At 35.5% G+C, this 476,353-nt stretch overlaps 2 protein-coding genes and 1 long non-coding RNA gene across 9 annotated transcripts; 2 read left to right on the top strand and 1 right to left on the bottom strand.

Annotated features, from left to right (window-relative positions):
* Positions 1 to 34,117: 34,117 nt before the first annotated feature.
* trc (Serine/threonine-protein kinase tricornered) lies at positions 34,118 to 308,519 on the top strand. 7 transcript variants are annotated; one of them, XM_090394419.1, is made up of 13 exons: positions 34,118 to 34,555; positions 42,478 to 42,598; positions 199,617 to 199,765; positions 216,215 to 216,266; positions 226,689 to 226,895; positions 227,024 to 227,147; positions 244,561 to 244,715; positions 253,923 to 254,025; positions 262,903 to 262,964; positions 264,255 to 264,372; positions 284,759 to 284,981; positions 302,738 to 302,826; positions 304,704 to 308,519. In XM_090394419.1, exons 3-13 carry the CDS (start codon positions 199,638 to 199,640, stop codon positions 304,820 to 304,822), a joined length of 1,380 nt encoding a protein of 459 aa, XP_090250545.1. In that variant the 5' UTR covers positions 34,118 to 34,555; positions 42,478 to 42,598; positions 199,617 to 199,637; the 3' UTR covers positions 304,823 to 308,519. The 7 variants fall into 7 exon arrangements, with proteins under 7 accessions (XP_090250545.1, XP_090250544.1, XP_090250547.1 ...); XM_090394418.1 differs by lacking the exon at positions 42,478 to 42,598; XM_090394421.1 differs by lacking the exons at positions 34,118 to 34,555; positions 42,478 to 42,598 and adding an exon at positions 56,854 to 56,885.
* Positions 308,520 to 324,778: 16,259 nt separating this feature from the next.
* On the bottom strand, positions 324,779 to 340,060 carry LOC150105932 (uncharacterized). Its single transcript, XM_090394424.1, has 4 exons — positions 339,881 to 340,060; positions 333,523 to 333,654; positions 332,935 to 333,188; positions 324,779 to 325,099 (listed from the first exon to the last, which is right to left on the bottom strand). Exons 1-3 carry the CDS (start codon positions 339,973 to 339,975, stop codon positions 332,936 to 332,938), a joined length of 480 nt encoding a protein of 159 aa, XP_090250550.1. The 5' UTR covers positions 339,976 to 340,060; the 3' UTR covers positions 324,779 to 325,099; position 332,935.
* Positions 325,472 to 455,942, top strand: LOC150105933 (uncharacterized). The gene is made up of 3 exons (XR_016548462.1): positions 325,472 to 325,634; positions 393,337 to 393,682; positions 453,090 to 455,942. It is a non-coding gene; the product is annotated as an uncharacterized LOC150105933 (long non-coding RNA).
* Positions 455,943 to 476,353: the final 20,411 nt, after the last annotated feature.

Consider the following 476,353-nt stretch of genomic DNA (forward strand, 5'->3'; position numbering starts at 1 on the left):
TCATTGTGGGAGGTCCACTGTTATTCACACAGTTCATCATACTGTGCCTTAAATATATTCACTATCTCTGCACACACCACACTCTCGGGCAAAGCATTCCAATAACTCACCACTCTCCATGCAAAAAACCTGCTCCTCACTCCCTTGCTCACACCCTCCTTATACAGCTTCCAGGAATGACCTCTTGTTCTCCTGCTATCCTCACCCATTGTGTGCAAAACCTCCCTGACATTAATCTGGTAATAACCTCTTAACAGCTTATATGTCTCAATCATATCCCCCCTCCTCCTTCTATCCACCAATTTCTGCAAATTGCATTTTGTAAATCTGTCTTCATATTCTACATTCCAGAGACCAGAAACCACCTTAGTCAATCGCTTCTGAACTTTTTCCAACGCAATTTCATCTTTTTGAAGACCAGGCGACCAGATCTGTGCACAGTAATCCATATGTGGCATGATCAAAGCCTTATACAAAGGGACCATAACATCCTTACTTCGACAAGTCAATGTCCTCTGCATCATTCCCATTATCCGCTGTGTTGTCTTCACTATTTTAGTAACATGTCCTCGAAATTTTAGGTCCTTGTCTACAATCACTCCCAGATCTATCATTTCCTCTACATCTTCCAAGATATTTACAATTGTGTACTTTACATCCCATCTCTGCTTCCCAAATTTCAAAACCTTACATTTTGAAACATTGAATTGACATCCCCACTTATTTACCCATTCAGCCAGTGTATTCAAGTTCTCTTGCAAAGCTACAGCATCCATACTACTCCTGATAGCTCTCCCCAACTTTGCATCGTCTGCAAACAACTGCACACCACCATTCAGACCTCTCTAGATATCATTTACATACAAATTAAACAGCAATGGACCCAAAACAGACCCTTGAGGTACACCACTAGGTACATAACTTTCCTCTTCTGGGATAGCGCTCCTACACAGATAACTCGCTGATACCTATCAGACAATCAATCTCCAATCCAGCGAACCAATCTACTGTCCATCCCCATCCGTTCCAATTTAATTACCAGCTTGTCATGTGGCAATTTATCAAACACCTTTGCAAAATCTAAATATACCACTGTATATGCAATACCCTTATCCAACGCATTTGTCACTTTATTATAAAAAGTAAGCAGGTTGCTAAAGCACGATCTTCCTTTAGTAAATCCATGCTGGCCGCCAAAGAGTATTTTTCTGTTGTCAACCCAATTCTGAATCTTATTCCTAACTAACTTCTCTAATACCTTGACCACAACTCCAGACACACAGACTGGTCTATAATTCAAAGCCTTACTCTTATCACCTCCCTTATGAATTGGAACAATTTTACCCTCTTTCCACTCTTTTGGAACTTGACCCAGTGAGAGACTCATGTTGAAAAGATATACAAAAGCTGTTGTTAACTCTCTGGCACATTCCATCAAGACACCTGGTGAAATAGCATCAAGTCCACAGCCTTATTTACATCAAGTCTATTCAATTCCTCATATACCTCCTGTTCACTTACTAACAGTTCCTCCTCTTCCTCCTCCTTTCCCACTGCTTTCAAGTTCTGCATGATGCCACATTCACAAGAATGAAATACCTTTAGAAATTGCTCACTAAATATCTCAACTATGTCCTCTGCAGCGGTTATCATTTTTCCGTTTTCACCAATCAATCCCATCCTACCATAATCATTCTTGCTTCTACTGGCGACATATCGAAAAAACTCCTTAGGATATTTTTTTGGCCGCTTTAGCTAACTGCTGCTCATACTGCATTTTTGTTACCCTTATCAAGCTAGTGACCTTCCTCGCCTGCTCTTTGTACTTCTCATAAAACTGGTTGTTATAAATACTCATTTTGTGTTTCTTCCATAATACCTTCTTCTTCCAGATTGCATACCTTATCTCTTGATTCATACATTTTACACCCACTCTATTTACCCTCTTGACCCTTGGAATACACTCTGATATTGCCTCTCCCAAATAATTCTTGAGTATGACCCAAGCAGCATTGATATCCTTTCCATCCAGTTCCTCTTTCCAATTTATTATCACAAGCTGGTTCCTGAGCTTTTCGTAATTACCAGTCTTATAATTCCACATATACCCCTTTCTAATAGACGTCCTCGAATGACTGGTCACCCTGCACGTGATCACCTCGTGGTAACTCTCACCAACTGGTGGAAGATTTGACACCTCATTTACAATAACATCATCTGATGAGATGATCAAATCCAGTACTCTTGTTCCTCGTGTACCCTCCGTTACGTGCTGCATAAGGTAATTATCTTTCAAAAACTCCAAAAATTCATTTTCTTTACCCCCAGATGCAGTCTCTTGCTTCCAGTCTATATTACCATAATTAAAGTCTCCAATAATGATAACTCGTTTCTTGCTAGCTAGACCAATTTGCCTATACATTTCCTTCTCATTATCCTCCATATTACCAGGTCTATAGCAACACCCAACTAAATATTTCATCCTGTTTAGTTCTACCTCACACCATACCGCCTCAAAACCGTGACCACTATTTGCACCTTGCAATTCCACCTTAGATGGGCACAACTCATCTGCTACCATTAACAGTACTCCTCCTCCCTTTCTTCCCTGTCTATCTTCGCGAAAAATATCATATCGGTTCATCTCTATTCCTGTCAGGATGTCATCGTCATCTAACCACTGAAGCATATCGACGCAAGGCCCAATATGATCATGCTGTCTGAGATATGGGTCAAAGAAAAGATAAGTATGTTTTACTCTTTCTAGGTACCTCACATTCTTTAACTGGAGAGCATGTAACAAATCGGGTGGAGTTTTAATTTTAATTTTAATTTAAATAAGGAAAATAATACTTCATTTATTTTAATATACAGATCACATGATTACACAATAGATGAATTTGTTGAAGGGCTAGCAAGGGTAATGAAAGTATCAAAACTTAAACAGTTTATTACCTAGGAGGTGTAAACACAGACTTGTTTAAAAATGCTAGAGAAACGAACGAATATCTAAACATGTGTGATCTCGGTTTCAGACAATATGTCTTCCAACCAACTAGAGAAGTGGGAGTGAACGTTCGTGTATCGATCATGTCTTCAAAGAAGCACAACGAAGTCAGATTATGCGAGTACCATATAACAAATCATTTCCAAATAATAGTCAAATTTAAACCCATAAAAGAGAAGTCCGAAATCAATCAACGCAACGATATTCCTACAGGTAGGAAGTAGCAAAGCAATTGATTGCACAAATTATTCCTCACCAGCAAATGAACGTTAACGAGCTCTATAGGAAGCTGACTTCCAAGATAACTACAGGAAAAAATGTGCACATCAGAGAGAAAAATAGAAAAAAAAAAAACATGGATAACTAAATATTTAATTAATTTAATAAACAAAAAAGAAATGCTATATAGGAAAGATAAAAAGAATATCAGAAATGCAGAGATTGAAAGAAAATATAGATCATTTAACAAATTTGTGACGAACGAAATCAAAAAGGCAAAGGAAGTATTCTTCCATACTGAATTCACGAAATGCGGCAACGATCTGCGAAAGCAATGGATATGCTTGGATTCCTGGGTAAGCAGAGTAAACAAAAAATATTCCCGGGTTACACTAATCTGAACACTACAATAAACGAAATGAACACATTCTTTATAAATACCGGTGCCTATGTGGCTGAAGATTCTCAAATGAATAGCTCTCAAACCTTGATAGCAGACTGTGAAGGAGGTGTGATCTTCATCTTAAAGAGTGTAAGACGAGTGTAGTTTCGTGGCAACACTTTCATGCAAACACATTTCGTATCATATGACACACATTTGTAATTTCCTCTGGGAGTCTCGTATAAAACGAAATAAGAAAACTTATTCATTTATCTATCTTCCTGTCAGAAATCTCTTAACATTCACTACAACAAACGATAAGCAGACTAAACACCAAGAAGGCTGTAAGATATGATGGAATAACTGTAAAAATGATACAAATTTTTACTAAACACGACCCATGATTTCTCTTTCATATCATAAACAAATTCTCAACTGGTGAATTCATAACAGACTTTTTTTTTTATTATTTTAAGGAACAGCTATAGTCATTTATATTAAAAAAATGCAATTTCAACAAATACACAAACTACAGGTCAACCTCTATTGTACTAATTCTCTCGAAAATCCTTAACTCGCAATGAATATGAAGATATTAATTATTTTTAATCAATAAACTTCTTCAATAAAACCATTACGAATTCCCTGAAAAACGTAACACTGAACATGCTTGCCTAAAATTTTCGAGCTCATAATATAAGAGCATTAACAACAGTCAAAAAACAGCAGCTTTTAATAGATTTACAGAGGACATTTAACTTTATCTATCATGCTATACAAGTAATAAAATAAAAATAAAAAATAAAAACTGCACGCCGTTGGAATTAGAAGGAAGTGTCACCTATAGTTTCAAACTTATTTAGATAACTAATGATAATAGTGGTGGCCCGTACATAAGCACTGCGACACTGCAGCACCCCCCAAGGAAAAAATGAAAAAATTAAATTTTGTTTGTGTTTATAAATAATAACAATGCTTACAACATTATATAAATGCAATACAACATACTAAACGTTACAGCTTATGTTTCGACATTGATTGAATAGTTAATAGTTGGAATTGTTCGACTAACGCTTTAGATTACGAAACAAATATACTACGATCTACGCAGTGTCGGAATTATCACATTCAACCAATTGCAGCCAGACTCGCCGATATTCGTTTGCACTTCTCGTTGCACGTAACTAGTGAATCCGACACTGCTCTTTGGGCAGTATATCGTATGCTTGCGCAAGTTATTTCTGTGAGATACGAAAGGGTGAACTATTTTTTGCAAATTTTATTTTATTTTGTTAAAATAACATATAAATATTTATTTATTATAGATACGAGGCGGAATTATGACGAGTGTCACTGTTGAAAATATGAAAAGAATTATATTTTTTCAATTATGGTTACACGAAACAAATACACTGCGATCTAACGCAGTGCGAGATTGATCTCGCCAATTACAGGTAGACTCGCCGATATTCGTTTACGCTTGACACTGCTCTTTTGGACAATGTATCGTATGCTTGCGCGCGTTATTTCTGTGAGATACGAAACTTTTATTATTGGTGTTTGTTCGTAGTGAGGGTGAAATATTTTTAATAAAGCAATTTTATAACATGTAAATTTATTTATTTAGGAAAAAAATAATTTTTTAAAAATTTTATCACCTATCACCTAACGCCTACTCCCTATACGGGAACAACATAGGCGTTAGGTGATTTTTTTTTTTTTTTAATTTTATTTTGTATATGCAGCACCCCCACTTAAAATTTTCACCGGCCGCCACTGGATGACAAACAGTTCAGATAAACGGCACCTTGAGCGAATACCAGCTCATCAAAACTGAAGTTCCTGAAGGGTCGATTCTAGGACATTTTATTTCTGATCTATATAAACGACTTCTGTACGATGGAATTGAAAAGGAACCTAATCAGCTTTGCTGATTACACGTCAATACTTTTCTCATCAAGCAACATGACAAACTTTAAAGCTTAACATGGAATCTAATTTATTAAGCCTGCATACATGGTTCAATGAAAACAAAATCAAAAGGAGCATTCAGAAAACTAAATTTATCCTATTTAAACTAAAGGATAAAGAAGCAATCCCGCGAGTTGAAGATCATGCCACTTCTTGCGAGCCCAGAAGTGACTGTAGTTGTGAAACCATCCAAAGGGTCAACACCTACTATCTGGGCATATACGTGGATCATAATCTAAAATGAAAAATCCGTATCCAACAGTTACAAACAAACTAAGGTACATATTGTAGATTGCATAACATTAAACGCATAGTATCGCCTAAATGTTTACAGACTATATTATGCACTGATATATTAAAAAATTCGGTATGGAATTTGTAGCTGGGGGAAGCATACTATGCGTTTAATGTTATGCAATCTACAATATGTACCTTAGTTTGTTTGTAACTGTTTGTTAGTGTTAACAACACTAACCTTATCCTCCAGGCAGATATACCTTTAAGCATACTCATCTTCTTACGTCGAAATAAATATTGGATTAGCCTCATTGACTAGCACCATACTATCAGGGAGGATGGTCTACTTTTTAAGGTATACCTCAAACGAAAAAAATTATCCTGCAGAGCTATTTAATTTGTGGTGCACATAATAAACCAAGGGGGTGGGGATCATTCCGTTAGGTTTCTTCATTCTAAAATTGGATTAATACTGGAAGTGACAATAATTTATTCATAGGAACATTTATGTTGAAATATGGATTTAGAGCCACGAGAAAAATAAGAAGAAAAATTTTAACCACACACAATTCAAATCAAGTAATACTATATAATTATTTAAAACAAATCTTGCTTCTGCTCGTTCTGAAATCCCTACAAACTCATGATCGTGATACCTCTTACAAGAGTTTTCAAGGACAATCATCGAAGCAAAAAGTTGATTACATCAGGCAGTACCTAAATGTTTCCTAGAATTCAAAGAACAAATAGGATGAGAGTGAAATGAATGTGCAGCCTTATTAAGCAAGAGATCCATAAGAAGAAGTTGCGGAAAGAATAAATCGATAATGATCGAAGATGTAGAAAGGAATGTGTGAGATGTTTCTAACTAGAAAAACAGCATGTTTGGAAATGTAGTATCTGTCTAGTCGTACTTCGTAGTCGTACTTAGTTGCTGTAATTGCTATAGGAACATTTACAGGAACCTTCATCTGAATGTTGATGGTGAAAAACGCCAATGAGTTCATTTTCGTTTGCCAGTGTTAGAAGTTTGCTTATTAATGAGCTACGATGTTCAACACATTGATGTCTGTCTTTTTCTTGGTCAAGAGTGCAGTTAAAGTCTGCAGCTATTATGATATGTTTTTAGTCAATACTGGAAATATGGTTTTGAATGAAATCCAAGAGCATATCGTGGTGTCTGCAACCACTTTCGGTTTGTAGGGAGATAGATGATGGACGCCTAAGCTAACCCCTGCTGTGTGTTTTTTGTTGGTTGCAGAGTGATGTAGGTCATAAGGCCACTCCGTCCGTTATCTAGATAAATTGGATGAGGAATTGATATTTGTTTCATGCAGAAATATAAGATCTATATGATATTTCTGTACCTAGTGAAGGACTATTCTATTGCGTAAAGCAGAGGCACATCCTCTTGCATTGAGAGAAAAAAGTTAACGATATTATGTTTATGAAAAGATCAATTTTAAGCTGAATGTAATATTGTTTCTGGTATTATGTTTGCAGCACATTAAATAGGTAGTAGATATGCCTACACCTGTTAACCTGTGCCCTTCACTTTTTTACGTTTCAGTTTCGAGTGTAGATCCTGAAGTTGAGATATAAGTTCTGGGAGTTTTGTGGTGTATTCAAAAGCTATTGTTAATTTTTAAGGAGCGCCTCACACATTTTATATGAAGGATGACACCTGCTTCATGGTCAGAGAACTCTCAGTGTGTGGGGAAGTTCCCCCCTCAGTTTCTTTCTCTTCTAAGTCGTCATGTGCGAGTATAGATTCCTCAACGTCTGGGAACACTTTTCCCTCCATGACTGGCTGCAGGCGATGAAAGACCGTTCTGAGTAATTTCTTCTATCGAAAGCTGGGGTGGTAATTCTGGTTGTTGTGCCCGAGGATTGCTTATAATTTGTTCATGCTGGTCATCTCTCTTAGGAGAATCAATGTTTGCATGCTGTTTGTTAAGTGTTGCATGCTGTGAAAATTTGTTGTTAGAGCTTTGGATCTCATTACTTGGCAGGCGTTCAAGAGCGACTTGAACCTTGTCTTGTAGAGTTTGGGATGTTTTTGACTGAAATTCGTGATGTGGAGAGGATTTTGGGTTCATTTTTATCTGTACTTCGATTTTCTTCATGTACGAAGTTGTTCTCTTCCAGCTTGATATTCTGGGCTGGGATATCTGTTGACGAATCGTTGGAACTATAGGGGCAATATTTCCTAATGTGATCCTTCTCATGACAGAAGAAGCACTGTGATGAGAAAGATAAGCAGAAAGTGTAGGTGATTCTATTTAAGTCCGTGTTGATTAACTTTGGCAGGTTGTGTAATTCGTCGTTGTTTGGAAAGTGTATCAATGCCTGTCTTCGAAAGTTTTTGATATGGATGAATTTGGGTTTTTCGTGGCTGCTGACAATGTACGTATTTTTACTGTGATTGAACCATATCTTGATAACATGGATCTGAAAAGTTGATGAGGAATTTCAGAGGAGAACGTTTGATACCGTTACTTATGTTGGGGCCAGTGCTATTGAGGATTATTCGAAGTGATAGACGTCGATGTCAACGTCATTTTGCAATTTTGGTAATCACATGAGATTTTTTTTCTAGTTGAGTGTTTTCTGTGGTGGTGAAAATAATAGTTCCATTTTCTCGGGAAATAACGTTGGCGACAGTGGTAGTTATTTTTGCGTTAATTGGTCTATTGTTGGCTGATGCAGCATTTGTGTGTGAGGTCAGTGTTTTGGGGGGATGGATATTTCCATTAGGTACTATATTAGCATAAGATTTAGAGTTGACTGACCTGTTTTCCATGTCTATAGCTTCTGTGAACGTTATTCTTCCTTTCTGGTATGAAGTGATAAGAGGTCTTTGTTTTGATTATTTGAAAAGAAATATATTGTCTTAGAAAAAAAATCAAATGATATTATGTTATATAAACATACTAATGTAACTTTTATTTTGTAAAAATAAATGTATGTATATATTATGTATTTATTTCATGTATTTATAATTTATAATTATGATAAATTTTATTATAATACATAATAATAATAATATATTTTTCTTATTATTATTATTAAATATAAAAATCAGCTAAATAAGCTAACGCCTTTTTTATTCCTGTATAGGGAGTATGCCAGGCCATTTTAGCCCTATCTAGCTTTTGGAGACTGAGTGGGCAGTTCAATCTCCACTGGTACCCAATCAGAAATAGCTGGCCCAAGGCTATCACTCGTTAAGCGGCATGCAGTGAAGAGAGAGTGAGAGAGAGAGAGAGAGAGAGAGAGAGAGAGAGAGAGAGAGAGAGAGAGAGACGGCTCAAAGTGCCACCATCTTCTGGTGGTGGCACTTTGAGCCGTCCCTAACCCGAACACAATATATTTAATGTCTGAAATAATGCGGGTTCTACGGTCGATTTTCTTGAGTTTCCGAAGAAGAAACCTGTTTGCCCGAGCCAGAGATCGATTAACTCGGGAACCGGTCGAAAAAAGGCTTAATAATATATAATATATAATATATATTATATATTATAATATATATTATGTATATTATATAATATATATAATTCTACTTCTTCTTTCAGTGTCATCTCCTATCGGAGGTTAGCGACCACCTTGGCAAATTTTTGAATGATCCTCAGCCACTCTGAACAGACCCTCAGAGTTCATGCCAGTCCACTGTCTGTCTGCCAACATTTTCTTCATCTTCCTTGTCCTCTTTTTCCATTTATCTTCCCCTATTAATCAATTGAAGTAGCTTATACTTAAGTATCTTATATTATAACTGAAGTATCTTATATTGCAGACCTGGTCGGCCGTGTGGTTAGCGTATCTGCTCTCCAGCCACAAGGCTGCGGGTTCGAATCCCGCCGTGGGCCTGAATGTTTGTGATTGTCATGAAAATGCTAGTGGTGGTACATGGTGCTGGTGTATATGATGATGGTTGTAGCAGTTTGTTGAGATAAAGAGTTGTAGGGCAGGTTTCCTCCCTTGATGAGCATTTGGAATCGCTGGAAGTGTCGTGTAATAATAATATTAATAGTTTTCATTACGAAGTAAATACCATGATATACAGTTTTTCTGCTTTTTATGGTATCTAAAAGTTCACACGATTTCCCCATTTCTTCCAGTACTTCTTGATTGGACGTTTACTGTCCATTGGATTTTTAACATTCGTCTGTATAACCACATCTCAAAGGCTTGAATTTTTTTTTTTAATCGATGTTGTTTTCAAGGTCCAAGTTTCTGCACTGTACAGCGATACAGACCATACATAGCATTTAACCAATGATAATCTAAGCTCTAAATTGCAGTTACACAGTGTTGATTTCATCAGGTGAAAATTTTTTTCTTGCCATTTCAATTCTAACTTTTACTTCCATTTCTGAATTGCATTCTTCATTTAACCAGCATCCGATGTACTTACATTTTGTCATCCCATTTAAAGAAAGTGCTGAATTAAGACTTGGTTTCTTAATTTCTTATGACCATGAATTTAGTTTTGGTGATATTTATTCTTAACTCCCCCCCCCCTTTTTTTTTTCTTTGTTCACTAGTTCAAGATTTTGAAGATCGTGAATATTGTTATCTAGGAGAGTTGTGTCATCAGCATATCGGATGTTCTTGATGACTTCACCATTTACATTAATCCCTTCGTCTCTTCCTGTTAAGATTTTTTTTAAATATGGCTTCTAAGTATATGTTAAAAAGAAGAGGTGACAGCACACATCCTTGACTTACTCCTCGTTTGATGCTAATGCACCCTGTAATAATGTCATCAATTTGAACAGATGTCTTTTGGTTTCAATATAAGTTTTCCATGATCCTGATGTCTTTACCATCTAATCCAATTCTTTTTAATAATTGAATCATTTTAGTATGTTGGAATTTGTCAAATCCTTTCTCGAAGTCGATCGATGAAGGAAATGAATACTTCCTTGTTTTGGTCACTACATTTTTGAAATAAGATTTGAGAATAGAAAAGAGCCTCTCTCGTTCTCAAACCGCTTCTAAAGCCGACTTAGGTGTCACTGATGGTATCTTCACATTTTCTGTATATTCTTTTCTTTTAATATCACTCCCTCCAATTCTGCACAACGTTTACGTCTTTCGTACTGTGTTCAAAGGCAAGGTGAAAGTTTTGAATGAGAACCACCCTCAGTGTTTGAGTCACATCGCGTTGGATGTCTTCAATGTCGTTGAAGCATCCCACTTCCAAGGTACACTTCATCTTTAGGAAGAGAAAAAAATTCGCGTGAGCCAAATCTGGAGAATAGGAGGGATGTTCGATTACGCAGATAGATTTCGAAGCAAAAAACTGCTTCACAGGCAGTGCACAGTGAGTGGGTGCTTTGTCGTGCAACAGAAACCAATTGTTGTGGAATAGTTCTTTCCTGACACGTCGCATGCGGGCGACGTGTTAGGAAACCTGACTTTCTTCTGCCAAGGAGAAGACTTTCCACGCCATTCCATGCTCTGGTGTTTCATTTCGGATAAAACTGAAAACACTAACTTTCATCATCGGTGACCATTCTTTGCATGACATCACGATCTTGATCAACTGCATGGATAAAATTTTGACCACACGCAATCCGGTGCTCTCTCTCTGTTCGTGTGTCAACGTGTGCGGCACAAACCTGGAACAAATATTCATCTTGCGCAAATCTCTTTCTAAGATTAATCTAGCCGTTTCCTTACCGACACCAAGCTGTGCAGCGAGTAGTCTAATGGTTATTCGCTTGTCGTGGGCAACAATTTCTCAATGGAAATTGTTGCCCACGACAAGGTGGTTCATCCTCCAGAGACCCCCCCTCCTCCCTCTTCAAGAGTTAAAAACTAGCGGAACCTCTGCACGGCTCAGACTGTTGATTAGATATCTGTGGAAGACTTTAGGTAGTGAACGATTTGTCGTCCACGATACTACCAAAAAAGAAAAAAAAAATAGTTCAGCCTGTTGGTCTGTAGATCAGGTCTCCAGATTATTTAACCTTATCCCACTGCGATACTAATACTAATATTAACTATTTTTTTAATAAATAAGTTTATAGCCTTTGTCGAATGCAATTTCACATTTTAAACACCAAAAAGAAGGTTTCCCTTTGTATTCACACGATCAGCACGTGAAAAGACGTTTTGCCAAATTTAATAACTTTATGTTCATCCCTTTATCGTGTAACTTGTGTTACTGTGTAAGACACCGAACCTGCTCTTCTTTACCTCTTTTATTCCGTCCACCTCTGTACTATGGAGCAGACTTTCTCATTGTGTCAAATAACTAAAATATGCAGTTCTTCAAAAGAAAAGAGAAAAAAAAATCAATAAACTTCTATCTCCCCATTTGCACTCCACACACGCCATCGATATGCTTATAGGTCTCCGGACAGCTCGTATATGGGATCAAAGCTTCGATAATTGTTTATGTCGCCAAAAGGAGATGTTTCGAAAAGCATGAACTATAAAAAGTGCAAATATTTCACCAACCTATCGAAGTTTAATGTGTGATGCCTCCTTCCCGCAAATAATTACTCTGTGCACCGACTTTAGACTGCGATGAGCTGAAACGATTTTCAATTACTTCAGTGTTATTAAAAATATATTAAAATATATATTATATATTAAAAATATATATATATATTTTTTTTTATTAGAGAGAGCCTGTGTAGCTCAGCGGATGTGGCGTTTGCACACCGCCGCGCTTGGCCGCACGAAGGAAGACTTCGTTTCGAGTCTAGTCGGCGACTAGAGGAAATTTTTCTAAGCCTTTTTTCGACCGGTTCCCGAGTTAGTCGATCTCTGGCACGGGCAAGCAGGTTTTTCCTCCCGGAAACTCGGGTTTTTCGTCCTGTAAACTCAAGAAAATCGACCGTAGAACCCACATTATTTCAGACATTATAAATATATTGTGATAGGGTTAGGGACCACGAGATGGCGGCACATTTGAGCCGTCTCTCTTCACTGCGTACCGCTTAATTAGTGATAGCTTTGGGCCATCTGTCTCTGATTGGGTACCAGTGGAGATTGAACTGCCCACTCAGTCTCCAAAAGTTAGATAGGGCTAAATGGCCCCGCCTACTCCTGTATACGGGAATAAAAAGGCGTTAGCTGATTTTTTTTATGATTTTTTGATATATATATTATTAAAAAGACAATAAAATCCTTAAATAATAACAAGTTTTTTCTTTATTTATAATTATTTATTTAATTTGTCTAGTTAGTATTATACAACTTACAATGTTATCTTTCGTGCTTTTAAATCTGCAAATTGATCTATAATATTATCATAATTTAACATATTAACTATATAATTTAAATTAAAGTTATCTTCAGAATTTATAATTATATTTAGTCGTCGGCAAAGAGGAGAGTGTTTAAGTTTACTGTGGGAGAAAGTTTAATTCCTTGATGTAAATTTTTATTCCATTTTATTATTATTTCATTTAAGTAGATATTAAAAAGAGTTGTTGAGAGAGGACATCCCTGTCGGACCCCTTGGTTTATCTCTCTCGTATATGATAGCTCGTGATTTAATCTTATTTGTATTTGATTATTTTCATATATACTTGTGATAGCCTTTAGGATATTATTTGGTATTTGTCTTTCTTTTAATATGCTAAATAATAAGTTTCTTTTAACTTTGTCAAATGCTTTTCCAAAGTCAATAAATGCAATATGTGTTTCTAAATTGTATTTTCTATTTTATATTGTATTTCTTTTATATAATATATTATTAAAAATTAAAGTTTGCTTTAATAAAAATTGTAGGTGAATTTTTTCCACAAGTCGGTGGCGGCTTATAATTAGTGATAGTCACGGACCAGCAATCTCTGATTGGCTATCGCTGGAGACTGAACTGTCCACTCCGTCTCCAAAATCTCCAAAAGCTAGATATGGTTAAAAGGCCTCGCCTACTCCCTATAAAGGAATAAAAAAGCGTTAGCTTAGCTTATAAGAATTGTTTTCCCAATATTCTCCGGCCTGTTAGCAATGAGGAAAATGTTGATATTTATAATTAATGAGTTAAAATATCATTTATGGAAAGTTAGCCTAGATTTAAAAACAAACAATATGATAGACGTATGCCTTACAACATTGCATTATGAAAATTTGATTGTTCGGTACGAGATTTATATTTAGAAAGAGCATTCTAGGAAATCCCAACTTTTTGGGGAGATGATGCAAATCATCCATGTTGTGCAATGTTCATCATGGGAAGATAATTTCTATCTATTTGAATTAATTGACATCCATTCTCCTTAGCCCAGTCTGCCAATCTATCCAAATCATCCTGCAAAATTTTGACATCATGTGCATTCACTATTGCTCTACCCAACTTTGCATCATCAGCAAACAAATGAACAGTTCCTCTCAGATCCTTTCCTATATCGTTAATGAACAAATTAAATAGTAGTGGTCCAAGAATAGAACCCTGCAGCACACCACTAGTCACAGGTCGTCTTTTGGACTCTACCCCTGAATAAACTACTCTCTGATATCTCTCCATCAACCACCCTCCTATTCATCTCACCAACGCTATATCCATCTCCATATGCTGCAGTTTAGTGATTAGAATTCCATGTAGTATCCCTGTCAAAGGCCTTAGCAAGGTCCATCACTATCATGTATACCCATTTCCCTTACCAAGTTCAGCCGTCACTGTGTTATAAAACGTAAGCAAGTTAGTGAGGCATGATCTACCCTTCACAAAACCATGCTGTCCCCCATACAGTATCCCACTTTCATCTATCCATTGTATATATATATATCTATATATATATATATATATAATTTTAACTATGTGACACCTTCAAGGAGTCCAAAGATTCATTGAAGGAGGGCACCTACTCATAGGCTGACCATATTTCCTTGAGACAAACACGGGACATTTGGATAGCAAAAATGCGACTGTGGTTATGTAATATTCTGTATTCATGAAAAAGTAAGACGATAAAATAAAAGTTTTATTACATAAACATATTGAGTTTACCATTATTATTCACTGACAGAACCAATACATAAATTTAGGTAGATGTAAAAGGGGACTGTATTTCACCACGATCGTACCATGAATATTTCTCCAATGAAGTGCTCTTACGCAGCAAGTTTCGGTCTTTCAACACTTTATCATAAAACTTTTCACACTACATGACACAATTTTGTCTTACAACTAACACAGCCCTCATTGTCTCACTCATCAACGCCTTAATATAGATTTCTCCTTTGACCACATACTGTTCATAACAGAAAAATATTCTCTCAACAGGTGCTGTACTTCCTGGAAGACAAAGAATAAACTCTACAATATTACAAAAATCTTGAAAGTCTATGCGTTTTTCGCTCATTTCAGAAAAAATCTCTAATTTTGTTCCATCACTACACAGCTTGTCCAGTTAAATAAACTTGAATTCTTTTTGGATATCGTCATTAAAAACTGCAGTTTCGCCTCTTTGACATTGCAAGGATAGACTTAAAGCTTTAAAAAATAATACTTAAAATTTTTAAAATATGAAATTTAAACCACTGGCATTGAATAACAAAGCCACCAGTTAGCATACAGGCAAAACAAAAACTAACGCTACAGCAGAACAGACGCCGCATCTGAGATACGCAAGTGTTGCCAACGTATTTTTTTTTTTATTTTCTTTGATAAATCACTGCAGATATCGATATTTAGTATCGAACAATGCGATTCCATGGTTATACAAATTACTGGTATCCATGATATTCATATAAGATTATAGGTTATGAATAATAATTTATGATTGACTAATATTAAAGTATATTTATAGTTTTTATTACAAACGGGACAAAATTGACACTTTTTAAAACGATGGGACGGCTGCGAAATAGGAAACAAAAAAAAAAAGAAAAGAAACGGTGCTGTCCCGTTCAAAACTGTACGTACGGTCAGCATACCTACTCTACAACTCTCCATCTCCACCGCTCAACCCACTAACTACAGCGAACCACATCATCTACACCAACGCCATCTACTGCCCACCACCACTAGTAGTTTCACAGACACGGTCGACCAAGATAATTTCTCGCCCCGGGAAATTATCTTGGTTCTTTTTTTTATATAGTTATTTTTTTTATATACTTAAGTACTTTCTAGTTGTAACTATAAGTATTTTTTCAAATTATTAATAATTTCATAACTTCATTATTTCAGCTTATTATTTTTATTCACTCAGATGCTGTTGGCACACTCTCCCTCGATGAGTCTTTGGACTCCCTGGAGGTGTCAAATAATAATAATATACTACATAAAAAAAATAAAAAATAAAAATGATTACAAACAAAAAATATTGATTTTTACACTGTAATTTTAATTTAATCAATTATAATTTAGATATTTTTTTATTGATTTTAAATCTGCGAAAGCTTTTATTATTTCACTAATGTCTATTTTCTGAGCAACAGCATTTTCAATAGATAACAAGGCTAAAGAATTTAATTTCCCACTCTCTATTGTCGATCGCAAATATGTTTTGATAAGTTTTAATTTGCTAAAACTTCTTTCAGCTGTTGCTACCGTTATAGGAATTGTCAGCAAAATTCTCAATGTGACCCACGTATTTGGAACTATATTCCGTAAATTGCTTGCTTTTAAAAATTGTAAAGTTTCTGACGTCGACTTGATGTTTTCCGGAAGTAAACTGTTCAGAAATATAATTTCTTCAAAGAGTTCGTTCTCGTCAGTCACTACAATTTTCATCATTAAGAATTGAATGCAACATACAATGCTTTCTTAATTCGTTTAAATCGTTATTTTAGTTAAATTAAATAGAAAACCCCAATTTTGTTCATAAGTTTTTATTTGCTCAAGTCTTTCTTCAAGAGATGTTAATATTGTGTCTAAAATGATACTGAATATCTTTGTTTTCTCATCAACAGCAACGATGGTGTCTTCAGTTTAGTAATTAAATAATTTCTTTTTACGAGCTATTCTTTTTTCTGCAAATATTGGCTTCGTTCCTAAAAGTTCACCTTCAGTCAAGGCATTTTTCAAATCCTTGTGTACGGTATTGACTACTGTACTCTTTACATGATTTTAATAAATTTATAACAGTTTTTGAATCCATATTTTTTTATTGCATAGATTTGCTTACTATGTTTATCCGATGAAGCATGTCATATCATGTCACTAACATAACTAAAAAAGAATAGTCTCAAAGTTTTTCTATTAGTTATTATAATTACGGCTATTATAGCCTGGTTTTGTTTAGGTATAGTTTCTGGAAAATTCCCATGCTACTCCTCTTAAACACTATTATTATAATTACGGCTATTATAGCCTGTTTTTGTTTAGGAGTGTCCCTTATTTTAAATACAATGGCTATTATTACTCAAAAAAGGGGGTATATATATTTTAGGACATTATGGGTGAGTATAGAAGGCAATTATAGTAGAATAAAAGAGGTGGAAAAATTTTGTACATACCTTGTTTGAATACTAGGATGTTTTCCAATTTCATGATCCTGCTGAAGGTGTTCTACTAGTGTTAAAGATTCAGATTTGGTGGCTACATCGGTTGAATTTTCACTAAGTATTATCAGTGCATCATGAATATCGACAAATCTGGTACCTAACTGACTTTATGCAATCAATGTAACTCTTCCAACGAGAGTCACATACTGCTTTAATTGTGAAATTTGGTACATTGTCAGATAAAATTTTCCATCTAGCTACTGAAGCCGAAAATAATGTATAAAGGAGTTGAATAACACCAAAAAAATTAAACCGATTGTGGGCAAGACATTGCTGCATCTCCTATAACTAAATTTAAAGAATGGAAACCAAAAGGTTTGTAAAATGTTCGTGGATTTTCTTGCCGTAAGCGAGCTTGAACACCTTTATTTTTTCCTCACATATTGGACCCATTGTAATAGCCCTGTCCTCTAATGTCACTAATATTCAATACATTTTTCCAATGCTCTTGTTCTTTAACAATGACTGCTTGCATTTCTTCATCTATTGTTTTAAAATTTTGAAATCTCGCACTTGTTTCAACCCACTTGGAATAATTTTTTCATGTTCAGATGAATTTTCGTGACTCTTTAAATAATCATTTATATGTTTCCGCTTAGAATGATCGACTGATCCTAAGGCTGAAGTCACTTTATGGGAATAAAATTGTTTGCAGCAAATACAAAATATTTTATTGGCACTCAATGAATAAATAAGCCACTTTCGTAAATATTTTTCACCGTTTGTAGTTATTTTATAATACATTGATATTGAAAAACATCGATTTTCTGAATCTCTAGAATAAAACGAAATCAGTGTTGTCACCTCTGGTACATTCTAATAAATTCGAAGATAAAATATGATCGCGAAATGCAGAATGTAACGGGAAAGGCCATGTAGCAGAATCATTATACCGAAAAGTACTTTCAGAAACAAGAATAATATTCTGCGAGTTTTCTTCGATATTTGTCCTTTTTGAATTTGAAATTTTTACGAATTACTATTTTCATTTGTATGATCTTTTTCATTTATATTTATATCACCAGAGCTTAATTTTCTAGAATTTTCATTGTGTGGTGTATCTTCTTCTTCTATTGAAAAGTTAATTGAAGTAGAACCAGATGAATTTGTTGGTCTTAGAAAGTTAGATAAATATTTTGTACTTTTAGAAACATATTTTTCTCTTTCTGATTTCCATTTACGGTTTTCTGCTCCAGATAATTTTTTATAAGATATTTTGAAGGGTCAAAAATCCCAAATTTCTACAATAAAAAAATTGAATTAATAATAACATAATAAAAAGGATTAAATAATAAAATGTAAAACTTACCACCAATATTAATATAAATTTCAGCAATAAATATAAAACAGAAAGCAAATACGTATAAATTTCACAATATATATATCACATCAAAATAGAAAGAAGTTCTAGTATGACTAATCAACGCCCTGACAATTAGAAAAGTGGTCATTTAATGCATTAAATGCAAAATGAGCAGTTTTACTTTTATATACACATGAATCATTATACATATTATACATAATAAAAAGTTTGTGTTCAGCTGATGTCTTTGAATTTAACCACAATACTTCGGTAATGTCTTTGTTCATGCTAATATTCGGATTTAACACAGATACTTCGATAACGTTCGTGTCACATCTTATTCGACTTTGTATTTTGGCGTTACAAAATGCATTCAACAGTCAATATTAAATAATGTAACATTATAGTGTATAATATGAAGGTTAAGTTATGTTTATTTAAATGATGTATATGCATGATCGATGGAAATTTTTGGATTTCAGGGCTATCGTAGGATAAAAATTATTTTGCTACCAGAAATGTTTCGCATAATGTTAAAAAAAATTCTACGAATTTTTGTGTTACGTATTACTTTACATGGATAACAGATAAGAACCATTGGCCTTTGACAAAAAAGAAGATAATTAGTTTAGTTAGATAACTGTAATGGAGTTTGTATTTAATTGTTTTTATTTATATTTGTTCATGTTTATTACAAGCAGAGAATAGTTAAATTGTTAATAGTTTTTATTTCTTTTCTTTTTCCTTATTTATAATTTTGTGGAATAATGTACAGTGTTTGATTTTTACATTTTATTCTATTTTTGCTTTTTTATTGCAAATACATTCGCAACAGGTTATACTGGTACATATCGTCGTCGTCGTCCGGTAGCATCCTCTGCTAGCAAGAGGGTTGCTGCAGATGAGCAGCTCTTCTCCATTTCTCTCTCTGTCGCTTCCATCATTCTTAAACCAGTCCATTCCACGATGTCATTAAACCACTCTCTAGTTGGTCTTCCACGTCTTCTCTTCCCCTCAACTTTCCCTTGTAATATAGTTCTTGTCAGGTGTCCCGAAGAACCTCTCAGAAGATGTCCTGCAAATCTGGTCTTTCTTTGCATAATATTCTTTAGCAGTATTCTTTCCATCCCAACTCGTCTTCTTAAAACTTCTTGATTTGATATTCTTTCTGTATAGCTAATCTTTTCCATCTTTCTATAACACCACATTTCCAATGCATTAATTCTTTCCATATCTCTCTTTCTGAGTGTCCATGACTCACTTCCATAACTTTCAATACTACAAACTGTTGCTTTAACTATTCCAATTCTAACGCCTATTTTAGTGTTCTTGTTTATTAAAATTCTCTTCATTTCCATAAATGTCGATTTAGCTTTGCCTATTCTATTTCTAATGTCCAACTCTGAAGTTCATTTCTCCGAGATCCAGCTACCTAAATATTGAAATCTTTCCACTTCTTCTAAAATCTTTCCTCCATATCTTATTTTTACATTATCTCCTATTTTTCTATCCATTATCATTATCATGGTCTTTTTTGTGTTAATTCTTAGTCCATACTCTTTACAAGAGTTTTCAATTCTTTGAATAATTTGTTGTAACCCATTTGCACTTTCTGCCATCACCACTACATCATCCGCATATCTTAAGTTATTAATGATTCTTCCGTTTATTTTTATCCCTTCTTCTACATCCTCAAGTGCCTCTTTAAACATTTGTTCACTATAAAAATTAAACAATAATGGTGATAACTTGCATCCTTGTCTGACTCCTCTCTTCACCAAGAATTCTCCTGTTTCCTCTCCAATTACACATACTGACGCTATTTGTGAATATATAATCTCTTTAAAATTTCCAAGTCATAAGAGTCAATCTCAGTATTTTCTAGAATGTCAAAAAGCCTTTCACTGTATCAAATGCCTTTTCAAAATCTAGAAATCTCCAAAACAACTTTCCACCATGGTTTAGTGTTTTCTCCCCAATAACTCTTAGACAAGTTATGGTCTCTCTAGTTCCTCTGTTGGTTCTGAATCCAAACTGTTCCTCATTCATATCTTTTTCTACTTTATTCCTAATTCTCTCTAAAATTATTTGCACCAGAATCTTTGCTGTGTGAGTTATAAGACTTATCGTTCTAAAATTGTTACAGTCTAAAACTCCCGTCTTTTTTGGAATGGGGATAAAAATTGATCTTCTAAACTCCTCTGGTAATTCTTGTCCTTTATAAATTCCGTTAATAATTTGCCATAACACTTCCATACCTTTTTCACCTACATTCCTTATAAGTTCTATCTGTATACCATCTATTCCAGGTGATTTTCCTTCTTTCATCTTTTGAATTGCTAGATTCAATTCCTCCCTCATGATGCACAGTCTCTGCCCACTATGTTCTTTCCTTTGATTTTCTCCTCTTTCCTTGTCTTCATAAAGTTTACTTACATATTCTTCCCATCTCTGTAATATCTTCTCTTTTTCTATCGGAATTTCACCTCTTTCATTCTTGATTGCTCCAGTCCTTAGCATCTTTCTCCTTCCTGTCATCATATTAATGTTTTTATAAACACCTTTTATGTCCTTTCTTTCTTTCTGCCTTGCTGTTGTATCTTTACTTATTTCATCTAACCACTCTTCCTTTTTCCTTCTTATCTCTCTTTGTATCTCCCTACTCAAGTCTTTATACTGTTTTTTGTCTCCTCTGGTTTACTATTAACTAACTTTCTTCATTGTGTTATTTTCCTCAAAATATTTTCCGTCATCCATGGTTTCTTTCTTTTCTCTCTTTCCTGGTACATATATGAAGATAAAAAGTATATAGAGAGCATTCTTAAATATGTGACTGTTTCACACTCGCTAAACAGACATTTCTATCAGTAGAAGATAATGAATTATTTTATGTTCTTTCAATATTTGCATCTTCTCGGAGCGAAAGAAAGTATAGCAATGCTTCCATTGCCATGTAATTATTTTTGGAAGGAGCGCAGGCTCTAAGGCCCTAGTGTCGGCGCCCCATACGTTTGGCACCCCTGGAGGGTGCTCGGTCAGCTTCTCCCTTAATCCAGCACTGTTCACAGACAATCTCAAACATCCATGCCAACGGCGGGATTCCAACCCACAACCTTTTGGCTGGAGAGAGGCTCCAAGGGATAAGATCTTATAGCTTCGTGAAAAAAAAAATGTAAATATAAATATATAGGTATTATTTTTGGAAAATTTTCAATGTTACTTCTTTAAATAAATATTAAATTTTATGGCTATTTTCCCTATTTTTGTTTAGGAGTATCGCTTTTATGACAATGGCTTTTTACTTAATTTTTAGGACATTACTGATGTTTTAAAGATAGATACGTAAAGAATATAAGGAATAATTTTGGACATACCTTTGTAGGAGCTTCCTGGTTGTCTTCTTATTGAGTGGCATCTGGCGCATGGCGATATTACTGAAGTATGACTGAAAGGAAGAGGGGGGGTGGAAATGTGGAAATAGGGAAATAGGGAAGAATTACCCTATCTCCACTCCCCCCCCTTAATTTCAGTCATACTTCAGTAATATTGCCATACCCCGAATGCCGCTCAAGAAGAAGACAACCAGGAACATCCTCCAAAGGTTCCAAAATTATTCCTTATATTCTTCATGTATCTGTCTTTATAACATCAGCAATGCCCTAAAAATTGAGTAAAAAGCCAATGATATCATAAAAGGGGTACTCCTAAACAAAAATAGGCAAAATAGCCATAAGAATTCAATGATTTTGTTCATGTAGGTTTGTTGTTCAGGATTCTATTGTTTACAAGGCTGCTGTAATTGTTGGACAGGTGAAAAGATGAGTGGGTGTCAGTTCAGTATTAGAGCAGTTATTGCAGTTTCTATATGTTCTAACACCATCTGTATTGATCGTCTTTCCTCTAAGATGTCCTGTTCGGAGTCTTGCTATGGTGGTGGAGATCTTTCTATCAACATTCATTTCGGGAATTTGGTGTTGCATTCCCGATTTTGATGGAATTAGTTTAGATTTTTCAAGTGCGTTAGCATCAGCAAGAGTTATCATATTAAATTCTTGTTTGAGTTTTCTGGCTTCTTTTGCTAATTTATCAACTGTTTCATTGTAATCAATGTCTACATAATCCATTGAAATGCAACCTTTTCCCAAACACTTTAGCTGGTGTAAGAGTTTATGGGTATTTTGGGTGAGCTTGGTATTGCCATTTTTGAATCTCTCCATATCTTATTTTGCGTCACTGCAAATTACAATTCCCTCTCATTGTTGAGATTATTAAATAAGCTTCGAGTGCTTTATTTATTTACTGCATAGAGTTCACTGGTAAAACTGGAAGCAATTCTCCCAAATTCAACTTTTATTGAATTTTATTCGGCTTTCTGGAGTAGGAGAGCACCAGCACCCCTATTAATCATATTGGTGTCTGACGATCCATCGGTATAGCAAATAACTTGTTTGGAGGAGAGTTAATAGTATTTAGACCTTTTTCTTTGAGCATTTCTTTTGATTATTTTTTTGTACAGGGTTCGGTAAGGTTTAGATTTATGGAGGAATTTGAAGGTAAGGGTCTGAAAAATAGAGGTTCTTTGCTTGTGTGGACATTTAGATAATCAAGGCCTATTTCCTTCCTGATAGTGTCATCATATTTCAAAGTTGATGATCTGTGAAGTCTACATTTTTGATTCCAATGTTCATAAGTTTTTAGGGAGATATGATCACTTTGGTAGCTTCTGATGTTATTAATGAATTTTATGGTGGCAAATTTCGTCTGTCCTCCAGAAAGTCAAGCTCATATTCCTGTTGGGCTCTGATGTTAGTGGATGAGACTGCGCCAATGATAATCTTGGATACTTTTGCTTTCAAGATATCATTTTTCCTTTACCGATGAGGCAGAAGATGACCAGATATGTGGTGCATATTCCATTATTGGTCTTATTAGTGTAGTGTAAGTAGCTCTGATAATTTTTGGCATTGCATCTTAATTTGTTCTGCAAAGCCTTTTTAATATACAGTAGGCTCCCCCCCCTCCACCATATCCGCGTGGTTTGGCTTCATCGTCTTCCGTGGATACCTAAAACCGCAGAGAGCAGCGAACCATTAGTGAGACCCAGATTTTTCCGCATGTATAGCAAAATTGAAGCAGGAAATTATTAGTAAATTGACTTGGTCTCATGCACTAGGATTGTTGGGTTATTTAGTGAATATATTATACAGTTAATATATAATGTATACACTAAATTGTATAATTAATAAATAATAATAAAAAGAATTTTTTTTAATTAAATGAGCTAATTTCTAGACTACCACTTCACTAGTACTATCCACGGATGCTGTCTACCGCATTTGGGCACATATTCCATTGCTCCTCGATAATAATATCACATATTTATTTCAAATTATCATGAAACAATTTTTTTCGTCTTTAGAATCTACGAGGAGCAATGGAATGTGTGCTCAAATTCGGTAGAAGCACCCCTGAGTAGTACGGGTGAAGTGGCAAACCAAAACAAATGCCTCATTCAATAAAACTTCGTCTTTAGACAAATAAAACTTAACCCACATAATAATTATGTAGTACGAAATGAGAAAATATGCTAATAAAAATGTAATTGTTAATAAAATCTTAACATTTTTATTTTTAATAGGAGGAATCAACTGAGATCAGAACACCTCGTTGTGTTCAACTACATATTTATTCATCTTCCGAATCTTTGGCAGTTGGCTGCTTGCTTGCCTACTGAGCGAATGATGTGGACGGCTGAGGATCATCATAGTAGAAGCTTTGTCGACTTTTTTTTTTTAATTGTTATTGGAAGCTGCCGTTTTTGTCTTTTCAATTCAGTAAACAGGTTCTGCAAAAGTTCCAAAGCTTCTGTTATTGTGCGAGTAATTTTTATGCTGCGCTCCATCATTGAATCATAATCCATTATCTGCTCCTTTAATGTTTGAGCCGTTTGAAATATCGTGGCAAATTTTTCAAGTGTCTACGCTGGTGGTTCTTGTTCACTTTCATACTCATCGTCATCTTCTTATTTTATTTGTAGACGATTTGGCAAGATCTTTCAACTCCACTTAGTGAGCACCTCACGATGTCCATCTCTGTAATCATTCAATTCTTCTTCTGTCATATCGTCAACCAGTTAATTATCGTTGTTAACTGTGAGTTAATATCAGGGGCATCTTGGGAATTATGAACGGCATCACTCCACAAATTTTTCCAGCATGCAGTTACCGTTTCTGGTTTCAATTCGTCCATTGCTCCCTCGATGAATACAATTGCATCTGCAATTGTGAATGATTTCCAGCAATCCATGACTCCAACATCAGCAGAATTCTCAACCATTGCACGAATCATATCGAAAACCTTCCAAGCATATGAGACTTTGTTTGTAGCATCTAATGATCGAGTGTCTGATCATTAGATGCTACAGCATTGAGGTCATATTAGGTGGGAAGAAAACCACTTGAACATTTTCATCTTCGATGACTAGTGATTCAGGGTGCCCTGGAGCGTTGTCTATTATCAATAAAACTTTAAATGGTTATCCTTCTCTCTTCAAGTATTTTTTCACCTCCGGAATAAAACATCGATGGAACCATTCCGTAAATAACACGGCCGTGACCCACGCTTTCGGATTTGATTGCCCCAAAACAGGCAGACAACTTCTGTTTTTGTTTTTAAGGGCACGTGGATTCTGTGCTCGGTAGACAATTCCAGGTTTAATTATATGACTAGCTGCGTTGCCACAAAGTACCAGCGTGTATCTTTCCTTAAATGCTCTACAGCTTGGTGCTTGCTTCACAGTTTTATGGATGTAGGTCAGTTGGAGCATTTTCTTTCAAACGAGGCCGGTTTCATCACAATTAGAAACTTGTTTAGGATGATAATCTCTCTCTGCAATAATTTTTTAAAAAGTCTGCTGGGGAACAATGCAGCAGCTTTCTCATCAGCCGATACAGATTCTCACGTAATTTTTATGTTTTTTAGAACCACGCTACCGTCCAAGACGTCTATAGACGTCACGTTATCATAGATGCGAAGTGCATATTCAAATTGTAAGTATCTGATCCATAATGGCCGGTAAGGTGATCAAACATAGTTTTGAATCTATGCAACTAGCCCTTGCTTGCTGTAAATGACTTTTCGTCCTCGTCTGTTTCGTCTTGCAGCCGCATGTCTTCATATAGGATCAAAGCTTTTTGTCGTAACGTGTTACCCTCGATAGGAATCCTCTTTCTTGTCATGTTCCACCCACAAATTCAAAGCTTTCTCTACCTTGAGTAACGCCTTATCACGCACTGTGCCCATAACTTTTGCAGATTTGGGCGCAATGGAAAGACTGGCAAGAATTTTTTCTTTGCTCTTCAACACTTCACGTATCGAAGATTCGTTTTTATTATAGATCTTGGCAACGGTTGCAACTGACTTTTTTCCTACTTCAATCATATTGATAATCTTTGATTTTTCACTAATACTGAGCACTTCACGTCTTCTCTTCGGTTTTTAAAGCCATTTTTAAAAATTTCACGATTTATTTGCTTGAATTTAAACGCAATTTTTAATTGCAATGACAAATAATTGACTACTTTCTTCGACAATTCGAGTAAAACTAAACATAAACAAACACGCACGTTTAAGTCCACGCGCCTTGCAAAACAATCGTGTTTCGACAAGTTTTCAGCCTGCGCATATGCATGTTTCAACTGGCTCGGTGCTCGACCTTTTCGCGCGCTTTTTTCGAACCGCGGATACAGGAGGCCTACTGTATTTAGTTTTTTGAGCCTTGTTGGATTTGTCAAAGGTGTGTTGAGCAAAACGTAATTCCTCATCAAGCGTAATACCAAGGTATTTTGGATTTGCGACTTTTTCAATTAGCCTGATGTATCATGACTTTAGATTGTAGGAATGTATATTTTTCCTGTACTAAAAGTACTTAGTTTTGTTTTATCTGAGTTGATTTCGAGTTTAAGTTCATCTGGCCATTTTTCTAATCCTCTCAGGGATTTGTTTAAAATCCCTTCCGAATCTTTAATTTTGTCACTAGTGTGCCAAATGGCTATTTCGTCTGCATAGCAAGCTACTTTGTGACTTCTGTAAGGTAAGGATGAATGTTATTGACGTATAAAAGGAATAGTAAGGGGCTGTGTACTGAGCCCTGGGGAACACCAGCCCAGGTTCTTCGCTCTCTGGATATTGCTGCATTGATTCTAACCTTGATCTTTCTTCCTCTCATGAAGTCAGCGATTCCGCTTAAAGCTTTACGTCTAATTCCGATATCATGTATTATTTGTATTAATTTTTGGATCAAAACACGATCGAATGCAGCGGTCATGTCAAGAAATACGGCAGTTGTCCTTTTTGTTGGTTTTTACTGAAATGAGTCTATTATTGTTTGGCAGAAGTAGAATAATTAATCTATCGTCGAATGATGGGTTCTATAGGTAGATTGGGGGAAGTTAATTTTCTTATTTTTTTATGAGCCAGTGCATGAGTCTAGAGTGTATGATTCTTTCAGTGATTTATGATTTTACAGAGTATACTAGAATTCAATAGGTCTATAGCTTTGACATTCTGCGGTTTTTAGAATTTAGAATGGGTACAATAATTGATTTTTTTTTCTATTCTTTTAGTAGTTTTCCTGTTCACTAAGAAGTATTGAATATGTCTAGAAATTGTTCTTTGGCGTTTTTGCCAAGGTGTTTGACTATATAACCAAAGATAAGATCATTACCAGGGGATTTATCAGGTGTAGTTTTCTCTATTGATGAATATAGTTCATTTAGCATAAGTTCTTCAGAGAAGATATCATTAAATTGGTATGTTCTTGCTTGTTTTAGTATCTTACTTGTGACTTTCTTGTGGGTTTCGTCTTCTCCCTTGTATTGAAGTTTGAAGTTGTTTGAATAATTTTCAACCAGTGTGTTTGCCATTTCTTAATCTGCTATAGCTTTTTTTCTCAACATTTATAATGAAGTTAGTTTTCTGTTGGTTCTCTTGTTTAGTGTTATTGTCTAGGATTCTAATAATGTTTCAGTGTTGGTTATCTTTTCTTGGATGCAGGTTACTGAAAATTATGACCATTTCTCTTGCTTGCACTTCCAAATTTCTTGCTATATTTTGCTTGTTAAAATCAGCTCAAAAATAAGCTAATACCTTTTTGATCCCGTATATAAGGAGTAGGCTAGGCCGTTTAGCCCAATCTAACTTTTGGAGGCTGAGCGGGCAGTTCAATCTACACTGTTAGCCAATCAGAGATAGCTGGCCCAGGACTATCACTAATTAATCGGTACACAGTGAAGAAGGCGGCTAGCAAGTGCTGCCATCTCATGGTGCCTAACCCATATTTTTAATGTCTGAAAATAGTGTTGGTTCGACGGCCGATTTTCTTGAGTTTACAAGACGAAAAACCAGAGTTTCCCGGGAGAAAAAAACCCGCTAGCCCGTTCCAGAGATCGACTAACTCTGGAACCGATCGAGAAAAGGCTTAGAAAAAGTTCCTCTAGTTGGTGACTAGATTCGAACGCCTTTCACCGTGCGGTCAAGCGCCGTAGAGTGCAAATGCCACCTCTACTGAGCTACACAGGCTTGCTTGTTATATTTATTAATTCTATTAATTTCGTTCAATTCATCAGTTTTATTAATTCTAAATTGTTCATTGATATTATCTCTTTCTATGATTATTGAATCGATATTATGATCTTTCAGTATGGCATCCAAGAATTTTTTCATTTGCCTCTTGGGATTGTTGCTTTGGCAGCTTTATTGATGTGTGAAGTGCGGATTTTGTAATGTTCTATCAAGGTTTCCAGAGACAGTTTCATCTTGACAAAGGTCCTCCAAGATGTAGGAAAACCTTGTCCAGTCGGCTTTTCCTAAAATTTCATGTCCTCCTGATTTTCCGTTCTTGATCGATCTTGAAGTTTAATGTCGTTATTACGGGTCTGTAGTCACTGATGGCGTTTCCCAAAATTTTCCTTCATGCTCTGGATGCAATGCTATAATTAATAGTTGTGATGTCGATAGCTGATTCGGTTCCCTAGTTTTAGAGAGATAAGTACTCTGTTCGTTGTTAATTGTTGTGAGCTCAATTATAGACCCTTATGGTCTAAGTCGCGGTAGCCCTATGTTGGACTTTTTGCATTTAGGTTACTCACTAAGTATGACGGTTGTATCAGTTGGAGCTTCACTTAGCTTTGTGAAGCTTTCAATTACAAACCTTTGGTAAAGGTTTGTAATTGAAATAAAATGGTTTAGTAGGGTAGGTGTATTTCAACAGCTTGAGCTTCCATTGAACTGCTGTTATTTGAAAATTGATTTAGAGTCATTTCTTTGAATTTGATTTTTTGAGTCTTCACAAGGATAGCAAGTCCTCTGCCAGTTCTTCCCTCTCTATCTTTCCTAAGAATTGTGTATCCTTTGATGCTGAATTTCAGATTTTTGTTTAGTTTTGTTTCTTGTAGGCAAGCAATATGGATATTGTTTTCGTTAAGTATGTATTTAAATTCATCCATCTTTCTATATATATTTATATATATTTGCACCGCTTTGTAAAAAAATTGGTAAACGTACACAGTTTACCAATTTTATACTGTCGGCTGGGGACATTTCTTGAGTTACTAAAGGACTGTCGATGCGCAATAATAGCCTCTTGCAGTCAAGTCCCCTCCTTCCAACGGTACAGTATAGTCAGTTTCCATAAACGGGGCTCTGGTGAAACTGGCCAGCATTGTCACCGCAAAAGCATATCTTCTCTAGAGGCTAGACCTCTAGGTGGTAGATGTCTTTCTTCAACCGATGAAATACCACAACCTTGCTTATTAAAGACTGAAATGGCTGCAGCCATGTTTGGTGGCTAGAGCAAAGGTTAGTGTGGTCTCTGTCCTCCCCCTCCCTTCCCACATGCAATGAGAATAATACCCTCAATGACATATCCATCTCACTGTAGGGTGCCGAACCTTCCACCATTCTAGGGTATAGCTGCAAAACGGTTCCGCTGGCCAGCCGCTGGTTAGTACACGGGACCGAAACAGTAACGAATCTGGAGTCTTCCCGATCAGCTGACATCAAATCCTGAAACCAGATATTTTGCCAGTTAGTGACTGGAGGGAGACCAAATACTGTTGCTGAAGGGAAGAACCGTCCAGGCCGCGTATGAACAGGAGACCAAGTCCCCCCCCCCCTCTGTGTGTACGACATGTTTGCAAATCTGTCACCTCTAACCACATGCCTCACTTCATTGTTATCTCTTCCTCACCAAACACAATGAACCACAACCAAAAGAAATGCGATTTTACTTTGCATGTCAAAAATTCTTTCACAAAAAATAATTTAAAAATCTCATAAAAAACAAAAAACATCCAACAAAAATCATAAAAAGTAACAGAAATTCAATCAAACAACCCATCAACACTAATGTTTATCAAAACAAGTTTCCACATCCACTTCACCAACATCCGCGGCCTAAACAGAAATATAAGCGACGTGTCCCACCACCTACAGTCATCTAAATCAGAACTTTTCAGAACACCAACTGGGAACCTCAACAGTCATTGTCAATATCAATAATGAACGCTGTGGATTCATTAAACTCTTATGGAATTTACAGTTTCAGAATTATCATGAAGTTTAAATGACTTTGGGTGGTAGATTACCAGAAAGCTGACAACTTTCAGCATCCACACAAGATTGTATTTGGGGGAGGAAGGGAGGACCTGTTAACATGTTTGTCCCCCATAGAAAAGATTCGTGTTTCGTTTCTTTTTCCCTCCCTTAAACTTCAAATATGCAGCATGAACGATACCTTTCAAGAACCTGCCAGAGAAATTGTAGAGATTCAATACTTCCCCCTCCATTTTTGAGCGTACAGTAATCAAGTAGTTTGCAGGCTGGCTGCCAAATAGTGTTCAGAACCAAACCACATGGTACGGTGCATTAGCAAGATTTTCAGAGCAGCTGGCGCACAATTTCACTGCAATCTACACAACTAGCTCGTGCCTACACGAAGACTCTGCAATTATTTTCCTATACGTCGTTTTGACTTTTTGTAGTATTTTTGGTGTGTATTGAGAGGGGCGGCAAACTCAGGGATCACCCCGGGCGGCAAAAGCTCTAGCTACACTATTGCGCTAATCTCCGTATTTCATCCAAAATTCATCTCCAGTAGAACTCCTTTCATGCAACCATTCATATTCTCCTGATGGTTGCAGTAATAATGTACACATTATTATTGCTATAACCAATTCAAGTGGGATGATGCACAATATGTTTTACTCATCCTTACCATGGTCAGACTACTGATTTCGTTCTCCAAATGCTTCTACTTCTTGTGATAATGTTAGAAATTAACCCTCTTGGAAAGAAGGCCAACAGAGATAAGTCGCCACCGTTTCCAGCGGCAGCCTTGCGTTCTAGTCACTCGAAAAAACTGTTGGGGCTCAACTTTTTTCTCTGGGCTTCCACCTTTCTTTCTTTCTTTCTCTCTCTCTCTCTCTCTCTCACTCACACACACACACACACACACACACACACACACACACACACACACACACACACACACACACACACACACACACACACACACACACACACACACACACACACACACACACACACACACACACACACACACACACACACACACACACACACACACAAAATGGTCATATCACATCACCTAAAGATAAAAATGACATCATTCTTCTCATTCAACTTCTGAATAAATGATTAACAAATTACAAGACATCTCGTCCTTTCCTGGAGCATGCCTCCTGTGGTATTTTGTGAGAAAGACATCGAACAAATATTGCAGAATCCGGATATGAAAAACGCTTATAGTCCTGATAGTTCCACCAACTGTGCTCAGATGTGTACTTCTGAACTAACGTCTGTTCTTTATCATATACAATACTATATTACAATATATATTACAATACTATATTAAACTCAGCTGGCATATAGCATACAAGCGATCCCATATACAGAGAATTCTAACAAAATATCCTATGTCTACGATCAAATAAAAAAAAAAAAAAAATCGGCTAACGCCTACGTCGTTCCCATATAGGGAGTAGGCGAGACCGTTTACCCTATCTAACTTTTGGAGACTGAGTGGGCAGTTCAATCTCCACTGGTAGCCAATCAGAGAGATAGCTGTCCCAGGGCTATCACTGATTCATCGGTACGCAGTGAAGAAGGCGGCAGGCTAGTGCCGCCATCTCCTGGTTCTAACCCTAACAGAATATTTTTAATATCTGAAAATAGTGTGGGTTCTACGGTCGATTTTCTTGAGTTTACGGGACGAAAAACCCGAGTTTCCGGGAGAAAAAACCCGCTAGCCCGTGCCAGAGATTGACTAACTCGGGAACCGGCCGAAAAAAAGCTTAGAAAAATTTCCTCTAGTCAGTGACTAGATTTAAACGACCAAATCCTTTCTTCGTGCGGTCAAGCACTGTAGAGTGCAAACGCCACTTCTACTGAGCTACACAGGCTATCTAGCATAAAATTATTGAGCTACTATTCTGTCATCACTTGACTTGCTTAATGTAATGGAGAAAGAAATCAACAACTATGTTCTTCAGCACCTGGCTGGAGAAAGATCAAGAAATCAATAACTACCAGTATGGATTTGGCTAATCAAGATTCGCAGCAGATCTTGTCGCATACACTTGCTATACAGACATTTGTAGAACCTGTGCTATCGCACTTGCTATTTCAAAGGCACTGGGATTTGGCTTCGAAAACTTCTTAGCAATTTGCCATCTTATGGTCTATACCTCCTACCTCCCTTTGTAACTGGTTGTCAATTTTCTCAGGTTCTTCAAGAAGTGTAATGCAGTGTGAAAGAGGGCAGCTATTATTTCAGCTGCCCTCTTTCACACATACATAAACAGTTGCTCTTACTAACCTCAAGTTGTATTCTTAGTTTTGCTGATAATGACATTCGCCACTCGTCCCGCAATCTTTGCAGTAATGAAATATCCCAGTCTTTAACATTATCTGCAATATGTTCAAAACATTCATCTCTACATTACTCTTCAGTGCGCTGATAACGTTCTAGTAAACCGCCGTTGTTTCAAAATTCACCCGTCTTTTTTTTTTTCTCTCGCAAAAATGATCATCGTTCTCTTCTTAGCTTTGATAATATTTAAATTATCAGTCAAGACCAGATCGCTCTTCTTGGAGCGATTCTTAGTCCTAGCACCTCACAGCATAATTTCTCATCTTTCCAGTTATGTACTCTGTAAAGTCCCAAATCCATGTACACTTGGAGAGTACTACTACTTTTACACTTGGGATGGTGCATCTAAAACCTCTAAAAATTCTTAATGCCGCTTAGAAAATAGCACTTAAGTTGATTGCTGACTGGCTATCACATTGCCATCAGCCATCGTCTCATCTGTTATCGTTTTCCGCATTTTGGCTCCCCTACAGATATTTTCATGGATACTTCTCAGCAGAAGTAGCATACACTATACTCCTTAATTCTGCTAAACTAAAACCTACAGGAACATAACCATCAGCTGCCCAGCATCCTTTTACTGTTAAACTGCTGACTTAGCAAACCTGTTACTCCTGACTTTGATATCATTTACTTCACTTTTATAGACTAGCGTTCTCCATGAAGTGTTCACAAGGGCTACAACCCCCATCTCTTCCAAAAGTGTCAACAGATGACTTTGAACCTGATCCCAGCCTTTATATACGGATTTATTTGCTATAGGAAATATGGAATCAAGTATGTGGGAGTGATATAAAAATGTGTACTCGGGCATGGGTGTTTGTGGTTTTCTTTAGGTGGAGATAAATTTCATCGCTCGGCTTGAGACGACATTCCCGCTTATTGGGGGCCTGATGTGACTTCAAAACTATTTGTGTTTGTCTCTCGAGCAGGATTTCAGTAAAAATAATAAAAGATAAATTATATACAATTATTAAAAAGAAGAAAAATATCCTTAGCTCATCCACTGTACAAATGTACTATAGGTCGGGAGCTTAACAAACAAGAATCCTTTGTTATTGCAATAAGAAAATTGCAATTAAGATGACTTCATTACTAGTAAGGGATTTGGACAATACCTTCTTTGACCAGGTCTAAGTGGACATATCATATTTATTTAAATGGAAAATGAAGGAGAGGAAATCCCAGGAAGTCATTTTGGGGATATATTTCCGATATTAATAATTAATCCAATTGCACAGCTCCCGCGAATATTTAGCTATTGGCACGAAATATAGTTATAAAATAAAATTAAAGTGACATTATTGTTTTATTTCATTAGGTAACTTTTTTGTTTGTATACCACAATTGTTATTATTTTTCTCGTTTTCTTCTTCACACGTTCTTACACATAATGCAGTTGAATGTGAATTGATGAACATTGGCTCTTTTTCACCATAGTAACAGTTCCAAAACACTGCGCCTGCGTGAAAATTTAGTTCAACATATTTTTGCAGTCTTGTTCACTAGAGGGCCATTCGCTGGATTTTAAACCCAAAAATGTAAAATTGTGTATATACGTTGAAAGGGATAACAATATAGACTTGCTTTTCGTGTGTATTCTCAATTCTTAGTATTCACTTTATGAATTTATTAAGCAACGAACTTATTTTATATCTTTACAGTGCCATTAGGCTTACAAATGTTATATCTCTTCCTTTTGCATGGCGCGATGCCAGGGCTTCATTCATTGCGTCTGTGCTGTAGCTAAGTAACGATTAAAAAAACAAGAAAAAAAACATCCACGTTTGTTAAATCTGCATGATTCTCGTAGTCATATCAGATATCGATCAAAGGACCTGGATATATTAACGGTATAGACTTGCAATACTGAGGTATTTCAGACCACTGCTATATTTTTGATGAAGTAAGGACGTGATATTTAACTCATAGATAAAAGACATCATATTTATTTAGTTTGACAAAAGGTATAAAACTGTGGTGTTCGAAGTACTTTTCATTATACAGGTAAGTTATAACGGTACTATATATACAATAATTAAGAAATTACACTGACTATGTAATTGTTTTGCATTAAGCTGCATTTAATTTATATTTCAAATCAGTGTTAATTCCTAAATTTATATACCATGCATAATTACAGTTTGTATTTTGCGCGCTATTAAAAAATTATTATTTTGGTATTGTATACTAAAAAAGCCCAAAGCATACCCTCAGTCCTTACAGTATATAGAAATCCTTTTCCTCTGCCTCTGAGTAGTGATTTAGCTTCAGCCCTTAGAACAAGTTTATGGTGTTTGTAGTATTTAAAAGAACGTCAATAATTTTGATATATCATGCTTTCGAAGTATGTCATACATACGAAGCTTTGTTTACCTCTTTAAAATGCTTTGAAGTGTTATTTCATCAGGTTTACACTGCTATTGGACATTTCTTATTTAACCAATATTATACGTAACTATATATTTCCTTTGTTAATAGAGTGTAGAACAGTTTGTGCAGGTTTTTATTTTAAACACTTATTAACAAGTGAATGATTGAATAGGTAGTCGCAGTTCAGATTAGAAAAAAATGAATATTAGTTTGCTGAAATATTTAAAGCACGTGGAAGCGTTTTTCGTGAACTGAATTCTGGATTATGATATTTTATATACGTAAAACAACGTTGTTGTTAATAACAATAACATGATCATTCTAAAGTATTGCTCGGAATTGTTGATAAAATTAAGAAAGCTTTATTAGAAATGGCACATTTTGGAAACGATAATTCACTTTCGTATTAAAGAATTACTAGTTTTAAAAAGCAATAAAAAAAAAAGGTCAAGGTAGTTTGGTTAACAGCTGTTTGGTTAAGGACAAGTTTCGGTTTTCTCCCCCCTCCAATTCTCTCTGATTAGTTGCGTAAAAGGAAATTTACTTGAATACAGTATTTCTAAAACGATATGGGTGCTTACGTGAGTAAATTATAATGGGCACTTAGAAGAACTTATGAGTCAGATATTTTTTTTCAAGTATTCATCAGTAACTGCGTGGCTTAGATCTTAGAAATGCCTAGTTTCAGTTAAGTAACCAAGAAGATATCACTAAAGAATGTTACGTGATTATTCTGGAAAGTTGTGTGTGAGATATATTAAATAAAATACGGAGAAAGGAAACTGAGTAACTGCTACTTAAAACTTAATATAGCGAGTGTTAAGGTAGTTTATTTTACTAACCATGAAACTTGACAAAATGAAATAAAAAAAAATTCAGCAAAGAATTTCGAATTTTTTGTTGTCAAACGTCAACGTAATCACTTAAATAATATAAGAAATAACTTGTTATAAATGAAATAGATTTTAAAATTTTATATTATGTGTATAGTAATTTAAAATGACTCTTTCTGTTTTAGTTTAATGAAAAGTAGGTTTATTTTTGTAATTATTTGAAATTAAAGAAATCATGTTAAAGTTTTCATGTTAAAACAAAGTAGTTAAAGTAATACTGTATATGCTTAGTTAAAGTGCTGAAGACAACAAAATGAAGGAATACTCATCATCGACAACAATTTCTTGATATGCATCCGGGATGTTTGGGCTCCTATGACAGTACTACATGATTAAATTTACATTATTATTTACAATATTAATTTACATTATTATCCACAATTTCCCTCCAAATTAGTCTATTACTTGTCACCACTCCAATATTGTTAAATCTAATATTTCGTGCTTCTAAGGAACTTCTGACTGAATCAATCCACCTGGACTTTGGTCTATCCCTAGTCTCTTTCCTACCATCTTGGCATCAAACACCTGTTTCACTTACCTTTCCTCATCCATCCTAATCATAGAAAGCAATATCTTTCTAACATTGTTAGCATTCAATAATTTGTACACAGAACTAATCTAAGTACACATTCTTGAATGCTAACAATGTCAAGTTCCTTTCTAATATCTTCATTTTTCATATGATTCTGCCACTGATGCCAACTGTTTACTCTCCTAATTTTTCTCAGTTATGTGGTCTGTAGGCTTTGATGAAGTGCTTTATTTCTAACCCAACTCTCAGATCCATAACTTAAAACTGGTTTAAATACTGCCTTGTATATCAAATAGATCTAGGAGAATTATTGTATAGGGTAATAAGTGGTGGGAGAATGAGGGATCATTATTGGAAGCTCCATGAGGTTACGTGAATAAGAAATGAAGATATGCATTGTAGTCTGTAGAAAGTTTTTAGCTTCCTAAACTGAATCTTGTAACTCAGTGAGGGCCAGGAAAATATTTCCTCCTCTTTTTGTATTGAATTAATGTTGATTGACTTGACAGTATATAAGTTGAAACAAAAGAGGAGGAAATATCACTTGACTGCATACAAAACTGAATGAGTTGAAACAAGATATTGAAAGCAATTAGAAATTTCTTTGATATATCCTGCAAGGGAAAAGTAATATTTTAAGAAAGAATGAGCAGCACAGATTGAACCTCTTAAACTCTTTAGAGTAATACAGTTGTTTCTTTAGTTTTTAATTTGTTTCAGTGGTTTCACCAAGTTGAGGTATAGTATTGAACTTGGCTAAGGTTATGTAAACCATCAGTCATTAAAGAAAACGTTAAGTGTTCTTCAAAGGAACTAATTAATTCCATTTGCTCCTACTGATATAATTATTATTATACAGGTATTTACATGGAGTCAGATGACTCATTGTGGGAGATGTATTAATTACACACTTGCCATTATTCATACAATACTTGTCATATCTCTCCTTAAACTCATTCACTGTTGAAGCACTCAAAACCATCTCTGGCAGTCCATTCCACTCTCCAAGCAAAACATCTTGTCCTAACACCCTTTCTAACCCCACTCTTACACAATTTCCATGGGTGACCCCTTATTCTCTCCCTTCCTATCATGTACTGAAAAAAAAATTTTTTTTCAGTATCAAACCTATAAAAATCCCTTTAATAACTTATGTTCTTCTATCATGTCTCCTCTATTTCACCTATCAGCCAATTTTTGAAGCCCATAGTCTGGCAATTTATTCTCATAAAGAGCATTTCATAGACTTGCCATGATCTTTGTCACTTGCCTCTGGATCCTCTCCACCACTTCTCATCCGACAGAATCCAGGTGATGAGATCTACATACAATAGTCGAGATATGGCCTTATACAGAGGAACAATAACTTATCTATCCCTGTTTGTTAGTGTGTTCTTTAACAATCATGTAATCCCTTGTGTGGTTTTGGTTACCTTTGCAACATGTCCTCTAAACTTCAACGCTCTGTCCACAATTCCTTCCCCCTCCACATACTCTCCAAAAGTCCCTAAACTCATCAGTTTCCTGCAGTTCAGTTCCATCAGTATAGTACAGTACACAGCTTGTGATTTCTTTCCAGAGTGAATCACTTTATACTTGACCACATTAAACTGGCAGTCATTTACCTCTGTCCATACTGATAGTCTATTTAAATCTTCCTGCAGGATCTCTGCATCATATTCATTTACCATTGCTCTTTCGGTTTAGCATCATCAGCAAACAACTGAATAATTCCTGTCATATCCTTTCCTATATCATTGATGTAGAAATTAATCAATGGAAGACTAAGGACTAAGCCCTGTGATACACCACTAGCTGCCTGCCTTCTCCTGGACTCAGCTCCTCCCTAAATAAACCACTCTTTAATGTCTACATGTTAGCTACCCTCTAATCCAAATCACCAGATCTATTTATTCCCATTTGCTCCAATTTATGTAACAGCATACTGTATGGAGTCTTGTTAAATGCCTTTACAAAGTCTAGCAATATTGCTGATTAGCAATTTCTCTTATCAAATTCCATTATTATAAAAAGTAAGCAAATTGCTAAGGCAAGACCTACTCTTCACAAAACCATGTTGTCCCTTATAAAGTATGATATTCCTATCCACCCAGTCCTGAATTGTCTTTCACCAATTTTTCTAATACCTTAACCACCACTCCTAAGATGCTGATTGGTCTATAATTTGCTACTTCTGTCTTGTTGCCTCTTTTATGCAGTGGGACTACTTTAGGCTTAAATTAAGGTCAGAGGAGCTGATAATTCTCTTGTGCATTCTTGTAATACACAGACTGATATGCTATCTAATCTCGTGACCTTGTTTGCATTGAGGTTCAACAATATTCTAAGCACCTCCATTTCCTCGACCTTTATTCTCCCACCAACAGTGTTAATATCTGGCATTGCAGAACCATCAATTAGATGGTACACCCTTGCAAAATGCTCACTCAGTAATACAGCTATATGGTTTGCTGAACACTTATCTTTTGCCTTTCAGCTATGTGTTAATGCTTTACAATCATGTTAATGATTTCTCATTTCTTAAGAGTACCCCATGACTGACAGGAGAGTGGGCAGAACAAAGCACTTGCTAACTTGTTTTGTTCTTTATGTCATTTCGGTTTGTGTTTTCACTGATGTGATGAGATATTAGTGTCTACATTTTTATTTAATGTAGACCACAAAATGAGTGGTCTACATTAAATTTCAGTATAATAAATGAACAGAATAGAGATAGTTTCCACTCCTGTTCCACCTGTTCTGCAAAGTAGCAATAATTGCAGGATTATTCTGACTGAAGAAGGATCCTTGCAAATTCATTTTCTGGTCAGTAGTAAATACTGCTAGTAATACAACACAGGAAAAGAATTTGTGCATTAGCAATATTTATCATTTTAATATTGCTAAGTTAAATCAGACTTTTTTACAGTTTTATTTCCAGTAAGATCACAAAATTTCAGATAGACTGGCTGTTCTCGGTCAAGTTAATATTAATGAGGGACAGATGTCTTAGGCAACATGTAATAGAGGGAACAAGAGGTTCAAGAGTTTTGGATTTGGTTATAGCATCAGAGGAGTTGAAAATAACTGAGTTGACATCTCTCCCACCAGTTGGAAAGAGTGACCATATGGTTTTGACTTGGAAAATGAATAAACATGCAGGAGTATCAAAGAGACGGGAACGTATGTGGAATTATAAGGCAGGTGATTATAATAGTCTAAGACGTCAACTTGGAGAAGTTTCATGGAAGGAGGAATTGGAAGGCCAGGATATCATTAGTGTGTGGGAAATTATGAAAGAATATTTGTTAGCAGCAATGGTAAGTTGTATACCACTAGTGAAGAAGAGGACACAATTTGGAGTAAAGTGGATGACAAACAATATTAAACAGCAATTGCATGCGAAAAAGAGGCTGTGGAAGAGATATAAGGAGACAGGTGAAGACAAGATGCATGAAGAGTATAAGACACAGCCCAGAAGAGTGACTAGCATGGTAAGGAAGATGAAACTGGAATATAAAAAGATATTAGCCCTAAGATCCAAAGAAAATCCTAGGGAAGTTTTTAGATATGTGGCCAGTAGGAGGAGAAATGACTGGAAGAATGATATTGTGGTATAAAAATGGGAATAGAGTGACTGATGCAGAGGACATAGTAGAATTGTTCAATGAAGACTTTATTGGAGTATATCATCCTAGAGGAGGCAGTTTTAATGCTAGAGGGATAGGGCAGGTTCGAGGTTTATAGTTACAGGAGGAGAGTGTGTTTCAAATACTGAGTACCCTGGATGTCAGTAAAGCTGTGGGACTGGATGGTATTTCACCACAAGTTTTGAGAGAATGTGCTAGGAAACTGACAGTGCCTTTGACCTGGCTTTTCAATGAAAGTCTGGCTGTGGGAAAGGTGCCCATGGAATGGAAGGAAGGTAAGATAGTGCCATTGCATAAGGGCGGTAGCAGACTGGAAGTGTCTAATTATAGGCCAGTTTGTGTGTGTCATCAGTAGTTAAGATGTTTTAGAAAGTAGTGAAGCATTGGACCGTATACAGCATTGGACAGATGAGGGTAATGTTATCTGTGAGAGTCAACATGGATTTGTGAAGGGGGGGGGTTACAAGAGCATTAGATGAAGGAAAGGCATATATTGCCATTTTCTTAGACTTAGCAAAGGCATTTGACAAGGTGCGACATGATAAGCTGATATTTAAGTTGCAGCACATGGGTCTGGATGTCAGATTGGTAAACTGGATTCAGGATCGGCTGTCCGATAGTTATTAGAGAGTTGTGTATGGTGGGGCAGTTTCAAGGAAGCAGAGGGTTACAAGTGGGGTCCCACAGGGCTGAGTACTGGGACTTATATTGTTTAACCTTTATATCAATGACATTGTCAGTGGATTGCAAGGTGATATTCAGTTATTTGCAGATGATGCGAAGCTGGGAAGGATTATTAGTAATAGTGCAGATGCGGCAGCCCTGCAAGAGGATTTGAATAAGCTAGATAGATGGGCAAATGAATGGGGGGTGTCGGTTTAATGCAGCAAAATGTAAGGTCTTGAGGTTTGGGAAACATCGATGGGACACTGCATACCATATGGGAGGAGTTATACTGGAAGAAGTAGGGGAGACAACAGATCTGGGGTTGATGATTGATAGAAACCTGAAATTTAGGGGACATATTGCAAAGGTGGTGAAGGCAACACAGAGGATTGCTGCAATAATGAGGACACTGACCTGCAGAAATAAAACAGTTATCATTCTGTTGTATAACCCTGATCAGACCACATATTGACTATTGTTCCTCAGATTTGGTCCCCAGGATTTGAAGGGGATAAATTAACGGTGGAAAGGATACAAAGGCAGATAACGAAGATGGTTTCAGGACTGTACAATGATAGTTATGAGGATCGGTTGAGAGAATGTGGACTGCAGAGTTTGGTGGATATAAGAAGGAGAGGTGATATGATTGAGACTTTTAAACTGTTGAGAGGTGGTTACAGGGTTGACACTGGGGAGTTCTTTCGCTTGGTTGAACAGCGGGAAGGAGTGATGACAAGAGGCCATCCCTGGAAGTTACGAAAAGAAACTGTGAGCAAGAGGTTAAGGAGTGGTTTCTTTGCATGGAGGGTGGTTGAACCATGGAATGCATTGCCTGATGGAGTGGTGAGAGCGAAAACGGTCAATGAGTTCAAGGAGTGGTATGATAGACTTAGGGGAGACCTCCCCTCGATGAGTCTTGATAGACTGTGTTTTTTTAGGAAGAACCTCCCATGATGAGTCTTTTGACTCCATTGAGCCCTGAATAGTAATAATAATAATAATAGTAGCAGGGTTTTTTCTCCTGGAAACTCGGGTTTTTCATCCCTCATACAGACAAATCAGCCATTCAGAACACACGCAATTTACAGACAAAAAATACTAGTTGTGGTGGTGGGCAGTAGATGGTGTTGATGGAGATGATTGGTAGAGGTTCGGTGTAGTGGTGGAGACAGTTGTATAGTAGGTGCCCTCCCATGATGAGTCTTCGGACTCCTTGGAGGTATCACGAATAATAATAATAAAATTGTTTTTGTTGGAACTGAACTAAAATTGAATTTTTAAGCATTAACTAGAGATTAAGAATAATGTGGATTTATATAAAAATTTCCCCTCAATGGAATCCCGGGATAAGTAGAAAATCATTTGGAATTTCTCCTTATGTCTGACAAAAATCAATTGAAAGCCTATTCACAATCTAATGAAAGGTGAATAAGCTGACTCTTTGAGCAAAATTCTTGCCTGTAAATAGGGTCTAACATGAGCATCTATCAGATGTAATTTTGCCTGTTTGGAAAACTAAGATGTTTATTATTCCTCCTTTAAACATTCCTAATTTTTATTATGATGATTCTTTTAACATTCACTAGAGGCAGTATTTGTGCATTTGTTAATAAGTTAAACACAAGTCAGATCATTAAGAGTTCCCATTGAAGTTTCTTTTTATGTGACATTTAATATTACCATTAAAAATACCATACACTCAGGCCTAGAAATAATTCATTACTAAGAAACTTAAAATCAGAAAATATAATAATAATGTAATATTATAATGTTGACTTGGCTCTTTAATCTGTCACATACTTTTATCTGTAGGTTTCTTGTTTATTGGCAGGTTATATATTATTATTCAATACCTATTTCCCTGTGAATAAAACAAAAGGCAAAAGAATAAAAATAATGAGAGGAATTCTTATATGGACTTTTTAAATTGAAGGTAAGTAAGTTAGCCAGTCTTATTGAGAGGTAGCAGGATTTTTCTCCAGGGAAACTTAGATTTTTCATTCCAGATACAGGCAAATTGACCTTGAGAGCACAAACAATTCACAGAACAATATTAAAAGCTTTTTCACTTGGTAATATTTTTAATTAAAGATGTAAAAAAATCATATTCTTAGTTTAATCCTTTATTCCAGTGTAAGCAAACAATGTTTACGTGTGAAGTATCTTCACGACTGGCTACTTTTATGTAGAGGCTAAGGAGTTTGCATCAGTTGCCTGGTGCAAACTCATTAGCTGAATTTATTGAGCTGTTACACGACAATTTTTTTAAGCAATATATAACAGAAGAAACTTGAGGTCAAAGAATATTAGACTTGTTTATGGTGTTGGGTTGGAGGGAGGTTTAGTTAAAAATGTGACATCTGCTTCCATTGGTGACTGTGATCATGCTGTACTGATTTCTGAAGCAGCTAAGTATATGGATATTTTATTCAGAATAGGATATGCTGAACTACAAAGCAGGAAGTTATGTCCAACTAAAGAGAATATGTTCAATCCCATGGTAACAGTTGCTAGATGAAAGAATATTGGTATTTCATGGAAAGTATTAAAAAAAAAACTACACCAGTGGTGCAATGTTGAATGTGTCAACAAGAGTTTGAAGAATAAATAGAGTAGAAGTGAAATGTATGTGCATTCTTATTAAGCAAAAAGTTTCATAAAAAAAAAGAGGATGTGTGAAGGAATTCCATGTGCATAAGGATGATATCAGTTATGAAAATTATAAGATACAGGCCAGAAGAGTTACAACTGTTGTAAGAAAAGCTAAGTGTGAATATTATTATTATTATTATGTGACACCTCCAAGGAGTCCAAGGACTTATTGCGAGAGGGCACGCCACTCTGTCTCACTATCTGCTACTTAATTCTCCTGCTATACACAACTACCATCAATGCCATCTTCTGCCCATCACCACCACTAACAGTATTTATTGTCTGTAAATTGCTTGTGTTCTGATGACTGATTTGCCTGTACATGGGAAGAAAAAATCTGCTACCTCTGTATGAGATTGGCTAACTCGCCATCAATTGAAAAAATAAAAATATAAAGATTCTTCTTGTTACGACGAGAATCGAACTCGAGCCTTTACCAGTTGAAGAGCGCAACATATCATCATTCATCCAATTGTGCTACAGCTCTGCAAGCTGAAGACAACACAAAAGAATTCTGTGATATTGTTGCAAGTAAAAGAAAGAATGAATGTCAAAAAATAACTACTACCTTATTTTGTTTCTAGCAGAATGTAGTAGTACTGCATGAAGGAAACTCAGGTGTATAAGAAGGAGGTACTAGAATTGTTTCATAAACTGAATATCAGCACAGATGATAAAAGAATATTCAGCTGAACTCGCTGCATAATTTGAGTCAGTACAGGGAAGATTTTGACAGAAGTGGAAGGAATGTATGAAAATCCTATTGTGCAAAGGTTGTGTAAAGACTGATGTATTTAACCAACCACCTGTTATCATCGCTAGAGTGGTGGTGAAGATTTTGGAACATTTGATAAGAGCTTGCATTTAGAAATGGGTTGACAAAGAATCTATGCTTTCAAATGAATGCATAGTTTTATCAAGTTTGAGTAACTTGCTTACATTTTATAATAATGTTGCAGTTGAGTTAAATAAGGGGAATTGATACACTGTGGCAATTTTTGATTTTGCTAAGGCTTTAAGGCTATTACATAATTTGGAGAGTATTATTGTTACACCCTCCATGGAGTCAGCAGACTCATTGTGGGAGGTTCATTCAACTGATAGCATATTTATCATACTGAATCTTAAAATCCTTAATACTCCCTGCATTAACAACATGTTCTGGTAATACATTCCATTCACCCACAATTCTGCATGTAAAATTGTACTCCTCACTCCCCTTTTCACCACAGTCTTATGTAACTTCTAGGGATGGCCTCTGGTTCTTCTCCTCTCAGTAACTTAAATATTGTCCATCTTCATCATGCCTATGAATTTAGGCCACTCTGGGCCTAAATCAAGGATTTAGGCCTAGAGTGGCCTGTTCTGGTTCATCATCCTGGGTTTCTTTTTCCCAATGGTTTGTAATTTGTCTTAAATATTGTCCTATCCACCAAACTCTGCAATCCACATTCCTTCAACTTTTCTCCATAACAACATTCCAGAACCCTGATATTTTTTTAGTCACTTGTCTGTGGACCCTCTCTAATGTTTCCTCATCACAATGAAAAGCAGGCCACTATACCTGAGCATAGTAGTCCAAGTGTGGTATGTCAAGTGCTTTATAATGGCAGAAACATCTCCTTATCCCTACATATTAGTGTACTTCTTATCATAATGGCACTACGATGTACAGTCTTTTGATCCACTTCCTGCTGTATCATGCCATTAATATAGTACACAGCCTTATATTTTTGAACTCCAAAATGCAGCACCTTGCACTTATTAATATTAAAACTATAACCCCACTCTTTTTGTCCAAGCCAAAAGTCTATTCAAATCTACTTGAAGTGAATTAACATCAACAGTGCTACTTATACTTCTCCCCAACTTTGCATCATCAGTGGATAGATTAATAAGTGCAAGGTGTTGCATTTTGGAATGCAGAAATGTAAGGCTATGTAACATATTGATGGTGCAATGCTGCAGGAAGTGGATGAATTCAAGATCTGGGAATGATGGTTGACAGTAGACTGAAGTTTAGAAGGCATGTTGTAAGTGTTGAAAATACGTCATTTACAAACAAGTTAAACAGTAGGGCTCAAGAACAGAACTCTGAGGCATGCTACTGGACCCTACTATTTTGAGACACTGCTCTATCATACACTGGTATCATTCAGAGCTAATCTCCAATTCATCTAACTAATATACTATCCATTCCCCTACTATCCTCTGCAGCTTGTACATCAACTTTAAGTAAACGGAAGTCATTTTGCCTCATTACATGGCTTTGTTATGACTTCACCTGAGTTAGTGTATGCAAACCTGGTCTCACTGTTTCCATGATGATGCAAAGGAGAGTTAAGGATGTTATTGGGATTGTGGAGAGAACTTGTAGGCTGCAGACACTAGTAGATAGGAGAAAGAGAGGTGATATGGTAATCTATCAAATGCTCTTGCCAAGTTCAAGATTTTCACTGTATATGATTCTCTCTTATCTAACACATTCTTTACCTTATCATAAAATGCAAATATATTGCTAAAACAAGACCTGCCTTTTACAAATCCATCCTGACCATTTTAAAGAGTACTATGTCCATCAACCCAATCTTGTTTTGATTCCTAACCAATTTCTCCAACACATTGAATTATAACCTATTAGCTTGTATAAGATGCTACCTGACTGACATATTAAATCACATCCCCAATTAATATTGGGGATGTGAGTGTGCAAAATTTAAGATGACCAATGGTGTACACCAGGGATCACTCCTTGGTCCATTGTTGTTCAGTCTTTACTTTGATGACATTGTGAATGATTTGACAGGAAACATTACAGCTATTTACTGATGATGCAAAGATAGGCTGCAGTTTAGTATTAGTAAATGTAAATTTATGCACTTTGGTGTATTTAGATATCCACTGGCATATATTGGTGGGATTATGCTAGATGAAACTGATCAAGCTAGGAATCTTGGAGTTTTAGTACATAGAAAGATGAAGTTGAGGAGGCCATATAGCAAAGATTGCATATACATCTTGCAGGATAATGCTAAAACAAACATTGACATTTAAGGAAAAGGAAGCCATTTTTGGTTCATTACAAGGCCTTCACCTGGATTATTGTATGTGAACCTCATCTCACTATTTCCAAAATGATGCATATACAATGGAGAAGATGGTCCACAAATTCTCTCCACAAATCCCAATATCTTTAACTCGCAAAGGCGAGTTAAAGATATTGGGATTTGTGGAGAGAATTTGTGGACTGCAGACATTAGTAAACAGGAGAAAGAAGGAGTGATATAATCGATGTACAAACTTTTGAAAGGGGTCATACAAGAAATCAGTAGATGGAATGTTTCATTTTATGGAGGGTGGGAGAGGAGCATCCATGACAGTTGAAAATTAATGCAGTCAGGAATGGGTGAGAGCTAGATTTTTCCCTTATATAGCAGTGTGTAATTGGAATGGCTTGTCTTTGGTGGAGAATGTAGCCAGTGTGGAATTCCTTCCCACTGGCTGCATTGTATATGATTCTCTCTTATTTAGCACATTCATTACCCTCTCATAAAATGCAAGTAAATTGCTAAAACAAGACCTGCCCTTTACAAATCCATGCTGACCATCATAAAGAGTACTATGTCCATCAACCCAATTCCTAACTAAATTCACTGTCAATCACATATCACCACATGACAACTGGTGTGGTTATATATGGCCTCCCTCAGTGAGAGTCCCTGATTCCAATGAGGTGTATGGTAAGAATAATAATATATATTATTATGATTACCAAAGATCATAAATGATATGCATTACCAGCAATGCATTTCATTTACCTGTCACTTTCCATGTAAAATAAAAAATGTGATTCCCTTTCCCTTAATTGCGATAGTATATTAATTATAAATGAACTCTCATTATCACCTTTAGGGATGGCCTCTCATCCTTTTTTCCTTCCACTTTAGGAATCCTCCCCAGTATTAATCCAGTATCTCTTCATCCAAGTTAATTACATATAACATCATATTTCCTTCACCTATGTACCAAGCTCTGTAAATCCTGTAATTTTTCTTATTTTTTTTATTTACTTTTCTCTGACCCTTTCCAGCAACTTCTATCTTCTCATCACTTCAGATATACCAAATAACTAGATTTATGTATAGTAGACCAAGTACACACACACTCTTGATCATGTGTAGTCTGATCAAGGAGATTTAGTCTGATTTAGGAATAAACCTAGCTGTAAACAACAAACAAGGAAATCTTTCAAGCTGCTTTAGGCACAGGTACTGAAATTCGTCTCCCACCTAAAGACATTCATAAATAATGCCCACTGTGGGATTCATACCCATAGTATTGGTTGTAAAATGGCTACACTATCTGTTTAGCCAATGACTGGAAGAATTACTCATCAGTATAGCATGCTGTGGCAAAGCATTATTATTATTATTATTATTATTATCATCATTATGTGACACCTCCAGGGAGTCCAAAGACTCATCGAGGGTGAGTGTGCCAACAGCATCGAACAATTGGCCCCTTCCAACTACTAACCGTGCTCAAACTTGCTTATCAAGCCATTAGTAGCAAGGCTCTACCAATCGACCAACCTTTGCTGGTTACCTGTCACTTTCCATGTAAAATGAAAAATGTGATTCCCTTTCCCTTAATTGCCATAGTATATTTAACTATAAATTAAACTCTCATTATCACCTTTAGAGATGGCCTCTCATCTTCCTCCATTTTTCTTTCCACTTTAGGAATCCTCCCCAGTATTAATCCAGTATCTCTTCATCCAAACTGCTTTAATTAAAATTAAAAGGACTTAAGTGCAACATTTAGCATTAATGAGCTTGCATTTAAATTTAATGAAAAATATATCTAAATGCAAGAGAGGCCTCATTAATGCTGAATATTGAGGTCAAAAACTTGTGATATAGGGGTCAATACGTTTTTATAAAAAATAAATAAATCGACATTTGGATGTAGCAGAAACTGAACTTTTTTATAATGCACAGGAAATTAAAAAAAAAAAAATTCCAGTGTCAATAAGTTTATCTTTTATTTATACTTTATAATAAATAAGCTGCTTTTGGGGGAAAAAATTCACAATGAATCTTCAATTCTTTAGAGGCTCAGAAATAATATATATCAGTAATCATCAATCTGCAAACTCATTCAATCAATGCAGTATAAATAATATCATTGTTACATTAACATCCATGGAGTAAGCAGACTCATAGCAGGAGGCCTACTTAACTAGCAACATGTTTACATATTTGACCTTAATATTTTATGCTCCCTACATTCACAATGCATTCTGCCAATGAGTTCCACTCACCCACCACTTTCCATCTAAAAAAATATGCTCCTCACACACCCTTCTTTCTCACATCTTTATGTAACATCCAGGGATTACCTCTCATTCTTCCCAACTCACTCTTTTTATAAGATATTTTGTATATTAATACAAAATATCTTATAAAATAAGTTATTTTGTCATATCACTTCTTTCCTCCTATCCACCAAACTCTGCAGTCTATATTCCCTCAGCTAATCTGCATAACCAACATTCCAAAGTCTAATATTACTCAGGTCATTTGTTTCTGGATCCTCTCTAATACTGCCATATCACAATGAAAACTGGGTGACCAAATTTGTGTGGTCTGACCAATGCCTTATAAGTGCACCACCACTTCCTAATCCATACTTGTCCAGGTACATCTTATCACAGCAACAACATGATGTGCACTCTTTGCAACACTTTCAATGTGACCTCAAAACTTTAGTCCGCTGTTAACCATCATTCCAAGATCCTGAATCTCATCCACCTACTGAAGTATAGTGCCACCAATATAGTACACACTCTTATATCTCTGCCTTCCAAAGTGTAGCACCTTGCATTTATTAATATTAAAACTACAACCCCATTCCTTTCTTCATGCTAAATGTCAAAATCTTCCTGTTGAGAATTGACATCCACAATACTCCTGATAATTCTACCTGACATTGCATAATCAGCAAACATTTGAAGATTCCCAGACAATCCACATGAAATATCATTAACAAATGAGTGAAACAGCAGGGCCCAAGAACAGAACCCTCAGGCACACTACTGGTTACTTTTCTCTACTGAGACACTGCTCCATCATGCACAACTTGCTGCTATTATTCAAAAGCTAGTCTTCAATCCGTCTATTGAAAAGTAGCTTTTGATAACAGATAACCAATCTGTTATCTGTTTCTCTCTCCTGCAGTTTATACATCAACATTTTTAATGTGACTTTCTATCAAATGCCTTTACAAAGTCTAAGACTACTGTATATGAATCTCCCTTATCCAATACATTGTCATCTTGTCATAAGATGCAAGTAGATTGCTAAAACAAAACCTGTTGTTTACAAACTCACATTGCCATCATAGATTCCTGTATCCATCAACCCAGTCCTGTATTCTATTTCTAACCGGTTTCTCCAATACCATGACTACAACTGGAGATACAGTGACTTGTCTATAATTGGAAACTTCTATCCTAGAACCATGCTTATTGAGTGTCATGCAAAACTTTCATTAACCCTTTAACTGCTGATTTTATATTCTACTGACATTATCCCATGTGCTCAATTAATTTTGCAAAAAATTTATAAATAAAATCAATTAAAATTCTTACTGAATTAAGAAGTCCGTACAGCATCATACATTCTTGATATACACTTGTTCACTCACAAAAATGGCAATAATAGTGTTTTATAAAATTTGCATAATCAAGGGGTATCCACTTGATTAAGCAAATTACGCACATTAATTTATGTAGAATCACCAGAATCTTCTTCATCTTAAGTACACAATTCTCGCCATCTACCAGCCTCCACCACAACTAGTATTTTTTGTCTGTAAATTGCATGTGTTCTGAAGGGCCGATTTGTCTGTATGCAGGATGAAAAACCCAAGTTTCCAGGAGGAAAAACCCTGCTACCTCCATATGAGATCGGCTAACTCACCTTCGATTCAAAAAGTCTATATATATATATATATATATCGAGTTAACTCGACCGTAGCAGTTAAATATATATATATTTAATCCTTTAATAATATATATTTAACTTTATATATTATATTTAATAAATATATATTATTATGTTTATAATAATATATTACTCCCTATATGGGAACAAATAGGCGTTAGCTGATTTTTTTTAAATTTTTTTAATAATATATTAAATATATATTTAACTCTCTCTCTCTCTCTCTCTCTCTCTCTCTCTCTCTCTATATATATATATATATATATATATATATATATATATATATATATATATATATATACATATATATATATATATATACAGGGTGTTCGGGATAAATTTGACAGTTTCGTAAGGAAAAAGAAAATCTTCTTTGTATCTATTAAATTTAATGAATTGACAAAAAAACATTACAGGCAGAGTTAATTACAATACTATCAACAAGATTTACTCAAAATAACCACCATTAGCATTGATCACAGCTTCAATTCTGCTTCGGAACCTCGAACAAGCTGATGCTACAGTCTCCCTGGGAAGGGCCGCAAAAACTGTTTTAATTTTATCCATTAACTGGGCTTTTGTATTACTGGAAGTGCGATTGGTGTCTTTTTCAACTGCGCCCCATACAAAATAATCCATGGGGTTAAGGTCTGGGGAGTTTGGAGGCCAAACATTTGGACTGGTGAAGTCGTAGAAATTTTCAGACAACCATTTTTGACTTTTCCCAGAGGTGTGGCAAGGGGCCGAATCCTGCTGCCATACATACGGCCTACCATTGGCTACCCTTGTTATCCAGGGCTTGACTACAGTTAGCAACTCCACGAACAAAGCCCGAATTCCAATGCCAGGGTTCTTCAACACCTGTTCCTGCAGATTTGCGAGGAATTCTGCTGTACGAACGCAATCAGATCGTCTGCTAGGGATCTTTCTTCTTGCTACATCCTCGTAGTCACCATTGCAAGTCTCTAGTTCATGCCTGATTGTTTTTACTGTATTCAGGGAGCATTGGGCAGCAGTCGTAATATCCTTATTTTGATGGCGGGCACGAATCATCATGATACAAGTTATTCTCTTCCATGATTCAGGTGGGTTCCAGCTATCCATCCTTTCTGACATCTTGTATATGAATGAAGACGGGTCCAAACTTTTAAATGAAGAGAAGTGTGTGTTAATACATGTAACTTACGGAAAAATATAATTAATTATAAATATGTCAAATTTATCCCGAACACCCTGTATATATATATATGTATATATATATATATGTGTATATATATATATATGTATATATATATATATATTGAGTTAACTCGACCGTAGCAGTTAAAGGGTTAAATAACCAGTCAGGATCATAACTATTTTGCACATTCCTTAAAAATACATAATATGTCATCCATTCCCCACAGCTTATTAATATCTAGTAACATTTGATAGATCTGATTCTTTCACCTCTAATTCCTCTATTTGTCTCCCTTCTGCATGTTGTACAGCATCACTTACACCAGTGATGTTGTACAACATGCGATATACACTCATAATGTGCCAGAAAAATCAATATGTTGGCCTGGTTTGCCGAGTGGTTAGCATATCTGCTCTTCATCGGCGGGATTCGAACCCACAGCCTTTTGGCTGTGAGTTCAAATTGGATGTAAAGTTATTTAAAGCAACTCGAATTGGATGTAAAGTTATTTAAAGCAACTCGAATTGGATGTAAAGTTATTTAAAGCAACGGATGTAATAAAGTTATTTAATGACTTTGTAACTGTCTGTGAAAAGGCTGGTGGTGGTGGGCAGTGGATTGCGTTGGTGTAGATGTTGCAGTTCGCTATAGTTGGTGGATTGAGGGTGTAGACAGGAAGTTGTATTACGGGTGCCTTCCTACAATGGGTCTTTGGACCCCTAGGAGGTGTCATATAATAATAATAACAAAGTCATTAAATAACTTTATTACATCCTTTGCTGTGGTTATTTTGTTATCATCACTATTCACCAGTGTCGCCCTTCCATAATTATACTTTTCTTGCTTGCCACATTTCAGAAGAATTCTCTTGGGTTATCTTTGAGTTAATAAGCCAGTATCCTCTCTTATTATACTTTTTTTTTTATCATGCTTGTCACGTTTTGACTGTTTATATTTTGTATGCATCTGTTCACTATAAGCTGTCTTCTACTTTCTTCATAACATCTTCTTTTGTCACACTTCTTGCTTGATTTCAGTATTTTCATCCATCTCCACCTGCTCTGTTTATTTGCATAAATACTTGGTATACAGTTATATGTTGCATGTATGAGGTACTTCTAATCAATTCTCCTTTCTATTAATGTTTTCCACATAGCTCATCAACCCATGGTATTGATGCTAGTCAACTTAAGAGCTTCTCATAATCACTGACTTTATATTTTCTCTCTCTCTCTCTCAACTTAAGAGCTTCTCATAATCACTGACTTTATATTTTTTCTCTCTCTCTCTCTCACACACACACACACAAAAATAAATTTCTTGACAACTTTTTCCTGTTTGGCCACCTAAACTAGTACTTAATGATCACTGTCACAATGGCATACCCTTTGCCTGACACTTTAGCTACTTTGTCATTCATTATCATTGCTCTCCTTCTCAACTCATATTTGGGCAACATGCTAACCACTTTTCTAATGACACCATTATCCATCACTTCCTGTGGTAACTTCTTCAGATCTTTTTCCACATTCCTTGTTTTACCATCCAAGTCATTTGTGCCCACTGCTTCCACTAAATCTGCCTGTTCTTTCCATCCATGCCAAGCATCAGAAATTTGTTTTAGTGTACTACCTGGAAAACATATCATGCATCCTATTATTCACTAAACTTCTAATGAATGAATCCTCATACAGTGCCATCCTATCATCCTGTTATCCTTTCTATTTCCTATGAACTTTCTTCTCATTAATATCAGTGAGCCACTTCTTTAAATGTTCAGTTTCCTTCTCCATACATTTAACTTCACTCTTCATTTTCATCAACTCCTGCCTAAGCTCTTCCACTTCATTTCCATTACTGTTGCCAGTACTTCTATTTTTTGATCACTTCTGGCAATGCTGTTCTAATTTTTGGAATGCTCCAGTCTATTTCCTTCTTCTCATTTAACCTAACAGTCCATAAATGTTGAAAGTAATATCTCTCTAATATCTCTAATCTTTTGGCTACTTGCATATGGAAATATGACTTTTGCATTACTTCAACCTTAGTATCACTTCTGAGTCTGGCTCCCACTGATGAGGCCCCAGTAAAGATCGAAACCAGTCCTGGTAGTAACCCTTCGCATAATGCATAGCATTATACATATCTGTAAGGATATGTGCATTGCATTATGGGATAAGGCAAGTGATGTGAAGTCATTAGCCTCTATATATGAGTTGCCCTGTCACAAAGTTATTTAATGCACAAACTTTGTTTGCTTACACTTGGATAAAGGATGCAACCAAGAATATAATTTCTTGGCATCTTTAATTTATAGTCCATAAATCTTTTACATTTTTTGAGCTGAGGCATATATGGTGTGCCATGCATAAAATACAGGGGAGAAAAAAAACTTGATCTCCAAGTTGAATGAAATGTAATGAATTATTTATATTCTTAATATAACATGTAAAATTTTATTTATTTTTGCATAAAATTTCACTTATTCTTGAATTTAATCTGTATATAATGATTTACAATGAAATTTTAAGAAATGAAAGGCAGTAGGAATACTTTGTTACATGTGCAGCATATAAAAGCAAGGCACATATTAGTAGGATTAGAGGTGAAAGAATCAGCACTTTATCAAGTGTTGCTTGGGTTTAGATGTTAATAAAGCTGAGAGAATGGATGATATATCATCACATATTTAAGGAATGTGCCAAAGAGTTATGCCCTTTAGTTGGTTATTTAATGAGACATGCATCACTAAATCACTTAAGGAATTGACAACGTAGATACGAATATAAATTAAATTACGCTTTATTAAATATTTCCGATATTTCGTCAACGTCACGTTGCCATCTTCAAAAGGAACTTACAAAAAAAGCACGTGTACGTAGGCACTACAACATAGTTGCTGTGTTGTAGGCACTACAACACGGTAACTGAGAAAGAAGTGATGAAGCTATTGTTCTCCTAAAAGTCCTGATGGTGCCCCCTAGTGGGCTAAGTAGGTGTTCTTGGCCATTGGGCTGAAGGTCTGCTGATGTAAGCCTCCCAAATTTGGAGCAGTCTCATACAACCAAATTTGTTTAGTTTTGGAGAGTTTCTTAGGGCTGAGGCTGATTCCATAAATAGTCTTTCGAATTTGTATTTGCTACGGTGTATTACTGTAGCTTTCTTCCACCGTATTCTGTGGCGTGTATCCAGAGCATGGGCTGCAAGACTAGAATGGCTGTACTTGTGAAAACGGATGTAGTCCTTGTGTTCCGAACTTTCTCCATGTATTATTTAATAGAGTAAGTGGTAGATGAATTATCATTGGCTACTGGAGGCTTTCTGATGTTTTACCATCAAGTTCAGTTCCATGTACTGTCTAGTTGCAAAATTTCTCTACTGCTACATCCTGGAATGTAGGAGGTTTAGGATCTCTAGTGTTTTGGTTTGTCATTAAGGTTGGTACCATACTATATGTAATAAAAGGGGGAGGGGAACCAAAACCTTGCTCAGTGGCAAGTGGTGTGGTAACAACCATTTTGGTTGTTACCACATTATAAGAAAGGGGAGGAGGGAGAAGGAACAGGAAACTCTGAAGTGGCTGTTGCCATGTGTGGAGGTTTCAGGCCTCCAGTAAACTTTACTGGTATTCTACTGGGTAATGAAAGTCATCTAGGGAAGATATTACCTTTTTGGTAGTAAAGTGAGTCAAAAAGTAAGTATTAGAAAGTATTGGTTGAAAATAAACCATGCACTATGATGGTAGCATTATACATTGTGTCAATTAGCATGTCACCAAGTTGAACAAGTATCCTCTTTTTATCAGGGAAGCAAGTCAATAGTAAAAACTTAGTTACTTTCATGAACAACCTTAAAAGAATTTAAGATGACACTATCTGTAAGAGAAATAAAGATACACTAACAAAAAAGAGATGAATCTAGCTGAAAATTACAGCATTACTGTTTTGGTATGTGGGACTGATAGTTCAGTGGCGTAGTAGCTAGGAGGGGGTGGTCTGTCCTGTGCAGCACTTTGAACCTTACCCTATATGTCGTTTTGACTTTTTGTAGTATTTTTGGTTTGTATTGAGAGGGGCAGCAAACTCAGGGACCACCCCGGGCTGTGAAAGCTATAGCAACAACGCTGTGATAGTCGCACTGAAAATTATAATTGATATAATTCCAAGATAATTGAAACAGGTTAGAATATCTTCTAAATAATAACCACAAGATGATTTATTCAGGTCATCAAAAACAAGGAAAGAAAATGTAATTACAATATTGCACTTTAGTGGGAAGATTAGCTTATTAAGTGGGAAACAAATTCAAGTGAAGTGATGATGTAGACAATTTTCAAATAGATTTTTGAGCCTCCATGGAATCAGAAGACTCATCACAGAAGGCAAAACTCTCACAGATAACTATATGCTTCATACAGTTTTAAACATTAAAACTTGCTTTAAACATTCTGTATTGGTGCATTCACCACTCATTCTGGTAATGTATTCTACACATTCACCACATGCCATTTGAAAAATCATCTTTTTCATTTACGACTCAAAGTTTTTTGGGATGACCTCTTATTCTTCCACCGCCATCTGTCACCTTATATACTCTCTTCCCTATACTGATCTGATAGGCTTCTCTCACTAACTTATATGTCTCAATCATATCACCTTTCTCCTCCTCTATTTCCTTTATTCTCTCCTCATACTCAACATTTCATAATCCAGTGACAGTCACTATCCTCTGGAATTTCTGTCATTTTCTTGCCACCTAGATATCCAAGCAGATCTCTATACAGAAATTCAGATGTGGCCTAATTAGTACTTATACACTGAATATTCAGTGTATAAGTACTAAGCTATTCAGTGAAAAATCAATTCAAGGTATTTCATCTTCATCATTAATATCATGAGAAGCTTAAGTGTACAGGAAATGGAAGAGGATGTACTTCTTGTGAGCGAGCAAGTGGTGTATGAGAAATTAACTAAACTTGATGTCAATAAGGCAATAGGACTTGATAAAATATGAACATGTGTCTTGAGTGTTCCAGGGAATTAATAAAAGCCTTGGCATGCTTTAACAAGTCTTGAAACAGCATAAGGCCCTAAGGAGTCGAAAAGAGAGTAAAATTGCTCCACTTAACAAAGGTAGTTATAAGGCTGTAGTTTAAATTATTGGCCAATCTGTGTATCTGGAGTTGGTTAAGATGTTGAGGAGGTTGTTGAGGATTATTATATATATTATATGTATTCACAAGAATAAATAATAATAATTTTATTATTGTAAATATTTCAGCCAGAAATTAATGGATAATCATCAGTCCATCAGTATAATCACAAGGTGAAGTTAGAACAAAGAACATTAAATCCTATTTACAGAGCTGAGTGGCATGTCAGGTGGTTACAAAATAGAATGAAATTGTAATTAAAGCTACAATTAAAACAGTTAACTTTGCAATGCAATAAAATAAACATTAGATAAATAAAATGATTGAATGACATATCGTTATATATATTAAAAAAAAAAAAAAGGAGAGGAAGAGAAGCATGCTATTGCTTTCCATTTATGAGAATGGGACTCTCCCAAAACTTGGCAGTGGATAGATGGTTATTCCAATTTAAGTTGGGGTGGTGTAGAAGTGCTTCAGCACTCTCTCATAAATAACTGTTCAAACCTAACTCAGTGCTGATGTGAAAGTATTGGACCACAAGATATGGTAATTATCTGCTCTGTGCAAGGCCAGATTTTTCAGGTTTATTGTTGTTGATATAAGACTGGTGTTCTTGTAGTCATATTTCAACAGAATGTCCTGTTTGTCCAAAGTATGAGCAGAGGCAATCACGTTGAATCTGGTAAACATCAGGAATGGAGAGAGGGAATTATTTATTTTTCATAGATAGTAACCAGGAGGGGATTTTGTTGATAGGGAAAAATGTAGGACTTAAACTGCATCTTTTCAATTGCCTTGGAAATGCCTACATTGTCTGGAATATGGACTCATTGTAAATTCAGGGTTCTTAAGGATAGTGTTTGTAAGTGTCCAGAATGCATTAAACATCTTTGAGGTGAAGCCATTCTGTAGTATGATGCATTGGATGGTGCCCAGTTCTTGTTGGAGATCCTCAGAACTGGAGCAGATAACATTTGCTCCATTCAGCAAAGATTTGATGATGTCTATATTTTGGGGGGATGAATGATGGGCTGAATCTTGTAAGTTTTATTTATTTATTTATTTTATTTTGAACCCATACAAGAGAGGTTGGTTGATCAACCTATAGTACATTAGTACCATGTATGAGTAGCAGATTAGGAAAGGAGAAACTTGTTTATGCATTTAATTTAAAAGCCTCTATATTGTATTCCTTGAGAAAACCTAAGGGAGAGAGACTGTTCCACCATAGTAGCAGGGATGAAGTAGGACTTGTTCTATGGGTTTCAGGTTATACTGTGAAGGAATGTTGTTGGGTGCCAGTTGCATGTGTTCCAACAGATTGAGTACAGAGTGGAGGAATTATTGATGTTATTTCATATGAACATTTTCCATGGAAATGTTTATAGAACCTGTATATTGCAGAAACCAAACACCTGTGTAAAAGTGGATAGAATGAGTTAATAAGGCCATAGTAGGATAGTCTTGAAAAATTAATAGTTATGAGTAACCAGTGTACAAGCCTATCTACAAGAATTATTGGTATCATTGAAATTTTTTTGACAGGAGGATGTCGTAATGGAATAGAAGTGTATGGTATAGAAGCATAATTGGATTTCTAGAATGCTTGAGGGATAAATAAATATATTGTGGTGGAGAGAACATGAGGATCAAGAGTTTTGTTTTTGCCACAGCATCAGAGAATCTGATCATGACTGAGATGTCATGCTTAATCCCTCAGCTTGTGAGAGAATCATGTAGTCCTGACTTGGGAGGATTGAATAATCATACAGAAATATCAAGGAGGAAGGAATTTATGTGAAATTATAAGATAGGTGATTATAATAGACTTAAAAACTAGCTTGGGAAGCACAATGGATGACAGAATTAAAATTTGTCAGATTGATACTGGGGAAGTTTTCGCATGATAGAACAAGGACAGGAAGCCATTCCAAAGATGTGAAAGGAAATAGAGAGTAAGGAGTGAGTTTTTTTTTTTTTTTTTAAATACAGAGTGGCAGGAACATGAAATGTGTTATCTGGGATGGTGATGAGAGTACAGACAGTTGAATGAGTTTAAAGAGTGGTATGATAGGCTTTGTGTTGGCTAAGGCATGCCTCCCACAGTGAGCTTTATGACTCCATGAGGATCTGGAATAATAATAATAATAATCTCATCTCTTTTGAATATGGCCTGTAATGGCCAAGTAATCTGGCTTCTTAGAAACCTGATACTGCTTATGACAGGGCAGTTAATCCTGCCTTGATCTTCTCACAATGACTGTATATTGCATGTGTTCTTTTTGTTCTTTTTGGCCAGCTATCCAAATTCTTGATATTTCTATCCAAGGATTTGGATAGCTCATCTACAGCCCACATAACATCTAGAAAAGAACTTCAACAGTTTTCAAACCATAAATAATCTATAAATTGGAACAGAAACCAGAAAGAATAGAAATTGAACTGAACCAGTGGTCTTTGAATAATAAACAGAATTTAATTACATGACTATAGGAAACTAAACCCTAACTAGTAGCCACTGACGTAGTTATACAATGTACAATATATTTATGTATGTAATTATTATTATTTTACCTTACTAGAGTCCTGCTAGGGTTGCTGGTTGACCAGGCAGTTATGCTCTAGCTCACTAGTGTATTTTAATGTAGCTGGTGTTATTGTGTTTGTGTGTAAGAACATTGAGTGATAAAGTGCTCTAATACAATAGTTTGTCTCCATAATTACAGTTGGCAGTGGAAACAGTAGTGTGAGAGAGGAAGAGAGAACAGGAATACAAGAGGAACAGGGAAACAGTGGGAGCTTGGGTGGACAGGGAGACTTGTCATAGAGGGAGTGAATGTTGAAAGTGGTAGTGAATGTATGAAGATGGAATATATTGCAGTGTGGGTGGAGAAGTGGAGACTGAGCAGGTATATGTGGTAAGCAGTGATAAAGGTGATTTGGCAGGTGTAGTGGGGAAATCATAATCAACATATAGCTTGGATAGGACTGGCTATAGACCTAAAAATGAATTGTTGTGTTTGTTTACAAATGCCAGAAGTATCACAAATAAAGGGGGATGAAATGGTTTCAGTGATGGAGTTTATTCGCCCCCAAATCATTGGAATAAGTGAAACATGATTGAATGAAGATGATATCGTAATGGGAATAGAAATGGAAGGGCACAGTATTTTTCGTGAGGATAGAAAGGGCAGGAAGGGAGGGGAGTGTTGCTGATGATAGTAGGGAAATTAAGTCCACATAAGGTAGACAAAAAAAAAAAAATTTTCACATTTGACATCCGTAGATGCTGTATAGTCACTGCCATACCTCACATGGTTTTGGCAATGATGTCTTCTGCTAGAATAAGTGGTAGGGTCGCAGATTCCCTTTCCACACAAAGTTTGTAGGACAATCACAAACATCCATGCCCACGGTGGGATTCAAACCCACAGCCTCTTTGCTGGAGAGCGGACATGCTAACCACTCGGCCAACCAGGCCAGCAATGAAAGGGGGAAATAGTGGCAATGGTTATGAGGCAGTGTGGTTTAACGTGGAGGTTGAGAGGAAGACATATTTAGTTGGATGTTGCTATAGGATTGGGAATGTGGAAGGTGGTGATGAAGAAATGTATAAACAACTTGGATTAGTGAACAAAGGAAGGGTAATTATTATGGGTGATTTTAATTATGGTGGTATAGATTGGAATGAAGAGATAGCATTTGAGAATAAGAAAAATGAATTTCTCGAGTTCTTGAGAGAGAGAGAGATAACTATCTCAGGCAGCACGAGGATCAAGAGTTCTAGATCTCATTGTTTCATCAGAGGATGTAATTGTTAGAGGGGTTTCACATTTTCCTCCAGTTGGTGAAAGTGATCATGAAGTAATCACCTGTGTTGTGCTAGTCATATGCAGACTTTTGCGAGGAAAGGATATATGTGGAATTATAAGGCTGGTGATTATGACCAGCTTAAGAGACAACTTTGAGCTATACATTGGAACAAGGAGTTGAGCAGTAAGGAAATAAATGCTGCATGGGAACTTACAAAAAAACACATAACAGCATCAATGTATGAATGTATCCCAAAGGCCAAAAGCTGAATAAGGTAGGTGTAAAATGGATGAATGTGGAGCTTAAGCATGAAATCTGGAAAAAGAAAGTACTTTGGAGGAAGTACAAGATGAATAATGGTAATCAGTCACATGAAGAATATAAAGAACAAGCCAGGAGAGTGACTCAATTAGTAAGGAAAACAAAAGTAGAGTATGAGCAGAAATTGCAAAGTAAGCTAAGAAAAACCCTAGAGAGTTTTTTAGATATGTGGCAAGTAGAAGGAAGAATGATCATGGAAAGCTATGAAAGTGGTAGAATGGTAACTGCTGCAGAAGACATTGTTGAAGTATTCAGTGATCAATTTATAAAGGTGTTTCATCCTGATCAGGGCGAAATCATGAGGAACTTAAGTGTAGATAACATAGGAGAGAGGATAGCTTAATTGTGAGTGAGTAGGAGGTATTTGAAGAAATAAATAACTTTGATGTTAATAAGGCGATAGGATTTGATGACATATCACCACACATCTTAAGGGAATATTCCAGGGATTTGGCAGTAGCATTGGCATACCTGTTTAATAAGAGTTTTGCAACAGCACAGGTTCCAAGGGAGTGGAAGGAGGGTAAAATTGTTCCACTGCATATAAGGCTGTAGCTTCAAATTATAGGCTGGTCTGTATATCTGGAGTTGTGGTGAAGGTCCTGGAGAGATTGGTGAGAAGTAGGATACAGAAATGGGTTGATAATAGCAGTATTCTCTATGGTTATCAGCATGGGTTTGTTAAGAGGAGATCATGTTTCACTAACTTACTTGTGTACTATAAGGTGACAAATACCTTGGACAAGGGAGATGCATATACAGTGGTGTACTTGGATTTTGCAAAGGCTTTTGATAGACTGCCACATGACAAGCTCTTAAATAAATCGAAACAGATGGGATTGGATAACAGACTTCTGTGTTGGATCAGTGACTGGTTGTCGGATAGGCATCAGAGAGTTGTATATGGGGGTGCACTATCTCGAAAGAGAAAGGTCACCAGTAGTGTGCCACAAAGGTCAGTTTTGGGGCCGTTGTTGTTCATTGTTGGGACCATTTTTCATAGAATGGGAGAGGGGAGTAGAACAAGAGACCATTGCTGGAAACTGTATAAGGAGGGAGTGAGAAGCAGGTTCTTTGCATGGAGGGTGGTTGCTGAGTGGAATGCATTGCCTGAGTGTGTTGTGGATGTGGACACATAAATCAGTTTAAGATGCGGTTGGATGAGCATGGTATGCAATAGTGAGTACCTCCCACGATGAGTCTCTGACTCCATGGAGGTTCAAATGTTGTTAATAATAATTCTTGCAACGAATAGACTTAAACTGGCACATTTACCTTAACTTCACCAACTTCCTTGTTTTTAAAAGTTGTCTCTCAGTTGTAACCTCAGATGTATATAATAGTAGAAAAAAAAAAAGAAAAGAAAAAACCAATAAACACTAAATCTGTATGGTGTAAATAGAACTTTATACAAAGCATTACAATGCTCACTTAGACATCTATTGCAAATTGAGAATCAAATTGAAAGTTGTAGAGGTAGGTAGTTTGATTATAAAACCAGGTGTTAATGTAAAACAAACATATATTTGCATTATTTGGATATTAAGGAACATAGTATTGAAAATAAATTCCATACAAGTCTTCAAGTGTCTTTATCCAGATTAAACAATTACTGTGACAATTTTTTTTGTGAAAATAGACAAGGAAACTGAAAACATTAACTGCATTCTCAGTTGTTAGTCCTGTGAAACAAAGTACACATTTTAGCTCTTTAGAATGAAGTTTTAGTGTTGAGCAGAAACGAAAGCAGTTTCTGATCGACAAATTTAATCTTAATTTAATTCTCTCTCTCTAGTACAGCAGTAGCTTGATTCAGACAAAAAAAAAAAAAAAAAAAAGCTTAACGGAAGTGCATTATTCCAGCTACATTTCTAGGAGTCGGATTTGCTTTAAATAGTAGCAGATAATTCATAATCGGTTATTTCTTATCTCAGAAACTACCACAGCAATCCATTTCTTTTGAAAGTCAGTTAAGTACTATAACTACTAACCCATAAAAAGAACTTGGCATTTTTCCAGGACTTGTGCATAATATTTCTCCCTGCTGTGATCTTTATTGCTTAATAAAGACTTAATCAACTTATTCACAGTTTGAATGCTCTTTTAGAAAACCAGTTAGTGTTCATGTAAAGAGATAAGTGATGCATTTTCGAGATAAGATTTGATAAAAACTTTACAGTAAGATTAAGGAAGATGACAGGCTAGTCTTACAAACGAAGTTATTGGTTAATTTAAAAAAAAACAAAAAAAAAAACATTATACTGGAAAGATTTTCTATATTTGCAAATAAAATTCCAACTCCAAGACCGGCAACTCACAAAAACATTAATTTTAAATACAGTGTTTGGATATAACTTTTAATTGGAAAGAATGTTTTTGTTAAGTTGCGAGATGAAAAACTCTTGTCTGTAGGAGACAAAAACCATTCCATCTCCTTTTGAGACCGACTAATTCACCTTCAGTGGAAATGTACCGGTCAAGGTTTTTTAGGTCCTAGACTGAATTCGAATCCAGAGCTTTATTGGACAATTGGAGCCAAGTGATTTTGAGATTATACATATCGACGATGAGATTGCATGTGTGATATTGTTGGTACTCTCCTTCCATGTGTATGTAAAAATATCAAAAAGTGATAGAACAGACCTTTCTTGAGGTTTATGAAACCCGTATGATTCATAAGGACCTCATTAGTTTTTAAAGAATATGCTAATTATATACTCTTCTAGCTAAATTAATAACGATTTCCTGTACACATATTAATGCAGCTTTTCGCCTCACAGAAACAAACATAAAATTTTTCTTTCATTAGCTTTAATACATCAGGAAGATATACTTAATTTTATAATAATACATTAAAAAAAAAAACTGTTTTAATTCTGAGGATGCAAGTCAAAGCTATACAACAAAGAGTGTGCAGTGTGTTGTGTTAACTTATCGGTAGACGCCGATGTAGCAGTGAATTAAAACGGTTGCCTAGGAGCGCTAGGTAATGAGGATTGATTTCCGGTCATGAGGATGATTGCTGGGGGGAAAAAAGTGGGGGGGGGGATAAAGGGGAAATCATCTCTCTGCATCCCACGTATCGTAAGATGTTAATACATATCAAAGAACCTTTTTTTGGGGGGGGGATTAAGAGGTAACAAAATTTCCAAGGGCGAGGGGGTCTGATTTGCTCTTACTCATTTGAACAGCAGATATAAGTGGATGTTGAATGCATGACATCGATGTTTACTAGGCTGACCATATTTCCTTGAGACAAAAACGGGACGGGGGTTAAGTAATAGTCTGTATTCATAAAAATGTAAGACGATAAAAAAAAATTATTACATAAAAATATTGAGCTTACCGTTATTCTTCAGTGACAGAACCCATATAAAAATTTAGGTAGACGTAGAGGGGGGGGGGACTGTATTTCAGGTAAAGAAATAAACTATAATTTTGTCTTGACCACTGGAATTTGGCAAAAAGTTTGTCTTTTTTATTTGATGCATCTAAACTGACTGTAATGTTTTTTTGTTTTATTCAAATCCTCTATTACTTTGCCCAATATGTTTGGTGATAAAACGTTGCTAATTACTGCTTCTGATTTGGCACGCGCAGAAGAAATTTTGGTACATAAATTTTATTTATCAATGTCGACAAGCAGTCATTTGCTCGGAAACTTTGTCCCTGACGCACAGTATGATAAGCAACAAGAGCTTCACATGCTGCAATTTTATCGTTTACACTATCACCATAAAAGAGCTGATGTTTTTAACTAAAACCAGTCTTTTCAGCATCCTTATATTTCTAGCTACGTAATGTTGGTTGATGTCGCTTCTGTCTCCATGAGCAACGGAAAAATGGATAATACAGTGTTGTTGAAAGTTTATTTTTCACTTGGTTAGACTATAATAAATTTGGTTTAATCCTTTATCCAAGTGGGAGCAAACAAAGTTTGCGCCTGAAAATATCTTCAGGACTGGAGTAAGGTAGTACAAACACCGGGCAACTCGTAGCAAAGGTGGACCAAGCTTACCCGAGTCCTGAAGATATTTTCAGGCGCAAACTTTGTTTGCTCACACTTGGATAAAGGATTAAACCAAATTTAATACAGTGTTGGCATACCACATTTGTTCAATCGCTACACAGCTTGTCCAGTTTAATAAATTCGAATTCTTTCTGGAGATCATCATTAAAACCGCAGTTCGCCTCTTTGACATTGCAAGGATAGACTTAAAGCTTTAAAAAGTAATACTTAAAACTTTAAAAAATATGAAATTTAAACCACCGTCATTAAATAACAAAGCCGCCGGTTAGCATACAAGCAAAACAAAAACTAACGCTACAGCAGAGCAGAGGCCGCGTCTGAGACGAGTAAGGGTTGCCGACAGGTATTTCTTATTTTCTCTGAATAAATCGCTGCAGATATCGATATTTAGTATCGAACAATGCGACTCCTTGGTTATACAAATTACTGGTTTCCATGATATTGATATATGATTATAGGTTATGAATAATAATTTATGATTGACCAATATTAAGTTTTTATTAAAAACGGGGACCAAACTGACATTTTTATTAAAACGACGGGACCGGTACGTATGGTCAGCCTAATGTTTACATAAAGTGCATTAATTTTAAAATAGTGTTCCTGATCAACCAGTCGTTACCTTTAGAGCATCACAAAATTTTCTTGGCCGAAATTTATGGCTAGTGAAAATTAGCACTTATGTCCTCGCGAATTAACGAGTGCTTCAATAGTTTTTTTACAAACTCTTCGAGCAACAGTTTATTTTGCAAACTCGTTTTCGAAATTTTTGTAGTTCCTCTGAAGCTTCATATAACATTTTTGTCGTTGCAAATAAGTTTAGATCGACGGACTGAACAATATTCAACACTAACTTGTTTCCACAGTATGAAAGATAAATTTATGAGGTTTTTTTTTTTTTTTTTTTTTTTGAGTCATATGGGTTTTCTCCACGCCTTCACCATAGGATTTTAGACGATTGGAGTCTCCCTGCAATTTCGAGGCACCCCGGATTGCGGAGCTATGAGCACACTCCTGATGTTATCTGTTTACGCGAAAGGTATAGGTGGAACAACATTATCAGATATCGACTATCAGATAACTGTTCCACATCGTAAGCACATTTCGAGAATGTAAGTGTAACTGATTCAGGGATGGACGGTGTGTCTAAGTCCACTAGAATCACTAAAATTTCTCTAATATATACTCTGAGAAATATTAGCTTTATTCATTAATTGTTAAATACAACCAGTTCTATTTACTTCTCTCGTTTTTAGATCAGTTTCCCATACATCTCTATTCTTCATAACCTGATCAAGACTGCTACAGTGATTCTAACAGCTAGTTACATATTGTACTGTACCACCGTACCATATCGACGGTACCTCACTCTAACATCATCATGAGTTTCGGCTCACGCAGTGTGTTGTCTTTTGAATTCATCTTTTTTATACGTGCAGTGTTAAACTATACAGTATTACATACTGAATGAGAATAATTTTTAAAACGTAATTTAAATTAAACCATAATTTAATGATAAAATGGTTAGTATTATGCTTAAATATACTGGTAACCCTAATATAACGCGGTCTACAAATTGTAGTAACCCTTTATCTTTTCATATATTTTTCACTGCGTGACTTAAAAATCAAATTTTATCTTCGTTAAATTTGCGTCTGCCCGTATCGCTCATGTAGTTATAAGTAGCGAATTCATATTAGGGGAAATACTCTTTAGCACGCTTGTTCGTCAATTGTTTACCGTATAAAGGGTTACTACAATTTTTATAGTAATGGCCACATAGAGGGTTTTTGCAACATCGTTGAAAAAAATCAGTGAATTAATTGATGGGGAAATGATTTAAATTAGGAGGAACTGGTACAGTTAATAGATGACGTTGAACCAAATGGCGTGGGAAGTTCTGCCGAAGATTCTGATTATGATGAATCCGTTAAAGAATTCAGTTTAAAGAAATTAGCAGAAGGATTGGACTTGGCAAGAAAGTTAGGAAGTTATTTTACGGATAATGATCCCCCCCAATGAAGCCTCCGGAAAATTCACGAGACAATTGGATGTTTGTTTAGCTCCATGTTATGAACTTAAGAAAATATTGCAGCATAGTGGTAAGTAAGATCTTATTACTGACTTCTTGAGAACTACAAATGACGTCCAAGAGATTTCAAGGTAACAACGTCCGGCCACTCGTAAATAAAGAACAACTAAGAAATGTTCGTTTTGAAGACAGTGATTACGATTAAATTATGCACTTTATTTTATTTTGCCTAAAACATTTATGCATTATGTGCAAAAAGTTTACGTATAATTTGTATTTTTATAAGTTTATACTATGTATTTTGTTTCATAGTTTATATATTTTCTTAACTTACATGAATTACCTGAATTAAATAAAAATATTTTTTGTTGGATGTCATTGTTGTTTATATAATTGAAAAAAAAAAAACGATTTCGGAAAATAACCCTACTTTTTCTGTGTGATCTGAGTCTCGCATAACGCGATTTATATAACGTGGCATTTCTGTGGAACCAACATCCGCGTTATACGAGGATTACCTGTATATTCTTAGAAACTCGCGTTTCTATGAAGAATAGTCCCCTCCATTTCCGTATGAGACCGGCTAACTAATTTTCACTCGAAATGAGCTGATAAATGGTTCTTCTCGTACTAGACGGAATTCGAACCCGGGTGTTTCGAACCAAATGGCTTCGTTGAAATCAAATTGGATGCACAGGTTAGAACCTTTTTTTTAGGTTTTTTTCTTCTTTTTTTTTTTTTTTTCATTTGAGGGTGAGTTAGCCGATCTCGTACGGTGTTTAATACCCCCCCCCCCCACACACACACAACCAATTTTCCAACGTGATTTATATCCTTAGTTGCTTCGATCATAATTTTGTTACAGGGGCTAAAAAAATAGCCCCTGTAACAAAAATAATAAAATAAAACATATAGAGAGATATCGTGTGTTACATTGTGGCTGTTAGTTCTCCAGTGCATCCATCCATCTTCAAGGCCCACCTTTCCTAGTTGGGTTGTGGGGGAAGCAGCAGCAAGAGGGACTTCATGGTCACGATCCTCCGCTACCAAGCTCAGGTATTCTGGTAGGACTCCTAGACATGTCTACCCAGGGTTTGGGATATAATCTATCCAGCTAGTTCTTGGCCTTCCGCATGGCTGCCCACCCTCTGGCTTGGCAAAGAGGGCCTGCTTGGGGGGGGGGGGCGCTCTTATGGAATTTTGACCAGATGCCCATACCACCGTAACCGTGATCTCTCAACGAAGAAGCAGCAGTTGAGTATTGAGAGTTTCCCGGATTGCAGAGCTTCTGACTCTATCGAGTCTTGTCAGCTCCGCAACCCCTCGAAGGAACCTCATTTCAGTCGCTTGGATTCGTGTCCTCATTCTTTCGGTCATTACCCAGCTCTCATGACCATAGGTGAGGATGGCGACATAAACTGTATTGAAGACAGCCATCTTTGCCTTCTGGCTTCAATACCGTTTTGCTGTGTATTGCGTAAATAACTGTGTAAATAACGGTCGTTTTTTACACAGTAAAAAAGTTTATGTACTGTGTAAATAACGGTCGTTTTGCTGTGTATTGCGCTTGCTAAGCCGATTCGAGTATCTAGCTCTACGTTCCACTTTCCATCACTCGTGAATATGGCCCAAGGTATTTAAACTTCTCCACCTGCCTCATTGGGGCTCCACGTACATTTAGAGTGCACTGGGATGGTTGTCTTGAGACCACAAATGTTTCAGTTTTGGCCACACTGATCTTCATTCCGGCGTCTGCACAAACAGCTACAAACCTATCCAGGGTCCGCCAGAGGTCATCTGTGGAAGAGCTAAGCAGAACTAGGTCATCTGTAAAAAGCAGACGTCCAATGCCACACTTCCAATTCTGACACACTCACTGCTTTGCCTGTGCCTATCAATCTAGTCCATAAATATTATGAAAAGGAGGGATGACAGAACACACCCCTTCGCAGAGACTGGAAGGTTCAGACTTTGTGCTGTTTACCCTGATACAAAACTCTGGGCATTCAGACAGGGACTTGATGGCAGCTAATAGTTGGCCATCCACTCCATACTCTTGTACTATTTTCAAAAGCTTATCCCGCGAAATCTAGGGATAAACTTTTAACCTGGGGAAACCTACACATGTTTTGTGGACTTCTTCAAGTCCACAAAACATGTATAGACATCCTTGGCATATTCCCAAGATTTCTCAAAGACTTACCTTAAAGTGAAGATTTGATCAATTGTGCTTCTACCAGCGCGAAAGTCACATTTGTTCTTCTTGGAACTTTGACTCAACTATGCTCCTGCACCTTCTTTCCAAGCACCTAGCATATACTTTCCCTGGCAGGCTGAGCATAGGGATGCCACGATAGTTGCTGCAATCTCTCTGGTCTCCCTTCTTGAAGACTGGTATTATTCTAGTGCATAAGATATTTATTTTCTCCAGTCAATTAGAAAAGATTCAAATTCGATTTTCGTCATCCTTTGAGTAATCTTTCATTGAGTTTTTTCATTTAGTGAGCTAACCGATCTCATATACAGAGGTCGGTTATCCCCCCCCCCCTCTTCGAAAATTCGGAATAACCGAAAATTTGGTTATAGCAGGGTTATTCCCTGAAACTTTGGGGCAAAACAGGCATATTTGCCTGTTTATATTGGCCACAGAATATACACATGCAACGTATAGAACAAAAAATACTATGTAAGTGATGGTAGATTATTGACTAGATTGTCTGGTGCTTAGGTTGATCGTTCAAGGTTGGGTATAGCGACCCGTCGTTGGGGGGGGGGGGGTCATGTAATAATAATACAAGAATCTGCTCGACGTTACCACTAGATTTTCTTTAAAAGTGGGATATTTTGTGATTAAAGTGTTACTGAACGTCGATACTAACACTGTTATTATGATTTAGTTCTGCACAATTCTGAAACCCTATCTCTGGTCATATACTGAAAAGAGACCAATACCCAGTGTTTTATTTACATGTAGTCAACTGCCTAGATGCCAAATATATTTTCATTTCAACACTAATAAATAATTGAAATAATTCCTCTAACGGCCTTTATTTCCTAAAAGGAGTAGATAGAGCTTCTTTAGCCTTAACTTATTTCTCGAAGAGACGTTGGTAGCCACTCTCTATTCTTCGGAATCTTCATTGATTGAGCTCAGATATTAATGAAGTAAAGTTTTTTCTGAGAAGGGGGCTGCAACAGATAATGTAGTCGTCATGCGGCCCTAAATCGTAGCACTCTTATTGGTTGTAATAATAGTGTGAGTTCTGCGGCCGATTTTAGATGCAGGGTTAACTCGAATTTCTCCCTAATTATCCTTGCCAAAGATTGACTAATTCTGGGACGGATTGAAGAGATGCATAGAAAAGTTTCTCTAGTTGGCAACTAAAGTAGAATCAAACCTATATATAGCGTTTTTTTTCTTCTGGCAGCCTAGCGCTATGGAAGTAAATCCCATTTCCAGAGGACTACACAGCAACCTGTTTCAACACTATTATAAATTTTAATTAATAATATTGTAATTATTTAAAATTAATATTGTAACTTAAACTGCTTTAAATTTATAATATTGAATTATTATAGCTCAATGAACTTTATTAAATGTTACATCTAAATAACCGTTATTATTTTCCTTGCATTTCTTCAAGAAATGCATCAACAAACTCCATCTTTTTCACTGATCAGTTACTCATAAGGCATTGTCGTGTTATAGGTTTTACTTTTACATTGTATAGAGTTGATGTAAAAGTGCTACATATTTTGATGTATTGCATATTACCGCTAGTCTACTAGCGCGACCGTTGTGTAGACGTAACGTTATCGTTACACTGATTACATATGTAATGTACGAGTATTTTAGATATTATTTTCCCGGTATTTCCGTGGAGTTATTCATCGTGGGAGACCTACGTTAAATTGTTCAGAATACAATACTTATCGTACGCCATTTCCTAAAACTCATTCACCAACAAAGCACCTACAACTACTTCTGGCAACCCATTCGCCACCTTCCAAGCGAATCGAGTCTTAATATCCTTGCTAATCACTTTCTTATACAGTTTCCCTTGTTCTTTCCCTTCCTGCAATGTACTAATAAAGTGTACAGTGTCAGTGATAAGAAATCCCTTTTAATAACTTGTTTCTATCATGTTCTCTCTTTTTCTTGTATCAACTAGTTTTTGATGCCTATAGACCTGGCCTCACAGGGAACATTCTATAGAATCTTGGTCACGCTTTACTTATAAATGTTCAACTATAAATATTTAGTTCATGCTAATTCATAAATACTGAAGTTTACATGTTTTTTTAATTAAAAAAAAAAAGATCAGATGGAAACCAAAATTGAACCACATGGATATATTCTACTGTTCCATAAATGCGAAATGTTATTAAATTCTAGTCAATTCAGAACGAAGTTAATTTATATATATTTCGAAATGTTATTATTTTTTTCCCTTTTCTTCCGTACAAATGGTTCGATTGGAGCAAAAATGAGATAGCACAACAAATTTTCAATAAAACTTTTCTAGGTAGCCGAAGAAAGCGAATCTGAATAGGTGCTTACGTTTTCAGGAAAACTCACTGAAGAATTATCTTCATTCTAGAGAAAATGCAATCAGCTTGAAAGCTGTTAACCTCTAATTTGTTGTTCAATGTAAGTAATCTTTAATTCAGGGATGCTCGTTATGTCCCAAGCAAAGATAACAGTAAGACTCCCAGCGACTATAATTTTAAATTGGAAAACTAGCATTGCGGTTTTCCAATTTAAAATTATAGTCGCTAAAATTATAGATTGCGGTTGCCGACTAGAGGAACTTTTTTTTTTTTTTGGCCCAGCCAATTTCAAGTTTGTCGATTTTTAATGCAGGCACGTAGGGAATTTTTTCCCTCAGCAAAATTGACCTTACAGTCTGCACTATTTGAGTCAACAAAATCATTTAGGGACAAGAACTTGATTGATCGGGTCTCTTGCTGTATTTTCGCCACCTGCGAGTGTACAAATAGTCTTCTGCCACGAACATCGGTGGACGACCAGGCTATCTACCAATTTCCAAACATTAGAGATAAGAGTTCTGCTTCCTGTTGAGAAATGAAAAACCGCTAAAGGATTTATTTAATTTTAAACTGCAGCAATGTCGTCTAGATTTCAGTATTATCAATTACTTTTGAAATAGATAATATGAAGAAGAAAAAATAGCTGGTCCGCTGTGAGGTTGAATGCCACTGTGTCATGAATGCTTATCAAAATCTCACTCAGGTTTATGAATTGGTGGTAGAAACTTTCCAGCGCCAGGTAGACCACCATTTTGCTTATTGAAGCAGCTTTAAAATGTACCATATTCGGTCTCTACAGTAAGATTTCTTGATTATTTAACATTTCTCTTTCAAGATACTAATGTGCTACATATTTAAAAACTTTTTGAGTGGTTAGATTCTTTTGTTTTATTTATACAATACTCCTGTTTTTGTTTAAACGCAATACTATATTTCTATTAAAAAATCATGTGCTCTTCTATCTATTCACTAACACTAATCCATCATCGGCGCTTACACGACTTTTAAATGTTTCAATGATCTCTTTTATTGTACGATAAGTACTGTATTCTAAGCAATTTAACGTGGGTCTCCCGCGGAGATGCCGGAGAAATAATATCTAAAATACTCGTACATTACATATGTACGATGGTTCAGTGACTTACTCATAGATAATATTAGTATTTATCTCGACAAATACACTCGTCCACTTTCCGTGTGAGTAGCTACAGAATGACCGAAGTAGGATATTTTTAATTTACTAAAAATTTACTTTAAGAAAATACCAAAGAATATGCATAATATGTAGGGTCATTATATTACGTGATATTAATGTCAAAAATCACATTTTATATATATATATATATAAACTATGTTAAATTAAGTGGATAAAACTCCCTTATTGTTTTTCAGCCAGTATGCCAAACTCTAAGATCGAAAACTACGATCTAAGCGTTTCATGCCGACGAACTATCGGCGAATCCAAGCGAGTTGCCTTGGTGTGGTACTTGATAGTACCACACTAAGGCAACTCGATGCAAAGGTGGAGCAAGCTCCCTCACTATTCTTGATATTTTCTCATAATGTTTTACTGTTCTTCATATTCTTATTATTTATTGGCATCTTGGAATCGTTCTCATGAAGAAAATGTTCTCTAAACAATGACACACAGCGCTATGGAACTCTTATTGTCTGGTATATTTAATTATTGGAACATACAATGCTTGTAAAGAAGTCAATGGACACCGTAGTGTGAGGAACAAAGAGCCATGGCGCCCAATTAAGATGTAGGAATTCCTTTCATTGCGATGACTGTAGCAATCCTGCGGGGCATACTTTCCACAAGCGTTCGATAGTGATCAATAGGAATTTTGGATCATTCTTCCTGTAGGTATGTAATGAGGTCCTGGACTGTTGTGAGGCGGACATCCCTTGACCTTACCCGACGCTCCAGTTCATCCCACAATAGTGTTAAATAGGGTTGAGATCAGGGCTCTGTGGCGACCATTCAAGTGTGGTGATGTTCATGTCCACAAACCACGCAGTTACAGTAGCAGCATCCCTATGACACGGTGCATTGTCTTGCTGAAAGAGAAAGTGGTCATTTCTGTAGAAACGCCACAAAGTAGGAAGTGTCACATTGTCCAGAATGGTCAGATACCTCTCGGAGTTCATTGTTCGTGTCACCACAAACAGAGGTCCGATGCCAAACCAGGAAAACAGGACCATACCGTCACCTACAAATTTCGTAGCTGGGACTACGTACTCTGACAAGACATTCACCGGGCATCCGCCAACCCTTCCTTCTGCTTGTTAGAGGGTGTAGAGTGATTCGTCGCTCCATAACGGCTTTCCAAGCTTCCACGTACCACTGAAGATGATGCTGTATGTTGGTTCGCATAATGTGGGGCTTACATATTGCAGTTCTACCATGGAAACCCGTTTTGTGAGCCTTGGTTCTGAATGTCTTTGTGCAGATTAGCGTTCCTGTCCATGCCTAAAATTTCGCATCCAACGTGTCGGCCGACGAGTGTGGAGAGTCGTCCACTACGAGTAGTACTTGCAGTTGATTCCCTGCGCGTCCATCGCAGTATGGTATCACTGATTATTGACCTGGGATGACCCAATTTGACAACAATTTGCCGAACAGATAGGCCTGCAACATGGCATCCTATCACAACGCCTCTTTCAAATTCCGTCAGTTCCCTTCTCGTAGTCATTTCACTTGGACACAGTTGCACTGACTTTGAGCATCATATTCCTCCAATTTGTACTGGCTACAAACACGGAACTCATTACATGTCACGATGCACCTTGCCCATGGGGGTGTCCGTTGACCTCTTTCCAAGCAGTGTATATTACTGAATCATATGATTAAAAATATGGGGAGTTCGCCCTGGCAAATTTCGTGAGTAAAATAAGTCATGAATCTGGTGTTTCCGTAGTATTCACTGAGATTTTCTAAATAGGCGTTTTCTGACTGAAAGTAAATTATATTTTTTGTGTGATTGTGGCTGGTGAGATATTAAAAAAAAAAAAGAAAACAGGCTTTTGAATAAATTGAAATGGCAGTGGATGACCGTCTCTCTCAAACTCTCCGTTAGCAGTTTCATTTTACCACCTTGGGCGAGTAAATACTGATGAGTAAATACAGCAAATTATTCTTTAGGGAAGATCTGCTAACCTTGTCAATGAATATTAATTAGCAGAATTTTCTCTCTCTCTCTCTCTCTCTCTCTCACACACACACACACACACTAAATATGCTAAAGAGATCCTTGTGATATATATCACAAAGATCTCTAGCATCTTTTGCTTCTCTAAGAGTGTTCTTTGGAATATCCTTTCCTTCTTATGTATTTCCTTATACAGGTCTTTTAACAAAGTCCCCCATAGCCTTGAAAACGTTGCTTGTTCCATAATGCTAAATTTCGTTAACAAAACGGTGTGAATGTTTTTCCTAAATAATAAATAAATAAATAAATCCTGTACTTTTTTCATTCCCTAAAATGAATAGGCAAAACACTTTTAGTCGTAATTCTTTTGAAATCGGTTCGCAGCTGGTCTCTACTTCTAACCATAATCGAGGTTATGCACATTCCCACGGTGTGCTGGATAAGAGGGTAATCTGCTTTTCTTGACTGGTATTTGTGTGCCTTTTCTGCAGTGAGTTTTACCCAGTTGCAGGTTTAGTTCACCATAATGCAAGGACGTCTTTTCCAAACAAGATTCCCTGGGTTCGAATAATTTCGTTATGACTCGAAGAAACTTTATTTTATCGAGCTTTTTTAGGTGTGCACGAAAGCGGTAGATTTTTTTCTCTCTCTTAACTCCGTTTTTTTTCTTCTTTCTATAAATGTAGCCAAAAAGATAAACCGAATACACTCAGTTAGCCTCATAGCTGCAGTTGCTCCGGCTGCAATCAACTCGGCCTTCAACAGCAGTTGAATAATTGGAATTTACTGAAAAAAGCTTAAACAGGGTGACTAAATTGAACTGATAATGTCTTCTACAGATCAGCATGATGGGTTACTACGACATTATGCAGGCTTCTCACATTATCATACATTAAAAGAAACGATAAACAATATATTCATTATTGTTTTGTGATAAAATAACATTCATCCTGAAACATAAATTTTAAAAGTGACTGAGAGCTTAAGAGTACAACTCCATGAGCGCTCATGCTAAAGTTTAAAACTTTGTTTCAGGATGTATACATTATCCTTTTTGGGTCCAAAGAAGTATTTTAGTCTCTTTTCGTGTGTATTTTATTCACTGACCGTGGAAGAATAAGATGTATAGGTGTAGTACAGTATTTAATTAGATTGTACCAGTTTTAATTTTTGTGTTTATAATTACCGGTTTATTTTGTTAATGAAATTACATTGTGAGAAAAGTACAGTTATTTCTTTTTTAAATAATTCGTGTGTGGTGTGTATACGTTTAAGGTTATTCAACCAAATGAATGTATTGCTTTGATTAAAAATTTATTTCTTGAAAATGATAACTGTAATTTAATTTGAATGCATTCGTGATATGAAAAACTTACTTGTTTCGCGATGAAAAATACGTTTTTTCGCACATTTCAATTGTGCCAGATTTACTGTTTTCAAGCAAAGCGCCGTATTATGGAACTTTTTTCTTGCTTCATGACTGAAACGAAAACCGGAAGTGTTACGCATAGTGCGTAACACTTCCGGTTTTCGTGTGGATATCGCGTTGAAAAGAACACTAATATGGCCGTGAGAGAAATGAGGGGATTTTTGGAACTCGAAAGCGGATATTTATGAAGTCTTTCATATAAAAAGATAAACGTTTAAGAGTCATCAGTTGCTGTGTTACAACTATAATGACAGTACAACTGTTGGAGATGGGGGAGAGGAGAAGATACGACTTGTTGAGTTTTTAATTACTACGTAAAAACGAAGGGTTTTCATGTATAAAAAAAAACAAAGTTCTGAAACAAATCTTAAAGGAGATAAAAGGACGGAAGAAGGTGAAATGATTGGTTTGCGTTATGACTTTTAGAGAAAACCGTCATAATAAATGTGACTTATGAAAGGAAACAATATAATACACTCATATATTCATCATGTAAACACAACTAGTTGTTTCGTCGTAACTTCTTCGAGTGTAGAAAAATAAGCTGTAAGAGAAAACAGTACATAAATATCAACAAATGCGATGTGATACAGAGTTCTGGTCATTAAAACAGCTCCGCATGTGCCCATTATTGTTCACCTGTGTCCTCTCGCTTGCGGAGTAATTCAATCATTACTGTATAGTAGTCAGATTAAAACTCAGATTTATGTTACCTCACAAAGGAATTGCAAAACTAATAGGAACAACATATTAATTCATTTGGAATAACTGATTAGCACTGAGCTCCATTCATCTCCTGGATTCTCAAATTCATAAGGAGAATTCTCTTCTTCCGCATTAGGTTTTAGTCCTTTTGAGACAGTGTTCAGTACATTCCATGTTCCATATCATTTTCTGTTATTCCTTCTGAGTCAGTCGGATTTATCTAAGTATTCAAAATTCATCACTTGTAATTTTTGTTTATTTCTGAATCACCTGATTGGTTGCCTGCTAATACAAGTGTTTTGGATTTTTCTATTGATATTTCCATATTATATTTTTGTCAAATCTGTTAAAAATACTTCTCTTTGTAAATTAACTTCGGTGTCTGCTAATATTACTACGTCATCTGCATTGTAATCGGATTTACTACACCGATTCCACAGATTAAGGAACAAAGAGGAATTGCAATAATCTGCGGTGTGGAGGGACTTTTGAAAGTCAGGTATATATATGTCATTACATATGAGTCTGGTTATCGCATACAAATGATAGCGCTGTCAGTAGTGGTATATGCAAATGAGCCACACCATAAAAGTGGGCGTTTAGTTATGATATATATATATATAAAATGAACAGCGTATGTGATTTATGCTCAAAGTGGACATAACAGAATTTTTCGATATGGCTGCAAGACATCATTTAACCGATGAATTCAGGTGGCGTGCCATCGTAAGACTAGAGGCCGGCCAGTCAGATGGGTGCATGTGAGTCTTACTGCGATTCACAGACTGTGGAACCATTTCCAGCTGTCACAAACAGCATTCCGGAGATACAGTGAAAGAAGGCCACGGCTACATACTATACAGCAGTGGCGCACCCAGAGGGGGGGGGGGACAAGGGGCCTTCCCCCCCAAAGAAAAAGGAAAAAAAAACACTAGAAAATTTTCCAAAAATCTTTTCCTAATTAAAATTATTTTATTTTATTTATGCCGTGTCGTGTCTTCTATTTCTATAGTACTTATGAATTAGCGATCATTGCAGATGCTCGGTCATAGGTCGTATGCGATGCGTAGTGTGTATTCTCAAATCGTCTACTCAACTCGCCCCCACCCTAAGATTAAATCTTGAGTGCGCTACTGCTATACAGTGCAGGAAAGCCACAGACTACAACTGCAGTAGGTAACCGATTATCTGGCCGCCAAAACAGGGGTGCTTCTTCTAATCAGCTACGATGTGACTTCGCGTCAGCTACAGGAACATTAGTATCTGCTTCCGCTGTGTGCAGATGGCTTCACGAAGATGGTCTGTATGCTAGGCGACCGGCAATCTGCGTGTTCGTATTCCCACGCCACAGGAGAGAACGTTGAAAATGGGCCAGGTTCCACGTCAACTGGGCCCCCCAAAATCAATGGGAGTCAGTATAGTTTTCAGACGAGTCCTGATTTTCTCTACAAAGCGATATCAGGTGTGCTCTGATCTGGCGAGAACCAGGAACACCTTATCGTCCCTCTGATATCCGTAAGGCATCTCGTGTGGACGCATCGACTTGAATGTGCTTAATGAAACCAATGAATGCTGCAGCTTGTAGACGACGAGGCTCTGGAACCCTATGTTCGTTCGTATGCGAGTGCGATAGGGCAGACATTTATTCTACAAGATGATAAAACTCGTCCTCATCGAGCGAAACTCGTGGACAAATATCTTCGAGAAGAGACTATCGTACGTATAGCTGGCCAGCCAGGTTTCCTGACCTTAATCCTATGGAGCATGTCTGGGATGCTCTAAGTAGACGTGTTGCTGCTCTCAACTTCCTCTTCAAAACACCTTGAGGGACTTAGGGGAATTTGCAGGAGCAATGAGTGTTATTGCAACTGAGTTCCTGGATACCATTATAAACATTATGGAATATCTTTGAGCGCTGTACAAGTATTGTACAGCGCTCAAAGTGAGGGGTGACCACATTCCTTATTGAGGCACTTGGACAATCTCATTTTGACCTCTTGTTTTTGACCATTATCTTCGTGTACCCATTTGTTACTGAATTAAACTATTTATTTATACTTTTTTTTATGAGTGTTCTTTCTTTCACATCTCACATCATACTGCTTTTCACCGAATTGCATAAAAATTCATCATACAGGTTTTGAGTTATCGTGATTTTTCTTTGTTCCTTAATTTATGGAAACCAGTGTATATTGTTATCAGTTTTATTCCATTTAAATTGCCTTTTAGTTCTGTTATTTCACACATTAAAATATCGAACAGTACAATATTTTATGAATTTCTCATGCCTTCGTTTCAGTTTCTTTTGTTTCCTTATTTAATATCTTATTACACATTTTATTATCCGTATAAATATCTTTGATAAGCTCTACTGTGTATTTATTTTTGCTTTTCACTATTAAGTGTAAATATCTTTAAAATGTTATGATATTGAATGCTTTATGCAATCTTGTGACAATAAAGTAATATTGAAAATGTTGTAATTTCATTCATTTACAACCAACCGGAACTTATTCTGGACGCTCCTCGTAAGTTCACACAAGGGAAACTTATAGAAAAAGAACACACTATAGGTTGTTAATTTTTGGGGAAATGATTCTAAAAAAGGTTACTCCGAAGAATAGCATAAAGGATTTATGAAGACAGTCAATAACAATGACATTTCTGTCCCTTGTGTGCGTTTATACTTTCCATTGTTTTCTATCTAGCCTTCTTTGGGTCCATGAAATTTATTTTTCTAGTAGGGTATTCGTTAATTTTAAAGAATCTGAACAGATGTAGCCTAGTTGCTTGCTGGTCATGTTTTAATGGGTTTTTTGACAGGCGATGATAGAAGGGCATTTTCTCCCATAAAACAGGCAAACCCACTGGTGATCACTCACAAGTATATTTATTTATTTGTATGTGTGTGCGTGCGTGCACACACGAAAGCAGCAGGAAAAAGACTCAGAGTTCCAGGTTGATAGATGCAGTTAAGTTTCTTACAAGACCGACATATAAGGTTCAAGAGTATGGGAATGTTGATAACAAATCAATTTGGAGGAAGAGTATTCACTGGAAGACAGTGAATGCGTGATTAAATTTATATTATTGCTACCATGGTATCCTGTATGCCCTACCTCTTGAAGGTATATTACGAATTTGACGATGTAACGTCGCGAAACAGATGAGATCGTGGAAACATTAATAAAAAAAATATCATTCTTATTCTTCTGTGACAGCTACATTGTAGTCTGTAACATTAGGAAATAGGTGGTTCCAAATAGTCGAGAGATTACAATGTTTGAAATGATACACGCGTCTAGTGGAGGAATGATGGTTTCCGTTTCACGTCCGGTTCAGAAACTAACTGTATTAGTGAAAATGAATCATTAAGATAGGAATTATCATTTAGCAGTTGTCTCCTAGTTCATATAAGCTTTATTACCAAGAAGTGAAAATTAAAAAAAAAATTATTTACAAAACTATTAAATGTATTTAGTAAGTCTGGTTACTTAATTTACCAATTTAACTTAATTGTTAAATTGTTAACCTAATTTAACTTAATTTAACAGTGAATTACGATAGGTAGCGTGAATCTTTCGCCAAACAGGCTATCTATAAAAAATTCCCCAGTGTTTCTCTCACTTGTCACATATTATTTTTCTCTTGACATGTAAACTCTGTTTTCTCGTGATTCGGCAACATCATTTTGCATTAAAATTTCTGCATTATCTGCAGAAGAAAGATATTTGAACTAGAGAAGAATTCGTTCACATTGCACCTTAGGTATGGAACAACAGATTGCGACATGATATGTTTATTAACTGTGAAATGAAACTGTTATCGAACAGCCTCTTCTTGGTTTATTTCTCCCATCTCAATAAATTCTAGTGCTCGTATCAGTGTTATAATAAAATATCGATTTCATTATTTACGACAACGGATAGCCAAGTTCCTTCTAAGCTGCTTTTTCAGGCACCACGTCAAGTTTTCTACCATTAATATTATAGCCCCCTCTCTATGTCCTTGACGATTGGGACATCTTGCTAACGAACACAGCTTGAGTGGGGGAGAAGTAAACGCACTAATTTTGTTTCGTATGTGTGAAATCAACATTCCATTTTCCTCCTTCCTTCCAGAAGTGGATTCGGCATTAAGCATCATCATCATGCATATCAAGGATTTAGGCCTAGCGTGGCCTGGTCGGGCCTTAGAAGTCATCGTTGAATCGTTTAAGAGGACGTCCTGGTTTTCTTTTTGCTAAGGGCTTGTACTTTAAGGCTTGTTTTAGTAATCTTTCTATTTTCATTCTTTGAACATGTTCCATCCATTTATGTTTATATTTTTTAATTTTTTCTATTTGGCATTAAGCATACCCAATAAAATCTACTAGTGCAGTAATCTGCCGTTTATCCAACCACAGTGAGAAGGCAATATGCAGGTCTGATAATTGAAGTACAATTAAATGCTCTACCATAAGTCGGTTGAGGTACGTGGTTGGTTAATTGAAGGAATTGGATATCCTTAGATATTATTGAGTCTGTACGTAAACTTAAATGTATCTGGTCTGTTTTATGCTCTAATTTTTAAGCGAGTCAATAAATAATTATAATTTTAAACGTCTTACCCCCCCTCCCCGCGTTTTTGCAGTTTTTAGTTAGTTAGTTACTAGAGAGGTCTTTGCTTTCTTCTTCTTCAAAAAAAAAAAATCACTTTACTTTGCCGATACTTTTTCAATGTATTGGATTTAATTTCAAGTGAGTCAGTAAATAAATAAATAACATTTAAATTTAAATGTCTTAACTTTTTCTCTAGCATTTTTGAAATTTCCGATTAGTAGAGAACTTTTTGCTCCCTTCTTCAAAAAATCGTGCCACGTTGCCAATAAATTTTCGATGTATTCGATCCAATTTCTAGGAATTTTTCCACCTTAGGCAAGCATAAGTCTGTACGTAAACTTAAATGTATTAGTTTACGTACAGACTTACTTACGTAAAACAGACCAGAAGTACAGAGTTACTTCTGGTCTGTTTTACGTTCTAATTTTTAAGCGAGTCAATAAATAATTATAATTTTAAACGTCTTACTCCCCCCCCCCCCTCCCCGCGTTTTTGCAGTTTTTAGTTAGTTAGTTACTAGAGAGGTCTTTGCTTTCTTCTTCTTCTTCAAAAAAAATCACTTTACTTTGCCGATACTTTTTCAGTGTATTGGATTTAATTTCAAGTGAGTCAGTAAATAAATAAATAAATAACAATTAAATTTAAATGTCTTAACTTTTTTCCCTAGCATTTTTGAAGTTTCCGGTTACTAGAGAACTTTTTGCTCCCTTCTGCAAAAAATCGTTTCACGTTGCCAATAAATTTTCGATGTAGGCGATCCAATTTCTAGGAATTTTTCCACCTTAGGCAAGCATATTCTTTTATTATGGTGGATGCACATACTATGGAATGCTACGATTGATATTTACGTATATGTAGAATAAGTACAACACGATCTAAATACTAATTTTTGATAGCGTGCAAGCAAAGGGCAGATAAGCCTTGTTACTGTTTTTTTTTTTTTTCCCAGTAGATTAATTTTTCGAATTTATGCCATTCCCTGTTCATAAAAGAACGGATACACTTGTAAAGATGAAACAAGAGTTAGATAAGCTGAGAACCTTGCTCTGAAGATTTTTATGGATCATGAAAATCATTCACTGTATAGATTTTTTATTTCTCCTGAACAGCCCTAATAAACTTCGAGCGAGATTTTCAATCCCTGGCGGGATTCTAATCATTTGTTAGTGCCCTTTCTGTAAATAAATAACTTTATTCTAATTGAACATTCGTTGTAACAGTGACGAGATTATAGTTTGACACGTGAGGTATAATTGAAATCGTTCATACTGATTTAATATATTGTTTCTACAGTAATAAAAAATCAGCTAATGCCTTTTATTCCCTTAAAGGGAGTAGGCGAAGACGTTTTAGCCCTAACTTTTGTAGACTGAGTGGGAAGTTCAATCTCCACTGGTAGCCAATCAGCGATAGCTAGCCAAGGCTATCACTAAGTTAAGCAATCCACAGTGAAGAGATGGCGGCTTAACAAGTGCCGCCATCTCGTGGTCCTTAACCCTAACACAATATTTTTTTTAATGTCTGAAATAGTGTGGATCCTACGGTCGATTTTCTTCAGTTTTACGGGACGAAAATTCCGCTTAACAGAAATCGACTAACTCGGGAAGCGGTCGAAAAAAGGCTTACAAAAAGTTTCTCTAGTCGGCGACTAGAATCGAACTGATGACTTTTTCTTCGGGTGGCTTAGTGCTGCGGAGTGCATACACCACTTCCCCTGAGCAATTAAATAAAAGGACTCTAGAAACATGAGACTATGTTCTTTTATTTAATTGTCCAATTTTGTATGGCGTTACCATACATTTGTTCTATTATGCTGTTTTCCAAATGGCGACAAGCATTGAAGATGCTAATTATATACCCCCATGAGTTTCGTTTTTGTGGGTGGAGGAATTATATGGTCATTAAGAACTCTGCCGGTTGTAAACTCACATTCGTATTGTGCTTTGAAAAAGGAATGAACGCTGAAAATAGTAGTGTTTACTTAGATACCCAATTCTTTAGCTTTTCACTGAGCAGGTGTTATTATTTAATAAAATTATTAGAAAACTGTTTAATATTAAAATAGTAAAAAGCATTAAAATTCTTAATTGTAATCAAAAACTGTTATCCACGCAATATGTTTCTAATCGGAATAACATTTCATATCAGCTCATCACAGATTAAAATACTTGTTTTAAAAAACACTTGATTGTTTAAACAGCTTTAAAAAACTGATGAAAAAGGAATGAAGACTGAGAACATCATTATTACTAGGTAGGAATGTATAGAGATGCATACATTTTCTTTGCCTAGGGGCATCAGATACTCTCGGACCGGTCCTGATTAGATTAAATTAGTTTCAGCTGAAAAGACTTTATAAAGGTTCTTTGCGTTCTAGACAGGATTCGAACCCAGCGTCTTTTCATCCACCAGGCACCGTCTTTACCAACCGACCATGGAAGCTGTAGAATAGTACAAATTGTTTATTATTTCTATTAATAATTTTATAATATATTTGTACTATAATATATATGTGAAAGCACTCAGAAACGCGAGGAAAAACATTTGTTTTTAACAAATTAATAAATAACGAAGTTAGTAACAGCTAAAAGGAAGGCAAAGCAGAAGTGGGATGAGTCAAGAGAGGAAGAGGACAGAGAGGTGTACAGAGAGAGAAAGCAAGAAGCCAAGGGAGTTGTGGCACAGGCGAAGGCCATGGCATATCAAGATCTGTATGATCAATTAGAAACAAAGGAAGAACAGAGAAAAATTTACCAACTAGCGAAATGTAGAAATAAAGCAGCAAAAGGACATCTTACATGTGAGGCAGATCAAAGACGCTGAAGGAAGAGTATTATGGAGGGATGTGGACATAAGAAACAGATGGAGAATATACTTTGAGGGAAATGCAAGGACTCACAGAGAAGATGGACAGCCTTCTGAGGGGATGGTGCAGAACATCAGTAGAGTGGAAGTGACGGAGGCCATGAAGAGGATGAGGAATGGAAAATCGGTGGGTCCCGACAGGATTCCAGTGGGAGGCATGGAAGGCACTGGGGGAAGAGGGAATTGACCTGCTGTGGGACCTGTTCATGAAAGTTTGCCAACAGGAAAATATACCTGAGGAATGGAGGGAGAGTACTCTTGTCCCCATCTGCAAGGGTAAAGGGGATGCACAAAACTAAAAATTACAGAGGAATAAAGTTGATGTCCCACACAATGAAAATCATAGAAAGGGTTCTTGATGGAAGATTGAGGAAGGAGGTGGTGATTGCAAAGGAACAATTTGGCTTCATGCCTTGTAGATCAACAACAGATGCTATCTTTGGGTTATGGCAGATGATGGAAAAGTTTCGAGAGAAACAACGGGAGCTACATCTGGCATTTATGGATCTGGAGAAAGCATACGATAGAGTGCCAAGGCAAGAAGTCTGGAGGTGTCTGAGGGAGAAGAAGGTTCCGGAGAAATATGTGAGGTTGGTGCGGGAGATGTATAGAAATGTGAAGACAAGTGTTCGGACCTGTCTGGGACACAGAAAGTTTTCAAGTAACAGTTGGCTTGCATCAAGGGTCAGTATTAAATCCGTTTAATACTGACCCTTGCATCTGCTCTCACCTCCTTCCGTCCTGGAGGAGGTGAGAGAAGATGTGCCTTGGACAATGTTGTATGCAGATGATATCTTGCTGTGTGCAGATTCAAGAGAAGAAGCGTTAACTAAACTGGAAAGATGGAGAAAAGTACCGGAAGAGAGAGGTGTGAGACTGAGCACAAGTAAGACAAAGTATGTGTTGCACAGTGGGCGGCGGCCAGGAGACAGATCTGGAGCTGGAAGGAAATGTCATCAGGAAAGTGAGGGACTTTCAAGATGAAGGAGCTGAGAAGGAAGTGGGATGCGGGTTGGAGGAACTGGAGGGAGATGGCTGGAGTGTTATGCGATAAGAGGGTGCCGATCAATCTGAAAGGCAAAATCTATAGGAGAGTAGTGAGGCCAGCTATGACGTATGCTACAGAAACTGTTGCCTTGAGGAAAAATAACATCAGTAGGATGGAAGTAGCAGAGATGAGAATGCTTAGGTGGATGTGTGGTGTGAGAAATGACTATGTGAGGGAAACAGTGAAAGTTACGAACTTAGGAGCGAAGATACAGGAGGCAAGGTTGAGATGGTTTGGTCATGTGATGAGGAGGGAGGACGAATATGTGGGAAGAAGAGTCATGCAGATGGATGTGCAAGGAAAGAGGAAGCGTGGGCGGCCAAAGAAGAGATGGAGGGAGCTGGTAGAAGAGGACTTGAGGAGGAAGAACTTGGATGTGGTGACAGCCCAAGACAGGAGGATGTGGAGGAGACTCATTATCAACAGTGACCCCACTTAAGTGGGAGAAGCTGCAGAAGAGGAAGAATAAATAACGAAGTTGCGGATCAAAAATTTATTATCTGTTGCATCCGTTTCTCAATTGATAACGACGCCATGGTTGGAAAGACCCGGTTTTAAACTCAGATAGGACTCGAAGAATTTGTATATAAGGGATTTTCAGTAGAAGGTAAGTCACTTGGTTTTCATATGGAGATAGGACTTTTGTTCCCTGCAACTCAAGTTTTTCATCCCACAAAATAGCCAAACCCACCAGAAGAATAACTCGATTAACATAGTACACTGTATGCTTCCATGGCATTAGTTGCTTCGGTAGTAATTCCAACAACCCAACTCTGACCTTTTGCATCAAGAATTTATTTATTTTTTTCTGGATAAAAGACGTCAAATATGTTGCATATTGTTGTCTCACATAATACTACTTATTATATCGTTGGTCATAAACGATGCTCTTCAAGATTAAAGTAGAAATGGGCAGGGAGATCCGAAGATGCCGAGGTCACACAGCTGTTTCATTTCGTTTTGTCGAAATTTAATAAACACATCGCGAATCAAGTCGCTGTAATGGATAGTAAAAAGAAAGTCGCAAATTATAAATTTCATTTATAATTTGTGATTTTCTTCCTGGATGTATTATTTATCTTGGTATACTAGCGAGCTCTTGATGAATATTCCGAAAGCTCCAATTTTTGCTCAGGTTACTTTTTAACCCTTACAGTACCATTATAGTCACTTAGTATATATCACGTAGTTTCTTATGATTTAATTATGAAATTTAATTTCAAATAAATCATCGTTAACTTTTATCATACCTCGTAGCAACTTCTATGACTACATTGTCAGAGGAAACCTTTACAGGTTTGAATCTAGTCACCGCTAGAGAAACTTCTTTTCCTGCCAGTTCCCGAGAGATGAAGCGGGTAGAGTTTTTACCCTTTTCTGAAACTTGGAGTTTTTATCCCATTAACTTAAAATTGGACTGTTGAACTTCACGTAGTATTAACAGTTTAGGGCAGGAATGCAAAATAGCTGCAGTTGCATGTCGTATTTCCGTCACTCGTGAAGTCCACAAATCGTTTAGACTTCGCGCTCCATTCAGGGAATGAAAAGCATAATAAAGAATTTATTTTATTTATATAATTATTAAGAGGTAAAGTCATGAACATCTGCATGGCCTTTAGAAAAAAAAAACGTTTGGAGATACTTTATAATTAATGTCATATTTAAAGAAGTTTTTGCTTTCTTACCAATAAAAAATTGTTTTTCATGAATACAGTTATTCATGGAAAACAAACTCAGGTTCAAGTATATTTGAATGAGAATAACTCTTTTACAAGGAGAAAATTTTACAATTGCCTGCGCTGCCGCAAGTGCGTTTAAACAGTTTTTTTCTTTAAATTATTAATTTGATTTATTTCGGTTTTTACTTTAGTTTGTTATTTATTCTTCCTCTCTAAGTTTCATATCACTTTCATTAAACCTTTCAAAAGTGAAGGATAAGTCCTTTGGTAATTTTCTGCCAACATTAATGATGACAATTTTTTCAATCAAATTTTTATATTGCAATACTGTATTTATAGAGAGTGTATGAGTTTAATTAAAAGTAGTGTTTAATGCCGCTGTTGTACCGGTAATAACAGTATCCAATATGTTAAGTAGCGTAAAATGACTCCGCTTTTCTTGATGTCTCAACAATTATAGATGCAGTATTTATTATTAGACATTGCATGTTGCAATGCGTATAATTGCATCTTTCGAAATAAAGCCGTATCTGCAGGTCAGTACTAAATTATTTTTATGAAGCCTAGAGTGAGACACTAGGTATTCTTTTAGAGATCATTATAATGAAATCAGGATATAAATTGTAGATAAGAACCTTAGCCAATAAAAGGAACTCAGATAATTTAGAAACTAATTGTAAAGGAAAATATTGGAACACACTGTGCATACTATCTAAAAACTCCATGTTTTTAGCTAGTTACCTAAAAACACGTATCTAAGGATAATGGGTACAGGAACACTGAATAATTGAAATAAAAAAAATGTCGCCTACTCCTAGGAATTCCAGTTCTAATTATTTTTACGCTAACAGTCAGGCAGTGTGCATTGCGACGCAATATGAATCAGTGATCATGCGAGGTGGCTTTACTGCATGTTGTTGGTAGTGGTGAGGTAATATAATATATGGAGTATTTTGTTGGCACAGATCAAGTTCTCTGATACCTGTGGAGTGATGTTTCAGTGCCTTACTCGAGCATTATTTCCAGTCGGGCGTGTGTGCCTTGTAATTGCTGTGTGTTAAACGAGTTTCTAATCCCTCACAGTTTATCCATTCGGTAACGGTTACTTCCAGCTGTATAATGTGCCATGCCACAAGCAATACATCGTTTGGAGGTTCCGCTTCACAGGGGATTCGTTTGGGAGTTACCATATTGAATTGGCTTGTTCCTTCTGAATCTTATTCCAATTGATGATGGAACGAACTGTTGCGAAGCGGTCGCTTCGCATCCGGATATGTCGTACCCGGATCCCTGTATAACAATTTTGGCACTTGAGGATCGTAGTTTGTCAGATGATTCGAGACTGAAGAGAAGTGAAATTGTGCCGACTCCGAGGCAACCTCCTTCGGAGTCGGCACGTCTCTTCAACAGTTCCTCTGTTGATTTTTTTGTTTGAGAAATGGGTTATTTGTGTATTTATTGTTAAATATTTCGCGATGTTTTGTACAACATGGCTCCTACACGCACAATCAAAAAACCTAGTGAAGAATCACAGAAAAAGAGGCGAGCAGTTGATCTTGAAACGAAGTTGCAAGTTATAAGGCAACTTGACGCTGGTAAGCCCATCAATGTGATCGCACATGACTTCGGATGGTCTCATTCTACAGTGACGACCATTTTGAAAAACAAGGATAAAATCATAGCGGCTGTAAAGGGATCTGCTTCCATTAAATCGACGATAGTGACGAAGCAACGAAAAGGTCCTATCGGTGATATGTAAAAGCTACTTGCATCATAGACATAGATAGAGGAGACCTGAACCAAAAGCGCATACCCCTTAGCATTATGACCATAACCACTAAGGCTCTTCAACATGTTGAAGGAGAAAGCGGAACCCGATTATGGCTACGAATTCAACGCTTCTTCCGGTTGGTTCATGAGATTCAAGCAACGTTATGCGCTGCATAATGTGAACATATATGGGAGAATCTGCAAGTGCTGAGAAGGCTTCCAAGGAGTTTGTGGAAAAATTGGATAAAATTATTACGGAGGAAAATTATTTGCCACAGCAATTATTTAATATGGATGAGACGTCCTTGTTTCGAAAAAAAAAAAAAAAAATGCCAGAGCGGACATTTATCCACAAAAAGTTAAAATGTATGCCTGGTTTCAAGGCTCTAAAAGCCCGTATTACGATTCTGTTAAGGGTAATGTTAAGGGATCTGCTTCCATTAAATCGACGATAGTGACGAAGCAACGAAAAGGTCCTATCGGTGATATGTAAAAGCTACTTGCATCATAGACATAGATAGAGGAGACCTGAACCAAAAGCGCATACCCCTTAGCATTATGACCATAACCACTAAGGCTCTTCAACATGTTGAAGGAGAAAGCGGAACCCGATTATGGCTACGAATTCAACGCTTCTTCCGGTTGGTTCATGAGATTCAAGCAACGTTATGCGCTGCATAATGTGAACATATATGGGAGAATCTGCAAGTGCTGAGAAGGCTTCCAAGGAGTTTGTGGAAAAATTGGATAAAATTATTACGGAGGAAAATTATTTGCCACAGCAATTATTTAATATGGATGAGACGTCCTTGTTTCGAAAAAAAAAAAAATGCCAGAGCGGACATTTATCCACAAAAAGTTAAAATGTATGCCTGGTTTCAAGGCTCTAAAAGCCCGTATTACGATTCTGTTAAGGGTAATGTGGCTGGATATAAACTGAAACCATTTGTAATATGGTACAATGAGAATCCACGAATCTTCAAAAACATTAGGAGGTACACTCCCAGTTCATTATCGGATCAATAAGAAGTCGTGGATGACTCAAAAATTGTTTGAGGATGCCTTAATGAACTGTTATTATGCGAGTGAAATAAAAAAAACTATTGTGTGAAAGAAAATGTAGAATTTAAAATTTTATTAATTCTAGATAATGCTCCAGGTCATCCGTCTTATATCGGTGATCTTCACCAAGGTCATTTCTCCTTCCAAACACTACTTCATTGATCCAACCGATGGATCAGGGAGTTCTTGCAGTGTTTAAGGCTTATTATCTGCGGAGAACTTTTTCACAAGCCATTTCTGCTACTGAAGGAAATGACCACTCAGGCAATTCTGGAAAACATTCAATATTTATCATGCTACTAAAAATATTGCTGTTGCTTGGGACGAAGTGACCTCGCAATGTATGAGTGGCATATGGAAAAATACATTAAAAAGGTTTGTGCGTGATTTCGAAAGTTTGTAATAGTGGGCCTAGCAAACAATCTGAATCTCGAAGTGAATGATGACGACATAATTCAACTTATAGAAATTTCCCCTGAAGAGTTGACCAATGAAGAATTGGTCGAGCTGGAGGAACAACTGTTGTAGAAGAGGAAAAACGAGAAAAGGAAGAGAGAAAAGAGAAACAGGAAGATGTAGTTAAACAATTTATAGTGAAGGATCTTGTAGACATATTTTTTGCAGTTATCGATGTTCTCAAAATGGCTGAAGACATGGACCCCAATGTTGAACGCTACTTAATAATAGAAACGAAAGTACATGGTGCATTTGCTTGCTATGAACAAATTTATGATGAAAGAAGAAGAGGAGTAAGCAAAGTACATTGGATATTTTCATGAAAAAAAAAAGTTTACACCATAAGAGCCACATCCTGATCGTTCACACAGGGAAGGTAATGAAGATATGACTGTGGAGGAAGATTTGGGTGATTATTTTCCTGTTTTACATTGGCAGTAACACACAGTACAGTTTTATAATAAGGTTTAATAATTAAAATGACAGTATACTTATTATAGTGAAGTCCCTAACTCTGTTGATTTAATGTGTCAACTTACGTCTTGCCGGACGTAAGTCGAGGGATGACTCTATTTTGATTTTGAAAACTGTTAACTAAATGTTATGAAAATTCAAAAAGTCTTGATTCTGGCACCATCCACTCACATTTTATTAAGTAATTGGCATGGGGCATCGTGTTTCAAATGCGTTTTAAATGAATACATACTTGATATATATATCATATTAATTTTAAAAATACTTCCAGAAATTCATTCCATTTATGAAGAACACGATATTCTTGTTTGTTTCTTAGAGTTGATCGTGTTTTCATTATGAAAATGCTTTTTGGAAAGTCCATTGATTAATATATTTCTATTTACAACCAAATTTTCCTTTTATCAGGAAAACAAACACAGCTCCTTATTGCCTGTGCACATTTTCTTATGTTCAGTACGTTAATATACTTCAAGAGCGAATACTTATCGTGGACGAATTAAATAAAATGCTTACGAAACGCAAAAATATGTTGTACTAGAGTCGAGCATTTTTGGGTTAACTGACCAAGCTGATAGTAACATAAATGGCTTATGGTTGGTCGCTGTCATTGACGCAAGAAAAGGTCTAGTGCAGTGGTGGCGCTTTTTATGTGCGCGTGCCAAAAGTTTACAAATCAAGTTGCTGACTTGCGGTCAGTTTTAATAGGGGAAAAATTAATAGAAAATTAGTTAATTTATAATATTATATATATAATATTTGATAAGTAATTATTTATAATTTATAAATAATATTTTATTTATAATAATATTTATTTATATATAAATTTATAATATTATTCAGTGTAAAACTGATTATTGTATTATTAAATTGATTTTAATGATGTTGGTTTGAAAAAAAAAAAAAACGGTAGTGAGAAAAATATTTATGCATTTTAACTCACTGTAGAAGTCAGCTGAGCAGGGGAAGCAGCAGACAGGATGTCACCTTGTTGGCGAAATGCTTACCGTATTTACTCTATTATAACTTATCCTCGCGTGTAACTCGAACCCCTGATTTTGCTTTACGAAAACAGACATTAAAAAGTTTTACATATACCTCGCACACGAAAAATTTTTAAACATGTTCACGTCGCGACGATAGTAGGATAGTAACTCGCTCCCTGCGGTTAACAACACGCCTTCCCCAACTGCCATTATACTGCAGATGCAAGAAAAACAAGTAGTTTTATTGTATCCCTGAATAAGGTACAGAGGCTTTTGCAGTCTGTGTAATATATTTCTCAACAAATAGTGCAGTTAGAGACAGCAGGAATAAAAACGGTGCTAACTAATGAATCACATGTCCCCTCTTACAGAAATATGGTATATAGACTCAAGCAAAACCATATGTTGCACCAAAACACACTATCTAACTAAAAACCATTGTCCAATTTTTCAATTACATGAAATAAGTGTTTATTTTATTGCATTTGAAGTTCTCGATGTCGTTATGACCATTGCTTCCCAACCTTTTTCACGTCACGGCGCACCTCACAAGCATAAATAATTTCACAACACACTATGAAGGAACATTTTTCTATTAACATGATTAATTTCTTCTATTTCATACAAGAATTCAATTAATAAGATCTTTCTTTCAAATATTTTTGCATTATAATACATAAACATTCCAGCTAGACATTCGTTTCAAGTCTTCTTATGCAGTCATAAGTACGAAATAAACGAACCAAATGGAATGAAAATACCTAATCCATACATCCTCAGTGATTGATATTTGACATAGTTTTTATATCGCATCTATGAACTAAATTGTCAGATTTGACTGAGTGAAACTGTGATTAAATTTTTAGAACACTTATTTTATAAAATTATGATGTGAAAATACAAAAGTAAAATTAATTATACACAAAAGAATTACTGACTATGTATAAATATGCTAATAATAATAAATGAATGACAAAATAAACAATTTAAATATTAATATAAATATCTACAATATTCTTTTGTCACAGTTAATACATATATTTTCTTCTTATTTCAGTGAGATACTTGGTCTTGTTTCTGTGAACACAATTTTTTTATATCTGGGTCTATGGGCGAAAGAGCTACACGTAATTCATGATGAAGACTCTTCAATGATGATCTCTTTTTAAATTCTTGATAGTGAGCATAGAAGAGAAACTTTGTTCACACATGTATGTTGTAGCAAATGGTAAAAGAAGGTTTATAGCTTTTTCGCCGATGGATGAAAACTCCTTTTTTGCAGCTAAAATGAATGTTATAGATCGACGGTAATAACAGGGAAAAGCGTCTTTGTCAGCAAATAATAACAATTCGACTTATGTTCCACAAACTATCACATTTGTTAAAACACAAATTCAGAAAAAGACGCAATACGACATTCCCGCTAAGGTGTTTTACACAGACCACTTAGCAACACTGAACATCCACTTGAACGCAGTTCTTACAAAATGATACGCTCCTGAAACACTCGACTGGTACTCGCACAACACAACAGACGAGTTGGAACTGAAGCAGAGTAATGATCTTCTGAGTCGTAGATGCAAAATGTGAGGGAGCGAGTAATGGGAGGAATGGCGCCTATGACATTCTGGGAGGTCGCCTTCACACGTCCGTAGCTAGAAAAGAGCAATAAAGTGAAAAGGGAACCACTCGGCAGCCTAGCCCTCCGGTACCATCGCCCCATAATCAGGACTTTGCAGTTAAATTTTTCGTGGCACACTTCCAGTCCTTTCGCGGCACGTCAGTTGGGAAGCACTGGTTATGACAGATCACAAAGGATAACTACAAATAAAATTCTACCACGAATTGAAATATGCGATATAATGTGTGTGTGAGTTCGCCTGCCAGCTCAAACGCAAACAAGCAGCAATAAAATTCAACCAAGGGTTGAATTGAAACTTTGTGTGAGTTGAGTCCACCGGTAATGAAAAGTTTCTTCGAAATGAACGACACCCCATCGTGAATGTGTTAAAACTAAGAAATACATAGTGAATGTTGTTATTACAGTTTCAGATGTTATGGAATTCGGTTGAAGAGAATTAGCATTTCAACTCAACAATTGTCGGTTGCCTTTGTCTTTGGGTCGCGTGATCTTTTGTTAATACCGCACCAATCATATGCACGTCTTCATAGCTGCTCTCTCGTGTAAAGCAAAATTTAACTTGTACGTATTGTAATAATTACCCCTGCGGAGGTCGCGGTCGAAAAAATTGCAGCGTAGGTCGCGTGTATCTGAGAGATACATTCATTACTAGTATGTGCTAAAATGCGATATAATACATGATGGGTTATTTATTTCCAGTTACAATCTAGAAATTATTGAACAAAGAAAAATAATAACTAAACCAATACTATACTGACATTGGAGTTCGTGGTATCTCTCAGATACAATTTACTATCAAATTTCACTTTCGCATTCGACTCTACCATTCTCATCATCGGATTCGAGTAACAAATTCGTTAAATTCCTTCAACATCTGATGGATTATCCAATCGATATATTTTTCCAACCATTTTCAACGGTAAATAATAATAAACAACTAAACCAATACTATACTGACATCAGAAGTCGCTGTAACTCTCGGATACAATTTACTATGAAATTTCACACGCCTTTACATAATACGTGTTAAACCAAAAACAAATTCGTTGAATCTCTTCAACATGTGATGGATTATCCAATCGATATATATTTTCCAACCATTTTCAACGGTAAATAATAATAATAATAATAAACAACTAAACCAATACTATACTGACATCGGAAGTCTCGGTATCTCCCAGATACAATTTACTATGAAATATCACACACCTTTACATAACATGTGTTAAACCAAAACTGACCGCATAAACAGTGTGGAATATCATTCGTAATATATGCATACGCAACTCCTCATGACCTCCAAGCTACACACTGGATATGTGTAAGAATATTTATATTAAACAATTTGTTTGTATCTGTCAGATCAGCCGCTACTTCCGAAGGGTTAAAAAAAAAAAATTGAATAATTTATAAGCGTATAAAAGGATATCATCTGTAAATCGTTGACGTGCCAGCAAAATTCTCGAACATGCTACCTCTGGGTGGCACGTCCCGAGAATTTTGCTAGCACGTCATATTTAAAAATTATATATATATATAATTTTAAAAAAAATCTTTAAAAGAGGGAATTCACTAGACCCTAGTGAATTCCCTCTTTTAAAGTTCTTAATAGATTTTGATAAATAAATATAAAGGACTCGTTAAAATACTAGTGTTTCTTTGTTATGCTACGTAAATATTCTTTTGTTCTTAAAATTGCTATCCGCACGTTTTGGATGTAAATGAGACTCGAGGGTATTATATTTGGAAGTAGTGCGGCATATTTCGTTCTTGACGTTTTGCCAACTTCTGCAATTCCACCCGGCTGGCGCACGAACAAAAATTATTATTGCCTTGGATGCGTGAAAGTATATCATCACATATGAAATGGAACTTTTATTGTATGTAGAAAGAACTACGGGATTCAAATTCAATTCAGATAGGACAGTTTGATTTATTATTTTATATAGGTTGAAATTCATGTCCACCTGTCCTCCCTTATTTCGCTCCTCGTAATGCCCAGCTCAGCAAATTCTCAATTGTATCTGCAAACCCCTTAAATACTGATCTTATCGTTTTCTAACTGGGGGAAATTTTAGTCTAATCCATCCTCTTTGTAATCTTAATCTTGAGTCATTTCTTACAATATATATATATATATATATATATATATATATAAATAAATAAATTTAAAAAAAAAGGACTTTTCTGCTCATCTTACATTTTACAAATGCCAAATTTGTTATGGTAGATAATGCTCTCTTGTGTCTGGGGGAGATTCTTGTAACTTCCTTAAGAATTCTATGCTCCACTGTAGAATAATACTGATTAACGATCCCTCTTTAGCGCCTTCATGGTGCAGTCGCGAGGAGAGAGCAACATTTGTCCTTCACTTGAAGAGAGGGACCTGGGTTCGAACCGATCGAGGACTCAAGGCATCTCCAAGGTTATTTCAGCTGAAGATGAGTTAGCTGGTTTCATACGAAGATTAGTATAGTTTTTATTCTGCAAAATAGGCAATCTGGATGGAGAATATGCGCAGTTAACAGACAGTGCAATTGGCCTCAGTCTAATTGCTTCGGTCACAGTATGAACCAAACCAAATCAGTATCCCTTGCTCACTTATTGATATATGGACACTTATTATGTGCTTCATCAATAGATACTTCCATAAATATTCATCCGAACTTCTATGTATACTTTTGATACTTGCTTCAAAATCCCTGAAAATTCCAGCAGTCAATCAGTAAACATCAGTTTACAGTTAAATTTCGGAGACGGTAATTCGATGACTAACTGTAAACTGATGTTTACAGTTAGTCTTCGAATTACCGTCTCCGAAATTTAACTGTAAATGGATTTTATTCTAAATTTCATATTAATAGTACAAAATTTTGGAAAATCATAATCTAAGGGCAACATCTGTTCCATCTTATAAAACGCATAAAGTTAATCACTTGTGTAATGTATCATCATCATTATATTCAGCTGTTACAGAGAAGCGCAACACAACTGCTGCATGCAGGAAAAGCCTTGCATTATGCAAAATTAATTTGGATTTGGAACAAGCTAAACAGCAACTGAATAGCACGATTTAATCCTTGAACATAACCTATCTGCTCGAAATCATTACTTTAAATCTAATAATCCGTTCAAAACATGTATGCAATTATTTCTGCGGATTTTCCTCGAATCTTTGTAGAGAAAAAATACTCAATATTAGATTCTTGTATTTGTTTGGATTGGTTTAATATCTTATTGATAAATGTAATAATGGTCTGTGGTTTTTAATGCCCACGACGTGCCAAGTGTCTTGGCCTTCATGACCACAGATTAATAAAAGCAGGATATTAAATATTTTTGGCTATAAGTAATGCAGTGTTTATGCATTGCTTATTTATGTGAATTACTTTGAGTCGAAATTAGAGATTTCAGTGTAGAAGGATTAGTACCAACGTTGCCAACTAAAGCAATAACTATGAGCGACAAAATCTCGCAGAATTTATCTCAGCCATAAAAATACCGTTTGTTTAATACATATTTTCTTGCATTTAGGGGCGCCGAATATACCCTTATATTTATTGGTCCTGAGAAGGATAGATTCCTCTCCAGCTGAGAATTTCATACTGTACATCCGTTAAATCTATGCATATTTTTAACCTTTACGTTTTCGAATTATTCAAATAGTAAAGTCTGCTTAAACATAACTCTATAACTCAAATAGTAAAGTCTGCTTAAATATAACTGCTTAAACATAAAGTCTGCTTAAACCTGCACTCTATTTCCAACTTATATCACAATCCTAGATAAGTTTTTCCATTTAAGGTTTTCTATTTCCATGTAAACTTAGTTTAATTTGCTCAGTTCCAGCCACCTAAGAATTAATTGCATGGAGAAGTTCGTTTTATCTATTATATTTCTCAAGTTAAAAATTATATATTTTTTATATGCCTGGTCTGTAACGAGAACCAGTAGTTCGAAACAGCTATCAGGCAGTGAAAGCTGATCACTGCACTAATAAAAGGCGACTATATTGGCTCTCGCGCAAAGTTCGTCTGTTAAGTATTACAAACCAAGGCAATTCCCATGCCGAAGGTTTATTCTCATAAACCCTCTGGTAAAATTCGTAAGTCGGAAACACTATATTAATCATAAGGATATGATAACAGTTAATATATTTTGCATACATAATATAAATTTTTACTACGTCTGTTGTTTCCGAAGGCTACAATAAAAATGTCCCTATAACTATGCGATGCGATAGACATCATCTGGGGAGATCAATGGATGCGAAGTAATATGGTCAGGGCATGACACCAAGCACGAAGCAGGAGTTGGCTTTCTTCTTAACAAAAGAGCTCGAGAGGCACTGTTAGGCTACAAACCGTCAATGAACGAATCATAGTAGCAAGATTTCAGGCAAAACCATTTAACATATCAATAGTTCAGATATATGCACCCACATCTGACAGCACAGATGAGGATATTGACTTATTTTACAAAGATCTGACAGAGACAATAGAAACAATACCAAAGCAAGATGTGCTGATTATTGAAGAAGATTGGAATGCCAAAGTTGGAATGACAGTTGGGAAAGAGTCATGGGAAAATATGGTTTCGGAGAAAGAAATGAACGAAGTGAAAAGAATTTGCTATTGACCACGAGATGATGATCTGTAACACAAGATTCCAACAAAAGGAATGTAGAAAATGGGCGTGGCGATCAAATGATGGGAAAACCAAGAACATGATTGATATCATTACGGTTAAAAGAAGATGGATAACACCAGTACAGCAGTGTCGAACTTTTCAAGGAGCGGATATAGACTAGGACCATAGTTTAGTGATTGCAAACATCAAGTTGAAATTAAAAAAGAAATATAAATCCCAACATCAGAATAAAAGAGATACAGCAAGAATAAGTGAAGCAGAAATAGGAAGAAGGTACAGAACAGTGTTAGAAGAGAAACTTAAAAGTGTGGAGAAAGAAAAATACTCGAATCTAAAAGTGAAAAGAGTAATGAAGGCAATAGAAGATGCAGTTAAAGAAACAGTATCAGAAGAAGAGACGATCAAGAAGAAATGGATTACACAAGAAACACTGAAGTTAGTACAGGAGAAAAGAATGTTGAAGATAAGAAGGAATACACCAGAACAAATAGAGGAGCAATATAGAGGAAAGTGTAATGAGGTGAAAAAAAAAACAGTCAGAATGGATAAGATGAAATGGTTAGAAGCCCAATGCAACAATATAGAACAGTACTATGGAGAGGATAAAACAAGGGAGGTATACAAAATGATCAGAACCATTAATAGAAAGTGGCGACCAAAACAGACCACAATTAAAGATGAAAAAGGCGAAGTATTGATGAATAAAGAAAAAATTGTACAGCAGTGGGCAAGATACTGTAGTGAGTTATATGAAGAAAAACTAGATTTAGATGGCGTTGGGAAACTGACTGAAGAATTGAAGCAGATATCACCACCAGGTAATGAGCATGCTATGGATATTTTAAGAGGAGAGGTAGAAAAAGCAATAGGACGGCTAAAACACAACAAGAGTCCTGGTAACGATAACATCACTGGAGAAATTATTAAATATGGTGGTGAAAGTATGGTTACAGAAATGCATCAACTATGTAATATAGTATGGAAAGAAGGGAAATTGCCAGAGGAGTGGTGCAATCAATATGAGTGACATTATACAAGAAAGGAAATAAGCTAGAATGTAAAAATTGTAGAACAATTGCCTTGATAAAGTGATGATGATATTGACAGAAAGATTGAGAACACAATTGGAAGCATACCTTGCAGACGAGCAAGCAGGATTTAGGAAGGATAGAACTACAATTCAGCAGATTTTGACAATGAGGTTAATAGCAGAGAAAGCTTGCAGAAAAAACAAAAACATATATACGTGCTTTGTTGATTTTCAGAAAGTATTTGACAGTATTGACCAGAAAGTGACATTAGCAGTTTTGGAATCCTATGGAATTGATAAAAAACTAATAGCTATATTAAAAGATGTTTATCAGAATGCAGTTGCAGCAGTTAGAATAGGTGATGATTTGGGGAAATGGTTTAGAACAAGCAGAGGTACTAGACAGGGGGACCCAACAATATCACCAAGTATTTTCATCGCACATTTAGAAAGAGCAATGGACAAACTGCAGGAAGATGCAAAATGAATATCTGTACACGGAATGAGAATTAACAATCTGAGATTTGCAGATGACATTGTTAATATTGAAGAAGACGAAAGAGAACAACAAAAAAAACACTGAAACTGTTAAATGAGGAAGGGAAGAGATTTGGACTTATGAACTTGTAAAAAAGAAAAGACAATGGTATTTGGCGAGAAGAAAATGAAACAAAAGATACAAGTGGATGGAATTGATGTGGATGAATATATGAAATCGGTGATATTGCTATTCCATGGGTGTTAAAAAGATATTACAAAAGACCGCATTAATCCAGACAAGGTAGTAATAAACAAATCCTCCCATATTCTCACAGATGACGAAAAAGATATTCTTAGCAAAGGCCTTAATTTCATTCCTTCACCAAGGTTTATTCCAAAAGAATCTCTTCTTACTAAAATGAAAAAAGCTACTTCACTTCTGCCTACTCATTCAGCTAAACTTCTTCGTATGGAAACTATTTTTTATCATTAACAATGCAAAACCTCCACAAGATAACATTTCTTCAGCTGAAAGACAAGCTATTAGAAATCTACAAAAGAACAGAAATATAACAATTTTACCAGCGGATAAAGGTAATGCCACAGTTATCCTCGATTCTGAAGAATATCATAATAAGATGCTTCCACCACTTGAAAGTGACACATATTCCATATTACAGGATGATCCAACTCGGGAACAACAAAACCGTACTAACAACTTACTACAAAATACTAGTGAACTTCCTCGTGATGTACGTCTCTCTCTACGCTCCCTTCATCCAATTATACCACGCATCTATAGAGTTCCAAAAATACATAAGGAAAACACTCCTCTTCGCCCTATTGTCGAGGGTATTGGCTCTCCAACCTACAAACTATCAAAATACCTTGTGAAATATCTCACGTCTTTTTCTAATAAGTCTTCATCGTTCATCAACGACACCTTAGATTTTGTATCTGGTATTAAAGATTTTTCCATCAACGATGATGATATTATAGGCCAGTTTAGATATTATTTCATTATTCACAAATGTACCAACTGAAGAAGTATTAATATTATTAGAGGATAAATTATCCAAAAAAATGTTTAGTTTATTAAAGCATTGCGTTCAATCTGGCTACTTCCGATATCAAGATACAATCTATAAACAGAACCAGGACTTGGCGATGAGGAACCCTTTACCCCCCCCCCCCATTCTGACGAATTTTTTCCTAGAGGACTTTGAAAAGAGCTATATCTTCCTCATTATTTAAACCTAAAGTTTGGAAACGTTATGTAGATGACGTTTTTATTATATGGAGTCATGGTGAAAACTCTCTCACGAATTTTCATCATCTAAATAACCAGCATCCAGATATAAAATTCACGGCAGAACTAGAACATAATAACTCCCTTTCCTGGATATAAAACTCTCACGCTGTTCTGGAAAATTTAGAATCTCTATGTACAGAAAACCAACGTATACTAATAGATGTCTTTCTCATCATTTTCCACCACAGAAACTCGGAACTATTTCCACTTTAGGACACAGAGCTCGCTCTATTTTAAACGATCCAGATGAGCTTCAAAAAGAAATTAATCACCTCTCACATATTTTTGAACAAAATGGATATCATAAAAGAACAACTAAGAAATTTCTTATAGATCCTCCTAGGCACCACAATACAGAAACTACCAATTTTAAAGGTAACATCTCAATCCCATGCATCAGTTCGGTCTCCCAAAAAGTAGCAAAAGTCCTTCAAAAGTACAACATCAGGACGTTATTCACAACTCTTCCAAAAATCAGATCTCTTATAAGCCATCCTAACCTAAGCATCATAATCTAAAATATCCTGGCGTATATAAACTATGGTGTGACTGTAGTGTTCCTTATTACGGTCAAACTAATAAATCTGTTGAACTTCGCATGGAGGAGCATAAAAGAGACATCTCCTATAAAAGATCAAATGCTAGTGCCTTATCCAGCCATGTTCTCTTCTCTAACAAATCCTCATGATAATTTTCAAGGTCACTCAGTTTCCTGGATAGATCTGAAAACATTTTCCGTTGCAAGGATGAATTTGAAAGAAAGATAGTGGAATACAGGGAGATCGTCCTTAATCCTGAACATTTGAACAGTAATTTGAGCTATAACATCCCTGAGAGCCATACTGCTGTTGTTCAATACTGGCGTTCTCGAGAGTCTACTACCACGCATACAATTAACAATAGCACGTAAATAGAACAACTGGAACTTTAATACAACGTTTTTTATTTTTAATTAATACAATTAACCTGTGCTTCTCAGTTTTCTTAATATCTTCAGTCTTTTATTATTGTTTCTTCTACCTGATGAAGGCCATAATAAGCCGAAACTAGTAGTATTATTAAAGTTTTCTAACTTATTCTCGGTTTGTTAGTCCTTAAATATTTTTTAAATATATGTGTGTGTATATAGAAAGTTTTTTACCTTGGGTATAATATATGTTAAAGATACCAAGCTATTTTAAACCTGGTTTTTACTTCATTTCCCAAGTAAGCAAACAGACAAATAAGTCAAGTTTGCGCTTGCACGTAATGCAAGTCTAAGCGACCCGTAAAGTAGTACAAGTCTAGGCAACTCGTGGTAAAGTTGGAATAAGCTCTGATCACTATTCTTAATATTTACCCTTAATGCAAAGCCCATCTCCTTGAGGAGATGTATGATGCTATGCATTAAAGGCAAGGGGCCACTACCCAGACCGGTTTCGACCTTTATTGAGGTCTCATTAGTGGGAGCAAGGCTTAGAAATACCAAGGTTAAGTAATACAGAGTTTATAAGTATTTTACCAAAACAAGTTACCAAAAGGTGCTTTGACCTTATTAAATAAAAATCTCAGGATGAGAGATAGATGTAGAAAGTTTTTAACCTTGGGTATAATATATACCAGGTTTAAAATAGCTTGGTATCTTTAACATATATTATATCCAAGGTAAAAAACTTTCTACATCTATCTCTCATCCTGAGATTTTTATTTAATAAGGTCAAAGCACCTTATTAAATAAAGTTTTGGTAACATACTTATAAGCTCTGTATTACTTGAACTTGGTATTTCTTAGCCTGGCTCTCACTGATGAGACCTCAACAAAGTTCGAAGCCGGTCTGGGTAGTGGCCCCTTGCCTTTAATGTATAGCATCATACATCTCAAGGAGATGGGCTTTGCATTAAGGGTAAATATTAAGAATAGTGATCAGAGCTTATTCCAACTTTACCACGAGTTGCCTAGACTTGTACTACTTTACGGGTCACTTAGACTTGTATTACGTGCAAGTCAAGTTTGCAAATAAGTCAAGTCTGTTTGCTTACTTGGGAAATGGAATAAAAACCAGGTTTTAAATAGCTTGGTATCTTTAACATATATATATATATATATATATATATATATATGATGCAACGGATTTACTCGGCTATATGACATAATTTGAAGAAATTTAATGGCTAAAAGCCGAGAAATAACAAAATAAAGAAATTATTTATTACGCACAACTAGTTTCGTCTTCTTAGACTTCGTCGGGGATGTGGTTGAAAGGGTGTGTGTGTGTGTGTGTGTGTGTATTACAGAGAGAGAGAGAGGGGAGAACAGCAGCTATAAAGTAAGTTGCAAACGGATTGTTGAAGGTGTTCTGGATGTTAGTATTGTTAAACATGTTCACGCCGGCATGTTCTCTTGTACACCAAGTTGGAATAGCTGAGTCACAATCAGAGAGTTATAGCCGAGGTTAGTATTAAGGTGTGATCGGAATTAACAGAAATTGTCCTCAGTGCGGTCTATCTTTGGCTCTACCAATCGACCAACCTTTGCTCGCAAAGGTTGGTCGATTGGTAGAGCCTCTGCTACTAATTCTTCACGCAAAAAGTTAAGCAAGTTTGAGCGCTGTTATTAGTTGGAAGGAGTTCAATCGTTCGATGCTGTTGGCACACTCTCCCTCGATGAGTCTTTGGACTCCATGGAGGTGTCACATAATAATAATAATAATAATAATAATAATAATAATAATAATAATAATAATCTTAATACTAACCTGAGCTATAACCTCTGTCACCAATCAGCTAGCCAACTTTGCCGTACGCGACATCATGCCCACGTGAACGTGCTCAACCATATGTACTATGGCATCCAGAACACCTTCAAATGTTAGCAATCCGTTTGAAATTTAATTTATGGCAGTTGTTCCCTTGTAGTGTGTGTGTGTGTGTGTGTGGGTGTGTGTGTGGGTGGGTGTATATATATATATATATATATATATATATATATTTTTTTTTTTTTTTTTCATGTTATGTATCCGATGAAGTTTTTTGAGAAGACGAAACTAGTTATGCGTTCAAATAATAGTTTTTCTATTTTGTTATCCTTCTGCCGTTGGTCATTAAATTTCTCCAAAAAATATTATTATTAAGAGAAACCTTCAGGGAGTCAGTGACTCATCGAGGGAGGCCACATACTACACGCACCAGCTATCATACTTATTCTTGAATTAATTCACGCTGCTTGCACATACACACAGCATCCAATGACAATCCATATCAATCACTCTATGAGCGAAAATTATAGTCCTCACCCTCCTTCTTAGCTACTTTCATTCTCGTCTTCCAAGGATACCCTCTTGTCCTTTCCCCACCCTCCATAAAATGAAGTATTCCATCAATTGAAATCCTATATTTTGACTATAACAGTTGTTGATATTGATGGCCTAATAACTTGCTAACATGGACATCGTTGCTAAACAGTTGAACATAGTCGCTACTACTGAAACGAGAAAGGAGATCTCTCACGAACTTAGCCTAGCCAATGCTTAACGTTCGTCTCTCACATGCTAATAACCATGAACTCTGCCAAGATTTTGCCATAATCGTATCTCGACATGAATCATTTTTTATGAATGCATGCATGTGGATCGTAAATTTCTCATTTAATTGAATTTATTGCATTGATATGCATTAATGTAATAACTAGAATCATTGCATAATACATCAGCAGTTGTATAATTAAAGAGGATAATTATACAACCAAAAAAGCATTAGCGAGGTCGGTCACTGATTTCAGGCGATTCGACCTGGCTAGCAGTCAATGGGGGTTGAGATCATGGTTTTGTGCAGGTTAGTCTAAGTTGTTCAACACCCATCTAATGAAATCATTCCTGCACAGGTCTCGCATTGTGGACTAGGAATTGTGTTGATACAGGAAAGGGTCTTCACAAATCTGTGCTTCCAACTTTATGGTAACAGTTCTTGTTACCTCTTGTTCTTAATGCCTCCTCCACACCAAACTTCACAATGGTCACAACACATACTTTCAAGTAGCTTTCTCCTGGTGTTCCCCCAGACCCGTTCGTCGGACTGCCAGATGCTGAAGCGTGATTCATTCATTCATCGCAGAGAATGCGTTTTCACTGCTCCAGCTTTCATCGGATGTGCTGCGTTCCCTTGCTAATGTTAGGCTTGTGTGCGGCTGCGCAGCCATGGAATCCCATCTTCTTCTTCGGTTTCCTACGAACAGTTGTTGGCGTTACTTACAGAGATACTGTATTTCGAAACTCGGTAGAGAGTGTTTCAGCCGAAGATACGCGATTTTTTTGCCCTTCAGCACGCTGCGGTCCGGCTCTGTGATTTTATGCGACCTAGCAGATCGCGATTGTGCCGTTGTTGCTGTTAGGCGTGTTCCACTTCGGGCAGAAATTTTCTGAACTGAGCTGTTGCAAAGGCGATATCCTGCGATAGCGCTATATCGAAAGTCGCTTTTTTTAAATTAATCGAAGTTCAGTCGTTATGGTTCAAATTCAAATGGAAATCGGTACATCAAACGTAGACCCAGTGTAGTTTATCACCAATAATTTATTTATTTTTTTAAAGATGCAGTCAGATTTCTAACTTCCCAGATGACTATGTTTATTTCGAATAAAGGGTGGACTGTTTTCTGCAAGAAACACTCAGATCCGATGAGTATGTTAACATCCTTAAAAAAAAAAAAGTAAATTATTATTATTACATTATTATTGAATGACTGGACCATATCATCAACTATAAAAGCCGTAAGCATTTTTTTTTAAACTAACACTTCCAGTAATTAGTAACTAGAAGTACATGTTATTTTTACATTTTCACCAGCAGTTCATTCTCTTCCCCCAACCTAGGTAAAGGATACCCTCAGATCAAAACAGCCAAGTGTTGCCATGGTCTCCTTGTAACAGTCTGGATGTTAATCCTGCTGAACATTGGTAGTGATGAGATAATAGATTTGATGAGTAGACAGCAGGAAAGAAGACACCGAGAAACTGAACTCAGTATAGACATTGTATGCAATTTGATTCCCAGCATGTCACAGGTGTGCTGCAGTAATAAAGGCAAAATTATATACTCAAGCAATAACACTGTGATTGTACAGAATTATATTCTTATTCCTATATGCTACTGTATTCAGGGCTTTCGGATCCCAGTATAGCAACCGTTTTTTCGGTCATGTGCACGTGCTTCGAAACTGGTTCTTGGCCCAAGTAATTAGTGCTATCCCCGTGCCCTTTCCCCTAACTGTAATGTTTAATATTTAGTGCGGCTACTGTTATTACGAAAGAGTGATCCATTTGACTACTTAAAATTAATCACAGACGATGCAACTCCTATAGTTTGAAACTGGACATTGAAAAGATGTTAACCAGCAGTTGCATGTATAATTTACAGGCCTAAACAACGTAAAGGTATGATGGTGACTGTTCAGCAGAACAGTGTCCATGAAAATATGTGTGAAAAATGAGTGGATTGAATCTGCAAGAGGGGAGGATATATTATCTGATAATTGAATCGCATTCTTCTGGATCGCATCAAGCATTTTTAGGAAATCTTTTGATGAACTGCCCCAAATATGAGAATGTCCTTTTAAGGTTGGGAGAACGATGGCGATTCGAGATTTATATATAATGTTAGTAGTTCTACAGGCAAGCAGAAGTGGTGGTTGAGTGGAAAAGGACACCATGTATTTCAGAAGAGGTGTGAAAGTCGTGGCTAGAAGAGAGATCTGATTTTGCGCAGATGTCTGAGTATTATTATCGAAAATAAGGGAAAGAGTGAAGCAAAATATTTCTTGGGAGAGAGAGAGAAAAGATCTTTAGCTGTATAAGCTCTGTCAAATGAAGCAGGCCAATGTTGAGTGTACTGTCATCAGCAAAACCACTATTAGGATTTGAGGTTGAGAGATCATTTTTGTCAAAGAGGAATCGCGAGAGTGAAAGTACTGAGTACTGAAGTATTGTGACATTGAAGAAATCGGGAGAGAGAAACTATTAACCATGACATATAGCCAGTGATTTGAGAGGAAATTGACCATTAAATTGCGAATGGTGTAAACATGACCAAAAGATGGTAAGTAAGTAGGCTTCTGTGTGTTTTTCGTCTGTCTCTAACAGTGGGTAATTCTAGGAGATCCGGTTGTGGAGCAAGAGCGGTGCAATTACTGTTGCTAGTTACGGATTAGCTTCCAAGTACGAGCAAGTTATTATTAATAACTATAGAATAATACGTATGCCACAGTAAATAAGTTTTTTTAAACTACTGGGTAGAAATTAAAATTACTTAAATTAAAATATAGCAAATACATTATTTAATACAGTTGAGGATAACAATTTCCCAAATTTTTGGAACAGTGAGACAGTCATTCCGATTAAGATTGAGTCTATGAAGTAAGGCTTCAGCACTTTCTTTATATAAACGTTCATCTACAAATCAATCCAGACAAGAAGCAGCCCACAGGACTCCTATACCATAGATTAAAGTCATCTCTGAACGTGTGGTAAAAATTTATGAGAAAATATCAACTTATTGCTACCTACAAACCCATCAATCAAATTCACAACTTGCCTTCTCCAAAAGATATACTGTCACCAGTGATGCTACCTGGTGTATATGAAGTACCATGTTCGTGCAACTTGTCTTACTATGGACAAACAGGAAGAGCTATAAATAAACATATCTCTGAACATCAAGACCACACCGCCTTATCAAACCTCACAAATCTGGCCTTGCGCAACATGGAATCGAAAATGTAGTAGCATGGCAAAACGCCAAGCTACTACAGATAAAGAAAACGCTGAAGCCTTACTTCATAGACCTTATCTTAATCGGAATGACTGTCTCACTATTCCAAAAGTTTGGGAAATTGTTATCCTCAGTTGTATTAAATAATGTATCTGCTATATTTTAATTTAAGTAATTTTAATTTCAGCCCAGTAGTTTTTAACACATGAACACGCGAAAGTACACGTAGAAGGATTCCAATTTAAACTTGCGCACTACATGTTTTTTGAATTGAATTCCTATTGTTCGTTAATTGTACTGATGATGTCTTATGATACATAAGACGAAATATTTACTTAATAAGAACGTTATTTACTGTGGCATACGTGTTATTCTATAGTTATGGATACCCCACAAGTTTCACTATATTTACATTATATATATATATTATATATAAAGTTATTATTAATTATCATTGTCAGTATTTTTGAGTAAAATGGGATAATAGTTTGATGGCTTTTATTTTATCCCCTACTTTTTTGGAATGGGATGAATAAAAGTTTGCTTCCATGTTGTAGGATAGAGGAAGATGAATATGAAATCGTACAGACGGTTCAGAATATATGTTAATTCTGAAGCCCAAGTATTATCAGACTCAGATAGTATGTTGTATTCAAGCTCGAAATTCTTCGGATGTATTTCTGGCAAAAGATTAGAACAGGCATACTGTTCTACTTTTATCCTTTTTTGTTTTATACTTTTGCTGGTATAAGTGGGAAGTGATTTATTTGTTCATCTGTGCAGGGGTTAGCTTTATCTTTGGTGACATTGCGATGGTACCATATGGATGTAAGTTATGTGGAAGCGTGAAAGGGCAGAAGTTGCCTGCAATGTTATTGACTAGAGAGTAGAAGGAAAGTATTTTTCAATAGGCTCTTTCAAGTTTTGTTAGTCATTGTAGGCTGAGGATAAAACTAGAGTTTTTGTCTCAAAGCCATTGCGGTATGCTTGAGTTGCTTGGACTGCCTTAAAACTATTTAAATAACTAAGAACAATATTGAAGAACTAAGGCTTGGAACGGAGAATGATGGATGGATTATTAAATCTAACGCACCTTAATTGAAACAGGAGAACAGAAATGACTGATAGGAATGAAACATATAAATCACTCAGGTCATCTTATTTGGTATCGTTATTGTACATAAGGAAACGAAACTGTAAGAAAGGCGTTCCATGGAAAAGGAACTTGAACTACCAAGAGGATTGCTGACATCCACATTATACTGTAATTGGAAGGTCTAATTAATAAAAGGGCAATAATATTAGAAGGCTAGTCAGAATAATCTGGTGGACAATATACTTTAGTTTCTTACGTATAGCAATACCTCAAGATTTCTTGTGGCTTGATCACCAGAACTGGAAAAGTGAAGCCAGTTAAAGTCGTGAACAGTGAAGGCCACAAAAATGACGATTCCATTGTTTGAGTAGAAAATCAAAACTTCAGAGATATATTTGAAGAAGCTGGAGTGATTATCAGATTTTGGAAAATGATAAAGACAGTAAATGAATGCAGTAGGATAACAGAAGTTTGTTGGAAGAGATCAAACACAGGGAATTCTAATTTAACATTCTAGAATTGACATGCTCTGACAGAATATCAGTCTTAGAATTCTCTCTGTCTTCAGATTCATGAATGCACAAGTACACGAAATAGCTGAAATGGACATAAGTTGTTCTCTCTTGGCCATTTGAGATTCAGTTGCAATTAATAGATTTATTAATTAATTGATTAGTCAGGCCACAGCAGAAATGTTTTCAATGTTCGTGAAACATTTCCCTCAGAATGATTCTTATAACTTAGATAACAGATCGAAGTCTAGAGGACTCATGCCAGGACTGTGCTGTGATGAGAAAAACACCTGACATTCATACTTTTCCATGAGATCAGTTTTGATGTATAAATGTTGATCATTGCATAATGTTCAACCCGAATCTTTCCTTCTGTTTTGAAGTCTTATTTTGCTGAACAAGAATACCAGGAACAGTAAACGAATGCATGACAATTTTACTCAGTGCAGCTTACTAATGTGAAGGTGGAAACCATTACATCATACCACTGCACACGCATTTGCGGTGTGTGCAGAACTTTTAAAAATGATCCTCGTGATAAAAGAGCAAAAGGTATGTGAATATTGAATTGTAAAAAAGGCAGGAGCAAATTAAAAAGTTGTTTTACTTATTGTCTCAGGTTGGCGATATATATCTGGTTGATTAGACTTATCGCATTTCCAGTTGAAGTGCTCCTGTGGATAACGGAGGCAAAAATGACGTCAGCAAAACATTTCCAGTGAAACTGGCATCCCTTGTATCAACAGGGGCTAATGCCTTGTGTACGGATTCACAACTCTGCCAAAATAATGATCACATGTTATTGAAAAAGATTATGTTCGCATTCGCAATTGACAATGCTTGCTCAGTAGTTTTGACTCTCCAGTGCATTGACTACAGGACCTCTTACACTTAATACCGTGAACATTGCTAGTCAAAAGCATTGATCATGAGAGAGAGAGATATGATAATATCGACACCACTCAATAGAAAAACTTATTTTTCACAAACGGAAGCACAATTCTCAGACTATGGTCGTATGTGGACGTTGAAATATATGCATACCACTACTGGGTTTTTCGCTTGATACCTATAAATCAATTTTAAAAAAGAAAATGGAGGCGTTTCAGTCAGTTTATATATTTCTCTTGGTAGCAGAGTGAAGGTATTATCCAACATTTATTTTGTCCTGCGATAGATGGGGATTCACATGTTATCTTATGTGAATTTCATCTGTCAAAGGCCAACTACAGTATCTGCAGCGTGAAGACGAGGGCTAGGTCACATGATCCGAAAATCCTTTTATATATATATATATATATATGTATATGTAGAAAGTATTTTTACCTTGGGTATATAAATATGTTAAAGATACCAAGCAATTTTAAACCTGGTTTTACTCCATTTCCCAAGTAAGCAAACAGACTAAAAGTCAAGTTTGCGCCTGCAATTGATGCAAGTCTAACTGATCCCACAGGTAGTGCAGGACCAGGGCAACTCGTGGCAAAGGTGGAACAAGCTCCGATCACTAATCTTAATATTTACCCTTAATGCCAAAACACATCTCCAAGAAGGGGATGTATGATGTTTTGTATTAAAGGCAAGGGACCACTACCCAGACCGGTTTCGACCTTTATTGAGGTCTCGTCAGTGGGAGCTAGGCTTAGAAATACCAAGATTTAGTAATACAGAGCTTGTAAGTATTTCGCCAAAACAAGTTACCATAAGGTGTTTTAACCTTATTAAATAAAAATCTCTGGAGGAGATATAAATGTAGAAAGTATTTTTACCTTGGGTATATAAATATGTTAAAGATACCAAGCAATTTTAAACCTGGTTTTACTCCATTTCCCAAGTAAGCAAACAGACTAAAAGTCAAGTTTGCGCCTGCAATTGATGCAAGTCTAACTGATCCCACAGGTAGTGCAGGACCAGGGCAACTCGTGGCAAAGGTGGAACAAGCTCCGATCACTAATCTTAATATTTACCCTTAATGCCAAAACACATCTCCAAGAAGGGGATGTATGATGTTTTGTATTAAAGGCAAGGGACCACTACCCAGACCGGTTTCGACCTTTATTGAGGTCTCGTCAGTGGGAGCTAGGTTCTGTGGGATCAGTTAGACTTGCATCAATTGCAGGCGCAAACTTGACTTTTAGTCTGTTTGCTTACTTGGGAAATGGAGTAAAACCAGGTTTAAAATTGCTTGGTATCTTTAACATATTTATATACCCAAGGTAAAAATACTTTCTACATTTATATCTCCTACAGAGATTTTTATTTAATAAGGTTAAAACACCTTATGGTAACTTGTTTTGGCGAAATACTTACAAGCTCTGTATTACTAAATCTTGGTATTTCTAAGCCTAGCTCCCACTGACGAGACCTCAATAAAGGTCGAAACCGGTCTGGGTAGTGGTCCCTTGCCTTTAATACAAAACATCATACATCCCCTTCTTGGAGATGTGTTTTGGCATTAAGGGTAAATATTAAGATTAGTGATCGGAGCTTGTTCCACCTTTGCCACGAGTTGCCCTGGTCCTGCACTACCTGTGGGATCAGTTAGACTTGCATCAATTGCAGGCGCAAACTTGACTTTTAGTCTGTTTGCTTACTTGGGAAATGGAGTAAAACCAGGTATGTTTCATAGAATAGTGACTTCTCTCGATAACTCCCGGAACTTCACGGAGGTGTCGTGTGATAATAAGAATAATGTTCTTTATGATGAAACTGAATTTGTAAATTATATTTCTTAAAAAGGGGAAAAACTAACTAGAAAAAAAATTTTTTTTTCTTTTCACGTAGTCATTTTACCCATCCGAGAAGCCATTTTGAATGCCGAATGAATCGTTTATATATATATTCGGCATTCAAAATGGCTTTTCGGATGGGCATTATATCTTCATTGGTTACATGTAGAACAAACATAACATGTAGAACAAACTTGTAGAACATGTTACATGTAGAACAAACATAACAACCACAATTAACCTACTGCATTTGCATATTTTTTTTTACTGTCGCCGTCAGACATCCATTAGTACTGCTTATTCTGGTTTTTCCACTTATTCATATCCACTAAATTTGTCTTTTCTTTTTGCTGATCTTAGGAAAATATTTTTATATCCTTGAGGATTTTTGAACTAGAGGACGAACAGTTCTCTTTAAATCTTCAAATAAATAAAAAAGTTGCTTAGCCTGTTAACAAAAGACAAGGAACTATTTATATTTTAATTGTGACGTCACCACCACCACTGGGAAGTTTTCTATAGAACCTGTTTGACCATTCAGCTTGCACAAATGAACATGCTTACTCTTTTTAGCTTCTTATCAAACCATCGCCAACCGAAGGCCATTTGACAATCATATAATTATCGATTTATACTTTGAACGGTGAAATATTTTACCTTCTTTTGACTAGTTTTAGATGGCGCTGTGCGGCAATTAATATTATCAGAACCACTAATTGCTTTTGCCTCGACATGGTGTGCAGATACTTAATTTAGTACAGTAATAGAATAGACACTGAGACGGTTGTAATTATTAATACCTCTTTATGTTGGTCAAATGAATAGGTTATTAAAAGTGGCTTGAGAAAAATGACGCGTTTTGATCGATTACGCAAGAGATGGTTATGCTCAGATTTCGAAGTGGATATAGGGTTTCTTGAAGAAATAATCAAAGGTGGAAATTTTACGAAAGTATCCTGGTTGTGTTTTTATATTCTATTTTTTTTATGTTAAAATAGGGAAAGGAATATGTTTACAAAAAAAGGAAGTTAGGGAAGTAAAATTATATAATTTCTACATGCGTATGTATACTGATCTTATTACACCCGACTCTCCTCTTCACTGAAGCCTTAAAGGAATGAGTTCGGTTGTTAAAAGTTAGATTATCTCGATTATTTTGTAACTTTTAAAGTTAAAAAAAAAGTAATCGAGAAGTTCAGAATGCTAACTTTTGCAGATCTTGGTATCTACTAAAACATAAATTCACATCTTTTACCCAAGAACCCATACGTTTACCTTTAGTGCTATTAGCCTTTGATGAAGAGCTGCACTGACGTGACAATTGTTTGTAACGGTTGATTCTCATGCATGAAACTTATTTTTTCGGTGAACTCCCGATCAGTTTGTAAATCATGCTTAACAGATTATTTTCATGGCCAAATGGAAGATTTTTGGTGGCTTCCATTTGGCTATGAAAATAATTAAATAAATGATTGTACATATGTACTGTCCTTTCTTTTCCATGTTGGTGAAAACCGTCGTTTTGAAACTTCAAAATATTTCAAAAGTAATCGAGAGTTTGCGCGTGAAAGTAAAGTTTGCGCGCACAAAAATGCAAACCGTTTGCATTAGTTTCCATGGTATTACATTATCCAAAAGATACTAACTCATGCCATGCGCCTCAAGAGAAAAAAAAAGTTTCAAGCATGAGCCGATGTGAGATTCTGGATTTTTTTGTTTTTTTTTTTTCATATTTTTGTTGAGAAGCGAGAGTTTGAAACAGCTTTTCAGGCCAGTGAAATCGGTAATCAAGAGCACCAATAAAAGATGAATATGTGGCTCTTACAAAGTCGATTTTCTGAGTAGTTCAGTGTCATGGCAAAATTTGAACTACTCACTTTTAAACACTTTTGAAACGTTAAGGCTCAAACATATATATTTTTAGCCCTTCTTGTTGACGAAAAATGATGAACTAATATTTATATTTCTTTTAATAATTTTGATCTATCGTAATCAAGCCTCTTAAACAATTTTTTTCATTATGCATGAATTTAAATCAGTATTTCCTCCCATTCATTTCTGGAGAGATGACGTTATGTTAATAACATAACATTTTTTCATTTGTCCATTACACAGCATAATGAAACAGATGTGTCATTCAGTTCATCAGTTGTATAAATGCATTATAATTAGGTATTCCCATAATTGGAAAAGTATTAAGCTTCTCTTAAATTACAATAAACAAGAAAAGTAAAGTTTGCGCGTGAAGTACGACAGCTTTACGCGCAAACCTTGTGCGTAAAGCTGTCGTACTCTACAACTCTACAACTATAAGTGGCATCTTACTCGTAAGAAAAATAGGTGCATGATTTAAGGTATCGCGTATAGTTGTCGAGAGTTTTTCATTTTGTTTTCGCTTGGTTATCAAGTAAATTATATAGACAAAAATTATGTTATTGTTTTAATCACTTAGCAAAAACTTCAGTTTTTAGTCAGCGTGTTTGTTACACTGTCCACAAAATTCTTCCAGGGTAGATGTGTATACTAATTCTTCCAGGCAGTATCTCTTTACCTTGCCCTCTTTCTCACACTCTACTTGCTGCTGTTACTAACGGATGAATAGGTCTTCACTTTTTGTTTAGTGAGGATATAATCATCATCGCGAATTGACGATTGTACACTTCTTCCAAGTCACTGTTCCGGAACACAGAGTTACTTGGTAGACCAGATTCTCACGTTCTCTGTTTTACATAAATTCGAAGTAACAACAACAAAAGCTGCCTATGTTATACTCAAAAAACCATAAAAGTTGTATTGTTACTAAACGAAGGCTTTTTTTTTTTTTTTTTTTTACCAAATGTAGCGAATCAAATAATTAGCATAAGAAAAATATCAACAGTGGTAGTAATTTGTAAAACTTTTTAATACTCATTACTGTTGTTATAACAACATAGTTTAAAAATATTTATATATTTAAGTTTTATAGTTCTTAGCAGCTGCATAATTATGTATGATAATGGTTATTTTTAATTAAATAATTATTACCTACACAATGTTGCATTTGCGATAATTGCATATCATAGTGATTTTCAACCTTTTTCATAACACGGCACACCTAGACTAATTATTAAAATTCTGCGGCACACTAAAAATATATTCTTTTAATTTTTTTGATGATCTGGCAAAAATAGGCATAATTTTGATTGATTTACACACACAAGAAGATTGAAGACCAGATACTAATAAATAAATGCTCAAATTACGACATTATTTCTTTCAATTAATTTGTTTTCATAAATCTCGCGGCACACCGGTTGAAAATCGCTGGCATATCACAATAATGCTCTGAAACGTTTAGGAAATTTACAACAAATTACAGCAAAGTATCTGTGCTTTGCTAATACTGTGTTGTGACTGGCGTATCGTTGCTTTTGTTTTATGCATATAAGGAGGTTTTTTAATATTAAAAAAAATAAAAATTAGTTTGTTTTTTAAATATTCGCTTATAACACATTTTTTTAAAAAAAATGTTATAAGGGAAGAACCGTTATCAGGGTTTTTCAGTCAGAGATGAGTTAGCCAGTGTAATACGGCGGTGAAGGTTTATTCCTCCCAGACTCCGTGAACACACACATTTACAGACAGAATATTATTGGGCAACGAAGGCAACTGGAAACTACCTTGTTCTATAACAATTCCCTAGTAAAGTAGAATTGCTTCCCCAGCATCCAGTAGGGGTTGAGGATCAACACACAAGGAGCGTAGAAAGATGTATTGTACCAACAGAACTATTCGTAAATATGTCTGCTACAACAGTTAAGCAAGCTAGTCTCTTATTGGATAATACGTATAATGATGGCTTATGAAAAAAATAATCTTTTCGGATCTGCATCTGTGGAAAGATCAGCTTATACGCTTTACGATTAAAAAATCCGACTAAGCTTACAGAGCCGATAAGAAAGAAGCTTCTTTGCTATCTGTCTGAACCCCCCCCACACACACACACACGTGTGTGTGTGTATGTGTGTATATATTTATGTGAGTGTGTGTGTGTGTTTTCTTTTACTAATTAAGAAAATATCTCCCTCTACATTCAGAAGAACTCATAGTCGTTCTCGAAAATATTAAGATAATTTATTGTCTACTCTTCAAACAAGCCCTCGGAATCTTTTAGTTATTTATTTCGTTTTTTAAATACTTTTTACTTTTTAAAAAATTTCTTATCTTCCTATATTTAACAGACCGGCATTTCTAACTGAATTGACTCTTTCTATTATTTTGTCATCCACCACATTTTTGGCAGTTATTTTCCTTCAAATACTTTCCTAGATACCCTGCTTTTCTCCATTCTTTTCATATAATCAAAACAGTTCGTTCTTGACCCTGTTATTCTGTTTGCACTCTCAACACTTATCCATTTCTTATACTGTACTGCATTGTTTACTTTTATCTTTATTATTTCTGGATTTTATTTTTTGTTCCTTTGTAATAATCTGCATTAGAAAATACATGCGTTACAATTGGAATGAAATAACATTACACACACACACACGCATATGCTTTCGCACTTAAAAGGAACGAAGTAATCTTATCCAAATGGATTATTTATGGTCCCCTATATGCAGAAATATACCCACCTTAGATGGGTTCAGCTACGAATATGTAAATTTCATGTTATATAAAGATGGTATTTTATATACCTGTGAAAATAGACAAAAACAAGGAAAGCAGCACTGCACCCTGAATGAGAAACCTAAAGAACAATAAAACATATTTGGAAAGATGGCAAATTAAATGTGTAAATAAATAATATAATACGAATAAAATACGAGGGAAACCAGTTGAGTAACGTTATGTGGAATAAGAGAGAAATGAGCTACTTAAAATCATTAAAGTAGCTGTATACAAGACAGTGTTCAAGCCAATTTTAATTTATGGATCTGAGGTTTGAAATAAAACGGTTGATCAAAGATTGGAAAGATTAAGGAAAATTAAGAGCGTGAACAGATACGTGGTATCGATGACATAATTGTATTAAAAAGGAAGATATTAGAAATGAACTTGGCATTTGTTAGTATTCAAGAATTTATGAACAGAGCTAATCTCAGGTAGTATGGTCGCTTAAATAGAATGGGAGAGGAAAGATTAGCAAAGCATTTTAAAAGACCAAAATATAAGTTCTGACAAGTCGAAGGGCCTCTAGGAAAACCAAAAAAGATGAACTAATGCAGTTAAGATCTTCCCGGATTAAGAACTGACAAAATCGAACACATATGAAACGATAGAGCTGTTGGAAACGAATTAGAATTATATTTGAGGCATTTCAGGAACAATGTAAGGTAGCTGATGGCTTTGAAATGTATATGACACTTGGAAAAGTTTACTGTTGAAAGTTACAGGCATGCAACTTTCAACAGTAAACGAAAATCATGATATTTGTCCAAGAATATTGAGTTACTTACCATGAAATGTTACGGGAAAAGTAATTCTTCTCCCCACATGTACTTTCACCGAGTCTTTCAAAAACTTTTACAGAGTTTCCCCCTATGTTTCTGTTCTTAGTACTTCGCATTATGGAAGTTTTGTCACTGATATTCACTCATGTAATATTTGATTGTAGTTACATTAATTAGCTGAAACATATGCAATAAAGCAGATGAAAGCGGTGTGCAAAAGTAGCTTATTAATACATTTAGAACAAAGGTCCCAAAAGGACTGCGAAGCTCTTTTGGTTACTATTGTGTTTTGGTTGAATTCACAAAACAATAAAATCTATTATATATGAAATCATTCAACGGTGATACTGTTTCTACTTTTTTTGTACCATGTTCTATACAGCTTGATAATCAGTTATCTATCCATCTGTTCGTTGCACATCAACAGATGCCGTACAGTTTATTCCACGATGGATATGAGTATCATAAATCAAGGTAAGATAATATTAATTTCTAATTATTTTAATATGCTATATTTACTGTAAATTCATCATAAATGTTATTCTTCCTCCCATATTTAAAATCAGGGTATGAATAATATTCAAATCTTCCCTTCGAATGCATTTGCTAATGGCAATTTTCGTTTTAAGGCATGTCTCTATCGCCGAGCATCTGAGTAACAGAGACATACCCTAAAACGAAAATTGCCATTAGCAAATGCATTCGAAGAGAAGATTTGAATATTATTCATACCCTGATTTTAAATATGGGAGGAAGAATAACATTTCTGATGAATTTACAGTAAATATAGCATATTAAAATAATTAGAAATGAATATTATCTTACCTTTATTTATGATACTTGTATCCATCCTGGAATAAACTGTCTTCTGGTTAAGGATTACCGGCGTTTCATGTAGCTCTGTTATTTCACTTTCGCCTGAAAAACCCTAGAAAGATTGTTCGCGTCATCATGGGATTTGAATCCATTGTTTTCCAGCCGAAGGGGGGAAAACGGGGAAGAGGACATCCTCGTGACTGAGATGCGGAGGCTCACCTTATTCAGTATACGCTATTACTACATCGAAATTATCTCATTGAGTAAACTTTATATATATATATATATATATATATATATATATATATATATATATATATTTCTCCCGTTCTTTTGATGTAAAGTAATGAAGTTGATTTCCCAAATTTAATTAACATAATAATCAATGTACGCGATAGCGTAATTCATTGTTTATTAAAGATTTCTTGTTGATGGGGATGGTGGAATGGCAGACTGATAGTATTGGAGTGACTCTCCGAAGTAAAGAATGCGAGGAAAGAAGGGTTATAGTTGACGATTATGAAGTTCAGAGTCATAAGATGTTTGTTGAAGAGCATATGTTATTTTTTTGTTTGATTGGATTTACGGCCATAGTGAACGAATTGCATGCATTCTCCAGCCAAGTTTTCAGAAGGAAAAAATCCTGATCCTGCAACCTTAATATGAGACCGGTTAACTCACTTTCAATTATAAACCCTTCATCGTTCAAAAAATCGTCAATCGTTTTCTAGACAGGATTCGACTCAGGTCTTTTCATTTAAGGATAAATGTTGCATTGTTTTCGCGACTACTCTCTACAGAAGCCATGTCCTGGGAAAGAGAGAGTGAAAATGGGGAGAAGAGATAGGTGTGGGAAACCTTGTAGATGGAGAAGAGTTCAATTACTACGGAATGGAAGTTTATCCGATAATAACCTACCGGGTTCTTTCGCAGTTACGTATCTTGAGACTGGAGAAATAATCCTCGTTTCTGGTCGTATCACATCTCCTTGTCTTTAGTCTTAAGCATTTGGATGCGATATTATATGGGTTTGTCTGTTTAAAAAAATAAATCTTTGTGAGAGTTACTGTTATTTTTGATCAGTTTGAAGAGCGTTTGAATTTCATCTCCGAAATGTTTCAGATGGAAGAAGAAATGGAAGCAAGCACCAGAGGTTTATGGAGTTTGGTTAAGATTCAGTCTAAAATTGCTTAAATTACTATTATTTAAATTAACGGTTAAATATATCACTGACGGAAATTTTCATAAGTGACAAGGATGGATAAGCGAGTAATGTTCTGATGCGAACATTATTACTCTAAGCATCCGTAAGTTGAAAAATGTCAAAATCCCTGATTTTCAGCAAAGCGCAGGTTGCAATAAAAATAATGTTGGTCGCATTTAGAAAAACGCAGTTCCAGTACACGATGGAGAATTGCATAACATAATTATGAACTTTCTAACATTTATTTACGTGTATATATAAAAATTTATTCGTATATATAAAAATGAGAGGATTTCCCTGCAAAATTAAAAACAAAGACTACCCATCGCATTGTATACGTTTAGTCATTAAATACAATTTTGAACCGTTTCTTACTGAAATATTTCGAAAAACGGCAAAACATAATGCTATATTGTGAATGAGGCAGTTATTAAAGTTGTTATGATTCTCTGCAAAAGAAAGTAGAAACTCGTATGTTGTTCTTCAGTTATTCTTGAAAAAACCCTATGAGTTTTCATTTTTTTTCTAGCACTTTAAAAAAAGAAATATTTCTCACAATCTGTATCGAATATATAAAATACATCTACTTTCATAAGTTCAAAGTTTTAGGACAACTGGGCACCCGAATTTCTTGCCTAATCAAGTTAAAATCCAGCGTCTTCAAATATCTGAGAGAGAGAGAGAAACTTTTTTTTTTACATAATACAGCTTTGCATAAAAATAGCAGATCGAATGTGTGTATCTTAAGAATTCAGTATAAGTTTAGAAATCTATTAATATGCTGCTATCGCATATTATGCTATCGCCTAACAAAAGAAACATGAAACAGTAGATTCTTCTTGAAATTTAGAAGTTAGAAAAGAAGATGAGCACTGAATAGTAATTGTCGTTATAGCTTCATACTAAAAGATATATATATATATATATATATATATATATATTTTTTTTTTTTTTTTTTTTTTTCCCATCATACTCCATTACATACGAGATCTTTTTCCTTTCCTCTCCTTTTTTATAAAATAAGTTCGGTGACTTTTGTCTATAAATAACGTTTAAGTGGCACAAATTTGCAACCGCTAAACATACGAAAGTTATAATGGTCAGTAAGTTTTTCTTTAACCAACTGAAACGAATTTAATGACTTCGTATCACATAATGAAGTGAAATAGAGTGATAAGTTTCGTTGTCTTCCGGAATAGGTAATACTTGTAGAAACAAATTATGAAGAGTGGAACAGTGTTCCTTTCTTTTGTATGTTCAAAACTTTGGTAATTATTTTGAAAAAAAGGTTCAATCATGTGTAGCCGCTGTTAGAAGTTTGTATCATTGTGAGTACTGCAGTTGGCAAGCGGAAGTAGGCCAACCGGCGTCACTAAGAACAAGTAAGGTGAGCTGACCTAATTCTACCATATATTTCACCGTTGAAGAGATGATAGCACATCCTTGATTTTAAAACTGGTCCCAGTTTCATCGTATTGGTGACCGCTTGTTATCAAAAAGCACTTAAGTATAAGCGGATAAGCATTGTGTGCTTGTTATGTAGTGGCGTTTGATACCCATTTATTTGTATTGCGTATCTAAAGAGCTTGGTACACATTGCGCTGTACTTTAGAAGAGGTGATTCAGTTGATAATAAACGACTTTTTTGTTATTACAATATGCATGTACATGTGTGCATTTGGTTTCCTTAACGTTATTGTTAATCGCCCAATACTCGGCGAAGTATGTATGTGTGTGTGTCTATCTGTGCGCGCATTTGACTTCGCTGTGTACATGTATTTGTTGAGACGCTGCCAGTGTACGCGGCGAGGTCTCCTCTCTTTTCTCTGTGTTTGTGACCTGTGCGGAAAGTAGACCTGGACATGTAATGTGATCTATGGAAATTGATATGTATTAATGCTATGCTACCATTCTGGATAAAAGTAGGTGGTTTCATTTTGCTTTGTGGGATTATTGAGAATATTGTTGTTTTCTCATCTCATATTCATATTATCAGTATAAAATAAATATATTAGAGCTTATTCTTTGTTATATATGATTTGCAACATGATTAATCAAATGTTGTATCATAAATTGAGCAGCAAACGATTCATAGCGGTTACCTTGTTGTCATGGTCGCTTTAACACAGAAAAATCGCATACAATATTTTGAGCACTCCAGTCCGACATAATTCACAAACCTACTCTTTTTTTTTTTTTTTTGTCATATGCATTAAACACGTTATTGCATTATTTATAAACATTATTTTGAGTATATCTTGTTTTCATTAAAAGAAAAATTTTAGTTTCTAGTTGCGTAGCATCTTGTTTTTAATAAAATGCGGTTGTGATCGGTCTTTAGGATAAATATTCTCAAGTATACCAATAACCTCATTTATTATTACTGTTATTACTTATTTACTTAACAATCAGTATACTAGCGACATCTTTGCGTATTCTGCATGCTATACAGATAGCTTTAAATAAGGGGAAACATGTTCTTAGAAATAACTTCTTGATCAAATTAGAGGTTACGTTCAGAGAGAGAGAATTCGTAATATATATGGATAGAGACCAGAAAAATTTTGATTTCATTATTAAAAAAAAAACACGAAAACATTAGTAATATACTATAATCAAATATGTTAAAACGTGGCGCGATTAGGGAAAAGTAGGGGAGAAAATAGAAAAAGTCTTCATATGATTTCAGTGGGAGTAATGTCATTCCACATTCAAGGTCTTAAATCATCTTACTGCCTCAATAATATTTATGATTTAGGGAACTGGATAGTTCAATGTTTTATGTTCACTGAGGATAATTCTTTCATTTTATTTGATTATCAACACATCTTTACTTTCCAGATTTTAAAGATAGCTCGAATATTCTGAAAACATTTCAGAAGCGAAATATCCCACTCATAAAAGTTTACAGACGTCATATAATACACTATGACAAATAAGGATTTGATAAACCGGGGATTCTGATTATCTCCTTCAACAAGCAAAAACAGTAATAATATAGTAATAATCAAATACGTTAAAATCGAGAGTAAGAGAACGATAGCCAGGAAACAAATGTTATTATATGCCTTATAATATGTCCAATCCGAATACATTTTTAAACAATCAGGCTATCTTCAAAGAGCTTTACATGCATCCATACATCACACTGAAATTCTAGCCTAATTACGAATTTATAATTTGCTCTTAAAATTGTTTTGTGTGCGTTTTTCCACTTTTATGTTTATTTCTAGCATAAGCTGCGATAAGATACAAGTGGATAATAATCACCTCGAACATAGCAGCAACCGACGCCCTATCCTTGAAGATTTAAGTAGTTAAGAACAAAACAACGCCTTGAATGTAATCGTGCTATGACATATTCAGTATGGCTATCAACAGTAGACCTCAAAAGCGCATTCACCATTGAAAGAAACTCGAATCACAACAGGTTTAATTAGAGGTAATACTCTAAATTTAATGTTGTTGGCTAGGTTCATTTTAAATGAAATTATCGTCACATAGATAATTTGAAGCAGTATGTTGCTGTTACATTTAATAAGAAACATTTTGTATGTCTTTTTTTTTTCATCACACACACACACACACACACGCACACGCACACACACACACACACACACACACACACACACACACACACACACACACACACACACACACACACACACACACACACACACACACACACACACACACACAAAGAGTTACGGTATACTTTTCAATGAACATAATTTGACATTGTATACTTCCAAGCTAATGTAATTTCTGTAATACACGATGTCGAATTATTAATGTGTTTATATTTCATTTCCCGATACATGCACAGAATTGATTAACGAGATTTATTTATGAATCAAAACTTCATTTTTGTGAATATGAACTCATGGGATCGTTATATGATATACTAATTTTTGACATCTCAGAGATTCGCATCTACTCATGCTCCTCTGAAATCTGAACATTGTCCGGGTTTATATGTGTTTTGTTTCTGTGACCTCGTGATCTTCATTTCAGAAATTGCCAGCGGGGATTGTCGAATATATTTATCTAGGTTAGTAGCGTAGTTTAACAACTGACAAAGAACTTGACACAAAGCTAAAGTCTAAATGGGGATACATTAATTGACGACTTAGGGTTCTCATATTTATCTAAGTTGTAAAGAAAAAAGTTACAAGTTATTTTAACTCGAGAGACGTAATAAACATTAGCAAAGTTAGTCTAGAGTCACACATACTGGAAGTGGGAGAAGATCGTCAAGTTTTGTCCCTGGACTACTCACTAATTTAATTACTACAAAATGTCAAGGACAGAAAGAGCATATCATCGATAGCTACAGATCAGCAGTAACTCAACTATAGGGGTCATGAAACTTAAGACCTGCTCCCCAGGTCTTAAATAACATGCAGTTATCTCATTTGTATTAAAATACACTCTTGAAGTGAATATTAGGATAACTTTGTATTTCAGAGAAACCTAAATTGTCCACAGTAGTGTGCCGGTCCCCTGATTACACTTTTCATTCTTCTAGATACTCTCCATCTGTTTGTGATGAATCGGGTATTTGAGCTATTCTTCCTTCAGCCTTACCATCATTCCATGTACTGTTGAATGCACTAAGCTGGCCCATACCAGACATTCTAGTTAGTCCCAGTATTCTCTTGGTTGAGACGGGGACTGTATAGAAAAGTCAAAGTTATCTCAGCAGTTCCCCCCAAGCATCTGAAATATGACGTGCTGCACTGTTGTGTTGAAATAAACCTCTTCCGTAAGTGTTGCATATCTGTTGGAATTCATCCGTCTAGGCACTACAACAACAACAACAACAACAAAAAAAAAACTTCGACTCCACATTAGGAAAAAGAGCTTCAGTCGTTATATCTTTGCCACCAAACTGTTATAGCTGTGAATGGTGTACTGAGTCATACAACATTCCCAATACGCATGCACACGTACTTCATCGGAATGATGTACTAGACCTTCTCAGTCATCAACCTCATTGGAAAAGGGTATTTGTTGGTTTGGTCTCGCCATATGGTCTTAGAACTATCTACGGAAAAAGTCATAATTTTCTTTACACCAATGTCTGTACTGCTGATTGCCATAATTCATACTTGATTTACATGCAACTACCCTTCAGTAAAAATCTAAATTTTTGCAGCTCGTTAACAGTGGTTTTCTAACCTGTACTCCCTTATAATTTGAACTGAGTTGATCATTTCTTCATTCAGCTCCGAGATTTCTGTACTGCACTTCCTATGCATTTCCTGTTGAGGTGGTATCCTCACATTTCTGTCAGTCGATAATATTTGCCTGCTACTTTTTGACGTTAAGTCTTTTACCAGTGTTAAATTGACAGACCACTGATATGGCATCCTGTGATAAACATTCCATTCAAATTCGTCGAATGGCAGTTCATCGAAGCAACAGTTCACCGATAATTTTCTGTGCATTCCTTTTTCATAATTTACTGCAACTTATTTTCTGTCGAAATATTATTTTATCGTTTTTGTTATAATTATCTAACATGATCTCAGACGCACCCAGCCAAAGCAGATTATCATTTAGGCTTTTAATAATGATTTTGTTCTATTTTAGATTATTATTCTGTAATGCAGTGGCTTACCCAGAGGAGGCCTCCCCCCCCCCACCCCAAAGAAAAAGGAAGAAACACTAGAAAATTTTCTAAAAATCTTTTCCTAATTAAAATTCATTTTTTAAAAAAAAAATATATGTTGTGTCGTGTCTTCTATTTCTATACTACTTATGAATTAGCGATCATCGCTTCCTGGCGATTAGCCTAGTCGCTGTGCGCTTCGCAACCATATGACTGGGGAAGGAATTTGAGGATCTTCCTCAGCCATAGCCAAGGTAGCCGGCCTTGGGTGCGAGCAGTAGGGTTTTTTCCGCCAGTTTATCTGGCGGAAAAAACCCTACTGCTCCTATGCTGGCGTTTTTCATCTCGCAAGCAGGCAAACCAACCCCGTAAACACACATACACACACACGGATCTACAGCCATAAATACTTACCCCCCCCCCTCCCCATGAAGGGACCCAACTCGCCCTAATAGGGACGGGGGAGAAAAAGGGAGGAAACTCCATACGAATAAATAAATAAATAAAGCGATCATCGCAGATGCTCAGTCATAGGTCGTATGTGATTCGTAGTGTGTATTCTCAAATCGTCTACTCCCTTCTTCAACCTGTGGTCCACGAAATTTCCTGGTGGTCCGCCAAAAATTTCTTTGGATTTAATAAATAAAATACTATCTACATTGGTTTATATTTCTGTCTTAGCCGTCAGCTCGGTCCGCGAAATATTTTTCCTATTTTCTCCACTCCGCAGGTGTAAAAAGGTTGAAAAACGCTGGTCTACTCAACTCTCCCCCCCCCCCCCAAGATCGATTCATTGTGATGGCCATATTTTCATAGCCATCAATCACAATGGATCAAAATTAGTGTTTGAACTACTCGATAGAAAATATTTTTTTTTTTTTTTTTTTTTTACAGATTACCCTAGATTTTTTTTTTCTTACGAGTTATTAATGGTTATTAATCATAAAGCCTGAAATTTAGTAATTTTTGATTTGATTTTACAAACTACATTATTTTTTCTTATCATGTAACGTAGATAATTGTAATACTTTTTTCCTCCCTTCTTACAATTGGTTTTTAGATCCTAGTCTTATAGTAGTTCAGAAGGGTTTCAGCTTTAGCTGAAAAAATACAGTAGTTGAAATCTACATATTTTGGTGCTTATTTGCACTGAAACGTGCCCTCAAATTTGAATTACAGTACTTGACTCCTATGCTGATAGATTAAGGATTCTGTTGTCCCGATGCTTGAAATTAGTACCAACTCTAGTGAATTTGAGTGTTTACGAATTACTATGAAAAATTAAAAACAAAAGTGTAAAACCCTTTCAGTTATAAAATTACAAAGCAAAAAGTGTTCATTTATAAAAACATTGTAATTGAACACATGTGTTCTAATGTATAATGAATCATACCCATTCGTTAATTATACAATAATATCTTGCAAAGGCGGTTTCACTATAATGCGGTTTGTGATTAGTGTAAAATGTATATAGTACATTTATTGTAATTTCGTCAGATAGGCAATTTCTGTATATTGATCACATTTTACATTAATAGTAATTTTTTTTAAAATTTGAACTTATTGTGAATGTTTAAGAATTACTGTGAAAAAAAACACCGTAAAACAATATAATTGAACACTTATTTGTTCTATTATATATTAAATATCCATTCATCATACAGTAATACGTTTGTAATCGGTGTCAAATGGGTTACAGTACATTTATTATAATTTCGTCAGATGAGCAATTATATTGATTACACTTTATATAAATATTTATTCATTTCATTGGAGTAGCAGTGTATTACAAAATTAAGGCGGAATGTGCTTCCGAACAAAATTTCTTGAAATTTTTGTAATACTCGGAATATCTAGCCACATTACAGTATTGCAATATCTAGTCACAGTACAGTATTGCAACAGCAAAGACGTGTCCATTTTACTAACTTTTTATATGCAACTTATTAACGTAAATGTTTGGAACGCATTACACTACAACTCGATATATTAAAACTCCACTCACTGCGGTTTTAGTTAGTGAGATTAATGCGTTCCGAATATATTAAATACTATTTGAGGTATTGCTGTATATGCATGTATCGTAACAAATTACTGTGTGAAAAAAAAAAATAAAAAACTCCCATAACAATGTAATTGAACACACGTTCTATTATATATTAAGTACCATTCATTAATGATACACTAATACCTCGTATAACGCGGTTTCAAACGGCGCGTTACAAACTACATATCTTTACGTCTATACTTTTTTGGTTTGTTAAATGCTTGATTAATTTCTGGATAATTCAGTGAAGTTGTGTTCAGCTTCCCGATCAAGGCCGTTTAAGTGGGAGAATTTTCGATGAAAGAAGCTTAATGACAAAAAAAAAAAAAAAGGAATTAGTTAACAAGCGAAGCTTGCAGAAACCGTTGTAGTATAAATAATAGAAACACGTAGAAACAATAGAAGGTGGCACGAGTCTTCAGCTTTCCAACATTGCTTGGAAATGATTAGCTGAAAAGTTTAATCTGGCGTGTGAAGAGTGATAGGCTAAACCTGATCTTTCTTCTCTATTATGACGTCTCCGAAATATTCTTTCTTTCATATCTCAAAACTTAAGTTTGACATATGTAAGAAAAGCTGCAGGAGCAAGAAATTCTCTAGATCTCAGGATGTTTGTAGAAGGGAGTTATTGTTTTTTGGGAGAGCAGAGGAGGCTATTTATGGTAAGAAAAAGTTTGTATGCCACTCTGGTGTCATAAGATTTGAGGAGATTAGCGATTTTTCATGAGAACCTGCCGATGTAATAAGGGATTGAAATTGAGTCTCTATTGTACAACTAGGATTTGGTTTCAGAGGGAGGATTGGAGAATAGTATATTTTTGCAGTCATCTAGAATATCCGTTAAGAGTGAGTTGGTGAAGTTGCAGTTCTTCAGTTATCTTTTCATCATTTTTTAGGCTAAAGATAGCATGTTTTTTTACAACATGAATGATTCCTTTCCATTTATTTTTCGGTAAATTTTCCATGATTTGCAAATTTTTATGAATTGTAGTTGGATAATAGCCTTCTGGTGAATTGTTTTATACCAACTGCTCTTTGGATCAATTGCTTTTTCGGTTAATTGTTTGATGACTCGTGTTTTCGGTAAATTGCCTTTTGGTGAATTATCGTTGGATGATTAACTTCATGTTCCATTGACAGCATGCAAACATAAGTTGCGTCTCTCTCTCTCTCTCTCTCTCTCTCTCTCTCTCTGTGTGTGTGTGTGTGTGTGTGTGTGTGTGTGTGTGTGTGTGTGTGTGTGTGTGTGTGTGTGTGTGTGTGTGTGTGTGTGTGTGTGTGTGTGCGTGCGTTTACATTATCGCAGAATAGACCCCATGTGATTATATATACATATCAGTAATTTAATTCTAAAACTGAGAATGCTTCAGTACGTATTTTAAACTTAGTGTATTTTGGTTTATAAGCTTTTCGTAAATATATTTCTTCTCACTACGGAAGGACAAGGGCATCGTTTGATGGGAAGGATCTGGGGTCGTCCCCATCTAGGAAACAAGAACCCTTATATAAATGCTTATCAACTGCGGTGAGCGAGATTGTGTAAATGGCCGAGTTTCTTCCTGTCTCCTGCAAAAGACAGAAACGAAAATAGTAGTAATGAAATACATCGAAGCAACAGAGGTTATTATGCCAGTATATTATGTTTGATGTTCCTCTATCCGGTTTATTGATTTTGAGAGATAAAGAATCTGGGTTTCCTCGAGAATACACGTAGCCCTCGACCTCAGCTGCGTCTTTAAGTCTGACACATCCTAGAAAAATTTTTAAAACTTTACAAAATGGAATTCTTGAATTCATAAGAGTGGGATGGATTCGAATTCCAGGATAAATTCTTTTTTTTCCTGTGGCTTTTGGTAAATAATGAGACTAACTTATTGCCCATTAAATATAAAAAAAAAATTGAATTCGGAATTTATTCTGTGGACACTCGATCTAACTTTATTGAGTATGCCGTTTATTGATTTTGTTTTCTAAATTTTCCGCACACAGTAATTCTTCATACGGAAGTTTGCCTAAAAATTCTATTATATCATCATTATATCATTTTACTTATATTATCAAAAGATGCAAATAAAATAAACAAAGGTCTACAAGTAAAAATTCTCGTATCAGTTTTAAGTACTGTACTTCGAGAATCATAGTAATGCTTATCTTAAAGATGTTTTTAACTTTTTATTGCTTGCATAACAGTATATGTTCGATATACTTGTATATATTGTAAGATAAGTAAACGTTCATGGTGGTTCCTTGTTTTCTTAAAAGTTATTTAAGAAGTTCGGGCAGTTTTACGTTTTAAATCTTTTCCTGGGAAACTTCAGAACTACAAATGCTAATCTCCCAAAATGCTAAATTTTTGTTTATGTAGCTTGCACTTCATAATTTAGAAAGACATTTCTTTACAGACAGAGAAATTTAAAGATAACAAATTTCACTCGCGTGGCTTAAATAGATTTAGGAGATAGAAAATTGCAATTTTCTTAAATGCTCAGTTGTGCGGTACACTTTTTTAACTTAATGTTGCAATGTTGACCATTCTTTATATTGAAAATGTGGTAGACCATCCGCTTTATATTATCCATGCGCATAACATGCGTTATGTGAATATGTAAATGACTAATGAAAGGTTATTTAACAACTGTTTTGAAAAGTTGTTTGTGCCACACATAGACAAAGAAGATTATCGATGGCCACTGAGCATGCAAAGTAATTTGGACCGTGTTTGTTCCATGGAACGCACAACCAGTACCAGTTAACGCCTAACAACTGAGCACTGAGATAATTCTTCGAATGGAAATTACCCTTATTTGGTCAAGTGTATCCTAGTGTTGCGGCCTCGGTTTGCATTTAGTTTTTTTCTGTCTCCAGGAAATAATGTTTTTCGCTTGTGGAGGTTGGAGGTCAGTGGTCGATAGTACGTTTCGACATCATCGAACCGAACCAAACATTGTGTGTGTGTGTGTGTGTGTGTGTGTGTGTGTGTGTGTGTGTGTGTGTGTGTGTGTGTGTGTGTGTGTGTGTGTGTGTGTGTGAGAGAGAGAGAGAGAGAGAGAGAGAGCAGAGAATCATAGCAAGGATATCTTTGTTCTCATGAAACAGACGGAAACCCCCCCCCCTTCAAACTTTATTGTTCTTGTAAGGACTGGGTTTAGATGCGATAAAATTAGCCGAAGCCAGGAACGTTGTTAGCGTATAAATAAAATAAAAAATAAATAAACATTTTTTGTATGGTTCAGATACAGTTTATTTTAACATTTAAAATTTGAAAAAAAAAAGTCTTTACGGTAAGAAATCAAATGTCAACACAATATAATTTTTAATAATTAAAATATAATAATAACAAACCACAAAAAACAATGCAAACGGCTTGCAAAAACTTTGGCTCAATATATGTATTAGCGATGGACGAACAATTTTTTGTTCACAAGAGTGTGTGAGTGTGTGTGTTATAATTATTGCTATTAAACTAATTTAAATATTTATGAAAACAAATAAAATGCTAGAAGAGAATACAGTAAACCCTCGATTTAACGTTCTTCGGAATTGAAGGACAAAATTTCGGTCCGTATGTCATATGTGAAAATTAACACGCTGTTAATTTTAAAATGCTTTTAATCAAGATTTGCTTATAATTAATTTAACAGGGTTTTTTTTGTTATTAATTTCCTGTAATTTTTAACAAAATTTGGCGAATAGTCCATCATATGTTGGAAAAACACTGTAGTAATTTAGCCGACATAAATGAGTCCATTTTGTACATTTTTCGTAGGAAAAAAAATAAATGAAAATTGTGCCACATTTTCTGGGAGGTGCAGATTTCAATCCTGCATTTATAATGATTTTTCAGAATATGGGAGATCGTTCTTGACAACTCCATTTCATAAGATTGCAAGTGTACAAAAAAAAAAAAAAAAAAAAAAAAAAAATCCAGGAAAGCGAAGTTATTAAGTTGGTACTCAACTGGGTTTGTCTGGTAGAACTGTAGTAGCGTAAAAAATAGTTCAGAATGTCAATACAACATTCAGCGCTCATTTTCTTCTAGGACACGAATTCTAGTCAAAAACGCCATTCCGACAGTCTACTTTCCAATCATGGCGAATTCTACTAAATCCAAGGTGAGATGGTTTAGTAGAAGGAGTAGAAATTTTGTGAGAGGACACAACAGTCCTCTCGCAACCCCCCTTTGATTGGAAAGACCTACGTTCGAATCCCGTACAAGGATGCAAAGAACCATTATAAGGGTTTTTCAACTTAAGTTAGCTGGGTTCATACAGAGGCAGAAGGATTTTTCATCCCGCAAACCAGATTTGGATGTGTGCGCCAGTGTGGTCGAAGAAAAACAAAACAGCACTTCTTACATGGCTTAAGAAAAAAAAAAAAAAAAAACCTTCAGCTTCATACATAGAATACACTGAGGCCTACACCGTTTTTAAACTATTATTATGGGAGTTAAGCCTAACTTTGAAAGGGATAAATGCAGAAAACTCGCTGCCATTGGCAGCTCTTGTAATTCCTTGCAAAAGCTTTTGATTGAATCTTCTGGCTCTTTCCGTTCTCTCTCTCTCTCTCTCTCTCTCTCTTACACACACATAATGTGTGTGTGTGTGTGTGTGTGTGTGTGTGTGTGTGTGTGTGTGTGTGTGTGTGTGTGTGTGTGTGTGTGTGTGTGTGTGTGTGTGTGCATTGCATGCTTCCTGTAACCTTCCAGCAGAAAGACATCAAAAGAGAAAAATCTTGAACAACTTGGATACCAAAAAAGGCTTCTGGTCTTGATAGTATCCGACAAATTATGCTCCTGAGCTAACACCAGTTCTTTATCATCTATATACAGCTTTACATCTATGTTGTCGACTGATTGTCCTTATCTTTCTAAAGTAATGGAGTAATTAACATTCAACTTCTTCGACACATGGAGAACTGTCAATCAGTGACCATCAGTATGGATTTTGGCAGTCAAGATCCACAGTAGATCTCTTCACCTATGGACCCGTATCATAGGACGGTTTGAAGTAACCTATATTGTTCCACTTTACATTTCCAAAGTATTTGATGGGTTTTGGCATCGAGGATTTTTTTAATCAATTTGCCCTTTTATAGTCTGCCTTTTTCCCTTTGTAATTGGATTGCCAATTTTCTCTCTGGTCGTTCATTGCGTTTAATGACAAAGGATGCTCTTTAGATATTCCGATTAATGCAGGTGTTCATCAGTGTCGTGTTGTTTCATCCGCCCTCTTCCTGATATAGATAAACTATTTCTCACACACCTCAGATCCTGTTCACAGTTTTGCTGATGGTGGCACTCTCTACTCATCATCCTGCTCATACAACAAATTCTGCATTGCCTAAGAATCTCAAGCTTCAACATCATCTGCAATAAGTGTCCTAAACACTTCTTTCTACACCATTCTTCACTGGGACGATAATAACCTAATCACCTTGAATGCTTCCAAAACAGTTTCTTTGTTGTCACAAAGATTACCTTAGTTCTTCTCCCTTTAGGCTTAACAGCAAAGACCAGATCTCTCCTTTCGGGCTGACTGTTACTCTAGTCTTTCCTGATATAATCATCACATCACTTCTATAGCATCCTCATCTTTAAAAAAAAATAATAAAAAACTCTTCAACTATTTACTCTGGATAAATCATAAACTCGCACAACCTTGGAATACTTGTCACATTTGGGGTGGTAAAACTTCTATAATAATGCTTGATGCGGTTCAGAAGAGAGAAGTTTGATTGACGACTTCTCTCTCTCCCTCACGGACTCTCTCCATGCACTGTCTCAGGCTGTCACTTTCCGCATTGTGTCTCTGCTATAAGTATTTTCCATAGGCGCTGTTCAGCAGAACCGGCATCATCGTGACCCTCTACCTAAACCTAGAGTAGCACGATAAACAGCTGTCCAACATTCTTTTGCAGTTGGAACTGCTGATTCAGTGAATCTCCTATTCATCTTTCATTCCATCTACCCCAATTCTGTGGAACAATTTTCCTATAAATGATTCTCCAAAGGCTAAAACTTCCAACTCTTCCAAAAGAATATCAACAATCTACTTTGTGACACCAGCCCACATACGGCATTTTTATGTATAGGCCTTTCTTGTATAGGACTGATGTATTAAAAGCGTAGCATAAGTTTACTGTCATAGCTTTACTTTTGCTTCGGCCATTATTCCTAACAACAACAGCCCCTTGACAAAAACTGAGACAGTGGTGTTGAGTGCGTAATAATCTGACCCAAACATCTGATGACCGAATTTCTGGGAGAGAATTCATGCAACAGGAGTAAAAATAATTCTTTTTATCTTTTTGACTGTTTCTTAGGTTTCTTTACTTTATCACATTTTTGACCCTTGAATGACATTGGCCGATGTTATTGTAGCGCATTGATAAGACCTTGTCGATGACTTATATGATCCAATTTTCACTACTTAACTAAGGATGCATCGCTTGCCTTTGGTTTGAGTTGTACGCAGTGCTCAAGAAAAATGTCATGAACTTCGTGATATCACGGTTCCTTTTAATAGATAGAACATTTTATCGTATGAAATCTGGGATAGCAAGTGGATTCAACCATTCCTAGTTACGACGGAGTTACTAGATATGGTTTTCCATTCTTGACAGGATTTCTTCATATAAGGCTTAAAATAAAAGAATAGTTACAAGAGAAGCAAGAAATCAAACCCACGCCTCTCCTTTCTCGTTTGTTTCGATAGAATACTGCGACGTTACACTTTAGTGATCACCGAAATTCATTGAATACATTACCTTCTGTTCTGGTCCTGCATTCTACTTACAGTTGTATGGCTTTTCAGAGATAGGGAATGGTTTATTCTGATTAAATCGTTCGGGTTAAGGAAAACACGTTTGTGGGAAGATGCGGAAAGAAAAAAAATGAAGCATTCATGCCCTGGTGGAGAAAAACTTTTCCTTCAGTCTGGTATCACAGTCGAGCTGTGATGCTAGACTGAAGGAAACCTGACTTTTTTTCTTTTCTTTTCTTTTTTTTTTTTTGCCATAGAAAGTAAAGTTCTGTGGAATTATGATCTGTCTTTTTTTTATTATTATTATTAAGGTCGATGAACTTCACTGGTCAGTGAAATCTCTGCTTCTTTTCATCTATTGCAAATAGCCTGCAGCAGCTTGAGAGATTAATAACAATCAGTTATTGTTGGCTTCCCTTTGTGTATGTCTTTTTTTGCCATGTTGAGGGGATGGGTGAAGAATTTGGCAAAAGTACTGGTTACGTTTATGTCTGCAGTAATTCAGCAGCGTAATACTCTGCATACTGTCACGAAAGGGAAAGCTGTACTTCATGATTATCATATATGCAGTTACAAGCTTCAGTCATGTAACTATATTAGGGTAATATTTTCCAAACTGGGACACGCAATCCCTAAGGTGAAGTCTTCACGAAAAAAGTGTTAATCTCTCTCTCTAAATGTCATTTAAATTAAGCAGATATTTATTTAAAATTTACATTTGCCATGTAATATAAAAGTGAAAATTGAAATCTGAAACTAATTCACAAACTATAAATACATAAATTTATTGCGAGCTTTAAACATCCTGGTTCGCAGTCAGATTTCACTGCACAACGCAGTGCGCGTACTTCCATGAATTGGGAAACATAAAAGTCGAACGTAGACAAGTAAAAATGAAGATCAAAAGGACGCCAGTTTGATTTTTTTTAGACATTCAGAAGTATGTGTTAAGAAGAATGAGTTGCCAGTTTTGAGTTTAATTTTACTGACAATTACCATTCTAATTATGCGCACTAATATTAACGTTGTGTATGAAACAATAATGATACGTGATATTGCGGTTTGTATATTTTTCGAAATACGTATGGTGTTAAATTTTGAATATATTAATCTTCTTTGTATATCTTAATACTTATACGAAAAAAATGTATATTGCATAGAAAACTCATTTATTTTTATTTTTTTCCACGAAAGTTTGTAAACCTATCGTACATTAGTACTGTGAAGGGGCGAAAGGTTAGATTATCCGGAAACTCTCACACAACGATGAAATCTCCTAACGTAATGACATGCACAAAATCCATGCCAGTAGCGTGATTAAAATCCCACGATGCATTGGGTGAGAGCGATTGTGCACTTGAGTCGGTTTAGTTTACGCTTATAAGTAAACATAATTGTTGTGTTTGGTTATGTCAGTAAACATAACATTGATAACTAATAAATATATTAAAATGGATTCGTCATCAAGGGAATGTTGATGTCTCTGTTGGGAACTACTGTTGTAGAATGAAGTAATCACATAAGTAGATATTTGAACAGTGGTACTTAACGCATGACAAAGGTCCATTGCCCTGTGGTATCATTTATAGTATCTTGATACTTCCAAATTTTAAAAATGCGCACTTTATTGGACCTGAATTAAGGTGGTGTAAAAGTCATAGTTTAATCCCGAGTAATTTTCTTTCATTTAATTTGATCATATTAAATAATTGTTTCCGGACACCAGTGGCGGCCGGTGAAAATTTTAAATGGGGGTGCTGCATATACAAAATAAATTTTAAAAAAATATTTTTTTTTCCTAATCAGCAACCAATTTATTAATAAATGAATTTACATATTAAAAAATTGCTTTATTAAAAATATTTCACCCTCACCACGAACAAACATCAATAATAAAAGTTTCGTATCTCACAGAAATAACGCGCGCAAGCATAAATTTATTTGTGAGCAACACTGCCCAAACGAGCAGTGTCGGAATCACTTGTAACAAGCGTAAACGAATATCGGCGAGTCTAGATAATTCTCACCTTGTGTTAGATCGCAGTGCATTTGTTTCGGATAATTGAAAAAATAGAATTCTTTTCATATTTTCAACAGTGACACTCGTCATAATTCAGCCTTGTATCTATAATAAATAAATAATTATAAGTTATTTTAACAAAATAAAATAAGATTTACAAAAAACAGTTGACCCTCACCACGAACACGCACCAATAATAAAAGTTTCATATCTCACAGAAATAACGCGTGCAAGCATACGATACACTGCCCATACGAGCAGTGTCGGAACGTGCAATGAGAAGCGCAAACGAACATCTGCGAGCCTAGCTGCAATTGGCCGAATGTGATAATTCCGACACTACGTTAGATCGTAGTGTATTTTGTTTCGTAATCTAAAGCGTTAATCGAACAATTCCAATTATTAACTATTGAATCAATGTCAAAACATAAGCTGTAACCTTTAACATGTTGTATTGCATTTGTATAATGTTGTAAGCATTGCTATTATTTATAAACACAAACAAAATTTAATTTTTTCATTTTTTCCTTGGGGGTGCTGCAGTATCGCAGTGCTTATGTACGAGCCGCCACTGCCAGACCCACAAACAGAATGCTACCATTCACTGTAATCATATAGTTGTACGATTTGGATGACTAGCAGTGCTGACAGGTACTTGTACAATGCCAAGCACCATTACCCTGTTCAGTATCATGTACCGTGAATGAAGCTTTCAGAATAGTAGCGTTTAGTATCCAATTTGTCAGTATTTTCAATCTCTGTGACACTTGAACACAAGAAGGAAATGAAGAAACCCTTAGTCACCGGTGCTTGAGAGATTTTTTCCTCCCGTGCACTTGCAGTAATTCTTAAAATAGGAACGCGGTACATAGTGGGAATAGTCGCCATCTTAAATGCCCCCCCCCTCCCCCACTTAACCACCAAATAAGATAAGCGGTCTCAAGAATGCATTTCTCAAATAAAGGATATCGAAATTGCATTGATCAGAATAAATTATAGTTGTATACAACCTGTATTTTTTGTATGTTTTTCTGTATTTTCAATGCGAACTTAAAATAAAGATTCAGTGTATAATAGTCCAATGAACTTAGTATGCACTTTCTAACAGTTGTAAATTAGCGTTTATTATTGTTTTTTTATATATATCTTCATTAACATGAGTAGGCAAGAAACTCCCCACTCAAAACACATGGATCACTTACTTGTCAGGAAAGTTGGATTTTCCCGTGCTGTACCTTAAACATTTATAAAAATAAAATATGTCAGTATCTCTCAGATTTGGATTTGAGAATATTTCTATATTTATCAAAGCTTAATTATAGAAAAGCATATTACAGTAGCGAATAAATTAATCCGAACACTCACATTAAAAAAAAAAAAAAAAAAAAAAGTTTAATTTCGCAAGAAAATAAGTGTAAAAATTAAACTCCAACTTTACCTAATAATTTATATGTGCTCTTCTGTTCCTAACAAGTTCATTAATTGTGGATTATATTAAGTTATCCTTTGTATCACAATTTAATTTACCAAGTATCTTTTTCACTATGGCCCACAAATTTTCTATTGGGCTATTGTCATGAGAGTTACCTGCTTCAGTACATCTGAAGCAATCGGATGTTGTGATTTTCGAGGAACTCTCACTTTTTTTTTGAAGTGTGGCATGGAGCGAGATCCTGTTGGAAGATGAGTTCTTTGTCTTTCTGGATCTGTGGGACCACTCTTTTTCAATATTTTTACGTATTGGTCACTTTTCATCATACCATCAGCAGGCACAAGTGATCCTGAACCGTCATGTGTAAAATAACCCCAGAACATCTTTTTAGCTGGGTGTTTAGGAGCTTGTTGCAGGTGGGTGGAAGGTCTTCTCAGCCGCTGATTTACGAACATAGGGTACATAGGGAACACTCTCCTTGGACGAAGAAATGGCTATGATCTGAGAATATGACCTTCCATTTCTCAACAGTTCAATCTTTGTACACTTTTGCTCACTGGAGCTTCTTATTCTGCATTGTCTTCGTCAGCAGTTATTTCCTTTTGTGTTTGTGGGCAGTCCTCACTGCTTCCAACAATCTTCGACGGACTGATGTCAGAAACATTAATCCCACAAGCTGTCAAGTCTCTATTTAAGTCTACAGTAGACAATATTGGATTCATTTTTCTTTTCCTAACTAGTAAATAATCTTGAGTAAGTATAGTTTTCCAAAGAAAACTACCTGTCTTCCTAAATCTCTTTAAAATCGCATTAGCACCACCAAAACCAACACCACACTAATTTTTAATTTGCCCTTGAGTCATGGATGTGTTCTGAGGAACAGTACATATTTTTAAAGGCTTTCTTGGAGATGTATCCATTTTATAGGTACACAAAATGAATAAAACACTAGGAATCTCAACTTGTTTACACTACTAAAAACGCACAACACTATTAATAAGCATCGTAAAGGCAGTAAAAGCACACAGCACTCAACAAAAATAGTAAAACGAAACAAAAACTATTATGAACTGGAACCAAAACCAAAATCTTGACGAAAATTCGACTTGTTCGCTGCTCTAACTGTGCGAAATCAGATTTATTGCCACTTTCAGATATTGCTTTTATATTGTTCATGTATGCAAGGCATCTTCGAAAAAGATATCCATATTACGTTTCAGAAATTTAAGTTATAGGCTACAAATTACATATTTGGTTTAAACCAAATATATAATTTGTTTAAAACAAATATGTAATTTGCAGCATAGCCAAGTGAGAAAACTTCCATCAACTATCTCTAATCCAGAGAATTTTAATAATAAGGTGTTGATACCTTTTGGCAATTGGTGTGATATGACTTTTGCATTACTTCCACCTTAGTATCACCACCTCTGGGTCTATCTCCCACTGACGAGACCTTAATAAAGGTCAAAACCGGTCTGGGTAGTGATTTTTTCCATAATGCATAGCATTATACATACCCATAAGGATATGTGCTTTGCATTATGGGATACTAAGGCAAGTAATGTGAAGTCTTACCACCTTTACCACGATTTTCCTCAGTCCTGAAAATATTTCAGGCGCAAACTTTATTTGCTTACACTTGGATAAAGGATTAAACCAAATATGTAATTTGTAGCATAGCCAAGTGGAAAAACTTCCATCAACTATCTCCAATTCAGAGAATTTTAATAATAAGGTGTTGACACCTTTTGGCAACTGGTATATGGTGATATGACTTTTGCATTACTTCCATCTTAGTATCACCGCCTCTGGGTCTGGCTTCCACTTACGAAACCCCTAAGGGTCGAAACCGGTTGGAAGCTTGGGTGATGGATGGCAATGCTGTAGCCCATGAAGTTAACTGAGGCACGACTGTTGCTATTACCCCTCAGATGAAATATGAGCATTCTGCTCGCTGGTGTGGTAAGCCTGCCACTGGGTAGAGTCAAACGCTGAGAGTTCTTAGTGACAGGGTTAGCCTGTTACTGAGGGGAACAACGCTGAGTTTTTGATCCTTTGGGCCACTCATTCACTCATTGTTGGGATAATCTGTAGGATCTCACGAGTTTTTGGAGAGGTAACCCAGCACCACTTAAACAGGGAAACCGGTGTGGGTAGTGATCCTTTCCATAATGCATACATACCCATAAGGATATGTGCTTTGCATTATGGGATACTAAGACAGTGATCATAACTTATACCATCTTTACCACGAGTTGCCCCAGTCCTGAAAATATTTCAGGCGCAAACTTTGTTTGCTTACACTCAGATAAAGGATTAAACCAAATATGTAATTTGTAGCATAGCCAAGTGAAAAAACTTCCGTCAACTAAGTCATCGGGTGTCAGATGATATCATACTGCTGTGGTTAGCTAATAAAGCGAACTGTATTTTGTTTTGTTGCGGTTTTTGTGATTTGAGAGGTATGGAACAACGTGCAAATTAAATTTTGTATTCAAATTGAAACAAATTGACGTGAAACATGGTTTAGTAACGTATACCAATGTTTGAGTAGTTTCTTCGATTAAAGAGGAAGAAATTCTATCGAAAGTGAACAATCCTATGAATTAAGAACCTCAAGAAGAAGTTATTAATACTGGAAGAAATTCTCAAAATTATACTCAGCAGCAGAAAATTAAAAACATGATACTGTTAAAAAAAAAAAATCCTCCCTTTTCAAAATTCCTGAATGTGCTGCTTCTAACAGTGACTTATTTGCTTAGATGCAAAAGGCTACTTAAAATTTAAATCAATTGCAGTTTATTTTCTTATTATTTAGAGTTCCAGAAAAGTTCTTTGCAACAGTTTTCAATTCAGCACATTATGTATGCCTCTATTTCTTAAAGTTTTAATTCTTTTAATTATTTATTAAGTTATATAAAATGCCAGTTTTAGTATAAAAATATGTCAAAATCATCTGCAGATAATCCTCTCGTATTTTACAGGAGAATTTTTTTTTTTTTTTTTTTTACACACACAAAAAAGCTTTTTATTCTGCTGTATTTTGTTACAGTGCAGTTTGTACGCGTCGTTGGAAAATTAATCCCGTCTCTTCAGAATCTTTTAATATTATCATGATTTTATTTTGATATGAATCATGACGCCTATGCTTATTTTAAGTATCCTTTTTATTATTGTTATTACTGGTTTGGATAATATCAAAACACGCTGGGTGCATTGTCCTTTGGTTAACACCACTCACAGTGGTACTCGGCTCATAGCAACAGCTTTCTCTCTAACAGCGTGACGAAACGAAAAGAAGTGTGTAAAGAGGAAAAAATGTTTCTGTGGTTTCAAACGCATTTTCTACTGATAGTAAAATTCGTTCATACTCCACCCCTTCTCCACCCCATTGCTCTGATTTTTAACCCTCCAGAAGCAGGAAGTGAAAACTCGCATGCGGACGCAGGCGTCGCCTGTCGTGCAGGTTTCGTTTAGTCTCGGTTGATGAATGGCTGCGATAGAACGGTGCGAGAAGCGAATCAGCTGATTGACCAGGGAAACGTGGAACACGCACGGCCTCATGGCTGGTTTGCTGCATGGCGAGTTCGCCTTTGTTGTAGTTTGCTGTGGGTGAGCTAAAAGGCTTGGCTTTGTTGCCGTAATGAAAGCTCGCCGCATACACCTGTGTTTCCTTGGATATTGTTAACTGCACGCCAGATTTGACGAATTAATCATTACTTAACATTCATCTTTTGGTTTGTATCATTTGGAGGTCAACAAGCCCTCATTACTACTGTCGATTGCTATCTCTCTTTACCACTGATGACAGTTGAATGTTCTTGCAATACGTCACGGCTGTCTTGTTTGTTTGTTCATTCGTTTCAGGATTCGTTATAAGGTTGAATGATGAGTGTACCAGAGACAAAGGTCTAACATCATTATAAGGTATCAAAGTCCCGAGTTCTTCAGTTGCTTAAAACTTCATGCTATCTTATAAAGTTTCTTTCATTTATCAAGTTTTCGAAATGTGAGTATAGGCAACTCCTGCTTAACTCGCTTAAGCAGTTCTAATGATAAGCGGTTAATCTAATAGCTGGTTAACCCAGAGGTACATTGTCCACTTGGAGAAAAGTATAGATAAATTAAAAATCACCAAAAATACAACAGAGTGAAAAATTGTCGCTGATAGTGAAGCTTAACAGTGATTCATTTTTTTTATAATAGTTATTTCCATTGTTGAGAGTTCTAAAACTAATATTAATTAAAAGATATATTTCGGTGATTACACCACATTTTTTTATTATTCAGTTATATAAAACACTGAAATAATAGTTCCCGACAAGTTTCGTAAATCGTAGGATTTACATCTTCAGGGGGTAAATAGTATAACTTAAAGTTTAAACAAGAGAATTAATAAATACAAATCATAACCGTCTGGCTATTCATAAAACTCAAATAACAGAATGCTGATATATAACGTTATTGACGTTGAACAATAATGGACGATGTCACGTGTTCTTGTTCTCGTTCATACAGTCCGAGCTCAGATTGAGGTAGATTTTTTATTAGAGCTGACCACACTTGATGGAGAATTAAATCTTGATTTTTATTGCATTGGGTTGGGTTTTTTAGCATATTAGCAGCTTCTTTAAATTTTCTTATATAACTGTTGTTTTCTATGTATGACATCGTCGTTTTTTGCCAGAGTACATCGTGTCTAGTGGAAGTGGTATGGAAAGCAAGACCCGTTTTTTGTTCTCTTTTGTATTGTACGTCTTTTTGGTGTTCAGCCATGCGTATTTCTCCATATCTTCCTGTCTGTCCTACGTAGCAAATACCGCAAGAGCAATGGATTTTGTAGACTCCTGGTTTTTTAAGAGGATGATGAGGTGGTTTTGGTGGATGTAGGAATCTTGAGATTTTTTCCATAGGAAGGAAGGCTACTTTTATGTTGTGTTTGTTCATTAATTTGGCTAGCTTATCTGTAACATTTTTGATATAAGGAAGCGAGATTGCGTTTTTGTAATCCTGTTTTATTGTGTTGTTAGCTGGAGGCATTTTAAGGATTCTCTTGATGGTTTTTGTTTCATATCCATTCTGTTGGAGGATTTGTGTTAAGTATTTTAGTTCTTCATTACACCTTTCTTGTGTGCTGGAGATATTGTATGCTCTGTCTCGAAGAGTCTACGCCTGCTAATATTAATTAGTTTTTAATACTACTAATAATAGCTCTAAAATTCTCGACTAGTGTTATGACTTTTCTTGTACACTATTTTGGGAGAATTTTGTCACGTTAAAGGTCAACATACATTTACTATATCAAATGGAATCCGTATACAGTATCAGGTTACCAGAATGGAATTAAGAGTTGAAAATAATTTAAGTGGACGCGTGATGGAGTTGTCACGTTTAAGAACCCAATAATTCCATCTCGTTTCTATTGTTAAATCATTTTCGACCGTTGATTTCATTCCGATTAATTTTGATACAGTAAATGCTTCTTGTTCTTTAGCTAGCAAATCCCCCTGAAGAAGTTTACAAAAAAAAAACCCATAGAAGTTTTAAAGTCATTGTTAGTCTATCGAATCTAATTCGTTACCTATTTGAAAAACAGTATAGCGGATCACTATTATAGCTACTATGTTTGTATCTGTTTCTAGATACATTTTCAGAAATGTGCATAAACTTAGGTTTTCTTTTCTTTCCTTTTTTTTTTTTTTTTCATTTTTCATTATCATGTACTTGTGTAACTCATCTTTGGCTTCTACAGAATTGAATGAATTTGATATTTAGGATCTCTGCTAAATTTGTTGAATTATTTTTAATAATAAAAGTAGGCAAAACGATTCGAAGCGATATAAAATATATATCTTCTAATCAATCGGTTAATACACACACGTATCAACGACGATAAGCTATATGCAGAATATGAACTAAAAATGAGCCTATATGTAATTGCTGCTATAATGAATGTTTACTACAGGGATGGAATTGCGAAACATTTTTATGTGATTATTTCGAATCATCTCAGTATATTGTACAGTAGTTCTTGGTGTACTTGATGTAGACAGTTATCTTTCTTAATTTATATTTTTAACTAGGATCTTTTAGCCTAATTTTGCTATTAAAAACAATCCGATTTATGCCACAGTCAAGATGTGAGGAGATTGCATTAAATTCCTGACAGAACTGTTATTTGCTATCGTTTGAAAACTTTTTTCAGGAGATATAATTTTGCCACTAAAAATAGTCTGATTACTAAAATTTGTTTCTCCGTCTCTCGATTTTAGTTATAAAGATTTCAAACACCAAATTTCAGTATAAAATCTGGCAGACTATATTTAAGTTATTTTAGGCGTACGAACGGAAGAACGAAAAGTATGTAATCGCATTTTGCCAAAAATCGATCGTGACTTGGCAGTTTTCAGATAAAGCCGGTTTGGAAAGAATAATTAACGCATAATAATATATAATAATAATAATAATAATAATAATAATAATAATTATTATTATTATTATTATTAATATATATAATAATAATAATAAAATAACAATTGCTGCTAATAATAATAATAATAATAATTATTATTATTATTATTATTATTATTATTATGCGATACTACTCACCATCTCCCATACTTATCCTCCAACTACAGGACACTCTCACCATCAACACAATGCTATCCACTGCCCACCACCTCCACCAATAAAAAAAAAAAAAAAAATAGCTAACTCCTTTTATTTCCCTATAGAGAGTAGGCAAGGCCGTTTTAATCCTATCTAACTTTTGGAGACTGATAGGACAGTTTATTCTCCACCGGTAGTCAATGAGCAATAGCTGGCCCAAGACTATCACTAATTATACACTATACCTGTGAAGAGATGCAGATGACAAGTGTCGCCAAATTGTGACCCCTAATCCTAACACTATGTTTTACTGTCTGAAAACAGTATGGGTTTTGCTGTCGATTTTCTTGAGTTTAGGACAGAAAAAAACTCGCTACCAGAGATCGACTAACTCGGGAACCGGTTGAAAAAAAAAAAAAAAAAAAAGGCAGTAAAATTTCCTCTAGTCGGCGATTAGAATAGAACTTGCGACTCTCTTCCTCCAGGCGATCTATCGCCGTGGGTGATATACGCCACTTCCAGTGAGTTACACGGGCTCTTTACCTCAACCATCAATAGTTTTGTCTGCAAATTGTGTTGGCAAATTTGACTCTATGTGTGGTGAAAAAACTCTACAACCTCCGTATAAGATTGACTAACTCACGATGAGAATCGCAAAATTGCTGCAGTTAATATTTATCCGCGTGTTGTGATTTTTACAAAATAACTCGGTTTTTAATCCTTTTTAATATTTTCTTGTGATTTTTTTTTTATTCTTTAACATCTGAACAAAAATTTTTTTCAAGAAACGCGGGGTTGGGGAATCAGTGGATGATTTGGCTCGAAGTGATTAATATTCCTTCACATCAGCTCTTCGAATTATATGAATGCAATAGTGTTGATTTACTGTTTTCTCCCTTTAGCACAAAATCGTAGTATGTTGTGCTAAAGTTTCTTTTTTCCAAATGAATGCAATAGTGTTGATTTACTGTTTTCTCCCTTTAGCACAAAATCGTAGTATGTTGTGCTAAAGTTTCTTTTTTCCAGATCAGCATAATGATCTTTTATGACCGGAGTTTTTCTTTTGTCATGAAGTAATTTAGGTGAAACTTTGCGTCCTGCGGTCGGGTCGCCATATGCAAGTTTTCTCACGGCAGTCCGTTAAGTTTTACAGCACATTAGGTAATATAAATTTTCCCTACGTATTCGATTAAACATGTCTTTTGTGTTCTTTTTAAAATGACATTACTGTATGTTTCTGTAGCAGCTTTGCTCTAGTAACGAAGTTTTTTTTTTTTTCTTTCTTCCCTCTTGTTATTGCTTCGAAGGCGTATCATCATAAGTGTTCGGCCTTACGAATAAATCTTACAAAACTGTTTCTTGTCCCCCCCCCCATCTTTCCCGTCCTGTGCTTCTAATATTTAACTCTCGATATTCTTTTCTTTATTTAAGTTGTCAACTGACCACGTTCATTTCCTTCTCCTTGGTCGCCCATTTTTCTTGATCATGTATTCCCACCCATGTATTCTTTTCAAACTTTTCTCATCCTAAAAAATGAGAAATCCATTTTATTTATTTATTTTATTATAAATGTCCTTAATTGCATATCGGAACTTTCTGAAAGTTATTATAAGATCTTTCTTTCCTAGGATTTCGTGTCTGAATTATGTAATGTAATGCTAACCGTCGATAATATATTTTGTTAATCTATTTTTTATCCTATATTATTTTACCGATTAATAAAGTCGCTTTGAATTCTTTCACAAAAATATGTCTGCTGTTGAGATTTTAAATATTAGTTACAACATGTTGATCAATAAATGAAAAAATTATTAGGTATAATGAGACAGAAATTTAACTTTTCGTGTCTTATAATCTGGCCTTCAGACCAAAGCCGTTGTTAACAGAAAAGTGATCTGCGAGCCCAAAAGAAGCTTTCCTTGTTCTAAAAGATCGAAGCTTTGCAAATGAGATGAAGGCGAATCGAATGTTTTACAGTTTTATATCGAGCTTGACTTTCTCGGATTACATCGTCGAACCATCTTAATGTTTTCGTTCAAGAATTGAAACAAAGTAGACTTGTATTAATTTTATATTCCAGATTTCATCTCACGTGTACGAATCAGTTGCAGATAATAGTCTAATTTGTGCGTGTTCGCAAATTAGCCGGCTTATTGGCCGCGTGTTAGCGTATCCCGCCGTGGTCATGGATGTTAGTCTGTAGGTGGTAGATGAATTTCATCAACTGGTGTGAAGACTGCCGCTTATTGGAGGTCTGAAGTGGCTTGAAAAAGTTTCATATTTGGTTTTTAGAACAGGGTTTCAGAATTATGTAAAAATTAAAAAGACAAAAATAAATAAGATTAACAATAATAGAAAAAAAAACCCTTAACCGACCCATAGGATTGATATACTATATATAGGTTTTCAACCTTTCCTGGGTGAAAATCGCATAAATATGTGTAGAGGCGCAGTTTTTGCATCTCATGTCAGACCGTAACATATCTTCATCCTTTTCTTGATAAAATTCGTAGCAACGATTACTAAGCGAAAGTAATTATTGTTACGAATTTTATACATTAAAACTTACTCCTTAAAAAACTGATTGTTTTTCAATCACTCACATTACCTTGATGCAATTAGCCCATCACGCTATTAAATACTGTATACTGTATTGTAGATTTCCAGCACTTTATGGGTGGGATGCTAAAAAAAAAAAAAAAAACTATGCGATTTAGTTGCAAATTAGTACAGTGTTCAAAATTTTGCGAGCCCCTTTAAGACTAGAAGTTTGGTGCATGACTTCAGAAAAATCGCACGTTTAAGGTGTAAAAAAAATACAAAAAAATACAGAAATATTATAAAAAAGAATTATGAATTTGGAGCAATGAACTTATCGAGAATAGGAGAAAGGATCACGTTGAATCCTGTTGATGTTCAGGTTACAAAGATAGTATTAGTTCAGCATGCATTTCACCTCCGCCTGACATTTTCTTGCAAAGTATTTTTGCCTAAGAAGTTTTCCAAAAGTGACTAATATGTTATTTAATCAATCTGTAATTTTTGTTTTTGGATTAATGATTTTATACATTAATTTAATTAATACGTTTCATGTTTCAATCACAAGAATTGCTTTGACTCGTTATTATAATTATGCTTTCTGGGACATAAGTATATTCATCTCTCATTCTATTTTGAATATCGCCTTTTTTCCAAGTTTTTTTTTTTTTTTTTTGACGAGTTTTCTGAGGCATTTCACAGTGAAAACAGAGCTAAATACCGCAGTTGGATCGACGTTTTACACTCCCCCCGTCATTCCCCCTTCTCGTGTATATGTTACTACTCAATGATACAAGCAAAATATATATATATATATATCCTATTTTGAAACGTCAAAAAAAAAAAAACTTGCCTTATATTGCAATCGTGCGTTGTTTTTCGTTAGAGCTGTTCGTGACAACTTTGGCCCCATGCCTACTTCTACATCCAAATGGCTGTACCACAAAACCGCTGTGCACAAAATTTACCTGTCATCGTACGTCTCCTTAACAATCCTGAATTAACAGCACGTCCGTAATGCAGTCGCGGGTACAGCAGGACATATACCCTTCGATTGGAAAGACGTGGGATTCAAGTATGTCTAGAATTCGAAAAACCTTTATAAGGACTTTTCATATGAAGTTGAATTAAGCCAGTCTCATGCGAAAATGGTAGCTTTCTTCCCAAAAACTGGAGTTTTATCTGATCCGAAAACAGCCCGGCAAGAAAACACACGCAATTAGTACTTTGGCCACAGTTTGTCATTTTCATCAGTTCCAATACCTGCATCAATGGGCAAGGAAAATCTTATACTGTATCAGATACTCTACACGTAAAGTCTCCATAGACTTCTCTTCTGTTGAGCGACTACGAAAAAAAAAAAAAAAGTTCATCATTACTAGATACAGAAAAATACCCGCCTGTCCCAACTGCATCTCTCTCTCTCTCTCTCTCTCTCTCTCTCTCTCTCTCTCTCTATCAAATCCTGTGCTCCATAGCTAACCTCTCTTCTATTCCCGTTTTGCTCTCTCCTCTTTCGAAGGAATTTACGTTGCTTCGAAATCAGTCTTTATCCTGGCCCATCCCGAGAAAAGAAAGAAAGAAAAATGAGTGCTGTACAATTATCTGTTTATTGTTTTCGCTCCAGTCTTTTCAAAAATAATGAAGTCCATCAATAACGAACTTCTCCACTTAGCACTGGATGAAAATATTTTGCCGCTGAAGCAGTTTCAGTTTTGGCATCCTACCGATACGTAAATGGTCTATTATATCGCTCATAACATCTTACACTCAACTTCTCGTTACACCCAAGGAAACCTATCTTCATATTACAACCAGATTACTGTCATGATGGGTAATCATGATAGTAATCATGAAGGGTAATCCTATCAGCATAGTATGTTGTGTTTGTCAAAGCGTGTATTTTTAAGTGGAGTTGGAAAACTTGATTTTCCGGGCGAAAAGATCCTGATCTTCTTATGAGACTTGCTAACCAACCGTCATAAAGATTCTTCTCATCCTAGATGGAATATGAACCTAGGTCTTTATAATCAAAGGATAGGTCGATATCTACCGAGCTGTTGTGTATACATGTGAATTCAAATTTTATGCTTTTTTTTATTTCAATAAAGGGTCGAGTTATCTTGTATTTATTTTGTTCATTGTAAAATAAACATCGTAATAAAAAAAACGAGGTTTATTGACATAAAAATATATAATTATATTTATATAGAAATTTATTTATATAGAATTGCATGAAAAAGTGAAACAATTATAACATTTATTTTTTAAAAAAAAATGTAAAAGCACAAGAACTTTCACAGAAAAATTTGTTTTTGAAGTTTCGAATGAACAGCACCGTACTACTGGCAGTTATCTCTTCAAACTGCTTACTAAGGGCTTCTGTGTATGGTAGTGACATTCTTAAGGCGTTAAATAACATTAATGAAGGGGAACTTGCAGTTCTCATCAGGAATCGCATCATTTAAGTAGTGCAAATCTAGCATATTCGTCATTTGATAGAACACAAGGTCGAGTTATAAGTGGCTCAGTCGTTTAAAGCATGCGTTTTAAGCAATAGCTTAAAACGCATGCTTCAGGTTTCTTACAGCAATTGTTTTGTTTATCTCCCCTTGTTAATATACTGTATATCCATTTTTACACTAAATAGTTAACTTAAACAAGTTAACTACTTAGTGTAAATAAAGCTCATTTTTACTGACAGTTGAAATCGTTTGTTAAAATTTAAGTACTTTATTATCATTTCTGTAATTTTTAGTAACAGAATTTTATGGTGTTGTAGATCAGCGCTTCCCAAACTATGGGCCGCGGTCCCCTTGGGGGGCTGTAAGTTTTATTGAGGGGGACCGTGAAATAATGAAAAGAAATTTAAAATGTTTTAAGACTAAGTAGTTTCTTTTTTGTTATTTTTTATATTTTAATGTGAAAAAAATCACACATTGGTGTTGGTTCACAAATTTTGCTTCCTGCGTATTTGGGCGCTTAACGAATATTAGTAAATATATGCTTATTCATATGTTTCATTTCAAAGATATTGGTAAGAAGCATAAAAAAGATTATAAACGCAAAATCTTGAATATAAACTGCATTGAGTATAAATACAATAAATATTATAATAATATATGTCTGTATTACGATTTTTTTTTCGATTGGGTGCCGTGAAATATTTTAATTTTTACAAAGGGAGCCTTTACATCCATAAGTTTGGGAAGCACTGTTGTAGATAATATCATTATTAAGTTCTATCAAAAGTTTTGATGTTTTCTCACGTCTCCTAGCTGTTATGCTAATATTTTCGACTTAATAAAGCTCTGCAGGATTAGCCGAATTTTTAAATTAGTACGAAAATATATTTTGATATCAATCAGCTAAAATATTTTTAAAATGTACGTTTCTCTGAAATGACTAAAATAGCCAAGGATATTAAGCAAAGTGCGTTGTATTTCTAGAGTTCTAACAACTTTCACTTTGTTTATTATGTTTATTAATCTATATAATTAATAATAAGTTATATGATAATTTATCTATCATTGCATCACCATCGCTTAGTTTATATATGAATTCCGTCTCGGAACAGTTGTTGATAGATATCGATACCCTAAATTATCCCATTCAAAGGTAACTTGGTGTTGTTCATCTAATGATTTAGAACACTTCTAATTATTTTACAAGAAGACATTTATTATACTAACATTACATATATATATATATATATATATATATATATATATATATATATATATATATATATTATTTGAATTCATTCCAGCTAAAATGTCATACTTTGTAGAATTACCCGATAAATCAGATCTCAGTGGCCTTTATACTAGTAGAATCCATCTGAAACAACAGACCTTTGTACCATTGTGATCAGGAACAAAGTTGTTCATTTCGATATCAGTGATCTTTAGCACGAATTACTCAATATAGAGCACACGTCCCAGTGACTTGATAATGCGTTTACTTTTGGAAATGGTGCAATAGGGACTGGATCTGTCAAACGTCTGATTAAAGATGGAGTCAACTGAAAAAGGTTATCAAAAATTCACCCTGAAGCAATGAATGAATTTTCCGCATATTTCGTTGAGATGCACGTTTTCCTAATCGGTTAAGTGGTTTTTCGAGCCCTGCATAGAAAGTGAAACGATAGAAACTAAATCGTGATGTTATCACAATTTTTGATTTTTTTTTTTTAAAGTACTTAGCATTGCGTGCTAGTTATAACATTCTGATTATTCTTCTTGAATTAGACACAGTTGTGCTCAATATTCTCTCTATTCAAATTTCTCTGTGCTGTTCATCACACTAAAGCACGCAATCTGTGCATAGTCCCAGTTTATTCATATATAATGATCAATATGTTCAAAACGTTTATACACGTGATTATTAACTAAAAATATCGTTTATTAGTAACTTACGCTAGCATTTCACTGATGTTACATTATACAAAAAAAAAAAAAAAAAAAAAAAAAAAAAAAAAAAAAAAAACGTCTGTTATGAATCAGTACAAAAACATGTGCCAAACTTATACGAAAAATTACCATTCCGGAACTACGAAACAAGAAACGGTTATTTGATGCGCTGATGAAGAACTACTCTTAAAAACTCAGGAATGGGCATGCAGTCATTTTTGTTATTGTTCTAACGTGGAAAATTTATTAGAACGTCTCTTGATTCTAAAAAAAAAAAAAAAACTTTCAAGCGGAAAGATACTTTTTGCGTAGAAATTTTAATCGTTTGATTTTGTATACAATGTGTAGAACAAAACTCTTATTTTTTACTTTTCAGCTTTTGATCATGTTTTGTGCTTTATGATACCTTACTTTTTCTGCTTAAAATTACTTTTAAATTAGTTACTTAATTTGGCTCTAAAGATATTGAAGCCACAATCGTTAACATGGGTTGCTAACATATCGTAATTACTTAGCAAATTTCAGTGGTTTTTAGTCCTGTCTTTGTCGTAAAGAAAGATCTTATTTCACTCTCTCTCTCTCTCTCTCTCTTTCTTTCTTTCTTTCTTTCTTTCTTTCACTTTATGATATTCCGGTTTTCTTTAAAAAGCAGTTCCCACTTGGCTGACTTTCACATCCAGCTTACTTATTACATTGTTACCCTTTTCAGCATCTGAAAACTTGATAAATATATATTTTTCGTTCAAAAGACTACTGCTCTCCTATTCAGCTCTCAACACTTTATAAATCCCAAATCCAACCAACTTTAGAATATTGTTCTCGCATTTGGACTGGTATACCCCAAATCTCCCTTAGATTTCTTGATTGTTATTCAGAAGAGGGCAGTCCGCCAAATAGTTGACTCCTCTTTCAGAGTCTTCCTCCAGTCACTTTCTCATAGGTGCTCAGTTTTTGCATTAGGCTTCCCCCCCCCCTTTCCCTGCTTTTTTTTTTTCTTTTTTTTCCAGTAGATAGTTTTAACGGTATTGTTTTACCGCACTGGCCACTACCATTTCTCTGCTTTCCTGTAATTATGTACGGGAGAACTAGTGCAGCCAGTGGTCAGCATCTGTACACAGACCAACTCCATACATATCGAACCAACGTCTTATTCTTCTTCCTTCGTTCCGTCTACTGCTGCTGTTCTTTGGAACGTTTCCCCCTGATCTTTTCAACAAACCTGTTAATAAATTCCTTCTTTCTCGTGGCACTGTTGTTTCGTGTGTAAGGAGTCCACTTTGGCATTAACCATGTTTTATGAATGGTTATGTAATCTACCCTTTGCCTCTATAATTTAGTCGAAAGAACGATAGAATCCAAGGAACTTTTTTCCCCTTCTGTTGCAATGTTATGTAAACCATAGTCCCTCCCCCTTTTATAGATTACTCAAGTAGAACTTGTAATTCTAAGTAAATGGACCACCAGATGATGGTAGTCCGACTACCATCATCATCTGGTAGTCTGACTTAATTTTTTTCTAATTCATGTCAGCAAATCATGAATATTTTCTGATTTAAAATGGGATGCCACATTTTCATACGCAACAAATGAACATGAAAAGTTAAACATCTTCTGAGACACCAGTTAGATTACAATACTTCATGGGGAAGTTTGTGTCTGAGGTATGCTTTGAGAATCTCTAACCGTAGTCAATTTTTTCCCTTGATTTGAAATCATTGGTAGCAGGAAAACATGCGCTTCTTGCCAGAAATCACTTTCAGATTAATTCTTCTCTCTTCTTTTCCCGGCTAATATAGCGGCTGCTCACTCGAGTCCTGTTACCGATCAATTCTGCATAATAGGGATGCGATTCAGAAGGATAAGTTGTTACGCCATTTCCTTTCCCTATTCTTTACTCCATTTTCTTCTCAGACTTTTCATACATTTGAGACAAATAGAATAAATCCCTAACATTTACGTCAACATACAAAATATTCATTTATTTCGTGTGCGTTACTTGTAGCTCGTTCTTTTTTTTTTTTTTTTTTTTTTTAGTCGATCGAGCGCACTAGCGATAAGCAACAGACAGTACCTTACAGGGCGCCAAGTTGACTGGAGCCAACGCCTCGAAACGAAAATTGAGCTGAGGATTATTGCTGTCGGGCAAAGTTTCCATTAGGAGGGTCCGCCTCAGATTATACAGTCTGAGGCGAACTATTACTGGTCTATGCGCAGAGGTTTGGAAATTCTTGACCACTATTAGATATTAGATCCAGATATTAGCTGCAGCAAGTTTTGAATTCTAAACATCAGGGGGGGGGGGGAATTACGTACCGAACGCTGAGCATAAAACGAATCTCTCTCTCTTTCTCTCTCACATACACACGCACGCACTGAAAAAAACATTTTCAAACTCAGATATTGTAACTAGCGAATGTTGAGTTTGTGATGTTTGTTTTGTTTCGTGTACTACACTTAGTCTTGTGGTAACTACTGCAGATAACGAGTTTGCGTCGTGAGTTCTTTACACTACGTCACAAATACGCGGTCCGAGCTTTCAGTAGTTGTTCGTGCTATCAGAGTGACAGGTAATCCCGCTGTTCGGTCTAGGTAAAACCTGAACTTCTGTGGTCTATGACCTGGCCATTTACCCCATTGTGCAATACGATGCCATTCAGGAATAAACAACCGCAACGAACGGCTTGTTTTTGTGTCTGAAAATATGTGTAGAACGTCTCCGCTCGTCGTATGCGATATGTAGCGAGAATAATTAATCGGTCGATGGCAGGAAGGAAACATTTTCTGTGGTTTTCATCTGACAGTAGTTAATTGATTTCATGCTGTAAAGTGGCAGGGGTTTTTCGACTAAAGGAGATCTGGTCTTTCACTTCCCAAAATAGACCAACTGCATGAAACAGAATTTACAAATATGCTCCCAAGTTTACCACTTGGGCACAAATCAGAATGAATTTACCACTTTATTATGTAACTGCTGATCGGGCTTATTTTTCATGAATGTCATGATGAATTTACGGCAGTTTTCATCATGGCATTCCTCTCGATAAATAAATAAAAGCTGTACTTTCGCAAGGAAATACTTGAGCATCACCCCAGCGATCTTAGAATTCTCGAATAGTGTATGAAACGTGATTATCGAGTATTTTATTTATTTACAGATAACAATGAGTTGTGCATTAAGCTTGTCCATTCCAGTTTCCCCAGTTGTGAATATTAGTTCCTCTTATAGGAGCTTGATATCCAAAGATGTCACATCTGATCATTCCACCACTGAGATGTTTGCTTTGTTAAACGTATTTGACAACCCACGGTTTTTTTAGATACCGCTATATGCTAGGTGTATTTTTATTTTTATTTTTATTTTTATTTTTATTTTTAGTTGATCCTTTTAGACGTGGGAAAGAGAGTTTTCGTAAACATTTGAGTTTGTGATGAGTGCCGTACTACTGCATTAAAAGCAGTGTGTTTCTTCGAGTTTAGTTTTGCGAAAACCTGTTTGTAGTGTCAACGCAATAAAAATAAATAAATAAAAAAGCACCAACAGTGGAATGACCCCTAATCATTGCACATGCGTATCTCCTGCAGTGGATAGATACTATTCATGAAGGGAGTAGACCTTTCTATTATTGCGACATGGTCGCTTATCAGCTTGTCATACGTGCTGTGACGCTGTGAAATTCAACGGAACCGTACCGTTTAGTGCGAACTTGTCATGCCACTTAACATCATGAGATTTTTCTTCGAATTGCGCTTACATGCGTTCTGAAGAGGTTAGTTTTGTGACATGCCGATCTTTATATCAATTTTGAATTACTCGTTTTAATATGCCCTAGCCATTTGCAATTAGCAGTTCAATTTACACAATAATACCTAGCTTATTATTATTTTTTCTTTTTTGAATTGTTTATATTCATTCAAGGGCTCCTGATATTTTATTCCATTTTTAAGAATTTTCGTATTCTGCATAAAATATTCTTATACTTTCACTGCATGTAACGACAAATATATGATTATTAGGAATTTGTCTTAGCGAAAGAAAATATTGCTGGGTCAAGCACTGTAGCATAAGCAAAAGAGTGTCAAAATATTTATTGCTACAACTTTGTTTCCACTATTACACTTCAAGATTTCTTTAATAATAATTTTGCAATTCCAGCAAATTGTTTTCCTTCTTCGGTAGCCAATATTCGTCTTACATTAAGAGATTTGAGTAAAAAAAAAAAATAATAAATAATCTACGCGTTAGCATTTGTACAAACAACAAACTAAATAATTTAATCGAATTTTGGAAACAACAGACCAGTCATGGCACATGTTCGGATAAAACAAAATGCAAAAAACAACGCTTCGGTGTACCGTGAGCTAATTTTTGGTTGAAAGTAGTGTCATTTATGTTCCAGTCGTTATTGCCCGTACCCTGATTCTGCAATTTAGTTTATCCCACAGGTGTTCTCTCGAATTCATACTGGGGACTCAGGGGGTCATCCTAATTTTAGGATGTTATTCTCTTTAAATTGTATGTTTAGTCTTTAACTTGGTGGCGTAGAACACGCACCTTTTCAAGAACATTTATGTAGAGATTAGCAGTCCCGATTCCTACTACAGATCAGTGGGGTTAAATCCACACTACGAGAAGCAACTCCAAAATTGTTTTGACGGTAAAGTTTGGAGGTGGCAGTATAACTATCGCCTTCAAACTCTCTCGACGGGAGAATGAAAATCCTCTCAAGACGCGAATAAAAGCATTTTCCAGGCAGGTATCTTCCATATCCCATGCACGCCCATCAGACCGAAGAGAGCGCGTAGGTCAGCGGTTCTCAAATTTTCTCTGCCCATGTCAAGAGTTTCCTTTGCGAGGAATGGCGGTATGCTGACCGTTTGTGTTGGCAACACTATTGGGCAATCGGATGACTTGCGAATGCACAGCTGCCCTTCAATACGAGCAGCTGGTTTTGTTGAGCTCTTTGCGAGCTGAGCTCGAGATCTGACGTGTTTTGAGATTAGTTTTTCGTCATATATTCAACAACAATTATTTATAAATTTCTTTTTCTGCAATAATATAGAATCCAGTATGTCGCGGCACATCTCGTTGCAACTTTTCGCTGCGGTGTATGGTGACTCATTCTTCCACATTGATGTGCATGCATTGTTATCACCTATGCAGTCCTTCCTGGAAAATTCATGTGTACCTTTCTACCAGCTGAAAACTTTTAAGAGTTTACATGTGGATACTCCCATCCTTTCTAAACAGGATGATCTCTGTAGAATTCGACAGCGAGATGAGCTAACCGATCTTTTCAAGGGTGTGTCAGCTTCTATCCGTAAGTATTTTACGCCTACATGATCGTAGCTTGGGCTTCCATTGCTCTGGATTTGGGAATGCCTAATTTCTGCGTATTAAGCACGTACGAAATGTTTCTTATATGACACTCAAACTAGCATCCTCTCTGAAACACTGTTACCTCTTTCCATGTATTATTCATTGTTCGACATTCGAGATCAAAATTTCCTAAGAAGCTGCAAAATTTGTATCGTGCGTAGTCGCATCCATTTTCGTTCTCCGAAGGGAGTATTGATTGGCTTTTCGTAAGATAGTATATGGACCAAACATTGAGGCACATCTAATTTTATACCCGTCTATTATATATTTGTATGTATTATAAGAGTACCAGTAATAATTAGTACTACTATTATTACGTAATCACATATTTTTATTTCCGTAATTCTCTTCTTTGTGTTCTTGTTCTTCCTTTTTTAAAAATGAGTGTTCTGCAAAATTTTCCACCCCCTTTTTTTCAAAGAATATTGTAGTCCACAAACCGACTACTCTTGTGGTTGAAGTATGGTGATTCTTAATAAATCTTGAAACACTTTAGGTTTTACATGCTAGATAATATGAAAAGATGCCATGTAGGTTATATATCAGCAGTCTTTGCAACACTTAGACATTATTTGTTGTTATTTCTCTTTTTGTATATACTGTACTTCAAAAGACATAAAAATTATTTCGGCAACGAAAACTTTCGAATCCAGTTAATCGGGAAGTAAGCACAAAATGCATTCTGTTGCTTTAAATAATTATTGGTTAATTTTTTACCAAGCGTATGATTCAAATATTAATAGTGTAGTAATTAGTCTCCAAATCTCTTCCATTCTTTCTGTATGTGATCATTACAACTGTTGTTTATACCTTTCTAAATATAAAATTTAAAGAACATATTTCAGTAATATATCAGTGAATATATACATTTTATTTGTAAAAAGTAATCTCGCATCGAACAGTGGCAATTATTTGACTAAGGAGTAACGCATTCATACGGAAATACGAATTTAGGAAGTTCAAAATATTTCACGGAGATAGCTTTCAGCATACACCCGAACGCTGTTTTCATGGAAAAAATTAACTCTCCTTTTCCGTAGGGCTTTACAAAACGAATTGTCGCTCTGTTTGCAGTGCCTTTCAATCCTTTCCCCTTTCTCGTAGCTGGGAAAATTTATAATTCCACGAAAAAAAAAAAAAAAAAAAAACCCTTTCTCCACCATCTCGAAAATCTTGTGGCATATTCAGTTAGGAGTATTAAAAATACAAGTACACTCGTAGAGACCGCATTCCTTACTAACAAAATAAATAATAATAATAATAAATCGAAAGTTATTTATACCGGTTAGAAGAAGTTCGAGTTTAAAACAGCACCAAATCATTTTCCTCGTTTCGTGACGAACTCTTCGCGTCAGGTGCACGCACATCTTCATAGCAGAGTGCACTCACTTAGCAGCGGGGTTGATGGACCAAAGTGACAAGGGCGGATCTCCTAATATAGTATATAATTTCTTAATATTTCAGAGAGAAAACTATTGCTATGAGGTAATTTTTATCACATAACTCTTATTTTCTTCGCGTGGTACACAGTTTGGGAAACTTTTCTACAATATTTTGCTTATTATTATTTTAGTCACATAGTGAAGAGCAAAATTCTTGATATTTTTACATCTTCAAAAAAGTATTTGTACACTTATAATGTTCAGGTTATGTGTACTGTGACGTCGACCTCAGTTGTCACGGGGAAATGACATGATTTCTCATCTCCATTTTAATATTATCCTTTTTATGACAAATTTACTAAAGCACCGAAACAGTCACCACTTTCCTCATCTGCCAATTTAAATATTACTTCTCGATTCGATCGAATCGAGAAGTAATATTTAAATATTACTTCTCGATGCACGTTTGTGTGTATGAAATCTTGCTGCTTCTAAATTACAGAGCCTCTATAATCTCAGTTGATATTGACGATGTCCTTTGATCAGAAGAACCTGGGTTCGAATCCAACTAGGATGCGAAGAACATGTTTATGGAGTTTTACACTGAAGTTAACCGCTTTCATATTATGAAGGTTAAGATTTTTTTTTTTTTTTCTTCCCTCTCGGAAATACCTGTTTTTCATCCCGCTCATCGGCCAGAAAAGCATACAGAATTTACAGACATAATGTACTGACCTCATAGCCATAGTGGCTTCTGCTGTAAATCATAATAAACAAAATCTTCGGAATTGCAGCTAGTCTCGACTCTTGGCTCACTTTTTATATCTCAGATGCTTTGATGATATATCACTTTTTTTTTTTAATAACGTAGGTAAAATAGTCAGAAGCTGAATATGATCTCTATTATATTTATTTATTTATTTTTATTTTATTATTATTTATTATTATTATTATTATTATTATTTTATTTTATTTTATTTTATTTTTTTCCACACACGAAGGAAAGAAGAACCTATAGCAAACTAAATACTGTGCCTGGTCAGAAGTAAAGTAATATCTGTGCCTGCAGCATTGTATTTCCTTTATAGTTTTTCTTCCCGTTTTGTCCAAGTTATGAGGGAATTGTCAAGAGATCTTAACGTAAGAATAGTCTAATTTGGACAATGGTGGTCCAAATACATACGCTAATTAATTAATTAATTAGCGTATGATAATACAACGGCCGTGAGACTCCTTATAGGGAGGTACCGCACCACCTCATGAAACCAATATTAAGTTGTTGACTGTAATGTATTTTTGTAAATTGCTTCTTATATATTACAACGCATTTTGCGGAGGTGAAGAGGATAAAGAACAATACTTTTTTTTTTTGATTTAACACTTCAAATTTGGAATGTCGCCGAATAAAAGTGGCAAAGCGATAATATTCATCTTAGAACGGAATCACAGTAGCAGATGTTTCAGAATATGTTTGAGATTATTATATTATCTATAATGCGAATTGTGTTATTCATACTGAAGTTATAAGCGGTTTTTTTTTTTTTTCAAATGGGACATATACTAATTATGCGCCTCTCCAAATTTTTTCACTCATGGTGTAATACTAACAATACGACTCCCTCCAATTGAAGAATGACTTATAATTTAAATTTGGAGATTGTTTCTTCAAAATAATAGTACTGCAGCAGTTATAATAACAATAATGAACATTAACACGTAAAACTCGGTATTTGTGTTATGTTGTCTTAATCGCTGTTGTCCACTGTCTGCTCTGCCACCGCCGTTGTCCACTGTCTCCTTATTTCACAGTTTCTATGCTACCCAGTTTTTGCACGTTCATAGAATGAAAGCTGTTAAAATACTCGGGAATTTTCTTAATCACATGCGAAGATTAATTATGTGTTCGTATTTACGAGTCTCAGCAGGAATTCAGGAGATCCGTGGTTTTCTCACTGCTGAGAAGACTTTCCCAATAGTCAAATTGGATGTGACATTGTGGTTTATTGTTTTTAATTGCGTTACTCAATTAAGCTTATCAGGGGATTGCATTTTGTCTGATTGCGTGCGTTCTCCGGCCATTTTGTATGTTAAGCTTGAGGAAAAATCCCGTTGTTTTCATATGAGACCAGCTACCTCACGTTTAGCTCAAAAGCCTTTATTAGTGTTCCTTATAATAGGAAATGAATTAAATCTAAGTTTTTCTACCGAAGATATCGCCTCTGGTTACTGTACCATGCGGCACTGAAGGAGGAATACAAAGATTAGTATATATTTAGTACAGGCTGATTTCAGTAATTTTAGCACATAACATAAATGATAATCTTTTTTCAAGATAGAAGTATCTCTGGTAAGTTTTCTCACATACGCAAATCATTGAGCAAAACAGATATCTCGATGCATGTTTTTGAAAAGTCGTTTTCATATTACATATATGCAAGTTCCTCAAGCAACCGACAGTCACGGGAGATCTGACTAGATTGAATATCTTCCATCTTCCTATTCCAGATGTGTCTGACCTGAGCGTACACTTCTGCTTCATGCCACTAAATTGATATTGATATGGACGAGATGGATTGATATTGTCAATCCATTTCATTCTGGGCCCGCCTCTTTTTCCTAATACCTTCTGGATCAATTAACATAATCTTGACCAACCGAATATCCTTCGTTCGGACAACATTGCCGAACCATCGTAGCCTTTCCTTACATAAGATAATGATAGGCGCCTGACCACTCCTCCATCGTATCTTATCATTATTCGAAAAGTCAACAATTTTACTCCCAAAATACTCCTTAACCATTGATCTCAAATCTCCAATTATTCCAGACAAATAAATACATAAAATAAAATACTGTTGTTGTTGTTGGTTGTGAGCGATGGGTGGCGTTGTGTTGATGGTAGTAGTGGTGTCGTTTGGAGTGTGTAGTTTGAGGATTAAGTAGTGGAGACGGTGAGTTGTATGTAGTTGGAGGATTAAGTAGGAGAAGCGATGGTGTGTGTGTTTAGTGGAATGCCCTCCCACGATGACTCCTTAGATTCTTTTGGAAGTGTCACGTAATAATAGTACTAATAATAGTAAATTTCATACGTTCATACTGTAAATTGGAAATTTGTGTATCATCTTTGAAATCCCAATTTAAAAAGCGTTGCTGTAACACAACATCCAATATCCCATTTATATGAGACCGGCTAATCTAGTCTCTTTCCACTAAAGGTGGGTTAGCTGGTCTCATATGGAGGTAGTTTTTTTTTTTTTTTTTTTTCTCACCCGGAAACTCGAGTTTTTCGTCCCACAGAACAGCAAACCGACCCCGGGAGGGAACGCACATATCTACAATCATAAAAATTGTCCCCCCCCCCCCCAACGCCAGACTCCGCGACAAGCCGGTTTGGGTTTCCACAGTCGTATAATCATAGCGGACTCTGCACCAAGCGGGATAAACGCACTATAAAGAGGAAGAAGATATTTGATAACACCCTAAGTAGTTGCTATAGAATTTAATTTTGATATCTGATGTTTAAAAATTACAATTTTTGTGTATTTTATTGCCATTCAAAATAAGCGATATACGGCCACCGGTCACTTTTCATGAAATCCGGTCCCAAGTGCCCCGAAAAGCTTCGGTACCAGAGCAGAGGATCACCGATTAGTTTCTTCGTACACATTTTTTTTTTTTTTTAAACTTGTTGGAGTACCTCCTCTTACTAGCCGAAAATACATCAAATTTATGATTAAATATACTCCTTGCTTATGGTAGCCCCGCCCACGAAAAGTAGTAACATATTGGTGAAATTAAGGGTTAATATGGAAACCCTACTGTAGAAACCAGCTGTACTCAGTAAGTCGGATGGCGGTAGTCTCTCACACCGGGAAATGAAAGTAAGCAATCGCTTAACGTTTACAAATCCATATCACAGTTGAATTTGCATCCACAGCTTGTAGGTTGGAAAGTGGAGACACCATCAACTGGTCAAGCAAAACAGCAAATATTTTTATAATTAAAATTAATGTTCCTAATTGATATAAAGTAGTTTAATTATAATTTATTAACGTATTGAGATGATTTGTACAATACCTTACTGTACGATAACTTTATTTAGAATTGTGTTAGGTTCAGTGATAATAATAATAATAATAAGCATTTTGCTGCTTACAATTCTGAGTTCCTTGTCTGCCTGCATGGGCAGGCGAGGAACTTTTTCGTTTTTTCAAGTGAAGATGGAAGCCCATATAAACAATCCTCTCGTCATGACGGCAGTCGAACTCATGTCTTTTCCAATCGAAGTGCGCAATGCCTCGTCGTTCTTCCCACTTAAATTTAGAGCCGTCAGAAACGTAAAGTTGCTTTTGCATGATAATTCCTGTGAACCTTGCATCTTGTTGTGGTGTTCTTGCACATCGAAAGAGCCATTCAAATCTCGGAGCATTGCTTATTGTTAGGTTTTCGGGTCTTCTATAAATTACACAATGCTTTCAGATGGGGAACATAGAAGTGTGTGTGTGTGTGGGGGGGGTGAATTAGTCTTGTGGCAGTTCGCCAGGAATCTTCTATATAATATACCATATTATAAAATATGAATATATATATATATATATATTTTAGGTATACGAAATATTAAAAAAAATAATAGCTTACTCATTGATAGAATTTCATTAATACACGTGACAGTTGAAACCATTTTCAAGCAGTTCGGCAAATGTTAATCCTCTGGACTGTTGCTTGAGCTTTCAAAGGACCTAACGATAGCATTAATGCCACTGGCACGCACATTTGGAATGTGTTGAAAAAAATTAATGGTCGTCGGCACTTTCAGTTGTTACTGATATGACAATTATTCACTGACTTTGTGAGATACCATTCTTTTTCATAATCCTAACACATTCCTGGCATATCTTCAAAGGATAGATAGAGGATACTCTGATAGTACTTCAATGAAATGCATTATTATTAACTTCTTATTGAACAGTTTTCCACTAATATTGACGGATCTTAGTTTTAGTTTTAATCTGGATGTTTTTCTTGGCATACTGACATCAAACAGTTTTGGCTAATGTTTATTTTCCTCTGTTAAAGTGACCATACCTGGGATTAGTTCTGTTCACACATTCCATAATTCCAGCAGTGTCAACTTCCTAAGAACTTCATTTTTGATATGATTCTACTATTGATTCCATTTGTTCATTACGCATATTTTTTCAGAACTCTCATATCTGAGATCTTCGTTCGTTTTGATCTTTTATTTCTAGCTTTTATTTAATTAGATCCATAATTAAAATTTGTTTAAACACTATCTCATATATCTTTTAACTAATTTCTCTATTCTTCTTCTTTCACTACGCGTTATTCCCGCTTCCTATGCAGGATCCGCGTGTTACTTAGATGCGACTTCTTGTCAGCACCACTCCCAGCCTGCCGCTGGGGGAGAGGATATATTTTTGACTGGAGGAGCGTATGTTCACGGGGTCGGTTTGTCTGCTTGCGGGACGAAAAACGCCAGATAAACTGGCGGAAAAACCCTACTGCCCGCGCCCAAGACCGGCTAACTTGGCTATGGCAGATCCTCAAGTTCTTCACGTCTTCGACGGGAATCGAGCCTGGGACACTCCTTCCCGAGGCATATGGTTGCGAAGCGCAAAGCCACTAGGCTAACCGCGCGGACAACTAATTTCTCTATTACTGCATATAAATTTATTCAGTTGACTTTCCCACCATACCGTTTTTGCTTATTTAGTTGTCCATTTCCATATTTATTTTGCTTTCTTCACTAAAAATTGTGCCCAAATAGCTAGGTTTCCTCATTCAGGATGCAGCTTTCTTTTTTTTTTTTTTTTTTATGTTCCTGTCTATTTCCTTAGTATTTTTTTTTATTTTTTTTATTGCTGATATTCATACAGATTTCTTACAGTAGTCATTTAAAGTAGTTAATAAATCCTGCAGATTTGTACTGGATTCATGTAAGAGCACGATATCATCGGCATAAAGTAAAGATCTGACAGTAATATCTCAAGTTTTGATATGAGATTAAATGCTACATTCTCTCTCTCTCTCTCTCTCTCTCTGTGTGTGTGTGTGTGTGTGTGTGTGTGTGTGTGTGTGTGTGTGTGTGTGTGTGAGAGAGAGAGAGAGAGAGAGAGAGAAGAATAACAGTAGATATAGTATGGGTCCTCGAAATAATGCATTGTTTACGCGGTATAATCGGAGCGTTTTGAACAGTTATGCCTTTTCCAGATCTACAAAGCTTAAACACAGATTCCTTGTTAAGTTGCTATGATTTCTTAACTATCTGTCTTGAAGTTGACAATATTTACTTGACCTAAATCCAAGTTATTCTGCAAGTTTCCCTTCCACAATTTTTTTTAACCTCTTCTCAAGTTTGTTTGCATAAATCTTACCTGGAACACTCAAATAGGGTGTTCCTCTGTAATTCTGACATTCAGTTTTATTTCCCTTTTACAGATAAGTACAATGAAAGCTCTACTCCAATCATCCAAAATTTTATCTTCTGAACAGGTCTTCTGAATTATGCCATGCAGCCACTGTAAAACTGTTATACTTCCACATTTGAGAATTTCTGGTCGAATATATCATCTACTCCAGCTGCGTATCCATATTTCAGGTATTTGATGACTTCTTTTTTTTTTTTTAAACTCAAGTATTGATATGTGCTCCTGATTGAATTCCTCCTGAATAGCTCTGTCACTTTTTTGCCTCGTTTAACAATCTTTCCAAGTAATTACTGTATACATCATGTCACTCATCTCTGATTCGTTTTGCATTATATTCTTCTCCCGTTTCTAAACTTTTTGATCGCCTCCAGATCATTTTGCCACTTTCCAGATATTTACTTCTATATTCTTACCCGTCTTTCCATGACTTTTGTTGACTTTTGCTAGGAACTTTCGGTATGATTTCTTCTTTCTCATGACTGCCTCTTTAACTTTTTGAATCCACCACGGAGTTTTGAGTTTTCTGCTCTTGCTGTCAACTTCATCACATTCCTTCTCTGGATTAACCAGTCAATGTTTCTTCGGAGTCTGCCACTTAATTTCTAGGCCTCGAATGATATTTGCATGTACAGTTTATCTCTGAAAACTAGTCGAATTTGGTTATTTTTGAAATTTTTCTTATGCACTTTTCTTTTTAATATGATATATTTGATATATGATATTTGGTTCATGGTTCGAGGATACGTAGTGATTGGTCGGCGAATTTAGTGCTCCTGTAAAGTTGGTGATTTGCATGTATAGTTTATCTCTGAAAGCTAGTCGAATTTGGTTATTTTTGAAATTTTTCTTATGCACTTTTCTTTTCAATATGATATATTTGATATATGATATTTGGTTCATGGTTCGAGGATACGTAGTGGTTGGTCGGCGAATTTAGTGCTCCTGTAAAGTTGGTGATTTTTGTCTGTTTTTATTGTTTGTTTTTTTTTAGAAAATTAGTGTTTTGTAGTATACTAGGGTAGAGTTTAGTATTTTATCATATATTTGTATTAAGACATTTTAATATTTAGTATACGTTTAAAATGGCGCCAAAAAAGGGCAAGAACGGTAATGCTAAAAAAAGCACCGCAGGCGAGAACAAGAAGGTTAGCCCTGCCAACGAGGTTATTGTGCACATGGAAGAGGTTAACGAAAATTAATTAACCGCCAAAATAGCAAAAGTTGAAGCAGATCATCAGAGAGACAACGCGGGAATTGCAAAAAGTTGAGAAACGTTTAAATGCGAAATAGGGAGAAAGAGGAAAATGAACAGGAAAATAAGAAACAACAAAGCAAGGAAACAGGTAAGTCAAAAAATAACGAAAATCAGGTAAGTGACGTTGTTAGTAAAAAGAAAGAAATTATTTGGTATGGTGACTCTATAATAAAACATGCTATAGATGAGAGAGTTATAACATCGAGTTTTCCTGGAGCGAAAATTAATAATACCTTTTGCATTAGGATGACGTCCGTTATGAACGTTATAAGCAGCAGGCTAGAATAGTCACAACTGTTGTACGGAAAGCAAAGTCTGAGCGAAAGACAACCCACAAGAATTCTATCAATATGCTGCAAGTAAAAGAAAGAATGAATATGAAATAATAACTCTTCTAAATCCAGGTGGTGTGAAAGTTACTGATGCAGAAGAGGCTGTTCAGTTAATGAGTTCCCATTTCGTTAAAAGCTATCAACCTGGTGAACGCAACATTGAGCTCCCTGTTACCTCTTCACTAGATGAAGAAACGCAGATGTGTGAGACCGAGGTATTAGAGCTGTTGCACAAACTGAATAAGAATTCAGCAACTGGGACTGATGGAATATCAGCATGTGTGCTAAATGAGTGTTCAGCTGAATTGATCATTCCTTTGACCACGATGGTTAATATGAGTCCCAGAACAGGGAAGATTCCACAGGAATGGAAGGAATGTATGGTAATTCCATTGCATAAGGGTGGGGCAAAGACCGATGTATCCAACTATCGACCAATTAGTATCTCAGGAGTGGTGGTGAAGATTTAAAAAAATTAGTTAGGGCCTGCATTCAGAAATGGGTTGACAGTGAATCTCTTGCTCACATTCTATGACAATGTTACCATTGAACTAGACAAGAGGAATGGATACACCATGATACTTTTGGATTTTGCTAAGGCTTTTGACAGAATACAACATGACAGACTGCTCCATAAATTGGAGAAAATGGGTTTGGGTTATACAACAGTAGCATTGATAAGAGGATGGCTGATGACAGATATCAAAAAGTGGTATATGGGGGATCTGAGTCTGCAAGGTTTAAGGTAACAAGTGGTGTACCACAAAGATCAGTGCTTGGTCCACTGTTATTCAATCTGTATAACAGTGGACCATTAATAATATTGGGAAGGATTTGACAAGCGACATACAGTTATTTGATGATGATGCAAAGATAGGCAAGGTAATCATGAATGCTGCTGATATGCAGTCCTTGCAGAATGATTTCAGTAAGCTGGAATTGTGGGCATGGGAAAATGGGGTGTCCGTTCAATGTTAGTAAATGTAAAGTCATTCACTTCGGCATGATTACCTATCCAATGTCATATTATATTGGTGGGATTAGGCTAGAAGAAACTGATGAGGCTAGGGATCTTGGAGTGTTAATAGGTAGGAAGTTGAAGTTCAGTGTCCATGTGTCAAAGATTGCAAATACAACTCAAAAGATAATTGCAACGCTCAAACGAACGTTCACATGTAAAGCTAAGGAGTTATTTTGCCTCTTTACAAGGCCTTGATAAGACCTCACTTGGACTATTGTGCGCAGGTCTGGTTTCCGATGTGATTCTGATATATTGGAGAGAATACAAAGGCGAGTGTTAAAAATGTTATCAGGATTGTGGAATATTGATTATGAAGACAGGTTGAGAATTTGTAGATTGCAGACACTAGCAAACAGGAGAAAGAGAGGTGATATGATTGAGACTTACAAATTGCTGAAAGGGTCATACAAGATTTCAGTTGATGGGATTTTTCAATTTATGGAGGGTGGCGAAAGGACGAGAGGGCATCCTTGGAAGCTGAGAATGAAGGCTGCCTTACACTCTTCATTCTTAGCTTCCAAGAAGGAGGCTGATTTTTCTCTCAGAGGGTGGTGCGTGATTGGAATGAATTGCCATTGGATGTTGTGAGTGCAAGCAGTGTGAATGAATTCAAGAATAAGTATGATAGGTGGTGTGTGTAGTATGTGGCCTCCCTCGATGAGTCTCTGACTCCCTGGAGGTCTCTCTTAATAATAATGATAATATTAGTTTCATCTTGCTCGAAACGAAATTTTTATCACTAAATATTTAAAATCTCTTATATACTCTGTCCGTAAAAATATCGCTCATATTCAGTGAGACTTCATTTTTTGTTTCGTTTCTTCGTGTGAATCTGTGACTTCTTTACTTTGAAACGTGGTATTAGTGATATCCATGTCCTGAATAGAAATCCCAGCGGAGACAGCATTATTTTCACTAAAGATATTTTCTCCAAAAAATAGGAATATTTGGAGAAAATATGCCTATTTTCTCCAACATAAAATAAATTAAAATAAATATACCTTAACGAGCATTGCATAAATCGTTCGCATTTTAACTTTAACTGCAGTCGATATCGTTAAGCTCTCAGAGAACGGAAGTGTTGGAAATGAGAGCAGAAAAAAATTATAGGAAATAGGAGTGTATGCTAGTCACTCCATTTTTCTTACGTACTACCCACCCATGAGATTCACTATTAAATAAATACGTGTGTGTTCGAATAGTTTATCCAACCATTCAAACGCACCGAACTGGTTATGCTGGTAAATAAAACCTCGATTTTTAGTTATTAGATGTGAATTATGAAAGATAGGTTGGCTTATCCAACCCTTGGTCTACTCTTAACAGGTTTACTAATTTTCTTGATGCAATTGCTGTGTGGAAAATGTACTTCCATCTTAACATTGCAGACGCGTTCCTGATATGTTATTTTAAGATTTACTTGATAAACAAAGAATTTGGGTTTACTAGACGCAGTTAGAAATCACTGGTATCTAAGAGTAAAGTTCACTGCTTGAGTTACTGATGGCAGTGAAAATGTGTTTTAGTGTTTATCTAAAGTAATTCCTGTTGTTTGATTTTAACAAAAATGTAAAGTGCTCAACAAATATTTCTCCAAGTATTGAATTTTAAGGTTTTTCAAAATTGATTTATCCATTATGAAGTTGTTTCCTTCAGGATTAATATAGACAGACATGACGTGACGAAGCTGATAAGTACTGTTCATTTGTGAATGGATCTGAAAAAGTTAAAATTTACAACGAAGTTTACATAAAATTAAATATTCCCCCCCCCCCCCCATCCTCGAACAGTTTACCAGTGCCTTCTCATAAATCTCATTATATAAACGCTAACTACATATAGTTTACTGAATGGTTGTGCATGTGAATATCTTTTTCAGTCTCCAACCAACAGATTGTAATATGGATAGCTGTGAATGATTTTAGGTAGTAGATGATTTTCATCACCATTATCCTCCTTATTGGAGAACTAAAATAGTTTGAACAAGTTTGATGTTATCTAGAGCCAGAGAGCCTTTGTTGATGGAATGGTTAACATACTCGCTCTCCAACCAACAGGCTGCGTTAGAATCCTGTTTTGGACATGGGTGATTGTATTTGGATAGCAGATGATTTTCATCGCCTGATATGAGACCACTTTCCCGCTTATTGGAGGGTTGAAGTGGCTTGTAAAAGTTCTGTTTTGTATCTGGAGTAAAGTTTTCGAACTATGTAAAAAATATACAAAAAAAATTATAAAAATAAAATAATAAAAATGAATAAAATCTGTAGCCCACCCATGATAATAATTTACTGTAGGTGTAACCCTCTTGTGGGTGAAATGAATGCACTATAACGGACAAATAACTTTCATGCATATCAAGGCAGTATTTATATATATATATATATATTTACACAGGATACCACATGGAATTCTAATCAGTAAACTGCAGCATATGGGGATGAATATAGGGTTGGTGAGATGGATAGGAGGGTGGTTGATGGAGAGATATCAGAGTAGTTTATTCAGGAGTAGAGTCTAAAAGACGGCATGTGACTAGTGGTGTGCAGCAGGGTTCTGTTCTTGGACCACTGCTGTTTAATTTGTTCATTAACGATATAGGAAAGGATCTGAGAGGAGCTGTTCATTTGTTTGCTGATGATGCAAAGTTGGGTAGAGCAATAGTGAATGCACATGCTGTCAAAATTTTGCAGGATGATTTGGAGAATGGATGTCAATTTAATGTGGCAAAATGTATGTTTATGCTTTTGGGGTGAAAAGATTAGCAGCAGTATACCACATTGGTGGAAACATGGAGATTGACGAGGACGGGGATTTGGGAGTGTTGGTGGACAGGGAGTTGCAGTTTAGAGGGCACATTGCAAAAGTGGCTAAATCATCTCTTCATTTGGTTACTGAAGAATACGTTGACGAGCAGAGACAAGCAAGTTATTGTTCCTCTGTATCGAGCCTTGTATAAGACCCCATCTTGATTACTGTGCCAAGATTTGGGCGTCAGGGTTTCTTCTTGATAGGAATGAGGAGGAGAAGATCCAGAGACGAGTGACCAAGATGATAGCAGGTCTATGGAATGAACCTTATGAGAACAGGTTGAAGATTTGTGGGTTGCATAAATTGGTTGATAGGCGGAAAAGGGGTGTTATGATTGAGACATTCAAATTACTGAAGGGTTTCTATGAGATTAATTCAGAGGATATTTTTGAGAACAGGACTGGTGGTGGGAGGACTAGGAGCCATCCTTGGAAACTGAGCAAGGGTGTTAGAGCTAGTTTTTTTACTTGGAGAGTGGTGAATGAGTGGAATAAGCTGCCAGAGTCTGCTGTGGGTGCCATGACTGTGAATGAGTTCAAGGCAAAGCATGATAGATACTGTGTGAATGTTGAATAGTTGTTCTTGACATGATATTTAGGGCCTCCCTCAATGAGTCTAAAGAATCCTTGGAGTTGCCCGCAATAATAATAATAATAATATATATATATATATATTTTTTTTAATTTTTTTTTTTTTCTGTTTAAACTTTTCTTTTCAGTTTTATTTAAATGTATAATCACCAAGAATCATTTGGCCAAAATTCTGCTTGGTGTACCTTCAACTGTAATAAGTCGAATATACCACGTTTAATTGGAAGAGGTAAATAACCGACTGGTTATTTACCTTATATACAGTATAACTTCTTCCTCCCTGTCGTCTGTCAAGGTAACGTCCGCGATGTTTACATGGTATTGTCACAGTTACTCGGTTTCTACCTCTTTTGCATGGATGGTTCTGATTGTGATTTTTTTATTTTGTTGGAATAACGTAGGTTCTTCAGGACTCGAAGAATCTTTATTAGAACTTTTCAGCAACTCAGTTAGCCGATCTCATACGAAGATGGCAGTGCTTTTTTCTCCCGAAACTTGGATTTTTATCCCGTAAAGCGAGCACACGACACAATTTAAAGATAATACGAGAATTAAAAAATGCCGACATTCCCCGTTGCAGCGGTTGTAATTCTAAACGATTCAACCCTCGACAAAAAATGTTTTGTTAAATAGTTTTTATTATTTAGTGTAAACACATAAAAATGCCAGAATAGTAAAGTTGAAACTTGATAAGGAAGTTCTACATGATATACTGTAATAACTGTTACGATGTTGACGTTATGTAGATTTGTTCCTTTCAATGTCCACAAAAACATGGACTCGAAGCGAATTACTGCTGTTATCAGATGCACTTAAAAGAACTGAATAAATACAATTAGATAAATGTGCTGCTTAATTTAAGTAACATTAATATGGTATGTATCTAGTAAACACAGTTATGAATTATTATAGTTATTAAGCTTGCTTAAAACGAGTTTGCTAACTTTAAGAAACTTTAATGTCTATTTACATTAAGACAATATAAATAGCAATATAAAATGAACTTCTTAAATAGCAATACGAAATATGAAATAAAATTTTCCTGATTACGAAATCCGAGTCCTAGCAATCTTTCTTTACGTGTGCCATTTAAGATGCCATGAGATAATTGCTCGGATGAAATTTCAAGGTCAGTGCCAACAGGAACCTGTGAAACATATGATGACCACTTTCGCCTAATCAAAGAACATTATTCACAACATAAAATGCCAGAACTATGTTCCAAAACGGAAAGACATAAGAAGTTATTAGGGAAATGAGACTATACAGAATATATATTTTAGGAATAAGTGAACTAAGGTGGATAAGGCTGGAAAAGTGAGAACTGTGGATGGATATCGTATACTGTATTTAAGATCTGATAAAAATATCAGAAAAATACCCTGCTCTGCCCTAAATTCTCGACCCTATCTAAGCTTTGGTTTTCCCACAGCTGTGCCAAGGTTGTACAAAAGAAGAGTTAGGCATACCGCAACTGGCTTTCATCCAAAATTTTATCTTTCTATACTGCCTACACCAAAGCTCGAAATAGCTGCAAGAAAATTATCACGACATCGAAAGCTGATTTAAGAGTGCTAAAAGCAGGAAATTTGCATCCTGCCCAAACGGCAGTCATGCATTCTGGGCTCTGGCCAAAGCTGTTGGCCGTAATTACTTCTGCCCAACACCTCTCCCATCACTATTACACTCGGATGGTACTATTGCATCATCATCATCACCTCCTACAAAAAAAAGCCAACCTTCTGGCTTCCTACTTCTCCTCCAATTCTTGCATATCAGATAATGGTAATTGCCCCCCCCCCCCCCCAAAAAAAAAACATTCCAAACACTCAATGCTGCATTTGACCTTTTGCCAGAAAGAGACCAGAAAAATATTTGCTCAATTTGGATATCAAAAAGTCTCCTGTCCATGACGGCATTCCTCCTATTGTTCTTAAGGTCTGTGCCCCAGAGTTGACCCCTCCCACACACAAACACACACCCTATGCCGCCTGTTTACGCTTTCTTATTCCACTGGTATTGTATCTGTCCTGCAGTCTGAAAACTAGCTTATATACAACCTTTTCCTATGAAGGGTGACAAATCTTTATCTTCAAACTACCATCCAATTTCTCTCACCTCAACTCTTTCTGAAGTAATGGAAAGAATCATCAACAGCTAAGTGGCCGACAGTATGGATTCCATCACTGTTGATCAACAGGGATCTACTAACTTACGTCACTCAACCATGAAACACCATGAAAGGATTGATGAATCTCAAGCGGTTGCCCTTGATATCTCCAAGGCTTTTGAATGAGTTTGGCATAAAGGTCTGTAAAGAAAACTCCTATCATTGGGTCTTCCTCCCCTCCCTGACTTCTGCAGTTAGGTAGCTAATTTCTGCCGAACGCTCACTTCGAGTGATGGTGGATGGCTCCTTATTTCTATCTATACAACTAATGCTGGGATCTCACAAGGCTCTGTTCTTTCGCCCACCCTCTTCTATACATAAACAATCTACTCCAGCTGACTGCCAATCCAGTACATAATTTGCTGATGACATCACACTGCACTCCTCCTTTTCATTTTGACAAACCTTGCAAAGCACAAATTACCACAACTTGCAGAACGGAAATCTCTGCTACCTTAAATTCTGATCTTCAAAACATTCAGCAGTGGGATTTGGATAACATTATCAACTTCAGTGCTAGCAAAATACAGTTTTGCATTATTTCCCACAAAAAAAAAAATCTTTTTCTTCCAATCTTATCCTTGACATTACTCAAATCTCTATTCAAGATGAGATTTACCTTCGGAATAACTCTATCATCAAATCTCTCTTAGCACAAATATATCACAAATATTGTCTCCTCTGCAGCCAGAAAATTAGGTTTTCTTTTTCGCTTGAAGTGTTACCTTAACCCCTATACAAATCACAAATCCGTCCCTCTCCCCACCATTGAATACTGCTCTTATATATAAGTGGTTTCCCTAAGAACTCCCTGAAAATGCTAGGAGTTCTTAGGGAAATGAAAATGCCAATTCTACCATTACATTATGTGTAATGGTAGAATTGGCATTAATAATTCCCCACCCTCTTACAAATCTGTCCAAACGCTTGCATCAGCTAACCAACATCCTCTCACATTCCATTCCAAACCCGTAGAACAAATTTCTTATCTTTTTCGTTTATCCTTTCTACTTCTACTTCTGCCCTCTGGAACGGTCTTCCCCAATGTGTTTCTTCCCCAAAAGCTATAGATTGTAAGGAATACAATCTATAGCTTTTGACGTCAAATGGGAATAAGTTCCTTATTCCCCATCCACCATACCAATGTACTATAGGTTGACCAAATTCGTGAATATGTTCTCCATAAAATAAAAAAATAAAATAATAATTAAAAAACAAAACAAAACTTCCATTGAACGAGCGAGAAGTAAGAACCGTAACTTAGTCGGTATAGACAAAGCTCTTTAGTTGTAAAGACCTGGATTTGGTTCGAATCCTGTCTAGGACGTGGAGAACTTGTATCAATGTTATTAAACTGAAAGTAAGTTAACCAATCTTATACGGAGTTGGCGAGGGTTTAACTTCTGGAAAATCAAGTTTTTCGTCCTGGAACCAGGCAAACCGTTCAGTAAAACACATGTAATTTACAGACAAAAAATATATTACAACAACTAGTAATATATTGGTTTCATATGATGGTGCCGAATTCCCGTGTGGGCATCCCGGCCGTTGTATCATCATATGATAAATAAATAATTAACAGACAAGTGAAAGCTTGATGAACTTGTAATCCTGTAAATGATCCAGTAATTATAATTAGATTTATATTCAGGATCTACTAAAGTAGCTATCATACAGATTTATGCATCAACAAACGATAAGGATATCCGAAAAAAAGGAGATCTTTTATGAAATATTACAGAATTGTGTAGAAGAAAAAATACCGCATGACACAACTATTCTTATTGGGGACATAAATGGTAAAGTTGGTGGAAGAAATAGTGAAGATTAGTGAGCAACAGGTAGTGAAGCATATGGTCAGAGAAATGACAATGGTGATTTACTGGTAGCGTTTTGTGAAGTGGATAACCCTATATGGTAGGAAGCATATATAAACATAAAAAAACATAAAATTACTTGGAATCAACGAATGGTAATTAAAAAAAAAAAGCCAAATTGATCGCATTGCAATCAAATATTGTTTCAAAGCTCAATCTTAGATTTAAAGCAAGGCGAGTAGCTAATCATTACTTCGTGACAGGTAAATTTAAATTTAAGCTGTATAAGCATAAAAAAAAATTTAAAGACATGTCTAACTAAAATAAGATATGTCGATTCCAAATTTTAGAGAATAAGAAACTAGGAAGCTTGGAATGAAGAAAGCCTTAGAAGAGGCGATAAAATAGAAACAACAAAAAAAGTTAGCATGGTATATGCTAAACTGAGTAGTAAGAAGTCATCAAATTAAAATGCCATTTTAAAATTCTAAGTCTCGAATAATTAAAAAAAAAAATCATCTGAGAAGTTTATAGTGAAATTTGCGAAATATACAAAAAAGAACCATTTTCTCCCAGTATTATTTTTTAATAACACTCAAATTCCCAGACAAGATGAAATTTCTCTTCTCGGAATTACCATGACATCGGGCCTCTCCTGGCATAAACACATCACAGCCATTGCATCCTCAGCTTCCAAAAAACTAGGCTTTCTCTTTCGCTCAAGACGTCACTTCTAAATAGCTGTTAACCTTATACAAATCGCAAATCCGCCCAACTATCGAATACTGTTCTCACATTTGGAGTGTGGCTCCTAAACGCTCCCTCAAAATGCTTGACTCACTACACAGGAGAACAATTAGACTGATAAATGATCCATATCTTACTGACTCACTCCCCCCCACTTTCACGTAGATGTTTAGTCTCTGCAATTTGTATATTCTACAAATATTTTCATGGAAAATGCTCATCTGAAACAACCTCAATAATTCCCCTACGCTGTACTAAACTCATTGGAACACGTACAGCCACCTCCCAACATCCATTCACAATACACCTTGAAACCCACAAAACAAGTTTCTTTTCTTCCTCCTTCATTCCTGCTACTGCTGTACTGTGGAAGTCTTCCCCCAGATGTATTTTCCAATGAATATAATATACAGGCTTTTAAATCGAATATTAACAAGTTCTTCCTTTCCCATCCCACTACCCATATACGGTACTAAAGTACTATAGGTTGACCAGCCAGCCTCTCGTATATGGGCCCAACATAAAAATAAATAAAAAAAAAAAAAAAAAAAAACTAATTGTACATATTTTGCTAAAGGTTTTGGAAATTGCTAGACATTATGAATAATTATCATTACGCCATGAATTCCTGATAAATCGCGAATAATAAAAGAAATATATAAAGGGAGTGAAAAGTTTGTGATTACACAGAAAACATCAGAATGGTTTGAGAGATGGAAAAAGAGTCGCGTAATGTCTGGATTACTTTTCATTGATTGTCGTTAATATTAATTGATTGAATTATATATAGTTTACAATGACAGGAAATGTGCGATTTCATTTTATTCCTCTCCTTATATCACATCTGTAAGATCTATAATATGCAGATAACAGTTTCAATATCATTACGACAAACTGGTTTACATGCAAATTAGAAGCATTATATAAGTCAGCGGAAAAAGTTTGATTTAAATATGAATAAACGAAAGCTCTTAAATTGAACAGCAAATGCCAGAAAGAAATTAAAATTCGCCAACAAAAATTTTACATACTTGGGAGCTAATATGGATACTGAAGACGGAACTGACAAGGATATAACACAAAGATTAACAAAAGCAAATTACTTCTTTTAGAAGATTGGATAATATGGAAATCATCCAAATATCATAACAAACCAAAATAAAAATCTTCCATTTGCAATTCTTCTCTTTCTTTTAACAAAGAAAGAAAACGTCAAATGTTGATATATATATATATATATATATATATATATATATATATATATATATATATATATATATATATATATATATATATATATATACAGTAGCGAACAAATTAATCCGACCACTCACATTTTAAAGAAAAATTTTAATTTCACAAAAGGAGCCTGTGGAGCCGGGGACATGAACTTTACTGAAAACTACAATATAGACAAGGAAATTAAAAACACTTCAATAAAGAACAACTTCACACACATAATACAACGATGTAATATAAAGGACACATTTCGCATACTATATCCCACACGGAGGGAGTATACACATTTTCCCCCCACCAACGCCTCACGGCTAGACAGAATATACATAAGCCAGCATCTAAAGTCCACTGTTAAGGAAGTTTGCCATGCACCACTAACTTTTAGTGACCACCACTTGGTCAAGGCTAAAACTGTCCCTTGAGACCTTAGACAGCAACACATATACTATATAACAGAAAGTACTCGCTATGGAAACTAAATAACAGCATTATTAACACAGATCAATTTACGTCGGAAATTAAACAAATACTAGACAATGTTTAAAAAATAACAAATGTAACGGAGGCATGAAACAAATTTAAAATACAAGTAAAAAAAGCCGCCATAAAGATAGGGAAACAAACAAAAATACAACACAAACAGAACACTCCCAGAAAATAAAATACCCATTAATGCACTCAAAGCAAAACTAAAACAAATTGAAATAAAAGAGGCTGAAGGGGCCTGGATTCGCGCTAAAATAAAAAGAATGGAACAAGATGAAGGAAGGACCAAAGCTGCATGGCTCTTTGAAGAGCAAAAAAAGCGGAAAGCGCAATTTAATAAAATAAAACACGAGGGGTTAGAAATCGAGGGAGATGCAAATCTCCTCCGATTCTTCCACTCGCAATACACGAATACATTCTCTGGGAAAAAAAAAAATGACGAAACAGAAACACAAAACTTCTTGACACAACTACCAAGACTCACAGACAAGGAAGCAGAACACATAGACTCACCAATCACGCCAACAGAATGCAAGAAAATCATAAAATCCCTATGATTACACAAATCCCCAGGACCCGACGGCCTCAGTGGGGAGTTTTACAAAGCGTACTACCCCCTGTTTGAGACACTATTTGTGAAAATGCTATCCGAAATACACAATTCGGAGAGCATCCCAGAACATTTCAACCTCGGCTACATAGCATTAATTCCCAAAAAGAAAGACACAGCAAACAACGAAGAGACACAATGGAGAGGAATCACACTCCTCAATACAGACCAAAAAATTTTAACTAAAATTATTTCCGAAAGAGTGCAGAGATACATAAACCAGATCATATCCAAATCCCAAACCTGCGGAATAAAAGGCCACAAAATAGAGGACAATATCCTTCAAATTCGATGTATATACGAGCACTACCAGGCAACACAACAACCATGTCTACTGGTAGGTCTCGACATTGGAAAGGCCTTTGACTCAGTGAGTCATCATTACCTACATGAAGTCATCAAAGCTGCAGAACAAGGAATGAAAAAATTTCATTATCTGATTTCAAATATTTACACCACAACAGAGTCTCGTCTAATCATAAACAAGAAACTGTCTGCACCGGTCAAAATTAAATGCTCGGTCAGACAGGGAGACAGTCTCTCTGTGATCCTCTTTGGTCTCGCCTTAGAGCCGGTGATACGAGAAATATCGAAGCATCCCGGCATAGCAGGCACTCACATAGGAGGTGAAGGAAAAACAAAAGTGTTCGCCTATGCCGATGATGTAACACTAACCGTAACTACAGCTGAGTCCTTCACACTCGCATACAACATACTCAAAAAAATTGAAAAAGCGTCAGCACTCAAAGTAAACCTTCACAAGTGCCATACGATGTTCGTCGGTAGGTGGGTAAAAAGGCCTGCCATGCCGAACGACATAAAAATAAACAAACACCTACCACTTCTGGGAATCTGGGAAAACCACTTCATAGGGGAATAAATCCAACACAACACACAATGGGAGCTTGCACATACAAAAATAACCAAGAAAATTATACAGATGAGACACAGACAACTATCACTAACATGCAAAGCTAAAATATGCAATCAATACTTACTGTCTAAGATATGGTACCTCATGAACAATACCAACTACAACGGTCAAGAAGTAGACAGAATACACAGAGAGTGTGCAAAATTCATCTGGGGGTTCCAAATACGAACCCATCAGAAGATCTACAATATTCCATGACATTGAGGCGGGAGGACTCGGCTTAATAAACGTACACCTTAAAACTCTAAGTGCGAGAGCAAAAATCATAGAGAGAGAGCTTACACAGAGGAAAAAGCGTGGAGCGCATATATAATATATTATATGCAGAAGATAATGCCCGACAAAGTAATATGTTCCCTTCCGCATTCGAGTGGCAAAACACCAAAAATGTTCCAGGAGATTGCGGAAGGTTACAACACTTTATTAACAAGTACATAGGAATAAACGAATTCTTGAAGATGAGACCTAAAGCAGCACACATCAAACTCACGCGCACAGTTATACCACCACCACAACACCGGAAGATTGAAAGAGGGACATTAAGACTATCAAATGCACTTAAAAAAGCTTTCAATCTGTCCATAAACCCAAAATTAAAAACATTCTACTACAAAGTACACCACGCTTGTTTGCCTACCAAAATATGATGCACAGCGAAAGGGATCCTCTTCAAGGCCCCGCTAGATGTCATTTTTTCCCCCAACCAGAAACACTTTACCACTTAATGATGTACTGTCCTCACACCTCCCGAATATGGAACACGGTTCAAACATTCATAAAACACAAACAACCCTTTACAGAACACACGTTATTCTGGTTAAACGAAGGTAACATTAACACAACTAAAGCAATCATTATTATAACAACCATGTACTCGATTTGGACATACAGATGCGACAAAATTTACGGAAGGGAAACAGGACCAGACATACTCGAGAAAATAAACAATATGTTAAAATCACAGATACCATAAACAGAAGCAAAATAACAAAACACCAATGGTGGCAAATAGGTCTCATCTCAGAATTCGAAGAACAACTGCAAATCATAGAAATAAAGGACCTACCATAAATAAAAAAAACAAACAAACATAAAACACACATATACATGATAAAATAAATATACATAAGCGAAAGAAAAGCATATTGTAAACTTTTTCATTAAGCTGTATAACCACTTGTATATAACCACTTGTACATTAATTGCTTTATGCTATAATTAGTTGTAGTTCTATGCATAATATTTGTCAACTATAGAGGTTGTAGTTTAGTTTTATATACCGAAAATGTCAATGACAGTCTATATAGTGGAAGAACTTGATGACATTTTACTGATCCGGTGGGTAACTCAAATCTCTGCCAAAATGTAACCCTCTCCTTCTATGTTAAAACAAACACTACATATGTATATAGACAGTTGCAATCTGAAAGTGATAATAATGAAGCAATATATATTGCTTCATTATTATCACTTGAAGCAATACTTGTTTTTGCATGTAATCATATGCAAAAACAAGGTTTAGTAATTATATGTTAAGAATATTTATGATATGTAAAGTAACTACATGTGTATGTATAAATATGGTATATGTAAATAGCGCTTAACACTTCATGATAAGTTAATAATGTATAATCCAAACTATATCTGTATAATCCAAACTGTATATGTATAATGTACAATCCAAAATGTACATTATACTGTAAATGTATAATGTACAATCCAAAATGTTTACAGTCCAAATGTAAAATTGTCAAGTCATACATAACAAAGGTCTATAAAGAAGTGTCTCCGAAAGAATAATTATAAGTATTATAAGTAAAATAGTCACATGCATAGAAGACGTATTATATGTAAAGTAGTAATAGGTATATATGTATATGTGTGTATATGTACATACATGTATAAATATGTATATTTATATATGAATGTTGTCAGATTAGTTAACAATATAAAATCCATTATTGTATATTTTAAAACAAACCTTACATAGGTTTAAGGAAAGGTGTCCTCTCACAAGAGATAATAACGTAGATCGAATCCCATATGTAATTGGAAATATACCAAAAAAAAATATAGGAATTTCATTATAAAAAGGAAATATGATTTATGGAAATAGAAATGTGACTAGTAACTTAAATTCATAATACAGAATTCCATGGACAGTAAAGTTATGTTACATTAAAAGAAAAATACTGCTCAACTCATGTAAAAAGGACTGCAGGAAGAAGCAGACACTGAGCAGATTATGATGTTAAAAATAAGGGAAAATAAATTGTACATAATATATATTATTAAGATATCAAGAAATATAAATCAAAATGCGAATTAGAATAAGCATTCTATGTACAAATCTATATATATTGTAAATAGTTGTATATATATATAATATATTTATTTTGATTGTACATAGATGCTTTAGTGTTAATAAAATATACTCAGTGGATATGGCGTTTGCACACCACGGCGCTTGGCCGCACGAAGGAAGACTGTTTCGAATCTAGTTGTCGACTGGATGAAATTTTTCTAAGCATTTTTTCGATCGGTTCCCGAGTTAGTCGATCTCTGCCACGGGCAAGCGGTTTTTTTCTCCCGGAAACTCGGGTTTTTCGTCCTGTATACTCAAGAAAATCGACCGTAGAACCCACATTATTTCAGACATTAAATACGAGTGTTAGGGTTAGGGACCATGAGATGGCGACACCTGTAGAGCCGTCTCTCTTCACTGCGTGCCGCTTAATTAGTGATAGCCTTGGCCCAGCTATCTCCGATTGGGTACCAGTGGAGATTGAACTGCCCACTCAGTTTCCAAAAGTTAGATAGGGCTAAAAACGGCCTCGCCTACTCCCTGTATATACGGGAATAAAAAGGCGTTAGCTGATTTTTTTTTATTTTTGAAGAAAATAAGCAAAAAAATTAAAGCCCAACTTTACCTAATCATTTATATGTGCTCTTCTCTTCCTAATAAGTTTATTAATTCTCTTAGGCATGGATTACCAATCCCAATATTTCTCATTTTTCTTATTTTTGCATATCGAAACTATACTTTTATAATGGATTGTATTAAGTTATCCTTTGTATCACAATTTAATTTTTCAAGTCTCTTTTTCACTATGGTCCACAAATTTTCTATTGGGCTAATGTTAGGAGAATTACCTGGCCACTGAAGCAACTGGATGTTGTGATTTTTGAGGAACCCTTTCACTTTTTTTTGAAGTGTAACATGGAACAAGATCCTTTTGGAAGACGAGTTCTTTGTCTTTCTGCATCTGTGGGACCACTCTTTATTCCAAATTTTACTTATTGGTCACTTTTCATCATACCGTCAACAGGCACAAGTGATCCTGGACTGTCATGTGTAAAATAAAACAACCCCAGAATATCTTTTTTAGCTGGGTATTTAGGAGATTGTTGAAGGTGGCCGGGAGAAGTCTTCTCAGCGCTGATTTGTGAACATCGGGTACTCGATCTCCTTGTGCAAAGAAATGCCTGTCATATGAGAATATAATCTTTCACTTCTCGCCAGTTCGATCTTTGTACACTTTTTCCCGCTGGAGCCTCTTTTTCCGTATAACCTTCGTCAACTGTTGTTTCTTTTTTGATCTGTGGGCAGTCCTCCCTGCTTCCAACAATCTTCGACGGACTGTCATGGCAGAAACATTAATCTTACTAGCTGCCAAGTCTCTATTTAAGTCTACAGCCGACAATCTTGGACTCTTCCTAAATAATAAGTGCAGTTTCCTTTTTCGCCCACATTTTCCCTTTCTGTCAGGAGAAAAGGTACCTGTCTTCCTAAACCTCTTTAAAATTTCATTAACAGTACCCAAACCAACACCACATTCATTGACAATTTGTCTTTCAGTCATGGATGTGTGATGAGAAAGAGTACAGATTTTTGAACGCTTTCTTGGGGATGTATCCATTTTATATCTATACAAAATGAATAGACCACTACAAAATGAATAAAACACACAGCACTCAACCAAAATAGTGAACTAAAACCGAAACCAGAAATAAAAACACAGGTTTCTGGAATTGGATTGGCCATGCAGCATTGGTAGAGAAGAAATTCCAATGATAGCTTTGACATGGATCCCGGAAGGGAAAAGGAAAGTGAAGGCCTAAACTAACTTGGCGAAGAATGATTAAAAAAGAAACAGAAAAAGGGGAGGGGGAAAGGAAGATGGCTAGCTGGAGGAAAAACAGAATTAGTTGCAAAAAGTAGAAGTAAATGGAGAAGTCTGCCTTGTGTGCCATAGGCATGGAAAGGTTGGTAGATAGCTATGTACTATATTTGCTCTTTGATTCTGGTACAGTTTTTGGGTTTTCAGATGCTTAGCGGTTATAATGACGTTTAGTTTTAATGACAATTTTTCTCCTACTGTTATGATTTCCAGTTATAACGGACTTATCTATATAAATTGGACAGTTCTAATTACCAACTATTGAAACTGTGACACATTAGTGCCGTTGGTAAGCCAAAGGTTGGGGTAATCGGAATCCTGCTACAAAGAGAGAGAGAGAGAGAGAGGCCAAACATTGTGTTTTCATTCTACTTCAGACAATAAGTAAGATGCTATTATCTCACTAAGAGATGAAAAGCATCTTCCACCTAGGCTTCCACAAAATATCCATATAACATTTGGTTAAGTAACTTGTATGAAATTAAGGGCTAGAAAGACGGTTATGTGTCCATATTCAGAAAAGAGAAGAAAGTGGTATGGCAGCAGTTTCTAGCCCGCATTATAAGAGACAGTCAGTTCGCATGCAGTTATAAGAAGCATATCCCCTGAACCTCAGTCAGCCGCTGTTATATAAGGCTGCTCATACTGAAAAGCATCGACGGTTGCCTGTGGTTTGTGATTCATTGAGCAATGACGTAAAAATGTTTGTGATGGCAAGGCACGCTCTTCACTAGAGTAAAACTTAAAGGGTGTGGGTTGTTTGTGTGTATACCAAAGGATGTGATTGTTGCCTTTCCGGATTTGTGAGGAGCGAATCGACGCATTTCCGGATCTGGGACAGCATTTTCTAGGGAAGGCCGTGCTGCAGTTTTCTTCAACCTCGTGCCACACAGGCTATCAGTGTTCTATTTTTCTCGCTCTATCGAGTTCTTAAAAGTTCCTCAGTGCTGTTGACATATTGTTACTGACTGGTTACCTGCTTTTGTTCCCCACCGTGAAGGTCGTGCAGTAGTAGCAAGCAGCTTGCTTTGCTAAATGTGCCGTATTTCTTCTCTGAACTGCAATGATTTCTGCAGGTACCAACATCGTACTCGCTGTGCGGCGATCTCTGAAGACAAAAAATTCTCACAGATGGCAAGTAAGTGATTCTTGCTCGATTCATAAATTTATTCTAGTAATTATAATTACCATTACCGATGTTTGTCACAGAAGAAATTGTTTGCCTTTTATCGTCTCATACAATGAGACACATTCGGTATCCAATAGCAAGGATTATATGTGTGACAGAAGAGGACGGGAAAATGCAGAGTAGTTTATATAGTTACCTATGCGTCAGCACATCAGATAAATGCGTGTGAATTATTTCTATTTCTATACAAAATAAGTGTTTATGTGAACATTGTTGATGTCCGATTGCAATGAAATCGTAATTTACGCCTTCATTTCTCTCCTCCACCCTCAAGGGACCAACTTTCTTTATGCGGTATTATGTATGTTTGATGTAATATCACCTCTTTTATTGAATGCCGTATCAGTATATCAAATAAATGTTGCCTCTTATTTGATATAATGATATTTGTAGTCCATTTAGGAATCGAAACACTTAAATGAGAAAAAAAATTACTCCTTGAGTATTTTTTCTTGTGTGTAAGAAAAAGTCATGCTTAATCAACTTGTGCATTGAAATACCCTTGATAATTTCTTTGCGAATGGCGGCCATTTTATGCATATTTATTACTTTTTCTTTTATTCAGATAGCCGCGATCGAACGCACAATTTATTTCAAAATAGGAAAGCGAAACCATGAATTTATTTATTTATTTATTATTATTATTACAGTATATGACGGCGTACAAATACTACAGAAAACTCCTCGAAATCATGGGTCGTCTTATACGGCGAGTATAAAATGGGAACCTTAATTTCTGACAATTGACAATTGACATTTATTCTTTAAGGGTGAAGCAAAATGCTTTTCATATTCTCCGCTATCTGTCGTGTTACACGAGGTAACACGACAGATAGTATACGTGAGGGTAAAATTTACGAGCAGTTTGCTCGCCCTGAATGGGCATGGAGATTATGTATCGCTATAGGAGGCTAATATAGTTTTTGGTCTTCTATATTTGAATATGTCCGTTGGCTCGTATGCTGCAGCTTGTTGAACCAAATCGTTGGGATGTGTGGACGTCTTTAGAAAAAATTTGAAAAAATAAGGATTGTAGATAAGAGAGAATATAGGGAATATTTGTGTCTCTGTGGAGTTGGCTGTTTCTAACATACCACGGGGCGTTCAAAATCATTCTCAAGCACTTGTTCTGCACTCGCTGTATCTTAATAATGTTAGTATTAGAGGTGTGGCTCCAGGCTGGAGAGGCATAGGTGATTATAGGACGAATCGTCATCTGGTATAGCTGCAATTTGATTCTGTTGCTGAGTTTGCTATTTCTATTAATTAGCGGGTAGATCTGAGCTATGGCCTTAATTTCTTGGATGAACATTTAGGTAGTTACAATACGTTATGTAAGAAAATAGGCAGTGTTTATAAAGAAATGGGACTAATTTTTTGTTACATAAATTTATTTAAAATATTACAATAGATGTAAGTCTTAAAAAAACAAATAATAATTATTAACCCGGATTTTCATGTTAATTTTCTTCATCATCTGTTGAAAATTTTCTTCTTCAGATTCATATCAAGTGATGCAGCGCGCATAGATCCACCGTTTGTAAATGATTTTAAATGATAACAATTTTAATAATCCTAAATTTAAAAAAAATGCAAAATTAATAATTAATTAAAATTGGAGCTAATCACTTTTAATTAGGATAATTCGCGTAAATACTAAATCTATGCTATGCAAAAAAAATAACGGATATAACAACAATACCTAACGTTGCATTAATACAAGAAAGAAGAAATTGGGGGGTCATCTTATACAACCGACATAAGCTTAAAACCTAAAAATAGCCTAAAATTTATGCTTCGTCCTATACGCCGACATTTTAGAATAAGAGTATACTGAAAGCTTTGAATATAGCAGATTTTAATTTTCATAATTAACGAAATATGTTTATTGCATTTGTTTTTATAACATTGAACACAACAATATTTATATCGACAACTTAAACATGTCTTAAGAAAACAGTTTTACAAAATGCGTTACTCTTTCCGAGTACGGCATCCGGTGCGAGCCATCATTTGGCCATTGCTCTCGTATACACTATTTCCACGAATCGTATCTAACGTGCCAGTCGCATTAACATGCTTGGTATTATCATTGGGCATTGTGTCACATTGGTACTCAGTGATGACTACAATACAGTGGTCCCATTAAATTTGTTTAAAAACCATTTAATGGTTAGTAAGTCTTTACCAAACAAATCTTTCCTTAAGTCTTACTCATAATGATCCTTCATTGCTTTAAATGTGTATTCTCGGATGTGATTCTGGCGAGTGCAAAATATCCTTAGGATTTCTCCCATTTAGCTTTTTCTTATCTTTAAGGTTATAAAATTTGTTACGCGTTCTTTATTAAACCTCAGCACGTCCTCCGACGTATTAGTATCATTTTTGAATATTTGATACTCTAAATGGGATCTAATTAGTTAATTTATAGTTGTGTGCTTGTTGACATAGTTATCTCAAGTCAGTGAGGTAATTCCATTTATAGTTATAGTGACTTTGCTTCACTGTTTAGGAAAGTTCGTATTTGAACCGACTACCGTTGCTAAGTCGTTATTTTCTTCTATCATTGTTTTACGTTTATCCTTAAATAGTCGTAAAATCTTGCGTACCATTTGTCCGTAAACTATCCTATTAGCACTATAAATATTTGGACATATTTGTAATAAAATTGAGTAAATAAATAACATGTAATAAAAACGGAAGTTTGATAAGAGTGTGGTTAGTAAGGGTGTGAAGGACTAGATTTTTCGCCTTGAAAGTGGTGACTGAATGGAATGGGTTACCAGAATCAGTTCTAAGTTTTTTGTCTGTTAGTTTGGTTCAGGAGAACCAAACTAACTAACGATGAGTCTTCCAATTCCAAGGTGCCCGTACAATAATAATAATAATAATGATAATAATAATAATCTGTCTCCTTTGTTTCATTGTTTAAGACTGATATGGCGATATAATTGACATATCAGTCTTAAATTTATTATTATGTTACACCTCCAGGGAGTCCAAAGACTCACCGAGGGAGAGTGTGCCAACAGCATGGAATGATTGATTCCTTCCAACTACTAACCGCGCTCAAACTTGCTTAAGTTTTTGCGTGAGCAATTAGTAGCAGAGGCTCTACCAATCGACCAACCTTATATTGAGTAGGGCATTCTGAGTATATTATTTATATTCAAATAAAGTTTAACTAGCATGACAGCTGTTGTTTCGAACATTCGTTCTTATCAGGGATCAGTCAGAAGCCATATGAGCAATGGCCTCAGTAAAAAGGATTTACTGAAATATAGAGCCCGAAGACTCAGCAAAATGACTGATTAAAAGTTTACCCACCTCCTGTGGGCTAGGAAGGTGAATTTTACGTGGCGGTAGCTTTCCGTGTGCAACCAACGAGGAAAATTCGAAAACCAAAATTTTAAAATAGCTCAAGAAAAAAAAGAAAAGAAAATCACACCTTGTTAATGGTAAAATAATCGACAACCATTAGAGTCGAAATCTGAGTGGACTGTTGTGCATGCGTGAAAAGGCGCACGAGGTATTTGGATAGCGATAGCAGAGAAAGAAATCTCTTGCTTATTAAGCTTTCAATTGCAATGTCAGTTTATAGCAGTGCTTCCACATACTGATATGTAAGGTACTCCAAATTAGCAAATGTTTCACCGAAAGTATAGCGAATGGTAACAAGGTAAGTTTAATACATATAATTTCCAGACTCCTCTAGCTTCCTACAAGTTACAAGTGCGATAATATCTTGGTTACTGAAAAACTGCAATGTAATATTTAATACTCACGGTATTGAGCGAGTAACGCGGAAATTTTTAAACGTAGCGGCTGGAATCTCCACTACATTGTTTTATTATTATTTTAGTGGGTTTGTGCTATAATTTTTGCATCGCACATCAATAATTTGGTAATAATTAGAGTAATAAAGTTATTTTAATGTGGCCATCCAAAAGTTTAGAAGAAAATTGATATTTAACAGAATCAAATATAATTATTGAATTACCTCACTTGCATGCAGTGAGTAGTAAATATATTCAACTGTATTCATTTTTAACATACATATTAGAATTTTGCATTGCTTTTGTAGTATTTATTAAATACTGTATTTGGTTATTTGCTAACTTTAATTTGTGTAGATTGACCTTGGAGACATCACGTTATAATAACATACTTCACCAGAGAAGGTTTGTAACTGTTTATTTAGTCGGTTCGTTTTATTGTTTCGCAGAAGCTTACCTTCTGCAATACAATAAACCTCCTTCTCACACAAAGAGGTCAGAAAAACTGGAAGTGTAAGGTAAAAAATGTTCAGATGCAACCAGTGTATGAAAATGTTAATAAAAAAAAATTAGAGGTGTAACCAATCTTTTTAATATTTATTAATGTTATTACTATTGCAGAAACCCTATAGAATCAATCAGTACAGGAGCTGCGCAATATCTGTCATACTACTCTTTTGAATCCATGTAGAGGGGGACAATGGATTTGAGGGTGTTAGATCCAGTAGCGCATTCACGATTTAATCTTGGGGGGGGGGGACCGCGTTGAGTAGATGATTTGAGAATACACACTACGCATTGCATCACGACCTATGACTGAGCATCTGCAATGATCGCTAATTCATAAGTAGTATAGAAATAGAAGACATGACACAACATAAATAAAAAAAATGAATATTATTAATTAGGAAAAGATTTGGGGAAATTTTTCTAGTGTTTTTTTTTTTTTTTTTTTTTTTTTTTTTTTCTTTGGGAGTTGCCCGGACTCATTGCCCCTCCCCCCTCTGGGTATGCCACTGGTCGGATCTGGTAATAGCATCAGAAGATGTATCCATAAACAAGGTAGACACTCTGCCTCCAATTGGGGGGATAGTGACCATTTGGTCTTGTTCTGGAAAGTTGCCAAACACATGAAGTTCTCTGTCAAAAGGGGGGTTTATGAGATTATGGCGATTGTGAGACTGGTGATTAAGAGAGACTCGGGAGTCATCTTGGAACAGTGCCATGGTTTGAGAAGCTACTAAGAAAGAATGTCAGTAGTGCATGGCAAGTGAAGACCATGATCAGGGTCTTCATAGCTCAGTTGTTATAGACTAGTGGGAAACCTTTTAGGCAGTTGTTGAAAATGTGAGAACAATCTACCTCCCACCCCTTTCTTGACTGCATTCAAAACATACAGTCCAAAAATTCTGTATGTCCTCATAATCTACATTCCATAGTCTTCTCATATTTAACATTCTCCTTTGCATCCTCTCCACCGTATCTGTATCATCTCAGAAAACAGGAGACCAAATCTGCGCACAGTAGTCCAGATGAAATAGTATCATAGCCTTGTAAATAGGCAAAATGACTTCCTTATTCTTCTTGCACATCAGTGATCATTTATTTCGCATAATCTCGCAATACAATATGCCATTATCTCCAAAGTGCATAACTTTACATTTCCTAACATTGAACTGGTGGACATTTCACATGAATACAATTCCAACTTATGCAAATCATTCTACAAATATTACATGTCAGATTCATTCCTGGTTTCCATTGTTATCTTTGGATCATCAGCAAATAGCTGGATGTCACTTGTTAAATCTTTCATAATGTTATTAATGTAGAGATTGAATAACAGTGAACCTAGGACTGATTCCTGGGATACATCAGTGGTCACTCTAAATCTTGTAGATCATTATCTGTCACTTAGCCATTCTCTTATTAAACTAGTAATTTATAATCCAATCCTATATTCCCCAACTTATGCAGCAGCCTTCCTTTTAAGGCAGTTGCTTACACTTGGATAAAGGATTAAACCAAGTATATCATTTCTTGGTTTCTTTAATTTATTAAACCTTTTAGGCATCAGAAAACTGCTTGTCACTTGGATTCCTCACAAAGCTGTACACTTCATATATAATGATTTTTATTAATACTATAAAGAGGTCATATGCATATTGATATCACAACATTAAAAATCTATTAAAATTCTCAATTTTTTTTATTTACAAAATTATTAATAATTCAAGAATGGAGTTCTACAAACTAAACATCACATTAACTGCTAAGCAGTTAATGAAACACTTTATTTCATTATATTCTAAGAATAAAAGTTTTACCTTAATTTATTTAACTAAGTGGTACATAATTTAGTGACTTATTTGCGATAAGTCACTAAAATCACCAGCATTGCTGTCTTTAGCCTCAGTTGGTCTTCCAGATGAGTGTTCATCATTTGTGATCTCAAGCATATCTTAATTTGAACCATATGTGAAAACATCATTTCACAACAGTAGGTTGCACCACAACAAGACAGCATACATCATGTATGATCAGATTTCTCTTCTTGGACTGACCTGCACTTTCTATCTTTCCTGGCACAACCCCATTTCAACTATAGCTTCTTCAGCTATCAAAAAACTTGGTTTACTTTTTTACACGAGGCACACCTTCGCAGCTGCTAACTCTATACAAAGCCAGATCCATCCAGCCATGGAATATTGCTCCCATATTTGTGGTGCACCAAAATCCTGTCTAAAATTGCTTGATTCTATCCAGAAGAAAGCAATCTGGCTAATTAATAATCTATCTCACACAGATGTTCAGTTTCTTTGCCTCTTCTACAGATACTTTCATGGACTGTGTTTTGCTGAATTGGCCACTGTTATTCCTCCACAATTCTCCAAAATCATTAAAACAAGAGCCACTGCTAAACCAACACCCCTTTTACAGTCCCTCTTGAAACTCACCAACCCAACTTCACTTCCTCCTCTTATATGCCATTTACTTCTGTCTTTTGGAACAGTCTCTCTCACTTTGCCTTCTCCAAAGTTTACAACTCTCAGCTGTTCTAGCAAAATGTGAACAGATTCCTCCTTTTTCTATTTCTCTTGTCCACACATGGCACTAATGTGCTACAGGTCTTGTGGCCTTTTGCGTGTGTGGTTCAGATATTATAAAAAAAAATTGGTGTGTGATGTATGATGAATTTTTAGATACTTACAACATTCTTCCATATTTCAGTGAGATCCTTTGTATTGTCAAATAGAGATTTCAGAATTAGTGCCTTAGTGTATTAGTAGAGAGCTCAATCAGCTCCATTTGCAAATTTTCATGTGCACTAAAGACATCAACGAAGATGGGTTAGAAAGCCAGTTTTAGTGTGAGATCACATTTAAAGTCATTGTATTCTTTGTAATGAGTCTAAGATCCAACTGTATTCATTAATAGCACAGTTTCTTGAGATTTTATTAGTGTACCGTTCTTCAACTATCTTTGCCAGTTCAGGAAAATGTTCAGCTCACATTACAGGTTTGGAAAGAAGAGTTTCAAAAAAAAAAATTGACTTCTTAAATGCTTGAATAATTGGACACATTTCACATATTGATTTAATTTTGCATTGTAGACAGAAATTCAGCATTTATTTTTGTAGTCTAAAACTTTTCCCTGTGACAACCAGCATACTTTAGAGTGATAAGGAAGATCCTCACTAAAATGTTTCCTCATCAGTTTGAAACACATTGCAAAACTGGTAATGCCTAGAAGAAATTGCTAAAGTGTATTAAAAATATCAATAACTTTCCTTAATGTGTCTTTTAAAAGAGTAGATTTGGTGCAAAGATTCTGTTGATGTAATATGCAATGAAATGATATCAAGTTATCAGAATTTTGTATTTCATTTTGTAGCAATGCAACAAATCCTTCATGTTTTTCTCTCATAGAAGAAGCACCAGCTTTGCATATATGTACTAAATTACACTTTGCTTTGTGACATTTATCTTTAAAAATCTAAAGAACTTCAATTCCATCTATTCTCTCCATGAGAATAGCCAAAGTGTGAGTAGCTTCTTATAACATTGAAATTCTGCAGTTATAATATGAATCAGGAATATCAGTGGACTCATCTAAGACAATTGTAAAATAAGTATTTTCATTTTGGCAAATTTTTTGAAGCTGTTCAGAAACATTGACAGCTAATTCATGTTATCATTTGATTAGTTCGTGAAAGAGGAATATGCTTGTATTTTCTTCTATTGGAATATTTGATTCCCCAAATTTTGCACTTCCTTTGTGGTCTAAAAATATATACCTTGTATCTTTTCACTGTTGAAATCACAGTATCACAAAGTAAACACACCATTTTATCATGACTACAGGCATGTTGTACTGCAGCTCCTATTCTTTATTAAATACTCTTTTCTCTTCCTGAATTCTTCCTGCTAGCCTTTTATAATAAAGTTACAAGAACATTAGATGAGGGAATGGCATATACTGCAATTTTCTTAGACTTAGCGAAGGCATTTGATAGGGTGCTATGATAAACTGATATTTAAGTTGCAGCACATGGGTCTGGATGTCAGATTGGTCAACTGGATTCAGGATTGGCTGTCTGATAGGTATCAGAGAGTTGTGTATGGTGGAGCAGTTTCAAAGGAGGCAGAGGGTTACAAGTGGGGTCCCACAGGGCTTAGTACTAGGACCTATATTGTTTAACCTTTATATCAATGACATTGCCAGTGGATTGCAAGGGGATATTCAGTTGTTTGCGGATGATGCGAAGCTGGGAAGGATTATTAGTAATAGTGTAGATGTGGTAGCCCTGCAAGAGGATTTGAATAAGCTAGATAGATGGGCAAATGAATGGGGATGTCGGTTTAATGCAACAAAATGTAAGGTCTTTAGGTTTGGGACACACCAGACAAGATATCTGGTGTTAATGATTGATAAAAACCTGAAATTTAGGGGACATATTTCAAAGGTGGTGAAGGTAACACAGAGGATTGCTGCAATTATGAGAAGGACACTGACCTGCAGAGATAAAAGGGTTATCATTCCGTTGTATAAGTCTCTGATCAGACCACACTTAGACTATTGTTCTCAGATTTGGTCTCCAGGATTTGAAGGGGATAAATTAACTGTGGAAAGGATACAAAGATGGTTTCAGGACTGTACAATTTTGGTTATGAGGATCGGCTGAGGGAATGTGGACTGCAGAGTTTGGTGGATAGAAGGAGAGGTGATATGATTGAGACTTTTAAACTGTTGAGAGGTGGTTACAGGGTTGACACTGGAAAGTTCTTTCGCTTGGTTGAACAGTGGGAAGAAGTGATGTCAAGAGACCTTCCCTGGAAGTTATGAAAAGAAACTATGAGCAAGAAGGTGAGGAGTGGTTTCTTTACGTGGAGGGTGGTTGAACTGTGGAATGCATTGCCTAATGGAGTGGTGAGAGCGAGAACGGTCAATGAGTTTAAGGAGTGGTATGATAGACTTTGTATTTCTTAAGGGGGGACCTCCCCTCGATGAATCTTGACAGACTTTATGTTCTTAGGAAGGACCTCCCACGATGAGTCTTTTGACTTCATGAATAATAATAATAATAATTCTTCTTTTTTTCATATTGAAATATCAACTAAATTTTTTTAAAAAAATTATTAATTGAATTAAACAGAAACTACTTGTTCAGCTTGCTATATGTCAACAATACAGATGACAGCCCTGTAATATAGCAACACATGCAGAACTAAACCAGTTTTTTTTTTTTTTTTTAATCAAGCTGACATTGTGCTGAGCACTTGTAGTGGCCTCTAGTGACAAATTAATATAATTTGATAGTGAACTAGCTATTGAACAATGGACATGGATGAAATGGCAACCAGAGAACAATAGATAGATCGATAATAACAGTTGATCTTTTAATATTGCACTTTAAAGATAACAGTTTTTTTACATATATTATTAATTAAAATACATGCCATTTGAGAATGTATAATTTATAAACACTGAAGATACATAATTGACAAAATATGCAAAAAGGTTACACCAAACACCTCAGAAGGTCGCAGGTTCCCCAACCCTGGTATAGACAAATCCCATTGGTTGGAAAGACCTGTGAATTGAAATCCTATCCAGATGTGAAGAACCTTTATCAGAGCTTTTAAACTAAAGTGAGTTAACCTGCCTCATATGGAGGTAGCCATATTCTCTGGATGACTAGAATAGAGGCATATTGATAAGTGGCTCAAGAATCAATAACTTAAGATATGCTGACTACCTAATACTAATAAGAGAAAATGAAAAGGACATGAATAAACTCTTTGCAAGAATATAATGGCATAGTTTGACATAACATTAATATTGGCAAAACAAAGCTGATGATCCTAGATAGGAGTCATAATGGAAATACTTCAGGACTGTTTAGGATTCTTAAAGTTGATTAGTTTATAAATTAAAGATACCAAGAAATTATATACTTGGTTTAATCCTTTATCCAAGTGTAAACAAAGTTTGCACTGAAGTATTTTCAGGACTGGGGCAACTCGTGGTAAAGGTGGTATGACTTCACATCACTTGCCTTAGTATCTCATAATGCAAAGCACATCTCCTTGTGGACATGTATCATGCTATGCATTATGGGAAGGGTCACTACCCAGACTGGTTTCGACCTTTATTGAGGTCTCTTCAATGGGAGCCAGACCCAAATCCTGAAAATACTTCAGGCACAGACTTTGTTTGTTTACACTTGGATAAAGGATTAAACCAAGTATATAATTTCTTGGTATCTTTACTTGATCAATTTATCTATCTTGGCTCATTGCTCTCCACCAATGGGAGTCATATGGAGGGAGTAAGGAGATGGATTACAACGGGAAGATATGCAATGACTCATTCTCATAGACAGGTTTATACGTTGGTTATGCATTACTAAATCACTTAAGGAATTGACAACATAGATAAGAATATAAATTAAATTACACTGTAATAAATATTTCCGATATTTTGGCAACGTTACATGGCCATATTCAAAAGGAACTTACAAAAAAGGCACGTGCACGTAGACACTACAACACAGTAACTGAGAATGAAGTAATGAAGCTGTTGTTCTCCTAAAAGTCCTGATGGTGTCCCCTAGTGGGCTAAGTAGGTGTTCTTGGCCGTTGAGCTGAAGGTCTGCTGATGTAAGCCTCCCAAATTTGGGGCAGTCTCATACAACCAAATTCGTTGAGGTTTGGAGAGTTTCTTAGGGCCGAGGCTGATTCCATGACTAGTCTTTCGAATTTGTATTTGCTACTGTGTATTACTGTAGCTTTCTTCCACCGTATTCTGTGGTGTGTATCCAGAGCATGGTCTGCAAGACCAGAGTGGCTGTACTTGTGAAAACGGATGTAGTCTTGTATTCAGAAATTCTGATATTCGCTGTCCTGCCTGTTTGGCCAAAGTAAGACAGTTTACAGTTGCAAGGGACCTGGTATACACCAGGTAGGTCTAGGGCATAGTTTCCCAAAGTGGGCGGTACCGCCCACTTTGGGAAACTATGCCCTAGGCCTTTTAACCTTTAAAATTTGGGAACCTTTAAAATTTTGGTCTTTTTTTCCGATGTGCCTCGGATATAGGGAATGGCGATGGATTTAGAGTAATCTTTGTTGTGGAGGGGGATTGTGGTTTGTTGGTTTCAGTATTTTTTGGATTTTTTTGTAGGAGTAGCCATTGGCTGAAAAAGTGTTGAGGATGTGATTTAGTTCAGTGTTTAGGGCCTTGTCGTTAGAACAAATTACTTTAGCCCTGTTGTATAGTATTTTCACCACTCCATATTGTTGTGAGGGGTGGTGGTGGGATTGTTGGTGAATATACCTGCCTGTATGGGTGGGTTTTCTATAAACTGAGAAAACCAAGGTTCCATCAGGCTGGTGGATGACTAGTTTGTCTAGGAAAGGGAGGCTATTGTTTTCCCCTTTTTCTAAGGTGAACTTGATTCTGGGGTGTTGGCTGTTTCAGTGTGTTAAGAAGGAGAGGAGTGTATCAGAACCATGTGGCCAAATGGCGAACACATCATCAACATAGCGAAGCCATATGGCTGATTTTTGTGGTGCAGACTAAGGCTTTTTCTTCCAAGGTCTCCATAAAGAAATTGGCTAAGGGTGGGGAGAGTGGTGAACCCATGGCTGTCCCCTCTATTTGTTTATAGAATTTTCCCTGCCAAACAAAATAGCCTGAGTTCATTGTGAACTGAAACAGGGCTGAGATATCAGGAGAAAATTTAGCTTGGAAGAAAGCTACAGTAATACACCATAGCAAATACAAATTCGAAAGACTATTCATGCAATCAGCCTCAGCCCTAATAAACTCTCCAAACCTCAACAAATTTGGTTGTATGAGACTTCCCCAAATTTGGGAGGTTTACATCAGCAGACCTTCAGCCCAATGGCCAAGAACACATACTTAGCCTGCTAGAGGGCACCATCAGGACTTTTAGGAGAACAATAGCTTCATCACTTCATTCTCAATTACTGTGTTATAGTGCCTACATGCACGTGCCTTTTTTGTAAGTTCCTTTTGAAGATGGCAACGTGACGTTGCCAAAATATTGGAAATATTTATTAAAGTGTAATTTAATGTATATTCTTATCTACGTTGTCAATTCCTTAAGTGATTTAGTAATGCAATGACTCATTTACCAAGATTCGGAAAAATAAGAAAATATCTATCAATACAGCTCAGATTCTTGGTCTTCTCTGTGGTTCAGTGTCTAAGACTCATAGTCTTAGACACTGAACAAGTCAATTAAAAAATTCAATGCTTCTGGATTGTGGGTCTGAAGTGTTCTTTGGACAGAGAAAAGAACCAACCTGTGCATCAGATATTAGATCAATTAAATCTTGAAATGAGTTTCCACAACATTGTGGAGAGAAGATTCCTCAGATATTTTAGACACATCTCAAGAATAAATGGAGTAAAAAATCAAAAAAACTTCTTGCAGAGTAAGATGCCAGGTGCCTGAAGAAGAGGCAGGCCTTATGGGAGATGGCTGGATCAAATTCCTCCTCTTAATGGACTAAGGTTGGAGGATGCACCTAGAATGACAGGAAACAGAGAAAAATGGAGAAGACATACATTGGGTCAGAAGTCCTCAGCCATGTGGAGATTGACTAAGAAGGAGGCAAATTTATTCCATCCACTGCCATTCATAAGAGTATACCATCCTTATGAAGTTTCAGAACTCTTGGAGTTAAATTATGCTTGGATTTTAACTTTTTTCCAGGTATGTTTTGCACAAGTTCATTAGTCTCTTTATGATTAGCCCAAGTAGGATCATAGTCTTGGAGAGTGGCAAAAGTGGAGTGGTCTGAAAGAAGCAGCAAAATCTTTGACTTGTAATCAGTTGCATTATAACCTGCTCTGACGATGATGATTTCCTTGTTCTTTCTCAAATTTGAAAGCACTCTTTTTTTCTGAGTTTGTGATATTGCTTTTTGAGGGAGATATGAAAGAACTGCTGTCTTGAATCTGATATCATTAACGGTATCCTGTGATAAAGAGCTGAGGGCCTTTTCAATGCTGCAAATAAAATTAACTTTTGGGATGCGTTTGGAAGTGACTGCAACATCACTCATTAGGCAGTAGTTGGAAATTGTTCACTAAGCTTATCATCAGGTAAAGAGACCACTGATGCAAGCTTTTTTTTTTGTTGTTGTTGTAAAGAGCATGGAACTTATTAATTTGACTGTTTTTGCAGAATAAAAAAGTGTGGTTGTAAGGAAAGTTGATCATATTGTTTTATTGATTTCATTGGTCAACATCTAAGGACCAGTGAAGTTCAACATTGAACTTCATTAATCTTCTTATTATTACATATAGGCTGAACACTCCATGGAGTCTGTAGATTCATCATGAGAGGTCCATTTCAAAAATATTAATTATCAATGCCTATCATGTTTTGCCTTGAAATCATTCACTGACAAAGCACACACAACTGACTCTGGTGGTCTATTCCATGCATTCATTACTCTCTTCAACCAAAAAACAATCCTCATTCCTTTGCTAACCACAGTCTTACTCAATTTCCATGAATGATCTCTAGTTTTCATATCGCATCATTCATGTAGTAAATATTTCCTCTACATCAATCATATAAGTCCTCCTAAGCAACTGACATGCCTTTATCATACCTCCCTCGCCCCTTATCTACCAATCTGCCAGATTCTGTCACCCACAAATCTTCAGTTTTTCCTCATATCTGAGCATCAAATAGTCCTGCCATTTTGGTGTCTTACCTCTGAATCTGCCCCCCCCCCCTTGTCCACATTTCTGAGAAACCTGGCAACTAGATCTGTGCACAGTAACCTGCTTATCTCTGTATGTCAAGGTGTACATAGTAAGTAGTCATTACAGGCTTGAATTGCTTTGAAATATATCGTTTGGTGTCTAGCACATAGTTCCTTATAAAGGTAAATTTTTTTTGATTTTTGAAAATTGTTTTAAAGCTGAAGCACTTCCAGTTTTTCTTATTTTTTCCAGTTATGAATTTTTCACACTTGTTATTTATTTAAATGTCTGTTATATGTCAGTTTTACTGTGATAGTCCAGAACAGTGGTTCCCAACCTTTTTCCACTTGCGTGCCCCTTTTAAACCCATTTCTATAAATTGTACCCCTTGTTTTTAAAATAGCTGTTTTTAAATACTGACACTTTTGTTCAGTGCCTATCTTAATGTGAAATAGTTTTACTTTACTTGTTTTTCTGCCATTACTGATTATTTTTCGTGTACCTCTGAACTGCCCAGCACTTACCCCTTGGAGTACGCATACCACCGGTTGGGAACCGATGGTCTAGAACAGTGATCTTTGACCTGCTATACATCAATTACTTGGGGTGCACAAAAGTTTGCGTGTTCCAATTGCGCTACGGAGAGAGAGAGAGGGAGTGCATGTGTGCATGCACTCCCTCTCTCTCTCTCCGTAGCGCAATTGGAAGAACGACGGTACGTTGCATCCGTCGATTGGAAAAGGCCTAAGTTCGATTCTTGTCATGACGGGAGGAATCTTTATATGGATGTTTTCAATCGAAGGTGAGTTAGCCGATCTCATACGGAGGTAGCAGGGTTTTTTCCTCCCGGAAACTCGGGTTTTTCATCCTGCATACAGACAAATTGGCCCTTCAGAACACACACAGGAAAAAAAAAAAAAAAACTAGTTGTGGTGGTGGTAGTGGCCAGTAGATGGCATGGCATTGATGATTGATGATAGAGGTTCAGTGTAGTGGTGGAGACGGAGAGTTGTACAATAGGTTTCCTCCCACGATGAGTCTTCGGACTCCTTGGAGGTGTCACAAATAATAATAATAATGTTAGCAAACTCGCATTCTGAGATTTTTAGCTTGGACCTTCATTCCCTTGTTTTGTAGTTATGAATGCACATTGTCATGTATGAATGGTTCAGCAGTTCAGAAATGAAACAGAGCCATGAATAAAATTGGTATTTTCTTCATATTAGGACCAGCTATTCCAATAGCATTCTACCATATGATTTATAAAGTACAGATGATTAGTTTTAATATGAAAAAAATTTTGCTTTTATTTTTTTTATAATTAGCATAAAATCTTTAAGAAAATAATATTTTTGTTATAAAACTTGCCTATTTGAGGCGTATTCACTTAATGCAAAAAATTTTCAAGGATAATTTTGAGAATTATTTTGAGAAAGCATAAAAAAAATGTTCTCAACATAATCATTAAATTGTTTTCAGTATTTAAGCCTACTCTCAACTGTGCTTCTTATGCCAGTGCATATTGTTCAAAAATTTATTTTCATTATAGATTTTGAAAATACTTATAGGTTTGTGAAAATTTAGTATTTCCACAACTTTATAATGCATTAGTACCATATGTGGGCTAAAAATTAAATAATCTAGGAAGGAACCCTGCCACAAAGAACAAGCATGTTACTTTTTCAAGCTACTTCAAACCCTTCGTCAAGTAGTGTGGTAGTGGAATTTTATGAAAATCACATACTGCCTAAAGGCATTCACAAGTATCCATGCTCACAGTGGAATTTAAACTCTTAGTTGAAGAGTAAAGATGCTGCCCACTAGGTCAGCCAGGCTAGCAGTATATGCCATACTATAAATAAGTGCTGGATCAAAATCTGTTTAAAATCACATACTGCCTAAAGGCATCATTCACAAGTATCCATGCTCGCAGTGGAATTTAAACTCTTAGTTAAAGAGTAAAGATGCTGCCCACTAGGTCAGCCAGGCTAGCAGTATATGCCACACTATAAATAAGTGCTGGATCAAAATCTGTTTACCAAAATAACTTTTACAATAACATAAGTGATTTTAACATGTATTAATAACTCTTATAACCACCTTGCCGACCATCTCATGTGAGGCCATCAATCAAAACGTATGCAAAGTGTACCATTTAAAGAAAGGATATGAAGTTTAAAATGGTTGATATGTTTCATTTACCATAGTCAGATAGATGGATAAAATGTTAAATTATATCTGATGTGACACTAATTGAGTACTCACTTTTTGTTGCTTTTATTTCAGAAAACAAGTCCGAAAAAGAGAATGGCGACAACAGATGGGGGTCAGATACGTTTTAGTGGTCACACTTTAGATAAGGCAACCAAAGCTAAAGTTCACCTGGAAAACTATTACTCTAACTTAATAGCCCAGCACATGGAAAGGAAGAATAGGTAATTGTTTTAATTTTTTTATGAAATTTAATTCCTGATTTATAAATTGCACACATTGTATTGGGGTTTGTGATAAGCACTACATGGTGATATGGAACATGTAAAAAATATTTCATTACATGCCATAAGAGGTAAGTATTCATTACAGGCTTGAAGTATTTTGAAAAGTATCATGTTTGGTCTCTAGCACAGTGTTCCTTATTATGCTTATTTATTGTTGTTGTTATTATTATTACATGACACTTCCAGGAAGTCCAAAGACTAGTCGAGGGAGGGCAACTGCTCTAACCGCAACTACCATCATCATCTACACCAATGCCATATATCTGAACCAGATATACCTCCCACCCACCACTAGATTTTCACAGACAATCGCAAACATCCATGCCCATGGCGGGATTCGAACCCACAGCCTTTTGGCTGGAGAGCGAATACGCTAACCACTCGGCCAACCAGGCCAGCTGGCACTGATATGTGCTATAATAGTTTACAAAACTTGTGACATGTGGGAGAAATAAATGTAAAACAGGCATGATTGTTTGCTTTTGGATTTATGGCTGAACCAGATATGCTGTGAGGCCAATGTATTACGTCCATAAATTGCCTATATTCTTTCTTTCTGGTGAGTTTTCCTTTTTAGTGGGATGAAAAAAACAAATTTCCTGGAGGAAAAAACCCTGACACCCCTCTATACGATAGGCCTTTAAAATTTAAGCAAATACCATACATGCCTAACAAATTAATTTCAGATATCTTTTACTATGAATTTTTAGCAAATTTCTCAGGGACTAGAGAACTGAATTTGTGAGCCACTGCTGTATACATACTATACTTACTATTATGCAGGAGGAGTGGTGTGGAGTTTGTGGACTTGTGGAGTGAGTTTGATGGGCAAAAGAACTTATACAAGATAGATGGTTTGCATCTGAATGGATTTGGTGTGCAGAGACTGGAAAAAGTGTTGCTGAATAAAGTGAAAGTGGATGTGCAGAATCAGTGAAACTAGAGCTATTAGAGGAGGGGGGGGGAGGAAGTGGATATGAAGACATCAGTGAGGCAGTTGAGTGTAAGAATGTGTATAATATGCCTGAGCTAGTACGAAGGACAACAAATCAGAATGGGATAGTTAGTATAAGGCATTAAGATAGGGGTGGGACTAACAGGCTTCTGCACTTCATGTATACTAATGCCAAGAGTATTAGGAACAAGAAGGAAGAATTTTTGGGCCTTGGTTGGCTCTTCCTGGTCACAAGTTATTGGCATTAGTGAGACATGGCTGACAGAAGATGATATAGCTAGTGGGATAGAATATGAAGGGTAGTGGTGTGTTTAGGAGTGATAGAGAGAAAAGAATGGGGGGAGGAGTGTTATTGATGATAGCTGATGAACTGTACCCAAGGAGAATTGAAGTTGAACTGCAGAATAGTGAAGAGAGCATATTTGAGGCTATTTGGTGTGAGATTGAGACTAGTGGAACAAAATATACTGTTGGGTGGTACTATAGATCAGGTGATGGAATAGATGGTGGAGATAGTATGCATAGACAAATAGACGCAATGAGTGGAAAGAGGGTAATTATTATGGGGGATTTCAATTATGGTAACTTGATTGGAAGGAGGAGAGGTCACATGGGAGGAAGGAATTAGATATTATGCAGTTATTAAAGGATAACTACCTGAGACAGCATATAATGGAATATACTAGGGGTTCGAGAGTCCTTGACCTAGTAATTGCATCTGAGAATTTGACTGTAATGAATATGACCACGTTGCCACCAATTAGTGAGAGTGATCATAAGGTCTTGACCTGGGAGGTGGCTAAATGTGTGGAATTTTCAATTAAGACAGGGTACATATGGAATTACCAGGCTGGTAAGTATGACAAGCTTAGGAGATTGCTTGCTTCAGTGCCATGGCTTGTAAACTGCAAGGGCGAGGTTGATAGTGCATGGGAAGCTGAAAAGGAACATTTGAAGGAGGTAATGGCTGACTATATATAGAGTCTGGATAGTAAATCAAGTGGGGGTTAAATGGATGAATAACACCATTAAGCTTGAGCTGCAAAAAAAGAAACAACTGCGAGGAAATTTATGGAGAAAGGTGACCTGCAGGCCCATGAACAGTATAAAGCACAGGCCAGAAGGGTAACGAGTGTGATAAAAAAAGCAAAAGCGGATTATGAAAGGAAATTAGCCATGCAAGCTAAAGAGAATCCCAAACAGTTTTTTCAATATGCTGCAAGTAAAAGAAAAAATGTATATGGCAGAATGATTTTAAGGAATGCCAATGATAGGGAGGTAACTGAATCAGTTGATATAGTGGAATTTCTGAGTGAACACTTTGCAAGAGTATATCATCCAGGTGGTGATATTGCAGGAATGAAGGAACCAATAGCTTATACAGGAATTGAGGTGAATGAAATGAAGGTGAATAGTATATTACAAAACTTTAATGTGAATACATCTGTGGGATTGGATGGTATACCAGCTCAGGTCTTACGTGAAGCAGCTAAAGAATTGTCAGTGCCCTTGACCATTTTGTTTAATTTGAGTCTCGGGTCTCGGTTGGTCCCGAGGGGGTGGAAAGAGGGGAAAATAGTTTCACTGCATAAAGTAGGTTCCAAGACTGCTGTTGCACATTACCGACCGATCAGTATATCAGGAGTCGTTGTCAAGGTTTTGGAGAAAGTAGTCGAGAGAAAAATACAGGAATGGATAGATGAAAATGGGATACTGTATGGGGAAAAGCATGGTTTTATGAAGGGTAGATCATGCCTCAGTAATTTGCTCACGTTTTATAACACAGTGACGGCTGAACTGGATAAGGGTAATGGGTATACAGTGATACTGCTGGACCTTGCTAAGGCCTTTGACAGGATACCACATGGAATTCTAATCAGTAAACTGCAGCATATGGGGATGGATATAGGGTTGGTGAGATGGATAGAAGGGTGGTTGATGGAGAGATATCAGAGAGTAGTTTATTCAGGGGTAGAGTCCAAAAGATGGCCTGTGACTAGTGGTGTGCCGCAGGGTTCTGTTCCTGGAGCACTACTATTTAATTTGTTCATTAACGATATAGGAAAGGATTTGAGAGGAACTGTTCATTTGTTTGCTGATGATGCAAAGTTTGGTAGAGCAATAGTGAATGCACATGATGTCAAAATTTTGCAGGATGATTTGGATAGATTGGAGGACTGGGCTAATGGATGTCAATTTAATGTGGCAAAGTGTAAGGTTATGCATTTTGGGGTGAAAAGATTAGCAACAGTATACCACATTGATGGAACTGTACTCCAGGAGATTGACGAGGCCAGGGATTTGGGAGTGTTGGTAGATAGGGAGTTGACGTTTAGGGAGCACATTGCAAAAGTGGCTAAATCAGCACATCAAATCACTTGGTTACTGAAGAATACTTTGATGAACAGAAACAAGCAAGTTATTGTTTCTCTGTATCGAGCCTTGATAAGACCCCATCTTGACTACTGTGCCCAGATCTGGGCGCCAGGGTTTCTTCTTGATAGGGATGAGGAGGAGAAGATCCAGAGACGAGTGACCAAGATGATAGCAGGTCTATGGAATGAACCTTATGAGAACAGGTTGAAGATTTGTGTGTTGCAGAAAAGGGGTGATATGATTGAGACATTCAAATTACTGAAGGGTTTCTATAAGATTAATTCAGAGGATATTTTTCAGAACAGGACTGGACTGGTGGTGGGAGGACTTGGGGCCATCCATGGAAACTGGGCAAGAGTGTGGTAAGCAAGGGTGTTAGAACTAGGTTTTTTACTTGGAGAGTTGTGAATGAGTGGAATAAGTTGCCAGAGTCTGTTGTGGGTGCCATGACTGTGAATGAGTTCAAGGCAAAGTATGATAGATACTGTGTGGATGTTGAATAGTTGTTCTTGACATGATGTTTAGGGCCTTCCTCAATGAGTCTAAGGACTCTTTGAAGTGAGTTGCCCGTAATAATAATAATAATAATAATAATACTGCAAAACATGGGTGGGGAGCTTATTGAGTCCAGTGAAAGTATTCAGTTATCTGCATAAAGCTCTGGTTGAATCGAGTGAAATTGTTGCTAGAAGTTGAAAAATCATAGTTATGCCACTGTTATCAAGCTACTGAATGAATGAAAGTTATAATTAAAAGGACTAGCTATATCATGATCATCTATTCATATGTGAATAAAGCAGTATGCATGTAATAACTCTGGAAGATAATCTATTGAATGAGCCAAATTGCTCTGTGATGTGTCAACTGGTAAATGTCAGTTGGTTCATAAGTCTTATCTTCAAAAGAAGTTTACTTATGTATTGCCCAAACTGTTTTCTTGGCCTTCCTCTGTTCATTAGTTGATTGTGTAGAGAGCAAGAGCACTGAATGTAAATGAGGGATGTCAAAGTTGGTGTCGCAACCACCTTACTGACATTTCTCATTTGTTTCTATTAGGTCTCTTTGCTGGCTTTCTTCAAGAACAACAGTATTAGGAATGTAATTTTGCCATGTATATCCAGTTATTGATTGAAAGCATGTTGTCCCTAAACTATTGATGGCATTAGCTGCTTGTTGAGTAGTGATGCAACATGTTACTATGCAAATCGAATGGATATGAAGCTAGTAACTTGGATAGGGGAGTCGCTGACAGACAGACAGACACCAAACAATGATATATGGTGGAGTGAAATCTAGGAGAATGAGAGTGACTAGTAAAGTACCTCAGGGTTCTGTACTAGGACCACTATTCTTTAATTTGTATATCAATGATAATAGTGAGAAAGATTTAAGAGGGGGGGGGGATGATATTCACTTGTTTGCTGATGATGTCAAACTGGGGAGAACAATAGTTGATAAAGGTGATGTATATATCCTGTAGGATGATTTAAATAAATTGGCATTGTGGGCAGAGGATAATGATTGTCAATTTAATGTTGCAAAATGTAAGGTTATGGTTATATAAGGAATTAGCTACCTGGTACATTTCTCTGTTTTTGTGCATATTTTGATATAATTCTAATTTCTGGTGTTCTCATTTTGAAAGGTCACCATATATACTTGATCATTATTTCATTTAGCTTAGTATGGGTTAAAAAGGTTTCATACAGTTTATATATTGATGGTACTGGAGTGCAGGAAATTGATGAGACTAGTGACTTGAGGACAATGGTTGATACAGTTGAAGATCAGAGGGTATATTACAAAAGTTGGTAAAATAGCTCAAAGAATTATTTGGATGTTGAAAAACATGATTCAGCTTCATGTTGACTACTATGGACAGATTTATCACCTAGGTTTATTGGGACTAAGAGGTGGTAGAGAAGATTCAGAGACAAGTGACAGGTTTGTGGAATGCTCCCTGTGAAGATAGGTTGAAAGTTTATAGGTTACAAAGTTTAGTTAATAGGCAGAAAAGAGTGGGCATGATAGAAACATTTAAGATATTATTAAGATATGAAGATACAAAGGAAAAATTTCAATATGTAACAAATAGTCAGTGAACTAAGAACCATCTGTGGAAGTTGTGTAAGAGTATGATAAATTTAGTTTAACCCTTTATCTAAGTGTAAACAAACAAAGTTTGCACCTGAAGTATCTTCAGGACCGAGGCGACTCATGGTAAAGGTGAACCAAGCTCTCATCACTTGTCTTAGTATCTCCCATAATGTAAAGCACATCACCTTGCGGACATGTATAATGCTATGCATTAAGGGAAAGGCCACTACCAGACCAGTTTTGACCTTTATTGAGGTCTCGTCAGTGGGAGCCAGATCCAGAAGTGGTGAAACTAAGGCAGAAGCAATGGTTAGTGGGGGGAGGGGACCAGATTTTTTGTGTGGTGAATGAGTGGAATGGATTGCCAGAATTAGTTGTGGATTCCCTGATAGTGAACAAGTTTAAGGAAAGGTATAATAGGTTTTGTGTGTATAATAGTTAATTTGGGTCTCCCATGATATGCCTCTGAACTCCATGGAGATACTGTCATGTAATAAAAATGCTGGGAGCCATATGTAAATATGGCTTGAACAGTGGTTTTGTATAGATGAATATTTTGGTATTTGTGGTGATGAGATTGTATTTCCAGATATTAGTTCTTTCTTTTCACTGTGTCAGTGAAAAGAGACACAGATGGCCCTTTCTTTAGTGCTTAAGGAATTAGCTACCTGGTACATTTCTCTGTTTTTTTGCATATTTTGATATAATTCTAATTTCTGATGTCCTCATTTTGAAAGGTCACCATATATACTTGATCATGATTTCATTTAGCTTAGTATGTAGATTGTGCATTCCCTGATTTCTATATTGCTGTTTAATCATTGCATTTCTTTATCAGTTCTTTAGTAGTTTGTGTTATCTATTTTTCCTTTAAGAAGATAAAGTCTTGGTGACTAAAGTTTTGCTGCTACTTCATGGATGGATTGTGCAATTTAAGTGAACCTCTGGAATGGTTTTTCTGGCATTGGACCTTCCAATAATTTGTTTTGCAGTGCTTATTTATCAACTGACAAAAATGTGAAGATTAACTATGAAAAATGGGCACAAATAGGATTATAAAGTGATTGAAGTAAGCCATTTGTAAAGTATAAGTTTGAAGAAATCATTTGAATGTAACTTTGCTATGCAATAATTCTAGGATAATGCATAAAAGTATCAGCTTAAACTTTTTTTTTTTTCAGTTTTGAAAGCTTTGCATTTAATCTTCCTGTTGTATATAATTATTTCTTGCAATCATGGATTTTTTAAAACAAGTTTCAAAAAATCCATGCATTTTATTTGAAAGAAATTGTTTAGATCACAGGTTCTTACATTTCTTTTTTTATCTGCAATCCTTTTCATAAAATGAAATTATTAGTTATCCTTGGCAGTGTGAATGAAGTTAGGTTTTTTAATACTCTAGTGTCATGTAATCACGATGTTTATTATTATTCAGGCCTCCATAGAGTCAAGAGACTCATCGTGGGAGGTCCTTCTTAGGAAACACAAAGTCTATCATACCACTCCTTGAACTCATTGACCATTCTTGCTCTCACCACTCCCTCTCAGGCAATGCATTTCATGGTTCAGCCACCCTCCATGCAAAGAAACCACTCCTCACCCTCTTGCTCACGGCTTCCTTTCATATTGACAATTTGACATTTATTTCTGCAGTGAACTAACAAACCCTAACTAACTAACTAACAGTTAGGGTTTCTGAGTCTAGGCTATTTTTCTGTTCCTGGGACTAGACACAATTTTTTTTCAAAGTCCCAGGAATTCCCAGTACTATACAGTTTTGCTCATGAAAATTGTTTTAAAAATATATTTAAATTTTATTATATATTTTAAATACAGTCTTGCCATAAATACTGTTGCAATTTCCACACATCTCTCACGCTGCCCACAGAATTGTGCAAGACCGTTTATCAGTAGAGAGAAAGCTGTCTAGCTGTACAAGGTAACATGGGGAGGTTATTAGTACCATGTAGTAGCTGTAATAGCACTTCAAGGTTGGAATGCAGCCACCTGTTATTTTCAACATGCTAAAAACACTCAGGTTTAATAGATGTTTGTGTATCAGACTATTAACCATTATAATGATACAGAAGACGTATCTAACTGTCAATGAACAGGTTGACCATGCTGTATTAAGATGCAACTGCTTGCAACACGCCTCTGTGTAATCTTGTAAGAATGCAGAAAATAATGTTGTGAGAGATGAATGTTTTGCAGAGAATGATGTGATTTGTACCAATTGATGGCCTAGGGGTGAGAGCCTATCGATGTTCTACTGGGCACTTCCTAACTTATGTGGTAGAGGGTGAGGCACTTCTGCAGTATGCAAACAACAGACAGAGATATGCTCTTCACAGATGAGAAGATTTTACCACTGAATCGTTTAACTGCCAAAACATCAGGTATATGTTCCTTATGGTCGCACAGCACGTGCCGTAGCATCCAGTATTCAGAGAAGTCATCACTCCACGTTAGTGATGGTTTAGTACGGAGGTGATGTATCAGGTATCCAAATTACATTTCTACAAGAGTATATGAGATACTGTGCATCTCTTTTCACAGTAGGCAGTGACCACCTTCGGAGACTGTTATCTTAAAATCAACTGCTACGTAGCTGTAATACTTCTTTTTTTTTTTACAACATTAGAGGATGCCAAATTAGGATTTTAGATCTTTTTTTAGCTTGCATTTTACAGTGGCTCATATACAGAATATATTAGGATAAACAGATGCTAAGCTTAAGGAATATTATTATTATTATTTTTAAATAAATTGATTTGGCTGATCCTGCTACCTGTTTTATGCTCAAAATTAAGTAGGGAAAGAACTAAATTTTTGCATATAAACAAATTTCATTACAAAAGGACTTCAAAGAATCTGGAAAAGTGCACATCAAGTGTGACATGGGAAATATTCAAGAGAAGCTTAATAGTAATAATATTTGACTTTTGTCTCAGAGATAAAAGAAACAATTAGGTCAGAATTGATGGATGAGTAAGCTCATAAAACAAAAGATTCATAAAAAAAATGTGGAAGCTCTGTAAGAAGAACAGGAATAAGCAAGTATACCAGGGGCGAATGCTGGGCTCGAAATTCACGCTTGCTCTTGTTATCAGGGAGTGAGAGGTGTGATTGAAGTCTGATTAGCGGAATAATGAATTAGTGACCATTTAACACTATATATTTAGAAATTTATGTACATTTAATCATACAAATACAACATTTATTTTACAAATGATATTCTATCTTTTTCAATTTAGCTACTTGAATACAAATTCTACCCTACAGTTCTTCTTTATGAACTGGTCAATAACATCGTCATAAAAAGTTGGTTGTAACTTAATTTTCCCAAGCAACACACACACTTGTAAACGCTGGCTGAAGCACACTAGCTAGAGCTACGTTGACTGCGTATGGCTTGTGTTTAAGCAACAAAGTGAGACGACGTGAAATGGCTATGTGCGTTCATAAAATCACAGTGCTGCTGCTACAAGGACCTGGAAGCGCCTACAACCGAGCAAGCCAAGGTAGCTTTGACTAGACAAGCAAGCATCGGCCTTCAATACACAACGCAAAGCTCAATTATTGCTTAAGACGTCTTCTGTCTACAAAAATAAAAGTGTAAATGGAATGCTTATAAATGCATGCATTTATTAACAAATAAATATTACTTCTTTCTCAGTTAATGAGCTTGCGCAGCAAGCAAGCATGGAGAATTCGCCACTGAAGAATACATGTTAGAAGAGCGGAAAGTATGTTAAGAAAGGTGACTCAGATCCTTGAGAGGCAATTAGCTGAGCAAGATAGAAAATCTTAGTGTTCTCTGGCTATGTGGTAAATAAAAGAAATAATGATTGTAGAAGAATGGCTCTCTTAATTGCAAAAGGTGAGTGATAAACTATAGATGAAAGTTGAAAACTATTGATCAGCCATTTATATCATTTATTTCCACTCAGATGTATCATCTGAGTAGAAATAACATGATACCTGATGTCACAGAGTGAACAAATGATAAGGTAGAAGCACATGAGCAGGATGTACAGCTGTTACATGAGAACTTTCCGTTCGGTTGCCTGCCCTTTCCAAACTCCAACCTGATATCTAAAAATTAATCATTGTAACTTTTTTCTAATTGAGATGTCCATTATATGCAGTTTTTCCTATTATCTGAATATTGAATTCCTATCTAATATGGAAAAGTCAACCAACATGGGAAATGGATATACCATTTCTCATGTTAGTTGACTTTATTAAGGCATCTGTCTGACAGGATACTATATTTGATATAAATTGTCATTATATAAATTGAAGTATTTAGGATGGGAAAATAAGCTAGTAGCTGATACCTTTCAAAGGTTGACCAACAAACTGGAGAAGTGGAGCTTAAGAGATTGAGGATGACTGGTGGAATATCACAAGACTGTTCTTGCACTGTTGTTCAGGTTGTATATTTAATGATATTTGGAAAGGCTTGAAGGAAGATATAATTGTTTGCAATTAATGATGCTTGGTGAAAAGGAATGATACTGATATGAAATATCTGCATGATGAGCAATACTTAGTCTTTATTTGAGTTGCAAGTCAGCAGTTAGAATTGCAGGAAGTACAGGAAGATGGTTTAATGTTAAATCTGATGTGAGACAAGGATATACATTATCCCCTCTGTTATTCATTATCTATATGGATCACATTATGAAGGAAAGTGGTATTAAACATGATATCAGAATTGAAGATGTTAATGTCAGCTCTTTGCTTTATGCAGACGATGTTATACTCCTAAATAAATCTGCTAGAAGTTTGCAAGATTCCTTGACTAAATTGAATAACTGTTGTAATAGATATGGTATGAAGGTCAGCAATAAAAAGACAAAGACAATGAAAATAGGTGGAATCGTTGAAAATGTCAACTGTGTTTTGAACACAGAACCTGTGGAACAAGTAAAACATTTCAGCTACTTAGGCACGATTTTTAGTGAAGATGATAAATTAAATATGGAAATGGACAACAGAATCAATAAAGCTGGTATGGTAGGAAGTCAATTGAATAAATTCATATGGAATAAGAGAGAAATTAGTTGAAACACTAAATTAGCTGTATACAAGACAGTGTTCAAACCAGTTTTAACTTATGGATCTGAGAGCTGGGTCAGAAGTAAAATGCTTGACCAAAGACTAGAGACCGCAGGTATGAGAGTCCTGAGAAAGATTAGAGGCGTGAACAGATGGCATCAATGGCAATATCATATTAAAAACAAGTATGTTAGGAAAGAACTTGATATTGTCAGCATCCAGGAATGCATTAGCAGAACTAATCTCAGGTAGTATGGTCATTTAAACAGAATGGGCAAGGAAAGATTAGCAAAATAGGTGTTCTCTGCCAGTTTGGCTGGAAAACGACCCAGAGGAAGACCAAGATATAGGTGGATTGATACGGTACAAAGTACCTTAGACAAAAGAAATATAAGATCTGATAATGTTGGAGTCTTGACAAGTAACAGACTGAGTTGGACTAAAATTGTGGATAGGAAGTTACTAATGATGTAAATTTTTCATGTAATACTATCATATCCTGTATACCCCTTGAGGGTACATGTCAGGAATTTGATGATGATCTGAATAAGCTGGTGCAAGCAAACTTCAACATTGCCAGGTGCATAACTGTGTATTTTGGTTGAAGAAATTCCAGAATGCATATATTGATGTGATTTTCCTCCAAGAAACTGAAGCTTAGAGTTTTGGAGTTGATAGTGAATAGGAATTTGAAGATCAGGGATCACTTTATAATGGCAGTGAAAATGACATGTTAGTGATGTTGAGAAAGATACTATGTGTCTGTCTATGGCACAGTATGTCTGTCACTGTGCCACTTGACAAGGCTTTAAAATTACTATATTTGGATGCTCTACCTACATCTGATATCCTGGATTCCAGTTTGGATTGGATAAAGAAATAGTATAGAGGAGGTAGAGGCAACTAAGAAAATATCAGAATTGTGAAATGTTGCATGAGGCAGATTAATGGAATGCGGGCTTTATTATTATTATTATTCAGGCCTCCATGGAGTCAAAAGACTCCTCGTGGGAGGTCCTTCCTAAGAACATAAAGACTGTCAAGACTCATCGAGGGGAGGTTTCCCCTAAGAAACACAGTCTATCATACCACTCCTTAAACTCATTGATCGTTCTCGCTCTCTCACCACTCCATCAGGCAATGCATTTCACGGTTCAACCACCCTCCACGCAAAGAAACCACTCCTCACCCTCTTGCTCACAGTTTCCTTTCATAACTTCCAGGGATGGCCTCTTGTCATCACTCCTTCCCACTGTTCCAGCAAAAGAACTCCCCAGTGTCAACCCTGTAACCACCTCTCAACAGTTTAAAAGACTCGATCATATCACCTCTCCTTCTGTCCACCAAACTCTGCAGTCCACATTCCCTCAGCCGATCCTCATAACCAAAATTGTACAGTCCTGAAACCATCTTTGTCATCTGTCTTTGTACCCTTTCCACAGTTAATTTATCCCTTCAAATCCTGGGGACAAAATCTGAGAACAATAATCTAAGTGTGGTCTGATCAGTGACTTATACAACGGAATGATAACCCTTTTATCTCTGCAGGTCAGTGTCCTTCTCATAATTGCAGCAATCCTCTGTGTTACCTTTGCAATATTTCCCCTAAATTTCAGGTTTCTATCAATCATCAACTCCAAATCCCATGTCTCCCCTACTTCTTCCAGTATAACTCTTCCCATAGAGTATGCAGTGTGCCATTAATTTTTCCCAAACCTCAAGACCTTACATTTTGCTGCATTAAACCGACACCTCCATTTATTTGTCCATCTATCTAGCTTATTCAAATCCTCTTGCAGGGCTACCACATCTGCACTATTACTAATAATCCTTCCCAGCTTTGCATCATCTGCAAACAACTGAATATCCCCTTGCAATCCACTGGCAGTGTCATTGATATAAAGGTTAAACAATATAGGTCCTAGTACTGAGCCCTGTGGGACCCCACTTGTAACTCTCTGCCTCCTTGAAACTGCTCCACCATACACAACTCTCTGATACCTATCAGACAGCCAATCCTGAATCCAGTTGACCAATCTGACATCCAGACCCATGTGCTGCAACTTAAATATCAGCTTATCATGTGGCACCCTGTCACATGATAAGAAAATTGCAGTATATGCCTTTTTCTCATCTAATATTCTTGTAACTTTATTATAAAAGGCTAGCATATTGCTAAAACAAGAGCACCTTTTCACAAATCCATTGTTGACTCTCACAGATAACATTACCCTCATCTGCCCAATGCTTTATAAGGTCGCTCACTACTTTCTCCAAGATCTTAACAACTACTACTGATGACACATAGACTGGCCTATAATTAGACACTTCCAGTCTGTTACTGCCCTTATGCAATGGCACTTATCTTACCTTCCTTCCATTCCCTTGGCACCTTTCCCATAGCCAGACTTTCATTGAAAAGCCAGGTTAAAGGCACTGTCAGTTCCCTAGCACATTCTCTCAAAACTCGTGGTGAAATACCATCCAGTCTCAAAGCTTTACTGACATCCAGACTACTCAGTATCTGAAACACACTCTCCTCCTGTACCTCTAAACCTCAAACCAGCCCTATCCCTTTAGCATTAAAACTGACTCCTCTAGGATGAAATACTCCAATAAAGTGTTCATTGAACAATTCCACTATGTCCTCTGCATCAGTCGCTCTATTCCCATTTTTATACCACAATATCATTCTTCCACAGTCATTTCTCCTCCTACTGGCCACATATCTAAAAACTTCCCTAGGATTTTCTTTGGATCTTAGGGCTAATCTCCTCTCATATTCCAGTTTGGTCTTCCTTACCATGCTAGTCACTCTTCTGGGTTGTGTCTTATACTCTTCATGCATCTTGTCTTCACCTGTCTCCTTATATCTCTTCCATAGCCTCTTTTTCGCATGCAATTCCTGTTTAATATTGTTTGTCATCCACTTTACTCCAAATTGTGTCCTCTTCTTCACTCGTGGTATACAACTTACCATTGCTGCTAACAAATATTCTTTCACAATTTCCCACTCACTAATGATATCCAGGCCTTCCAATTCCTCCCTCCACGAAACTTCCTGAAGTTGACATCTAAGACTATTATAATCACCTGCTTTATAATTTCACATAAGTTCCCCTCTCTTTGATACTCCGCATTTCTATTCATTTTCCAAGTCAAAACCATATGGTCACTCTCTCCAACTGGTGGGAGAGATGTCATCTCAGTTATTATCAACTCTTCTGATGCTATAACCAAATCCAAAACTCTTTAACCTCTTGTTCCCTCTGTTACATGTTGCCTAAGACATTTGTCCCTCAAGAATTCTAGAAATTCCATTCCCCTATTGCTACATGCATCTTCCTCTCTCCAATTTATACTACTGTAGTTAAAATCTCCCATAACAATCATTTTCCTTGCACTTGCCAAACTCAACTGTTTAAACATCTCCTGGTCTCCATCCTCTGTGCTCCTGGTTCTGTAACAACACCCCACTAAATATCCTGTCTTGCCTACCTCTACTTCACACCATATGCTCTCAAAATCATTTGTCTCACTTCCTTCCAAAGTCTCCACTCTTAGAGGATATAGGTCATCACTTATCATAAGCAGTACCCCACCGCCACGCTTTCCCCTCCTATCCTGACGAAAAATGCTGTACCCAGCGACTTCTATTCCTGTTATTATATCCCTTTCTGTCAACCACGTCTCAGTGATCTGAATAACTTTTGGCTAGGCTGATGCTATCTGCACCACCAATTCCTCTCCCTTATTCCGGATACCCCTGGCATTAGTATAAAGCATATAAATGCCATTGTTTCTATACCCAGCATTATCCCCTCTAGACTCCACTGGGCTCAGTGTTACCTGATGTCGTCTCCCTTCTCCTAAGTATCCATTCCCACAAAAGGCCACCCCTGCTATCATCCTTCCTGGGACACACTGACTCGTTCAGAAGAGCAATCTCTTCAGATGCCTATATCCTTCCTCATTCAAATGTAAGCGATCTCTCGCATACAGTTCCTCTCTTTCCTCAAATGCACTCCAAGCATCCACATATACCAGTCCTGGCTTGTCACACATTCTCGCTATTATGCCATTCAATATCACCGCTCTTCTGCTCAGCTCGTCATTATCATACCCGGGCAACACGCACACTATTTTTCCTCTCGCTGCCCGACTTACATCACCACTGAAGTCATTTGTTCCTACCATCACAACCATCTCATCCACCCTTTCACCTCTCTTAATTGCCATAGCCACCCTTTCTATTGTTCCTCCTGGCAAACACTCCTCATGCATCCTATCTTGAAGACCACGGATCATTGAGTCGCCATACATTATACCTCTTACCATTCCCTCTCTCCTATTGTGTCCATTCTCTCCTCTTCTTTCATTCCCATAGGTCTCTCTCTCATTCCCTCTCCTCTACTGCTCTTCTCTCTTCTAGCATTCCCATACCTCTCTCTCTCTCTCGCTGTTTCCATTCTCTCCTCTTCTAGCACTCCCATTCCCTCTCTCCTACTGTTTCCATTTTCTCCACTTCTAGCACTTCCATATCCCTCTCTCATTCCGCCTCTCTTACTGTTTCCATCCTCTCGTCTTCTAGCATTCCCATACCTCTCTCTCATTCCATCTCTCCTATTGTTTCCATCCTCTCGTCTGCTAGCATTCCCATACCTCTCTCTCATTCTCTCTCTTCTACTGTTTCCTTTCTCTCCTCTTCTAAAACTCCCAAAATTCTCTCTCTCCCCTACTCTGTTTCGGCTTGCATTTATCTCTTCCACTCTCCTAATCTTATCTTTCATACTTCTGCTCTCATTCACAAGACATTCCACCTCATCTTTCAGCTCATCCATCTCCCTCTGCAGGTCAGTCACTCATTCACTCTCCCTTGATGAATAAGTGGAAGAGAGTTGATACGATAGATATGTAAATTAGTGAAAGGATTTTATAGGACAAAGGTAGGTGATATGATAGGAAGGAAGAAGACAAAGATTTATTCATCCTTGGAAATTGAATGCAATTAGTAAGAATATAAGGGCTAAAATAGGAAATGAATGAAATGGATTACAAATGGGAGTTGAGTGCAGTGCTTGCAACCAAGTTTAAGGTGAGATGTAATAAGTCATCTTTGGCTCAGTGGGCTTCCCTTAAGAGTCATGCCCTTTGATCTGATGGAGGTAACCATATAACAATAATATAATTTTTTAAAAGAAATTTGAATACTGGTCTCCAAATTATGGGAGTTTGTTCTCCATAATTCTAAGTCTAAAAAATAGTGAATGTATCAGCTTTGTTGTAGCTATATTGTGTTTTCTCGGTGCATCTGTTTAAAGCTCTGAAGATGCTTTCAACTTTTGTTGACACTGCAAAGATATAGCATGAGCAGTAGTTGATAATAAATATAATTTATCGAACTCATGTATAATATTAAAAGACTAATTAAAAGAAAGCAATGGTATATGACAAAGCTTAAAACTGAGAACATTAAATATAATTCTTTGGTAGTCAAAAAGGTAGATTATTTAATTTGTGAACACATGTCAATACTGACATCAGCTGTAAAATGACTTGTTGTCATGAATATCATAGGCTTTACTCTATTGTTACAACAATTTTTGTGCTAAGGATGCATCAAGTTCTGTCATTTGTTGCAGTATTATGAATGAGAAGAATTCTTAGCCGGTTTTAAATTAACTTTACAATTTAGAGCTGTACTAGAACTGCTACAGTTTTCTTTTCTAATTTAGATTATCAGAATGAGTTTCATATGTATTTGCTTACTGTAGCTGATATCATTTATAAGTAAGTCGTTTTCAGTGTAATGGTTGAAATTGATATATTGTTATAAGTAACTGAAAATTGTTAAATATTAATTTCCCTATTTTATTTATTTATATTAAAAGGCATGAAAAACTAGAAGAATCTATGAAAGAAGAAGGTCTTAGTGAAGAACAGGTAAAATTTTTCATAACATTTTGTAATGTATGTGATATGGAAATATACCCACAATAAGAACTTGTGCATAATTAAGTCATAAATTCTAAAATCCTGAATATATTTTGTTTTATTATAGTTTTGTTTAAATGAAAACAATGCTGTTTTCTTAGAAAACAGAATTGTTTTCTTTCCTGTAACAGCAGATTTACGGTACTTGTATATCAATGAATAAACTTGGTGTAATTGTAATAGAAATACTGTTTTTTTTTTTTAATTATGAATAATGTATTATCAATAGTTTTGTGTAAGAACAAAGGAGATTGTATTGTGTCTAAGTGTGCCATAGCGAATAAAAAAATTCTAGACAGGATTAAGAAGATTAAGTCATGACCTGAGGCTATTATACACATGCAGCATGATATTACACGGGGGTCTCCCATCTAATTGCACCGATAGACGTGGGTGTCGGGTGCAGAAAATTACGGTACCCAGTGGACGATTATGTAAGCAAAAATGAAGGTCATCGGGACTGTATAAATAGCAGTTTGCTATGTCGAAACTCGTCTTCTCTTGCCTTTTTCTTGGAGTAAGAGTTCGAGTCGATCCGGTCCCGGGTCAGCGAGACGTTTTGAGGTCACATGGGGTGCCAACCTGAAGTCATGATGTATACGCTACAGCAGCGGAGTTTTGCTAACATCATCGAGATAATTTGTAATCGCCTGTGGCCAGATAGAAAATTGCCGAGGGACCGACACAACTAAGATAAGCTGTTTTAGAAGAGATTAGATGCCGATTTTCCATGCCGCCAAGTTCCTGATGTCCGCTGATGATAGAGAAGGATCTCTCAAAGCCCCAGAAAAAGGTACCCCAGTTCAATGCTAAAGTCAAACGGGAACAGAAGGAGATTTAATGGATCATTCAGAGAAGTACAGACCTCAGTTCAAGTAAGATCTTTTCATTGTTTAGCTAGAGAAAAAGATTGTGACGGTGATTTAATTAAGGGACTTGATTTATAGTGATACTCGAGGACTTTAGGCCTTATGCTGATATCTGAAGTATTTTATATGTGAGAGAAGGTCTTGCTAAAATTTAAAGTGAAACATCGTGTATTTTATGTTATAGCTATTGCTTAAGCCTGCAGAATGCTATGTAAGAATGACCTGAGTATAACCAAGTTTAATGAGAGAAAATTATAGACACGTGGTCTTACTAGAATTGAATATGATAAAGAACTAAATTAGTCATTAGTTGTGATTCGAAGCATAGAAGCTAATTTACTTAGTACTTAAAATTGACCCATTGTACATTTCATTGACGTTAAATAAATTGTTTACTTGTTTAAATAATTTAAATTTCTGATTTCTAATCCCATGTACTACTCATAAAATTTGAATCTGTGTGAACCTTAAAAATAGATGTTGTCACGACTGCATAACAGAAAATTTAATTGCTAGATTTACTTAGAATTAAGAGAGAAAAGTTCCGTGTGGTTTACTGTGTGTTATTCTTTGGAGGGAGATTCACCTCCCACCCTCGAATTTGGTGGCGCAGCTAGAAACTAAATAAATTTTCCAAATTCAGTTGAGAATAAACACCAGTAGGTCAGACAAAGAGATTGGCTCCAGCCAAAGGCGATTTCTTTCTTCTGTAAGTTTTGCACACATGAGCTTTATTATTTGTGGCCATAAGTCAGAAGTATAGTAAAGGTTAAGAAGAAAGGTTTAAATGGGATAATTATAGTTTTTAGAAAGGTGCAGAAGACGAGATATAATTGTGAAGATTTGATAACATATTTTAACAATACATGAAATGTAAATCACATTTTGAGATAGACTTACTTTAATTAACTATGTCACACTGTGTGTCTTGATATTAGTCCACTGCACAGAAAAAACATCGTAAAAAAGATCGTAAAAGAGGAATGGAATATTAAAAGATCTCGGAGAATCAGAACCTTAGCCAAAAGAGACTTGAGGGACTTTAAATGCAGAAACAAACACCAATAACTGATACAAATTATTGATATAGATATTCTGATATATTCATGTAGCTCTTAATATTGTATACAGAAAATAGAAAAGCTTTTGATCATAATGGAGCTTCCCCACACATTAGAATATAGGGAAAGCTCTATAACCATAAAATCTTTGCTATGTTCTCTTCAACAAATTATTAATTTTTTATATTTCAGTTACTGCTGCATCAGGTTTTCAAGAATCACATGCATAGCAAAATGAATTAAGAGGAAATGTGTTGATTTGATGCTGAAAGTGGGCCAGGGAAAAAAATTCAAGCTTGATGATATTGTTGATTTGTTTGCTGTCAGAAATACTAGAAAAATATTTTTGTTAGTTTGTTTGTTTGTTTTATAGATTAATTTTGATTCATTTTTTAACTCCCATTCACTAAGAAAAATAAATGCTTCTTTTTTAATGATTTTTTTGTTTTCACTTTCATATGTTTTATTCTCTTTTCTTTGTATTATAGCAGTCTCCATAGAGTTGTCAGATTCATTGTGGTAAACTCGCTAACCAGCATCATATTTTTGTATTAAATCATGAACTTATATATGCTCCCTGAATTCACAGTGTATTCTGTATTGCATTTCACTTGCCCAGCATTCTCTGTTTAAAAAAATTTACTCTTTACAGTGAAGTCATTTGCTTCTGCTCATTGAGTATGAGCTTTTTTCCCTTATGTTTTTTTGCAAGCTTGTCAGTATCACTCATTGGGCAGTCTTTCCTAGGCGGGAAAGCAGACTGATTAGGTGGTAATTCCGAGAAAACTGCATTGCTTTTCCCAGTTTCAGGGTCAAGATTATGTCAGCTTCTTACCAGTGTGATGGAAAATAGTGACATATTACCATTGCATTAATGATTGCAACAAGGTGCATAACAGCTTTGTGGAGTAGTTGTTTGATGACTTTGTTAGAAATCCCATTTGAGCTTATATACTTGATTTAATCATTTATCAAAGTGTAAGCAAACAAAGTTTGCATCTGAAGTGTTTTCAGAACTGGGGCAACTCATATATAGAAGCTAATGACTTCACATTACTTGCCTTAATATTCCATAATGCAAAGCACATATCCTTACAGACATGTATAATGCTATGCATTATGGGAAGAGTCACTACCCAGACCGATTTCGACCTTTATTGAGGTCTCTTCAGTGGGAGCCAGACCCAGAGGTGATACTAAGGAATAACAAATAACATTTCTGGCTAGATGGGTGAAGCAAAATTGCTTTTCATATTCCTCTTTGTCTGAAATGAAAAACTTTGAATGGAGTGTTTATGAGCTACATGCTCGCCCAGTGAGGGCAGTGAAATTAGCTGTGTTCAGCTGTAATTAAGATATATTTTGGCCTTTTATATTTGTAGCTTTCCGCTTCATTATATTCCGAAGCTTCCTTGATCAACGGGTTAGGGTGGTTGCTAGTCTTGGTAAAGAACTTCACTGCTAGATCTAGAAGAAGGGAAGAGATGTAAGGAATGTTGACTTCTCTATGGATCTGGGTGTTTCTGATAAACCAGGGAGCATCCAGAATCATTCTCAGGCACTTATTCTGCAATCTCTGTAGTTTTAGAATATTTGTATTTGTGGTGTGGCTCCATGCAAGGGATGCATAAGTGTTGACCAGCCGAATCACCATCTTGTAAATTGTTAATTTTGTTTGTGTATCCAATTTGTTTTGTCTGTTGGTTACAGGGTAGAGTTGGGCTATGACCTTGGATATCTTTGAGGTAATGTGTCTTATATGATTGCTGAATAGAAGTTTTCTATCGAGGATCACTCTGAGATATTTGACTTCTTTCTGCCACGGTGATACTAAGGTTGAAATAATGCAGAAGTCATATTTTCATATACGAGTTGCCAAAAGGTGTCGCACCTTATTATTAAATCACTCTGGATTAGAGAAAGTTGTTGGAAGTTTTTTCACTTGGTTATACTATAAATTAAAGATACCAAGAAAGCAAACAAAGTTTACACCAACCACCTCTCAGGAGAAATTATTCTCCTGAGAGGTGGTTGGTGTTTGAGCATGATATTGCAAAGGTTGTAAGCATGGCATTGCTTGAAGTGCTGTTATCTGTTTTTCTAGGATGTTTATTAAAGTGTTAATCATCTCTTTAGATTTGATAGTTGGGACTGGGCCTATGAACTTGTGGAGTGTATTATGTAGTTTTCTCCAGTTCAGGAGTATTTTCCTGCTCTAATCCTAAGTGAAGTAGTACTAGGTTGTGGTTGGAACTGAGGTTCAGCCTGTATTGGTGAGCGACTTTCAGAACATGGCGATGCCTTGTTGGGCTATAGAGTGTTGGTTGTAGAGCTCTCACAACTGATATTCCTTGTGGCATCCAAACTGAGGATTTTGTCATTCTGGTTAGTGGTTCTGCTATTCCTGGCTAGGTACTTTGTGTTTAAGTTGGCTTCTACGTGCGCTACTTGGTTCAGCTAAGTTAGTTTCAAGTAGTGATTTGCTGGTAGAGTTATACATAAAGTAAATTTTCAGGCTGCTAGCACTGGTAGTCTTGAATCTCCACTTCTATGATTTCAATGTCAGTGGTTGAGGATGTTTGGTTTTACTGTACTCAATGTTGCATTTGGTAAAGATACCTTTGCTGCCTCTCCTGGTGCTGTTCCTGTTGTTGTGATACAAAATATAGTTTCTGAGCCTTGGATTATTGGCAGAGATGCATTTTGCTTTCCAGGATTAGGTTGGCATCATAGCATGTCGTGAATTCTTGAAGCTCATGCATTTTGTTTCCTAAGCCATCGGCATTCCATAAAATGATCGGAACAGAGTGAGGTCTTCTACATTTGTTAACAATCATTGATTAGTGTGAGAATTTGGCTCAGAAACAGGTTTGTGCTTCTTGACTGGGATTGGATTTGTAGTATCCAATAAGCAGGAATGTCTTCCAGAATAGCTGCAACCTTGGCTATTTTATCGGATTCCTCAGGTTGCTCAGGTTCAGATTTTGTTGCTTTTTTTAGGTGCCACCACTTCCACATATGAGGTGTGTACTTGTACAGGTTTTGGTACATCTTCAGATTTTTCAGGGTTAGATATGGTGAAATTTTTCTGTCTTATTGTCAGGCTGGATTGGTTTTGCCAGTTTCTTGGAAATTGGGTATTCTCTGGACCTTTCGTATTTGCCACATTTTGCTAGTTCTGTTCTTGGTTTCTTGCATGTTGTTGTTGCATGATTTCTCCCACACTTGATGAAATGAAACTCAGTTTTACAGCAATGCTCTGAATTGCCAAATTTTTGGCAGTAGTGGCATTGGCTATTGGATGCCCTTCAGCAACATAGAGATTCCAGCTTGATGACCAGGTTGCATGCAGTCAGTCAGACAAGTCAAAGAGTTCGTGCTGCTCTTATTGATTTCAACAGCACAAACAGCATTGGCCATTTGTCTGCTTACAGCTTACTTTAATGGGCTGTAGCCCACAATTCTGGATTAGACAGTGAGAAATTCAAAATCAACAATGTAGGCATATGGAGAATGGTATATTTTTTATGTGCAGTCACAAGTCAGCAGGTAAATATGACACTGTTAAGTTTTGATACAGGTGGAGCAGCAGGATTAATGATTAAGCAAAACAAGCATGTGCTTAGGGCACAAAAGGGAAGGGGAACACAAATTTTTCCCCTTAGCTATCATGCTCTTAACTCTCATTTCTTTCACTTCTACATTCAGTTTTAGTCAAATGTTTTGTTATTGTCCTTATCTGCTGTGTTCAACTTTAATCTGAATTGTTAAAAAAAATTTTTTTTTGGTATGAGGAGTGATTAAAGTTTGAAGGTATCAGTGATGCATAGACCTGAAGTTCAGATAATATCAGATTTTATTTTGCCTTATAATCTTTGAGAGGGTGATTAAAAATTTCCAATAAATTTTTGTATTTGCATTTTTCCCCTTATAACAGTTTTATTAAGAAATTCAGGAGACAGTGTTGAAAATTTGCATTTTCAACTGTTGAGTTTGTGTCACCAGTTGACTTTTCACCGTTCAGCCTGGTTTTTAGACAAAAGCCTTGAGAGGCCTTATTTAAATAGGCAGTGTGTCCTATGTCTGCATGGTGACATTTCTTCTTGTTGTACTGTCATTGTCTTTTGGTTTAAGCCAACATAGAACAGCATATGATTTAAGCCAGCATACTTTTGGTTTAAGGCAACATACGGTTTTGTCAGCGAAATCCCAAATTGCACCCCATTCTTATCTGTTTAGTATTCAACTAGTTTTCTATATTCCTTAAATTGCTATGTATCATTCTCCTTTTATTTATTTAGTTTTAATATAAAAGATCCCCAAAAGTCTACTGCTGCTATATTTAAAAGATACCATCTGAGATTCAGAGTTCTTCTATAAAAATATCCAATTTTTTTGTTTCAAATGCAAAATGTATAAAAGAAGATATTAGTTCTGGGGAAGTCAGCTGTATAATTCTGTTTCCTAGCTAATATCATTAATCATGCTACTGGCCAAGGCGTCTATAGACGTCAAGTTTATCATGGATGCGAAGTGCATATTAAAATTGTCATACCATTGATATTACATTGAAATATATGATGGATACGAAGCATACGAGGATGTGTATTTGATCCATAATAGCCGGTGAGGTGATTAAGAGCTATGAGGAGCAAAGTTAGTATTGTAGCTGTTGTATTTTGTCTTTTAATTGCATGTGTTGTTCTGACTGGTTTGCCTGTTTTGTAGAATGGTATCATTCTACAAAATGATACCATTCTACAAAATATCATTCTACAAAATATCTATGTATCATTCTCCTTTTATTTATTTAGTTTTAATATAAAAGATCCCCAAAAGTCTACTGCTGCTATATTTAAAAGATACCATCTGAGATTCAGAGTTCTTCTATAAAAATATCCAATTTTTTTGTTTCATTCATTCTCCTTTTATTTATTTAGTTTTAATATAAAAGATCCCCAAAAGTCTACTGCTGCTATATTTAAAAGATACCATCTGAGATTCAGAGTTCTTCTATAAAAATATCCAATTTTTTTGTTTCAAATGCAAAATGTATAAAAGAAGATATTAGTTCTGGGGAAGTCAGCTGTATAATTCTGTTTCCTAGCTAATATCATTAATCATGCTACTGGCCAAGGCGTCTATAGACGTCAAGTTTATCATGGATGCGAAGTGCATATTAAAATTGTCATACCATTGATATTACATTGAAATATATGATGGATACGAAGCATACGAGGATGTGTATTTGATCCATAATAGCCGGTGAGGTGATTAAGAGCTATGAGGAGCAAAGTTAGTATTGTAGCTGTTGTATTTTGTCTTTTAATTGCATGTGTTGTTCTGACTGGTTTGCCTGTTTTGTAGAATGAAAACTCAAATTTCTGTGGGGAAAACTCTTGTAATTTAAAAGGCAAAAATGAGGCTCCAAGTTGGTGGGGTTGTATTAAAGAAAGAGATTAGCTGATAATAATAAACAAGGACCTGAAATTTGAAGATCACATTTCAAGAATTTTGAAACAACCCAATAAATCATGAAGGTTTATTTCTTAATGTTATCTCATGTGGATTGACGAATCTTTATTTATTTTCTGATGAAGCAAAGGTGGAGAATTATAAAAGAGTGTTAATTCCCTTCATGTAGATTTGAATGCACTTAGCTTAGACAAATGAGGCAGGGAGTGGCGTTGTCATTTTAATATTAATAAGTGCAAGGTGTTGAACTTTGGAGTGCAGAGATATAAAGCTTTGTGCTTCAGAACGTGAATGAGATTTGAGGCAATGCTTTATACAGTGGCACAACCACCTACTTATCCCTACCTGTCAATGATGTAATCCTCTTATCATAGCAGCACAATAGTTCATGTGTGGTCAAGCCACACAGGACAGTTATGCTCATATTTAGTCACCTAGTTTTCACTGATGTGGAAACGCTAGAGAGGAGCAAGAGATGAGTGACTAAGGCAATATCAGGATTCTGAAATGTGTTGAGAGAATGTAAATTGCAGAGTTTGGTGGCAAGTGGAAATGAGGTAGTATGATAGAGATGTTTAAGTGTGAGAGGATTTACCAGTTAATATAGAGGAGATTATAAAAAAAAAAAAAAAGTGGAAGTCAGGGAAAGAATGAAATGTATTATGAATAACGGTGCATAAATGAGTTTAAGGCTCTATGCAATATGTTGGTAATTAATGGGGACCTTCCATGATGGAAGGTCCCCATCCATGAAGATTGCTGTAATAATAACACTGTGTGTGTGTATTTCTTATAATGAATTTGGAATTTAAGAGTCTTCAGAACTGTATCAGGAACTTGATGTGTAGTGATGGTGATAAAAGAGAAGAATTCTTGTAGATTTTATGAGACATGATAAGAACACGTTGGTTTATTTGGGTTCAAAACTTAGAATTATCTTAAAGTTAATAGTTGATTTAGATATTTATTTTTTTAATTATATTATTCTATATGGTCAGTTCCTCTAACTTTGTTTCCACTCTAATTTTGAAGTTGTGCTTGATGTTATATCCCCATGATCCTTTTTAAGAATACTGATTTCATTTTGGGAATATTTATATTTGTAAAGGTTGTTTTATTTTTATAATAAAATATTCACAACAGCTTCAGTAGTATTAATGAAATGTGTACTCATGGATTTAAAAAAAAAAAAAAAAAAAAGAGCATTCACTACTTTTCATTCATTAAAAAGAGATTAACTATGAAATTCAATTTTGTTCCTATGAAGGAAATGCTGCTGCAATGCTACTGCTGTCATAACATAATGTTCATTATGTTGTGGCATACATAAAAACTTTGCATAAGTGCCACAAAGTATTATAAAGATGATTAATGCTAAAGGGTGTGTGCAGGGGGGTTGCATCTATAGTGCAGTCCTTTGGGGACTACACTACAGGTGCAATCATGATAGTTATTCCCTTTAGTTGGAAAAAATCCAGTTTCATATCCTGACTGTGATGTGAGAGAATTCTTAATAAGGGCTTTTCAAATGAATGAATGAATGAATTAGCCATCTTCATACAGTAGTGGTGGTGGTGAGATCTCTATCCTACAGAACAGCAAACCCGTTTAAGAACGGGTTTGCAGTGAACAGATAAACAGTGAAAAGTGCAAGTTTATTGCTGAATTCCTTGAAATTAAACTTTTTTTTTTTTTAAAATTGCATCTGTGTTCACTTTTATTTACTTGTGCATTATTTATTTTGATACCCAAAGTTTCCTGAAAAATTTGTGTGCATGAGTATGTTCTCAAAATCCAAAAAAATATTTGGAGCATAGTGTGCCTCACTTCATAGAGTAATGGTGGCCATGCTTTACTTCATGTAATGTACATCTGTTATTATCTGTAGACTGGTCCCTTCTCTTCCTTTCTTCTCTTCCTGCTCCTTCTCCCCAACTATTATAGTATTTGAGGGCTAGGGATGAATCTTTCTTATTTTGCTGTATCATTTTGTCTTATGCACTATTGTGAGGCACCAACTTGTCTAGTCATGGTAAAGCCAAATACCCCCACCCCATGAGGAATGGGGGTGACCTTCATCCAGCAGTGGAAAGAACCAAAAGGTTGAAGAAGAAGAAGTGTCTCACTTCTAAAAAGCAGAGTTTATTATCGGGTAAATGTTATATCCTGTCCATCTGTTGTCTTAACTTTTTTTTTTTATTATATATTTATTTACTTATTTACTTTATACGGGTTTTTATCAACTTAAACAATCTCATATGCAGGTAGTAGAGTTTTTCTCCCAGCAATGCAGGTTCTTAATCCTGTGTACAGGTGAATTGGCCTTGAGAACACATGCAATTTATAGAAGAAAATTACCAGTGAGCAGTAAATGGCACTGTGTCGAGATAATGATGTAGTGGCGGTTCTCTGTAGCTGGTGGAATAAATGGTGGAGACAGAGAGTTGTAGAGTGCCCTCCATTGATGAGTGCTTGGGCTCCGTGGAGGTGTAACGTAATAATAATATTTTTAATTATTTTTTTTTAAGTAAGCATTTCTGAAAACGCTTGTATTAGAACAAAAAGATAAGTTATAATAGTAACCTATACATGTCTAAAATGTGGGTAGCATTCCCACAAAAGTCATTATTGAAATGACAGTTGAGTGTCAAAGGATAGTAACTATTATCTGCATGTAAATATTTTCCTTGACAGTGAAATCTGTAGTTTTGTGAGTATCATCCCTGAAATTTTATTTATATTTTTCCTTATTTTATCCTGCAATTGTTTGTTTCTTTTTTATGTAATTGTTAAACATTTAATATTATCCTGTTAAACTTTTTTAAACTATTGTTTTATAATGTAGTTGTTGACTCAGTTATCATGCACTTCCTATATGAAACCATGATACCTTTTTATCTTGCAAAATTTATCTGTCAGATTTAAGAAATTTCACATGAACACCAAAGAAAATTTATTTGTTTTAGAAACAAGAAAAACGAATGCAACATGCAGTGAAGGAGACAGAGTTCCTAAGATTGAAGCGATCTCGGTTAGGAGTTGAAGATTTTGAACCTCTTAAAGTAATAGGGCGAGGAGCATTTGGTGAAGTGCGACTTGTTCAGAAAAAAGACACCGGGCATGTTTATGCCATGAAAATATTGCGCAAAGCAGATATGTTGGAAAAGGAACAGGTAAAATAACTTCCATAGCATTATTTGAAAATTTTCAGAATTAAATTTCAAATAAGATTCTTTTTAATACTGTGCTTTTGTGAATGCGTTTTTCTCTTTCTAAACACATTCAATTTATCTGTTTTCAGGTTGCCCATGTAAGAGCAGAAAGGGATGTCTTGGTCGAAGCAGATCATCAGTGGGTAGTAAAAATGTATTACAGTTTTCAGGATGCCATTAACTTGTACCTCATTATGGAATTTTTACCAGGAGGTATGAATTTTAGAAAAATAATATTGCATAATTATATATGCCAGTATAATTTATCATGTAATTTAATCTTTATGTTGTAAAAGTTATTTTAAATTTTTAACGGAATAAAATAGTTGATTTTTGCATGAGTTTCACGTGTACACAATCATTAGAGAGAAAGCGCCTTAGTAGTGCAATTAAAAGAATGATATGGTATCATTGAACCCTTCGATTGGAAAAGGCCTAATTTCCATTCTTGTTGTGACAAAAGGAATCTTTATGTGGGCTTTTTTCAGTTGAATTGAGTTAGCTGATCTCATACAGAGGTAGTAGGGTTTTTTAACCCCTGGAAACTCGGGTTTTTCATCCCACATACAGAGAAATCAGCCATGAGAACACGTGCAATTTACAGACAAAAAAATATAAAAATACTAGTAGTGGTAGTACTGCTGTGTGTAGATGATGATGACAGTGATGTTCTGTGTAGATGCATTTGATTGGATTTGGCACAGGGACCTACTGGTTGCTCACTACATGTCATGGTGGACGACTTACTCTCCTCAGATTTCCCCCACCAATGCAGGAGTAGTCCATGGTTCTGATCTTTCACCCACTCTCACAGACTTCCAATCCTATCCATAGCTTTGCTGATGACAGTATACTCCATTCCTCCTTTTCATTTGACAAACCTGTTAGTGCTCAAGTATTAGAATCGTCAAGATCTACCATGACCAGGAACCTGAACTCGTATCTCCTAGCTGTATCCCAGTGGGGCAAGGGGGCAACCTTGTAAACTTTAGTGCCACCAAAACTCAGTTATGTCTGATCTCTCAAAAGAAACAGTTCTTCTCCTTCCTGTTACCTTCAGTAATACTAAGATATTCCAAACACGATCAGATTTCTCTTCTTGGACTGATTTGCACCTCTGATTTTTCCTGGCACAACCATATATCAACTATAGCTTTGCAGCCCCAAAAAAACTTGTGTACTTTTTCACACAAAACACTACTTCACACCCCTTCACAGTTGCTAACTCTATACAAAGCCCAAATCTGCCCAGCCATGGAATATTGCTCCCATATTTGGGGTGTTGCACCAAAATCCTCTCTAAGATTGTTCGATTCTATCCAGAAGAGGACAATCTGGATGATCCCCCTCTCTCTCTCTCTCTCTCTCTCTCTCACAAACCCACTTCAATCCTTGTTGTCTCACAGAGTGGGGTATTGAATTCTTCTACAGATACTTCCAAGGACAGTACTCTGCTGAATTGACCACTTTTTATTCCTCCACTCTGCTCCAAAATCATTAAAACAAGAGCCGCTGCTAACCACAACACCCTTTTACAGTCCATCTTAAAATTCGCCAAACCAACTTCACTGCCTCCTCTTTTATTCCATTTACTTCTTCTGTTTTTGGAACTGCCTTCCCCAAAGATTCCAACCCTGAGCTCTTCAAGCAAAATGTGAACATACTACTCCTTTCTTCTATTCGTCTTGCCCACACACAGCAATAGTGTGCTATAGGTCTTGTGGCCTTTTGTGTGTGGTGCAGATATATATATATATATACCAGGGGACTCCACCCCTGATGCCTACGGCGCCCAACTCCTCTGTGTTCCGGACTGGTAGGCCGGTTCTCCTTGAATTCTGATGACTCGAATTTTGAAGACTCGACACTCAGGCTAGCCCCTGAGTTTCAAAATGTTTCAAATAACTTGACAAAAATATTACATGCAAACGTTACACAAAAAGGTTACAGCCTACATCCATTTCCAATTTCAGCTTATCGTTTTATAGTATAGAGTAGATATATATAAAATAATAATAAATAAAAAAAAGTTGATGGGTTAAGTGTTGGAGACCAGAAACTTGTAGAGTGCTCTTCCTCAATGAGTCCTTGGATGTGTTATGTAATAATAATAATAAAACTGTGTACAAGAATTACCTGACTTATAAAGCCTTTAGGTAGAAAAGCTTATGACTGACATAAGAATAATGAAAAATTAATAATAGTAAAAATGCTTCAAGCAGAGGGATGTATAAAACATTTAAAGGAAAGCTTTAACCTAGAGCCAAAGTTCACACTAATGGTTTAATGGAATGAAGAGAGCATAGTAATATAAACAATAAATGACTCCGCTGTTCTGTGTCTGTCACAGAGGCATCGAGACATTCATTAGGATGCAGTATAAAAAACTATAATGTGCACTTTTAGATATCACAAAGCAAGATGGAAATGATTAGACTTAAGGCCTGAAATCCTAGGAAAGGTATCCTCAGTAGTAGGTACTGGAAGCCCTTGGTTTTTGTGGAAGACAAAGTCTAAGAATTAAAGCTTCTCATATTGGAGAGTTTTTCACAACCAAAGAAAGGCATGTTTGTTCTTGCTGCAATGAAGCATAGGTGTTCTCCATTTGTTTGGCATGTTATGTGGACCTGACTGTCCATAATTGCATATCGGCAGATATGCCATATTTCCTGTGATTATCTGTCTGGAACAACATACAAAATATAGCATATCTCCCCATAATACGCCCTCTTCCAAATGCAAGGAATTTTATATACACCTGGAACTGAAAATAGCTGGTCTTTGGTGATTCATAAGAGCAAATGGGACTGAGATTATATTTCTTGCTGTTTTTTGAATATCTTCTTCTTATGGTGCTATCAAAGATCAATGACCATCTTGGTGAACAAACTGCATTCTTGCTTTAATCGGAACAGTTGTATACGCTACTCTTTCCTGTCCATGTCTTGATGTTGTCAAACCAGGATATTCTTTTCCTTCCTATAGCTCCTTTGCCATCAATTGTTCCTACCAAAATAGTTTGTAGAAGTTGGTATTTGCCATTTCTCATGATGTGGCCAAAATAGGATGTTTTTCGTTTCTTGATTGTTTGTATGAGATCTTTGCCAATGGATTTTAAGACATCTTCATTGGTAATTTTTTCTGTCCATGATATCCTTAGCATTCTTCTATATAGCCACATCTCAAAGGCTTCAATTTTCTTGATGGTTGTGACCTTCAATGTCCACTTTTCAACTCCATAGATCAGAATGGACCAGACGTACATTTCAGCATTTGGTACATCTGACTTCTATGTTTAGGTCTTTATTGCAGAATAATATTCTCATTTACATGAAGAACTGCCATGCAATTTCAGTCCTTCTCTTTATATCTATTTCAGGATCCCACCTTTCATTAAGAACTCCCTGGTGGACACAGGAAGTTAAAGAGGCAGTGAAGGAAAAGAAGAAAGCATATCAAAAGTTCCTGGCAAATAAGTCAGCTTTTACTCTTACAGAATACAGAGACAAATGTAAGAAAGCTAAACAGTGTGTAAAACTAGCTAAACAAAAGTCATGGGAGGACTTTGGCAAGAATATAGAAAATAAATATCAAGAAGGTGGCAAAATATTCTGGAGGTTGTTGAAGCTTAGGAATGGAGGAAAGAGTGCTGTAAAAGGAGTTAGAGATGATAAAGGTGACATGAAAACGGTAGAAAAAGATATCCTTGAAGTATGGAGTAATTACTTTGAAAAACTGCTAAATGAAACAAGCAGTGATGACAGCACAGTGGTAAAAAACACTGACCAGGCATGCAGTCAGGAATACATATCCATACTTGAAGTAGAAAAAGCCATCAAAGGCTTGAAATGTGGAAAGGCAGCAGGAGTAGATGATATTCGACCAGAAATGCTGAAGTATGGTGGTATAAAAGTCTTACAGTGACTGCACTGCATAGTTCAGAAAGCCTGGACAGAGGGACGAATTCCCGATGATTGGAGTAGAGCTCTCATAGTACCCATATATAAAAAGGGAAATAAAACTGAATGTGAGAATTACAGAGGTATTTCCCTACTGAGTGTTCCTGGCAAGATCTATGCAAGTATACTTGAGAAACGGTTGAGAAGAATTGTGGAAGAAAAGCTTGGTGAAGAACAAGCTGGATTCAGGCCAAATAGAGGCTGTCAGGATCAGATCTTCACTTTACGACAAATAGTCGAGAAAGCATGGGAATATAACAAAGATCTGTATTTAAGTTTTGTCGATTTGGAAAAGGCATATGACAAGGTGCCAAGAGAGAAGCTATTCAATACGCTGCAGTTATATGGTGTCGATGGGGCATTATATCAAGCAATACTTAGTCTTTATTTGAGTTGTAAGTCAGCAGTTAGAATTGAAGGAAGTACAGGAAGATGGTTTAATGTTAAATCTGGTGTGAGACAAGGATGTACATTATCCCCTCTGTTATTCATTATCTATATGGATCACATTATGAAGGAAAGTGGTATTAAACCTGATATCAAAATTGGAGATGTTAATGTCAGCTCTTTGCTTTATGCGGATGATGTTATACTTCTAAATAAATCCGCTACAAGTCTGCAAGATTCTCTGACTAAATTCAATTGCTGTTGTAATAGATATGATATGAAGGTCAGCAATAAAAAGACAAAGACAATGAAAATAGGCCGAATCATTGAAAATGTCAACTGTGTTGTGAATGGAGAACCTGTGGAACAAGTAAAACATTTCAGCTACTTAGGCACGATTTTTACTGAAGATGGCAAATTAAATATAGAAATAGACAACAGAATCAGCAAAGCTGGTATGGTGGGAAGTCAATTGAATAAATTCATATGGAATAAGAGAGAAATTAGTCGGAACACTAAATTAGCTGTATACAAGACAGTGTTCAAACCAGTTTTAACTTATGGATCTGAGAGCTGGGTCAGAAGTAAAACACTTGACCAAAGACTAGAGACCGCAGATATGAGAGTCCTGAGAAAGATTAGAGGCGTGAACAGATGGCATCAATGGCAGTATCATATTAAAAACGAGGATATTAGGAAAGAACTTGACATTGTCAGCATCCCGGAATGCGTTAGCAGAGCTAATCTCAGGTGGTATGGTCACTTAAATAGAATGGGAGAGGAAAGATTAGCAAAACAAGTGTTCTCTGCCAGGTTGGCAGGAAAACGACCCAGAGGAAGACCAAGATATAGGTGGATTGATACGGTACAAAGTGCCTTAGACGATAGAAATATAAGATCTGATAATGTTGGAGTCTTGACAAGTAACAGACTGATTTGTAGGAAAATTGTAGATAGGAAGTTAGTAATGATGTAATTTTTTCATGTAGTACTGTTCATATCCTGTACACCCCTTGAGGGTACATGGCAGGAATTTGATGATGATGACCTTTCATTAAGCCTGCAACCAAGATATTTATACCTTGACACTTGATCGATATTTTTTCAATTGAGTGTCAGTTTCACTGATGAGGTTGGATGTTTGCTGATGAACATGTATTTCGTCTTGTTGATGTTTATATTTATTCTCATGCTTTGGCTTTCTATGTATACTCTGTCAATGAGTTTTTGGAGATCCATGATGTTATCTGTAATTAGTACAGTGTCATCTGCATATTGTAAGTTGTTAACAGTCTTTCCATTTATTGTGATTCCCTCTGGACATTCTTCTAATGCCTGTTTAAACTCTGAGTATATGTTGAACAAGAGTGGTGAGAACACACATCCTTGTCTCACTCCTCTTTTGATGTTAATATGTCAGACAGTATGTAACAGAGGACACACGAGGATTGAGGGTCTTGGATTTAGTCATCTCATCAGAGGATGTAATTATAAATGAGGTGTCAAATCATCCACCAATTGGTGAGAGTGACCATGAGATGATTACCTGGGTGGTTGCCAGCAGTGTTAGGACCTCTGTAAGAAAAGGGTCTATGTGGAACTAAAGGGTGGGGGGTGATAATGAAGAGCTCAGGAGACAGCTTGCAGGTGTAACACATGGAATGAGGAGTTAGCTGAAAAAGAGATTAATGCAGCTTGGGGGATTTTCAAAAACTATCTAGTAGATGCAATGTCTAAATGTATTCCATTAAGAGATTAAGCATGCAATACAGAGAAAAAGGGTATTGTGGAGGCAGCATAAGAGAAGTGGAAATAACCAATTCAATGAGGTCTACAAAGACTAGGCAAGGAGGGTGACTTAGTTGGTGAGGGTAGCTAAAGAGAGGTATGAACAGCAGTTCACTAATGAAACCAAAATGAATCCTAAGCAAAATTCAGCAAAAGAAAGAATGATTATGGAAGGATGACATTGATTGCAGAAAATGGTATAAAGACAGTTGTTGCAGAATGTGTGGTGGACATACTTAATGAGCAGTTCATAAAGGTCTTTCAGTCTTGTGAATGTGACTTCATGGAGAGACTGAGAGCAATTGATGATGGGGAGGAGAGACTAAGTGAGCAATAAGTGTATGGGGAGTTGAGTAAACTAGATGTTAATAAGGCTGTGGGACTTGATAATATATCGGCATGTATTCTGAAGGAATGTGCCAGGGAGTTGACACCTGCCTTGACATATTTTTTTAATACGAGTCTTGCACTTGGTCAAGTTCCTAAGGAGGGCAAGATTGTGCCACTTCATAAAGGAGGTGATCGAACTCAAGCATCAAACTATAGGCCTATCTGTGTGTCAGGTGTTGTGGTTAAGTTGTTGGAGAAGCTTGTGAGAACTACGATCCAGAATTGGGTTAACAACAATGGTATTCACTTTGATGAGCAGCATGGATTTGCTAAAGGGAGATCATGTTTTAGTAATCTACTTACTTATTACAATAAAGTGACTGCTTCCTTGGACAGAGGAGAAGGATACACAGTAACATACTTATATTTAGAGGTACCTGTGGCATAGTATAATTATTAAAGAACACTTAGGTCCACAGTAATAACTTTTAATTAATAAATAAGGTACAGATATTTCATACTAAAACTAATAGTACATCTTCAGTGTTACAAACAGATAAGAATGGAATACAAGTAACGAACATTCGATGGATCACCTTCAAAATACGTTGTTGTCACGGGCTAGGAAATGAAAGAAATTAATAAATAATTAATATTTAAGATAATTAGTTTTTTTAATGATTACATAAAATAAAAGTCTCCCAGATCTTCAAGAGAGAGAGAGAGAGACAGTCATTTCGATTTAAATTTGGTCGGTGTAAAATAGCTTTACATCTCTCTTTAAAGAGGCATTCATATTTGAACCTGCATCTGTGAATTAGAATAGCTTTATCCCACTGGATATGATGGGTAGTGTTAATACTGTGTTGTGCTAGACCAGACTTCTGAGGTTTGTAGTAATCAATATAATATTGATGGTCTATAATTCTTTTTTCCACAGAACGGCCAGTTTGTCCAAAATAAGAAACCAAAGATAGAGATGACAGTTTATCTTTTGTAGAAGGCAATAAGGAAGAAATTTTGTTGATAGAAAGTTGTGAAGCTATTTTACACCAACCGAATTTAAATCGAAATGACTGTCTCTCTTCTCTCAAAGATCTGGGAGACTTTTATTTTATGTAATCATTAAAAAAACAATTATCTTAAATATTAATTATTTATTAATTTCTTTCATTTCCTAGCTCGCGACAACAATGTATTTTAATAGGTGATCCACCGAATGTTCGTTACTTGTATTCCATTCCTATCTCTTTGTAACACTGAAGTTGTACTATTAATTTTAGTATGAAATATCTGTACCTTATTTATTAATTAAAAGTTATCACTGTGGACCTACGTGTTCTTTAATAATAACAGTAATATACTTGGATTTCGTGAAGGCTTTTGATAGCATACCTCATGATAAGTTGACAGTCAAACTAGGCAGATGGGGTTGGATATTAGATTAGTGCATTGGATTGGAGACTGGCTATCTGATAGGTAACAACAAGTTGTGTATGGGGGAGTGATATCCAGGAAAAGGAAAGTCACTAGTGGAGTGCCTCAGGGGTCTGTTTTAGGGCCATTACTGTTTAACTTGTATATTAATGATATTGGCAAAGATTTGGATGGAGATATTCAGTTGTTTGCAGATGATGATGCAAAGTTGGGACGAACCATGAAGAGTAGTGAAGATGTTGTGGACTTACAAGAAGACTTGAATAAAATGAGTGATTGGGCACGGAAATGGGGATATGAGTTCAATGTTGCAAAATGTAAAGTTTTAAAATTTGGAAAACAAAGATGGGATGTAGAATTCATGCTTGGTGAGAATATATTGTTGGAGGTAGAGGAAATAAGAGATCTGGGGGTGATAGTGGATAAGGATCTAAAATTTAGGTGACACATCGCCAAAATTGTGAAGACAACACAAAGGCTTCTGGGAATAATGCGGAGGACACTGACATGTAGAAGTAGGGAGATTCTTGATCTGTTGTATAAGGCTTTGATTAGGCCACACATGGACTATTGTGCCCAGATTTGGTCACCTGGTTTTCAGAAGGATGAAGAGATGTTGCAAAGGTTCCAGAGGCGACTAAGGCAGTTTCTGACCTCTGGAATTTCGAGTATGAGGAAAGATTGAGAAGATGTAATTTGCACAGTTTGGTGGACAGGAGGAAGAGGGGAAATATGATAGAGACCTACAAGTTGGTAAGGGGGTGTTATAGGATCAATGCTGGAGAAGTTCTACAGAAAATAGTGGGAGATCGGGGAAGAATCAGAGGTTATTCCTGGAAACTGTATAAACAGGGTGAGTAGGGGAGTGAGAAGCAGGTTTTTTTCATGCAGAATTGTAAATGATTGGAATGCCTTGCCTGAGAGTGTGGTGTCTGCAAGAAGTTTGAGTATGTTTAAGACATGGTATGATGAGCTGTGTGTGTGCGATAAAAGGACCTCCCAGATGAGTCTTTGACTCCATGAGGTCTTGGGGTAATAATAATAATATCATTGGTAGTAATGTTGTCTAATTGAATGGTAGCTAATTGACTCCAATGCAGATTTCTTATTAATCTCATGTCTTTTTCGTCTTGCTCTATTTGTTGAAGGACTTCTATTAAGTTAGTCTGCCTGACTTTCGAATGCTTTTCAAAATCTACAAAACACAGACAGATTTCTGTTTTTTCTATGCATTTTTGTATCAATATTTGGGCACAGAAAACGGCCTCTCTAGTACCAAAACCATTCCGAAAGCCAAACTGCGTTTCACTCAAGAGTTTCTTCACTTTTTCTATAGATGCAATTCTGAATTATTTTCAAAAATATTTTTAATGTTTGGCTCATTAGACTAATAAGTTGAAAGTCACCACAGGAATTTGCTTTGGGTTTCTTTGGGATAGTAATAAACTTAGATTTGAGCCAATCTGGTAGAAATTCGCCACTTGCATATATTTTATTGAAGTTTTTCCAAGAAGTTTGATGTTATCTGGTTCTATTAATTTTAAAAATTCTGTTTGCACACCATCTGACTTTCTTGTTTTATTTGATCTTATAGCATTCTCTATTTCACCTTTCAGAATTGCTGGTTCTTGTATGTTATTTCTTATATTTATAGGTTTCTGTCTATTATCATTGAAGAGTTCTGTTACATACTTTATCCAAATCTGCACTTTGCTCTCTTCTTCTATAACTAATTTTCCACTTTCGTCTCTTAGAGACACTGTTTGCTTTTTTCTGAGTTTTCTGGAAATTTGAATTGATTTTCTTATACAGATTGAAATGGTCATGTTTCTTCTGAAGCAGTTCAATCTCGGTACATAAATTTTTCATCCAATTTTCCTTTGCTTCGTTTATATTTTTCTTGATGATGTTATGTGTTTCTGTATGTTTGACTAGGTTTTTGTTTTTGTACATTCTTCATGTATCAGTGAGAGAAAGAATCTCATTTGTCATCCATTCCTGTTGTTTTACATTATTCACATAACCTACTTCTTCAATACTTGTTGTTACGATGGCATTCTTTAAGCTATTCCACAAAATTCCACTCTTTCATTTTCTTCTATGTTAATCTCTTGTAATCGCAGGTTACGCTGTGTCTTGGCTCTTTTATTTATTTTCGGGTACTTTAGTTTTTCTACTGTACATCAATTTTCTTTTTCTTCTTTTGTGATTTTTTGGCTGATTTTAATCTGAGATGTATTTCTGTTACTATGAGATTATGGTCTGATGAGATCTCTGCTCCAGGAGAAGTCTTTGCACTCTTTATACATTGCTGTGGAATCTTTTATTTATCAGTATGTAGTCATTTTGATTTCTGTATGTTTGGCTAGGTCTTTGTTTTTGTACACTCTTCATGTACCAGTGAGAGAAAGAATCTCATTTGTCATCCATCCATTCCTGTTGTTTTACAATTGCCTCAAGATAACTGACATAATATCTTCAGGTGATTTCCAAGTGTACAGTCTTCTGGGTGGAAGTTTAAACCAGAAGTTTGCTATTGCTAGATCTTCTTCCAGACAGAACTGGACAAGGTGTGCCTAAGCCATGTTCTCCAACAATTTCTCCATCACTCCCAGTGAAGTCACCCATCACTATATTTATTTCATGTTTCTTTGTTAGATTTTTAATCTCTTTTAAGCGTTCATAAAACTCTTCTTCTTCTTCTTCACTTTTGTCAGATGTGGGTGCATAAGCTTGGATGATATTTATGTTAACAAGGTTTCTCTTAAGTTGTAACAGCATTATCCTCTCAGAAAATGGAATCCAATTTATTACTGATTTATTGATTTCTTCATCTACTTCACCATGTTGATGTTTGTTCTCATCATTCACACAGAGTAATACATTGTTATGTTATCTTGTTGACACTTTCCAGATCCTGACCATCTTGTCTTGCAAATTCCCAAAATCTGGATGCCCAGTCTGTTCATTTCTCTTGTGGCATTTCTTAATTTGCCAGCTTCATATAGAGTTCTGACATTCCAAGTTGCTATTTTAAAAGTGGACACTGTTTTAAGCTTGGAGATTCTTCAAACCCCTGTCCCATTTAAGGGATGCTGGGAACTCGGGGCCAATTGTAAAAGTTCACTTGTCATGGTGGTTGTTCTGGAGATAAGGTAGAGCAGTAGTTTCTCCATTTGCTTTCTGCTCTGCATTATTACAGACGTACACAATATATCGCCATCTGCAAATCTCTGATCACAAGCTTTTCTGTCATCATTTGGCTTCAACCTTGTGTCAGTACTGATAATGCTGCTTCTTGCTGTCAAGGGCAGTGACCCCAGCACGTGCTTATTTAATAGCGGCACTACTCGGCATGTCACTGGGCTTTGTGAGATTTTAAGTGAGACAGAATTGCCACTTCTGATCCCCCACACCCTGATAGCTCACCACCGTTGGTCCACAGCTGCTTATTCGTCAGATTGCTCTGCTAGTATCGTTGAATATAGAAAACAGTAATACCATTTATTTGGAGATATAAATTAAAGATACCAAGAAATTATATACTTGGTTTAATCCTTTATCCAAGTGTCACCAAGCAAGGGTAGGCAAACAAGTTTGCACCTGAACTATTTTCAGGACTGGGGCAACTTGTATATAGAAGCTTATAACTTCACATCACTTGCCTTAGTATCCCATAATGCAAAGTACATATTCTTACAGGTATGTATTGTATAATGCTATGCATTATGGGAAGGGTCACTACCCAAACCATTATTGTCATTGGGACCCAGAGGTGATACCAAGGTTGAAGTAATGGAGAAGTCATATTTTCAAATACGTTGCCAAAAGGTGTCACACCTTATTATTAAAATACTCTGGATTAGAGATAGTTGTTTGGAAGTTTTTGCATTTGGTTATACTATAAATTAAAGATACCGAGAAATTCAGAAATTAAATTAAAGATACCAATATCTCAGGAGAAATTCAGGTGCAAACTTGTTTGCTTACACTTGGTTTAATCCTTTTATCCAAGTGTAAGCAAACAAGTTTGCACCTGAACTATTTTCAGGACTGGGGCAACTCATAGTATTATACATACCTGTAAGGATATATGCTTTGCATAAGCTTCTATATACAAGTTGCACCAGTCCTAAAAATAGTTCAGGCACAAACTTGTTTACTTACATTTGGATAAAGGATTAAACGAACATGAATATAATTTCTTGCCATTTTTAATGCCGTGGTTAATTTTAGCTCTCTATGACCACCAGTGTCAAAGCAGATATATTTTAACTACTTGCACATTAGTGTGTTTATCAGTCAGTGAAGAAACAAATTCATGCATTTTATAAGGGATACAAAACTATTTATTATTATTATTACCCAAGACACCATGGAGTCAAGGACTCATCTAGGAGGTCCTTTTATCATACATACACAGCTTATCATACCTTGCTTTAAACACACTCAAATTCTCTGCAGACACCACACTCCCGGGCAAGGCATTCCAATCATTCACAACTCTGCATGAAAAAACCTGCTTCTCACTCCCCTACTCACATCCTCTTTATACAGTTTCCAGGGATGACCTCTGGTTCTTCCCTGATCTCCCACTATTTTCTGTAGAACTTCTCCAGCATTGATCCTATAACAACCCCTTACCAGCTTGTAGGTCTGTCCACTAGACTCTGCAAATTACATCTTCTCAATCTTTCCTCATACTTGACATTCCAGAGTTCAGAAACTACCTTAGTCGGTCACCTTTGGACCCTTTCCAACATCTCTTCATCCTTCTGAAAACCAGGTGACCAAATCTGGGCACAATAGTCCATGTGTGGCCTAATCAAAGCCTTTTCCATGGAACAAGAATCTCCTTACTTCTACATGTCAGTGTCCTCCGCATCATTCTCAGAAGCACAATTTTGGCGATGTGTCACCTAAATTTCAGATACTTATACACTATCACCCCCAGATCTCTTATTTCCTCCACCTCCAACAATATATCCTCACCAAGCATAAATTCTGCATCCCATTTTTGTTTTCCAAATTTTAAAACCTTACGCTTTGCAACATTGAACTTGCATTCCCATTCTCTTGCCCAATCACTGAAGTTATTCAAGTCTTCTTGTAAGTCCCCAACATCTTCTCTACTCTTCATGGTTCCTCCCAACTTTGCATCATCTGCAAACAGCTAAATATCTCCATCCCAATCTTCTCAAATATCATTAATATACAAGTTAAACAGCAATGGCTCAAAACAAACCCCTGAGGCACACCACCAGTAACTTTTTTTTTTCATGGATATCGCTCCTCCTATACATCACTTGTTGATATCTATCAGATAGCCAGTCTCCAATTCAATGCACCAATCTAATATCCAACCTCATCCACTCTAGATTTGGCGATCAACTTATCATGCAGTAATCTATCAAAAGCCTTTGCGAAATCTAAGTATATTACTGTGTATCGTTCTCCTCTGTCCATGGAAGCAGTCACCTTATTTTAATAACTAAGTAGATCTAAAACATGACCTCCCTTTAGCAAATCCATGCTGTCCATTAAAGATAATACCATTGTTGTCAATCCAATTCTGGATCCTAGTTCTCATAAGCTTCTCCAACAACTTAACTACAATACCTGACACACAGATAGGCGTATAGTTTGATGCTTGAGTTCGATCACCTCATTTATGAAGTGGCACAATTTTGCCCTCCTTCCACTCCTTAGGAACTTGACCGAATGCAAGACTCATATTAATTAAAAAAATATGTCAACTCCTTGGCACATTCCTTCAGAATACGTGGCGATATTTACAGCCTTAAGATACAAACTTATATACATCTAGTTTGCTCAACTCCCCATACACGTCTTGCTCACTTACAGTCTTTCTTCCCCCATCATTAACTGCTCTCAATCTCTCCATGAAGTCACATTCACAAGATTGAACGACCTTTATGAACTGCTCTTTAAGTATCTTCACCACACCTTCTGCAACAGCTGTCTTTATACCATTTTCTCCAACCAGTGTCATCCTTCTGTAATCATCCTTTCTTTTGCTGGCTACATATCGAAAGAACTCCTTAGGATTCTTTTTGGCTTCATTAGCTAACTGCTGTTCATACCTCTCTTTAGCTCCCCTTACCAACCAAGTCACTCACCTTGCTTGGTCTTTGTAGTCCTCATAGGATTGGTTATTTCCACTTCTCTTATGCTTCCTCCATAATGCCCTTTTTTTCATGCTTAATTTCTTTATTCATCCATTTCACACCTATGTTATTTAACCTTCTCACCCTTGCAATACATTCAGACATTGCCTCTACAAGATAGTTTTTGAAAATCCCCCAAGCTGCATTGATCTCTTTTCCAGCTAACTCCTCATTCCATGCTATACCTGCAAGCTGTATCCTGAGCTCTTCATAATCACCCCCCCCTCCTTTGTAATTCCACATATACCCTTTTCTTACAGAGGTCCTCACACTGCTGGCAACCACCCAGGTAATCACCTCATGGTCACTCTGACCAATTGGTGTGATTTGACACTTCATTTATAATTATATTCTCTGATGAGATGACCAAATCCAAGACCCTCAATTTTCGTGTGCCCTCTGTCACATAATGTCTGAGGTAGTTATCCCTCAAAAACTGAAGTAACTTATTTTCTTTACTTCCATTGCTATCTCTTCATTCCAGTCTATATTGCCATAATTAAAATCGCTCATAATGATCACTCGTTTCTTATTTGCTTGGCTAATTTGATTATACATTTCATAGTCACTACCATCCACATTTTCTGGTCTATAACAATATCCAACCAAGTATTTTATTCTATTCACCTCTATCTCACACCATACTGCCTCAAAACCACTCTCACTATTTCCCTCTTGCATCTCTATTTTGTATGGACATAACTCTTCCTCTGTCATTAATATCACTCCCCCTCCCTTTTCTACCTCTTCTATCCTCATGAAGCACATCATGAGGCAACCATCTCTATTCCTGTCAGGATGTCATCCTCATCTAACCATGTCTCACTTATTCAAACAATTTTAAGTTGAACAGATTCAATTGGTGCAACCATTTCATCTGCCTTGTTTCTTACACTTCTAGCATTTGTATACAAACACAACAGCTCATTCCTGGATCTACAGTTAGTTCCACTGATACCACTCATGGCCATTTCCCTTTCTGCTTATTCATTTTAGAACCTTCTTCAATTCCAACTGTTTTCTCTTGATCCTAGGTCATCCCATTCCTTTCCTGTCTACACATGCTCTCACATCCTCTTGGAGCATCCACCTTTCTCACGCTGTGTATCCCTGTCAACCCTGAGCCTCCCCGTTTCCCTGTTCATCTTGCACATCCATTCTCTTATTTTCCATACTCATGCCATTCACTTCCTCATTCATAACCACCTCTTCAATCTCTCCTGTCGTACTCTCCTGCTCTTCCACATCACTTCTCACTTGATCTGATTCATTCTCTGTACTCATTACTTCTCTACCTTCCAGCAGCAGTCTCTCCAAGTGACTCCCACCATAACTTATTATTATTAAAAATGCCATGTTTTCACTTCTAACACTTGAATCACTTTTATTTTCAATTGTTATTTTCAAAATTTTCAATGTCATAAAATCTCAATAAAGTAAAATCCTTAGACCTCCACAAATAACTAAATTATGCATTTTTGAATTTTGATTGGCTCTCAGATATTGTTGGATTGACAGGGCCAGTGATGTTTTGATGCAGTGGCAACTCAGGAAACAATCTAAAAACATGTAGATGGAATCAGTATAATGAAATATTTTGGAAAAATAAATACTTCTTTCTCAGCTTTCCAAGTTTTAATATCCACTATTAATGGACAAATTCTGCATAATCTATCACTATATAAGAAATGAGCTAATTACTGATGTCCACTGCTTATCTATTTTAGGTTGCATTTTGCAGTATGACTAAGCATGCCATAAGGTTAAAATGATGCATGCATATCTCATCCTCTCATTGGTCATATTTCATTATGACAAATTAGTGATAATTGACAGCAGGTATTTGTAATGGTAATCATTCCCTAATAAATGTGATAAGTAAACATACAAAAAAAAACTATTTACGACACGAAACTGAATCAGCATTACATAAATGAAACTGTTGATTAAACCCAAACTTTTCTTCTGAATTTTTTTTTACTTATCAACTAAAAATTTTCACTCATTACAGATGAGACATTTATCAAGCCCTGTATATACACTGCTTGTAAAGAAGATAACAGACACTATAATGTGAGGAACAAACAGCCATGACGTCCACCTTAATAAGATGTAGGACCTCATTCATAACTACCTCTTCAATCTCTTCTGCTCTTCTACATCACTTCCCACTTGATCTTATTCATTCTCTGTACTCCTTATTACTTCTCTACCTTCCAGCAGCAGTCTCTCCAAGCAACTCACACCATAACTTGTTATTATTAAAAATGCCATTTTTTTGCTATGTTTTCACTTCTAACACTTGAATCACCTTTATTTTCAATTGTTATTTTCAAAATTTTCAGTGTCATAAAAACCCAATAAAGTAAAATCCTTAGAACTCAACAAATAACTAAATTAGTGCAGATGTCTCTTGACTTCACTCAATGCTTCATTCATTCCACAGATGTTCAATAGGGAACAAACAGTCATAGCACCCACCTTAATAAAATGTAGGACCTCCTTTTGTTGCAACGCAACATCCTGGAGTATAATTTCCACAAGTGTATGATAGCAATCAATGGGAATTTTGTCCCATTCTTCCTGTAGCATGTAATGAGATCCTGGACTGTTATGGGCAGATGTCCCTTGACCTCATCCAATGCTTCATTCATCCCACAGATATTCAGTAGGTTGAGAGCAGGGCTCTGTGGAAGCCATTCAAGTATGGTGATGTTCATGTCCACAGACCATGAAGTTACAGCAGCAACCACCTTATGGCACTATGCATATTATTGCTGGAAGAGACAATGGTCAGTTCTGTAGAAATGCCAAAAGGTAGGAAGCATTGCATTATCCAAGATGTTTGGATACCTCTCAGAGTTCAATGTTCATGGTACCACAAACATATGTCCAAGCTTCACTGCATGTGGAGCTTGCATATTGCAGTCCTGCCATGAAAATCCATGTTGTACATGGATTTTCACAAAATACATGGGTCTCAGTTCTGAATGTTTTTGTGTAGATTTGCATTCCAGTCGATGCCCAGAATTAAACATTCATCATGTTGGCTGATGAATGGAAGTTTCGCATATTATCCTTTTGTGGCACTCTAAAATCATTTTAGGTGAGTGCAGTGGGATGTTCACTGTGAGTAGCACTTGCAGTTACTCCCTGTACTTCCATCTCAGTATGATATCACTTATTATTGACTTGGGATGACCCAATTTGTCAATAATTTGCCAAACAGAGAGGTCTGCAACGTGGTGTCCTATCACAGCACCTCTTTCATACTCTGTTACTTCCCTTCTGGCAGCCATTTCATCTAGATACAGTTGACACAAACTTGGGAGTATCATATTTCTCCAATTTATACTGGCTACAAACATGACTCAATACATGGCATAATATACCTTGCCCATGGGAGTGTCTTGACTTCTTTCCGAGCAGTGTATTATATCTATGGGAAAATTATAATTTTCGTAATTAGTAAATCAATATAAATTAGGAAACTTTTTAAAATTATTATATTGAAAATTATTTGAAATAATTTTGTAGGAGATATGATGACATTACTAATGAAGAAGGATACTTTATCTGAAGAGTGTACCCAATTCTACGTAGCTGAGACTGCTCTAGCTATAGATTCCATCCATAAGTTGGGTTTTATCCACAGGGATATTAAACCTGACAATCTGTTACTTGATGCCAGAGTAAGTGGTTCTAATAATTTTGAATTACTGTATTTACTCGAATATAACTTGCACTTTTTTTCCCAAAATGATAGCTAAAAAATCGTAGTGCAGGATATATGCAGGGATTTTCAGAAACTAAAGTTTTCAGGAAAAAACTGTAGATGGGTACAGCTTACCAAGAATCTCCTATTCGCTATCGCTACTTCCAACCTCGAGAGCAGTTTCCTTGTGTGCATTGTCAAAGTCATCCTCCCAGATAGCATCATCTTCTTTCCCATTATTTCAACAAAAATTACTAGCAATTTACAAGACTTGAGATATGTAATGAACAATCCTTCATGAATGACTAATGAGAAGTGAAAGCAGAGCACGAAACAGACAGCAATGGCAGGCCAGTAGATCGCATGAACCAACGACAAAGGCATGCTGGCAATTGTTGAGTTGAAATACTAATTCTCTTCAACCAAATTCCATAATATCTGAAACTGCCATAACAACAAGCAGCAATAAAATTTCAACCCTTTGGTTGAATTTTATTGCTGCTTGTTTGCTTCCACTTCGAGCTGGCAGGCAGACTCGCACATTCATTATATGGCATGTTTCAATTCATGGTAGAATTTTATTTGAAGTTAGCCTTTGTGATCTGTCTTAATGGCATCGAAAATTTCAAACGCAATCAAACAAACACTTATTTCATGTAATTGGAAAATTGGACAATAGTTTTTAGTTAGATACTGTGTTTGCTGGTATAACATATTGTTTTGCTCGAGTCTATACAGCATTGTTACTGTGGGAGGGGACATGTGATTCATTAGTTAGTACCGTTTTTATCCCAGTTTGCAAATGTGTCTGTACCATATTCAGTGATACAATAAAATTACTTGTTTTTCTTGTGTCTGGTATAGCGGGGTGTTGTAGAGGGCATGTTGTTTACTGCAGGGATCAAGTTACTATTGCCCTGACATGAACATGTTTAAACTTTTTTGTATGCGAGATATATGCGAAACTTTTTAATTTCTTTTTTTGTAAAGTAAAATCGGGGTGCGAGTTATACTTGAGTAAGTACGGTATGTAGTTTTAGAATTGATAAGTAGCTTCCACTATGTATAGTGAAATAAATAAATTCTTTATGGCCATTTATCAACTCTATGAATTAATCATTGTACAATTCTTTATGCTTATTTTTACACTTTGTTTTTATCACTAATCTAATAGGGTTGAATTTCTGTTATTTAACATAATGAAGATCAAAGAATGAAATGTGCCTATGTCAATAGAATAACGTGCAGCTATTTAATAATTGAGCAACTAATAGATACAATCAAATTATGGGCAAGTACTTTGGTTTCTTAGAAAACTGATACTGCTTATGACAGGACAATTAATACTCTCTGCATTGTGGCCTGTTTTCCTGTTTTGTGAGATGAAAAACTGGAGTTTCTGCTAGGAAATATGCTGCTACCTCCATATGAGATGGCTAATGCACTTGATAGTCAATCCAAGAACATAAAGCTGATCTTAAAAGGAAACTGGAACATTATCAAAAATGAGAAGGGATGAAATAGGATTTTTCCTGCAGGTAATAAGGCACGCTTGAGTTTTATTGGCATGTAAATTTACTAAGTTGTCTTCACCCCTTTTGTGAGGATGTTGAGTCCACGTTATTTAAGCCATTGGTTATGGAAGATCTTGAGGCTAACATTAGAGTATTACAGGGTTTACCAACTACTGGTGTCAGTCAAGTTGTGAATTGGATTTGAAGTCAGAGAAAGGAGGTCAGTGATGTAAAGAAGAAAGAGCATGGGTGACATCACAGAATCCTGGGGCACTCCAGCATGGAGAAATTGGAGAAATCTGATGAGAGGAATGACATGACATGCAGTGAACGACCACAGAGAAAGCTAGCAGTCCAATCAAGAGCATATTAGGGAGGCCATAAGATAGCAGCTTATTCAGGAGCTTATTCCAACAACCTTAGAAATATCGAGAGCAATAACATGAGTTTCTCCAAACCTTTCCATAGCCTGAGTCCAAAGGTGGGTGAGATTAGTTAGGAGGTTGGCTGTAGAATGAGAATTTCAGAATCTATATTGGTTATCGCTACTTAACTGATGCATTTCCAATTAATAAAGAAGCTAGTTGTTGATAGCCATCTCCATCACTTTTGAAAGCACTGAGATGAAAGCAATGGGACGATAATTAGATGGCTAGCTTTTGTCTCCCTTTTTGGGTACGAGCTGGATGTGGGCTTACTTCCATGTGTTGTGATATTTGGACCAGAAGTCTTATTAGTATCAAGATTAATGAGGGATTTTTTTATTTCATTTTGGTGAAAGTTTAGAGGAGGCATGCAGTGGGCAATTTGTGGAAGTATGGGAGGTGATTTGCTTTGGTTGTCCAGTTAGGAGTTGGAGGAAATAACTGATGCCAAGAGGTCCATCTTTTCCTTGGATGAAATTATGATTGTGCCATCAGGATGCAAGAAAGGTGGAAGGGTAGAAGTTACTCCCAACAACCTTAGCAAGGGACCAGATGGCTTGATTGCCAGTTAAGGAGGAGGCAAGTTTATTGCATTTCATTCTTATGAAGTCTACATTAGAATCATTGATAACTTTTTTACACATATTTCTGGCTGTTCTGTAAACTGAATGAGAAGCTGGAGTTTTTAATTTAAGACAATGAACATAAGCTGCATTTTTATCATGAATGGCAGAGGCACTTTTTTTTTTTTTTTTTTAGAACAAGGGTTTGGATACAGGTTGAGAATTTGCAGTGGTTTGGGAATGAACTCTCATTCCAGCGAGGAATATTTTGGTTACTAGTTCAGTGCAGGTGTTTGGATTGCAAGAGAGAAAAAGTAATAATCTGACCATGGAAAAGCAACATAAAAAAATCTGGAGGTCATTCTAGTTGGCACATTTATACCATAGGGTATGAGCTGAGAGGAGGCTAAACTGTAGAGGAGACTTTTCTACAGAGAAGGAAAGATTATGGTCAAAGTTTGCCAAGGGGAGAGCAAACATCCACTGTATATTTGAAGGGAGAGTTGGTTAAGAAAAAGTCAAGAATGTTGAGGATTGTTTGAAATCCTAGTTTGTAGATTGATCATTTATGTTAGATCATGACTGGTAAAAAATGATTCAGCTTCTCTTCCAGCTTGATCTGTGAAGTTGTTGTGGAGCCAGTCTGTGTTATGGACATTAAAGTCCCCCATGGAGGCAAATCTCGCAATTTTGATAATTAGTTTATATGAAATCAATTTTTAGTGATAGGTAGTCAAAAAGGGCAGTAGGATTGCCAGAGTTAGGAGAGCAGTAAAGGCAGCAATTGAAGGCTGTAAAGTTGAGATAAGGAAATCTTGAGCCAGAACAGATTAAAAAGTAGGGGATTTGAAGTTCGATATCCTTTGACAGAAGTTAGATAGCCATTTAAAGAAGTTTAAATGGCTGTCAGAAGATGCCATCAAAACTGCTCAGGAAAGGAGGAAAATGAAGGCCACATGAAATTTGCAGGAAGTACAGCATTTAAATGCAGAGTTTCAACAACAAGCCAGAAGAGACAAGGAAAAATACTTTAACCAGGAATAACAAATAGAAGACCAAAACAAGAAAGGAAAAGCGAGAGATCTTTTCAAAAGGATCAGAGAACTAACAGGGAAGTTTAGTGCCAAGGTGACAATATTGAAAAGTAAACACAAAGATATCTTGCAGAAGGCTGCAGACATCAAAGAAAGATGGAAAGAGTATACAGAAGCCCTTTACAGAAACGACTCCAAAATTACTGAGAAATTTGAGAGCAGGATTATACACAGGAGCTAGTACCACTGGAGAGTGAAATGAGGTGGGCACTGCAACAGGTACCAGTAAGAAAGCACCAGGAAGAGATGGAATACCTATTGAGCTGCTCAAAGCCCTGGGAGAAGAGGCAGTTAAAATTTTAACAACCCTGTGTCACCGAATTTGGATCACAACTACATGACCTAGAGAATGGAAAAAATCAGTTTATATACCTTTATTGAAAAAAGGCGATGCAAGAGAGTGCGAAAATTACAGAACTATAGCACTGATTTCTCATGCAAGTAAAGGCTTACTTAAGATCATTCAGAAAAGACTGGAACCATTCATGAAGAGAGAGATGGCAGATGAACAGGCAGGATTTTGAAAAGGCAGAGAAATGAGATCAAATCGCCAATGTGAGATGGATAATAGAAAGAGCACAGGAATATCAAAAGAATGTCTACCTTTCTTTCCTTGACTACAGCAAGGCTTTTGACTCTGTAGATCATGTGAAACTGTGGGTGTTAAGAACAATGGGAGTACTAGAGCATTTCATTATCCTTTTGAGGAATCTTTATTATGAACAAGAAGCTACTGTTTGAACAGATCTTGGAGAAACTGAGTATTTCACTATAGGTAAAGGGGTGCGACAAGGACGTATTTTATCTCCCTACCTGTTTAACTTGTACAGTGAATACATTTTAAGAATGGCAGGGCTGGAGGAGTCTTCAGTTGAAATTAAAATTGGTGGAAGAAATATTAATAATTTGAGGTATGCAGATGATACCACCTTGCTAGCAGAATGCAAAGAAAATTTGGAGGAACTTATTATGAAAGTTAAAGAAGAAAGTGCTAAATATGGTCTTAAACTTAACCTCAAAAAGACAAAAGTTATGGCAACATGTGAACTTAATGATTTTGAAGTAGATGGGGAGAAAATGGAAGCGGTTAACAATTTTGTGCTCCTAGGATCCCAAATTGATAAAGATGATTATTGTACTGAAGAAGTTAGAAAAAGATTATTACTCAGAAAGAAAGCAATGACAAATTTAAGCAGGATCTTTAAAGATATTAGCCTCACAACAAAAATCAGAATCATGAACGCAATGGTGTTCCCTGTGGATGTGAAAGTTGGACCCTGAGAAAGAGTAAAAGAATGAAGATAGATGCATTTGAATTATGGGTTTGGAGACGCTTACTAAGAATACCATGGACTGCAAAGCAAACCAATAAATCAGTGATAGACAGAATAAAGCCAGATTGCTCCCTTGAAGCTATGATCATCAAGCAAAAATTTTCATACTTTGGGCATATTATGTGAGCAAATAACAGTCTGGAGAAGATGATGATGCTTGCTAAAGTTGATGGCCAAGAATTAGATGGGTGGATGGAGTTAAAGAAGCAACTGGAATGCACTTAGAAATTCTGAAAGATATGGCCAGGGAAAGTTCTGAATGGAGAATGTGTTCATAGAATCAGCAGGAGTCAAAAATGACTTGATGGAACACAACAACAAAAAGACAAGGTTATCAGGTTTCACAAAAGCATATGTTCTGTCCTTTTTGCAAAATGTGTCATGCAGGATGTAGTTGGGATAGTTGAGGTGGACTGTGGTAGTGAAGGATACCAACTGAGCATCTGTTAGGAAAAAGTGATCAGGTTTTGATGTCTGTAAGTGGTGATATATGTCACTAATGTTTGTATTATTGCCTTAAATGTTGGTGAAATGAATATGGAAGTTTTTTTTTATTAAAAATTTTTTTGGTATTATTTTGGGTAGATTAGGTTTATTTTCATTATTCATTCTAGTTTTTTTTATTGTACTTTTCATATTTTTAGATTTTTTTGTTATTTTTTTATGGGAGATTTTTTGTATCTGCAGTTAAAACTGATATTTTTATGATTGACTTTCATGTCTTGGTGGTTGATTCAGATAAGAAAGAGAAGGGGCGTGCAGCTGGGGTGAGAGACTTATGTACATAACTCACACATAGGGAGTGCCCAAACTCCAGTCTAAGTGCGGCCTCAGACAGAATATACTATTGACCTGGTCTCCATCTAGGCAAAACTTTGCAGGGTAAGTGGCAGCAGGATTATTCACCAGCTGATTGGGAAGCCTCCAACAAATGTGTTATAATTGGGTTCGGTCCCATGTACTATCTGGGATGCCAGCCTGCAGATAACTGTTTTACTGCTTGCTGTTCCTTCAAATGGAGTGGAAACTGGCTCCCTATTTGAAAATGATAACAGTGTAATGATACCACCATACAACATTGTATATAGCAGAATGCAACTAATCTGTTGAAAGGTTTCACAGATGATGTGCAGTTTTGTCTTTAAAATCTGCCAGGTGAATACTTTTCCCCAATACACCATGGTTCTGATATAACTCCAAAGTCAAAGTCACAGGGATTAAGATCTGGTGCATGCAGCCATTTCATAGAGAAAATGAGCAACTGATGACAGTATGCTCTGTGAAATGTTGATGCAATAATTGTTGAACTTCGTGTCTTATATGGTGAGGTGCTGTATCTTGCATCAACACTGTTGTATTCAACACATCTAATATCAACACTCTTTGCTTCAGTTACATAATGACGAAACTGCTCAAAGAAAAACACCCCGATAATGAACTTGGTCGTGAATCCTATTCATACCTTTAATGAATGTAAGGGAACTTATTGCAATTCAGGGGGATTTTCTGTAGCCCAGATGCAGCAGTTTTGAGTGTTCACTGTTCCACAAACTTGAAAAAGTGCTTCATTACTCTATAGCATAAGTTCACAAACTTTTTCATGCCACCACCCACTTTGCAAGATATAAATTTTGTAATCCCCCCTCCCATTATAACAGTAAAAATATCAAACGGCTTGAATGCTTTCCGCATTCAAGCCGTTTGATATTTTTGACGTAAATAGCAACTAATGATACATTACTGCTTATGCCGTTAAATTTTTAAACAGTGGCCAATGTGTGCTTCATCTTGAACACAGTTATTGCTATACCGATTTTGGTGAAACATAGCCCATATGTAAAGATTGTAAAATGTATGCTCGAATAACATTATGCACAGTTTCATACAATGGTTTAAATATGAAAATGTGGGATACAATTAAGAGATTGCATTGCATTAGTAAGAATCTTATTGTAATAATTAAAACACCATCAAATGTATTAGATGGTTTATTTCGAACTTACAAAGAAAAAATAACAAATTAATCCTGGTGCATTTTTAAAAGTTTGTTAATATCAGGTTCAACTTTCGTTAAAAATCTGACATGGTAAAGTTTCAAATGATTAAATGATTGAAATAGAAAATTGATAAAAAAAATTGATCGAGTAAGACGGGCATAAGATGAATTAAAATGCAATATTTAAATTTTAAATGATTATCTAATCGCAAAATTACGAAAATAATTAATTTTTAAATATATATTATTAATTTTTTCTATAAAGAGCCACCGATCCCTAGACTGCCTGAACGCTCCCAAATGCTTCTGATCCCACTATAGCCCCCCCCCCAGAAGGCTTCAACACCCACTTTGGGAACCTGTGCTCTATAGGATGTTCCAAGGCCAAACCTTATGTCCACTTCCTTGTGTGCCAGAAATGTCAATACAAACGCTTCTCAGATGTTGGCATCTCTTGTTTGCAACTCTTGGCTGTGGTAGAGTTTATGTGGGTAGCACACTCATCATCTTACTATGGCACATGCAATGCATGAACCTGCAGCATTCTTATTTGACTGCCCAACAACTGCAGTTGCAACATCTTCAATCATTTGCAGAATTTCAGATTTACACTTCTTCCTAGTTGGACTGTCAAACTGCCTTTCTCTTCAAATCAATGAACCATGCATTGTACTGCATTTAGTGACACTGGGCCTTTTCCCAAGCATCTGTTTTTTTTTTTTTTTTGTCATGAAACAACCAATCATGTTTACGAGTGGTTGTTTCACGAGAACAGATGCATCTTTTATGCATTCGTTTTCATGAAGTAATGCTGTAGCATTTTCCCCATTCATATAGAAACACTTCATGAGAAAAACATGTTCAGGCAAAGTGAGACCATCGTGTAAGTCGAATGACTGTAGAGTCAGTCTCGCTGTTTTGTGTATATCACCTTACGGCTCGTGTGATATGCAGAATTCATTGGCTGCAAGATTGAGATTGCTTGGCCATGGGAGGGCAGAAGGGAGTGTAAGTGGTGAATGTTGGTGGCAAAAGATAAGTTCTTTTTGGAAGTCTTTAGCATTAATTAAGTCTTTCTTTTGCATCATGTTTATGAGTGGTTGTGTGATTAGCTGTAAGGGTAGTATGTTTAATTTTCTGATTTTTAAAGTTTTTTTTTCTTTTTTTTTTTCTTAAACCGTATTGTGCAGCATGGCACCAATGTGCAAAACAGTGGTGAGCAATTTTAACTTGCGTGATCATGTTTGCTACAGTATATGTGAAATGTATGGCCTTTGCAGAACGAGAGATTTTTGGAAGGAGAATGAAACTGGAGAACACATTTGTCAAAAGTGTTTTGTGATAAAATGCTAGAAGTGTGAAGAGCAAGAAGAGTGATAATGGTGAGTTGAAAGACGAAATGTGTGATAATGTGATTGGCATAGTTAGTGTTGCAAACAGTATGAGTGACTGTACGAATGACATGATAGAAAATGAAGAGAATGACCCCATTGCAACGGGAAAACATAGTGTACTTATGTGAAATTCTTCACAGAACAAAATGTAAGATTGAGTAGTTGGAGAAACATCATGGATAGTATGATACAGAAGCAAAAGAAAGGGGGAAAGAAAGCAGAACATGAAAAAGCAAAAGCATGAAAATAAGGGTTGGATTTTGTGTGGTGATTCATTGATACAAGGAGTTCTTGAGCAGAGTGTGATGAAATAGTGTTTTTGTGGAGCTAGGATAAAGGATGTTAGTGATGCTGTAAGGATGCAGAGTTAAGTGAAAGAGATGTTTATTTCGGCTGGTACAAATGATTTAGCAGGTGCATACGAAAAAGAAGAGTGAGAAAGTAAAAGTTGTGAGCTGAGACAGAGAGGTATGATGGCAAATGAGATAGTGTACAGATTGTGCACTAATGGTTTGTATGTGAAGGCTCACCTCTGGTGGTAAAAGATGACATTGGTAAAGGATAGAGTATTGGGGCTACTGAGTTATGTGCTTTGTTCAAGTGGACAATGCATGGCCAGAAAAGTTCGAGAAACTCTGCTCTAGAGGATGGCTAATCCTGTTGTATGGATTAAAATATCTAGCTAATTAGCTTATATTAAAGTCAGCATTCAGAAAGGGCAGTGGTTTCCACAGCTTGTGAATACTGAACATGGTGAACATTCTTTCCAAACTGCTTAGTTTGGAAAGAATGATATTTGAAGAAATATACTGCATTTTTGATATTTAATTTTTGATATGAATTTTCTCTTATTTTCACATTTAGGGCCACATCAAGCTTTCAGATTTTGGACTGTGTACTGGTCTGAAAAAATCACATAGGACTGAGTTTTACAGAGACTTATCACAAGCAAAACCAAGTGATTTTAGTAAGCTTTTTTACTATTTTGAAAGTTTAATAAAATAGTTAATTAACATGAAGGACCAATGCTACTTAACAAAAATGTTTTACATAGAGATAAACCCTTGGGTCTCTCTCCCCTGCACTCTCCAAATCAACTTGAAAGAATTTCAACTTTAAGGAAAATATTTTTCCTGAATTTTTTTCTCCATTGCTTTCCTGTTTCTTTCTTACAGTGATTTATGTCACCCTCATGTAAAATTTAATTTTTCTGTCCATTATAAATTACCATTTTTGACTTGAAATGTCAGATATTATAATACCATAAAACCATTCTGTAGGTGGGCATATTTAACTTATATAAATCTGTATCCCCTATAGGGAGTAGGCAAGGCCATCTTAGCCCTATCTAACTTTTGGAAACTATCTTTGGGCAAGGGCAGTTCAATTGCAACTGGTTGCCAATCAGAGATTGCTTACTCAAGACCATCACTAATTATAAACAGCATCTAGTGAAAAAACAGCTGACAATTGTTGCTAACTCATGGTTCCTAATACTATATTTATTGTCTGAAATAGTGTGGTTTCTATGGTTGATTTTCTTGAGTTTATGGAATGAAACACTGAGTCTCTCTGGGAGAAAGAAGTTTCACTTTTTGTGGAACTTTTTTCATGCCACTTCAGTTATTAGAGTGGTAGTATCTTGGCAAGGATGAAAAATCATCTGCAAACAGCATTCATGGATGTCTATGACAGAGTGGAATTCAAACCCACAGACTTTTGTCAGAGATATTATTTACTTACCAACAAACGTAACTCGTGTATCTGAAAAAGAATGCATCCACTTATTTATTATTATTATTACCCCAATACCTCATGGAGTCAAAGACTCACCTGGGAGCTCCCTTTATCACACACACATCTCATCATACCATGTCTTAAACACACTCAAACTTCTTGCAGACACCACACTCTCAGGCAAGGCATTCCAATCATCCACAACTCTGCACAAAAAAAACCTGCCTCTTCCCCTACTCACTCCCTCTTTATACAATTTCCAGGGATGACTTCTGGTTCTCCCCTGATCTCCCACTATTCTCTGTAGAACTTCTCCACCATTGATCTTATAACAACCCCTTACCAACTTGTAGGTCTCTATCATATCTCCCCTCTTCCTCCTGTCCACCAGACTCTGCAAATTACATCTTCTCAATCTTTCCTCATACTCAACATTCCAGAGGTCAGAAACTACCTTAGTCAGTTGCCTTTGGACCTTTTCCAACATCTCTTCATCCTTCTGAAAACCTGGTGACCAAATCTGGGCACAATAGTCCATGTGTGGCCTAATCAAAGCCTTATACAACGGAAAAAGAATCTCCCTACTTCTACACCTCAGTGTCCTTCGCATCATTCCCAGAAGCCTTTGTGTTGTCTTCACAATTTTGGTGATGTGTCTCCTAAATTTTAGATCCTTATCCACTATCACTCCCAGATCTCTTATTTCCTCTACCTCCAACAATATATTCTCACCAAGCATGAATTCTACATCCTATCTTTGTTTTCCAAATTTTAAAACTTTACATTTTGCAACATTGAACTCACATCCCCAATCACTCATTTTATTCAAGTCTTCTTGCAAGGCCACAACATCTTCACTACTCTTTATGGTTTGTCCCAACTTTGCATCATCATCTGCAAACAACTGAATATCTCCATCCAAATCTTCGCCAATATCATTTAATATACAAGTTAAACAGTATTGGCCCCAAAACAGACCCCTGAGGCACTCCACTAGTTACTTTCCTTTTCCTGGATATCGCCCCCATACACAACTTGTTGATACCTATCAGATAGCCAGTCTCCAATCCAATTTACTAAGCTAATATCCAACCCCATCTGCTCTAGTTTGACTGTCAACTTATCATGAGGTACTCTATCAAAAGCCTTTGCAAAACCCAAGTATGTTACTGTGGGTCCTCCTCTGTCCAAGGAAGCAGTCACCTTATTGTAATAAGTAAGTAGATTACTAAAACATGACCTCCCTTTAGCAAATCCATGCTGTCCATCAAAGATAATACCATTTTTGTCAACCCAATTCTGGATCCTAGTTCTCACGAGCTTCTCCAACAACTTAACCACACCTGACACACACAGATAGGCCTATAGTTTAATGCTTGAGTTCGATCACCTCCTTTATGAAGTGGCACAATCTTGTCCTCCTTAGGAACTTGACCGAGTGCAAGACTCGTATTAAAAAAATATGTCACGGCAGGTGTCAACTCCCTGGCACGTTCCTTCAGAATACATGCCGATATATTATCAAGTCCCACAGCCTTATTTACATCTAGTTTTCCCAACTCCTCAAACACCTCTTGCTCAGTTACAGTCAGTCTCTCTTCCCCCCTCATCAATTTCTCTCAATCTTTCCATGAAGTCACATTCACAAGATTGATACATCTTTATGAACTGCTCATTAAGTATCTCCACCACACATTCCGCAACAGCTGTCTTTATACCATTTTCTCCAATCAATGTCATCCTTCCATAATCATTCTTTCTTTTGCTGGCTACATATCAAAAGAACTCCCTAAGATTCTTTTTTGGCTTCATTAGCTAACTGCTGTTGATAGCTCTCTTTCGCTACTCTCACCAACCAGGTCACCCTCCTTGCCTGGTCTTTGTAGACCTCATGAAATTGGTTATTTCCACTTCTCTTATGCTGCCTCCACAATGCCCTTTTTCTCTGTATCGCATGCTTAATCTCTTTATTCATCCATCTCACACCTACCTTATTTAACCTTCTCACCCTTGGAATACATATAGACATTGCATCTACTGGATAGTTTTTGAAAATCCCCCAAGCTGCATTGATCTCTTTTCCATCTAGTTTACTCAACTCCCCAAACACCTCTTGCTCACTTACAGTCAGTCTCTCCTCTCCTCATCAACTGCTCTCAATGTCTCCATGAAGTCACATTCACTAGATTGAAAGATCTTTATGAACTTTCCTTTTCCTAATCTCATAAATGCATTGTGCATCAATCCTCTTGAGTTTAACATGGCTAACTACATGGTCATAATTTGTGTGTGTGTTAAGTTTCCACATGAAATTACACTTCAATATTTAAAAAAAAATGGCAGTCTTTATATTGTTTGTATTCAACGAGATTGTCTGTTATGATGTTAAGCCAATAATTCCAATTTTTCTCCTCTGCTTTCCGCAGATGCTTTGGTATTCTTCCTGATGCAGTATATCATTTAGTGTCTGCTGTTTTTCCAAAATTTGCAAACACTAATTTCATCACTTTTCAAGTTACATCTTTTACATTAAAGAATATTCATCACAAGTCTGTCAACTAAATCTTTCAGTATCCTTTCTTTCTAAGCAATTTTTCAGCTTTTATTGGCTGCTATCCATACCAGTTTGTTGCAATTCATATGTCTACTTATATAAGTAATTTAGTTATTCATTTATTATTTTTCTGTGTGAACATGTTACTCTCCAGCTGAATTTAATTTTGTAACCTAATAGATAATTATAATAACAGGACTCGCTTTGATGTAGTAAGGTTGTTTTTTTTTTTTCACCAGAGGTCAGGTAGTTTTAGCAGTTGATCAGTAACTTTAGCATACCATAGTATCCTTTCTTTCTTTCTTTCTAAGCAATTTTTCAGCTTTTATTGGATGCTATCCATATATCAGTTTGTTGCAATTCATATGTATACTTATTAAGTAATTTAGTTATTTATTTATTATTTTTCTGTGTGAATATGTTACTCTCCTGCTTAATTTAATTTTGTAACCTAATAGATAATTATAATAACAGGACTCTAGCTTTGATGTAGTAAGATTTTTTTTTTCACCAGAGGTCAGGCTAATAGTTTTAACAGTTGATCAGTAACTTGAGCATACCATGTAGATTGTAGTGTAGCTTGTTTCTTTGTATATAAGTGTATACCCCCAGATGATGACCTTAATGTGAAGGTCGAAACATCGAGTGTTTATTTTGGTTTATATTAAACTAAACGTAGTAGTTGTTTCCATGATTTCATGATGAAATCTTTTAATATCTTCCTGATTCATTTACATATAGACCTTACTTGAACTTTCTGCTACTGATCCCATGACATTTTTTGTATTCCAATATTTCTGATAAAAAATCTCATCTTGTGCCTAAAAAGATAACTTGCAAAAATCTTTGAATTTATTGCTACAAACATATTGTGTAATGTTACTTAACAACTTAATTTTAATCTTGGAATAAATTCTCCTCCTGTTTTCTTTCTGTAAATGAGTTTTTTTTTTTAACTATCCCAAACTACTATTCTGTTTGTTGTAGTAATAGCTACTGCAATCATAATACATTAGTTATAAGCTTCTAAAACTACAACAGTTTCCTGTGAATTAAGTATTTTTCTATTTTCCATTCTGAATTTTTTTTTTCCTGCTGTATTTTCAAAAGGAATACTCGTAATACAGATCACTCTTTACAGCAAAAGGAATGCCTAGTATAGACAGTATGTTTCTCCTGCAACTATCCTTCACTCATAACTATGCCAAGACCTATGTAGCTCAGTGGAAATGGCACTTGTATCTTCTGTGCTAGCCCACCTGAAGAGAGACTTAAGTCTGATCAATCTCTGGCATGGGCAAGCAGGTTTTTCGTTCTGTAAACTAAAGAAAATCAGCTGTAGAACCCACATTATTTCAGACAGTAACACATCCTGTTAGGGTTAGGTACCAAGAGATGGTAACACTTGTTTGCCTGTCTCTTCATTGGTTGCCACCTATAATTAGTGATAGTCATGGGCCAGCTATCGAATGGCTACCGATGGAGATTAAACTGCCCATTCAGTCCCAAAAAAAGCTAGATTGGGTTAAAAGGCCCCACCTACTCCCTATAGGAGAATAAAAGGCATTAGCTGATTATTATTTATTATAATATTTTAACCATTCCTTAATCTCTGCTTCTTTTATCCTTTTATGTATACTTGTTTAGTTATTCCTTTATTATGATTATTATTACTGCCTTATCAGAAAGTCTAAGGACTCATTGAGAGTTTGTGTCACTCTGTCTACATACCTATTATAACTTATATCATATCAGATGATTAACTTATGTTTTTATCATATCTCTGTCTCATTCTTGTATTTTTCAAACATTAAAGACAAGGTTTCTTCAATTTGTCCTTATCACCTCAATCCAGCCTTTGTTGGCTACACTGGCTGAGTGGATAGTATACTGCTCTCCAACCAACCAACCAACTAACCAACAGTGGTTTCAAATCCTACTGTGGTACAGATGTTTGTGAAAGTCTTTAGGTGGAAGAAAATTGTTTGTCACCCTGTGTGAGACCACTATCCCACCTTTGAAGTCTGGAGTGGTTTGAAAAAAGTCCTGTTCTACTTCCAGACTTCAAAATCTGGTGTCTAGAATAGGGACACCAGATTATCTAATTCTTACCACCCATGGCACTAAATGTGTAATAGGTGATAGTCTCTCTTGTGTGGAATTCATGTTTTGAAAATATGCACAATTCCATATACCAGATATCATCTTGGTCACCTTCCACTGGATCTTTTCCGCTCGTATTATTTTTTTCAAAAAAAAAATTTTTTTTTAAACATATTAAGCGACAAATTCATACGGTAACCTAACAAAAATTAGTCTATTCGACAGTGTATAGATTATTTGGAATTATTGTTTCGACTCCTCTATAACAAGTGCGCCCAAGTTTGAAAATAAAATAAGTGCCTGCGCTATCTTTACCCTTCTTCCTTTTGGTAGCCAATCGTATGATAAAACCAGTAGCCAATCAAATGTTTTATAAAAGATTATAAAAGATTTCATTCTTATTATATTTTGATAGTTAAAAAATGTTTTTCTTATGTAAGAGAAATTAACACAGTTGATTGTGTGCAAATATCATGTTTAGATAATGAAATATTTGTTTAAAAATGATAGCCTTTAGAGGTTGATTGTCCTCTCATACTTTTTGATTGGAATTTGCACACAAGCTGTATTAATAAAAGTTTTTGTGTGAAATTTCCATAGCTCACCACTGACTACATCTGAATATTCAAGACAATAGTCTGACCTTATCAAAAAAAAAAAGAGAATAACTTCCTTATTCCTATAAGTCAGTGTTCTCTTCAAACATTACACTTATCCAGTGTAAAAAATTAACTATCTTAACAATATGATCGTCTGCACTGTTAGCCTAGTGGCTATGTGCTTCGCAACCATATGCCTGGGAAAGGAGTGTCCTGGGTTTGATTTCCATCACCGATACGAGAAGCTTAAGGATCTTTCTCAGACATAGTCAAGTTAGCCGGTGCTGGGCGTGAACAGCAGAGTTTTTCTTTCCAGTTTATCCTCCCGCAAGCAGGCAAACTGGCCCCGTGAACACACACAGCTACAGCCATAGAATATACCAGGAGGCATAGGGCTAGTCACTTTATCCTTGGGACGGGTATGACTTAGAAGAGCTTAAGATAGCTCTGTAACAGCCAGTAGGCTGTTACAGAGCTATCTTATGGAAGGGTGAGATAGTGGACAAAGCCATAGTTTAGGGAGAAGAACAACAACAACAATATGCTCCTTAAACTATGGCTTTGTCCACTATCTCACCCTTCCTCTAGGTTTTTTTGGTTCTATACAATATATACACAAAAACACAGGATAAAAGCATTATTTATCAACTATACTGCCATATATTCCAGTCTGAAATTAACAGACTATCATTAGAATCAAACGTTCCCATATTTTTTATACGAATAGGCAGTCATTCTGATTGAGGTAGGGTGGTGAAGCAAGGCCTCAGCACTCTCTTTAAATAGGCGTTTCAATTTGTACCAACATCTATGTTGACGGTGAGCTTCAGATCAAAGAATATTGTGGTCTGCCTCTATTCCATGTTGAGCTAATCCAGACTTCTCGGATTTTTTGTGGAAAATATGTGACTGTGATGTTCTTGTATTCTTTTTACTATTTAACATGCAGTTTGTCCCAAGTAGGAAAAATGGCAGTCACATGGAACTTTTTATACACCTGGAAGAGATATAAGCAAGCATTTATCTTTAGAAGAGGGAAAATATAATGAGAGTTTATTAATAGGAATATAAGTAGCTACTGAATCACCTTCCTTCAGAATTAGATTGAAATTTGTTCTGAAATGCCAGAGATGTATGGGATTGGAACCTGACATATTGATTCCTTGTTGTTTGGGTTAGGTTTGTAGGAGTCAAACAGATGTTGTGTAGTCCTTTCAGAGAAGCCATTTAATTTCATGTATTGTTTCATATAATTTAAACCTTCTCAAACAGGAATCATAAAGTACTTAATTTGAGGCTAAAACTAATTGTTCAACTTCCCATTATTTACAGGAAGAACTCTCAACTATCAAACAATATATGAAATTAAATGGCTTCTTCAAAAGGACTACACAACATCTGTTTGACTCCTACAAACTTAACCCAAACAACAAGGAATCAATCCACTGGGTTCAAATCCCATACATTTCTGGCATTTCAGAACCAATTTCAAGAATTCTGAAGAAACATGATTTAGTAGCGACTTTTATTCATATTAATACTCAACGTTTTCTCCCCTTTTCTAAAGATAAACACTCGCCTATATCTCTTCCAGGTGTATATCAAGTTCCATGTGACTGCCATCTTTCCTGCTTTGGACAAACTGGATGCTCAATAGAAAAACGAATACAAGAACATCAATTATGCATTTTCTACAAAAAATTCAAGAAGTCTGGATTAGCTCAACACGGATTAGAGACAGACCACAACATTCTTTGGTCTGAAACTTGCCTTCTACATAGATACTGGTACAATTCAAATGCCTATTTAAAGAGAGTGCTGAAACCTGCAATCCTGCTAATTAATGATCCCTCTCTCACAGACATTGTTTCTATCTTGTGCCTCTTCTAGATATACCTCCATAGAAAGCGCTCTGCTGAATTTACTACTATTATTCCTCTACACTCATTCAAAATCAATAAAACAGCTAACCAACACACTTGTATAGTCCATCTTGAAACTCTCCAAACCACCTTTATTGCCTCCTCCTTCATCCCATCTACTTCTGTTCTTTGGAACAGTCTCCACCACTCTACCTTCCCCAACTCTCAGCTGTTCAAGCAAAATGTGAACAGATTCCTCCTTTCTTCTGTTCCTCTTGCCCACACACAGTATTAATGTGCTATAGGTCTTTGTGACCTTTCATGTGTAGATCAGATATTAAAAAAAAAAAAGTTTTCAAAAATCCAATTAGGATATCCACTCAATTATTTTCAAAACCATTATCCAATTCTTTCTGTCCGTTGACAGAATATTAACAGTTTATAAAGCAACCCTTTTAATATTTTATTTGAAACTAATTTTTTTTTTTAAATATTGGATAAAAATCTATACCATCATGATCAATTTCCTGATATGTACCCACAAAGGGTGTTCAGGTTACTCTGACAATACTACATGATTGAGTTGACATTACTATTAATCTCCTATCAGCAATTTTCCAAATTAATCTATTACTTCTGAGCACTCCCATATTGTCTTATCTAACATTTTGTGCTTCTAAGGCACTTGTGACTGAACCAATCCACTTAGATTGGTTCAGTCACAATCTAAGTGGATTGGTTCATATATATATACTAGGGGGGCGTAGGCATCAGGCCCCCCTAGTATATATATATAAATGTAAAATGTGTGTGTGTGTGTATATATATATATATATATATATATATATATATAAAGGTATAGATCTTTATTTTTTATACATAGAAACTTAGCTAATCAAAGAAGTTAAAGCCTTTTCTCCTAAAGCCAATTTTTTTAGTTTGCTTTTTTAAGTAATATTTCATTATTAATTTTATTTCTTAACATTTAGCCAGTAATCCCATGGATTCCAAAAGAAGGGCAGAAAGTTGGAAAAAGAATAGGCGGCAGCTGGTCAGTATAATCTTTTTGAAAGTACACTTTACAACCACAAATAGCTATTATAAGAAGCTGCATATGGTTGTTAAAACAAACATACAAAGAAAAAATGCTAACTGCTTTCACCACTGGGAATCTGACTTCTTCAGGGTAAAATACATGTAAAATTGACAAGGAAAAAATACAAATTAGCATTAAAAATTGAAAGAAACAGTTGAAACATAAGGCCGTAGTAAAGTGCAGCACCATCCATCCATTTCCTTGCATTGTTTGGAGGTGATTAGATGAAAAATTCACTAATTTTTTTACGTATTTTTGCACATTATTTTTTCGCATAGTTCACTCAACAAAAACCAAGGACTTATCCTAAGTGATATTTGGAAATCATTGATTAGATCACTGCACATATCTGATATCAGTTATTCTGCTAATATCATACAATTGTAGAAAACAGATGACTTGTACCATACTTCACTGTCTCCTTGTGTTTCAGTTGTTTATACTAAGATGGTTACTTTCAGCATTTTTTTATGGTAATTTGTATTTTTTGTCATCTTTATTATTATGTGACAACTCCAGGAGTCCAAAGACTCATCATGAGAGGACACACCACTCTACTTGGCAAAATACATCTCATCCTCTCCACTAGTACTTAATTCTCTAACTATGACACTACTACCATGAACTCCATCTATCGCCCATCATCACCACAAAAAACAGTATTTTTTGTCAGTAAATTGCGTATGTTCTGAAGGCCAATCTGTCTGTATACGGGATGAAAAACCCAAGTTTCCAGGAGAAAAAAACTGCTACTACCATATGAGATTGGCTAACTTACCTTCAACTGAAAAAGCCCATATAAGAATTCCCCTCACGACAAGGATCAAACCTAGGTCTTTTCCAATTGAAGGGCACAATGTTCCGCTGTTCTCTGAATTGCACTATGCCAGCTATATCTTTATGTGTATTTTATTCTGAAAAATTCACAAGCTCCCTGTTGTGAAACTAGTTGGTGTTTTTTCTTTGTATGTTTTTTATTGTTTTAATGACCAGATAAATCCAATTTGCTACAATGAAATAGCAATAAAATTTACTACAATAAATGAATATACTACAATCACTTATAGTGAATTTTCTACAAAAAATTCATTGCTTCATGTTAATAAATTATTCCTGTGATCTCTATAAGGTTGTTGTAGCGTATGGTGAGAACTGACTGTAATTTGTTATTGTTGTATTTGAGTCACCTGCACACACATTTATGAAACTTTTTTTAGGCCTAAGTTACATTCTTTCTGTTTGTAGGCATATTCTACAGTAGGAACACCAGACTATATAGCTCCAGAAGTTTTTATGCAAACTGGTTATAATAGTGCTTGTGATTGGTGGTCCTTAGGAGTAATCATGTATGAAATGTTGATTGGTAAGTGAATTTTGCTTTTTATGTCACTGGCAGTTAAAGACTAAAACTCCATAAATGAATTTTGCAACTGTATTATCTGTCATAGCATGAAATAACATTTATGTTGTGAGCATTTTTGTTTAACTTTTTTTTTTTAACCTGTGTTGATTTACAAAATAGCAACAGTAGTTTTCATCCTCTCTGCATGTATGCTTGTAGGATATGAATACATGAGAGAGAGAGAGAGAGAGCACAAATGGTATACAGTAATATAATTGTAATCTGTAATAACGTTTTCAGAAAGAGACTCATCAAGACAAATCTGAACACTTTATATTTGTAACAAAACTTTGGAATTCCAACATACTTCAGGTATGTGAAAGTTGTTTCTCATTTGTCACTTGTATTTGACACTGTTAAGAGAAACATTTTAGTCCAAGGAAAGTAATGTGTACTTTTTTTTGTTAAGTAATCTTTTTGACAACTCTTCATATTTTTAATGAGCAATTTTATCTCAAACAGTATTTTTCATGTCTTGTAAATAATATAATTGTTACTAATTCCTATTTTTACCCATATGAAATCATAAAAGTTAAATGCTATTGTGAACAATGCTACCATGATGCAATAGAAATGAATTGAGGAGGACCTGTGATTGTGATGATCAAATACATAAATTATAGAAGAAATGGTATTTGGTTTCTGAATATGTGGAATAATTTTAATGGGAGAAGGGATTTATATCAGCAACATAATTTTCATTTGAATAGGTTTGGTGTTATCAGATGATGGCACTGTTGATTAGTGAGGAAATGAATGTAAAGAATCACAGAAATGACAGCTATTAAGGTAGAAGCTTAGGGAAATTTATGTAAGTAATATAGAAGTGATCAGTGTCTGAAAGTAAGAATAATTGTGAGTAGAAGCATTGGAGTTGATGATGTGATCCATGTGGGTTTGGGCACTTTCTAATTTAACACTGGTAGTGACAGTTGTTGAGGAACGGAAGGAATGAATGTTATGATGCAGATTGCTGAATGGAAAACCTATAAGTTTCTTGGTGAGAATGATTATTCTAGTTGACTAATGCCAGAGAAATAAAATTGAAGTTTGTGTGGTGTTAGTCTCTGCAGGTTATCCAAAAATCTTTGCATTTCAAGATGACAGATAACAGCAAAGAGAGGGAGAAGGATGGGTATTTGTTGATAGCAAAAGAATTAAGTCCAGAAAAGTAGACATTGAGGAAACCAAGATTTTTAAGACTTGGAACCTCAAGATTAAATATATTGTGGAATTTATATTGGAGGTCTGAGATAGAGAAAGATGATTGTTAAATGCACTAGCCAATTAATTCAGTAAGCACAAAGAACATCCAAAATTGTAGGGAGTGATAGATCCAGTAGATTCAAAGCTGTTTTGTGTAAGGTGGAGGCTAAACAAGGAAAAATACCATACATGCTGCCACTGGCCAGAGTCATCTGAAGAGGATTGAACTATACAACCTCCAAAATTATTGTTTTGGTTTTCCTAATTTTAAGAATTTAAACAAAAATGTTCACATAGCCATTCCCATTTTTTATTTTGTTTTGGACATAGTTTAAGATGGAATTTATATTCTTTGGTGGGGTAGTGTGTGTGGGTGACGTTTTTTTGTGGGTGGGACATGGATGTGAAGCTGTTCAGTATTAGTCTTTTGTCATGTAGAAATAGTTGATGGATATAGTTATTTCACTTATTTTCTTGTGATTGGAAAGATAAATTCAATATGACTGCTTGCCTATAACAACCTGTTCATCTCAAATGAAGGAATGTTGTCATATCCTATATGTCAACTGATTATAATAAGAAATTATACTAATAAATATGACAAAAAATATCTTTCCATCTTTTGGAGGTAGCTCTAGAATTTACATTGTGTACAGAGAATCAGGAAGTCCAATCAAAGAAGTCTTAATTTCAAAATGGAACTAATAGATATTCCTGTTGGAAAATATGAATTTATGAATACTTATCACTTGTCATTTTCCAGATACTTTCTCTCACAGAGAAGAAAATGACTTTTACAAGAATATTCACTTCAATGTGTAAAGAAAAAAAAGATACAAAAGGAAAAGTTTTTCTTAACCTGTCATGAATTGGCACTTCTGAAATATAAAATAAATTGGATTTGATTTTTGTACTCCTGAGATAACTGATAACTCAAGCAATTCTTAACTGCTCAATGTTTATAAAGCATCCAACACTTTTTTACCTTCTGCATTCACTAAGGCCATTCTTTCATGGTCAATTTTATTTTTACTTGTCACATAGTGAAAAAATTCTCAGATTTTCCTTTGCCCTTAAGACTGACTGTTTTTCTTAATCCAGTTTTGCCTGCCTCACTAACTTGATTTCATACTGCTTCTAGGCCTCATTATAACTTTTCTCCTGGTATTTTATCCACAGCATTCTCTTTTTATGTAATTCTTGTTTTAGTCTTATTCATTCATTGAACTTCTATGTGATTTTTCCTTCTATATCTAGAAATAGTCAGATATGGCACACTGTTCATTTCTCTATCATGTTTTTTTTCATTCCAAGGCACTTCAGTCTTAATGATCTTTTTTTTTAATTTTGGGTCCATACACAGGAGGTGGGTTGGTCAACCTATAGTACATTAGTGCTGTGTATGGGTAGTGGGTTGGGAAAGGAGGAATTTGTTTACATTTGATTTGAATGACTTTAAATTGTATTCCTTGGAAAATATAGCAGGTGGGAAACTGTTCCACAGTGCAGCAGTTGCAGGGATGAAGGAAGAGGAAAAGAAACTGGTTCTGTTTGTTTCTAGGTGTACTGTGAAGGGATGTTGTGCAGCAGCTGCACGTGTTCCAACGAGCTTTGTACTGAGCAGAGGAATTATTGATGTTATTTCGGATGACATTTCCCATGGAAATATTTGTAGAATATACATACTGCAGAGACCATATGTCTGTGTGAAAGTGGGCGGAGAGAGTTGGTAAGGGATGCATCATTGATAAGTCTAATTGCTCTCCTCTGTATTGAGTCGAGCATTTTGAGAGAGCTTTTAGAGGCCCCCACTCCATATGTGGGAGGAGTATTCAATAGCTGGGCAGATTTGTGATTTGTATAATGTTAGTAGCTGTTCAGGGGGTGAAGTAACATCTTGAGCAAAAGAGAAATCCTAGTTTTTTTGAGGCTGATGATGCAATGGTGTCATATGTTTATGCCAGGAGAGGCTTGATGTGAAGGTGATTCCAAGAAGCGAGATCTCAAACTCTGGAAATTTGGGTATTGTCAAAAAGAATACTGGGGGAAAATGGTTATTTTTTTATGTGAAATAGTACAGAACTGGGTTTTATTGGCGTCGAAATTTATGAGGTTATCCGAACCCCATTGTAGGATGGCTTGGAGATCAGAGTTGAGGGTGGTGGTGGTGGTGGTTGATGTTCTGTAGGTTGAGGTGAGTTGTGAAGGGTAAGTCTTATCAAATGCAAGTGAGGAGTGAAGTGTGCTGTCATCTGCAAAACTGTGTATTGGGTTGGAAGTCAATTGCAGTAAGTCATTGATATATAGTAGGAAGAGGGTTGGTGAGAGAACAGAACTTTGTGGGACCCCAGCATTAATTGAGTGGTGAGAGGATAGGGAGCCGTCCACCATCACACATAGCGTATATCCAGACAGAAAGCTGGCAATCCAACTACAGAAGCCCTGGATCAGACCGAATGATGGTAGTTTGCCAGACCCGGTCAAAGGCTTTGGATATATCTAGTGCAGCCACATGAGATTCGCCAAACCTCTCCATAGCATTTGTCCAGAGATGGGTGATGTATGTGAGTAGATCTCCTGTTGATCGGCAGTGGCTGAATCCATACTGGCAGTCATTTAGTTAGTGAGTGTCTTCAAGATAGTGTAGGAGTTGGGAATTGATGATTTTTTCCATTACTTTTGACAGGACTTAGGTAAGCGAGATAGGGTGGTAATTGGATGGCAGTGACTTGTCACCCTTCTTGGGAATGGGCTGAATATAGGCCAATTTCCAGTTTGCGGGATAGATTCCAGTGGAGTAAGAGAGTATATATAGGTGACATAGGATAGGGGTCAGTTCAAGAGCACAAGCTTTCGGAACAATTGGGGGAATGCCATCGAACCCAGGAGACTTTTTTTGTGTCTAATTTGGACAGTATTTTTCTGATCTCATCCTGGCAAAAGGATATAGGGGACATTGTTTGGTGTCTGGAATGGTTGGGGGACATTTACCATCATCAGTTATGCATGCATTTGAAGCAAAGTATGAAACCAGAAGATTGGCTTTTTCTGTGGATGATGATGCAGTAGAGCCATCTGGATATGATGGGGGTGGGAATAGTGTTGGACAGAAGTTAAGACTGATTGCTTTGGTGAGAGACCAAAAGGCTCGACTGCTGTTTGGACAGGCTGCTAGTTTCCTGCTTTTTGCTCTTTCAAACTCTATTTTGGAAGCATTGATTTTTTGTTTGCATCTATTATGGGCTTCGGTGTAAGCTTTGAAGGAGGATGAGGTTCTTGATTTCAGCCAGTTGTGCTATGTCTGGTGTTTCATCTTTACAGCCTTGGCACATCTTTTGGAGAACAGGGTTTCGTTAGGGAATGGCAATTCAGAGTGCTGTATGGAATGTATGTATTCATGTTGGTGAGGATTACTTTGGTAATAAGCTCGGTGCATATGTTTGGGTTGGAAGGCCGGAAGCAATAGTCCAACCATGGGAATGCAGCATGGAAGTTGAGAGGCTGTCCCACTTGACACTATAACAGTTTTGGTGTTATGGTACCAACCTAGTGCTCATCTCCTCCCCCATGCAACAATTTCATGGGGGAGGAGATGAGCACTAAGTTGTGGTCAGAATATCCCGGGGGGGGGTCACTACTTTGTGTATTTAGAGGGGTCATTGGTGAGGAAGAGATCTAGGGTGTTTGGGGAGTGGTTTGGGTTATCTGGTAGTCTGGTTGGCATCTGGACAAGTTGTGTAAGGTCGTTAGTGATGGCAAATGTTTCAGTGTCTCTGCCTGCAAGATCTGTATAACTGGAGGAGGAAAGCCAGCTAGTGTTGTGGACATTAAAATCTCCTAGGAGGATGATTTCGCTGTTGGGAAAGTGGGATTGGAGAAAGTCGATTTTTAGGGAGAGGAAATTAAAGAGCTCAGAGTGGTTGGTTATTAGTTGGGAGCAATAGAGACAGCAGATGAATTGGACTGAGTGGGGAAGGGATATTTTTAACCAAAGAAGGTCAAAGGTTCGAGGTTGGGTGCTCTCTGGCAAAGTATGTCAGAGCGGATGTATGGGCAGACACCATAGCCCTTAGGACGAAAGTTGTTAAAGAGTGAGTAGTTCGGAAGGTTGAGATAAGTGGTGCTGGGGGAGGTGAGATTTGAGTTTCTGCCAGGAAAAGTAGGTGGGGTTTGGTAGACTGTAGGTAGTGGACACTATTCAGGTTGGAGTTTAGGCCACGGATGTTGGTGAAGTGGATGTGTAGGGTTTTGTGAGTCATATGTTGGACCTCATGGGTCTTGCACATTTCCTATGTGGTGCCTGCATGCTGGTCTCCATAGTAGCTACTAGTGGCATCACTTGGTTTTTTCACCAGTTTATCTTGTCTGTCGTCGATGGTCCAACTGTTGTCACCGTTTTGATGTTTTTTCTTCGAGTTGTCTTCAAAGCTGGCGTCTTTGTTCCCTTTGTGTAAATGATAAGTCTGTTTGTGCGTGATTGGGGACAGGTGTCTTTGAACTTGTTATTGATTGCTGTTATTATTTTTGATGTGCTTGTCGGCATGTCACAAGTCACTTTTACTAGGCGCGGAAAGTTCATTCCGTCCTTCCTTTTATTTATAGGCCCAAAACGATGGCACCTGATGATATTCTTAAGATCGATGTTGCATTCTCAGTTAGTTTGTAATGTAACGAACTTTTTGAACTTTCCGTCGGGAAGTTCAAAATGATGCCGTTGAGTTTTTTGTGTTTAGCTTCCATCAAGTCATTTACTGTTGATGCGATTAGATCGCGAAGTTCTTTTACTGGTGAAGTAGAGCTTGCGTGTGCTGGTTTTCAATTTGTTCTAGCTTAGCTTCGACTGCACGTATTTTGGAGATAAAAGTTTCATTTAAAGCATTGATGTGCTGTTCGAGGTTTTCAACATGTTTACCTATGTTAAGAAGTTGTTTTACCATAGGGAGGCACTGCGAACAGAAGAATACCTGGTTAAGTTGGATAAGTAGCTTTTGCGCAGCTTCGTTTGTTTTCTTGCAGGAAGCATATTCTGCAAGTTCTGTTGCCAGTGGCAACAGAACTTGCAGAATATGCCCTTTTTTCTGTCTGTGACACCAGTTTTGCAACTGCGGCACGTAATAGGTTTGTCGGTGGTGATCGACTGTACTGGCGAGACACGTGGTGCTCATTAGCCATTGGCTTTTGATGCCACCATCTTTGCTGCATACAGTAGGCATCGTGAGTGCTTACATGTGGCTGATTTTGAATTGGAAGGATAGCTGATTTAATACACTATAAGTACTTACAGGTTGTACAGAAGTATTCTGCTGCTCAGCACCCGCTGTTATGGTGTCCGTTTGATGGTTAATTTCGATGAAAAAACACTCGCAATAACGATAAACTGGAGGCACAAGTTTGGTGTAGCTTATTCTTTTGGTATAGCTCCATCTGCCTTCATCATCCACCTAAACAGGGGTGCGCCAGTAGTGTCAGGCACCTGTGTGCAAAACTTTAGTTGGCGCCCCTATTCCCCCCCCCTTCCAATAACAAAAATCACTTTGAAAAACGTTTTTTTTTTTTAAGTATTTCCTCCTCTTTGGCGCCTTTACTATCCTGACGCCTGTGTGTGTTGCACACATTGCACATATGGATGGCGCGCCCCTCCACCTAAATGTTTTTTATTCAAGGCTCTCACATGATTTGACCTCCTCCTCCCAAGTTAAAGTTGCATGATCATTCTTGATATAGAAGTGAAACAGCAGGATAATTTTATATAGAGATATTACTTGCTCTTACTAGATCCAATATTCTTAAATCACGACTCCCCATCATGTACTGCCTAAGGTAGTTATTCCTCAGTGTTTGTAGAGTTGAACTGTATTCTTTCCTATCCCTTCAGTTTTTTATTTATCTATCTTTGGGATGGGAGATACAGGATATTATGAACTAGTACTACATGAAAAAGTTATATCATTAGTAACTTCCTGTTGACAATTTTCCTCCAAATTATTCTGTTATCTGTCAAGATTTCAGTATTACCAGAGTTTATATTTCTGTCTTCTAAGGCACTTTTTTACTGTATCAGTCCACCTAAAATTTGGTCTTCCTTTGGGTCTTTTTCCTGCCATCATGGCAAAGAACACTTGTTTTGCTAACTTTGTCTCTCCCATTCTATTTGAGTGACCATGTCACCCGAGATAAGCTTTGCTAACACATTCCTGAATGCTAACGATGTCAAGACTCGATAAATTAAATTCATTAATTTAATTTTTTTAATTAGAAAAATGGTGAAACACCATTTTCCTGCTTATATATCAAGATATAGCTTCTCCATTGATTTAGTTCTCAGTATTTTCATGGGTCTAGCTCTCACTGATGAGACCTCAATAAAGGTTGACCTTTGGCTATGACGATATAAAAGAGCTGAGCCTTTTTTCTCTCTCTCTTTCTCTCTCTCTCTCATACTATCCATCTGTCTTTTCTTTCTTCTAATAACATTATGCTCTCTTGCACTCCTATACTAACTATTCTAGGTCAGCCAATGACGAACATTCCTTTACTTTTTCACCTCAATAAAGGTTGAAACTGGTCTGGATAGTGACTCTTCCCATTATGCATGGCAGTATACACATCCAAAAGATAGTGTGCTGTGCATTGTAGGATACTAAAGTAATCTAATATGAAGTCATCATCTGCTACCATGGACATGTAGTCTGTTGTGATGCTACTTCATTTACTTGTGCTTGGAAAAGAGTAAAAATAAGAATATAATTTCCTGTTAAGTATAATTTACTTTGCTGGATATGAGCTAGAGATATGCATATGAAAGTTGCTATAGTTAACAGTATTCCTAGAAAACTAATTGATAAATCATGAAATTGTACCATTTATCTCTTGTATATTCAGCAGTTTGATACTGTGTAGAATGCATAAATGCATTGATTGCGGGTTACATATTGGTTACTGAATTGAATGATATCATGTGAATTGTGACTGTCACTGCTGAGCAGCATACTAGCTGATTGACTCAGTCCCATCAAAAATTTTCTCCTAACATTTGCTTAAAATAGTCAGCAAACACAGAATACACTGGGATTTAGTACATTCTGTTATTGCAACTGGGGTCATATAAAATTCATCTCCCATTGAAAGGTTGCATACCTTTGAGCTACATAGAAAGTTGTGGTCTAACCAAACAGAAGAACATTTCATATCAGATATGCCTTTCTGCTACACAAAAGGAAGATTCTGTAAAAATATCCTCTCTCTAAAAACCATTTGTGTAGGTCAGGTGGATCATTGGTATATTTATCGGTGCTTGCTGCAAAATTGATTGTGAATGAAGAACATCTTATACCCTGAACATGGATGGTAGCTTTATTGTAGAAACCAAAACATTATCAACAATCTTTCATCTTTTTGAACCAGTCCTGTAACAGACTAAAATTCACATAAAAAAAAAGCACAATCAACTTTCTGGATCTCATTACCTGCCAAAAAATATATCCTTGAAGACTAAGAATAGAATTTCTGTAAAATTTGGTAATATGATGCTCATTACTTTTCAAGGACAATTTGTCTGCACTTTATTTTTTACAACCTTGAAATTTCAACTGTTTCACAAACCAGCAAACAAAATTGCAGATATCTTCACATCATGCTATTATTTCTGCATAAGAAAATTAGTAATCCAATCAATTTCACAGTGACCTTAAATATACCACTGAGCCTCAAAGACCTACACAAAAAGATAACTCCTCACAGTAGTTTTTAAGAAGTTTTCCATGCACAGTTTGAGATGAGAAACAGAATTCATCTCTAATGAAAATACCTAAAATCTCTAAAATCCTAACAGATTCCTGATATTCCAGTACATCAAGCAAATTCAAAGAAATATCCTGAACATATTAAAGAAATTGCCAAACACGTGTCTTCTCTCGAAAACAACACTAAAATCAAGCCATAATGAGCAGTGTCTTACCTTAGTAAAACCCATTATCATTGCAGAAGTGTTATTCATTAACAAATGATAAGTTAGGTACAAAAACCTGCAACATTATTTGTGTCAGGTTTTCACGGAGGGGTATGTTTTTATACACTTCATGATTGCAATATGATTTAATGCACATAACATACAGTAGAATAAGGACTGAATTATTACTAATGATTATAATGGAATACAAATATTTTGAGATTCATCTTGTACATCATAAATTAAATGAAGGTAACTTCACATGCAAACTTTGTTTGCTCACACTTGGATAAGGATTAAAACTGAAATGTAATTTCGTGTATATTTACTTTGTAACCAACTGAAAAAAATTATACATCTTATACATCATTTTTTGCTGTGAATGAGAACAATCAGAAAAAATTAAACAGTGTAAACAATTAGCTGTTTATTTCAGGACAAGTGCTGTTATACCAGCGTCATTATAATTATCCCTTATAGATATTTAAAATGGATTTAAAAAAATGACAAAATTACTTTGGAAATACTTAAATCATCTTTGTGGTGGTATAGATTTGGTTGATTTAAAAATGTCTCTGAACATTCTTTAAATAATCTTTCATATTTCTAACAATATGATGTTATCCCAGAGGATTCTGTCACCAGTGTCTCATGCTGTATTAATCCCGATATATGTGGTATGATGAGTCAATATAACTTGGATGTTCATCCAGTCTTTCTTCACAGATGGAAAAAGACTGGAGGAATCCAAAATCTTCCCAGGAGGGAATAACAGTGCCAATCTTTCTTTGGTAGAAGGCAAAACATTATTTATTGATAACCTGAAGATGGCTTGTGAATAAACTTAAATAGCTGGCAATGAACAATACACTTCTTTGTACCAGACACATTAATGTGAGTAGAAACTTACCAGTGTTTAATTTTTTTGGATGATTTTTGGACTAACTCTATTTAAATATTTGGAATTCTTGATATTATTGATTTCTTGCTGTGATAAAGCATCTAAAGAACAGATGTTATGGGCTCTCTGTTCATTTGCTAAATTTGGTCTGCAAAGGTAAACTTGCAATAAACTGAGGATGGAAAGAGTGTTATCAGCTTTCTTTTATAATATGAACTTAATATGAGAATGTATTATTATACAAGTGCTTGCTTTAAGGTATTGTGGTAGATCCATGCTAACAAATTATTACACAATACCTATTATACTCTCCTTAGACTCATTCACCATTTAGGCACTCTCATCTGCCTCCTGCAATCCAATCCATTCATTCACCACTCTCCAAGCAAAAAAAATCTAGTGTGCATATCCTTACACAACTTCCAGGATTGCCTCCTTGTTTTTTTCCCTACTTGTCTCGTCATATATTGGAAAATTTCTTTTATATCAATCTTATAGAATCTCTTTAGTAACTTGTAAGTTTCTATCATGTTCTCCTCTTCTCTGCCTATCAACTAAACTTTGCAACTTGCACACCTTCAACCTATCCTCATAAGAAGCATTCCACATACCTCTCACCAGCTTACTCATCTCTGAATCCTTTCCACCACTTCTGGATTCCCAAAAAACCCAAATGACCAATTCTGCTCATGGTCAAGATGTTGTGGAATCATAGCCTTATAAAGAGGGATAATAACCTTCCTATCTTTACTTCTCAATATGTTCTTCAACATCTAGTAATCCTTTGAGCTATTTTGCCAACTTTTGCAATATGTCCTCTTAACTTCATTCTCTGTCCACCATCACTCCCAAATCCCTATTCTCGTCAATTTCCTGCAGTTCAATACCATCAATATTATACAAAGTATAATATTTTCATCCTGAAGTGCAACTTAAATTTTCCAACTTTAAATTGATAACTATTCTGTCAATATATTTAGATCATTCTGCTGGAGATGATCACTTTTATCAACTATTGCTCTCTCCAGTTTTGCATCATCAGCAAACAACTGATTAGCCCCTGCCATATCATTTCCTATATCATTAATATATCAAATTAAAGAGTAGTTTCCCAAACAGGTATGGTGTCCTGAGTCACTCCGCTAGTCTCCTTTGTTTGCCTTGATTCCACTCCTCCATATACTACACTGTAATGCCTGTCGGCCAACTGCCCCCCCCCCCCCCTCAATTCCATCCATGCTACCATCTTCATATCCCATTTGCTCCAGCTTATGTAATAGTTTCCCATACAATATTCTATCAGATGCTTTTGCAAAGTCCAGAGGTGTCATAGTGTAACCATTTCCTTTATCCATTTCCACTGTCACTTTATTATAAAATGAAATAAATTACTAAATCAGGAACCTACTTTTTACAAAGCTGTGCTACTCACCATAGACTATTACCATCTACACATTCCTGAATTTTACCTTTAACCAACTTTTCCAATACTTTAATAGCCACTTCTGAGATACTAATTGGTCTGTAATTTGCTGCTTCTGCCTTAGAACCACCTTTATGTGATGGAATTATCTTACCCTCTTTCCACTCCTTTGGAATCTTGCTAGAGCTGAGACTTTAGTTAAACAACTTCAGAGGCACCGCCAGTTCTCTTGCACATTCTTGTAGCACGTGAGCTGATGTATATCCAGTCTTACTGGTGTATTTACATTGATATTTTTCAATACGCTAAGCACCTCCAGTTCATCTACTTCAATTCTCACATTAGTAACTGCAAAGTAACTCCACTTGGATGATAAACTGTTGCAAAGTGATCACTTAGTAGTGCAACTATTAATTCTGCTTATGTTGCCTTCCTACCATCGGCATTAAATAAAGTTATCCTTATATAATCATTTCTTTTACTTATTATATAGCAAAAAAAAAAACTTTTGAATTTACTTTGGTTCATTTAGCTAAAATACTTTTCTCTCATAATTTAGTTTAGCCTTCCTTACCCTACTTGCCTGTGCTTTGTATTACTCATGAGCATGCTGATCACCATTTTGTTTATGTTCCTTCCACAATGCTTTCTTTCTTTAAAACTTCTGCTTTATATTGCTACTCATTCATTTAATTCCTGCTCAGTTTAACCTCCTGCCTTCAGTATGCTGTCTGATACTGCCTCTCTCAAACAATCTCTGACCACTTCCCATGCACCACTAACATTCTTTCTTTGTAGCTTCTTATGCCACAGCACTGCTCTAAGCTACGTTTGTCATAATCACTGGATTTTTAGGACAAATCCAGCGATTATGACAAAACCCTCCCAGAACAAGACTGCATGGTCACTTTTCCCAACCAGAGGTAGAATTGCTATTGCTATCATAGATACTGATGCTATTGCAGATCTCTCAAAATCCTAGCCCCCCCCCATCCATCAGATGCTGTTTCAGGTAATTATTCCTTACTGACTGTATAAATTCTATTTCCATCTTGCCATGTGCTCTTTCCTCCTCCTCCCCCATAGTTGAAGTCCTCCATGATAATTGTTTAGCCTGCATTCATTGTGCTAATCTGCCAATGCATGGCATTCATATCCTCCTTTGGATCCCCCCCCCAAAGTCTATAGCAACAACCGACAACACATTTTGTCCTGTTGGCCTCTGTCTTACACCAGATAGCCTCAAACAAATAATCTCCCTCAGTTTTAAAATCCTTTACTACTTTTGTTGGTTGAAGAGCTATCATTAGTAATACTCTTCCTCTTGCCTTATTCCCTCTGTCCTCGCTGAAAATAAAATATCACTTATTTCTATGCTTGTAAGTATATCGTTTTGTGGCGTCTCACTGATGCTTATCATTTTGGCCAAGTTGTACTTCTAGCATTCATGTACATGCATTTCAACAGCTCCTTAAATCCACACATTATCCTTGCATAATTTCATTACCAACTCATTCAGATTTGAAACCTGGGAAACTTCACCCAAGTGTTCGTTATTTCTGCACCCACACTCATTTGTCCCATGGGACAGTCCTACAAACTAACTACTTTGCTTGATATTCACAACTAGAAAACATGCTTTCATCACATTCTCATTAAGTACACCTCTTATCATTGAATCTCCATACAATGCCTTCTCCTTACTACCAGTTTTTTCACTTTTATACTTTTCCCATTATTTTTTCTTTTTCTCCCTCCTACTGTACTAGAAGCTAATCATTGCTCCAGCTGCTCAGATTTTTTCCTGTAAAGGATTATGCACACTATCACCTCATATCTACATGATATTCACCCACTTCTTTCATACTCTCATATTTTGTGCAACTAACATTCACTCCTTCTGCTACATTCCCTACAATTCTTTCACTGTCCTCCCTTATGCCATTAATATTAATTACTTCATTCTCCCAATTTTAACATAACTCTGTATTAATATAAATACTGAGGTTGGAAAGTTTTTTAACAGTATAGCAACATTTTTATTCTAGCCTTCGGTAACAACAGATGTAAAAATTCATCTATTCCTGAATAAAAATGAATACTTGTGTATTATAAGAAGTTGTTGATCTACAACAAAATACTAGCATGTTTGAGATATCTATTATTGATAAGACAGAAGAGCTGCTGCCACTTAGGAAAAAAAAACTAATGAATATAGGATTCCCAAAAGTGTGAATAATTCTGACAATGATCAGATATTATGTATCCTATTATTGCATAAAATGTATACTGAGTCTCAGTAAACAAAAGAAGATTCTTAGGCAACAAAGTGAAATATAAATAAATGAGAGAAATACACAACTAATTTTACCAGATAATTTGCTACTCTATCAAACCACATGTATGAGGGTGTCTAAAAAGTTCTCGGCCTAAAACGAAAAAACAAATTTATAATTTCAAAATTATTTTTATTTTTCAACATAATCTCCCTTAAGACTAATACATTTATTCCAGCGATGCTCTAGCACCATTATCCCATCCCTGTAGTGGTTCTCAGTAAGGTCTGCAAAATTATCCCTTTACAGCTGCAATCAACCCTTGAATCGAAGAAAAATACTGACCAGCAAGTAAGAGTTTTAGTTTTGGGAATAGATAGAAGTCAGAGGGAGCCAAATCTGGGGAATAGGGTGGATGTTCCAACAATTCATAGTGCCTATCCTTTAATTTTCCCATTGCCAAAACACCTTTGTGGACAGGTGCATTGTCCTGATGAAAGATGATTTTTTCTTTGCAAACAGGGTCTTCTCATGAATGAATTTTTTTGTGTGGTCTGGTTAAAAGATCAGAATAATATTCCCCGGTTATTGTTTTACCCTTTCCAAGATAATTGATAAACAAAATGCCTTTAGCATCCCAAAACACTGATGCCATGACCTTTCCTGCTGGTGGAACTGACTTTGTCTTCTTTGGCACTGAACAACCAGCTTCTGTCCACTGTTTTGACTGCTGTTTGGATTCTGGTGTGTAATAGTGAATCCAAGTTTTCATCCATAGTAATAAATTGATGCACAAATAATTAGTTTTATTCTTGTTAAAATGCTCCAAGCACTGTTCAGAGAATTTTCGTGAGTGCATTTTTGATCTGCTGTGAGCCTGGTATCCATCTTGCACAAAGCTTTTTCATATGCAATTCTTCATGCAAAATATATCCTACATGTTCTTTTGAAATGCTTATAGTCTCAGCAATTTCATGCAATTTGACTCACTGGTCATCCAATACCACATCGTGCACTTGATCGATGATTTCTAGTGTTGTTACACTTTTTTGGATGTCCTTCACGTGGATCATCTTCAAGGCTGGAACAGCCATGTTTAAACTCAGCAGCTCATTTCTTAATTGTCAAAAACAAAGGAGAAGAGTGCCCATAAGTAATTGCAAAAGTAACTAAAACAGCTCACCAAATCACTTGGCTTCTGAAAAATACTTTAACATGCAGAGACGAACAAGTTGTTGTTCCTCTGTATCGAGCCTTGATAAGACCCCATCTGGACTTCTGTGCCCAGTTATGGGCACCAGGGTTTCTTCGTGATGGGGAGGAAGTGGAGAGGGTCCAGAGACGAGTGACCAAGATGATAGCAGGTCTGTGGAATGAACCTTATGAGAATAGGTTGAAGATTTGTGGGTTGCAGAAATTGGACGATAGGCAAAGGAGGGGTGATATGATTGAGACATTCAAATTACTGAAGGGTTTTTATAAGATTGATCTAGAAGATATTTTTGAAAATATGACTGGTGGTGGGAGGACTAGGGGCCATGCATGGAAGCTGGGCAAGAGCGTGGTTGACAAGGGTGTTAGAGCTAGGTTCTTTACTTGGAGAGTGGTAAATGAGTGGAATAAGCTTCCAGAGTCTGTTGTGGGTGCTAGGACCGTGAATGAGTTCAAGGCAAGGTATGATAGATAGTATGTGAATGTTGAATAGTTGTTCTTGACATGATGTTAGGGCCTCCCTCGATGAGTCTGTCGACTCCTTGGAGTTTCCCGGAACAATAATAATAATAATAATAATAAACTTTTATGAACTTCGAACGAATTTCTTTTGGCGTTAAACCTTCTTTTACAAAGAATTTTATAACTGCATAATATTCAATTTTATTCATTTCAAGGGATACAGACAACACTTTTGCTTCAGACAGCTGTATAAAACAAACTACTTGATAGAATGACTTGCAATTTCACATGAATGCTAATGACAGATGTACCAACTTAAAAAAAATATCTTGCTGATAGTGTCGCCATCTATGGTCAAGGCCGAGAACTTTTCAGACCACTCTCGTATTCCTGTTGGAAGTTTTTTCACTTGGTTATACTATAAATTAAAGACGCCAAGAAATTATGTTATTTTTAATTCTTTATCCAAGTGTAAGCAAACAAAGTTTGAGTTTGAACTATTTTCAGGACTGGGCAACTCGTATATAGAAGCTAATGCCTTCGCATCACTTGCCTTAGTATTCCATAATGCAAAGCACATATCCTTACGGGTGTGTATAATACTATGCATTATGGGAAGGGTCATTATCCAGACCTTTATTGAGGTCTCATCAGTGGGAGCCAAACCTTGAAGTAATGCAGAAGTCATATTTCCATATACGAGTAGCCAAAAGATGTCTTCACCTTATTACTAAAATACTCTGGATTAGAGATAGATGTTGGAAGTCATTAGCTTCTGTTGAGGTGCTGAAGGATCTTCCTCAGCCATAGCCAACTTAACCGGTCTTTGGTGTGGATGGTAGGTTTTTTTCCCCCAGTTTATCCTGTGATTTTTCATCTTGCAAAGCAGGCAAACTTGCCTTGAGAACTCAGCACTATGGACATGGGATACACCAAGCATAGGGCTTGACCACCTTATCCTGTGAATGGTTGGAGGTCTGATGATTAATAAACCCTCGACACCGCAAGGTAAAGAAGGAAAAAGGAAGATGAGAGAGATGAGTCGCCGAGTCCTGAAAATAGTTCAGGCGCAAACTTTGTTTGCTCGCACTTGGATAAGGGATTAAACCAAGAATATAATTTCTTGGCATCTTAATTTATTGATGATTAATTAATGATGGTTCACATATTTACACCTTTGAGTAATTCAAATATGCCAACCAAATATAACATTCTCCTTCATTATTGTTTTCTAATATATCTTAAGACAAACTCATTGTCCTCCACTCTACACAGATTTGGTTTACAATTAATTGATAAATTAAAGTATTCAAAGTTATCCTACTGTTAATTGCATTGGACCAGTTAAGATGAGCGCTGATGCACTATGAACTCTTAAAACTTTCATAAATCAGTAAAAATTCATTAATATTGTCAAATTGATGTGAACTTTATAGTGCAGGTTTAGGTTTACATTGTTGTAGGTTGTGAAAAAATATTTACTCTTAAAATTTAAGGCTTAGTGTTTGAGTGGGTTGTTTTTTGAAAAAATACTTTGCTTGCATTAATTAAACTTGCTCAGAATAACCATATATACTGTAAATAAACAGAAAATAAATTTTCTGTTCATTTCATAGTGTATTGATGCTGTGTTCTTATTCTAACTGCGCTGAAAAAAATCTTTTTGTATTATCAATAATAAAACTTTAATTTCAATTCAAATTTAAAACACATTATCATTCATCATCATTATTATTCATTCATTCATATATGGATAGGGAAATATAGATAGAAATATTCACATAAAAACTTATGAAGATAGTTTGTTAGACGAAAGTGAGCAAGTTGCTCTGTTTTACAGTGCCAAATGGTAAATGTCAGGTGGTTCGTGAACCTCATCTTCAAAAAAAGAAGTTTGCTTATGTATTGCCAAAACTGTTTTCTGGTCTTCCTCATCTTCTGTGTCCATTAATTGGCCTGTAGAGAGCACTGAACGTAGGCAAAGGTGGATGTCTAAGTTAGCGTCCCAACCATCTGAGTTAACTTTTTTTTTAATTGTTTCTATTAGAGGTCTTTGATGGCTTTCTTCAAAAATGACAGTATTAGGAGTGCAATTTGGCCATGTACTGTATATCCTACTATTGTTTGAAGTCATGTTGTGTCAAGCTGTTGATGATATTAACTGCTCATTGAGTAGTGCTGTTCTATGTCTAAATACCATATGTAAATATAGGTTAATTGGTGGTTTTGTTCAGATGAATTTTGGTGTTTGTGGTGATGAGTGAATTTTCAGATGTTAGTTTAGTTAGGATTTTATGGAATTGAAGAGCTTTCTTTCCTTGTAGTAACCAAGCTACTGAAAATCATTTACTTCATCAATAATGTTGTCATTTAGCCCAATATTTCCTTCTATTCTGTTCTTTAGTATTAGTTTTACTGCAGTTTAACTGCCAACCCAATCATGGCTGCATTTTTACATAAATTATCTAAGTGATTTTGGGTAGTCTGAATGTTAGTCAATCAGTACTATGTCTGCAAAACAGACCCATTTCCTATGAGTCAGAATACATAATCAAGGGTAATAATAAAAAGATATGGTGCCAAAAAGTCTCCTTGAAGAACTCCAGTGGAAATAGGAATGCTCTCAGTCATCTTTCCATTAATCATTACTCTTGCATAATAATTCTGGTATGGTTTTGCTATTGTTTTGATTATTTTCAAAGGTATGCCATAATAACTAAGAATTTTGAACATCTTAGTCTATTGATTGAATCAAAGGGTTTTGAGAAATATATGAAATTTAAGATTAAGGGAAGATTTTTATCTCTTGTTCCTTCTAGCAATCTTCTAAAACAGAAACACTGTTGTGTTTCTGTTTTTCAAGAAATGTGCTTGATTTTTGAGTGAAAGAAATGGTGTTTCATATAGTTCAATTTGGTTTTTAAGTATCCTATTATAGATTTTTCCATGTGGTCGGAAGTAGTATGAAGTACAAAACACATTGTATGGTATAATAAATATAGCACTAATTTCTTTTATTGTAAATCCCATACCATACGAATAAGTGTTTTCTAGATACTAATGATAATACTTCAAGAAAAAAGAATGTTTACTCTTAAAATTTAAGATCTAGCATTTAGGCGGGCTGTTTTTTTTTTTTTTTTTTTTTTTTTGAAAAATACTTTGCTTGCTTACTCGATAATTGTACAATGCTTGCTGGCAAACAGCGTTTGCTAGCCTGATTGGCAGAGTGAACAGCATACCTGCTTTCCAACCAACAGGTTGTGGGTTTGAAAACCTTAGGCATGGATACTTATAAAAGCCTGCTCTAGACAAACATGTATAGTTCTTTGAGTATATGAAGCTTGTCTCTTTTTTATTAAATTTTTTTAAAAACTAATATTATTTTATTATAAGATTTAGAGAATGCTGTACCTCCTCCATAATCCTCAAAACAGGTTTTTTCTTCCTGCCAAACAGGCAAACTGTCCAAATGAATACATGCAATTAGTAGGTAATACACTAGCTTCATAGGCTGAATTCCTTTGGTCATTATTCAAAACAATCCAACTTAGTTTCTTCCTAAATCACTTAAAGAATTGACAACATACATAAGAATATAAATTAAATTACACTTTAATAAATATTTCCGATATTTCTGCATCACGTTGCCATCTTCAAAAGGAACTTACAAAAAAAGGCACATGTACGTAGGCACCACAACACAGTAACTGAGAATGAAGTGAAGAAGCTATTGTTCTCCTAAAAGTCCTGATGATGAGTAATGGATTTGTGTAAAACTCCAGGATGAGAACGAGGAGGATATTTATCTTTTGTAAAGTCTCGAAAGGAATTTAATTTTTGAACTGGATGGAAATAAACTTGTAGGTCAATTTGGCATCTTGCAATTTTCTCCAACACTCCTTTTACGTATGGAAAATGGAAATTCTAGAAACTTTTTCTGTAGGAGGATTTAGATGAAAGCCATAATTATTAATTAATTTATTAATTACTATGTCATAAATTGTGGTTACTTTTCTTGTTCAAAACAAACTTTATAAACAGATAAGAGATCCCATTGCAGTTCCTTCAACTTCCCCAACTCTAGCAAATTATTATTATGGAATAATTTCAAAAACAGACTCTTACTATTTTTTCTACTAAGCCACCTATTTGGCACATATACCTTGATGACTTTTTTTTTTTTTCTGTCTGAAACTTTTCCTTATTGGTACGTCATGAATTTCTTGAGAAAATTAATTCAGTAAACCCAAGGTAATTTACCCTTGATGTTCATGAAGAACTAATAGTATCTAGAATTTCCATTCCAGATGTGTAAGGGGAGCACTCATCCTTGTGTTTCATGAATTAGTAATTATTTAAATATATTTCTTTAGCTTCTAATAGTTGTAGATGGAGTATTCCTACTGCACTCAATAGCATATATTGTCACACCCACTTAAAGTGGTGTTCTAACTCACAGAATCTCTTTTCATCTATATTTATTGACGTTTGTCAGGAAATGTAGCTGAAAATTCTCTAAGTAATAATTTTTCCTTAAGTATTGTCATTCTGTTACTATTTTTATCATTATGTCATCTGGTTATGTCTATATTTAGTTCTAATTAGGTTTCTATGAAGCTGAGTTACTTGTCCAGACTAGCCATTGAGACTTAAAATATTAAGAGGAAGGGGAAAGTGTTTCTCTACATAAAATGCAGAGGAATATATTATGTGAAAATCTGGCAGATTTCATGTCCTTCCCAAATGTTACTGAAAGTTGTATGTGGGGCAGTGAGTGCACCTTCCAATCTTGTGATATATATCCAATTAAATACATGTGCTAAAAGTATCACTCAATAAATATTTTAGTGAAATCTAAGATTGCTGATTTAATATCACTTTTCATATGTAATATTAAAAATGATGTTATTTCACAGGTTATCCTCCATTCTGTTCAGAGACTCCTCAAGAAACTTATCGAAAGGTTATGAATTGGAGAGAGACCTTAGTGTTTCCACCAGAAGTCCCTATTTCCAATGAAGCCCGTGATTTGATTCAGAGGTTTTGCTGTGAATCGGAGAGGAGAATAGGAGCAAATAATGGTGTAGAAGAAATTAAACAGCATGCATTTTTTAAGGGAGTTGACTGGGAACATATCAGGTAAGTATTACTCTAGATCATTTTAATAAATGTTCATAACTAACTAAACATCTGGAAAAGGCAAAAATTGTTCTTTTCAAATGTTTAGTCACTTGTAATGTGCATTTCTTATGTTATGTTCCCTGGGAACATAAAACTTCTAGGAAGGGTTAAAATTGTCTAAAGATCAAACAGCAGCAATAAGTGAATTTAGTTCATATTACCATTTACTGTGATATAATACCACAGTAATTTTAACTTGGTCTATAATACTGAAATGACATTTATTATTTACAAAATAAAGAGCCAAAAGGCTTCAGTTCAGCAATGCAAAATTAGATAAATCAAGTGGATATTAAATCCAGCATTATTTCAAAGCTGAAACTTTCATAGTTTCTACATTCGACTTTGAAATAACACTTTAATATTTAATATCCACTTGATTTATATGACATTTATTATGTTGACAGTTAACAACACTTATGGTACATTGGAAAGATGTTTACATGAATTTAATAACTGTAAAAATACACTCATGTTCATAGAGACCATCAACTTACCTAAATATAGTTTTTAGTAGTTAAATGATCATTTTCATTATAAATTAAAGATACCAAGAAATTATATACTTGGTTTAATCTTTTATCCGAGTGTAAGCAAACAAAGTTGGCTCCTGAAGTATTTTCAGTGGGGCAACTTGTGGTAAAGGTGGTATGACTTCACAGCCCTTGCCTTAGTATTCCATAATGCAAAGCATCTCCTTGTGGACATGTATAATGCTAATGCATTATGGGAAAGGTCACTACCCAGACTGGTTTTCAACTTTTATTGAGGTCTCTTCATTTTCATTGTTTATCATTAGATATTTTGTTATATTGCATCATCTGTCATTCTAATGGGTTTCTGTTTAAAGTAATAGTTGCTGCAATTGTGTCAACATTTTTTATGCTATAGACAGTAAGAGATAGTTTCACATTCTCATGCTGAGATCGCTGTAACTAGTTATGTGTAGTTAACACCTTGCAGAAAAAGTGATTCAAGCTTTGAATAGAGAAGGCTATTCCTCTTGTGAAATAGCTAAAATGGTGTCCTATAGTCAATTTACTGTGGTATGGGTGCTGTCAAAAGTGAAGAAAACCAGATCTGCTGAAAGGAAGAAAGGTAGAAAGCAACTGCATACCACATGTCAAGATCAAGTTCTAAAGTGGCTCTTTCTCAAAAATTGCTGTGCATCATCCGAAGAACTGAAACAGGATTGGGAAGAACAAATGGAAGTTGTGACAAGCTCTGTAACTGTCAGGAGAAGACTCATTCAACAGAGACTGATAGCCAGGCATCCTAAAAATGAAACCCTTGTAAAACCAAAAAAAAAAAAGAGAGAGAGAGATTGGCTTGGTTAAATTGATGCAAAGAGCATGCCAGATGGACTCCTGATCAATGTAAAAGAGTAATTTTTTCTGACTGTCTGGAGTCAACAGTTGAGCTGGGAGACTGCATGTCGTATCATGTTGTTGGTTGCTTGCATTTCACACAAGCTTCAGTGAATGTGCAAATATACCAGAAAATTTTAGAAAAAGAATTGCTGCCTACTATCAGAGACCACTTTACTATAATGATGAACTGCATCTTTCAGGATGGCTCTGCCCCCTTGTCATAGGGCAAATAGTAATAATGCTATTATAAACCTAAAATGTACCACATGAATTGAGTTTAATACTTGAAAAAGCTTTAGTTTTTGTTGCAGGTTAATAAGTGGCTCAATGAACGCTTGATTTGCGACTACGTGGTTGAGAATTTGTTGTACCAAATGGAGATTGAAATGCACAAGAAGCTGAAAACACTTCGAGAGCTCTAAGAAACCATTATAAGGGTATGGAACCATGAATTAATAGTTGTATCCATCAGGAAATTGATTTTGTCAATGCCTCACTAGTGCCAAACTGTAATAAAGGCAAGAGGAGGACCCACAAAGTACTAAACAGCAACAAGATAATAAGCCACAAGGCTATTTAACTGGAGAATTTGTTAATTAAGAGGGAGATGTTAAATCGCGTTTTATTTTATAGCCGGGTACGAAACTCGGGTCAAAATCCATCGACATCCATAGAGTTTCAATGTGAAAAAACTATTGGCGGAACCAAGTGTAAATGATCACTTGGAAAGTACAACACCAGGGCAACTCCATGCAAAGGTGGAGCAAGATCCTTCACTAACTTTAATATTCTTTCATAATGTAAAACCCAGCTCCTAAGAGATGTATATATATTGTTTTACATTATGAGAAGAGGTCACTATCCAGACCGGTTTCAACCTTTTTTGAGGTCTCATCAGTGAGTAGGTAGACCTGGAATATCAAGGTTTTAAGTGAACAGAAACTGACATACCTCTACTATTGAATTGCCGAAGTGATGTACTATATATTGTTAAAAATAAACATCTCCCTCTTAATTAGCAATAAGTGAATTTTTTAGCTTTGAATATTAGTAAAACTGTGTAGTTGAACCTAATATTTGATACTGTATTAGTTTTTCCAGTGAAAATATCCACTCCATTTTGAAATATTTGCAAAATTATGAAGTTTATTGTCATTTCCTAATGATGTCGCATCTTGTACTAAAAAAAAAAAAAAGCCAAATATTAATCAAAAATAAAAATATCGAATTGCCTTCTTCATTATTTGTGACAGTTATTATGTTATTATCCCTTTTCATATAGGCATTCAAATTTAATTACCAAAAAAAAACATGGGTTACATCAAGTGATGCAGTTTCTGTGAATGTATATACTTCAAGTATTATGAACATTGGAGCAAATTCAGTTACATGCACAGTGTGTCTCTATCACATTTAAGTTATTTTTAATATGCTTTTTATTAAAGAATCAACAATGTTTCAAAAAGTACATAATTAAAAGCAGCACATGAGGAGCAAAATGAAAAAAAGTAGAACAGGACAATTGAAAATAAACATCATATAATTTATTAAACTGTGATTGGTTATGATGTTATTTACACAGTTCTAAAATGATGCAGCCATAGATCTTAATGGTCATTCTTCATCCATCAACCTACAAACTTGAAAGAATAGGCTTAATTAAATTAATCTCCGCCTGCATAATAAGTTCTGAACTTAAACCAAATATACTTACAACAATATTTCAATGTAAGGTAGTCTGAAATGACAATTTCAAACATCATCTCAAAACCATGTATCATCAGGGCCATGATGAGTACTTTGAAAAGACTTTGTAAAATGCTGTGATAGCACTAAATGACATACATTATTAATAAATTCATATTAACAGTTTTCCTCCAAATTAATCTTATTTGTCAGGACTACAATATTATCAGATATACATTGATTGAGGGATAAATGTGTGTTCACAGCTGAAAATTATTTAAGATTGATTAAACTACAGGTATTTCAATTAGGTCTTAATTTCCATCTATCATTGATAAAAATTAAACAGTGAAGGTATAAAAATAGAATCTCTCCTTGTATGCCGTCATGAGATAGGCAAGTGATAAAACAAGTTCTATTATGATTTAATGAAGTGTGTGCACTTGGTCAAAAATAAAATAACTTATATAATATTAAACCATATAGTTCTTAATAATTTCCCAGATTTTTGCCATGGAAAGTACCGTTAAGATTGAGATTATGGGAATGGGAACATCTGTGTAAGTAATTTGGTGTCATTCCAAAGCACACCATGACTAGTATTAGTAATCCCATGTTCTTCATAGGATTACTAATAAGTTGGTGTTCCAAAATGCATATAGAAACAGATTCCCTTGTTTGTCCAAGGTAGAATAACTGTCAGTTGCATGGGACTGAGTACACTCCAGATAAGAGTAGAGGTGGAATTTTATGTTTTGGAGATGATAGCTTAGAGCTAATTGAATTGATAGGCTTGAACGTGGGGATGATATTAAACTTTAAGATATAAGAAATGCATTCTTGAGATGCCTATAACATATAGGATGGCAATTGTATGAGTCATCTCTTTTAATAGAGGATGGAGGAAAAATTGTTGTTTTGGTTGTAATAACTGTTGACAGTGCTTTTGGAAGAGGTTTGGTGGAGAACAGATAATTAGCTCTTGAGAGAAGTCATTTAATAATATCATATTTCTGTGAGAGATGGTGAGCAGAAGTTTGATAGATATACCATCGGTTAACTCACCTTCAGTTGAAAAAAACCAATATAAAAATTCTTCTCTTTACTTCAAGAACTGAACTTAGGCATTTTCCATGTGAAGGGCGCAACTTATCTTTGTTCTTCAAATTGCGCTACGGAGGTGCTTGTGTCACATGTTTAAAACCAGTTTCAAATTCACTGCATCTGTTGAAAACTGTCTTTTGTCATACTCTGACATACAGTAAGGAATGCAACACATAGTATGCAATATTCTTTTTCTCTTCCGCTCATGGTGGGTTGAGTTCCTCAAATACAAATTTTTGCCATTTCTTTCTGTCTGCTTTCTGTCTTTTTATGAAGTTCTATTATGGAGTTTAAGATGGTTGCTGTCTTTAATATTGTCAATCCTGTTCTTTCTTGGTCTTCCTCTGCTGGGCTGTCCTTCAATTCTATCATTTAATAATAATATGTTTGGTAGTCTTTCTGGGTTCATTCTTGAAACATATCCAAACCAGCTTAGTTGGCTCTTTTTTTAGTAATTATTGCTGTAATTATTGTTTCTTTAAAGTTAGTTCATCTCTGACTTTTTCATTTGTTTTTCTTTCTTCCCAGTTTGTTCTATTAATTTTTTTCTTAGACATTTCATTACAAAAGCATTGAGTTTATCAATTTCTTTTTTTTCTTAAGATCCAGCATTCTGAGCCATAGAGTACTGTGGTACTCTATGACTCAGAATGCTGAGTCATAGAGTACTGTGGTAATTATCATTGTTTTATATATCTTTAATTTGAGTTCTATGCCTAATCTTTTATTGTTCCATATTTTTTATAGTCTGCCCATTGTTATCCATCCATTATTGATTCTGTGTTTGATGGTTTCGAAATAGTCTAGATCTTCACTGATCGTTGATCCAAGGTAATTGAACTACTTGTTCTATATTATTGTTTCCTATTTTCATTTGGATTGCTTCCCTTTTTCTTCCTATTACCATTAGTTTTGTTTTACTAAAATTGATTTTCATATCATATTTGTTACTTGTTTGATGCAAGTTGGCCAGGGTATTTTCTGATTTTTCTTGGCCGTCTGTAGTGAGAACTATGTCTTCAGCATACTTTAAATGTGTTATATTTCTTCCATTTACAGTTATGCCTTCACACATCTGTAGTCTTTCATCTACTACTTCTTTTAAGTACAGATTAAATAAATATGGTCACAATGGACAGCCTTGCATAACTCCTTTTTTAATTGCTATTTGATCTGTTTCTATGTTTTTGTAATTCTCTATTGCATGTGTTTCTAAATAGTAATTCTTGATACCATTTAATATTGTCAAACCCTCTGTTTTCTAGAATTTTAATGAGTTTGCTTCTGTTTATCGAGTCAAAAGCTTGTTTGAAGTCGATAAAACAGCAGTAGAGTTTTTTATTTTTGTCTCTCATAAGATCTGCTAATCTGTTTAGTATGAAAATTGCATCTATTGTACTTCTGCTATTTCTAAATCCATTTGCTCTTCTTCCATCTGTTCTTCATAGGAATGTTTAACTCTGTTTCGAAGAATCCTGATGAATATTTTATAACAATGGCTTAGACAGGTGATAGGTCTATAGTTAGTGCAGGATCTGACATCTCCTTTTTTGTGGATGTGTATGATTTGGCCTGTTCTCCGTTCTGCTGGTAAATTTTTTTTCTTTAGTTGTTGAAAGTTTTTTCCCACTTGGTTAGACTATAATAAATTTAGTTTAATCCTTTATCCAAGTGTAAGTAAACAAATCAGCATCAATATAAGCAAGAAAATCAGGTGCAAACTTTGTTTGCTTACACTTGGATAAAGGATTAAACTAAATTTATCCTTTCTTTAGTATTTTGTTGAGCAGTTCCCTTAGGTAATTTATTATGCTTTCTCCCCCTTTTTCTAGAAGTTCTTTTTGAATGTTGTCTATGCCTGGTGCTTTATTTTTTTTTCATTTGCTTGATTGCTCTATGTATTTCTTCATTTAGTATCAGAAGCTTCTTCTTGGTTGAAGGCATCTTGATATATGTTTTCTTAAGCTGCTAATGTTTCTTTAAAATGATTAGTCCATATTTCTCTTATTGTTTCATAGCTACTTGTTGTGGTTCCATCTTTTTGTAATATTGAAACTGGGTTGGGTGAGTATGTTCTAGTTATCTCTTCAACTATTTCATAAATGGTCTCGAGTCATGTTTTTTGTATGTTCCTTCACATATTCCTGCTTTTTCTTCTAAATATGTGATTTTTGCTAATCTGTATTTTTTGTCTATTTCTTTTTTCAAACTTTTGTATAATATTCTATTTTTTTCATTATCTTCTTTTGAGAGGTTAGTTTTGGATATTCTTTGCTCCCATAAGTCCAAAATCTCTGGTGTAGGCCAATCTTTATTTACTTTTGTCTGGTAGCCCAGGTGTTTTGTTTCTGTTTCTTTAATAATTTCTTTACCTTTTTTCCAAGACTCTGAGACTGTATCTAAAGCAAGATTATTTAATTTTTCTTTTAATGTTCTCTTATAGTTGGATCTTGTCGAGCTATCATTGAGTTTTGATATGTCTATCTTTTGTTTTTGGTGATTTATTCTCTTTCTTTTGAAACTGATTTTTAGTTTGGTCGATAGTAGTTCATGGTCTGTATCTGTGTCAATCTTTTTTAATGTTTTGACATTTTGGAAGGAATGTTTCCATTTCTTATTAACGATTATATAATATATACAGTTTTTGATTTCATTGTTTGGTGATGTCCAGATGTATTTTTGTTGTGGCCTGTAGTAGAATAAGGTATTTGTGATTAACAGTTGGTTCATTTTGCAAATATTAATCAAGTCCTCTTCCCACTCTCATTCATCTCTCTATGACCAAATTTTCCCATTGCTTCGGCTTTATCTTTAGAGTACTGACCGATCTTTGCATTAAAATCTCCCATAATAATCAGGATATTTTTTATTCTTGCAGTTGTTCAAGAAATTGGCTATATTCTTCCTTTTCACATGATTGGTCTGGGGCATAAACTTCTATTATTTATATATATATATTCCTTTTTCATTTGCTTTGAATCTTACGAGATGATTCTAGAGGAAATTGGTCTTACATCAACTATTGAGTTTAGGAGCCATTTTTTAATTATTAATTATTAGATAACCATCACACCTTCTCTGTGATGGTTATCTTTCCTTCCTGAGTAAAATATGCTTGCATTTTTTATGTCGATTTTTCCCTCACCTGTCTAGTGGGTCTCTGCAACTCCCACTATTTCCCATTTGAACACTTCAAGTTCTCTCTCTATCAGTTTTAATTTTCCAGATTTGTACAATGTTCTGATGTTGATGGTTGAAATATTATATATACAGTTTGCGTTCCACATTGCTGTCTTCTCGCATACTCTACATCATGGGCTTGAGTTAGGCACGTTGGCTCTCCCATATGCAGTAGCATTATTTCTGCTTCTATTTGCTGGCTGATTCATCTTTAAAGATTTTAGGCAATTAATGCATCCTGCTTGCCATTCCTCTGCTGCATACCCGTTGGTCCGCGGGAGGTATTTCATTCCCCCTCCTACCACCCATTTCTGGGAGGCATTCCCCAATCTTCCACCTGGGGGACATGCTTTCTAGGGGTTACAGGCATCCCCCGAAAGATGGAATATTCATCCCAATTCATATTTATAGTTCTGCTGATATGTTCCATCTTGCCTCTTCATTGGACAAAGTTGGTGATGTGCAAACATTCCAAGCTTCAAGATATTCTTGCACTAGTACCTTAAATACTGATCTCCATGACATTCTTTATGGAGTAAGGACAATATGTTCTTTAATTTACATTAAATGACATATCATCAGACCTCCAGGAAATCATTGACTTGTTGAGGGAACTCGTACATTACCCACACCAGCTGTCATACCTTGTCTTAAACTCATTCACTCTACTTGCATTCACCACTTTAACAGACAAACTGTTCTGCTCAGTGAGAGAAAAATCTATCTCACCCCTTTTTTAGCCACACATGGATACTCTCTTGTTCTCTCCTCACCTACCATATAATGGTGGCCTGGTTGACCGAGTGGTTAGCGTATCTGCTCTCCAGCTAAAAGGTTACAGGATCGAATCCCTCCGTGGGCATGGATGTTTGTGATTGTCTTTGAAAATACTAGTGGTGGTGGTCGGCGGTAGATGGTGTTGGTGTATATGATGAAAGTAGTTGCGGCTTGTTGTAGTTGGTGGATTGAGTGATAGAGACGGAGAGTTGTGGAGTAGGTGCCCTCCCTCGATGAGTCATTGGACTCTCTGGAGGTTCATATAATAATAATAAAAGAATTTCATGACCTTTCAATAATTTCGATCTGTCATCCTTGTGACTTGTTTTTGTACCATTTCCACAGCTGTGGTCATATCATTGTTTCAGCATTGCAACTGTTTTCTGTGTTGCGGTAAAAGATTTTATCAGAGTTTAAAAATATTCTTTTACTGGTTCATAAGTGAATTCTTTTTTCAGGAATGATTTTTTGGGAACCAGTGTACCTTAATGGAGAAAGAATTGAGGAAGTCAGCAAGTTTGAGTACCTGGGATCCATTATGAATCTGAAGAATTGCTGAAGAAAGTTCAGAAGATGATTAGGAATGGCTAAAACAACAGTCAGAGACTTGTCTAAAATGTGGAAGAGCGGATCTGTCTCCTTGGGAACAAGGTTGAGGATTTTGGATGCAGTTGTTTTTCCAATAGCGACTATTAGAAAAAATAACCTAAAGAAGTCAGATAAGAAAATGATAGCTGCTTTTGATTTGAGGTGTTACAGAAAGCTGTTGAGGATATCATATACTGAAAGGCATGCAAATGATTGGGGGTTAGAAAAGATCAGTAGAACTTTAAAGCTTCTTAAGGATATTGACAGAAGAAAGTTAAAATACTTTGGACACATCGAGAAGATGGAAGATTTGCTTCTCACCACAGTAATAGAAGGTAAAGTTCCTCGTAAAAGAGGAAGGGGGTAGACTGTCAATGAGATAGATGCATGGTGTGTGTAGTGACTGATCTTCCGAGAGTTGAAGTCTCCAGAAGAGCATGGTACACGATTACATGGCAAGGTCTGGTGTGGCACATCACCAAGCATTGGAGTGACCATGTGGCATCTGTGGATGGCCAGTGAACAGATTGATGGAATGATTTTTTTAATTTACTCTCTAAAATCATGTAGTCTACATTATGTGGTGTGGTCTACATTCAATGTTTCATGATATTTAAACAATGTCATGGAACATTGAATGTTCAAATATTGTTTTCTAGCCCTCTTTCATTGTGCATTTAGGTTCAGTAAGGAAATATTAATTTCATTGACTTCTTTATTTTTAATGTGCTTATTATTATTATTGTACAGGCACCTCCATTGAATCAGGCTACTCATCGTGGGAAATCATACCTCTCCTTGAACCCATTAAACAGACAAAGCACTAACATCTGACTCTGGAAACCATTCATTCACAACTCTCAAAGTGCAAAATCTAGTCCTTACACCCTTAGTTAACCACACTTCTATACTAACTTCCAGGGATGACCTCTTGTTCTTCCTGACCCCCCCCTCCCCCTCTAGCTAAGTGCTGAAACGTTTCTATCATATCCATCTTTTTTGCCTATCAACCAACTTCTTCAGTCCACATACCCTCAGTCTATCCTCATAGGAAACATTCCACAGACCATCTTGGTTGCTTGCCTCTGAATCCTCTCCACCACTTCCTCATTATGCAAAATCCCAGGAGACCAGACTCGTGCATAGTAATTCAGATGTAGACATATCGAGGTCTCATAAAGAGGAATAACTTCCTTATCTCTACATGCTAATGTGTTCTTCAATAGCCAAATAATCTTATGAGCTACCTTAGCAATATGCCCTCTAAACTTCGCCTCTCTAACACCACCCCTAAATATCCCTCCCTAGCTTCATCTATTTCCTGGATTACAGTTCAATCAATGTGGTACATAACTTGTAATCTATTTACCCCAAAATGCATAACTTTATCTCAACATTAAACTGATGCCCATTATCATTTGTCCATACTATTCACTTGATTCACTATTACTCTACCTAATTTTGCATCATTGGCAAACAACTGAATATTTCCTTTCAGGTTATTTCCTATATCTTTTATGTCCAAATTAAACAGCAGTGGTCCTAGAACAGAACTTTGTGGCACACCGCTTGTCACCAGCTTTCTCCTGGATTCTGTTCCTCCATATACCACTTTTTGATATCTGTCCAGCAGCCACCCTCTTATCCACTTAACCAGTGTCATATCCCTCCCCATTTGTCCTGATTTCTTTAATGAAGGTTCCATGTGGTATTCTGTCAGATGCAAAATCCAGCAGAATCATCGTGCAACCATTTCCATTATCCAACTCAGCTGTCACTCCATTGTAAAAAGTTAGTAAATTACTAAGGCATGACCGACCCTTCACAGAGCCAGGTTGCCCCCTCATAGAGTATCATATTTCTATCCACCCATTCCTGAATTCTCTTTTTGATTAATTTTTCTAATACATTTACCACTGTTTCTGAGATACTGAGTCTACAATTAGCTACAGCAGTCTTAGAACCTCCTCCCTTTTGCAAGGGAATTATTTAGTCCTTTTTCAACTCCCTTGGAACTCTACCAGAGCTGAGACTTATATTAAAGAGCCTAGTCAGAGGCATTTCCATTTCTCTTGCACATTCCCTCAAATTGAGAGCTGATATCCCATCTGATCCCATAGCTGTATTCACATTGAGATTCTGCAATATCCCAAGAACCTCCAAATCATCCACCTCTCTTCCCATGTCAGTGTCTGTCACATATGTTAAAGCAGTAACCTCACTAGGATGATATAACTCTGCAAAGTGGTCATTCAGTAACTGAACTATTTTATCTACTTCTTTCACCTCATGACCATTGGCATTCATTAAGGTTATTCTTCCATAGTCATTCTTCCTCTTACTTGCCACATTGTGAAAGAACTTTTTTGGATTTTCCTTGGCCTGCTCAGCTCGTGTCTTTTCATAGGGCCATGATTATCAATGAGAAGATTGTGCAGGAGGAATAGTGTACAGTTTATTGATATACGGAGTGAGTTTGGATGAAAGGATTTGTATATGCCTGATGGACTGCATTTGAATGGTTTTGGAGTTAGATATTTGGAGAAAGTGTTGTTTGGTGAGTGTCATGCAAAACTAGAGGAAATTAGAGATATTAGGGAGGATGAAATCTAGCATGTGTCTGACCACCCATGATAAATGAGTATGTGTACAGAAATGATTACTCAGTGCTGAATGTGATTTCACAGATTTCCAGTTCAATTGGATTGATAATGACATTACACAAGTGTAATTGCAGGTACAAGAGAATGTTGCAATTCATTTACATGAATGCAAGAAATATCAGGAATAAAGGAGAGAATTTTTTGGCACTGGTCAACTCAGTTTGGCCAAAAAATTATAGGCATCAGTGAGACCTGGTTGACAGAAAATGATATAGTTACAGGAGTAGAATGTAAAGGGTATTGTATTTTCAGGGAGTATAGAAGGAACAGGACAGGAGGTGGGTATTGCTGATATAGCTGCAGAACTACAACCAACAAAATGAGAAGTTAAAGAGGATATTAGGTCTGAGGGGAATGGTTTATTTGAGGCTGTCTGGTGTGAGATGAGACAAATAGGATACAATACATTGTTGGGTGCTGCTATAGACCAGGGGTTCCATAGGAAGATGCAGATGCCATGTATCAGCAAATTAGCCTAATAAGGTAGGCCAAACAATTATTATAGGAGACTTAAACATCGATTGAAAGAGGAAATGGGATTTATATAATTGCTAAGGTATAATTACATGAAACAACATGTTATAGAGGAGACAAGGGTTTTGAGGGGTGTGTTGGATCTGATAATAGCATCAGAAGATGTATCCATGATCAAAGTAAACACTCTGCCTCAATTTGGGGAGAGTGACCATGTCTTTTATTGGGAAGTTGCCAAACATGTGGAGTTCTCTGTCAAGAAGGGATTTATGTTCAACTGCAAGGCTGATAATATGAGAGACTCAGGATTCATCTTCGAACAGTACCATGACTTGAGAAGCTACAAGGAAAGAATGTCAGTAGTGCATGGCAAGTGATCAGAGATTGCTTGAGGGAAGCAGTATCAGACCGCTTACCCAAGGTCAGGAGGATAAACCAATTTGGAATTAAGCGGATGAGCAGGAATATAAAGCAAGAGCTGCAAAAAAAAAAAAAAAAAAAAAAGGAAACATTCTGGAGTAAATATAAAGTGATCAGCATACTCATAAGCAGTACAAAGTGCAAACAAGAAGGATGACTAGTATGGTAAGGAGGGCCAAATCAGACTATGAGTTAGCCAAACAGGCCAAAGTAAATCAAAAAGAGTTTATTATGTAGCAAGTAAGAGGAAAAATGACTATGGTATAATAACTTTTTAACCCAAATATGGAATAATTCAAACATTATTTTACTGCATAAAAAAGGAAGTAAATTAAAACTAGAAAACCAATCGATTAGAAATGAGACTTGATTCAATACAACCTTCTGAACAAGCTGGTTTCAGAAGGAACTTCAGTACAGTAGTACTTCATTACATTCAAAACATCAATAATAGATTCTAGCTATTAGAGATTATGGCATTGAAAAACAATTTATTAACATAATAAAATAGATTTAATGAAATGCTACATCAAATATCATTCTTAATGAAATAAGCGAAAAATTTCACATAAATCATGGAATAAGGCAAGGAGACACCATTTCTCCCAAACTCTTCACATTAAGACTGGAACATATGAGTTATTTAGAATGGTCCAATAAAGGAGTCAATATTAATGGAATTAAATAACCTAAGATTTGCTGATGATATTCTTATTATTGCGAACAATATGAAAGATTTAAACGAAATGATAGAAGATCTAACAACTAAATCACTAGAAATTGGATTAGATATTAATTCTGAGAAAACTAAAATAATGACAAACCGAAAAGGATATGATGAAAGGCACAATGTTAAGGTAAACAATAAAGAAATTGAAATAGCAGATAAGTATGTATACTTAGGAAAATTTTTAACAGTGAAGAAACAAGGAGTCATGGAAGAAGTGAAAAGAAGATTAGAAATGGGATGGGCAGCTTTTTGGAAAATTTAGATTTTTAAACAGCAAAATAATACCTGAGAACAGAGCAAGACTGTTCAACCAATGCGTATTGCCTGTTATGATATACGAAGCAGAAATTTGGCCAATCAAAAAGGAAATAATAGAGCAAGTGCAAAAAACAGAAAGAAGAATGGAAAGATGTCTGCTAAACATAAGACTCAGAGATAAAATCAAAATTGAAGAAATAAGAGCTAAAACAAAATTTTTAGATATTGGAGAAAACATACTTTGAAAGAAATGGAAATGGGCGGGACACATCGCAAGACTCAAGGACAGTAGATGGACAAAAGTCTAACTGGAGTGGCGGCCATATGAAGGTAAAAGATCAGCTGGAAGACCTGAAAGAAGATGGTCAGATGATATAAAAAAACAATTGGAACTTTTTGGTACCAACAAGCTCAGGATAGAAACAGATGGAGAGAGAATTGTGAGATGCCTCTAGCCAGAAGTGGCTAAAAAAGGGTTAAAAGAAGAAAAAAAAAAAACTTGAAACAATGCTCATGGTAGGAAGGTGGCTGAACTAAAAGAAATAGTGGAGTTGTTGCTGATGTTATCAGATGTTACAGAGAAGCATTTCAACATTGAGGTAGATGAACAGGTGTTCAGCATATTAAAAATATATGAATGTGAACACAGTAATGGGACTAGATGGCATATCAGTCCGTGTACTCTGTAAATTGGCATTGCGTCTGATGAAGTTGTTCAATCTAAATCTCATCTCTGGCAGGGTTCCGAGGGAGTGGAGTCTAGGAGAATGATGGTGATTAGTGAAGTACCTCATGGTTTGGTACTAAGGCCACTACTCTTTAATTTGTATATCAGTGACATAGGGAAAGATTTAAGAGGGGATATTCAGTTGTTTGCTGATGCTAAAGGTGATGTAGATATCCTGCAAGATAATTTAAATAAATTGGCATTATGGGCAGAGGATAATGATTGTCAATTTAATGTTGCAAAATGTAAGGTTATACACTTCGGGTTAAAAAAGATTGCATACGGTGTATATATTGATGGTATTGGTTTGCAGGAAATTCATGAGGCTAATGACTTGGAGATAATAGTGAACAAAGAGCTAAATTTCAGAGGACATATTGCAAAAGGTGGTAAAATGGCTGAACGAATTACTTAGATGTTGAAAAACACACAAGTAAAGATAAGGAAGTTGTTATCCCTCTTTATAAGGCTATGATTCATCCAATCTTGACTACTGCACACAGATGTGGTCACCTGGGTTTCTTGGGTACCAGGAGATTGTTGAAAAGATTCAGAGATGAGTGACCAAGATGATGACAGGTCTGTGGAATACTCCCTACGAAGATAGGTTGAAGGTTTGTGGTTACAAAGTTTAGTCAATAGGTAGAAAAGAGGACACATGATAGAAACTTTTAAGATATTAAAGGGGTTTTATAAAATTGATGCAAGTGAAATTTTTCAATATATGACAAATAGTCAGAGAACTAGAGCCATCCATGGAAGTTGTGTAAGAGTGTGGTTAGTAGGGGTGTGCATACCAGATATTTTGTGTGGAAAGTGGTGAGTGTGAAATGGATTGCTAGAATTGGTTGCGAGTTCCCTGACGGTGAATGGATTCAAGGAAAGGTATGATAGGATTTGTGTGTGTATGATGGTTGATTTGGGTCTCTCTCTCGCAGTGGGTCTCCATATTCCTTGGAGATGCCATAAATAATAATAATAATCTGGTTTTGCCTTTTTTTTACCATACTGGTCTCCCGTCTTGCCTGACCCTTGTATTGTTGATGAGTTTGCTGATCACCTTTTTCCTTATATACCCTCCACTGCATTTTCTTTTTCTGCAGGTTATGTTTAATGATATTACTCATCCATCTAACTCCTACCTGATTAACTCTCATAGTCTTTGGTATACAATTTAATATTGTTTCATCTAGATGCCCCTTAAAAATCTCTCATGCACTATCAACATCTTTCACTTGCAGGATTTTATGCCAAGGCATAGTTTTGAGCTTTCTCCTAAGCTTGTTATAATCATCTGCCTTGTTATTCCACATGTATCCCATCTTGACAGAATATTCCTCATTTTTTACAATCTCCCAAGTCATGACTGCAGGGTCACTCTTTTCCCAATCAGAGGCCATGTGGCCTTAGTTATGGATAGCTCTTCTGATCCTCTGACCAACTCCAATACTCTTGCTCCTGAAGTCTCCTTCATCACATGCTGCATCAAGTAATTATCTCTCAGTAGGTGTATATTCCATTTCCTTCTTGCCATGTGATCTCACTTCTTTCCAATCTATATCTCCATAGTTTAAGTCCACCATAATAACCACCTGACCTGTATTCAATATACTAATTTGCTGATACATATTTTTCAGATCATCCCTGGAACCCCCTGGCTTATAGCAGCAACCAACCATATATTTTGTCTTATAGCCCTTCGTCTCACACATGATACTGCTGCTGCTATGAACCAGCCACCTTCCCACCTATCTCCTATTCTTTTTTCTGCTATCATCAGCAGTACTTCCCCTTATCCTCTCTTCTCTATGTTTCCTAAAAATGCTAAATCATTGACATTCTATTCCTTTAACTACATCATCTGCTGTTAGCCAAGTCTCACTAATGCCTAACTTTTGGAAAGGTTGCACTAACCAGTGCCAAAAAACCTCCCTCTTTTTCCTGATACTTCTGGCATTAGTATGTAGAAACTGCAGCATCCCTTTAGGCCCCAACCACCTTTACTTCCTGAATTGACTACTCTAGTCAACATTTTTGCTTCAGATACTAGATTCTGCACTTGTTGATCATTCTCACACTCACTCACCTCATGTGAGTTCCTTCATGCACATTCACCTGCATCCACCCTAATTGCTTGAGATTTCCTTTATTTGCACTTCAGAATTTGCTCAGTGAACAAAGCTCTCTAGATACCTACCACCAGAACCATTTAGATGCAGTCCATAGTCTTTTACAAACCCTTCTTTCCATCAGGCACATGCAATAGGTCCACAAATTCTACATCGTTCTTTCCACACAACCTGTGTATTGATTCATTTGCTGGCAACCCCCTTCTCGTCAATTTGCCTTTATCATATCATCACAGGAGACTTACAATTTTTACCTTCTTGCTCTTCATTTTTGTTTTGTCCAACAACTCCTTCCCATCCTCCCTTATAGAATACCTCTCAGATCATTAGTGTCAACCAAAACAGTTAGTTCTTTTGCCTTACCTTTTTGGATCCAGATGACATGACTAATATCATTCATTTTTGCTCTAGGGAAACGCAATTTTGTGATACTTTTTGTGCTAAGTATTCCTGTATTTGTGCTAAGAGGGATAAATATTCCTCTGATCATTTGAGTCTCCATATATAATTTATTCCTTACCATGTTTTTCTTGTTTGTTGACATGATCTCGATTTTTATCTCAGGCCATCTGCTTCTTTCTCTTCTCCGCCCTGCTAATCTCTTACAGTTTTTTCAGTATCATACTTTGTCCCATGAAGGATAAAATTCAAGTGTGCTTCTTCCTTATTTATGTCTGTTTCATTCTCCTGTATTTCCACCACCACATGTTCGCTATTAATTCTGACATTATTTTACCATCAATAATATCTGCTCTACCAACATTTGCTTTGTTCTTGCCACCTAACTGGCACTCACTCAAAACACTCAATGAAAACTTGTTCCTCTCTTTCACTCTTTCTCCATAAATCCTTTAATTTTTGCAGTGAATACATCTCTCTCTCTCTCTCTCTCACTCACACACTGCACTGTACAAAATCATATAAATTCAAATCATCCAATGACGTCTTTGCCACCATTGTTCTAACACATGTTGGCACCATACCAACAATATCGTACTTAAACAAAAAAAAAAAAAAAAAAAAAAAAAATACATTTACTTACAAAGTAAACAACTCAATCACACACACATAAAACAAAAACTATGATGAGTTAACCTAATATTATTAACTAAAACATGAAAAAAAGTTACTGCTGCCATAACATGTTTTGGCAGCAGTAACTGCAGTATCAACACAACACACACAATCAATTTCAAGTTGGTTAATTAGTTCATGTTAATTAAATTTTAATTTCCATTTAGGCCTTTAAGTACCTTATATGATAATAAACATAATGAAATGATGATGGGGTTAAATCTTACAGAAATTATGCCTTACAAAAAATCATTGTCCTTTAGCTCTATAGCATTTTCTTTTTATTATTTTTCTCATTCGCTATAATATGATGCTTGATGAAATAATACACAGAGAAAAAATAGAGTATGTGTATTCTGTATTTGTGGTTTGTTAAAAAATAATAAATTTTCTTTAAGAAATACAAAGAAAATAAAATTTGTAACTGGAAAGAATTTAAATAGTATTGGTGGGATTAAATAAAATTAAATATGTTTTATTTATTTTTGAGTTATAATGTGCCTCCAACAATTTTTTTTATCTATTACAACATAGGGAAAGGCCTGCAGCAATTGCAGTAGAAGTCAAGAGCATTGATGACACATCGAATTTTGATGAATTTCCAGATGTTGATTTAAAAATTCGTAAGTATATAATGCTACTATTAAGACTTTGTAGATATGATTCTCTTAATTCATTATTATTACTTATTACCATGTTGTTTATCTGTTTGTGGAAATTACTAAAGTTTATAAACTTATTTCCCATTGCCTTTGGTTTTAGTATATCAATCATATGGATTTTTTCCTCTTATTATTTCAAGTTAGTTCATGATTGCATAATACAGAAGCAAAAATCATTGTTCAGTTTATCTGTCTAAAAATGTACAATATGTGATGCCTATGTTCTCATATGAGTTTGCACATATCAGTTTGGTTGGTAGAATACTGTATAATGATATTATATCTTGCCTTTGACTATTGTTAATGGCCTTGCCATTTTGTGGCAACGTTTGATTTACATTGTTTGATACCACATTCATCCATTCTATTCTATTCTGGAATTGCTATACTCTTTAATTATTCCACCATCCTTGAGTCAAGACTTTCTCAAAGCTGTAAGTTTGATTCTGCTTGTAACATGATAGCAGTACTGATTACTGTTGCCTGATTTGATACAATCACCTGGCATAAGAGAGCTTATCTAACACATTTATGCCATATTGGGAATAAAAAAGATTTAGTTAAATAACCTGGAAACAGTAATTGAGTTTTTGTAGCTAAGGCATCTATTAAAACCTTTATCTAGTGCAGTAGCCTGCAGTTGTTTGTGCTATTATTTATTTATTGCTTTTATAAAATTTCCACTTTTTTTTGTGCTGTACTATGTGTTCATTTACTTCTTGGTATGACTGCTTTAACTGTATCTGCACTCCAGCTTCTACCATGACATGTAACAAAGTCTATCGCAATGTTGACAGTGCACAGAACATTCAATATACTGAATTTTCATAGATCAGCTGCAGCCCAATGAAACGTTAATAACAACAGCGCAAACTGAATTCAGAATGACTGGAAGTTTGTACTTTGAAACTCATTTCTCCAAAGTTGCTTTTATTAGATGGGGAGAACTTGGCAGCTACCTGGAAAATGCTGCAAGCAGGATTACATTTTCTTGGATATAAAGCACGTGATGATGAAAGTGTGATGATATGGGTATTTTTTGCAACATGAAAGAGGACTACTGGTTGTTATTGATACCACCATTACAAACACTAAGGTGTAGTTCCATCATAAAATTCATAGAAAATGTAGTTTAAGATAAGATTTTCCTTTAAATATTATATTTTTTTTCATTTCATATTATATTTGAATTATGCAAAGATATTATGAGATGCCTCCAGGGAATCCATGGACTTATCACAGGATGGCACCTGCTCCACACTGTACACCACTCAAACCACTATCTATATGTCAGTATCATTTAATATCTACAATGTCTACTAATATATCATTTACCATTTCTAATGTTATTTTTTGTGTGTAAGTTGCATATGTTGTCAGGGCCGATACATGCAGGCTGAAAAATCCAATATTTTTGGGAGAAAAACCCTACTACCTCTGTATGAGATTGGTTAACTCACTTGCCTTCACCTGAAAAAATCCATATAAAAATTCCTTTCACCAGATCTTTTCTATTCGAAGAACACAATGTCCTGATGGAGGCACTTCTCATTTCATCATCTTCCTTTCCCTCTTTTACCTTACGGTGTCGAGGGTTTATTAATCATCGATGGGGGCACTTAAACATGTTTAAGCTTAGTTAAACATTAAAACTTTAATATAAAAGTTTTGCAAATGAAAATTTCAAAATGTAATCATAATTACAATTAGATAATCCAGATAAATAAGAACTTTTCATTACTGTAACAAAAATTGTGTAGTTTTATATAAAACATTTATGCATCTACTAAAAGCTTAATCCAGATAATTTGAATGTATTTATTTTTTTACCCCCTCAGCTGCAGCACCAGCTAAAGAAGGTGAACCTGGATATAAAGATTGGGTTTTTATTAATTACACATTTAAACGATTTGAAGGTCTCACCCAGAGAGGAGTAAAGAATACAAAGAGGAGCTAACTTTGCATACTCTAGTTTTTTAATTTGCATTAGGAGAGTTATATTGCACTTGAATAACAAAGGGAAAAAAATTGCCTTGCCGAAAACTTGGCACCCTAACCAGTGCATATTTATTTCAATAGTTAATATGATCATACTTCTCGGTTATCTTTTTTTGTTGTTATTATTGTTGCTATTTCAGCAATGCCGAGGAAACTGTTCAGTATTTATTTATTACAGAAAAGCTGATTCTTGAGAAAATGGCCAAACAGTTGATTGTAATATTGACTGAATACTTGTGTGATCGTGGTACAACTTGTGGAATGTGTAAATAAAATGTAGTAAAAGTGTAGGTAATGTGCAAAAAATATTATTGCTATAATATGCAACTGATTTAAATTGCAATGTGAATGTTCAAGAAGTTGGGATAATGGTTTTTTATTATCTACAACATGTGGATATGGTGTTGCTTGGCATCATATTGTTGGTCTGGTTTTTATTTTACACTGTATTTATTTGCTAAACTTAAATTATGAACATTGAATTAATTGCTGCTATTCTAGATTGATAGAGCTGCAAATAATGTAAATTCTTTTTTAATTATTGATGATAATTAAGGTATAAATGTACAATCTGATTAGCTCTGTTTGATCATTAGGTATCTAACAGTATTCAGTATTTTTTATTTTTTAGTTGTATTTCAGCTATCTTTAATGCAGTATTTTCAGACTGAAATATGAATTTTTTATTACCTTTTCATTTCTGTTCATTATTTTTTTTTATATATAAATCTCCCACACAGGAGGTTTCAGAAATTATAGCACAACTGTGCTGTGTGGGAACAACTTAATTCATATTTTGCTAAAAATCCAAATTTCTTCTTTTCCGATTTTTTTCTCGTTTTGTTTTTATTTTTTTTTATTCCTATAATATAGTGAAAACAGGATATTTTATAGTTGTTTTTTTTTAATGGGATAAGGATTTTCTAATTAACATTGAGGGTTTTTACCTCCTTATGGCATATCACTTTAATAGAAGGAGTATCTTAACACTTAAATGCACTGTTTAAAATATCGTTAATATAATATGCTAATTGTATTATCTTTCTTCAGAATATTGAGATATCCTATTAAAATAAATATTCCTAAATCAAAATATTGTTTAGTCTGACAAACACAAACCAAGATGAAATTTTTCATATATCATTTTATACCAACTTTGCACCTTAAACTAAACTTTTTGTAGAGAAAAAGTTTTTTTTTAAAAAGAAATTAGATCATATCTGAATATTAAAAATGGCATTAAAAATCTTTGTGCGAATGTAAAATAAGGTTCATAGAACTATCACATACATGAATAAATATGGAATTTTTAACTTTTATGTTAAAAGACTTGAATATCCTGATTTCACCCATTTGCAGTCATATTAATTTACAACTTAATCTATAAAGAGAACTCAAATATTAATATTGAATAAATTAAATTTCCTAAAACAAGAGCATCCTCAAGTTCCTGAGGGGGACGGAGTTGACTGTTGCATTGTTTCAAATATATATTACTGCAGAATTCAAGCTGTAACAAATTCTGATCATTAGATAACCAAGCCACATATTTATGTAGACTATCCTGCATTTATTGCTTATTTTACTATTCTTACAGTGATGTGGAGTTTTAGTTGAAGCCTCCCTTACTTAAATTTGACATGAAAATTTAACATTTTTATATACAGAGAATATCTACATTTATATATCCATGTGTTTGTTTGATTTTTAAATTTCATATGAAAAAAAATGAAAAACATAAAATATTGAAAAATGTTATCAAACATTACATTTCCAGTACTTTTGACATAATATATGAAGTGGCATGCTTCATGTATATTCATTCAGAATATTTTATTAATTTTTGTAGAAATATAATCAGTTTAGAATTGAATTCAGTTGCTTACTAATTTGATTAAATATCTGAAAATTTTGTAAAATAATAAATTAATAAACAGAAGTTTACAGCAAAAAATAGTTATTCAAACAAAAAAAGATTTTTGGTTATTAATTGGTGTGAAGAATGCTGTTATAAGGGATAATTCTTTATTACTGTTTTATAATTCTTACGTATATACTGTTTACATAGTCTCTTGTTCTGTTGTATATGTGTGTTTATTCTACATGATTTCAAAACATCTGAAGCTGTTATGGAAATATACATTTTGTGAGAGGAATCCTTTTTATCTAACAAAGAATCAGTTGTATGACAATTTTGCAATCTCCCCCACCCCTGTTATTAAATGTGGAATTTGCAGCTGTTTTGGCTTTTTTTTTTTTCCTTCAATAATTGAAAAATATTACAGCACATAAAGCAAGCAAATCTATCTGTAGTTGTTGAATGAAAAAAGGTTTTATTTTCCAAGTGCAGCTATTGTGTAAGCTAGTCAAACTAAGTATTTTGTTTTAATGCATTTAATATTTTTGTAATATAGGCTATCTTAGGGATCACAAATTTTATATAAGCTTTATTTGGTGAAAATTACTCCATATTTCTGCCTTTCCTCTCTCCTCATTTTATTAGATTGGCAATTTTAGATATTCAGCATTCCTCTCCAGAAGCTTTTGAGGTTAACTGTGCAATAACAGCATTATATAATTATAGCCATTGTACATTCCTTTACTTTTATTTATAATGCATTTCATTGGCTGTTTTGGTCTTTCTGAGGTAGTCATTAGCTAGTCTTTTTAATTATTTGTCTGATTTAATAATTGTCCCTGTGCTTAGGTTAAGTTCTTTGTGAACTGAAAGAGGTATCGGAAAACATATTACTACAGTTGTTTTTCATAATTTTGAGGCACACATGCAATAATGTGTAAAATGTGTGATTCTTTTAAAGAACCTGTACTCACATCGAATTGTATGTAGTAATTTATTACAAAAATTTAAGGTATGTTTATACTTTCACAGGACTAACAGCTGAGTCAAGTATTATTAGATGATAACCTTACCCAGGCACCACTTGTAATTAAAATAGCACTGTATATTATTTCAGCATTTTGTTTTGATTTGCCATATTTGTGTCCTACACCATTATTTAATGTATTACACACTGCAGTGCGAAAACTGCTCCAGTATTGATCGAATCACTCTGCACGGATGTTATCAGTATTACTGTATTGAGTAATGGTGCTTGCTTGTGGATACCATAGATACTGTTAAGCATGCAGCAATAGATAGATGTATAAGATATGGAATAAGAAAACAAGTGAACTTTTCTGTCTTAGTTAATAGGTCAGCAGTTTGCAGTAATCAAAACATCAAACATACTCAGATTACTGAGCCATTATTTTTGTGAAACCATTTCTGAAATAAGTGTTACAAACAAAAAATTATTTTTTATTTAAAATTAAATCTTTAAATTTTTTTTGTACTATATTCATATCTGAGAGTGTTTTTCCTTTGTTGTAAAAATATTTCCTTTTGAATATGAGAAGGATTATATTTTAAATGTTGGCTAAGAAACAACTTGGGCAATTTTTGGTATATTTTTGCAAATCACTGAAGGTTGTATAGTTTTTACATTATAGTGTTTCACAAAAATAGAAAAATTAGTCTCAAATTGTGACTTATTTTTGTGGAAAGTTCTTGGAAAATGTGATCCTGTAGAGTTTGTGATTGACATTAATTTTATTATTGTATATAGTGTACAAAATAAAGATTGTGTAGGGAGATGCCTGTCATGCAATATGACTTATTGTCTTTCAATATATTATCATGTGTTATGTTCTTCATTGAATAATAGTCTGAAAACAATTTTGTAAACACCAGCATTGCAGAGTACAGAATAGTCTGCAACTTAAATTTAGAGATATAGGCTTGGTTACTTATCACTTACAGTTTGGCAGTAAAGATTTACAAAAAATAAATCTGTAAGCAGGAATTCAAGTTTTCATTCCTCTTTATTCCCTCATTTTCATAGCACTGACAATAAAATTTTATATCTGTAAGGGAAACTTTGAATAGGGTTTCATAATGGGTGAAACATCCATTACCTGTAGTCTAAATATTGAAGGAAATGGATAGAGAAGGATGGAATTTTTTTTTCCTGTGTACTTTTACAAAGCATATAAAAGTAATCACAGAAAATTTGAAGGCATTCCAGTTTTCATGCAAGTGATAAGTTGATATTATAAAAATGGACAACATTGTCACCTTAGTTATTATTCAGTATGCAGGGAAAGAGAGAGAAGGAAAAAAAGGAGAGGGGAGGGACATATCCATTGCCTATCCATGAGCATATAGTAGATGGTGACCCTCTTGAAGATGACTCATTCTAGGCATCCATCAGTTACATTTTACAATTTAGTAGTATCCGATTACAACTACAATGGTACCTTGAGATACGAGTTCCCCAACATACAAGTTTTTTGAGATTTACGAGCCATCACTAGATCAATTTTTTGCCTTGAGTTACGAGCCAGAATTTGAGATAAGAGCCTGCTTTGGCGACGTCACAACCAACACTCTGCTCAGATTCCCGAGTCTTGCGCGTCGTTCAGTTCACATGTTTACCTCACCACAGAAGCATTTCTGTCGTGTTGAGTTTTAATTTTGTATGTACAGTTATTTAGCTAATTTTTTTCGTATAACCATGAGTCCAAAGAAGGTGAGTGTAAAGAACAGTGGTGAGAAAAGGATCAAGGTGATATCCATGGAATTAAAGTGTGAGATAATAGACAAACATGAGCAAGGCGTAAGAGTAATAGACTTGGCAACGCAGTACAATCGCACTACTTCTACGATATGTACTATTCTGAAGCAGGAGGACTCGATAAAGGCTATAACTCCAGCTAAGTATTTTAAAATTATTTCAAAGCTACACAACTCTGTCCATGAAAAGATGGAGAACCTGCTGATTTTTTGGTTGACAGGGAAGCAGCTCGCAGGAGACACTGTGACAGAGACTAATTTGTGAGAAGGCACGAGCCATTTACGCAGATTTTCTGCAGCAGACCCCAGATACTTCAGTACAGGAGGCCTCACAAGAGCAGTTCAAAGCCAGTCGTGGGTGGTTCGAAAATTTCCGAAAAAGGACCGGCATTGACTCTGCTGTCAGGCATGGTGAGGCAGCGAGCTCTGATTCTAAGGCAGCTGAGGAATTTGTATAAATTTTTGCTGAATTGATCGAAGCCAAAGGATACATCCCCTAACAAGTTTTCAACTGTGACGAGACAGGGCTCTTCTGGAAGCAGACTAAGCAAAACTTACATAACGGCAGAAGAAAAGAAGATACCAGGTCACAAGTCCATGAAGGATAGGTTGATCCTTGCACTGTGTGCAAATGCGATTGGTGACTGCAAGATCAAGCTGCTGCTCGTATACCACTCAGAAAACCCCAGAGCCTTCAAGACACATAAGGTTTTAAAAGAAAAACTGCAGGTTATGTGGAGGGCAAATCCAAAGGCATGGGTCACCAGGCAATTTTTTTGTGCAGTGGGTCAACTTGGTCTTTGGTCCTGCCGTTAAGGAATACCTCGAGGTCAATGACTTACCATTGCAAGCCAATCAACACTATTCGGAAATTTTTAAGATCACCAAAAGATCCTCACCCATTCTACAAGTACTCTGGAGTATATAATATACCTTGCTCATGTGGTATTAGTTACGTAGGTCAGACCTCTAGAAGCTTTGAAATGAGAAAGAAAGAACACATAGGATATGTCAGAAATAAGAGACGACATTTCAGGCCTTTCATGCCACTTTGCCTCTACTAACCATCACATTGAGTGGGATAAGAGCCTTATGCCATACATAGAAGATAACTACCATTCAAGAACCTTTAAAGAAGCAGCTACAGTCGCCCGTAAAACTGAAAACCTAAACAAGAATCAAGGTCTAATTTTACCAGAAATTTGGAAAACTTTTATCAGATCATTAAACATCAAAGAAATGAACTTTCATAACAATTACATCATGAACCATAACGAATAAATCACGTTAACGAGACACACACATTGTCACGCACAATACCAATTTTTTGTATGAATTAGAACCATCAGTTATAACCTAGTCTGTAACCTTCATTTTAGCTTACTAGTTTGTATTCCCTGAGGATGCCAATAGAAAAAATTGGCAAAACATGTAGGAGGATAAAATAAAGCTACTTGACAAAGATTATATAAAAAAGTGTAATAGTCTTATAAATTTTGATATTGTTGCTTTACTAAGCATTCTTGGATTAGGTCATAATAGTATTATATGGATTGAGAGTGGGGACTGACAAAACAGAATTCATCTTTTCATATTTCGAGTACCTTCACAAATTTATATCTGGAACCATTAAATCAAATTTCTCCTAACCAAAACTGTGCTCTCAATTTTCCCATTTATTTTCTGACTTTTCCCATGAATTCTGTCAAATTTCTGATTATATTTGCTTGTCAAGATGCCAAAGTACAATATTTGCATTGGAAAGTAGTCTTACACAAATTGCTCATCTCTACTATAATTAAAGATGATTCTAACTATTCTCCAAATAGACTTGAATTCAGACATTTACTAGGTTTTAAAAAAAATATCTACTGGTTTCATAGTCCAAGTAAGCAATCAATGTCTATGCTTTAATGAGACTCACCATGGTAGGGCCTTTTGATTCAGTCATGCCTGAATGCATATCTCTCCCTCTGAATACATTAACTGAAAATGCACATACTATGTTCTAATGATTGCACTCTAATTACATCACGTGAGAAGAACCTGGACCTTCACATGCTTCCTAACCATACTCTTATCAGCTCCAGAATGATCCCTGCCTTCCATAAACTTAAAACTCTTCTATCTACAATAAGATTCCCTTAACTTGTATGCTTCTGTATCTCATCTCCTCTCTATTCATCAAACTATGATGACCACAGGCCCAAATCTATTCTCATATGCACAATTCCATAGGCCAGTTATAAGCTTTTTTTCTTGTACTTAGATCTTTTCAACTCTCCCTATCTTTTTGAACCTTAGATGATTATAATCTATGCATGCAGATCTTATCACTATCTTATACTGCAAGATTATAATTTTCCTTTTTCTTACAAGCCAGTGTTCTCTGAGATTGCAGTTATCCACTGTGTGATGCCTTAACAAACTTAGCAACATTGTCCTTTAAACATTAATTTTTTGTCCATTATAACCCCCCCCCCCAAATCTGTTGCTTCATTGATTACTATAGCAAATTCTAATTAAATTAATATACTCTACTCACAGTGCAATTCAAAATGCATAATCTTGACACTAAAAATATTAAACTGGCACTTATTAACATTTGGCCATAGAATTAGTCTGTTCAAGTCAACCTGCAGATGGATTAATTCTATGGACAAAGAAGTACTCTATTCAAGTCATTCTGCAGATATTCTGTATCAGATATGTTCCATATCAATCACCTAACTTATCAATAAATAACATGACCATTCCATATATCATTAATATACAAATTGAATAACAATGAAGGATGACTAAAGTATAGATCCTTTAGTCATCCTTCTCTTATCCTCAACGTCTTCACACATCACTTTGAATACCTCTAGGACAAGAACCTTTATTAGGGCTTATAAGAAGGTGAGTTAGCTAGTCTTATACAGCAGTGGTAGATTCCTCTCAAAACTGGTTTTTCATTACATAAAACAGGCAAGCCATCCATTCAAATTTCTGCAATTAACAGACATAATATGCTCACTTTATAGCATTCATTGATTTGGTTGTAATCCCAAATAAAAATAAAATCTGATGCCTGTTAATCAGCTGCTCTCCTATCATATCAATTCAATTAGGCATACTCCTTCCTTTGTTGTTTGTATAACAAACTCAGAATCGTATTAAATGACTTGGCAAAATCCAGAAGCATTCATTCTTTTAACTGTATCTGATTAACTTAACCAGCTCTGCTGTCACTGTTTTAAAATCAGATTTCTAAAGTAAAATCTACCTTAACAAAGACCAGTGTTCTGTCTACCTACCTTTGAATGTGATCCCCAAGCGGTTTTTCCAACAGCAAGAAAAGACAGGCTTGAGTGGAAAAGGATGTAAAGTTTTTTGGAAGCTCATGATACTATAGAAATGATATGATTATGTCAACAAATGTTTTGAGTAAGAGTCAGTCTGAGAAGAGATTGGGTCTTGACTGTTGAGTTGAGCATTATCAATAAATGGAGATAATCTGAGGTCTTTTTTTAAGTCAAAACTGCATGTTGGAAGCATTGAAGTTGAGATTGCTTTCATCCCAATATATACTGTGGAAATCTGTTAAGGGCACTTATTACAAAATGATCTTGAGATGTTAAGCACTTCAAGACTTGTCACGTGAATAGGACGAATGGAGAGTGCTATCATCAGCACAACTATGAATAAGGTTTGTAGTCAATGAGAGTAGGTCATTTATATATATATAAATCAGGAAGAGGGTGGGTGAAATGTCAGTCCTGAGAGACTGCATTAAGAGGAAAATCTGGGGAAAAAAAAAACTATTATATACTTAAGGATTGATCAGAGAGAAAACTCAATCCAGTTACACAAGGATGAAACAGTCCATTTGATGGTAATTTGTTGAGAAGCTCTTCATGCCTGTCACTATCAAAAGCCTTGGAAATGTGAAGTACAATGACAGGTTTCCCCAAACTTTTCATGGAATGATTCCAGGGATGCTTCAAGTAGGCCAGGAGATCACATGTGGATCAAAATTGGTAAAATCCATACTTGTCACATAATTAGGTGACAATTCTCTAAATGGTGATAACCTTCTTCATTACTTTGGACAAAATGAAAGTGAGCAATAGTGTGATGGTAGACATTTATCACTCTTTTAGAAACTGGCTGTATGTATATAGTCTTGCTTCCATGTTGTGGGGTAGGTGGATGGCAACTGAGTACAGTTTAGTGTATAGATGATAAACAGTTTTGTTCAGGAGCGTAATGGGTGGGATTCTATCAGGAATCCCACACAACTGGCTGTTTTTGTGGTATCTGAGTTTTTCATGATTCTTCTTTTTCTGGTGGAAGGTCACTGGAGGCATGAGATGCAATGTTCTAGGAATGGAGGAGATAATTTGCTATTGTTATCTGTGGATAAGTTGGAAGAGAAGAATGAAGCAAGTATGTTGGCCTTGTCTTTAGAATGAGATATAGGAGATAGCACAAATGGAAAAAGTTGCATCCAACAGCTTTGGCAAGGAAACAGAAAGTGTGGCAGCAAGTTTTCTATGCTTATCCTTGTCGGATTTAGACTGTCCTTTTAATTATTTTTAATTATTATTTTACAAGTGTAGTGACCAGCTGTGAAGAAGGCTGGTGTTTGGATCTCAAGCCACTTGTGATAGGCTGTTTGCTTCTATCGGATCACTCGAAGAAGAGTGATGAACATCAGCACACTTCTTGGGGAACCATAATTTCGATATGGGATGGGAAATTTGAATGGAAGATTCCATTCCAACATGGATTATTTCTGTAACAAGATCACAAAAGGTACCTAGACCTGAAGAATGAAAACAGTAGCCTGTCCATGGAAAGGAGTAGTGAGAGTCATAAGTCCTCCCACTTGGCATGCTGTAATGCCAGAGTAGATCAGATTGTGAATGACTGAAGGAAGGACGTTCCACCAGAGAAGAAACATGGATGAGATTGTAATCTGAATTACCAAGCAGAGCAGTCACCTGAACAGACTACTTGGAAAGAGAACTAGTTGAGAGATCCAGAGTTTTGGGTAGGTGAAGAGGATTATCAGGAATTCTGGTAAGGAGATAGATGAACTATTTTCAGTCATTGCTTACAGCAAATATCCCTGCCTCTCTTCCAGCTTGGTCAGTGATAATTGAAAATGGAAGCCATTTAGAACTGTGAACATTGAAATCATCAAGAAAAATGGCTTTGCAGTTTGGAAATTTGGACTGAATGAAATCGAGCTCTGAAGATAGGAGGTCAGAGTGATTTTCAGAACTGGGAGAACAGTAGAGATCGGGTAAATGAAACAAGATGTGGCAAAGAATTTTAAGCCACAGAGGTCAAAAAAAGGTGAGATTCCAATATTCATTTGAGACATCTTGTCACAAATAAATATTGGAATGCACCAAGGCAAAAGCACCTCCCTTATGGTGGAAGAAATACAGAGTGTAACTTGGACAGTTAAGATTAGCTGTAATTGATGTGGGAATTTGAGATTCAGTCAGAAACAGAACATCGAGTTTGGATGACTGAAGGTGATAATGCTTGTTATCTAAGTTATTATGGATGTTGGTAAAGTGAATATGAAAGATTTTTTAGTTTGACTGTTTTTTTTTTTTTTGAATTTTGGTGAGAAGTTTATTTTTTAGTTTAACCGCATAGGCACTATTATACGTCATTGGTCAGGAAGCCTCCTAAAATGCGTTACCATCTGGTCCAATCCCATAGACCAGTGGTGGAAACCTTTTTATGTGCACATGCCAAAAATTTAAAAATCGAGTTATTGGTGCGTGCCAAAAATTTACCAATCGAATTGCTGACATGCCAGGAAGCTTTTAATAGGGGAAAAATTAATCTAACTTAATTTATTTATATTTATTTATATATCAATTTATAATATTCAGTGTAAAATTGATTATTGTATTATTAAATTGATTTTAATGATGTCAGTTTGGGAAAAAAAACGGTACTGAGAAAAATATTTATGCATTGTAACTCATCATAGAAGTCAGCTGAGCAGAGGAAGCTGCAGAAGGATGTCAACTTGGCAGCGAAACTCTTACTGTATTTACTTGAATTTAACTGGCCCTCGCGTATAACTTGCACCCCCTGATTTCACTTTACGAAAAAAGACATTAAAAAGTTTTGCATGTATCTCGCACAAAAAATGTTTAAGCATGTTCACGTCGAGGCGATAGTAATTTGCTCCCTGCAGTTAAACAACACGTCCTCCCCAACAGCCATTATACTGCAGATGCAAAAAAAAAAAAAAAAATAATAATAATAATAATAATTTTATTGTATCCCTTAATAAGGTACAGAGCCTTTTGTAGTCTGAGTAATATATTTCTCAACAAATAGTGCAATTACAGACAGCTGGAATAAAAACGGCGCTAACTAATGAATCACGTGTCCCCTCTCACAGAAACTATGCTGTATAGACTCAAGCAAAACCATATGTTGCACCGGAAACACAATATCTAACTAAAAACTATTGTCCAATTTTTCAATTGCATGACCAGTGGGATCAACTCATACAGCCTAGTTGAGCCTGGAATTCGGTTGAAGGGAATTAGCATTTCAACTCAAGAATTGTCGGTTGCCTTTGTCTTTGGATCGTGCGATCTTTTGTTAATACCGCACCAATCATATGCACGTCTTCATAGCTGCTCTTTCGTGTAAAACAAAATTTAACTTGTATGTATTGTAGCAATTTAAAAAAAAAAAGTTGAATAATTTATATGTATAAAGATCACCTGTAAATCGTTGTGCTAGCAAAATTCTCGGACGTGCGATCTCTGGTACGCGTGCCATCTATGTCAATAGACTAACTGGCAGTCAGCCTATTGAACTGTTTTACTGCTGTACACTTGAATACAGATGTACTGGATCTCTGCAGTATATTTGTCATGCCCTCGATGAGTATCACTCTCATTGCATGTAGAAGGATTGGGGAGACAACTAACACAGGTTCTCAAAAACAAGGTGGGGTACTTTGCTAAGCCATTAAAGTCATCTACAATCAAGATCTAGTTAACATCTACTCCAACTAGTTTGCATTATTACTCTTTTCCTATCGGCAATTTTCTTCCAGATTAGTTTGTCGTGACTGCATTATTCTCATATATTGCATGTCATTATTCTATGATACTCCACATCAGTGGAGCACACAGATGGGGGGGGGGGGGGCAAGAGGTCCTGGCACCTCCCAAAGAAAAAGGAAGAAAGGAAAAAACACTAGAAAAATTTCCAAAAATGTTTTCCTAATTAAAATTAATATTTTTTTTATTTATGTTGTGTCGTGTCTTCTATTTCTATACTACTTATAAATTAGCGTTCACATAAGGTGGGAATACCGTATAGCTCTCGGGAACCACGGCCGCTGTGAATACAAAGCGGACGAAGTTGGCTCGGGCGGATCGATCGCTACTTCGTCTGCCAGAGGCCAGAGGAGATCACGGATATCATGTATTGGCGATCATTGCAGATGCTCAGTCATAGGTCGTATGCGATGCGTAGTGTTATTTTTAAATCGTCTACTCAACTCCCCCCACCCACAAGATTAAATCCTGAGTGCGCCACTGCTCCACGTAGATCTGGTTTCTTGTGGGTATTTTTCCTGCCAACCCAGTGAAACACCTCTTTTGCTAACCTTTTCTCTCCGACTTCTGTTTACGTTACGTAAGATGAGCTCTGTTCACATATTCTTGAAATCAGTCTTGACTTTGTATTAATTCTAATTACAAGGGTGGGCTGAAAAGTTGTGATAATCACTACGAAGGAAATGAGGCAGAATCATGTAACTTACACATTATTCTACATATTCCCCACGAAATGTTATACACTTGTTACAATGCTGCTGCATCATTTGCAATCTTATGAGAAAAAAAGTATTTCCCTTGTTGCACAAACCAGTCTCGGCTGCAGATATGATTTCATCATCTGCTGCAAATTTTGTTCCTATTAAGTGTTTCTTTAAAATAAAGAATAAATAAAATTTCTTTCTTTAACAAAGGAAATAGATAGTGCCACGCCTGCCGAATATAGTGAGTCAGGCAGACACTGCAAGCCCAAGTTGTGTATTGTCTATTGGGTTTCGTGAGCAAGTGCATTGTTCTGCAAAAGCAACACTTTATTATAAAGACACTTGTGAAAGAAACTTTGCCATCTTTTTTTCTAGTTCTAATGTAAAATTAATCGTGAGTTTAAACGAACAAAGAGAGAGAGAGAGAGAGAGAGAGAAACTGTTGTAAGTACAAGAGGTAATGCTTCCAAATAATGAGAATATCAACCGCATGTCTCCATCAATTTCCTAATTTAAATGTTCTTGAGTTAAAGATCAACTCAATATGGAACTCAATATTTTCTGTTTTGCTTATTCTTAATGGATATTCCAAAAGACAGTTAATAAGGTTTTATTTCTTTCAGACTATCTCTCTCTCCGCAATAAAAACATACAAAACAGAAATTTGATCTTCATTCCATACACTATTAATCTATCTATTATGATTGTTGTTCCATTCAAGAATCACAACATCAGATGTCATTCAAGCCAATTCAAACCTTCTTGGATTTCTAAAGACAGTACCCCCAGTTTTAAAAACATTCAGGGGTTTATAGGATATCTTGCTTACATAGAGCAGCAGACAAGTCATGTTTTTGAGATGAGAAAGAAAGAACATATTGGAGACGAACACAAAAGAAAGGAAAGATCCTGTCTGGTCTGCTTCCTCATACTGCTGCTATTACTACTAGCCAGATAGTTGAATTGGGTACTTTCACCATGCCCTACGTGAAAGAGAACTTTTTTTCTAGACTACTCAAGGAATCTATAAAAATTACTCATTCACATGGATCTTTTAGCATGTCAGCTTTCGATTTTTCCAACAATTATCTACAATCTGTACTGGGTGAAAGCTAACTGATGCCTCATGATATTACATTCTTGTTAAAATGAATTTCATAATTTTAATTCTAACTATATTTGCAGCTTTAAAAAATTCAGTAGTAATCATTTTTTAATTTTTATTTATTTATTTTTTAATCCCGAAGAAGTCGCGAGTTGGTGTGATCAAATTATTATAACTAATAAAAAGTCCACTCAGTCTCCAAACTCCTTATAAGAGAATAAAAGGCATTAGCTAATAATTTTTGATTTAAAAAGTCGCTACTATTCATTATTTTGTTTTGTTTTTTATTATTTTTAGTCATAAAATCTTATAAAATTCTTGAATTTTAGCAATGCCTGGTTCCTTTCTAATATCTTCCATATGGCTGTCATTGGTGTCATCTGTTCATTTCCCTAATTTTTCTCAGAAATCTAATATCTATGTTCACTTGTGTTTAGCTGTTTTATTTCTGACCCAACTCTCAGCAGGATAAGTTGAAATAGGATTCGATTCTGTTGGTTAATGTTTTAGCTAATTTCTCTCATGTTCAGTATTCAATGCTCCAGAACACGATAGTTTTGTTTGTTCTATTATCTATAGGATTTCGGAATTTAATCTTTGATTTTCACTGAAATTGTGCCCTCAGGTGTTTTTACACCTGAAGAAATCCTGTGCATATTTCGATGAAACGTCGTGTTATCAATTAAAATAAATGTTACACTCGTATGTTATAACCTTATTCCGGTGTTCTGCCGTATAAATTCTTAATCATATTTGTAGTTGAATTTCTCTACAATTGATGTTTTCCAAGTTAATATTACTTTTTGTTCTTTTTATTGCTGTTAAAGCAGTTATTCAATTTAGTTGAAGAATCCTGAGGATTTATACTGGATTGATTTAGCAGTATGACATCATCTGCATAAAGTAAAGAGCCGAGAATAGCATTTCCAAATTTGATATTAGGTACAGTACCACTTTCCTTCATATCGTGATCTATATAGATGCTGAATAACCATTGAGATTGTGTGAACTCTTGTCTTGCACGTAATTTTACAGCAAACCACCTTTCTCTAGTTTTAAATCTAACTACTAATTGAAATTAGCAATATGTAAGATTGCTAGTTTCAATTAGTTTATTTAGTTAATTAATTAGCATTAATTAGTTAATGTTAATTAATTAACATTACCATTAACATTAATTAGTTAATGCTGCTTTATATAATTTCTTATTCATCTAATAATAGTAGTGTTTCTTGGCGCATATTCGCATGTAATTTCCACATCTACAAAACTTAAATATATATAGACCCTTATTATATTCTCCCGATTTCTTAATAAGCTGTCTTAAAATTTTGATTTCTTTTCTCTTCTAAGTATCCTTGAGTAAATTTTAACTGGAATTGCTGATATCATTTAACATTCAAAGTCATTTCTGCAGTCATCCAGAATGTCTTTACCTTTTACCTACAAAAATCTGAAAGGGTCATACAGTATACTAGCCATGGAAGTTGAGAATGAAATGCTCCAGTACTGGTTATTTAACTTCTTGAGTCCATCATTAAGTTCTGATTTCTCTATCCTTGGAAAAAAAAATATATATATATCCTCTAATGTATATAATGTATATATCCTCTAATGTCTTTATATTTTCCCAAGAATAGCACACTGGGGAAATAATTTTAAATGAATAAAGGTTCTCAGTTTGTGTTAGAAAAATATTATTTTAGTGAAAAGTCTTCAACCACTGGAATACACTTCCGGAAAATATTGCAGAAACACATATTATATATTATAAACAAAGTTAAACAGAACATAAATAAGTGTTTGAAAATAATTCATTTAATGTGACTGATAATTCTTGTACATTGTGCATAAGTACAATTACTTTGATGGAAATAGTTCTGTTTACTCAGATGCGATAGCTTTATTATATATAAAAAAGCTATTGGTATTTATTATACAATGTTAGTGGTTGTATGATATCATTAGGAGCATTTTGCTGTTGAGGATTCTGTTTTTGTTTTGACATCGATGCTAATAGTAACAGTAACTATTGTACTGAAGTCACTTTTCATACATGTATTTATTTTTTACGTAAATTGGTCCTTTCTTCTCAAACCGCCCACTCTGAAAATGGACATCACATTGATTCACTGATGAGGATCTTACTATTGCCAATTTAACCTTTTGACAAAGACCACGGAGTGATTTCGAAAATTTGCGTGACATTTGATCGTGTCTGACGTGGATGGCTACTTGCTAAATAGCATTTCATGGGGTGCAGTTGAATCACCAATTTCTTCTTTTGCACAGAGAAATGTTTAGAAAATTCAAAGCTCATGAAGTGCTATCTACCAGGATTGGAAGTTAACTTCATGGTTCCACACTAACCATCTACTATAAAAATAATAATAAAATAAAAATAAATGAAATATAAATTTTTCTATAGGAAAATCTGAAGGATTTATTTTAATAATATGAAAAAAAAATAGTGTATTAGGTACACTTATATGCGAATCAAGTTCCATTTATGTTTATCATTGTTTTCGAATATCACCATGCCAAGATCTAGATCCAACGTTTCTTCTCGGCACATACACAAAAGGAGACTCAAGTAATTTCAATGAAAATTTTCTTTCAGTCTTTATGTTCAAGATAAACTGATCACTATTTGGTTACCAATAATACGATTAATTATTTTATTCTGAATACAGGGATCTATCGCTTGAATTCACCTTGTCTGTAAGTCTCTGTACGTCATTTGACTATATATAGTTAAAACCAATCCTTTCTTTAGTAAGCTGTTCATATTGTTAATTTTAGTGACGTGACAGTTTTCAGTACTTAAGATTTAATTAATTCAACACAGCACTGAAATACTAATTGCGCTGAAAGTGTATGCTAATTTCATGCATTCTATAATAATAGCAGTTCTCATGAAGTAGAGTACCATAGTTACTTTCCTTCCATCTTAAAATGGAAAATACTCTCATAATGCTTTTTTTCTTTCTTGTTCAAATATTGAATGAATGTTTTTTTTTTTCAGCTTGTTCAAAAATATGACGAAAGTTTAGCTCCTTATCATAATAGTTAATTATTCATATATGATGTCATTTTGACATCGTATGGTCATTCCCGTATCTCATTGGGTTTTGGGAGTGAAGTCTTTTGCTAAAGTGGTAGAGTCACAGATGCCCTTTCCACAAAGAGTTAGTTAGACAGTCACAAACATCCATGCCCCTGGCAGGATTAGAACCCGCAGTCTCTTCGCTTGAAAGAAGATATGCTAACTGCTCGACCAACCAGACTGACTTACCATAGTTTTAAATGGAATTAAAAAACTTCCAAAGGGAAGTTTTTAATTCCACGAACTCAGCATTTTTATGACATATCTTAATCATATCGTTCAAGCAACTTCTTATTGCATTGTAGCGACGTCTACCTTCAGAAGTGTACATCAGTCCTTACCACGTTTTATGTCAGTAACATTAAATCTTCTGTCTTTATAGAATCTTCTGAATTTGAGAAAAAAATAATGAAAAGACGGCTTTTTACAGACAATCAAAACTTTTATTTCCAAAATCGATTTACTTTATAAACCTTATGTAATTAAAATTCAAGCTACTAAAGGTGTTGAAGAAGTCCATCAAAGTTGCTCTGCAACGTTTTTGACTAGGTTCAAAAGTTGAACCCAGCAGTTTACAAAAATAACGTTGCGATATTTTTCTTCATTAAAATATCTTTGGTATGTGACGAAGAACTTAAAACGCGTTCTGTTATTAAAGCTTTTTATTAAAGCCGATACACGTCAAAGAAATCAAAGCAAACGTGCTTTTAAACTGTTAAAATCAAATGTCAGTACATCTAGAATAGTAGAATTCTTACATTTGAGTGTTACGAAGTAAAAAAAAAAATTGAATGCATGTTTTATTTACTGATAAATGAAATTAATCTAAACAGAGATTAAAAATAATTTTCATTTATTGAAGCATTTAATAAATACCCGTATCAATTCATCAACCAACAGATTGCGGGTTCCAATCCCGCCGTTGGCATGGATGTTTGTGATTGTATAAATCCATTCATGTTTTTTCATTCTCCAAAGGGAATAGGTAGCATCCTTTTAACCTTAACTTTTTTGGATATCAAGAGCAGCAAGTCTCCACCTCCACACATTCACTCTTCTAACCATCGCTCCATGATAAATGCATTCCTAAGATGAGAAGCTATGTTCATAACAATACCTGCTATCCTAATTCCTAACCGTATCTATTTGTATGTAACTGCGGGTATTCTACGATTGTTTTTGCAGAAATGCGAGATTAAAAAATGACTTTCTCTGAAGAAAAAAAAAATCACCCAACCGAAAGATTGACCTCATCTGAAATCAGTTTTTTTTTTCAGTTAAACGATTTTTAATGTAAAAATAATAAACAAAAATAAATAAATAAAAGGAGAAATTAACTAAGCCGTAGAATATATTATAGATGTAGTAATGCATGAGATATCCATGAGTATGAATGAACTAAGCATTATTTTTTTTATTTATTTATCAAAATAGTTGAATCTTAAAGGTAACGTGCCATGCACTTTTTCGCTATTTTACAAAGAGTAAGCACACGTTTTAAAATTTGAGAGTTCTAGATTTGCATTCCTGTACCTAAATTCAGTTTTGCCCTAACGCCATAAAAGAAAGTTACGTTTGCACTATGAAATTCATAATCCATCTTAAGATGGATTATGGAATTTTGTCATTGATCGTTGTTATTTTTTGTGAACTCACACCCACTCAAAGAAGTACGCTAAGAATTTTTTTTTTTTTACATATTTATTTAAAAACCCTGTTCTAGAAAAGAGACCAAACAAGGTTTTTTTTTCCAATCCACTTCAAGCCTCTAATAAGAAAGGCAGTAGTTTCACGCCGACCAATGAAATTCATCTCCTTATCTACAGACAATCACCAACGTCAATGACTATGGTGGGATTCGAATCCACAACCTGTTGATTGGAGAGCTGGTACGTTAACCACTCGGACAACTAGCCAGGGGATTTATGTAGTCCACAGGCGTCTTCGTAAACCTAAATGTTGAATTGTATGAGAATGATAACGGAATACTACCCAACAACAACAGCAGCACAACAATAACAATAAAAGTCCCAGTGATGCAACTCTTGCCTGAGCAGGTTTTAAGCAGTCGATGCATTATAAAATATTCTGAAACAACCTTTGAACTACTGAGAAAACTGATCTGTTAACTGAGTGTTGTTTACTAGCCAGTTTGTTGTTTTGTGGGGGCGATGAACAACCCTAGTTGTTCATTCTAGCTGGTTCGTAGCTGATCTGATACAAAGATGATATGGTTTTCTTCCTGGAAAATTCTGCCACCTTTCTTTTCTTTCACCAGCAGTCATTGTATGAGACCAGCTAACTCGATTCATTCGAAAAGCCCTATAAAGTTCTTCGCATCCTAGATGGGATTTGAACCCATGTTTTTCCATCCAAAAGGCATCGTAACTACTGACTGAGTTACAGAGGCTCAAAGAAACCAGCGCAGATGGTATTAAAAGAGTTGAATGCACAACAATGTTCTAGTACCCAGGTCATTGCTTGCATTAAAGTAGCTGGATAAGCATCGTTCACATGCCTAAGATACGTTATAATGTGAATTGTGGATGTTCATTAATGGAAGAGGTTAAAGCAGCAGCAGTTCATGTCATTTGAGCAATCGCCAAAATGTAATTTCCAGAAAAAAATTAGAAAAAAAAATAGCTAATCTGCATTTTAAAAAATGGTAAACTGAAATAGCAGCACAGCTATCCGTAGAGCTAGATCGGTAAGGTGGGAGAAGAACCTTATAGGTTCGATTTATAGGGTTAAATGGGGTTGTCTTTTAGAATAAATCGGGTTTTTAATCCTATAAATCAGACAAATCAACAGTAGAACTTACATAAGCACATAACATTATTAGTTAGATTAGGAACACGAGATGGTGGCAGTTGTGTGGTGCACCTTCGTGTTGACTGCGTCTATTCTTTTAAGTTAGAGATTATAGTAATCTTCTAGCATAATTCAATTGCTGATGAAGGTAGGTATCGGCTTCTATCGATTGCCAAAATAGGGATAGCGAGTCCTGTCTACTCCTTTTCGGGGAGTGAGAAGTTTCTGATAATTTATTTATTTTTAAAACCAGTAAAAAAAAAAAATCAATCTACAAACTTTTTCGAATAGGAAGTCATATTATATAATAAATCCTTTTACTCCCAAGAAAAACATTTTGTACGCACCACTGCACTTTAAACAACAATTTGAGAATTTGGTTACCAGCATTGTGCATGGGACCTTCGATACTCCCTTATTAAGTATAGTATGTAAAAAATATAAACAAGACAGCACAAGAAACTTCAAGACTGCTATAATTTATTTTACAAATAAAACTAACATAACACAAATATAAGGAAAATAAAAACAGATGTATAATTTAAAACTGTACACATATCCGCTAGCTTGTGGCGATGGGATAAGTAGTTCCTGAGTGTGTTACACAACACGCTGACAAGCGATATTTAGTTATGACTTACGTGAAATAAATAGAGAATAAATAGGAACAAAATGACAATGAAGAGCGGGAACGCACTGCTCTCATCCTTCTTTTATTTTTTTCCTTTTCAGATGTCTTCAGATTGCTGATTCATTCTTTCCAGTTCGACGATTGGCAATCTGCAATGAAAAAGCATATTTAGAATAGGTGACTGTTTCAGTTTCCTTACTGGTTTTATTTGGCATGATCTCAAGGTTATTATGAATAAAATCTGAGTGCATAACTAGGAGAATGTATGCTCTGTACAGTATGCACTCTAGGTGTGAAAGGGATAGTGAATTAGTAAGATCACTTAAAGCATTTTTTTTGCATGACATTTAACAGAAATGAAATAAATGAAAATAAACTGGTTTAGATCAATTTCTATTTTGCCAATGCACATAAACAATTATAGCTTCCTGAGGGCGCTGATGTAACGCCGTGCGCTGTCAAAAGCTAAATTGCAAAAGTGCAATCATGTAATATCGTCTGCTAAATGCGATTATGAGCTAGTTAAACCAGAATAAGTATTTTGAAATATTAAAAATAAACACGCATTTGCTTTCTTTATTTGCTTAAATTAATTCACTTCGTTTTGTGTACTGAAGATTAACATGAAATATAGTAAAGATGATGAATGGAAAAGGAGAATAGATTAATAACCTACTGTTCTTTGTAAGTAATGAAATAAGTAATAACTAACACTGCCAATTTTTTACTCTAACTGAATTTAGTTCACTTACAGAGCTAAATTCGGTTAGGAATACAAAGAAATGCGAAATTTCTTTGTATTGCTAATTTATTTATTTATTATCTAATTAATAAATATAAATAATAAACGAATAAATAAATATTTATTTATTTATTATCAAATCTTATTTATTTATTCATGCTTATTTGCGATTTGATTGGATTATATAAAGAAAATTTGTAAGTATTTAATTTCAATTGATAAGTGTAGAACGATGTCTTACCACGCCAATTTTATAAACATGAAAAATTAAAAATGATTAGTTTTTATTAATTTCCACCTCTATTTTATGTAATTTTAAAAGTAATCTAATTATATTGACACATATTAAAAAATTTAGGTGAATCCCATTCACCAAAGTCGTAAAAATTCTACTTACCCGATAATTAGAATTTTACGACTTGTTGCATATTTTTCTAATTTTAAGGTAATATAGATTGAATTATAATTTTTTTTTTAAAGATGCTAGGAAAATATATGCACTTGCTGGTTATTTAGAAAAACACTACAAAAAAAAAGTTCGTAGTGATTTATTTACTGTTTTATGGAACGAGTATAAAGAAAGTTTATAGTTCTTCATTTTGATGCATTGTAAAATATACCTTTTCTAACATAAAAATAAATAAATATAAAAACGCAAATCAAAAGTTGTTTAGTACTGCGCTCAAGACTGCACTGTTTGAATCAACTTGTTTGTCAACAAAACTGCGATCGTTGTTTATAGGCTTGGTATTATGCTGATCAAGCTGTGAGTATAAGACCTGATAAGTCTTCTGTAATTTGAAAAGCCCATATAAATGTTCATTATGTTAGATGAGATTCAGTTTCTCGCCAACGGACACGTATCGCTCTGACTGCGCTCGGGGGCATGTCTAGGGGGCGGGGGAGAAGATTTATCTTCCTGCACGCTATTTTAGTAACATGGTTTGAGATGGTTTACATTTTGGCCTGTTTGCCTGTTTTGTGGGAGCTCAAAAAATCCAACTTTCCCGAAGAAAAGGCTGTTCTTTCCACCCGGGATTGCTTGAAATAACCTTGCCTAAATCAAAGCCCGTCATAGAGAGAATTTTATCTTAAAGCTCTTTTAGACAAATGACGCTACGAAAGAATCTTGCTCTGATGATAATCCTCATAAATCGGTTGTATAAAAAATCACCATACGAACAAATGAATTTTGTCTTTCACAAAACTACTTAGCGAATGTATTGCTTTGGAAACGGCTTTTATTCCTTAATGATATGATCTCCAATAATTCACGTTTTTGTTTTGATACTGAAAACTTCTTAGCTACACTGACAGCGATGCTGATCGAATTAAATATTACGCATCAACGCACTAATTTACTTCACGTGTAGTATACTGTTTTATGGGTTCTTCTACCTCTTGTGCATGGGTTCGATAAATAAATAAAGGGAAAAAAAAAACGTTTCGTAGACAATACTCTCAATGTGACTGTAAACATCGCACTGTGAGTATGCTACCTAATAAAGTAGAGTGGAAGGACTCGATGCAAAAACATACATACCACAAATATCAAAAATGAAGCCAACTCTTTCTCGAGAGAGGCAGTAGGCGTCTCCACCAGTTCTACCCATGTCTGACAAAAATAAAAAATAAAATAAAAATTACATAACGTAAAGAAAACTTTCTTCCTTCTTTCATAGGATTCTCTCACACTTGAAATCTTAAATCATGAATATCTCAAAATAGTTTTTTGAATGACATTTTATTGTCACCCACCGCCATTCATTATTCGAATACGTTGGTTGCATTCGAACTTTTCGTGAGTTCTGACTGAATATGGTAATCACAAAAAACAGTGGACAGAAAGCACAACTTCACGATTTGGTAAAGTGTGCGAATCTCTCCAATGCTTAAGGAGCTTTTGCAGCTTGGGCTACAGAATAAATATGATACAGAAACTGCCTGCTTTCATATTCCCGGTTTTGGAATAAATGAACTAAAGAATAAAATTAAAAACATTAATACTTAATGTTTTTAATTTTAATAGTTAAATCAGAGGTGTCTCTCAAAGACGACTATAATATGATTTTATCGAAGAAATGCAATATTTATAGAACTTGATGTAATTATGTAATATTTATGTAACTAATTTCTTTGAGAATATCGATAATTGTTTAGTGATTATCAAAGCAGTATATTATGCTTATTATAAGGACGTATCATAATATTAGTTAGTAATATTATTTATTCTCAAAGACAATGTTTTTTTCTTTTTAAACAGTTTTCAAAATATTTGTTTAAAACATTTCAAATATTTGTTCAAAAAATCAAATCTAGTTGAGTTCTTAACCGCACAGGTCCGATGGCTGCTAGCTAGGTTATGGACTATTTGAATGCCAGTCTTCAGTCTAGTACAGTCGTGTTTGTTGACATACCAAAGACTGGACAAGGATATTTTACTGTTTAAGGCAAGATATTTTTTATTTATTTAAGGCGAGATATATACATGTATAATCAGGGGTGTAGTCCTAAAAGAAATAGTGCCAGGCTCTACCTTGGAAACAAAAATTCAGAGCACGAAGTGCGGCATTATTATTATTATTATTATTATTATTATTATTATTATTGCGACGGCCATATGACAGAGTGGTGGGCGTGGTTCTGAGAGGAGAAGAAGACTTGTGGTACGCCCTACGAGATGAGAGAGATCGTGTGTGGTTAAGGCCCCGCCCAACTGGGTGAGATAATCTAGCAGACTAACAGAGAATAACAAAAAATAACAGTAAGCAAAGGATTACCCTAAACACATGGTTAACCTCAGAACCCAGACAGTACCGTACATAAACAAAAATGATTATTATTATTATTATTATGTAAAATTACACCATGCCATTATGTAATTCTTTCATTGTTTTCATTGGAATGATTTTAATCATCCAGTAGCCTGCATTGATGGTCATTTAGGTGTTACTTCAATTAAAATTAAAATTATAAATAATACATTATTAACATTTAGGCCTAACTTGTCAAAATAATTATTGTCAAAATTCATTACGAGTCTTATTATTATAATTTATTATAATGAATTTAAAAATTTTTTTAATTTTTTAAAACTCAAAATTTTTAAATTCAAAAAAGTACCAGGGCGTAGCCCTGGCCCAACTACACCCCTGTGTATAATACTTGTATATATAACTGCTCATGTGCACGAGCCTCCGTAGCTCAGTCGGTATAAGCGAAGCCCTTTGGTCGGAAAGACCTGGCTTTGATTTCCGTCAGTGATGTGTGAGAAACCTTTATCTAGTCTCTTTCCACTAAAGATAAGTTAGCCTGTCTCATACGGAGGTAGGGGGGGGGGGTTTCATCTGGAAACCCGAGTTTTTCGTCCTCCAGTCATGAATACGTCCCCGCCATATGCCGGTCCCGAGTTCGGATAAAATTGGGGGATGGGGAAAGCGATGGTGAATTACCATGTAAAAATCTAACTAGGAATACTTTGTGGACAATGCCTACAAAGTCACCTAAGATCGGAAACGACTGAAAGGGAAAATCAGATCATTTTATTCAGCATTTTACTACCTGCCGGGATAAAAAAAAAGTTTGCGAGTTTACTGAACCGCAATAGATATTAGGATTCGAAACACTGATCACATGCCATTCACCAAATGAAATCAGCTATGTTTGTACTGAGTTCATTTTTTTTTTAAATTAGAAATTGCATATAAACTTGTTAAAGAAGTACACTTACGTGAAATCAATCCTCGGATAATAATAATAATAACAAAGTGCACTGCTCATGCGAATTTCTATACGTATATTAGAAAAATACTTAATGGATCCTCCAGTATCCATAAAAATACAACGCAATGTCCCATTGTCCAAATTTTTTATTTAGGCGCTCGTAACTTGTTTCAACTTTCCTTTTAGTTATCACAGGTCCAGTGCCCTCTATTAGGTTTTAAAACTGTATACTTTTCAGTTCTAAATAAATTTTGTGCGTAACCAAATCTTCTGATGCTTCTTTCACAAAACAAGATGAAGCGCCTACTTTTATTAAAAATAATTTTTATAATCCATTGCCGTATGCTCTTTCTGTGAGGTGTGAAATTTATTTATTCATTCATTTTTACTATTTTAGATTTTCAGCTATTGTTAATAGGAATTTCATTTACTTTAACTACACACCTGTATGGATTTCCTCCATCTTTATTTATACTACTACTACGAATTGAATAAAACCGCCTAGTCAACAGACAGTGGATTCGAATTCCTGTGAATCGCTCGTATCTCTCCAACTCTTTTACTTTCCTCTCCACTTTCTAGAGGCAAGCTGCTGAGAGCTTAGGTGGGTCAAACATGCTCTAAGAGACCCAGCAAAAATTTTCAACTGCTAAAGGAGGCCCAACGAAACATTTTTGTATGGTGCGATAAAATCGCACGACACTCGTCCCCTTCCTATAAACATATCAGTACGGGTACTTACAGTTCGGGAGGCTCACACAGCGGAGTATTGAGTCAATCCTTTGCTGTCGCCTGCAGTAAGAAGCTGAAATACTTAAATGTTCTTCCAGATTATGCGCGTATCTTTTAACCAGAAACATAACTGCCATATCGGGAAATTCTCCCCCCCCCCCCTTCCTCCGTACTACCGCTGGAAAATTAGACGGACCAAATTAAGGCGCTGAGTCGTCGGAAATGCTCAAGATACACTGACATGGAAATTGCACCACTAGGTTCAGTACTGAGTTGGAGATCTAAGCCATAGGAGTAAAAAAAAAATTAAGCTACACACCACAAGTGAAAAAATATGATTCATTATTGTACACCTGAATCATATTTTTCGTATCGTATCAGATGAGAAGTAAGCTCCAACAACCCATCTTACCTAAAGAGATTAGCATGCAGCACATTTCATGTGCTATCTCGACATTTGTTAAAATGTATCTCCATGCTTTCATTCTTTGAAACTTCGTTGAAGAGGTTTACTAATCAAATATCACAAAACTTGCTAGATGAATAGACAAGGTCTGAATAATCCCATGATTTCTATGATATATTTTGTTTTACCATCGAATTGAAGAACGACACAAGCCTTTTCTATGGAAATTACTTTCCGTATAAACATTGAAAAAAAAAAAAGAAGAAAAAAAGCCAAGAAAACTAACTTAATATCGAAAATCATTACAAGTAAGATAATAAATATTATTTGTCATTTTGCAGCCAAGTAAGCTATCATCATTTGTCTTTCGCAACTTGGAATGTTTTGAAGTAATCGAACGCTTACCAAAAATACAACCCGCGCAAGAGTTTCGCTTCTTACGAGCCACGGACTCTTCCTAGAAGATCTTATATTCGCTTTAATCAGTGCTATTGGAAGGTTTCACATGCCTTCTCATCAGAGACAAGAAACCCTCCTAGTACCATGCCACCTGAATATCATGTTAGCTCACGTAGAAAATGGATTTTTCATAACTGAAATATCTACCTGTGCGTAAATCGGTAGCAGAAAAGAGCCTGGCTTCAACTTGCCATCAAAAATTACAAAGAGAAAGCTAATAATTAACCATGTTTATTTTGTAGGTATGAGTTCAAAAAGACAAAGATTGTTTGCTTCATGCCGCAAATTGAATATTGGTGGGCTCTTGATCACTTTTGAAATTTTTGATTTATTGACAAACACTGTTTATTAGCTGGCTATAAAATAATAATGTATGCTTATTATTTTTACCTATATTTCTTGAAATAGCCTAAACAACATGTGTAAATAGTAAAACAAAAAAAAAATGTTCTTCCTTTTCTACAACTGACAGATTTTTCACCGGTACTAATTTGTATCTTTTAAACAAGCATTGTATTCGATCCTTCAAGTCTGTGCAAGCTTACTATTCTGTACCAATGCCCTTTGAATAGAAATGTCGATTCTCCGTTAGTAAGAAGACTAGCATTCGAATTCTGTATCATATGGAAGTAGTTGCTCCTCAGTAAACAGAGTTTTTATCTCCGCAGAGGAGACAAAATAACTCGCAGGAGTATGATACATTACGTGCTGTTACTTTTTTTATGTAAGTCGCACCGATGAAAGGTTGTAAACCTATAATACATTAGTACAGGCTGCAGGTTCGAATCACGCAGTGAGCATGGATATTTGTGATTGTTTTTAGGTGGACGATGAATTTCATCGCCCAGTGTGAGGGCACCGCCCTGCTTATTGGAGGTCTGAAGTGGCTTGAAGAAAGTTCCGTGTTTGGTCTCTAGAGCAGGGTTTCCGGACCATGTAAAAAATAAATTGAAAAAATATATAAAATTGATAAAATTAGCAAAAACATTCTTAGCTTGCCATTTGCAAATAACCTTTCATAAGTGGGAGCAAGATGAAAAAAAAAGTACTTTAGGAGGCTGAAAGTTAGGTGATCCGGAAACCCTACTCAAACTACGAAAACCGAAGGTGGAACTTATTTTAAACCCCTTAGGTCTAATCTTTGCACAATGATAGATCGCCTTTCCCCTCAAAAACTAGAATTAAATAATATTGCAAATTTTGAATTAAATAATATCATTTTTTTTCTCTGCATATTTTTAATTAAAACCAAATGAAACACTTTAAATGTTTAATTTCAAGTGTTTAATTTTATTTGAAAAAATAATTGAATAAATTATATTAATGAAACAAGACATTAAAATTTTAAATAATCTAATATATATTTCCCATGTCTCTCCACGAGGTATCTCATTCGTCTTTCTAATGCCGATCATCTCCCCCCCCCCCTCCCCATTCCACCACCCAAAAAAAACTTGAGTTTGGATCCGTTGCCAGTTGCTTAGTGCATTTTGTTACATTTTTCGCCGTAATTCACTGAAATTATAGTAAAATTCTCTAGAATAACATATGTATATGCGAAAAAAGACTAGAACTTCATATCAAATTTCTTTTATTTCCTTTTTTCTATCCCATCAAATTAATTTTTCACATACAGAGCATAGTTGCTTTCACTACCTCTTTTTGACTCTCATATTATTCCATCCCCAGTGTGGATGAATTATCTGGAAGCAACTTTTGCGCTAATGGCATTTTTTAAAAAGTGCTATAAAGAAAAACCAGTCGAGTGGTCACGTGATTTAATTGCTTAATTTAACTGACCATAACAAATTCAGTTATTAGCTTACGGTAATTAAGTCTACAACCTCTCATATGAAGCAATTTTATTTTAAGCAACTTTCATAATATTCTATAAAAGATAATCAAACTGGACTGAAACTTACATCAGTGTAGCAACAGGTCGTTCTTACTGAGATCGAACCTCGTCTTTAACCTCCTGGTTAGCCTTTGAGTACGATGATTTTCTGGAATAGAGAGTGTCTGTCTGGAAAGTTGTCTATAGTTAAAATCTTTTGACATATCAGACAGGGAGTCTATCTGGCTATTCGCATCTGCATTGTCCACCTGAGGGATAAAGAGTGGCAATTCCCCGATATCTCCCATGTTCTCCGTGTCATAAGATCGTTTTTTCTTTCCACTAACGAAATAAAGAAAATGGGAATTAGTATTTTGACAAAGAACAAATATTATAAAAATTAGGTGAATATGAAAATATTTTGACGTAAGGCAAAGCATTTCTCACTCACATGATGAAAATAAATTTAATATATTAACTGTAACTTCTGTCATGCTCCTGATTTTAAAAATTTACTTCGAATTGTTAAAATGAAATTGTTGCGGCATAATTAAAATTGTAAACGCAACACAATCCTAGTTCAAAGTATGTGCAATAGATGGCAGCACCACATTAATTTCTGGTAACGCAATTTATCAAGATATTTATTTATATAGATGACCAGTAGATAACTTACAGCAGATCAGGGTCGATGACTCCATAAGCAATAGGGTTTGTCACACCTTTTCCTTCTCCTTTCAGTTTGGCGATGGCAAGCAGCGTTTCTAGTTCGGCCAGTCTCTGATCTGAAATCCCGCTTCGCCGTTCCCTGAAAGAGTAAACCGATTTAATTACCAAAATTTAAAGTTTAAAGCAATACAGAAAGAAAATAAAGTAATTTTAATGTCTCTCTGGATAAGTCATATAGGGACCCACTAAAATTGCGAGCGTTCACAATTATCCGCTACTGAGAGAAAAACGGCTAATGTGCAACAAACGATTAAGAGAACGTCACGATGTAACCAAGAGATGGCAGCACTTAACGTCAAATTTTCCGATAGTGTTATTTAAATCAAAAGTTAACTCTTTGTCTCTGTATGTCTAATGTTACAGTATTCCCTGATTTACTATATTTCCCTGATTTACTATATCCACGTAAAGATTCATCCTAAACGTTAAATTATATTGTATAAAAGTTGCTTCTTCGTATTACTTCAAATATTTACAAAAACAGTTTAAGAAATATTCGTTGGTTGCAAACGCAATATTTTACCTGATACACAATTTGAATAAGAATTCAAATTCCGGAATTCTTCTGAAGTAATGAATAATTCTATTAATTTATTTTAGGCTACTAGTCTATTAAACGGTTTGGTCCATTAAATATTTACCATCCGAATCTCAGTTTTCATCTCTCTTTTAGGTAGGAGGAATGTTGCGTGCAAGAAATGAAAGTCATCAAAAGTGTGGAGTTACGAAACTGTTGTGCAGTACCACCCAACTGCATTCTGTAATTTTCGTAACAAGCAATGCATAGAAAGATACGCCAAAACAGTGACACCAGATAAATATAGTTTCCAACTGAAATTCGGATAAACAATTGAAAACATATAGAAGTCAAGAAGGATGATTCGAGTAAACTATTGAATGGATGCCAAAACATGTCATAGGAGTGCCATCTAGTCTGAGAACTACAATCCTAGGGCGTCTCCTAATTTGCTGGCTTCAATTGTGGAATATTACGTGGCATCTAAAATTGCGGTTCTCAGAAAGTGACGCATTCCAAATTGAGATTAAAAATCGAACGCAGAAGACTTAATAGAAAATGTATTCGATTTTTTTCCCAGTTTATCAGTTTTTATTTATTCGATTTTTATCAATTTATATGTAGAGTACTCGTATATTGCACACAGAATTTTCTTTCTGTTTAAATTGTAGAACCAGATAAAGTTTGAAAATCGCCATCCTAATACATGCTGTTATTTAAATTTAAATTAAATTTATACATTATGAAAAAAATATATATGAGAACTGACTTCTTCGTGACAGATTTTTTGTAGGAAAAACTGTTAACCAAGGCAGTAATCGCAAAGAATATTTGGTAACATCTTCTGATGCTGTCTACCCGAAAAAGTGGCAGCTTGATTCAGCCGTGAGGGAGTGCGTTGATTTGAGTTTTCTCCGTTGCATTGTCAACTGGATGTGTTGAAGGAGCAGCTGGCGTGTTTCAAACACTGCTGCAAATTTGGAGAACCAATGAAGTGTCGTTATAAGATATTTGAATGAAGCTAGTCCGGTCAGATATCAGTACCATGCTAGTCTTCCAGGACTGAGAAGATCTGCATTGGGAATTTCTTCTCCTAGTCATTAAGTGTATAACCATTCTTCGACATCTGCGAAACGCAGTTCATTAGAAACGACCTCACAATGTTCTTCTGCCACTTAGTTTCTTCACAACAGTGTGGTATGCCGCCTTGTTATGAGCATGTAGAAATTCTTAGCCAAGCATAGAAGTATTTCCACACTTCCCCCTTCCCCATCATCCGGGACTTCTTGAATGAAGCAAGTTCGGTCAGATATCTGATTGCTTTCTGTGGCTTCCTGGCAATTCTCTTAAAAGCACTTTGAAGAAGAAAAATTTCAAATCACAAATACGACACAGCATCTCAAGTCATATTCAAACACGCCTGCCAGGGATATATATTGAACAAAGAATCACTGCAGACAATCAGGAAATCCTACCTTTAAGGAGATAATTGTTAAATATACTTTTATCTGCCTTAATGTTCCTACAAAAAGTCTTTCCAGGATAATTTTGATCAGCCCTCGAATGCAGTGAGTACACTTCAGTCGAAGAATAACTAGTGTAGTGGATTAAAGAGAGGTCTAAAAGGCTTCTAGGTTAACAATCTCGTAACTCGTTTCACAAGACCTATCAAAAAGTTCGTACTGATTTTACCAGTATGCTTAGTAACTGTTTTTCTGAACGTCTAATTTGGATAGTTTAGAATTACGGCTGAATCAACTAAGGCTTAGGCGCCGCTATATTATATCTGTCAGTTGCATGTGTTAAATGGCTAGCATTTTAGATAGTGAAGGAGGCATCGGACACCAACGGGCAGTGAGCCCATGGTTCGTGATGATGATGTCTCTGTTTTGAGAGATGAAACCCGAGTTTGCAAGAGGAATAATCCTTCCTCATTCTTATGAGACCGACTAACCCACCTGTCATTGAAAAGCTCTTATAAAAATTCTTAGCTTCCTAGACGGGATTCGAATCCAAGTCTTTTCAGGTAAAGCACCATGGATACCGACTAAGCTGAACATCCTTTTTTTTTTTTGCTATCTTATTAGTGGTTTCAGTATCCAGGAAATTATAGGTAGATACGGATTTTTTTTAGCGTATGATGATACAACGGCCCCTTTTACTGGGAAGTACGGCACCATCTCAATCCCCTCCTCCCATTTTTATCCGGGCTCGGGACCGGCATATAGCTGACGAATCAGGCCTATGGCTGGATCTTAAGTATTCCTGACTGTAATCCGTGTGTTCACGGTTCTGGTTTACCTGTTCTGGGAGACAAAAAAACCTGAGTTTCCGGGTGAAAAAACCCTACGTCCGTATGAGACCGGCTAACTCATCTTTCCTCGAAAGAGACCAGATAAGGTTCCTCACGGCACGGATGGGAATCGATCCTCAGGTCTTTCCGACCAATGGGTTTCGTCTATACTGACTGAGCTACGGAGGCTCTGGTAGATACGAAAAAAATTTTTTTTTCTCATCTTCCTAATATGAGGCTACCATTCAATACTTCTTAAATTGTGGCTTCCATAATTGCTTTCTGATTCTTCGCTCAAGTTGGAAACAATGTGATAACTGGCAATCATCTCACCGTAGATAAGCAGTAATGTGCATAAAAAAAAAGAAAACGAAATTTTAAGAAATAAAAAACGATCGATGGAGGTTTGGACGGCATAAACCAAAGTTTTTAATCGTTGAACATAACATCTGTGCTTAAGTTTAAATATTTAATTGCGTCAGATCACGATCTGACGCAATTAAATATTTAACTCTAGTTACCAAATGCAATGCCCATTGATTTCTTCTTTCATCTTCAAGACTAATTGGAAAATTCCTGGAGTGGAAACCTGAAGTGGCTTGAAAAAAATTCAATTCTAGAGACCAATTGAAAAAAATTCAATTGGTCTCTAGAACAGAGTTTCCAGATATTATCTATTCTATACCTCAACCTGCCCATGGTATTAAATGTACGATAGGCTGTAACCTTTCGCGAGAGTTGGATTTATATATATATTTCAAGAAAATTTAAAAATTAAATTTAAAAAATCGTTTACTGGTGTTTTTACTTCATAGTATGATAAGATGTTTGGAATAAGAATGAAAAATTAAGAATATAACATGTAGTTTATTAAGCATAAATATGTTATACAAGTATATAAAAATAAGTAAAATGCATAAATAAAGCACATATAAAAGTTATATTTGCAATATATCAAATATCTTAATAATAGACGTAGCGAAAAATGTAAATTTCGTTAAATAACTACACTTAACAGACATGGTAGGTAAGCGTGTAAGGAATTACTGAATATTACAAATTTTTAAATCTACAGCATTCGTATGCCACATGTTACTGTTAACAAAGGTGACGGTACGCCGTACCGTAGTATAACCGACCTAAAAAAAAAAGCACTGCCTAAATCAAATTGCATATACGACAAACCCGTGTTTGCATTCAGTAATGTTTTCTATAATTGGTTCACTTTTGTGATAATATTAAAGTAAAATTAATTACCATAATCGAGAATTTGTAAGCTATCTACTAAATGATCATGAGAATAACATTCTATAACACACTGCACATATAATGCTGTGCTAGTTGTGTATTCCGACATCATATGTAAAAATGTTTAGAACTTTGTAGAATTCTGGACACTACCAAAATTCACTTCTTTTCCGACAATATGACCCAGCTTGCTTCAGTACTCTTTGAAATGACTTATATTCAATTTCATCAGAATGTTAGGATCGTGCCGCTTCTTAAGGTCAATATCAATTTTCTCGGAGTGGAGTGCATTGTAAAAAAATCTGCTTTCCCCAACCCCATACCATCCTGTAAATTTGTATTTTATGAATTTGTCCATTTCTATGTGTACGATTTGGGAATTTGAGAATTGTCTAAAGGAACAGAGAACAAGCAGTTTAAAAATTTCAGTTTTAAATGTTTTTCAGTTTTTTATCTCCATCATTACCATGAATGCGTTCTTCAGAGTATAAAATATGAAGACAAAATCAGCTGGTTTTCGCAACAGTAATTAATCAATTTTTTGGTATAAATTTTGGTATATAGATTTAACCGCCTTATCAGATTACATTAATTAGATTTTTAAAAAGAGCCAAGTTACTGCCTGACAGGCTGTTGAGCTTAAGGAGAAGATGAGATGAGATATAAAAATGTGAAACAGAACGATTAAAAGTTTGTTATAAGTGTGATAGGGATTCACTAGTTCAGTTTGTATATACGACACCCTTTGGTTGAAAAGACCTGAGTCCGAATCCTGTCTAAGACGCGAAGAGCCTCTATAACATAGGTTTCCAAAGTGGGCGGTACCGCTCCCCAGTGGGCGCTGAAGCTTCTAGGGGGTTATATTGGGATCAGAAGCATTTGGGGGCGTTCAGGCAGTCTAGGGGTCGGTGGCTCTTTATAGAAGAAATTAATAATATATATTTAAAAATTAATTATTTTCGTGATTTTGTGATTAGATAATCATTTAAAATATTGCATTTTAATTCATCGTATACCCGTCTTACACGACCTTTTTTATCAATTTTCTATTTCAATTATTTAATCATTTGAAAATTTACCATGTCAGATAGAAATAGATGTCAATTTTCTATGTCAATGAGAAAATAGAGCATGTATATATGTGTTGTATAATAGGGGGGGCGTTACAAAATTTATGTCTTGCAAAGTAGGCGGCGGCCCGAAAAAGTTTGGGACCCTATGCTCTATAAGGAACGGCAGAGACAGAGTTTTCTTCCCGGAAAACCCGAGAATCCACGTAATTGGCAGACATAGCACACTATGTAGATTTAACCGCCTTATTAGATTACATTAATTAGATTTTTAAAAAGAGCCAAGTTACTGCCTGACAGGCTGTTGAGCTTAAGGAGAAGATGAGATGAGATATAAAAATGATAAATTCGCTAATCAATTAAAGCAGTATCAACATAGCAGAATCATATTACACTTACATTATTCAGAATAAGTTTAGAATAACAAGTTTGATTGGATTTATTATTTCCCTGCGTTATTTTGTATTGCAGCAGATGCAGTTAAGACCGTGAGGCGGTGTATTTGTCTCTTAGCTGCGTGTATTCTTCTGCGTGTATTCCTCATATTGACTCCGTTCTATGTATTATGACTTACGACACAATAAAATATTTTTGTGGAGGAGGAGGAGGAGGGGGGGGGAGAATAGATTAACAAGCATGGCGTCTTATAATAAAACACGGAATACAATAATTGAAAGTTTTGTTTCAGTGTAATAATGTTAAGAAAACATTTTAAAAAGTCCGATGTTCTGAACATTATTACACTGATTGATTTCTGTGACGCGTTATCAAAACGTAAAATTACAACGAAATAACATTCTTTCCAACAATTGAAACAAAACTTTCCAACATGGAAAGTTTTTTTTCAGTGTAATAATGTTAAGAAAACATTTTAAAAACTCTGATGTTCTGAACGTTATTACACCGAATGATTTTCATGGCGCGCTATCAATGTAAAATTACAACAAAACAATTAAAAATTCTTCTCTCCCGAAAGGTTAAATGTTAAAGGTTTGCTGTATAAGAAGTAGGCGGGACAACAATCAGTTTTTCTGATACAACACTTAAAAAGCAGTCGCAAAATATATGATTGGAAACCATTGAAAAAGTCTATATCATGAATCCGCTTGATGATTAACATTTAGTGGACATCCTAGTGGACACACACACACACACACACACACACATAGAAACCTACCTGTTGGAGGTTGGCCTGCTGGACACCAGACATGTGACTATGAACAAACTGGCTACGGTCAAAATACTGGACATCCTACGAGCATGGGACAGCATTGGATCAGTTGTCACTTCCAAACTGGGGGAAAGATCGTGAGCGAGCTTGGCTCACTATATATCAACGATGCGTACTAAGAGTACAGAATCTGTTTGCAGGTTGCTCTGACATGATGTAATCGTAGTCGATATTAAATACTCAGTGAGAAACTGACGTGAGCGATGGTGGCTCCGCCAGGCGTCCCTTTATAGAAGCGACATCCCAGCTATGTATTTGACTTGCATTACGCCACAAACTGCGTGTCTTCATGTTGATATTTAAAGTCGATGCGCGTGGCCGCAGCAGGGATGAAGTGGGGGGGGGGGGGGGAAGAAGAAAGAAGACGCGTTATCGGCCTTATGATTAAACGAAGAACTCTACTGCCTTAACCTTGAATATTCTGTAAACGGTGTTCCTGAGATGGAGAATGTTTTTAATCTGTTTTGTATGATACGGCCAGTGTGTGTCGTTAAACTGTTTTGATGACTCACTTCGGAGCGCGTTTGGTTTCGCACCTGTCACTCGTTACATTACCTGCTGCGCTACCTACAAGAAAGATGAACTTCATTAGCAGAAATGCCTACTATCATTCATTAGGGTGACGTTCACAAATACGTCACTCACAAACTCAGGGACGCGATTTAGTTGTCAAGAAGAGCGTCACAATTGTCTGGGGTCAAAGAAGTTCAAAATACAAACTCTCACGCATCCTATTTAAAGCCATCGCGCATCGCTGAAATTTCAGGGCGATAAGTTAAATTATCTTTCAGTTAGAAATGAAAAATTACTGTTTCAGTTAGAACAAGTTCGTTGGCTACTGTACGTGGCTTTTTTTGTTTGTTTGTATGCTTGCTTATTTTTTTGACTAAGCACTACTTACGGAATTTTTACAAAGTTCTTGAACTATTCCATTCAAAGTGGCAATTAATTCCCGATGTAAGTTAACAAACCAGTTTTATCCTTATACTTTTACGGGACCATTATATGAATGATATTCATATACGATGTATTATATTATTAAAAGTATAAAATGAAATGAAAAACAAGTATTTTTTTTATTTATATGCGCTTGTATAATAATCATAACTAAATATATAATTCCAGTCATGGCAATATAGCTTAATTGAATAATAAAAAATTATAAAAAAATTCTGCATTTTTCATAAGCAAACTCATCTATTACATCATCAAATGATAACATACAAAGTATATCACTTTTAATGCATAAAAAGTGATATACTTTGTTCTTAATTCATTTGAATGGAGAACAAGACTTTTCTGGAAAAATTTGTAATCATTGAAGTTAGAAACAGTCTCTCAATATGGTTTCCAGTGTTAGGAAACACTACCCCTATTTTGTCCTGGAATATTATACTGTATAAATCTTGATAAGACAGATTTTTTTTTCTCCTTAATTTTGTCGAACATATTCATGAAATGGTTGTTTCACTTACCATATTTTAATCTATATCTTGATAGTATTTGTTCCACAAGAATATTTGTGGTTTTAATAATTTTATCTTCTTTTATACGGCATACTGAAATTCACTAAAAAACAGAAGCAATGTTTTCCTATATTTCTGATCCTCTGATTAAATCGGTTTGGAGCGCATCTAGAATAGGCAGAAATGACTTTGTTCTGAACATATTATTATTATTATTATTATTATTATTATTATTATTATTATTATTATTATTATATCCCTGGGAGGTAATTGTTTATCAATATATTATTTCACTCCGCATTGATTTTTGTTCCCTAATTCTACTTATTCTAGTTGCATACTTGTAGTCTGCATTTAGTAATCATGTAGTCTGTGGTTTTTGTTGTAAATTCAGTTTCATTAAACTGATCATGAGATTCTTGCAAAATTATTTTAACGTTTCACTCAGCTTGGCACATACATCAAGAGATATTTTAAGATTTTGTCAGGCGTTGCTTTGTTTATGAAAATGATCCCATAAATGATTTCACAACACTATCAAGAATCATGAACTCTAATTTTCTATTCTATCTTGAATAATTTTCACTTTTCTTCTCGTTTCACTCCTTTCATTTTCATTTGTGTATTGAAAGCAATTATAACTGATTCATAATTATTAAGTATTGACGACGCGGATAACGCGCAAGCTTCCGAACTTTTATCTGAAAGACGTTTCGCAAGAGTGAAACTAGGACCTAAGACCCAACATTTCAGTACTAATCAACGTCTTGTAGAAGGGTGGGGGGGTAGTGAGTAAGTATTTCTTACTAATAACTAAATACTACAATATATGGAATATATGTGGCATTGCTGTATACCATTATATCTCCTGGACATATTAGCTGCATTGCCATACGACTGACTTCAGCACGTTATAAAGTAATTTTGCATTCATTAGTTGAATATTCTCGAACCATGTTAGCCATATTTTCGCCGCTGTAGTTTTCTGACTAAATAAATTTTTTAAATCTTTCAATGGAAAGACCATCATTGAGAGAAACATCTGATAACAATGGTTAATTGACAAACATGTGACAAGTCTGTGTAGAATCTGTCGACAAACTAAAATATCTTGTTATATTCAAATCGTTTTGAGTAGGTAGCGTTACTTTATTTGACATCACTTGAATCAGTTCGTCATAAATCGTTTTGGACAGATTATGAAGTATTTCAAGAACCTTTATCTCCGAAATATTTTAAAGTGATTGGGGAAAAGGATCATATTTGGTCTGGTCATTAATTCTATTATTCGTAGGTAATTACCTTTTTTTTTTTTTTTTTTAAAGAGCCACGTTTTTCATTTCTTCCCTTAAAATACATTCCACGTTCTGGAATTAATTATATGCGTCAATGATGCATTTCTCTCTCTCTGTATTAATTTCTTCTTCTAATTTTTAAGTTAAATTTAATATCCCTTTCCTGTGACATAAGCAAGCATTACTTCTCTATACTTCTCAGAGTTTTCATGATTTTAATTCTTATTAGATTATGCCAGTCAATGAAACCATCACCCTGGTTTTCCCTTTTCAGTTCTCCGACCGTAGGCGACTTTGTAGGCATTGACCACAAAGTATTCTTAGTGAAATTTTTTTACGGGTTGTTCATCATTGCTTCCGCCCCCAATTTTATCCGGGCTCGGGACCGGCATATGGCTCGGATGTATTCATGACTGTAATCCATGTGTATTCACTGGGCCGGTTTGCCTGTTCTTGGGAACAAAAAACCCCGAGTTTCCGGGCGAACCCCCCCGTATGAGACCGACTAACTCGCCTTTCGTCGAAAGATAAAGAGACCAGTTCCTCACGTCACTGACGGGAATCGAACCCAGATCTTTCCAACCAAAGGACCTCGTCTATACAGACTGATCTACGGAGGCTCTACGATCAACAGATATTATAATTGACTGAGATAAGAATTTTCAAACAAAACAATAAATATTACCAGTGGTTGGAGAGTCAACTAACCATTCAAGAGAATATTTTTCACTTTAATTCCATCTAATAAACTTTCTTGTACAACATCTATTTTGTCCTTCTTTTTGGAATTTTTAGTTGGCAGTTCACATTCAGAGGGGACCCTTTTCTATCCGATATGAAATATCATCTGTTGAAACAACATCCCAAGCCAACATCATTACACATACATTTATAGTTTTCTTCGATCTGCGCCATGTCTGATAGATTTACATCATACTAAATCGTGCTTGCAGAAAAGAGTTGAATGGAGGAGTTTAGATAGTAGAGTTGAATGACTATTTTCTACTGCTGGTGCTGCATCCTTTGATGTTACATTTACATCTGAATTGTCAATCTTTCTTCAAAAAAAGAAGGTGGATGGTGAAAATTTATTCGATTCGGTAGATGTTTTTTATCCTCTATTTTGATAAAAAAATATTTATCAACTTCGGGAGTTTTGAGTATCTGTTTTGCTAAGCTTCAGGTAGATTTTTTTAAAGACTGAGCGGATAATTTTGTTTCTTTAATGTAATATAAAATATCAAAATCTCATATTACATTAATTCTGGAAAATAAGTTTGAAATCTCTTTTTTTTTTCTTTCAATAATAGATTTGAAAAATGAAATTTCGTAATTTAAATCAAATTTTCGATCGAGAATACTAAATGTTTTTATGAGTTTTATTATTATTTTTTTATTTGGACACTGTTTCCGTATATTGTGGCTTTGTCTTTGTTTACAACTTATTTATGCTTATGGCTACATGAAACTGGTAAGTGAAAAGTACAATCACAATTTCCAGAAACAAATGATGAAAATCTTAACATATAAAAGTTCATTACATAAAAGGCACAACCTGTTTTCTAAGTCTTTTTTTTTTTTTTAATAAAGCAAAAGTAACTTGTCGTAATCAAGCCAGGGACAATTATCGTCCTGCTGCAACAAGTATGACAAGGCTGCATGTTCTCACAACACTTCACAACATAAATGTAGCAGTATTCGAGGTTTAATCATCATCATCTTCTAACATGAGGAGGAGTTCTGCTGATACTATGACGAGGACTATATACGAGAATAACGTCTTCGTGGTGAGACGGGACGTGATCTTCTGTTTCCTCCGTAACCACCGCCACCACCATACCAACTACAGGTCAAGGTCCAGACTGGAAAGCCAATTCAAGGCCTCATCCGTCACCTTGTGGATGTCCTCTAGGCCACCACCGTGAAATTGGCGCCTTCGGCAGTCGTACACAATATGAGTAATCATCTGAGCCACCGGAGAACAATCACAATAAGGGAAATCTGAGAGCCCCATCTTCCCTGACATTCTGATCCTGTTTATTGATAACCAAATCTTCATAGGAAGATCAAAACCAGGCTGCGGAGCACAGGGATCTTCTACGAGGAAGCGGTTTGTTGGGAGATTGTTGGACCAGTATTCCCTCCATATGTCAGATATTGATGGCAGCGCAGATGAAGAGAGTTCGTCCATGGACCAGAGAGGCTTTCTAGATTTGAGGCGAAGACTAGGTGGGTTTATGAGAGTCTGGTGTAGGGGCAGGAGTGGGTTGCTCATTGCTTCATTAAATTCCTTAATCGAGGCTTGTCTTCTCTGTATGTGTGGTGGAGCAATGTTAGATAGAACAGGCAGCCAGGAGAGAGGGGTGCTTCTCACTGTCCCACTAATTTTGCGCATGGTAGAGTTTAGCTGGGTGTCTATAATGTTAGTGTGTGTGTGTGTGTGTGTACTTCTTTCCTAGACAGGGACACAATATTCTGCTGCAGAGAATGCGAGGGCTAGTGCAGACGACCTTAGGAGTTCTGCACCACAACCCCAGGTTATTCCAGCAAGCTTTGAAATTATATTATTTCTGGTTTTAATTTTATTGGAGAGGTTGATGATGTACCTTTTGTAGGTTAGGCTTCTGTCCAGGCTCACTCCAAGGTATTTTGGGTGAGGCTCGTGTTCTACTATTTTTCCACAGAAAGAAAGATTGTATTTCACCTGTACAATGCCTCTGCATTGTACAGGTGAAATACTGAGTACATTGTTTTCGTTGGATTTGGCTTCAAGTACCACTGCTTGAAGTACTCTTCCAGGGTGTTCAGGTCTATATTCAAGGTTGATTCTAGGTTGGTTATTTTATTCTATTTTATTATATTACATGCATTTAGTTCAACCAAATGCATGTAATATAATAAAATAAAGTGACAAGGCATCTGTCATTAATCTTTCCAATACTGAATGGAAATTCAATGTATGCGTGTAGTCTACAATGCATGGTCTACAATGCATGCGTGTTGTGATGTTATTTGCTAGCTAGATACGGGATATAAACATACCAGAGTCACAAATAAATATTTTGTGGTCCCTCGGGACCAAAACTGAAGAGTCTAACATATACGTAAATCCGTCATTGGCTTCTCATGATGTAGAAAGCGGGTAGAGAACATCATCTGATCTGAACTCTTACGTTCTTGGGTAATGAAACGTGTTGGAATACTGAGAAAGAACTGAAAGATAAATATTTCTTCTTATTGGGAAGACGGAAGGTGCTAACTGGTTTTATTTATTTCTGAAACCATCACTTATGCACATCAGTATATTGCATGATGGTTGGTGGCTAGTGCCCTGTTAATTTGAATGTTCTATGTAAGTTTTTTTTTAATCAGCAGTTCTTAGAAAAAAAAAAGAAAAAGAAAAGATACATTTTACATTTGCTATGTGTGTGGAAAGAGACTGCAGTTCATGTGCCGTTTCCGACTTACATGCACGACGGTTTTTCTTTTGAAAAACTTGAGTTTTTACTCCACGAAACAGACAAACTGGACACAGCTGATGAAAAGAATATACAGACGTTTCATAGTGCTAGCCACCTGAATTAGCCTTAAAGAAACTTTGTTATTAATTGGAAACTACGATTCCATAAATCACGATACGGTTTTAGAAGCTTTCCTTGTTAAAATAAAAATGAACACTTTCGAAGATAAAAGCTAATTTAACCTAGTCTCTCCTTGTCTATTCTGGTCTTTTCACCGGCAGAGATAACAATCGTAATAATTTCATTACATAACTAGCCTGTGTAGCCTTTTGGAAATACTTCAAATCAAAATCAAATTATTCAAATAGTCAAATTTTGAAAATCATTTATGTAAAGATAAATAACTTATCCAGATAAAATACATAAAATTACAGACAGAAATGTAGTACATAATCATTTTATATACGCACATACAAAAAATAAGTGCAACATAATACTATATACAGAAAACAGTTAAAGTAGAGAAAATTTAATTTTTGGAACAAAATAAAACAATGCTAACACTATTTAATTAAATTTTATATTTTAAACAAGATCATTGAACATCTACTTAACACCGTTACCCTAAATCTAATAATTTCTGGAATTATTTCGAACATAGTTTCATAATTTCTGTAGAAAAATAAAATAAATATTCTTGTATTTGTTTGGTCGATTTCATTTCTACACGTGTTTATATATGCTTCTTTTTTATGTGATTTTGGGAACTGTTTATTTCATGCCGTGCCTACTAAAGAAAACATCTTATTCATTATTGTTTTTTATGAACACTAGCATATAAATATCAGCGTAGAATAGAATTTTCCCCTACTTAAAATTCCGTACTGTTAAGTGTGCTTTGAATCCATTCAGAATATACTATTTTCAACATTCTCAAGCTTAAGAATAGTCAAAGTCTGCCAGGGGCGAATGCTGGTCTTGAAATTCACGCGTGCCCTTGTTATCATTCAGGGAGTGAGAGGTGTGATTGATGTCTGATTAGCGGAATAATGAATTACTAACCATTTAAAACTATATATTTAGAAATTTATGCACATTTAATCATACAAATACAACATTTATTTTACAAATGATATTCCATCTTTTTCAATTTAGCTACTTGAATACAAATTCTACCCTACGGTTCTTCTTTATGAACTGGTCAATAACATCGTCATAAAAAGTTGGTTGTAACTTAATTTTCCCAAGCAACACGCAAACTTGTAAAGGCTGGCTGAAGCTCACTGGCTAGAGCTACGTTGACTGCGTATGACCTGTGTTTAAGCAACAGAGTGAGATGACATGAAATGGCTATGCGCGCGCTTGAAATCACAGTGCTGCTGCGAGGATCTGAAAACCGAGCAAGCCAAGGTAGCTTTGACTAGACAAGCAAGCATCGGCCTTCAATACACAACGAAAAGCTCAATTATTGCCGCGCAAGCTTAAGACGTCTTCTATCTACAAAAATAAAAGCCTAAATGGAATGCTTATAAATGCATGCATTTATTAACAAATAAATATTACTTCTTTCTCAAGAAAAGCCTGTGTAGCTCAGTGGATGTGGCGTTTGCACACCATCGCGCTAGGCCGCACGAAGGAAGTCTTGGTTTCGAGTCTAGTCGGCGACTAGAGGAAATTTTTCTAAGCCTTTTTTCGACCGGTTCCCGAGTTAGTCGATCTCTGGCACGGGCAAGCAGGTTTTTCCTCCCGGAAACTCGGGTTTTTCGTCCTGTAAACTCAAGAAAATCGACCGTAGAACCCACATTATTTCAGACATTAAATATATTGTGTTAGGGTTAGAGACCACGAGATGGCGGCACATTTGAGCCGTCTCTCTTCACTGCGTACCGCTTAATTAGTGATAGCCTTGGGCCATCTGTCTCTGATTGGGTACCAGTGGAGATTGAACTGCCCACTCAGTCTCCAAAAGTTAGATAGGGCTAAATGGCCTCGCCTACTCCCGTATATACGGGAATAAAAAGGCGTTAGCTGATTTTTTTTTTTTTTCTTTCTCAAGTAATGAATTTGCGCAGCAAGCATGGAAAATTCGCCCCTGAAGTCTACTTAGCCCAATCCACACTCATTTACATCAGTGATGTAAGGTTTCCTACTTAAATTACAATCAATTTTTAACCTAAATAAGTTATTGCATTAAATGTTTATATTTCCATACAACTGCAATTTGAAATTGCCACAATTCTAATCTTCGTTTTATATATTGCATTTCGCTAGTTAATGCATATTTTTGGTTTGTGAGACATTTTGACCAAGTTGTAGAAAGTTTTTTCGCTTGGTTACAAAATAAATTAAAGTTGCCAAGAAATTATATTCTTCTTTAATTCAACTGTAAGCAAACAGTTTGCTCGTGTGGTATCATTGCAACTAGTCTACCTGTAAGTTATTATCATTTTTTCTTTGCATTCTTGGCTAATAGGAGACGGCATAATAGATGAGTTTCATATAAAAATAAACTGCTGTTATCGTAGCCATCACTCCGTAATACACGCAAAACATGGCCTTGATATAATAGACATACAGTGAGAGTGTCGCTAACTGGTGAGATAATGAAAGCAACTTGCAATGGGAGGCAATAAGTAACACGTTCCATAAACGTGAAGAGCAGAGGCCACTGGTTAACTATCTGGGCATATATTTCGATATTAAATTATGATACTAAGGTTAATAGTGCAGTCAAGTATTTTGTTTCGGGCCTCTAAAACGTTATCATAAAAAAAAAAAAAAAAGAAGTGGGGACTTTCTCATCAAAGCTTCGACTTTCATTTCTCTCATTTCCTCACAAAGAAAAATATCATCAGTTAATCTTCGACCAAAGTGACTAAAACGCAATTGATAGTGCATGAGCTGTTTAATTTAGAACCATTATGATTGATCATGTAAAATGCTTTATCTGAGAATCTAGATAAGGACCTGAAATTTCGAGAACTTTTTGCTAAAATTGTGAGGACAGCTATGGGAATGATGCGGAGACCATGACATGTAGGAGTAAATGGTGTTATGATTCCGTTGTATTGATTAGATACAACGCTATCTAATCAAATTAAATCTATCTATCTAATCAAAGCTATCTAATCTATTGATTAGATAGCTTTGATTAGACCATATATGGATTACTAAAACGCAGATTTGGTCACCGGGTTTTCAAAAGGATCAAGGAATGTTGGAAAGGGTTCAGAAACGATTGACTAAGGCGGTTTCTGTTCTCTGAAATATAGAGTATGAAGATAGATTGAGGGAATGCAAATTGCAGCCTAGTGGATAGAAGGACGAAGTGCGTGACATGGTCGAGACATACAAATTGGTAATGGGTTATCCGGATTGAAATGGATCAGATTTTTCATAGAATCAGTGAAGACGGGGGTGAGAGAGAACAAGAAGCCATCCCTGGAAGGTATATAACGAGGGTGTAAGCAAAGGGGTGAGGAGTAGGGTTTCTGCGTGGAGAGTTGTGGGTGATTAAAAAAATGCATTGCCTGGAAGCGTGGTGATCGTGGAAACAGTGAATGCATTCAAGTCAAGGTATGATGAGATTGTGTGTGTGTGTGTGTGTGTGTGTGTGTGTGATGGAGGACCTCACGCAATGAGTCATTGACTCCATGGAGATCTAATAATAATAATAATAATAATAATAATAATAATAATAATAATAATAATAATAATCTGACGTCATGAGGGAGTAGTTAACCATTCTAAATATCGTACCAAAAAATTTTTTTTTTGTTTTTTCCCCCCGTTTATTTTGACCAAGTGACTAAAACACAGTCGGTAGTGAATGAACTGTTTAATTTAGAACCGCTTAAGACTTTCTATCATGTAAAATACTTTATCTGAGAATCCGACGTCATGAGGGAGTGCTTGAAGGTCGCACTACACGAACCGTTGATGATAAATGTAATACCGACCGGGTACAGCATGACTTGCTGTTTTTTTCCTAGCGTAACGGAATTTAAAGATCTCTATTGGCGTCGGTATCTGAATTGCATGTAGTAATTTAAAAACGGATGAGAACTCTTTCGCTTCCCAACTGAATTAATAATTGTCAGTTTAGTCCAAACTTTATTTAGATTTCTTGCGCTAAAAATAAAAAGCAGCTCCAAAATTTACGATTACCACCTTCGATTAACTGACACTTCTTTTTAACGACTTAAATAAAAAAATTCAAGAACCGCCTGTAGCAGTGTTTCCCAACACCCGGACGCGAATTTGTTGGAATTAGGTGTATAATACCTTTCTAATTTTATCGGTCGGCAGTGTTGTGACTACGAAACACAAATCTGCAGGATTGTTTCTCAGTCCTTAGAATAGATTTAGATTTGAGTCATACATTTGTCATGCGCATTATACAACAGTGTATATATATATATATATATATATATATATATATTATTGCGCACCTGCAATGATGCATACTAAAAATGACAAGTCTCAACCACTGCCTCATTCAAAATGTTCGTTTTAGTTTATAAAACTTTTCATTCATAACGATTTTCATTTGATATACTTTCTGTTTACTGTGCTCTTTATAATTCAGCAATGGATTATATTCATACACCGGTTTCCAAAACCTAAGAACGAGCACTATTTTTGAAGATTACAACAGCAAATTAAGACGAATCAACTTGTTACAATTTGTATAACTGACAATTTCGAGTAGAAAGCGGGTACACATTCAAATTTTCGAATGGCGCGCGAAGGGGTCACGTGGAAGCACGCAACACAATAAAAGGCTAAAGGATAAGAGAATTGTGCTTGAAGAAAGCTCTTTTCATGAAGGAATAAAGTTGCAATCTCGGATGTCTCGTAATGTCTCAAAGACATCATGTAGATGATTTGACGCGGGAAATTGCTAAGAGGTTGCCCTCGCTCTAGAGCCTTGTAAGCTTGTAGCCTCGAAGGCATGTAGCTCATCGTAGAGCACGTTTTCAGTGATGCATCCATAAAAATTGGACAAGACACCAAGAGGGCAATGCACTCTTTACAGATGAGAGTCGTTTTAGTCTTTCCTCAAATTCCAGAGGAAAGTTGATCTTGCATGAAAGTGGTACTGCTCACCATCGCTAGAATGTTCTTGAAAGAGATAGATACGGCAGTGCTGGGATCATGATGTAGGGAGGCATTATGCTTAATGGACGCACCGAGCTACAGTTGCTGGAAAAAGGGACTATGACCGTTGAACCATATTGCAGTCAAGTTCTTCAACGCCATGTTCGATTGTTTCGTGGTACTGTAGACGAAGAATTCATTTTTACGGATGACAATGCCACACCACATTGTACACGAGCAGTGGAGATACTTCTGGAGACTGAGGCTATTAATCGAATCGAGTGGCCAGCACGCTCTTCAGATCTCATCCTCATAGAACACGTTTGGGACGCAATAGGCAGACGTATTGCAGCTCGAAAATTTCCTGCAGAAAACAAACAAAACCTTATCCTTGTTCTGAAGGAGGAGTGGATCAATTTGCCTCAAGAACTCCTGAATCAGTGCTAAGCATGGTACGACGTTGTGAGAGCTGCATCGCAGTTCGAAGTGGACATATTCCATACTGAAATGTCTTTCCACATAGTTTTATGTGAGCAATGTACATTAATTTCTTACATCCTTAGGAAATGTGTAACTTTTGCAATTTCATTTGTGCGAAATTTATAACACATTTTTTGTGTAATATAATTTGTTAGTATGCTGACAATAAATTTATGTCAACATCTGGCTGTAGTCATGAAAAAGTTTTCATATAAAAATGTAGTTCATCCGTAGCTTTTGAACAGCAGTGTATTTGCATTTTTTTTTTTACTTACTTTCGTTATTCGGTAATTGTGGTTATTCAACTATTCCTTAAACAAGAATAGTTGGATAATCACGTCTCTGTTCATTTGCTTTTACTAAAAAAAATAAATGAAATAAAAAAATTGCATTTATTCGCGTTACTGTAAATGCCAGTTATAGCGTTGCCACCGTTAGACAGTTGTCGAGCCCAGTTTCTAGTATAATTGAAAAATTCCTTGTCGAATATTTCTTAATCAACATCATCAAATATTTTGCTTTTTCATAGATTGTATGATGCTAGAGAGAAAAAAAAACAGTTGTACGCGGAGGCATCTTGTCAGCGAGAAGGGTATTGCACTGATTGAACATATGTTATGCAAAAAATAAATTTGGTAGAGTGCTAAGGGATTGTCCATATTTGGTGATGTGTCATGGTGAGGTTTCTCTTTTGGATGACCAATTTTGTGGTCATTTTGTATTGCATTGCAAAGACATTTCAAAATTTCAGATATATATGTAGGTTAATAATCTGGGCTAGTGTAACTTAATAATCGAAGAAAATAATCAGCGCCGATTTAGCTTTGTTATTATTGCACTGAAATTGATGAGCAAAGGATTCACGAACATCACGAAATTCCATAACAACACAGTGATTTTGGAGAAATGATATATATTCTTCGATATATTTTGATCACAACCCGTATTAGTTGCCTATGAAAGCAACGCCAGTACCACAACTGTGCTTTGAGAGCCGAATAACATGGGTTTCCATGGCCTTGTAGTTGGATATAATCCTAACATCAGCAAAGGTAACGGCAAGTGTTGGGTGGTGTGGTGTAATGCTCATCGCCATTGGACTCTGGAGGTGGAAACGTGTTTTCTGGAATTATGAATCACACTTCACCATCTGCTAATCGGACGGATAATTACTGGATTTGGTGGATTCCAGGAGAAATCTATCTGCCCGAATGTGTTGTGCTAACTGTGAAGTTTGGTGGAGGAAGCATCATGGTATGGACTATTTAGTGGTTCTGTTTTTCTGTCCCCTCCCCCCAGTTCCTGTGACGGGGGAACTTTATCGCTGCTGCCTATAGTGACATTCTAGACAATTTTGTGTTCCAAGTTTATGGTAACAGTTAGGCGAAAGCACTTTCCTGAATCAATGACCCTGTCCACAAAGCGAGGTCTGTGCAGAATGGTTTGATGAGATGGGTGTAGAAGAACTTGGCTAGCTTGCAAAGAATCTTGATGTGGATTGATATGAATGGGAACGCCGATTGCGATCCATGTCGAATCATCCAACATCAGTGACCTCTCTCACTACTGCTTTTCTGGAAGAATGAAAGGGAATTACAGCAGCAACATACTAAAATCTAGTCGAAAGCTTTCCCAGAATATTGAAAGGCATTACAGTAGCAAAGTCTTTCATGTTAGAGTGAGAATAAGGGTTATGTTCTTGGGGTTAAGTTTGAACTAATACTGTGTATTGAAAACTATAAATAGCTGACGAATCAGGCCTATGGCTGAGTCGTAAGCATCCGTGTGTGTGTGTGTGTGTGTGTTCATGGGGACGGTTTGCATGTTCTGAGGGACGAAAATCCCAAGTTTCCAGGTGGAAAAATCACCTAGCTTTGTATGAGACCGACTAACTCACCTTTAGTCGAAAGAGACCAGATAAAAGTTCCTCACGTCACAGATGGGAATCAAACACAGGTCTTTCCAACCAAAGGGCTTCCTCTATACCGACTGAGCTACGGAGGCTCTTGTAATATAAATACAGTATACTATAAATTAATTTCATGGATGGTCATGAAAATAAAAAATATATATATATAAATGTAATTATTATAATAAGTATGTACAACGATATTTTAAATATATAAATTTAGAAAAATACAGTATATTCCTGATTTTACGATCTGATTGTCCCAAGGAAACCGTCGCTTAGCCATAAATCGAACCTTAATTTCGTATAGGTTCAGTGTAATGAATTAGGGTTATGATCTTGGAGTTAAGTTTGAACTAATACTGTACTTGTTTATTACAAGATATAAACTATAAACCATGAAAATAGGCAGAAACTTTGAAACATTAACTGCGCCTTAATGAAGATCCTATAGAATTCTGTAGAAAGTAAAATATTTCAGCTATTTAGTCATCACAGTTTTTAGTGAAGATGGCAGGTTAAAGCGAAATAGACAACAGAATAAGCAAAGCTGGCATATTGGGTAGCTAGCTGAATAAATTTTGTATGGAATAAGAGAGAAATTAGCCAAAACACTAAACTAGCAGTATAAAAGAGAGTGTTCAAACCAGTTTTAAATTATCGATCTGAGAGTGGGTTAGAAATAAAGCACTTGATCAAAGACTAGAGACCAGAGATATGAGGGTGCTAAGAAAAATTAGGGCAGTGAACTGATGACATCAGTGGAAGAATTATATTAAAAATGAATATATAAAAAGGAACTTGAAATCATTACCATTCAAGAATGTGTCAGAAGAGCTAATCTCAGATGGTATGGCCACTTAAATAGAATGGGCGAGGAAAGATTAGCAAAACAGATGTTTGATGCCAAGATTGCAGGAAAGAGACCTAGAGGAAGACCAAGGTTAAGTGGATTGATTCGGTTCACAAGTGACTTAGAAGCACGAAATGTTAAATATGACAATATTGGAGTGCTCACAAGTAATAGATTGATTTGGAGTAAATCTTATTCACATTAATCATGTGGTGCTGTCATAGTAACTAACCTGAATCCCCATAGTACCCCCTAGGGGTGCACATATCAGGAAGTGATGATGGTAATGATAATACTGTCGATATAATATAAACTTTTTGTTTCTTCCATAATATGGTGTTTATTCGAATGAAACAAATGAAAGGAGGCGTGTTTCATTACTTTCATTCCGGATTCCTGAAGCCTTAAAATTTCATGTTTTCTTTTAAATGTTACTGCTTTCCTCTTCTCTGAGGATTTTGTATTCTCATGCCCAGTTTTCCTCTTTCCGGACGTTTTTGAAGGCACATACTGTAAATAATTTTAAATTAAATTGACAATGAATTAAGAACGAAGCCAACTACAACAGTTCGTTCCAACCGCAGCCATCTACACCTGCGAAGCGATCCGGGCAGAGCAAGTTTTTTTTGTTTTTTTTTTGAACGCAAATATACTATATATACAATATTTTGTGATGTAAGATTACTGTGTAAAAAATAAACCATATTGATTCAATATTAGAAATCTTTTAAATGAGTTAAAATGTGTTATTCTGGTTATACGTAATGATCTCACTCTTGGGACAACTTGCTTGAAGTATGTATATGCCTGCCGAACGTCTTATTTCTGTGGGCCCAGCATTTCAGATAGTCATGATGGAAAAAGTTTACCATTCGTAAAAGCGTGGGATTGTATTTTGGTCCGACGTAGGCGCTGTTCTCCAACTGGACAACGCTAATTTAATACTTTTAAAAATATACTTTTTTTTTATTTAAAAAGAAAGATATGACCCTTGACGTAGCCTCCATTTGGCTGATACAAATTAAAATCATTAGACTATTTATCACTCCAGGAAATTTAATTAAAATCATTTAAGGGATGTGAAATGCGATTGAGTGAACAAGATGCATTCAGAGAGAGAGAGACTACACTGCTTTGGAGTAAAAAAAGTTCATTAAAAAATTGTTAATTTTTAAAATACGAATTTATCATATCCATCTCGAAAGAAACGGCATTTTAAAGGCGGTTGTCTCATTAATGAGGGATTTTTTTTTAAATTTATTTTTGCATTTCCACAAAAAATAACATTTGTAATTATCCTTCTAGTAGGAAATGTATTAGAGTAAGAACGCGTGAGATTGTTGTTTTATACTTATTTTAGAGAAAGTGACATTTTACACTTCTGAAATTCGTATGAGCGGTATCTACTGTATATGTTTTCCTTTCTAAAGTGTTGTTGTTATTGTTGTTGTTGTTATTGTTGTTGTTGTTTTGCTTTTGTGATACATCACTGCACAATGGAACATTAATACCATGCTAATATATTAACTGTGGATGAGTTAAAGGTTAGGTGATCTGGAAACATACTTTAGATACTAAACTTGGAAATTTCTTAATAAACTTCGCACCATAGTTTACCGAAATCTCTCGGTTTTTCAGCATTTTGTGCGATTGTTTGATTGCCTTTCGAAGCAGTTTCAACAGTCCAAACATGTGTTATGCTGTATATTGCAGCACCAAGCAGAAAGTAAGGGTATTTTAATCAAGAAAAATAAAAAGTCTGTATTTACTAATGGGGGGACATGAAAATTTGCGATGCGAAGCTCAAATCTAGTATTATAAAAACTTTACTTTGCGCCGCACACTCTTACTATTATAAGTAAGAGTTACTATTACACTTACTATTGTAAGCTTATTTTGCATTGTGTAACTCAAGTTCAGAATTAGTAAATATGAGTTTCACAACGTGTGGTAAAACAGAAATGGTTACACGCCGTGAGTTTCCTCCGTGTTGCTCAGCACCTTAAACATTCTGTTACGGAAAGTAACAGAATGTTTAAGGTGCTGAGCAGTATTTCGCCTTTTATTGTCATCTTTTATGGGAGTGCGTTTTGCTCACTTGGATTCAGTGCCGTCAGGTGAGCGAATTTAAAAACTAGTGGAATTTCGACCAGAGGCTAAGAGACTATATGGCCAGTGTTTTTACGTCTGTTAATTTTGTCTTCTGGTTGATTTCCTGTTTTGCGAAGATGAAAAAAGGGTTTCCGGTAGAAAAAGGTAAACATCTCCTTGAAATTTCTGCTAGGAATCCGGGTTGGAAACCTTTTCTTTGCAGATAGAGACTTAAAAAAAGACTTCAGCTTAACAAGTGTAACTGTTTTAACAAGATTTGCAAAAGCAAACGAATCTTTTGCCTTTGAAACCACTTTCCAAACACTGTGGATAACTTTCTGCCGTTAATGAAATATAAAATAGGATGTCGAGGTAGAGTGATCACAGTTAGTATTAGCAACATGGGTCCGATATTAGGAAAAATTGCAATCTACATTAACTGACAAAGCAAAACAAAAAGAGCTTCCGTAGCTTTCCGTACAGCTTCATTCGATATCGACAATGTCTTTTAATTAGAAAGACACCTGGATTCGAATCCAGTATAAGACTTGAAGAAACTTTGTTGGGGCTTTTTTCCAATGATGCGTTAGACAGTGATGGGTTTTTCATTCCGAAAATCATCTAGAAGAACACACTCAATCTATAGACAATAGGATTAACCATTCTATCATAAACAGTAATCGGTTTCTAAGAGGCAAGTTATTTGACCGTGACAAGCCTTCGAGCCTAACACAAAAAAGTATGGGATGGGATGGGAACAAAGAAACACAAAAAAGACAACTAAATATCAGGAGAATAGCATTCCTGAAAGTTTGTCCAGGAACAATAGGCAATATGTCCGTTATTCATATCGATAGTCCCCATATCATGTGATTTTTTTCTCCGCAGAATATGCAAACCGGCGTGAGAACTCATGTAGTTGAGAGACTTATTCACAGCTAAGTTCGATATGCTGTACTCTACGCTTCGAAATTATTTTTACCTGTCACTTACAATGAATAATTTTGTAAAATAACTCTGTTGCCTACTACTCTACTCATTTTTTAATCTGAAAATTTAAATAAGAAACTTGTAATACCACCATCGATACAATTAATGACGATAAGAACATTATTGGTCTGAAGACCGAATCCTGGTAGACCCTACCCATTATTTTAGGCCATTCCGAACCCCAATCACTTTCCATTCCCTGCATCTTAAACCACAACGAGATGATTGTGAAAGTAATATCATTCGATCCTCAGAAAAATATAATAAAATGAAAAAAAAAACTGATTTTTTTTCTTATTCTAAGGGAAAAATGAAAAATAAAAGTTTCCTTCTGTATTATAAAATCACAATTTCATATGTTGCATGTTGCATTTGCAGAAATGTTTTCTTCACAGTTTTTACTTGACCAAAGGAAAGACATCATATCATTCTTTGTCTTTTGTGTCTGTTCTGTTGCGACACTCGAAACAGATAGATGTGCTGTCATTCTGCATATGGAAGATCTCAATTCATTCTAAGTGTTGCACGTATCTCACATCGAAAAAAAAAGTCATCTATTCCGCAGATAAAAAAGACTTGAAAACCATTTGAGTTCGAATCATGCCTAGGACTCAAGGAACCTTTGTAAGGGTTTTTCAAATGAAAGTGAGTTAGTCAGTCTCATACGGAAGTGGCATTCGTCCTTCAAAAAAATCTAGTTTTTCATCCTCCGAAACAGAAAAAAATGCCCAGATATTCTACACAGTATTTAATAGACTTAAGCAATGGCCTCGGGAGCCTCCGTAGCTCAGTCGGTATAAAACGAAGCTCTTTGGTCGGAAAGACTTGGGTTCGGTTCCTGTCCAAGACGTCAGGAATCTTTATTTGGTCTCTTTTCACTAAATGTGAGTTATCCGGTCTCATACGGAGGTAGAGGGTTTTTTCCTCCAGTAAACTCGTGTTTTTCGTCTCCTAGAACAGGCAAACTGCACCGTGAACACATTCATTGATAGACATACGACACACCGGAAGGCATAGGGCTAACGACCTTATCCTCGATGTTGTGAAGTCCACAGCTAAAGCACCTCAATGGTTCGTGAAAAGCTTAACACAAGACAAACAATGGCCTCATATCCTCAGTTGCTTCTTCCGTAATTCTAGTCAATAACAATAATCAAATTCTTTTCTTGCGAACGCTGCTGTTCTCTGGTAATATTCAGATTGCGCTCTTTTACTGTATTTGGAATCGTGTTCACGATCTTAAATCGTGTTAACGTGACAAAAGCCGTATGTTACTTATTAAAATATATTAATATGGCTTCCCATGTACTTTTCGATATTTATATGTTAATATTTCTTTTTTTTTCTTTTATAACTTTGCAGTCAATAAAGGAAACGACACTTAAAAAATTTAGCGTTCAAATTTTCTTTGGTAAGGATTATTCCCGAATTTTACAGAAAGTGTTTATATCATATATCATGTCCTTATAACATCAGTGGTGCTTTCAACCATGAGATTGTCATTTGGTTGTCCATAGTATGAAAGATGCCACGATTTTGAAAACATCTTCTCTGTATTTTTATTTTTATTTATTTATTTTATGCTAAGGTCAAGCTTTATCGGTTTGCAGTTTGTTGCCTGTAAAGGGATAAATTTTTTACATCCTAATTTTTGCTCCTTTGCAATAATTAGAAGAAATCGGTACAAAGTTTCCTCGATGATGTTCTTAAAATATGTGCAACTTCCGGAACGTTGGGCAACGCCTTCCTAGTCCTGACTTGTGATTTGATTCCAAATGAGTGACTCTTTAAATGGCTGATTAATCTACGTTTTATCCACTTGGCTAAAGTAACGAGAAACAGGTAGAAGAATCCTTAAAAAAGTATATTTATCTAACTCATCTCTCACTTCTGCTCTTTCCTATGAGCATACCAAATGTCTAACTAAAGCAACCACCGACAATCTAAAGTACTGGACTCTAAATCCGAAATGTGTAGAATCTATGACTTCATTAGATAATATTATTTTGCATAATTAATTATGTAAAATGACAGTTTAAACCAAAATTGAAATGGCTTCATAAAATTTAGTGAAGATCCGAAATGCTAAATTTCGTCAAAATCCGCCCATCCTAACCAGTTTTGTTATATGGAAGGCAGTATTATTAATTCAGAAATTAAAATACGCATGGTTAGAGTTATGAAACAGTTCTAATAGGTGCTTAAGCATTGTTGCAGAACACATCTAAAAATGACATCGTTTCGGTATCATCTGCTGCATAATTATTAGCAGAAGAGTAAAAGCTGTGCTAATTAATTGGTGTTGTTTTTCTTTGTAGAGTGAAATACTCGACGTTTTAGTATAGATCTTTTCGGTTACTATAGCAACAGGTAACTTCCAAATATTAAAACAAGAATACTCGAATGCTGATCTCTAAAACATAATTCGCAGAACGCTGTGTGGAAATCTCTCTCTTTGTTGGCAGTTAGCCAGTGACCTCTGGTGTTCAAAAGTCTGATCACCAGAATACAATTTGTAGAACACTGTTTGGTTACTGCTATCCAATGAGCGAAAGTAGCGGTTTGAGTCAGATTTACTTAAAGTAAATCTTAATTTATTTACTAAAAAATGCAGATCATATATCTTTATATTTGATGGATATTAATTCCACAAACTTGGGAGAATGAAATTGAAAGTAAAAAGTTAACATGCGCTTAGTCGGCATTCATTATTAGTGAATTTTTGTACAACTCCAAGTGAAATTTTTTCCCTGAGAGTGAATTTTTTTGGAAACAATCCACACTACTGCACTTTATCAGCGATACGGATCATAGAGTATTAAATTTTTTCTATTTTAAAAAAAAAAGAAGTTTAAGTTTTCATTCGAAGTTATGGAGTTAATATCCATGGTATTGTCAAGAAAATTGGGTCAACTATACATTTTGGGAAAGAAGGTTAGACAACAAAGTTGCTAAATTCACATGGGTTTTTCCGTTTATTAATTTATCTATTCAAATGAAAATGGACCTCAACAGTCTCAACGTGGAGTCTTAAAACTCCACGTGTTAAGTGCATAACAACGCAATTCCATTGTTACATAGTGACGTCATTCATTGATTCATTACACAGCAACTTTACACTTGAAGTTGTAGCTAAACATCCTAAACTATTAAAGTATTAATGCTACAACATATAATTTTATCATATCGCATCATTTAGGTACTAAAAGTTATTCCATTTAAGCCGAAATTGAAACGTCTCGATAAGTTAAGTGAAAGTGTATTAAGAACCAATTCGTGCAATTCGTCCAATCAAAATGATGCTGTTGTAGATAGTAATAGAAGAACCCTCTTCGATCGGTGTTTTTTTATATTATCAGTATTTGTTAGCGATTAATAAGTGTTGTTTGTTATTCCATAATTTTTTAAAATAAAATTACATTTAAAAGTAAACTAAAAGTTGTTTTGAATTATTTTAATGGAATTAATAGTAATTATTTTTCTTGAATGCAGACTGTATTCATTATACTGTAATTATACATAAAATAAACTTTAAAAACAGTAAAAAATGGTAACAGATAAAATAGTCACGCAACTTTCCGTCCAGTAATGAAATCCAAAAACTGATTACAGTCAAAGAAAAAAAAAACGTTTTCATGGCACTGAGCCAGTGTATTCATATTTCATTATTGGACCTAATATGTACAACAATTCTAGCTGTGTAAACCTTTAGACAAAAGTAGCCATTTGGAATCGACAGCTGTCCAATAACCCAACTAAACGACCAATATTAAGTACTTATTAAGAACCACATTGAGAATATACCATAAAATGTATAATAACTAAAGCAATAAAGTATTTGTTGCCAGTTTGCTAAGTACACTTTGATTATTCATAAGATCTAACGCTTCGTCAGAGATAGTGCCACGTTCATTTCAGGCTATGTAAAATAGGTTGGCATATACCGAAAGGATAATGTGGGTGTGGGAGGGATGTTTCTCTTTTCATGTTATGCACCCGATGATATTTTCTAAGAAAACAAAACTAGTTTTATGCTTAAATAATAAATAGTATTTTTCTATTTTGGTATCTGTCAGCTTCTAGTCATTCAATTTTTTTAAATTATATATATATACCAAAATTCATAAAGTAGACACACCTCTACGTTCAATAGCAGATAGGATAGATTCTCTGATATATATTCTTGCCAAACATCTAGCTAAGCTAGTAAAGGGCTTCACAAGACAATCACCATCCTTGGTTAAAAACTCCGAGCGTTTTGTTTCAGGCATCGGAAATATTATCCTTGATGAACATGACATTTTAGAAAGCTTTGATGTAGTTAATTTGTTTACCTATATTCCTACTGATGATCTACTTGCACTGCTACAATATCCTCTAAGAAGGGTATGGCACTCCTCAAACACCGTATTTCATCTGGATACTTCAAATATAAAAATACAATATTCAAACAGAATTCTAGTCTAGCCATAGGCAGTCCTCTTTCGCTATTTTTAGCAAATCTTTATATGGAAACATTTGAAAACAAGGCCATTGAAGAATACCATAATAAACCAAAATTATGGAAATTATGCGTCGATGATATATTCTTAATCTGGAATCATGGACCACCTTCACTTCTACTTTTTCATGAGTACCTGAATCATCAATGATCTAACATAAAATTCGCCTATGAATTAGGATCTAATGGTTGTCTCCGATTTTTGGACCTTCTACTAACTAAGGAATCAGGTAAATTTAATGTCTCTATATTTCGAAAGCCTACAAATACTGACAGATATCTACATGCCTCCTCCCATCATTATAGACTTCAAGAATTGAGTATTATTTCCACACTAGGAGCAAGAGCCGCTGACTCATCGCTGACAAGGACGAACTAGCCAAAGGACTTCAGAATTTAAGAAACACTTTCCTTCAAAATAGCTATAATGACCATACCATCTCCAGACTATTTATACGCGTGGATAGGCTTATGTGTTCATCAGACATGTTGTAATAGGTTTCACGGTATGATAAGAACACAGATGGTTAAGAAAATAACTATTTATTAACTTAAAGCTAATATTTAAAAAAAAAAATTCAAAGTTTTGAAATAGTAGTCAAAAAAATTGAAATTGAAAAAATATAAATTAAAAAAATATTAATTTGGTCTTAGGATGACTGACTCCCAAATCTTTGGTAGATTTATACAGCCATACTTGTTAAGATTTGGAGTATGTTTTAAGGCTTCTGTTGATTCCAGGAACAACCTCTCTGACTTGTAGAAGCTTCTGTGCATTACTTTTGTTTCTTTCCAATTGATCCTGTGTGCAGGAGTATCCAAAGCATGGTCTGCCAGACCCGACTTACCATAGCGAAAGTGTCGGATATATTTTTTGTGTTCACTGAGGCGGATGTCCACATTTCTTCCTGTCTGTCCGTAGTAGGCTTGATGGCAAGAACAGGGCACTTCATAGACACCTGGATGGGATAAAGGAGTGCATTTGTCCTTAGGTGAACGGATGAGAGTTGCTAATTTTATATAAGGTTTAAATACTGTGCGTAGTTGGTGTTTGTTAAGCACCCTAGATATCTTTTCAGATGTGCCTTTAATGTATGGGATGGTGATGGTTTTGTTGTAGTCTTCTGTGGTAGATAGAGGGGATTTATGGGTATCATTTAGTATGTTATCTATTTTGTGGGGATTATAACTATTTTTTTTTACCTAGATGGCGCCACATTAGGACTTTAGTCTTGTGTTGCACGCTGCAATCACTTATACTGGCCCCCACTGTTACACCGGATTGTGGTTGTCTTGCATTTGTAACAAACTTTGTGTTGTGTGCTCTGAAGATGCTGGATATAATAGCAGCGAAATATTAGCTTTAAGTTAATAAATAGTTATTTTCTTAACCATCTGTGTTCGTGAAATCTATTACAACATCTCCAGACTACTCAACCGACGTGAGACTAGAGAAATTTCTAATGAAGTAAATAGAAGATTCATCACGCTCCCGTATATTGTCTCTATTTCCATAAAACTAGCAAAAATACTTAAGGAATATAAAATCAAAGTAGTATTTACCTTCTTTATCAAGATGAGATCACTTCTCCGATCTGCGAAACCTCGACATAGTCCACTTCAATATCCGGGTGTTTATCGGCTATGGTACGATTGTCGGTCCTTTTGCTATGAACAGACAGAAAAATCAATTGAACAACGCATTGAAGAATACGGAATTGAAGTATTAAATACCATAGAAGTGAAGCCTCAGCTTTGTCATCACATGTACTCTCTTCAGCTGGCCCACAAGACGCTTCTCAAATAAGACATCAAGATTCATGGGATAAATCAGAACTATTACACCGTTGTTGTGATAGAACAGAGAGAAAAATCTCGGAGTCTTTGAAAATAGCATTAGATCCTAAACATCTAAATATTAACCAAAGTATTAACTTGTCTGAGTACATCCTAGCCTTCATTAGTTAAACACGTTCACGTGAATGTGTAAACAAGCACAACGTTCTAAACGATTAGAAATATTTTAAAAATAACATCAGTCTCTTCTACATAGTGGTTGTCACCTTGTCAGCCCTTATTGTTTTGTCTACTACTTTGTATATTTACACCTGAAGAAATCCTGTGCAATTAGGATGAAACGTCGCATTGCTAATTAAAATAAATGTTATCAACTTATTCTGGTGTTCTGCCTTATAAACTTTAGTCAAATATAAATAAGAGTTTTTATCCTAATCACATAGGATTTCTTCAGGTGAAAACATATAGACGCTATGTAGTTATACAAGAATCTGATGTTTTTAAAATATTTCCGATTGTGTGTTACATTGTTGAGCACGTTATGCGTGTTTACGCATTCCCTTATACGTATTTGACTAACGATGGCTTGGATGTATTTAGACAAGTTGATACTTGGGTTTATATTTAGATGTTTTGGATCTAATGTCGTTTCTAAGGATTCCCAAATTCTTCAAATTCTTCTCTCGGTTATGCCATAGCAACGCTGTAATAGTTCAGATTTATCCCATAATACTTGATGTCTCATCGCCAAAGCATCTTGTGGATCAGATGAAGAGAATACGCGTGATGACAAAATTGAGGCCTCACTTCTTTCATATTCAATAGGATTTCATCAGGTGTAAACCTTGGATGAGTTCTTCAATGCGTTGCTCGATAGATTTTTTTTCTGTTTGTCCATAGTAAGATGACCTGCATTCACACCATAACCGATAGATACCCGTATATTTAAGTGAACCATGTCGAGGTTTTGTAGATCGGAGTAGTGATCTCATCTTGATAAAAGGGGGAGAGGAACGAATACTGTTTTGATTTTATATTCTCTAAGCATTTTTACTAGTTTTATGGAAATCTAGCTAATATATGGAAGTGTGATAAAGCCTGTTTTCCTCGCCATTAGAAATATCTCTAATCTCGTGTTGGTTAAGTAGTCTAGAGATAATGCAGTTATTATAGCCATTTCGAAGGCAAATGCTTTTTAAATATTGGAGTTCTTTAGCTAGTTCATCCTTGTCAGTAATGAGTCGGTGAGCTTTTGCTCCTAGTATAAAAATAAGACCTAATTTTTTAAGTCTGTAACAATGATACGAGGCATGTAAGATATCTATCATTGTGTATAGGCTTTCAAAATATAGAGACTTTTAAACTAAACATATTTGGTCGTTTATATAATTCAAATACAACTTATTTATTAATTACTGACCATTTACGAAAACCTGGTAGGCTCTAATGTAGTTTTGTTTTTCGTAAATGGTCAGTAATTAATAAATAAGTTGTATTTGAATAGAGACTTTTAATTTACCAGATTCCTCAGTTAGTCGAAGATCCAGAAATTGGAGTGAACCATTAGGTTCTAACTCATAGGAAATTTTATTTTAGGATGTTGACGATTGAGGCAGTCATGAAAATGCAGAAGTGAAGGTAGTCCGTGGTTTCAGACTAAGAATATATCACGAACATACCTTTACATATTTTTTTGCTTATTGTAAAGATTTGCCAAAACTGGTTAAAGAGAACTGCCCATAGCTAGACCAGATTTCTGTTGTATGTTGTGTTATGTACAATATTTGAGTAGCGCCATAACCTTCTTTAAGAATTTATCTTTTAGCAAAACGAGGAGATCCTTGGTAAGAATGTTAGTAAATAAATTTACTGTGTCAAAGTTTGCTAAAATGTCATGTTCATGAAAGACAATGTTGCTTATGCTGGAAACAAAATGTTCAGAGTTTTTAACAAAGGATGGTGATTGACCCGTGGAGCCCTTAAGTAGTTCAGCTGGACATTTGGCAAGATGAAATGACGAAGAGAACTAGTCTAGTATCTCTGTTAAATCACGAGTTGTTTTTAAAAGGTTTTTGGTGCGATTTTGAAACTCTCTAGTAGGGTCATGATCCATAATGGAGCAAGTGTCAGTATTAATAAGCTGTATAATCTGGTAGTCATATTCATTTAAGTCAAGAATTGGATGTTTCGCTGCATTTATGATAAGTGCTGATTTGATCAAGCTAACGAAGCCTCTTGTGAAGGTAAAGCAGAAGTAGCTCGTTCAACTTTTGCTAACAAAATTTCTTTAGGTACTTTTTTGGGACACTTTATAAAGTTTACTTAACAAAGCCTTAACTCTGCAAAGCTAAGGCCTTTGCTGAGAACAATAAGTTGTTCTCAACAAAGAAACATACTTGGACTTGTTGACAACTTTTTTTTCCTTTCAATGAAACACTGATTACGAAGTTTTATTTTCCGTATTTTTTCATATTAAGCTAATAAATTTTCTAATCCGTTTGGTTTTATTATATTCGTATATTTTATCTGCTTGTCTATTGAGAATGGAAGTCACATTTTGACATAAATTAATATTGTTTGTAATCTTTTTTTTTTAGTTCTGATTTCAGTTGTCGCATCGTCGATATGTATTTTTCTGTATGAAAATGAAGAAATCTAAAAGTAGAAACAGAATAATAGACAATTATTTTCACTATTTATTGAAAATCGGCATACTATCTTTGAAATTAAAAATTCCCTATGATAAATAAATAAAATAGAATAAAATCAAATAAAACTCTGTCTCAAATATACAACTGCAAAATTTCTACTGAGATTTACTTTTTTTTTTCGTAACATAATACTTAGTAATTTTTAATGTGAATTTCTCTCTGTCGTAAACACCAAGTATCGAGTGGGAGTTAAATAAACCGTAGTCATTCTCTAGAAATAAAGTGTATCACTTTTTACGAAGGAAGGCTGATACCCGGCGACAAAAATCGTCACAGATCTAAGATAGTTACTGTTCAGTTTAATTTTAATTCTTTTAATAAAACTTTTTTTAATCAGTCCAAGAATATGTTATTGTTTTTCTATAGTTATATACCTATGCATTTTATTGGAAATTTTATTCATTCCCTTCCTCAGGTTTGGATTTCACTAGAAAATCCGTTCCGGTTTTTTTAGAATAAAAAAGGTTAAACATAGGACCGAATTTTCATCATTTTGAAAAAAAAAAAAAAAAAACCGGAACAGTTTTTTTTTTTTTCAAAATGACAACCGGATATTTTGAAAAAATATCCGGTTGTCATTTACAATATATTTCAAAATGACAACCGGAACTGTTGTCATTTTGAAATATATTTTTTGATAAGAGCAATCAAGTTTTTAAAGATCAGACATAAGATCAAAACAATTAATTTACATATTACTTGATAAATAATCTTTAATGACTACATACTATTAAGCACTACACACCAGCATTAAACACTTTTTTACCTTCCTGTATTGGTCGACGATACTCCTTTAGATCGCGCTGTATTTTGAAATTCAAGTAGTTTGTAAATCACAGTCGAAAACTCTGCAGTAATTGAAGAGTTTTCGATTGCTTTATCGGCGCAACAGTGTCCAATCACCATTACTAAAACATCATGATCCAGGAAGTACCTATCAGTGCACAACCACAATGCAGAATTTATACTATCAAATAACAAGTTTCCATGTTATTTGCATTATCACGTTTGTATTTTTTCCCCCACAAAATGCATAGATATAATGATATTTACACATGCCTTTAGCAAATTATTACACTAATTATCATCATGATTTTTTTTTAAATCGATATTTTGTAATTTTATTTATTTTCTCAGTAAAATGATACTTTCTCCCCTTGATCTATATTTAATAATAATTTGGGATTGCCACATTTAAAAGTTCGTGTTTGATTTTAAATATGCACTACTACACACCTTGATTAACCATATAAACTAAAATATGCAGGGAAACACCAAAGATAATTGTCCTTTGGTGTTAAGATATTTAAAGGGTAGAAGTTGTTATTGTTGTTGCTCAGGTGCAGGCTCCACGTCATATCTGATGGCATAAACTTCTGTTTTCTTTTGTCTCATATTCCTTTTGACGCATCTCTCCTTAATTATATTATGCACATAGTGCTACTGATTAATTTCATGTAGTAACGTCAGTTTGCATTCCAACCGTAATTCTGAAATGATATCAAGTCGAAATCTCGCATGACGTAAATTTTGCATTGGGGAGGATGTATTATGCCTGCAGTTCTATGCGAATTACATAGTAACGGGATAGTTCATAGTAATATTAACAAGAATGTGTTACGTAGACGAGATGTTTATATATATATATATATATATACACACATCTAATCTCACATAAAGAGAAATTTTTGTGTATTGTTGAATAAGATGGATGTGACGTCATATTCCATTTCTCTGATAACTAGAAATTCTGTTTGTGCACATCAATCAGTACATGTTGATCGTACTTCTTTTGTACGACATTATCATCACTAGATGCTTTTTTATTTAGGTTGTAAATGTCATGTAAATTAAGTAATTAATTATTCTTGTTTGTGCTGCTGAATGATATATCTTTCGCGAGTCGCATTTTTATAAAGGTGTCTTTTCAGCTTGGGGATCGCCTCTCGTCTTTTAACGTGTATTTCTAGTTCTATTATAAAAGAATTTACTAACTACAGAGGAATAAGTTTATTTAATGCAGGATGCAAAATTTATTGGACTTATTTTGAAAAGTTATTGTGAAAATATCCTGGGAATTAATGGTTTTCGTATAGCAAGGTCCTGCACTGACGCATTGTTCTTCCTAAAAGTCTTAATTGAAAAAATGTTATTAAATTCCACATGGCTAAATTTAGGCATAAGACAAGGTTCTGGACTGTTTTCTCTTCTTTTGTTTAAACAAAACTATCATGTGAGGCCTGGTTATCCGCATCCGCTCTCCAACTAACAGGCTACGGGTTCGAATCCCGTGTGAGACCACTGTGCGATGGATTCATTAATGTGAAGAACTGCAGCATATACTAAATTGGATAAAAAGAATAATGCAAATATAGTGATAGAACGGCGATTCCCATCATGAAATAAGTAGATACCTATCTAAATCACGATATCTTCCATGCGGACAGGAAAATGGTAGGAAATTGTACCCGAAGTAAATTGCATTCCGAAATTAGCATGAGTGCCAGAGAAAGATCAACGAAATGATGGACAAAGACAGTCACACCATAGCCAATACGAATATAATTACTTGAGTAATTAAGATGGCGGCTCTCCTCATCAATACATTATCAGAATAAAGTAGTATTAATTATTTTATGACATTAATTGTATCTGTATTTTAAGATAAAACTCCGATGAGAAAAAGTGTGGTTCATACTACTTTATTTGATTCTTTTTATCGTGAATTGTAAAAATATTTCTGTAAAAGTAGTTGAAAAAATGTATAGATATATAATATACATAACTTGTAAAATTAACACGTGTCATCTATATACGATGATATATTCTATTTTTTCGAAGAAATTTTAAAACACAGGATATGTTCCATAAATCAGATAAAGCCTGCTTGAACGAAATTTGAAATCAACGAGACCAGAAGCTTTATACATTCTGCCAACAGTGGCGGAGAATTACACCCGTATTCTTCTCTTTAGTGTCATGTCGAAGTATGAGGTTTATGCTTTTCAATTTTTTTTTTCATTTTTTATTCGAATTTTTGTTTAGTGATTTTAAATGTTAGTAATGGTCAGTAATAATAAAAAAGCGATATCTCCTTAAAAAATTCACACACACACACAAAAAAAAGTGAGCAAATTGCTGATAACATAGCAGGTTGGAATTTAAAAACTGCTACTTAATCTGATATTATTGCTTTAATTCATGAAAAACAAATCCTCCTACTGGAATTCGAGTAGTAACATTTTAGCAGTTGCAGATCGACTGTTAAGTGGTTGTGGCTGATAACCTATTGGATATTTTGTATGAGTGCACGATGCTTTGTGAACGCTGATCCCATATTTCTGACAGTAAAAACTGGTAAGTGAAATAGAATAAATAAAGAAAAAAAAATGAAACTCGCCTAGATTTTTTTGACAAAATTAATATCCAGATTTCTGGACATGTTTTACATCAATTACAGGAACTTCTGCTTTCATACGATATGGAAATTTGTGGAAAGAGAAAAGCAGACTTATTAAGTCCTATTAATACAGTTAGAATTGTTTGAAAATGATAGAGCTTTCGAAAATTTTGAAAATATTTGATAATAAATAAATGCTTGGCATCGGTTCCTTATCCTCGCTACTGGTCTTAGTTCATCGAACCTTTCTTTTTCACATTCTAGTCGAGCCTTCTCTTCTTACGTGGGCTTTATTCTACATGATATATTTCTTGATTATCTGCAATCGCGAATTTTTGTTTTTCTGATTTCCTTGTTAACTTTTTATTCTTTTCCATAGGCCAGTTCATTACTAATAATTTGGCCACCATATTCCAATTATACTTCTCAGATATCAGTTGTTAAATTTTTGTGGATTTTTCTTTCTGTCTCCTCTGAAACCAATCGTGTTTTACATCCATAGAGCAATTATACGGATATTAAGTATTTTAGTTTTGCATCTGTGGACAAAAAACCATCCACTACTTTGCAAAACTTGGAACTTGCTCCTGGTTAGCCCCAGATACCAGATATTTTTTTGAAATCTTACTATTGCCACGACTTTGGGGGGGTGGGTAAAGACTGGCGACACTGAGAAATAAATCCATGCTAAAGTCATGTTTTCCATATATAAATAGAAAAATTGGGTAGTTGCTCTATTTTCACCTATCTATAAGAAATTATACTTGACGATAAATTATATTCTTATATTCTTGGTTTTATGTTTTAGTAACAGTTTGGCCCTTTCATTTGAGACTGTGGAGACGATTTGATGTTAAGTGAATTGTCTTTATAATACAAATTAGCCTAGTCGTGAAGATACTTCGCATACAAAATTTTTTTTGCTTATTCTATTATTAAAGATAAAAACAAGAATATAACCTCTGGTCAAGTATAATTGACTTTCTGACCAAGTGAAATGATTTGCTTTAACTTTAGTTAAAGTCACTGTTGATTTTCGAAATTTAGTTTTAAGATTTATTGCTATTATGCGTTCTAAAATTGGTCCCCCATAATCATTGCTATAGTAAATATTTTGCTCATGAAGATTCTAATTCCATATTGATATCTGCTATTTTAGAATAAAGAAACACATTTCCACTGAGATAATTTATTCTACTGGTACCATTCCATCTTACTTCACTAATCCGCAACAATTCAATCTTATATTTTCCCGTTGCCTTTATTTATCCGCAACTAAGAAGTTGCGCTAGTTTTCCTGTTTGACAGCGTGTTTTTACATTCTGTTGGCTTAACATCAAGGAATTCTTCTGATTTCTGTATTTATTTCACTTGAAAACAATATTTAAATTTTTGGAAAATTGTAAGTTAGTGCAGAGTTTATGCATGTCTGGATGTACAAGCATTTCCTCTCGTGCAAATGTTGCAATTATACTGCCTATACTGGGTCCAGATTACGGGTTCTACCACGATAAAATGAGGTTGCAGATTCTATATGTTATATATACTATCAAGTCGAAGACGTCTTAATAGAATTTCACAACTTACTTTACTCATTACTAATGAGTAAAGTAAGTTGTGAACTGAACACTTTAAAGGAAGTTAGTTAAAACTTTGAACTTAAGAATCCGAGATCTTTATGATAGCCTTTTCAGTCCTTTGTTTACTTTATTTGACTTACAGGTTTTATCGTCATGAATATCTGATCAGCTTCCACAGAATAAAATCACTTCCATATATCATATGTTGAAATCGTATCACTCATTGGAAGACTAGACAAAAATATTACGAAATCAATCCCAACATGCAAGATAGTGAATTAATCAGAAGTGAAAAATACTTAATAGTGTTTTGTCTAGATAAAATAAACAACATCTCGTCATTAAATATGCTAAATCTGGTGAGGTTTTCATAACTAAAAATATTCAGAACTCCCACTACATTTAACATTTTTAATTAAAAAATGTTGTTAAACAGATATTGATATTTGCTATGGAATCATGTATATGTAAATGTAAGGAACATATCATCTCTATGAGAGTTATTATGATAAAAGTAAAAGAGGAGTAAAAGATGAAATAAAGTAACTCCTCGCTGTACAGAAATTGTTCGATAAACCAAAACTCAGTTGTCATAGTCGTATAGAAACCCCTCTTCCCTTGGGGAAGGGGGGGGGGTTCTATACGACTGAGCAATTGTTTTCAGATAATTCCTTATCTAGTTATTAATATTTTTTACACTCTGGCCTTACTTTTTCTCCGGTAATATTTCGTGATCCGCGCAGTAGATGAAAAGGCTTGGAGGATTCCGCTTTATTTACAGTATGATCATATACACTGTCCAGTCAAAATATCATGCCCATCGTCCTAATTATTCATAGATCTCCCCCTCTTACTGCAGAACTGCCACTCAATCATGGCATGGAATCTATTAGAGCTTTGAATTGCATGTGCAGGAAATGTGCTGTATCACGTCGTCAGGATTGTTTGCCGTAGACTATTGGCTATTTGGAGTTATGACCGAGACAACTATGACTATGAGAACGGTGTATTATATCTGCTAATTGCACGCGTTCTTCTGGTCATTTTGCGGATTAAAATCCAGAGATTTTTGGAGGAAAAAACACTGCTCTATGGGACTAGCTAACTCACTTTCAGTTGGAAAGTCCTTTATAAAAGTTCTTCGCATCTTAGGCGAAATTCAAACCCAGGTAATTTCAGCCAAATCGCATCATAAGTACCAAATGAGCACGGATACTCGTTTCCCGTAAATCTGTTTGGGGCAGAGTATTTAAACGCTGATTTCTCTGATCCCAGTGATGTTCTATGAAATTTTAACCGGCGAATTTGGCGGCGGGCATACTATACAACACCTGCAGCATAGCATGTCGTATAGCATGTTTACCGACTATACTATTCGACATATCGTATTCGGCGAGCCATCCTTGAATGACAGCGGTAACGTGATATGGCAAATATGAACACACCTGTGCGACATAAGAAAACAATCAGCATGAAGGAGTATACCTTGATCAGGGACAAAGGATAGGCACTTTCTGTAATACTGCAATGTGGCACTAGGCATTATCACGCTGAAATATGCCTGCACTTGGAAAGATAGTCACCATGAATGTATGGATATGGACATCAGTCGACAAATTATGAAAACCCTACTCGCCATGCAAAAAATTTACTCGCCCACCATCACTCAATATTTTAATGACATGTCCCGAGTCAACAGGAGTTTCACAAAATGATTAGTGCTTGTCGTGGTTGGCGAAGTTATTTATTTCAGATAATTCTGTTTTGTTTATTCTGCAGCTACTCGCCAGCTGGTAAAATCTGCTAACCAGGGACGAGTGGACGAGCGTACTTGTCGAGCCCTGGATATGGAAAGGGTATTTTGTAGCATTCATAATGCTACATCTTTTTAGTATCCTGTTTCTTTTGGACCCCGACTGATTTCTGCATTATGCAGGATGCTTTAGTAGACTTAGTAGAGGGGTGATTGCTTTCCCTCTACTAAGTTTTTGCCATAGCTGGAAACAAGATTCATCTCCTTAAAGATAACTCCCCCCCCCCCTCAATTTTCAATGATACATTTACGACTCTGAGATGTAGGCGCCAAGTCAGGAGTCGCCATGCTTACGCCTAAGCTGTAGACGATGTTGTCGTTTACAGTTTAAGATTTTGTTACATCGAGATGAACATTATATGATCATTTTATGTGTGTAGTTTATTATTCGCATAAATATATTTTCAAATAAAAAACATAATGGTATTCGCTATAATAATAAATTATAACGAATGTTTTCACGCTTGAGGCTCTCTGAAGTTCCTGGTTTAAGAACCATAGACTATGCTAACAGACAACGCTATTCCTGCGCTCGTATATTGTTCTAATATATTTATACCGCAGTGTATATTTCCTTCCATGAAAATCAGTACTACGAAGTAAAGCAAACGGTATGTGATTTCAATGGAAATGAATGTTTTACGCAACCACTTCCCACTTTGATTCTTGAAAATACACGAAAATTACTCAAGAATAGCAAATCCTCATCTGTCACGAGCTCGTGTTTAATTGTTAGGAGACACACTATTTACAACGACCTTTAGTGAGATTAGTTGTAATCCTTGCATCTACAGATATCAAAAATAACTAAACATGGTTAATTAGTCATTTCCTTGGAGAATTTCACGTTCTTTTTCCGCCTGTGCTAATTAATTTGAACAAATTGTTTCCTATCTTGTTGCTGTAGTAAAATTAATTGTTAACTGTTGTCAGAGACATTAGGAAACACTGAATTTCTAATTAGCATTTTCTGGGATTAGAATTTCTACCAAACAATGTGACCGAAGAAAAGTTAAAAAATTCGTTTTGTAAAATGTTGTCTGCCCGATGCAGCAAGTTATCGCTACTTTCTTTTTATCCTTCAAGAATCGAATTTCTTTCTTTTTTATTAATCTAATTGATTGTCACATTTAATTTTAAATTATTCTGGCAGGCATATTAAATATTACAAAGTAATCAATTTATTGAAGTATCAACATCGCTTCAACCTGATAACAGCTTTCCCTTCCAATAATTCAACTTCAAAAATGAACAGTGATTTCACATGAAAAAGAATAAGTGTGACGTCACAAGCATAAGTGCGCGTACTAACACCCAAGGAGAGTCAACTTAAAATTCTTTGAGGAACTCAGTGAAACAAAACATGTCTTTAAATGAAAAACAAGTCTTACACGATTGTATTTATAAAATAGAGAAAACATTTTGTCATGTTTTAAATCACAATACGAAATCCAGCATCGCAACATATTTATTAACGTCATCTTTCGGTTAACTAAATGTAATCTCTGAAAGAAGTCGTCTAGTGATAGCTGTAATGTTTGTGTTTTTAGTTGTCTGTTTTTTTTTTTTTTCAACGAATGAAAAAATATAATATAAAAATGTAAAATAATTTATATAAATGTCGTCTATATGTTATTTTATTTGCAGCGTTTTGCTTTATTTTCTTTTGACTTAATTTTCTTTTATTTGTTTTTTAATTTATGTTTTTTTAAAAAATATTTCAGTGATTTCTCTTACACAACGAAGCGATTCCATCCGTTCATATTTTTCAGTTTTTAGTATTAGGTATGCTATTTGTTTTCTTGTTTATAGCTACCAACGAAAACTGAAAAGTTTGTTCTCGTAGTTCGCCATTAATAATAACCTTACCACACTGGGCGGAGAGCTAAAGTTATAACTTCGACTTGCTCTCCGGATACAGGACCACAGTTGAAAGAGAAGGTTGTCGACTTTATTGCAGTTTATATTAAAGAGAAACAGTTGGTGCAATGTCACCCTTTCCCAGCACACAGAGGCTCGGTTGTTTTTATTGAAATTTTCCGGTAGTCTGTAAAATATTGCTTTGTGGGGGTATAAACGAGTATACTTCCCTGTAGGGAGTTAGGTCTTGGCTACATCAGTGTAATCCGTGAGTCTGTGGGACATGTGGATATTAACAATGACGAAGAAAAGAAAGAAAATATTTTTGGACGTTTTTATAGTTTCTTCGAAAAGATGAAGCTGTTAACGAATAACAAAAGAAAGTCTTACCTCTAGCTATATTAAAGACATCAACAATATCTGAAGACGCGCGATTAATTGTGAGTGTGACGTCATCGTGACGTGTGACAGGTCAACAATGAGTAGCATTTTGGAAATATGAAAAAGTGAAATCAGCCTAACCAGCTGCCTGAAGGAAGATCTGCGGGAAAAAAAAGGAAGTAAAAAAAAAAAAAAATGGAAATCACAGGGACAACAAAAGATGATCACGTGATGAACCCAAGTTTTTGACAGTTCCCTGAAGTCGTTAAAATACTGAAGAAATAAGTGTCCTTGATGCAGAGATTAGAAAATTAAAAAAAAATGTCCATTATATTGTTCATGTTGAAATTAGTGCAATTGCCTGCAAACGATAAACATCCTAATTTTAGAAATACATTCTGTTCTTTGATCATGCAACATTTGTGAGAAAACATCGTAAAGTGAATGGCCAGTCTGTTATCGGCTTTAATCAATATTTATCCCATTTTCTTTTCATTAATCTACTTAATACCGTTCTTAATATTGATAACAAGGTACACATTACTGAAGTAATAAAATGTATGGAGCACATATGCTCTAAATTAGACGGTACACTGCCCGACCAGAAAATTAGAAAACTGACTTCTTTGCATCCAAGTGTTGCAGAGAAAAAGAAAACCTGTACAAACGGGCATATCAACTGAGATTGCCTTATGATGTTATTTTTGAAGTCTTTAAGTACAATTTGCATTAACAAAACCAAACACTATACCAGAAACAAATGACCAACTTTTATAAATGTTTACTGTTCGCCCCCCCCCCCACACACACACATACCTACAAAAGAAATAGAGCACAGAGTTCTAAAGAGAGAGAGAGAGAGAGAGAGAGACTGTATGTGTTTGAGATTAATCCGTTTTGCTTCTCGAAATGCTCTCCGCAGGAAAATGCGAAACGTGAAGTTTGGTAGTAATATGATTCTGGAACCACTAATTTTACACCAAAATTGAAAGATTCCAATGGTGTCAGCGATGAATGAATCCAGATTTACACTCATTTCTATAGACAAACGAGTCCTCAACAACTCTCTGATTGAGTCTGTTTACATCTCTGAAGGGACATCAAAAATGCATGTATTATGTTATATAAACAGTATTTCAGATAACTTACATCCTACAGCATAGCATTGTTACGTTAAAGGCTATGGATCCATTCGAGATGATAATGTATTTATCCAAAGCGCCGATTTATCTTTCAGTGGTTTGGCGAACATGATGAAAATAGTAATGTCTTGACTGACTTTCCCACTTTTCAGATCGCAACCCACTGAAATTTGAGTTAGTTTAGAATGAACAGTGAGGTATCGGACGACACGAGACGAGTATCGTTTGTTACTTATTTGTGTTCGTCACCCAGTTTGTTTTTTTCTGGGAAGGGAAGAAAAGTTATCTTCGCACATGGGATTTGAATCCAACCAAAAGTCATATGTTTGTTCTTCTGACTCTTATGGAGATGCTCCTAATTGTGATTTAGTGGAAAATATTAGAACGTAGTAGGTGCAGAATCTATTACCCTTACCTCTGAATGACAGTGACATATTGACAGTTCTTACAAAAACGGGAGCCGTCCATTATTTGGCCCTCAACTTAAGTGATTATTTGTTATAAAGTGTGTGTGTGGGGGGGAGGTATATTATTTATGAATGCATTGACAATGATAAGAAATTCAACTTGGAACATTCTGAAATATCTCGAGGCGTCACCATTTAATTTCTGCAGAATTTCTCCATATTTTCCTGCGCTCTGTTGTTTTAAATACCCTTCAGATATCGTTACTTACCGCAGTAGTAATCCATGACAGCATTTTATTGAGTGTTACATTCAATTTAAGCCGTTATTAAGTCATGTGGAGTTCCTATACAATATTGTGGTAGAATTTCTGATTTTCTAGTAGGGCAGTATAAAAAAAGTGGTATGCTCAATATTTTTGAGGATCTTATTTTCTTAAGGAGAACGGTCTAAAAACTAATATATCGACAAAATTTCCCAAAATGATAGCGATAAATTGTTATTTTTTTTAATACAGATATTTCGGAAAACAAAGCATACTCTTCTTCTTCTTCTTCTTTGGTGCATCAATCTGAAGATTAGTAATTCTAGCAGCACATCACAACATCCTGTCTTGTGACCTCTTTTTTATCTCTTCATAACTCTATGCGCCAGTTAGCATTATTATGTTGTTTATATATGAAATTCTTGGTCTGCCTCGTGGCCTCTTTCCTTCTACAGTCCCATCCATTATTTCTGTAATCAGTCTCCCATGCCTCAAATGGTTTCCAATAGGCTTTTTCTTCTTTTATTGATGTGTTTCATTAATTACTGCTCTTCATGAACTATATTTAGAACTTCTTCATTACTTTTCCTTTCTGTCCAACTAATTTTCATCATCTTTCTCCAGCATCGAAGTTCAAATGCCTCCAACTTTTTCATGTCTTGTTTTGTTAGAGTCCAGGTCTCACAACCATATAATGCAATGCTCCATATGTATGTTTCCACTAGCCTTTTCTTGAGATGGATGCTAAGTCCTTTACTGGTAAAAATGTTTCTTCTGTTATAGAATCTTTTTTGGCTAGGATTATTCGTGCTTTAATATCTGATTAGTTTCTTCCATCTTCTGTGATAAGACTTCCAAGATATTTAAAAGAGGATGCCTGTTGTATTAGGTTATTATTTATTTCCAGGTTTATTTTCATTGGATTTGCTTTACTTATAATTTATAATTTTGTTTTCTTATAATTAATTTTAGGCTGTACTGTGTGAAGATTTCTTCCATCTTTGTTAGGGTGGCTTTCAGTTTGTTTTCGTTATCAGCTATAACTGCTATATCATCCGCGAACCGTAGCCAGTTAATATCAATTCCATTAATTTTAATTCCTGTTTCTATTAGTTCTTTCAATTTATTTATTGCATCTTCAATGTACATATTAAACAATATGGGTGAAAGAGAGCACCCCTGTCTTATACCTCTACGTATTTTTGCTATTGCGATTTTTGTTGTATTGCTAACTGCTTCTATTAGGGCTTCTTGATGCTTGTTTTTAGGAGGTGAAACATTTGATTCCGGTCAATACTATCGAAGGCGTTCTCCAAGTCAAGAAAGACTATCAGAGTATTTTGATTCTTCTCCAATCTTCTTTCAATAACTGTTCTTAGCGCTAGGATTGCTTCTCTTGTCCCCTGCTGTTTCCTGAATCCAAACTGGTCATTGCCAACATATTCTTCAACCTTCTTTGTTAGTCTTTTTTGTATAATTTTGAGTAGTGTTTTCGAAGCATGTGATATTAAGCTTATTGTTCGATGATTTTCACGCTTGTTTGCATTATTTACTTTAGGAATGGGTATGATAGAGCATTCTGTAAAATCTTTAGGGATGATTCCTGTTTCATAAATATCCTTTATGATCTTGAAAAGGTATGACTTAGTTATGTTTTCTGAGTATTTTATTAATTCTGAAGGGATGTTATTAATGCCTGGTGCCTTGTTGGTTGACAATTCATTCAGTGCCCATTCAAATTCATCTTTTAATATAGTTGGACCAATTTCTTCCACATCAAGTCTTGTTTCATCTTTTATAACCGTGGCGTCTAGATCTTTTCCACTATGTAGATCTTCTAAGTACTACTTCCATCTTTCCGAAATTTCTTCCTTATCTATAAGTATGTTTCGCTGTTTATTTTTGTAAATTGTACTTCTTGTCTTGTTTTGCTGGCTTATTCCTTTTATAATGTTATAAGCTTTATCGATTCTTCCAGTCTTTGTTAGATCTTCTATTTGATTACATTTCTCTGTATACCATTGTTCTTTTGCTTCTTTACACTTTCAATTTATCATATTTTTTATATGTTTATATTTGTCTTTGCTTTCTTCCTTTAGGGAGGTTTTGTATTTTTTTCTTTCATCTATTAGATCTAGAATGTCCTGGGTGATCCATGGTTTTTTATTTGTTTATTCCTTAATCCTATGCAGTCATTGGCACCCTTGATGACTGTATCCTTCAAATGAGTCCATTTTTCCTCTATGTTTTTCTTTCCCCTCTCTCCCGTTTTAATGCTTTCGTCAATTTGCTGTTTATAGTTTCTATGATTTTCCTCTGTTTTCAGGTTACTTATGTTCCATTTGGGCGTTTTCCTTGGTTGTGACAGCTTTTTAAATTTCAGATTATATTTCAATAAAACCAAATTGTGGTCACTGTCAACATCAGCTCCCGGGTAACTTTTGCATGATTTTACTTGATTTTTAAATCTATTTCTTGTCATAATATAATCTATTTGGTACCTTCCTCTATCCCCTGGCATTTTCCAAGTATACCTTCAAAGTATACTACCTTCAAGTACACTATTTTCCAAATATACATAGCATACATCATTCTTAAAAGAAAACATTTCCATATGGATTCCTTTGCTACTAGAAAGCATATGACATATATCGCTATGATCCTTCTACAGAGTATACGACGTCTTCTACAACTCTAATAGTACCTGATCTGGTAGTTTATTGATATAACTTAGTCCCTGTCACACAAATTGATGTCGGTAGTTATGTCCTCCGCCATCTTTAACGGTATAAACACTCTCTACTACTAATATGTCTACTAGAGCCGCTGCTCTAAGAAACTGGATGCGGTATGATTGGTATCAATCAAGATTCAGTATCTGATAGCGTACAGGAAATTACTTGTAACCATATAATTAGTGAGTCGGTAGCTTATTAGTGAATACTAAAAGGAACATCAATAAAGTTATCATTGAGGATCCCCCACTCCTCTCTCTCTCCAGCTCCATCTTTCCGAATGATTTGGAATCGCAATAAATTTCACTTAGTAGTAGTAATATGAGTTTTCTTGCAAAAGTTCGTATCGCATAATCTTATCTCGTCATTTTCAAGGGTATACTTTTTATTCTCCAGATTACATCACCAATATGTGTATCTATAAAACTTAATGACCCCACAAATAGTTTTCATCATGTTTGTGGTAGTGCTCAGATCAGCTGCACGATCGTAAAGCAATCACCTAAATCTGTGTAGCACTTCTGTATGTCAACATCTAGTTAATAGGCTCATCTGTCTTGTTCGAATTAAACGATGACTGTGATGACGTCATCGCTGGCCAGCGAGCTGTCTAAACTTTCACGAACAGCCAGCCTGAAGTGTTTAATGACACGTTAAATCCGATAAGCTATCTACTATCTAAATATATTCCGCACTAAATATATCCAGAAAAATCAGGTTTACCGACTTATGATGTCATTGATTTTTCTTGTTATAGACTTTTATTAACAATTTTGAAAATGTGGGGGTCAGCGTACAAACCATAAATTCATATTGACTACAAAGCCGGCATATTATGTCTGTTAATTGCTTGTGTTTTCCTGGCTGATTTTGAAGGGAAAACCCATGCTAATCTCGTATGAGACCAGCTAACTCCTTCAGTTTAAAAAATCCTTACAAATGATTATTCTCGCTATCAAGTGCAAGAAGAATGATAGATGTGCGTATGAAAGTGTCATTTTGTCTTTCCTGCATAAAAAAAATGAAAGTGAAATGGAGAAATAAATGATAAAATTAATTAATATGAAGGTGAAATATAAGGATAGAAACTGTAAGGAAATTTTTTAAAAGTAACCTAATTAATATAAAAATTTGCTGTAATCAAAACTGGAACTTGAGTTCTGGGTACAACGATTAACGCAATGTGTTAATCGTAATCACTACACGAGCCTCTGTAACTCAGTCAGTATAGACGAAGGGTCGGAAAGACCTGAGTTCGATTCCCGTCCGTGACGTGAGGAATATTTATCTGGTCTCTTTCGACTAAAGGTGAGTTAGCCGGTCTCATACGGAGGTAGGGGGGGGTTTCACCCGGTAAACTCGGGTTTTTCATACCCCAGAACAGGCAAACCTGCCTCATGAACACACATGGATGACAGTCATGAATACTTCTCAGCCATATGCCGGTCCTGAGCCAGAAAAAAATTGGGGGATTGGGAAAAGCAATGGTGAACTATCCTGTAAAAATCTCACCAGGTATGCTTCGTGGGCAATGCCTACAGAGTCACCTACGGTCGGAAACGACTGAAATGGAAAATCAGACAGAGAATCACTACACGATTGCGACTGCTTGCCAACCCATATTTTTACTTAAAAAGCAATTGCTTTATTGATTATTTTAGATAAATGGGATGACCTAGGAGGAGTATGCCAAAAAAGAGGTTAATTCCTTGATTGACTTTAAGCGGGTGCGAGCGAGCGAGCACGCACGCACGCGCAAGCACGCACACACACACACACACACACACACACACACACACACACACACGCACGCACGCACGCACGCACGCACGCACGCACGCACACGCACACACACACACACACACACACACACACACACACACACACACACACACACACACACACACACACACACACACACACACACACACTAAAAAAAGTGAATATTTGTTCGATTTGAGGATATACACCATTTCACAATTTGGCTGCTAGTATAACTGCAGCATTGCATGTCATTTGGCTTGACAGTGTTCAACTACTTTTACAAGAAGTGCAGTGACAGCTGCTTCCTTTATGGTTTCTGTAACACCAAATCGAGAACTACTGTTGAAGAATGTCGACGGGGATTTTCCAATCTTATTGTTCCGTATTATCGGCTTGGTTGGCCAAATGTTTAATGTACCAAACAGACTATAGGTGCGAATCCCGCCGTGGGGCACGGATGTTTTAAAGTATTTAAGTGGGAGATGGATTTCATCTTTCCCCATTTATAGGCCTGAAATAGCTTGAAAAGTTCCATATTCTTGTGTAAGTAGGGTTTTTGTGAAAGTATGGATGAGAGATCGATTTTATCTCTCCGTGTGAGACCACCGTCTCGATTATTGGAAGCCTGAAGTGTCTTAAAAATTTTCCATATTTGGTATCTCTTACAATGTTTCCGGATTATGTAAAAATAAGTAAAATATTTTTAAAAATATATAAAATAATAATCTGTGTTGTTAGCCTAGTGGCTGTGCGCTTCGCAACCATATGTCTGGGGAAGGAGTGTTCTAAGTTCGATTCCCGTCGGAGACGTGAGGAGCTAAAGGATCAGCCATAGCCAGTTAGCCGGTCTTGAGCGCGGGCAGTAGGGTTTTTTCCTCAGTTTAGCTGGGGTTTTCATCCCGCAAGCAGGCAAAACGGCCTCGTGAACACCCACGGACTACAGTCATGAATTAGGGATGCAGCAGAGGAGTAGCGTGCCGGCTGCATTATTTCGCCGTGACTCCTCATTAGGAGGAGACAGACCCAACCCGTCTGTAACAGACGGAAGGGAGAGATAGATAGATAGATAAATTAATAATAAAAAAAATAAACTTTTAGAAAAAATAAATAAACCAATCGCGTTACTAGTGTACTTTTAGGTTGACAACCTTTCTTGGGTCGGAGTCAAATGCAAAAATCGAAAACTTTTTTTATTTTTGTACACAAATGTCTGAAATTATCATTTGGTGATGTCAAGTGAATGTGATATTTATCAGTAAGTTCAGAACACCATGTTTCGTGCACCTTCTTCTGATACTGGAGATAGAGTGAATAATAATACTCTTAATGATCATTTATGAATCTGGTGAAAATCCTCATTTCTAATTATTTCTTTAAATTTTTTTAAGGCTTACAGAACTTTTTAAAACATTGTTTATATATCTCGAGTAATAATTGCATTCATCTTTTCCTTAATGATATTTTAAAGTTCATTACAATTGTTAAATTGTTAATATGTATACATTCACGATAAAACTTACGATTATTAGTAGAAAATGAAATGAAAAGAAAAGAAAATGAGAATGAAAAAAAAAGAGAGGAGACGAAATGAAAGAAGAAAAGTGTACATAATGAAAGAATGACTAAAATAAAATAAAATAAAATTATGACGCAATATAAACAAAAGAAAACGAAATATGTATGTGTAAACATACATATTTCGTTTTCACAATGAATTTCATCATTATTAATGATGAAATTCATTGTGATCGTCTTCAAAAATAAATTAAGAATAATAAGTAAGAATGACTCTTACGCATGTTGTAACGGTGAAATCCCAACGTCTTCGAAACTTGCATTAACTTGTATGAAGAGAGTGGATATAATAATAATAATAATAATAATTCGCGAAACCCTATCATATTTATGAGCACCATGATACAGTTATACATTCTTTTAATAACTAATAAAATTGATTAAAATTAAAAGTAATGAAATTTATTAATTTAAAACGAGTACTAATGATTTGGGCGACTTTTATTTCATTAAATTGTATTATTATTATTATTATTATTATTTTCTCTTTTCTCTACTGCTTCGCATATTTTATTAAGTTATTTTGATTTACTTAGTGGTAAAGGTGCCCCTATGGTTTTTCTATGTAACCTACAAATTCATAATTCGTATTTTTGCTTTTTTTTATTATTATTTCATATACATTTTGTTATGTGGCCTTAGAAAATAACACGTTTTAGAATATAAATTGTTTCACATATATTTGGATGTCTACCAAAAACTTCAAGTTTTGGAATGTTTTCTATCGCTTTTTGGTGAAATGTCGCTCAGAAGCAAATATGGCAGCCTCTTCTATGGCCTCAGATATCTTCTCGGAACCATAAAAGAAGTCCCATTCGAAGTTTTTCTGTACCCATTTCAGCAGCAACATTCCTTTCCTGCGACTATTTGTCCCCACAGATACATTATTTTTTAGAGTCTACAAAAATGGCATATCTCCAGGGACAAATAGTATAGAATTTACAGCATAAACTGACGTCTACAAGAGATGAAACTTTAAAGTTCATTTTTTTTGTATAGCTTTGGTGCGCACCTCCTTTTCTATTATAAATTCGTAAAGTTTAAAATCTTTTTTTCTTAGATTAAATTATAATGGCTAATAATATCGATACGTACTCGTCGATGAGTTCGCAGAAATACTACCCAAACCTAGAAGGTTGAATCGGATTTCATATATTATTATTATTATTCCACAAGAATCCCCATGGAGACTCATCGCGGGGTGGGGGGGAACCCACACTATCCACACGATATCTCTCGTACCACCCCTTGATCTCATTCACTGAGAAAGCACCCACAGTCAATAGAGTCTATCAATTCAGTCCCGATGATCTTTTGTTCTGTCTCCTCTGAAAATTCCTATAAACTCTATGTTTCGATCACATTTTCTCTTTTAGGCCTAGAAACCAATTTTTGCAACCCACGAACCCATAATTTATCATCGCAGGGAGTATTCTACAGAGCACTATTTAGTCACTCACCATCTTACCCGCAATGAGAGAAAATATAGGTCTTTGTTCATAACCGTGCGTAGCTAACACAAAAGAATTAAAGCGCAGTGTTACAGTTGGGTTTCTTCTCTCATTCTGTATCGGATGCTTTATAATCGCTTCTTGATTTATGCGTTTTCGGTTGAACACTGTTGAAGAATAAATTCCTGCCATGGTTAGCTAATTGGATAGTGTACTTGCCCTCCAACTAAAAATTTGCGGGTTCACATCCTGCTGTGAGCATGGTTGTTTGTGAATATCATTAGGTGGAAGATTAACTTCATACCCCCACCCACCCCAATGTGAAGTCACTGGTCTGCTTATTGGAGGCCTGAAGTGGCTTGAAAAACTTCCATGTTTAGTCTCCAGAGCTGGATTTCCGGATTATGTAAAAATATATCTAAATAAAATAATACCAAAAAAAAAACTTTACCCCACCCACGGTGTTAACGTACTCTAAGTTTACAATGTCTACTTTAAGTTTATGACTCCCTTTCTTATAAAAGGTTTACAGCCTTTCACAAGAAAGAGTCCAATCGTATATATTTAAGTCGTCTGTCGTCTTAATTTAAGTCATTTTAAATCTCTCTTTAACGTCATGGATCCTTACACGTCATGGAAAACATGAGGAGTTGAGTGCCTACTCGAACCAAAACAAAACTTATTATCAGTGTCGATCCTTAGGATAGTATTTTTACTTATCTTCCTTTTCAACGTTCCTGGTGCAGGCAGCTTGGGTATGTGAAAAGAGTCGAACTTTGTCTCACTTTCCTTCTAGCTGCCTTTTACCTCGCACTGTATGCGTTGTTGCGTTTCTTCTGTTATGATCATACGATCCACATCGCCAAAACCCATTTTATTTTATTTATTTTTTTTTTGAAGCCTTCAAGACATCTTTCATATTCATTTGATGAAGACGAAAAATAAATATTCAGAGCATCTTTTGTATGTATAAAATTTATTTCATTTTTTTAAATCGAAAATTAGATCTTAATTGAAGCGTTTTTAGTTGTTTCTCAATACGTCAGTATCTATTAAATTTATCTCCTTAAGTTCGTGGCTGTGCGGAAATTATTTCTGGATTTTCGTAGGATAATTTTATTGCACTTTTGTTATCCGTAAACATTTATTTATTCATGTCGATTTTTGTTTCAGTCGATCCATTTGCCAAAAGATCAAAAACGTTTGCGAAATTCTGTATAGCAATAACTTCGCTTTGGGCGGGTGGAATTTAATAAAATTCGATATCTAGGATGGCACTCGAACATTCATGCATTTCAGTTTTGGGATGTCCATCAGATTGTTTTCAGTGGCAAAATAATATTATGTGTTTACAGTACATCAGTCGGAAACAGCTGTATATTCAGTTGTCGCTATAATAAATGACGTCAAAATACAAAAACGGTATTACGAAACAGACCTTGTTTATTATTGTTTACGATCATTTCCTTACATGTTAATTTACATATTTTTCAGCAACACCTCTACCGAGTAAATCGAGAAACGACTGTATATTGCTCTTGTCATTGTTCAGTAGATAGTCCAAGCATGCAAACGCACGCTTGGACAGCACATTTACAGGAGCACCACACACACACACACACACACACACACACACACACACACACACACACACACACACACACACACACACACACACACACACACACACACACACACACACACACACACTGTATATACTGTATATTAAAATAATGACTACATTAATAAGAAAAATATGTATTTCATAAAATACAAATTTTTTGTTTTCATTTATTATAAATTTTGAAGTAAAAGAAATGGGAGAAAAAAATCCTCTCCCCGAAAAAGGGGAGAGGATTTTATTTTATTTTATTTTCTCCAGCTTTCGACAGCATAAAACCTAGACCCAGTTATGCCATCTATCTGTGTATGGTATTCCACAGTTGCATTAAATGCTGTAGCGACTACTGTTGCCTGTTTATTCCGTACACACTCTCACAGTTCATGTAAACCGCTGCTTCATCGGTAGCAGAATCGCGAATCTATTTCATGCTATATAATCTGGTAAACAGGAGGATTAGTTTTTCGTGCAGTTTATTTCAATATAGGACAGATAGCGCGTCTAACTTTAAGTGCGGTAACTCTGAGTCGGTGTCAGATATTCCCCCGCACTAATAGCTGTCATGTGGCGGAAGGTAATTTTTGAAGTAAGAGGTTTTGGACAGACGGCCCAAAATCGGTCAAACAGCAACAAATAGTGATCTGTAGAACATATTGCAACGCACATGTGCATCAAACCCTAGATTCGTAAGATGGATGGAATATATCTCATCCGTACTAGGAAAAATCTGAAGGAGAGCCGATTGACAAATACGTATTTTTTTCTTATTTTATTACCATGCTTTACTATATTTTTTACCAGTAATATTTATTTCAAATATTTTAAAAATAAATACAGATAAATTCTCTAACGCATATTATTTCCAAGGGGAGTAGGTGGAGCTCATTTAACCCTAAGTAATTTTGTGAAGATTTGTTGGCAGTTGCTGTTCAACTATCATTGATAGTGAGCTCAAGCTGTCAGTAAATGAAGGATTTCAGAGAATTACGGCAAAAAAATGCCGCCATCCGGTAGTCCTAAATCCTAACATATATGTCTAAAATAATATGGGTTCGATAGAATTTTTAGTTGCGTGCAGTGTGATAAATTTCAGGAGGTAAAACATCCGTGCCACTGAAGGCTACTGTAGTTGTTGTGGTTAAGGGAACGTGTATACATTGAACTGGTGTATCCATTTGTGAGACGTTACTTTTCCAGGATAATGCGTCATGTCACAAAGCTCATATCGTTTGTGAATGCTTCCTTTAGTATGTTCATTAAAAAGATTCTAAAAGTCCCCACTGGAATCTGTTTCACTGCGATCTAATGCAACGGCTGGTTGCGATAAGTTTGCATGGGCCAGCATCCATGCGAAGCTAATATAATGTATATGTTGCAAAAATTATACGGACACCATTTTTGGTTTTTGAAGAGTTGAAAAGCCTTTATTCATCTTCTTCTATCACACTAGGATGGTATGAATGCTGCGCAAATGCACCTTTAAAAAAATAACAATAAAAAGAGAAACGGGGTACTGTTTTCCTGCATATTAAATGAACATAAAAATTAAACTAAAAATTAACAAAATGATTTTTTTTTTCAAAACGTCAAATTAAAACTGATAGAGAAATCCTAAAATTCTTCATAATTAAAGGATGTTAAAATGTTAATATGATGTCTTAAAAACCAACACATTATATGAAATCTGGAATCTAGATTAACGAAAAGAAAAAAGAGTAATTTAAGAAAAAATAATAAAAATGCTACATAAATATAATATAAATAAATATTAGTAATTACTATATATATTAGTATTCAGCACTATCATTCATGCCACTAACGTGTTAAATCCATGTAAAACCAACATATAGTTTAATTCTAATACCTAGATATTGTTTTGATGCAGTTTATTTATGTTTTATCACATTCTCTCTCTCTCTCTCTAACAATGTGTCATGAAATATTTTATCAGATTTTTTTTTTCACAAGCATTTCTTATTTCTATGTACCTTTCAAAATGATGCAACAGATTCTCATATTTCATTAAGCAGAGATTTGGAAGATCACAAATAATCTTCCAAACTCAGAATCGGAAAAAACATCACTTCCGGTTGCCTTAAGAAAAATATTTGGACTTCCTGTACAGCACTTATTTTTGTTTGCTTTAAATTATTACATGACCACTATGCTGCTACATTAAGTTTAGAGAAACTAAATTTTGCGCACTTTGAAGAGTAGCAACATGCAACAAAACTCATTTTTTGACAATAAATAAAAAGGAAAAAACGATTATTAGAACAGAATGAGGAGTGTACATCGCGAACACAGAGATGAACGAAGCAGGGCTATTGCCTAAGACCCAACGTACTCCAAGACTACGGCTAAAAGAGTTATCTTTCGCTCTTTCTAATGGCGAATAACAGAAAAACAACAAAACTATATATTAGAAAGAGTGACATATCTTTGAACAGTAGTCTTGGAGTTAGTCTATAATAATATTTAATTAAATATTTGAATCGCTATATAAGAGATATTATATAGTCCTTTTCTGCTATAGAATGCCGTGATGAAATTATCAGAACAGCTAAACAGGAAAACAAAGTTGCCTTTGTTTTCCTGTTAGGATTTAGTAGGCAGAAAGTCGCTGTCTTCATCATCGCCGCAATTTCCAGACGAAAGGCGATGATGTTCCTAATCCTAACTAGTATATGGTTCTATGTTTTCGTGTCAGTTGCCTGTATACGGTCAACTTTTCTGAGTTGTTCTGAACTCGACTAAAACTTAATGCTGTAGGTCTTAGTACGTAGACAGGCTTAGTGGTTACTGGTGCAAAGAAAACTATGGCCAAATTGCGGCATGACAAGTTAAAAAAGAAAATCAGTCAATGTTCAGTTGTTTTAGCTGGAATTAGGCTAAGTAGTCCGAAGAAAAAATTCGGAGAATAGAATCTTCTCGATTCTATTCTCCGAGTAGAGGAACTTTCTTCCTCCCCCTCATTTCACAGTTAGGATTAAGAACATCGCCTTTGTTCTGAGTCTTTTCTTCGCTAACTTTTAACTCTGTCCCCTAGCCGAGCCTAGAATAACCAGGTGTATTGGAATTCTGGAATCTAAGTTATATAATCCGTGAGCTGAGTTATGACATCAGTTAAGTCGATTAGATAAGTTCTGCAAATTAGCCCTAACCATCGGATTTTTATAGCTGTTTAGGAAACAGCTTCTCAATGCACTTAGTAAATCTTCTCGGAATTTTCCTGCCATCCAATAAAAATCTGAGTGAGGAAAGTTACGAGTTGTAATCCAATATTGGCCTGACCAAAGCGTTATTTAAGAGTATCATAACTTCGTTTCTCCAACAAGCGAAGTTCCTTTTAATCAAACTAGCCGTCTTCCGAGCTTTACTAGTTTTCTTACCAATATGGTTCTTTGACTTGAATTCATTATGAACCAGATACACTGTTCCTTTCTGAAGCCTGTCTCTATTCAACTCTCGCATTCATATATATACAATACCGATGCCTAATACATCTAATACCGATATTTATTCTTATTAAATATGCACATCGCTTTAAGTATATCCTCCATTCTACTCGGGATGATATTTTAAAATCATCCCGAACAGAAATGAAGTCATCCATACAATTTACTACTAACGTAGCTTTATATCATCGGAGAAGAGAGAAAAATTTATACTTAATATTATATCCAAATTTTGAATGCCTATATTGAATAAGATTAATCGAAAACTGAATCGTGTATACTCCTTCCTGACCATTTGTTTCCTAAAAGATTTCGTTCTAAATATTGCTTCTTGTTTTCTACCTGTGATTAAGTTTCTTATTCTAAATAATCTTGCCATAATTTGATTCTCCAGTAACTCTTCAATAAAAGTCAGGAGATTTGTCAGAGTTGATCTTTCCTTGGAGAAATACTCTACCGCTCAAAATGACTCGAACAAAAGATGCTAGGAACATGCATCGAAATTAAGTTTTCTATTACTTCATCAACGGCTGTCTTATAATTCATCTTTATTTATTGGCCGGTATTTATTTATTTATTATCCTATAATTTTCCATTTTATATAATGATTCTTTTTTTATGAATCGAGATGATCTTTGCAAATTTCTCGGAAGAGATTATTCGTAATTCGAACATCTTTAAAGTTATTATTTCCTTAAAAGCGTTATCGTTAAAATATAAAATTAATGAATTGATTTATTACATCATTACATTACATCACATCACAATATACATCATTGTGGGACTAGATACCGTATCACACATTAAATTACATTTTTGTTAATTGGATGATACTTACTTACTTAATCCTTCCTCTTTTACCTTTACGGTGTTGAGGTTTTTCCAACTATTCTTGTTACCGCAGCCGTTATTCGAGGATAAGTTGATTAGCCCTATGCCTCCCGATGTGTCCTATGTCTGTAGATGTGTGCGTGTTCACGGGACCGATTTGCTTTTCTGGGGGGGGGGCGAAAAACCCGAGTTTCCTGGTGAAAAAAACCCCTACCTCTGTATGACACCGGCTAACTCATCTTTAGTCGAAAGAGACCAGATAAAAGTTCCTCACGTCACTGACGGAAATCGAACCCAGGTCTTTCCGACCAAAGGACTTCGTCTATATCAACTGAGCTACGGAGTTTAACTGAATGATACATTTATCATCATCATCATCATCATCATTATTATGTGGCACCTCCAAGTAGTCGTTGGAATCATCGTAGGAAGGCACACTACTCCACTAACATCAACTCACCGTCTTCTCCTATAGAGCCTCTGTAGCTCAGTCAGTATAGATGAAGTCGTTTGGTCGGAACGACCTGGGTTCAATTCCCGTTCGTGAGGTGAGGAACCTTTATTTCGTCTCTTTCGACGAAAGGTGAGTTAACCGGTTTCATACAAAGGTAGAGGGTTTTTTCACCTGGAAACTCGGGATTTTCGTTCTTCAGAACATGCAAACCGGCTAGGAGAATACAAGCAATTGACAGACAAAAATACATTATAACCAATAGTTATAATGTATTTTTGTCATTATAACTATTGGTTATAATGTATTGGTTATAAACTATTGGTTATAATGTATTGGTTATAAACTATTGGTTATAATGTATATAACTATTATAACTTAAAATACATTAATTAATAATTAATGTATTAATGTATTTTAAGATGGTGCCGTACTATCCATATGGGACTCACTGCCGCTGTTCATCATACGCTTATTAATTAAACCGTTTCCTCTACTTAATCCTCCTACTACTATACACTACTTATTTCTTTCATTTGTGGTTTCCCCTCCTTCCTCCCCGTCCTTTAAGACTGGTTGAGCTCTCCTAATGAGGGATTACGCATGTGTTTTTATGACTATAGATCTGTGTGAGTTCACACAGATCTATATTTATTATATTGTTTGCCTGTTCTAGGGACGAAAAACCGGAGTTTCCGGGTGAAAAAAAAACTCCCTACCACTGTATGAAACCGGTTAACTCACCTTTAGTCGAAGAGACCAGATGAAAGTTCCTCACGTCACTGACGGGAATCGAACTAAGATCTTTCCGAGCAAAGGGCTTCGTCTATACCGACTGAGCTACGGTGGCTCTACACGCTACTACCATCAACACAACGGGATCTACCGCTTACTACCACCACCACCACTAATTGATTTTGTGTCTATAAATTAGGAGTGCCTCCTAAATTTTTACCATTTCATTTGTAACTAAATCTGGACCTGGTGCTTTATTTTTCTTTCACTTTTTAGTGTTTTTCTTTCTTCTTAGAGTTGAATGGTCATCTGTTTCATTTCTCATTATTATTATTATTATTTGTCTTTCACTATTATCTGAATATAGGTAGTTAATATAATTCTTATAATGTTCTAGGATATTTATCTCTTTGAACACTTATGTCCCCTTTATTAATTTTTTATACATTTGAATTTTTGTTATTTTTCTTTTCTGTGAGTTCTTGTATCTTGGAATTATTTCTTTGTTTCGGAATTATTTCTTTGTTTAATTTCTACACATACTTAAATCTTTACTTTTCATTTTTTTAAAAATAACTTTCATAATAATTTTCCCAATCTCTATAACTATTAGATATTCTGATGCTTAGGATATTATTTTCTTGAAATCATTTCAAGTCTTTAATTATTACACCACTTCCCCACCCTCATTTCTCCATTATTCAACTCTCGATTATTTTGTTCTTGTTCATATTTATTTGAAATGTTATAATTTCGCCCAGTGATCAGCGTATCCGCTGTCCCGCCTAGGTATGGATGTTTGTGATTGTCTTTCACATTCATTCACACAAGTGTATAAACACTCATCCCAAGATTGGGTCACCATGGGAGAAGTAGACCCAACCCTGCGAGAGAGGCCTTCACTCCAGCAATGGGGAAGTTACAGGTCGAAATTCATTCATTCGTGTTATCATTTCAATTTAGGTCTTGAGTTTTTGTTACTTCTATTTTGTTAATTTCTTCAATTATAATAATTCAAATATAATCAGATAATCAATATAATCAAATAAATGAATGAGACTCATTTTATTCATTTTAAGTAAACAAAATTTTAATTCTTTTTTAAATTTCATTTTTAATTTAGTTATTAAATTTAAGAATATAGTTTTTCCTTTAAAATTTATATTTATTCATTTACATCATTTATGTTTAGGTTTCCCACTTATATTAAATCATTTGTACATAAATGCATCGTAAAATTGCTTTGTGTATAATATAATTTTTATCTGGTATTCACATAAGTTTATAGAAGCAGTGGGGATTCTGATTTTCTCTTCGCATTTCTAATATGGATGTCTTCGGATCCGAATCATTAGCAGGATATCAGCTGAATGCAACAGGAATGGCAGAAAGACTATTGACATCGTCGCAGGAACATTTAGTATGAAAGCGAACATTAATACCTCACTTGGTGATAGGCCATCACCAAGATATGCAGCGACAGCCACATACAACGAAATCATTACCACTGACAGATGCACCTGCTGGTCACTAGAAACTAGCATTAATTCCATCACTCGCAGTAATTAGCATTTACTAAATGGACATTGCCTTTTGCGATGCCAACAAACCTCAAGATGACATTTTGGTAAGTGTAGACATTTCTAACCAGATTTAACAAATAGGTATTATTGAAGTACAAATTATCGTGCTTAGCAATGATATTAGCATTAAGTTTTGGCTTTTCTGTCCTTTGCCAGCAACTACTTTTCAAGTAAGAAGAATTACAAAATAATGAACAGATTGCTAAATGAGTTGATACGTGAATACTTGCTTACATGGTCATTATGTTTATGGAGAATCTTATAAGAATCATGGACTGCACACTTTTGTTTCGTACTCTCTTCTAAAGTTATGTAATTTATGTTGTTTAAAGTATATATTTCCTATTAATTTCGGACTTTCACGTGTACCATACACTTGGAAAAATGTGCAAAATTTTTAGAGTAAGTAACTCACAATTAAATAAAAATAAATTAAATTAGGAAAAAAACTGTCCATGCTAATCGTAGAACTTGCAAAATCCATTCCACTTCACTAACAGGAATAAAATTAAACTCTTGCCAATAGCTTCGAATCGGTGGCACATTTATGATTTTTCTCCTACTCCACACAGTAAACTTTCGATATATATACGATTAATACGATTATACAGGAAAGTCCATAATTTCTGAACCCAGAGAAATCCTGGCAGATCCAGGCACTCATTAAGAGCATGATGATCGTTTTGTAATATCCTGGAGTTGGGCACCTGGAATTTGTTCCTACAGATAGCTTATCAATTAACTGTATTAATTAGACGTTCTTGAGCATTTAAGGGTAGGTGTTTTCCTAAATTGGCAAGAAAAGTGTTACAGAAGTGTTAACTTCACTGCGCCTTTCCCTTGGTGCACAGTGCATTGTCTGGACAACAGTTTTTGGACAAAAAAGAAATCATATGTAGTCTCAGTCTCATATCTACCCTACTCCTCTGGCTTTCTGTGACTCCGTTTGGATTTCCCAAATTGAAACAATCTAAAAAAAAAAAAAAATCGAGGGGAACTATGTAACATTTATATATATATTTTTTTATTCAGTCCAGAAATTTTGGAATATCACCGCGAAAATTTGAATCGATTCACAGAGTTGATAAAATTCTCAGATCTGGACCAAAATTGAATTTAATTATTATATTTTAGCGAATTCCTCTGTGAAAATTTTATTAACACTAATTAAACAGCTTAAAACAGGAGCGACACTATTTCCATAAGATGTTCTGCTTATATCATGACTGGAAATAAGACGCATTGTGAAGAACAGCCGCATTTAAAATCAGTGCTGTCGTGAGGAGATAAATAAAGAGTGCTGAAAATATCTTATTAGTTTAAAAGGAATGAATTTTATTGCCCCAAAACTCCATAAATATGTGATAAATACAGGTAACCCTGGTATAACGCGGATGTTATACCAGGGTTACCTGTATCTACATTATCGATTTAGGGTCTACATAATTCTATATAGATTTAGGTTCTACATAAATGCTGCGTTATGTAAATCGCGTTATGCGAGACTCAGATCACAGAAAAAGTAGGGTTAGGTTCCGAAATCGTTTTTTTTTTTTTTTTTTATTATATGAACAATGACATATCCAACAAAAAATATTTTTATTTAATTCAGGTAATTCATATAAGTTAAGAAAACATATAAACTATGAAACAAATACATAGTATAAAAGTATAAAAATTACAAATTATAGGTAAACTTCATTACACATAATACATGAATGTTTTGGGCAAAATAAAATAAAATGTATGTTTTAATCGTCATCACTGTCTTCAAAACTAACATTTCGTAGATGTTCTTTATTTACGAGTGGCCGGACGTCGTCATCACCTGAAATCTCTTGGCCATCATTTGTATAATTCTCATTGCATACTTCGGCTGGTTTAGTTATCAAGAAGTCAGGAATAAGACCTTGCTTACTACTATGCTGCAATTTTTTTTTTATTAAGTTCATAATACGGAGCTAAACAAATATCCAATTGTCTCGTGAATTTTCCAGAGTGCTCCATTGAGATATCATTATCCATAAAATAACTTTTTTGCAAAGTCCAATCCTTCTGCTAATTTCTTTAAACTGAATTCTTTAACGGATTTATCACAAGCAGAATCTTCGGCAGAACTTTCCCCGCCATTTGGTTCGACGTCATCTATTAATTGTACCAGTTCCTTCTCATTTAAATCTATTTCCCCATCAATTAATTCACTATTGAAGAGATTGGAGCACTTATGAAGAAGTTCGCGAAGGTTGAGTCTCATGTGCTGATCGAAACAATGTATCTTCAGTCTTATTCAATTGTTATTTTGACAGTTTACAGTGGGTGGGTTTATCCCTATTAACAAACGCGTATATCGCAAGTGGCCATTACTATAAAAATAATTTTTTTTACATAACTCACAAAAAAATAAAGTACTCAGCTTGAGATTAACACACTTATGATTTTTAACGCGCTTTACAACAATTTTCAACAATAAATGCTCTATACAATAAACAATTGAGTTACATGTGTGCTAAAGGGTATTTTCCCTAATATAAATTCGCTACTTATAACTACATGCGCAATACGGGCAGACGCAAATTTAACGAAGATAAAATTTGATTTTTAAGTCACGTGTTGAAAAATATATGAAAAGATAAAGGGTTACTACAATTTGTAGACCATCTTATATCGAAACCGCGTTGTATAAGTACCCCGTTCAACAAGGGATACTACAATTTGTAGACCGCGTTATACGAGGGTTACCTGTACTTGCAAGCATATAACAAACCTCGTAGTTTGTTATATAGTGTGACAAACTACCTATGAAACTTGATTGAATCATTTATTAATTCACCTCAATATTGTTTCTCGAAATTGACTGATTGAAGTTTAATATTTAAAAAAAGTAAAAAAAAAAAAAAAAAAAAAAAGACCCATTTTATAAATTGATAACTGTTTGATTTGATAATTGTTTTGAGATACACACACACACACACACACACTCTCTCTCTCTTTTTAAATAGAAATATGAAAATCGGCCTGGAGGCTGTGGCGCCATCTATTGGGGATGTGTTGGCTATCATAGATTTTTCTCGTTAAATCTATATAAACTGCGATTGTCGTGCATAGAATAAGACACAGAATTCCATAGTATATTACTAAAATGTTCACATTTATGAATATTTTTCTTCCAATAAATAAAGCGCGAATGTATGTTATTTACGAATAACGTACAATAAATAATTGTATACACTTTATATTATATTTATACGGGCAAGTAGGTTTTTCCTCCCGGAAACTCGGGTTTTTCGTCCTGTAAACTCAAGAAAATCGACCGTAGAACCCACATTATTTCAGACATTAAATATATTGTGTTAGGGTTAGGGACCACGAGATGGCGGCACATTTGAGCCGTCTCTCTTCACTGAGTACCGCTTAATTAGTGATAGCCTTGGGCCATCTATCTCTGATTGGTACCAGTGGAGATTGAACTGCCCACTCAGTCTCCAAAAGTTAGATAGGGCTAAATGGCCTCGCCTACTCCCCGTATACGGGAATAAAAAAGGCGTTAGCTGATTTTTTTTTTATTACATTTTATATATATATATATATATATATATATATATATATATATATATATATATATATATATATATATATATATATATATATATATATATATATATATATATATATATATATGTTAAAGATACCAAGCAATTTTAAACCTGGTTTTTCTCCATTTCCCAAGTAAGCAAACAGACCAAAAGTCAAGTTTGCGCCTGCAATTGATGCAAGTCTAACTGATCCCACAGGTAGTGCAAGACCAGGGCAACTCGTGGCAAAGGTGGAACATATGTAGAATACTTTCTACATATATATATATATATATAAAAAACTGTTCTGATGATGCCTGTGATACTCAGGTGAAAATTCTACGAATAAAGAATAATTTACGTGAGTTAATTCCGTTATTATAATAGTAAGTAATTAAAAATAACGTATCGTGACGAAACACCAGTGTTTCCCAATTCGAACTTGTACTGCAGACCAGTAAAATATCTGAAGCTTTTAGAGTAAACTCGCATAGTAATTAAAATCTCTATAGTGAAAATTATATATGCATACAACGAAAATACATAAATATGTAAGGAATGTTATTTTTTTAATTTTTTGAATAAAATAGTAAACCATTTCATCTTTTAATTCATCCCTCCGCTCACACTGAAACAAAACAAACGAGCTAACTAATATCCTGTATCTAAATACGTAAATATCAGATCTCCTGGCCTTTCTTAGCAATCGCAAAATATAAAATATAAAATCCTTGGGCGATTATAATCTCACTCGGGATATTAATCATGTCTACTGAACGCAATCTCGCACTGATTTATAATAGATCAAATATAAGGTAATGTCCAAAATACTTTTTTGGATACTAATTTTGTCTTTTATTTATTAAATAATAGCTTTTAGGTAACATATTTCAATAACGAGAAGGGATCCTGTAGTATCACGCTGCACATACACACATTCCCCCCTTCTCTCCCCCCCCCCAACATCGTTAGAATTGTAATATAATCTGACAGTGCTGATATACACTATTTCATGTTCGCGTTGTTTAAACGTTCGATTGTTTGCTTGCGCCTATTTTCCAAATACATTCATACTTGGAAAACACTCTTGATACTTGTGCTAAAATTCTCTAATAAATAATTCTTTATCACATAAGCTGCTTGTTTATATAAATGCTTACTTGGGTTTCTATTCGTCACGAATAGAAACTCAAGAACTCAATTATTTTTTTAAGTTTTTACTTATCATCATCGAATGCTTGATATGTATCCTCAAGGGGAATTTAAATAGGACATATCATCTTAAACTTGTGCAGACCGGTAAAATTTGTTTCGTACCGGCGCCAGTGCAACATTGATACCTACTCCCGCTACATATCTGTCATTGATCTATGCAATATTAGAGTCTAAATATCATGAATTGTGATAAAATCTCTCGGCACACCAACTGAAATTCATCACGGAGACCGATAAAATGAAAACTAAACATTCGACTAAAAAACGGTTCTTTTTTTGTTCTTGGTTTAGAATTTCATTAGTGCCCCAGTTCGTGTTCATGCTGTTGAAGTAATTATTATTGTTATTATTTTACGGCATCTCCATGGAGTCTGGAGACTCATCGTGGGAAACCCAAATCAATCATCATACACACAAATCCTATCATATCTTTCCTTGAATCCATTCACCGTTAGGGAACTCACAACCAATTGTGGCAATCCATTCCACTCATTCAACATTCTCCACGCAAAAAAAAATCTGATCCGCACACCCCTACTAACCACACTCTTACACAACTTCCACGGATGGCACCCAGCTCTATGACTATTTGTCATCTATCCAAAAATTTCACTTGCACCAATTTTATAAAATCCCTTTAATATCTTAAACGTTTCTACCATCTCTCCCCTTTTCCGCCTATCAACTAAACTTTGTAACCCACAAACCTTCAGCCTATCCTCGTAGGGAGTATTCCGCAGACCTGTCACCATCTTGGTCACTCGTCTCTGAATATTTTCGACCACCTCCTGGTACCCAAGAAAACCAGGTGACCAAATCTGTGCGCAGTAGTCAAAATGTGGCCTTGACTACATAGAATCGTAGCCTTATAAAGAGGGATAATAACTTTTGCAATAACTATTATCCCCAAGTTCCTAGTCTTATCAATTTCCTGCAGTCCAGTATCATTAGTATGATACACCATATGCCGCCCTTTTCACCCCGAAGTGCATAACCTTGCATTTTTACTTGCATTCGTTGACTGCCTGGTTTTCCCTTTCAGTCGTTTCGGACCGTAGGCATTGCCCTCAAAGTATTCCTGGTGAGATTTTTACAGAGTACTTCACCATTGCTTTCCCCAAATCCTTTGCCCACAATACCAATTTATTTAAATCATCCTGCAGGATATCTACATCACTTTACCAACTATTGCACTCCCAGTTTTGCATCATCAACAAACAACTGAATATCTCCTCTTAAATCTTTCCCTATGTTATTAATATACAAATTAAAGAGTAATCGCCCTAGTACTGAACTCTGAGGTACTCCACTAGTCACCATCATTCTTCTAGACTCTACTCCACCATATGCTGACGGACAGACACCAGAAGGTGTCTGTCCGTCAGCAATCCCCCTCCAATCCATGCTACTAGCCTCATTTCTATTTCCCATCCTCTTCAGTTTTTGTAATAGTTTTCCATATGTTATTTTGTCAAATACCTTGGGAAAGTCCAGCAGTATCATGGTGTAGCCATTACCTTTATCTAATTCTTCTGCCACTTTATTATAAAATGCGAATAAATAATTAAAACGGGACCTATCCTTTACAAAGCCATGCTGCCCACTATAGAGTATCGCATCCCTATCCACTTACTGTTGTATTTTACCTTTCCCCAATTTTTCTAATATTTTAACAACTACTGCCGATATATTAATTGGTCTGTAGCTTGCTATCTTTGTCTTGGAGCCACCTTTATGTAATGATACTATTTTATCCTCTTTCCACTCCCTTGGAACCCTGCCAAAACTGAGACATAGATTGAACAACTTCATCAGAGGCAGTGCCAATTCTCTTGCACATTCAGAGAGCTGATATGCCATCCAGTTCCACTACTGTGTTCATCATCATCATCAGTGGCTTTAACAGGCACTTAAGCGACCGCAGCCTTCCAAGTATCCTTGGACTTCTCAACCGTAATACGAGGATAAGGCGGTTACCCCTTTGCCTCTAAATATTCTTGGCTGTAAATTGCTTGTGTTCTACTATCCGATTTGTCTGTTTTGAGGGATGAAAAATCCCCTGCCTCCATATGAGACCACTAACTCACCTTTAGACGAAAGAGACCAGATAAAGGTTCCTCACGTCATGGACAGGAATCGAACCCAGGTCTTTCGGACCAAAGGGCTTCGTCTGTACCAACTGATGAGCTGCGGAGGCTCACTGCTGTGTTCACATTCTTATTTTTTAATATGCTGAACACCTCCTGTTCATCTACCTCAATATTGATATGTATCTCTAACATCAGCAACTGTATAATCTCCACCTGAATGATACACCTTTGCAAAATGATCACTCAGCAACTCAACCATTTCTTTTGGTTCAGTCACTTTTCTACCATGAGCATTGTTTAAAGTCATTCTACCAATAATCATGTTTCCTCTTACTTGCTACATAACAACAAAACAAAACAACAATAACAAAAAAAAACTCCTTTGGGTTTACTTTGTCCTATTTGGCTAATTCTCTCTCATAGTGTGACTTGACCTTCCTTACCATACTAGTCACCCTTCTTGTTTGCACTCTGTGCTATTCATGTGTATGCTGATCACTTTTTTCTTTATAGTTAAATTTTTTTTAATTGACTCCAAGTTGTGCTTAATAATAAACGTATATTTTAAATTGCATTGGTTGCACCATTTCTTGCTATTTTTAATGTTTAATGAATATGACTTTTCGACCTTTTAAAGACGACCCTGAACACTTTTTAATATATTCTTCTCTATAACAAATATAAATTGTATTTTTTGTTGTATTCTGTAGATGCAACAAATGTAACAAATGTATTTAATGACTTCCACAGAAAACAAGCGATCGATTTGCTTTCCTAGTAAATATTGGACATGGAATGAACAAAGGAAAGATTTACGCGAACGAAAAAAAAAACACTCTGTTCCTGATTAATGAAGAGCCTGTGTAACTCAGTGGATGTGGCGTTTGCACACCACGGCGCTTGGCCACACGAAGGAAGACTTGGTTTCGAGTCTAGTCGGCGACTAGAGGAAATTTTTCTAAGCCTTTTTTCGACCGGTTCCCGAGTTAGTCGATCTCTGGCATGGTCAAGCGGGTTTTTCCTCCCAGAAACTCGGGTTTTTCGTCCCGTAAACTCAAGAAAATCGACCGTAGAACCCACATTATTTCAGACATTAAATATATTGTGTTAGGGTTAGGGACCACGAGATGGCGGCACATTTGAGCCGTCTCTCTTCACTGTGTACCGCTTAATTAGTGATAGCCTTGGGCCATCTATCTCTGATTGGTACCAGTGGAGATTGAACTGCCCACTCAGTCTCCAAAAGTTAGATAGGGCTAAATGACCTCGCCTACTCCCCGTATGAGGGAATAAAAAGGCGTTAGCTGATTTTTTTTATAAATATTAATGAATATTATTAATATTTATTATTAATTTATTAGGAGCCTGTGTAGCTCAGTGGATGTGGCGTTTGCACACCACCGCGCTTGGCCGCACGAAGGAAAACTTGGTTTCGAGTCTAGTCGGCGACTAGAGGAAATTTTTCTAAGCCTTTTTTCGACCGGTTCCCGAGTTAGTCGATCTCTGGCACGGGCAAGCAGGTTTTTCCTCCCGGAAACTCGGGTTTTTCGTCCTGTAAACTCAAGAAAATCGACCGTAGAACCCACATTATTTCAGACATTAAATATATTGTGTTAGGGTTAGGGACCACGAAATGGCGGCACATTTGAGCCGTCTCTCTTCACTGCGTACCGCTTAATTAGTGATAGCATTGGGCCATCTATCGCTAATTGGTACCAGTGGAGATTGAACTGCCCACTCAGTCTCCAAAAATTAGATAGGGCTAAATGGCCTCGCCTACTCCCGTATACGGGAATAAAAAAGGCGTTAGCTGATTTTTTTTTTTATTAATTTATTATCCATTTATGCATGTCTTCGGTTGTATCTAATTTTGTAAGTTCTGATTCGAATATCCTCGATAGTGAGTCTCATACGGATGTAGAGAACACGCAGTTAAACAGACAAATATTAGCATGATGTCCTTATGTTGCATCGCAATTCCAGTCAGCTAACCGTTGTTGCAGAAATTGGAGTATTAAATTCCTTTATACTATTTAAGGAACTGAACCGTAGTGATATTAACAGGATTATGTTATAAAAGTTCAGCTAATAATAATACATTTCATAAAAGCTAATGTGAAAATCTGCTCTTAGAGAAGACGTTATTGTGAAGTACTTATGGATCTCTGTGTTACTTAATATTTTATTATTTCTCTATTGTTATATGATATAAATCTATTATATCACCCTTTATATATATATTACTACTTTCTTTCTTGTACACGTGTTTCTGTGTTCAGTGAATTGTAGTAATATTAACTGACCTGAACTGAACACTTTTATTTGTTTGGTGAAATATGTAGCAGCGATTAGGTTGATTTTGTTCGTCTGCCTCTAAGCATTAATAACTCAATACGTATAAAACCAACAGTAATAACTTTGACGAATTAAAAGTACAAATATTTCGTACTGAAAGTAACAGTACATCATCAGCGTAGAACAAACAGTTAAAGGAATGGAATACAAAGTACTGAACAGTCGGTGTATTACCAATTAAAATTGTTGCCGCGTGCTAGAAAATCACTATTAATAAAATATTATTAAATAATTCTTAAAAACTATTTCATTGATGGTTGCATAAGATAAGAATCTTCCAAACTTTTGGGAGAGAGAGAGAACAGTCATTTCGATTCAAATTCGGCCGATGTAAAAGGGCTTCGCAACTTTCTTTGGAAAGGCGTTCATATTTAAACTTGCATCTGTGGAGAAGACAAGTTTTATCCCACTGGATATTATGTTTAGTGTCAATGCAATGTTGTGCTAGACCATACTTATGAGGTTTCATGTATTCGATATAATACTGATATTCGTTCATTCTTTTTTTTTTTTCACAGAATGGCCTGTTTGTCCAAAGTATGATAAATTTTCACACGGTATCTGGTAAACACCAGCTAATGATAGAGGTGTTAGTTTGTCTTTTGTAGATGGCAACGAGTGAGAAATTTTGTTGATAGGAAAATATGTGGGAATAAGATGATACTTCAAAATTCTGTCTATAGGTTTTGAGATGCCTGAAATATAAGGGATTGGAACTCTGCGGTCTACTGAAGAATCCTAAGGTGTGGGAACATAGGAGTCAATTATCTGCAGGATTTGATTAAGGTTGTAACCATTGGATTCTATTAACTTTTTTATAGTGAAAAGTTCTTGCTGTAAGCTTAATGGGGAGGAGCACACTTTATGTACTCTATTAATTAAAGATTTGATAACACCGATTTTTTGAGAGGTGTGATGAGCAGACATTTGATGAATGTATCTGCCAGTAAAAGGTAGGTTTTCGATAGACACTTGTTAACAAAGTACCAGAGGATGTGCGTGTAAGGAGGATGTCCAAGAATGATAAACTACTAGCCTTTTCTTTTTCCATTGTGAACTGAATGCGTGGGTGGAGGCTATTTATCTGTTGTAGGAATGTGGTAAGTTTCTCTTCAGCATGTGGGCAAATAGCAAAGACATCATAGACATAACGAAACCAAAGAGAGGGTTGGGGATGAATGGATGAAAACAAGGGTATCTTCCAGCTGTTTCAAAAAATAATTTGCCAAAGGTGGAGACAGAGGGCTACCTATGGCAGTACCTTCAACTTGTTTGTAGATCTTGTTTTTCCAGCTGAAATATCTTGAATGTATGACAAATTCAAAAATATTTCCAATATCCGGAGGGTAATCATCATATAGTAAGTTGATAGCGTCAGCTAATGGAATATTGGTAAAAAGGGAAACAATATCTAAACTGACTAACAAGTCAGACTCTTTGATTCGAACATCCTTGATTTGTTCAAGAAATTGTGTCGAATTTTTGATGAATGATCTAGAATGTTCAGTATGGGCAGTTAATGAACGTGACAAAAATTTAGCAATCCGATAAGTGGGAGAGTCAATACAATTCACAATGGGTCTTACTGGATACCCTTCTTTATGGATTTTTGGGAGACCATATAAACGAGGAGTTCTTTCGAAATGAGTGCGCAGCTTATCCACGGTGTTTTGATCCCAACTGATAACTTGATCAAGCAACTTATTTAATTGTTTAATTTGCGAATTTCTATGATTATGATTGATTTCTTGATAGGTGTTTTATACTTGTTAAGTTATTAATTTTAATTATGCCACATGTACCTCTAAAGATTGTCTCTACGCATATTATAATTCCACGCTGATTGCTAAAATTTATTGAGTCATCACATTTTGATTTCATTCGAGGTGGTCAAATTTGGAAACAATTAGAAATGGTAGTAATAATGAGAAATGAGAGTAATTGCCTGGTTGACCAAGTGGATAGCATACTTATCTCTAACCAAGGGGTTGTGGGTTCGAGTCCTTGCGGTAGGCATATTCGTGAGAGCCTGCTCTGGACAAGGTTGCAGGGGTCCCTGAGTTTGGCGGTTTTTTAATTTATTTAAATAAAAAGAAATTTGATGGATTAATTGTAATTTAATGAAATTCAACAATTACCTTCTCAACTAAAATTTATCTATGTTATCTCAGATTTCGTTCGACCCATTTTTCGTGGTAAAATGATGCGTCATAAACGACAATAAAAGTGTCTCTACGGCACATATAAATTAAAAACACCTCTAAGTTCAGTTGCTCTTTAATGATGCCTGTGTAATGCAGATTTGGATTAGATAGCGCTTCTACTCTCCAAACAGGGCGTTGTGAGTTCGAATCTCGTTGCGGGCATGGATATCTGTGAATATCCCTTAATGCTTAGATGAATGGCATAGATGAATTTTAATCCACTTCAAGCTTCCACCTTGCAGATAGAGGCCTGAAGAGGCTTAAAATTCTTCTCGGATGCATGTAAGATTTACAATGCTATTGTGAAACAGACCTTTTTATGATTGTTTCCGATACGTGTGAGGTTAATTATTATAACACCAAAGGAGAAGTACTCTATCAAACACAATATATGGAAAACTTCTTCGTTATCTGGAGAAATTTCGTAGCTGATCATTTTTATATCTCACTAAGATATCTCACCTGCTATATCATTGTTAGTACAGTGTATTCCATGTCGGGAAAGGGGTTTCAACATTCGTCATCATCATCATCAAATTCCTGCCATGTACCTTCAAGGGGTGTACAGGATATGACAGTACTACATGAAAAAATTACATCATTATTAACTTCCTATCTACAATTTTCTTCCAAATCAGTCTGTTACTTGTCAAGACTCCAACATTATCAGATCTTATATTTCTATCGTCTAAGGCACTTTGTACCGTATCAATCCACCTATATCTTGGTCTTCCTCTGGGTCGTTTTCCTGCCAACCTGGCAGAGAACACTTGTTTTGCTAATCTTTCCTCTCCCATTCTATTTAAGTGACCATACGACCTGAGATTAGCTCTGCTAACGCATTCCTGGATGCTGACAATGTCAAGTTCTTTCCTAATATCCTCATTTTTAATATGATATTTTTAATATGATATTGCCATTGATGCCATCTGTTCACGCCTCTAATCTTTCTCAGGACTCTCATATCTGCGGTCTCTAGTCTTTGGTCAAGTGTTTTACTTCTGACCCAGCTCTCAGATCCATAAGTTAAAACATTTAATATGTTTCAACATTTAATAACTTTTATATTTCTTAACTATTTTTATTCTTTATTGTTATAATGAAATACATAACCTGGAGTTTTTTTTTTATTAGTTATGATAAACCACATCACATAAATAAATGCCTTTCATTTTCGCCTTCACAAAGACGGGCCATTTTTATGGCTTGTTCCATTACAGCTGTTCATGTTTCTGGCTGCCGTACACTAATTTCTTCACGAATGCCCTCCTTCAGCTGTTGGATTGTCTGGGGCGTGTTCACTGCACCTTTTCCTTAAGTTAACTCCATAGGAAAAACTCGGGAGCTCTGAGATCTGGGAAAACGTGATGGTCAATTAATTGCAGATTTTCGCAAAATTATTGCAGATAATCGATCGCAAATTTGCCCGATTTTAGTTTGTTGTTGGGTTATGAACTTTTCTATGATTAATTTCCCAAATGTTCCTTAGAATACCTGAAAAAAATATAATGAAAAAATTAACAAACACAAGGCCGGTGCTGTGTGTGTGTGTGTGTGTGTGTGTGTGTGTGTGTGTGTGTGTGTGTGTGTGTGTGTGTGTGTGTGTGTGTGTGTGTGTGTGTGTGTGTGTGTGTGTGTGTGTGTGTTACACAACATACACGTGATTAAGAAATAAAAAGAGTTGTATTTTGGAAGATGTAATTACGGGCTTAATTTGCAATGTAATGAACTGTAATGCATTTCACAATTTCAGAGAAAACACTCAACGTAATATTTTAAAATATTTAGAGAAAGATTATCACGTTTTACTAGAATAATACATTATTTCCCATTCTATTTTGGTTCTGTAATTGTCTTCAAGGTTTTTTTTTTTTTTTTTGTTAATGACTAGGATTAAAAGCACTTACCGTTCAGGCTGTTGTGAACTAAATAGAAAGAGCGAATGAATAGATGAATTGTCACACACTGACGTCTCAGTTCACAAAGAAAAACTTAAACCCTTTTAAACTCTTAACTCCTAGACATTAAGACGGGTAATTACTGCTAAATAACAGCGAATAAATGAGCTGTCGGCGAATTAGGAGGAACAAATGTTGTTTTTTCACTACTTTGTTGTTTAGGATTGATGTGACATCACACGGAACTTCACTTATTAAATGACACTTGAGAAAGAAGACACGAAAAAGTAGTCCAGTTAACTCAGATCAGTAGAAAACTAGCAGTGAGTATAAGGGATCCTGGATCGCATATATGTCCTTTGAGTAGCATAATTATATACATTTAAGCTTCTAACGAAGTTATTCTGCATTTTTAAAGATTTCGATATTCTTAATTTTTTTATTAGTTTTAAATTTTTAAATTTTTCGATATTCTTAATTTTTTTATTAGTTTTAAATTTTTAAATTTTTCGATATTCTTAATTTTTTTATTAGTTTTAAATTTTGAAATGTAAAAATAATTCATTGATAAAGAATTTGTGATTCATTATTAATGAATCACAGATTCATTAGTAATGCGTGAAGCATTATTAATGCAATGACCGAATCCGCACCAACTATAGCAGATGTGAAGACCACCTCTACAAATAGGGCATGATTGCCTCACCCAGGTGCGAATGTGGATCACCCCGCCAGACAATTAATCATATTACAGCAGAATGTGTCCAACGTACATACAGTGGAAACCTCTCAGACTTCATCCATGCTACACCAAGTGCAGTTGACTGGATAATCAACCTAGACATTCAGTTATAGCCTATTCTTGAATCTTGAGTGTCTCTTGTATGACTGTATTATGTCTTATTATTGTACATATGTCTATTACTATGTCCATATATATTAATGTAATGTAACTTTTCATGTGGGAGCCATACGCTAAATAAATAAATGCAATGATTATTCTATAACAAATCGAATCCCCTTAGCGATAAACTAATCAGGTTAGTCCAGAAATTAAAGAAAAAAAACATTGTAGAATGCTTCCCACGTAATTATGAGTGGGGGATTTGAACGAATCATTAAAGTGAAGCAAACTTTAGAAAAACGATCTTCGATACTGCAAATTGTATGCAGAAAAAGAAGAAGAAGAAAAAAGAGGAAGAAATGTGCGCACACTACTTTTTTTTTACTAAACAGCAAAAACTTGCGTGTACACACGTGTATCTATTGCAATTCGATCATAAACAATAAAAAAATCTCAACAATAAACCTCAGTTTTTTTTTTTAATTTTTTTATCTTCTCCAAAGAAACAAAGATAAAAATTCCAGAAACAATTAACAGACATAGCATATTCATCGCATAGCTTAGTTGCCACGGCGTAATGATACAGTATGTATGAATGCGCTATTGCCAAAAGTACGCACATCCAGTTTGAACTAAAATGCTACAAGGAGTAGAACCTAAAGACTTCGATCTTGACAACAAGGGTTCTTTCTCAACGGTGTTTAAACTGCAAAACCTGGATTTTGGACTGCTGGAAATTGGTGTTATTAGCTACCAATCTTGCTATAGTGTATTTTCATCGAATGGGAGAACCTCATTCGTGCAGAAATTTGCATCCAAAGTATGGTGGTTCTCATAAATAACAATTTTTAAAATTTCAAATGTCATCCCACACTTTTGTAGCATACATAAGGAATGAATGAATAAAAGTTAAGAAAGGTTAATGAAAGAAGTAAAGTTCTAGAAATTATTCTGAATAATTCTAATGCTTGTTATTCGTTTCCATTAAGGATATTTTGTATTTGAAACAATACTGAATTATGCAAGGGGAAAAAAAGAGGGCATTTCAAGTGTTTTTTTATTATTTGAAAATAGTATCGCTTTTAACTGTATGGAAGTTACCTATTTGACTATATATATATATATATATATATATTACTTTGGCAAAGGTCATTTTTATCCTTATGGAACAGTTAGTGATGAGATGTTCTCTAGAATTGCTGCACACAGGAAGTTTTGTTTGTCTGTTTCAACGACTGCAATCTCGATCCTGATAGACTGTCTTAGGACCACAATTACGCCTTTCAGAGAAGCAATGTGGGCTACTTTTTCACTGAATAAACATCCGGGATATTTCACTATTTGAGAAACCAGTTAGCTCTGCTGTTTTTAAAATCGTAGTCCAGCCAGACGGGCACCCACAATAAGCCCTTATCGCACTCCGAAAAATCCTTTGTTTTTCCCCATTGTGATCAACACTATTAACGATTACTGACCAGCAGCATTCTTAAATAGTTGCCTAGAATACGTGGTGACGCACGTGGCGAAGTATTTTGTATTATACTGCGTAAGCGATGTTTATGTACATTTGCGTGAAGGTTTCTAACTCAAATTTAAAGGGAAAGTGAGAGAATAATTACATGGAAATTTTATCATTATGCAAATGTTATTTATTTGTAAATAAATAATATTTATTCGAGCTGAAATCAATGACCATATTTTACATATAATTCTAAGTTAGAATAATGCGACCTCATCATCGGCTTCATTATCCGCACGAATCCGAGACCTACCTGTTGAAAAACGCGACAATGAATTTAAGAAAGACAATGAAAGTGCCTTATAGAAATTTTTGTGCTGACATTCACCATGGTAACAATCGTCATAGAAACAGGAACCCGCTAAAAATCAAAGAACTTAACAAAAGCTCTAGTTTTATAAGAGTATGGAAGTTATGCAGTTTGTTTTAAAGCGTTGAATGCAGGTAAGTTTTCTTATTACTTTACATTCCTTTGATGTTCGTACAGAATTATTATTGAGCTTTATGTAAATGAAAGCAACCGTTAGAAATTGTTTAATGGTTAATTTCTCTGAAAAGATCTTCCTTCTCTGCATCAAAGTTATACGCTCTTGTGAATCGGATTATCATGTAGTAAATAATGAGGATATTTTCGGGTGCATGGTTTAATGAGATTGTGTGTTTTGCATTAGTTAGTGAGTTTGTGCTTCATACTTCCGAATATTTATCTTGATAACAGTATTTATAATAATATTCTTAGCAGTTAAGTAATTGCTAATTCCGAAATAAACGAGCTAAAGATGCTTATTATTATCTTCAGTAGTTTCATATTCCAATTTTATAACTCTTGATGTTGACTTTCTTTTCTTTATCTTTTTGACAAATTAGTTTGTAGCACCTTTTACGAGGAAAATCGGGTCTTAATATGTACGTGCTCTCTAAGACTTCGTGAGAAAAAATACTAAAGTACTTAGTACTAATAATTAATAAAGTACTAATTTTTTTGCATATTTATCTGTCCTTACACATTCCATTTTAGTTAATATGAGTAAAAATATACCAGGCTCGGCACAATTTACTTACGAGGGGGGGGGGGGGCACTGGAAGGTTCTAATAAATACCCGGAACAAAAATGATATTAAAGCAACTGATATAACCACAAGAAAAAACATATCTTAAAACTCTTTAACCCCATCAAATTTAACCATCAAATTCTAATAATTTGTTCTTTTTATTTTAGGATATATAAGAAGACATGTCAGAGATTTTGAAGAAATTCGAAGACACAGAAGTGGGAGCAGTAATCATGTTTTTCGTGCTACAAGAAACTTCCGCAGCCCCAGCATATCCAACAGTTTCCAGACGGGTGGCCAAATTTAAAACTTGGCATCATGAGACAACAGATGCCCCCAGGTCAAGAAGACCTTCCACAGCGATCACACCTGAAAACATTCCGTGATCCTTGATGATAAGTGAATACCTGTCAAAAACACTGCAAAGACTCTGAGTATATCCAGGGAACGAGTTAGGGTCATTATCCACCAACATGTGGACATGCAGAAGCTCTCAGCGAAGTGGGTTCCCAAATGTTTGAATGCCGACCAAAAGAGAGAGGGCGTTTGCTGTTATCTCAATGGATTTTGGTTCGTGTTGAGAAATCAAGTGCAAATTTTTTGACTCTTATTGTGACTGTTCATGAAACATGGCTTGATCACTATGATCTAGAGACAAAACAACAGTCAGTGAAGTGGAGACACAAAGGTTCTCCACGGTCAAAGAAGTTCCGAACCCAAAAGGTTGTTGCCATTATCGTTTGGTATAATCCTTACCAAGTACCTCAAAGAAGGTGAAACTGTTACAGCAGTAGTTTATTCAGTAGCTCTGAAGGAATTGAAAGAGGTACTAAAAGGAAAATCACCGCGATAAACTGAACAGAAGGATGGTGCTTTTGCAGGACAACGCACCTGCTCACACTGCTCATGAAACCCAACAGACAATACACAACTTGGGCTTTCAATATCTGCCTCGCCCAGCCTGTTCGCCAGACCCCATATGACTATTTCCTATTCCCAAATTTAAAGAAACACTTGAGAGGAACAAAATTTACCACAAATGACGAAGTCATATCTACAGCTGAGGACTTGTTTTTGAATTCCCCCAAGGGAAAGACTTTTTCTCAGAGGATTGCAAATGATGAAGCAGCGTTATAACAAGTGTATAACACTTCGTGGAGAATATGTAGAATAATGTGTAAGTTACGTGGTTCTACCTGAGTTCCTTCATGGTGATTATCACAACTTTTCTGCGCACCTTCATAGCATATGATGATGATAATACAGTGGCCGTGAAGATCATACGCAGGTGCGGCATCATAATTGGTGGTAATGTATTTTTATGTCAACTGTGTGTGTATGTTCTCCTGACTGGTTTGTCTGATTGCAGGGCAAAAAAAAAAAGAAAAAAATTGCCGCTGTTGTATGAGACTGGCTAACTCACACTCAATTGAAATTTCCTAATAGATGTTCTTCACGTCTTAGACAGATTCAAACCCAAGTCTTTCCAACTAAAGAGCATCGTCAAAACCGACTGAGCTACAAAGGCTCAGTTCGGCACTAAACTAACGAGACTGATTGTTATTAAGGAACTGAGTTTTATTAAGAACTATCAAAATAACCCTGCTACCAAAAAATGAAGCACACAGGATATATCCTATGTGCTTCAAATTTTGGTAGCAGGGTCATTTTGATAGTCTCAGGATTTCAAACTGCGTTGTTTTTACTGATCGACTGACGCGCGCGTTGTAGAAATGAGTGAGTGAGAGAGAGAGAGAGAGAGGGGGGGGGGAGACTTCCGAAATTAATGAAATGTAAACCTTGTTCATGTAATAACACTTCAGATCCCGTGTTTTTTTAAATGGGTGAGATGTGAATGATGATAACCGATCTGCCCACTTATATTGCAATGAAACTGTTCATCAGCATATAAATGGTTCATACAAAACAATGGACGTTTAGCTTTAGAATGCACGGCATAAAAACTAAATATCAACAAAGAGATCGTAATTAATCTTAATTTTTCCTGGAAATTGGACCAGAAGGAGTAAAATCAAATTTTCAGAAAAAAAAGAAAAAAAAATGAAAAACTTGACACATATTTCTGAATTAACAGCTGTCATTTTTCAAATGAAACTTGAACTGGATGTTGAGTATGATAGCGAGATGTCAGACCCGTCGTTCTTTGTTGTAATGTGCTGTGTTGCCTTCTCTCACAGCCTAATTCATTAATATGCAAGTCTTTTATATCCGCCTTTCATAGTTGATTTAAAATGCGACCTTTGCTTTTATTAGATAGAGTAAACTTTACTCTTAGTAAAACATCATATCATTTCGCTGGCTTCTTTAAATCTACGTACATAACTATCGAATTCTAGGTATAGCAGTTTGGTGAGTTGCAAAGCTACTTGGTGTTTTTCTTTGGTGGTATAGAATGTTGGACCTGATTTATATGCGCGTTTTCCCCCCTCCCTCCATATCATTTACAGGTTCTTTTTGATGGATTTCGTCTGTCCGACGTAGTAATACCGCAAGTGCAGAAGATTTTGTACACTCCTGGTGGTTTAAGAGGCGGGAGAGGTTGTTTCGGCGAGGTTAATATCATAGATTTATTTATTTATTTATTTTGTAGTGGTCAGAAGGAAAATGTTAAGTTGTATTGCTTTAAAACTTTCGCTATTTTATTTCTATCATTTTTAATATATGATAAAGAAATAGTACCTTTGTAGTTATCTTGTTGTTATTGTATATGCTCTGGAGTATGTAATGTTTCTTTATCTGTCTGAATGCCCCCTATTTGCGCCGGGTGGTAGTGTGATGTGGCATGTTGATATTGTTCAGTATTAAGCTTTTTTTTTTTTCCCTGTAGTCTTCAAATGAAAGATTTCTACTGAGATGAGTACATCTAGGAAGGAAAGTGATCCGTTTTTTCTGCTTCTAATGCAAATTATATGTTTTGGTTTAAACTTTGAAGAATTCCGTGAGCTTAAACCTGTGGAGTGTTTCTTTTGAGCCTTGACAAATGACGAAGATGTTGTTATCAACATAAGCTACTGTCTTGATTTTGTGTGCCACATATTAATGGCTGTTTGTTCAAATATCTCCATGTGCATATTTGCCAAGCGGTGAAACGGATGAGGCTAGGACTTCCTTGGCTAGATCTTCATTCTGTTCATGGTAAAGATCTTGAAGCCTGATGAAGGTGTTCGTTGTACAATGTTTAAAGAGTTTGGCAGTATCATGTGGGAAAATATCTTCTAAGATTAATATGTTGTCTTCTCTTGGAACGTTGGTAAACAGGCTTGTGACGTCCAGACTCGCGATGATATCTGTAAAATTCGATTTCTTTTATTTTCTTTATAAAGTCTTTGGAGTTTTTTTATGTACGTTGATGTTTTTCCTACATATAGAAGAGTGGATAAATATTTACGAAGGTAATTTGTTAGTGAATGTCTGGCATCCACTATAAGTCTAAGTGGAATACCCTTGTTCTTTTCTTTTCTTTTCTTATTTTCTTTTATTTATTTATTTATTTTTTTGGAACACCATAAATATGCGGGATAACAGGAAGTTTTGAAGTTATCTATTCTTTGATTTCCTCAGGCCAGTTGTAAAGTACTCTTATTAAATCATTGGTTTTGTTATGAATAGTCCATATAGTGTCAACGTCTGTCTATAAGTATTGTCTAAGTAGCTCATTCAGCTTGTTTATGTACAAGTTGAATGCAGTACTACAGTCGCATTCCCTTTATCTCTGCTTTCGGTATTAAGATGTTTTCATTCTTTTGAGAATCTCTCAGTGCTTTGCATTCAGCAATACAGATATTTCTAGCAGGAGGTTTTGAATAAATTAGAATGGCCGGTTCTTATTTTTTATAAGTTATCTCGATATTTCCCATTGTCAACTTTAGAAATCTACTTGGGAGATATAGTAAAATTAAATTCTTTGGCTAATATATTCATTCTGTTCCACTTGGTGAATTCCATTCACCAAATGGAACAGAATGTGAAAGTTGTTCATATTCATTCGATGCTTGCCACTCGATGTTCGTCATACATTTTTACTGAAAATATATACTCAAATATGTACTCTGCGATGATTTTTTGACATCTGTATATTGTAGTATTTATTAATGTAGCAATAAACAGTTTCCCTTGTTTCTTTTTAACCACCAGCTCACATGCAGCACTGATTTGATGTAGATATTGCAGCTAATCTTGTGCGGAATAAATAATATTTTTTTTTTAAAGTTTTCCTACGTAAGTATCAAAATGTAATGGTTTTGAAGCTGATTTGTGTTGATTTTTTTCAATGCTTTTAAGCTGTGATCATCCTTTGAAATAACATTTTATTCATTTTATGAAACATTGCTCTGAAATCAACAAACAATTGCTTTAGATCTAAATCAGTCGATCGATCACTCATTGGTTGCGATTTCGCTAGTTACAATCTTCTTCAGTTGTAGATGGGAATTTGAATTTATTTTTTTATATCGATAAAATACCATCTATCTAACAATTTTGATATGAAATCGTTAAAAATATAGACTTTCTTTGATCTTATATTTGTATATACATACAAGTACCTTTTTGAAAATGCCTCTTTGTTATGTTTATATTTCCCTACTCTCGAAATACTTTTTCACAAGCCATGGAAATTTTGGAGAACTCATTTTTCTCCTGAGATTTACAGGGAATCTGTAACAGATCAGTTCAGAGACGCATTAACCAAATTTATCATAGTCTAGTCTCTCTTCCACCCATCGGGATCATCAGTTTTCTTTCTGGCCGTTTACTGTATCATGATGGATGGCTTCTTATCCCATGCTTTTCCTTCTATGTACATAAATAACTTCTCTTAGACCTCAAATCCTGCCCATAGTTTTGGTGATGTCAGCCCACTCTATTCCTCCTCCACATTTGACACATCTTGTGGTGCCCTTTTATTCCGAACTTTGAGATCTTCCATAACTCATGCCGTGAATGCTGATCTCGACAGCGTGGTGGGAACAACCTTGTAAATTTCCATCTAAAAAAAAGGTCTATTTAATTTCTCCCGAGAAAGCGTGGTGGGAACAACCTTGTAAATTTCCATCTAAAAAAAAGGTCTATTTAATTTCTCCCGAGAAAGTGGGTTGGGTTAGGATTGGTTCGAATTACTGCTGAAGCAATTAAGGCTATATTATTAACTGCTTCTATCCTTAACTGAAGTATTATGTATTATGTCTATTCATTGCATATGTACATCTGACCAGTTTGCCCGTTTCGTGGGACGAAAAATCCTCGGTGAGATCGGCTAACTTGCTTATCGCAAAAAAACTTCCATTATCTTGGACTTTACCCACTTCAGACATGATCACATTTATCTTCATGGGCTGAATTACACCTCTAACCCTTTCCTGTCCAAATACATTTCATAGTAGCTTTTTCCGACTTGAGGGAATAAGAAACTTGGTGTCTTTTCTGCAGAAGATCTTCTCATCAGTACACCTGCTAGCACTATATAAAGTCCAAATTCTCCCAACTGTTCTCACATTTGGGATGGTGTGCCAAAAAACCTCCCAAAAAATACTTGAAGTCCGAGAGGAAGAATCGCCTGACTCCTCTCGGACTCATTCTTTACTCAGGTCCTCCAACTGCATGTCAACGTTTCTGCCGAACTAGCTAATATCATTCTACTTTCCTTTACGTCTGTAAAAACACTACCAGCTGTTAACGAATTTTTATGCGTAGTTCAGCTAACTTCTCTTCCTTCTCCTCATTCCTCCCCATTTCAGTCCATCTACCTGTTTTTTTCTTGAACAGCTTGCATTTTGAAATGGAAAGAAAGCAGCCTTTATTTCTTCAAAAAAAAAAAAAACATTATCACGTTCCGTGTATCTCTTTAACCGCCAGCTCACACATAGTACTGATGTGTTGTAGATATTGCAGCGTCTCATGAGTGGGACAGGTAATAAAAATTATTTTTTTTAAATTTTTTTTTTTTTTAATTTTACCTACCTACCTAAATATGAAAATGCGGTAGTTTTAGAAACTTTAAATTATGGAGAGAAAATTATAGCAAAACTGCTTCCAACTTAAAACAGATCTTGACGTGAAAAAGTTGAGGTGGGAGGTAGAGCTGATTTCGAATATTGGGCACAATAAATGCATAAGCTTAATTCAGCTTTTGCACTTCATTACTTCCCCACAAACTGAAACATACTAATAGAAACTGTATGCTCTACTGAGTGCGCGTACGTTTAAATGCAACTGTAATTTAATTACAGTTGCATTAATCGTGCTCATTACAAAAGTATTAGAATGGTTGTGTCACAATTCGTGTGGGCGCTTTTGTGACTAAATAGGTAATTATTTCCTTTCCGCAGATTAACATCAGAAGATGACAACAGTGGGACTTACGGCGACTAATTATCTCATAATTTGTAATCCTCAAAATAGGCAGAGGAATATGCCAGATAAAGCAGAACAAAGTGGAAAAGATGACAAAAGAATGGAAGATTAACTGAAATTAACGATATATTTCGCACAAATATCAAACAAAACTTTGTTCGTTGCAAAGGACTCATGTACACGGTCTACCAAGAACAGTTCACAGCGAAAACTGTGCAACAGTTGTTTTATTTTTATTTATTTAATCCGAGTCTTTCGGCTCTGACAAATGCACCCACAGAATGTAAATTTCCTCCTTTATAGGAAATTGAGTGTTTTCTAGTGTTAACTAGGATCAATGTATTGTGCGAAATCTGACTAATCCAGTAATACGCCATCTATCGCCATAAGAGACCAGCCATAAGTAGATAGAGAGAATGGTGTGTGTGTGTGTCTCAATTCTGGATACGAGTAGTTTGTGAAACCCCTTCAGTAAAACAATATCAAGAAAATTATTTTAAACCAGAAAGAGAGAATGAAATAGAAGTTGGTCCGAACTATGTTTTCGGTGCTGACCAGAAGTTGCGTATTTTTATTTGCTTAGAAGGAAGGGAAGAATGATGGTCGCCATTTCGATGGAGCGGCGCCCATGAAAATATCTTTAAAATAGGCTTAATGAACAGAGCATCTGTTAGAAAGTGATTTGAAAGAATCGGCTATCTGGATTGTCGTTTTCTGGATAGCATCAAACATTTCTGGAAAGTTTTTTGGTGCACATGAGAGATTTCTTAATGCAAATATGAGAGCAGCATCCTAAATATAGATTTGCGATTTATATAGTGTCAGCAGTCCTGTAGGTGAGAAGTAATGTCTTGAACAGAAAATGATACTAAATTTTTTGAAATCTGAGGAGCTGGGAATGTGATATATTTGTGAAAGGAAACTCCCAAGACTTTTTTTTTTTAGTATTAAAGTTTACAAGATTGTTCTCACGCCACTCGAGAATGGCAAGTGGGAATATTAAATGGGATATTATTTGCGAAAGATCTCGCGAGTTGGAATGCTTGAATATTACAAGATTATAAATGAAGAAGAAGAAGGATGGGAGGCGCTGTCATCAGGAGCATTATGGAAAGAATTTGAGATCATTGGAAGGAGGTCATATTTCAGAATTGTTGAAGAAATCCGAAGATATCAAGTCGTCCGGTGAAAAGCCATAGAGGAAATTTGAGACTTAGTTGCAAAAGATAGAAAGCAAATAATAAAATAACATTTTAATAAATGTGATTATGTCATGTCAGGTCCTTCAACTGTATGGCAATATTAAGATCGACAAATGAACATTTCCAAACTTTTTCAAGGTTTAAAAATTTTTCACATAGCGGAATCCACATTGGTGATTACATATTAATTAGTGCGCCTCCAGGTAATGAAGAGTTGGCTTGATGGCTATTGTTTTTACCGAACGATTGAGGTGAGGCCAGTGGGACAAAAGTGTGACAGCTGATCTTTCTTTCTTTCTTTCTATCCTCCTTTCCTTTCTTCTTGTACTCATTTAGATTTCTTGCTTTTGAATGTTGATGACTCCCCCGATAATTATAATATTTTTGAACTTTCAGCTAGTGTAGTTGGAGAAGTATCTGATAATAGAGGTTTATTGGCCTATTCAAAAGAAGCTTGAAAGGTATTCTGCTACAAAATGGCAATATTTTCTCTTCCATGTCAGTTCGTGGATTCTGTTCTTAATGAAGACCTCAAAAACTGAGGAAATTCACTAGTGCCTTAAGAGCATGTTTTAGGCCATTGCTGCTTACCTTACATGTTAATGATATTGGGGAAAGTTTAAATGAGGATTTGCAGACGAAACAAAGTTTGGAAATTAGGAGTAGAGCAGATGTGGTTTCATTCAATATAGCGAAGTGTAAGGTTTTAAACTTCTAGAGCAAAGATGGAACTCAGTATACCGTTGGTGGTCGTGTCCTATAGGAGGTGGAGGGAATAAGGCATCTGCAGATAATAGTATATATGGACCCTGATATTTGAGAGTCATGCTGGTAAAATTGTGAGAGTACATGACAATGGATTATGGCAATGACGGAGGACATGACAAGTATAAGTGAGGAGGTTATTGTTCTCTTGTATAAGGCATTAATCGGACCACATATGGATTACGATGCGCAGATTTGGTCACTTGGATTTAATGAAGATGAAGATATACTGGAAAAAGTCCAGAGACTGTTAACTAAGTCATAGTTAACATGTTTTGTTAACTAAGTCATGTTTTCTGGCCTCGGAAAGTTAGATATCATGTAAGATTGACGAAGTGCAAATTGCATTTCGTCCATCTATTGGACATGCGGTAGGGGGATTGATTGAAACATTCATTATCTGATCAAAATATCCGGACACCTCTTTGTAGTAGTGGAGATGGTTGTATACAGCTATGGCTTATAGAGATACACTATTTGATCAAAAATATCTGGACGCCTGCTCATCCCAATTTTCGCTCTAATATGAAGGGCATTAATACTATTATTATTATTAATATTATTATTAAGAGAGACCTCCAGGGAGTCAGAGACTCATCGAGTGAGGCCACATGCAACACACACCAGTTATCATACTTATTCTTGAATTCATTCACACTGCTTGCACTCACAACATCCAATGGCAATCCATTCCAATCATGCACCACCCTCTGAGAAAAAAAATCTAGCCCTCACATCCTTTTTGGCGGCCTTCATTCTCAGCTTCCAAGGATGCCCTCTCAAAATACTAATCATTATCGAAATTCCGGACATATATCCTTAAGGGGTGTACAAGATATTATTATTATGTGACACCTCCAGGGAGTCCAAAGACTCATCGAGGGAGGGCAACCGTTCCATAACTCTCTATCTCCACCACTCCACTAACCGCAACTACTATCATCACCAATCCCAGCGCCATCTACAACCGACCACCACCACTATTTTCACAGGCAATCACAAACATCCATGCCCATGGCGTGATTCGAATCCGCAGCCTTTTGCCTGGAGAGCAGATACGCTAACCTTCAGTCTTCTTCTGAGAAAGACTTTTCATTACATTTTGGTAAGTTGCTTTAATTTTCTTTCATTCTTCCAGAAAAGCATTACTGGGGTGGTCACTGATATCGGGCGATTTGGCTTGGCTCGAAGTCGGCGTTCCAGTTTATCCTAAAAGTGTTTGATGGGGCTGAGATCAGAGCACTATTCAGACCAAAGTTCTTCAACACTCACATTTCATCAAACCATTCCTGCACAGATCTCGCTTTGTGAATGAGGTAAATTATAGGGTTGATGCAAAAAAAAAAAAAAAAAAGCCTTCACTAAACTGTTGCCATAGTCGGAAGTACAGAATTGCTAGAATGTCCTGATAGGCTCCAGCGTTATTTCCCCATTACTAGAACTAGGGAACCCATTCCGAACCACTAGAAACAATCCCAGACCAAGATACCTCTTCCACCAAACTTCACCGTTTGCACAACACGTTCGTGCAGGTAGAATTCTCCTGATATCTGCCAAACCTAGTCTCTTCCTTCAGACTGCCATATGGTGAAGTGTGATTCATCACAGTTCACCATATAGTCCAATGGCTGGCAGCTTCAAATCACTCTACCCAGACACTTCGCGTTGCCCTTGATGATGTTCGGTTTGTGTGAGCCTGGGCGGCCATGGAAACTAGTTCTTCAGCTCCCGACGCTCAGTTTTGCTGCTGATGTTGCCTGCCGAAGCATTTCGGAACTCGGTAGCAAGTTTTCAACACAGGCTGGGCGATTTTTTTTTTTTTTTTTTTTTTTTTTTTTGCGTCACGCGCTTCAGCAATACTGTACTTCCGACTGGGATTGTTTCTAGTGGTTCGGAATGGGTTCCCTAGTTCTAGTAATGGGGAAATAACGCTGGAGCCTATCAGGACATTCTAGCAATTCTGTACTTCCGACTATGGCAACAGTTTAGTGAAGGCTTTTTTTTTTTTTCTTGTTAGTCCTGCTCTGTGATTTTATGTGCCCTACCAGTTTGCGATTGTGCTGTTGTTGCTCCTAGGCGTTTCCACTTCAAAGTGTGGAAGAAATTTCCCAAACTGAGTTGCTGCAAGGTGGCATCTTGTGAGTGTCACGTCGAAAGACATTCTTCAGTACGGCACATTTTACTGTTAATGTTTGTCTATGAAGATTGCAAGACCGTGTGCTTCATTTTATGACTGTATGAGCCAAGGTAGAGATGTATGTAGACATATCCACTGCTACGAATGGCTGGTTGGATATTTTTTGATCAGATAATATACCTTGAAAAACAGATCAATGTTTTGCAAGCTGGCTTATAGGCTTTTTGTACTGTGACTTTTTGCAAAACCTTCCATGATATGCTTGATGATGTTCCCTTGTCATGGAGGAGAAACGTGTCATGCATCAGGAGCTTCACCACAGTCCTAGTCTGTGATTTTATGTGCCCTACCAGTTTGCGGTAGGGTAGTTCGCTTCAAGTGTAAGGCCAGAGGATATTTTAATCAAAGATTTTCTGAAATATAGCCTGCCGAGTTCCAATTTTAACCAATATAACTTAAATATCTGTAGTTCGCTGCAAATTTTGTAATTATTTATTATTTAGACATTATTTCTCGTGTCTTGCTCAACGCAGTCTTGTTTTCCACTGGAAGAGGCTTCTTGGTAATCTGATATTGAAATATAAAACTGAATGGATTTTCGGTGATGAAACTCCTACGGAATTAAATTTGAAAAGATTAAGCTACACACGAACGTAATTAATCAGTACTTATTAACTTTCTTTATGTTCTTTTTTGTTTCTTTATTTACGCATCATAAAGATGCCGCTAAAAAAAAGTGTGTGTGTGTGTGGTGGGGGGAGGGATCAGCTCTATTCATTTTTCATACCTAGTGCAAAATGTCGCACTTCAGGCGAGTGGGGTAGGAGCTCATGACAGTCTTCTTTCTAAGAGTGAAAGGGTCATGGGGAAAGGAGAAGTATAAAAACCATGCTGCTTCTGTGTTATATTTTCTGGCAGTGAATTGGTAAATTCTGAGAGCTCCGAATTCATCTACCGAGCATAAGTTTGACACCGTACAATATTTTATTTTCTTAATATTATAACAAAAGAGCTCACTAGATGGCATCTCAAGACGAATGACTTCGATATTTAGAAACGTAAAATAAAAATAAGAAACGCTTCTAAAAAATATTTTAGAAAATAATGTTAATTATTTTAATATATTCATAATTATATTTTTATTATTTGCATCTAAAATAACCTTGGTGACATTTCCCTTGCTATGCCCTTATTTGCATATTTATAGTGCTTGTGATAACATTTCTCATCACTGCGTTTGCCACCAAAATAAACATGACTGTTTTAACATTAAACTATTCGATATTATTTATTACAGTAAACAAATACATTGAATAGACTGCTAGTAACTCTCCACAGTGTTAATCCCCCGCATCCCCCCCAAAAAGAATTTTATTACACTGAAAGAAATGTTTTTATTTCTTTTCTAATAAACACAGTAAACAAGGCAGATGACATACAGCTCGCTCTAAACGAAATGCACTCGTATATGGACACGTCATATTGTTATTATGTTATTATTAGTAGTATTATCAACTCTTGAAGTTACCAAGAATATTAATTTCACAGCTATAGATTCTTAGTTAAGCTTTTGTATTTGTGATAAATTATGAAAAGTCTAAGCAACGCGCTACTACTGTCTTCTCAAAATGAGCAAATTATTTAAATTAGGAATTTAAAGAATGATTTTTTTTAATGGCTGAGGTATAATTTTGCCACTTCTTACCACTCTCCAAACTTGTCGCTCCTGGAGCTGGTCAGTGGGTAACGATGGCCAGGCTTCCCCCCTCCCCACTTCTAAAAATCGTAGTTACACATTCTTTAAAAGATTTATGATAAATAAGGCCTGTCCAAGAAGCACATGAAAGGTGTAATTATTTATATAAAGACGTTATTTACTATCTGAATATCGAACTCGAAGTAAGTTAAAAATTACTTCATTAAAAGTAGCAAAATGTGCCTTATTTAATTTGAGGTGCCTAATAAATAAAGTATATTTCAATGTAAATGTCTATTTTATTTGAATTTATATATTCATGTAAACAAAAAATATGATTTATTTTTAATATAAAAAAATTTGGAATAGGTTCCTCTTCATTTCCGTCCATGAAAATCCACATTTCAAGTAATTCATATCATACTTACGAAGATTTTTCATCTTCTTCCTAGTTGGTTCTCTAGAGATGTCAGACGACACACTCTTATCAATTTCATTTGATCCAGATGCAATATCAACGTTTTCTTGTTGTTTACAGCTACTTGTATTTGCTATTTTGCTCTCTTTAATAGGTTTTATAAATCCAATCTTTAACCAATGATCATTACTTAAGAATTTGAAAGCTAAAAAAAAATACTGTATTTACTTGAATATAACTAACTTTTTTCCCAAAATTAAAGATAAAAAATCGTGTTGCGAGATAATACGTGCAGGAATTTTCGGAAACAAAAGTTTTCAGAAAAAAAAACTGAAAATGGTGCGACTTACCAAGAAGCTCCTACTCGCTATCACTACTTTTGGCATCGAGAACAGTTTCTTTGTGTGCAATGTCAAAGTCATCTACCCAAATAGCATCATCTTCTTTCCCATTATTTCAAGCCAAAATTACCAGTAATTTACAAGACTTGAGAAGAGCAGCTATGAATAGGTGCATATGATTGATGCGGTAGTATTAACAAAAGATCGCGCGAAGCAAAGACAAATTAGCATTTCAACAGTTGAGTTGAAATGCTAATTCTCTTCAACCGAATTCCATAATATATGAAACACATTCACTATACACTATATATTTCTTGGTTTTAACACGTTCACAATGGGGTTTTAACACGTTAACACGTCAAGCAAAACCGTATGTTGCACCGGCAACATATGGTTTTGCTTGAGTCTATACAGCAGTTTCTGTTGGAGGGGAGAAGTGATTCATTAGTTAGTGCAGTTGTCTCTAATTGCACTATTTGTTGAGAAATATAATGATTCCATGCGTTAATGATACATAGTCGAAAATTGCCACTTACCCCCTGAAGACCTTTCGCGTACCCCCGGGGGTACGCGTACCACACTTTGAGTATAACATCAAGCTAAAGAAGCCTTAAAACTTTAGCACCTTCTAATCTTCCTCTTCATAATCCTTGTATGTTAGACAATTGAAATACACAGCTGATAGGTAGTCACTAACGTTGCCGATTCTGGAAATCTATGGTGGTTTGTTTATTGAAGCTGGACTTGATTATCCTCGGGTCTTATTTATTTTAGTAAGGAGGCACCATAGCAAAAGCTTATAAATGGGGACTAACTTATAGAGCAGCTGTATAAGTCCCATTTTAAGGCCCTTTCATAAGAGTAGTACACTAAGATCAGTAAATTAGACCCTTTGCCATGGGGGGGGGGGGGAAATTCGACAAATTACGAAATTCAACTGTTGTTAAAAATAACATAGCTGTTAAAAGTTGCTGAAGCATGGGGGAGGCAAGAAATGAACTTCGACTTTTTTTTTTAAATATAAATTAGTTGCATTTTCCACATATGTATATGACAAGGATGAACCTCCAGAAGAATGCAGCAGACTATTTAGATAGATTAACAGTGCCATCATAGCATAAATTAGGTTTCTACATCAAAGTGACTTGTCTGTGACAAACCATTGAACCTAACACAGACAAAAGATGAGAGCAACATTTTTATCAGCACGTTATTTTACAGACTACTTTGTATTGTAAAAGATAATTATTGAGATAATAAGAATTAAAAAGACAATTGTCCTTCAGAGCAGTAGCGTAGCTAAGTTGCTACATCCTTGGCAAATTCGTAACTACGCGCATTTTTTCAATGTGGTCAATTTCAATAACTGTTAAAAATATTCTGACACTGTCCTCCTTCTGATACCCTTGGCAACTGTCTCTATGTTATAGCGTTCCTACGTCTCTGCTTCAGAGATGGTGATAATTCTCAAATCTCCCCCCCCCACACACAAAATCTTTCCGGAAATAGGCTATTATAGCAATCTTTTTGTTTATCCTAATAGTTTGCTTATTACTTGAGTTTGAAATAATGTTTTTTTTTAATCTGAAAAAATAAAAAAAATACGGACCTATCCCACTCAAAATATTATGTCTTAATAGTTCGTAGAGTCCCTCCAAAAACTGCCGTTAATGGACGTGCCATGAATTATATAAGACCTTTTGAACATTGTAGGAAGAATAAAAAAGCTATATTATGTTGTCGGGATCACTTCCCGGAAACCTGCGATTGTTCGGGGATACTTGATTCAAACGCCGGATCTCTCCATCCACGCAATCTCATAGATGCTTTTACAGCATTTATATGCAGCGGCCATGGTAATACTTGGAATTCGCCGACGTGTTTAGTGAACTACTCTTGGACGATACCAATAATGTGGCACGGTACATTATGGTACTGCAATATACTATATAGTGTGCCATCTGGATCCGGGAAGACAATCACCATAAAGAGGTGTAACTGATCATTCACAATGGATAGGTATTTTCTGGATGATATCGAGGTTCAAAAAGATTTCCATGACCATCTTTCACATATCATAACGTTGTCCATCTTTTTTCCTGCCAGTCTCTGCTAGATCTCACCTCAGGTTTTCACCTATCGTTCACACAGCATAACTGGAAATGAGACTGATCTAAAAAGGCAACCCCCCCCCCTCCACCAGTTTTCTACTGTCCAATGATGTCTCAGAGATGTAGGCGTAGTCGTCGATGGTCTATGATTAGGCATAAGCATCACCAGTGATTAAATTCTAAACGAATAAATTCCGGGGCCCTATACAAAATAACCAAATGGTATTTACCTTTCAATGCTATTCGGGGAAGCTCCAAACCTCCCCGTCCCTTTCATCACGCTTTCGTAATCAGGATTCATTTTAAAATTTTTATGGAATTTACAACCGTGTTAAAAAAATTTTTTATTATCCCGACGTTTCGATCTTCACATCAAGATCATATCTGGAGCGTACATAAGTATACAGAACAAGCTGAGTTACATCATTAACTGTAAGCTAGAGAAACAATGATTTGATCACGTTATTCTACTGGCGTGACCTCTGGTGAATAAAAAAAAAATAAAAAAATAAAATAAAATAAAATAAAATAAAAATAAAATAAAATAAAATTTTTTTACATCAAGCTAAATTCTATTTTTACAATGAATGACAGGAATAAACATTCTTTTAGATGGTTTTCTTTCAGAAACAATTGGTGTCCTATTTTTAGTATTACAATTCCTATTTTTTATTTACAATACTGGATTTTCTACAGTCCTGTTTATAGTTGTTCTTGGTGAGGAAGGTCGAATCTATACATATGGAATATACCTTCCATATGTTTAGGATTTTTAAACCATCATTGTTGTTCAGATTGGGGTGGTTGCTGATAATCTCGCAGGCTTCCTTGAATTTCCGTTCATACCATGTTCTAGTGTGATGTAGACAGCTGGTGGTTTTCCAGTCAATTCTGTGTAAGGTATTCAGGGCATGATCAGAAAGGCCAGCTTCACCATAATTATTATATTTAATGTGTCGTTTATGTTCTTTTTGTCTAATAGGAATAGTGCGTCCTGTTTCTCCTCTATATGGTATGTTGCAAGTACAATAAATCCGGTATACTCCAGGGTGAGCTAGTGGAGGGAGTGGGTCTTTGGATGAGTTGAGTAAGTTTTTTAATTTTGCAGGAGGTTTAAAGGTGGCTTTGAGGTTGTACTTTTGTAGTACTCTGTTTATTTTGTCTGATATTCCTTTAATGTAGGGAATGGTTATAGTTTTACTGTAGTCTGGTTTGTCTTTGTTTTTTATTGTCGTTTTGTAGAGAATTTTGTTTATAGTATTTTGGCTGTATCCGTTTTTTTGTAGGTTATTACTGATAATTTTAAACTCGTCTTTCAGTGCCTGTTCACTGGAACAAATCGTCTGAGCTCTGTTTTTTAGCGTGTTGATGACACCTAGTTTTTGTGTTGGGTGGTGGTAGGAGTTTATGTGTATATATTGTCCCGTATGTGTCGGTTTTCTGTAAACAGTGAAGGAAAGATTGCCCGAGGGAAGATGTGTGACAAATGTATCTAGAAGCGGAAGTGTGTTGTGTTTTTCAATTTCAATTGTGAACTGTATGCGTTTGTGTTGTTTGTTTAGGTGGCTAAGGAATGTGTCTAATGTCTGACGGCCATGGGACCAGATCGCGATTTAGATCACGATCGGGTTTTAGAGGGGAGGAATCTAGGGCAAGTTACTCAAAATGTTCCATGTAAAAGTTAGCAATAGGGGGAGATAATGTCGAGCCCATGGCTGTGCCTTCTTTTTGTAAGTAGAAGGCGTTTTGCCATACAAAATAACCCGACCGTAATACATGCGCAAAAAGCGCCGTGATATCTGGAGGGAATTTGTTTTGTAGGAGAAGGATCGTGTCATTGATTGGGACATTCGTAAAGAGGCAGAGACGTCAAAACTGACTAATAAATCATCTTTTTCTAATGTAATGTCTTTGATGACGTTTATGAAGTGTTGTGTGTTTTTTGATATAGGAGGGGGAATGACCTACCAACTCCTTGAGTATTGCCGCTAATTTTTTGGCTAAGTGATACGTCGGGCTATCAATTCCTTCAACGATAGGTCTTAGCGGGGTGTTTTCTTTATGAATTTTTGGTAGCCCGTAAATTCTAGGAGAGCGCGCGTAATGAGGGAACAGTTTTTTGATTGTATCTTTGGGCCATGTGGTAATTGATTTAAGTAGTTTCTCCGTTTTGTTTTTTGTTCTGTTAGTTGGGTTGTAGTTAACTAGTTTGTATGTGTTATTATCAGAGACCAGCAGATTCATTTTTTCTATATAAGTGGTACGGTTTAAAATGACGGTGGCATTTCCTTTATCGGCTCTGGTTATTACTATGTTCGGATTTGTTTTAAGTGATTTTATCGCTGTTAATTCGTGTTTAGTTATGTTGCTTGTTATTGTTTTGTTATGGTTTAAAATGTTCGCAGTTTCTATACGTATTTTGTCTGCTATGTTATTAGGTATGAATCTTAGGCCTCTTTCCATATTACAATTTATCCCCCTATTGCTAACTTTTACGTGGAACATTTTGAGCAACTTGCCCTAGATTCCTCCCCTCTAAAACCCAAAGTCTAGCTTAGATACGTTGACAATGTTTTTGCGATCTTGTCCCATGGCCGCCAGACATTAGACACATTAGACACATTCCTTAGCCACCTAAACAAATAACACAAACGCATACAGTTCACAATTGAAATTGAAAAACACAACACACTTCCGTTTCTAGATACACTTGTCACACATCTTCCCTTGGGCAATCTTACCTTCACTGTTTACCGAAAACCGACACATACGGGACAATATATACACATAAACTCCTACCACCACCCAACACAAAAACTAGGTGTTATCAACACGCTAAAAAACAGAGCTCAGACGATTTGTTCCAGTGAACAGGCACTGAAAGACGAGTTTAAAATTATCAGTAATAACCTACAAAAAAACGGATACAGCCAAAATACTATAAACAAAATTCACTACAAAACCACAATAAAAAACAAAGACAAACCAGACTACAGTAAAACTATAACCATTCCCTACATTAAAGGAATATCAGACAAAATAAACAGAGTACTACAAAAGTACAACCTCAAAGCCACCTTTAAACCTCCTGCAAAATTAAAAAAACTTACTCAACTTATCCAAAGACCCACTCCCTCCACTAGCTCACCCTGGAGTATACCGGATTTATTGTACTTGCAACATACCATATATAAGAGAAACAGGACGCACTATTCCGATTAGACAAAAAGAACATAAACGACACATTAAACATAATAATTATGGTGAAGCTGGCCTTTCTGATCATGCCCTGAATACCTTACACAGAATTGACTGGAAAACCACCAGCTGTCTACATCACACTAGAACATGGTATGAACGGAAATTCAAGGAAGCCTGCGAGATTATCAGCAACCACCCCAATCTGAACAACAATGATGGTTTAAAAATCCTAAACATATGGAAGGTATATATTCGACCTTCCTCACCAAGAACTATAAACCGACTATAAACAGGACTGTAGAAAATCCAGTATTGTAAATAAAAATAGGAATTGTAATACTAAAAATAGGACATCAATTGTTTCTGAAAGAAAACCATCTAAAAGAATGTTTATTCCTGTCATTCATTGTAAAAATAGAATTTAGCTTGATGTAAAAAATTTTTATTTTATTTTATTTTTATTTTATTTTATTTATTTATTTTTATTTATTTTTTATTCACCAGAGGTCACGCCAGTAGAATAACGTGATCAAATCATTGTTTCTCTAGCTTACAGTTAATGATGTAACTCAGCTTGTTCTGTATACTTATGTACGCTCCAGATGATGATCTTGATGTGAAGATCGAAACGTCGGGATAATAAAAAAGTTTTTTAACACGGTTGTAAATTCCATAAAAATTTTAAAATGAATGCTGATCACCGTGTAACCCTAAAAGAAAGCATTCGTAATCAGGCAACTGTTGATATTGACTTTATATACACATTCAAAACTGTAAACAATTGTTGAATAATAACACAATAATGTAGGCATAATTACCATAAAGGAAGAAAAGTCACAAAACAGAAAAATGTTCCTACAAAATAACCAATTGTATTTATCTTTTAATGCGATGCACTGGTCGAGTGTCCAGCAAGTCAGCAAATCTTTCCTTTCGTTCAGCGTATTAATATTATCGCATTGCAACGATGGGAATTCTGTGTTTCTGTGGATTCGTTACAGATCTCTTTCTCTTCAGAAACTATGCACAAACTATCGTTACAAGCTTTTTTTTTATTATTGTCACTGTCATCCGAACTATTTTTCCATTTAAAGAAGGTACCAATGTATTTATCCATAGTTGAAATACCATACTTACTCGAATATAACTCGCACCCCTGATTTTACTTTTCGAAAAAGTTTCGCATATACCTCGCACATGAAAAAAAGCTTAAATATGTTCACGTCAGGCGATAGTAACTCGCTTGCAGCAGTAAACAACACACCCTCCCCAACAGCGAATATACTGCAGAGGCAAGAAAAACAAGTACTTGTATTAAGTAAGTGAATAAGGTATGAGCAGTCTGTGTCATATATTTCTCAACAAATAGTTGAATTAGAGACAACTGGGATAAAAACGACAGTAATTAATGAATCACATGTCCCCTCATACAATAACTATGCTGTATAGACTCAAGCAAAACCATATGTTGCACCGGTAAACACAATATCTAACTAAAAACTATTGTTATTAATTAGATGTTTGTGAGTTCTGCCCTGAAGCAACAATAAAATTCAGCCGAACTATATATATATATATATATATATATATATATATATATATATATATATATATATATATATATATATATATATATATATATATATATATATCAATTTATATAAATCAATTGTCGGCTATGCTTTTTCGGTCGCCCGATCTATTGTTAATACTGCACCAATGATATGCACATCTTAATAACCTGTCATTGCTGTCTGTTTTGCATTACACTTAATTACCGTAAAGGAATAAAAGTCACAAAACAGAAAAATGTTCCAGGTCTGATGCATAAAAAAGTTCCGGGGCTGGAACCCAGAGATCCCCGGCTGAATTTAACCACTGAGCATCACTATCTTGATGGTGCATCTACTTTGGCGGCTCATATTGACAAAGGTTAGTTCGTGGTCTGGAAAACATCGCCATTTGTTTTATGGGGAAAATTAATGGTTAGTCCATTATTTCTTCTGTGGGTTTGCACAAGGTGGGACTGAAGATTTCCTGTCATCCCCTTTCTAATATCATTAATGTATAGATTAAACAACAATGGTCAGAAGTCTGATCCCTAGGTCACACCACTGGTCATCTTAAATCTAGCGGATTCACATCCCCCATATACAACTTCTCCAATCCCATATTTAATCCCATAGTAATTGAATATGAGAATTTGTCTATAACCAGATGACCACGTTGCACCAGTTGCTGAGAGTGATCGTATGGTCTTAACCTGGGCGGTGGCTAAATGTGTGGATTTTCAGTTAAGAGGGAGGGGTATATGTAGAATTACAGGGCTGGTAAGTATGACAGGTTTAGGAGATATTTGAATGCGTGCCATGTCATGTAAAACTGCAAGTATTGGATGTTGATAGTGCATCAGAAGTGGTAAAAGAGTGTTTGAGGGAAGTAGTAGCATATTACTGCATACCTCAAGCAGGAGAGTAAATCGACTGGGAGTAAAATTGATGAATATCATCATTAAGCTAGAGCTTCAAAAAATAAAAATTTGTGGAAGGTATTCAAGGAGAAAAGCGACCAGCAGGTCGCCTTTCTCCTTGAATAGTACATAGCAGAGAAAGAAGGGTAACCAGTGTGGTAAGAAAGGCAAAAGGCAGAGTATGAAAGGAAATTAGCAGCGTCGTCCGAAGATAATCCTAAAGAGTTCTTTCGATATGTTGCAAGTCGAAAGAAGAATGTTTATCGCAAAATGATTTTAATGAATGACGATGGTAGGGAGGTAACTGAATCAGTTGAAATAGTAGATTTACTAAGTGAACACTTTGCAAAAGTATATCATCCAGGTAAAGATTTTGCAGTAACAACAGAGGCAAAGGCTTATGGAAACAGGTGCAAAGCATATTACAAAACCTTCACGTGAATAGGTATGGGATTAGATGGTATATCAGCTTGAGTTTTAAGTGAAGTGCTAGGGAATTGTCTGTGCCCTTGACTACATAGTTTAATCTAAGACTCAGCTGTGGGTTAGTCCCAAAGGGATGAGAAGAGGGGAAAATAGTTCCATTGCATAAAGGAGGCTCCAAGTCTGATGTAGCAAATTACCAACTGATCAGCATATCAGGAGGTCTTGTCAAATTACTGGAGAAGTTGGTCAAGAGAAAATTACAGGAAGGGATAGACAGAAATGGGATACTGTATGGGGGAACAAAATGTTTTTTTTGAAGGGTAGGTCGTGCCTCAGTAACTTGCTCAACTTGCTCACGTTTTATAATACAATAACAGCTGAGTTGCATAAAGGTAATGGATCTACAGTGATACTGTTGTACTGTGTATGAGCCTTTGACAGGATACCACATGGAATTAATCAATAAACTGCAGCACCTGGAGATGGATGTAAAGTTGGTGAGGAGGATAAGAGGGTGGTTAATGGTGAGATATTAGAGAGTATTTATTCGGTAGTAGAGTCCAGAAGGCTTGTGACTAGTTCCGTGCCACGTGCTCTGTTCTTGGGTCGCTGCTATTTAATTTGTACATTAATGATATAGGAGAGGATTTGAGGGAACTGTTTACTTGTTTGCTGATGATGCAAAATTGGGTAGAGAGCAATAGTTAACACAGATGATGCTAAACGTTTTGCAGGATTATTTGGATAGACTGGCAGTCTGGGCAAAGGAGAATGAATATCAGTTTAATGTAACAAAGTGCAATATTATCAGTCGCCTCTCTTCAAAACGATGTACAATTAGTGATAGTCTTAGGCCAGCTATCTCTGATTGGCTACCGTTGGAGATTGAACTGTCCCCTGAGTCTCCAAAAGTATAGGACTGAAACGGCCTTGCCTACTCCCTATACGGAAATACATATATATATATATATATATATATATATATATATATATATATATATATATATATATATATATATATATATATATATATCAGGGGTGAATATTCCGAGTGTGATAGGTGTGCGGTGCTCTTGCATGAAATATCAGTATCACTGATATTATATTTTTGCATTTATTCCCGTTAAAGACCTAATTGTTTGCAGACTTTGCATGATTCCTAAAATTAAACTAATGCTTCATTGCCCTCTTCACGAGGTTAATGAAGCATTAGTGCTTCGTGAAGAGGGCACTTTTCGATGCGTAAACATTGCATCACATTCGTGTTAATAGCCTGGGTGTTCTTTCAAAATGCATACACCTTTGTGCCCTTTGAAAATATGTAAAGAGGTGCAACAGGTCAAATTCTTAGCATTGTAGTATTTTTAAGCTGCTGAGAAGGCGAGCTAACATTTTGAGCTCACTCAGCAACTAGCGTCTGTCATTGGTTATCATATCAGCCAATCCAATTGAACGTTGTCACTTGTCATGAGTTGAGTGCTTTCTGTATGCTGGTTGTATTACAAACAGCTCTTACACATGTTGTCTGGAACTAAAAATTTGAAAGTAGATGTTAGGAGAAAAAAACCTAAATGTTTCATTTGCTATGCAGTATAGCATCAGTTGAGGTTGCGAAGTTTTTAACGGTATAGAGACATTTTTATTCTAGTCTTCGGAAATTACAGACAGTAAAAAAACATCTGTTCATGAATAATAATGAATATTCTGTGTATTATAAGACGTTGAGCTACAAATAATACCAGCAGATGTGAGATTAATAAGACAGACTAACCGCTGCTGATGCTATTAAAAAAAAAAAAGGAATGTAGGATTCCCGAAAGTGTGGATAATTGCAATAACGATGGATGTTATGTACTCTGAGTCTCAGTAAACAAAAGAAAATTCTTGGAAAATGGAGCAAAATATACACAAACCAGAGGAATACATGGGCAACAAATTTTATTTTATGAAATAATTGGCTGATCCAAACCATATTTATTCCTGCCATACTCTCTGTCTCCTCGTAATTTTTTTTTTAAATCATGAATTCACTTATTCATGTCTAGACTTTATTAGGCTTCAGCTATTCGCTCTACCCAGCAACTTATAAGACACACATATCACAAATGTTAATTATTAATAATTCGTTTAGCATTAATGAAATTATTTCTACTCACACTTATTCTTTCCTTTCATTCCGATTCTCACATGTCTTATAAATGATGGTTCACATATTTTCATCTTTGAGTATTTCAGATATACCAACCAAATATAGTTCTCCTTCACTGTTGTTTTCTAATAAATCCTAAAACAAAACGATTGTTCCCCCATTGCAGAAGTATTCAAAGTTATCTTGCAATTAATTGCATTGGACCAATTAAGATGAGCGCTGATGTGCTATGCACTCTCAAAACTTTTATACATTGATAAAAATACAATCATATGGTTATGTGCATCCACAGAGGGGGGGGGGACAACAGCGAACTCCCCCTGGGATCGAGTAAAAAATCACACAAATTATAATCGCAAAAGTGATTGAGATATGTAACCTTAAATCCTCGCCCATGGGATGCTTTTTCTGTCTTAAAATTTTATTTTGGGTTGGCCTGTTTTGGCCCATGGCCAGGTAGCCATAGAACATGTGTTTTATTGCAGCAATAAAGTATGTGTTCCTGTTTTTGGTTCATCTTTTTCTGATTTGGGGAAAAATGAACTGTTGTTAACAGCGACTGGTGTTCTTTTCTCCTCTGTGTCTAGTGAATCACTGAGTGAAGTGTGAAATGTAAATTTATAGTGAAACAAATTTAAACAGAAAAGTAGATTTTTAATAAAATCTTATGTATGTAATTTAATATTATTTTACTTGTTAGTTTTATGATTTTTTTTGCTTTTAAACTGAAATAATTTGGTTTAGGATTTTGGGATTAATTAGTTGATTTGTAATAAAATATGCCAGTCAATTTTTTTATATAAGAAATTGTGCTAAAAACTGTATTAATTCCGAATACCTTTATTCCCAAGAATTAAAGATCATTAAAATCGATGTGAAATGAAAATAATGTATTTATAGTTTACAAGTGTAGCTCAGTAGAAGTGGCGTTTTGCACTCTACAGCACTTGACCGCAAGATGAAAGGCGTTCGAATCTAGTCGCCGACTAGAGGAACTTTTTCTAAGCCTTTTCTCGACCGGTTCCAGAGTTAGTTGATCTCTGGCACAGGCTAGCAGGTTTTTCCTCCTGGAAACTCGGGTTTTTCATCCCATAAACTCAAGAAAATCAGCCGTCGAACCCACACTATTTTCAAACATTAAAAAAATATATTGTGTTAGGGTTAGGGACCATCAGATGGCAACATTTACTAGCCGCCTTCTTCGATGCATGCCGATTAATTAGTGATAGCCTTGGGCAAGCTATCTCTGATTGTCTACCAGTGGAGATTGAACTGCCCACTCAGTCTATTAAAGTTAGATAGCGCTAAAAGAGCCTCGCTTACTCCCTGTACGGGAACAAAAAGGCGTTAGCTGATTTTGAAAAAAAAAAAAAATTCAGCTAACGCCTTTTTATTCCCGTATATAGGAAGTAGGTGAGGCTGTTTTTAGCCCTAACTTTTGTAGACTGAGTGGGCAGTTCAATCTCCACTGGCAGCCAATCGGAGATAGCTGGCCCAAGGCTATCACTAATTAAGCAGCACGCAGTGAAGAGAGACAGCTCAACAAGTGCCCCATCTCGTGATCCCTAACCCTAACACTCGTATTTAATGGCTGAAATAATGTGGATTCTATGGTCGTTTTTCTTGAGTTTATGGGACAAAAAACCCGCTTGCCCGTGCCAGAGATTGACTAACTCAGGAACCGGTCACAAAAAGGTTTAGAAAATTTCGTCTAGTCACCGACTAGATTCGAAACCAACTCTTCCTTCATGCGGTCAAGCGCCGTGGTGTGCATTTTGATCAACAAATAATTACATTTTTTTTTTAAAATAAGAGTGTGTAGCTCAGTGGATGTTTACCATGTCGCTTGACTGCACGAAGGAAGACTTGGTTTCGAATCTAGTCGGCAACTAGAAGAAATTTTCTAAGCCATTTTTTGACTGGTTCCCAAGTTAGTCGATCTCTGGCATGGGCAAGCGAGTTTTTTCTTCCAGAAACTCGGCTTTTTCGTCCTGTAAATTCAAGAAAATCGATCGTAGAACCCACATTATTTCAGACATTAAATACCAGTGTTAAGGTTAGGGACCACAAGTTGGCGGCACTTGTTGAGCCGTCTCTCTTCACTGCGTACTGCTTAATTAGTGATAGCCTTGGGCCAGCTATCTATGATTGGGTACCAGATATATATATTAGGATAACCAAGTTATTTTATAAACTTGGTTATTTCAACTCCTAATCCCAAGTATGCAAACAATTAAGTTTGTGCCTGAAACAAAGTTCAAGTCTAAAGATGATACAACACCAGGGCAACTCATTGTAAAGGTGGGTAAAGCTCTGATCACTATTCTTAGTATTTTCCCATAATGTAAAGCACATCTCACTAGAAGATGTATACTGCAATGCATTATGGGTGGGGTCACTACCCAGACCGATTGAAACCGGTCTGGGTAGTGACTCACTGAGGAGACCTCAAAAAAGGTTGAAACCAGTCTGGGTAGTAACCCCACCCATAATGCATTACAGTATACATCTTCCAGTGAGATGTGCTTTACATTATGGGAAAATACTAAGAATAGTGATCAGATCTTTACCCACCTTTACAATGAGTTGCCCTGGTTGTATCATCTTTAGACTTGAATTTTGTTTCAGGCACAAACTTAATTGTTTGCATACTTGGGATTAGGAGTTAAAATAACCAAGTTTATAAAATAACTTGGTTATCCTAATATAAAATATATATATATATACAATATATATATATATATATATATATATATATATATATATATATATATATATATAACGCCAACTTGCCTTATATATATATATATAAGGCAAGTTGGCGGCACTAGCTTGCCGCCTTCTTTACTGCATACCAATGAATCAGTGATAGCCTTGGGCCAGCTATCTCTCTGATTGGCTACCAGTGGAGATTGAACTGCCCACTTAGTCTCCAAAAGTTAGATAGGGTAAACGGCCCCGCCTACTCCCTGTACGGGAACAACATAGGCATTAGCTGATTTTTTTTTTATAAGGCAATAAAAAGGCGTTAGCTGATTTTCTATAATATAGTTACATAAAAAATGCTAAAAGACGTTTATTGATGTAATTATTTAATTAAATCAATAATTAATAAAAATTCATTGATGTAATTATTTGTCTCCAAGCTTTTCCTCACCTCCCGAAAAATTTTCTGCAGACGCCCATGCATACGTTCAAATTGACAAGAAATTTGTTGGTTGGGTTGCATAACCCACACAACATCACACCCAACCGAAATAGACACGCGACCCCACTGATATATATATATACTGAGTTTGGTCTAAACAGTTCTTGGCCTAACAATGAAAATACGAATTTATAATTTCAAAATTATTTTTATTTTTTAACATAATCTCACTTAAGACTAATACATTCATTCCAGCGATGCTCCAGTGCCATTATCTTGTCCCTGTGTGGACGGGATAATTGAGAACCCTCTTAGTGGTTCTCAATAAGATCTGCAAAATACCCCTCTACAGCTGCAATCACTTCTTGATTCGAAGAAAAACGCCGACCAGCGAGGAAGTGTTTTAGTTTTGGGAAGAGATAGAATTCAGGGGCAGCCAAATCTGGTGGAATTGGGTGGATGTACCAACAATTCCTAATGCAGATCCCTTAATTTTCCCCTTGTCAAAACTTTTTGTGGGCAGGTGCATTGTCCTGATGAAAGATGATTTTTTCTTCTGCAAACTGGATCTTTTCTAACGAATTTTTTTTTTCTTTAGTCTGGTTAAAAGATCGGAATAATATTTCCCGGTTATTGCTTTACCCTTTTCAAGATAAACAAAATGCCTTTAGCATCCCAAAACACCGATGCCATGACCTTTTCTGCTGATGGAACCACTTTTGTCTTCTTTGGCGCTGAACAACTGGTTCTGTCCACTGTTTTGACTGCTGTTTGGATTCTGATGTGTAATGGTGAATCCAAGTCTCATCCATAGTAATAAATCGACGCACAAAATCAGTTTTATTCTTGTTAAACCGCTCCAAGAACTGTTCAGATTTTCACGTAAGTGCGTTTTTGATCTGTTGCGAGTAACTGCAGCACCCATCTTGGGCAAAGCCTTTTCATATGCAATTCTTAATGCAAAATATACCTTACACAAAGAGTCTTCCACCTTCCAGACAGTGCGGGCCGCATTAAAAATTCCAATGAAGCCCGCGGGCCAATAAGCTATACTGCGATATTTTGAATTGTAAGATGCTTTCCAGATTCACAAGGAACGCTGTGCATTTGATACTTTACATAAAATCCTATAAAAATAAACAAACTCAGCTTTAAGAGTGTAGGTAGGAGTCGGGTTCGTGATAAGTAAATACAATCAATACTCGAAAAAAGATAATTTAATGAAGAAAATATTCTTTTTTTACAATGACAATGGACAGCTTGGCAATGCTATTTCCTTGACCAACTTGTCGGTGTTGGCATCAATGTTGAAAGTCGCCATGTGCAAAACATTCTTGAGATGTTGGTCCATAATCTGAGTTCTTGTCTTGGACTTCGCGTTTCATTCTGGAGAAGAACTGCTCACATGAGTATGTGCTTCCTAACAAAGCGCACATTTTAAAAGCATACCGGCGAAGATTAGGGAATGCTTCCTCAGAAATGTAGTCTTTGTAAAATGCAAGCAAGGGCACATTGAATAATTTTTCTCTCAAAGAAGTTATTTTGAAGTTCAAGCAGCTCCAATTGTACTGAGCATGGCATTTCAGCATTGATACTCAATGGCATTGAAAAAAAATCTAAAGAGGACTTGGTTACGAAAATCACTAAATCTCTCTTCCAGCTCACTTCGCAACACGGCTAATTTTTTAGCGTATTCATCAAGAGACAAACAGTTGGACTCGGCGAGAAGCTGAAAATGAGTTGTCTCTTATTCTGAGTTGGGCCTCCAAAGTTTGAGCTTGGCCACAAAAGCCTCGATGCGATCAGAGTGTGCACCAGTTGATCTTTGGATTGTAGCCGCGTATTTAGGTCATTCATATGCAACAAGATGTCGGTCACAAAGGCAAAGTCTGTCATCCACTTCGGATTGTTAAATTCCGCAATCGAATTCCCCTTGGTTTGCATGAACTGCTGTATTTCGCTCCTTAAGTCAGACTGTTTTAAGAACCTTCCCTCTGCTCAACCAACGCACATAACTATAATAAACCACATCGCCGTTATCCGCTTTGCACTCTTGGGTCAAAACTCTTGGAATTGACGATGATTCAATCCTCTTGCCCTAATAATGTTGACGACAGTCACAATAACTTTCATGACATTCTCAAATTCAATAGTTTTCACGCACAAATTCTGCTGGTGGATTAAACAGTGGTAACGGACGAAATCTTTTCCTTCTAGTTCCGGTTCTTTCCGTAGCAGCACGACAAACCCTTTGTTCTTTCCCAGCATACCAGGAGCACCATCAGTTACCACACCCTGGTGCCTTTTTTGTTGGCGGTTTCAAGAATATCAGTGCCTTTCGTCGTTCCCTTTATAGGTACGAGCTTGCGCTTGTACCTATGTCACTGAATTGTTGATCAATGCCAACGACAAAAATAACCAGTTATGCTGTATCCTTCACATCTGTGCTCTTATCTAAAGCAAGTGAATATGATGTAAATCCGGACGATCGTTTGTTTAAAGTTCCTGCAATGTCATTGGCAAGTTCTTCGACAAGTCGTGCTACAGTTACCACAGACAAACTCGGTTTTTTAAATACTTCATTATTTGGCCACAGAATATCCCCCAGCAGCGATGAGACACTCTTTCACAAACTCGCCGTGCAAGAAGGCTTTTGATTTTTTAGCAATTTTTTTTTAGCTATTACATAACTTACTTTGACGCACGCTTCGCTCTCTTCCGTCTTCCTTTTAAACGTACCCTGCTGGCATTTTAAATTAATTTGGAGACGGTTCACTTTGCCCACACGAAGCCGCTCTTGAAGGTGATCGAAATTGGATGCATGCTTTGTCTCATGGTGTCGTTTTATATTGCAGTGGTCTCAAACTCAAATTGCATGCGGGCCGAATGCACGATGTGAAAGCAACTGACGGGGCGGAATTTTTTTTTTTTTTTTAACAAAATGAGAGTGAAAAAAAAAAATATATATATATATATATATATTCACTCTCATTATTGCTAATGAAATGAGAAAAACATAAATAGACAATATAGTGAACTCCAAGAACAAAATATCGTTACTTAATGATGAATCGACAACTGTGAGTAACAACAACATTGATTGAACTTTCGGCTCCTGTGATTCTTTTCCTAGATTTCATCGAATTATCAGATGTAACTGCTAGAGGAATTCTAAACTCTTTTAATTAGTCATCTTGAGTGATTAGGATTATCTGAAGATTACTTAAAGGAGTATTTACTTGTCTGTAACTTGTGATGGTGCAGCCGTGTTGTTTGGTGTGTGTAACGGTGTAGGGAGGCTAATGCAAGAGAGGTGTCCTACTGTTATTTTCTGGTATTGTGCTAGCCATCGTCTTGAATTGTCTGCTAATGACACAGTGAACAATGTGGCAGGAGTGAATCGCTTTAAGATATTCATGGACAAACTTTATGTGACTTATCATGCTTCACCTAAAAATGCTAGGGAACTACAGGAATGTGCGGCGACTCTAGAACTTCTAGAACTAGAAATTCTAGTTCTAGAAGTCGCTAGAGATTCTAGAGTCGCTAGAAATTCTAGCGACTCTAGAATTTTAAGCACTTGCTGGGTTGCATCTAGCTTTCGCACTGTGTGGCAAGACTTTGAAGCCCTCGTCCATCACTTTCTGGAGGCAAAAAGAAGACAGCAGAAGCAGCAAAACAGATCGCTTTCTGTATGAAGGCCTTTTAAGAAAAATAACATCAGGCGAGTTTGTTCTTGATTTTGGCCTTATGTGTGATGATCTCCAAGAACTTAGTGAACTAAGTCTAGATTTACAAGAGAGAAATATTGACATGTACAAAGCAGACAGGAAGATAAATAATACAGTTCAACTTTTTGAAAAAAGAATTGAAAATCCTGGTCCATACTACTACAGTATTTCTCTTAAAAGTCAGAACATGAAGTTCAAAGGGATTGAGCTCCACAAAAATGAAAGACAGTCCTGCAATAAGTTCATCTGCTTTCTATAAAAGTCTGAAAGCTGTTGAAAAGCGTCTGCTTGAAGGAGATGATGCTGATTTGCCTGAATGTGCTAAGATTTTAGATTGCAAGTATTTGCCAGAAACTCCTGAGAAGCATCTGACATTTGGTGAAGCGGAAATTTAAAAGTTAGCACGCAAATTTCGCTTAAATGAAAGAGAAGCAGTTCGCGAATATCTTCAAGAAAATAAAGTTCCGGACATTCTTCTAAAGCACACTTTGGGCACAATTGCAATATCTTCCAGTGAAAGGGGTTTCTCTCAGATGAATCTTATATAGTAACTTCATCTAGGTCATCTCTGCTTGTACAGACTTCTGCATTGATGTTCATCAGGATAGTAGGACCTCCTCTCACTCCGTTCAACCGTAGCAAATATGTGGACTCATGGCTGCTCCAAGGTCGTCATTTTCATTTTGTAGGTGATACCAAAAGCAAGAAGCTATCTAGAGACGACGAGGGTATATTGGAGGATATGTTAAAAGTGTGGAAGTTGCTGTGATAACCTCTTCATGGTGAGTACGGCACCTTTTTTTTTTTTTCAGAAAAAAAGCACTGGTCTCAGCAATTTGACTTGCCGGTCATCCAGTACCATATCGTGCACTTGATCAATTCATTCATTCATTTCGTATTGTGTCAACAGCCATGAGCTCCTTTTATGGGGAGGTATGGCACCACCCCAATTCCCCCTATTTTTATCCGGGCTCAGGACTGGCATCGCTGACAATTTAGACCTATGGCTGGAGGAATTGTCTTAAGTGTTCCTGACTGTATCCGTCTGTGTTCACGGGGCCGGTTTGCCTGCTTGCGGGATGAAAAATCGCAGATAAACGGGGGGGGGGGGGAACACTGCTATCCACGCCCAAGACCGGCTAACTTGGCTATGGCTGAGGAAGATCCTTAAGCTCCTCACGTCGTCGAACCTAGGACATTCCTTCCCTAGGCATATGGTTGCAAAGCACATAACCACGAGGCTAACCACACGGACATTCAATCAATAATTTCTGGTGTTATACTTTTCTTACGTCGTTCACCTTTAAGGCTGGTACAGCCACATTTAATCTCAGCAGCCATTTCTTAATTGTCAAAAACGAAGAATAGTGCCCATAAACTTCTATGAACGTCGAATGAATTTCTTTTATCGTAAAGCCTCCTTTTACAAAGAATTTTATAATATAATAGCACGACACTCAATTTTATCCATTTCAAAGGTTACAGACAACTTTTGCTTCAGACAGCTGTACCAACTTAGAAGAAAAAAAAAAATCCCGAAAGTGTTGCCATCGAGAACTTTTCAGACCACCCTCGTATTACATATATGTATATGTATATGGCAAAAGTTTTTTTATCTTGGGTGTAATATACGTTAAAGATACCAAACAATTTTATACTTGGTTTTAATTCTTTTCCCAAGTAAGCAAAACAAAGTTTTTTGTGTGAAATATATTCACGTCTGATCTACTTGAATATAGTTTGATGACTTTCTATCACTTGCCTTAGTATGTATCCCATAATGCAAAGCTTGTGGTATCCATTCCTTTTATCTAGGTCTATCATAACATTATTATAAAATACACCCAAGTGGCATACCCAAACCGAAAGCAAACAATAAATAGGCAGACATCAGAGCTTCCCAACAGTGTATTGCAATTGACGAACATGGGTAACCAGCAGTGCCCAACAGGCAAGTGGTGGCTGACCACATGCATTCATGACTGGGGTTGAAGTAGATTTTCCAGACCAACTGCAGCAAAAATCACATCCAATTTCAATGTCCAAGCAGCATCAGCGAGTGAATGGTATGGGGTACCCTGCATATCATGGGAGCCGACGCCCTAATCGTTTACTACTGTTGACAGCTCGTCATCGGGCATTGTGCTTCACCTGGTGTCAGGATCATAAAAACTGCACCAGTCATCAGTTGTACCGAGCTGATGCGAGGGTGGCGTTGATAGCACGAGGCCATCTCCCATCGTGCAGGTTGGCTCTGTGATGGTTTGGGGAGCCTTCTCATGGGACACATTAGGTCTCTTAGTGTGTCTGGAGAGGTCCTTAAATAAATGCTGGAAGCTACCAGAATTGCTGTCTGAATACCTACGCACTTTCATGGCCTTCGTACATCCTGCAGCTAATGGTCACTTTCAGCAGGACATTGCTACACCCCACCAGGCTGCAACCACCCAGGCATAGCTCAAGTCTGCATAGGAAACTCATCTGAGTTTGAGACCATCCAGTGGTTCCCAAATTTAAATTTAATTGAATCTCTCTCTCAGGGATTCCTTAGAGCGAGACATCAGATCCATGTATCTGGAACCACCATCTAAGGAGCAGTTGTGGACAATGCTGCATGTCGTTTGGCTAGAATTACCTCCAGCATCTGGTGGAGTCAGTGCTTCAAAGAGTAGGCTGTTATTTGTGCTAGAGGACTGACATGCTATTAGGTAGGTATCTGTTTTGTCCATTGAGTGTATAAGCAAATTGCTCAGACAAGCTCACTTTAATAAACTCATGATATTCCTTGCAAAGTATATTTTGTTTGTCCACCCATTTCTGTGAGTTTTTGCCAACTTTGCCAAAATCTATACAATTACTCCAGAGATACTGACAGACATGTTTTGCCCACCCTTGTGCAAAGGAATTGTCATACACTGTTTCCATTCCTGTGGGATCTTTTCTGAGCCAATTTGGCTGAAAATTCCTTTAGTACACATGCTGATATCCCATCTGTCCCAATTCCCAAAATATCGAAGTTATGCATCAGTCTTAGAACCTCATTCTCTTCATCCAATGTAATAGAAACACTGCATATTATGTTACATATACCAGGCTGACAGTTCTTGGGAAAGTGAGCATTATTTGTAATAGTTGATCTAAGAACTGAGGAAGCAAGAGGTGTTGTGGAAGAGCAGGAGAGTAGGTAGTAAGATAGGCAAATTTGTGAATGGCACAAGTGAAGATAATAAGAGAGAAGGCACACTGAGTGGACAGTATGCTCCCTCTCTCTGTGTGTGTGTGTGTGGATGTTATATCAAAAGTATAGATGGTGGTTTCAGTAGATGTATGAATGTACAAGAAAGGATAAGACAGTCAAGGATGTGCGGGTCTCGTTTAGATCTGGGGAGGCATATATCAGTTGATCGACAGGAATGGACAGGGGAGTGTGTTGTCATGTCGAGAAGTGGGACTTGTTATAGAAAGAGAAATGAGCTGTGTGGTTACAAATGCTAGAGGTATTCAAAACAAGAATAAAATTTTAGCATTGAATGAGTTCATTTGTTCAAATATTGTTGGTATGGGACAATTGAATGAAGATGACATTCTGACAGGAATAGAGATGGAGGAATATGTAGCCTTTCATGAAGACAAAACCAAAAGGGAGGAGTTATGCCCATCTAGGGTGGAGATGCAAGGAGCAGATACTGGCAGTAGGGTATGAAGTGGAGATAGCCAGGATGAAATGTTTAATAGGATAAACTATAGACCTAGTAATGAGGAAGGCACTGAGAAGGAAATGTTTAAACAAATTGATCTAGCTAATAAGAAAAGGATGATCATTATGGTAATATAGACTGCAATGAAGAGAGAGCATCAGGAACCAAAGAGAATGAATTTGACTTTTTAAGGATGACTACCTTAAATAGCATGCAACAGAGGCCACACGTGGATTAAGTGTCTTGGATTTGATTGTATCATCAAAAGATATTATTGTAAATGAAGTGTCACATCTTCCTCCAGTTGGTGAAAGTGACCATGAAGTGATCACTTGAGTGGTGGCCCGCAGTAGCGCCTCAGGATTTAATCTTGGGAGAGGGCCGAGTTGAGAATACACACTATGCATCGCATACGACCTATGACTGAGCATCTGCAATGATCGCTAATTCATAAGTAGTATAGAAATAGAAGACACAACACAACATAAATAATTAAAAAAAAAAAAGAATTTTAATTAGGAAAATATTTTTGGAAATTTTTCTAGTGTTTTTTCCCTTTTTCTTTGGGGGTGCCAAGGCCCTCTCCCTCTGGGTGCACCACTTGTGGGCAGCCATATCAGGACTTTTGTGAGTAGGCAAATTCAGAAGGCAGCTTGCAGCAATATCATGGAATGAGGAATTGCGTGGGAAGTAAATCAAGTTGTTTGGTCTCTGCTCAGGAAGTATCTGGCAGAGGTAATGACTGTATTCAAAGTCAGGAGATTAAATAAGGTAGGTGTAAAATGGATGATATGAGGCATGCAGTCCTGAAGAAAAGGCACTGTGGAGATAATGTTACATGAGGAGTACAAAGAGCAAGCAAGGAAGGTGATTCACACTTAGTAAAGGTAGCAAGACTGCAGTATAAGCAGCAGAAATCCTAGGGAGTTTTTTTTAATGTGGCCAGTAGAAGGAAGAATGATAAGCATCATTGAGGATATAGTAGAGGTGTTTAATGAGCAGTTCGCAGTTCGCAGTTCATTAAAGTATTCCATCCTTGTGATTGTAACATAATGCAGAACTTGAGTGCAGTGGGACCACTGGTGGTGAGTGAGCTAAAAGAAGATTATGTATCAGCAATCTGCTTACTTATTATAACAAGGCGATGAATACATTAGACAAGGGGGATGCATATACAGTAGCATATTTAGAGTTTGTTAAGGCTTTCAATATATTTCCATATCACAAACTAGTAGTCAAATTTCAAATTGGAACACTGCATTTTCTCATGCTTAAATCTACAGTGCTTGGCTCAGTTCAACTTTCTCTTTTCCCTTCTCTCACACATTTAAAATGCTCAAACCCAAAGTGAGTCCATGCATTCAGCAGATTCATAACCATTCTCACTGGCGTTTGTATCACTATTATGTCTACAAATCTCAGCTGCACTTATACACATCCATAGCATTCCTCCCAAGGTGATCTAGTTTCCTTGACTCTGATAATAATAATAAACAACTTGATTACTGTCAACTCTTACTATAGCAAATGCATAGGGACGAAATTAAAATAAAATAATAAGTGTCAGAAGATTTTGCTATAGTGAATTTCATTTAGAATAGCATTGATGCTGTGGGACTTTTAGGTAGTTTGAGCTGACTGTATTAGATCACAGTACATTCCTCTCTCACCCCCATAGTAAACAAAACAATAGTGGGAACACAAGGCTATAACACAACAAGGTAAACCAAACTGAGGAGTCTGGTTTTCTTCCAGAAGTGAGTGAATGGAATGTCCTAGCTGAGCAAGTAATGAATGAAATAACATCCAATGAATTTAAGGGATGGTATAAGAGGCACAGACAAGAGCAAAATTTCTGCAGTCATGGTTAACACTCCATAGGATTTCAGTAATGTATATGTAGTAGATATTGTGAATTCTTACTGTCAAGAGTGAATAATTCACATAAACAAATTTTAAAACACAAGACAATTTATTTAAAATACTCACTGCAACAAACTTTAATAATGACATTATCACAGGATTAATTTTTTTTTTTTTTTTTTTTTTTTTTTTTTTTTTTTTTTTACACTAACTGATTTCCAAAATTTGATGACACTTTCCCCAGGCTTTACATTTTTATACAAATATAATTTTTGTTGTGGATTATATAATTTTATGTAAGCAAATTTAATAACTTACAGAACTTTACTGTACAGCAAAGGAAACTAAGCATTTACAATGGAGGACTAATAAATACTTGCATAAATTAATACTATTTAGAAGCTGAAATCTTGATACTTCTTATGTAAAGTCATGAGATATTCTATTCTGATTTAGTAAAATTACACTAATCCAAATATATATAATTGTTATAAGTAACCAATGGAAGCAAACACCAATCACTGAAAATATATCACTTTGAAATTTATATTTCATTTTCTAGACAGGATGATATTAATTGGTACAGCAGGAAATTAATAAGTAAATGGTAATCAATTTTTCCTCTATATAGGAATAGTGAGGAAAACTCACTATTCCTATTTTCAACATACATTTCATATTTTGCAATAATTTCTACAAGATGAAGAAAATCTACATTGTCTAGAAGATCTAAGTGTGCAAAATTAGCAAATTGCACACTTAGATCTTCTACACAATGAGATATCTTTTATAACAAAATCAACCATTCATTTCATTTAGCATTCATCAGTGATTAAAAACAAAAATCATTGTACATATAACATATATATACTATACAGTTTGTATGCAAGTTCATGACGAAAGCATGAATGACAGTATGAAGTACACATTTCTAGAACTTTTAATAAGTACTGAATTACTCGCCAACAAATTAAGAATGCACCTGGTGCACAACAGCATCATACATATCAATTTTGGAAATTCCTGATCTATAAGTTTTGGCCTTCTCCACAGTAATCATAATGCATCATTGGTTGTCTTATATTGCAATTGTACTACTTCAGAGAAATAAATTTAAAGATACTTTATGTCTCAATATGGCAACCATGCACTAAACCTAGATAACACAAACCAGTTAGCCAATGTTCATAACGTGAACCTATTTAATGGTATTAGATTTATAACACCATATAATTTTTTAAGATGATATTCTGCTGGATTCAAATGAAGTCTTAACACAATAAACTATAATCAGGTAGCTAGGGGAAACAACCAAAAATTATAATACGGGGGAAAATGAGAGAATTTGTACTAGTGTGCATTACCTAGAACAGAATATATAAGTAGTCTATGGTTACTGAGCTGAAAATGGTTTTAAAACAAGTATCCACACGTTGGACAAATTAGAGAAATCCATTTGCATTTGTAACATCTTCTATGTGGTTCTGCTGTTTTCTTCAATTTAATTGTGAAAGAATGCAAACCATGTGATCTACCAGTCCTAATTTGCCATAATGATGGCAATGTATTTCTATTAAATACATTGCCATCCATGAAATTATTAAATTCAATGCAATTGTTAGTTCCGGTTTGCCTGAGTTATAGGCAAAATACTTCCATATTTGTTAAAAGGAAAACTTTAGAAAAACAACAAGGCTTGCTAGTTTGATATGTGGCTAAAATGCATGAAATTTATATTTGTGCAATATATTATTATTATTTTTTCTATAGATACACTCAGAGGAGATGGGAATTATTACGATTGTTTGTCATGGGGAGATAATATTTTATTTTACAAAACATAAAATATTTTGTAAAAAGTATGGTGTAGGAAATTAAGTATATGAATTCCAGCAATAAAAGTTGTATCAATGAAATAAATAGCCTCGAACCTATATGTCAATGTTTTGAGTACACATTAGCTTTCTATAAAATTGAGAATAATAATGGAAAAGCAAGCCTTTCTGACCATGTGCCAGAGGACTGACTGAAAAAGGAAGTCTTTACATGAGACCAAAACCTGGTACTAACAACCATTTGAGAAAATTGATTCTTTTTCTATAATGAAAAAAGGCAGTACTAGTAAAATACACAGTAGATATCCCTTCACAAAAGAGTGAATGAAAGTAGACAATGGCATCACACAAATTGTTAAAAATCTGAAAGACCACAAACAGAATCAGCAACAAAGCATTCTTTTAACCTCAAGTATGATTGCATAATTTTCTTCATTTTTCAACATTTAGGAAACTTATTTTAGGACTACCTTCAGCCAAATGGTCATAGATTAACAACATATTAGCACAGTCTCTATTACCTTTTAGATGATGCTAACAGGACTAGTCTTACCCCAATCACAATGCTGAATTGTTTCCTCTAGTCACTTCATTGTAACATACAGTGATAAGCACTTTTGCTCATAATTTATTTTGTTCTTTGTTTTTAATTTATAATATCAGTAAATAAGATTTATATTAAAAATAACAGGCAACACCTAAGCCTTCTCCCCTTCTTGCTGGCTGTTAACTGAATTTACTGGCAAACATGGAATAATTAATATTCCTTTGCTTCCAGTGGCTGATGATGAATAATACCTGGTTTCATTATTTTTTTATTTTATTTTATTTTATTTTTTTTTGGGGGGGGGGGTCAGAAGACAGCTTCTAATTATAATACTTCACAAATATCCCACCCCAACAATCAATATACAATTTAGGAAAGTGTCAAAAAATATTCAATCTTATTTTCACATCTGATGACTTCTCTTCTTAATGATCACCTCTGTTCATTTTTTTCCACTGAAAAAGCTTAAACCTAATTCAAAATTTTAAACTGCAATAAAATACCATCCATTTTAGTTTCATAAATGCATGAATAATCCCATTTGTCACTAAAGTGAGTTGATAGTTATTTCAGTTCACAGATGCAGTCATTGATAAAGCATTTATTACAAAGAACGAAATAACTTCCAACTGGTCAAAAAATTGAACACAATACTAAGATAATACACAGGTATTAATTTTGGACCATGATAGTTAAATGCATAAAGTATATATAGTGCAAATAAGATACAGATTTGTGAAGACATTACAAAAAAACCCACTGACCATACATTATTACATTTTACAATTTTATATTTTAGAACTAAGTAATACATGCATGTATAAATATATACATATGTTAAACTCACTAAACAGGTCTTGAAAATCCACAACATACATTCATTAAAGCAAATTCTAGTTAATAAAATAGCATTATCATAAATAAATATCTATTTCAGAAGTTGTCACTTTTGTTATGGCTTTCAGTAATACAGATGTTAAAACTCGACAGCGGAAATATGGCCCCTTTTCACAGTGCATATAAAAGCCAAAATGGACCAAATATCACTAATACAGCTTAATGCACATTTTTTCATATGCTAGTGCTAAGTCTTTATAACTCTTAAATAAAAAGTCACAAAAGAGAGATCACAGAAATACTTGAATAGTCATGAACATTTACGTTTCTTTTTTTGTAAACAGATTTTTACAACTGCCTCAGAGGTTTTGTTGACACAGCTGTTGGTCTTTTGATCCAAATTAGAAAGAAAAAATCTTTAGACTGAAATGAAGCCTTTCCAATTATTTTATAATTTTACAAATTTTTCATCATGCAGTTGAAAATACAATCCTAATGATTTATTAAACTTTCATTATGTGCAAAGAATGCTATATTCAAGTAGATTTAACATTAACATGTTCAAATTGTTTGAGCACTTAAGTCTTTATATGTAACAAACTTTCAAAAAAAAAAACCTAATATTTCAGCTTTCTTGCATGCAGGCACTATGCTATGTAATGAAGAAGAAGCATGTCAACTGAGAGTAGGCCTAACAACCTAAATAGTGCCACCCAGTGGGCTAAATTGGGTGTCCAAATGGTTCTCCATTTGGCCGCATGGCCTGGATGCTCAACATATTTTTAACACACCTAAACAATCAACATCCCAAGATCCATTTTACATTAGAAAAATGAAATGACAACAGTGTCTCCTTCCTAGATGCATTAATTACACACCAGATACATTCAGTCTCCCCCCCCCCCCCCCACAGTATGGAATTATTAACTTTATATAAGAAACTAAATTAATTAGTTCAGATAATAGTGCTCTCTACACTGGAACTTGACCACCTTCACAAAACCTTCTTAGGCAATGGCTACAATTCCTAACATATCCAAAAAATATTAAAATCCCCAAACCCATACACACCCTCTCTAGAATAGAGACTCCACTAAAGCTATCACTATTCCATATATCTGAGGCACATCTGAAAAGTTAACAAATATCTTTAAAAAAAACTACAACCTTTCAACCACTTACAGACCACATAAAAAATTAACATACCTTATTTGTTCCACCAAAGACCAGCCACAGTTCCTAGACCTATCAGGTTCATCATGGCCAAACACAGCACCAGCCCGAGCAAGTTTTTTTTCCGCCCTTCGGTTTCATATTTATATTTATTAATATATCAAATTTTTATATTAAAATATTAAATTACTAAATAAAAATTTCTGATTAATTTTGTTTCTTAAATAAAAATAAAAATATTCTATTTATAAGAGAATCGAATTTCCTAAATGAAACTGGATCTAAATGTTTCTTTCCCAGGGATTATCAAAATAAAAATTTATTTGGAGCTTATATAATTAGAATAAAATATAATTATCTTTATAAATATAAATTTAATATTTTTGAAATATGAGATATCCAATTTAATTATTATTTTTTTTTTTAATTTTTTCTGCCTCCAGTATAATTAAGATGAACTCTTTGTAAGTTTTCCGCCTGTGGCATTTGCCCATTCTGCCCCTGCCTCAAGCTGGGCCTGGCCAAACAGTGAAAGTAAGATAAAACCATCATTAGAATTACTGAGCATAAGGACTATATCTGTTTCCATCACTACAACCACTCAGGACTTGCTAATCATGTTTTAGAGACACCATAAAATACATCGGAAGAAAGCCACTTTACTTCATCACAGCAAAATACAAAAAACTTTTCCTTAAATCTGCTTCTGCCTTAAAAAAACTACCCTAAATTTTGGAAGCACTCATTTTTTTTATACTTCAGCAAAGGATGCCCACTAGGAGGAGGCACTATTTTAGGCCTACTCTTAATTGCCATGCTTCATCTTCATTAGTGGAGTGCCTGTATGCACATATCTTATATTTTATTCCCTGATGATGGCAATCTGACTTTCTCAAAATATTGGAATATTAATTAAATTTGAGTTAATATTAGCCTGCATTGTAATTTTCATGCTAATAAGTTTCTACAATGCTTAATATATATATTTAGAGTATATTTTTGTGATATATTCTTCATATTTTTTCAGTGTTCATTTTAAGTGCAAGCTTAATTTTAAAGATTGAATAGCAAATGTAGTTTCAATCTAGAGATTTTATCAGTAATAAGAACAAAAGAAAAGTTACTGGAAGTTTTTTCGCTTGGTTATACTATAAATTAAAGATACCAAGAAATTATTATGCTTGGTTCAATCCATTTTTCAAGTGTAAGCAAACAAAGTTTGCACCTGAAGTATTTTCGTAGAAACCGGTCTAGGTAGTGACCGTCCCATAATGCATAGCATTATACATGTCCATAAGGAGATGTACTTTGCATTATGGGATACGGCAAGGGATGTGAAGTCATACCACCTTTACCATGAGTTGCCCCAGTCCTGAAAATACTTCAGGCTTCAAACTTTGTTTCCTTACACTTGGAAAATGGATTAAACTAAGTATATAAAATTTCTTGGTATCTTTAATTTATAAAAAGAAAAGTTAATTATTGTCAAAACTTTTACAATATCTTATTTATTGGAAGTTTATTAATATTTGCTAAATGTAGCTTATTCTTGTTTGTGTCAATGGAGTTTGAGATAATCTGAAAGTAAGATAAACTAAAACTCCATTGACAAAACCAAATTTTCTAAATAGATAATCTGATTATGTTAACTGTTTGTGTCAATGGAGTTTGAGATAATCTGAAAGTAAGACAGAGTATCATAAATGTTATCTTGGGGTTTATGTTAATGAGAGCACCATGACAATGGTTAAGGGTTAGCAGATAGCATACCTGCTCCCCAACCAACAGGCTGTGGGTTCAATTCCCTTGGCCATGGATGTTTATAAAACCTGCTCTAGATGAGCAGAGTTTAATAAGGCTTCTTTTATCTCAAAAAAAAAAAAAAAACACTATTATGTGACACCTCCATGGAGTCATCATGGGAGGGCGGTCTACTCTGCTATACACAACTCACTGTCTTTCCTTCTTAATTCTCCAACTACGTGCAATGTCATCTACTGTCCACCAACAATAGTATTTTCCTGTAAATCGTGTATTCTCTTAATAAGAAAGCAAAAATCAGACTATTGATATTAAGAAACTACAAAATAACTGAAAAGATCCCAACATATGAGATTGAGTTTTCATGACACTAATTGATTTGTGTCCATGATTGAATAGTTACTTTTTTTTTCTTTTTCAAAAAGGTCATATTGCCCCCTCTTCCCTACTGCAATTTTTTTCTTTTTTTTTTTGAGGGCAGAGGAAGCAGAGTTACAAACCTCATGGACATCCAAAAAACAATCAAGAAACTAAATGATTTTTAAACACGTTAAACAAATTATTTAATAATTAAATAATTTGTTTAAATGTTTAAAAATTAAATAATTTTTAAACAAATTATTTTTAAACATGTCTGCAAAAACAATGTACATACAAGTACATCTTATTAATGCTACAAAACTTAAAATTCCAGATTTTGTAATAACGTCATCAAATATGTATAAAATTATTATTTTTGTTGTTTGTGCACATAAAAATTAGCAACTAACATATTTAACTTCAGCTTTGTCTAACAGTAATATGAATATTATTTTGTTTAGATTTTATTTATTAGAAAAATCCTGAGAACAGAACAGCATAAATGCAATGAAAATGTGCACCTGCCAGCCTGGTTGGCCAAGTGTTTAGCATACTTACTCATCTACCAACAAGCTGTGGATTTGAATTCTACAGTGGATATGGATGTTTGTGATTCTTTTGGTTGGAGATTAATTTCAGCATGTATGAGACCACTACCCAGCTTACTGGATGCCAGAAGTGCCATGTTTAGTCTATAGAACAGGGTTTCCAGATTGTGTAAAAAAATTATATAAAATTAATAAAAATAGGAAAAAATTCCTTAGCCAACAGTACTAATGTACTACAGATTTACCTTTCATGGGTAGAAATAAAAAAAAAAATCACAAACTCCTAATAAGAGCAGTATGACAATGGTTAAGGGTTAGCTGATAGCATACCTGCTATTCCGATTATGTCACAAACTGTAGTTTGTGACATAATTGTGTAGTTTGTAACCAGTTATTTCTCTCCCCTTCATAATCTCTAAAACAAAAAACCAATCTGCTCTGTAATAAGTAAATCTAAAGAATCAGATTTCACCTACTCAAATTTTTGTCTTGTACACATTCTTAATTACAGCACAGACATTATTCCAATGAAATAGTGCATTTTCCCTTCTTTATTTTTTTTAAGGCAGCAGCACATGTGCATGCTTCTTCACTCTTCCTTTAATCACTAGTAACAAAAAGCTTCACGTTTGCTTAGCAGTCAGCAGCATCCTCATTGTCTACAACAATCCACACTTAGGTTGCAGATGAAGTTTATTGCTTTGTGTCAGACCACTATTCTGCTTATTGGAATACTGCATGTGTCTTGAAAAAGTTTTGCATTTGGTCTCTAGAGTAGGGTCTGATTACCTAAATCCTTAGTCAACTCATGGTACTAACACTGCATGTCACAAAAAGTTTCTTCAAAGTCTACATTCTTCAATGTTCCTATCACATTTATTTGCATATCCTGTTAAGTAACAGTATTAAAAGCACATCAGCAAGAGTGTACCAAGCTTTGTATTAATCGTAAAAAAATAATTTCTCATGGGATTAAAACTAACTGTAATAAATGAATACATTTATGTAGAATAGTATAATCTTTTAAGCAATGGAATGCTTTTTATGTGATTCTCACCCATGAAAGCTTGCAAGTTTCTACAGTACATTAGTAATGGTAGATTAACTGAATGTGTTAATGAAATTTTACTGCAGTTTCTAAAGTTGCATAGTTTAAAGTTGAATAATAAGTACACAACAAATAAATTTCTCAAATGATATATGTTGATTTTATTCTTTTAGTTCTAGAACATGCTGATATCTGTGATCTTGTATAGAGATGGCATAATGAAATGAACTTCACTAAACTGCTGTTCTCTTTCCTCCATAATTTCTAATTCTTTTCCCCCCAGCATTTAGGACTGCATTACAAGATGGATAAATAAGCATTAGTAACACTGAACATTTCCCCAGCTAGTAAATAGGTTAGTTCAAATCAGTTACCTTCCTGTAACTTCTGTATAAGTCCAGTTACATAACAGCAACATCAAAACTGATATTGCTTAAAAATTATGTTTTTCATTAACAATGAAACAAAATCCAATTTCAGAACATAAAACTGAGTATAGTTTGCTATAAAAGCTTCACTATCAATATATATACTTGCCAAGAAATTATATTTTTGTTTAATTTTTTATCCAATTGTAAGCAAACAAAGTTTTCATGAGAAGTATCTTTACAAGCAGACTACTTCTGCACATATACTGACCTCTGAATTTTTTATGTAGATATATATGTAAATGTCACTTATGCAGCGTGCACACACACACACCTATATTTTAATATCTGATCCACATATGAAAGGCCACAAAGCCTATAGCACATTAGTGCCATGTATGGGCAAGAAAGGAGGAATCTGTTCACATTTTGCTTGAACAGCTGAGGGTTGTAATCTTTGGGGAAGGCAGAGTGGGAAGACTGTTCCAAAGGACAAAAGTAGATGGGGTGAAGGAGGTAGCAGTCAAGTTGGTTCAGTGAGTTTCCAGATGGACTCTAAAAGGGTGTTAGCAGTGACTCTTATTTAAATGATTTTGGAGGAGAGTAGAGGAATAATAGTGGCCAATTTAGCAAAGCACTGTCCATGAAAGTATCTGTGGAAGAGGACAAGGCAGAAACAGAACATCTGCAAGAGAGGGATTGAAGTGGGTATGTGAGAGAGGGATCATTAATGAACCAGATTTCCCCTCTTCTGCAGGAAAAATAATTGGTCACGTGCATCACATGTTCTAGGCAATTTATGAATGCTTGTCATCAGTAATTGTCAATAGTATTGAACAAAGGATATTTTGGAGTTTGATAAAGAGCTTATTGTGGGTGCCTGTATGGCTGGAGCCATGATTTTGAAAACAGCAGAGCTGACTGGTTTCTCAAAAGGCAAGATATCCTGGGTGTTTAATTAGTGAAAAAATAACTCACATTACTTGTCTAAGAGGCATAACTGTGGTCCTAAGACAGTCTGTCAGCAACAAAATCATCATTGTCTGAGAAGGCTTGTAGAGACAAAGAACATCTTTTGTGCAGCAACTGACCAAAGCATTTAATGAAGGCTGTTCCTGACCCATATCTTACCAAACTATGCACAGGGAATTGAAGAGGATCAGTATTGGCAGTCGCATGCCTATACATAAAATAAAAGGTTCTAATTCGGTAGTCAGTATGTGTATATAGAAGCTGATAATAACTTTACAACTGCCTTAGTATTCCATACACTTCCTTTTAGATGTACAATGCTATGCATTATGGGAGGACCACTGGATAAAGAATTAAACAATAATAATTTCTTGGCAAGTATAATTTACTTTGTAATTTAGTGGGGAAAAAAAAAACTTTCAACTTCAATGTAACAAATATTTACAAATAAAAAAGTCATAATTTAATAATAATTTTCTCTATACATTATTTTTTAAAAGAGCAACACTGAGAATAATAATAGAACAGTCAACAGAATGGTAGGCAAATCTTTATATCCACTTTGATTTCAAAAAAAGCTTTTGACAGCACTGACAGAGAAACAATATGAAATTAATGTCGTATTATGGCATACCATGTAAAATTATCAACTTAATAACACTTTTCATAATAAAAAAATTATGAAAAATATAAAATACAAATAATATAATTTACAACGGAGAACTTTCAGAAAAGTTCAAAATTAAAACAGGAGTTAGGACTGCATTCTCTCTCTCTCCAACAATATTTGTTATTGTTATAGACTAAATATTGAGAAATGCATGAAAAACACAAAAGGAATACAAGTGGAATTTAATAGAATAGCCAGATGGCCTGGATTTTGCAGATGATTTTCTAGATATGTTTACTGCCATATACACAATAACACATGAAAGAAAAAACAAAACTCAATGAAGATGCCTTGACTGTTGGATTAAGAATAAATAAAATGAAAACAAAAAGAAAACAAAGTACTGTATAGTCAAATTTTAGAAACACTGGAGAACTTTGTTTATTACTGATCCTAGATAATTAAACAGGGAGGAGCATAGGAAGATATAAAATCTAAGATATAGAGAGCAAAGATACTTTTTAACATGCTAAGGAAAATATGGAGATAAAAGGAAACAGGTTTAAAAAAAAATCAGATTATTTAATTCAAATATTAAGTAGAACTGATTTAATAATCAGTTCTCTATGCATCAGAAAAATAGACTACGACAAAAGTAATCAGGAAAAAACTGTAAAGCCTTGTAAATAAATGTTTAAGAGTTCTACAAATAAAATGGCCAGAAAAGATATTTAATAAAGAATGGCAAAAAAATTATGTATGACATCAATCAGAGAAAATGGAGATGGTTAGGGCATGTACTAAGAAAACCTGAAAAAGATAAATTCAAACAAGCATTAGAGTGGAATCTGCAAGGAAAGAGAGGTAGACTAAAGATGAGCTGGTGGAGAGAAATAAAAGAAGGGCTCAGAAAGACTGGAAAGAACTCGACATAAATGAAGAGAGAGGCACAAAACAGAGTCAGATGGAGATCTGTGGTCAAGACCCTATGCTTCCCATGGAGTAAAGAAGAATAAACAAGTAATATCCTGAGGGAGCCTTTGTAGCTCAGTTGGTATAGATGAGTCCTTTAGATGGAAGGACCTAGGTTCAAATCCCATCTATGATGTGAGGAACCTCTATTCAGGTGTTTTCAATCAAATGGTGAGTTAGAGGTGAAGGGTTTCCCTTCACCTCTGACTAACTCTGGGAATTCAGGTTTTTCATCTCTCAATACAAGCAAATTAGCCCTGTGAACATATATAGGACATTAATTGTGAAATGAAAGATTAGAGACTCGCCATCTTGTCTTTCTGCTGCACATTATGGATCTCAGGAAGATATCCACAATAATAGTCAACCTCTTGGATGGAGGTGACACTTGACAGGACAGGGCTCAATAGGCTGCTCATGGCAAACATGTTGATCTTATTATTTTTGACTTTGGATACCTGGTCAAAGTCTAATGATGACTGCTCCATCTGATGTATGCATCTTTACATTTGTGATTTTTTCAGTGGTTATTTCTTTGTGAAAATGGTGAAACTGCTAATTTCACATCTCTATCAGTGATTTCTGGCTTTTAACCTTTTAGACTTAAAATGGGATAGTCAGAATGGAACCCCACTGAGGACTAATGCTGAAAAGACGTAATGGGAATAGTTTTCAGGAATGAAATAACTCTGAATACTGATGTTCTATCTTGTGTATATACAGTATATGTACATGTGTTGGGTATATGTTGACACATATTGTGACCTTTTAACATTTTGCAAGTTTCAAGTTTTTTTGTAATGCAGTATACTTGTACAATTATATGTTAATTTTATTATACACATAACATGATTTGTAAAATTAACTTTAGAAGACTGAAGTTACTTTTACTAACTACAATAAACTTAATCTCCCTCCTGCAGGATTCTGGAATGGACATGATCAAAGTTATGGATATTTATGTCAGCTCCTCTAGTGCCTAAATACTCCCATCATCGTCATGTATATCTGTCTGAAAATATTCACTGAAGATACATTCTTGAAGAAACTTAAATGGATTTCATTACACAGTGTGCGACCACTGTCCTGCTTGTTGAAAACCTGAAGTACCTTGAAAAAGTCCTATGTTCAGGCTCTTGAGCAGGGTTTTCAGACTATGAAAAAAAATCCTTAGTCCACCATGGTACTAATGTATTATAGATTTACACCCTTTTGTGGGTGGAAGACATACCCAAAAACTGATTGGCAGCATGCTCACTGTGAAAGGCCATGAGAAGAATCTGGATGCTTCCTTGTCACACCTTTACTCAGCTTCCAGAGATGATCTGCAAGTTCTCCCCTCCCCTATGAACCTGTAAAATCTTGCTTGTCACATTTGAAAATTATAACCATGGTTATGCACTACAGCTGTCAGTTTAGATAAACTCAAAAAAGTTAATGAGTATTTAGAATAAGATATTCAAAGTTTAAGTGCACCCCCTAATTATAATGTATTACGCTGCTCTAATTTCCATTAATACAAATTGAAATTAGCAAGCACAATGTAAAATATAGTACTTCATAATTTTCAAAACTTATGATTTATACTGGTTGAAAGTATGGCTAAAGCAACTAAGCTACGAGGTCAAAAAACTGCCAAGAACAAAACCAAATTATTGCAGAAAGGACAAAGCGCATACCAAAACTAACTATATGACTGAATAAAAATAAAGCCAAATTACTATTACACCAAACTAAACATACCTTCCAGTTTAACAAAGATATTTCAACTTCAAACTAAGTCATTTTCGGAATAGTGAAAAGGAGAGAGAGGGATTGTTGGTTTGTTTACATTTACATGCAGAGGGGATGATCATCTGTTGTGATTAAGAACAAAGGCTTTCCATGGCACCAAGAAAAAGGATCTGTGAATATTATTTATGCAGGTGCTGTTTATTAAATTAAAGCACGATTCTGGAGGACTATATTTTTACTTTTTAGTACTGATTTTTAATTCAACAAATTAATAAAGTAAAGCTTAAAATTACAGTAAAAGATAAAGAACACTTATGTGAAAAAATCATGAAATGTGAAAGGAACAGCTTTATGTGTAATAATTTAGCTGATATTCTGAAAGTTGCAGATGCCATTATTTGAAGCAGAACTTGTGATTGGCAGGACAGGGCTCAATGGGTTGCTCATGGCAAACATGTTGATCTTTGTTGCTCACATGTGGCATCAGTTTGTTATAGATTCATAACCTCTTGGAGTGACAAACTAAAGCAGATGTCTGCCATAAATTACAAGCAAACAAGAATTTATTGCTTGCGATTTACTTTTTTATTTCATATTTGTATATTTATTTATAGTAAAAGAAATGCAATCTGTCATAGATAGTTTGCATGATTATTGTTGAGATTTTTTCATTTATGAATTAGATCCATTTCAGATCGCCTTTTACCAAAAATTGCATTTGCAATGCAAATTTCCACTTAGATAATAGATTTTTAAGGTCCTGCTTACAGGTCAGAGAGAGAGAGAGAAAGCAAATTTGAATCCTCCTGAACACAAAACTTGAACTTTTAAATTATAGAACTTTTAAATTGTGCTGAGGAGTTTGTTTGCTATACTGGCTTATTCATAAAGTATATTTCCAAATCTCTTAAATCATTTATTTGCAGAAATATGTTAATAAAAGCATCAACCTTAGCAAGAAAACCTATCAATCACATACTTAACAGATCTGAATATGGACTTCTTTATTGCACTAGTTTGAGGGTTCACAACAGAAGGCTAAGTTTATTAATCTATAACTTTTTAATTCTAATTAGAAAAAACATTCACCATTTCACTTTCAACTGAATAATGAATTTAAAAAATACTAATAAAATTTACAATAAATAGATGATCTTTTTAAATATATTTAATAGAATTTCAGTTTTAAAAAATATAAACTCAACAGATGTGTCAAAAATGGTCCAGAATAAAATCCTGAGAATGCTTTTGAAAGAGGAATGATTTAAGTGTAAAAACATAATCTACATCATAAGTACTTCATATTGCATTAATAATTTGGTAGGTATAACTCAGTATTTTTTTTTCCTTTTATTTATTCCAAATTTACTTGAAATGTTCATTGGAGATATTCTATCACCAATAAATGTATTATAATTCATATTACATAATATTATAGATATTTAAGGGAATCCCTGAGCTACATAAGACATTCTGGCAAAATTCCATGTCAAGAAAAGTATGCTAAAGAAATGTCTACATGAATAAAGAGAATATTAGAAAATAAACAACTAATGGAACAAAAATCCCAAAGGATTAACAGAATGCAAAAACAGAAGCAAGCTGCAGTAGAAAGATGAATAAAATAACATTTGTAGGATCCTTTAAAATTTAGTATACAGTTGGCTCTCAGTAAAGCAAATACTGCTATAATATACCTTACTGAAAATGCCTGATCAGAACCTCTTCTAATGTCAATGGAATTCCATAGAAAATCCACTATAGCAAACTATCTACTACAACATGTAATTCTATCACTCACTAAGGGTTTGGTAGAGCATGAGTGATTAATTAAAAAAACATTGATTACTTTTTTTTAACAATTTCAAGTGGAGCTGATTAAGTACTGACCCTAATTTGCCATACCATGTGGTCAGTCTTATGCAAGAACCTCAAAGTGCTGTATTTTGCCATAACTATTTACACGAGATTTATTCCAAAAGCAATGCTTGTGCATACAAGTGTTACTTATTGGAAGAGCACTTGAAGTATGAGAGGCCTTGAAATGCACCTAGTCTGTTTTGTTCTTTCTTCACTCTGCTACAGTTTAGTATACATTTCTATTTCTAGGACTGCATACATAATGGAATCTTTCAATAGTTTGCTCAAGTATGTAAAACAACATGTGGTAATCAAATTTTTGACATATGAAAATGCAATATTGAAATTACAAAGTTTTATAGTGAAGCAAGTACTGTACATCACTGGGCATTTGAAGAACAAGAAACAGTTATGGCAGAGTTGGCATTAATAATCGATCTGGAAGTGGGCATAAAAAAACTGCCAAAACTGATCGTTTCCATAAGCAGAAAGCTTAGCAATTTATCTGAGAAAATTGGCAAATAAGTTCAAAAAGACATGCTTATCTTCACAAACCTGAACTAGAAATAAAAGTTAAGCATATTATTATGATCCTGCAATGAAAATTCAGCCTATGGTATGTCACAAGTAAATAAATTCAAAAACAACATAAATTAACAGAAATATCTAAAAGAACATTAAAATTGGTTTGCAGCATATTTAAGTCTAAGCACAATTCAATCCTTTCTTATATTTTTCACCAGTACAATTATTAACAAAAAGCTGCATGTTACTTATGGAACATTTTTAATTACTACAAGAAAAGATATGCATGTGTGTATTGCAGACAATTTTTTTGTGTTTGAATTGTTTCACTAGGTCATTCATTCAAATTTAACTGTCGCAGAAAAACTATCTACAATTTTTAAATCAAATGTTAACAAGTTTATTGTTTCAATTTTGGTTTATCCCTAGTACAGGTTCTATAACCTTTTGCAAATCGGACTGACATGAATTAAAAATAAAATAAATCCATTCTACATGTCAATTAGTAGTAGCATGTCTACAGGATGGGAAGAGTGATAAACAAGTTATCCAGACGGAAACAAGCATGAGTTGCAATACTTCTTATGAAACATTAGAACTACTCGATTCATCTTGGTGTGAATATGCTGAAGTTAAAAATGGTCTCTCTTATTTTCAATGCTATGATGAGTTTAACCACTCAATCATTCATGATGCATCATCATATCTTAGAATAATGCTGAAGATATGTTATGCATGCTAAGTCATGGCCAACTAGGTGATTATATGAAATATAACAATGAAACTTTGCAAAATTATCCATTTATACAAATATATAATAAATGTCTAGCATAGGGTATAAGTTATTTTAAATGAAGATTTCAAAAAATACATTTTTTAAAATAAATTAATATGCAATTACAAGAGCTTTTTGTTTTATGAAATTAACTTGGAATAGCAGCACTTATTAAATTTTAAACAGATGCTGTTCAAATAATTTATTAACATTCCAAATAAATTTTAAAGTGCAAGCTGTATAAAATTTCTAGAAGTTTAAAATTATATTACCCACACCATTTCTGAGAAATATCAACATAATAGTTGAAGTGGCTTTCAATGATACAGTGAACACTTTATGATACAAATTTCATTTAAGGAACATATCTTAGATTACATGCTACGAGCACCAGAGCAGAAATTATAGTTTAAGCTGTGGTGTTTATGTAAGCTAGTATAGCTACTGCAATCATCATGGAAATAGTTTTCAAATCACTATGTAGTCTAATACTAATACACCAGAAGATAAGGAAATATGCACCATTACACACAGGTCTACATAACATATTCAAACCAAATACTTTGTAGTTTTAGATCTTTTATAACACTAACACACACACACAGACACCTTACTTTTATTTATTTTTTTTATGTCTATTGACCCAGGTGGTGAATTAAAAAATACTCCAAGTCACAATTAGCAAAATTTCTATATTTATAGAAAATTTGTTAATTCAGTATCATCAATAAAGATTGTAAATTGATTAAGATGGACTAACTTTTTACTTAAGAAGCACATGGTCTAGCTCAAAATATTCTTATGATTCAGTTATACATAACTTCATTTAGGAGCACTCACTAGTGATGACTGGTGTCCTTTTTAACTTTTACATTATCTTGTAAGTTTCAAAAACATATAGGCATGCACGAGGTTTCTATAATAATCTGACATAACAAAAAATGAGAAACATGAATACTTTGTTATTTGAGAGTTAAAGTCTGTAGCTACTACACTGAGCTGCCTTCTTCGAGAATAGTTGAAAATAAAGCCTGCACATGCAAAGAGGGAGACAATAACTGATACCAAATGTCCAATTCTGATAGTTAATACCCATTCATGGGTCATGTACCATAGCAGCAAACAGTCCAGTTACATATTATACTTCATTAAATATAATACGGTATCAAAAAACTCATTTATCAGCATAACTTTTGAGTGTGTTGTCTTAAGCCAGTTCACTCAAAAATAATACTATTTTTAAGAATAATTAGTGAATGGTTTTGTAATAACAGCGCTTGCTATAATGAGTAAACATATTATATCTGGCTGCAGAACTTAAATGTCTGTGCGATATGAAATGAACCAAATAGCTATGCAGGAAACACTGGATAACATATTTGAATATTGCATTTCTTTCCTCAATGATTACTTATATGCTTTAAAAAAAAAAAAAAAAATTAATTGTGGCCTCCTCCTGTTTTTTGATTTAACATACCATTTTGAATAGTTTTTCCTCTGAATGAATTTCTTTTAAAAAACAAGTACTAGAATAAATGGACGATAAACAATAAAAGTAATGACCCATTCAAGTGCTCAAAATATTGCAAAACCACTTGCAGCATTAATTATCATCATTTAAATCTTGGTCAGAAATCTCTCAGACTTTCAAAATATATAAATCCATATTTAAAAGCATCCTAAGAAAAGCTGTAGTTTCTTCTCAAAAATACTGCTTTTCTTTTCTTGCTACTTTAGGTTAGTCTTATTAAATGTTTGGTCATATATATATAAGATATATAAGGCAAAAAATTATTTTAATATAGCCAAACATTAATGTTAGACGAAGATTTATTTTTACATACTGATAATGTATTAATTTTTAAGAGCAAATATTCTATTCTTTCTATTTTGTGCCATCCACAAAACAGCTGTCTAATAATATTGTGTATTAAAAAAAAAAAAATTACTTGTCTAATGAGCATAACATGGAGATGCTGATTTTTGACCTAAGGTTTTATATGGGGTGAATATCAAAGATAGTAATTGTTGCAATAAAAATTTTTATTACGGATTTTTTTAATTTTTTTGCAGAATATTTTATATATATATATATTGCAAACAGACATTTGCAACATAAAGTACCAATTCGTCACACACCTTTGGCCTTTTTCTATTTAAAACTTAAATAGAGAAAGGTAGTAACAGGACACACAGAATTGAGGCGTTGTCAATGAAATGGGTGTTAGTGCCAAAATTTACAAAAAGAAAAGTTGTTTTCTCACTGAAAGAGATGTTCCAATGCCAATAGTATAGAAAATGAGACAAGTTCCCTAGCCCATTCGTTCTAATTGTAATTCACGTCAACAGATTGCGCTGGATGCAATTTTCCTCTAGTTGGCATTCAGTTTTTTGATTCTCCTGTAAAATTTGGATTTTGGCACTTATACTCTTTTCACTGTCAACATCTTAATTAAGACAAAATATTGTTCAACAAGTCAAGCCATGAGCTTTGATGAAAGAAAAAAAAAATTTTAAAAGCTAAAATGTCAATTATCTCATATCAATAAAAAGATGGTCAAGTAGGAGCTTCTGGAATGATAACAAAAGAAACTTGGCTTCATGGTTTTATATACCCTTCAATGACAACATGAAAACAGGAATATTGTGATTAGTAACTTTGCCCAGTTTGGGCAAGGTACATCTAAGAATTAGGGATACACCAAATAATCAATTTTTGCTTTGATATCCAGCAGACTGAAGTAAAAAATCTGTTACGTGCCCAGAATACAAGAACAAGTAAGCAATCAGAATCTAAAGTGCATCCACTGAAACAACCAAATGTTAGTTGAAGTTATATATATATATATATATATGGTATATAGATGACATTCAGAAAAGTCTGGAACCATTCATGAAAAGAGAAATATACCATATGAACAGGCAGGATTTCGAAAAGGCAGAGGAACAAGAGATCAAATCGCCAATGTGAGATGGATAATAGAAAGAGCACAGGAATATTAAAAGAATGTCTACCTTTGTTTCCTTGACTACAGCAAGGCTTTTGACTCTGTAGATCATGTGAAACTGTGGAATGTGTTAAGAACAATGGGAGTACCAGAGCATTTCATTATTCTTCTGAGGAATCTTTATTATGAACAAGAAGCTACTGTCTGAACAGATCTTGGAGAAACTGAGTTATATATATATATATACAGGGTGTTCGGGATAAATTTGACAGTTTCGTAAGGAAAAAGAAAATCTTCTTTGTATCTATTAAATTTAATGAATTGACAAAAAAACATTACAGGCAGAGTTAATTACAATACTATCAACAAGATTTACTCAAAATAACCACCATTAGCATCGATCACAGCTTCAATTCTGCTTCGGAATACCTACCATACATACATACTGGGCTGATGCTACAGTCTCCCTGGGAAGGGCCGCAAAAACTGTTTTAATTTTATCCATTAACTGGGCTTTTGTATTACTGGAAGTGCGATTGGTGTCTTTTTCAACTGCGCCCCATACAAAATAATCCATGGGGTTAAGGTCTGGGGAGTTTGGAGGCCAAACATTTGGACTGGTGAAGTCGTAGAAATTTTCAGACAACCATTTTTGACTTTTCCCAGAGGTGTGGCAAGGGGCCGAATCCTGCTGCCATACATACGGCCTACCATTGGCTACCCTTGTTATCCAGGGCTTGACTACAGTTAGCAACTCCACGAACAAAGCCCGAATTCCAATGCCAGGGTTCTTCAACACCTGTTCCTGCAGATTTGCGAGGAATTCTGCTGTACGAACGCAATCAGATCGTCTGCTAGGGATCTTTCTTCTTGCTACATCCTCGTAGTCACCATTGCAAGTCTCTAGTTCATGCCTGATTGTTTTTACTGTATTCAGGGAGCATTGGGCAGCAGTCGTAATATCCTTATTTTGATGGCGGGCACGAATCATCATGATACAAGTTATTCTCTTCCATGATTCAGGTGGGTTCCAGCTATCCATCCTTTCTGACATCTTGTATATGAATGAAGAAGGGTCCAAACTTTTAAATGAAGAGAAGTGTGTGTTAATACATGTAACTTACGGAAAAATATAATTAATTATAAATATGCCAAATTTATCCCGAACACCCTGTATATATATGTGGTATATAGATGACATTCAGAGAAGTCTGGAATCATTCATGAAAAGAGAAATATACCATATGAACAGGCAGAGGAACAAGAGATCAAATCGCCAATGTGAGATGGATAATAGAAAGAGCACAGGAATATTAAAAGAATGTCTACCTTTGTTTCCTTGACTACAGCAAGGCTTTTGACTGTAGATCATGTGAAACTGTGGAATATGTTAAGAACAATGGGAGTAGTACCAGAGCATTTCATTATCCTTCTGAGGAATCTTTATTATGAACAAGTAGCTACTGCCTGAACAGATCTTGGAGAAACTGAGTATTTCACTATAGGTAAAGGGGTGCGACAAGGATGTATTTCATCTCCGTACCTGTTTAACTTGTACAGCGAATACATTTTAAGAATAGCAGGGCTAGAGGAATCTTCAGTTGGGATTAAAATTGGTGGTGGAAGAAATATTAATAATTTGAGGTATGCAGATGATACCACCTTGCTAGCAGAATGCAAAGAAGATTTGGAGGAATTCATTATGAAAGTTAAAGAAGAAAGTGCTAAATATGGTCTTAAACTTAACCTCAAAAAGACAAAATGTTCATAGAATTACCAGGAGTTGAAAACGACTTGACGGAACACAACATAGATGACAGACACTAAATCTTTCATATTTCTCTTACATCAGATACATGCAACTGCTAGCACAGAAACAAAAGTTTCATTAGCTTCATACAAACTTTCAGTTTTGAACTGTCAGCATTTTCTAGAATTACTTCCAGGAAAATATCATTCAAGTGGAGATGATTAAAGGAAAGTTTTCTGCTATGTTACAAACGTGGGATATATACACATTTCACATATTCGTGTCATAGTTGTAATCAACATTGACAATGCTGTTAAGGGGTGTAATGATACTGAAATTGTAAGTGTTCCATGTTTTATTCAGGCATTTCAGTTAGCAATAATGGACTCTATTAATGTGCACATATAGATTTCAAATTTACTAGCAATATGTAGAAAAACAGAATATTTAACAGAAAATCAGAATAGATGAAGCACTTGCTCAACTAACAAGTGTCCACTTTGCTAAAAGCTATGAATTTGGTGTAAGCAACATTGTGCTCAGTGCTACCTCTTCACTGGATGAAGAAACTCAGGTGTATAAGAAGATACCAGAGCTGTTGCACAAACTGAATAAGAATTTCAGCAAATACAGCCTCATGGGATATCAGCACAGATGCTAAAAGCATGTTCAGCTATTCCTTTGACACCAGACTCAGAACAGGGAAGATTCCACAGGAGTGAAAAGAATATATATAGTAGTCCCATTGCATAAGAGTGGTGCAGAGACTGATTAGGACTTGCAATTAGAAATGGGTCAACAGAGAATCTATTTTGTAATGAACAGCATGAGCACTTTGTCGCATTCTATAATAATATAATATTACTCGAGTTACAAGAGGAATGGATACACCATGGTACTTTTGGATTTTGCTAATACTTCTGACAGAATACATCGAATCTGCAAGTTTTAAGGTAACCAATGGTGTACCTCAAGGATCAGTCCTTTGCCTACTGTTATTCAATGTATTCACTAATGACACTGGGAAGGATTTGACATGCAACATGCAGCTATTTGTGAATGATTCAAAGATAGGAATGTAATCAAGAATGAGGCTGACATACAATACTTGCAATGATCGAATAGGCCAGAATTGTGGGCATGCATGAAATGCTGTCAATTCAATGTTTAGTAAATGTAAAATCATGCACTTTGGTGTGATTAAATATCCAATGTCATATTATATTGGTGAGATTATGCTAGAAGAAACTTTCTAGCATAATCCCAGGATGGCTAGGATGCAAATACAACTTGTAAGATAATTGCAATGCTGAAATGAATATTAACATGTAAAGATAAGTCTCATTCTGCCTCTTTACAAGGCCTTGATAAGATCTCACTTAGACTATTGCGTGCAGGTCTAGTCTCCAGGCGATTTTGGAGCAGAGAGAGAGAGCAAAGGAGTGATATGATTGAGACCTTAACTTCTGAAAGTGTTATATAGAATACCAAAGACAATTTTTCATTTTATGAAGGGTGGAGAGAGAGAGAGAGCATCCTTGAAAGTTGAATGCTGTCAAGAAAGGGATGAGAGCTATTTTTTTTTTTCTCATAGAGTGGTGCCTGATTGAAATGGATTGCTACTGAAGGTGGCGAGTTAAAGTAGTGAGAATGAATTAAAGAATAGGTATGACAGCTGTCAGGTAGTATGTGGCCTCCTTCGATGAGTCCTTGAGGTGATTTGCTTAATAATAAAAATAATACTTAATCATTGATCTGTTGTATGCTCAAAATTAAGTTTTGCACCAAATTACATGTCAACCAAATAAAACTAGTTCAAGATCTATCTGCTAGGTGGAATGGAAGCCTTTCAAGGAAATTACCAAAACCATAAGTTCAAATGTTTTAATTTCAAAGGCACTGCCAATTATTATGGGTCGGAAAAAATATTTTTCAAAGGAAATAAGCTTGCATTTTTCAAGTCAGAATAACTGATTATGTTAAGAGCATTTTAATTAATTAGAAACCTGAATTTGATTTATCATGAATTCAGAAATATCAAGTGATGAAGCTAAAACATTCCTTCATTAAAAAAAAAAAAAGGGGGGGGGAGGGAGAATGTTTGAAAATTATGAGTAGAAAAATAAGAATAAATTATGGTAGTGTTTTGATGAATATCACACTCTCCTATATCGAACATCAAGTTGAAAGCATTCATTGTGTAGAATTTATGGAGACAAAAACATGGAGTGATTAATTCCCTTATAATTAAATAACACTCAATGTTTCAACCTCTATGTTGAGGTCATCATCAGGAAAATATAATATGCACAGGACAGGCTACATGACAATACACAAAAGCCAAATCTAAATACTTTGTTAATCGTTTACACTAGCCTGACCTCTGGCGAAAAAAATAAAATATATAAAATAAATTACTTATATAAGTAATTTACATAAATGAACATTTTTATACATAAGTATAATAATATACAGATGATTAAAAAAAATTGCAGTGGAACTACATCAAACATCTCTACAATCCATCTTGAGGTTTTCTGCCATCATGTTCTGGATGCTGTATTGCATATGGATCTTCCAAATTCTTGGAATTACATCATTCTTGTTAAGATTAAGTTGTTTCAGCATCTCAATCTTCCTTGAATTTTCTTTTAAACTAGGTTTTTGTGAAGAATAGGAACTTGATGTCTTTCCACTTGATTCTCAGACATGTTTAAAGTGCACTGTCTGACAGGGCTGTTTTAACCAAAGTACAAGAATTTAATGTGGCATTTGTGTTTGTCTTTTCTTGTTGGAATGGTGTGCCCTGTTTCCCCTATATAGGTTAGGTTGCAGGTGCACTGAATTTTGTAAATCCCTGGATGGGCAAGGTAGAGAAGATGCTCTTTGGATGAGCTGAGCATACTTTTAATTTTGCAGGAGCTTTAAATGTTGCCTTGATGTTGTATTTATGTAGTGTTCTATTTTTTCTGATATTCCCTAATGTATGGTATGATAATGGCATTCTTGTATTCTTTTTTTTTTGCTTTTCTTCATATTATTGTGGGGGATCTTGTGAACTTTTTTTTGGTTGTTGTAGCCATTTTTTTTTTTTTATGAACATTTGGCTAATAATTTCAAATTCCTTCTTCAATGCCTGCTCATTGGAGCAAATTGGTAGAGCTCTATGGTTGAGGGTGTTGATGACCCTAGTTTTTGTGCTGGATGGTAGTTTGAAAGAAAATTCAAGGACGACCGAGATGTTGCAACATGATCCTAATTGCAACAAGAATGGTGGATTAGTAACTCCAAGAATTCTGGAGGCCCCCCATCTGCCCTATGATTGCAGAATCCCAACAGAAGAAAACCTTAAGATAAAAGGACTGTAGATGTAAATATATATATATATAAACATTTTTTTTTTTTTTAATTTTTATTTTTTCACAAGAGTCAGGCCATAGTATAAACATTAAAGCATTTAGATTTAGCTTATTTTTGTGTAGCATCATGTAGCTGTGTCCTGTGTATGTTTTCCTGATGATGACCTTGATATAGAAGTTGAAACGCGAAGTGTTATTTCCTTAATTGTAAGTAAAGCAATTACTTTGTGTTTTTGTTCTCACTAACTAAATTCTACACAACGAATGCTGACCACCTTGAAAGACGTTGAAAGCATCAACTCCAGAAAAACATTAATAATGAACTACACAGTGGTCAGTCTTTCAAACCAGTCAAGGGTTGTTCAGGCTCTATATTTAATAGTTTAAAATTAGTTCTATTAATATTTTCATTTTGTTACTTTGATGGCAGTGTTTTGATGAATATCACACTCTCCTCTATTGAACATTGAAATAAAAGCAATGTTTTTTTACCTCCCATTTTTATGCTATTTTCTTTATAAAACTAATTAACTGGTTTATTACAATTTAAGGGACAAAATTTTGTTGCTGTATATTCATGTGGTTATGTTGTTAAGTGAAGTATTATCACACACATTTTTATAAAATCAATTTATTTTTTTAACATTGTATTGCTTTGAATGAACTGCAAATCAAATTGGTATTTGTTTATTCAGCCAAATCATGCTTCAGTGCATTCCTATTAAGAAATGCAAATAATTCCAAAAATATCCAACAAATTTTGCTTTCAAGTTCATAAACCAGATCACCAAACAGTGTACCCACATACCAAATCCAGGGATCTATTAAATCATGTGCCACTGATGTTTTTCAAACTGGTCATTAACCTGGGGTAAGAGGGAGAGAGAGAGAACAGTATTGGCAGATATTGAAAACATTACTTTATCAGTAGAGTGTAAAGCCATATTTTGGGATTCAGTAACAATGTTTTTTTGTACATGTGACTATAATGAGTATCTCTTAAAAAAGATGAACCCTGAAATTCAATGATGGACTTTTCTTAAACAGCATTTGGACCTCCACATTAATTCTCAGTAAAGATAGTGAATCTAGCTTTGCACTATAGTACACTTGCGAGCTTGAATACTTTGATAGGAATGCTACAACATCAAACACAGGATAGGACAGAATACTTTATAATAAACTGCATGGTAGTTATGGTTTAAAAAACAGAGTTTGGACATTTCATATCAGTTGTTAACTACAAAAATGTTGAAACTGAAAACACATTAAAATCATATAGTTCTTAAATACATGAGCATTCAAAATGTTTAATTTTTCATTACACTTTGATGATTAATGTTTTTGGAATATACAAGTAAAGACATGAAAAATTCATTTTGAGTAATAAACCAAAATAAATAATCAAGAATGCAACTTGATCCAAGGCATTATCAAGCAGCACTATTAACTAGAGTTTTCTTTCATTCATAATATACATTTTTCAAAATAGCTTTGAAATTTTAAATTCAAATTGACTTACAGTTGATTCTCACTGTAGCAAACACCATTATAAACTAATACCTATTCCTGCAGTTTCTATATAAATTTGCTACAGTGAGTGCCAACCATGTGCCATTTTATACAGGAATGTTTTGCATACAGTGAAATCTCAATACCACAAAGAACATTATATACTGGCAGTATGGATTTTTTTGACAATCAGTTCCACTCATAAGAGGTTATAACACTATTAGTGCCATGGATGGATGGACACAGGGTTGGATAATTTGAGAACCCCACTTCAGAGACCAAACATGATACTTTTTTCAAGCCACTTCAGGATTCCACAATAAGCAGGGTAGTGATTTCACACTGGACAATGAAAATCAACTACTACCTAATATGCTCTACTATAATGAACATTATACCAACAATACCTACTGGATATATAAGTTGGAGGGGAAGATGAAAAATGACCACAGATTGAAATGAAACAGGATTGAGGGCAACTACTTTTGTCCTTGAAAAAATACTTCTTTTATGCAAACAATTCATTAACACTGTTGTAGAGGTTATATAAGCCAGGGAATAGCAATATTAAACCAAAGGCAAAGTTACTTTCTCTCTTCTTGAAGAATACACCCACCCCTTTCCCCCAATTCAACTAATGAAAACAAAGCCCACCAGTTTTTGTTGTTGGCACAAGTCAGACTTTCTGGTGGCATGCACGATTCTTAAAAGCAATCCCCCTCCCCCTCCTTTCCAAGAGCTGAAAACTTATTTTGCATGATACTATGGATGGGCTAAGTTTGGAACTATAGACTAAGGCTATTTTGTCTTCTCAGTAAGCAACACAGACTGCAGTATTATTATTAAATGAAAGTTACCTAACCACTAGTATTGAACTATTCATATGAAGTAAAAGTTGTTTACATTTTAAAACTTTTGAAGAGCAAAAATTATAGGCTAAAACTGAAATTATTAAATAAGAAATATCTGTGTAACATCGTGCTTTTAATTCTAGCATTGTTGCAAAAGACCAACAAAAACCTTAGATGATTTCCAAAAAATCTGATTGAGGAATTATCACAAAATTTAAGTATATGACAAACAATTAATGGACTTCTTGAGTAGGAGGGAAAGAAACAGAATAGACAAGTGCAACATTCACAGAATAATTTTTCTTGTAGCATTTATCTCAAGTGGTCTATGGTTAAAACATAGGACAAATTTAGCATGACTATGAATGCAGCCTGGCTGGTAGAATGATTAATATATCTACTCTCCAACCAAAAAGTTGCGGATTCAATCCAGCTGTGAACACAAATATTTACGATTATCTTTAGGGGGGAGAGGAATTTAATCTTCCAATGCGAGATCACCATCCCACTAACTGAACACCTGAAGTGGCTGGAAAAGTTCCCTGTTTGATCTCTAGAGCAAAAGTGGAACTTTTTACCCCAGAATTATATAAAAAAAATATATATAAAATTGATAAAAAAACAGATAAAAGAAATCCTAAACTCACCCACAGTACTGATGTAGTAGAGGTTTATGACCTTTTGTGGATAGGAGTCACATAAAAAGAATATTTATATGCTGTAACAAGCATTCTAAACATTTATATAAGACATCTGATGGGGATTTATATAAAAATACACCATAGTAAACAACTATTAAATTACACTAACAGGATTTTTCTGTATAGCAATAATGCAATCACTCACTATTATTTTTTTTATTATGAATTTTATTTCTCACTATTTCTTCTTGTGATCTACTAAAATCACAGCTGTTAAGAAAATGTCACTTTTTTTTTACTTTTATTAAAAAAAAAAAATTGCATTTTCTTCTGGCTGTTTTAAAAACTTACTTCTGTTACAATCAATATTAAACATTGCAATTTTCAAAACTTCATTAACAATAATGATACATTTAATTTGGAAATTATCTGCATTATCTCCATAGAATGAGATTTAAGAATAACATGCACATATATATACTATATATTAAATTCCAAGTCCTGTCCAAAAAAAAAAAAAAAAAAAGTATTTCCCTTTTGCTTGATCAATATCTAAACAGATTAATATCAATATCTGACAAAGATTATCGGAAGTCAATGTGAATTTTGTAACATTAGACAGCTTAACAAGACTAGTTTTAAGCTGAAACAAAATATAATAAGGAACATTTAACATACTGATTTCTTCTTTTATGAAATGCAGGAGTCACAGTGAGAAGAAAACTATTTCTCTCTTTTTTAAAGCACACTGTTAAATATTACAGTTTTTATTTTGCAAATGAGCAAAAATATAGTTATGGAGCTTTCATAGTTGCAAAATATTTATGCATACACATTATGTCTGAAAAGAAATGCTCTTTTCATTCTTTAAAATGCATGAATCTATATTTTGCAATTACAGGTGGTTCCTGACTTATGTAAACATATGTGGCAGTGCATTAATATGTTTGTTTGAAGGTTATTTCTCTTAGTTTCATTCATAGGATGCATGCAAAAATTAGATTTCAGTTTGTAATTATTAATGCAAAGTAATATAATAAAATATAAATAAAATGAGCAAACAAAAATTTACATAAATGTTTAATTTTGACTTTCGATCTTCCTTGTGAAAGTATCAAGAGATGACTGAACAGCAGTTTCTTTCTTCTCTTTATAAAGGTCAATAAGAGGCTAATGCATCATCTATTTCTCTTTGGACTTTTTAAGACCTTTGAGATATTAGAATTTGTGTAAACAAAAATATGTGGTGCTAAAATATTAAAAAATGTGCAAAAAAATTTTTTAAAAAATATTAAAAAATGCTAAAAATTAAAAATTATATCAAGTGAGACTGAGGAAAGTGCATGTATGCACCATGGACAGTATCTTGCACAGAAGGCTGCCATTAGATAGCATGTCAATAATGCAGGTGAGTTAAGTAAAATGTTTATAATCCACCAGTTTAATTTGCTTAAGTTCAAATAAAAGCCAAGGACTACTTGTATAAAAGAAGCTTCCTTCCTCCTTTACTACAATGGGCGGTTTTACTCCACAACTTTTTTACTTGTCTACAAAATAAGTAAAATATTTAACATTATACTTAAAGCATAATATTGTTAAATTGCTATGTTTCTTATAGCAACTTCTGTATTTTTTAAAAAGAAATAAAAATGAGGGTGCTGCTGTTGAGAGTTATATTTCTCTTTATTATTTATATTTTGTCTCTGCATCAAAAACTAGTCTTGAAGTTTATCTTTTACAAGTGTAAAGAACCTGCCACCAGCAACAATTCCATACAATGTTTATGACATCTGAAGAATAAAAATTGAAATACCGTTTACACAAACAACATTGTACAATGTCATATGACTAGTAAATGAATCTAGATTTCTATTATAAAGACAAAACAATTTCTAAATGAATTTGTCAAACACTTTTTTATATGGTGGTTTCAAAGTGTTTTATATCAAGATATTTTCTAGTTATTACTGTTCCCACCATATTTTTACTGGATATCCTGTAATGTTGGGAATGTTGAAATTCTCAACTCAGAAACCTGATCTTGGTACAGATGAAAATAAATTCAACTCAGAAATATAACAATATTAATGTGTAATATACAGAACCGTTTGAGATTTAAACTTAATGGGGAAAACTACTTAAAGAAGAGGAATAACTTATATGAAAATATTTAATCCTATTGGAAGTATGTGTATGTATACAAGGGCACTGAAAAGTTGTGATAATCGCCATGAAGGAACTGAGGTAGAACCATGTTCTAAGGTTAGTGCTCTTCAACCCGGGTGGTACCGCCTATTAGTGGGCGATAATTGCATGCTGTATTAAAAACATCCAAAATATACAAACTCAAATTTGTGAGAGAATGCATGTAAAAAGAAAAAGTTGCTACTATCATAAATAAAAAAGTTAAAAAAAAATATTTGAGATATAGCAAATAATATAGTACAAGATCATTCCAAAATGATTTTATTCGTCATGCAATGCTGTTGGTTGAATGCTTGGAGTGCATATGGCTGTACAAGTATTGAACATATATAAAACAAGATTGTGACAAAATGTTTTCATTCAAAGTGCCATGATATTGGTTCACCGGTGCATAGTCTCTGTGACTGTCAAACCGTATGTTGCTAGTGTATGATATTGCCATTGAAAAGATTGATTTTTTTGTATTATTGTGTTGTGATTTGAATAATTTGTGCAATCAAATATTGAAACCATGTCTCAAAAAAAAAAGGAAAAGAAATATGCTCATGGCTATTTACCAGAGTATGTGAAAATGGGTTTTCATTGAATCTATTACAAAGTAGCTTCAAATGTGTTTACTGTGCCACAAGACATTTTCTAACGAAGCAATGAAACATCAATTACAAGAACATCTTGCTACAAAGCATCCAAAAGATAAGTCCACAGAGTATCTTCAAGAACTGCATGAAAGATTTCAAAATTGTTCTACAATAACTGCATCATACAAAACAAAATGCAAAAAAAGAAGATGGATTAACTGCAGCTTATTGTATATCATAATTAATTGCAAAAAGTGGTAAAAGCCATAACACTGGAGAAACTTTGATAATACCCTCTATTGAAGAATTTATCTGAACAGTAATGCATCAGGATTCAACTGAAGTTATAAAAATATTGTCCCTTAGGGATACCACAGTAAGGCGACACATTGACAAAATTGTGGTTAATATTGAAAATAAACTTATAGCTATTCTCCAAAACTCATCATTTTCCATATTACAAACAAAC

Source organism: Typopeltis vanoorti, chromosome 6 (assembly GCF_054136105.1).
Source record: "Typopeltis vanoorti isolate ZY-2024b chromosome 6, IOZ_Tvanoo_1.0, whole genome shotgun sequence".
In the NCBI taxonomy this organism is placed as follows: Eukaryota; Metazoa; Arthropoda; class Arachnida; order Uropygi; family Thelyphonidae; genus Typopeltis; species Typopeltis vanoorti.

Bases quoted from the DNA above. Each gene is read 5' to 3' on its own strand.
- trc (XM_090394416.1), top strand. From the start codon at position 183,181: ATGATTTCTGCAGGTACCAACATCGTACTCGCTGTGCGGCGATCTCTG. The intron at 226,896-227,023 runs GTAAAATAACTT...ATCTGTTTTCAG, and splicing joins ATATGTTGGAAAAGGAACAG to GTTGCCCATGTAAGAGCAGA. The intron at 254,026-262,902 runs GTAAGCTTTTTT...CTTAACATTTAG, and splicing joins AGCAAAACCAAGTGATTTTA to CCAGTAATCCCATGGATTCC.
- LOC150105932 (XM_090394424.1), bottom strand. From the start codon at position 339,975: ATGCTGTCCCATGCTCGTAGGATGTCCAGTATTTTGACCGTAGCCAGT. The intron at 333,655-339,880 runs GTAGGTTTCTAT...TTACTCTTTCAG, and splicing joins AGCAGGCCAACCTCCAACAG to GGAACGGCGAAGCGGGATTT. The intron at 333,189-333,522 runs GTAAGTTATCTA...TTATTTCGTTAG, and splicing joins GTCATCGACCCTGATCTGCT to TGGAAAGAAAAAACGATCTT.